General features: G+C 36.8%; 10 protein-coding genes and 1 long non-coding RNA gene across 32 annotated transcripts; 6 read left to right on the forward strand and 5 right to left on the reverse strand.

The window, feature by feature from the left end:
• The first annotated feature begins 59783 nt into the window (after nt 1–59783).
• LOC127871311 (sacsin-like) lies at nt 59784–88306 on the forward strand. The gene is made up of 9 exons (XM_052414091.1): nt 59784–59862; nt 64759–64813; nt 65196–65317; nt 65900–66016; nt 67868–68015; nt 68476–70011; nt 71322–82279; nt 82888–83004; nt 83345–88306. Exons 2-9 carry the CDS (start codon nt 64810–64812, stop codon nt 83516–83518), a joined length of 13176 nt encoding a protein of 4391 aa, XP_052270051.1. The 5' UTR covers nt 59784–59862; nt 64759–64809; the 3' UTR covers nt 83519–88306.
• A 27761-nt stretch (nt 88307–116067) lies between these two features.
• Nucleotides 116068–118105, forward strand: LOC127872568 (tigger transposable element-derived protein 6-like). Its single transcript, XM_052415893.1, has one exon. The coding sequence runs from the start codon at nt 116465–116467 to the stop codon at nt 118103–118105; it is 1641 nt and encodes a 546-aa protein (XP_052271853.1). The 5' UTR covers nt 116068–116464.
• A 50436-nt stretch (nt 118106–168541) lies between these two features.
• On the reverse strand, nt 168542–237999 carry LOC127871312 (bifunctional glutamate/proline--tRNA ligase-like). Its single transcript, XM_052414093.1, is given in 34 exon segments — nt 168542–169702; nt 172749–172892; nt 173962–174122; nt 175156–175329; nt 176554–176748; nt 188729–188781; nt 188784–188883; nt 190340–190441; nt 193079–193231; nt 197139–197400; nt 198701–198939; nt 199346–199603; nt 213468–213707; nt 215451–215669; nt 216300–216497; nt 217009–217188; nt 218754–218901; nt 219895–220007; nt 222315–222467; nt 223961–224012; nt 224464–224600; nt 225453–225563; nt 226553–226697; nt 227030–227138; nt 227712–227836; nt 230701–230872; nt 231910–232102; nt 233732–233793; nt 233943–234093; nt 234678–234841; nt 236039–236195; nt 236408–236507; nt 237163–237250; nt 237870–237999. Coding segments are annotated over 34 exon segments (5055 nt in total). The 5' UTR covers nt 237910–237999; the 3' UTR covers nt 168542–169545.
• LOC127871313 (general transcription and DNA repair factor IIH helicase subunit XPD-like) lies at nt 237922–299875 on the forward strand. The gene is made up of 24 exons (XM_052414094.1): nt 237922–238046; nt 240078–240177; nt 242657–242734; nt 243604–243666; nt 244112–244225; nt 246665–246781; nt 247842–247895; nt 261770–261832; nt 262274–262397; nt 270184–270280; nt 273763–273872; nt 276652–276675; nt 277060–277228; nt 281254–281372; nt 281951–282090; nt 283329–283430; nt 290747–290902; nt 291688–291717; nt 292162–292254; nt 294016–294088; nt 294286–294356; nt 295961–296104; nt 297658–297801; nt 298524–299875. The coding sequence occupies exons 1-24, from the start codon at nt 238042–238044 to the stop codon at nt 298614–298616; spliced, it is 2283 nt and encodes a 760-aa protein (XP_052270054.1). The 5' UTR covers nt 237922–238041; the 3' UTR covers nt 298617–299875.
• Nucleotides 249207–258772, reverse strand: LOC127871314 (uncharacterized). The gene is made up of 3 exons (XM_052414095.1): nt 258255–258772; nt 254535–255515; nt 249207–250152 (listed from the first exon to the last, which is right to left on the reverse strand). Exons 1-3 carry the CDS (start codon nt 258584–258586, stop codon nt 250035–250037), a joined length of 1431 nt encoding a protein of 476 aa, XP_052270055.1. The 5' UTR covers nt 258587–258772; the 3' UTR covers nt 249207–250034.
• Nucleotides 299876–301349: 1474 nt separating the features above from the next.
• Nucleotides 301350–404710, reverse strand: LOC127871315 (spectrin beta chain-like). 16 transcript variants are annotated; one of them, XM_052414103.1, is made up of 45 exons: nt 404461–404710; nt 393389–393541; nt 381829–381980; nt 371829–372002; nt 364545–364714; nt 353175–353290; nt 352380–352492; nt 351624–351811; nt 350002–350184; nt 349306–349563; nt 347960–348098; nt 347005–347170; nt 346436–346680; nt 346063–346263; nt 345552–345746; nt 344717–344881; nt 343499–343701; nt 342653–342749; nt 341697–341825; nt 340927–341043; nt 340167–340340; nt 338386–338577; nt 336925–337002; nt 335733–335759; nt 330128–330300; nt 329481–329571; nt 328910–329056; nt 327142–327405; nt 323812–323942; nt 322380–322566; nt 319608–319808; nt 317396–317604; nt 316841–317045; nt 315948–316211; nt 315410–315520; nt 313685–313929; nt 311307–311445; nt 310181–310462; nt 309620–309732; nt 308437–308549; nt 307282–307323; nt 304556–304646; nt 304224–304299; nt 303663–303809; nt 301350–302883 (listed from the first exon to the last, which is right to left on the reverse strand). In XM_052414103.1, exons 2-45 carry the CDS (start codon nt 393513–393515, stop codon nt 302740–302742), a joined length of 6984 nt encoding a protein of 2327 aa, XP_052270063.1. In that variant the 5' UTR covers nt 393516–393541; nt 404461–404710; the 3' UTR covers nt 301350–302739. The 16 variants fall into 16 exon arrangements, with proteins under 16 accessions (XP_052270063.1, XP_052270056.1, XP_052270060.1 ...); XM_052414096.1 differs by lacking the exon at nt 307282–307323 and adding an exon at nt 306234–306422 and having other exon boundaries at nt 404461–404708; XM_052414100.1 differs by lacking the exons at nt 307282–307323; nt 404461–404710 and adding exons at nt 306234–306422; nt 400772–400793.
• On the forward strand, nt 391198–427631 carry LOC127871317 (leucine-rich repeat protein 1-like). 4 transcript variants are annotated; one of them, XM_052414114.1, is made up of 7 exons: nt 391199–391593; nt 391809–392073; nt 420051–420222; nt 420555–420653; nt 421752–421952; nt 423774–424300; nt 425233–427631. In XM_052414114.1, exons 2-7 carry the CDS (start codon nt 392060–392062, stop codon nt 425483–425485), a joined length of 1266 nt encoding a protein of 421 aa, XP_052270074.1. In that variant the 5' UTR covers nt 391199–391593; nt 391809–392059; the 3' UTR covers nt 425486–427631. The 4 variants fall into 4 exon arrangements, with proteins under 4 accessions (XP_052270073.1, XP_052270074.1, XP_052270075.1 ...); XM_052414115.1 differs by having other exon boundaries at nt 391199–391430; nt 391867–392073; XM_052414113.1 differs by lacking the exon at nt 391809–392073 and having other exon boundaries at nt 391198–391430.
• Nucleotides 427632–429488: 1857 nt separating this feature from the next.
• LOC127871318 (uncharacterized) lies at nt 429489–447220 on the forward strand. 4 transcript variants are annotated; one of them, XM_052414118.1, is made up of 10 exons: nt 429499–429552; nt 435179–435368; nt 435817–435934; nt 436432–436532; nt 437286–437427; nt 438844–438938; nt 439755–439860; nt 440326–440450; nt 445167–445329; nt 446313–447220. In XM_052414118.1, exons 2-10 carry the CDS (start codon nt 435201–435203, stop codon nt 446474–446476), a joined length of 1182 nt encoding a protein of 393 aa, XP_052270078.1. In that variant the 5' UTR covers nt 429499–429552; nt 435179–435200; the 3' UTR covers nt 446477–447220. The 4 variants fall into 4 exon arrangements, with proteins under 4 accessions (XP_052270080.1, XP_052270079.1, XP_052270078.1 ...); XM_052414121.1 differs by lacking the exon at nt 445167–445329 and adding an exon at nt 440910–440998 and having other exon boundaries at nt 429531–429552; nt 440326–440612; nt 446394–447220; XM_052414120.1 differs by lacking the exons at nt 439755–439860; nt 440326–440450 and adding an exon at nt 444458–444563 and having other exon boundaries at nt 429489–429552; nt 445042–445329.
• Nucleotides 440315–454303, reverse strand: LOC127871319 (uncharacterized). The gene is made up of 3 exons (XR_008045285.1): nt 454058–454303; nt 445167–445362; nt 440315–440450 (listed from the first exon to the last, which is right to left on the reverse strand). It is a non-coding gene; the product is annotated as an uncharacterized LOC127871319 (long non-coding RNA).
• A 9350-nt stretch (nt 454304–463653) lies between these two features.
• Nucleotides 463654–466630, reverse strand: LOC127871320 (uncharacterized protein DDB_G0271670-like). The gene is made up of 3 exons (XM_052414122.1): nt 466466–466630; nt 465203–465478; nt 463654–464830 (listed from the first exon to the last, which is right to left on the reverse strand). Exons 1-3 carry the CDS (start codon nt 466524–466526, stop codon nt 463872–463874), a joined length of 1296 nt encoding a protein of 431 aa, XP_052270082.1. The 5' UTR covers nt 466527–466630; the 3' UTR covers nt 463654–463871.
• Nucleotides 466631–467425: 795 nt separating this feature from the next.
• LOC127871321 (uncharacterized) lies at nt 467426–469300 on the forward strand. Its single transcript, XM_052414123.1, has 2 exons — nt 467426–467587; nt 468212–469300. Exons 1-2 carry the CDS (start codon nt 467518–467520, stop codon nt 469183–469185), a joined length of 1044 nt encoding a protein of 347 aa, XP_052270083.1. The 5' UTR covers nt 467426–467517; the 3' UTR covers nt 469186–469300.
• Nucleotides 469301–480000: the final 10700 nt, after the last annotated feature.

Below are 480000 nucleotides of genomic sequence, written 5' to 3' on the forward strand. Positions count from 1 at the left end.
AATTTTTCACATTTGTATCATATATCCATATGCATATTCTATTTTCAATCTTAATTGTATTAAGCTTGTTATTTATTTGTATAATAAACGTAAGACTGTTATATTTTGGAATAGTTTTTTTTAAAGAAGTCCCGTCATTTTACATATGCCACAACCTATTAATTTATCTGAAACTCGTAAGTTAAATATTTGCTCATAGAAAATATTGGTATAACATAAACATTTGGTTATTGCCTCGACCGCTTTTTGTTACGTTATTGAATGTGCTATTACGTGTCAAATTTTAAAGAACGGATAAAGTTTTGTAATCATATCAATCGGTATGCCTATTTACAAATGTACAAGTGTTGTATCATTTCATATATTACAATACATATGATATATAATTTTTATCCTACAGCTAAGTGATTGTATAGAACAAATACGACTCATAAAGAAAAGATAAGGTTTTCTTTATCGCTATTTTTAGATCCGGTTTATAGCAGTTATTTTTAGAACATGTACATAGGGACTACTTTTTTGGCCTTTCACCCCTGATTGCGTCATTTAGGTCATTGGGTGCGCAGTCGTTTAACTTTACTCAAAGTTTCAAAGTTTATTGGCAATCCGGCATTCTGCCTTTGGCCAAGAACATATACAATAGAAATATGGCCAAGACAGGGAATCATGCAATAATTCAATTTAAACATGAGCAAATATGACAATCAAAAACATATATGTTTGACTATTAAATACAGTTATGTCTTTTAACATGCAATTATACATATATGTTTGACTATTAAATACAGTTATGTCTTTTAACATGCAATTATACAACAGCTAGATGATTTAAAGTATCACATCTAAGTTTGAACGCTTCAACTAAATATTTCGCAATGCTTTTTAACTTAAGAACATTTTTGGAAGACATCATTAATATGTATTTACTTATGGAAGGCCATGGTGTCCTGACATTATATTTTACACGCAAATCATTATATAATGGACAACATAATAAAAAGTGATATTCGGATTCACAAACATTTTGGTTACAGAGTTTACACTTGCGTTCTTCTCGGGACAGCCTACTATATCTGCCAACTTCTATTTCTAGATAATGGGAACTTAGACGAAATTGACTCATTTGGATTCTTCACTTTTCATTAGATATACAATCAAGGTATTTTTCATATTCGAAGCTTTTTTTAAATTTCAAGTACATTTCCATTTTGGACTGAGAAGCTAAAGTATCGCTCCATTCTTGAACAAATTGGTCTTTTAATCTTTGGTTTACCATGTGAGAAATGTCGCACGTGAAATAAGATAAATAAATCGTATAACCCAAACCAAGATTGTCTAAAGTTGACTTCAAAGCATGACACCATAGATTATTTTTCGTACAATTGAAATTGGTTAAAACATTCATTTGTTCCATAAAAACTTGGTACAATAATGAATTTTGGTTATTTGCGACTTTCATCCAATAACGTAATGCTCTAAGTTTGCATAAAACGGCTAGAGGGAATCTACCCAATTCACTAAGAACAGCATAGTTAGAAGTAGATTGTTTTACACAAAGAATATTTTTGCAAAATTTGTAATGTAATTTATCAATATCAGGGTTGTCATAAATGCCCCAGACTTCAGAACCATAAAGTATGATTGGTGTTACTAATGCATCGAATAGAGCTAGTTTGGTTTTGACATCTAATTTGACACGGCCAAAAATAGATACAAGATGATGATATGCTCTAAGTGCTTGTTCATTTAATATTTTTACAGTATTAGACATATTTCCTGTGTAAAGGAATTTTATACCCAGATATACAAAACTGTTGACAATTTCAAGGTTCTCGTTATTTATTGACCATGTGTAGTTGCACCTGCATTTTCGTTTTTCAAATATGCATATTTTCGTTTTATTTATATTAATTTTAAGACCCCATTTAGTAGAGTAAAGGTATAAATTGTTAAGTTGGTTCTGAAGGCTTACTGGGTTAGTAGTAAATAATACAATATCATCAGCAAATATCAACATAAAGACAGATAGCAGATGCAAATCTGCATTTGACAGATTTTGAACATTTATACAATCTTTAATATCATTTATAAACAATATAAAAAGTAGCGGCGACAGGGGTTCTCCTTGTTTAACACCAAGAGATACATCAAAGAAGTCGGAGTACGACATATCCTGTGTGTTTTTTATACATGACTTAACATTTGCATATATACTTTTTATCATTGTTATTATTTTGCAACTGAGACCTGATTCAATTAATTTAATCCATAATGCTTCGTGGATTACTGTATCGAAAGCCTTTTCATAATCAATAAAAGCACAATATAACTTATGTTTCTGCAAAAGAACATTTTGTATAATGCTATGTAAGATAAAAATACAATCGCTTGTACTACGTTTGTCTCTAAAACCGAATTGGGAAGGATTAAACATATTTTCTCCCTCACACCAGCAATTGATTCTGTTGCGTAGACATAATGAGAATATTTTAGAAATTATATTAACAAGTGTGATTCCTCGATAATTGGAAGGCTCTTTCTTGTCCCCTTTTTTAAAAATTGGTATGATAGCACCTTTACACCAAGAAACTGGATAAATACCACGATCGAAAATATAATTGAAAATTTTAGTAAGATATGGTGAGATAAAATCATTAGAATCAATAAAGAAATCGGCTACATTGCCTAACAAGTCACAGCTTTTATTACGCTTCATGTTAGATATCGTTGTTTTCACTTCTTCTACAGTAAATGCACAATCAAGCGTTTCAATAGATGGCAACAAATTCAAGTCATAGGTGTCATTAGGATTAAATGTACTGCTATGTGCAGTATTTGATGATTGTTTAAAATGGTTAAAAAATTGATCCATGTCGATCCCATTACTGTTTGAGACATTTTTCTTTTTATATTTGTTTATATATCGCCAAAAATGTTTTGGATTGTTTTTGCTTAGTTTAGCTAAAGTATGCTTTTCTTTATTAAAAAATGTACGTTTTGTCTCCCTTTTAACGCGGCAATATTTATTTCTGGAATCTAAAAATTTAATCTTGTTCGCGTCACAAGGATAACGTTTATAAATTCTTTTACAATCATAAAACTCGTTTTTGTTCAGTCTACAATCCTCGTTAAACCACAATGATTTTTTCACGCGGTTAATTTTACCCTGTTTACTGCCTGTGTGTACAGTTTTACCGTTAAGCTGAAAAGAGATATCAAAGATTATATTCGATAAAGCGTCTACACAGTTATCAATAGTGTCACGGTCCGATAGCAATTTATTTGTTATTTCGTCGAAAACTAATCTTTTATCCTCCAAAGTATGATTTAAGAAATCTACATTATTTTGTTTCCAATCAATTTTTATAAAGCTATGACCTTGGTTTGTTGATAAGCATTTATCACAAAGTAAAGTAAAATCAATCGGGCAATGATCAGAGAATTCGGTCAAATCAAGTACATTCATAGAGCTTATACGCGAGTACATATTGTAATTAACAATCACATAGTCAACCGTGCTTGCACCGACAGTGTTTCTACACAAATTATAACATGTATTAAGCCCTGGTTCTAAACGCCCATTTGCAATAAAAACACTATTTTCTTTACAAAGCGTAAGAAGTTTATGTCCGAACGAATTCGTCTGCATATCCGCCGATAATCGTTGCGGTAAAAGATCAGTAGGTAAATCAGGCTCAGGCATATCAACATAGCGGTCGAGATTTAAATTATCTACAAGATCTGATCTGTGACCTATTCGTGAATTAAAATCGCCCGTTAAAATAACATCGCCAAGTTGAGAATACATTTTTAAATCGTCTGATAACTGGTCAAAGAAATCAAAATCTTGTAGTATAGAATTTACATTACTGTACACAAGAGAATCAGCTGGTGGTATATAGCAACAACAAATATATACATCGTTATCAAAGCCAAAAAAATATTTAGATAATTTACACCAAATAATCCCTTTGTCATTTAAAGTTATAAGTTCAAAGTTACTAGTGTGTGTGTGTGTGTGTGTTTACGATGGATTACTATAATATTATGAATGTGAAAAACACAGTGTTTGGATATAAAACTGGAATGAAACTGGTGAGTCTGCATATTCGATTTAGTTAAAATGTCGAATGTACTCGAATAACGTGATGTTTTGTTGAACAATTGATGAATTTAATTTAAGAAAAGTGTCAGTGAATTGTTCTTTAATTTTTCGAAGGAAATCGATGTCGAATAAAAATGGTAATTTCTTTGATGGTTTAGTCGTTCCTTTGTCAGTCGATCAAAGAATGTTTATCCACAAAGAATTGCCTGCTTACATCCAGTGCTTTAAAATGGAAAAGATGGATGGCGATGAAGAAATTTGTCTAGAATTTTAACTCGTCATGGAAGCAAATTAAACATTACGAAATAAACATGGACGTGGTTATAATACAACTTTGGTGAGTAGAACAATAATTTTATGTAAGTAAGTATAAAGCGTGTAAAAAGAAGAGTTGTTTAAAGACTAAAATTAACAATATCGGCGGGAATAAATGCTGAATAAAGCTTCACGTAGCCACGGTATGTGTCTACACATTTTGTAAATTTCAAAATGGCGGGAGCCATGTTTGTTTTTTGTTTTTTTACAGTGGTGAAACAAGAATTGTAGTTTGAACACAACCGTCTGTGTTCTACTTGAGTGTGTTACATTTGGAACGCTGGTTAATTTTAAGTCGAGGCGTCTAGCGTTATTTTGTCTCGTTACTTTTTTTTGCGTGGAATTCTTAAGGACTATTTCGATTTCCGTAAACAGGAAAGATCACAATACATATTACTACTCAATGTGTAGATTCAGTTAATTTAATGTGTTTTTGCTTTTATTTTAAGAATAAATTAAATAAAACAGTATTGTAGGATAAATAGAATACTATGTACTCGGTAAGCCTCGCCATGTAAACCTTTCTTCACTCGTGGGATAAATTTAAGTACACAATCACACTAACATAGTATTCTCTATATTTTTGTTTGAATCGAATATATGCAACAAAAATGAATACTCAAATGTTTTGTTTTATTAAAACAATCAATAAGTTCTTTTTATCAACAGGACAGAACATGTGTTTTATTATGACTTGCACAATGTACATCGTCAGTATAACAAAACAAACGAAGCATGATAAAGAAGATTCATATCGAACCGTGCATATAATCGACCAGCATTGAGCTGTACAGTAAATACGCATTCATTACCGGGAAACTTAAAAACATTAACATAAGAATTATAATAAATAAGAGCGTGGCATAAAGACATACTCGTGCACTGCTAAATCTTTCTAAGAATGATATATTCCCAAAAAAGATAAAAGCATTGAAAATTTTATTTTAGTGTGACAGATAAATTGTTGATATTAAAGATCGTTACAATTAAACATTCACCAAAGGATTCCAATCATATAAAGATTAATACGTTTACGATCAATTGTATTAAGACGTTCTTTAAACTTGTATACATGTAATTGGTTTTTACTATAAACTGTCTTTATTATTCGTTTCATTAGAATTGAAACCATTTCAATAGTTCACTTCATAACTATTATAAATAACGTTACTGTTGTCATTTTAACATTCAACAAAGTAAGGATTGAAAACATGTTGAACAGTAATCTAGAATTTTACTCAGACATCAATAAAGTGAAAAGTAGCCAGGTGCCTGGGCTCTGTCTCATTATGCTATCCGGTAGTGTAATATATACATGTACGTCTTGATTTAAGTTTTAAAAAAGGGGGGAAATAACTTTGTTTTGTCGCATAAATGATTTCAATATAAAAACTTGTTGTTGCCATATTTCACACAAATAATATATTTATGGTATATAATGCAAAATAAAGTGTCCTTAATTGTGAGGTGTATACACATCCCTAAAAGAAGGTTTCATATGGGAAAACACCCCATAATTATTAATTTTACTATTTTTTTGTACTAAAAGCAGATAAAGGAATAATGATGACGTCGTTTGCTTCGAATTTGATCGTAATCATGGGAACACAGATAAAACATTGTTTAAACGTGTGTTGTTCCACAAAATAAATCACGTCATTACCAACAAGTGCCTTAAACGTAATATTCAAGCGCAAAAGATGCCATAACCATGTTGTTGTCCAAGTGCGTTTGAGTGTAAGAACTGCCGATAATTCTTTTCACGGCACGATTTGTGACAGGAAATTGATCTGTTCTCTTTACGTTTATTGCGTTTTATAGCTTTCGTTTCACTCGATTTTTCAGACAAATTCAATTTTCATATCAGAAATGTAACGCAGTGTAGCATTGGATAATTTGACAAACTATTTCTGAAATTCAATTTAGATTCCTTGTAATCTTATATAATTCGAAACAATTCGATACACGACAATGTTAATGGTACCTCTTTTAATACTGGTTATTCAAACATAAAGCCACCTACACGATAATTATCGAATCAAAAAGTAGATGAAGTTTGGAAAGAAACAAGGCCAAGTAAACATTTCAGGGTAATTAGACAACAAACTACGGAGAATGAAAATGCTTTACGGAATTTCACGACTGTTCAATTATGTTTACACTTCTTAACAAGTGGTATTTTTAGTGAAAAGAATGCAACAAGCAACTTTCAGTGTGTCACGGCAGTGACGAAAATTCTAATTGTACAGAACGTTATAATGGTTTTGTACTAAAAATAAACATTGAAAAAGGGTTCATAACCTCACATTTTTTGACGTAGCGTGGCACATGCGTAACGCACCACAAGGAACAATGCGTGCAAGTTTGAATGTTGCACGTTGAAAATGTTAGAGTACTCCGTCATACAAATTCGTGATTACGGATGAACAGACGGTTGGACGTCCATGATTCAGGTTGAACAACTCTACTCCGTTGTATTTTTGGTTAGCGCGTTTTCGTCAGACTTGGTTCATTGTCTTACACGCGTTTATTGTCTAACTTGTTTGTAATGCACAGTTGTTTTACCACAGTTAAACGTTTTTTTCTGACTTTCTCTAATGTCATTTGTTCATGTCCTGTTCGTTTCTGTTTTCAAACTAAATTACGTAATAAATCGTGGGCTGATGTTATCTACGTCTCTGATTTTTGTATGAGTCAATCCAGTTTCATAATCAAGCGTTTTTCTTTTGTCCATCTTGTCCTTTTATCAAGTATTGCCATTGTCAGTCCTGTTGTATTATCAAGCTGATATTTTAATTTCTATTTACCGTCTTTTCTATTATCTGCTTTATTTCTACTGTCCTTTTCTTTTGTATTTTCTAGCTTCTATTGTCCGTCTTGTTCTATTATCAAGATTATTAGTGTAGTGAGATATGGTCACTTTCAACAGTCGGAGTCCTGCTGTTGGGCCTGCTCTTGAGCGACCAGGGCTTCCCCTGGCCCAAAAATTTCTGTAGCCAACATTTTAGCCAACTGGATTTTTTTGTAGCCAAATTTTAGAAACTGTAGCCAAAGTATTAGCAAAGCATTCGGAACCGCCTGTTGTATAGGCTACAGTAGTGTTAAAGAAGAAACTAAACAAAGAAGCTTTAATATGTTTATTACTATAATCATCATGTGTGAATAACAAAAAAACACAGTTGTGCAGCAAAGTACACATTAGTCATAGCCGACACACAGTTGCTTCACTTTTGGATATTGCTGCAACCTGCGCATTTGTCATAGATGTTTTTTAGACTATAGACGCTTGTGAGGCCTCTTTGTGATCTGAAATAAACAAAATCAAATATGCTAAATTTCAAAACAAAAAGCTCATTTTGAAAAGTGTCAATATATATTTATTATGAACATAAATTATTATTGTTATTTTTTATATATTATTAATAATATAAACAATATTCATGTATATACATTTTAATATTAATGATTGTCATTCTTTTTTATTACCTTTTGATTTTTCGTGTTTTGAAATGTCTTTTTTCAACATACTACACCCAGGTGTGAATGAATTTGATTTTTGAAACTGTATGCATATTTTGCAAAACATCGTTTTTGATTTTGCGTTATAATCTAACCACATGAATTCCGAAAGCCAAATATCTTTGAACGATCTATTGTCAGATTTGATTTTTTTGAGACCGATTCAATACATTCGTCAGCGTCCAAAGGACGCTTATTGCCTAAGGTTGCCATAATGGAAAACGCAATTCTGACAATGTTTAGGCTTATATTCCCATAAACCTGTCGTCATTCACAATTGCAACACATTAAGACTATGATCTTTAACAAACATTGCAAACAATTAACAAACTACTCGAAATTAAAATCAATTATCAATTTCTTTACTGGCGTTCATTGTGTGACTTAGTTGATAATTCGCTAACTGCTATTACTCAAATTGATTAGAATCGGTAGCAGTCTTTTAATCAGTGTTTATTGTTTATCTTAGCCGATAAGATGTACGATAACACCTTTTGTTTTCACACCTGCAAGCGTTCTGTACATAGATGGTGACGTCACTGCCAGTACACAATGCACCAGCAAGTTTGCTTTGTTTCGATGACCGGTTCTGACCGGTGTTGCAGCAGACTGCGTATCAAATTTGCTGGTTGATAACACGATGATGTATTGACGCACAGTCGACGGTTAAAGAGTTTACTATCTGGGATGGTACTTGACAGGCGAAAAACGTTTCGCCGAGCATTTTCGCCAACCGAGAAGTTTATTCGCCGAATTTTAAAAACGTTTCGCCGAGCATTTTCGCCAACCGAGAATTTTATTCGCCGAATTTGCGAAACTTTCGCCGACGCAGTTAAACTGTTTCTGACTACCACTCTGGAGACTTGGGATCAATCCCCCGTTGGAGCTCAAGATTTTTCACTTAAATGGCGACGAGGCAAACATGAACTGTGAGAATAAAAATGGGTTTGAGCTGTTTAATGGTTTCTGGGAGGACCATTCGAATGCAAGACACGCTGTAGTGGGCGTGTATGGGCCTTAAACATTAAATGGGGGAAGAGTGTAGTGAAATAAGGTCACTTCCTACAGCCTTGCTGTAAGGCTAGCTCTTGAGCGACACTTTTAGTGTCTGACTACCACTCTGGAGACCTGGGTTCAATTTCCTGTTGAAATTCAAGATTTTCCACTTAATTGCCATTGTTCAACTTTTATATTATCCATCTTACAATAGCCCATCTCAATTTGTAATCAATGTAATTTCTATTGTCAAACATGTTTGATGACAAACATCTGTTTGCCATAAAGGCACGAGAATATTTCAAAACAAGCTAATTTGTTCAATTCATTTCCCCTGTCAAATGAAGTTTGTTTATGGATGGATGCAAATAAGCAGTAAGACCACTTAAGGCAGGTAACCTTCATTTTTACGTATGTTTTCTGCTACAATGAACAGAAATATTGTGCACTCATATAAGCAGTTCTTTGGAAAAACGGGGCTTAATGCATGTGTTTAAAGTGTCAATCCAGATTAGCTGGTAAAGTCTGCATAGACTAAACAGGGACGACCCTTTCTGCCGAAATAGGATTTTCTAAAAGAAGAGACTTCCTTTAAAAAAAATAAAATGACTTCACAGGCCTGGGACGAAACTTCATGCATATGAATTCGGCTCTGTATTCCCAAAGCAAGGTTCACATACCCTCATCAATTATATACACATGTATACTTGAGTATATGAATAAAATCGAAGTCTCCAAAAGATGTAAGAAGTCAAGTTTTATTTTAGCAAATAATGCTAATAATGCAATCAAATAAATAAAGCCATTTCATGGGAGAGCAATTAAGTAATTCCTATAAATCTACATGTGTACTTTTACCCCACCAAGATCTAATTTAAATTAATAAACAAGAACTAATAACACAGCAAGCTCTTACACATATGAGACGCGCTCTGTGAAAAGGGGGTTTAATGCATGTGCGTTAAGTGTCGTCCCAGATTAGGGTTTGCAGTCTGCACAGACTAATGACGAACGACACTTTCTGCCTTAACTGGATTTTTGCGATACAGAGACTTTTATTAAAAGATAAATATCATCAAGGCTGACAGTGTCGTCCCTGATTAGCCTGTGCGAAAATCTGGAACAACACTTTAAACACCTGCATTAAACCCCCTTTTCACAGAGCACGGCCCATATAATTTCTAACTGACAGTTGGAGAACAGTTTAACAACCACTAGAATGTTCTTGTTTGCTTTAAAACAAACCAACATGTATACAAATGAAAGCAAAACTGACATGAAAATAACAATAATTGAACATGAAATACAGATATACGCTGATAATTTTCGTTACAAATGGAGCAAAGTGACGAACACATTTTATACTGATTAACAGCTTTGCCGTAAACAAAAATGAAAACTGCAAGCAAAACACATGATCAATATCTGTCATAGTAACATTCCACAATTGTTATAAAACAACACAGTAGAAACATTCTTAAATTATGTATAATCACGGCAACAAAACTTCTTCCTTTCCTATGAGATAAAGATGTCTGCATCATTTGGGTGAAGTATTAAGTATCTGTATAGACAGTATAACTACATGGCTTTAACGAAAGTTTCACAACATTTGAGTGGCGCACCTAGTAGAATGTGCCAAATGTGTGTTGGGTATCTAGTAGCTGCGGCCAAACAGGGTGTAGTACTGCGCAGGCTTGCCACAGTCCGGGTGGATGCACTTGGTGCCCGGGGCCAGCTCCCTGGGCTGCTGGAAGGGGATACACAGCCCCTTGGCTCCCATGGCTGGGGCACCCTCTTCCACCACCACGTCCCTGTAACAGGAAATATTTGAGTCTCTCTCTGGTAAAACTGGGCTTAAAGCATGTGCGTTAAGTGTCATCCCAGATTATCTTGTGCAGTCCACACAGGCTAATCAGAGAGGACACTTTCCACCTATGTGGATTTTGTCTATGAAGAGACATTCTTTAAATAAAACAATATCATAAAAACAGAAAGTGTCATCCCAGATTAGCCTGTGCAGTTTGCAAAGGCTAATCTGGGATGACACTACGCACATGCATTAAACCCCTACTCATTTGTTGGACTGTGTGCTGTTTTCAACAGTCTTTCATTTGTATCACAGCAGTCAATACACCTTAACATAAACAACATACTAAGTGCACATAATTATGCAAATAACTGACATCTGCCCTACTTAAATAAGTGGAAGGGGGAATAATGGGTGTAGATATGACCTCATGACCATTGCCACACAACTCTGCCCATGCCCATAATGGAACCTGGCATACTATACCAGCTGAGCGAGCCAGCCCAGTAAGGGGAAATTTTACCAGGACCTGAAGAGTAACTTAGAGGGAAGGGAAATCAGGAGTTTCATTAAAACCCTAGTCCAATAAATCATCCTGATATTTTAATTAAAATATTTAAAACAACCTGTTTGAGTGAAAGTAAAAATACATTTCTCCTCCTACTATTGGAAGTCCTTCCGAGACTTAACAAGAGCTGTCTCCATAGGATGACATATGCCCCCGATAAACGCTTTGATAGAAATTATGAGCATTTTTCAAAACCTAAACGCATTTTTTCAAACCTAAACGCGGACCCTAAGTTCAAGGTCAAGGGGGTCAAAACGTGTGTGTGTAGGAAAAGGCTTTGTCCATATACACATGCATACCAAATATGAATGTTACATCGGAAGCGACATAGAAGTTATGAGCATTTTTCGAAACCTAAACGCAAAGTGTGACGGACAGACGGACGGACGGACAGTGCAATAACTATATGCCCTCCTTCGGGGGCATAAAAACATAAAATGCCTGGGGTACTGTCTTGGATAAGTCTTGGGAAGTTCCATGCAAAATGAGAACCATATCTGATTAAGGTACTCCCTTGATTGGGAACTATTGATACAATAATTATGGGCAAATTAAACGTAATTTTTATCTTTGATTATATAGGTAAATCAGTGTGTATTCTTTTATTTATATAGGGTGAAAGACTTGAGATACAGTCTAAGTGGTGCAGTGGATGTCCACCTAGCAATATTCAGGTTTATGGTTTGATCCTCAGTCTAGGAGTGTTCTTTAGTTTAGAATCTGCTCTGTAGACAAAGGACTGGTTCTACCCATTTAAGATCTCAAAAGTTCCAATAAGGCTTCACCTTTCAATGCAATTAAGCTAGAATTAATAGGTTTAAATAGGTTTAAATTTAAGAGACAAAATACCATCTAATGTAAAATCCTACAAAAGCACTTGATTGCACTACAAAATAGGCATGAGGCGTGCTCGGGAAAACACTGCTTAATACATGTGCGTAAAGTGTTGTCCTAGATGATACAGTGAAGTGTTGTCCTAGATGATACAGTAAAGTGTTGTCCTAGATGATACAGTGAAGTGTTGTCCTAGATGATACAGTAAAGTGTTGTCCTAGATGATACAGTGAAGTGTTGTCCTAGATGATACAGTGAAGTGTTGTCCTAAATGATACAGTGAAGTGTTGTCCTAGATAATACAATGAAGTGTTGTCCTAGATGATACAGTCAAGTGTTGTCCTAGATGATACAGTAAAGTGTTGTCCTAGATGATACATGGAAGTGTTGTCCTAGATGATACAGTGAAGTGTTGTCCTAGATGATACAGTGAAGTGTTGTTCTAGATGATACAGTAAAGTGTTGTCCTAGATGATACAGTGAAGTGTTGTCCTAGATGATACAGTGAAGTGTTGTCCTAGATGATACAGTGAAGTGTTGTCCTAGATGATACAGTAAAGTGTTGTCCTAGATGATACAGTAAAGTGTTGTCGTAGATGATACAGTGAAGTGTTGTCCTAGATGATACAGTGAAGTGTTGTCCTAGATGATACAGTGAAGACTTGTCCTAGATGATACAGTGAAGTGTTGTCCAAGATGATACAGTAAAGTGTTGTCCTAGATGATACAGTTAAGTGTTGTCCTGGATGATACAGTAAAGTGTTGTCCTAGATGATACAGTGATGTGTTGTCCTAGATGATACAGTGAAGTGTTGTCCTAGATGATACAGTAAAGTGTTGTCCTAGATGATACAGTGAAGTGTTGTCCTAGATGGTACAGTGAAGTGTTGTCCTAGATGATACAGTGAAGTGTTGTCCTAGATGATACAGTAAAGTGTTGTCCTAGATGATACAGTAAAGTGTTGTCCTAGATGATACAGTAAAGTGTTGTCCTAGATGATACAGTGAAGTGTTGTCCTAGATGATACGGTGAAGACTTCTCCTAGATGATACAGTGAAGTGTTGTCTTAGATGATACAGTAAAGTGTTGTCCTAGATGATACAGTAAAGTGTTGTCCTAGATGATACAGTAAAGTGTTGTCCTAGATGATACAGTGATGTGTTGTCCTAGATGATACAGTGAAGTGTTTTCCTAGATGATATAGTAAAGTGTTGTCCTAGATGATACAGTGCTTTTGAGATATTTTTCCTTTAAGGCAGTGGCTCCTTAACAAAACATCATGTCTAGGCAGAAAGTATTGTCTCTGATTAGCCTGTGAAGACTGCACATGCTAATCTGGATCAACACTCTATGCACATGTATTAAGCCCCTCGCATACCACATTGTGTACATCCCCACCCCTCACCTAGCGCTGTCCTTCTTGATGCGTTCCTCACAAGGGATGTCTCCACAGAATGGGGCTTGGATCAGCTTCTTCTCCTCCAGCCCACTGCACAACTCGTCCCAGCCATGGGACACTGTCATGTATCTGACCAGGTCAGCCTTCGCTCTGAAATATACACACAACTGATTTTACTAAACCACAATTTTGCAGGTCAGTTATATGGGCCTTGATCAGTGACTTTCATAATGATGCCAAAGACATGTTGTGAAGTTAAAAAGGAGCACACATTTTTTTAAAGCATGGCAAAGTTACAGGTCTTGGACAATTACTGTTTAAAAAGGACCTGAACACATATGTAAAGTTTTATTATAATGTCTGTTATGGAATTGTTGCATGCAAACATTAAATTGAACTTTAAACAAAAGGGGCATAATTCTGCAAAACTGTGGGTCAAAGTAAAGGCCTAGGTCTGTGACCTTTAAAGATGATCCCAAAGACATGTGTGAAGTTTCAATTGAATATATGTAGTGGTTACAAAGAGATGTTCTTGTTGCATGCAAACCTTTCTGAATTTTGTCTTGCACTTAAATCATAACCTGACCTTAACAACTACCAATAGGGGCATAGTTCTGCTTCAGAGCCTGGCAACAGCTGTAAGTCTTGGTTGGTGACTATTTATAAAGATTCTTACCACATATGTGTCTAGAAAATACAAATGAGCCCCGTTCTGTGAAAAGGGGGTTAAATGCATGTGCCTAAAGTGTTGTCACAGATAAGCCTGTTCAGTCCACATAGGCTAATCAGGGAGAACATTTTCCGCTTGTGTAGTATTTTTTGTTTCAAGAAAGTCTCTTCTTAGCAAAAATCCTATTTGGACGTAAGGTGTGGTCCCTGATTAGCCTGTGCAAACTGCACCGGCTAATCTGGGATAACACTCTATGCACCACCTTGACACAGAGTTCAGCCCAATAAATCTGCTCTTCACAAGTTATCCCACCCTTTGAACATTTCCGCCTGGACCTGGTCCAGTAGATCTTTAACTTGTTTCACGATGCCGTCGTTCTTGACAGTGAGTTTTTCGCCCGTGTCTCGTCGCACGATAACGACCTGGTTCTGCTTGATGTCCCTGGGCCCCAGCTCTACACGCATTAGAGGTTGATTTGACAATATATATATATCCCCAATTGTGCAACACTTAACAAAACCTCACTTACCTCTATGTACAAACAACGCTAACCCATTTAATGAACTGATGGTTGTAGCTTCATTCAAATTATATTGATTGATACGCCCCATGATTTTAAAAGGATTTTCTAAGGGTCAGCTTTGTTTGTGTGATAGGTAAGTTTTTTTCAACCATCTATTAAAAAAGGGTAATTTGATGTTAATCTGCTTATACCATTACAGTGAAAGATGTATATTGTTGACATGTATAGACCACGGTTGGTTTATAAAGCTTTTACCAAAATAAAATATGGTTTGCTTTTCTAAATTCGGATTTCCCACAATCGTAATCCTAAGAAAATATAATGAAATGAAACTACTGTGAAAAAGGGGGTGTAACCCTTTACCACTTAGATACATATTTTTATGCATTTTAAGTCCCTTAGAAAGTTAAATATAACTTAAGACCTTTCTTACTGTATTCAAGTTTTAAAGGCTTCATTTCCAACCCTAGGATACTGATGAGCAGCAAACAGCAAAAAACCTGAACAGGCTGCTAGTTACCCGCAGGCTGTTCTGGTTTTATGCTGTATGCACATAGTCATTTTCAATTTGCTTCAAGTGGGAAAGGGTTAATGCATGTGTATAAAGTGTCGTCCCAGATAAGCCTGTGCAGTGCAGGCTAATCAGGGACGACATTTTCCATGTAAACTTGATTTTTACTAAGAAGAGACTTTCTGTAAACGAAAAATACCATAAAATCGGAAAGTGTCGTCCCTGATTAGCCCATGCGGACTGCACAGGCTAATCTTGGAAGACTCTTTACGCACTTGAATTAAATCCCCTTTTTCACAGAGCACGGCCTGTTTGTATGATATGATAAAACAACCTTAAAGTAGAAAGTTAACATATGATGTGACTAGCAATAGTTAGTCATTGATTGAATAACAATTTATTGTTCAAATGTTCCTAGTCACAACATCCCATAAGGCATGATCTTAATTTGATGGAAGCGAGAAAAGCAAAACAGCAATTATTACAGACACAATTGTACCAAGTTATTTCAAAATCTCACTAACCTTGAGTTCCCAGTGGTTGAACTTCCAGCCTGGGGAGTAGTTGTCACGGAGATCTGCCTTCACTCTTACCCCGCCCTGTTCCAGTGTAGACTTATGTGCCTCGCAGGCTGACATCAGCTTGCTGGCATCCTCTTCTGACAGAGAGGCTGTGATACCACAGGGCACTATCACCACCTAGAGAGAGACCGGAGGGTCAGTAGGGGGAGATACTGACAGAGAGGCTGTGATACCACAGGGCACTATCACCACCTAGAGAGAGACAGGAGGGTCAGTAGGGGGAGATACTGACAGAAAGGCTGTGATACCACAGGGCACTATCACCACCTAGATAGATGCAGGACGGCCAGTAGGGGGAGATACTGACAGAGAGTCTGTGATACCACAGGGCACTATCACCACCTAGATAGAGACAGGAGGGCCAGTAGGGGGAGATACTGACAGAGAGGCTGTGATACCACAGGGCACTATCACCACCTAGAGAGAGACAGGAGGGTCAGTAGGGGGAGATACTGACAGAAAGGCTGTGATACCACAGGGCACTATCACCACCTAGACAGACAGACAGGAGGGTCAGTAGGGGGAGATACTGACAGAGAGGTTGTGATACCACAGGGCACTTTCACCACCTACAGAGAGACAGGAGGGTCAGTAGGGGGAGATACTGACAGAGAGGCTGTGATACCAAAGGGCACTATCACCACCTACAGAGAGACAGGAGGATCAGTAGGGGGAGATACTGACAGAGAGGCTGTGATACCACAGGGCACTATCACCACCAAGATAGAGACAGAAGGGTCAGTAGGGGGAGATACTGACAGAGAGGCTGTGATACCACAGGGCACTATCACCACATACAGAGAGACAGGAGGGTCCATAGGGGGAGATATTGACAGAGAGGCTGTGACACCACAGGGCACTATCACCACCTAGATAGAGACAGGAGGGTCAGTAGGGGGATATACTGACAGAGAGGCTGTGATACCACAGGGCACTATCACCACCTAGAGAGAGACAGGAGGGTCAGTAAGGGGAGATACTGACAGAGAGGCTGTGATACCACAGGGCACTATCACCACCTTGATAGAGACAGGAGGGTCAGTAGGGGGAGCTACTGACAGAGAGGCTGTGATACCACAGGGCACTATCACCACCAAGATAGAGACAAGAGGGTCAGTAGGGGGAGATACTGACAGAGAGGCTGTGATACCACAGGGCACTATCACCACCTAGATAGAGACAGGAGGGTCAGTAGGGGGAGATACTGACAGAGGGGCTGTGATACCACAGGGCACTATCACCACCTAGATAGAGACAGGAGGGCCACTAGGGGGAGATACTGACAGAGAGGCTGTGATACCACAGGGCACTATCACCACCTAGATAGAGACAGGAGGGCCAGTAGGGGGAGATACTGACAGAGAGGCTGTGAAACCACAGGGCACTATCACCACCTAGATAGAGACAGGAGGGCCAGTAGGGGGAGATACTGACAGAGAGGCTGTGATACCACAGGGCACTATCACCACCTAGATAGAGACAGGAGGGTCAGTAGGGGGAGCTACTGACAGAGAGGCTGTGATACCACAGGGCACTATCACCACCTACAGAGAGACAGAAGGGTCAGTTTGGGAATCTACATTTAAATCATATTAATTCCAGGGACATTGATTTTCATTTGATTTCGTTGGGTTTACTGATCAACAATTTTAAGATCCATATTAATAACTATGCCAATGCTAAATTTGTTTAGGACTGAATTTCTGTGCAATGAAAGTCATTAATATCCAAAATATTCCAAGCACACACCATTTTTTGCATAAATCAGGATACTACACAAAGGGGAGTACATTGGCTGAAACTTGACATTTCCTGTAAAACTCTCAAGCAGTAAAGCTGTTTCAATACCATTTATGTCATCCACAAAATGTTATGCTGACAAATTTAAAAGACTATAAATGATTTTACAGTGATTGTTATTAAGAGGGAAAAGGTGATACTGTCTTGCTCACCCTACCATTAGCAATGCCCATTGTAACATAATCTGAATCAAGGAATATGTTTCTATCTTATATTTCTAATGATAAAAACTAAAATAAAGGAATTGTTGGATGAAAAAAAGAAATTGTTAAATATCTCAAGGCACATCTTTTTTACACATCAACAAGTGGTTTCTGACAAGAAAACTTCACTATAGTCATAATTATTGATAATAAGAAGATGATCTCTACCTCAGAGCTGGCATGATTTCAGGCTGATTAAAAGATCCAAAGCATTCAAAATGAGCCTCATTCTGGGAAAAAGGGGCTTAATGCATGTGCATAAGGTGTGATCTCAGATTAGTCTGTGCTGTCCACACAGGCTTACTAGGGACAGCATTTACTGCTTTTAGCGTATTTTTCGTTTAAAGGAAGTCTGTTCTTAGCTAAAAATCTTATTTAGACAGAAATTTTCGTCCAAGATTATCCTCTGTTGACTACTTTTTACATCTATGCATTAAGTCCCATTTTCCCAGAGCAAGGCTCATATCTGATGTACAAGTCACCAAGCAACAAACAAAAAACACCTTGTACATTGTAAAAGTCCCTACCTGCTGACAGGCGACCCTAGGTGGCAACACAAGTCCCTGATTGTCCCCGTGCACCATACACATGACCCCCAGGGTGCGGGTGGTGAGGCCCCAGCTGTTCTGGTACACGTACTTCTTCTTGTGGGTGTCCGGGTCCTCAAACACGATCTCAAACATCTTGGAGTAGTTCTGGCCCAGGTGGTGGGACGTGGCTCCCTGAAAGTACAGCAGACAAGCAGTTATAAGCAACTGAGACACTCTCCAGGAAAACAGAGCTTAATGCATAAAAGCAGAAAGTGTTGTCCCTGATAAGCCTGTGCAGACTGCACAGGCTAATCTGGGACAACACTTTTAGCACATGCATTTATCCTAGATTTCTCAGAACAAGCCTTAATGTAACTTACTTAAACCCCCAGGTATAGCATACACACAGTAACAAGCATTTTAATGTACAATTTACCTTCCTTAAGAATCAGTACAATCACTGAGTGCTTCCTTGTTTTACAATGAACCAACAGTCAAACCATTGAAATAACCGAAGTTGAAGGCTGTTTGACTATGTTATCTCATCACCATGCCAATATTTGGACCTAACACCATACTGGACATTGGCATTGAAGCATTGGTGAATTATTGGTATACATAACACTCGTTCTTTGTCAGTATTCCAATTAACCATGTCATTATAAACTGTTTTATACACACCCAGACAAATCACATGGACAAAAACGGAATCTGACTTTTTGTACATCTCTACAACTCTTACATGTATCGCCCGTCCACTTGCTGATATGTACCTGTATAGCCTTGCCACTGGCTGATATGTACCTGTATAGCTCTGCCACTGGCTGATATGTACCTGTATAGCTCTGCCACTGGCTGATATGTACCTGTATAGCCCTGCCACTGGCTGATATGTACACCTTACCTGTATAGCCCTGCCACTGGCTGATATGTCCCTGTATAGCCCTGCCACTGGCTGATATGTACCTGTATAGCTCTGCCACTGGCTGATATGTACCTGTATATCCCTGCCACTGACTGATATGTACACCTTACCTGTATAGCCCTGCCACTGGCTGATATGTACCTGTATAGCCCTGCCACTGGCTGATATGTACCTGTATAGCTCTGCCACTGGCTGATATGTACCTGTATAGCTCTGCCACTGGCTGATATGTACACCTTACCTGTATAGCCCTGCCACTGGCTGATATGTACCTGTATAGCCCTGCCACTGGCTGATATGTACCTGTATAGCCCTGCCACTGGCTGATATGTACCTGTATAGCTCTGCCACTGGCTGATATGTACACCTTACCTGTATAGCCCTGCCACTGGCTGATATGTACCTGTATAGCTCTGCCACTGGCTGATATGTACCTGTATAGCTCTGTCACTGGCTGATATGTACCTGTATAGTCCTGTCACTGGCTGATATGTACACCTTACCTGTATAGCCCTGCCACTGGCTGATATGTACCTGTATAGCCCTGCCACTGGTTGATATGTACCTGTATAGCCCGTCCACTTGCTGATATGTACCTGTATAGCTCTGCCACTGGCTGATATGTACCTGTATAGCTCTGCCACTGACTGATATGTACCTGTATAGCTCTGTCACTGGCTGATATGTACCTGTATAGCCCTGCCACTGGCTGATATGTACCTGTATAGCCCGTCCACTTGTTGATATGTACCTGTATAGCCCTGCCACTGGTTGATATGTACCTGTATAGCCCTGCCACTGGTTGATATGTACCTGTATAGCCCGTCCACTTGCTGATATGTACCTGTATAGCTCTGCCACTGGCTGATATGTACCTGTATAGCTCTGTCACTGGCTGATATGTACCTGTATAGCCCTGCCACTGGCTGATATGTACCTGTATAGCTCTGTCACTGGCTGGTATGTACCTGTATAGCCCTGCCACTTGCTGATATGTACCTGTATAGCCCTGCCACTGGCTGATATGTACCTGTATAGCCCTGCCACTTGCTGATATGTACCTGTATAGCTCTGCCACTGGCTGATATGTACCTGTATAGCCCTGCCACTTGCTGATATGTACCTTTATAACTCTGTCACTGGCTGATATGTACCTGTATAGCTCTGTCACTGTCTGATATGTACCTGTATAGCCCTGCCACTGGTTGATATGTACCTGTATAGCCCTGCCACTGGCTGATATGTACCTGTATAGCTCTGCCACTGGCTGATATGTACACCTTATCTGTATAGCCCTGCCACTGGTTGATACGTACCTGTATAGCCCTGCCACTGGCTGATATGTACCTGTATAGCTCTGCCACTGGCTGATACGTACACCTTATCTGTATAGCCCTGCCACTGGCTGATATGTACCTGTATAGCCCTGCCACTGGCTGATATGAACCTGTATAGCCCTGCCACTGGCTGATATGAACCTGTATAGCCCTGTCACTGGCTGATATGTACCTGTATAGTCCTGTCACTGGCTGATATGTACCTGTATAGCTCTGTCACTGGCTGATATGTACCTGTATAGCTCTGCCACTGGCTGATATGTACCTATATAGCTCTGCCACTGGCTGATATGTACCTGTATAGCCCTGCCACTGGCTGATATGTACCTGTATAGCTCTGCCACTGGCTGATATGTACCTATATAGCTCTGCCACTGGCTGATATGTACCTGTATAGCTCTGCCACTGGCTGATATGTACCTGTATAGCCCTGCCACTGGCTGATATGTACCTGTATAGCTCTGCCAATGGCTGATATGTACCTGTATAGCCCTGCCACTGGTTGATATGTACCTGTGTAGCTCTGCCACTGGCTTATATGTACCTGTATAGCCCTGCCACTGGCTGATATGTACCTGTATAGCTCTGTCACTGGCTGATATGTACACCTTACCTGTATAGCCCTGTCACTGGCTGATATGTACACCTTACCTGTATAGCCCTGCCACTGGCTGATATGTACCTGTATAGCCCTGCCACTGGCTGATATGTACACCTTACCTGTATAGCCCTGCTACTGGGTGATATGTACCAGTAGAGCTCTGCCACTGGCTGATATGTACCTGTATAGCTCTGCCACTGGCTGATATGTACACCTTACCTGTATAGCCCTGTCACTGGCTGATATGTACACCTTACCTGTATAGCCCTGTCACTGGCTGATATGTACCTGTATAGCCCTGCCACTGGCTGATATGTACCTGTATAGCCCTGCCACTGGCTGATATGTACACCTTACCTGTATAGCCCTGCTACTGGGTGATATGTACCAGTAGAGCTCTGTCACTGGCTGATATGTACCTGTATAGCTCTGCCACTGGCTGATATGTACCTGTATAGCTCTGCCACTGACTGATATGTACCTGTATAGCCCTGTCACTGGCTGATATGTACCTGTATATCTCTGTCACTGGCTGATATGTACCTGTAAAGCCCTGCCACTTGCTGATATGTACCTGTATAGCTCTGCCACTGGCTGATATGTACCTGTATAGCTCTGCCACTGGCTGATATGTACCTGTATAGCTCTGCCACTGGCTGATATGTTCACCGTATAGCCCTGCCACTGGCTGATATGTACCTGTATAGCTCTGTCACTGGCTGATATGTACCTGTATAGCTCTGCCACTAGCTGATATGTACCTGAATAGCCCTGCCACTGGCTGATATGTACCTGTAAAGCTCTGTCACTGGCTGATATGTACCTGTATAGCCCTGCCACTGACTGATATGTAACTGTACAGCCCTGCCACTGGTTGATATGTACCTGTATAGCCCTTCCACTGGCTGATATGTACCTGTATAGCTCTGCCACCGGCTGATATGTTCACCGTATAGCTCTGCCACTGGCTGATATGTACCTGTATAGCCCTGCCACTGGCTGATATGTACCTGTATAGCCCTGCCACTGGCTGATATGTACCTGTATAGCTCTGCCACTAGCTGATATGTACCTGTATAGCCCTTCCACTGGCTGATATGTACCTGTATAGCTCTGTCACTGGCTGATATGTACCTGTATAGCCCTGCCACTGGCTGATATGTACCTGTATAGCCCTTCCACTGGCTGATATGTACCTGTATAGCCCTGCCACTGGCTGATATGTACCTGTATAGCCCTGCCACTGGCTGGTATGTACCTGTATAGTCCTGCCACTGGTTGATATGTACCTGTATAGCCCTGCCACTGGCTGGTATGTACCTGTATAGCTCTGTCACTGGCTGGTATGTACCTGTATAGCTCTGTCACTGGCTGATATGTACCTGTATAGCCCTGCCACTGGTTGATATGTACCTGTATAGCCCTTCCACTGGCTGATATGTACCTGTATAGCTCTGCCACTGGCTGATATGTACCTGAATAGCCCTGCCACTGACTGATATGTACCTGTATAGCCCTGCCACTGGCTGGTATGTACCTGTATAGCTCTGTCACTGGCTGATATGTACCTGTATAGCACTGTCACTGGCTGATATGTACCTGTATAGCCCTGCCACTGGTTGATATGTACCTGTATAGCCCTTCCACTGGCTGATATGTACCTGTATAGCTCTGCCACTGGCTGATATGTACCTGTATAGCCCTGCCACTGACTGATATGTACCTGTATAGCTCTGCCACTGGCTGATATGTACCTGTATAGCTCTGCCACTGGCTGATATGTACCTGTATAGCCCTGCCACTGGCTGATATGTACCTGTATAGCCCTGCCACTGGCTGATATGTACCTGTATAACCCTGCCACTGGCTGATATGTACACCTTATCTGTATAGCCCTGCCACTGGCTGATACGTACCTGTATAGCCCTGCCACTGGCTGATATGTACCTGTATAGCCCTGCCACTGGCTGATATGTACACCTTACCTGTATAGCCCTGCCACTGGCTGATATGTACCTGTATAGCTCTGCCACTGGCTGATATGTACCTGTATAGCCCTGCCACTGGCTGATATGTACCTGTATATCCCTGCCACTGGCTGATATGTACACCTTACCTGTATAGCTCTGCCACTGGCTGATATGTACCTGTATAGCTCTGCCACTGGCTGATATGTAACTATATAGCCCTGTCACTGACTGATATGTACCTGTATAGCCCTGCCACTGGCTGATATGCACCTGTATAGCTCTGCCACTGGCTGATATGTACCTGTATAGCCCTGCCACTGGCTGATATGTACACCTTATATGTATAGCTCTGCCACTGGCTGATATGTACCTGTATAGCCCTGCCACTGGCTGATATGTAGTGGCTGATATGTAGTGGCTGATATGTACCAGTATAGCTCTGCCACTGGCTGATATGTACCTGTATATCCCTGCCACTGACTGATATGTACACCTTACCTGTATAGCCCTGCCACTGTCTGATATGTACCTGTATAGCCCTGCCACTGGCTGATATGTACCTGTATAGCCCTGCCACTGGCTGATATGTACCTGTATAGCTCTGCCACTGGCTGATATGTACCTGTATAGCTCTGCCACTGGCTGATATGTACCTGTATAGCCCTGCCACTTGCTGATATGTAACTGTATAGCCCTGTCACTGGCTGATATGTACACCTTACCTGTATAGCTCTGCCACTGACTGATATGTACCTGTATAGCTCTGCCACTGGCTGACATGTAACTGTATAGCCCTGTAACTGACTGATATGTACCTGTATAGCCCTGCCACTGGCTGATATGCACCTGTATAGCTCTGCCACTGGCTGATATGTACCTGTATAGCTCTGCCACTGGCTGATATGTACACCTTACCTGTATAGCCCTGTCACTGGCTGATATGTACACCTTACCTGTATAGCCCTGCCACTGGCTGATATGTACCTTTATAGCTCTGCCACTGGCTGATATGTACCTGTATAGCTCTGCCATTGGCTGATATGTACCTGTATAGTCCTGCCACTGGCTGATACATACCTGTATAGCCCTGCCACTGGCTGATATGTACCTGTATAGCTCTGCCACTGGCTGATATTATAATGTTATTAATTAGTTGAATTCATATTGGCTTTTTTATTGAGCTAAAGACAGCCGTATTTGCCCGAGGCTGCAGGCCGAAGGACAATACTGCTGTCTGAAGCTCAATAACAAAGCCAATATGAATTCAACTAATTAATGACAATTTTATTAATTAACTTTATAACATTGTTCAGCAAGAAAAGCTTGAATTTCACATTCGAATTAAAGGTTTTTGCTATTTAATTAAGTATGAAGTTTTAAAAAATAGCAAAAGTTGTGTTCTATACAACTTTTTCCCTGTTTATATCTTATGCAAAATGCTTTGCAAATGTTATGTACACCAAAATACCTTTTGGGATGATTGAACTTTACTGGTACGTAAAAAAGAATTGAAAAGCGGGTTTCCAGTCAACTCGTACCTAAGTCAACTCGTACCCTAGTCAACTCGTACCCGATTTGGTCAACTCGTACTTTAGTCATTTTTCAGATTGGTCAACTCGTACCTTTTTAATTTTTGTTCTTTATGGAAACAAATTGCGATGAGTGTTTGCGTGCATTTGATGTTTTTTATGTTTATTGCAGGTACGAGTTGACCAAATAAAGTTATATTTTGGCATAGACTTACATAAATTGAATGGGTTTTTTTTACCAGGGTACGATATGACCAATTAAAGTATTTACCTAAGTATATATATATTATTCTTATTAATATGTCCAATACACAAAGATTATATTATCTAAGAAATATATAGAAATAATTTATCTTTCAAAATATATATTTATTAACAACTATCATTATCGATGTTAAAAGAAAAAATCTTACGGTATGAATCAGTAAAATATTTGTTAACTTCTTCCATTGCATGATTTTTATAAATATTACCAAATTGTAAAATAATTATCATCCATGTCGTTACACTTGTGTATTAGTTAATAAATTTTGTTGTTGTTGTTGTTGTTGATATATATGCCTCAAATTATGGTTCGTCTGAAAATTGAGTCCATGATTTAATCAATTAATCAACACCTAAAATACTTATTAACACCAACGTGACACGGGTCGTTAATATCGTAATTTACCTAATCCTCACCTTTGTTAAATATTGATTAACACATTACTTGACACGGGTCGTTAATATCTAAATCGATTTAATCTGCACCTTTGTAAAAATGAAGAACACCTTTGTATCCAAACTAACAACTAACCAATCAATTTAAAAAGATTAGGATTATTGTGTAAAACAAACGGATTCAATGAGTATTTAGATTTTTTAGCATTCTTCAATAAATTATTAGATTTCCATGTAAATTTGAAACAACGGTCATGATATTCGAATAATTTGAACATTAAAATAAAAAGAATGCAAGTTATTGTCTCATGTGTTTTTATTTTAACATTTATAAAACACTTAAATAACATATACATTTAACAATATATTTCACACAGGGTAACAAACAAACCATATTAAACAAATACTACATACATGTATTGAACACCAGAACTTTTATTTAAATTAATACAACTACCGACATAGATTATGTTCAGCAACAAAGTTTCACACTTAAAACAGAAACAGAACCACCACTTGTGTTCTGGGTTTTTCAACGTCTGTAGAGTTCACAACACGATTGGAGATAGCATTGACGATTTGAAGAGGTCCTTCCCCGCACCAACATTGGCCTGAAATAGAATAATAAAAAGTTGCAAACACAATATACCGACAATCGGAAATAAATATCAATATTCGCTTAAACTCATAACACACATTTCACTCGATGAATATGCGACCAATATGTCTTTATTTGATTAACATCCGAACTTCTTTCGACACATTCAAATTACACTTTTATAGCCTCGTCATGTGAAAATGGGTCTTAAAGCGTTTCTCTTACTCTTAGTAACTCTTACTCTAACGTACATTTAGTCGTGTTACTATGTCAATTGCGGAAGAGAAACCTATCACCGAAGACGTAATTTAACATATATATCGGTCATTTTGGTTTGCTTATACAATAAATGGTCTTTTTAATTGAAAAGGCAGACGAAATCGACTAAAGTTTTAATATAAATTGACGTTCTATCTCTCCATTTGGAGACCGTTTACATTATTTACGAAATTTGCCTTTAAGTTGCGCTGCTTACCATTTTAATATTTATATTATTAAATAATAATTATCTAATACCTTAATGTTTTTATTATAATTGAACATTTTCTTTGAGGCCAATTTCTACAAAAATTAAAATATACTGCTCTGTTTCTTTTACATAATTTATGTTTATTTACTTAATCATACGCTAATAATCATATTAAAAATCATATTAAAGATAATTTCTAAAAAAATTAATAATAACAGTTCTGTTTTATAAACATGATTTATGCATGCATCAATATTTAGTATACTCATTAGGATAATAGTTTCAATTTAATAATCATATTCTACATAACTAATTTCAATATGATTTAGTAATTGTTCTCAATGTTAACTATATTAGGTTAATACGACACTCAATCAATCAATTAACACAGACCGTTATCTCTTTAATCTCTTAATTAATCGACATTGATCAATAAAGGCCAATTGCTACAGTGTACTTCACACAGCGCAATACACGCGAGAATTATTGGAAGTTGATCAGTTTAGTAAATTGAATATTGATGATGTTTTTATTGAGATTCAATTATGTTTATATGAATTTTAAATTTATTTGCCTATGCATGGATCGACAAGATTACAATAAATTAGATAATCCGACAGACGGTGGTTATATATTGCTGAATGAAAGAACCATAAACAACGCAAGAAGTTACACTCAAAATCTCATAATCTTAATGATTATAATACACATATTAATGTACAAATAATATATAAATTTAATATATACAGCTTATATATAAAATAATAAATGATGCACTTTATATTGTGTACATTATAATTTAGACTTTACATACTCACCAGTTCCAAATAGTTTATTTTAAATGATTATAGCTAGTAATAATGATAAAATAATAAAAACTGAATAGTTATATTTTATTGAGATGTTTTTATTATATACAATTGACAAATTAAATTAAACTAACCAGTTCCACAAAGCCGATGCTGCCAACGTTCACAAACGTCGCGGACCCGATACCGTATATACGTATGTACTGACGCTATATATTATAAAGATGTAAATACCATCAGTTATAACAAAAAAAGGTTTGTATTCCTCAGTTTAAGCTTCTATAGAGGTCCGTTTCTCGAATGAAACTTATTAAAAAAATATAAAGGGATTACTTACCAGATTTACAGTGTCTGTGTTGCCATCTATCACATTCATCGCACATAATGGCCTTACACTCATCTGAAACAATATGTCCACAAACAACACAAACACAGTCCCTATCTCCCTCATCCACGATGAAGCAGATTAATTAAACAAAACACTTTTAAATTATAATCAGGGGTTCCACTGGCCCAAAAAAAGTTGTCGCCACTTTTTCGTGGCGCGAAACTGTCAGTTATTCCGACCTTATTAATTATGACAATCGTCTAAGAAACCTTACAACATCAATGTCATTGACTATATTATTACTTTTAAAAGTATGTAAAATTTAAAATACATAAATAATAATAAGTAACTTCTTAACTTCTTAAGTCTTAATAAGCTTTATTTATACATAAAAACATTGGTTTGCAAATGATAAATAATCACATATAACCAAACTTATCTAATCATGTTAACATCAATGGAACAGTATGCTGCATACATTTTTTATAAAAAATTATTTAACAAGGGCTGTTTGTAAAACATGCATGCCCCCCATATGGGCTGTCCGTTGTACTGGCAGCCATTGTGTGAATACGACTTTTATCACTGTGACCTTGACCTTTGACCTAGTGACCTGAAAATCAATAGGGGTCATCTGCAAGTCACTACCAATAGTTCACTGTCTGTCGAGCTGTGCAGCGGTATGCAGTTTAAGATTTTTTCTTGGGTCACTGTGACCTTGACCTTTGACCTAGTGACCTCAAAATCAATAGGGGTCATCTGCGAGTCATGATCAATCTACCCATGAAGTTTCATGATCCTAGGCGTATGCGTTCTTGAGTTATCATCCGGAAGCCATTTTACTATTTCGGGTCAACTTGACCTTTGACCTAGTGACCTCAAAATCAATAGGGGTCATCTGCAAGTCATGATCAATGTACCTATGAAGTTTCATGATCCTAGGCCCAAGCGTTCTTGAGTTATCGTCTGACAACCACCTGGTGGACGGACCGACCGACCGACCTACCGACATGAGCAAAGCAATACCCCCTCTTCTTCGAAGGGGGGCATAAACATACAATCACACAAATGTACATCATCTGGAGGGGAAAAAAATTCAAACATCAGTAAATAAAGCCTCTCAATTTAATTGTTAAACAGTTACATTTCAGAAAATAAAACATCTAAATTTAATTGTTTAACAGTTACATTAATTTTGGTCATTTGGCTAATATGATGCACATTAACTGAAAGAGAAAAAAATGATACACATCTGAACGACAAACATCTCAATTTAAATTAACACCGCCTTATATATCCTTATATCGCCATTGATCTTTGTGCCAGTTTGTCCTAAGTGTTACATAATAAAAGAACCGTTAATCCGATAATAACCCCAATAAAACTTGACAATAGCAGTAAAAACACCGACTGTAACACTTTCACGCTTCCGTGATTTCAGTGCACTCTACACTGTAGGTCGCTTACATCGTCGTAAATCAATATTTACAACTGACAAACGCTGGCCGCTTATGCTCGGTCGCGTACTTTTCGACTCGCAGTACATTTTCGGATAGGATTTTACCGATTTTTTTAAATTGGCCACTTTAAAAAAAATTGGAGCCACTTAAAAAAAATTAGCGCCATTTGGCGCCAATGGCGATCGACAGCGGAACCCCTGTATAATCCACGATAAACAATAAATGAAAATAAGTCCAAGACACGAAACACAGAGTCCGTTTTTAGTTTCAAGATATTAATGATAAATGATTAAAGCCAATCTGCGCGTGTCATTTTAGATGCACGACAAACAAATTGTTTAACAAATCGCCGACGGTCCTGTTGTCATAAAGGTGTTATTAGTCAACATTTTATCAAACAAAACGCCGACAAACACGTCCTTTATAATTATACACGTGTGAAAAAATAATGAACTTGTCTACCTTTGAAAAAAATACATTTTTTATAACCTTTATCTATATTCATATCAAAACAATATACAAAACATATTTCACGTCTTTGATATATATAAATAATTTTTTTGAGGGTATGTGTTGACCGATTCGGGTACGAGTTGACTAGTGGGGGTACGAGTTGACCAAAAATCGGGTACGAGTTGACCAAATCGGGTACGAGTTGACCGAAGGTACGAGTTGACTTAGGTACGAGTTGACTAACTCCCGAAAAGCGTATAATTTTATTGTTGCAGAGTGCTCAACACCTAACTCGACACCTTATAATCTTTTTTATCCCATATATTTTTTTAGTATCGGGGGCTACCGCCCCCAAACCCCCGCTTTGTCGATAGTGGTAAACAACTGCTTACTGGTAAAGTTCAATCTAGCCTACCTTTTATGTGATATCTTGTTAATTTAAAATGAAAGTTGAATATTGTTGCAAGAGTAAACAAGTGTTCCATGAATTTAATTTCAGAAGAAAAATTATTATTTCATTAATGTAGTAATATGAAGGCGATTTTACGGATAAAGCACAGACAAAATAGCATTTAAACTTAGTATATGACGAAAGATGCTTTCTAGACATTCTATGATGCAGGAACACAATTTGACAGGTCGCGAAATTATGCAAAATTTACCTGATTAACATTCCAGCCACACTTGATCCACTACCGTTGTTTTTAATACAACTCAGAAAGACAATAAGGATTGAAAACTTACTTATTGCCATTAGGAATTGCATTTGTAATGTATAAATCCTCCATGATTTGAATCAGTTTTGTTATCGGCCCTTTCAAGATTGTAGCGTTGTTATTTATGTACGCTCAAATATTGAACCTTACTGTTGTGGTTACACTGAACTATTCTTATTGTCGAAAAAAGGGGGCTGAAAATATAAGGGGCTGAGTACTTTAAGTATATTTTAAAGGTTTAAATTTATGCACCAAAACTAAGCATACAACTTCAAAATGGCGTCCACAATTGTCAAAATTTAAGATTCTCATATAAGGCAGAGTTTTTCCTGGTTTCTGATTTGCTGAATCTCGTATTGGCCGACCCTTTTCCGTAGTGGCCGTGTTTTTTCCATATTGGCAGCTTTTTCTTATGGCGCACCAAAGGGGTCGAAACTTTAACTTCTGCTCGAGCAGAAAAAAATGCTGCTTGAGCAGCATTTAAATGCTGCTCGAGCAGCATATTGCTGCTCGAGCAGCAATTTACTGGTCGAGCAGCATTTAAATGCTGCCCGAGCAGCAAAATTCCTGCTCGAGCAGCAATATATCGAGCAGCATTTATTTTTAGAATAAGCCATTGAACCCGTCAGCCAATCAAATTTGAGCTTACAAACGGACGACATTAGCTATCTCTACGGAAACGAAATAGACCGGTGTAGCGTCAATATTGTCTGATCGTGAGATCTGACGATGTTCACAGTACCCCCGTGATATTGCTCCGATCAGTCGCCGTGAAAAATGTCAGATTGATGAAATATAATATTTAACGCGTTGTTGTTTCAATTCAACTTAATTTCGCGTTTTAACAGCTTGCAGTTATTTTCGGACATCTTTTTTTCGGACGTTGAACCTAAACACATTGTTCACAACAAAGATATCAAAACAGTAGTTCTAACACCATGCAAACATTTGAATTTTAAAACGATTTTCGTTTTAAATGTTATATATATCGATGATGTACTTGCATTACGTTGTAAATAAATATGGTAATGCCTAATTTACAGTCATGAGTGTTTGTGAAGTTTTTAATACAAAGATATAAAATTGATTTAAGAAAATATTTTCAGATTATATATATATATATATATATTATTTCAGCTTAAAAAAATTAAAACTGATTATGAACCAAATTCAGGTCCGGAAATGCATAATCTCAATCGGTGTTTTATCATTATTTTAGCTAATTCACATGTACACTCAATTCAGGAAAACTATTGTATTATATTTCATACAATCATAGTTACCACTATCATCATTTATTTAATATGTCAATACGCTCGATTGGTAATTGTCGGTTCGGCTCGGGTAATGCTTTAAAGTACCCCGTGTACTCTTAAGTATACTTTAATGTACCCCGCCCGTGTACTTTAAGTATACTTTAATGTACCCCGGGTACGCTAAATATACTTAAACGTTCCGTTGGTCTGTCTGTCAGTGCAGTCACTCACAAATTTTTCAGTGCTTTATCTCAGAAACTCAATATAAGTTTTCAACATGAAACTTTATGGGTGTATAAATAAAGCTGAGGAGAGGTGCCATGCACAAGAACCATAACCCGTCGCTTTCTGAAATAAGAGTTATTGCGCTTTGTTGTTTTTGTATGATGTAACTAGGGCTATATCTCAGATACTATACAAAATTTTAACATGAAACTTCATGGGTGTATAATTATCAATGCACGAGAACCATAACCGTATACTTTCTTACAGTACGGTTATTGCCCTTTCTTGTTATTGTTATTTTATGATGTAACTTTTCAGGGCTATATCTCATTTATAGAACCATGCATAAGAACCACAACCCTTCATTTTCTTACATAATAGTTATTGCCCGTTGTTGTTTTTGTAAGATGTAACTTTTCAGGGCTTTATCTCAGAAACTATAAATACAAGATTTCAACATGAAATTTCATGGGTGTATAATTGTCAATGAGAATAAGTGCCATGCACAAGAAACATAACCCTAGTATATGGTACATGTCTGATGTTACTTTACAGGAATATTCTATATCACAGATACTATACACGATTTAAAGATTAAATTTAATGGATGTTAAGATATCAATGAGGAGAGGTGTCATGCACAAAATCTATTACCCTACACTTTCTTAAATAAGAATTATTGCCAATTGTTTTTTATGTTGTTAATTTTAAATAAGTGAGATAAGGGTACAACCCTTCAAATAAACTTTTCTGTTAGTTCTGCACCCATCAATAATCAAAATTTATTTGGCGGGGGATATCAATTTAACGAATTTGCTTATAATTAGTCTAAACGTTGAAATAGACTTTATATTTTAAGTAGCAATGAGAATATAAGACACAACAGACTCATCAGTCATCAGTATTATGTTAGCATATCTTTAATCGGTTACTGAACTAAGGCAAATAAAGTTGAAGTTAATCAGGTGGTCTAAAAGTCCTCGCCGCCTAACAGATAAGTCTACAAAGTATTTTAAAACCGGTTCATGAACATGAAATGATAAGTCATTTACCCAATCGGGATTATTTATTTTAAGTCAATATGTTTTTGGAATCTTAAGGCACTCATTGAAAAATACACCACTACATTAACAAGGGCTGTTCGTAAAACATGCATGCCCCCCATATGGACTGTCCGTTGTAGTGGCAGCCATTTTGTGAATATGTTTTTTGTCACTGTGACCTCACCTTTGACCTAGTGACCTGAAAATCAATAGGGGTCATCTGCGAGTCATGATCAATGTACCTATGAAGTGTCATGATCCTTGGCAAAAGCGTTCTTGAGTTATCATCCGGAAACAATTTTACTGTTTCGGGTCTCCGTGACCTTGACCTTTGACCTAGTGACCTAAAAATCAAAATGGGTTATCTGCGAGTCATGATCAATGTACCTATGAAGTTTTATGATCCTAGGTGTTAGCGTTCTTGAATTATCATCCGGAAACCATTTAACTATTTCGGGTCACCATGACCTTGACCTTTGACCTAGTGACCTCAAAATCAATAGGGGTCATCTGCGAGCCATGATCAATCTACCCATGAAGTTTCATGATCCTAGGCATATGTGTTCTTGAGGTATCAACCGGAAACCATTTTTATTTTTCGGGTCAACGTGACCTTTGACGTACAGACTCAAAATCAATAGGGGTCATCTGCGAGTCATGATCTATCTACCTATGAAGTTTCATGATCCTAGGCGTATGCGTTCTTGAGTTATCATCCGGAAACCATTTTACTATTTCGGGTCACCGTGACCTTTCCCTTTGATCTAGTGACTTGAAAATCAATAGGGGTCATCTGCAAGTCATGATCAATCTACCTATGAAGTTTCATGATCCTACGCCTTAGCGTTCTTGAGTTATCATCCGGAAACCATTTTACTATTACGGGTCACCGTGACCTTTGACCTAGTGACCTCATAATCAATAGGGGTCATCTGCGAGTCATGATCAATGTACCTATGAAGTTTCATGATTCTAGGCCCAAGCGTTCTTGAGTTATCATCCGGAAACCACCTGGTGGACGGACCGACCGACAGACCGACCAACATGTGCAAAGCAATATACCCACTCTTCTTCGAAGGGGGGCATAATAAATAGAGGTCACTCGTAAAACCATTAATAAGACAAGGGCTGTTTGTAAAACATGCATGCCCCCCTATATGGGCTAGAAGTTGTAGTAGCAGCCATTGTGTGAATACGTTTTTTGTCACTGTGAACGGTGGTGGTGGTAGTGGTGGTGGTGGTGGTGGGGTGGTGGTGGTGGTGGTGGTGGCGGTGTAGTAGTAGTAGTAGTAGTAGTAGTAGTAGAAGTAGTAGTAGTAGTAGTAGTAGTAGTAGTAGTAGTAGTAGTAGTAGTAGAAGAAGTAGTAGTAGTAGTAGTAGTAGTAGTAGTAGTAGTAGTAGCAGTAGCAGTAGCAGAAGCAGCAGCATTACAATACCAATACTAAAGAATGATCAAATGGGAAAAGGTAACCTAGCACTGGCAGTAAATATGGGGCTCATTTACAGGTCAGATTTGGAATCTCTGCTGTAAAATGAATTTTAAATTAATTAAAGGGAGGCAAATGCTGTAATAAAAAGAACATGCATAAACGGTAGTTGTTTTCCTTGTTTGAACCATGCTAAATCCTTAAAATGCCTATTTCCAGTAACTGTGACCTTCACCTGTGACCTTTGACCTAGTGACCTCAATATCAATAGGGGTCATCTGCGAGTCATGATCAATGTACCTATGAAGTTTCATGATCCTAGCCCCAAGCGTTCTTGAGTTATCATCCGGAAACCATGTAACATAACGCACACAAAACGCACATTTGGGGCATTGTTGGATTTATATAATGATCGAAATTTGTACCACATTTCATACAATCTTAAATAGGCAGCCATCTGGATCAACAAATCATTAGCCTCGGGTTATAATTACCGGACACGAATATTTGCTTACCGTATGTGTCAATCTTCGGTCATTTCCGTATGTATTCGTTAGGTGTCCGTTGCATACGTATATTTAGGTTGCAGACACGTGACTTAACAAACGGCCAATCAGAATTGTACATGTAGACACGTGACGTTACACAGCCAATCAGAATTGTACACATAACAATTATCAAAGCTTTCGTTGTTTATATCTATATTTATGGACAGTCTTACTTAAACGGCCGAACATACAAGTCGCATTATTGCTGGCTTTCGCGGGATGGGCCCATTGCGGGCTTCGCATGTATCTTGTATTTGACAAACATTTTGGAAACGTTGTGTTGTGTTAATAAGCAGAAATAAAACGCAAAGAAATCAGAAATGAACTTTGTTAGTTGTTACTGTGTGATATCAACGAACAATACGCAATTACGCTACACAGTACATTTTATGGAGCCGTGTACCATGGATACGACCGAAGTACGATCACAAGTGCGATCACGTGCCGAAAAAATGAAAACATCACAACCACAACGCGACAAGAATTCAGGTCAGTTGTTTAAAAAAATTATGGCAAACTTGGAGAGGGAATTTCAAAATTTATAATGTAGAAAATTAAAGTAAAAGGCGTCATGACAATGAAATTTTTAAGAATTGTTTTCAAGAATTTAATGTAGTTAGATGTTAAAAATAATAGTGTTGATAAAAAATTATGTACGAACAAATTTTACAAATATCAAAATCATGCCAATTTTGCATTTATCGGTACATTTTTATAAATAACGGTGAATTGAGAATAAAAAGAGATATTTGAGTTTTACATTATTTTTATGAGTTATAGATATAATGAAATTAGAGGCGAACAAATCATTGAGAATATTTAAAGAATTTTATATAAATTGTGTATGATTATAATAAAGATTGTATACGAACGTGCGTTTTTTGCGCACAAATCCATTTTAAATTGTTGGTATTTTTTGTAAAGTTCCATTTAATTAAAACGTACAAGGAAATAATAATATCTTATATAGTTTTGTTTATTATTTTAATAAAGAAACTTTGGCGGTGGTTTTATTTATTAATATAGTAGAACAAACTCGGAGATGATACAAATATTCAAAGAATTTACCTAGTATTTTACATTGGCAGAATTAAGAATTTAGGAATTTAGATTATTTAAGACAGTTTTGTTTATTATTTTAATAAAGAAAATAAGGCGGGTTTTGTTTATAAGAATGATAAAGAAAATTAAAGAGGACGAATAGATAAAATTATTGGAAAATTTAAAAATAGTTTTCCGAATTGTAAAAGAAAGAAAATAGGAAATAAGAAAAATAATGTTGATTGCGAATATGAATAGGGCAGACACACAAAAAAAATATTATGTAAATATGTATATACGTCATTGTGTTGATGCAAATATATGTAGAATATCGGTAATATTGAAGGTCTTGAGTAATTTTAAGTAAGAATTTAATGCGATCTGACGCGTATAGCGCAGTGAAAATATAACGATATGTACGCATTAAATTTCTAATATAATTGTTTAAGGATTACAATTATATTTTATGAGCAGCACGGCTGACTGATCAGCGTTCGGACATACCGAGCCCGAGGTTCTGATAACCTTAGCGTCCTCATGAGTTAGAGAATTTATCCCTGTGCCATCGAAGCAAATTACGCTATGGACAGAAGATGCGATGTCGCATAAGAATTATTTGAGTAGTTCGATTAGGAGCAAAGACCTGAATTTTGAAGTATACCGATACGTGTTCTTATATTATGAATGCATATATATAAAAGTCTGCCTTGTCATATTTGCGCATTTTTACAAGTGCACAGGTCAAACATGTCAATAAATCTATGCCCAACGGCAAAACTATAGTGATAAAGACGAGGTTTATGAAACCATGATATGAACAGGTACGTCTATCATTACCCATTACTCTAGGTCAATAAAGTGGCGCGCGCCTGTCAAAAATTTACCGGCTGCACGTGCGTAAAATGATTATGCCTAAGGCGGTACACAAGTCATATTAAGTAAATGGCTTGTCAGATGTCAAACTGTCATGTACTTATCCGAAGTATGTTTTGAGGAATTGACTAATATTTTTTCGTTGTAAAGAATTTATTTTTTTGAATAAGATATCACAGTAAGTTGTCATGACGATATTTAACAATAACTAAGGGGATATTTATAAATGTTTGCCATGATTTTGAACAACTGATACTTGTATCACCACGACGCAGATAAAAATATCGAGATTTGAAGACAACGCCAAAGAAGAGCGACTTCGCGAGACAACGCCTTCCACAACGAATAGAAGAAACAAACAACATAATTAGAATGGAACATCACGGCGTTTACTCTCAAAGTGAATACCTGGTTCTATCGCTAAAAGAAGACCAACGCCAGAAGATTTCGAAGGACAACAAGTGACGCAACACTGGACACAATACTTGTGACGTTAAACACTATAGAGTAGATGCAGCCGTTCAACTGTTTGACGTGCGTAGATAACGCATTCGGAATGATACTTCCGAGGCCTAAGACATCAAGGAGAACACTGCTATAGTTAATACCTCGTGAGCATTATGGCCAATAGAAGATCTTAATGTCCCGAGAGAAATGAAGACGCTGGGGCCATCATCAAAAGTACAAACGACAACGAAAACAACAACAACGATGAATACAACGGAAACGACAATCGACGACGCAAATTAAACATCGGAAAGCAGAGCTGAATCAACAAACGCATTCCAATTGCCACGGGCGAATCCACAATCGGCTTATCTTTATGACGGCGGCAATGACTTCAATGAAACATCGTATTCGCCGCGAGCTACAACTTCAAGACAACATAGACGACACCAGATGTACAGATGGCCAACGATCAACATATGATGTTCTACACAACATTTCGATTGACATTTAAATTGTATATCAATTACTAATGTTATTTATTTCAGCAGAGATGCTTGTCAAGGAAATCATATTGTTATCCGCATATTTTCCATCATTTGAGTGTGTTTATATGAATGTAGTTTTTTTTATTTAATTAGTAATTCAATAGTAAAATTTTAAAAGATTTTTTTAAATCATAAAATATAAAAAAATCAAATTAAGGGGGAAAGTTGTATAACATAACGCACACAAAACGCACATTTGGGGCATTGTTGGATTTATATAATGATCGAAATTTGTACCACATTTCATACAATCTTAAATAGGCAGCCATCTGGATCAACAAATCATTAGCCTCGGGTTATAATTACCGGACACGAATATTTGCTTACCGTATGTGTCAATCTTCGGTCATTTCCGTATGTATTCGTTAGGTGTCCGTTGCATACGTATATTTAGGTTGCAGACACGTGACTTAACAAACGGCCAATCAGAATTGTACATGTAGACACGTGACGTTACACAGCCAATCAGAATTGTACACATAACAAATATCAAAGCTTTCGTTGTTTATATCTATATTTATGGACAGTCTTACTTAAACGGCCGAACATACAAGTCGCATTATTGCTGGCTTTCGCGGGATGGGCCCATTGCGGGCTTCGCATGTATCTTGTATTTGACAAACATTTTGGAAACGTTGTGTTGTGTTAATAAGCAGAAATAAAACGCAAAGAAATCAGAAATGAACTTTGTTAGTTGTTACTGTGTGATATCAACGAACAATACGCAATTACGCTACAACCACCTGGTGGACGGACCGACCGACATGAGCAAAGCAATATACCCCCTCTTCTTCGAAGGGGGGCAAGTAGTAGTAGTAGTAGTAGTAGTAGTAGTAGTAGTACTAGTAGTAGTAGAAGTAGTAGTAGTAGTAGTAGTAGGTAGTAGTAGTAGTAGTAGTAGTAGTAGTAGTAGTAGTAGTAGTAGTAGTAGTAGATGTAGTAGTAGTAGTAGTAGAAGTAGTAGTAGTAGTAGTAGTAGTTGTAGTAGTAGTAGTAGTAGTAGTAGTAATAGTAGTAGTAGTAGTAGTAGAAGTAGCAGTAGCAGCAGCATTACAATACCAATACTTAAGAATGATCAAATGGGAAAAGGTAACCTAGAACTGGCAGTAAATATGGGGCTCATTTACAGGTCAGATTTGGAATCTCTGCTGTAAAATGAGATTTTAAATGAATTAAAGGGAGGCAAATGCTGTAATAAAAAGAACATGCATAAACGGTAGTTGTTTCCCTTGTTTCAACCATGCTAAATCCTTAAAATGCCTATTTCCAGTAACTGTGACCTTCACCTGTGACCTTTGACCTAGTGACCTCAAAATCAATAGGGGTCATCTGCGAGTCATGATTAATGTACCTATAAAGTTTCATGATCCTAGCCCCAAGCGTTCTTGAGTTATCATCCGGAAACCACCTGGTGGATGGACCGACCGACCGACTGACCGACCGACATGAGCAAAGCAATATACCCCCTCTTCTTCGAAGGGGGGGGGGCATAATAAATATCTACCGGGGTAGGTCAATTGTGATTCTGTCCAGCAATGATTATCATATCAATTATTATCTCCAGAGTTATTCTTTTTTTCTTGCACTTATCATAATCTAACCATCTGCATTATATTTGCCAAACAGGTGGTTTTGCAATCTGAGCACCACAATCATCAATATTTTTGTGTGGATATAAAGATGTTATAAAAATTTAGGATTATAAAACCTTAAGTTTTATTGTGCTGTACTTGTTTAGGAGATGTGTAATACCAACTGGCTACTTCTGTTTTCAGAACCTAAAGGCACAGAAGGATTTTATTAATATTTTGTTGAGTTCTCAGATTAATCGAGCCCAAAGCACTTCCTGCTACAAAAACATATTTTCGAGCAACAACACATATTGATAATATCCATTTTAATGCCGTGCGGGTCTTTACAGTGGAGTGATCGAGTCGCACAGATATGTTTGCCGCACTCCATGAATCAGAAGTCTGCGTCTCATGACTAGTCTCGATAAACTGAATCATGGGCCTGTCGCAACATTGTGGGATGCTTTTTCATGACCAAACATTTGGCAGTCTGGAAATAAAGTAAAAAGTCATTCATACTTAACTTAAAAAACAGCAACATTTGTTTGCAATATGAAAAGCATATATTCACTAGATTAAGTGTTCACAAAATATATTTTGTTAATGAAGCAAGTTATTGAGAAGAATTTTCACATTTAAGTTAATCACATGGAATCACTTCTGTAAGATAGAAAAAAAAACTCAAACATGCTTAATGGTAAGAAAATAAATGCATGTTTTATTTAGGCTTCATTATTTTTTAAATCACCCATAGGATATGATGCGGCATTTGTCTTTACGGAATATAAAAAAATCATTTTTACCCGGAAGTTGGCGCTGTAATATATGTGCTATTATGTGTGTTCTTTTACCAAGCTTGATTAGGAATTTTTGAAAACGCGCCATGGAGATTTTCTTTCACCATTAAAAATAATAGTTCGCGAATTCAAACCATATTTCCTGATTAATATGTTGCTACAGTGAATTCCTGTTCTTAGCATACCATGTCAGCAAAAATTATGCTAATAACAGGAATATGCTATTAACAGGAACACACATTTTAGCATAAATATAGCAACTGGGGGCATACAATAAGTCAAATCTGTTAATAATTGATCGTGAAATTTAAATTAAACATTGTATATGATTGATGTTTAAGATAACTATTTATCAAATGGAATTGTATTGTAAGGTATTTGCATTTGCATTGGAGCATATTTTTTGCAGATTTAAAGCATATTTTCTTGGCATTCTGGGAATGTTCTATGCTATAAAGACTTTAAGTGAATTCTGAATATTGGGGTTAAAAATTATGCTATTAATAAAAGAAAAATACATTAAAATTTAAGAATTAATCTGTGCTTTGACATTCTATATGCTAATAACAGAAATATGCTATTATCAGGTATGCTAATAAGTGGAATCCAGAAATTATCCTTCACTCTGACAGAATTTTGTAGCCTGTCAGACCAAACATCTGACAGATTATTTTACATTTTGCAGTGTCTGACTTGGCTTTTCTCTTTTGAGTCCATGATGCTAAATGTTTTGATTCAACACTAGTTTCCTCAACCTCACGACAACCTCCTGTGATGCAAATATACTTAAGTGGTATGAAGAAATATTTTTTTCCCTGCAACTTGCGTTTAGTTCCTCACTTCTGGTTAAAAACAAACCTGTTACCCTCCGATTGACTGTCAATTTAAACAGCAAACTCCAATACATATTCTTGTTTGTATTCTTGTATGAAAATGTCCACAACATATGGGCTTAGTTATATGGGGACTGAATATTCAAATACATGAAGGTTAAGAAGTACAGTAAATGACATGACAAAATGCTGTTAGGACATATCATCATCCTTAATTCTAAACCAGCTATACATGACATTATTCTTAAGAGGGGCATTTCAGAATAAAGATAAAAAGATACAAACGATTCGCAATGGAAAAATTATTTCCTGCAAATATTTTTTATCGAAATTATTTCCGCCAAGACATTGTGTAATACAATGCCTAAACTCTTTCTGCAACGTTTGGGAAGTCTGCTTTAGGGACATTTAATGGAAGGACAGATGAAAGGTAACTCATTATAGTGCCACCAATAAAATTATTATGCAATTTTTTCGCAGTTCAGAGCTGAAAATAACATCCCAGAACTTAATTATGCACTGCCAAGTTAATCAATAAATAGTAAATTGTAAACATTTCAATTATGAAAAATTAAACAACTTGTAATTCAGACACAACTCACATTTTACCTGTTGTTAGCTTTGAACAAGCTAATTGGCCTCGGTGAAAAATAATTTACATTGAAATTGAGAAAAGTCCTCGAGAACTCAGTGCCCCAGATAATTATTTGGAAAATAGGGTTTTCAACCATTGATTTTGAAAAATAGGGTGATTCCATTCTTCATATAGAGTGAAATGAGTAATAAAAATGCATACCTTAAAATAATTGCTGATTTACTTCCGTTGACGCTGCACACTTGTATTGATTCAATAGAACTGTAAACTATCATCATAAATTTTAATAAACTTATGTTTCGTAATATCTTTAATTCTTGAAACTGTCCATGATATAAACTTTAAAAAATGTCGACAATTTCTAACCAATGACATGCCTTTTTATACTTTTGACAGGTTTGTTAAGTCGCATACTTTCCATCATGTTTTTTGGATGTCAACTCAACTGCTGTATACACAGTTTCTAACAAAATCGATAACACGAATGATTCGGCACTTATTCGCTCTTGCTTTCTTGATTCAAAAAAGTTTGCGATCGGCTGATATTTTGGCACATCAATCTTGGACGTCTTTCGACCTCTTTTAGCTATTTTTATTTCGCATCGTAATAAAAACTGAAAGTACAGACGCTTTACAAATACATGCACAATGAGGGACGAGTTAGGTCAGATTGAAAACGCATAGCGTTTGAATAACTATGACCGTTTGCTGAGCTTGCTGAATGTAAGCGTCACCGCGTTACGATAATAATTCCAAAGAGAAAATACCTAAAATGAGCAAAGCATTTTTAATCGAAGTTTTGTATCGTTAATTTGACGAATTTGCGTAAAAGTCAAATTGGTTGCGTTTTCAATACTCATGATATTGAATTTCTTTGCATTTTTAAACATTTTAGTAGGGTGAAAGAAGCAGATACGCAGCTTATCTGGGGCAGTGAGAACTGGTTAACAGACATGATATTTTGGATATAAGTTAGGACAGCAAATATACATGTATGGGGATTACGAGAAACGTAAACAATTTTAACCAGAAAGGCAGAATCACAGGCAATCGGCACCTGTGTCGGAAGCAATTATTAAGAATCATTAAGAAAGTAAATCGATAGAAACAGAGAACCTACACTTGCGCACACATTGAGCCATTCTAAATCTTATCAGTCATCGTCGTGATTTTCGCAAAAGTTTTAACAGCCGTTAGACATTTATGATCGATTTTCTTATTAGGCGAATGGCAACAATTTTTTGATCGACTAGTTTGCAGCCATAATATAAAGCACTTACCGCGTGTCAATGTTAAACTTTAAACAGGTCGTCACATAAACTTGCAGTAGATGTGAAAAAGGCACCATCATGGCGGCAGCCATTTTTTCCAAACAAACCAGTTTCGCACCAGATGGGAAATATAACAAGAGTTCTGATTGGCTAATGCCATAATCTAAAAATAAATGCTGGTCGAGCAGGATTTTTCTGCTCGAGTAGAAAAAAATGCTGGTCGAGCAGTAAATTTGCTGCTCGAGCAGCATTTTGCTGGTCGAGCAGCATTTAAATGCTGCTCGAGCAGCATTTTTTTCTGCTCGAGCAGAAGTTAAAGTTTCGACCCCTTTGGTATCCCATTTATTTTTAGATTATGGCATTAGTGCATAAAAATTTCAACATATTAAACAAAAAACATAGCATATATGCTACATTAAATAAAATTACGTTAGAAAAGAAATAAAACGTGTCGCCAAAAGTATGCGATGTCGGTAGGATTCGAACCTGCGCGGGAAGATCCCAACAGATATGTAGACCATCGCCTTAACCACTAGGCCACAACAAATTGAGTGTGTGTATTTGAGATTTATTTACAGGTCGTCCAGCGTCTTCTCGACTACAGATGTATCGACCTGCAGGCCACAACAACTTCACATTTGTGCAAGCTTAAATTAGATATGCATAAGTAAACAGGTAAAAAGGCTCGCCAATCTTTGAAGAAATCGCGAAATCGTATTTTTTTCAGATGATATTTGGATCAAAGTCAATATTCATTGTGAAAATAATGTATTCTAAAGGAATTACGTAAACATATAACAAAATTCGAAGTTTGAAAAAAATAAAATGCATCTCTCGGGAATAACCGATCATTGAAGATCGGCAATGATCGTAAAATAAATCGCGGGAAACATTAGAGGTGCGCTACCTTAATCAATCATTTTATAAATATTTGAGCCTCGCTCTGGGAAAAGGGAGTTTAATGCATGTACTCAATGTTGTCCAAGATTAGGCTGTGCAGACTGCACAGGCTAATCAGGGGCAACACTTTCCGCCTTATCTGGATTTTCTCTAAGAGACTCCCTTTCAACAAAAAATACAATAAAGCAGAAATTGTCTGCCTGATTGGTATGATCAGCACAGGTTAATCTCGTACGACAATTTACGCACATGCACTAAGCCCCATTTTCCCAGGGCAAGGCTCACCTTTTTAGGTTTTAGCTGTCTATATGCTCTTTAACTTTTGAATCATGGTGCAGCTTCATATAATAATGTATAATGAGTCGTTTTTAATTGATGCATATTCTTTTGTTCAGTGTTTAACTCAACATGTATTATAATAAGTTGTTGACTTAACATTCTTGCAGTAATGTTTTGCTGTGTAATATAATAATAAATCAAAATTGAACAACTAGCTTCTTATTTCTTCATGTTATTTATTAATTCATTTTAAACCAGTGCAACAAAATCCATAACATAATGGACACAAAACATAATACTCTATATTCATGAAACAAAACTATGATTGATAACATTTTGAATAAATGTTTCCAACTTTCAACATTTTAACAGATCAAATTATTTCTGAATTGCACCAATTTTTTATCTATGGATAAACAGCACTTTATCATCTTTGTGGCAGTTTATGTAAGGCTATTACAATAAATCGTTGTTTATAGACTGATAAACAATGGAAAACAATACATAATCTATATATAGCATTGTGCTTTGATGTCATTGTTAATAGAATATAAACAAATGTGGTGTGCAGCTAGCACTCAACATTGACTATGGTAGCTTATACCTAAAAGAGTCAATAATTCCTGTTCATAGTCTTTACTTGTGACAAAAAATCAGGAAATTGCTGAGTCCATGGGTCTCCCATAAAAAAAACTTTACACAATTCATGATACATTACACCTATAAGAGTCAACAATTCCTGTTAATGGTCTTGACTTGTGACAAACAAATCTGGAACTTGGCCCAATGTTTATGTAGTTATTTGCCAGACAAGGTTTTTACTTATTCTTCTTTTTCAGAGTGATCTATGATTGAATACTTTGGATCCTATATTGTTATAACAAAACAATTAACAAAATTCACAATACCTTACACACTTAAAACTCAAATAAATATTCTAATGGCATTTCAGGGCACTTGTATGTTATGTTCATGAGTTTTTTAACAATGATATCTCAGCCATATGTTTATAAGCAGTTCACTTATTAAAATCACATTTTATCACCATGATGATGACAGGACAGTCGACCATAATGTCACACATTTGGTCACACCTTTATTTTACACAAATAAATTCAAGAATCATTTCAAATAATGAGGTTATCTACTGACTGAAAAAAACAGCCAGGGTTACACATGCACTTTCATACTCAATGGTATACATCCTATAAAACCATGCTGCCAAATTCACACAACATGTTCCTACCCATAGTCAGTTATCATTGATTTCAGCTTTGTCAATTTTTTAATTTATAATAATGGTATGTTGAAGTTAGTTAAAACAACATAGTTACATACACCATGTTCCAATTTGTATGAGTAAATCTTCATATTTTTTCCGGGTTGCTTGCCCTTAACCTATTGGATATTGCAGCTCCTCATTAGCCGCAGGTGGATACGGGGCAATTGTAGAGGCAATCCGCTTTGGATAAGCTGAATCAACAAGGAACTTTGATCGAAGGGTTTTTCCTTGATGATCTCTGTGTACTCAGTGCATATACTCTACATGCAAGCATGGCATGTACGTGTATCCCTTCTTTTCATTGATTGGCACCACTGTCCAATTGTTGGCTGCCTTCAATTTACTCTGAAATTACATATAAGCATATTTGTAATTTTAAAATGTACACTAAAACTTATCATAAAAACTATGTATGAAATTTGTTTGCTATTTTAAACATTATTTTATTCATATCATGCCAATCAGTTAACCTACCAATACTTTTCTGGGCAACTTGATTCACCAGTATTAACTTGTGAACCTACCAATACTTTTCTGGGCTACTTGATTCACCAGTATTAACTTATGAACCTACCAATACTTTTCTGGGCTACTTGATTCACCAATATTAACTTATGAACCTACCAATACTTTTCTGGGCCACTTGATTCACCAGTATGAGCTTATCATGAAGTTATCATACTTGAGTCACTAACTGACAATTACTGTACTACTAGAGATTTGATGAGAATGGCCTTTACATAATTTCATGACCAATTACCATGCAAGTTAACTGAACGGTTGTGAAAACAAACCAGCTATCGGATATCCTCTGGTTTTCATAACATAATAAGTTTCTGGTAAAAAATGATAAAGAATTTATATTACCAAGGAACTTTAGAAAGCACATAGAATCTTCTTTGATATAAATATATTATTTTATCAATTAACATATGCTTATACAGGGTTGTTTGCATACTCTAAGTAACATCTTATCTCTCCAATTCCTGACACATGACCAGGTGTGGTACTTCCTTGTGACACAAATGACAGGCCAGGACCTGGCGGGGGCTGATGACCGTGCATAGGTGAAGAGCTTGCTGTTCTAACATTATGCTGATCAGTCAAACTTGCAATAGTTTGGCCGGCACGTCTTTCTTAATACCTAAAAGAGAAGGTTTGTTTGAGAATATAAATCGATCACATATAAATTTAAAGAAACAACAAAATTGATGTTAAATCGAGGGAATAAACTGTATATTATATCATATCATGATAATTGATTACATAATATAACATATACATTTGCATACCAGTATATTTTATAATATAATATATACCTAATAAATTAATCATTCATAATTCATCATTTATCATTAATTTCATGCTTCATTTGACTCGTGTTGGAGTGTTCCTTATAAGTTATAACGAATTCATTAAATTGATACGAAAATCTAGGCCTAGGGGCATAAAGGCTTATTTTAAAACGCGCAATAAACAAATTATGTTATCTGTACGTATCTAGTTTCGTTGCAGAGTAAAATATCCATACGATAAAACTAAATACCTATCCAAACTTTTGCTAAAATTCCTTTGTAAACAGGCAACACTTGCCAACAACTACTACGTAGCTTCTAAAATATGACTTACAATTCGGGTTTACAGTCAACTCGTACCTAAGTCAACTCGCACGGTAGTCAACTCGTACGTTTTTTGGTCAACTCGCACGGAAGTCAACTCGTACCTAAGTCAACTCGCACGGTAGTCAAATTATTGATGTGTTAATGGGTCTAAATGAGTTATTTATGCATAAACACAAATGAGAAATACTTTCAGAGTTTAGATCAATACTTTTTATTGCAATATTTTCACAAAATAACATATAATTTTTTTTCACAAAATATTGTTTACACCATAGTTACGTTATCGGCACATTATAAGAGACAGTAAAAGTACTTAAAACATATGTTTTTAACTATTATTTTAATTTTTATTACAAAATTAACACACATTATCAAAAGCTTTATATATGTACACAAGTAGACATACATCTATATACTTTTATTTTAATATTTATTTCAATATATTTACACACAGTATCATAGCTTTACAACATGTACACAAGTAGACATACATCTACATACTTTTCTTTTAATGTTTATTTCAATATTTACACACATATTCAAAGCTTTACAATATGTACACAATGAGACACACATCTAAATACTTTTATTTTGATATTTATTTCATATTTACACGCAGTATCAAAGCTTTACAATATGTACACAAGGCGACATACATCTATATACTTTTATTTTAATATTTATTTCAATATTTACACATAGCTTAGTATCATATAAACCGCGCATATATGATTATCATACCTACATGTATTTAAACATGGTTGTACGAAACAATGATTAATTTTACAATAATACTCAATCATAATACAATTTTACAAGAATCAAATGTGTATTTATTTAATAGTTTAATAAAATTGCCAAACATTATTAAAATTTGTAAATGAGTTACGGTTCTACATTAATTGATTAAATATTAAATTGTATAGCATGAAAATATAAAATATTTATTTAAGTGTTCTATAATACAGCCTTATCTCTAAACAACCCCTATCAGTAATAGCCTTATCTACCCCTCGATTATCAGTACCCTCATCAGCTCTGAATGACTGACAGATTATCTGTTTATTGTAATTTTAGTGGTGAGAAATAGGGTATTGTTACTTTGTTGACTGATTAGGTGACAGCTGTTTTTATTATTACATTCCAATTTAATATTCAACATAGTAACGTATGAAAATTTCAATATCGTTCATAGCTCATTAATAGACCGTTCCATAATTTAGTAATTACCCAATTATCTCCCCTGAATACTCTCCGCGTCCGCCATTACACTACTGCCAAACAACCGGTAACATATATAAGAGAGCACCGATTATTCAACGGGTGAATTTCTTTCTTTTTGTAAAACTTTTTTGTTTGTCATGCAAATTGTATGAAATAAAGTTTTTCTGCTAGAGGAGATGTTAAGCTAGTGTTATAACAGAAAAATGTTTGAAAAACGTGCATTTTTTAGGTATTTGTCTAGGAAAATAAACACGTTGAAACATAAAAAAAAACCATTTAATTAAACTAAATGCAATATTTATCATTTGATTATATGCATCAATCTTAAAATCGCGTAATCCTTTGCATTCCAGTGTTGAATTGCCCGTTTGTTCTGCATAATCCGATTATCTCGTTTTGATCAGATATTATCCAGACTTAACTAACAACATGGCGTCATCCCGGGGTGTCATAAACCACACTGGGTGGCAGATGACAGTCTGGTCATTAAACACAGTTGATGATGCCACCATGTCTTCTATTTCTGGTAGTATTAAGCAGTCATTTGGTTTAATATTTTACCCCCGACATACTTAACAGTTGCGTTCATTAGATATGTTACATATTGTACAAATTAAAAGTTATGTCCAATATAGAATATCAGAAATTGTACACCGTACTAGCCCGTTTAATCCCTGGTTTAATTTATGAAAAAAAAGTATTTGATAATTATAAAATTTACATAAAAACATAACATTTAACGTATTTAGCGGGTATCGGTTAATTAAAAATACGTCATTTCGTATGAAGATTTAATGTTACGGCAATGCACGAACGACATCATAAAAACAAGAAATTACATTTGACACGAACGGAGGTAAATAATGTTTAAAAAAAATATTAATATAGATATATGTGTGTTAAAATGTTAGATATTTGCCACTCATACTCACTAGTAACGAGTTTTCAATATACATGAATACACAGTTCAAATTGCATCATGTTAAGTTGTGTTTTTCAGTTGTATGTTAATATTCCTCAATAGCGTCATTCTCTGTACAAACCCCATCAAATTAAAATTACATGTAAATACTGCCATGCACTTCGCTTTTAATAGGGCTTTGTAGTACGTTTATTTTCAATGAACCCCTTACACTTTCTATTACTCACGTGTTTATCACACTAACGTACTCATGCCATTCATAATTATATTTTTTTATAATTAGATGTATTACTATTGTAATTTATTGAAGCTTTTCTGCAAAAAATATTACGGCTTATGCATAGAGCTCTTTGTTGTGTCAAATTGTTGGCCTTTCAGTCTTCAGATAATCTTTAATTTGATGCTTATGCCGCGTTTTTAAAGTTGCAAATAAATGTATTAATAAATTCGTTTGGCGCTTAATAATATATTTTTGAAATATTATTTAGGTGTTTTTTTCGGAGTTTTTTTGTGTGGATTAATTGACTAAACATTTGGTGTCGTTATCCATATGTTTTGCGTTACTTCAAAGACCTATAAAATACATTTTTTAGTATTTTTTAGCTTTATAGCTGTTAAATGATTCACAGATGAAAATATAGATATATCACATAGACCACATTCTCTTCATCTTCCGAATAATCACATAAAAGGTCGTCAAGATCAATATCACTCTCTCATGATAAAAAGCTCGTTTTTGAACGTGACAAAATTTCATCTAAAAAAAATTAAATATAAATCCAAACCACAATTTTTTATCTTTGATATCAGTTAGAACAAGAAAAATAATGGAAGGCGTATCAAAAATATCATACCGTACTTAATATAATATGTTATGATTTTGGAATGTAGATTTTTACCAAATGAGACTAATTACAAACAATTAGCGGTAATTAATTACGCGAGAATCTTTAATACGTATTAATTAAAATATAAATTGCTTGATGTTGCGGCTATTAACATCAACACAACAATACATGCGTGAATTGTTTGTGAAACGTTAAAAGTAACAAGTCTAATCAAAGACATAGTATAAGCGACTGAACCGGCAAATTTTCGCCGATGATTACCACTTGATTACAGATATAAAAAAAAAACAAATACACGAAAGCATTTTAAAATTTTATTTGTAACAATCAATCTCAACTTCAAACAATCATTTAAACAACAAAAATGTGATAATCGCCTCACATTAATTCATTAAGTAATTTATTTATCCGACAACGGTAAAGCGGGTATTCTCTACGTCTTTGGCTTTTGGAATCGCAGACTCGCACCAGTTAGCAGCAGTGTAATGGCGGACAGTCACGTGACTGACAATATGGCGGCGGTCAATTTATCGATTATGGAACGGTCTATAGACAATCCCAGAATCGATAATATGGGCGCCGCCATATTGGCTATTACGTAACCCGCGATTGAAAACGGTACTGAAGAATTTGACAGATTACAACGATATCATAGTGTACACCTGCTTTATTCCAATAAACAGTACTTTATGACTTCGCACATTAGGATTGAAAACAAGTGAAACATGAAACCAAGTGTCGATATGTATCGCATCGTAAATCAATATAATTTAAATAAAAAATATACACGATAGATTCATAAAATATGTGTCTCTGCAACAATATTCAGTGACAACACGTAATGTTTAAGGCCGAGTTGGCATTTTTAAGCATACCTTTCAGCAATGCCTTTGTATAAAATTTAATTATTTCTTTATGAAATAAAATTATTCAAGCATAATTATAAAGGTATAGAAATATCTAAAGTGTAAAGTAAACGTTGTGATTTTAGCGTAAATAGTGCCGGAGATATTAACAAAGATCTATCAATATATAAAGATTGGAAACATCCATTCAGACCATATTTGTTGGATAGATCTTTGAATTTAATTAGATAGATTTAAGATCGATGTAGACAATTAAATTGATGTCTGACTTTGTTTAAGCCTATATTATTTCTTATTAAATGTCGTACTTTCTATACTTTCCGGAGATATTCATTAAGAAACGTTGTAAGATTACAGACTTAGGACGACTTCTTTAATTGAATAATACATCTCTTTGTTTGTCTAAACAGTTACCATTTCGCTATTACTATTTCCCTTGTGTCATTTTAAAGGTTATATACAAATCTATAGCCGAAATGAAGTTTGTGATTCTAATATTGTTGCATAAATCTTTGTTATCGAAACTCTGTAAGATTTTCAGGTAGAGATTTGTGATTTAAATGAACAAGTATCGGAGTTATTCGCTTGCAAAACTGTGTGAGATGTCAGGATATGTCATACTTTTTTATTGAAAAGGACATATCAGCTTTTGTCTACAACTTTCTTATATTATTATTTAAATAACGTTTTACATGTTGCCTGAAATATTATTAAATTTTCTTAATAACATCTTAATTCACGATTGAAATGTTCAACATAAAAAATAATAACCTTAAATAAACTTAAATAGTTCCAATTGTGTTCTCTAGATTTCCTAAACGTATGTCTTTATTAAATGTTCTTAAAACAGTCTAAATTTACGCTCAAAAAATAAAAACACGCACAAAATAAGTGATTTATTTTTCTTTAATTACGGATTATAAATGACAAATATCAGCGATAAAGGCGCGAACGAATTCGCTCAATGGGAGGCGATGTTCCAAGTGTGGATTAAAAGCGTTTATGGGTTTGCCCGTGCACCATATGCCTGCACACGTGTTGATACCGAAATTTAGATAAGATATCACGCGTCACCTTTAAATAACATGTTAAATGACAATCAAGACCTTATTCATGTCAGGGACCTACACAAATAGGTCCATGTCCATGCTGTGTGTTATTACTCTTAAACGAATGCAGATGAACCTTATTTCTACTAATTACGTAATTTATATTAATAAAAAAAACACGAACTATTGTGTGGTTGTCAGTTCGATAACAGAAACTCTTTAAATCCTCAAATATATTTGATAAACCCGTTTCGCTTCCTTGTTTTGCGTAGGGACCTATACACACATATATAGGTCCATGTTTATTTCTTCAGTACCGTTTTGGAGGCGCGCGAGAGTATTCAGGGGCGGGTAATCCGGGAAGGTATCGATTTCTGGGATTGTCTATAGTACAAAATATAAGCTTATATAAAATTTATAACAAATAAATAGAAATTAGAATACAAATAATTTAAAAACAAAAACATGAACGCGGAAATAGAGCTCTACATAGACTTTTCACTATTATGAATCAACACGCGAACAATTAAACGTATTAGACAAATCTTACAATTTAACAAATCTACAAATCGTAGCCGGCATTATAGCCGCTGTAAATAATTGCAAATTACATATATTCCGTTATTGGTTTATTAAATAAAGTGCCAAGTCAGAGGACAATAGTTAAAGTTTGACATAACAAAAGAGTAATATATAGTGAGTCTGCTTAATCTATTCAGATGTCTACCAATCCGTTTCAATACATTCAGCTGTCTAGAAGTTTTCTTACAAAAACTTGATACATGAGAACTGAAATTTAACATAAAATCTAGATTAACACCAAGTAATTTCACTTCATCTTCACATGTTTTTTCTATATTATTTAAAAAGTTAATTTTCTGAACAGAACAGAACAGAACAGAACTTTTATTTTCACTTACAGTCAACTTTCTATTATACTGGTGGTATAAGTCGGCTATTTAAAACAAAACACAAATTTGTAGATAGAAATGGTACAGAATTATAAAAATCACTAGCAAAAGGAAATTGTAATAAGTTATAAACTGGTTATTATTATTGCAATTTATTCTATAATTTTTTGGCCGGTTTTCCGAGGAAGTATTTGTTTAAGAAGCCATGATCATGAAAAGCAAATAAATATATGTACAGATTTTTAACATATCAAAATGATGCAAAAGTACACATAGTCATGATATATAACATTATTAGAAAAACACAACCAAATTAATATAATACAATCATCAATTAGCGAATGAAATTAAGAATATAGCAAATTTATGTACATTTCTCATACTGATACACATATTAAGTATTAACAAGTAATTAAATATAACTTATAAGCATAATGTTCCTCATGATATATAACATTATTAGAAAAACCCAACCGAATTAATATAATACAATCATCAACTAGCGAATGAAATTAAGAATATAGCAAATTTATGTACATTTCTCACACTGATACACATATTAAGTATTAACAAGTAATTAAATATAACTTATAAGCATAAATGTTCCTCATGCTTAACAATTAATGTTTATAATGGTAAAGCATACATGTACATAAGACTGAGAATGTGGCATGTAAATTGAATTTATTCAATTTCAAGTAGGTAACCACAGATTATACAGTAGTAAACGGATGTAAGAAAAAAGTAGACTCTTTGAAGAAGCAGTAATGTAGTTATTATCATTAAAGGGAGACTATTTAGACAATAATGTGCCCTAATTAATAATAAAAAGGATGGCTATACAGGTTTTGAAATGAAATTCATTTCCAAGTACATAATAACGCATTAGATCGAGACTTAACAAAAACTAACAATCAATTAGTGCACTGTAGTAGAACATATACTATAATTTGGTGGTCTGGTGGCATTTGTATTTATAAACAAATGTGTACTTGTATTGAATCTTTGTTAGCGTTTAAATTTACTGAATATAAAGCGTATAAATTTGCTTGTATTTTTAAGTAAAGGTAAGGATTCTGATGATAAGAATGAGCTAAGGGAAGCATTATGTGTGTCATTACCTAAGAATTGTTCTCTTTCAGTATTAAAGAAATCGCAGTTAAGGAGGTAGTGGTGTTCGGTGCCAACCTGACCCGAATTACATAGCCTGCAGACTCTATCTTCAAATGGGGTTCCGTCGTAACGGCCTGTCTCGACTGGAAACCAGTGGTTAGCAGTCCTGAATTGGAATAGGTAAATGTATTCTTTTTTGGTGAGTTTAATAAGGTAGTTTTCAAGGGATGGTGATTGTTTGAAGCTGGTATATATTTGTCCTTTGTGTGTTTGCTGTAATTGGTGGTGCCATTGGGTTTTGAACTGAGTTAGTAACTGTGATTTAACTAAGCGGTGGATATTAATTTGGTTTATTTGAAACTGATTATCCCATATGCTACTTTGGTTAACTGATGTGAGTATTTCTTTTATTTTGTTTGACCATTTAAAATTTGAGTTTGGGAGGTTCATCATGTACTTATAAATCTGATGTGATATTTTCTGTTCTTTGCCTTGAAGAGTTCTACACCAGAAGGAGATCATACGAGTTTTAATATTGATTGCAATTGGATGCCTGCCAAGTTCACCGTATAGAAAAGATAAAGGAGTAGATTTTCTGGCTTTAGTAATTTTTCTGAGGAAGTTGTTGTGTACTCTCTCCAGAATGTCTATGTTTTCAAAACCAAATATTTCTGAACCATATGTTAAAATTGGTAGCACTGTGTGGTCGAAAAGTTTAAGGATTAAGTCTATGGGAAGTTCTGCGTTGTTTGCTCTGATATATAATAGGTGCATTGCTTTTGTTGCTTGTTCAGCTAGGTGTTTTCTTGCGTTTAGGAAAGAGCCATTGCTGGAGAGTGTTATCCCTAGGTAGTGGTAACGGTCAGTTATGTCTATGGGATGGATGCCTAGTGTGAAATGAAAGTTTTGAAGTTGTCTAGCACCGAAGATTATAATTTTAGTTTTGCTGAGGTTTATTTTTAAATGCCAATTCTCGCAGTAATCATGGAAAATGTTTAAGCTATTTTGGAAGTCAGTTTTTGAGTCAGAAATGATAACAGTGTCATCAGCATCTGCTGGTGGGTTTTCTTCCCAAGAGCTATTGCCTGAAATTTCTCTGGGTTTGCCTGCATATGATTTTTGAGAACCAGTCTATAAGAGTTAAGCTATCTGTTTCTAATATACTAACTAAATCTGTAACACAGGAACTAGAGTAAGAAAGAGTATTGTCATCTGCATAGTTGTATAATTGGCTTTTGTTAATAAAATAAAATATGTCATTAATGAATATGTTGAAAAGAATAGGTCCAAGTATGGAACCTTGTGGAACACCTTTTTTGATACCTTGATAGTTACTACATATATTTCCTATCTTAACACATTGTTTCCTATTAGATAAATAACTTTCAATAAGATTCAATGACTGATCAGAAATATCATAGAATTTTATTTTTAAGAACAATAAATCATGAGGCAAACAGTCAAAGGCTTTTTCTTAATTTAGTCGATTTATATACATAACTAAGAAACTTTGATCTATTATGAAATTATTTTTTTTAATTTAACTTACACCTGATTATAAAAGTAAAACTTTTTAATTACAAGCTAAATTAACTTTAATTGAATCGTGCGCGGTATACAACACCCTTTACAGCATTATCCGTGTTTGTGACAAACATTAAATTATCACTGATTAATTATCATACCAATTTAGTTTAATTGATTAATGCTTTGCCATTTTAATAATTGTTAGTTGTATATAGACCTTTCACACCTATTACAAACATTCATATAACCCGTGAAAAACACCGACCACAAGTGTAAAAGAGCCCTTAAATGTGATAACTGTATATAAAGATTATTCAAAAAGGACATAATTTCTATTATTTTTACTTATAAACTACTTATAAACTACTGATCATATTACATCATTCATCTATTTCTATATATTTTTTGGAGGGTGCGAGTTGACTTCGAAAAGTGCGAGTTGACCAGAAATGCCGTGCGAGTTGACCAAGATTGATTAAAATCGAGCGATGTCGCTTGCTCCGGCTTTTGTTTCTCTTTTTTATATTTTCGATCACAGAAATGCAGATGCATTGTTTGTAAACCAAAAGCGAATAAGCGCAGCTCGCATGCGCATGCTGCATTCTGGTATACTAGCTGGGATCCCATTCACAATTTCTGACTAAAAATAACTCGTTTCGCATCTGAGACGCTTTATAATTTTCATGTTTTCAAATCGTCAAAAGTTGCATTTAATGGAAATTTTAGAGCATGGAAACAATTTCGTTTTTTATTGCAAATATCACAACTACAATGAAAATTTGCAAATCCGAAACATTTTTTTTTAAATTTTGTCAATTTATCAAAGTGTGAACAAGTCCCTTTAACAATGTATTCACGTACAAAATATGCATGGAAAGTTCAATGAGCTGCGTTTTCAAAAAACGATGTAGCTATATTTAGATTTTTGCAAAATGAATGTCAGGGTGATCACGCCATAGCGATATGTTCATTCTGCTGATACACATTGCATGGTTGCAGTCGATGTGTTGAAATGTGAGGGAACGTTGTATGAAAGGTACGTTTTTAGCTCATCTATTTTTTTTAAATTATGAGCTATTGTCATCACCTTGGCGTCGGCGTCTGCGTCGGCGTTGGCGTCGGCGTCCGTTTAAGTTTTGCGTTTAGGTCCACTTTTCTCAGAAAGTATCAATGCTATTGCATTCAAACTTGGTACACTTACTTACTATCATGAGGGGACTGGGCAGGCAAAGTAAGATAACTCTGGCGTGCATTTTGACAGAATTATGTGCCCTTTTTATACTTAAAAAATTGAAAATTTTGGTTAAGTTTTGTGTTTAGGTCCATTTTATTCCTTAAGTATCAAAGCAATTGCTTTCATACTTGCAACACTTACTAACTATCATAAGGGGACTGTGCAGGCAAAGTTATGTAACTCTGACTGGCATTTTGACAGAATTATGTGCCCTTATTATACTTAGAAAATTGAAAATTTGGTTAAGTTTTGTGTTTAGGTCCACTTTATTCCTACAGTATCAAAGCTATTGCTTTCATACTTGCAACACTTATTAACTATCATAAGGGGACTGTGCAGGCAAAGTTATGTAACTCTGACTGGCATTTGGACGGAATTATGGGCACTTTATACTTAGAAAATTGAAAATTTGGTTAAGTTTTGTGTTTTGGTCCACTTTACCCCTAAAGTATCATAGATATTGCTTTCATACTTGGAACACTCGCAAACTATCATAAGGGTACAGTAAAAGGACAAGTTGCATAACTCTGGTTGTCATTTTTACGGAATTATGGCCCTTTTTTGACTTAGTAACTTTGAATATATGGTTAAATTTTGTGTTTTGATCCACTTTACTTCTAAAGTATCAAGGCTATTGCTTTCAAACTTCAAATACTTTCATGCTATCATGAGTTTACTGTACCTGGCAAGTTAAATTTTACCTTGACCTTTGAATGACCTTGACTCTCAAGGTCAAATTAGTAAATTTTGCTATAATTGCCATTACTTCTTTATTTATGATTAGATTTGATTGATACTTTGACAAAACTACTCTTACCTGACATACCACAATAGACTCCACCCAAACCATCCCCCGTGCCCCCCCCCCCGAATTCCCCCCCTAATTTTTTTTTCAAGATCATCTCACAAATGACCACCACACCCTCGCACTATACCCCCCCCCCCCCAACCAACCCCCTTCCCCCGCCAATTTTTTTTTTGAAACAGTTAAAAAACAAATATTTATTTTTATTATTTTATTTTTGAAATACCGTCCAACCATCGCACCCAAGAATCCCCCCCCCCCACCCCCACCGATTTTTTTTTTTTGCATATCTTTTATCACATTTTTGGAATAAAATGTAATAAATGTCCACACCCCACACTATACACCCCTCTTCACTCCACTCCTCCCTCCTTTGTGATTGAAATTGAGAGTCCCTTCACCTTTTAAAAAGAAAATAGATGAGCGGTCTGCACCCGCAAGGCGGTGCTCTTGTTTTTTTAGATGTGTTAAGTTTGTTGTTGGCATTAAATCCATGCACATGTTTGTATATGCCGTAGTATTCCATTACCACGTCTACAATTTCGTTTGTACCAGTTTAATACATATCCATATTTTCGGTAAATAAAAACGTACACATTTACCGCCAGTCTTACCTATATCTCGGTAGCTAGTGATCTGTGAATGAGGGTAGAACTTTAATGTCTGCTTTTTTAATCTGATACAATAAACTCAATCACGGTCCTAGTTTTATATAATGGAATAGTTGACAACGCTGATAAAGCATTGATTGTCCGGTCCTGCGCAATATTCGTTTTTTGGTTTATATTCAGACATGAAAAACATTATATACTCCCCTGCTGTGACATTCTATAATGTGTTATCAATAGATTTAATTTAAATTTCTTATATGTCATGCAGTGTTTTAGGTATTTACAAAATTGGTTTGCAGTTGAAGGTCATCAAAACTTAATATTGGAAAATGTAATATACATTATTTAATTTAAAAGTTTTTGGTATTGCCCACGTTAGGTCATCTTTTCTCCAGTTTAATGAGAGGCAAGATTGTTGGGTATCAGTAGCAAATTCAAACATTCAAACAACGTTTTTTGCGACACATTAAGACCTGACCGATGATGGCCATATTTAATGGCACTTTCGAACACATCATCATACTATGATACATTCTATTATTGTAAGTCAGCTTACTAGTTTACTTGCAATTTGGTAATTATGGTAAACGCTCTTTATATACATAAGTATGCATGCTATACGGTGCAAAATATACAGCAGATAATGTTTATTAAGAAATAATATAATATTAATGGATATCTCACAAAGAAAATATTGTATTAATGTACAAATAAATATAATTCTGACAAATGATGTGACCATATGTTCTTCTTGTTTGAGTAATTGTTAACTTCTATTTTAAATAGTGTATGATTGATTTGTATTGAAAAGCATTACATGCGTACTTAAGTACATGATTCGTTCTCATTTTGTGTATTCTGATAAACAGATGGTCTGTCGGTCACGGTAAATGGGCACACCCATATATTGTTAGTGTACGACCCTGATCGCGTTAGAGTTATTCACCTATGTTCGGGCCGATACGGGCATGTCGGTAGACTATTGCAAGCTCGGGTTGAATTATTACATACAGCAGCCTTACACTTGTTCTGATATATGTTATGCTTAAAGCATGCATAGTATATAATAATCATAGAAACTAAGGATTAAAGTAGCTGTGCTAGATGTTCAATTCATACTTGTATCAAACCTCATATAAGTAATGGTTCTATTTACACCATATTCACGTTGTATAAAATTGCATAAATCATCACAATTTATAACGTGCGCTTGGTTTAAAGTGAAATTTGAAATCACATTTTATATAAAGTGTAAACTTTTCGTAAGATGAGAAACGCATGTACACTCCTTACATCTGCATGAAAAGTAATAATATTTCTCCTGACCACGCTCTAAATTAATTAAATAAAGTATTGAGCTCACGTTATTAAAACACAATATTGCAAAGTACTTGTTCCAAGCATTTTAAAGGTATTGTCATAAAGCTTTTAACTCATTACAGTTGTGCCACGTGCTTTTGTCTGTATAAATGGTGTTCCTTTGTCTGAAGGCGAATACTTGAACAGTTGTTGCTCAATAACGCACTTATTATATGTACTCATATATTTCGCATATATTTCTGTACACGGATGTTTTGTGTCTGTATTAAAAAATATACAATATGATGTTAACCCGTTTCTCCATAAACGAAAAATAACCAATGTTAAACCTATAGTTGCTATTGTCCCTTTAATAATTCATTGACGTTAAATACTTTGGTCCTATTGAATACAATTCAATTCAATTCAATTTTTATTTTAAGTCGGTGCATATATGTCAATATAAACATTAGCTATGTATAGATATTTACCGACATATACAACGCGCATGAGCATTGCAGTGAGCTGATTTTTCAAAAATCGTTGGCACGATATGTCGATTTTTGAAAAATAAAGGTCATTGTGATCACGCCGTAGCGATATGCTCATTCTGCTGAAACACATTGCTTGGTAGACAGTCGATGTTTTAAAATGTGAGGAAACGTTGGATCAAAGGTACTGTCTTTATGCATGTAGATGTGTTTAAGTTGTTTAGATTAAAACTATGGACATAGTTGTGTATGCCGTAGTATTCCATACATTATAGTTGATATTGTTTTATGACTTAGACACACATTATAGCGGGGCTATGTGTTTGGGAAATAAATTGTTTGTGAAAAGTGTATATAAGGTATATGCCTTCTTTTGAACTCGTTATTTATAGTTATAATTTATGTTAATTCACTTTTATATCGTTCTGAACAGTTTGCCATATTCACTCTTACACTAATCTCATTGCATTTTGTTTATTATGTAAATGCGGAAAATATACATTAATGTAATGCTGTTAAAAAAGTGTACGTCTGCAAATTATGTGAACTGTATGTTTATGTTAGCGTTTCCCAGTGTATCTGGTTATGTCTGTTAACTATATATAATTACGAGCTTAACTTATCGATCTGCATAATTGACTAAGCACATACTTTCAATGGTATATAAACTTCCATGTGTCATTACGGAAGTTAACGGCAACGAACATGAGCTTTGATACAAAAAGGCTGTGGTAAAGTAAAGCATATCCGTTAATGCATGCGGAAATTAATCTTCGATACTTGGTAACCGCGTGTATACACACATATTTAAAGGGGCATATTGGCGGCTTATACGGTTAGTATCAGAGCTCCAGATAAGGGTCGTATTTTCGTAATTACGAATTATTTTCAAGTCCGTTACGTATTTATTTTAAAATCTTGTCGTACCATTAAGAATTACAAAATCAAGTTACGAATATTATTTTTTCATCGGTTCGTATCGATTTTTATTGAGTTTTTTCGCGTATTAAAGATTTTTTGCGGTTTTTATATAGAATGGTTATCGGGTTTGTTTAACAAAGCGCATTTTTTCCAATAAAAGCGGCGTATACAGTCTATCTGTCAAAAAACAATGGCGGCGCCCAGAGAACGTCCTTAAAAAACTGCAAAGCGTCCAAAAACACGCTTTTAACATATTGTACGCAAAGTGAGCCGAAGTTAAATGTTAAGAAAGACATTATAGAAAAGATCTTTTACGATGTTGTATGTTCAGTTGCCGACACAGTCGGAAAAGCTAAACAAAAACGCGACACGACGGGTCCAACTTAAACACAAAAAAACAACATTGAACGAGTGGAAGGGACAAGTCCCGTGGCTAATCGTTGAAAAGATTGAAGGGGAGACCCGTTTTAATTGTGAAATATGTAAAAATTCATCTAAGGCATGCAATCTAACCACAGTTTGGGCATATGAAGGTATTTGAAAAATAAAATTGTATAATACTGAAAAGACACTGTTGAACTCGTATAAATAAAGTTGCTAGTATGTTTATTTTGTGTTTTTTTACATGAAAATGACCATTATTGTTTATTTTTAGGTCATTTAGAAAAAATAAGAATTATTTTCCAAAACTTAGTAGTAACGTTAAGAATAAAATTTCAGAGTTAAGAATTCTTTTTGAAAATCTGGTAGTAATTTAAGAATTTCACAAAACCTTATCTGGAGCTCTGTAGTATGTATACAAAAGGTTGGTTGATAAATATTTGTTCGCGGGCGGGCAATAGTAAAAGTAGTTAAACCGTTATGAATTAAATATACACGAAGGACTGCTGTAACTATAAAAGGCATGCGCACTATCGATTCCGGTACTAGTAGAATTGTAGTAAAATTCTCGTGTAAGCGCCCGATGTTCAAAATGTGAGTACAAATCAACTGGAGGCGTGTATCGAAAAAGTAAACGTTATATTTTTTATCTAAACGATTTTGCATATATATAACGACACTAATAGATACACATGTGAGTGAATAGATGAAATATGTATTGTTTTAATGCGTGTCTATATTTCCAGTAAATATTCATTTAAATGTTCATGTGAAATGCTGAAAATTTGCAATTTAAATAAATCGGAACTTTAGATACATATCAGGGGTCACACTGGCTACCAAAAAGTTATCGACATTCTTTGCGAGGTACCGTAAACAGCGGTTTATCCATCTTATTTTTTTAATAACATTCATTTAATAAACTTAACAAAAATGTACTTGAGACTTTTATGACTTGTATAAATTTCACATTTATATAAAGTACAAGAAGAAACTTCAAAGGTCATAATAAGCATCATTTATAAATGATATTTGCACATGACAAACAACACAAATAACTATAATCATCAAATATAATGCCAACATCATAGAAAATGAAATATCAAACATCTGAACATCAAAGATCTTAATTCAATTCAATCAAATTAACATTGTCATCTTAAAACAGTAATTTAAATGTACCTCGGGTACTCTTATGTATACTTAAATGTACCTCGGGTACGGAAAATATACTAAAACCTACACGGGAATTCTAACGCTAAATTGGTCGTTGTCGGCTTTTTTTTTCAAATTAATTATGTTCATATTTATGTCCGTATTTTATAAAATGGCCTCTATATTATCGAAATACATACTCCAAAAAGCATGTTGAGGTAGGTTTTGATAAAAAAGAATTTGGTTTCATATTCCGTAGCGCGTTTTACGACATCGGATTTTTGGCGGGAATAAAATTCGGGTATAGTCTAAATTTGCCGTGTACGTTTTAGTATATTTAGCGTACCCGGGGTACATTTAAGCATACTTAAGAGTACCCGGGGTACATGTAAGTAGTACCCGAGCCGACAATGACCAATCGAGCGTTAATTAATTGTTCAATGACATAGACGGTGATCGTTAATTCGATAATTACCTGCATAACACTTTGAAGTTCATTATATGATATAATGAAACATATTATAAGATAAAGATCGATCATACGAAAACAGCATTGGGCCGTTTTTATTTGTGAGCGAAGCTAACAAATAATGCAGACGCAATTTTGGAAATCAGTATGCCTTAGCTACGATAGGGCCCGTAACCCATGACTGCCTGTGTGGATAACTCCAGTCAAATTTAGCAGACGACAAATGCTTAAAGCGTTTCTGTTTATACTTAACTGGTACACAGCAGCAGACGACAGCCTGTAATTATGTAAACAATCGGTTTAATAGCTTGTGGGACATATTGGCCATTCTAGTGTTTAAATCAGCTTGTACGATGACATTGGTAAGTTTATCATTGAAATCTGTACATATTGGCTGCTTTCAAGGAAAACGGGGCTTAATGCTGCATAAAAAGTCTGTCATGTGCGCAAAACTGTTTCTCAATAATTTGAAGAAAATAGATTAAGTATTAGATACACATATCACAACATGTACATGATTAGATGCTTGTTATTCTTTAGCAAGGCAACCACAATTCTGAAGATGGTTGCCAGTGCAGCGACCAATTGTGAAAATAAAGACATTGTTGTTATTTTGTCTAAGTTATCTCTATGACATAAATATGAGGATAAACAGTCACTCACATTTCGACCTGTGCTTTAGGACACACTCTTTAAAATTTGAATGGGTAATGTTCATTTTAAACTTGCGATATAAAAAGCTATAACATAAGTTTGAAAACTGAGTTGCTTCTAAGATATTGCAATAGCGAACACATTCATTGCCTTCAGCGCTTTGATTTTAATTCGTTCTCACTTCTGTAAGTGTAATTATGCAAAAGTCGCTTGGTTCTGGTCAGTATTTATGGGCTAGGTGGATACATGGCTATAGACACTGTTTCCGAAGATCGCTATTTACTAAACCCAAGGTGGTCCAAAATTCAATATAAGCGATACATCATTTTAATAAATGTATATATTATAAATGAATTAATTCCACGTAATTGTCTATGCAATGCTTTGTAAATTATAATGTTCCTGTGCGAGCTAGCGATCGATGGTAGAAAGTAGAGCTGTGCTATGAAGGAATCGTAGGATATTATTATAAATAAATGATATTTAACAGCATGCAAAATGTGATCGATTGTTTTTCCAATAAATATATAAGATTACCCTCAATAGGTTGAATAGCAAAATCAACAACAAAGGACGGTCGATAATAATCCCCCAATCAAGTGTCCGCTATCCATTGTTGCGTCATTCGATAATGTTTAATCAAATGATTTGATTCAAGTGTTCCATTATGCAATGAAGTGTTTCAAAACGGAACACTTATTGATTATAAGTTTAAGGTTATCGAGGTTGTATCTTTGAAAAGGTAAAATATATTAGGTATCGAAATATTTGCTGATACTTTAAATTATACGTCTACGTCCTTGATGGAACATACAAATCAAGTAAAACACTTGGGAATGGTTTTTAGAGATACTAACATCCTTTTTTAAGAATATAGAATACAGACGAAAGCATGATCTCTGGCAGAACAAGCCTGATGTTGAATTTAACAGTTTTTCTTCTATTTTAATTAACCTTAGTTAGATCTGCTTGAAATTGTATGGAGTAACCTTAATTGGTGCGTACAAAACTCGAACTTATTTTATGTATAATGATGACTTGATGACCTGTCGGTCATGGAAAATGGTCATGAAACAAATATTGTTGCTGTGTTGTTTTGTATAAATCTAAGATCTAAACAATTGCGTTAGCATCTTTGTTGTTATCCCCAAATATGAAATTTCGCTGTCATCGCAATTTTAAAGCAGTCAAATATGCACCTACGCCAAATAGCATGTCATACAAAAATTATTGTCTTACGAAGAGTAAGATAGTCATGACACGAAATAATCAATTCTTTCTATACACTGAACATATATATTCTGCATCAGCATTCGTAAGAACATGGTCGGCGTTTTGCCGACTGATATCTAGTTTTAAGTATTAAATTGCTCAGCACAAACGAAAATGCACTGTTATTGTATTTGTTTAAACTAGTTTACACAAGCTTACCCATCACCAACTGGGTTTGCCGTGTGTCTTTGTCATGTTTTATGTAGCCATGTTGCTTTTATTTTCCAGAATGAACTTCGTGAGCTTATTACCATACCACAAACACTAGAATCGTAAACAATGGGTAGGTTTAATGTAGTAAATCTAGTATAAGTATATTAATGCAATTACCTATTGTTTCGTTATTAAATGAGTGTAAATACAACATAACATATTTTGAGGTTGTTATTATTCAGGGGCATCTAAACGATAGTCTGAAAACACGCATGTCTGTCGTAATTGCATATTTTCCCTTCAATTCTTAAAGTATTTTACTTATCAGCTTTTGTGTAATATTACAAATTATTCTTGGTTCTATTAAAATGGAACATTGTGTTTATAATACGTGTTGAAGGTGGTTTATTTAACGCTCAAATTCCAAATTATGCATTTGTATTAAAAAAATAGATGTGAAAAATCCGATGAATACCTTTGCCAAGCCTTTATATTATCTCATTATTTTAAAGCTTCTTCGAGCGGAGGGCCAAGAAAGCGAAGGCCAGACTTCTCATGTATGGAGCAGCCGCCCCTTATCAAACAGCTTAGAGGCATTCTCTCGGAATACCCAGACGGTGGACAGATTCTCAAAGTAAGGGCCCACACTAGCATTATATTTATTAATTCGTGTTTATATTGCACTATATTAAATACTATTCGTTATTTTCACGTTATTTGTGATTAACCTTAAAGTCAAACGATGAAATTGAAATGAGTTTGAAACACAGATTACATTTTTTTTTTAGAGTTTTAGCTCAGCGATTACAGATTGTTTTACCAAAACATCATCAGTCTTGATAAGCAGGGATTTATTCAAAACAGATTTATTGATTTGAAACAATAGAATGGAACATGATGTTTAGCGTCTTAACTAAATTCGGTGTTGAGGGCAACTTTATAAAGATGGTCAAAACATTATATAATGATATCTGTTCATCTGTAACGAATAACGGTAGGCACTTAATTGAATTGATTGGTTGTGGGGCTTTACTAATTTAGAGAAATTTATTCAAAATGTTGCTTTTCTGATTTATAAGAATTCATTCAAAATGTTGCTTTTCTGATTTTAAGGAATTGATTCTTAGTGTCGCTTTTCTGATTTTGAGGAATATTTAAAATTTCGCTTTTCTGGTTTTAAGGAATTGATTCAAAATGTCGCTTTTCTTATTTTTAGGAATTGATTCAAAATGCCGATGACGCGGGTGCGTCCGAGTTGAAGATTATGCTTGAATGCCGACGGATCAATAGAGATTTGACGGAACAATCTCCAGAGTTTACGAAATTTTTTCAGGTTTGGAACCATTTGATATGTACTGTTTCTTGTGTTTTATTAAGAATACACGGCCGATTAAAGAAAATATTCGTATTATCTGAACTTGTTGTAAATATCCTTTATAATCCACCGCACAGCAAAGTGGTAAGGCGTTTAGAGTACTTGGATAAGGTACATACTAGATTCGGACTGTCTGACCGTCCGGCGGTTAGATTTGTTTGTCCGGTGCATAACTCAAGGTTTCAACTTTAAACATTTTGGGAAGAGGCTGTCCGGTTACGCTTTTTATCTAGGCGACCCGGTGCATGTGGATGTCGGTGGTGGTGTACATACCGGACAGTTGGTGGTTCCTCTGGGTAGTTCGGCTTCTCTCCACAGTAAAAGACCACACTAAAATTTAAACTCTTTAAGTAAAAAATAAATGGCTGTAAAATTCAGCTGTAATTCAAAATTTGTCCCAGATTTCGTCCGCATAGTATGCAAATAGGTATTGGTGCTGTGATAGAGTCCGTGACTTCACATAATGCACGCACGGAAGAACCTCAGAAACTTCGAAATTCTCAAACTTCACGGGATGATAGACACCAAAAGGGGACACTGCATTGAATAATATACATACCTCTTCCTTATATAAGTTAAAGGTTATTGGCCTTTGTATATTCTTACATTTAAATTGTGTCTAGGGAATATCTGTATAAAAACTATTACATGTATCAATTTGAAATTTCATATGTAGATAAACCCGAAAGTTATTACTGTCGCTTTCATAGTTTCAAAATCAGTGCCGTTTTGTTAATTCTTGTCCTTCAAGTGCAACGAGCAATGCCCTCCGACAAAGCGTCATGCGGCGGTATTTCTTGCACGGCAGTGACATTCATAGTCTGTTCAGTTTCTTTAATTGAATGGCTTAACTGAAACATGACGCATATTATTTGCTTAAACAAGGGTGCAGGCTTGTTTTAGCTAGCATTTAATTTTGGAGAAAAAAAGAAAACAAAATATTAACACAAAAATTAAGCATATATATTGCTACGGCTTAAAAAGGCTCGAAGATATAGGCGGACAATCATGTAAGATAATTGTGTTGCTAATTTACATGCAAATAAATTGAATTTAGCCTCTCCGTTCAACGATCGTTAGTCAGTTGTAACCTTGATTTTTGTTACAATTCTACCATTTCTAATCATTTAGTCCAATATAAGATTGCGAAATCTTTGTATTTGTCAATCGCATGCCGTATTATTGAAAAAAAGTCGTCACATTAATAATGCATTACACTTTTGCTCAAGTCATTAAGGTACAATTACACGGCTTTTACTTATTTTTGATTCATTTGATCTGTAAAACTCTTCCGGGAAATTCTTATGTATCGCCGGACTTGCTCCATTTGCAGAGCGTTTGAATGACAATAATGTTCGTTACGTTTTCATTGCAGCCCGCTCACATAACTTGTGTTGGTACTAGTCATGCAATTATAGTGATCAATCTGAATTAAATTTACTAACATAATATGTGCACATGTGTATCGGTATTACGTTCATGTGGGACTGCTCTGGTCCTGGAAATGTGTGAGTGGAATAATTTTTAAAAGGGGCAAAAACAAAAACCGGAAAAAATCGTCCACGATAGGTAACCCTCGATACTTAACTGAATTCAGAAGTATTGGTATAAAATGATCATAGTTATCTTCTTTCCTATAGATATAAGAAATTGAATGATATAGAAACTTCACCGTATATACACATAATATATGTACGTCGGGGAACGATGTTTGTTTTAATGTAATGTGTGTCTGCCTACGTGTACTGCGTATAAGGCGTTTAATAAGGAATACATTATGTATCTGTTTATGCATTTTTGTCATTGCAGGCACCTGCCCTGTGTATTTACAATGACGCCGAGTTCACAGAAGAAGACTGGCGAGGAATTCGGATGATTTACAGCAGCGTCAAGGAGGAAGACAGTCTCAAAGTTGGACGATTTGGATTAGGATTCAAATCTGTTTTCCATATGACAGGTACGCTGGATACATGTTGCTAAAACTAGTGATCGGAATAGTTTTATTTAGTTTACATAAAACATTATAGTGCTGATTTATTTTAAAACGAGTAAATAATGTCAAATACCATTTAATTTTTTTTTTGAACTCGACTGTCTTTTAAATAAATAGTATTACTTATTGCAATGAAATCTGAATAACATGAATATAATATAAATCATATGACAGTACTGATGTGACACATAACATATATATGTATATGTTGAAGAATATTTAGTTTCATCGGCTTGGGGACTAGGGGACAGGTATACAACAATCACTGCATGAGAAAATGTCATCATTAAATCATGCAACAATCATCACCCATCTGCTTTTTTGAGCCTCTGTACATTCTCTAAACACACACATTGGGTTCTTTTATTTTTATATGTATACGTCTTTCTAACAAAGATGGTGTTATACTTAATTTACGTTACAGACTACCCGTGTGTTATAAGTGGCGACACAATGCTCCTTATCGATCCCCAACGACCTGCCCATAAGGTTAATGCAAAATTGAAAATTGATGAAATACATGAAATTGAAGGAATGGACCCAAGCGACGTTTTGCGTGCCGTTGGAGGAAAATACGGATTCGATAAATCCGTTGTAGAAAAGGGATACTTTCGCGGAACTATGTTTTGGTTTCCTCTGAGGGAAAAGGCTTCGCCAATCTCAGAGGATGTGTACAATGTCGCTAAAGTCGAAAAGTTGTTTGGTAGTCTTAGTTCTGAATCATCGAGCATTCTAATCTTCCTGAAATCACTCGTGCGTTTACACCTGTTAAAAATGTCACAGTCAGGCCACGAAGAACACGTTTTTCGAGTACAAATTCAAGATGAAAAAGAAATACAGGCAAGAAGACAGTCGTTTTTCTCTGGTATAAAGAGTGCATCTTCTCAGCTAGATGTGGCATGCGTTTTCAAAATGACGATTAAAGAAGAAACACCTCGTATGGCTACGCAGTTAACAGAGTGGCTTGTTGTCAACTATTATATAGTTCATAATGCGTCAAATGATTTCAGAAGGCTAATTCAGAGCCCGAAGCTAGGTTTAAGTCCCTGTGTAGGTGTCGCCCTGATGATAGAGCCATTATCTGCGGTTGAAGGACACATATTTTGCTTTTTACCTCTTCCAAAAGAAGGAACAAAACTTACGGGCTTACCCTTTCATGTTAATGGTTTCTTTGCACTGAGCCAGAACAGACACCATTTGAAATGGGCAACTGACGATCAGGATCACACATATGTGAGTGATGAGATTCTTTGGAATAAGAAACTTTTGACCGAGGCGCTGCCTTTAGCATTCGAGAAGGCCATCGATACATCTATAAGCATGGCGGTGACGAATGGAAACAAGTCGCCATTGGTCGATGGAGTGTATTTGTGGATTCCCAATTTGGAAACAGTTCTTGATAAATGGAAACTTTTCTTTATGAGCGCATTACAGTTGTGTGAGAACAAAAACATTGTGTTTTGTGAACAATTTAATTCTTGGAAACGTGTATCGGATGCGATTTTTACCACGTTTTCAAACCTTCCTCACAAATTACAGTTTGTCACGGCAGCGGTGCGAAAGGCAATATGTGCTTGCGGGCAGTGCCCAGTTATGGTACCAGAACACGTTTTTCTTACATTGAACTCGTTGTTTAGACACCAAATCAATGACATATCACCATCCAAATTGGCAATTATCTTGCGGAACAATCCGAAGTACATATACATGACAGATGAAGAGAAGAAAGCACTATTAACATATCTTACAAGTGATGGAACCATTACAGCATTGGAAGGTCTTGATCTTTTATTGTTGGCATCTGGAGAATGGGACACTTTCAATCATAACGGAAGTGCAAAATACATTTGCTCTGAGATTGAAGTAAACATGTTTCCTGGCAGTGAACGACAATTCATCGCACCATATGAAAAATTGGATCAATGTACAAAGGAAGTCGTACGCTTCATATGTGAAAAAAGTAAGTATTTCCTTTTTTACGTTTCTACGACGTTCATGATCTGTTGGTTCTTGCCACCAATTTACTGTAACTTATTATGTTAAGGCCTACAGGTGTTATCACAAAATGGCGAGTTTATCCTACCAATTAATGACCTTAATGAATGGATGATCGTAAAGAAAGGATTTTAAGCTGGGACGAATTATGTCAGAATGGTGGCACTTTGTCTGCATGTAACGTACTGAAGCTATTGTTTTTAACTCCTCTTTATCTACTGTGTGGATCTCGCTCACACTTTCACATCGGAATGACCTTAATGTGTAGGTATTTGTAAAGATTGTAAAGGCAGAATTATGACCCTTTGTCTGTTTCCACTATAGAATATTCAGTCCCAAACTTTTGTGTTGTCAACTTCTCTTTAACAACTGTGTGTATCTCAAGCAAACTTTCATATTTTAATGACCTTTATTTGTAAATGATCTTGAAAGGAATTCTAGCTACAAGTTGTGGCAGAATGAAGAATGGATCTTTGTCTGTTTTTCCAGTATAGAATATATAGTCCTAAAGTGTTTGTTTAACTCCTATTTAAGTACTTTGTGGATCTTGCTCAAAATGTGAACATGATCGTTAAAAAGGGAATTTGGGCTGCGACTTGTTAGCTGAATAATGGCTCTTTGTCTTTTGTCCACTGTATAATATATAGTGTAAATTGTATGCGTCCAAAATATGTGTTGTGGAGGCATGATAGTATGTGATACATGACTAGTGTCGGCAGTACGTTATCGTTTAGCATTCATGTTAAGGTTAAATTACACTTATTCCCAATGGATCTCATTATAAAAGTGGCAACTTTCAACGAAACATTCGTCCCTTTCCTATATATCAAATTGCTGCAAGCCTGGTATCATTTAAAGTTGAATATGTCACCTTCCAGTAATTCCAATAAAAAAGGAACACTATCGCAACTTCAATGATAGAAAATCTCCACTGAATGCAGACACTGCATACAACAGTGTTTCGGAAGCTTTATGATGACGAAAGCCCCCCTCCACGTCGAAAAATCATCGTTTAAGTTAGCCTCCAATCCAAGGCATCAAAGTACTTCAGACACATATAGTATATCAGAAATATCCACACACGACATGTCTAAGAGTCTCAAATATTGTAATGGCTTTTATTAAAGAAGAGAAAAGGAACTTTTTAGAAATAGGCACTACTCTTGATCACGAAAAGATACAAAATGGTAAAGTGTAATTTAACCTTGATGCATTCCTAGTCGTAACAAACCTGTCATGACAATGATTTTATTTATTGTATTTTTGTAACTTTAGAGCACTACCCCATTCGAGATTTAGATGACGCTTTGTTGAAAACATTTCTGTTCCAAACCCTCGAGTCACATTTAGGACCGTCATTGATTATGACTGAGAGGTCACATCTGACAATGGACTGGCTTTGGCTTGTTTGGAGTTCTATATCGAACCGTGGAATCCGTAAGTTTGTAGATGTGCCAATCTTTCCAATTATGGAATCCGGGACCTTTGAATCAAAACATCAATTAAAACTTGTCGCTTTGTACAAGTCGGATTTACTTCTGAAGCAATACAGAACTGGGAATAATATCTTATGCTTAGATGATGACGTTGAGCGAAGCCTACGCTTGCTTGGAATTACTGTCATAGCTCAGTTGCCAAGTTGGTTATCATGTAATTTGATCACAGAGTTTGTTGTGCGCCCAACGTTAGAAGACGTTAGACAGTTATTGCAAAGGAAAGCACGATCAATTGACCAGCAAAGGATAAATGCGTTTAACAAAGATGCCTCAGTGTCAAACAGATCTAAACTCCTTGACTTTTTTGCAATGTTTAGCTCAATCGACGGCGATTTGGTTTATTTATTACACAAACTACGGTTGTTTAGGTCTATCAATATATTAGGAACATGTGTTAACGTTGATTGCCACACACATTTTGTAAGAGAATCTGAACGAGACAAGTTTCCAAAAAGTATTAAATTTCCTGACAACTGCATTCTAGTTAGAGGAAATGAAGAGACCGTTGCGAAAAAGCTTGATTGCACGAAACTGACGTTAGATGAATTTATGAGAAAGAAATTGGCAGTTCCCGAATTTGACATGTCAACAAAAGAAAATAAAAATGTAATGATATTCTTTCTCAACAATATTGAAAGGTTAACTGCGCTGATAGACACCGTCTCCGAAATGCGATTCCTTAAAGACACTGCCGGACGACGAGTTAAGCCGTCACAAATATTTGATCCATTTGATGAATTTCTATGCCGTTTGTTTTATGGAGAACATGTTTTTCCGGCCGCTAAAGACGCATTGCTACCGCACAGAGCTGCATTCATCAAACTCGGAATGAAAGGAGTCGGCAATATACTGCCTAAAAATATCTACGCTGTTGCGAAAACCATTGACTCCGTGTCCCAAATCGACGATAGAATGTACGACAAAGCTAAAGCTCTTCAAGAATACATCGAAGACAACCCAAGTATACTCCGGCAAACACTAGGGGTAGGTAAAAATCTAGGAGACGGAATCAAAGACCTGTCATGCTTTGTATACTGCTCAGCAGTAGAATGTAAATGGCATAATCGTTTTCCGCAGCTTCTCAAGTGGTTTTCTACTAAAAGTCGTGTATGTTGTCCAGGAGATATGAAAGAAATACAATGTTGGCAACTTGTGTGTTCCTCAACGCCGCTGATTAAAACACGTTCTACCGAGTTGTCGTTGTTTTATGGTTGGAATATACTTCCTTCTGCTGACAAAATTCTTCTCCAATTGAAAATCATAAAGCAATGTTCAATATCAACAGACATGACGCTGGAATTGTTGACAATGATCAAAACAATCTATGAAGCCTTGTCTATACAATCAACCCCAGTCGTCAAAGAAGCCATTGTTTGTAATGCACTTGTTTGGACAGCTGACAATTTTCAAGATCCTGCTAAAGTTATTGTTATACAGAAGGAGGATGACATAGAATTAAAACCATACATGTATTTCCTCCCCCAAGAGCTTGGATCCTTGCAAACGTTTTTCACATGGTTAGGGTGTCACTCACATCAGGACGAAAACGTTCTTGTAAGCGTTTTGCAATTTCTAAAGACAAAATATTTGAGCAGAAAGTTCAGTCAAGCTGAAACTAAGAAAGATTTAAAATGTGCGCAGATGATTCTTGAACGATTAGCAGAAGCTGACATTGACTCTTCTTGGGCATCTGATAACATTTTAATGGTTGTTCACTCAAACTCTGACCAAACGATTAAATTTGCAAAATTGTCGGAATGTGTGTACGATGATGACCCGGCATGTTTTAACGATGTTGTCGATGGTAAAAGTATTTGCTATGTGCACGAACAAATACCGTTCGGTACAGTAGAAAAACTAGGCGTGAAATCTGTTACTAGTCATTCCCGGGCAGATGCACAGGACTTTGATCACTGGGGCCAGCGTGAAAGTTTTACTACACGTTTGCGATCTCTCCTTCGTGATGGATATACAGACGGTCTTTCTGTTCCAAAAGAACTGTTGCAAAATGCTGATGATGCAGGTGCTACAGAAATGTGTTTAGTGTATGATGAACGTAAACATTTGGAATTCCGGAAGAGGTTACTTAGTAAAAGTCTCGCCGATTTTCAGGGTTCTTCGCTGTGGTGTTACAACAACAAAGTGTTTTCCGAAAAGGATCTGCAGAATATCAAACGGTTTAATGATTCAGCAAAAGTCGATGACCTATCAACAATTGGAAAATTTGGGTTAGGATTCAATGCGGTTTATAATATAACGGACGTTCCAAGTTTCATTTCTGGATCTGATATGTTGATATTTGATCCACATGAAAAATATTTGGTTGACCCTCAAACAAAAACAACGACAAGAGGAAAAAGAATTCCTTTATCGAAACGAACTTTAGTAAAAAGACACACAGATCAGTTCAAACCTTTTCAAGATATGTTCGGATGCAATGTGTTAAATGATCCGTTTACTTGTTATCAAGGAACTTTGTTTCGATTTCCACTCCGAACTGCACAACAAGCAGACATGAGCGAAATTTGTCAAACAGTGTACTCACACGATGAAGTCCTATGTTTATTGAAGATGTTCATTCATTCAGCGGAACAACTTTTGTTATTTTGTCAAAACGTATCGTCAATCAAACTTTACCACATATCGGCTAACGCAGCATCAGCCAAAGACATGAATATGATTTATATTGTACAAAAGGAATCTATGAAACTAACTGATGACAAAGGCACACGTGTTGAAACTAGCATTCTTGCACGGGCGGTATCTGTACATAAACAACAACGCGGCAGATGCATTGAAGAGCATCATAGCATAACTATCAGGCAGACATTTTGTGACAATGCGACGTTGTTTCCCAAAGTAAATTGGCCCAAGTCTGATGTAAAATCGACTTGGCTTATCACATGGGCATTAAACGGTAGACCAAAACACTTAGAAGCAGTCGACACTATACCTCTAGTCGCTGTTGCAACACGGTGTAAAACTGAACAGGATTGGACTCCACAACCATTAGAGACAACAACCGAGGGAGACTGTGAATCAGGTTATATGTTTTGCTTCCTGCCGTTGCCAATAAGCACTGGTCTGCCTTTTCATATCAATGGTTGTTTCAGAGTGTCCGATGACCGGCAGAGACTAGTACTACTCAATGAAGACGACAAAAAGAGTGGATCTAAAAGTGCATCAGATGCTTGGAATACATTTCTCCTGCAAGAGCCATTAGTTAAAGCATTATTGAGTGCGATTCAGCAGACGCAACGTTTTTGTCACACGAAAGAAGATGCATATCGTTTATGGCCTGATAATTGCAAACCAGATGTAACGCCTTTTGTGAAAAGCTTCTATAGAGCTGTACTTGATCACAATGTTAATATATTTACAGACCGTGGAAATTGCCTTCCATTTGATCAGATCTTAATTCTAACGGGAGACCCGCGAACTGCTGTCTTTCAAGAAGTTTTGAAGTTTTTGGTGTACGTGCCTGTTGACAAAGGTAAGACCGTGGTGGAAGTTCCAAACAGTGTTTGTAAATGTCTTCAATTGTACAACAAGGACAGGATCTCCATTGTCCAAAGTGCATTCATTTCAATGATTGACGCTTTGGTTCACTTCCTTCATAATATCGGTCACAAGTATTGGGCCGATAAACTGACAATCCGCAATAACTTACTTGCGTATGCAATTACGGTGGCAGATAAGGAAATGAAAATATGTTTCAGAAAAAACCCGTGTATTCCAACAGCGCCAAACGGTAGATTACGAACTGTTCTTGATCTTATTCACCCGCATTCAAAAGTTTCGAAACTGTTTTCTGAGTCAGACGAAAGGTTTATCATTGAATGCGAAAGTTTGAGTGATCCAAAGATCCATGCTAAACTTGTGGAAATCGGAATGAATTCGTCAAGTTTACCTAGTGAGCTTGTTTTTGACAGGTGCACTAGTTTGGGGACTTTGTCAAGGAAATGTATAATCTGCACAAAAAATCGCTTGGGATTGCTTTTGACATATTTAGCGGAATCACAAATGTCCCAGGAAACAGTTGATCATCTCCAACATTTAAACATTCTACCCGTTCTACAAAGACCTAGTGAATGGACTTTTACTTGGAAAGCAGAAACTTTACACACTGAAATCGTTTGCAGTGGCGACATAAAGTGTTCAAAACACGCTGACGAAAAATGTACAGGTATTGTTCTTGGTCGGCCTGATAATTTATTTAGAATGAACTGCCGACATTGTGTTGGATCTGTACATAACATAGTAGATGAAACTGAATTGATTAGTCCTCATCTACTTAATAAACTTGGTGTAAAAACTATTGAAGACATTACCATTTTTATGTTGATGGAACAACTTACAACTGTTGGAATCGAATATGAATCTGGTAAAGGGATGTATACGGCAGAAACCCGTAATATAATCGACAAAGTGTACACAGAATTGGATAAGCTTACAGCAGATATGTCAAAAGACGAATTTAATAGCTTACTTGATTCTAATTTTGGTTCGGCAGTCGAAACACCCATTATTGAAGTTGGCGATGTCTTAGTTAGGGTGGACATAGTTGCACAGTTTTCTATTCGATCTTGTCCACCGCACCTATATGGTCTACCAAAAGTATCTGTTTCACGCTGGAGAATACTAGAGAAACTAGGAGTAAAGAAATATTTCAGTTTTACTGATGTCGTACGGGTTTTACAATTTATGACAGAAGAAAACAATCTGAACATAATACTTGATATTAAAGATGTAATTTACATTTTAGAGAACTTAGTTGAGTGCATGCATAGGGAGAATAAAACATATGCAGATATACAGGAGTTTAAAGAAAGCATAATTGCGCCAGACAGAGAGGGACGTTTCTTTCCAACATACCAACTTGCTCTTGAGGACCATCACATGACAACTAAAACTAATCTTCGATTATTGCATGAGGATATTACCCCAAATATTGGAAAGTTCATTGGCGTACAATCAAAACGACACCAACTGTTAAGGCAGTACACACATGCCATCCCTTTTGGGCAACGTGAAGAACTAACTACACGTTTAAATGGTTTACTTAAAGATTATCCTCCAGATGAAAGCATTATGAAGGAACTAATACAGAATGCTGATGATGCAGGTGCACGTGAAATTCATTTTATAAAATACTACGAAGAAAGAAAGGTGGAAAAGTCCTTGGAAAAAGGAGTAAAACTAAAACCAGCATTGTGCATCTATAACGATAGCTGTTTCACAGAACAAGATTTCATAGGCATTCAAAGTCTTGGCATCGGCAGTAAATCGGAAGACCCTTCTAAGACAGGTCAGTTTGGAGTAGGATTTAACGCCGTTTATCATATTACCGACAATCCATCATTTTTAACAAAGGGGCAAGATCTGGGAGAAAACGGCGACGTGTGTATTTTTGATCCACTTTTTACACAAATAGAAGATATATGGGGTGGAGAGCCGGGTTTGCGGTACCACGTTGATGATTTGAAGGACGATTTTCCAGACACAACACTTGGTTTTCCGGAAATTCCTGGTACGTGTGGCACAATGTTTCGCCTTCCTTTGCGTACTCAACCGTCAAAAATAAGCAAATCATGTTTAACTCCTAATAATGTCAATGATATGTTGAAAGCATTTAGGAGAATTATGCCAGATTGTTTGCATTTTTTAAAAAACATAAAGAGAATGAAAATCAGAGTTTATGAAGGTGGCAGATATGTCGACGAGTATATGGTTGATTCGGAGATCTCTAGTGATACATATGTGAAACGCCAGACCGAATTTTTCAAACAAGTAAACACAATAGTTGTTTCAAATGCAAACCGTAAAGAAGACAATATTTTGGTAAAACCTTTAAATGTGACGTTCACGATGCGTGTACATGACACAGATGGTGTCGATAAGAAATGGCTCATTTCACATCAGTTTGGAGCTAGTTGGTGTGACAGAACGCATGTAGAACACATTTATGATATCTTCAGAAATGAAGGATTGAAGCTTATTCCAACTGGGGGTGTTTCGTTGCAGTTGTGCTCAACAAATGTTAAAGCTCTTCTTCAAGGATTATTTGAACACAATGTACAGGAAAAAGACGCCAAAATGCGATCTAAAAAGTTCCAAGTGTCGTCTGTAACGGAAAACGCATACAGACCATGCGAGACATCCGACGGAAAGTTATATTGTTTTCTACCACTTACGCAGTCAACTGGTCTACCATTCCATGTCAATGGTCACTTTTCAATAGATCGTGGACGACGAGGACTTTGGGAAAAAGGATATCGAGAAGAATGGAATAATTTTCTCTTGTCTTCTGTCGTTACCGAAGCTCTTATCAACGCTCTTAAATATTTACAGAAGTACTGGCTTGATGATAATATGGATATTTTAACCAGCAAGACCTGTTTGAAGAGATGCTTGACAATATATTTTAGTTACTTTCCAAGACATGAAACGGCAAAGGATACTTACTGGAAGTATTTTGTTGCAGAGTTTTACCGTTTGGTAATTGAACGTGAAATCCCCATCTTCCCAGAAGTAATAGAGGAAATGCATTTAGTTGACACCCAACATTCAGTTCAAATGCGAGAGAAACAATTTATGATTGCATGGATACATTTGACAACAAATATTCAAACAATTAACGGAGGTGTTGTGGATACCCTCTATAAATTGTGGAAATATCATGGCAACGCGGACGATGAGCGACTTATAAAACATGTTTTAGGCAAATTATCCATACACATTTGCAGTATTTCTTCTGACGTCGTCAAAACAATGGAAACATCAGGACAAAAATCTATTATTAAGACTGAACCGTCAGTTGTCATGAATTTAGTCAAAGAAAGACTAACAGATGTCAACTGTAATATTCAAATGACAGTTATTGAAAATATAGAAATTGCCCAAAGTCTCTTGAAATATATGTTACGGTGGGACCATTTTGACGACAACATTGAAGGTTTGCCATTGTGCATAACAAACGATAACTATGTTAAGAAATTTGCGAAAGATAGTGGCGTGTTCTGTTCTACATTTTGTGACCTATTGCCGTGCTCTCGTGCTAAGTTTGTTCATATTGGACTGGTGCCTTTTCTGACTCGGGGACATCTTTTTGAATGCAAGGTATTGGAACGTTTCACATTTCAGAATTTCCTTAATCTATTACCTAATTCATACATGCCGGTGATATTTTGCAACGATGCTGGTATTCGTTGGCTGGACGGTGAGTCTAATCCCATCGATCCGTTTATCATATACCGCATGTTTGCCTTCATATATAACGAATCGAAACGTTTAGAAAAGCCGTCAGAGAGCACCGCAATACAAAGTGTTTTCAAAGAGAACGTTCATAAACTATCTACTTGGTCTTTTTTACCGTCGAAAAAGAAGATATCAGGAGGCTTTGTGCATATGTTGATTCCAATAAAACGAGCATATTCGCTGCTTTTAGAATCATTTGATGATGACATTGGGCCTGTTTTGAAACGAATTAACATCCCATCCTTAGATTTTGATGTTCTTACCAACTATGCAACGATTGACAAAACAGCAGTTTCTGGTGCAGTACGAAAATTAATATCGTCCCCTACCAAACCACATGAACTATTGAAATGTTTACATTATCACAAATTAAAGTTGATCAAATGCAAACTCACTGCCGATGAAGCTATGAAAATATTACGTATCTTCAGTCAAAGCATAACGCAAATTCATGCACAGCTTGGACATGAAACCATGCAACTTGTGAAACAGCTGCCATTGTTTGAAACAATGCAAAGTGGAACTTTCGTTAGTCTTGACCATGATTCAGATGTTTTAGTTGTAACAAATATCTTACCATCTCCAGGCATTCGTGAATGGGCAAGTAGACAAGGGAAGATCATAATACAAGAAAATAGCAATCTCCAAGATCTGTACCGTTACCTCAAGTTGCCTCGTCATGACAGATTGCATATGTACATTATACATATTTTGCCTAGCATTACGCATATGCCCAAAAGTTACTGGTTGAGCCATATTACATTTATCAAAGACGCACTCCTAACAAGCCATTTAGGACAAGGGTTGTCCAATGACCAAAAACAATTAATAAAACTTATTAAAAAAATCCCATTTATTGAAATAAACGGAATTGGCTATCGGGCAAATCAACTCTTTGCCCGTACCCATCCTGTGTTTGAATTGATGATTGAAGAAAGTCGATTTTTGCCCAGAGAATATGCAGATATATCTTGGATATACTTCTTGAAACTTATTGGATTAAACGTTCGACCTACCGGCGATATGATGATCAACTTTGCTCAAGTTGTAGCGCGTGATGGAGCAATGCGTACGTCTGACAGATTAATTCAGATGTCAAATGTCCTTGTGTTATGCTTTCTTGGAAAATACGGTGACAGTTTTGAAGACCATGTTTTTACGGATATTAAAACAATTCGTTTTGTAGTCCCTTATGTAGTCTCTAGATGCATGGAACAGATTTTTAGAGGACATTGTTCGACGAATTGTTTTATCAGCTTTTCCGGTTCTTGCAGTTCTCACTTTGCAAATGTGTGTTGGACCAGCCTTCCGCTGGTTCACTGTGAATTTGATGCAAAAGTCATGAAATTGCTAGGCATTTTTCAAGAGCCAAGCACGGATTCAGTAATAACGCATTGCCAAAACATTTTTCATGAATTCAAAAAGGACTTTGACATGGAAATTATGGAATTACACAATAAATATGAGTATGTAGAACACATTTACAGTTTCCTTTTCAGAAAACGAGATGAAATAAATACGACCCGTTTGCGTGACACACCATTTATCTTAATACCAGATGAAACGATAATCAAAGCTTCAAGTGTTTTCATTTTCGGTCCAGTTGGATCAGAATTGAGGCCATATCTTTATCAACTGCCTGAACAATTCCTGTGTTATGTAGAGTTGTTCAGAACGATTGGTACGACGCTTGGACCAACATGCTTACAATATGCAAATGTTTTGGCGATCATAAAAGATCAGTTTAGTGATCAGGAGTTACCTCATAACGTCTTGGAAGTAGTTTCGAAAGCAGTGACAAAATTCTTTGACACTCTTTGCATGGCAGGCGATAACGGACATAAGGACTTAGAGAAAATGAAACTTCTGTTCTTACCTAATACGAAAAGAATAATGACACAATCGAGTGAATTAGTTATAGCAAATGACAGTGTGTATAAGCAAGCTTTAGAGGGCAAATGCAATTTGAATATGTTCATAGGTTTTAAAGAGTTGAAAATACCATTGGAAAACGAAGCATTTAAGCATCTCCCTCTTCATCTTAAGCCTAGGTTTTTAACAGAAGATGTATCAGAAACTATATCAACAGATACTATGGAGGAACTAAATAATAGCAGTGTTGCATTGCGCTGTGAAAACTTCGTTCATTCATATGAATTTTACGAGGGTTTATGTAGACTGTTAAAACGAAAAGACGTCGAACTGTGTACAAATGAATGGAACACAGACGATGACGAAATTTTGCGCGATACACTCTACCACGTGCGAATTAAGGAAGTTAAAGGTTTGAAAAAAGTGTTATCTTACAAAGGTATCATCGTACAAGGTGCTAGCATAACAACTGGTTATCATGTACAAAAACTTCAAACACATTCACAAAAGGGAGCACCTGTTTATCATGTCTTTTTTCAGACCATGATATCCTATACTCCTAGAAGCTCTCTGTTTTGGTTACATACAGGATTGATGTCACTTATTCGAAAGTGCACAAAAAGACGACTTTCAGCGCATTCGTTTGTTGTTCTTCAACAAGTCTTATTTTTTGAGGAAAGTCCCGATGGAATTAAAGGTTTTCTTGATAACTATGGAATACCTGCTTTGGAAACTGCATCTGATTTTATTCTTTTCCCACCAGTTGGTACCTACGTTGAAGAAAAGTTTTATCCTTTTATGGTGCAGCAAATGACACCTTTTAGAGAGCATGAATACAGATACGTCGCATTAGAAATAGGAATCGGGGATGAAGAAGATTTAAGCGACGCACGTTACATATATGCACACATAATTGAACCAATAAATTCAGATACATCATCCCTCTTACGCTTGAAATACAAGGTAAATGTCGGCGTGCAACGAGGCGGGATAATCGATGTTCCGATATTTCGGCTTTATATGTTTGTTCCTCAAAATAATCCTAATACAAGTGACGAGGTTGCTCTATATGATACCGAACCTATCGGTTCAATTCCTTTCGATGAGAATTGTGAACGCATCATTGACATGCTTCAAGAGGCATTCCAGCTTTTTGAAATACAGGACAGGAAGCGGATAATACGCCGGCTGTTATTGAAATGGCATCCAGATAGAAATGCAGGCCATGAAGATTATGCCACACGAGTATTTAATTTCATTCAGCACTGTATTTTAAGGCTCGAAAGAAATGAAGCATTAAATATTCAGACATATGCTGGAGCACCGAACATGTCAGTATCGCGATATTGGAATACGTGTGTGAATGCGCAGAGTACTGGACATGTGTACACAACTGGTTTCCGTGACAACATTGAGGAATACAACAAATCAAACAGACAAGGTCGCTATTTCCATGGATCAACACAACGAGAGTCTGTCAATAGCCCTGGGGAATACAAACGTTGGATAAAACAGGCGAAACTCGACTATCAAACTGGCCTAACGCACCTCAATTTAAACGAAAGGCATTCGAAAACATACAACTGGATATGTTACAATTGTCATCAGGTAATTATTTATCTTTCGTCATTGATTTGCTATGGAGATGTAATATTTTTGCCAATGTTTAACAAACAAAACATTTAAATGTATTAAGTAGATTGTATTTTGGACTCGAATTCGTGTCAAATCGTGACGAAAACGTATATCACAATGTAAGCGTTCGATTATAGGATTTTTGCTAACATAAGGGTGTTTAAATATTTAAAAATGCCATTGCTAGAAGAGATGTAGTTTTACATGACAGGAATTTGTTTGAACTTGCAGCTCAGTTTTAATTTACAGGTTTCAAATGAGTGTTGTGTTTTCCTTAAATATTATCTAAACAAAACCCGAGAATTACATGTTTCAAAACCTTCTTATAACTACTACACAAAATATTATCTCTCAATGTTTAAATGTCTAAGCATTTTGTTTATGGTTTCATAAAAAAAAACATACAAATTTGCTTTTAATGCATGATAGTTGATGTATATTGTACCCACTCAACGTCCCAAGTCGACACTTAAGTCGTTGTGTCGGTAAGATTACTGTCAACTGCTTGACTTGGCTCAATTTTAACTCTTCATATGGAGAGGGTTATTTTGTTACAATGTTCTGCCCTTGCAATTTAACAGGCATGCGAGAAGGCCCTAAAAGCTGCATGGTTTATGAAAGATGCCAACAGGTGTCCCAGAAAAGAGCACAGATTGTCAGTCATTTCTAGCGGACTTGATAGCGTTATTGCGACAGAGGTAATCTAGTCAGTCTACAATACACTAGTCATTCTCAAAAAGTAAACATTCTCAAAATGTGTAAATATGTATTACTGAAACAGATTATGATTGTTTGTTTTTATCATGTAATATAATGTCTTTATCGAAACGTACACATTTTCATATATTATTAAATGTTTAACCGCGACACTTTTAATGTGTGTTTGTAACATACTTGTTACATAAACGCATACATTATAAAATAGTGTTGATTTGAGATCGCAGTTATAAGCATGTATAATGAATCGTATTGCCCAATTTTATTTTAAGTCGCGGGATATCCCCATTATAGTTTTGTATTGTTTTTACATTTTTTTAGGCACATTCACTTGAGGAACGACTAGATATTCATGGACAAGACTATTTTAAACTTCGTTATCCAGACTGTGTGGTAAGTGACGAGATTCCTTCCGAGGTCTTCAATAAGGAACAGGCGGAGTTCGCTGTTGCAACTGCAAAAAAAATCATAGGCATTGTTGAAAATTTAAGTTGATGAGTGAATCATATGTAATTAGTGTGTACATAGTAAAGACGATTGAGTTTACGTGTATGTTTGTTTTATGAAAATATAAAGTCTAAGTAATTATATAACGTTATATGATTTACCAGTTGAAACTGAATCATAAACAGAAGACACTATTTGGGACATTTGACTTTATTTTGTTTGTATATAAGATGTAAATACATGTATTTTTTTCGGGTGTTAAATAATACAGGATGTTGTAATAGTTTAACTACATTGGTTTCTTTTGATTAAGAGACACATATGTACGACATTTGTATAGATAATGTGATATCAACGTTTGTTGCAAATAGAAAGTTACTGATTATTCAATATAAAATCTCTTATCGAGTGGAATGGTGTACATACCATTGTGTTATTTATTGTTTGCTTGAGTATATTTTTCAGGTGAATACTTTTGTAAATATTTCCCTGCATATGTTGCATCTGCAAAATGTTATATCAGTTTTTTTAAATATATGTTTATTTTTATTTTTTGTCGTGGAACTGTAAAATGAAGTATTGTTTTCGTTTGTGTTTGCATGGGATTATCATTATGATTAATTCATTTTGTAAATATTATTTTGTTTATGCCCCCGAAGGTGGACATATAGTGATCGCACTGTCCGTCTGTCCATCCGTCTGTCTGTCCGTCTGAAATTCCGTCACACTTTGCGTTTAGGTTTACAAAAACGTGGAAAAATGGGCATATGTCATCCTATGGTGACAGCTCTTGGTCTTACATATATTACGGATGCAAAAGGTAATATAATTAATTGAATTTCCTAAATATAAGGTTTTTTCTACATGACAATCAGTGTTAGCGTATAACTGTATAATGAATGTTGTGGCTTTAGTAGTTCGTTTAAGTTAATACTTGTATTTGTCTTCCTAGTTTACAATTTGCAAGTGCAAATGGTAATTTAAATTAATGTCAGTAAATATATGTTGTTGTTTGTTTTTCTACGTGGTTAGCATTGTGTGCGTACAACTGTACAATGTAATGTTATTGGTTGCTTCAGTCTTTCTTAGATGTGGATAAGTTTTGTAAAAAGAGTATTTCGTCTTAATAACTCGCATTTTGTACAAATGTAAACTGTAGTTTAAATTGTTGTTTGTAACTATTGGTTTAACATACCCTGCATTGTGTGTATTATGTAAATTGTAATGTTGCAATTTACTTACTTGAGTCTATGATATATTTGGATGGGTATTGTCAAAAGTTGATAATTTTTATATTTCCGTAACGTACATTTTGAACGTGTAACGATGGAATATAATGTTATATGTGTTTGTTAGTCTACAAACTGATTCATTCAGTACGTATTGCTATTCACCACAATGAAGTGTCATTTGGTGCACATATGTGATATGAATTAATACATGCACATACAAGTAAAGTTCAGTCGATTTTAATTGAATCTTATATACCATTTTTCTCTCTTGTAAAAGGTATGATATAATTGAAACTTTTTTATATATGTATGTTTGTGTGGGTCAAATTATTTACTTTGTTTCTTCGTATTTTATAAACGATCTTCTCATTTTGATGAGTAATACCTTTAGATAATATGTGTCTTGTAGATTCCGCAACTGTACAATTTTAAAACATTTTCAAATTGTGTTACATCTATGTTGGCATTCGTTAAAAAAACATTGTGTGGTTTGCATATATTATGGTGACAGCCATGTATTTCTCAAGAACGCCTACGCCTAGGATCATGAAACTTCATAGGTACATTGATAATGACTGGCAAATGACCCCTAATGATTTTCAGGTCACTAGGTCAAAGGTCAAGGTCACAGTGACTCGAAACAGTAAAATGGTTTCCGGATGATAACTCAAGAAAGCTTACGTCTAGGATCATGAAATTTCATAGGTACATTGATCATGACTGGCAGATGACCCCTATTAATGTTCAGGTCACTAGGTCAAAGGTCAAGGTCACGGTTACTCGACACAGTAAAATGGTTTCCGGATGATAACTCAAGAAAGCTTACGCCTAGGATCATCAAACTTCATATGTACATTGATCATGACTGACAGGTGACTCCTATTAATTCTCAGGTCACTAGGTCAAAGGTCAAGGTCACAGTGACTCGAAACAGTAAAATGGTTTCCGGATGATAACTCAAGACAAATTAGGCCTAGGATCATGAAACGTCATAGGTACATTGATCATGACTCGCAGATGACCCCTATTGATTTTCAGGTCACTAGGTAAAAGGTCAAGGTCAAGGTGACTCAACACAGTAAAATGGTTTCCGGATGATAACTCAAGAAGGCTTACGCGTAGGATCATGAATCTTCATAGGTACATTAATTATGACTCGCTGATGACCCCTATTAGTTTTTCAGGTCAAAGGTCAAGGTCATGGTAACTCGAACCAGTTAAATGGTTTTCGGATGATAACTCAAGAACGCGTACGCCTAGGATCATGAAACTTAATTAGGTTCCGAATGATAACTCAATAAAGCTTACGTTTAGGATCATGAAACTGCATAGGTACATTGACCATGACGGGCAGATGACCCCTATTGATTTTCAAGTCACAAGGTCAAAGGTCAAGTTCACAGTGACAAAAAACGTATTCACACAATGGCTGCCACTACAACTGACAGCCCATATGGGGGGCATGCATGTTATACAAACAGTCCTTGTTTAACTAAATGTTCGGAAAAGTTTGGTTTTACTCCATCACACAAATGATTAGAAACTTTATGGAGATCCATATTTCTTTATATAGATTTGGTTATTACCAAAACTTGCACTAAAATGCAATAAAGGAAATACGTTGTAACTTTATAAAGCTAATCATAAAACATTCGTGTTTCTTGCATGATAGAGATCAGCGCGTTTCAGTTTATTATAATAATTCTGTGTTATGTTTTGTTTTTAAAGCCTCTATAACAAACACTGAGATGCGCATGGTATATGAGAAGTATAAGTATTGTATTTAGCTGTGTACATTTAAAGATTGATTAAATTTATAAATTGACCATTTGACACGGTTTAAATGATTATATTACTGATAACAAGTTTAATCATCAACAATACGGTGTAGAGAATGACGGAAGCATCGATATACTAAGACTGTTTAATAAAAATGAATATTAACGTTGTAATTTAATGTTTTCTAAACAAAAATCACATGCAAATTATAAGAAACAATATGTTTTAATGTATGGTATCTGTGTATGTTATTGCATTAAAAGAGTGTAATAATCGTGTAAGTTGACATTTACAAAATTACCAATTGTAACATGTACGAACTTTGGTCAATTTCTTTAGAGCCGTATTATTGCGTCACTTTTATATGATGCAGTGACCATATACGGTTTGTAAGTATCTTTATGTTTTATATGTTCATCTTTTGATAAGTTAAATTGTGTTGTGGTTAAGCGTAAATAGTTTTACTTAAAATGCAAAAGTATCTGCTATGTATCAAAATTAGAAATATTTTTAAACTAGCATTTTACGAACAATTTTTAGAATTCGAAACAAATTAAAAATAAACTTTTGCACATTTCTGTAAGCTGACTATCTTCGGATATGTGAAAAGGTTGTGGTTTTTTGACGATTTTTACAAAATGATTTTATTATAAAAGAACTGGTGTGCATTCCCTTTGTTGATGTATTATAATTTTATGGCAACATTTACTTGACACAAGTATGTTAACATGCATTGATGAACAAATCTTTTATATTGTCCAGTATATTCAAGTTAGTTTAGTTAACTAAAACAGTGTTCCTTTCTAAAGCAAAAACAAGACCAACAACAATAACATGTCAGTCAGTTGTATTGCTTCGGCCATTTCTTTAAGAGAATCGGCCACTTCAGGTCGTTGAAACGTCATTTTGTCAAGTTAATGTTTCAAATCAATGTTGCTGCCTATATATGCATTAATAATGTGTTCTACTTCTATTGTTATACGCACTCGTTATAATAGTGCTTTGTTCACAATTCTATGACTTTTGTTCCGTTAACGCTATTGTTGTATTCAGTACATCAGTTTGTGACCATATGGAAATTACAGAGCATTCCCATTAATACAACTGATGAAACTGTATTGATTGTAATATGACAGTATTTGCTTCCAAAGGGTATTTATACTTTTGTTCTGATATTTTCGACATATGGACTTATGGCCCCATTTAAGTAAAACAAACAACACAAAAACAACAACAAAACAACTACACTTTTTACTTGTGTTATTGCTAGAGGCTAAAACTTTACAACCATATAAACCAGCATGTGAACTTGCGCGCCTCCATAGATTAGTTTGTGTTTCCGACACAAACAAAGCAAAAGCAAACACAAATACATTTATTTACTAGTGCCGCCCGTAACTCAAAAAGTATTGCTGCTTCGGAGTTGAAACTTTACATGAACCAACATATTAAGTTTTTCTCCTCCATATTTTTGTAAGGATTTTTTTTTTCAGAAACAGAGATATGGCCAATGAATAGTAAACATAAAATATATATTTTTTAAACTTGTGTTACGCGTAAATCAAAAGTATGACTGGTATAAGTCTGAAACTATACAAGCATATTAACAACTACATATGTTAGTTCAGTTTTTTCCGACTTGATTAAGAGTTTTCAGTCAAAAGCGTAATGTCCCTAGTTGCGATGTTATTGTTCCAGACAATGCATGCAAGGATTCAAATATCCAAAGTTTGATAATTTAGTAAAATACAAAGATCGCTATTGAAACATTATGATTTTAATGTGTGCTTATAATTTTGCTAATAAATATTAATCATACTTGCTACTCGCTCGTTGTAATTATTTAAGACGCATCTACCCGCTGGCTTCTTTTTAGAAGTTGTAACTCGTATTAAGGACTTAAACAAATATATTGACCAATGCTTTATTGGTTGAATCAGTTGAGTATTGATAACCGAAACTAACATACATCTTCGATGTCGACGGGAATGCAAAAGCGACTTCGACATAAACTATCATCATGATAATATTCATTGGAAAACTTGCTAAACAAAATATTCATAAGACTCAGTCGGGAACATTCGAATTCATAGTTTATAATCCAGGAAACCGTAATTCCAGACGAAATTACAATTTACAGATTTGATAACGAAGAGGTTAGTGACAGAACCAATAGGTGGTGTCCATTTGTAATAACTTACCAAGCACAGGCATATGGGATACCAAAGGGGTCGAAACTGTAACTTCTGCTGCAGCAAAATAAAATACTCGAGCAGCATTTATTTTTAGATTAAGTCTTCCATATAATGGGATACCAAAGGGGTAGAAACTAATCTAAAAATAAATGCTGCGCGACGGGTCACTAAATGAATCATCAGACCGAACCTGACTGGTTTTCTGTTGTTGTTTTTTTTTTCAGTGGTAATAGAAGTTGATGAATCATCAAGATCTTTTCTTTTATTAATTTGCGGCTCACTTAATGATGCTGGATTCATTTCTGCTTAAGGATGTTGTTCATGTGTAACTTTTATACGGTCACCTAAAGCTGTACTATTTTCATTACTATCGGACGATCCACAACATGGATCAGTACGATTTGATGATGCATGATTTAATTGTGCATAATGATGTTCTATATAACATGAGAGTTTGTATCAGGCATTGAGTAAGAATGGTCATGAAAAGGATACGCCTCGGACCTGGTCGAGTGTGTAGAGGTTTGGGACACATTTTTTCAGTTTTACTGAAATTACTGTTATTTTTTGTCTTGTTTTAGTTTTCAGTGGATTGCGTTGAAACTTTTATACAGTCACCAAAAGCTGTATTATTTTCATTACTATTTCCGTTCCACTACATGGATCAGTACGATGTGATTATGCATGATTTAATTGTGCATAATGATGTTCTATATAACATGAGAGTTTGTATCAGGCATTGAGTAAGAATGGTCCTAAAAAGGAGACGCCTCGGACCTGGTCGAGTGTGTAGAATTTGGGAGACATTTTTTCAGTGTTACTCAAATTACTGTTATTTTTTGTCTTGTTTGAGTCGTCAGTGGATTGCGTTGAATTTTGATGATTTACGAGACGGTACAATACTTTGAAATTATTATTTTCTAGCAGCAAATAAGTTTCTTTTTTCCATTTGAATTTGTTGGATATGTAATCAATGTGTGTAGGTTTGTTGGCCGTTTTGATTTATGCCCTTTAAATATACCTTGATGTCAAACTTGAGGAAATAAGAGGTTGCCTCAACTTCAGACGCATGTGCCCACCAATTACCATCCAGCATAACAGTTTTATATACATCTAATGACATATCATGGCCATGATACATGTACATTTGTACCTTATTCTGCCAATAGTCCAAAGCATTGACCATTCTTTGGCAGATCAGATTTCGAAACATTTGAGAATTATCAACATTTCTTGCCACTGCATGACTAAGACAGTGAACGAAAAGTTTCCATCTGGTGGTACATCTTGAACCAAATAGAGAACATTGTCTATTCTCTCAAATTTAGTAAGTAACATTTTCTGTCAAATAAAATGTTGTCTTTTGTGTTTAGACAAAATATTTTAAAAAAATCGACAATCGGATTTGTTTATTGAATGAAACGCAGATTGTATTAGTTAAAAAAGACAGTTAAAGCTTTAACTGCAATGCAAAATTGTTGTTATCAAATAAAAGTGATCTAATTTATTTTACCTGTGTCCGCCTATCGACCGGGAAATGGCGGGTTCGATCCTCACTGTGGGAGCGTTCTTTGGATCTTCCCCAAAGACACCAAGTACTGGTTTATCGGCCCAGGAAACGGACTCGAAAGCGTTTTCAAAGGGTGTGCTTTTCGGTGATTGTATGAACCGCTTTGCAAAAAACTGAAGTTAACTTCATAAGCTGCAATGTATTGTAGATACACAGATGTGTGTTATGTAAGTAAGATCCAGTGAAAAATTATCTCAAGGAATGTTTTACATTATACCACGGATAAAATATTTTTTAATGTTTATAGTCTTAAAAACGCTAATTTTCCTCTAACATACCCTTGTATTATTAGAAAGAATACTTTCCTTGCCAGAGGACAGTGAAAGAAACAGTTGCAATCTGGTGTTACATCTTGTACCAAATAGAGAACATTGTCTATTCTCTCAAATTTAGTAAGTGACATTTTCTGTCAAATGAAATGTTGTCTTTTTGTGTACAGTCAAAATATAAAAAAATTCAACGATCGGATTTGTTTATTGAATGAAACGCAGATTGTATTAGTTTAAAAAGACAGTTAAAATTTCAATTACAATGCAAAATTGTTGTTATCAAATAATAATTTATTTTACCTGTGTCCGCCTATCGACGAGGAAATCGCGGGTTCGATCCCTACTGTGCGAGCGTTCTTTAGATCTTCCTCAAAGACACCAAGTACTGGTTTATCGGCCCAGGAAACAGGCTCGATAGCGTTTCAAAGGGTATGCTTTTCGGTGATTGTATGGACCGCGTTTTAAATAAGTAGTAAATTCTTTCTATGCGATCCGGCTTAAATAAATAGGTTTTAACTAAACTAAACCTGAAATAATTGAGAAAAATATTTAAAAAGCAAATAAAGCTTTCGTACTTGCAACACTTACTAACTTTCATAAGGGACAGTGCAGGCAAAGTTATGTAACTCTGACTGGCATTTTGACAGTTTTTGGACCCTTTTATACTTAGAAAATTGAAAATCCACTTTATTCCTAAAGTATCAAAAAATTGAAGTATTGAGATAGGCCCCTTCACCTTTAAAAAGAAAAATAGATGAGCAGTCTGTATCGGCTAGCCAGTGCTCTTGTTCACATTTGAACTCTTCAACATTGTACAAGGGTGACTGAATTTCTCATGTCTGATTTTGACACCTTTCTAATGATTATGCTACTGGTGAACAAATGCCTTTCTATTTATGGGAATGATGACAATACCTGCGTTATTCCGGAAAAAACTTGTACCTGTATTCATTTTTTGTTAACCGGTGTTATCCAGGTCTCCGCCACTTTGTAAAAATCTATTAACACCTTCGGCACAAATAAGGCTGACTAATTGAATCAATCGGTGATAGATTTGTAATCCAATTAAAATCACAATCTTATGAAATATTTGTAATATTTAATTTTTCATTTAACTTATTTAATAATTTTAATTAATCATAATTAATAAAGTTTTAATTAATTTCAATTAACAAAATTTTATAATTACTATTGAATATTGTTTAAAATAACTATTGCATATTGTTTAAAATAACTAGTGCATATTGTTTAAAATAACTATTGCATACTGTTTAGAATAACTATTATATATTGTTAGAAATACTTAAGGAATTAAGAAATTCATAACACGCATTAAGCCCAGTTTTTACAAAACCATATCGGTACACTTTTTGTGCCAGGTGAGCTACTATCATATTGAAAACTACCTTGATGTACTATAAGAAAACAGCTTAGTAAGCTAGAGAAAGAGTAGCACATTTCAATCTAAATTGTTTACCAAATCAAGAACGCAAACGTATGCAGTGGAAACTTCCAGAAAGTTCCATGACTAAGGGTTAACAGCTTTGACCAGAACAAATATAAAAAAGTAGGTGAATCAGCGTACCACGTGAGACCACGTAGGATCACGTGAGAAACGTATTTGGAAAAGTCTGATCAAATTTCAGAAAGCAGCCACCGAAAGAATATTTAAGAAAATGGTGTGTGGATTTGAGCACAGTATTTTCTGGATATTTTACAGGTGAGATGTTTCTACTTATTTAATTTCGAACCTAAGTTATTGTTTGCGGCAAATAAATGTGTTCATACTTAAATTCTTGTTTAGTACTTTAATCTGTTTCAGCTACATTCAATGTAGGGTATTTAGGAAAGTTGTTTGACTGCATAATATCCAAATAAATATATATTGTGTATTTATGATGATTGCTATTTTATAGGTATCATATTGGTGAAACAAACAGTACTGTTTTCTCATAAATAAATAATTTCTTTATTTTTGGATTTGATAAAACAATGTTAATGCCTGAAAACTGTAAGTGAAATTGAATAATATTCTGTGTGATTTATTAATATATAATAAGAATCAATATCGTTGCATATGTACGTGTATATCATTAATGATATTTATGCATGCGAATATTTATCTTGTTTTAATAAATTAACACAGTATTTTCTGGATATTTTACAGAGAATAAAATGGGCTGTTTATACAATCGACTTCTTTAATTATTTACATCTATTATGGATCAAAGAATATTAGCGCTTAACGCTAATTCGCATAGGTCGAAGAATGGTAGCATTTAATGCTAATAGAAAATGAAATGCGATAGAAACAACATTCACTAAGACCGCAATGGACAGAATAATTAATTATTAAGAACTAAATAAATTATCGTACGTAAATGAAGATCCCGTTACCACTTACATTAAATGGAAATAATGAAAACCTCAAGGAACATTAAAATATATAGTAAAAGTACGTACAATAGATTCATTAAAATACTAAGAATTTATATGGTAAGTGATTTTGAAAGTTTTATACCCACAGATAAGTAGGTTTTACAAAAATCTAGCCTTTATGCAGTAAGTCTGTACTTAAATAGCTCTAAGAGACTGTAAGTATTTTGTTTCGATTAAGATATAAGCACTTCCAATATTCGTCGTTTAGAATGGTGATTTTTCTCTGATTATCAATAACTGCATAGATTGAACATTTGAATTTGCTGTTTTGTCTCTTATACTACCTTTTGATGTTGTATTAATGTATTGCCCTTTTTAGATTTACGTTCACATATATTTATCCAGTAATTGTAGATCTTAAATATTCTGTGATACAAAAATGTAGGTTTGCTAACATCAAACAACCATACCCATAGTATAATAATGAATAAAGACTGATATAAGATATTATGGTATAAGATGGTTTTCTTTAAAGCAGTGCATGTAATGTAAACGTCTTGCAAGACATTGTTTAGTATACTGTAACCTTCATGATGAACGCTTGGAATGATCATGACATGAATGAGACGCTCTAATAAAAATAGTCCGTTCTGAGCCCATCACAGAGGTGAATGTAATGTAATCGTCGTGCAAGAGATTGCCACAGAGATATGGGGAATGAAAACATAACATGGAATAACTTCAAAAGCACACAAACCAAACGACGCTTGTCAAGTCGGTCTATGCACAATTTAAGTTCCGTTGATTTTTTGGTAAACAATGAAAATTAAACGAGTTAAACTCACTAGTGAAATAACGGTGTTACTCCTCAATAAAATTTACACGGAAAGCGAAAGTGGCAAAGTGGAAACAAACAGTGGAACATCCAAACCCATGTTTTAATTGTACCACTGTGATTTTTCTTCGCGAACAAGATGGGAACGGACAATAAAGACCAATTGTCTATACGGTTGGCCAAGGTGATGGAGGATATAGGCGTGACAGAAGAACTTGATAACTTAAGAAGGTATGTCAACTGTGTGCGTTAAGTCATCGATGATATACGATGGCGAAAATATGCTCTTAACAGACACTTCCATTTCGTTGGAAGCCAAAATGAGGGATCTACAACCCTTGGCATGAAATCGGATACCGATCTTCTTTTTTATCTCTACCCAATGTCAGTATATATTGATTTGTCTGAGTAAATCCTTGCAACATTTGTCATACCTTTTGATAAAGAATTCATTTTCGTTCCCGCAATGTGTTTGTCTACAGTCTGTTATTCAATATCAAGACAACGTAGGACTCCCCGCGTATAAACAGTGTAATGTAAATGATTTCAACAATACAAAACAGGGTTGGCCCAAAAAACTAATTGACGAAGAAGGTCGTGTAATGCTGTCAAACAAGTTTTTTTATAGCTTGTGTGCTGAATATAGTCCATACGGTGTATGGAAACATCATGGGCCTGCCATAAATGTTTTGGATGTTACAGACATAAGTTATTCCATACAATGCCGAACGCTACCTCTTGAATGCCAAGTGCTGTTTAAAAGACCAAAACCTGGTCATTTGCCAAAAGACGAAACAGCGTCCAAGGCAAGAAAATGTGGAATTTTCTTAATGTATCCGGGTAATATTGGACATGTATCTCATTATGATTCTATAAAACGCATGATTTATATGGATGTACGTAATGCAGAAATCTACTCATCTCGTCAATGGAGAATGTCTACAACTACTATAGAACGCTTACTGATGTTATACCTCGACATTGTACAGATGAAAACATACATACTTATGAAAATGCTACGGAAGCAGTGCCTTGACTCTCTAGTTGGCGACCGACTGAGCACATTTCACTTGAAAACAGCATTTCTTTTCACGATAGAAAACTATCCTAAAAAAATATGGAAAAACGAAAACCTTGTGAAGTGTGTAATTTATTGTTTGACGACTCTTCGAAGGTTTCTCAAACGTCGTTTCTGTCCTCATTACACGATCGCTTGTGTTAATCTGTTTGCTGAAAAACTGAAAATCGGGGATTTCCTATCATTAATAACTGAACTTACAAGAATAATTAACTCGGTCATGCTATGCGTATATGAGATAAATATAGACAATCTGGGCAAAAGACTAAAAATTGATGCAGCGGAAAACCATTCTGAACTTGAAACCAAAAGTTATTACCGTGTTAAGACTTTGACTCCTCTGATTTTTATTATACATGAAAGCTTTATGGAAGGAGTTTCGCTTAACTTCTCAAATGAAAAGGCTGTCGTGAAACAATTAGCAGAAATTTTAAGGGAAGCAGTTAAAGAGGGATGTGATTATAGTTTTGAAGTAAACTACATATATCAGTACTTGTCTGGTTCTATGGTCTCATTAGAAGCATCTGCGGAACTAGCGGAGAAGTGACCGATTTCAAGGGACATTTTAAAATTGTACAATATTTCTTTGAAGTCTGGTCAGGTCGCAAATTAATTAAGGTATGCATCGATGCTCGTTTGCACGCACCAATACAACGAAGCTTTGAAACTGCTTGAAACTGCTGAAAGAATGATTAAACCGCATATGGAAGAATTTTCCATGATTTACACTGTTCGTGAAACAACGCTTTTACCGATAGAAACAAATATGACACAATTATTTAGGAATTGGGTAGAAATTGTTGTTATGGATTTAGGATTTAAGATTTATTTCCAAATACATCGGGGCAGAAATGCCCATGAGTACACAAAAGTATACAAAAGATGTTCTACACATATCAAAGTCAAGGTCATAATAATACATGCATATTGTTACACAATGTTATGAAGTACAATATATTCTCTATAAAAATACAGAGACATCTGAACAAGTCAAAAGTTTTACAATCCGATAATATAGCATTTATTATATAATACGTAGTACAGAATAATAAATGTACTGAGGAAAATATAACATAATGTAGATGTTTATTCAGGAAAAGAGGCAATATGCCCATCATTCCGCATGTAACACATGACAAAGAAATATATAACCGGTTAATGGTGAGATATGTTGCATCATGTTAGATATCTGTTAGATATATGCTGATACATCAGCATGTAGTTTTGATTGTGAAAATACAATAAAAGATAAATAGATAAATAAACGTTTGGAAGCAATGGAAGGAAAAATAAATAAAAAATTAATATAACGTGTATTTGTCTTAGACAAGGGTTATTGGGTCATTTCGGAGAAAAAATGTAAGTTCTAGTCTAATGAAATGTTACCAGAGTTTATATATTAAAAAGTGTAAATTTAGATATGAACGGTATATTTAGTATATATTTGAAACACAAAGGTGAGTTAACACAAAATGGATATTAGATCTAGGTAGCCTTTTTTTTTTTGGGGGGGGGGGGGTTGAAATTGTATATTCCTTGTTAGAAAGCCAAAAATATAGAAAAACTCACGTAGGCATGCCATAGTGTTTGATTTCAGGTACATGTACATATCAGGTGCATTTATCAGTAAAAGTTATTTACATATATATTTACATACATGTTTAACAGTTTACAAAATAACATATGCTATATACACACACACGCATATATATGTGTATACAAATATTTGGTATCATATAACATTTTTACAACCTTGGTAATGTAATTGGTGCATGTGTATTTTGCGATTGATGTTGGTGTTGTGTAGCCTTTCATATTCAAGCTCATAACGATATTACTATCAGATATATTAACGCGTGCTTCCGTTACACAATCGATTTATAAGTGGAGCAATGTGTCTGGAAATAATCGGATTAACTACCGTCGTGGATACAGTTAAATGGATTTTATCATGGTAAGTTAACCTTTGGAAGTGTGGTACAGTTTTACAAGCTTGACAACCTGACCCGAAATCAAAACGTTAGGTTGAGGCGCATGTGTAAAGTTGACCAACTTTTGTTTAATAAGTGTGTAAGTCTGCTCATGACTCATGTTAGTCAAGTAATCTTATTCAAGGAATTAGGTTACTACACATGATAGAACTATATGTATATACTAATGATACAATTGAGTGGCTTGATATGTGATGGCCAATTCATCATGCTAACACTTTTTTAAGATTTAAAAGTTACACATTTAGACAATTAGAGCACACATTTATCGATTGTTATTTGTTATGTGGTAAACAAATGTATTGTATTTGCGTTCACAAATAAGTAAACCTTACAAATTATGCACATTGTGTAAGTTTTAGTAACAACATAGAATAAAATAGCATGGTATATGATGGACAACTGTTATAAACTTAGATACATACATGTACACGTACATAAAAATGAGCAATATACATATACTGGCTTACATGTTAATAAAATATGATGGTTACTTATGACGTTTATTTGATTCTTATATTTGCAATACACCTAATAAACATAATTGTGTGTTATGTTGTATCTATTCGTAATACCAGTGTATTTTTGTCTATTTCAGGTACCACTACTGTTTCTTTACACAAATTGTTTTTCTACTAATTCGGATAAAAAATAGTGGTGTGTGTTTTCATCGGTGTTGTAATAAGAGGCTGAGAAAACATAGAAAAGATGGATTGCCATTTTACATGTTGACAGGTTTGACAGGCTCGCATGGTTGTGAGTATGATTATATATAATTTTTTTTTTTTAGTTAGCATGATATTTGTTAGGTGAGCGTGAGAGAGGTATGTATTTTTAATACTGTTTAATTATTTATGATATGTATGGTATGTATTTCTCAATTCCAAAGCTTTTTTAACAAAAATTGCAAGGTTTCTATTTATTTTACTATTATTGCACTGAAGAAGTTCAATAAATTTCGATACGTTTGGTCTGACATAGTTATATTTGTTAATGTATGTTTTCTTAATTCTTAATGCCTGTACAATTATTCGGGCAAGAAATAAATTGCATTCCTAGTCACGTGGTGTATGAGTTTTACAGCCCAATTTCTGAAGAGGACAAATCTTAACTACAACACGTACATCGCACTGGACCTAACACGATTGATTGCCTTAGGGTTGATGCAAAACCATTTCTCTACTACCTCCAGTTCCTTTCTTACAAAGACAAGTCGATGCAGCCAATAGCTGCATTTGATAAGCTTTGTACCTGCTTCTATTCTACACTTGAAATTCGAGATCCAGAACCTACAGCTCTTATTAACATAGTGGGTCATATTTTTGAATGAAGAGAGCGTTTATCTTATACAAACCATCTGTAAATAGGTTCCCTGACGACAACGCTGCATACTGGCATATGTGTCGGCTTTTGTGGCAATATTTGAGCGCTGGGACGGTAAATCGATTTGCAGATTAAAAGTGCATCGAATGAGTAAATGCAAATCTAGAAGAAATAGGAAAATGGACTTTCTTTATCCCCGTTGTATACAATGCTAAATTAAAGAAATCGCATGCAATTTCATCAAGAACCAGTATTTGTCTTGAGTCATTCCTCTATTAATAAACTGGGTTAACTGAATGCGGTTTAATGCTTTATTATCGGTTTATTTTAAACTAATAGTGTTGCAGATTACAAATTATGTACGCACGTTTGTTTATAGTATTGTATGTTTGCATTGAGTCATGCAAGTGGATACTATATTGAATATTCTTGCAAACTCTAAAATGCTTTGTAAAACGTTTAAGAATCAAATATAAAAGTTATTGCGTTATGTACCTAATAAGATACTAGTAGTCTATATAGAAGATATTTGTAAGTTTCGAAAGAATATCGATTTAAATTAACGAGTAAAAATATGTATTTTTTTTATTTTCAAATAAAAATCGACTATATTCCGAAAATTGGATATTAATTTATACCATGTGTGTAGTTCATATATATATATATATATATATATATATATATATATATATATATATATATATATATATTAAAAGTTGAAATTGCGATTGATGCTTGAATCATATCGGAATGAAGTCAAAATAGGGCGTCATTTCAACGTAATTTTCACTGTTGTTTTGTGCTCGTGATTTATCGCTTTTAAAATTACTGATAATTTCCAATAAACCACAGGGAAGCATTAAATGAAAACAGTTATTTTACAATTTGAAACCTCAACCAATCAATGTTCCTTTGCTGAAGAATTTACATAATTGATTATTGTCGTTTGTATCAGGTTACCTGCTCACAACGTTAAAATGGTGAGCTTTTGGGATCAGAACTAGATCGAAACCGTTGCGAAAATAAATGAAAAAAACAAAACAACTACGAACGAAATATATAATACAATGTGAAAAGCATATATAAATGTTTGTAGCCTCATTCTATATATTATTGAATTAAGCAAATGAACAGGCTATTTGTTTCGAATTTTAAAGTAGCAAAAGTAGAAGCAGTAGCAGTAGCTGTAGTAGTAGAATTAGTAGTAGTAGAAGTAGTAGCAGTAGTGCCAGTAGTAGCAGCAGTAGTAGTAGTAGTAGTAGAAGTAGTAGTAGTAGTAGAAGTAGTAGTAGTAGTAGTAGTAGTAGTAGTAGTAGTAATAGTAGTAGAAGTAGTAGTAGCTGTATCAGTACTAGAAGTAGTAGTAGTAGTAGTAGTAGTAGTAGTAGTAGTAGTAGTAGTAGTAGTAGTAGTAGAAGTTGTTGTTGTTGTAGTAGTAGTAGTAGTAGTAGTAGTAGTAGTAGTAGTAGTAGTAGTAGTAGTAGTAGTAGTAGTAGAAGTAGAAGTATTAGTAGTAGAAGTAGTAGTATTAATAGTAGTAGAAGTAGTAGTAGTAGTAGAAGTAGTAGTAGTAGAAGTAGTAGTGTAGAAGTAGAAGAAGTAGTTGTAGCGGTGTATGTATTGGTATGGTGGCCGCGGCGGCGCCGGTTGCGTATTGTAAATCAAGAAGTAACCATATAAAAAAACAATAGTGTTATTTTTTACGTTATTGTTCGAATAACATAATAGCATTATGTTTAGTTTTAGCAATTTTAATTGTTATTGCTTTCGAGTACAGTATTAAAGGTTCATTAGATCTGTTACTGCAGTGGAATTTAAAGGCCATTGTGCTGTTCTACATAGCGGTTTTCAATTGCCATGTATCAAGTCCTTGAAATATTGGCACTATCCTGGCGATAAATTTAAACAAGATATTAAACAAGAAGTTGAATAACTGAAACCACTTTCACTTATCTGCGTTTTTAAAGTAATTGTTTTTCTCTCAAACTTATTTATTAAATAAAAACATGATGACATTTTTAAACTGTTATCTTACTTCAAACATGGAACATAACAATAAATAATATTTACTTTTTTACAAAAGGGCCATTCCGTTTAATTGTAAAAGGTAATTTTTCACATTTGTATTATAATCCATATACATATGCTGTTTTCAATCTCAATTTTATTAAGCTTGTTCTTTATTTGTATGAGAAACGTATGCCTGTTATATTTTGGAATTGTTTTTTTTAAAGAAGTCCCGTAATCATACATATGCATATCATACATATACATATAACCTTTTTATTTATCTGAAACTCGTAAGTTAAATATTTGTTCATAGAAAATATTGGTAAAAGATACACATTTAGTTTTTGCCTCTACCGCTTTCCCAAATTTGTTTCGTTATTGATTGTGCTATTACGTGTCAAATTCTAAAGAACGGATAAAGTACAAATGTACAAGTGTTATATCCTTTCATATATTACAATACATATGATATATAATTTCTTTTTGTTTGAATCGAATATATGCAACAAAAATGAATACCCAAATGTTTTATTTAATTGAAACAATCCATAAGTTCTTTTTATCAACAGAACAGAACAGAGCATGTGTTTTATTATGACTTGCACAATGTACATTGTCAGTATAACAAAACAAACACAGCATGATAAAGAAGATGCATATCAAGCAGTTCATATAATCGACTAGCATTCAGCTTTACAGTATATACGCATTCATTACCGGAAAACGTAAAATCATAAATATAAGAATTATAATAAATAAGAGCGTGTCATAAAGACATACTCATGTACTGCTAAATCTTTCTTAGAATGATATATCCAAAAAAAGATGAAAACATTGAAAATTTAATTTTAGTTTGACATATAACTTTTTTATATTAAGGATCTGTACATTTCAACATTCACCAAAGGATTCCGATCATATGATAATTAATATGTTTACGTTTAATTGTATTAAGACGTTCTTTAAACTTGTATACATGTTATTGCTTTTTTCTATACACTGTTTTTATTATTACTTTCATTAGAATTAAAACCACTTCAATAGTTCAATTCATCATTATTATAAATAACGTTACTGTTGTCATTCTAACATTCAACAAAGTTAGGATTGAAAACATGTTGAACAGCAATCTTGAATTTTACTCAGACATAAATTGAGTGAAAAGTAGCCAGGTGCCTGGGGCCTTTCTCATTATGCTATCGGGTAGTGTAATATCTACATGTACGTCTTGATTTAAGTTTTAAAAAAGGGGAAATAACTTAGTTTTGTCACATAAATGATTTCAATATAAAACATAGTTGTTGCCATATTTCACACCAATAATATATTTATGGTATATAATGCAAAGTTAATGTGTCCTTAATTCTGAGGTGTATACACAACCCACAATGTAAGAACATCCCTAAAAAAGGTTTCATATAGAAAAACACCCCATAATTATTAAATTGCCCTGTTTATTGACTTAAAGCAGATAATGGATAATAAGTGATGTCGTTTGCTTCAAATTTGATCGTGATCATGTGTGCACAGATAAAACAATGTTTAAATGTGTGTTGTTCCACAAAATAAATCTCGTAATTACCAACAAGTACCTTAAACGTGATATTCAAGTGCAAAAGATGCCACAACCATGTTGTTTTTCATGTGCGTTTGTGTGCAAGAACTGCCAATAATTCTTTTCACGGCACGATTTGTGACATGAAATTGCTCTGTTCTCTTCACGTTTAGTGCGTTTGATAGTTTTTAGTTTACGATCTTTCAGACAAATTCAATTTTCATATCAGAATTCTAAAAGCATTAAATAATTTGACATAAACTATTTCTGAATTTCAACGAAGTTTCCTTTTAATGTAATATAATACGAAACAGTTCGATACACGAATATTGTAATGGTACCTCGAGGAATACTTGTTTATTAAAAAATAACGCAACTTATCCGATGATTATCGAATTATAGAGCAGATAAAGATTTGAAAGAAACGAGGACAAATACACATTTCAGAGTAATAGGACAACATACCGGTACTGCGGAGAATGCAATGCTTTACGGAATTTAAAAGACTGTTCAATTATGTTTACACTTCTTAACAAGTGGTATTTTTAGTGGAAAGAATGAAGCAAGCAGACTTAATTTTAGGTAGTTTAAACATATTTATTTCTAATGGCATGTACAATATATACAGATATTACACAATATAAGCAGAAAAGGATTGAAACGAAAGAAGCAAGTTCTTATATAGTTTCTCTTTTAATTTTGTCAAGGCAGTGACGAATAGTTCCGAACCCACACCCTCCATCCCAGCATGTCGTAATGTGCGGAAAGTTATAATAATTATGTTGGGGTTGAAGGCAAACTAAGCGTGTTTAATAGTTAATCTAAAAGGATAATATTTTAAAAGGGCGGAGAAAAGAATGCGTTACATGAAAAAAAGTGACCATATAAGCATCATGTTATTACTTCGGGAGGTAACAAAATATTGTTGTATTTTTGGTAAGCGAGTTTTCTTCTGACTTCTTGTCCTACTCGCATTTATTGTCTTACTTGTTTCTACTGCAAAGTTTTATAACACAATTTTGCGTTGTTGTTTTTTTTTCCAACTTTCTCCAATGTCATTTGTTCATGTCCTGGTGTTTCTGTTTTTAAACTATATTACGTAATAAGTTGTGAGCTAACAAAAGCTTCCCAAAGCGGGAATTTTCGTGTTTATGTTTTTTTATGAATGTCAATCCCGATTTATTATCATGCGTTTTTTTGTCCATAGAGTCCTATTATCAAATTTATAACAATTGTCAATGCTGTTGTATTATCTTGCTGATTATTTATTGTCCGTCTTTTCTATTATCAAGGTTATTAGTAAAGTGAAATAAAGTCACTTCCAACAGCCTTGCTGTTGGGCTAGCTTTTGAGCGATGCGGTTAGTGTCTATTGCCACTCTGGAGACTTGGGTTTAATCCCCCGTTGGTAGCGTTTATTCGGTGTAGTTAATTGCGTACCAAGTCCGCATAGTATCGGACGTTTCGTTACATCCGTTTCCGGAGTCAAAATAATATTGTTTACATCTTAGTCATTGTCAATTGCGACTTTGAGAATATAATTATTCGTCGTGTGTGTGTCTTTAATAAATGTTCAGTTGAATTCGTTCTGGAAAGCAGCATACCACCGCAAGCGCAGTCTGGTAGTATCAGTCTGGTAATAGATAACTTCGACCCCCCCCCCCCTCCCCAACTCCTTACGGTCACTACAGGGGTGGGTCTGAAGCTGGCGCCCGCTATCGTTCAGCTGCGGCATAGTTCATGTAATCTTATTGCAGAAATCTTACCATTATAAGGCGTCAGATGAAGCAGGCGGAGCTGTGCCTTCGAGAGTTCTTTGCCAATATTAAACTTAGCGATGCGGTGCTTTGCAGCGATGTCATCATCGAGGATGAGAGCGCAGAGTTTATTCTGATATACTGTCAATGACGCAGCAGCATATAGGCTTAGCAAGTACACCTATTTATATGGGGACACCAGTAAGAGCCAATGTGACGAGCTGTTTACTGGTCTGTCTGAGAGCATGCAGTTCGACGGCTGCAGCAACTGGTTTGTCTTCCGGGCCAAGTTTTTGCGCTCTAACGCGAATTTGCGTAACTGGACCGACGAGAAATGTGTACACTGAATAAGTAAGGCGACCAATTTCTTTGCTGTCACCACTTCATACGTGAAACTTATGCAGTGTTTAAAAGACATATTTGCTGCAAAAGAGCTGATTTCCACTGCAATAGCCGTTTTCAAGTCGCCCACCAGGAGCCTGTAGAGACGATGTAGGGCTGGTCCGACCGAGTCCATGTATTGGCGACTAGATCCCATGAGCAACTCCCGGTATACGCCATCGTGCAGGCAATAGCAATATTATTCCAAAGTCTTTTCCCCGATCCTTGAATGGGTAGGCTGGCGTTCTACCAACGGCAAATCGTATTGATCGATTCTGTACATACCTATATGTAACTTATATAAATCCTTAATTCAATGTCAAAATGTTAAGTGGACTTGGTGGATTTTTTATTTGTACGGCATATAGAACATATATATTTCGTAATCGTAATTCTCAATTAATTTTAATTAACTTTAATGATTAAATTCAATGTAAATACGCCAACGCTTTATTGTTTCGGTCAATTCAAGGCTTAAGACTAACAAAGCGATAAAATACAAAAAGACAACTGTGAGCTCTTTACAATAGTTATTATCTTTCTTACGACTTCGTTTACGAATTAACATACAATTCAACGTTTACACTACAGCGACCACGCAGTCATACACATTAATCTAGACAAAACAAACAAAAAAGTGAACATATTTAAGGACGCATGTTGCAGTTTAATTTCATATTGCTTTTGTTAAGTCTTTTAGTATTTCTTTTAAGTAATTTTATTATATTTTGAATATTCGAACTAAATATTACCAAAGCCATACGATTGCATCATAAATAAGAAACCACCATAGGGCGTTGAATGCCTAGATATGCTTGTTCAACTTTTTTATTTATTCAAATTCCTTTTTAGTATTTAATGATGATATCTACGGCAGCTATTATACGAAATTGCATAAATAAAAAGGATTTTAGTTCTAGCTTTAAAAGTTGGATTGAGCATATGTATATTTCACATTTGAAAGTCCTATTTACGTCACTGTTCGTCATTTTAAATTAAACCTTCTTGTTCAAATAACATATCTGTTGTTTTTTTGTGCATTTCATCTGTTTAATTGAAATAGGACAAAAGACAGAGAACCCTTTTCCTTTTGATTTCGTGTGAAGCGATAATGTGGCAAACATTATTGTCAATTTGTTTTAATAACATAATTGAGTAAAAACAAATAATGTGTCTTGTACAATTATGTAGCTAACTCTTTACAGCCATAACTGAGACATTTTGTTAGACTGATTCGCTTGAATACATTTCGTTTTATTTAAATTTAAGGCCTTTATTTATTATGGGTTTATAATCCTTCGCGATCACGTGAAGTCTATGCCATTAACACAAACGATTATTCGCTACTATTCAAATACATTAAAGTACTTGTATTTAAATCAGTTCACACAGAAGTCGTGAAAAAGTAATAAATATAAACAAAGTATGGCGCTCTCGTTCGTTTAAATAAACACTTGCGCATAGATAATTTTCCAGAAAATCGAAAAACTGATCCGCGAGTTGTATAAATCAAGCAGACATTATTAGAGTCACCAAGTACCAATGTCTCGAAGGATACATTGATTATATGGGTACTCCTTAGTAATAAAAAATTATTGCAAAAATTATACTTACTTTAACAAGAACAACCGTAAAAACGTCGCATGCAATTGATATGTTATATAAAAATCATTATTATCAACCCATATAGCATTCGGTTGAATGATAAAACTTGCAAACATTTTATAATCTTCGTTACCATTAAACGTACGTTAAACTTATTGTATTCCTCACGGAATTAATACTCTCAAAAGACGGTTCGCATGTGACGGTTTGGTGCCGTCAACAGTCCAAAAATAAGTAGTCTGTAACACTGGCTTGATCTTCACGAATTTATTTTATTCTCATGATCACTTATAAGCATCAACATTTCGGTATATAAAGCAGATAAGTAAGTAAAATAAATAAATGTTACTAAACCTCTGAACATTTAGTAGAAAAGGGTTTTAACATCATAGTGTTATCGCATCATCAAATCGTAATTTTTGTATTAAATACAAAATATATTGTGGTCATGAACTTGACATAATAAAATGTAACATAATCATGATCGTACTAAACATATGAGTGTATTAGATCTAGCGTTTACTTGATATGTTGAAAATAACGCATTGCTCTCTTACATAAAATGTTTTCGTACACGCATTTTCCGATCAGGCGGAATAAATGCCAGTAAGCTGCATTGTTCTGTGGTACCACCTTTACGGATGCATAATAAAAAGAGAATGCCTGTTGTGCGGAGTTTTCACATTCGAAAATATGTCCAAACATGTTTAAAGTGGTATCGAAATATCCAGGATAGTTACTATCACGATGTTTTGACAGGTTTTCCATGTATTGAATGAATTTGACAATTGCCTCTTCCTTCCTCGAGTTGTTTGTTGACGACAGGTATTTGAGATAATAAAGGAATGGAACTGCATTAGCTTTGATACGGTTCGTCGAAATGTTGGAAGCAAAGATTTCAGAAGTGTCATCTCCCTTCATTGTCTTGAACATTTCATATACAAGATGTATCGGTACACAGTTCAGTTCGTGCCTTGTGAATTCTACACAGTTGATGATCTTTTTCACGTATTTATTAAAGATTAAGGCTGGATCCGTCATACCGTTAGATAATTCGTCTTTTAATGCCCAACTTGATAACCATTCGCACATGTCGGGTGTAATCATTTCCTCTATCTTTGTTAGTACATTTTCTGCGAGTTCAAGTTGTTGAGAACAAACTAACATTGATGCGTACTTTAAGTTGTTGGATACTTGACCGGATCTGAACGAGATAGAGTACTTATTGAGTATATCTTTCGTGATTGAGTTTCCACATGCAATGCGTTCGGATGCTTCAATTGACGCCAGAGTGTTGACAATGTTTTGATATAAATATTCAAGTTCTGGGCATTGTTTATTTTCATTTTGGATCCCGTATGCTATGTTTGACAGGCTAGTTTCCAGATCTGTTTTGACGCCTTGAGACTCACCTTTTATTACATGATGATGTACATTGCCTTGCAGGGTATCTCTCGCTTCTTGCAGAAAACACGTTATTAATGTCGAACGTGTTTCTGCTCTAGAGTTAATTACTCTGCCCACCGAACACCCTAATCCTGACAATCTCTCCCCTACGTTATCCATTTTAATTTTCTTGACACATATTAAATTGGATATAATCATGTCACTCAAATGGCGAATAAGAACTCTTATATCAATGATTAAAACTTTGTCATCAAACAAATTAACGTTAGCAATTGTGTAATGTGGGCAAAACCGTCGTTTCAGAAACCTCTTAAGAGTGTTAAGACAGTGTTTCACACACTGTACAATATTGTTCTTCCTCCAAATGTGTTCTGGAAAGTGTTCCACGGTGAACAGAAATGCAGTCTTTAAATGAAACGTACTCAATCTGTCGCCTACCATAGGTGATAGGAATTCCTTCCTCAACATTTTGCATAATACGTATGTCTTCATCTGTATTAAATCAAGATCAAACATGAGCAAACGTTCCATAATGTTGGTTGACAATCTCCACTGAACAGACACATAACCAGTTGCGTATTGTACATCCATGATAGCCAGTCGATTTCCAGCATCAAATTTAAATATGTGACCTATATTTCCGGGATACACACAAAACACTCCGCTCTCTTGAGCCATGACTAGTGTTTCTTTTTTTGGCCAGTGACCTGGCTTACGTCTTGTAAACAATATTTGACACTCCGTCGGCAGAGATGGACAGTTTATCGCCCAAACAAACTCAATCCTTTCGTGAGTACGAAGAGCTGGTCCGTGATATCCTAGAATATCGTCTTGCAAGATATTCATTAAGCGAAGTTCTCTGTATATTATGTTTTTACTTAGTATTCGGCCTTGGTCATCTATCACACATGTGTCGTTTAATGTTGGCTGTTGATTATCAGATAAATGCCAGTAATGCACCGGGATCGGCCTGTATTCGTCTGTTTTCTTTCTCATAACGCCCTGTAGACTGCAAAAATGTGGTGACGATGTTTCATTTCTGATGATAAGATAATTATAACTCGAATCAGAAATATCAATATAATGTAAACACGCATTCCTTACTCTTGTACAAACAATTGTGTCATAGTCTGACTTCATATCTAGCGTTGTAGAGCCCTCGATTTGACTACCAACTGAAACCTTGTCGTAGAAACCAACGTTTGAAGTAAATGAAGCCACTATCTCTGATATTAAACGACTATATCGCCTTAACTGTACTAGTTCTGTCGTTATACCAATGTCTTCCATAACGTCTGATATATTAAAGGATAAATCGTCTAAATTTTCCGCCATAGTAATCCTCACAAGCGTTTAATGTCCTTCGAATATATGTTTCCAATCCGCGATAACTTCCTTTTTTCTGTCCATTTTATTTTTACATTTAACAACGAATACATATTTGCACTAGTGCACGGCGTTAAGAACGTGACGATAAACAGTTTTCACACATTGTGGGTTGAAAGCTGAGGTATTTATCTTGAAGGGCATGTCTCGCAAATGGTGAATTTATCGAGAGCATTCAGTTGCTTGTGCGTAGAGTGTTTAGATAACCGTTACCTGAAATGGGAACGTGAAGTATACATGAATCGTTTAATATAGTGAGATAGAACCTCCATAAGATAACCACGATATAGAGAATACATGGTTGGTGCCGAGATGGGAAAGTTTATCCGGTGAAGCTTAGAAAAAGAAAATAAGGCGAGCTTTACACCATTTCAAACGAAAAGCGACCTTATAACGCGCATATTTCGTTCAAACCTAAGGACCACACACACAACATTTAAAGCGAAGCGGGAAATTTCAAAGGGACGTCGGTATGCTATCGAGCAAAGATATCATGTGTCGAGTGCGATCCTCTGTAAATGTTATGTTTGCCTCGACATATGACTAATGAGTTTTGACGAGATGTGAGTTTATGGGTACAAGCAAGTGTCCATGTTGACTATTTGAGTATTCTATTTGAATGTGCGTTTATTGCAGAAAGTTGATAAATCCACTTGTGAGTTGTGGTTTGTTGGTAAGGAGCTGGAAATAACACGTTCAAACGTCCAATGTTCCATGCAAGGATGATCAGACATACAATGTGTCGGTTCGAAAATTTACCGAATTATTATAAATTAGTACTTTATTTTCACTTACAATCTTGGTTATTAGTATATGTTTAAGCTATTAAGCCATCGTTATCATAATTTAAATTAGTATCCTTTGAAAATTAAAGCAATTGTGAAGTTTAAAAGGCCATGATAAACAAATACAATGCTTGCTTAGGAATGGTTATATTGAATGTACAAACTTGTATTGTAGTACTTTACTGTGCAAATTGGTATGTCTAGGTATATGTTTTTCACTATACAAAGCATTAATTGTGTGCGAATGTTTTGTTCTTCATTTAAAACACATTAAGTCATAATCTATGAAAGTGAATATATCAAATCAGGTTATACAATATAAAACAATTGTTTTATAAAGTTGAAGTGACAATAACAACGTTTTATATCTTTCAATGTAGATCTGCCATTCAATCAGTAACGCATGTTAGTGCTTGATGATTTTTTTATATTAATGTAACCAACTTGATGATTGTTATTACATGGAGCAAAAGTCAGCACAATTATTTGAAGAGCTCAACATGTTGAACAAAGTCTATCCATTTATATCGGCCCTGAATCCCAACAGTTGCTATTATGCCCTGAAAAAACATTCCACTAAACTATTTAAGGTAAGTATTATCAAGAAATTTCTTTAAAAAAGATATACGGCGTTGATTGTGGTTGGAGTTTGTGAAAGCTAAAGAGTTCAATGAATTAGATCAAGGATAGCGAATGTCTTTTTCTGTGCAGTTCTTAGCTGCATCACACGCAGTACGGGATGTTACGCGGAGTTTTCGCGGCTTATTTTACATTTTTACATATTGCTGGTCATAAACCTATAGATACAAAACAGAAAACCAAAAGGAGAATGGAAGTGAAATTAAAACATATGAGTCAACCGGCCACACGCGAAGTATCCGTACATATTTTAAATATTTATACGCGCGTTCTTCAAATAAACCTGTTTAAGTGGTTTGTCGGGCATTGCTATTTGATTCGATTATTAACAGTATCGAGAATCATCGAGCTCATGCTTAATACACTAGTCAATATGGTGGAATAATTCTTGTTAAATTAATCAAAAATAATATTTATCATGGTATTGTTGAAAACACATTAAGAATCTGTTATTGACATACCATAATTATATCGCTGAAAATCTTCATTTAACATATTTCTGATCTTAAGAAAAATCCATTTCACCTAGTTCACGTGATAGCTATAACAATTATTTTACTGGCCGAGAACTCAAGTCAGCACATAAGGTAGTCGTGAAGACGCAGCGATGACCTGTAAATAAACTCTGACACTCACACACACTGGCCGCGAACTGACCCTGTTACCTCGCGGGTTGAAATGCAATGCATTAAAGTGAGGCCACGCTTCCACTGCTCTTTATACTTTTACATGTTAACATGTTGACAGGAATATGGAAGTTAGTACTTAATATGAGAACATAGCCTTTAAGTGCAAACGCTCTTGCGCTGGCAATCCTCTGAAAATAAAAGGTGCACGCATTAACTGTATTGATGTCGAGAGTTGAGTGTAAAACTGTTCTATTAAGCTTTTTCATTAGAGATACAATTGTTTCATGCGGTTTAACAGTGTTACAAAGACGCGGACATGTTTCCAATGTTCTAGTGGTATACTTAAATCAGCCAATGGAAAAAATGAAGTGTATTCATTCATGTCTAGCTGCGGGAAATTGTATTTGAATTTTATTGGACACTAACACAGGTCAGGTAAGGTCAAAAGTAACGTTAAACAGCTATGCCGAAAAATAGAGTATACTCTTTTAACAAGTTGTGTGGAACCTTACCGCGTCAAACAGGTTCAGTATTAATTTTATCAATGTTATAAGAAAATATATTTCCAACACTTACAGATCTGAGGGATGATAGTTCCAAAAGGTAAAAAACGAAGACGGACCGTCGAAAAGTAAAAAAGATCGCCGAAGCGGGTGATACAGTGAAAAGTGTTTCAAATAACGGTAATTCTTTTTTATTCTATCATCTATTGAAAGCGCATTAGACGATATCCCTATATTTTTAATAACGTCCTATTTATATCAATCGATTCATATAAATTGTTCTATAGATTATGCATCAACTTTATGTATAAATATATGTTTTTATAAAATAATATCGATTTCGCATGGTTTACGAGTCAGCCCAATGATTGTGCTATTCATGGTCCTTACACACTGTTATCAACTTCTCAAATGATGTCCGTATACAGTTAGGAACAGATTTTGCATTTACTCATACGAAGCACCTTTATTCTACCGATTTAATAACAGTTTTAGCGCCTACGAATCGCCATATTTGCAGAAACACTTACCAGTAGGAAACCTTGCAAGGAAAAAGGGTTACAGATCGTCCCAGTTTTTAAATATGTGCGATAGTATGAACCAAAGTGATATGATCTACCTTGTTGGGATTAACTAATTTTGAGTCGCAGAAACGGAGCCGTGTATCAGTATGAGCGTTTTGAACATTCCACTAAGAAATAGGTAATGCCACCATTTAACAACGAACCCGCATTACTACGGAATACCGTTAGGGCCATCGTGGTTAAACATTAAAATCCAGAGGGCGACAATGCGATAGTACGATGGCGACAATGTCATAGTACCATGGCGACCATGCGATAGTACGATGGCATTGTCGTCATCTTACTATCGCACTGTCGCCATCGTATTGTCGCACTGTCGCATTGTCGTCATCGTTCTGCCGCATTGTCGACATAGTACTATCGCATGTCGCCATCGTATTGTCGCACTGTCGTCATCGTATTATCGCATTGTCAAAGTGTCGCCATCGTTCTATCGTATTGGCGTCTATCGCCTTCAGGTAAACAAAGTATTCTAATTGCAGAAACAAAATAGATGCATGTATAAAGATGTACTTTGAAAGCGGCTACAGTTATAATTAAATAAAAGTCTTATTAAGTTACCGAATGTGTATTGATGTAAGGTATGCCCAACTGTGAAGTGTTTTCAAAAGTGGCTCCATCTAGGAAAAAATACGATGTGCGCGTGTTTACCGGAAGGCTATAGACGACAATGCGTCAGAACCATGACGACAATACGACAGTGTGACAGTACTATGGCGACAGTGCAATATAACGATGGCGACAATGCGACAGTACGATAACGCGATAGTACGATGGCGACAATCGCCATCGTACTATCGCGTTGTCGTACTGTCGTCATCGTATTATCGCATTGTCGCCATCGTACTATCTTACTGTCGCCATCGTATTGTCGCACTTCCGTATTGTCGTCATGGTAATGTCGCATTGTCGCCATCGTACTATCGCATTGTTGCCATCGTACTATCGCACTATTGCATTGTCGCCCTCTGAATTTCAATGTGTAACCACGATGGCCCTAACGGTATTCCGTACATTACAGTTCGACAAGTATATTGTACACTCTACTTAATAACAGACGAAGTCGCGATTTTATAACGAGGCCATTGATCGGTTTATAAACTTCACAGTACATTCTACTTAGAATTACTTGATGTCACCCTTTTATGATGAAGTCACTTATCACCATGACATGTTTTTGCATATTCATGTTCTTGCGAAGTCAACAAAATATACCGATACTGCCAAAGCCAAATTTGTATTACCTTATACAATATAAGAGCTGACTTATAGCCCAAATGTTTATCTCAATTATTATGTAAATGCATCTATACAAGTTGAACAGAGCTTTAAAAAACACGACATCTGTGTGCAGACGCATAGAAATCCCATCTACTGCCCCGAATCTCACACATGACATGTTCAAAATCGCAATGGATATGTCCCAATCATCACAATCTACGTTCAGAGAAAATACAACATCCCTGTCATTATAAGATCGAAAATTCACTCTAATAAAAGTGCATTATAATGGTTAAACATGCTTTTGTTTATATCCTGCAGATCATGTTACACGGAAACGTTTCTTACCATAGGCATATGGCGGAATTCTCTGTACAACATGACTAAGGCAATGCAATTCCTCAACGATAGACATCAATTCTAGACACGTGGATGATTAAAGTTCTTCATCAGCACTCAACGTTTACCGTTTCGTTACTAGCGTTTACTTTGTACCTGACATAGCAAGTACCTGAAATACTGGAATCCTAATACATGTCATTCGAACAGTTGGCCGTTAAAACCAAATGTGAACAGTAAACCAATAATACACTCGTTTCAATTCATCATTACTGTTTTCTTACAGTAACAGCTCTACACAATACGTAATTGCGTGCAGTGAGAATAAATAAACTGAGATACCGTTCCATTTATTTCAAGTTATTTGAATGAAAACCAAAGAGCCAAACCAACATTAAGCAATCAAGATCATTTAAGATTCGTTGCCTTCCTCACAAATCATACGTGATCCGCTTTTATAAGCGCTGATTTGACATTTGTGTTATTAATATTAGGCGGGTTGGAGAATTGGTTGGAGATCCGAGATATGGGGGTAAATGGTATTTTAAATCCAGTAAATAAATCACAAGCGCATAGGCTACTATAAGTTGAAAAACTTATACCCTCCATCTTTATATTTTTAATAACATGTTAATATCCATAATAATCAGAAGTCAATATAGTGGAGTACTTACAGATACATGCTCGAACTTAGAGCAGACACAAATGGATGACCTTTCCTCCGGCAAAAATAACTGATCCGCTAATCTGTTTCCACCACCGGTAACGAACAGACGAGATTTTCTGTATACGAAAAATATCATAAAATATCAAAGTGTTGTCCCTGATAAGCCTGTGATGACTTCACGGGCTAATTTGGGACGACACTTTACGCACATGCATTAAACCCCCGTTTCACAGAGCATAGCCCATATATGTGTGAATCATAATAAAATAGTAGATCAGGATCGTTCTCAGTCTCCAGGGTACCCGCAATCGCTGTCTCCAGAAGTGCATCCGACTGTGCACGTTTTAGGAAAGATTTGAATGACAAGGCTTCTGGTCGCAATGAGGACGCGTTCGATGTAGTTTCTCGTGTAGGCTCATCACTGCTTCTGGCGAAGAAAATGCTCTTGTGGCGCTTCTGTTGACAACGACCAATGGACCAACAGTATGATACTTGGTGCTTTCTGAGACAATTAAAAGCACAACTGTTTTCTTTTCACGGCAAAACGTTGGTATATTCCTTGCAGTCTGCCAGTCAGTGCATCGTAAATGTCGCTTATGATATTCAGAATGCAGATGATTTCTTAAATGAGTTATTTTGGAATATATGATGTTCAGCTACATGAAGATAGCGATAGTGAAGATTTGTATCACCGCGATCCCGCGCTAAAACACGTATTAAGTTCGCTCACAACGTGTTAATAACATTAGGAACAAGAAGACCAACATACGTGTCTTGATGTTGATTGATCAATGGATTACACGTTCCTGATGTGTGCATCCGTTTTGTCCGCTCGTAAACTTTGAAGAATGTTGGAGGATGGGGTTAATGTTAATTGAGTGAATAATTGTTTCGCTGCTGTACAACGTTTTTTTTTTAAATATTTTGATGGCTCGTTCGTTATAAACGATGGTAAAAGCAAACCCTTTAATCGGTCTATTTGTGATTGGAGGTTGCTGAACTTTTGGATATGGGGCGCGTTTGCTTTAAAATGTCCAATTTTTCCAAAAATTTCCAAACTGTTAGCCGTTTCAAATTATCTCGATCGAATGTAAATATTACGAAATTGGGATTTTTAAGGTATTGAGTCGAATGTGAAATAAAGAAAATATAAATGTGTTTTTGGCTATTGTTATGTAAATTTTGCTGTGCGTCATTATTTTCACCGATGGAGTCTGATTGTGTGGGAACCGGAATACTCGTAGTTCAACATCTTAATGACGCTTCAAGACGTTTGGTACCTTACGCAGCGTAAAAAGTTAAAGGTCGTGGATCAAAGGTGGGCGTAAAGAGAATAGGGGAAGAAATGGTCCCAATCGGTGCGTATCTGTTGGACATCGACATTAACATTTATTTGCATACGTTTAGGCGGTTGCTTTGTTGATATTTAATTAAAGAGTGAGACCGGCGTTATATTTTCTTCTTCGTTTAGCATGATGTTTAATTAAGTGAGCGATAAAATTCGGCGTCTGTCAGAGCTCCAAATATCCCTGAATAACCCGTTTAGTGCCATATCGGAGCGTTTGCAATGTTTAAGATACATTTGTACAGTAATGTAAATGTTTTCTTATTGTATGAGAAAAGCGTATAGAAATTCAGATTCGAACTAATTGATCGATGGTAACAGTATGAAACACAATAAGAACAACAATAATAAAGATAACATATTATGGTAACCTAACAAGTCGCGGCGACGTCGCTCTAAACTAATGACATTCATGTCCCCACTAACACTTGTGAATTCGATTACCATTAACAACAAGCTGAACATCGTAAGACAGGAGTTGTTTTTATACTTTACCTTTAAAATGCAGTTTATATATATATAATTTCTAATATATATATATATATATATATATATATATATATATATATATAATTAGAAATTATATATATATATATATATATATATATATATATATATATATATATATATATATATATATATATATATAAACTGCATTATAAGGGTAAAGTATAAAAGTATATATATATATATATATATATATATATATATATATATATATATATATATATATATATATATTAGAAAATACATTTTGCAGATGATATATTGTTATAATGTCTTTGTAAAAATTGTCCGACAATCGTACAGCACACACTCGTTTACGTCATCATTTCATGCGCTACACTTCTCGTACAATAGGTTTACCACAGAGATACGGGGATACTGAATGTACAACATTACACTGGATAACTTTAAAAGCTCACACACCAAACGACGCTAGTCAAGTCGGTTTATACACAATTCAAGTACCGTTGATTTTTTGGTAAACAAGGAAAATTAAACGAGTAAAACTAACTTGTGAAATTACAACTTTACTCCTCAATGAAATTACAGTGAAAACCCTCTTTACGACCAACTCGGTATTCCGACCAACTCGCTAAGTCGACCACCATTTTTCAGTCCCGATTTTTTTCTTCTCTATTTCAATGGTCGTTACACTCACTAATCCGACCAACCCGCTAATCCGCTATTACGACCAATTTAATTAGTACCAATAATCGATATTGTTCTTAATTGACACCCGCCAAAGGACCAGTAATTTTCACACCTTACTTAATCTGGTGTTGTGGTACTTTCGGGCTTGTGTACGAAGCCATTGTGACCCAATTAACCTCAATTAACGACAACGGTTTTTGGCATCGATTTGCGACACAGGTGTTAGATTTTCGGCACTTGTAATTATTTTTAACCCTTGATTGACAATTAGCTATTATTATCGAGTCTTTGATGGGTAAATTGGTAGTTGTTTGGTACATACTTTAAAGATTAAATACGGCGAATAATTTAACAGTTAGGATATTTGAGTAACATGATTCTGTTCGTGATGGATATAAAAACCGACCTTTATACCATATCGTTATTCAAAATGGATAAGCGTAAACGGAAAGAGTTGTCTTTAAAAGAAAAAATTGATTTGATCAAAGCGAGTGATGGGAGATCTCAACGGCAGTTGGCCGATTTATTCGGCATTGGAAAGACTCAGGTTCAAACTATCCTAAAAAGAAAAGCTGAATTTTTAGACGGCTATGAACAGAACCAAGGCAACGAGAGAAAAAGGCTGTGTACCAGATCACCGGTTGATAACATAAACACTCTCATGTGGGAGTGGTTTAAGACAGCCAGGTCACAGGGTATTCCACTCTCCGGTCCCATGCTTCAAGAAAAAGCCTTGTTCTATGCGTCAGAACTGGGGGTAACAGACTTCAAGGCATCCAATGGGTGGCTTGGCCGTTTTCGCGAGAGACATAACATTAACTTCGCGGCAGTGTGTGGTGAAAGTAACAGTGTGAATCAGGTGACTGTGGATGACTGGGTGGAACGACTTCCAACCATACTTGCTGGTTACGATCTCTGTGATGTGTTCAACATGGACGAAACAGGGTTATTCTTTAGAGCCCTCCCAGACAAATCTCTCTCCATCAAAGGTGAAGATTGTAAAGGTGGAAAGCGTTCCAAAGAGAGACTTACAGTGGCTCTATGTTGTAACGCTGTTGGTGATTTTGAAAAGCCGCTTATGATTGGTAAGGCGGCAACCCCTAGGTGTTTCAGAAACACCGACGTATCACGACTTCCAGTGATGTGGCGTCACAACAAGAAGGCGTGGATGACAAGAGCCCTCTTTACAGAGTGGGTTCAGCTCTTCAACCAACGAATGCGCCGGGCCAGGAGAAATGTCCTTCTCCTCCTGGATAACGCGCCGTCACATCCTCCAGACCTACAACTTACCAACGTCAAAATTGTGTTCCTTCCAGCGAACACAACATCCAAGCTTCAACCTCTAGACCAGGGTATCATCCAAAACATGAAGCAGTTGTACCGAAAAAGACTTCTCCGTTCAGTGCTATCGAAGATTGACAAAGAAAGCATGAGTGCTGTGGAGTTGTCTAAGTGCGTGTCTGTGCTTGATGCTGTGCAATGGGTTCACTCATCAGTCAATGAAATCAAAAGAGAAACCGTCTCTGGTTGTTTCAAGAAGTCTGGTGTTCACTTTGACGACAGTGACAACCTTCCCCTCTCTGAGCTATCCGACAACATGTCTCTCTCAGAATTGAGGGACATGCTACGAACAGCCCAGACAGATTTGAAACTTGAAAACGCAATGTCCGCAGAGGAGTTTGAGGCCATTGACAGCAACATCCCTGTTCATTCAGACCTGAGTGAAAATTGGGAGAAAGAACTTATGGAAACTGTGTTGAAGCCTGTGAGTGTGACTGATCCCCAGATTGTTCAAGAAGAAAAAGAAGAACTACAGCCCGAGCAAACTGAACTGAAAATTAATTCCTATCATGATGCTCTGCATTGGTTAGCACAATTAAGACTTTTCTGTTACAGCAAAGATATGGCAACTGAAGCATTTGAATGTGGTAGACTGCAGGAAAGTCTAGAAAATCAGGCTGTGAAAGTAAAAAGCTCTGCTAAGCAGACGAGAATCGACTCATTCTTCAAATAAACATCAATGATCATGTGCATGTACATGTTTTTTCACTTCTTGTATGAAAAGCTTTGTACAATGTATAAATGTACAGTGATTTATGTTGTTGTAATTATATGTACAATGTATCAACTGATGACTGTTATATTTTATGCAAAAAGATTAAAGTTCATTGAATATTTATGTTGTTGTAATTATATGTCCATCAAATTCATGAAATCTCATAATTAAGACCACCTCGCTATTAAGACCACTTTTCAAAAGTCCCACAAGTGGTCTTAATAGCGAGGTTTCACTGTACTATGGAAAGTGAACGTGGCAAAGTCGAAACATAAAATTGAACATCAAAATCCATTGTACTTATGTGATTTTTCTTCTCGATATAGATAGGAACGGAAAACAATGAACAATTGTCTATACTGTTGTCCAAGGTGATGGAGGATATAGGCGTGACAGAAGAACTTGTTAACTTTAGAAGGTATGTCAACTGTGTGCGTGAGGTTGTCTCTAATATGAAAATGCGAAAACATGCTGTTAAAGCACACGTACATTTCGTTGGTAGCCAATGTGAGGGATCTACAACCCTTGGCATGAAATCGGACACCGATCTCCTTTTTTTTATGTTTGCCAAATGTCAGCATATCTTGATTTGTCTGAGTGTCAATCCTTGCAACCTTTGTCATCCCTTTTGATAAAGAATTCCCTTTCGTTTCCGCAATGTGTTTGCCTACAGGCTGTTAATCAATATCAAGACAACGTAGGACTTCCCGCTTATAATGCGTGTAGTGCAAAGGATTTCAACAATACAAGACATGGTTGGCCCGAAACACTTCTTGACGAAGAAGGTCGTGTATTGCTGTCAAACAAGTTTTTTTATAGATTATAGCTTTTCTGATGAACTTGGTCCATACGGTGTCTGGAAACAACATGGGCCTGCAGTAAATGTTTTGGATGTTACAGACATAAGTTATTCCATACAATGCCGAACGATGAAAGACCAACACCTGGTCATTGGCCAAAAGACAAAACAGCGTCCAAGGCAAGACAATGTGGAATTTTCTTAATGTATCCTGGTTATATTGGACATGTATCTCATGATTCAAGAAGACGAATGATTTATTTGGATGTACGTCATACAGAAATCTATGCATCTCGTCAATGGAGAATGTCTACAACTTCTATAGAACGTTTATTGATGTTAGACCTCGACATTGTACAGATGAAGACATACATACTTAGAAAATGCTACGGAAGCAGTTTTTTGAGCCTCTAGTTGGCGACCGACTGAGCATATTTCACATGAAAACAGCATTTCTTTTCACAATAGAAAACTATCCTCAAATTATGGAAAAACGAAAACCTAGTGATGTGTGTAATTTATTGTTTGACGACTCTTCGAAGGTTTCTCAAACGTCGTTTCTGTCCTCATTACACGATCGCTTTTGTTAATCTGTTTGCTGAGAAACTGAAATTCGGGGATTTCCGATCATTAATAACTGAACTAACAAAATTAATTAACTCGAACCTGCTATACGTTTATGAGATAAATATAGACAATCTGGGCAAAAGACTTTAAATTAAACGGAAACCCATTCTGAACTTGAAACAAGAAGTGTAAAGACTTTGATTCCTCTGATTTTTATTATAAATGATAGTTTTATGGAAGGAGTTACGCTTAACTTCTCAAATGAAAAGGCTTTCATGAAACAATTTACAGAGAATTTAAGGGAAGCAGTTGAAGAGGGATGTGAGTATAATTTTGAAGTAAACTACATATATCAGTACTTGTCTGGTGCTATGGCCTCATTAGAAGCATCTGCAAAGCGCTAGCGGAAAAGCGACCGATTTCAAGAGACATTTTAAAATTGTACAATATTTTTTTGAAGTCTGGACAGATCGCAAATTACTTAAGGTATGCATCGATGCTCGTTTGCACGCACCAATACAACGAAGCTTGAGAACTGCTTGAAACTGTTGAAAGAATGATTAAACCGCATATGGAAGAATTTTCCATGATTTACACTGTTCGTGAAACATCGCTTTTGCCTATAGAAACAAATATGACACAATTATTTAGGAATTGGGTTGAAAATGTTGTAATGCCTGTACAATTATTCTGGCAAGAAAGAAATTGCATTCCTAGTCACATGGTGTATGAGTTTTACAGCCCAGTTTCTGAAGAGGACAAATGTAAACTACAACACGTACATCGCACTGGACCTAACACGATTGATTGCCTTACGGTTGATGCAAAACCATTTCTCTACTACCTCCAGTTCCTTTCTTACAAAGACAAGTCGAGGCAGCAAATAGCTGCATTTAATAAGCTTTGTTACTGCTTCTATTCTACACTTGACATTCGAGACACAGAACTTACACAGGCCTTCTATTCAACACTTGACATTCGAGACACAGAACTTACACAGGCCTTTATTAACATAGTGGGTCATATTTTTGAATTAAGAAAAATGACCCGGAGAGCTTGGAACTTATACAAAATATCTGTATTTTTTTCCCTGACAACAACGCTGCATACTGGCATATGTGTTGGCTTTTGTGGCAATATTTGAGCGCTGGGACGGTAAATCGATTTGCTGATTTAAAGTGCATCGAATGAGTAAATGCAAATCTAGAAGGAATACGAAAACGGACTTTCTGCATCCCCTTTTTATATAATGCTGAATAAAAGAAATCACGTGCAATTTCATCAAGAACCAGTATTTTTCATAAGTCATTCCTTTATTAATATACTGTTTCAACTGAATGCGGTTACTTTAGTATCGGTTTATGTGAAAGTAATAGTGTTGCAGATTACAAATTATGTACGCATGTTTGTTTATAGTATTGTATGTTTGCATTGAGTCATGCAAGCAGATACTATATTGCATATTCTCGCAAACACTAAAATGTTTTGTAAAACGTTAAAGAATCAAATATAAAAGTTATTGCCTTATGTACCACATAAGCTACTAGTAGTTTATATAGAGGATATTTGTTAGTTTCGAATGAATGTCGATTTAAATTCACGAGTAAAATTAAGTATTGTTTATAATTTTCAAATAAAAATCTTCCGAAAATTGAGTTTTTATTTCTTCCATGTATGAAGTTTATATATATTTTTTTAAAGTTGAAATTGCGATTGATGCTTGAATCATATAAGAATGTCAAAATACGGCGTCATTTCAACGCAATTTTCACTGTTGTTTTGTGCACGTGATTTATCGGTTTAAAATCACTGATATTTTCATATAAACCACAGGAAAGCATTAAATAAAAACAGTTATTTAAGCATTTGAAACCTCATTCAATCAATGTTTTTCTTTGTTGAAGAATTTACCTAATTAAGTATTGTCTTTTGTATCACCTTACCTGCTCACAACGTTCAAATAATGAGCTATGTGATCAAAACTATATCGAAACCTATGCGAAATAATGAAAAAAAGAAAAAAACACATCACGAACGAAATATATAATACATAAAAGCATATATACATGATGGTAGTCTCATTCTATATATAATTGAATTAAGCAAATGAACACGCTTTTTGTTTTGAATTTCGAAGAAGAAAAAGTAGTGGCACAAGCAGTAGCAGTAGTAGTAGTAGTAGAAGTAGTAGTAGTAGTAATAGTAGAAGTAGTAGAAGTAGTAGAAGTAGTAGTAGTAGTAGTAGTAGTAGTAGTAGTAGTAGTAGTAGGAGGAGGAGTAGTAGTAGTAATAGTAGTAGTAGTAGTAGTAGTAGTAGTAGTAGTAGTAGTAGTAGTAGTAGTAGTAGTAGTAGTAGTAGTAGTAGTAGTAGTAGTAGTAGTAGCAGTAGAAGAAGAAGTAGTAGTAATAGTAGTAGTAGTAGTAGTAGTAGTAGTAGTAGTAGTAGTAGTAGTAGAAGTAGTAGTAGTAGTAGTAGTAGTAGTAGTAGTAGTAGTAGTAGTAGTAGTAGTAGTAGTAGTAGTAGAAGTAGCAGCAGTAGTAGTAGTAGTAGTAGTAGTAGTAGTAGTAATAGTAGTAGTAGTAGTAGTAGTAGTAGTAGTAGTAGTAGTAGTAGTAGTAGTAGTAGTAGTAGTAGAAATATTAGAAGCAGAAGTAGTAATAGTAGTAGTAGTAGTAGTAGTAGTAGTAGTAGTAGTAGTAGTAGTAGTAGTAGTAGTAGTAGTAGTAGTGACTTAATTTAAAAAAAGAGATTTTATAAGGACAAATATTCTTACCAAGTTTCATGAAGATTGGGCGATACATGTACCTCTTAAGTGTTCACATTTTTTCATTTATTTCTCTAGCGACATAGTTGTTTATCCTAATGTTCAGTCTCAAACTGGGACGAGCTTTGTGGAACATGTTCTGATCTAGTTTCATAAAGATTGGGCAATTAATGTGGCATCTGGAGTGTCCACATACTTTTTTTAATCTGACAAAGTAACCAAGTTTCATGACATTCAGGCAATGAAGGTTACTTCTAGAGTATTCACAAGCTTTTCCTTTTATTTGACATAGTATACTAGACCCAACGTAACCCATTTACAAACTCGGCCGTGAAGTCATTGGTTCAAACCGTATGTCCAGGTTTCATGAAGATATATGGAATATAAAGGGTTCATATGCTTTTTATTTAATTTGACCTGTTCACCTATTTTAATAAAAACATGTCCCTGTTTTTAACCGAGATACCGTTAGGGAAGATTTCCAAAACCAGTTTCCTGAAGATATGGAAATTCATAGAGTTCTCATGTCTTTTACTCAACCTAGTGACCTGCTTTTTGACTCCTGCGACTCAGTTTAAAAATCTAAATATATATAATTTGGTTGCATTTATATGGCCACTTTCGAGTATTAACAATCTTTTTTTTTATTTGACCAAGTGCCTTAGTTTTGAAAGAAAAATCGACCAAGTCTTGAACTCGGCTGGATTATCATGTAGGCAAATGTTCTGACGAAGTTTCATGAAGAAAAGGCTATAAATTTGGCTTCTATAGAGTTTCACAAGATTGTTTTTTACTTTGACCCAGTGACGTATTTTTGTATCCTACGTGACCCAGTTTAGATCTTTTTTATGTCCCCGGATCGAATGATCGGGGGTATATTGTTTTTTGGCCTGTCTGTCTGTAATTGTATATGTGTGTTTGTTTGTCCCAAAACTTTAACCTTGGTCATAACTTTTACAATATTGAAGATAGTAACTTGATATTTGGTATGCATGTGTATCTCATGGAGCTGCACATTTTGAGTGGTGAAAGATCAAGGTCATCCTTCAAGCTCAATGGTCATTTTTTTTCTAAAATAGCTGCCGAGCGGTTTCAAAGTGGCGCAGTAGGGGGCATTGTGTTTCAGCAACACAGCTCTTGTTTTTTTTATATATAAATTGGGCAACTGGTCTGGCCAAGTTTCATAAAAGTCAGGTAATTAATTTCTTGATAATTAACTTGCTTTATTCTTTTATTTGATGTTTTTTCTTGTATTTGACATAGTAACTTACCTTTTGATCCCATGTACCCAGTTCCAACAAAATTAAATAATAAATGTACTGACAGTTCTGGTGTGACGATGCTTTTTAAGAGGATTGATATAAAAGCATCTATTTAATTTTATCTACATCACCACAATTGTGTATGTGGGTACGAACATTTTGGGTAGGAAAAGAATGGGTACGAAAATTTTAGGTACAAATTACAATTATGCAAAAAAAAAATTGGGTTGGAAAAAGATTTGGTTACGTAAAAAAATTTGGGTAGGAACAAATTGGGTACGAAAAAAATTGAGTACGAGCAAAAATTTGGGTACGAAAAAAAATTGGGTACGAAAAATGTAGGGTACGAACAAAAATTGGGGGTACGGGGATGTCGTACCCGTGGGGAACTTGATCCATTCAACGAAACTTGGAGGCGGGTTACATTCTCGATCAAATATAACAAGAAATATCTTGAAAAAGATATTCGACGTGTATTTTCTGTACCACTTATCTTAAAAAAAAGTTCTGTTACAGTAAAACGTTTGTGGGTTATAACATTAGGTTTCAGCATATAAATTAAAAACTTGACATGCTCTTTAATTACACCATGTTTTTAATTTTACAAGTATATCATACCAAACTTTATATGTCGTTGTGTCCTTTCCTAAGTTTATGATGCTATGTGTACGGACGTGATTTCACATGCCCATGTGCATGAAAATATAATTTTTCTCTTTTGATTATTGTTTTTTCTCTAATTCAAAAAGCTTAGGAATGTTTGTTCGTTAAGTACGGCAATAATTTCATGATGATTCCCGAAAGTAGGTATGAGCACATAGTCGTAAGAGCACTTGAATACGTGTGTTCGCCCATGAACACATGGTAAGGTTAACTAAATCTGCGCGATATGACCTAATATGTGTTTAAAACAGCAAACAATATCCAACAAACGAATGAATTATCAAACATAGTATTTGCACTGATGTGGCACTTTAATTTCTGTTTGAAAAGTTTATAAAAAATGCAAAATGAGAAAGCACGCATAAGAGCGAGTTTCACAGATGTCATACGGCTATAATGCTGTTTATATACCATAGTCGCTACAACGTTTACAAATGGCAGGTTCGAAATAATTCGTTTTCTTTACACTCATGATCGCGTTGAAAGATAATTATACACGTTTTAATTCGCAATTTATTTACTGAATCACGACAAATACAATACAGAAAATGCATAGTTGTTTCGTTGATCTATAAACATATAAAGGATTGGATATAACTAGGGATGTCAACGAATATCCGAATATTCGGTCCCACACCGAATATTCGAATACTATTTTCCGAATCGAATATTCTGAAAAAAAAAATCAAATACTTTGTGTTCGTGAAATTTGCTTCAAACATTGTTAAAAAAGTTGTTATTCGTGTCATAGTGTGTATTCCGGTAGGCGCGATAATGCGTCGCTGTGGTGAATACAGTATACCTGTCATAAATCCCGCTAATTACCTACCTTTAGAAACTCTAATTGACCAAAGAAGTCATTTTGTGTCAAAATTATGATAGGTGCAAATCGCGTCGGCAATTAAAGGGGCCTTTTCACAGATTTTGGCATGTTTTGAAGTTTGTCATTAAATGCTTTATATTGATAAATGTAAACATTGGATCTAAAAAGCTCAAGTAAAAAATCAAGAATAAAATTTAAAAAAGGAAAAAAAGTAGCCGGCAGCAGGGCTCTAACCATTGACTCGCGGATTCCTGGAGTAAAAACCAATTAGACCGGTCGGCCATCCTGCCAAGTATGTTCAACAGACGTTTGTTATACCTTATATAAGCAATCTTCGTAGTTTTACAAAATTAAACGACAACAACAGAACTCTCCAAATTATTCAATCGTTTCGCGTTTCAACGCTTTATCATTTTCAGGTTTTTAAATCGTCAAAAGATGCATATAATGGCTTAATTAGACCATGGTAAATATTCAATATTACTGTTTCCTCACAAATATCATAACTTAAATGAAAATTTGCGAATCTGAAACAACTTTTTTCAATTTTGTCAATTTACCAAAACGTGAAAAGATCCCTTTAAAACGCCGACCCGCACTTGATCTAATGACTCGAATTACATTTAAAATGATCAAAGATTAAATGAATAAAGGAAAAGCCGACTTGGTTTAACAACACATAGAAACTTATGCAAAAGATTTTTTATTGAAAATGGAACCGAACGCTTAACCTCTTGACTGGTGATAACGTCACGAGAGCGAATTTCCGAAAGTCGCTCATGTTGCTAGGAGTGTTCTTTCTGTGCCTGCAACTTCTGTGCCATCTGATCGCTTATTCTCCACCACTGGATTGCTAATCAATAAACGTAGAAATAGACTCGCCAGTGATCTTGTAGACGCAATCGTGTTGTTGAATAAGAACACTGTTCATGTGCCCAGTGACGCCGATCCGAGTGACTTTCAAATGTGGCAACGGTGAAAGACTGACTGTAAAACAGGTTCAAAGTGTGTTGTGGCATCTTGTTTCAGTATCTATCGTTGGTGTTTTGCCCGTATATAATACATTTGTTTTTGTTTGAATGTTGTCGCTATGTAAATAATACGTTTAAGTTCAGCTTAAATTATTTCTAGATCTGATAGTTTTGTCATTGTCATGTAATTGTTTGGTCGTCATGAAAATATTATGTTTATCGTTCTATTGTTGATGTACCATATTTAAAGTTTATAAACAGTTTTTGTCTTTCAATTTTAACAATTACATCTAGCGACGGCAGCGCTGTGTCAATACTTAGTCACTTCCGGTAAAAACGAAAGTAGAATTCATGGAGTAATGGTACGGTAAACAAAGTTGATTTTGTTGTTTTTTCCGAAAGATGTTGGCCGAATATCCGAATATTTGTTCGGAAGGATGACAGAATATTCGATTACAAAAATCGGTATTCGTTGCCATCCCTAAATATAACTGATTTAAAATTAACGTTTTTAAACTATTATTAAATCTTTTTCCCAGAATATGCTGTCCTATTAAGAAAGGCATTTACAAATGCCGAATTAAATACACTTGTAGCACTTTATCAGAAAATACATCTCCTCACGTTCATTTAATGTGTATTTCAAGTCTTCTTTTAAATAAATATTTGCATATTTTTTCATGCAAAGTGGTACAAACAACATACTTGTATCGAACTTGTCGTTTAATGAACAATAAATACTGTTCCATTATAGTTGTATTTAAGGCAAATTTTGTCACACTTTTATCACACTCTGTAAAATGCTAGCTAAAATGCACGTTCTCAAGAGCACTGTCCGCGATCCATTTAAGAAATAATGTTTTTTTCTTTAAAGTTGTTGGAGTTCGGTGCGCAGGGACGAACCATGATTGCAATAGCATACTGTAGACATTATTTGTTTGTTAAGCGGGTTAGTCACATTTATATTTCTAACTGCGTATAGCAAGGGCATTATTCCAGTTTTCCGGTGATCAAGCCGTTGTAACATTAAATATATATATAATTTAAGACGGCACACACTTCAGCTGATATCAAGTTAACAATTTACAACAAGGCACATGTTTTATAAATGCAATGTCCTTATTAAATAGCATAAAGAGGCAATAAATCAATAGTTTAAGCAACCACTTATGTATTTGAAGCACTATGAGATCTCTCAACAAACCTTACTTAATGTTTACATAAGACGCTAGAAGAATAAATAAACCAGGCCTAACAGCCCATACGAGCCAAGAAAAAAATTGCAAGAACATATAAATTACGGAACAAATAAACAAAAAAGATTTTGCAATATTTACACAAACTAACTTAAAGAGGATTGTTCTAAATATTGTTCTGTTTTGTTGTTTATATCGTCAACTTCAATAATGTTCCCTTAAGTACCATTGTCCTATAAGAGATTATAAAACATACATTATTCAGTGCTTGAGAGATATTCTGACGTTTCCTATACTAAATAGTAAATGGCATTTTTTCTTAATCTATCGGTATGTATAGCTTAAATAAAGTGTTCATTTTGTTTTAATTTAACAGAGAATAAAATATGCTTATTATTTTCATAGAAGTGACCGACTTATCAAGCTTGTCCATAACTGTTTCATCAACGTGTGAAGTCCCACTTGTAGCGTACATGTTCATTTGTCCTCCCAAAAGTAATTTGTCTTGACCTAAAAATGCAACCTAACATGGTATGTAAGTTTCAAGTTTTTTTTTACAAAAATATACATAAGCACATAACGACCAAAAGAATTTCCCCTATTTTTGAAGTACACAAACTAGTAATGTAAATTAGTGACTTAGTAAACTATCAATGAACTCTATTATAGTAGTAGTAGTTATAAAGGTGGTGGTGATGGTGGTGGTGGTGATGGTGGTGGTGGTGGTGGTGATGGTGGTTATTTACAAGTTTTAACCGTAGAATTGTTGAAATCAACAAAAGTTGTAACAGCAAAATTTGAGAAGATCTAAGAAGCCGGTCCCCGCCAAATGGAATTGGAATCTTTGTTACAAATAGATATTTGATTTTTGTATAATGCAAAATTATTAACCTGGCACTCTAATCCGTATACAATCGATACTTATTTATAGATATTTGATACTTAATTATTGTTTTGTAACCTTTGTCATCGTGATAAATGTCTTTAACTGTTATAGATATCATAACAAAATGTTGAAACCTACTTTTTGTGTGTTGAAATCCCAGTCAAATAACCTTTTTCAACAATTATCTAAATGGCTGGAAAAGAAACAATTTGATTAACTTGAATAAATAAATAATCTTATAAAAAAAGAAAATACATTTTAGATGATAATTAACGGACTGTTATGTCAGCTTCCAAAAATGACTGAAATCAAAGGACACCCTTCGACTATTGCCGAAGACTAATGAGTCACTGGTTAATAACTTTGCATTATACCACGATTTATAACAAGAACACATTGTGCACAGCATTTTCGACAGACTGAGTTGTCTTTTTGTTATATCCCCGTTCAACCATTTTCGGATCCCCTCAAGGGTATTCCAGCAAAAAATATCAGCTATGCTCAAGTTATGATACATTTTTTTGTTGAATGACAAGAAAACAAATCATTGTTACAAAGCAATGAAGCTTACTTTTGTAGTTTACCAACACTTAATGGCATCTGCTCTGCTCCAAATATTTAACTTTCCACAATGTTTTAATTATGTCAAACTTGACACTAAGAATGTCCTATTCTTAAATTGTTGTTATAATGAATTTAAAACGTTATAACATATGATCAGACGGACGTTAACGTTTAATTTTCATTAACTGTGACGGATCTTGAGCATATAATGGGCAAATAATTACATCTTTTTTCTTCATCGTCCTGGTATACATTGTTATAAGGACTTTGAAACCATAGGGTCACTAGTTTGTGGTTATTGGGTCTTAATGAAGCCTAAAGTGTTATATGTTTCTGAAATTCGATTAGAAAAAGATAACTAATCTGTAAAAATAGTGTTTTTTAAAGTAACCAGTTATACAATTTTGATTTCGTTTTAGTATTGATACACATTAGAGAAGACCCAGTTTTGTTTATCAGTGTTTGTTGTACAATATCATGTTATATCATATTCATGTCGATCAGTCACTGAGTATGGTCAATGAAAGTGGAATTTCATATAAAAAATAATATATAACTTCAGTCTCTAAATACAGTTAAAAAGTGACCAGAATGCAGGAGTTTACGTTTCATTTTCAAAATTGTCTAGGGAGAGGACCTCCAAAGCCCCCGATTGCAGGAGGAACATCCCCTACCGCACATACCCCGTTTGCCACTTCGTTGCTCAATAACAATCGTCGAAGGCAAAATTTCGCACCCCCCTTTTCAAAACCCTGGCTACGGGCCTGGTCACGTTGTTGATTGTGCTATTTAGTGTCAAATTCTTAAAGAACATGTATATAGTTGTGTTATCATATATACCGGTGTGCACATTTACAAATTTTCAAGTGTTAATCCTATCATATAATACAATATATATGTTATAGAATTTTTTATCGAATACATGCAATAAAAAGAATACTCAAACATCGACGGTGGTTCATTTAATTGAAACAATGATATACCTCAATTTATCAACCTAGCATATAAACGACCAGCATTGAGCAGTACAGTTAATACATATTTATTACCGGGAACCTTAAAACATGAATATAAGAATTATAATAAATTAGAGTGTATCATAAAGGCATTTGATAGCGTTTGATAGCTTTCATTTCATACGATCTTTCAGACAAATTTAATTTTCATATCAGAATTCAAATAGCATTGATAATTTGACATAAACTATTTCTGAATTTCAATGAAGTTTCCGTTTAATCTTATATAATTCGAAATAATGCGATACACGAAGAGTAATGTAATGGTACCTCGAGGAATACTGATTTATTCAGAAATAACGCAACCTATCCGATGATTATCGAATCAAATAGCAGATAAAGATTTGAAAGAAACGAGGACAAAACATTTCAGTGTAATAGGACAACATACCGGTACGGCGGAGAATGCAAATGCTTTACGGAATTAAAAAGACGGTTCAATTATGTTTACACTTCTTAACAAGTGGTATTTTAGTGGAAGAATGCAGCAAGCAAACTTGATGTTGTCAAGGCATCGACGAATACCCACCATCCCAACATGTCGTAATGTGTGGAAAGTTATAATAATTATGTAGTAAAAAGTTAACGTCGGAGAGAGTTCGAAACTTAAGCAATTTTAAAAGAAGGATGACACATGCATATCGCATCACTAGAAACAATGCGTGCAAGATTGAAGATTGTACGTTGAACCGATTAGGTGTTCTCCGTCAGACAATCTCGTGATAACGGTTGGACGTGCATGATTATCACAGTTGAACAACTCTAGTCCGTCGTTGGGGTTGAAGGCATACTAAGCTTATGTAATAGTAAATCTGAAAGGATAATATTTTAAACGGGCGAAGAAAAAAATGCATTATATAAAAGAAGTGACCATATAATTCAAGTGTGTACACACAGTCTAATCAGGGACGATGCTTGATTTGTGCTAAGAAGAAACATTCTTTAATGAAAAAAATATAAAAGCATAAAGTGTCGTCCCTGATTCCTTGGAGTCTGCCTGTCGGTGTATCGTCAATGTCGCTTATGCTATTCAGAATGCAGATGTTTCCTTAAATGAGTTATTTTGGAATCTATGATGTTTAGCTACATGAAGATAGCGATAGTGAAGATTTGTATCACCGCGTTCCCGCGCTAAAACACGTATAAAGTCCGCTCACAACTTGTTAATAACATTGGGAACAAGGAGACCATCATACGTGTCTTGATGTTAAACAATTGATCCTGATGTGTGCATCAGTTTTGTCCGCTCGTAAACTATGAAGAATGTTGGAGGTGTGACGTAACGATTATTAATAGATCTTTTATTATTACTTATTTTCTTAATTTCTTATAAATATCAATATGATGAAAATTTCGGATAATTATTAAATGTTCTGTAAGATAATATAAAATATGTATTTTCTTAATTTCTTATTAAAGATAGGTTAATGTACATGAATATCGAACGATGGACAATTTTAATATCCATATTTCGTAGCCCGGAGATGAAATGTCAAATTTATGTACTCACCTTAAGATGACTTTGTGCATTTCCTTTTAATTTGACGACAGGTGTGCATATTACTTGGATGAGCAAGCAAACAGTCATTGAATATTTTAAACTGCATGCCTGTCAAATAATGCGAGTATTTAACATGAGTGAATCATGCACTTGGAGACACTTGCGACTAGGCTTTTAGAGAAGCCAGTTCACAATATACAAGCAAATTAAATATCAATGCAAACTTTGTCTATGTGTTAGCATCTTTGTTCAATTGAATAACGCTACACATCTTGGGATGAATGTTATCATAATTGAGTAAATAATTGTGAGCCGCTGTAGAACGTATGTTCAAATAATTTGATGGCTCGTCCGATATAAGCGATGGTAAAATACAGTAATCGGTCGATTGGTGATTTGAGGCTGCTGAACTTCTGAATGTCGGTCGGGTTTGCTTTAAAACGTACATTTTTCTCCAAAAATGTCCAAACTGTTATCCGTTTTAAAATAGCTCGATCGAATGTAAATATTACGAAATTTGGATTTTCATGGTATTGAGTCGAAGATGAAATATAGAAAGTATAAATGTGTTTGGCTGTTGTTCTGTAAGTTTTGCTGTGGGTCATTATTTTCACCAATGGAGTCTGATTGTGTGGGAACCGGAAGTTCGGAATTCAACATCTTCATGGCGCTTAAAGATTGGATACTACTTTGTCCCTCGTACGGTACCTTACGCAGTGTTAAAGGTTATATGCCGTGGATCAAAGGTGGGCGTAAAGTGAATAGGGGGAAAATAGTCCCAATCGGTGCTTACATGTTGGACATCGGCATTGACATTTAATTGCATACCTTAAGCCGGTGGCTTTGTTGATATTTAATCAGAGAGTGAGACCGGCGTTATTTTTTCTTTGTTCAGCACGATAATTAATTAAGTGAGCGATAAAAATCGACGTCTGTCAGAGACTCCAAATATCACTGAATAGCCCGTTTAGTTCCCATATCTGAGCGTTTGCAGTGTTTAAGATACATTTCTTCAGTAATAACCGACGTGTAAGAGATTGGTATACCACAGAGATACGGGGATAATTAATATACAACAGTTCACTGAATAAAAAGCTCACAAACCAAACGACGTTAGCCAAGTCGGTTTATACACAATTAAAGTACCGTTGATTTTTTGGTAAACAAGGAACATTAAACGAGTTTAACTCACTAGTGAATATACAACTTTACTCCTCAATGAAATTACAATGGAAAGCGAAAGTGGCAAAGTGGAAACATAAGATGGAACATCCAAATCCATGTTGTAAATGTACCAATGTGATTTTTCTTCTCGATCAAGATGGGCACGGACAACAAAGACCAATTGTCTATACTGTTGTCCAAGGTGATGGAGGATATAGGCGTGACAGACGAACTTGTTAACTTTAGAAGGTATGTCTACTGTGTGCGTGAGGTCGTTGCTGATATGTTTATGCGAAAATATACTGTTTACGGAAGCTCTTATATGCATTTCGTTGGCAGCCAAAGTGAGGGATCTACAACCCTTGGCATGAAATCGGACACCGATCTCCTTCTTCATCTCTGCTCAATTTCAGCATATATTGATTTGCCTGAGATTCAATCCTTGCAACCTTTGTCATACCTTTTGATAAAGAATTCATTTTCGTTTCCGCAATGTGTTTGTCTACAGTTTGTTGTTCAATATGAAGACAACGTAATACTTGCTGATTACAATGCTTGTAGCGCAAATGATTTCAGTACAAGACAGGGTTGGCCCGAAAAACTACTTGACGAAGAAGGTCGTGTATTGCTGTCAAACAAGTTTGTATTGGATTATAAATGTTCTGAGAAATTTTATCCATATGGTGTCTGGAAACAACATGGGCCTGCAATAAATTTTGGGGATATGATAGACATTAGTTATATCATACAATGCCGAACGCTCCATATTGACTGTAAAGTGTTGTTTGAAAGACCAAAACCTGGTCATTGGCCAAAAGAAGAAACAGCGTCCAATGCAAGAAAATGTGGAATTTTCTTAATGTTTCCAGGTAATATTGGACATGTATCTCATTATGATTCAAAAAGACGAATGATTTATTTGGATGTTCGCTATACAGAAATCTACGCATCTCGTCAGTGGAGAATGTCTACAACTACTATAGAACGTTTACTGATGTCAGACCTCGACATTGTACAGATGAAGACATACATACTTACGAAAATGCTACGGAAGCAGTTCCTTGAGCCTCTAGTTGGCGACCGTCTGAGCACATTTCACATTTTCACAATAGAAAAATATCCTAAAACAATATGGAAAAACGAAAACCTTGTGAAGTGTGTAATTTATTGTTTGACGACTCTTCGAAGGTTTCTCAAACGTCGTTTCTGTCCTCATTACACGATCTCTTTTGTAGATTTGTTTGCTGAGAAACTAAAAATCGGAGATTTTCTATCATTAATAACTGAACTAACAAGAATAATTAACTCGGCCCTGCTATGCATATATGAGATAAACATTGACAATCTGGGCAGAAGACTTAAAATGGATACAACAGAAAATCATTCTAAACTTGAAACAGTAAGTTCTTATCGTGTTAAGACTTTGAAACCTCTGATTTTTATTATAAATGAGATATTTTTGGAAGTAGTTTCGCTTACCTTCTCAAATGAAAAGGCTGACATGAAACAATTTACACAAAATTCAAAAGAAGCAGTTGAAGAGTGATGTGAGTATAGTTTTGAAGTTAGCTACATACACCAGTACATGTGTGGTTCTATGGCCTCATTACAAGCATCTGCAAAGCTTGCGGAAAAGCGACCGATTTCAAGGGACATTTTAGATTTGTACAAGATCTCTGTGAAGTCTGGACGGATCCCAAACTACTTAAGGTATGCATCGATGCTCGTGTGCCCGCACCAATACAACGAAGCTTTGGAACTGCTTGAAACTGTTGAAAGAATGATTAAACCGCATATGGAAGAATGTTCCATGATGTACACTGTTCCTGGAACATTGATTTTGCCAATAGAAACGAATATGACACAATTATTTAGGAATTGGGTAGAAAATGTTGTAATGCCTGTACAGTTATTCTGGCAAGAAATAAATTGCATTCCTATTCACATTATGTATGAGTTTTACAGCCCAATTTCTGAAGAGGACAATTCAAACCTACAGGTATATCGCACTGGACCTAACACGGTTGATTTCCTTGTGGTTGATTCAAAACCATTTCTCTACTACCTCCAGTACCTCTCTTACAAAGACAATTCGACCAAGCAATTAGCTGCATTTGATAAGCTTTATTACTGCTTCTTATCAAGTGTTTTCCTTAGCGATCCAGAACTTACAAAACCCTTTATTAACATAGTGGGTCATTGTTTGGAATTTAGAAAAATGACCCAAGAAGCGTGGAACTTATACAAACTATCTATTAATTGGTTCCCTGGCAGCAACGCTGCATTATGGCATACATGTATATGTCGGCTTTTGTGGCAATATTTGAGCGCTGGGACGGTAAATCGATTTGCATATTTAAAGTGCATCGAGTGAGTAACTGAAAACCAGGAGGAATACGCTAGCCGAAAATGGACATTCTCTATCCATAATTTTTACGATGCTGTATGACAGAAATCACATGCAATTTCATCAAGAACCAGTATTTTTCCCGAGTCATTCCTCTATTGATAAACTGTTTTAACTTGGGCGGTTACTTAATTATCGGTTTATTTTAAACTAATAGTGTTGCAGATTACAAATTTTGTACGCATGTTTGTTTTTAGTATTGTATGTTTGCATTGAGTCTTGCAAGTGGAAACTGAAATGAATATACCTGCAATACCCAAATGCTTGGTAAAGCATTTAAGTATCAAATATAACAGTTATTGCGCTAAGTACTAATTGGATACTAGCAGTTGATATAGAAGATATTTGTTTGTTTCGAAAGAATATCGATTAAAATTCACGTGTGGAAAAATTTATTATTTATATAAAAAAAAATTAAATCGACTATCACCGAACATTGTATATTTATTTCTACCATGTGTGTAGTTGAAATATATTTTTTTACAGTTGAACTAGCGATTGATGTTCGGATCATATCGGAATGAAGTCAAAATACTGCGTCATTTCAACGTTATTTTCACTGTAGTACTCCACAGGTGGTTAGCGTGTGGCTATGATATTAATTAGTGAAAGCATCATTTTGAGTGATAAATAATCATATTATAACGAAAAATTAACTTTTCTGAAAAAAGAAATCACTATCAAATATATATATATATATATATATATATATATATAGGTATCCAACTCGAAATCATCCGAAAACGGGGTGCATCGTTTTGAACAGCCATTACTTCATTCAATTTTTCGTTATAATATGATTATTTATCATTCAAAATGATGTTTTCACTAATTATTATCATAGCCACACGCTAACCAGCTGTGTAGTACTCGTGATTTATCGATTTTAAAATCACTCATATTTTCTAATAAACCACAGGAAAGCATTAAATGAAACAGTTATTTTAAATTTGAAACCTCAACCAATCAATGTTCTCCTTTGTTGAAGCATTTCACTAGTTATTGTCTTTTGTATCAGCTTACCTACAAACAACGTTCAAATGGTGAGCTTTTGGGATCGAAACCTTTGCAAAATAATAAATAAAGAAAAAAAACTACGAACAAAATATATAAAACAATGTGAAAAGCATATATACATGATTGTAGCTTAATTCTATATATTATTGAATAAACCGAATGAAACGATTTTTGAAGTTGCAAAAGTAGTAGCAGTAGCAGTAGTAGTAGTAGTAGGAAGAGGAGGAGGAGGCGGAGGAGGAGGAGAAGTACAAGTAGCAGAAGTAGTAGTAGTAGTAGTACTACTACTACTACTACTACTACTACTACTACTACTTCTACTACTACTACTAGTAGAAGTAGAAGTAGTAGTAGTAGTAGTAGTAGTAGTAGTAGTAGTAGTAGTAGTAGTAGTAGTAGTAGTAGTAGTAGAAGTAGTAGTAGTAGTAGTAGTTGTTGTAGTAGTAGTAGTAGAAGTAGTAGTAGTAGTAGTAGTAGTAGTAGTAGTAGTTGTAGTAGTAGTAGTAGTAGAAGTAGAAGTAGTAGTAGAAGTAGTAGAAGTAGTAGTAGTAGTAGTAGTAGTAGTAGTAGTAGTAGTAGTAGTAGTAGTAGTAGTAGTAGTAGTAGTAGCAGTAGTAGTAGTAGTAGTTATTGTAGTAGTAGTAGTAGTAGTAGTAGTAGTAGTAGTAGTAGTAGTAGTAGTAGTAGTAGTAGTAGTAGTAGCAGTAGTAGTAGTAGTAGTAGTAGTAGTAGTAATAGTAGTGGTGGTAGTGGTAGAGGTAGCGGCGGCGGCGACGGTGGTGGCGGTGGAGGTGGCGGTGGTAGTGGTGTCAAATTCTTAAAGAGCATATATTGTTGTGTTATCATATCTTCCGGTACTCACATTAGCAAATTTACAAGTTTTAATCCTATCATATAAAACAATACATATGTTTTAGACTTTTTATCGATTATATGCAATAAAAATAAATACTCAAATACCGACGGTGGTTTATTTCGTTGAAACAATGAAATACCTCATTTTATCAACCCTAGCATAAACACGACTAGCATTGAGCTGTACAGTTAATACATATTCATTACCGGGAACCTTAAAACATGAATATAAGAATTGAAATAAATTAGAGCGTATAATAAAGACATACTCATATACTGCTAAACCTTTCTAAACATGCTATATCCCAAAAAGATGAAAGCATTTAACATTTAATTTTAGTTTGACAAATAACGTTTTACAATAAGGATTGGTAAAATTAAACATTCACCAAAGGATTAAGATCATATTAAGATTAATATGTTTATGATTCATTGTATTAAGACGTTCATTAAACGTGTATACATGTAATTGCTTATTACTATCAACTGTCTTTATTATTAATTTCATTACAATTAAAACCACTTCAATAGTTCACTTAATAATAATTATAATAACGTTACTGTAGTCACATTAACCTTCAACAAAGTAAGGATTGAAAAAACGCTGAACAGCAATCTGGAATTTTACTCAGACATCGATAGAGCGAAAAGTAGTCAGGTGCCTAGGGTCTGCCTCACTATGCTATCCGGTAGTGAAATTATTTATATCTACATGCAAGCTTTAAAAATGGGGAAATAATTGTGTCTTGTCACATAAATGATTGAAACATAAAACCGAGTTGTTGCCATATTTAACACAAAGAATAAAGTCATGGTATTGAATGAAAAAAATGTTTACTTAATTGTGAGGTATTATACACGATACACATGGTTTAGACATCCTTTCATATGGGAAAACACCCCATAATTATTAAATTGCCTCGTTTCTTGATAAAAAGCAGATAATGGATGGTAAGTGATGTCGTTTGCTTCAAATCTGATGGTGATCATGTGTAAACACATAAAACAATATTGAAATCTGTGTGTTAGTCAAGAAAATAAATATCTTCATTACCAACAAGTACCTTTAAAACGTGGTATTAAAGTGCAAAAGATGCCACAACCATGTTGTTTTTCTTGTGCGTTTGTGTGTAAGGAATGCCGATAATTCTCTTCACGGCACGATTTGTGACAGGTAATTGCTCTGTTCTGTTCATGTTTATTGCGTTTGATAGCGTTCATTTCATACGATCTTTCAGACAAATTCGATTTTCATATCAGAATTCTAATAGCATTGAATAATTTTACATACACGTTTTCTGAATTTCAATGAAGTTTCCTTTTGATCTTAATTCGAAACAATGCTATGCACGAAGATTGTAATGGTACCTCGAGGAATACTGGTCTATTCAGAACTAACGCAACCTATCCGATGATTATCGAATCAAAGAGCAGATAAAGATTTGAAAGAAACGAGGACAAATAAACATTTCAGGGTAATAGGAAAACATACCGGTACTGCGGAGAATGCAAATGCTATACGGAATTTAAAAGACTGTTCAATGATGTTAACACTTCTGAACAAGTGGTATTTTAGTGGAAAGAATGCAGCAAGCACATTTGATTTTGTCAAGGCAGTGACGAATAGTCCCGGACCCACACCCTCCATCCCAACATGTCGTAATGTGTGGAAAGTTATAATAATTAATAAGTAAAAAGTAAACGTCGGAGAGGGTTCGAAACTTAAGCAATTTTAAAGGAAGGAGGACTCATACATATCGCATCACTAGGAAAAATGCGTGCAAGATTGAAGATTGTACGTTGAAAAGATAAGGAGTTTTTCGTCATACAATCTCGTGATTACGGATGGACGTCAATGATTATTACAGTTGAACAACTCTAGTCCTCTAGTCCGTCGTTGAGGGTTGAAGGCATTCTAAGCTTATGTAATAGTTAATCTGAAAAGATAATATTTTAAACGGACGGAGAAAAGAATGCGTGATGTATAAGAAGTGACCAAATAATGCCAGTGTGTAAAGTGTCGTCCCAGATTAGCCTGTGCAGTCCACACAGTCTTATCAGGGACGACGCAATTCGCCTATACTTGATTTTTGCTAAGAAGAAACATTCTTTAAATGAAAAAATATAAAATCAGAAAGTGTCTTCGCTGATTCATTGCAGTCTGCCAGTGGGTGTATCGTCAATATCGTTTATGCTATTAAGAATGCATATTTTTCTTTAAATTAGTTATTTTGGAATCTATGATGTTTAGCTACATGAAGATAGCGATAGTGAAGATTTGTAGCACCGCGTTCCCGCGCTAAAACACGTATTAAGTCCGCTCACAACTTGTTAATAACATTAGGAACAAGGAGACCAACATACGTGTCTTGATGTTGATCAATGGATTACAAGTTCCTGATGTGTGCATCCGTTTTGTCCGCTCGTAAACTTTAAAGAATGTTTGAGGGTGGGATTAATGTTATCATAATTGAGTGAATTTTTTTTCGCTGCTGTACAACGTATTTTCAAATCACTTGATGGCTCGTTCGTTATAAACGATGGTAAAAGCAAACCCATTAATCGGTCTATTTGTGATTGGAGGTTGTTGAACTTTTGAAGGTGGGACGCGTGTGCTTTAAAATGTACAATTTTCTCCAAAAATTTCCAAACTGTTAGCCGTTTTAAAATATCTCGATCGAATGTAAATATTACGAAATTGGGATTTTTATGGTATTGAGTCGAATGTGAAATAAAGAAAGTATAAATGTGTTTTTAGCTGTTGTTCTGTAAGTTTTGCTGTGAGTCATTATTTTCACCAATGGAGTCTGATTGTGTGGGAACCGGAAGCTCGGCATTCTACGTCTGACTCTGTACTACTTTGTCCCTCGTACGGTACCTTACACAGCGTAAAAAATTCAATGTCGTGGATCAAAGGTGGGCGTAAAGTGAAAAGGGGAAGAAATGGTCCCGATCGGTGCGTATTTGTTGGACATCAATATTAACATTTAATTGCATACGTTTAGGCGGTGGCTTTGTTGATATTTAATTAAAGACTTTGACCGGCGTTATTTTCTTTTTCGTTCAGCATGATGTTTAATTAAGTAAGCGATACAAATCGGCGTTTGTCAGAGCTCAAAATATCCCTGAATAACCCGTTTCGTGCCATATCGGAGCGTTTGCAGTGTTTCAGATTCATGTGTACAGTAATGTAAATTATATCTGTAAAGTATGTAAGACGCGTAGAGAAAATATATAGATAAAACATACATTTTACATATGACTTGTTATAATGTCTTTGTAAAAATTATCCGATAATTGTGCAACACACAATCGTTTACGTCCTCACTTCATGCGCTACAATACTCGTACAACCACGCAGGTCCTTGCTCTCACATACAACTCTGCGTAAGGCTCAGCATGCCATTTTGTCTAACAAATAGGTAAAACCGAACAAACGCATTCAATGTATATTTGAGTGGATATTTAAGATCGCATGCATTAAATTAAGAAATATGACTTTTAAATTTACGATAAATCCTGCAAAAACTTGTGATTTTAATGCAACTCTTTGGAACTATTTTATTGCCCATTTACACAGATGGAATCATTCCACGCACTTCACAAATGTAAACAATTGTACATATGTTTTATTGAGTGACGTTAGGCATTGCTTCGACGTATTTATGTATGTTGGTTTCTTCACATCAAAAAACATATCAATTTTATAATAATTAATTAAGACTGATATAAGATATCATGGTATGAGATGGTTTTCTTTTAAGCAGTGAATGCAATGTAACCGTCGTGCAAGTGATTGTTTAGTATACTGTAACCTCAATGATGAACGCTTGGAATGATCATGACATAAATGAGACGCTTTCATATCAGTAGTCCGTTCTGAGCCCAACACAGAGGTGAATGTAATGTAACCGTCGTGCAAGAGATTGCTCGTACAACATGTGGGTATCTAATCATTTCGGCACCTGGTTACTTCGGCACCGTACAGAAATGCCACTTCGGCACTCGGGTTTGACCAGTTCGGCATTCACAGTTAGTCACTTCGGCACTGGTATATTACAAGGTGCCTGAACCACGTGACTTTTTCGGCTATACGTGGGACAATCGGATGTAAACAAAACGTCGCTCCAGGTAACGTTTTTGATAATTTCTTCATTATTTCAAAACCATTTTCAAAAAAACAAGGACGAGTGCCCGGTCATTGTCAAAAGACACAACTTTGGTAAGTTTGCGCTAAATTAATTAAGTAATTTTTCCAAAAAGTGCAACCGCGTGCTTGAAAACACACGAAGTGAAATGCTATGTGTGGTATATTTTTTATTCGATCAACAAAAACGTTGATTACAAAGTTGTCGAGGGTTTAAAATATAGCGGACATTGTAATTCTTCATAGAGAAGCTACATACATTGTATGTTTGCGCAAATACATCTGATTCGGAGTGTGTGTATGAAAATGTAATGATGCTATGTGCGGGACACATTTTTTAAATGCTATGTGTGGTATACAAACTAAACTAGAGATTCGAAAGATTGACATTAACGTCAATAATATTTAAAGTCTGTCTGAATAACAAAAGTTGGTCAATAAACATTGTTGGTAGTGTTTTGCGCGCCTTAAATATGATAATCCTACGTTCATGTTAGTCAAAATTATCAGGATTGTCGATAACTTAAATTCATATTTTGTTTACTTTTAGAATGCCATTTGTTTGCGAACAGTGTGGCAGAGAGGTCAAAACACGGTCGGGGATCTCCTAACACAAAGCCACCCACGCACGGACAGGAAAATAGTTTCGTTGGGCAAACTTTTTCTTGTTTGTTTCTATAAAATTGATTGTTACAAAATGTTGAATTTTCAGTGAATTGTTACTGCCAACTAATGCGCTTGTTTAATACACAAAATCGTAAGGATTGTTTGTGCAAGATGTCATGTGAATATTATTACAACAAAACTACAAAAAGTGTTAGTTGTGTGTTTTTTAGCAGGAATGTGTAGGCATTTTTGACTGTCACGATAGTTATTAAATAAGCATTAAGAGATCATACAGCATTTTGAAACAAATAGACACTAGGATCAATAACATTTTTTTCTGGAAAGTCATATATTTGTATCTAAATCCTATTGAGCTATCTGATATATCACTCATGTTATTTTTTTTAAGTTTAACAGTTTATTTCATTTGTATTTTGTTCTTTTCGGGAAGATTAAAGTATTTTGGAAGCACCTTCAAGAGACGTACTGATATCTTGATCAATGAAGTTGTCATATACAAACATGTATAGTAAATGTTCCAAAGTTTAAATGACTGTTTTATTACCAGATGGTGCAAGTATTGCAGGGAAAGAAAACAATCGAAGTAAACATTACATAAAAATTTGACATTTCAACAAATTGAACAACATTATATGATTTAATGTTAATTACTTGGTGCAGTGGTAACAAGATCTTGCAGCGCCCTTTCATGACCGGGACGAATGAGGATTTTCATTTAACATCTCAAACTATTTTCAGTTATTCAGATTTCATTTGAATTTGAGTAAATGAAGTATTGATGCAATTCAACATGTTTGTTGGTATAATAACCCCCACAAGTCAAAACGTTTTGGCGATGATCATTTGTTATGATTTAATTGGAGCATTCATATGTTTGAATAGCAAGATTTTCAAATTCATAAATTGACTGATTACAATTTCTTTGTGAATACTAATGTACTTCTTTATGTATTTGGTGCTTTAATTTATATTGTTACATGTGCTTGCTAGTTATAAATTAATGTTATTAGTAATGACGTGTTTATTCTGATATACTGAAGATATTCATATGGAGATAATATTGGAATAGACCACAAACAAGCATTATTGGATTCGAAGATGTTCATATGGAGATGATATTGGAATAGACCACAAACAAGCATCATTGGATTTAAATTGTTATTTGTTATGAAACACCTGTTTTATTAACACACATAATCATATTTTATATTCAACTTATCAATTTTAGTAATTACATAGATATAAACCCATAAATATACACACATATCAATACACACACTTTGTTTTGCTTATGCAAAAATACATGTTAAATGGTATGTTTGCATAGTTAGTTGAAATAGCTTTCTATAAACATCACAGAATGAAGCGGGGTCTCTGTCACTGTGGTTTTGATAATTAACTTGCCACATATCACCTTTCGTGTGGTTTGATGGTGTTCATGTAGTTCTTACACAGCTTCAAACCTTAAAAGCGTTACAGATCTTTCGACTAATACTTTTCAAGTCTGAAAAACAATAGAAGTAAAACCCATTTTAAAGCACGTGCTCTTATTTTCTTTGTCATTCATTAAAAAACGGACCAAATTCAATAAGCAAGCAGAAATATCAATCATTATATTTATTTAAAGACAATAAGTAAAACAAAGAAATATTATATTTCAACATAACATGTATGCTTTTATAAGAATTATGTTCAGTTAAACATAAATTGTTTAATCATTACACGATTACTTCAGTATTCAATAATGTAACATTTGGTTAATTTGATATATTTTCAGGACAGACTAAAGTTTATGTTCTAGATTCTGATTCTTCAGATTAAATGCAGAACTGACGGGCAAATTCTTGTATACCACACATAGCATTTAAAAAATGTGTCCCACACATAGCAGTATAACATTTATATACACACACTCCGAATCAGATGTATTTGCGCAAACATACAATTTAAGTAGCTTATCTATGTAGAATAAAAATGTCCGCCCTATTTTTTAAACCCTCGACAATATTATAATCAATGTTTTTGTTGATTGAACAAAAAATATACCACACATGGCATTTCACTTCATGTGTTTTCAAACACGCGGTTGCACTTTTTGGAAAAAATACTTAATTAATTGTGCGCAAACTTAACAAAGTTGTGTCTTTTTACAATGACCGGGCACTCGTCTTTGTTTTTTGAAAATGGTTTTGAAATAATGAAGAAATTATCATAAACGTTACCTGAAGCGACGTTTTGTTTACATCCGATTGTCCCACACATAGCCGAAAAAGTCACGTGGTTCAGGCACCTTGTATTAGCACATATTTAATTAATGTTCAATCAGTTTGCAATGTATGTGCACAAAACGCGTTTGCCACTTAAAGTAGGAGTGATGTATTTTTACACAGTTGGTCAGATAAAATTTTAAGAGCAATTAATTAAAAGGCTAGCTAATGGATCCATAAAGACTTTGGTATAACTAGATATTAGCACTTTAATAAATTGACTATTAAAATGGTATGTCAGGCTAAAAAAGCATTTAATGAGCAACATTATATAATAGTTTAAATAACGTGTTCTACTATAACGATCGACGTTATATTGCCGACATATTTTGTATTTTTATTTTCAATACGATTTCACTTTATTGTGTTTCTGTTTTTACTTCAAAAATATATTGCCAAATTGTACTTATTTGAACGGATTCTTTCTTTCACAATCGTAATTGAAGCTTCTGCTAGATTTCCAATATTAAAAATCATATTCATCTATACGTAATTTGTGATATTTGTATGCATTGAAAATGCTTTATTGATTTAAAATCAAAATTTTGAAATGCATGTCGGTATGTTAAATCATTTAATTTGCATATCTTAAAATTTGCATTGAATTTAAAAAAACGTATGAATATTGCAAAACATCCTGTGTACAATGTAAAGTGTGTTTAGCTAAATTGTCTGGGGTTTTTTTAAATATATCTGTTGGTAAGAATATTTATTTGGCCCCTTTTGGGATTAGTGTGTGAACCATTGTTGTATAATCAACAGACTTCGTTATACCCCCGTCACACCGGACTGGCGTCCTAACAGCGTCCTTACGGCGACCCAAGGCGCAGTGAGGACGCCACCGACGCCGGAGGGACGCAGTAAGGACGCAAGAGGACGCAGTGAGGACGCTGAAAATTGCTAAGGACGCGAGCCCACGGCGACCACTTTGAACATGTTCAAAGTAGTCGCCGAAGTCCGGCGTTTTACGGCGTTCTGTTAAGGACGTCGTATGGACGCTGTAGAGACGCAGTAGTCGTAGTAGGGACGTGGTAGGGTCGCTGTAAGGTCGCCATGGACGTCGTGTGGTCGCCGCTCAAACCCATAGAAAATGATCATTGACTGCAAGGCGACCGTACGGCTACCTTTTTGCAACATTAGTACGTCATTTGTACGTCTATTGCGTCCTAAGAACGACTATGGTCGCAATAAGAACGCAGTAAGAACGCCAAGGACGCCGCTCAGACGCCGTATGGTCGGCTTGTGTCGCCGTAAGGACGCAGTACGAACGCGGTAAGGTCGCCAGGAACGTATTAAGGACGCCGTGAGGACGCGCAGAACGCCATTAACCAGGACGCTGGTGTGACGGGAAGGCGAAAAACAGCATTTTTACCGAAAAAGTCATTGGCGCCCTTACTACGATAATCAGAAATTTCCAGAAACACAGTCTTAGGTCGCCGTAAGGACGCCAGTCCAGTGTGACGGGGCTATTAATTACTGTACAATTGTCACTCTTTCAAATAACACTGCTCGCGGGATAATAATCTCGCTTACCAACAAATTAGATGTAGCGGGTAATTTTTATCTATTGAACCATCAGTTGATCCTATAATATAGCCTGTTTTCCTATCTATTCGGCCACTAAAGGATATCATGAGCTGTGGATTGATAAAAAACAATAAAATAAACAATTATAATGCGATATGTTAACAAAATATACATAACAAACAAGTTTTAACGCGAACTTCCATCGGAAACGGTTTGTTTACAAAAAATACCTCGTTTTCCATTTGACAGTTGCATGTCTGGATCGCTCTGACGCTTCTTCACTATTCGGCCACTCTGTTGGTCGATCATTGGCGCGTGCAATGACGTGTAGAATGAGGTTAGGTACGGGTATAACTTAATTTGCATACGGCTGTGTTGAGTAAGTCGTTTGGTTGTGTATATTATAACGAATGCAACGAAAATTCGTGCCAAAACAAATATGTTTTCACAAAAATTGAAAAATATTAAAGTGATAACATTTTTTATTTTATTTTGTCGAACAAATAATTTAAACATTTGAACAAATAAACAATTAAACAATTCAAGGCAACTTAATTTCAGCAACAATGACGGCAACATAACTCGTCACCGCGACGCAAAACTCTTTTCTTGTGGCAGAATGCCAAGTGCACCCAATGCCCACACAAGTCACATTGGCCCCAGATGGGGAGTTTAATGTTAGGGCGGTCATTAAAGGTTTATGGCTGGCGTTGCCGATAAACGCAGCAGACCTCGTCAGCGTCCTCATCATATTCTCTTTCACAATCGTCGAAGATGATGCCACTAGTTGACGGCAAAGTCGTTATTGGTAGATTCTTCTTCTGTGCTGGTTTCTTTCCTTTATTACGCGGCTTTGGCGACGAGTTTTCCTTTTCTAGCTCTTCGATTTCGGCCATAAATTAATCGTCTGTTATTTCACGTCCACTTGGGTTGGGTCTCGATCTTTTTCTGCTTTTTAGTTTGCACTGACAGCCCTCGAATGTCACAGACGTTTGGGCCACTTTGTTCTTGGGGTAGTCAAGTATAGCGTCTTCCCCCCCCCCCCCCCCATTGCATTGCATCCGCTTTCTGTAACAGTGTATCATCTCTAAATGGTTCACAAGGAAGAAGATTCTCTGATGCGATTGCGCTTCTGTTGAGCGGAAAAATCCCAGCCTTTTTAAATGCCAAAATGATGTTTAAGGGGCTGACAGCCTTCCAATAGGCCACAGAGATCAATCTCCACGCAGAGTTGTCGTTCCATGCTCTCACATACACCTCTGTGCGATGGGCTCAGCAGCCATCTTGACAAGAATCTTGTCAAAACCGAACAAACGCATTCGAGGTATATTTGATTCGATATTTAGGATCAAAGGCATTAAATAATGAAATAGGAATTTAAAATTTACGATACATCAGGCAAAAACCTAGTAATTTGTAAACATCTTTTAAGAGCTATTTTATTGCCAATTTACCCAAATAAAATTATTACGCTCATTTCGCTTATGTAAACAAAATGAACAAATTGATTGACGATAGGCATTGATTCGGCGGCAAACGTGTATTTACAGAGAGGAGACGGTCAATTCTGTTGTATTTATCGAACAAATAAGGGGACATTATTTTGCTAGTTGTAAACGGGAAAATAATCTTTTACCATTTTACATTTTTAAATTATGTTTAGAATGTGATCAAATATGATAGTAATTTTAGCATGCATACTGTTTTCCACCATTTAAACTTAAAGATGACATCCTTACACACCTGTTTTTTACCTCTGACAAAATAAATGTGAACCAATTTGACAAAAAGCAAAAAGTGCTCTCAGGCTAGTGATTTAAATATAAAACAGTGAAGACTGCCTGAGAAGAATGGCATATTTGAGATGATCAAATATCCTACTTATTACAATATGATCAGTCTCCGGTCGTTGTCGGTTCAGGTGCTACATGTACTTCACTTGAAAGTACCCCGGATACTTTGAAGTATACTAAAATTTACCCGGCTTAGGAAATACAGTTAAAAGCAACTAGCCATACTCGGTGGTCCTTTTTAGTATATTTTCCATACCCCGGGTACTTTGAAGTATACTTAAGAGTACTCGGGGTACTAAAATGTTGTACCTTAGCCGACAATTACCAAATGAGCTTAGTGGTTACTGTCCTTTCTCAACACTCCAGTTTCAGAAGAGCATTATTGAAATTACAAAGATAAGTTCAAACATTACCACCACCTGTGATTGTAGCAAACGGTCATTTATAGTCATCTAATCTACATGTAACAGGAAATTCCTCACTTCAATTATTTCATTATGTTCTACGTGTACTGAAAGGTTTGATACTAGCAAATGTATATTTTTAATCAGAACTGTTCGCAGACTGAGATCAAAAACTATTTATTTTTCTAATTAGATTCCTGTAATTATTATATAATTATATTGGTGTTTCAGTATTTTGCTATTTAAATTGTGGTAGTTAAACAAAATTGACATTATTAAAAAACAACAACATGAAAACAAGTCCCTTAAAATGGTGGTATATTTCTGGGATATTTACAGAGAAAAACAAAACTATACAATCTTGTTAGATTTTAATAACATTATTTAATACCTGTGTTTAAGAGATACCATTCAATAAGGATAAACACAATACTTAAAAATACATGAACAATGCAAAAAACGGAAGTTAACTTAATAAGCTGTAATGTATTGCAGATTCACAGATGTGTGTAATGTAAGTAAGATCTAGTGAAAAATGATCTTAAGGAAAGTTTTATATTATACCACAGATAAAATATTTCTAAGGTTTATAGTCTTCAAATGCTAATTTTCCTCTAACATGCCCTTGTTTTTCAAGAAAGAATACTTTCCTTGCCAGAGGAAAGAGGTCTGGGTTCAAATCCCAGCATGGCTTCAGATACAAATGATTGTATTTGCTTTTATTGTATTTGCTTTATTTTATCCTTCAAATCCACATGCAAATGTATTGAAAATAATCTTCGTTTTTACATAAATGAAAAGACATGAACCATATCAAACAAAGCATGATGCAAAAAAGGAGAGAACAAAATAAACTCAATAATTACATGTATAAAACACTTTCACAATTTATAAACAATTTAGATAACTTGATAATAACTGATAGTAATGTACAGGTATTTTAATACATCTTAGTTATACGGCCTGAAGGCCTGGGGCTAGAGTTAGTGTGCTTGGGAAGAAGTATTGTCCGAATTTCTCCCTTTGTCCTAATTTATACGGATTGACCCTAACGGTTGAGTGCAGAAGCTCAGAGACTGTTAGAACAGAAACTATTTGTGTAAATACTACAGTGTATATAGACGGTAGAGGACTACACGATGCTGGTGGTGGGAACGATAACCTTTTGTTCAAATCTACAGATCTGGTAGAGGTTCGTCTACATAGGCGGTGAAGATATACAACAACAACAACAACATGACCGCAAAAAACTGTTATTGTTGTCGTCAAATAAATCACTTTCAATAGCCTAAAAAAGCTTTTTATTACATAGTTAGGAAAGATCAGGAAAACACTCATACTTCCTTTGTAATGTGTATACAAAAGAAAATCCACTTACCCTGATCAAAAACTGTGTACAGATTGTGTACTTTGTCTCACGTAGAACTTTTCGCGCTCGATTTACGCGCTCGATCTGCGCAGTGAAATACCATATCCGGTTACTTCGTCTATTTCCGTGAATGATCGTGAATATTTGGGGGGTTTTTCATTTCTTTTTTTCTGGAATGTCTTGTTAACGCAAAATAAAATAACAATATTTTTAATATGTTTATTAATACCAAATATAAGGTCTTCAAAAATGTCTCAGAAAAAAATTATTCTTACTGTCTCCGTAAACACTCGTACATGTATCTTTTTGGCCCAGACCGTCAAGTGAGGAATTCATTCTCGCATGAATATGTAAACAATAAAAACTATACCGTAGCCAATGCTTAGCAATTTTGCTTCAATAATATTTTTTACATTTTTTATGACACTTTCATGTTATATAGTGATTTTCTGTATTTACAAGGCGGGTTATTGAGATCTGCGAAGATCTACTTTTAGTGCGCATGATTTCAGTGGTAAAACCGAGTTTGGGGAACTTGGTTTTTGGCAGCCAGCCAATTCGGATAGGCTCAGAAATATATATCATTACTATGGACAAAAACTAGACAAATGTCATTATATGACTCATACAACCATTTAACCATTGATGACATTGCCTAAAATTCCTTTTTGTCCATGACCATATTTTTGAATTTAAGGTTTGAAATTGTGGGTAAAGAATAAGAATTGTGTATGTGTGCACATGAACCGCCTAAAAAGAGGCAAAAACAATTAACTGGGTTTACAACTGACTTCTGGATATCTTCTCATTGAACTCATGTAGTATGTGGCTTGGAACAGGAATCCCATGTTGTTGAAAAGCCATTATGTTATGTCGTGGGTTTTAGAAAGCAGATCAGTGTAGGAATCCAGCTACTTGACTTTTTCTGTAGAATGCTTCTTCATTATCACTTATCCCCTTTTTAGCTTATCTATTTTTTTTAATATGAGCTATAATCATCACCTAAGCGTCGGCCTCCGGATAAGTTTTGTGTTAAGATAAGTTTTGTGTATAGGTCCAATTTTATCATCAAGTATCAAAGCTATTGCATTCAAACATGGCACACTTACTTACTATAATGAGGGGACTGGGAAGGCAAAGTAATATAACTCTGGCTGGCATTTTAACAGAATTTTGTGCCCTTTTTATACTTAGAAAATTGAACATTTGGTTAAGTTTTGTGTTTAGGTCATTTTTATTCCTAAAGTATCAAAGCTATTGCTTTCATACTTGCAATACTTATAACTATCATAAGGAGACTGTGCAGCCAAAGTAATGTAGCTCTGACTGGCATTTTGACAGAACAGATGCCTTCCTATTTATGGGACATGTTGTTTTTCATAAATATCCAGTGTATTTCCTGAAAACAGACATAATTTCATATTTATACAAGTTTTAAGCTATACATTAGTGATGGTGAAATTATGTGTTTCATTATTGATAATATTTTTCAAACAAAAATATAATACCAACCCTTGTCATTAGAGTTGCTAAATGGCAAATTGACAGTATATCACTTGACTATTGCCCCATTTTGAAACAAGGCCATACAATTTGATTCTATTTTTATCGTCTTAGGTGTGCCAAAACTTTTTTTTGATCAAGCGGAAAATTGTGATTAAAAGTGTATGAAAAATAACAACAGTGACCCATATGATGACGATACCTGCGTTATTCCAGAAAAACTTGTAATGGTATTCATGTTTGGTGAACAGAAGTTATCCAGGTCTCAGACACCTTCGGCACAAATAAGGCTTACTGATTGAATCAACCAGTGATAGATTCATTAAAATAATAAGAATTTATATGGTTAGTGATTTTGAAAGCTTTGTACCCACATTTAAGTAGGTTTTACAAAAATCAAGCCTTTATGGAGTAAGTCTGTATTTAAAGGGATCTTTTCAAGGTTTGGTAAATTGACAAAATTAAAAAAAGATGTTTTAGATTCGCAAGTTTTCGTTTTTGTTATGATATTTGTGAGGAAACAGTAATACTGAACATTTACCATGGTCTTATATAGCCATTATATGCATTTGTTGTCGATTTAAAAACCTGAAAATTATGAAGCGTTGCAACGCGAAACGATTGAATAATTTGGAGAGTTCTGTTGTTGTCGTTTAATTTTGTGAAACTACAAAGATTGCTTATATAAACTAAAAAATACGTCTCTCATACATACTTGGCAGGATGGCCGAGCGGTCTAAATGGTTTTTACTTTAGGACTCCGGGGGTCACTGGTTCGAGCCCTGCTGCGGGCTACTTTGTTTTCCTTTTTTTTATTCTTGATGTTTCACTGGAGCTTTTTAGTTCCAATGTTTACATTTATCAATATAAAGCATTTAATGACAAACTTCAAAACATGCCAAAATCTGTGAAAAGGCCCCTTTAAATATCTCTACGAGACTGCCAAACAAGTATTTTGTTTCGATTAAGATATAAGCACTTCCAATATTCATCGTTTACAATTGTGATTTTTCTCTGATTATCAATAACTGCATAGATTGAACATTGTAAATTTGCTGTTTTGTCTCCTATACTACCTTTTTATAATGTATTTATTGCCCTTTTAAGATTAACTTTCAAATATATACCCAGTAATTGTAGATCTTAAATATTCTGTGATACAAAAATGTAGGTTTGTTAACATCAAACAACCATATCCATATTATAATAATTAATTAAGACTGATATAAGATATCATGGTTTAAGATGGTTTTCTTTAAAGCAGTGAATGTAATGTAACCGTCGTGCAAGACATTGTTTAGTATACTGTAACCTTCATGATGAACGCTTGGAATGATCATGGCATGAATGAGACGCTCTCATAAAAATAGTCCGTTCTGAGCCCGTCACAGAGGTGAATGTAATGTAACCGTCGTGCAAGAGATTGCCACAGGGATATGGGGAATGTAAAACATTACAAGGAATAACTTCAAAAGCACACAAACCAAACGACGATTTTCATGTCGGTTTATGCACAATTTAAGTTCCGTTGATTTTTTGGTAAACAATGAAAATCAAACTGGCTAAACTCACTAGTGAAATTACAATATTACTCCTCAATGGAATTTATATGGAAAACGAAAGTGGCAAAGTGGAAACAAAACATGGAACATCCAAACCCGCGTTTTAATTGTACCACTGTGATTTTTCTTCGCGAACAAAATGGGAACGGACAGCAAAGACCAATTGTCTATACTGTTGTCCAAGCTGATGGAGGATATAGGCGTGACAGAAGAACTTGTTAACTTTAGAAGGTATGTCAGCTGTGTGCGTGAAGTTGTCAGTAAAACACTATTGCGAAAACCTGCTCTTAACTTTTATTGCGTTGGTAGCCAAAGTGAGGGATCTACAACACTTGGCATGAACTCGGACACCGATCTCCTTTTTTATATCCGCACAATTTCAGCATATATTGATTTGTCTGAGAGTCAATCCTTGCAACCTTATTCATACCTTTTAATAAAGAATTCCCTTTCGTTCCCGCAATGTGTTTGTCTACAGTGTGTTATTCAATATCAAGACAACGTAGGACTTCCAATGTATAATGCGTGTAGTGCAAATGCTTTCAACAATACAAGTCAGGATTGGCCCGAAAAACTAATTGACGAAGAAGGTCGTGTATTGCTGTCAAACAAGTTTTTCTTTAATTATAGCTTTAGGCCTGATGAATTTGGTCCATACGGTGTATGGAAACAACATGGACCTGCAATGAATGTTTCGGAAATAGATGTAAGTTATTCCATACAATGCCGAACGCTCCCTGTTGACTGCCAAGTGTTGTTTGAAAGATCAAAAAAACCTGGTCATTGGCCAAAAGACAAAACAGCGTCCAAGGCAAGAAAATGTGGAATTTTCTTAATGAATCCTGGTAATATTGGACATGTATGTCATTATGATTCAAGAAGACGAATGATTTATTTGGATGTACGTCATAATGAAATCTACGCATCTCGTCAATGGAGAATCTCTACAACTTTTATAGAACGTTTATTGATGTTAGACCTCGACATGGTACAGATGAAGACATACATACTTACGAAAATGCTACAGAAGCAATTTTTTGAGCCTCTAGTAGGCGACCGACTGAGCACATTTCACATGAAAACAGCATTTCTTTTCACAATAGAAAAATATCCTATAACAATATGGAAAAACGACAACCTTGTGAAGTGTGTAATTTATTGTTTGACGACTCTTCGAAGGTTTCTCAAACGTCGTTTCTGTCCTCATTACACGATCGCTTTTGTTAATCTGTTTGCTGAGAAACTGAAAATCGGGGATTTCCGATCATTAATAACTGAACTTACAAGAATAATTAACTCGGGCATGCTATGCGTTTATGAGATAAATATAGACAATCTGGGCAAAAGACTTAAAATGGACGCAACGGGAAACAATTCTGAACTTGGAACAAGAAGTTTTTATCGTGTTATTACTTTGACTCCTCTGATTATTATTATAAATAATAACTTTTTGGGAGGAGTTTCGCTTATGTTCTCAAGTGAAAAGGCTAACACGAGACAATGTATACAAAATTTAAGGGAAGCAGTTGAACAGGGATGTGAGTATAGTTTTGAAGTAAACTACATATATCAGTACTTGTCTGGTTTTATTGCCTCATTAGAAGCATCTGCAAAGCTAGCGAAAAAAGAACCGATTTCAAGGGACATTTTAAAATTGTACAATATTTCTTTGAAGTCTGGACAGATCGCAAATTACTTGAGGTATGCATCGATGCTCGTTTGCACGCACCAATACAACGAAGCTTTAGAACTTCTTGAAACTGCTGAAAAAATGATAACGCCGCATATGATAGAATTTTCAATGATTTATACTATTCGTGAAACTTCGTTTTTGCCTATAGAAAAAAATATGACACAATTATTTAGAAATTGGGTAGAAAATATTGTTATGCCTGTACAATTATACTGGAAAGAAAGAAATTGCATTCCTAGTCACATGGTGTATGAGTTTTACAGCCCAATTTTTGAAGACAAATCCAACCTACAACACGTACATCGCACTGGACCTAACACGATTGATTGCCTTGGGGTTAGTGCAAAACCATTTCTCTACTACCTCCAGTACCTTTCTTACAGAGACAATTCGAGAAGGCAAAAATCTGCATTTGAAAAGCTTCATGACTGCTTCACAGTAGCACTTGACGTTCACGATCCAGAACTTACAAAGGGGTTTATTAACATAATGGGTCATATTTTAGAATTAAGAAAAATGACCCAAGAAGCGTGGAACTTATACAAACTATCTGTAAATTGGTTCCCTGACAACAACGCTGGATACTGGCATATGTGTCGGCTTTTGTGGCAATATTTGAGCGCTGGGACGGTAAATCGGTTTGCAGATTTAAAGTGCATCGAATGGGAAAATGCAAACCCAGAAGGAATACGAAAATGGACTTCCTCTATCGCCGTTTTATACGATGATGTATGAAAGATATCACATGTAATTTCATCGAGAACCAGTATTTTGCTTGATTTATTCCTCTATTAATAAACTGTTTTAACTGAATGCGGTTACTTTATTATCGGTTGATTTGAAACTAATAGTGTTGCAGATTACAAATTATGTATGCATGTTTATTTATAGTGTTGTATGTTTGAATTGAGTCATGCAAGTGAATACTTTATTGAATATTTTTGCAAACAGCTTTGTGAAACACTTAAGAATCAAATATACAAGTTTTTTTGTTAAGTGCTAAATTGGACACTAGAAGCTTATAAAGAAGATATTTGTTTGTTTTGAAAGAATATTGATTTAAATGCACGAGTAAAAATATTAATTATTTACAATTTTAAATAAAAATCTTCCGAACATGTATATTTATTTCTACCATGTGTGTAGTTGAAATATATTTTTTTTACAGTTGAACTAGCGATTGATGTTCGGATCATATCGGAATGAAGTCAAAATACTGCGTCATTTCAACGTTATTTTCACTGTTGTTTTGTACTCGTGATTTATAGATTTTAAAATCACTGATAGTTTCCAATAAACCACAGGAAAGCATTAAATGAAACAGTTATTATAAATTTGAAACATCAACCAATCAATGTTCTCTTTTGTTGAAGCATTTAACTAATTATTTATTGTCTTTTGTATCAGCTTACCTGCGAACAACGTTCAAATGGTGAGCTTTTGGGATCGAAATCGTTGTGAAATAAAGAAAACAACAAACAAACTACGAACGAAATATTTAATGCAATGTGAAAAGCATATATACATGATTGTAGCTTATATCTATATATTATTGAATAAAACAAATAAACAGGCTATTTGTTTCGAATTTTGAAGTTGCAAAAGTAGTAGCAGTAGCAGTAATAGTAGTAGTAGTTGTAGTCGTAGTAGTAGTAGTAGTAGTTGTTGTTGTAGTAGTAATAGTATTTGTTGTTGTAGTAGTAGTAGTAGTAGTGGTGGTGTTAGTGGTAGAGGTAGCGGCGGCGACGACGGCGGTGATGGTGGTGTTAAATTCTTAAAGAACATATATAGTTGTGTTATCATATCTTCCGGTATTCACATTTACAAATTTACAAGTGTCATACTATCATATCATACATATAGGCTTTTTTTATCGAATATATGCAATAAAAATAAATACTCAAATACCGATGGTTTGGTTTATTTAATTGAAACAATGATATACCTCATTTTATCAATCCTAGCATATAATCGACCAGCATTGAGCTGTACAGTAAATACATATTCATTACCGGGAACCTTAAAACATGAATATAAGAATTATCATAAATTAGAGTGTATCATAAAGACATACTCATATACTGCTAAACCTTTCTAAAAATGCTATATCCCAAAAAGATGAAAGCAATGGAAATTGAATTTTAGTTTGACAAATAATATTTTGATAATAAGGATTGGTACAATTAAACATTCACCAAAGAATTATAATATAAAGATTAATATGTTTATGATTAATTGTATTAAGACGTTTTTACAAAAACACTTGTATTAATGTAATTGCTTTTTACATAAACTGTCTTTATTATTAATTTCATTACAATTAAAACCACTTCAATAGTTCACTTCATAATCATTATAAATAACGTTACTGTAGTCATGTTAACCTTCAACAAAGTAAGGATTGAAAACACACTGAACAGCAATCTAGAATTTTACTCAGACATCGATAGAGCGAAAAGTAGTCAGGTGCCTGGGGTCTGACTCATTATGCTATCCGGTAGTGTAATTATTAATATCTACATGCAAGCTTTAAAAAGGGGGGAAATAATTGTGTTTTGTCACATACATTATTGCAATATAAAACCTTGTTGTTGCCATATTTGGCACAACGAATATATTCATGGTATAGAATGAAAAAATAGGTTGCCTTATTTGTGAGGAGTTATATACGACACACAGTGTAAAGACATCCATTTCATATGGGAAAACACCCCATAATTATTAAATTGCCAAGTTTCTTTATTAAAAGCAGATAATGGATGGTAAGTGACTTCGTTTGCTTCAAATTTGATGGTGATCATGCGTTTGACGCTATTATTATAGCGATATTTGAACAGTACACATATCGTGCGTCGCCGCGACTGTCGCGCAAAATATCGAGTATCGCTTCGTGTGTCTAGTGTCGCCCTTTGAACGCGAGACACGACACACGAAGCGACGCACGATATTTTTCGCGACAGCCGCGACGACGCATGCTAGTTTGCGCGACAGTCGCGGCGATGCACGATATATTTAACACGATATATAGCCTTTTGGGCAACCTACACAAGGGCGATATAGTGTCGCCCTTGTTGAAAGAAGGGCGAGATTATAGATCCGGATTCTGTAGGAAATTGCTCTTTACTCTGTACGTTTATTGCATTGAAAAGACTTCAATTATGTTTACACTTCTTAACAATTGGTATTTTCAGTGAAAATAATGCAGCAACCAAACTTCAGTTTGGCACGGCAGTGACGAAAACTTTTATTTTACGCAACGCGATATTTATGTATGCACTAAAACGTTAATATTGAAAGATGGTGCATAACTTCAGCATGTTTGTGACTCATGATTAACGCATCACAAGGAACAATGTGTGCAAGATTGAATGTTTTACGTTGAACCGGTCCAACTAAATGGCAATGCTGCTACATACGATTTAAAGAAATACATATTTAACCGTCTATGTTACTAGACCACTACTTGAAAATCATTAAAACATATGTACAAAGCATTTCAACATTGTGAAATTATATCCATTACTGTACTTGCAATTTTATTCCATTTCAATTATGAAGCTATTTAATGAATATTTTGAGTGCAAAACATAATGAAAGCAATTCAACGGATTTCAATTTGAAACGCCGAACAAGAACATTTCACAATGAGATGTACAAGGTTGTTATTAAAAAAGTATTTTACGCGGATCACTTAGTTAGAATGGGTGTTACCTCATACCAACATTGTGAACTATCATATTGATTTGTTGACAACTCAATTGAGATAATTATCGTATATGAATATCAAAAGCACTTGGTTATTTGGTCGAGGCCAGTAGACAAACATAAATTTACTTAGAAACTAATAGACAGGCATTATCATTGTTGAGCTATTTACAGTTTGAGATGTATATAGATTTCAAATATTATAATACGACTATAGAATAATTGGAGGTTTGTTACATTTGCGAAAGAAAGTCAAATAATTGTATCACCGCAACTGATCAAAGCGGCTAAATCAATGTTGTGCAAAAAGTATACTACAGAAAAATATATTAATAGAGCTCTGAATGTGCTTTTCAAACTTGAATATTTATTTCAGTGACATGAATAACATTGTGAAAAACAACGTTCCAATGATCTATAGAAGGTGATTTACAAACGCAGGTGTGATGTGAATTAGTGCAAAGCTTGACTTTTGCCATCGCACTCGAGATGTGTATGGTTTATGTTGAATCACTAGTCGGGTTTTTTGTTGGCTCAAAAAGACAAAAGGAAGAAAATTTGCTTCGTTGAAACAACACAATAATTTCAATTTGATTGCGTCAAAGAGCAGTAAACTGCGTATTTTGAAATTCAGAAATTCATCATCATCGTCATTATCATCATCATCATCATCATCGTCATCGCCGTCGTCGCCATCAGCAGCAGCAGTAGCATCATCATCATCGTCATCGTGGTAATGTTTTTCATTTAAATATGATATAAAAGGCAGTGGCTAGTCGTAAGGCTCTGTACGTATAGCCTTTCCTACGGGGATTGTCGTACGGCTTAATAAAGTATAGACTTTTCATTCAGTGCTTTTAATCATTACTAAGTTTGTTTAAGCTCATAAAAGTACACAATTCTTCACCTGTTTTGGCTTCATTTCATGTAACACGATTTCTAATTTGATTCTTTAATTAGTCGACGTTCCTAAGTAAGGTGTAAACTGTTTTAATGAGTTGCGGCATCACCCCCTGTACGTCGATAATCTAAACTGAGTAGGATAATTCAAACTGAAAAAAAATGGCGAAAGAAATAAAGAACCCAGTCATTTATTTCTAAGAACACGTTTATTTCAGTTAAGATGTGACATAATAAACGTTTCTTTTTTTTTAATGTTATTTGCCGGATACAATGCGCTAATAAACCCATAACCATTAAAACAATTACGTCGAAATAAAATGAATATGCTTGAAAATCTGGAAAAAGTAAATAAAAATTTCGAAAGTTTTAGGTCAAAACCAATTATAATCGAATGTTTTTAATGTTTTAATGCTTGGACTAATGTTTTAACCTTTCATATATGTATGTAAAACATTTGATTGGCGTAAATGCTCGAAAACGCAATATATTCGTATTTGTTAAGGACAAAAATATATAAATTGGATAATGACCTAACTAGTGTATGGAAAATTCCAAACTAATATTAGGAAGTCGATGGATAATGACCAAACTGCCAGATGTCTTTATGTAAAGATCTATGTAAAATGAACACTCTTGTAAAATGTTTCGAGATTTATTTAATTGCTGGCAAAATTAACATTTTAACACATTGTCAAACAATCATCATAAAAATGATTTTGTTTTCTTTTCATGTAACACTTCTTTCTTTTTTTCTTCTTTTCTCCTTCTTCGTCTTGAAATGACAAATTCTTCGTCATGCCGATCGATCTTCATTTCCGCCAAAGGAGTGGTACTGAAAAATGTATATTTCATAAAACTGTAATCAAATATTGAAAATAAATAAGCATTTTCATACGAATGCCTCTATCAGTCTGGTGTTACCACGTAGCGAAATAAAGCAAATACTATGTGCCTAAGCCCCGGCTCTAAAACTATTTGCCAGTTTAAAGGAGCGAATCGACGGTATTTCCCTATATAATATATCACATATTCAAAATTACAAAAAGTCCAAATTTTATTAACATAACATCGGAAGGAATAATACGTAATTGATGAAATCGGAAAGAAAAATAGTCAAAAAATCCACAAATATTATTCGCACAAAGGTTTCAATAGGTCATTCCATATAGAACTCGCAAGCTTTCTATGCTACAATACCGTTAAAAGGTCATAATACACTAAATAGTTTTCCTATATAATTCAATGTAAAAGCGACAACTTTGAGCGAAAATAAATGCAACATTTTGCACATAGAGATCCCCATAACCATACCTTTTCTTAAAGGCCATTCTAAGCGGAATCGAGTTATGCAATAAAAAAGATATGTCATGTACAATGCAAGAAAGAACTTGACACAAATCAAAATCGACTGTGTTTGCAACTTTTTTTTCGGCCGTTTCTTAGTGGAATGTAACCTTTTCTAGTGCAATGGTTTACTATAGTCTTCAAGTGTATCATATTTCAGGGATTCAGTAGTCAACACCTATTCATGCCCTACCATTATCTCCGCAAGATAACACCCGAATAATGGTAAAACGTGTAAAACATGCCTTCCTGTCAACTATGATATTTTTTTTAGTGAGTACGGCCCTACATGAAGCGATCATTTAGTGTATTGTAACCTTAAAGTCGTTTATCGTCAGTGAGCATGCGCATAGCGGTGTGCTGTACAATTCACTCGTAAATATTTTACTACTACTTCAATTTTCCCGCGCGACGGCGAAAAGCGTCATAGGGAAAACATTTTATTATTATTAAAATGCATAATTCACAGAAGATCTTTTATATCTATGTCTGTGTATTCAGATATCAATTAATATGTTCTTTCAATATGTAAATATATTTCGAAAAGTAAAACGCTAAAGTAGCCGTCGATATGTGCCTTAAATATGTGTGTACCCTTCGATGCAATCTTACTGCTATACTGTAAAATGAATCAGATCAGTAATGTCTCCCATACTATTCGAAACCTCAGATATGGTGACAAATATATGAATCAGCGGGGCAAGTGCCACTTTAACCTTCAGATTTGACTCGAACCCCTTTAAATCAAGTGATTAAATAATAAGTATGTATATTTTTAAATTCCTTTGCTTTTCATTCTATCCAAAATGTCATGGAACACGTGTTACGGCAACTATGTGTACATGGAATGCAAATTTCGCATGCTTTTTTTGCTTCTAATCTCAATAGTATATATAATATGAAACAAGAGCCAACACCCACAGACTGATTGCATGTGATTACATCATGTATTTGAACATCAACCTAAACAGTTATTTTAATCCATGCGCGTGTTAATGAAGGGTTTGCCAACAAGTTATCGTAATATTTGAATAAGTGTTTGATATTGCGAACTCTTCTCATGCTGTTAACGTCATGAATATGTCATCCGATTGAAAATGACGCGACGTCAACAGCTTTGTTGCGTGACAGTATGCGTATATAATGTTGTCATAGCAACGCTAAATAGTGGCGTACACATGTAATTTATACATCATTGGATTCGTCGATTAACGTACAATATGAAACTGAAAAAACTAAAAATTGTTTTTTTTGTGTCATTAATGCAGGTTTTGTCGTGGAACGGCCCATATATATAAAAGTATTTTTTATATTCCATTATACACATCGTGTGAGTTTTGGGTTATAAATAGTTGTTTTCATGTTTTCAAAGAATAATATCCAACCTGTCTTTGGAAAACATGTTCAATACATCGCAGTTTGTGCATTATCCATTTTGAGTTTGGTTATTATCCACAGAAATTTTCATATCAGTTTGGATTTATCCATAAAATTTTATACCCGTCCTGCAAACACATGATTTTAATACAGAAACACACTACAGTACAGCTCACGCAAAACCAACAAATTCCGCGATCCGCGGAGTTTGACGACATCAATTGTTCGCGGAGTCGACTCGGCATCGACCATCTGGTCGCCGAGTCGCCGTGTCTGTTCGCCGAGACACGCCGCGGCACGCCTCGGCATGATGCCGAGGAAATTGTTGGTGATATGACGCTGAGTCACTCGGCGAAAATCTTATAAAGTATAATTTACCTGGGATAGAAACTGATTACAAGTTCCGAAATCATGTTTATTAAATGTAGATTAACTACGTTCGGACAATTCCTCTTAATAAAATATAATTTAAACACACTGTATCGTTACCGTTACGCTGTTTCAGTTCCTTCATTACTGAAACAATTAGTGTATTGTATACTGACTGCAGCTTCTTAGGAAAACAGGGCTTAATGCATATGCATAAATTGTCAACCCAGTACCAGAGACTGTCTTTAAACGAAAAACACCATAAAATCAGAAAGTTTCGTCCTTGATTAGCTTGTGCGAACTGCACTGGCTAATCAGTGTGCACAGGACACCACTTATTGGACATACATAAGGCCCCGTTTTCCCTGAACGCAGCCAATATGTACAGATTTCAATGACAAACTGGCCAATGTCGTCGCACAGGCTGTTAAACACTATTGATTACATACACACACTCACTGTCTGCAGTGTACCAGTAGTGAAGCATAAACAGGCTAATCAGTGTGCACATGCAGATGCAGTGGTCATCGTTCTTAGGGTAGTTAAGAGAAGACCGACTTGCAAAACTAGCTCTTAACCTTAATTGTTCGCAAGCGAACAACTAACAAGAGAGATGTTTGTCAGAAACACAATGCCCCCTTCTGCGCCGCTTTGAAGCCGTATTTTTGATCTTTGACCTTGAAGGATGACCTTGACCTTTGACCACACAAAATGTGCAGCTCCATGAGATACACATGCATGCCAAATATCAAGTTTCTATCTTCAATATTGCAAAAGTTATGACCAATGATAAAGTGTTCGGACGGACGGACGGACGGACAGACGGACGGACAGACGGACGGACGGACTGACGTACAGACAGACAGACAGACAGACAGACAGACGGACGGCTTGACGGACAGTTCAAAAACTACATGCCACTCTTCGGGGGCATAAAAAACACGTACGTATGCCAAATACTGCTGTTCACAGAACATTATTGTATTTCAGCTAATGGAACCACATATATCTCAGACACGTGAAGTATCATATGCAAATGATGATGATGATGATGATGATGATGATGATGATGATGATGATGATGATGATGATGATGATGATGATGATGATGATGATGATGAAAATGACGACGACGACCACGACGCCGCCGTCGCCCCGCCACCGCCGCCGATGCTGCTGCTGCTGATGATGATGATGATGCTGATTATGTTCAATATCACGACCGCATTTGAACATATATGTAGAAGTGGACCGCTAAACATTAGAACTGACGTGTATACATGTACATCGAACAAGCATAATAGGCTTCAATTTAACCCTTTACCACTTAGATACGTATTTTCACGCATTTGTAGTCCCTTGGAAAGTTATATTTAATTTAGGACCTTTCTTACTCGATTCAAGTTCTTAAGCCTTCATCTACAAACATTAGATACTGATGAGCAGCAAACAGCATTAAACCTGAACAGACTGCGAGTTACTCGCAGGCTGTTCTGGTTTTATGCTGTTTGCACTTAGCCGTTTCCACTTTGCTGATAGGGAAAGGGTTAAACGAGTGTTCTGATTAAAAATAAGTAGCTTTTCTTCACATGGACTGGGTATTAAAGTTAAAGACCGCAGGAGCACATTGACAATCGAAATAGCGCGAATTATGTACCCCGCAAATTCATGTGTTGAACATTACGTTAAGAAAATAAGAACGCTGTCATTACATTATTCTTACAAAATTCCTTGCGTGTCATGAATTACCAAAAGGTTGTAATCGTAACACCATTATACGTTTGACTTACATATACGTATCGAAGGCAATGATACGTGAAGTTTTCAGTGGTAAACCTTTATCATGATTTTTGGCAAAATACGCATTGACAATTTTGGCATTTATACTTGCTCTAACTGCCACACTTAAAATGATCGCATTACCAAAAAGCTTTAAAATTACGACGAAAATGATCACCTGAACACTATTTTAGACTTAAATAATCAATTTACATAATCGCGTCTGTAACTTAAGAAGCCTCTCCAAGCAAATATTCAGCAATCAATACAACCATGACCTACTTAAATACAATGGCTGTTTATACAAGTTAACATGTAATATAATGTGATTCACATAACTACTGAAAACCACACTATGGCGCATAGGCGTTTGCAAGTAACAGGATTAAAGATCTTAACTACAATGTAAAGCGTGTTGTTCATGATTGTTCCGTATTCTTGATCATACAAATAGTTGTCTGAAAAGGCTTGATGTATAATACAATGCATATTGCAAAACATTTACAATGGCAGGAAAATAATATGATCGGAAGAAACACGTATTAAATATTCTTGCATAATGACACATCAGACCACCATGGCATGCACCTGTTTGTTCTTAACACATGCAGCAGTATCATAAATTCCCCCCCCCCCCCCGGGTTCCTACCCCCCCCCCCCCCCACCCCCCCCCCACCCCCGAGCCTACCCCAGGGGTTCCAGATTGTTAAATGTACACCTATTGTGTATGGTTTGACTTTTCAACAACGAATATTGACAAAAATTCATAGTTTGAAAAAATAACCCTTGTATAGGTATTATATATACACACGGTTGCCTTGCTAAAGAATAACAAGCCTAGAATCATGTACATGTTGTGAAATGTGTATCTAATACTTCATTTATTTTCTTTAAATTATTGAGCAACAATTATGCCGACATGACAGACTTTTAATGCATCATGTCTTGTTGTGAGCCGGAATTGAATCATTTCCTATGCCTAATTGATCCACAGTCGCCAATTTGTATTCTATGTTTAATTGGATTAAGTTGTTTCAAGCTTTGAAAAAGCTAGTTGCCCTGCTGTTTAGCCTAACTGTAACCAACTTTTGAAATTGAATTTGATGGGCTGAAATCCACTGGCCCCAGGCTAAAAGGCAACCACAAAACATGTAAGTTATTCATGATATAATATCTGACAGTGTATTGAACGTATTCAATTTGCAAGTCTGAAGACATTAAAGGGACCTTTTCACATTTTGGTAAATTGACAAAATTAAAAGATTTAATAATTTGGAGAGTTCTGTTGCTGTCTTTATATTTTTTCATACTATGAGGATTGCTTCTATAGAGTATAAAATACATCTCTCATTGTATGAGCACGGATGGTCGAGTGGTCTGAACGATAGACTTTTATTCCAGGGGTCAGTGGTTCGAGACCACTTGAGGGTTACTTTTTTGGTTCTTTATTTTTGTTCTTGTTTTTTTTTTAATTGGAGCTTTTAAGATCCAATGTTTACATTTATCATTATTAAGCATTTAATGACAAACTGTAAAAAAGTCCCTTTAAGATGTTTACTAAAATGCCACAAGGTAAAAAAGTAGAACTCATTGGTTGTGTATTTGCTTTAAAAGTGATTTTGTTTATTTGCCTTGTTAGCGAGCCTCAGGTTACTTTGAAGTTATTATCACTTTTATCCTTTTTTTTCAAATCATTAATAATAAGAAAATTTAAGCTTCATTTTGAGAAAACAGGGCTTAATGCATATGCATTAATTGTCATCCCAGTACCAGAGACTGTCTTTTAACGAAAAACCCCACAAAATCAGAAAGTGTCGTCCATGATTATCTTGTGCGCTTTGCACAGGCTAATCAGTGTGCAAAGGACACCACTTATTTGACATGCATTAAGTCCCGTTTTCCCTGAAAGCAGCAAATATGTACAGATTTCAATGACAAACTGGCCAATGTCGTCGCACAAGCTGTTGAACACTTTCGATTACATACAAACACTAACTCTAACTGTCTGCAGTGTACAAGTGGTGAAGTATAAACTGGCTAATCAGTGTGCAAAGGCAGATGCGGTGGTCATCGTTCTTACCGTAGTTAAGAGCAGACCTACTCGCTCTTTTGTTAATTAACGTGTAAATAATTCAACAAATTGGTCGCATTTCATGAAAATTAGCATTTTCCGAAGACAAATTTATCGTTTGTTAGTAGAAAACTATTAAATCATTGCAAAACTTGAAATGCATTTGTGTGTGAGTCATTTATTATCACATGTGCAGAAAAATTACGTCCTTATAGTTACTTAATTAGCAGAAATGATAAAATAATCACCTACCTTTCAGTTTCAGTTTCGGTCGACATTTTTTTCTTCAATTTGAATTATCCAATTGAATTTGGATGATCGACGTACAGGGGGTGGGCATCGATATTATGAAATTCAATAACGACAGCCGTCAAAGGTAGTTCTTAGAATTGAGTTATACACAAATAATTTAATAATCCTTAAGACAATTGATAAATTGATGGTTTCATACAAGCAGCCTTGAAATTGTGTACAGTTTTATGAACGTAGTTCAACGAAAATTGAGGCTGCTAAAAGCAGATGCCGTAAGAAAACTTTCAATGAAAATCTTAAAGTGTCGGAAATTACATACAGTTGCCTTCATGGAGGGAAGAACTTCAAATCAGAAGGCAGAGACAATCGAAATCAGAGCTTAATAGGATAACGTTCGCATTCTTGATATTCCTTTATTCTGTTAACTTAAGCACATTATTTAGTGGCTGATAGAAATTATAAGCTGAGTCTGGTCGTCATAGTCATTGAACGCCGACCGCATTCTGAATTAAAATGTCGACATTAGTTATGCAGATTTCTTTAAGGAAAGTTGTTTCCCTTGAATAGTTGCCTGTTTGAAGTTTAAAAAGTATAAAATCAACATATTCTATCATTTTAATCAAACATGTTATTGAAGTGTTTAATTAATCTATTGATTTTTTTTCTCCTTAAGCTATTCAGCGTTTAGTGTTAAAATTGTAATTTTATAGAAACAGGTTTCACCGATGTCCGTATTCGACAGCGCACTTTAATCATAGCGCTGAAGGCACTGACTTTGTTCGCCGTTGTATTATCTTAGACCCAACTCAGTTTTCAAAAGTATGTTATAGCTTTTTATATCGCAAGTTTGAAATGACCACAACCAATTCAAATTTATAAAGAGTGTGTCTTAAAGCACATGTTGAGATGTGTGTTTTTCCCAAATCATTGATACAGCTAATCAGTGTGCACAGGCTAATCTTATTTGACATGCATTAAGCCCCGTTTTCCCTGAAAGCAGCCAATATGTACATATTTCAATGATAAACACTAGACTGGTCAACGTTGTCTTACAAGCTGTTAAATACTTTTGAATACATACAATGTATAACTATGGCAAGCGAAGTGCACATTATTGTTTAAGGAATTAATGTGCAACTATATAATAAACTGTTAAACCGTGGTTTAAGACATTAATGTGCACTTCGCTTGCCATAGTTAACCAGTGGGAACTATAAATAGGCAGATGCGGTGGTTAGAGGAGACGTCGTCTGCTTAATTTAACTGGAGTTATCCACACAGGCAGTCACGGAATACGGTTCCTGCCGTAGCTAAGCTCATACTGATTTGCAAAATTTCGTCTGCATTATTTGCGAGCTTTTTGCGAGGTATTTGTACTTGTGTGTGCTTAAAACTGATTTCTACAGCTGAAAAAAGACAATTATCATATGACAAATTATGAAATCTACTCTGGATTATTATTATTTATTTATTTCTACTCCAAAACGTAGATTGCAAGTACTCGTTAGACCCATCAAATAAAGAAATAAGCATAAAAACGAATATCCTCCTCAACCACTGTTTAAGGTGTTAAATACGCTTGAAGGGATCTTGTGTCAATTTACGTTTCCCATTCTCTTTTATCGTTTTCTCTTTTTCACGTTAAGAGTTCATACATACAGCTCAAAGTTCTTTGTTGTACTTGTAGATATCAATAAGGAGAAATGCCTTGTACAAGAGCCACAACCCTCCACTCTTTAAACAAGAGTTATTGCCCTTTGTTATTTTGTATGATGTAACTTTTCATGATTGATTTTTTAAACCACATTTATATAGCGCCCTATTCATACTTGAGATGTGCGTTCAAAGGCGCTTTACACTTTGTCCCTGATCACTTGGGCATAAGTCATCCGTTAACATCTTGGCGCAGTATGAAGCCACAGCACATTTGCTTATTTCCCTCACAGGTACCCATTTATACACCTGGGTGGAGAGGAGCAGATGAGGGATAAATTTCTTGCTCAAGGAAATTCCAGTGGTCAGGTCGGGATTCAAACCCGGGACCTCTTGGTCATTAAGCCAGCGTCCTACCATTAGACCACTGCTCCCACAAATACTATATATCAGATATGGTACAAGATTTTAACATGAAACTCTATGTGTGTGTAGATGTCAATAAGAAGTGATGTGCCTTGAACAAGAACCATATTAACCTTACACTTTCTCAAAAAAAGGATAAGATTTTAAACGGGCAGAAAACAAAATGCGTTATATGAAAGGGACCATACAATCATGTTAATACGTAGGGGTGACACAATTGTGTTGTACTTTTTGGTTAGCGTGTTTTCGTCGGACTTGATTCCTTGTCCTACTCACACGTATTGTCTTGATTGTACTGCAAAGTTTTTAATCACACTTCTTTTAAGTTGTCGTTTTTCCAACTTTCTCATATTTCATTTTTGCGTGTTTTGGTCGTTTCTGTTTTCAAACTATATTATGTTATAAATCGTGAGCTGACAAAAGCCAACCGAAGGGAAAGTTTTTGTGACTGTTTTTGCATGAAAGTCAATCCCTTTTTATTATCAGGCGTTTATCTTTTGTCCATCGATTCCTATTATCAAGTTTATAACCATTGTCAATGCTGTTGTATTATCTAGCTGATTTCTATTGTACGTTTGTGTGTGTGTGGGGGGGGGGGGGGGGGGGGGAGTTGCCCGGTTGTGTGCGGGAAAAAGGCAGCTTAATGCATGTGTTTAAAGTGTCAACCCAGATTCGCTGGGAAAGGTAGCATAGACTAACCAGGGACGACCCTTTCTGCCTAAAAAGGATTTTCTATAAGATGAAACTTAATTTAAAGGAAAACAAGAGCTGTGTTTGTGAAACACAATGTCCCCTACTGCACCGCTTTGAAGCCATATATTTGACCTTTGACCTTAGATGACCTTGACCTTTCACCACTCAAAATGTGAAGCTCCAAGAGATACACATGCATGCAAAATATCAAGTTGCTATCTTCAATATTGCAAAAGTGATGACCAAGGTTATGTTTTTGGACAGACACACGTAATGAAAGAAAGACAGGCCAAAAACAATATACCCCCGATCATTTGATCCAGGGGCATAAAAAAAGGACTCCACAGTCCTGGGACGACACTTTATGCATATGAATTAAGCTCCGTGTTCCCAAAGCGAGGTCCATATACCTTCACCAGTTATATACAAGCGAATACTTACGTATATGACTAAAATTGAAGACTCCAAAAGATGTAAGAAGTCAAGTTTTATTTTAGCAAATAATGCTAATAATGCAATCAAATAAATAAAGCCATTTGATGGGAGAGCAATCAAGTAATTCCTACAAATCTACATGTGTACTTTTACCCCACCAATATCTATTATAAAATAATAAAGAAGAATTAATAACACAGCAAGCCCCTAACAAATATTATTTCTAACATACATTTGGAGAACAGTTCAAACACATTATGATGGTCTTGTTTTCTTTTAAGTTATAATAAACATGACATACCGACAGAGATAATCAAATTATTACACAAAACAAACTCTTTGAGCAGATCTTTGCTTTTTTTTATGCAATTGGTATCAATCCTACATATCATTAGCAAAATGTTGAACAAGAAATTGTAAAAATAAATAAATTTGTAACCTTACCGAAAAAATCAACTGATTTAAGGTCAGAAGCACTTTAATTTCAAAATATCTACAAATCCCAAAATTTCACAAGATTCAACCATACACCTTGGCAAGATTGTTTAAAAATAAATCTGCATCATGATTAATCTATCCATTGCACTAAAAATAAAGTAAAAACTCTTTCACATTCAGTCTCAAACAAACATGTATACAAATGAAAACATAACAGACAAACATACAAAGAACAATGATTGAACATGAAATACTTATGTGGGCTGATAACTTTGGTTACATAATTATGGAACAGAGAAAAAACCACATTTTATTCTGATTAAGAGATATTGCCGTAAACAAAAATGAAAACTGCAAGCAAAACACATGATAAATATCTGTCATAGTAACATTCCACAATTGTTAAATAAAACCGCAGTAGAAAAAACTCTTTAATGATGTACAATCACCGGAACAAAACTTCTTCTTTTTCTATTAGAAAGTCAATATCATTTGGGTGAAATATTAAGTATCTATATAGACTGTAGAACTACATGGCTTTAATGAAAGTTTCACAACATTTGGATGGTGCACTTAGTAGATTGCGCCCTCTGTGTGTTGGGTATCTAGTAGCTGCGGCCAAACAGGGTGTAGTACTGCGCAGGCTTGCCACAGTCCGGGTGGATGCACTTGGTGCCCGGGGCCAGCTCCCTGGGCTGCTGGAAGGGGATACACAGCCCCTTGGCTCCCATGGCTGGGGCACCCTCTTCCACCACCACGTCCCTGTAACAGGAAATATTTGAGTCTCTCTCGGAAAACTGGGCTTAAAGCATGTGCGTTAAGTGTCATCCTAGATTATCTTGTGCAGTCCACACAGTTATGTGTCATCCCAAATTACCTTGTGCAGTCCACACAGTTATTTGTCATCCTAGATTATCTTGTGCAGTCCACACAGTTATTTGTCATCCCAGATTATCTTGTGCAGTCCACACAGTTATTTGTCATCCTAGATTATCTTGTGCAGTCCACACAGTTATTTGTCATCCTAGATTATCTTGTGCAGTCCACACAGTTAAGTGTCATCCTAGATTACCTTGGGCAGTCCACACAGTTTAGTGTCATCCTAGATTATCTTGTGCAGTCCACACAGTTAAGTGTCATCCTAGATTATCTTGTGCAGTCCACACAGTTAAGTGTCATCCTAGATTATATTGTGCAGTCCACACAGTTAAGTGTCATCCTAGATTATCTTGTGCAGTCCACACAGTTAAGTGTCATCCTAGATTATCTTGTGCAGTCCACACAGTTATTTGTCATCCTATAGTATCTTGTGCAGTCCACACAGTTATTTGTCATCCTAGATTATCTTGTGCAGTCCACACAGTTGAGTGTCATCCTAGATTATCTTGTGCAGTCCACACAGTTAAGTGTCATCCTAGATTATCTTGTGCAGTCCACACAGTTATTTGCCATCCTAGATTATCTTGTGCAGTCCACACAGTTATTTGTCATCCTAGATTATCTTAAGCAGTCCACACAGTTATTTGCCATCCTAGATTATCTTGTGCAGTCCACACAGTTAAGTGTCATCCTAGATTATCTTGTGCAGTCCACACAGTTATTTGTCATCCTAGATTATCTTGTGCAGTCCACACAGGCTAATCAGAGATGACACTTTCCACCTATGTGGATTTGGTCTATGAAGAGACATTCTTTAAATAAAACAATATCATAAAAACAGAAAGTGTCATCCCAGATTAGCCTGTGCGGTTTGCATAGGCTAATCTGGGATGACACTACGCACATGCATTCAACCCCCTACTCATTTGTTGGACTGTGTGCTGTTTTCAACAGTCTTTCATTCGTATCACAGCAGTCAAAACACCTTAACATAAACAACCTACTAACTGCACATAATTATGCAAATAACTGACATCTGCCCTACTTAAATAAGTGGAAGGGGGAATAATGGGTGTAGAAATGACCTCATGACCATTGCCACACAACTCTGCCCATGTCCATAATGGAACCTGGCATACTATACCAGCTGAGCGAGCCAGCCCAGTAAGGAGAAATTTTACCAGGACCTGAAGAGTAACTTAGAGGGAAGGGAAATCAGGAGTTTCATTAAAACCCGAGTCCAGTAAATCATCCTGATATTTTAATTAAAATATTTAACACAACCTGTTTGAGTGAAAGTAAAAGCACAATTCTCCTCCTACTATTGGAAGTCCTTCCGAGACTTACCAAGTGCTGTCTCCATAGGATGACATATGCCCCCGATAAACGCTTTGATAGAAATTATGAGCATTTTTCGAAACCTAAACGCATTTTTCAAAACCTAAACACGGACCCTTAGTTCAAGGTCAAGGTTAAAGGGGTCAAAACGTGTGTGCGTAGGGAAAGGCTTTGTCCATATACACATGCAAACCAAATATGAATGTTACATCTGAAGAGACATAGAAATTATGAGCATTTTTCGAAACCTAAACGCAAAGTGTGACGGACAGACGGACGGATGGACAGTGCAATAACTATATGCCCTCCTTCGGGGGCATAAAAACATAAAATGCCTGGGGTACTGTCTAGGATAAGTCTTGGGAAGCTCCATGCAAAATGAGAACCATATCTTATTAAGGTACTCGCTTGATTGGGAACTATTGATGCAATAATTATGGGCAAATTAAACATAATTTTTATCTTTGATTATATAGGTAAATCAGTGTGTATTCTTTTATTTATATTTGGTGAAAGACTTGAGATAGAGTCTAAGTGGTGCAGTGGATGTCCACCTAGCAATATTCAGGTTTATGGTTTTATCTTCAGTCTAGGAGTGTTCTTTAGTAGAATCTTCTCTATAGACAAAGGACTGGTTCTACCCATTTAAGATCTCAAAAGTTCCAATTCAGCTAGAATTAAAAGGTTTAAATAGGTTTAAATTTAAGAGACGAAGTACCATCTAATGTAAAATCCTACAAAAGCACTTGATTGCACTCCAAAATAGGCACGAGGCATGCTCTGGAAAAACACTGCTTAATACATGTGCGTAAAGTGTTGTCCTAGATGATACAGTGCGTAAAGTGTTGTCCTAGATGATTCAGTAAAGTGTTGTCCTAGATGATACAGTAAAGTGTTGTCCTAGATGATACAGTAAAGTGTTGTCCTAGATGATACAGTAAAGTGTTGTCCTAGATGATACAGTAAAGTGTTGTCCTAGATGAAACAGTAAAGTGTTGTCCTAGATGATACAGTAAAGTGTTGTCCTAGATGATACAGTGAAGTGTTGTCCTAGATGATACAGTGAAGTGTTTTCCTAGATGATACAGTAAAGTATTGTCCTAGATGATACAGTGAAGTGTTTTCCTAGATGATACAGTAAAGTGTTATCCTAGATTATACAGTAAAGTGTTGTCCTAGATGATACAGTAAAGTGTTGTCCTAGATGATACAGTGAAGTGTTGTCCTAGATGATACAGTGAAGTGTTGTCCTAGATGATACAGTAAAGTGATGTCCTAGATGATACAGTGAAGTGTTGTCCTAGATGATACAGTGAAGTGTTGTCCTAGATGATACAGTGAAGTGTTGTCCTAGATGATACAGTGAAGTGTTGTCCTAGATGATACAGTGAAGTGTTGTCCTAGATGATACAGTGCTTTTGCAATATTTTTCCTTTAAGGCAGTGGCTTCTTAACAAAACATCATGTCTAGGCAGAAAGTATTGTCTCTGATTAGCCTGTGAAGACTGCACATGCTAATCTGGATCAACACTCTATGCACATGTATTAAATCCCTCGCATCCCACATTGTGTACATCCCCATCCCCCTCACCTAGCACTGTCCTTCTTGATGCGTTCCTCACAAGGGATGTCTCCACAGAATGGGGCTTGGATCAGCTTCTTCTCCTCCAGCCCACTGCACAACTCGTCCCAGCCATGGGACACAGTCATGTATCTGTCCAGGTCAGCCTTCGCTCTGAAATATACACACAACTGATTTTACTAAACCACAAATTTGCAGGTCAGTTATATGGGCCTTGATCAGTGACTTTCATAATGATGCCAAAGACATGTTGTGAAGTTAAAAGGGAGCACACATTTTTTAAAGCTTGGCAAAGTTACAGGTCTTGGATAATTACTGTTTAAAAAGACCCTGAACACATATGAAAAGTTTTATTATAATGTCTGTTATGGAATTGTTGCATGCAAACATTAAATTGAACTTTTGACAAAAGGGGCATAATTCTGCAAAACTGTGGGTCAAAGTAAAGGCCTAGGTCCGTGACCTTTAAAGATGATCCCAAAGACATGTGTGAAGTTTCAATTGAATATATGTAGTGGTTACAAAGAGATATTCTTGTTGCATGCAAACCTTTCTGAATTTCGTCTTGCACTTAAATCATAACCTGACCTTAACCCTTTACCACTTAGATACTTATTTTTACAAATTTGTTATTCCTTAGAAAGTTAAGTTTAATTAAAGACCTTTCTTACTATATTCAATTTTTTAAGGCTGCATTTCAAACCCTTAGATGCTGATGAGCAGCAAACAGCATAAAACCTGGACAGACTGCAAAGTAATCCCAGACTGTTCTGGTTTCATGCTTTTTGCACATAGCCATGTTCACTTTGCTTCTGAGTGGGAAAGGGTTAACAACTACCAATAGGGGCATAGTTCTGCTAAAGAGCCGGGAAACAGGTGTAAGTCTTGGTTGGTGACTATTTATAAAGATTCTAACCACATTTGTGTCTCGCAAATACAAATGAGCCTCCCTCTGTGAAAAGGGGGTTAAATGCATGTGCCTAAAGTGTTGTCCCAGATAAGCCTGCGCAGTCCACATAGGCTAATCAGGGAGAACATTTTCCGTTTGTGTAGTATTTTTTGTTTCAAGAAAGTCTCTTCTTAGCAAAAATCCTATTTAGACGTAAGGTGTGGTCCCTGATTAGCCTGTGCGAACTGCACAGGCTTATCTGGGATAACACTCTATGCACCACCTTGACACAGAGTTAAGCCCAATAAATCTGATCTTCACAGGTAATCCCACCTTTTGAACATGTCCGCCTGGACCTGGTCCAGTAGATCTTTAACTTGTTTCACTATGCCGTCGTTCTTGATAGTGAGTTTTTCGCCTGTGTCTCGTCGCACGATAACGATCTGGTTCTGCTTGATGTCCCTGGGCCCCAGCTCTACACGCAGCGGAACTCCCTGTAGGGGCATACAAATGCATTAGAGGTTGATTTGATAATATATATATTTATATATATTCCCAATTGTGCAACACTTAACAAAACCTCACTTACCTCTATGTACAAACAACGCTTACCCATTTTATGAACTGATGGTTGTTGCTTCATTCAAATTATATTGATTGATACGCCCCATGATTTTAAAAGGATTTTCTAAGGGTCAGCTTTGTTTGTGTGATAGGCAAGTTTTTTTCAACCATCTATTAAAAAAGGGTAATTTGATGTTAATCTGCTTATACCATTACAGTGAAAGATGTATATTGTTGACATGTATAGACCACAGTTGGCTTATGAAGCTTTTACCAAAATAAAATATGGTTTGCTTTTCTAAATTCGGATTTCCCACAATCGTAATTCTGAGAAAATATAATGAAATGAAACTACTGTGAAAAAGGGGGTGTAACCCTTTACCACTTAGATACATATTTGTATGCATTTTAAGTCCCTTAGAAAGTTAAATATAACTGTTCTTACTGTATTCAAGTTTTAAAGGCTTCATTTCCAACCCTAGGATACTGATGAGCAGCAAACAGCAAAAAACCTGAACAGACTGCTAGTTACTGGCAGGCTGTTCTGGTTTTATGCTGTTTGCACATAGTCATTTTCACTGTGCAGTGCAGGCTAATCAGGGACGACATTTTCCGTGTAAACTTGATTTTTACTAAGAAGAGACTTTCTGTAAACGAAAAAATACCATAAAAGCAGAAACAGACTGCACAGGCTAATCTTGGAAGACACTTTACGCACTTGAATTAAATCCCCTTTTCCACAGAGCACGGCCTGTTTGTATGGTATGATAAAACAACCTTAAAGAAGAAAACTAACATGTGATGTGACTAGCAATAGTTAGTCATTGATTGAATAACAATTTATTGTTCAAATGTTCCTAGTCACAACATCCCATAAGGCACGATCTATGATGGAAGCGAGAAAAGCAGAACAGCGATTATTACAGACACAATTGTGCAAAGTTATTTCAAAATCTCACTAACCTTGAGTTCCCAGTGGTTGAACTTCCAGCCCGGGGAGTAGTTGTCACGGAGATCTGCCTTCACTCTAACCCCTCCCTGTTCCAGCGTAGACTTGAGTGCCTCGCAGGCTGACATCAGCTTGCTGGCATCCTCTTCTGACAGAGAGGCTGTGATACCACACGGCACTATCACCACCTAGAGAGAGACAGGAGGGTCAGTAGGGGGAGTTACTGACAGAGTGGCTGTGATACCACAGGTCACTATCACCACCTAGACAGACAGACAGGAGAGTCAGTAGGGGGAGATACTGACAGAGAGGCTGTGATACCACAGGGCACTATCACCACCTACAGAGAGACAGGAGGGTCAGTAGGGGGAGATACTGACAGAGAGGCTGTGATACCACAGGGCACTATCACCACTTACAGAGAGACAGAAGGGTCAGTTTGGGAATCTACAGTAAACTCATTTTAATTCCAAGGACATTGATTTTCATTTGATTTCGTTGGGTTTACTGATCAACCATTTTAAGATCCATATTAATAACTATGCCAATTGTTAAATTTGTTTAGGACTGAATTTCTGTGCAATGAAAGTCATTAATATCCAAAATATTCCTAGCAAACACCATATGTTTTTATGCATAAATCAGGATACTACACAAAGGGGAGTACATTGGCTGAAACTTGACATTTCCTGTAAAACTCTCATGCAGAAAAGCTGTTTCAATACCATTTATGTCATCCACAAAATGTTATGCTGACAAATTTAAATGACTATAAATGATTTTACAGTGACTGTTATTAAGAGGGAAAAGGTGATACTGCTTGCTCACCCTACCATTAGCAATGCCCATGTATTGTAACATAATCTGAATCAAGGAATATGTTCCTATCTTATATTTCTAATGATAAAAACTAAAATAAAGGAATTGTTGGATAAAAAAAAGAAATTGTTAAATATCTCAAGGCACATCTTTTTTACACATCAACAAGTGGTTTCTGACAAGAAAACTTCACTGTAGTCATAATTATTGATAATAATAAGATGATCTCTACCTCAGCGCTGGCATGCTTTTAGGCTGATTAAAAGATCCAAATCATTCAAAATGAGCCTCATTCTGGGAAAAAGGGGCTTAATGCATGTGCATAAGGTGTGGTCTCAGATAAGTCTGCGTTGTCCACACAGGCTTACTAGGGACAGCATTTACTGCTTTTAGTGTATTTTTCGTTTAAAGGAAGTCTGTTCTTAGCTAAAAAGTTAATTTAGACAGAAATTTTTTTTGTCCAAGATTATCCTCTGTTGACTTCTTTTTACATCTATGCATTAAGTCTCATTCTGCCGGAGCAAGGCTCATATCTGATGTACAAGTCACCAAGCAACAAACAAAAAACACCTTGTACATTGTAAAGTCCCTACCTGCTGACAGGCGACCCTAGGTGGCAGCACAAGCCCCTGATTGTCCCCGTGCACCATACACATGACCCCCAGGGTGCGGGTGGTGAGGCCCCAGCTGTTCTGGTACACGTACTTCTTCTCGTGGGTGTCCGGGTCCTCAAACACTATCTCAAACATCTTGGAGAAGTTCTGGCCCAGGTGGTGGGACGTGGCTCCCTGAAAGTACAGCAGACAAGCAGTTATAAGCAACTGAGACACTCTCCAGGAAAACAGAGCTTAATGCATAAAAGCAGAAAGTGTTGTCCCTCATCAGCCTGTGCAGACTGCACAGGCTAATCTGGGACAACACTTTAAGCACATGCATTTATCCTAGATTTCTCAGAACAACCCTTAATGTAACTTACTTAAACCCCCAGGTATAGCATACACATAGTAACAAGCATTTCAATGTACAATTTACCTTCCTTAAGAATCAGTACAATCACTGAGTGCTTCCTTGTTTTACAATGAACCAACAGTCAAACCATTGTAATAACTGAAGTTGAAGGCTGTTTGACTATGTTATCTCATCACCATGCCAATATTTGGACCTAACACCATACTGGACATTAGCATTGAAGCATTGGTGGTTCTTTGTCAGTATTCCAATTAACCATGTCATTATAAACTGTTTTATACACACCCAGACAAATCGCATGGACAAAAACGGAATCTGACTTTTGTACATCTCTACAACTCCTACATGTCTCGCCCGTCCACTTGCTGATATGTACCTGTATAGCCCTGCCACTGGCTGATATGTACCTTTATAGCCCTGCCACTTGCTGATATGTACCTTTATAGCTCTGTCACTGGCTGATATGTACCTTGTTAGCTCTGTCACTGGCTGATATGTACCTGTATAGCCCTGTCACTGGCTGATATGTACCTGTATAGCTCTGCCACTGGCTGATATGTACCTGTATAGCCCTGCCACTGGCTGATATGTACCTGTATAGCCCTGCCACTGGCTGATATGTACCTGTATAGCCCTGCCACTGGCTGATATGTACCTGTATAGCCCTGCCACTGGCTGATATGTACCTGTATAGCCCTGCCACTTGCTGATATGTACCTGTATAGCCCTGCCACTGGCTGATATGTACCTGTATAGCCCTGCCACTTGCTGGTATGTACCTGTATAGCCCTGCCACTGGCTGATATGTACCTGTATAGCTCTGCCACTGGCTGATATGTACCTGTATAGCCCTGCCACTGGCTGATATGTACCTGTATAGCCCTGCCACTGACTGATATGTACCTGTATAGCCCGTCCACTGGCTGATATGTACCTGTATAGCCCTGCCACTGGCTGATATGTACCTGTATAGCCCTGCCACTGGCTGATATGTACCTTTATAGCTCTGTCACTGGCTGATATGTACCTGTATAGCTCTGTCACTGGCTGATATGTACCTGTATAGCCCTGCCACTGGCTGATATGTACCTGTATAGCCCTGCCACTGACTGATATGTACCTGTATAGCCCTGCCACTGGCTGATATGTACCTGTATAGCCCTGTCACTGGCTGATATGTACCTGTATAGCCCTGCCACTGGCTGATATGTACATGTATAGCCCTGCCACTGGCTGATATGTACCTGTATAGCCCTGCCACTGGCTGATATGTACCTGTATAGCTCTGCCACTGGCTGATATGTACACCTTACCTGTATAGCTCTGCCACTGGCTGATATGTACCTGTATAGCCCTGCCACTGGCTGATATGTACCTTTATAGCTCTGTCACAGGCTAATCTGGGACAACACTTTAAGCACATGCATTTATCCTAGATTTCTCAGAACAACCCTTAATGTAACTTACTTAAACCCCCAGGTATAGCATACACATAGTAACAAGCATTTCAATGTACAATTTACCTTCCTTAAGAATCAGTACAATCACTGAGTGCTTCCTTGTTTTACAATAAACCAACAGTCAAACCATTGACAAAACCAAAGTTGAAGGCTGTTTGACTATGTTATCTCATCACCATGCCAATATTTGGACCTAACACCATACTGGACATTAGAATTGAAGCATTGGTGGTTCTTTGTCAGTATTCCAATTAACCATGTCATTATAAACTGTTTTATACACACCCAGACAAATCGCATGGACAAAAATGGAATCTGACTTTTGTACATCTCTACAACTCCTACATGTCTCGCCCGTCCACTTGCTGATATGTACCTGTATAGCCCTGCCACTGGCTGATATGTACCTTTATAGCCCTGCCACTTGCTGATATGTACCTTTATAGCTCTGTCACTGGCTGATATGTAACTTGTTAGCTCTGTCACTGGCTGATATGTACCTGTATAGCCCTGTCACTGGCTGATATGTACCTGTATAGCTCTGCCACTGGCTGATATGTACCTGTATAGCCCTGCCACTGGCTGATATGTACCTGTATAGCCCTGCCACTGGCTGATATGTACCTGTATAGCCCTGCCACTGGCTGATATGTACCTGTATAGCCCTGCCACTGGCTGATATGTACCTGTATAGCCCTGCCACTTGCTGATATGTACCTGTATAGCCCTGCCACTGGCTGATATGTACCTGTATAGCCCTGCCACTTGCTGGTATGTACCTGTATAGCCCTGCCACTGGCTGATATGTACCTGTATAGCTCTGCCACTGGCTGATATGTACCTGTATAGCCCTGCCACTGGCTGATATGTACCTGTATAGCCCTGCCACTGACTGATATGTACCTGTATAGCCCGTCCACTGGCTGATATGTACCTGTATAGCCCTGCCACTGGCTGATATGTACCTGTATAGCCCTGCCACTGGCTGATATGTACCTTTATAGCTCTGTCACTGGCTGATATGTACCTGTATAGCTCTGTCACTGGCTGATATGTACCTGTATAGCCCTGCCACTGGCTGATATGTACCTGTATAGCCCTGCCACTGGCTGATATGTACCTGTATAGCCCTGCCACTGGCTGATATGTACCTGTATAGCCCTGCCACTGACTGATATGTACCTGTATATCCCTGTCACTGGCTGATATGTACCTGTATAGCCCTGCCACTGGCTGATATGTACCTGTATAGCCCTGCCACTGGCTGATATGTACATGTAAAGCCCTGCCACTGGCTGATATGTACCTGTATAGCCCTGCCACTGGCTGATATGTACCTGTATAGCTCTGCCACTGGCTGATATGTACACCTTACCTGTATAGCTCTGCCACTGGCTGATATGTACCTGTATAGCCCTGCCACTGGCTGATATGTACCTTTATAGCTCTGTCACTGGCTGATATGTACCTGTATAGCTCTGTCACTGGCTGATATGTACCTGTATAGCCCTGCCACTGGCTGATATGTACCTGTATAGCCCTGCCACTGGCTGATATGTACCTGTATAGCCCTGCCACTGACTGATATGTACCTGTATAGCCCTGCCACTGGCTGATATGTACCTGTATAGCCCTGCCACTGGCTGATATGTACCTGTATAGCCCTGCCACTGGCTGATATGTACCTGTATAGCTCTGCCACTGGCTGATATGTACCTGTATAGCCCTGCCACTGACTGATATGTACCTGTATAGCCCTGCCACTTGCTGATATGTACCTGTATAGCCCTGCCACTGGCTGATATGTACCTGTATAGCTCTGTCACTGGCTGATATGTACCTGTATAGCTCTGTCACTGGCTGATATGTACCTGTATAGCCCTGCCACTGACTGATATGTACCTGTATAGCCCTGTCACTGGCTGATATGTACCTGTATAGCTCTGCCACTGGCTGATATGTACCTGTATAGCCCTGCCACTGACTGATATGTACCTGTATAGCCCTGCCACTGGCTGATATGTACCTGTATAGCCCTGCCACTGGCTGATATGAACCTGTATAGCTCTGCAACTGACTGATATGTACCTGTATAGCCCTGTCACTGGCTGATATGTACCTGTATAGCTCTGTCACTGGCTGATATGTACCTGTATAGCTCTGCCACTGGCTGATATGTACCTGTATAGCCCTGCCACTGGCTGATATGTACCTGTATACTCTGCCACTGGCTGATATGAACCTGTATAGCTCTGCCACTGGCTGATATGTACCTGTATAGCCCTGCCACTGGCTGATATGTACCTGTATACTCTGCCACTGGCTGATATGAACCTGTATAGCTCTGCCACTGGCTGATATGTACCTGTATACTCTGCCACTGGCTGATATGTACCTGTATACTCTGCCACTGGCTGATATGTACCTGTATAGCCCTTCCACTGGCTGATATGTACCTGTATAGCCCTGCCACTGGCTGATATGTACCTGTATAGCCCTGCCACTGGCTGATATGTACCTGTATAGCCCTGCCACTGGCTGATATGAACCTGTATAGCTCTGCCACTGGCTGATATGTACCTGTATAGATTTGCCACTGGCTGATATGTACCTGTATAGTTCTATCACTGGCTGATATGTACCTGTATAGCTATGCCACTGGCTGATATGTACCTGTATAGCTCTGTCACTGACTGATATGTACCTGTATAGCCCTGCCACTGGCTGATATGTACCTGTATAGCTCTGCCACTGGCTGATATGTACCTGTATAGCCCTGTCACTGGCTGATATGTACCTGTATAGCCTTGCCACTGGCTGATATGTACCTGTATAGCCCTGCCACTGGCTGATATGTACCTGTATAGCCCTGCCACTGGCTGATATGTACCTGTATAGCCCTGCCACTGGCTGATATGTACACCTTACCTGTATAGCCCTGTCACTGGCTGATATGTACCTGTACAGCCCTGCAACTGGCTGATATGTACCTGTATAGTCCTGCCACTGACTGATATGTACCTGTATAGCCCTGCCACTGACTGATATGTACCTGTATAGCCCTGCCACTGGCTGATATGTACCTGTATAGCCCTGCCACTGGCTGATATGTACCTGTATAGCCCTGTCACTGGCTGATATGTACCTGTATAGCTCTGCCACTGGCTGATATGTACCTGTATAGCCCTGCCACTGGCTGATATGTACCTGTATAGCCCTGTCACTGGCTGATATGTACCTGTATAGCTCTGCCACTGGCTGATATGTACCTGTATAGCCCTGCCACTGGCTGATATGTACCTGTATAGCTCTGCCACTGGCTGATATGTACCTTTATAGCTCTGCCACTGGCTGATATGTACCTGTATAGCCCTGCCACTGACTGATATGTACCTGTATAGCCCTGTCACTGGCTGATATGTACCTGTATAGCCCTGCCACTTGCTGATATGTACACCTTACCTGTATAGCCCTGTCACTGGCTGATATTACCTGCATAGCCCTGCCACTGGCTGATATGTACCTTTATAGCTCTGTCACTGGCTGATATGTACCTGTATAGCCCTGCCACTTGCTGATATGTACCTGTATAGCCCTGCCACTGGCTGATATGTACCTGTATAGCTCTGCCACTGGCTGATATGTACCTGTATAGCCCTGCCACTGGCTGATATGTACACCTTACCTGTATAGCCCTGTCACTGGCTGATATGTACCTGTATAGCCCTACCACTGGCTGATATGTACCTTTATAGCTCTGTCACTGGCTGATATGTACCTGTATAGCTCTGCCACTGGCTGATATGTACCTGTATAGCCCTGCCACTGGCTGATATGTACCTGTATAGCTCTACCACTGGCTGATATGTACCTGCATAGCCCTGCCACTGGCTGATATGTACCTGTATAGCCCTACCACTGGCTGATATGTACCTGTATAGCTCTGCCACTGGCTGATATGTACCTGTATAGCCCTGCCACTGGCTGATATGTACACCTTACCTGTATAGCTCTGCCACTGGCTGATATGTACCTGTATAGCCCTACCACTGGCTGATATGTACCTGTATAGCTCTGCCACTGGCTGATATGTACCTGTATAGCCCTGCCACTGGCTGATATGTACCTGTATAGCCCTGCCACTGGCTGATATGTACCTGTATAGCCCTGCCACTGGCTGATATGTACCTGTATAGCCCTGCCACTGGCTGATATGTACCTGCATAGCTCTGCCACTGGCTGATATGTACCTGTATAGCTCTGTCACTGGCTGATATGTACCTGTATAGCCCTACCACTGGCTGATATGTACCTGTATAGCTCTGCCACTGGCTGATATGTACCTGTATAGCTCTGCCACTGGCTGATATGTACCTGTATAGCCCTACCACTGGCTGATATGTACCTGCATAGCCCTGCCACTGGCTGATATGTACCTGTATAGCCCTACCACTGGCTGATATGTACCTGTATAGCTCTGCCACTGGCTGATATGTACCTGTATAGCCCTGCCACTGGCTGATATGTACCTGTATAGCCCTGCCACTGGCTGATATGTACCTGTATAGCCCTGCCACTGGCTGATATGTACATGTATAGCCCTGCCACTGGCTGATATTTACACCTTACCTGTATAGCCCTGTCACTGGCTGATATGTACACCTTACCTGTATAGCTCTGCCACTGGCTGATACATACCTGAATAGCCCTGCCACTGGCTGATATGCACCTGTATAGCTCTGCTTCTGGCTGATATTATAATGTTATTAATTAGTTGAATTCATATTGGCTTTGTTATTGAGCTGAAGACAGCCGTATTTGCCCGAGGCTGCAGGCCGAAGTACAATATGGCTGTCTGAAGCTCAATAACAAAGCCAATATGAATTCAACTAATTAATGACAATTTAATTAATTAACTTTATAATATTGTTCAGCAAGAAAAGCTTGAATTTCACATTCAAATTAAAGGTTTTAGCTATTAAATTAAGTATAAAGTTAAAAAAAATAGCAAAAGTTCTGTTCTATACAACTTTTTCCCTGTTTAGATCTTATGCAAAATGCTTTGCAAATGTTATGTACACCAATATATACCTTTTGGGACGATTTAACTTTATCGGTACGTAAATAAGAATTGAAAAGCTTATAATTTTATCGTTGCAGAGTGCACAACACCTAAAGCGACACCTTATAATCTTTTTTATCCCATATATTTTTTTAGTATCGGGGGTTACCGCCCCCAAACCCCCGCTTTGTCGATAGTGGTAAACAACTGCTTACTGGTAAAGTTCAATCAAGCCTACCTTTTATGAGATATCTTGTTAATTTAAAATGAAAGTTGAATATTGTTGCAAGAGGAAACAAGTGGTCCATGCATTAAATTTCAGAAGAAAAATTATTATTTCATTAATATTGTAATATGAAGGCGATTTTACTGATAAAGCACAGACAAAATAGCATTTAAACTTAGTATATGACGAAAGATGCTTTCTAGACATTACATGATGCAGGAACTCAATTTGACAGGTTGCGAAATCATGCAAAATTTACCTGAATAACATTCCAGCCACACTTGATCCACTACCGTTGTTTTAAATACAACTCAGAAAGACAATAAGGATTGAAAACTTACTTATTGCCATTAGGAATTGCATTTTTTATGTATAAATCCTCCATGATTCGAATCAGTTTTGTTTTCGGCGCTTTCAAGATTGTAGCGTTGTTATTCATGTCTGCTCAAATATTGAACCTTACTGTTGTGGTAACACTGCACTATTCTTATTGTCGAAAAAAGGGAGCTGAAAATAATAGGGGCTGAGTACTTTAAGTATATTTTAAAGGTTTAAATTTGTGCACCAAAACTAAGCATACAACTTCAAAATGGCGTCCACAATTGTCGAAATGTATGATTCTCATATAAGGCCGAGTTTTTCCTGGTTTCTGATTGGCTGAATCTCGTATTGGCCGACCTTTTTCCTTATTGGCCGTGTTTTTTTCCATATTGGCCGCCTTTTTCTCGTATAAGGCGAGTTAAGAGCTTTATTGGCGAGGCTTAACTTGTATTGGGCGAACAAATTGAACTTATTCTCATCTAATATTATAAAGTTAATTAATAAGTAACTGTATAGCCCTGTCACTGGCTGATATGTACCTGTATAGCCCTGCCACTGGCTGATATGTACCTTTATAGCTCTGCCACTGGCTGATATGTACCTGTATAGCCCTGCCACTTGCTGATATGTACCTGTATAGCCCTGCCACTGACTGATATGTACCTGTATAGCCCTGCCACTGGCTGATATGTACCTGTATAGCCCTGTCACTGGCTGATATGTACCTGTATAGCTCTGCCACTGGCTGATATGTACCTGTATAGCCCTGCCACTGGCTGATATGTACCTGTATAGCCCTGCCACTTGCTGATATGTACCTGTATAGCCCTGCCAATTGCTGATATGTACCTGTATAGCCCTGCCACTTGCTGATATGTACCTGTATAGCCCTGCCACTGGCTGATATGAACCTGTATAGCTCTGCAACTGACTGATATGTACCTGTATAGCTCTGCCACTGGCTGATATGTACCTGTATAGCCCTGCCACTGGCTGATATGTACCTGTATAGCCCTGTCACTGGCTGATATGTACCTGTATAGCTCTGTCACTGGCTGATATGTACCTGTATAGCCCTGCCACTGGCTGATATGTACCTGTATAGCCCTGCCACTGGCTGATATGTACCTGTATAGCTCTGTCACTGGCTGATATGTACCTGTATAGCCCTGCCACTGGCTGATATGTACCTGTATAGCCCTGCCACTGGCTGATATGTACCTGTATAGCCCTGCCACTGGCTGATATGTACCTGTATAGCCCTGCCACTGGCTGATATGTACCTGTATAGCCCTGTCACTGGCTGATATGTACCTGTATAGCCCTGCCACTGGCTGATATGTACCTGTATACCCCTGTCACTGACTGATATGTACCTGTACAGCCCTGCCACTGGCTGATATGTACCTGTATAGCCCGGTCCACTGGCTGATATGTACCTGTATAGCCCTGTCACTGGCTGATATGTACCTGTATAGCCCGTCCACTGGCTGATATGTACCTGTATAGCCCTGCCACTGGCTGATACATACCTGTATAGCCCTGCCACTTGCTGATATGTACCTGTATAGCCCTGCCACTGGCTGATATGTACCTGTATAGCCCTGCCACTGGCTGATATGTACCTGTATAGCCCTGCCACTGGCTGATATGTACCTGTATAGCCCTGTCACTGGCTGATATGTACCTGTATAGCCCTGCCACTTGCTGATATGTACCTGTATAGCTCTGCCACTGGCTGATATGTACCTGTATAGCTCTGCCACTGGCTGATATGTACCTGTATAGCCCTGCCACTTGCTGATATGTACCTGTATAGCCCTGCCACTGGCTGATATGTACCTGTATAGCCCTGCCACTTGCTGGTATGTACCTGTATAGCCCTACCACTGGCTGATATGTACCTGTATAGCTCTGCCACTGGCTGATATGTACCTGTATAGCCCTGCCACTTGCTGATATGTACCTGTATAGCCCTGCCACTTGCTGATATGTACCTGTATAGCCCTGCCACTGACTGATATGTACCTGTATAGCTCTGTCACTGGCTGATATGTACCTGTATAGCCCTGCCACTGGCTGATATGTACCTGTATAGCTCTGTCACTGGCTGATATGTACCTGTATAGCCCTGCCACTGGCTGATATGTACCTGTATAGCCCTGCCACTGGCTGATATGTACCTGTATAGCTCTGCCACTGGCTGATATGTACACCTTACCTGTATAGCCCTGCCACTGGCTGATATGTACCTGTATAGCCCTGCCACTGGCTGATATGTACCTGTATAGCTCTGTCACTGGCTGATATGTACCTGTATAGCTCTGCAACTGACTGATATGTACCTGTATAGCCCTGCCACTGGCTGATATGTACCTGTATAGCCCTGCCACTGGCTGATATGAACCTGTATAGCCCTGCCACTGGCTGATATGAACCTGTATAGCCCTGCCACTGGCTGATATGTACCTGTATAGCCCTACCACTGGCTGATATGTACCTGTATAGCCCTGCCACTGGCTGATATGTACCTGTATAGCCCTGTCACTGGCTGATATGTACACCTTACCTGTATAGCCCTGTCACTGGCTGATATGTACCTGTATAGCCCTACCACTGACTGATATGTACCTGTATAGCCCTGCCACTGGCTGATATGTACCTGTATAGCCCTGCCACTGGCTGATATGTACCTGTATAGCCCTGCCACTGGCTGATATGTACCTGTATAGCCCTGCCACTGGCTGATATGTACCTGTATAGCCCTGCCACTGGCTGATATGTACACCTTACCTGTATAGCCCTGTCACTGGCTGATATGTACCTGTATAGCCCTACCACTGACTGATATGTACCTGTATAGCCCTGTCACTGGCTGATATGTACACCTTACCTGTATAGCTCTGTCACTGGCTGATATGTACCTGTATAGCCCTGTCACTGGCTGATATGTACCTGTATAGCCCTACCACTGGCTGATATGTACCTGTATAGCCCTGTCACTGGCTGATATGTACCTGTATAGCTCTGCCACTGGCTGATGTGTACCTGTTAAGCCCTGCCACTGGCTGATATGTACCTGTATAGCCCTGCCACTGACTGATATGTACCTGTATAGCCCGTCCACTGGCTGATATGTACCTGTATAGCCCTGCCACTTGCTGATATGTACCTGTATAGCCCTGCCACTGGCTGATATGTACCTGTATAGCCCTGCCACTGACTGATATGTACCTGTATAGCCCGTCCACTGGCTGATATGTACCTGTATAGCCCTGTCACTGGCTGATATGTACCTGTATAGCCCTGCCACTGACTGATATGTACCTGTATAGCCCGTCCACTGGCTGATATGTACCTGTATAGCCCTGCCACTTGCTGATATGTACCTGTATAGCCCTGCCACTGGCTGATATGTACCTGTATAGCCCTGCCACTGGCTGATATGTACCTGTATAGCCCTGCCACTTGCTGATATGTACCTGTATAGCCCTGCCACTTGCTGATATGTACCTGTATAGCTCTGCCACTGGCTGATATGTACCTGTATAGCCCTGCCACTGGCTGATATGTACCTGTATAGCCCTGCCACTTGCTGATATGTACCTGTATAGCCCTGCCACTTGCTGATATGTACCTGTATAGCTCTGCCACTGGCTGATATGTACCTGTATAGCTCTGTCACTGGCTGATATGTACCTGTATAGCCCTGCCACTGGCTGATATGTACCTGTATAGCCCTGCCACTGGCTGATATGTACCTGTATAGCTCTGCCACTGGCTGATATGTACCTGTATAGCCCTGCCACTGGCTGATATGTACCTGTATAGCCCTGCCACTGGCTGATATGTACCTGTATAGCTCTGCCACTGGCTGATATGTACCTGTATAGCCCTGCCACTTGCTGATATGTACCTGTATAGCCCTGCCACTGACTGATATGTACCTGTATAGCCCTGCCACTGGCTGATATGTACACCTTACCTGTATAGCTCTGCCACTGGCTGATATGTACCTGTATAGCCCTGCCACTGGCTGATATGTACCTGTATAGCCCTGCCACTGGCTGATATGTACCTGTATAGCCCTGCCACTGGCTGATATGTACCTGTATAGCTCTGCCACTGGCTGATATGTACCTGTACAGCCCTGCCACTGGCTGATATGTACCTGTATAGCCCTGCCACTGGCTGATATGTACCTGTATAGCCCTGCCACTTGCTGATATGTACCTCTATAGCTCTGTCACTGGCTGATATGTACCTGTATAGCCCTGCCACTGGCTGATATGTACCTGTATAGCTCTGTCACTGGCTGATATGTACCTGTATAGCCCTGCCACTGGCTGATATGTACCTGTATAGCCCTGCCACTGGCTGATATGTACCTGTATAGCTCTGCCACTGGCTGATATGTACCTGTATAGCTCTGCCACTGGCTGATATGTACCTGTATAGCTCTGCCACTGGCTGATATGTACCTGTATAGCCCTTGCCACTGGCTGATATGTACCTGTATAGCTCTGCCACTGGCTGATATGTACCTGTATAGCCCTGCCACTGGCTGATATGTACCTGTATAGCTCTGCCACTGACTGATATGTACCTGTATAGCCCTGCCACTGGCTGATATGTACCTTTATAGCTCTGCCACTGGCTGATATGTACCTGTATAGCCCTGCCACTGGCTGATATGTACCTGTATAGCTCTGTCACTGGCTGATATGTACCTGTATAGCCCTGCCACTGGCTGATATGTACACCTCCACGGTGGTGGTGAAGTCTCCCCTGCAAACTTCTCCTTCTCAGTCTTGCGGCCTCTCACCACGGGGATGGCCAGCAGTTCCTCATACACACGGGCATAAAGCTCCAGTATTGCGTACACCTGGGGACACATAGAATGAGAAGAATTTACCAAAAATTAATGGATTCAAACCAGGCTCTCAGGAAACTTATCTGAATGCATGTACATAAAGTGTCATCCCAGATTAGCCTGTACAGTCCAAACAGGCTTATCAGGGACAACACTTTCTGCCTGAACTGAAAATTTGTTTAGAAGACATTTTGTGTTAAATGATAAATCCATAAAAATTGAAAGTGTTGCCCCCAGTTGGACTGTGCACAATGAACAGGTTTATCTTTGAGGACACTTTCACAGAACGCTGCTAATTTATAACCAAGGCGACAAAGAAAATAGTCTGTATTATTGGTAGTGCATGAAGGAAAGCAAAACACATGCACATCAAACAAATAAATCCCCTGTTTTCTGAATGACTGAACAAAAATGAAAATAATAATAAAGCTTCCCCCATATTTTAAGTCTTATTGTAATTCAAAAAGACAACAATTCTCTACAAGAAGATAAAATCTGAGGTAGCTTAGTTGCTGTCAAAATAGATGATTGTTGGAGTGTAACCTTGAGAGCAGATGTAAACAATAAGCGCAGGAATAAAATATGAAATAAACAGTGTTTTTTTTAGCGAAGTGTCAAGGATGTTGCATCCTGCATGTAAATTTTCCACCATTTGTCACTGGCACACAGTTAATAATACATTTTCGCAGTAACCACACATTTTTACACAGTTTGCAAAGATATTTCAATACATATGAGCCATGCTCTGTGAAAAGGGGGTTTAATGCATATGCATGAAGTATCGTTCCAGATGAACCGTTTCAGTCTGCACAGGCTAATCATGGAGGACACTTTCCGCCTAGACTAGATTTTTGCTAAGAAGAGACTTTCTATAAACAAAAAATATCATTAAAGTGGAAAGTGTCGTCCATGATAAACCTGTGGAGACTGAACAGGCTAATCAGGAAGGACATTTTACGCACATGCTTTAAAGGGGCCTTTTCACGCTTTGGTAAATTGAAAACATTGAAACAATTTGTTTCAGATTCGCAAAGTTTTCTTGAAGTTATGATATTTGTGAGGAAACAGTAATACTGAACATTTACCATGCTCTAAAATATCCATTATGTGCAATTGAATAATTTGGAGAATTCTGTTGTTGTCGTTGTATTTTTTGATACTACGAGGATTGTATATTTGAGGTGAAAAATACATTAGAAATGGTATAAGAGCAGATGGTCCAATGGAGGAGCGATAGACTTGCTCCATGGCTCCAGTGGTCAGTGGTTCGAGCCCCGTTGAGGGTTACTTTTTTTTAAATTATTTAATTGTATTCTTGTTTTTTTACTGGAGATTTTTAGACCCAATGTTTACATTAATCAATATAAAGCATTTAATGACAAACTTAAACTTCAAAACATGCCGAAATCTGTGAAAATGTCCCTTTAAACCCCCTTTTCACAGAGCACCACCCATATTTCAATCTTACCTCATCGCAGGCTTCCTTGTGGTCGGACCAGGCTGTGTGACCCTCCTGCCACAGGAACTCTCGGGTACGCAGGAACGGCTGAGGGTGCTTGAACTCCCAACGCTACAATCAGGTACCATTTGTCAGAGTGCACCTTAAGCCTTTACCACTTAAATACGTATTTTTACTCATCCAATTGAATACCTCTCTTACTAAATTCAGGTTTTAAGGGCTTCATTTTCAACAATTAGTTACTGTTGAGCAGCAAACAGCATGAAACCTGAACAAACTGCATGTTACTCTCAGTCTGTTCTGGTTTTATGCTGGTTGCAAAAGCCATTTTCACTTTGCTTCTTATGGGGAAAGGGTTAAGCTTTCATACGTCATTAACCAGTTTTTCAGAGCATTTCTGGACCCAGTTGCTCAAAACTTCAATGGTCAGTTAAGTTTACATTCTGTTAATTTCAGAATCCATATTTAAATGAACTCTCAAAACAATGGTATTAACAAACATATTCAAATTATTCAGGGAATCTTTGAACTGTTTAAATTTGTTTTCTCCTTTTCTCTGGCATTGCATGACAGATGTTGCAAAATAAACCAAATAACAGTAAACAAATAAGTCCTTATGAAAAATGAAAATAGCCATTGCAAAATTTGAGTACCAACAAGGCATTCAAGTAGCCCATGAGACACTTACACATCTGAGAATTGATCATAACCCATGAGACATTAAACCCTTTCCCTTATAAGAAGTAAAGTGAAAATGCCTTTTGCAAACAGCATATAACCAGAACAGCCTGAGAGTAACTCCCAGTCTGTTCAGGTTTTATGCTGTTTGCTGCTCAACAGTATCTAAGGGTTGTAAATGAAGCCTTTCAAACATGAATTTAGTAAGAGATTTAGGGTATTTTATTAAATTTAACTTTCTATGAGACTACAAATGTGTCAAAGTGGTAAAGGGTTAAGTAGTCACTGACTTTGTAAGGTTATTGGCGTCTTTAAATATTTCAGACTTCTTCTGGAAGAACTTGGCTTAATGCTTGTGCGTAGTGTTGACCAAGATTAGCCTGCACAGAACTTGGCTTAATGCCTGTGCATAGTGTTGACCAAGATTAGCCTGCACAGAACTTGGCTAATGCCTGTGCATAGTGTTGACCAAGATTAGCCTGCACAGACTTCAGATTAGCCTGCACAGAACTTGGCTTAATGCTTGTGCGTAATGTTGACCAAGATAAGCCTGCACAGAACTTGGCTTAATGCTTGTGCGTAGAGTTGACCAAGATTAGCCTGCACAGAAAGAACTTGGCTTAATGCTTGTGCGTAGAGTTGACCAAGATTAGCCTGCACAGAAAGAACTTGGCTTAATGCTTGTGCGTAGAGTTGACCAAGATTAGCCTTCACAGAACTTGGCTTAATGCTTGTGCGTAGAGTTGACCAAGATTAGCCTGCACAGAACTTGGCTTAATGCTTGTGCGTAGTGTTGACCAAGATTAGCCTTCACAGAACTTGGCTTAATGCTTGTGCGTAATGTTGACCAAGATAAGCCTGCACAGAACTTGGCTTAATGCTTGTGCGTAGAGTTGACCAAGATTAGCCTGCACAGAAAGAACTTGGCTTAATGCTTGTGCGTAGAGTTGACCAAGATTAGCCTGCACAGAAAGAACTTGGCTTAATGCTTGTGCGTAATGTTGACCAAGATTAGCCTGCACAGAACTTGGCTTAATGCTTGTGCGTAGTGTTGACCAAGATTAGCCTGCACAGAACTTGGCTTAATGCTTGTGCGTAGTGTTGACCAAGATAAGCCTGCACAGAACTTGGCTTAATGCTTGTGCGTAGTGTTGACCAAGATTAGCCTGCACAGAACTTGGCTTAATGCCTGTGCATAGTGTTGACCAAGATTAGCCTGCACAGAACTTGGCTTAATGCCTGTGCATAGTGTTGACCAAGATTAGCCTGCACAGAACTTGGCTTAATGCCTGTGCGTAGTGTTGACCAAGATTAGCCTGCACAGAACTTGGCTTAATGCCTGTGCGTAATGTTGACCAAGATTAGCCTGCAAAGGAAGAACTTGGCTTAATGCTTGTGCGTAGTGTTGACCAAGATTAGAACTTGGCTTAATGCTTGTGCGTAGTGTTGACCAAGATTAGCCTGCAAAGGAAGAACTTGGCTTAATGCTTGTGTGTAATGTTGACCAAGATAAGCCTGCACAGAACTTGGCTTAATGCTTGTGCGTAGTGTTGACCAAGATTAGCCTGCACAGAACTTGGCTTAATGCTTGTGTGTAGTGTTGACGAAGATTAGCCTGCACAGGAAGAACTTGGCTTAATGCTTGTGCGTAGTGTTGACCAAGATTAGCCTGCACAGAACTTGGCTTAATGCTTGTGTGTAATGTTGACCAAGATTAGCCTGCACAGGAAGAACTTGGCTTAATGCTTGTGTGTAATGTTGACCAAGATTAGCCTGCACAGAACTTGGCTTAATGCCTGTGCATAATGTTGACCAAGATTAGAACTTGGCTTAATGCTTGTGTGTAGTGTTGACCAAGATTAGCCTGCACAGGCTAACCAGTAAATACACATTCTCCTATAATGGAATTTTCAGTTAAAGGCAGTCTCTTTAAAAAAAATCTAATTAAGAAGAAGTGTAGGCCCTGATAACCTGTGCGGACTGCACATGCTAATCTCGAACGGCGCTTGACGCACATGCGTGAAGCCCCAGTTTTCCCGGATCATAGCTCATGTGTTAACAGCTACACACCACAACGTTGCACCACTGATTGAGTTTCAAGGGCAGATCTCTGTGAGACTTGATCCACTTGGCAAACGCCGGGTACATCACCGTCTCACTGGTGGGGCGGATCGCTATCGGCTCAGCCAGCTCAGACTTGCCAGATCTGGTTACCCAGGCAACCTGAGAAATAGTTCAGCTCATTTTTAGGAATTTTATTTCTCTAGAACACAAGAGTACTATTTTTATGTAATTGTTGACTTATTTCATGTTAAACGAGCAAATTCGTTGAATTGATATCCCCCGCCAATATGCTTCTGGACACAAAAGTGTTATATTTGACACTCAAAAAAGGATTTTTTCAAGATACAAAGGGCCATAACTCCATTATTAACAGACGGTGTATAATGCCATTTGGCGTGCATCACCCTCTTATCCATATATATACTCATACCAAGTTTCAATGAAATCCGCCAAAGCACTTCCAAGATATGGCTCCTGACACACAAAAAATGCATTTTTTCAAGATACAAAGGGCCATAACTCCGTTATTAACAGATGGTGTACAGTGCCATTTGGCGTGTAACATGCGTTTCATGTTAAACAATTCTTACATAAAGAGATGTTTCATTTTAGCAGATAATTGTGTTAAAGTCCAGTTATCTCAGTGCGGACTCTTCTGGGTGGCCGTGATAGCAATATCTGTAGTAACATATGAGCCTTGCTCTGTGAAAAGGGGGTTTAATGCATGTGCGTAAAGTGTCGTCCTAGATTAGCCTGTGCAGTCCGAACAGGCTAATCAGGGACGACACTTTCCACATAAACTGGATTTTTGCTAAGAAGAGACTTTCTATAAACGAAAAATATCATAAAGGTGGAAAGAGTTGTCACTGATTAGCATGTGCGGTCTGCACAGGCTAATCTAAGAAAACACTTTATGCACATGCATTAAACCCCTTTTTTACAGAACACAACTCATATGTAATACATAAATGCTCAGTATTTTATTTCAAGTTAGGACCTAGTATAATACTACAAACTTTCAAAGCAAAATTTAACTTAATTTCATTGCTTAGAAAAATGTCCACAAGAATCAAACAGAATGGCTACATTCAAACACTTATTTCTTCTACATATACACTGCAACTCCAATATATCGCGGTTGAAGGGGTCCAAATATCGTGACCGTGATATGTCCGGCGCGAATGATATGTCCGGTTATGAATGCATGTATATGTATGCATTAGCATTGTTATGCAATCTCAAAACACGCTATTTACCTACCTTATTCAATTATGTGTTATATCCATATGTTATTCATCGGTATAACACAAAACATTATTCCTTGTGAGTATTTTCAAATGCATATAATTAAATTTGTAATCCGAAAAACATTGCCGAGTTGTATTGTTCAAGAAAGCATGCAAAAATTAGACCCATGTACAAAATGAAGTCATTGATTCTCATGAAAAGCATGGAAAGCATGGGTTTTAATAGTAGTGCATTTTGACCAACTGAGGGATCTTTACCTCTAAATTAAAAGCAAGTAGTTTACACTGTATCTAACGCACACAGATTATTGAGATAGGTCAGTATTTACTTGTGACATTTACAGTTATAATTGTGTACACCTTCATGTGTGCACTGGTGCGTTTCGGCAGTTCAAAGCAAATTCAATACAGAATGTTAACAACTGAAAAGACCTGTGATGTTTGACAAGAGGGGCTATTGTTTATCGCAGTACAGTGTCCGACAAATTTCTTATTTTTCAGGTAGCCCACTGGGCTACCAATAAAAATATTTGGTAGCCCATAAATTTTTCATACAAAATGATAAGAGGCAGGTTTTCATTTTTATTTAATTTCTTCATTTAGATATACATAATATGTATACATACATATACATAATACAGCAAGTAGTCTGATGTGCACAGTCAATATCGTAAATTAATGTTACAGTACAGGCACCGTGTACTTAAATGTAAATGAACCAAAGAAAATAATATACTACATGTAGATATTACATGTATGTGTACTTAAATTCGGACAGCACGTTAAGTCGGTAACGTAAATAAAGCGTTTAGATGATCAATACGATTGACTCGTATGGTGTTAATCAATGCAATTGCCCTTTTTAACAACAAATACCGAGTTTTAAGAAATCAAGAGTATTAAATCATTTATTTACTTGTGTCCGACTTTAAGTACTGTTCGAATTTTCGTATTGCATTCGTATGTTACGACACTTGTGTGCAGTCAGTATACATTACAATAATTGTTTCAATAATGAAGGAACTGATACAGCGTAACGGTAACGATACAGTGTGTTTACATTATATTTTATTTAGAGGAAATGTCAATGCCAAATTATTCGCGAGATACCCCGGTATTTAAGTTGAAATTCACAACGAAACTTTTAATGGAAATTAAATGATCTCAATGTTGTACCCGCTACGAAATTTTTATTTACAAATAAATACACCCACGCCAATTTTCGCGCGCTTTTTTTTTCTGGACAAAGAACTTCATTTATTAAACGTAGAATTTGGTAACCTTAAATAGCTGTACACAACGCGTGCAAACCGTGGCAGGTTATTTACGCATGTTGCAATACAACAGTCCTGATTGGGAGCATATTTCATCATATCTTTTAATAGAACCATATGCCGAAATTCATGCGACACTTTAGAAAATTTCAAACGTTTGTGTTTATGACTCTTATCGTCTATATTACCCACCCATAATTTGGTTTTAAAAATATAAATCAGGCATATATGGGATTGTTGATTTACAGTCGATTAATCCAATTATTAATTGACTATGCAAACCAATAAGCAGGTGTTAACCGCGTTCACACCGTTGTTATTTATATTCATTTTCGGTTTCGTTACCGTTTTGAAGAATCCGCTATTGTTTTGATTTATTTAATGTTCGGCGTCCTTGGATATTTAACGACATCAAAAACATTGTCGCTATTACTCATTGTTGCGGTTAACAAAGAATTCCAAACTGCGAAATGATGTTGCATCATGTGCGCCAACTATCCAACCGGCTCTCATTATGTTATTAGCAGACGACAAATATTGATCCTGATTGGATGATTAAAATACACTGTTACTGTTTACGACTTTACCGCAAGTGATCGGTGACTGATTAGATAATTGATTGCACTTTGTTATCGGATTATAAGCAATACACAGTGTACAAACACATGGTCAGCATGTTTATTCTATGTATGTCTGTCAATAAACCGGGCTACCACTCTTATAGGTTTAAGGTAGCCCGGCGGGCGTCAGCCGGAAAATTTCAGTAGCCCGATGGAAAATTTCGGTAGCCCCCGGGCTCCGGGCAATGGATTTGTCGGACACTGCAGTACACAGATGTTAAAGTGATGTACAATGTAAGCAAACAATCTGGTCAAAACTGGATTATGAATGTTGGTGAAAAAAGGGAAAAATACTAGCTTGAAACGGATTTTAATTCATCAAATTCTCAGATTAAAACATTTTATTTGGGGATTATGCTCGTCAGATTTTTGGGAGCCATAGCGGATTCGCGTTATATTGGACAACGCGATATAACGCACCGTGATATATTGGAGTTGCAGTGTAAAATGAATAGACTAGAATCTTATTATTTAGAAATACAACTAAACAAGAGATGTGTTTGGCAGAAACACAAAATCCCCCCTACTGCGCTTTGAATCAATTTTTTTTTTAATTATGTCCCTTTAAAAAAATATTACTTCCATTGTGAAAATAATCTGTAACTGCCAAGTGATATAAAAATAGAAATTATCTCCCTTTAAAGCTTGTTACTTCCCTTGGATATTGTTTTTTGACCTTTGACATTGAAGGATGACCTTTACCTTTCACCACTCAAAATGTGCAGCGCCATGAGATACACATGCATGCAAAATAACAAGTTGCTATCTTCAATATTGCAAAAGTTATGGCCAATGTTAAAGTTTTTCGAACGGACGCACAGAGTGACAGACAGACGGACGGACGCACAGACAGACAGACGGACTGACAGTTCAACTGATATATTCCACCCTATCGGGAGCATAAAAACTCAAATTCAACACTAACCTCAGGCGCAAAATCTTCAATGTGTGTCTTCTCTTTCTCGAGAGCCGAGTGCGAGACAAACATCGGGAAGTACGAGTTCTCTACTCCGAGCTTCTTGATCTCTCCGTCAAAGAAGGTCTTGATCTCTTCCCAGATGCTGTAGGACCAGGGTCGCAGGATGTAGCAGCCGCTTACGTCGTAGTACTCAATCATCTCGGACTTGGTGATCACCTGGGAGTACCAGTCAGAGAGCTGCTCCTCCTTACGGGCCTCCAGGCACAATCTGCCCAAATAAACCAGTGTGTTTTTTTAAATACCTGGCCTGCCCATATAAACCAGTGAGTTAAGTACGCACCCAGCCTGCCCATTTGTTAACTCTTACCAACTTTTAAGCTTCTATGGTATTCTTTTGTTCAAAGGCAGTGTTGTCCATCGATTAAAGTGTCATCCCTGATTGCATGTGCAAACTGCACAGGTAAATCTGGGATGACACTTTGCATTAAGCGCTGTTTTTCAAGAGCAAGGAACAATTATAAAAACCTTTCTTAATAGATTAATTTGTTAAAGGCTTAATCTCCAACCATTAGAAACTGATGGGCAGCAAACAGCATAGAACCTGAACAGACTTTGTGGTACTTGTAGGCTGTTGTATTAGTATATATATTAATGAATCAAGAATGTATGACAAGTGTGGCTTCTAGAGTGGTAACAAGATGAAGTTTGACTAACCCTTTCCCCTAAAGATACGTATTTTTACACATTTATAGTGCCTTAGGAGGATAAATTTATTTAAAGATGTTTCTTACTAGATTCAAATTTTAAAGGCTTCAATTCCAACCCTGAGACACTGATGAGCCGCAAACAGCATAAAACCTGAACAGACTGCAAGTTACTCGCAGGCTGTTCAGGTGTTATCCTGTTTCCACAGAGCCATTTTCACTTTGCTTCTGTGTGGGAAAGGGCTATACATCATGCATGAAGACTGAAATAAGGTGATCACAATAGCTCTCCATAAGAACTTTTTTCTCATATTAGCTTGAAACAAGAGTGCCAAACTGTCACAAGATACGCCCGTTTGTAGGTTTTGGACAACTTGATAACTTTACCATTTGAGTTGCAAAATGATATATTTTTTTAAAATTAAGCAACACATAACTTTACCATTTGAGTGACACCTTGCTAAATCCTTGAAATGCACTAAGTGACCCTGTGACCTAGTTTTTGACCCAGCATGACCCATATGTGAATTTGACCTAGATATAATTTAGACATAACTTCTGACCAAATTTGGTGAAGATCGGATAAAAACTACTTCAATTAGAGAGCTGACATCATGCTAAATCCTTGAAATGCACTAAGTGACCCCATGACCTAGTTTTTTACCCTGCATGACCTATATTCTAACTTGACCTAGATATTGTCTAGATACAACTTCTGACCAAGTTTGGTGAAGATCGGATTAAAAGTATTTGAATAAGAGAGCGGACATTGCTGTGGTTGCCGCCCGCCAAGGGTGAAACTATAATACGTCCCGTTTTTTAACGGGCGCATAAAAAAATAAAGGAAATAAAATTAGCAAATACCTTGTCTGTTTCTTAACGCCCCCTTCCTCTGTTTCCTTGTTATCCACATCTCCTGCCTTCTCCTGCTTCTTTCCCTGTGGTTTATTTTCCTTTCCAGGTTTGTCTCCCTTTTCCTTGACAGGTTTGTCCCCCTTGGCCTTGTTGTCGCGCTTACCTCCTCCTGCCAGATCCTCTCCAGTCAGCTTCTTGTACTCCTCCTTCAGGGCCAGGAGAGTGGCCACCTCCTTGTCTACCTCATCCTGGGGGCACAGAACAAATGGGGAATATGAGCGGCAGCCTGCAAAAACTGGGCTTAATACATGTATGATCCCAAATTAGACTGTGCAGGTATGACACTTTCCACCTTAATGAGATTTTTTGCGACTTTTGAGACTTTGTTTCAACAAAACAATACCATTAAAGCAGAACGTGTCATCCCTGATTAGCCTGTCTCAACTACCCGGGCTTATGGGAAAACATTTAAAGCACATGCATTTTACCCAGTTTTCCCATAGCAATTCTCATATGCTTCGTGCCTGTCTGGAAAACAGCTTCCTTACTTTTTCAGAGAGTTGGTTTTGGAGAGAAGACACATAACCCACATGAATTTACCCCTGTTTCCCCAGAGCAAGGTTTATATGAATTATTATACAGATGTACACGCACCTTGGCAGCTTTGGCCGTCTTTAGATCCCGGACCTTGAGTCCCTGGGCGTCAATCTTCTCCTTCAAGGCCAGCGCTGCAGGGGTCGCCGCCATGCCTGGTCCCACCTCCGTAGACACTGGCCCTGCCTCCTGGGCTGATTTAGGCCCCGCCTTCTGTGGACTCGCTCCGCCCTGACCTGGTTTCCACTCCTGCCCTGTGGCTGCCTTGTACTGCGCTTTTAGGTCCAGAAGCTTCTTCACTTCAGCGTCAATCTCTGTCTGCAAGTACAACACAGGCTATTTGTCTTAAAATCACTATCTATTAACCCTTTACCACTTAGATAAGTATTTTGACGTATGTGTAGTCACTATGAAAGATACATTTAATTAAAGTATTAAAGGCTTCATTTCAAACCCTTAGATACTGATGGCCAACAAACAGCATAAAACCTGAACAGACTGCGAGTTACTTGCAGGCTGTTCTCGTTTTATGCTGTTTGCACATAGCAATTTTCATTTTGCTTCTCAGTGGGACAGGGTTAAAATCACTAAGGATTAACACAAAACAAGGCCTCATGGGGATGCTATTATATTGGATAACCTGATATACCAATAGAAGTTGAAACAACAATTTCTCATTTAAACCTCCTCAACATTTCTTTTAACACTATATCTTCTGTATATTATAGGGACACACACCCTCTTTTCCTCTTACAGCAGAAGATTAACACTTGGCAGTTGTAAGACACATAACTGTTGCCTATATTCATAAAAACGACTGATTTCGTGTACAAGTCTGCTGTCTTTATAAAGGATGGCATTATTTCCTACTGTGCCCAAAGATTTCATCAGAATACAGAATGCCTGCAGACTAGTGTATGCTATTGCATCAACAATACTGTCCTTATCATGAGGCAAGTATAATCAAACACTTAACCCTTTACCAATTAGATACATATTTTGATGCATTTGTATTCCCTTTGATTTTAAGTTTTACAGGTTTCATTTCCAAACTGTTGATAATGATGAGCAGCAAACAGCATAAAGCCTGAACAGACTGTGAGTTTCTCGCAGGCTGTTCTGGTTTTATGCTTTTTGCACATAGCTATTTTCAATTTGATTCTGAGTGGGAAAGGATAAATGACACCAGTTGAAGCAGCTCAATATCTAAGTCCTTGCATTTAAGTTACATTATAATCCAACTCCCAAATTACACTGGACTGTAGCCCTGTATAAGAGCATGTGGGTTTTGAAGGTTTCAGTAAACACCAAATATTTAATCCCTATCATCGTTATTTTAGTAAATGTATTGATAACTGAGCAAATCATCGATTAAAATCTCTGAGAGAAAAAGATTGCCTTTTTTAGAAGAAGATTGACCATGATTAAACTCAGACAAAACTTAAATAAAAAATTATAATAAAACATAATTAAACAAAAAAATACTTACATTAAATTATGATAACCCCAATTATTGAGAGTTATCTGCTTCATTTATGACAAGATCTCATTACTTAAAAACATTTTTTTTTAAATAAATACTTAAATGATGGATTACAATCAATTTTATTAAATAATTTCTAAACATGATCACAATTTGAGTAAATGACACAGCCAGTAAAAATTACAGCATTAACATGCCTGGAGTTTTAACTATGTGTCATATTATTGCATCATCACTCATAAATGTATGTGATTATTGTGTACACTGTTCATGTCAATCTGGTTTTGTTGTTCTAAACAATAACTTAGCATTGTATGAAATTCAAATAATAAAAATAACAATAATAAAACAAATATTATATTGACCAGATACTTTTTTACTTGTGCTTGGTACTGTATTGGTATTTATAAACAATAAAACAGTTAACACAACTAATTGATAAACAATTCTAAATGAATGCTTTAAATAAATATAGCAATAAAACATGCAATCATTAACTTTTTAAGATACCTCCAAATACACCTTATCCAATTAAGTTTATTTGCAGTATAAAATAACAGGCCTTCTCAATTAAACCAGTTTGAGATAAACACGTGGCATATCTTTCCTAAACACTGTTCATACATGTACCTCTTACTCAGTTACACAGTTGACCTACTTTCACTTTACAATTATGTTCTAAAAATAGACAGTAATCAATATGAGGATACACTACACTTTGCTAAGGCAGTTTTTGATGCAACAATGACAGAAATCACACTATTATTTTAACAAGAAACCGTGGAGACGGGTGATGCTCCCCAAAGGTTTTTTTGTCACAATAAAAATTAACAATACAAATTTTTAACCAGCAAATTAGGATTTATTACACATTTGTGAATGTTATCAAAACAATTTTTTCACAAAAGGCCTAGAATGATAGAGGTACACAATACACTTTTAATGTCAATAGAAAACATGGTTGTATTTTGTGGAGCTTCTTGTAATTGGAAAATATGTGAAGTATTTAATTGTTTCCAATTAAATTTGTTAGTAATTGCAAATAAATGATCAATGAACCCTTAAAATGAAATTAATAGCAAATTTATCAGAAAACATTTCAGTTTTCAAAAGTCCACAATTGAAGTAACAACAAAACAGTACAACACACTTCATTCAGCATTGTAAAAGGGCCTAAACAATATTTTGTGATACTTAGTCAGCTTTAATAAATAGACAGCTTAAACTTTGACAAACACTGTCTGGGCGCTGAATGGGGAATTTATTGCCCATATGTACTTCATTTCATTTGCCCATATAATGGAAGCATGCATTCCAGACTGTGAATATGAAAATGATATTTAAAAAATAATCAATTTACTCTTTTTAGAAACCAACAATACTGTCTTAATATACAAGCATTAATTGTAATATGATAACAAAAGTAAACAAGAGCTGTCAGAAGACAATTTGAGTGCTTGACAGTATAACGTAAGCCATGGGGAAATTGTTCATATTCACTAAGGTCAAGGTAATATAGTCATATTCTAACTGGAAGAGGACCACTATTGAAACATATTGATCGCTTATGTTTTAAAGAAGTTGTACTTTATAGACGATTCTAAGTTCAGGTATATTTTCCACAATCTATTGAACATTTGTAAAGACATAAAACAAAGTAATAAGATTTTATTTCAAGTTTGATAGCAATAGCTTGGGTGGGATGGTCCTTCAAAAATGAAAGAAAGAAATATTTGTGTTATTTTACCATGTTTAAAAAAAAATCTTTTTGGGTGGGGTGGGGGTGGGGGTGGAGAGGGGGGTATAATGTGGTCATTTATTAGATTATCTTTCAACAAGGGACAAAATTGTCACAAAACCAGGTTTTCATTGTGAAAAAAAATCTGATTAAGGGAGACAACTCAAACTGAACTTTTGAAATGAACAAACAAAATTAACCCCCTTTGTAAGTTTGTTTCAAAATAAATCTATTTTAAGTTGTGGTGACCTTGACATGGGAGATATTGATTCTTTCGTGCGACACACCGTCCCATGATGGTGAACAAATGTGCCAAATAATTGTAAAATCTCACAATGAATGACATAGTTATGGCCCAGACAAGCTCATTTATTGCCAATTTTGACCTTTGAACTCAAAGTGTGACCTTGACCTTGGAGATATCGACGTAATTATTTCGCGCGACACACGGTCCAATGATGGTGAACAAATGTGCCAAATGATTTTAAAATATGACAATGAACGACATTGTTATGGCCCGGACAAGCTTGTTCCGCCCGCCCCGCCAGCCCGCCAGCCAGCCCGCCCGCATTCGCCAATCTAATAACCAGTTTTTTCCTTCGGAAAACCTGGTTAAAAATAAGAAAAAACAAGAGCCGTCACCATAGGATGACATATATGCCCCCTATAAACGCTTCGATAGAAGTTATAGCATTTTTCGATACCTAAACAAAGATTTCGAAACCTAAACGCGGACCCTTAGTTCAAGGTTAAGGTCACAGGGGTCAAATTTGTGTGCGTATGGAAAGGCCTTGTCCATATAAACATGCATACCAAATTTGAAGGTTATATCTTAAGGGACATAGAAGTTATGAGCATTTTTCTAAACCTAAATGCAGATTTTGAAACCTAAACGCAGACCCTTAGTTCAAGGTCAAGGTCACAGGGGTCAAAATTTTTGTGCGTATAGAAAGGCCTTGTCCATATACACATGCATACCAAATATGAAGGCTTTATCTCAAGGGACATAAAAGTTATGAGCATTTTTCAAAACCTAAATGCAGTTTTTGAAACCTAAACGCCGACCCTAAGTTCAAGGTCAAGGTCACAGGGGTAAACAATTTTGTGCGTATGGAAAGGCCTTGTCCATAAACACATGCATAACAACTATGAAGGTTGTATCTCAAGGGACATAGAAGTTATGAGCATTTTTCGAAACCTAAACACAGATTTCGAAACCTAAACGCGGACCCTAAGTTCAAGGTCAAGGCGGTAAAAAACTTTATGCGTATGGAAAGGCCTTGTCCATATACACATGCATACCAAATATGAAAGTTATATCTCAAGGGACATAGAAGTTATGAGCATTTTTCGAAACCTAAACGCAGATTTTGAAACCTTAACACGGACCCTAAGTTCAAGGTCAAGGTCAAAGGGGTACAAAATTTTGTGCGTATGGAAAGGCCTTGTCCATATACACATGCATACCAAATATGAAGGTTATATCTAAAGGGACATAGAAGTTATGAGCATTTTTCGAAACCTAAACGCAAAGTGTGACGGAAAGACGGACGGACAGACAGACGGACAGTCCGATCACTATATGCCCCCTTTTCTTCGAAAGGGGGCATAAAAAAAGGATTTTTTTTTTGGTGGGGGGGGGGGGGTGGGGGATGGTTTGGGTAGAGTCCATTGTGGTATGTCAGGTAAGTGTTGTTTTGTCACAGTATGAATCAAATCTGATCATAAATAAAGAAGATATGGCAATTTAAGCAAAATTTATTTATTGACCTTGAGAGTCAAGGTCATTCAAAGGTCAAGGTCAAATTCAACTTGCCAGGTACAGTACCCTCATAATAATAAGAAAGTTTGAAAGCAATAGCTTTGATACTTTAAAAGTAAAGTGGATCTTAACACAAAATTTAACATATTCAAAGTGACAAAGTCAAAAAAAGGGCCATAATTCTGTTAAAATGCGTTATGCAACTTTTCCTGTACAGTCCCCTTATGATAGTTAGCGAGTGTTCCAAGTCTGAAAGCAATTATACCTATGATACTAGGAGTAAAATGGACCAACACACAAAACTTAACCAAATGTTCAATTATCTAAGTAAAAAAGGGGCCATTATTCTGTCAAAATGCCAGTCAGAGTAACATAACTTTGCCTGCAAAGTCCCCTTATTATAGTTAATAAGTGTTGCAAGTATGAAAGCAATAGCTTTGATACTTTAGGAATAAAGTGGACCTAAACACAAAACTAAACAAAATTTTCAATTTTTAAGTGAAAAAAGGGCCATAATCCTTATAAAATACTTGATACAATTGTCTGCTCTTGTTAATAGATTGGGGTCATGCTGGTTAAGAAGTATGCAAAATATGAAAGCAATATGTCAAGGGACATAAAAATTATTTGAGGTGGTAGGCAAACTTTAACATAGATTTATCGATAATATGCATTTTCTAAGTGAAAAAAGGGCCATAATTCTTACAAAATGCTTGATACAGTTGTCTGCTCTTGTTTATAGATTGGGGTCATGTTGGTAAAGAAGTATGCAAAATATAAAAGCAATATGTCAAGGGACATAGGAAATATTTGAGGTGGTACGCAAACTTTAACATTCCAACGCTAATGGTAACGCCGACGCCGGGGTGAGTAGGATAGCTCCACTATATACAGTCCAACCCCTACTTCCGATCACCCCTCATCGCCTGTCGCCCCGTGTAGGCGGCCGGTGTGTGCCGCGACCGTCGATAAACACTTTATAATGCACCCCTCTAAAGAGGTAACCCCGTTTCTCCGGCCACAGCCAGCTATTTTGCATCCCAAATGTTAAATTTCCTCTATATGAGTGGTCTCGCGCGAGTAAGTCAGTCATGTACATTGGCAAAATAACACCGACGCAACGGCGATAAAATCGATACTTTAAGTCTTAATTCCAGTCTGCGGTTTAGGCTCTGTAGTACTGAAGCGTGTTGTGTGATAAACATTTTGACAGCCAGTTTGCAAATTGCAATTAATAAGCGGCGGATTATAGGGTTATCGGGTTAAAAGCAAAATGCGACCATTTGATCTTTTTGTTTCCGCATGAGCGAACATCACCTATTATTACTGGAAAAGAGATTATTAATTTATAATTTATTATTTGTAGTTGTTGAATCATACTATTTCAAGCACACATTATGACAATTATCGGCCAATTAAAAGTTAAAAAGAACAACGAAACTTTTAGCCGAAATCAACTGATCTACATGTTCTCTGTGCCACAAAGTTTTTAGCAAAAAATCAATACAAGCACGCTTTTCACGTGACATTGTACATTGGTGCATTATTTTCGCGCGCTTTTGTCGGGACAAAGGAAATATATGAGGACTTTTTTGATGCTAGAATTTGTAAACGTCTCGTTAACATAAAACAATCGGGAGTGTGTTTCGGATTACAAATTATTACGGTATTCTGATTTGGGAATTAAACAAAGCATTAATATTTGTTTTTATATTTACAATTATTTCAAGATATTAATTTTGATAAAACCCTTTACGCGGCGAAAAAAATGTTTTTATAATTTATGCATGAAAATCACGATTGCCAGGAGGATTACACCCAGTTGCTATAATCAGGCTCTTTAGTAACTGGCCACAATTTTATCGTGGAGGAGATCACTGTCGGGACCAATTCGTGCGGTAGGTATTACAAAGCCATAAAACTGCAATAAACCAATTCAATTATCGATTGATAGTGACACGGGAGTTGTTCACGCATAACTGATTCACAACTGTTCCCATCTTAAGTGCATTGGGACCATACAACGCGCATTGTGTATACAATGAATAATGAGAATGATTCTTTTTCATTGTCTTAATTCTGATGATGATGATGATATTGATGATGATTAGAAAGATGAATTTTTTTTTTTGAATGAAAATTTTGTTTTATAGCTGATTTTAGAAAGGAAGAAATACAATTATTTTAAGTCTATACATTGTTAAGTATATGTACACATATTTTCCATTTTGTTTATACAAAAATTGAACAGTTGGCCATGCACTCATCAACTCCAGACTCCCTATGACCCAACCCCCTCTTAAGAGACCACCCCGCTTAAGCAGCCAATTTGGCCGTTTCCATTGACTGGCTGCTTAAGAGGGGTTGGACTGTATATATATATATAGAGAGATATACATATATATAATAATTTAAAATGTCAACACAAAACTACTATTCGGAAAATACTTACATCAAGTAGCAGATACCTGAACAATGTGATTTCTATTTAACAACAAAAGCAATAATATTGTATAAATGGCTTTAAAAATACATTTGCACAAAATAAATTAAAAATAATGTAATACGTGCTAAAATAAAATATTAAATAAGACATGCATACATAGCAATTGGAGGCCACCAGAGCTACAGATAAGGTGCGTATTTGCGTAAATACCCAATGTAAAATTGCTGATACGCATAGAAAAATATAACTCTGCGTACCGAAACCCAATTGAAATTGCTGATTACGCATATAGTAATTTTTCTCTGCGTAACGAGTAAATCTGTCCCGGAAATACCTGGGTCTGAAATATCCGGATTTTTTCCGCTTTGTCGAGCGCTTTCAGTATAACCTTCAGCACTATAATATGTACGGAAGAAAGTGTCGATGTAACTACGTGTTATTGTTGTGAAAATGTCGAAACCGCTAGGCCGTAAAAAGGGAAATATCGTATCCCAGGCACAAACAAAATCAATTTTAAGTTATTTAACCGCGAGAAACACAAAATCAGAAGCGGAAAATATAGTGAAACTAATTCTTGACGATATTGTGTCGGCAGCAAGCGCTGCCAGTGCTTACATTGTAAGAAAACTGGTGGAAAACATTTTCAAACTTTTATCAAGACTATAATGAATACATCTACATAATTACACAACATCTCTGAAACTAATCAATTTTAAGTGGAATTTCAAGACAATAAAAATACCAAATTTTTATACAAAAATACCTAATTGTCAATTAAAGTAGTGGGTACCGATTTGTTTGTACTCAATTGAAAACAAAAATACCCAATTGAACTCAAAAGTAGTGGATATTTACCCAATTACTCAGAAAAGTTATCTGGAGCTCTGGAGGCCACCATGTTCCACATTTGCCTTAAAACTGCACATGTGTTTAAAAAAACTGATAAAGGCCAAAGGTTACTTTTGGCCTCCAAGTGTGACTTTGGTCTTCGAGGGATTAAGACAGGTTATAAACGCAACATTTAACTTCTATTTTAAAGTTTATTATGAAATCAACAAGACTATTGCCAAGCAATATATGTCCCCTACCGGCTCCACCATTGTCAGATTATTTTTTTATTTGTTGCCATAGAAACCAGATTTTTTGACGTAGGAACACAATGAAATGACATGCATAATGTCCATATTGACATCTATCCGTGTTTCAAGTTTCATGAAAAATATGAAGTTATTACAAGATTCAGAAAAGTGTGACAAACAGACTGACAGACTGACAGACTCACAGAGCGCAAACCATAAGTCCCCACCGTCAAAAACCAGTAGGGGACAATAAATATATGGGAAACTTACGGTTTTGTAAGCCTAATTAATGATTGACCTCTAAATGTGACCTCCAGATCTATGTTCCACTTTTGCCTTAAAACTGCGCAATATTGCACTATATATTCAGATAACAGGAAACGTCTTGAGGGGCATAACTTTTGACAAAATAATACCATGGATGGTTTAGCAACTTAAAAATTTCAAAGGGTCATAACTCTCTAAATAAATCATCTAACCAGAACCCACTAATAACATGCGCATCTCCTCAAGGTAGTTAAGCTTCCCATAGAGCTTCATTGAAGTCCAGTCAGTAGTTGGGGAGAAATAGAAGGGCCCTAACTCTGTGAAAAATTATCCGACCATAATCCGCTGATAATATGCACATCTCCTGTTGGTAGTGAAGCTTCCCATAAAGTTTCATTGAATTCCCGTGATAAGTTGCTGAGAAATAGCTCGGACAAGAATTGCACTATATGTACAATGGAAAATTTCAAAGGGCCATAACTCAGTGAAAAATCTTCCGACCATAGCCGGCTGATAATATGCACATCTCCTGTTGGTAGTGAAGCTTCCCGTAAAGTTTCATTGAATTCCCGTAATAAGTTGCTGAGAAATAGCTTGGACAAGAGTTGCACTATATGTACAATTGAAAATTTCAAAGGGCCATAACTCTGTGAAAAATCATCCGACCAGAACCAGCTGATATAATGCACATCTCCTCTTGGTAGAGAAGCTTCCCATAAAGTTTCATTGAATTCCAGTCATTAGTTGCTGAGAAATAGCCCGGACAAGAATTGCACTATATGTACAGTTAATGGAAAATTTCAAAGGGCCATAACTCTGTGAAAAATCATCTGACCAGAACCTGCTGATAATATGCACATCTCCTCTTAGTAGTGAAGCTTCCCATAAAGTTTAATTGAATTCCGGTCATTAGTTGCTAAGAAATAACTTGGACAAAAATTGTGCACGGACGGACGGAAGGACAGACGGACGAAGCGGAGACTATATGCTCCCCCCCAATTTTTTGAGGGGGATCATAATAAATTATTATATGCCTTTATAAAATATTACTTTCCTTGTGAAAATGATCTGTACCTGCCAAATGATATAATATAGTAATTATCTCTCTTTAAAAGTTTGTTACTTCCCTTGGATTTTGTATTTTTACTTTTAACCTTTCACCACTCAAAATGTGCAGCTCCATGAGATACACATGCATGCCATATATCAAGTTGCTATCTTCAATATTGCAAAAGTTATCGCACAGCTTTAACCAAGGTTAAAGTTTTGGGACTGAATGACAGACAGACAGGCCAAAAACAATATACCCCCGATCATTCGATCCGGGGGCATAAACACTGTTTAAGGCCAAATGTTACTTTTGACTTCCAAATGTGACCTTGGTCGTATACGGATTTAGACAGGTGATAAATGCAACATTCAACTTGCTATTTTAAACTTAATTATAAAATCCATAAATACATGGAAAACTTACGGTTTTGTAAGCCTTTTTAATGATTGACCTCTAAATGTGACCTTCACCTTTGAGTTAAGGAGATGGGTATCACACGCTACACGTCTCTTTATGATGGTGGACATTTAAGCTAAGATACCGGTACTTCAAAATCCATGTGTATATGGAAAACTAATGGCTTAAAAAGTAAACTTTGCAAAGCTTGACAGTTGGGCAGAAAGACTGACCTACAGACAAACAGACGTCCCAATATTTGACTGATAGAAAAGCCTATCTTTGAAGAGGGCATCAAAAAAATGATACACTGTAACTCCAATATAGTGCGGTCCGTTATAACGCTGTGTCCAATATAACGCGGGGGGTGCTTGGATCCTGTTTTTTCTCCAACCTTCCATTTCTGATTCAAATCCATGTTATGCAACTACTTGTATTTTCAGAAAATTCAAAGAAGCCGGCGATCACAGCTCGATTGCTTTATCCGTTCGTTTAACTGAATTTAATCGATTAGAGGTTAAACGACACTCGACAGCTAATTTGTGTTAATGTGTTGTGTAATGTCAATAAAGGTGTGAAAACTCGCGAGTCCGTGTTTATTACATGTATTCCCTATCAGAGCGGTTCGGTGCGCTGATTTCAATAAGGTAAGTGCAAGCGTAATAATTATCAAATTAAAGTTATTTAAAACGATTACCTGTTTATGTTTTATATTTATCGTGTATTGTATTTCATTGTATAAACTATGACTGTGTAAGTGTGTTATCGTTTATTATATGCTATACAAGCCACACATAAAAAGATCTTTGTTTATGTTAAATGTTTCAGTACGTATACGAAAAGTAAATTAAAAAATCCTGACGATTTATTTACATGCTAACGCAGTGTAATTGTTAACAGAGATTCACTTAAATTTTTGCCTGTTATCAGAAAGTCCACGGAAAGCACGTTTTTTACATGCTGCGTATGACGCAATAAAACATTACTTTGTACATGTATCGTATTGCATTCAATCTAAATTTAAATTCGCTCGTCCAATGAAAGCTGTGTCCCATAATGCACTGTACTATTTTTCTGAAAAATGGCGTAGGCATATAAATTTGTTTACGAAATTCGTAAACATATTTCTTGTAATAAATGTTTAACATTATTTTTTCGTAAGTGATGTTGTACTTATATTGGATTATCGGACAAATGTGCACATTAGAAAAGCGGTATATATACTGTTTTCGTTCGATTCGATTTCTAGGCATGTATTTGCGGATGACAACACATCATGACAATATAAATAAATAAGCTCAAAACTTCTAACGCTGTCCGTTTATAACGCTGTTGCGTGGCTTGGACCCCGTCATCCGCGTTATATTGGAGTTACAGTGTACATTTAAAACACAAGCCTTGATCAAACTCATTGTTGGGTGCCCCTTTGGCTCTGTCCTTATATTAATAAAATGACCAATACAACATAATCCAAATAAGAGTGAATAAATATTTATGTTCTATTTTCTACAAATCAGGCTATGGTAAATGTAAATATCTGTGAATACTGAAAAACTGATTACATTTTCATATATTAAAGCAGTTTAATTGTACCATTGCTGACACTCACTTCTACAGCATGGTCACTTTTGAAGTATTGACATTGCTATTAATTTTGATGTTTTATATTGTATTTTGTCAGTATTAATAAAAGACAATTGTCAGAATAAGCAAGAGCATTATGAAACAAGCTAATTTCTTTTTAAAAAAGAACATGCAATATTACAAGAGTGCCAAGGGCTCTAAAGCGCTCACCTCAAACCCGGAGGAACTTAATTGTTAGGGGTAGGAAGTGTTCACAAGATTTCACAAACAACTTGTAAAGAAAACTGTCAGAACATGTGAGAGCCATGCTTTTGAATTAACCACAATATTTTCAAATTCATCTGAGGTATCATTAAAATACATTTGTTCTGTTCTTAGCAAATTTCAAGAGTGGTACAAACATATGAATGTCTTGTAGAGGGTTCCAAAAAGTTTTACTACAGCCAAATAAGTTTAACATTCCCAGCCTCATGGCACTATGTTAATCAATGGTCAGAAACTACAATTGTGACTTTTCCATTTGACCTATTGATTTAGTTTTTTATTCAAAATGAACCTTTTACAAACTTTGCAAAGACATTATAGGGACAAATATTTTGGACCTCTAAGAGTTTACAAGCTTTTTCTTTCATTTTAGAAATTGACAGTTTTCAACCCCACATGACCCAGTTTGGAACTTGGCCAAACTGTTTAACCCAGTTCTGATCAACATTGGGCAATAAATATTGCCTGCTGCATGTTAACAATCTCTTTCTTGAGTTTGACATAGTAACTAGCTTTTGACCCAACATGACCTATTTTTGACCTCAATTGAGATATCCTTGGGACATATATTCTGACCAACTTTAATAACGATTTGACAATAAATGTGGCCTCTAGTGTTCACAAGCCTTTTTTATTTGACCTACTGAATCACCCATGTTACAAAGTTTTTGAATTTATGGTTGTAATTTAACCAAGTTTTCGAATTATCTGACCCAATTTTGAACTTGGTTATTTAACCAAGTTTTGGAAATATCTGACCCTGTTTCAAACTTGCTAAAAATGTCATTGTAACAAATGTTCTTTAGAAACAAGTTTTATCAAATAATGCAGCTTTTAGAATGTTCACAAGGAAAAATATTGATATCACACAAAGCCAACGGACAAAAGGCAATCACAAAAGCCCACCATGAGCATGCTGTTCTTAGGTGAGCTAAACTGACAGCACATTTTGTTATGAAAACATTCATGATAAACTTAAATAAAGCTGACATTAATTGCTAATAAAACTTATATAGTTCAAGCATTTTACTTCAAAGTAATATGAGCCGGACCGTTCTGAAAACTTCAAAATAACTATGGTACAGAATAAAACATAAATGAGCAGTGCTCTGTGAAAAGGGGGTTTAATGCATGTGGGTTATCTGCACAGGCTTATCAGGGACGACACTTTTCGCTTTCATTATATTTTTCGTTTCAAGAAAGTCTCTTTTTAGCAATAATCCAGTTAAGGCGGAAAGTGTAGTCCCTGATTAACTTGTGTGGACTGCACAGGCTAATCTGGAATGACACTCTATGCACATGCATTAAACCCCTTTTTCACAGAGCGCGGCTCAAATGTAAAACAAAAATGACAAAACTATAAATAAAGGAGCAAAATACCACTTATGACATTTTGAATCATTTTGAAAATACATATTATTTTTTATCTTTTAAAATTGATAACACACGTACAACATTTATATCAAGTATAACATAACCTAAGTAACAATCTGGATTGAAAGTGGTTTAGGTATTTCCCTTTTGATCCAAAAGGCACTAGTCCTGGCCGTGCTAAGGAAAAACTTGTTTTTATCTTTCTTAAAGTCTAGACTATAACGAGTTTTGAACTCAGCTGAGATATCTTTGGGACATATATTCTGACCAAGTATAATGAACTGAGGGCAATAAATGCGGCCATCACAGTGTTCACGAGGTAAATGTTGATGATGCAGGCGGGAAGACAAAGGATGGACAAAATCCACAAGATGTCAATTAATGGAAATAAATGTACTCCATACAAATATGTTTACATGTGAAAACAAGTGCATCTTTTTTCTTTTCCTTTTTCAATTAAGTTTTTTTTCTTGTTATTAAATAACCAAATTACATTAACAATATAACCATTACAATATAGTAATTAGTTATAACACCAGTTACACTTGAGGGAAATACAAGTGTGAAGTCATTAACCCACCCCTCTTGAATCTACCAGCCTTGAGTGAGTTGTCCAACTCAGGACTGTCAGACTTGTGAACAGCAATTAACCTCTGCCATGTAAAAAAATAATACAAAAAACATCAATTAAGTACTGTAGAGAATAATTATTATTTAGTTGTTCTGTTTAAGGCTAACCTTGGGTGCTTTATTGCTCTTGAGGATCCTAACTTTTTCCCCCTGGGCGGTGATCTTGCTGTCAAGGTCACCAGCTGACCCTGCAGCGCTGGTTATGGTGGTTACAGAGCTGGTTGCCGTGGTAACAGAGATGGTTGCTATGGATACAGGTGCCTGACCTGGTTTCCAGTCCTGACCTGTAGCAGTCTTGTACTCAGCTTTCAATGAGAGCAGAAGCTTCACTGCAGCATCTATCTCTCCCTGCAAAACCAGGATCACTGGTATTCATACTTTTTAATAACAAAGATGCTATCTCTTTAATAACTAGCTTGATTCCTGTTGGCAACATGTCAAGCCCATTTTTAACTAGAGCTTTGTCACAGACATGACGAATACCCCCACATGCCGCATTGACACAGAATATTTTGCATGTTGTCTTCACAAAAAACAGCGGACACCATGCTCAATGTTTAAAACGCACTAAGTGACCCAGTGACCTAGTTTTTGACCCGGCATGGCCCATGTTCCAACTTGACCTACACATCATCTAGATACAACTTCTGACCAAGTGTGGTGAAGATCGGATGAAAACTACTTGAATTAGAGAGCAGACATCATGCTCAATGTTTAAAACGCACTAAGTGACCCCATGACCTAGTTTTTGACCCGGCATGACCCATATTCGAACTTGACCTAGACATCATCTAGATACAACATCTGACCAAGTTTGATGAAGATCTGATGAAAACAACTTGCATTAGAGAGCGGACACTTTATACGGACCGACAGACCGACCAACAGACCGACCGACAGACAAGCTCACTCCTATATACCCCCCTAAAGTTCATTTGTGGGGGAATAATAATGCAAATAATTATTTACCAAGCACAATGCATATGTTTGACCTTTGGCCTTTAAAGTGACCTTGACCTATGACAAATGTGCGAATCTCCTTTTCTAAATGGCTAAAACTATGGGAAAGTACTTTAAAACTGCATGATGAATGGGGAAATTACTAAAGCTGTTTTAAGGCATAATTTAATCTTTGGTCTCTATGTGTGACCTTGACATTTGAGGTAGGTAGGCGGTTGATACACATGTCTAAAAATGGTTAAAATTTCGGGATTTTAAGTTTAAAATCGCAACATGAATGTAAAAATAACAGTCAGAAGTGTGCCTATGAGTTTTGAGGTAGAAAGACGGGCTTTACACGAGACATGCAGTCTCCTCATGGACATCATTTGTGGAAAGTTTATTTGTAATTGATAACAAGAGCACCACATAACGAGTGCCACGCTCAGCTACAGGAGCAGTTTTGAATAAATGAAAACTTGTCAGATTATTTTTTAATTTTTTTTAAGGTCACAGTGACCTTGACCTTTGACCTAGTGACCCAAAAATGGGTGTGGCATGTAGAACTCATCAAGGTGCATCTACATATGAAGTTTCAAAGTTCTAGGTGGAAGCATTTTTGATTTTAGAGCCAATGTTCAAAATCTTAACAAAATGTTAAGGTTTTAGCACAACGCGGACGTCGGACGACATGACGAGCTGGCTACGACAATACCTAGGGTTTTCACCGAAAACGCCGAGCTAAAAAATAAACAAATTTGATCAAAGTGTGACCTTCACCTTTGAGGTTGGGAGATGTGTATTACAAGTGACACGCCTTCTCCTAATGGTGGTCATTCTAGGTAAGTTATTTTAGAATTGCATGATAAATGATAAATATACAGCCTCGACAAGCAGTTTGATGGCCAAAATCGTACTATGACAACTTAATGTGGCCTCTTGACCTTTTGAGTTATTACACATTGCACGCCTTTTCCTCTTCATGGTCATTTATAGTAAGATATTTAAGAATAACATGACCAATGATACAGTCCAGAGAAGAAAATATTTGGAGATGCCTTCTCTTGATGATGGGCATTATTGATAAGCTATTTAAATGGCAGTATAATCAGTATAAAAGTACCAGTGTATAATCAATCCCCACAGGCTCACCTTTGATGCCTTATTGGCCTTGAGCACCCTGACTGCCTCCCCCTGGGCAGTGACCTTGCTGTCAAGGTCACCAGCAGACCCTGCAGAGCTGGTTACCGTGGTTACAGAGTTGGTTGCTATGGATACAGGAACCTGACCTGGTTTCCAGTCCTGACCTGTAGCAGTCTTGTACTCAGCTTTCAATGATAGCAAAACCTTCACTGCAGCGTCTATCTCTGCCTGCAAAACCAGGAACACTGGTATTTATATTTTTTATAATAAAGATGCTATTGCTTTTATAACTTGTAGTTGCATGTTTGCAACATGTCGAGCCGATTGTTTGACTTTTAGCCTTTTGTGGGACTTTAACCTATGAAAATTTTGTGACACACCATTTCCAAGCGGTTCAAATTGTTGTAATTTACTTTACAATTGCTTGATGGATGATTAAATTACAAAGTGGACAAGCTGTTTTAAGGTTCAATTAAACCTTTGATCTTGTTGTGATTAGACCTTAGAGGTCAATCATTTTACAAATTGAAACATGAATGACCAACAAAATTCAGAATTGTGAATTTAAACATTGAGGTAGGGACAGAGGCTTTACAGGTGACCTGCCTTCTCATGGCGGTCATTAGTGGTAAGTAATTTAAACATACCATGATGGATGATAAAGTAACAGTCAGGACAAGCAGTTTTTGCAAAATGTTATCTTTAACAATTAATAGTGACCTTGACCTTTGAGGTAGGGAGACTGGTATTTCAATCAACATTCCTTCTCCTGATGGTGGTCATTTATGATAAGTTATTTTAAATGGCAGTATAATCAGTATAAAAGTACCAGTGTTTAATATATTTGTACAGTCTCACCTTTGATGCCTTATTTGCCTTGAGCACCCTGACTGCTTCCCCCTGGGCAGTGATCTTGCTGTCAAGGTCACCAGCAGACCCTGCAGAGCTGGTTGCTATGGATACAGGTGCCTGACCTGGTTTCCAGTCCTGACCTGTAGCAGTCTTGTACTCAGCTTTCAATGAGAGCAGAAGCTTCACTGCAGCATCTATCTCTGCCTGTTGAAGACATTGTAAGAAATACTATATTTTAATGAAATGTTCTTTAAAACCTTGACAAAAGTACCACCAATAACACTAGCAAATTGTTATAAATACACATCACTGACTAGCTACCAATATTCCGTATAAACACAAGATATTCACCCTCTGTGCCAGTTATTCTCTTTGAAATGAAAGCCATATGAGCACCACTTAGGAAAAACAGGGCTTAATGCATGTGTTTTAAGTGTCGTTCAGATAAGCTTGTGCAGTCTGCACGTGCTAATCATAGAGTTAACATTCCGCCTAAACTGGATTTTTGTTTAGAAGAGACATCCTTTAAACACAAAATTCCATCAAAATGGAAAGTGTTGTCCCTGATAAGCCTGTGATGACTGCACAGGTTAATCTGGGACAACACTGTACACACATGTTTTAAGCCCCATTTTCCCAGAATGAGGCTTTAATACAAGCAGAAAAACTATTGTTCCTCAAAACAATTCAGAGATTTCAAACTCAACCAACTTACCTTATCAGCCTTGGCAGCCTTTAGGTCCCTCACCCTGTCCCCCTGCTCTGTCACCTGACCGTACAGCTGGGAGGGGCTGGGGGTGGAAGAAGGGGGCTTGGCAGGGGGCGTGTCAAGAGGCCGGGCCACCTCATCCTGGGGAGACTTCTCTGCTGCCTTGCCCTTCTGACTCTGGGCTCTCTGAGGTATGGAACAGACACAGACACTCAGTTATAGGTTGAATGTGAGGCCTGTTGTGAGAAAACTGGGCTTAATGCATGTGTATCAAGGGTTGTTACAGATTAGACTGGGCAGTCTTCATAGACTAATCAGGGACAACACTTTCTGCTTATATGGAATTTTTGTTTAAAATAAATATTTTCCATAAAAAAATGTTAAGGCTGAAAGTCTTTTCCTTTTTTAGCCTGCGCATACTACACAGGCTAATTTGGGACGGCATTTGCATGAAGACCAGTTTTCCAAAAACTGAGTCATATGTTCAAAAGGAGTGACAGACAGGGCTGTTTTTTTTAGAATTATGGACAAATAACACCAATCCTATATTCCTCCGCCTATGACAAGGGATAATTAAGGGAAATTCAACTGTTATAAAGATGAGGAGCCTGTGTGATTAGCCCCCAGGCATGTGTTCAGACGATCTAACCTTCGCCAGCTAAACTGCACGCTTCACTGACTGTAAGTGATAAGCTGTGCTATTTGCTTGGCTGAAGGAGATACATTCAGCTATAGGTAAATGTTTACAAATGGCTCATTAATTGTTCGGTAAGTTTCTTTGATGAATTTAAATAGGTAAATGTTTACAAATGGCTGCCGCATGGGACTTGTGAAGAACAATATTTCAATTTGTAGCAATTAAAGAGTTTAGACGAATGCAATGGACAATTATCATTAAAGTTTCTTTGATAAATTTAATTGGTATAAGCTCTTGAAAGTGATAATCCTTTTGAGTAACAAGTTATTGCCAGTGAAATTCAACAGCACACTTAATGAATGACAATTTGTTGTTTTTTTCCACCCATCCAAGAGGGTGACTTAGTAGGATATCCAACAAGGTTAAATAGGAGGTCCACCAATCAAACACTGATAACAGTTTCTGGATAAAGATTATGTCTCCCACCACTTTAGTGGTTTGAGAGACATTTGATTTACCCCTGTGTGTATGTTTGTCTGTCACACTTGATGTCTGAACTAAAGTTCTTGTTTGTTTTACATGCACTTTTATCACGTAAGATGCTGATTAGATAGCAGAAAAATGCGTCATTTCAAGGTGCCATTAAAAAAAAAATCAACAACAGGAGGGGCCACCCCCTCCCGCACCCTCCCCTCTGCACATTTTCTGGATATGCCTCTGAGCCATATTCTGAGAGTTAATTGAATTTATTTGATAATTCCCATCATGTGCAAAAAATCAAACACACATCAAAAATACGCCTTTAAAAAGGCCATCTCAAATGTATTGATAGAAAGAAAATGCTTTCATTGTATGAATTGAATCCAAGCAAACCCATCACAAATTCAATTGATCGTGTCTAAAGATTAATTTTGTGCTTATTTTGCAAAATAAAAACGAGCCTCACTCTGAGAAAACAGTGTTTAATGCCTGTGTGTGATGTGTCGTCCCAGATTAGCCTGTGCGGACTACACAGGCTAATCTGGGACAACATTTAACACGCATGCATTATGCCCTGTTTTCCCAGAGCACAGCTCATATATAGCTATACATGTATTGATGGTACCCAGCTCACCTCCTTCTTGCTGGACTCTTCCTTCTGTGGTTCCCTGCTAACCTTGCTGGGCTCTTCTTTATGTTTGGATCCCGACGTTGGCATCTCCTTGGTGTGTCCGTCGGGCACCAGTATCAGCACGCACGGGCTGGCCTTCCCTGTGTACCGACTGGGGCGATATGTGCACACAAGCATTGTGTTAGGTTACAGCAGCACTTAACAGACACTGATTACACTCACAAACGAGACTCATTCTGGGAAAACGGAGCTTAATGCAAGTGCATGGAATCATCCCAAATAAGCCTGTGCTAACTGCACGGGATAAAACTTAACAAAGATGCATTAAGCCCCATTTTCCCACAGTAAGGCTCTAACTCTTACACACAAATTAGATAAAGACTTACAGATTGACCAGGAATAATGATACCTTGTACAAAATAGTCATTTTTCATTGGCTTGGTTTTGTCAAGAGTTGAATGTGTGTTTTTCATATTAGGTAGGTAGCTTATCATATTATGTTAGTAACGTTAAATGATATGCTAGACGTAAACATGATGTATAATCATATAATAGCAAAGTTTTCTCCTACAATAACATCGATGATAAAGAATGAAGACTGCTTGGTAATATAAACCTTTACAACTTAGATAGGTATTTTCACACATTTGTAGTCCCTTAGATAATTATATTTTATTAAAGACCTTCCTTACTAAATTCAAGTTTTAAAGGTTTCACTTCGCACTGATGAGCGATACTGATGAGGAGCAAACAGCCTAAAACCTGAACAGACTGCGAGCTAATTTGGTTGACAGCTTCTTACTGACCCTGCATGGTGTGATACAAGGTCAGTCAATTAATATTAAGGAATCTGATATGGGCCGTGCTCTGTGAAAAGGGGGTTTAATGCATGTGTATAGTGTTGTCCCAGATCAGCCTGTGCAGTGCGCACAGGCTAATCAGTGACAATACTTTTTGCTTTTATGTTATTTTTCATTATATAAAGTATTTTCTTAGCATAACTCCAGTTTAGGCAGAAAGTGTCGTCCCTGATTAGCCTGTGTGAACTGCACAGGCTGATCCGGGATGACGCTTTACACACATGCATTAACCCCCTTTTCACAAAGCAGGGCCCATATATACCCAATGCACACAGATTGCTCACCTGACAGGAAGGTATGGCTGATCGCAGATGTAGTAGCCACGTCTCTGTAGCTGGATTATGTCCCCTTGCTTCAGGGTAGCCAAATAGGGGTCTCCAAGCATCTCGTACTCAGCCTGTCAAAAAGACCATTCAATACTAGAAAAACAATGAGGCACAGTCAGAAAGAATGAGGCACAGTCAGAAAGGATGAGGCACAGTCAGAAACAATGAGGCACAGTCTGAAACAATGAGGCACAGTCAGAAACAATGAGGCACAATAAGAAACAATGAGGCAGATTCAGAAACAATCAGACACCGTCAGACACAATTACATAATTGAGTCTCCCTATAGCAAAACAGGGTTAAACACACAGGCTAAGCAGGTACAAACCTCTCTGGTTGTATGGTATTTTTGTTTAAAGGAAGTCTCTTCTTAGTTAAGGTCCAGTTAAGGGGGAAAGGGTTGTCCCTTTTAAGCCTGTGTGGACTACACAGGCTAATCTAGGACAACACTTTAAGCACATGCATAAAGCCCTGTTTTCTCAGAGCCGGGCTCAATTTAATTCAATTAAATCAGTGCTTGCTTACCTTTTTCTAAATAAACTATTTGCTTTAAATGTGACATTTACCTTAAGGAAACTCTACTTGGCAATTTTGCTACATTAAATTCCTTACATTATTCAGAATGAGAAGACTCCTGATCTAGCAAGCTAATGTGGCTATAGAAAACTATAGCTTTGTCACAGACGTGACTAATACCCCCACATTCCGCATTGCAGGGTTAACAGTTGGCAAAACTGAAAAACCTGAAATTTTTTGCTGGGGGCCCGGGTGCCAAATGCCCCCGGAAGCTCCTTAGACTTAGCAAAATAACAAATAAAAATAGCTTAGAAATTAACACAAATCTTAAAAATCTCACCTGTTTTGCAAGTTCATTTTATAAAGGAGAGTTAATATATTATAAAAAAACTTATAGTCAGAAACCAAAAATTTCAATCAACAATGGACATATACCAGGCAATACATTTAATGCTCATGATCATTAATTCACAAAAAGGACGATTTATTACTTAATGTCTTTCCGCATGGAACAGAAAAACATGCATTGGGATACCTGTTTTTTTTTCAGCCATTAGCCAAATTTCACTCCAGGTTCATAAACTTCAGCCAACCACTCCCATCGCCATTTATTCTTGACGTACGATTCTAGCACCTTTGTACTCGAATTCGGTTCAAGGAACTTCATTTTTTTGTATTAATTTTACCTCGAAAAGTAAATATTTTTTATTATGGCGCTCGTTTGACGTAAATGCAGCTCGTTCAACGAAACATGTTCCGCAATATCCTTTATAAATTGTCTATTTTTTATTTCCGTATTTTTGTTTGCTTGATAAATGTTTTGTGCTGCTTGGACAATGCGAGGGGGTCACCCCCTACCACCCCCCCCGCCCTAAATAATCTCATCGAATTTACATGAATTACGAAAACGACCTTTTGGTGCCCTGAAAAACCGGAATTACGTCACAAACCGGAAGACTTTTAACCCTGGCATTGACACAGAATATTTTGCATGTTGTCTTCACAAAAAACAGTGGACACGATGCTCAGTGTTTAAAACGCACAGTGACCCCATGACCTAGTTTTTGACCCGGCATGGTCCATGTTCGAACTTGACCTACACATCATCTAGATACAACTTCTGACCAAGTGTGGTGAAGATCCGATGAAAACTACTTGAAGTAGAGAGCGGACACCATGCTCAATGTTTAAAACGCACTAAGTGTCCCCGTTACCTTGAACTTGGCCTAGACATCATCTAGATACAACTTCTGACCAAGTTTGGTGAAGCTCGGATGAAAACTACTTGAATTAGAGAGCGGACACCGTGCTCAATGTTTAAAACGAATTAAAAGACCCTGTGAACTAGTTTTTGACCCGGCATGACCTATATTGGAACTTGACCTAGACATCATCTAGATACAATATCTGACCAAGTTTGGTGAAAACAACTTGAAATAGAGAGCGGACACTAAATACGGACCGACAGACCGACTGACAGACAAATTCACTCCTATATACCCCCCTAAACTTCGTTTGATTATTTGTGTAATTATAAAGTAAGTTTAAAGAAGCGTCTGAAAAAATAATCCTGACCCTTTACAGCTGAGAAGAAAAGTGAAAAGGGCTATATGCAACCATCATAAAATAAAAACAGCCTGCTAGTTACACACATTCTGTTAAGATTTGATGCTATTTGCTGCTCATCCATATCTTAGGGTTGCAAAATGAAAGCTTTACAATTGTAATTTAATAAGAAAGGTCTTAGATTTTAATTTATTTTGAAGACAACAAACGTGTCGACATGAGTTTTTGTGTGGTAGAGGGTGAACACTTACTCAAGTTTTCGGGGGCAGCGCCTCAAGGAAACTAAATCTACTAACCTTGGACTCCCTGTTGATGAACTCCTTAAAGTCTTCATCCTTGCCCACGATGGCCTTACTGATGATGTGCTCATAGTGGACACACACAGTGGGGGTAAACTCAGCGGCACTGGTGTCTGCCAACCATGTGATCTTCTGGGTCTTCTTGTAGTCCTGCGAAACCACATCAATAAGGATATCACATCAATAAGGATATAACATCAATTAGGATATCACATCAATAAGGATATCACATCAATTAGGATATCACATCAATAAGGATATCACATCAATAAGAAGATCTCATCAATAAGGATATCACATGAATTAGGATATCACATCAATTAGGATATCACATCAATAAGGATATCACATCAATAAGGATATCACATCAATTAGGAGATCTCATCAATAAGGATATCACATCAATTAGGAGATCACATCAATAAGGATATCACATCAATTAGGATATCTCATCAATAAGGATATCACATCAATTAGGAGATCACATCAATAAGGATATCACATCAATTAGGATATCACATCAATTAGGATATCTCTTAATAAGGATATCACATCAATTAGGAGATCACATCAATAAGGATATCACATCAATTAGGATATCACATCAATAAGGATATCACATCAATTAGGAGATCAGATCAGTAGGGATCAAGGTACATGACTGAGAGCTCTTGTTAATACATGTATTAAATTATATTTTATACCTTAAACACTTGGGCTTGTTCGTTGATATTTTGTAAGACTTTTAATGTTTAAACTTTTTGAATGTCATGAATGCAGTTATACCAATGGAACTTTGCTCTGGGAAAACCGGGCTTATAACTTTGGTGTAAAGTGTCGTCCCAGATTAGCCTGTGAAGTCCGCACAGGCTTATCTAGGATCACACTTTTGGCCTTCTTTTTGGGGCTTTAATTTTCCCTTAAAAGAGACTTCCTTTAAATGAAAAGTGCCATAAAAGCAGAAAAGTGTCCTCCTTGATTAGCCTGTGCAGTTGTAATCTGGGATGACAATATACGCACATGCATAAAGCCCTGTTTTCCGAGAGCAAGGCAAGGCTCATATATAGAGGGGTAAGTAAGTAAAGATCTACAGTTTAACAAGGTAGGCTGTGCTTTTAAAAGGCAACTGGACTTTTCGGTAGATGTTTAGTAAGACTAATCATTTGCAATAGGACAGTCATGGGGACAAATATACCAATTATAATTAGCACGTAAAACCATGTGTAATCGTTTTATTAGTGATTTAGTTTAAATTAAAAGGTTTAATTGTAAAACATATATTCAACATTTCTGGATTGAAATGCAGACATGCAACATGGAGCAGAGGCAATGGATAAGGTCAAAGTCCGATTGTTCCACATTATCTTGTCCAAGGCGATTAAGTAATGGTATCCTTTATAACAGTACAAGATGTCTGATGGATTTTAATGTTCAGTCATACAAGTTAAACTTTAGTTAATATAATATTAAACACACTTTTATTATCAATTTTGAAAACAACAACACTAATTTCCCAATTTTAGTCAAAATGACACACATTATCCCAATCCAAAGGGACCTGGTCCCATTCCCAAAATGGTGAAAGAAACACACTGGCTACTCATTAGTCATGTTTATCTCAGTATTGTTTGATCAAGTCTTACAGTGTTTTCCAGGTTCAGATCTGCATCCATGGAGGTAATGGTGTTACCAGATCTGAAAACAGAGTGCATTTATATGACATATTGAAGTTATTTCAATTCTAAGACAAAGTTAAATCAAGAAACTTTAGCTTTGTCAAAAACTTGATTAAAATCGCCACACACCGCGTTGAGAGCTCTTGTGCAAGTACTATACACAAATCATATGATATTAACTTAGAAGAGACTTTTTTTAAATAAAAAATACCATAAAAGCTGACAGTGTCAGCCCTGTACAGACTGTGCAGTCTAATCTAGGACGACACTTTCCACACATGCATTAAGCCCCATTTACCCAGAGTGAGGCTCTTTTGTATAATGGTATGCAGGAATCCCGCAAATGAGGAAACCACAATGAACCAGGAATCCCGCAATGAACTTTACTATCTATTGGCAAGAATTGTTCTTATGCTGCACAATAGGCACCTATGGTGTAATTCATGAATACTCATTTCTTGTGTACATACTTGTTGATCTTGGTAATCTTGAGGTTGCCCCAGTTGATGAACGTGACAATCTCCCCGACTGACAGCAAGCTGGCATCTGCACCGTCTATGTACAGGCGACCTGACAGGTAGACTTTCTTCATCCCCGCCGCTTCATTCTGAACCATACACAAAATGAGCCGCGTTCTGAGAAAACTGGGCTTAATGCATGTGCGTTAAGTGTTGTCCCAGATCAGCCTGTTGGACAACACTTTCCGCTTTTATAGTATTTTTATTTTCAATGAAGGCCCTATTTACCAAAATCAAGTTTAGGCGGAAATGGTTGTCCCTGATTAGCCTGTGCGGACTGCAAAGGCTAATCTGGGATGACACTTTACGCACATGCATTAAGCCCAGTTTTCTCAAAACACGACTCAAATATTTGTCTAATAGTCAATGTGGGGAAGAGATTTGTTCCTGAGATGATGAGCATGAGTTTGTATTCTTTATTTTTAAGCAATATTTTTTTATCATGAGAACACACACTAGATGTAATGAGGTTTAAAAAGTTAAAATTAAAACTAGAATGTTAAAAAGTAAAATATTGGATCAAATTTTAGCAACCAGCAAGAGCTCTGTGTTTGTGACACACAATGCCCTCTACTGCACTTTGCAGCAGCAGCTGAAGCACAGCAGCTATATCGCAGTGGAAAACATCATGACAGTTTTCAACACTAACCAATCGGAGTAAGGAGTCGTTTTTTTCCATAATTTCACACACAAAAATGGAATTTGAACTTGGTCTGTAAGTCATGCAGGTAGATTCATACACCAAAAATCAGGTAAATATCTGAAAGTATTGAAGGAAAAACAACGAAAAAGGAATGCCGGCCGGACGGACATTGTCAAAGCTATTGCCGCCCAACTGGGAGTATAAACACTTTTTTAAAATAAAAATCTTAGAAAGTTTATAAATCCTATTTCATAGACCGAAATTGTCCTATGATGAACGCCCAACTAATGGATCACACCTTTGGGTGTTTGGGGACCTCCTTGAAGCCGTCTGCTGCTCCCTTCACATTCACCAGCACGAGTTCACTCTTCAGTAGGGCTGTATAGCGGGGAACCACAGGGTCTATCACCTACAGGTGGAGAAAGCATGTTTGTTTATTATGTTTATTATGATGTTTATGATGGCACAAGTTAAAAAAATTGTTCCTGACTTATTAAGTGCTTATTAAGATTTTTGTCAATGTTTTACTTTACCCAAGGATGGCCCCTTTTGGTCTGAATAAATTTTTAATAAGACAAGGGACAAAATTGTCACAAAACCAGGTTTTCAATTTTTAAAAAAGTCTGATAGAGGGAGACAATTCAAAATGTGCATTGTTACCCCTTTGTTTCAAATTCAATCTACTTTTACTCGTGGCAACCTTGATTTCAATTTGAAAAAAAAAAGTCTGATAAAGGGAGACAACTCAAAATGTGCATTGTTACATGTTCATAGTTAACCCCCTTGTTTCAAAATCAATCCATTTTTAGTTGTGGCCACCTTGACCTTAGAGATATCGACGTAATTCTTTCGCACAACATACCGTCCAATGATGGTGAACAAATGTGCCAAATAATTTTAAAATCTCAATATGAACGACATAGTTATGGCCCGAACAAGCTCATTTACGGCTATTTTTCACCTTTGAACTCAAAGTTTAACCTTGACCTTGGAGATATCGACGTAATCCTTTCGCGCGACACACCGTCCAATGATGGTGAACAAATGTGCCAAATGATTTTAAAATCTCACAATGAACGACAATGTTATGGCCCAGACAAGCTTGTTCCGCCCACCCGACCGCCCGCCGACATTCGCCAATCTGATAACCAGTTTTGTCCTTCGAAAAAACCTGGTTAAAAATACTTAATTGAAACTGAAAAGATACAAACCATTGGACAGCCTATCCTACTCACACGCATGAAGCCTTGCAACACTCATCAGAAAATGAGCCTTGTTTTGGGAAAACTGGGCTTAATGCATGTGCGTAAAGGGCAGACTGCCCAGGCTACTAGACACTTATCACACATGCATGAGGCCCAGATTTTCCAGAGGGGCTCAAATTATTATATTGTTTACCTTTTTGTTTACGGCCCATATTTTGTCCCACTCCATCATGTTGACAGACTTGGAGGATCCCTGTGCCACAATGAACTGCTTCAGTCCCTCGACAGTCATGCCACGACGTAACACACCCCGTACTGTGGGGAACCGGGGGTCATCCCTGGTGACATGGTAAACATGGTAATACTGACTGTGCGTAAAGTGTCGTCCCAGATTAACCTTTGGCATACCTTGTTTTGATTGTTTTGGTTAATATTTCTAAATGAAACAAACACACATTTTATGGCTTCTTTACATAGGAACCTTAAAGACATTGAAGTCATAAATTTATATTTTCAGAATTTAAGAGGCAATGTTACACTACTGTGCTAGAAAAAATTGTGTCTTCCTAAGCCCAAATATTTGCCATTAAAACTAATGGAATATCAAGGAGACTACAATCAAAAGTAACAATAAACATGGATTGTGAAAGTGGAAAAAGAAGCGTCATACCATCCATCCACAAGGCCCTGGTCCACAAACCAGGTAAGTTTCCTCTTGGACAGCACGGTGTTCTGCAGATTGAGTCGACTGTACGAGTAGATGTACGGCTTACGCATGCCTGGTGAATACAAGTATGGTTGGTGAGATTATACAACAATGAATCATGGCTTATTTATAGGGGAGGCGGAAAACTACAACGGGCGAGGGATGGTCAGGGGTGATAACCCCAAAAAAGGGTTAGGGTAGGGGTTAGGGGTCGGGTTAGGGTTAGGGTTGGGTTTAGGCTAACCCAAACCCTAACCCGACCCCTAACACTAACCCTAACCCTCTAACCCCCCCCCCCCCTTGCGCAATACCATACCATGCCTCGCCTGTTGTCGTTTTCAACCTCCCTATAGAATTCTGGTTGGTGAAATTCTACAACATGGAATAATGCCTACAACAATGCATCATACCTAATAAATAGAATTTGTGTTAGTGACATTATACAGCAATGAATCATGCTTGATAAATACAATTGTGGTCAGTGAAATCAAACTTGAGTGAATCATGATTTAATGTATGGTAACAGCTGGAATATTATACAACCTCTACAACAGATGGGATGACAACCTCTGAGACAAATAAGATGACTTAAATTTTATACCATTCAATCTTTCTTGCCAAGAGCATCCAAGACAAGTAGTGTTACCTAGAGCATCAAGGAACCAGTAGTACTGGTCATTGCGGTCATTGTACTCTGTGGTCCTCAACGCGTGGGTTACTCCCTCTATGCTGTCCACTATCGGGCACGCAAAGTCATATGTAGGGTATGTCCTGCAAAAGACACATATCAGTGTTTACATATATGTGCTATTTGTCTTGGGATATCCAGACTAAATGTGAGGTTTGCCTTGAAATATCCAGTCTAAATGTGAGGTTTGTCTGGAGATATCCATGCTAAATGTGAGGTTTGTACTGAGATATCAAGAGTTAATAAGAGAGTTGTCTTGAGATTTGAAAGCCAAATGTGAGGTTTGTCATGGGATATCCAGGGTAAATGTGAGGATAGTCCTGAGACATGTGAGGTTTATCTGCAGATATCCAGGCTAAATGTTAGGTTTGTCTTGGGATATCAAGTATAAAGGTGAGGTTTGTCTGGAGATATCCAGGCTAAATGTGAGGTCTGACCTGAGATATCAAGGCTAAATGTAAGGTTGGTCCTGAGATATCAAGGTTAAATGTGAGGTGGATCCCGAGATATCAAGGCTGAATATGAGGTTTGTCTTGAGATATCCAGGCTAAATGTGAGGTTTGTCTTGGGATATCCAGGCTAAGTGTGAGGTTTGTGTTGAGCTATCAAGGCTAATTGTTAGGTGTGTCCTGAGGTATAAAGGCTAAATGTGAGTTTTGTCTGAAGATATCCAGGCTTAATGTGAGGTTTGTCTTGGGAAATCCAGGCTACCGTAATTGCTCTATGTTTTCGGACACTTAAAAATAATTATTTTTGTTCGTGTCCGAAAACTTAGATACGAAAAATATTCACAATATACAGGTGTCTGCGAAAACTTAGAGTCGAAAATTGAAGTGTCCGAAAATAGCGTCAATTGTATCAACGACTACCGGTAATAGCACGCGCTTATTTTAAATAATATAAAATGCTTAATTCATTTGACAGAAAGTTACTACATGGTTGTACTTTGAACAATGAGTTCAAAGATGAGCATTTGATGTACCGATCATTTCATTTCCGATAGCTGTTGTTTAACACCTTCCATTGTTCGTAAAACTTGCAATAGGGTGCATCACACTTTGAAGCGTTTAGTATTTGTTACAGTTATTTTATTGATAATAGGTAGTTCCATTGCGGTAGATAATTGAACTGTTAATTGGCACTACCCCTGATAATTGTCAAAACGCTTATGCTAGTCAAAACGCTTATGCTATCAGGTGAAACCATTGTTCAATACCGGTTTACAAGGTTATTTACCCAATAACGCAAATGTAATGGTGCGTTGCCCTCAGGCATGCACCTGCCATGTTTTATGATGTAAATCTTGTTGTAAAAACCCTATGATCGAAGTGTCATTAGATATAAAAAACAGGACCGAAATTTTGTAAAATAGCGCTGTAAAATATACTGTCTGAAAACTTAGAGACATTAATTATGGACGAAACTCGTGTGTCCGAAAATTAAGAGTCACGAAAAATAATTATTTTTGCCAAAAAAGGGGGTGTCCGAAAACTTAGTGTCCGAAAACATAGAGTAATTACGGTAAATGTTATGTCTGTCTAGAGATTTCCAAGCTGAATGTGAGGATAGTATTGAGATATCCAGGCTAAATGTGAGGTTTGCCTTGATCTAGCTGCATCAGTAATCAGCAGAGGCTAAACTGTGAAGAGACATGTCAGAAGCTAAACATTGGAGAGACATGTCAGAGGCTAAACTTTGGAGAGACATGTCAGAGGCTAAACTTTGGAGAGACATGTCAGAGGCTTAACTGTGAAGAGACATGTCAGAGGCTAAACTGTGAAGAGACATGTCAGATGCTAAACTTTGGAGAGACATGTCAGAGGCTTAACTATGAAGAGACATGTCAGAGGCCTAACTGTGAAGAGACATGTCAGAGGCTAAACTTTGGAGAGACATGTCAGAGGCCTAACTGTGAAGAGACATGTCAGAGGCTTAACTGTGAAGAGACATGTCAGAGGCTAAACTGTGAAGAGACATGTCAGAGGCTAAACTTTGGAGAGACATGTCAGAGGCCTAACTGTGAAGAGACATGTCAGAGGCCTAACTGTGAAGAGACATGTCAGAGGCTAAACTGTGAAGAGACATGCTAGAGGCTAAACTGTGAAGAGACATGCCAGAGGCTAAACTTTGGAGAGACATGTCAGAGGCCTAACTGTGAAGAGACATGTCAGAGGCCTAACTGTGAAGAGACATGTCAGAGGCTAAACTGTGAAGAGACATGTCAGAGGCTAAACTGTGAAGAGACATGTCAGAGGCCTAACTGTGAAGAGACATGCTAGAGGCTAAACTGTGAAGAGACATGTCAGAGGCTAAACTTTGGAGAGACATGTCAGAGGCCTAACTGTGAAGAGACATGTCAGAGGCCTAACTGTGAAGAGACATGTCAGAGGCTAAACTGTGAAGAGACATGTCAGAGGCTAAACTGTGAAGAGACATGCCAGAGGCTAGACTGTGAAGAGACATGCCAGAGGCTAAACTGTGAAGAGACATTCCAAAGGAAAGATCATTTGTGACAAGACATGCAATTTGTATAAATATTTTCTGTTTCAAATAAGCTTTGGTTCACGTAAATCAAATGAATTCATCCAGGATTATCTTTAACAGTTCGCAAATAGCACTTGGTAAAACACTTTTGTATCAGGCTGCATAAATTTAAAGCTTACAACCAATGTGATGAAAAGGATTTTAAAAGCCCAATTTTTTTTAAATAAGGCTATAAGTCTTGCTCTGTGAAAACCTGGCTTAATGCATGTGTGTATAATCTCGTCCCAAGATCAACACTTTCTGCCTTAACTTCACTTTTACTAGGAGCCTTCTCTAATTGGCCTTACTGCACAGGCTTATCTGCGATGACATTTTATTCACATGAATTAAGCGATATTTTCCCAAAGCGCACTCATATCTTTATGCTGCACAGTCAGTATGTCCGTTAGAGGCGTCCACCTACTTGTACTTGTTGCCTGTGTGCAGATGGGTCTCCACCTTACACCGGTACATAGTTGGGTCCCGCATGCAGCCATTGTCCAGCGCCATGCTGATCTTGGCCCGCACGCAGCACCTCTGTCCAGCGGCCGACCCAGCCTTCATCTCCGACCACAGGGCAAGGTTCTTGTCTACACCTGAACACACAGGGGAGAACAGAGAGGTCATTTCATGCTTTTACTTCAACTCACAGCTGACAAATAATTTACTTTTTTATATAAATGAAATTACAGCCTCTTACATGCTGTTTCCCAATTACAAAAAGTAAAAACAGCTGTTAACTATTAACAAAAAAAAATCCCAACAAATCTGACCAAAATTTCCTAAAAATATGCCAAACCTTCCAATAATCTCAATAATTGGTTTATTGAGTTTATTTCACAATATTAAAATCCCTAGTACTTTTTAATACAATATTAAATTATAGAAAGCAGTTAAACATGCACTTATGAAGAGTTGGTATACTGTTATTTATGATCATATTAATTATGTTTAATTTTTCCCAATTTCATGGTCTATTGCGCTTTTTTTTTCCAAAATATAAAAGGAACAGGCTGTAAAATATAAAGCAAAAAAAATCACTGTATGTGATTCACCAAACCTGCAAGTCAGATGCACGATATCTGCATAGGAAAACCCAAGAGTAATGATAAAGAGGCAACAATGCAATAATCAACATAAATATGAGCCCCACTCTGTGAAAAGGGGGCTTAATGCATGTGCATTAAGTGTCATCCGACATTTGCCTGTGCAGTTCACACAGGCTTATCAAGGATGACACTTTCCGCTTTTATAAAAAAAATTGTTTAAAGAAAGTCTCTTCTTAGCAAATATCCAGTTCAAGCCGCAAGTGTCGTCCCTGATTAGCCTGTGCATATTGCACAGGCCATTCTGGGAGGAAACTTTATGCACATGCATTTAACCCCCTTTTTGCAGATATTGGCCAATATCTAAGATGACTAAACAGCTTCAACTTCAAAAGCAGATCTTGAGTGTACGTAAAAAAAAATTATCAAATTTTGCTTAGAGGACATAAACAAATACAGACAAGTTTTGGATGCAAATTATCCATAAATTACTTCAGAGAAACTAAAGACCCACAACTGTCACCTTTACTTCTCTTATCATTGTTTGCAAAGTTAAAACATAATGGAAGAACTCCTAAATGACTCACTATTATCCCTATTCTTGGAGTTGACCCGTTCCTCCCTCTGTTTCTTCATGAGTTCAGGCTCAGTGTCGTCCACGTATGCCTTGCCCTCCCTGATCATGCGCTCACACAGGTCTATGAGGCGGTCAAAGTGGTCGGACGTGTGCGTGAACCGGTCGTACTTTATACCCAACATCTCAACGTCCTTCAAAATCACCTGCACATGGGAATGAGAAAATGGGGCTTAATGCATGTGCTTAAAGTGTCGTCCCAGATAAGCATGTGCAGTACCCAAATGTTAATCAAGGGCGACTTTTTCTGCTTGTATAGAATTAAACGTTTAAAGGAACAAAGAAACAAAAATCCAGAATAGACAGAAAGTGTCATCCATGATTAGCCTGTGCTGACTGTACAGGTTAATCAAGAAAGACACTTTGGACACATGCATTAAGCCCCATTTTCCCAAAGTGAGGCAACATCTACCACTGCAGCGTTCTAGATAAGCTGGGTATCAGCGTAATATACGCATTTGAACAATCAAGATACGCTCAATTTATCATTTCCGCGCATACATTTAAGCATGCCAATCTAAATTACGCAAATGATGTAAATTAACTGCGTACAACTTTAACAAAAAAACAAAACAGCTAATAGTCTACTGGTTGTAGTAAAAATTAGAGATAATTTGTGTGCTGGATTGCAGAAATAGTTAGCTAGTCGGTATGTATACTCTGTATCATCTAGAGGCATGAAGAGGTCAGCATGGCTTCTACGAAGCCAAAAAAAATTACTTCTCAAAGCAAAATTTATTATTTTTATACGGCAAAAGTTGTATCGAGTAAAAACATTGTACTGCCAATACTGATTTAATTTCCTCTGTTTTCAAATAAAATAGGCAACACTTAAACACTAATAAACCAACTGTTGAAAGTTGGCAAAAAAAAATTCCGTGGCTCATGGTGGTGGAAGCCTATTAACCAAGCACATTTAAAAAAAACAAAAAACACTTTAAGAAACCTGCTTCTATGAAGTAATACACATAGTTAATGGTTAATTGTGTTTAACATGATTAAAATAGTGTGTCTGTACACCAGCTATATTTTTGTTTTACATTTAGCAAATTACCCTTCAAGAAAGGCAAAATTTGACAATTTACCCCCATGCTTTGAAAAGTGGGGGTATTTTCCCCCATGGGTCAAAAATTATCTATAACGCTGCCACTGGAAAAGCATCCTTCATGTGCATCCTTCATTTGGCAGGCAAACAATTTAACAAAACTCTTTTTTCAATATTCATGTTGGACTAGTATTACCCAAGCTATTTTTGTCTCCAAACCAAGGTTAATAGGTTTTTATATGCATGTTCAAAAAGTGTCGTCCCAGTTTAGCCTGTGCAGTCTGCACAGGCTAATCAGGGAAAACACTTTCTGCATAAACTAGATTTTTGCTAAGAAGATTCTTTAAACAGAAAATATTAAAAAAGCGGAAAGTGTCGTCCCTGATTAGCCTGTGCAGGCTGCACAGGCTAATGTGGGACGACACTTTATGCACATGCATTAAAAAACCCTTTTCACAGCGCACGGCTTATATGGGCATCATTATACTACAGAGCAACTTACAACAAACTAAGGAGTACTTGTAATATCTGGCCTTACATGTACCTACCCAGATCTGTTCTTCTGTTGTTGTCATACTTGGTACATCTAAATGATCAGGATGGCGCAGTATTTACTGTTTCGTAAGAAAAAAACTTGACTAAAAGAGTTACTACTATGATTAGAGACCCCTTGTTTAAACCTGTTTCATACAATGTCAGACATCCATTTTCATATTAACATAGTGTCTACCTTCTCAAACTCTTCGTTCTCCTTGGCGGGGTTGGTATCATCAAACCTCATAATCAGTTCACCTGAAATCACAGCAATAGTACCTATCAACAGTATACCAAAGGTATGTAGCTACAGTGGAGTTGAACAAATCATGGGGCATAAAAATGAACTGTTTTTTTTTAAAGGATGTAATTGATGGAATAATGGTAACTTATGACGACCGTGGTACCTTTGAATGCCTCCTGGTAGTACTGATTGAGTAGGGCAGCCTTGGCGTGGCCGATGTGCAGGAACCCGCTGGCCTCAGGCGGGAATCTCACCACGACCTTGCCCATCTCTGCCCCTGGCAGCTCCACAAACTTGCCCACATCCTTCTTCACCTGGAAGAGATGGCGAGGGGGTTAGTAGGCATTGTTTGGATGTTTGAGCCTCTTTCTGGGATACTGGGGATTAATGCATGTGCGTTAAGTGTCGTCTCAGATGAGCTCCTCCAGTCTGCACAGTCTAATCAGGGACAACACTTTCTGCCTCGACTGGATTTTTGTTTAAAAGAAACCACCTCTAAACAAATAGTATGTAAAAGCCAAAACTGACATCACTGATCAGCTTGTGCGAATGTTATATTAAGCTCATAAGCATTCTTACATAAAGGTAACAATCAGGTCAAAGTTATCATATACTCTTTTTCAAACTGACTGAAAATTAAGCCTAATTCAGAGGAAACTGGGGTTAATGCATGTGCAAAAGTGTCATCCAAGATAAGTCTGTGCAGGCTAATCAGGGATAACAGTTTTCCGCCTAAATTGAATTTTTGTTTAGAAGAAACTTCCTTCAAACAAAACATTCCATAAAAGCAGAACATGTCATCCATGAATAGCCGGTGCAGACTGCACAGGTAAACCTAGGACGACACTTAACGCACATGCATTAAGTCCTGTTTTCCCAGAACGAGGCTGAATCCTACCCCAGAGTCAGCTTGTTTCCTCTCTGGTGTGGCCCGGGGCTGGGCACAGGGAAACATGTCCACGGTCTCCTGAAACTCTGGCTGGGCGAGCAGGAACTTGTAGTAACGGTGCACGTTCACGGGGGCCTGGCCCTTCTCCAGTAGGGTCTGCCAGGTACTGCTCACTGCAGATAAACAACATAATACTAATATAGAGCCTTTGTAAACAGGTACTTGTAGTAGCAGCTCATGTTCAACCACAGGGCTTTTTTTCCCTACCTTCCAAGGGCCTTCCCTTAAGAGATTTTTTTAATGATGCAGTATTTCCCAAATTTCACACTTACTTTGGGAAATTTCTTCCCCTTATTCAGTTTTGTAAAAAAAAAAAAAGTGGAAGGCCAGGCCCTTTCCCAAATCAGGAAAAAAAGCCCTGACCAACATCATGTGATATCGTACAGGCAATGGTCACTGTAGGAAACCATCAATATAGATGCATCCACAAATTTTAATCATATTTAAATTAAAGTACAGTTTGATTAAATCATCTACTTTGTATTTTAAAGGGTCAGTGGTTCAACCTATTTATACTTAAGAGCATGTTTTGTGATATAAACATAAAATGTAAGTTTGTGATATTGAAAGAAGAGCAATACATTATTTGAATAGCTGGATAGGAGTTTAAACATTGAAAACTGGGCTTGATGCATGTGTGTGTGTTGTCCCAGATTAGCTATGGTCCACAGAAAATCAGGGATGACATTTTGCACCAGATGGGATTTTTGTCTAAGAGACTACCTTAAACAAAACAAAAATCAATTGAATCAGAAAGTTTCATACCTGATAAAGCTGTGCAGACCGAATCTGGGACCATACTTTACAGACCTTAAGCCAACTTTTTAACTTCTTAATAACTTTAGAAATATACTCCAATATAAACCTCTGTTAAAGTGTTTGAAGGGGGCCGGAGAGGTAAAAAAAGGCTCCTTGTTACAGATGGAAATGCGACAGTGTTTTTTTGGGGTTCAAGTTCAAATGACAGTATTCGGCCCAATTCTTTATCGATTTTTCGATGTTTCCCAATTGGAACTAAAACTTCCGATTTTTTTTTTCCAGCTCAATAAGTTGAACCTTAGTATATATTATTATTGACAACACTTACATTCTCAATTTTAAAACATTTGTTAGCAAAACAACCACAACACTAATTTCCCAATAATAGTCAAAATGACGTGATTTTTCCACTCCAAAGGGACCTGGCCCCATTCCCAAAATGGTCAAAAGAACTCGGTGGGAAAACTGGTCTTAATTGCAAAGTGTGTAAAGTTTTGAGCCAGATAAGCCTGTGCATTCCAAGTGCAAGGCTCAGACTGTGTACTACTCACAGTAGAGGTTCTCCCACACTGCCAGGTCAGCGGCGGACAGTCGGCCCCCAACCAGGTAGGTGACAGGTTCAAGCACCGAGTCAAGGTACTTCACAGCTGCTTGAAAGTCTGTACTGCAAGCCAGGCGGCCCCAGGCAAAACACAGCCAGTGATCAACCTTAAACAACAACACATAAAAAAAACATACTTTTTAATGTACTGAATGAAGCTGTTTTCTCTCATTTCTTGAAAACTTATTGTGTGTTCCATAATATTTTATGTCATTTAAAAATACTACAATATCCAGACTGATTCTAAACAGTTTCCATGTTACATTTATTTGATGAAGATATTTAATGTAAAACTTCAAGAACAGAATATTAGTTAAACCTCAGTTTTCTCTAAAACTGTCTCTCCAAGAAGACAAGCTTCAGGAAAAGCCCGACCCAGATAGCGAAGTATCGAGGCTGTGCTGTTGAAAGTACTTGCCCTACAATACAAAATTGATATATGTAGTGTTTTAAATCCAATTATCAGTCTGACATATATTTGAGAACAGGACACCTGATGCTCTTATTTATAAATGTTGTGAACAAAGTATAACTAAGTTTGGTATACAGTAGGGTTAATAGTAAATACACATAGCAAAAGTCCTCACTCTTTTGTGATATATTTCAACTCGATTGGCTATTCCAAATTTGTTTACATAACCCTTTACCACTTAGATACATATTTTCTCGCATTTGTAGTCCCTTAACAAATTATATTTAATTTAAGACCTTTCTTACTAGATTCAAGTTTTAAAGCCTTCAATTCTAACCCATATTGATGAGCAGCAAACAGCATAAAACCTGAACAAACTGCCAGTTACTCGAAGACTGTTCTGGTTTTATGCTGTTTGTACATAATCATTTTCACTTTGCTTCAGAGAAGGAAAAGGTTAATGCACATGTGTAAAGTGTCTTCCCTGTGTGGTACCATTTTTTTGTTTAAGGAAGTCTCTTCTAAACGGAAATCCAGTCAAGGCGGAAAGTATTGGCCAGGATAAGCCTCTGCGGACTTCACAGGACAATCTGGGACGACACTTTATGAATTTAGGCCTGTTTTCCCAGAGTGTGGATAAATCTGTTTTCTATATGACATACCCCTCCAAGGAAAGGTCATTCATCTTTCCGAGCTGCCATGGTACGTTCTTGCCCAGGGCCTTCAACTTCAGAGCGCACAACACAGCGGCTGAAAACAATATCCTCGTTAACAAATTACGGTTCTAAAAATGCATTCTGTTACTTTCATGTAAAGCACTTGCTGACAATTGGGGCCATGCTTGTGGTCTGGTTGTGTAAGGTACAATCCTTACACTGGAAGAACTAAAGTCATTCATGAGCTCTTGACTGGTTTGTTATATTGGTATAATTATACACGTTTTCAAGGGCATGATCGTCTGCGGGTGCTCGAAAAATCCGTTCCTGCCAGAGTGCGGGACACGTTCTTTGTTTCCGGGACAATCCGGGACGTATGGCGTGTACATGTATGGTAGAGTATTTTTCTGCAAGTTCCATGTGATTGAAGTAGACTAGTTACATATTACCGATGGTAAGGGGCAGACAGATGAGAATATGGGATATTATATTTACATCTTTTTGCATTAACCAAAAAATATTTGAGATGTTCGTATGAACTTATAAATGCTCAAAGCATTGAAGAAGAACAAACGATAAAACAAGTGAATTTGCAAATCCGAAGACATTTCATATCCGACCACTGTTCTCGGAATCGATGTAGAAGTAAACGCTGTTCCTCCAAGTAAACAGAAGCGTTAAACTAAATATGTATATATAAACTTTAGACTTACCAATAGCCGGCTTTTCTTTGCTTATTGTCAGAGATGCCATCGAAAAAACTCGACGAATTGCGAGAATATTTCGTCACCCGGCGAGGTGGATAGCAGTTTTCACGATCAATAAATTTTTGAAAGCGCTGAATATTCAGAAAATAACGCTGCTTTGGGAATAAAATAGAGGAAAATGAAGTATGATTGAGTCTGTTATTGTGTACTCTGTTGTAAAAAGCATTATAATTACTTTATATTTAGAAACATTAGTTGACACTATTTCATTGTAGGCAAACTGTGTTAACTTGACAAATGGTATGCATTTTCGGATTACTTGTTTCGGATATTTGTATTTAGAAAGTGTTGTGGTCAAAGACAAGAAATTGTTTCTTATAATACGATACGTTCGCAATTGATTTTAATTTATAAAAATATTTGTAAGCTGCGGCATTCTGCCATTTTTCATGTAAATAACATCATGTTACAGTGTAATTTTGTTAAATCAATGGCGATTAGTTGCAATAATCCAACTCCCAGCTATTGACCCTCCTGGTTGCTGGGAGTTGAAACTGGTAACAGGATATTTCATGGCAAAATGCCGCCCCGAATCCAGGCGGCACTTTAATCAGTAAAATAGCAACATAAACTATTTTCTGGCATAAATAAACACAAACAGATCATATACAGTCAATTTACCATTACCGGATCATTACCCTTAGCGGATCACTTTGATGTTCAAGACTCCGTATAGTGATAAATAGTTGATTTTTTACATGATTTTTTGCACACACCATCTTCAAGGCCTGTTCTTTAAAACGCATTGATTGAGTCATAATCAGAGCTACTCTTTGTCAAACATTTAGGTATGTTTTGCTGACATGTATATACAACTTTGTTGACTTTCGTCTCGTTTCCAAATCGAGGCTGAACATTATTTGCGGCCACATGCTATAACTCTGTTGGAAAGAAAGAAGTTTACACATTAATTTAAAGGCCAGTAATATTTCTTCCTGCAAAAGTCCATTTCAGTTTTGATTCGTGTTTAAAATTTTGCAACACCTTAAATGAAATGAAGAATTAGGGCAATAACAGATCAAGCATGATAATATGGGTATTGATAAAATATTATATTAAAATATTCGCAACGCTTGTTGATTCTTTCAATAAATGAGCTCAATTTTAATGTTTTATTTATGTACAATGTTCAATCTTTTTGATCTATTTAGGATTTTCAACAGATAATTCACACAAGAACTTCATGGGTAAAGTGTAGATACAAGATAACATACAGAAAACAATTAATAACAAAAAAAATGAATATAATTTATAACTGGCAATATTACTTGGTCATTGTAAAAAACACAGTTCATGTTTCAACAGTTCATATAGCGTGTTAGATGCCCTCCTGAATGGTTTCGATCGCGTGATCCGTTGTGGCTACAACTGATCCGTTTATGCATGAATTCTGAGGGGGAAAAAAGGTATGACAAATACATTTTGCCTGCGCTTAAAAATAAGACTATGCGCTAAACAGTAAGCAAAGGTAATATTTAATCAAACTGGTGTAAAAGAAGTCTCAAAACATTTTTTGCTTTTCACCAGAACAACTTCATTACGCTACTGATCTGATAATGGTAACTTGACTGTATATATCACTAATGCGCAAATTAAAACAACTTACGTCATATGGTGTGCTGGCATAAAAATTATATTAATCCAAAGTTTCAAACACATCAACAATTCTTGATTATGTGTTGTGTAAGTTTTTGCAATGAAAAAAGCCGAGTATACCGAATTCGCAAATACTCTATCGATTATCTCCGGAATCCTCTGTGAGATAGATCTTGTGTCTAATCAACCAATCATTATACACTTTCTCCGGAATCTCTGTAAGATAAATTGAATCGTCAATTCAAAACTTCAGTTTTGGTTTGATAACGATTTTGTGTTAAGTTTTTGTTTTGAGTATTTCTCCACAAATGACTGTCCAATTTATGTCCATAATAACAGTTATTGTGTTTTTATGATGGATTAGTTTTATTGAACTTGATTATATAGACATACATAAAACTTATTTTTTTACAGTAAAAATTCGGTTAACAGGAAGAATTCTGAGCTGTACGCATGTACTCATAAATGCTCTTAGCATTTTAGTCTTGGTTCTTTTTTGAGCGGTGCAAAAAAAGTTTAGACATTGTCATAATTGTTTTGCTGATAACCTCACTTCAGGATCAACGTGGATGGGTTGCTGGTGTATTTCCCGTATGAATACATCTACCCAGAACAGTACATGTACATGCTGGAACTGAAAAAGACACTTGATGCAAAGGTCAGTAAGTGGTCCACAGCATAAAACTTGTAATAGCATCATTCTGGAAAACATTGGGTTAATGCATGAGTGTGAAGAGTTGTCCCAAAGTAGCAATTGCAGTCATGAGTGTGAAGAGTTGTCCCAAGGTAGCAATTGCAGTCATGAGTGTGAAGAGTTGTCCCAAAGTAGCAATTGCAGTCATGAGTGTGAAGAGTTGTCCCAAGGTAGCAATTGCAGTCATTAGTGTGAAGAGTTGTCCCAAAGTAGCAATTGCAGTCATGAGTGTGAAGAGTTGTCCCAAAGTAGCAATTGCAGTCATGAGTGTGAAGAGTTGTCCCAAGGTAGCAATTGTAGTCATGAATGTGAAGAGTTGTCCCAAGGTAGCAATTGCAGTCATGAGTGTGAAGAGTTGTCCCAAGGTAGCAATTGCAGTCATGAGTGTGAAGAGTTGTCCCAAGGTAGCAATTGCAGTCATGAGTGTGAAGAGTTGTCCCAAAGTAGCAATTGTAGTCATGAGTTTGAAGAGTTGTCCCAAGGTAGCAATTGCAGTCATGAGTGTGAAGAGTTGTCCCAAGGTAGCAATTGCAGTCATTAGTGTGAAGAGTTGTCCCAAAGTAGCAATTGCAGTCATGAGTGTGAAGAGTTGTCCCAAGGTAGCAATTGCAGTCATGAGTGTGAAGAGTTGTCCCAAAGTAGCAATTGCAGTCATGAGTGTGAAGAGTTGTCCCAAGGTAGCAATTGCAGTCATGAGTGTGAAGAGTTGTCCCAAAGTAGCAATTGCAGTCATGAGTGTGAAGAGTTGTCCCAAAGTAGCAATTGCAGTCATGAGTGTGAAGAGTTGTCCCAAGGTAGCAATTGTAGTCTAGAATGTGAAGAGTTGTCCCAAGGTAGCAATTGCAGTCATGAGTGTGAAGAGTTGTCCCAAGGTAGCAATTGCAGTCATGAGTGTGAAGAGTTGTCCCAAGGTAGCAATTGCAGTCATGAGTGTGAAGAGTTGTCCCAAAGTAGCAATTGTAGTCATGAGTTTGAAGAGTTGTCCCAAGGTAGCAATTGCAGTCATGAGTGTGAAGAGTTGTCCCAAGGTAGCAATTGCAGTCATTAGTGTGAAGAGTTGTCCCAAAGTAGCAATTGCAGTCATGAGTGTGAAGAGTTGTCCCAAGGTAGCAATTGCAGTCATGAGTGTGAAGAGTTGTCCCAAAGTAGCAATTGCAGTCATGAGTGTGAAGAGTTGTCCCAAGGTAGCAATTGCAGTCATGAGTGTGAAGAGTTGTCCCAAAGTAGCAATTGCAGTCATGAGTGTGAAGAGTTGTCCCAAAGTAGCAATTGCAGTCTGCAAAGGCTTATCAGTGCAACACTCTTTGCTTTAATGATATTTTTTGTATTCAGCGTAGGCGGAAAGTGTCGTCCCTGATTAGCTTGCACTGTATGACAGCATTAAGCCCAGTCTCTGAGAACGTGGCTCTACTAAAAGCAAAAAATAAAAACCTGATAAACAGTCTCTGGCAATAGGCCTGCAAGACATGCTTTGATTGACTTTTTTGCTAGACTTTCACAAAGTGGTTGACTGCACAGGCTAATCTTTAATGGCACTTTACGCACATGCATTAAGCCCCGATTTCCCAGATCAGAGCTCATTTACTTTATCTAGATCTTAAAATCTAGCTACCTGCGATTTTTTTCTTACTTTATTACGTACCCATAAAAGGTACTTTCCTGATTGAGGAAAAACTACACATTCTCAATGGTCGTCTGAAAAATTCCCAAAAGGAAGGAAAATTTTGTCAATCTTGTTCCAAACGTGCAAGATTACAAATAAAATTAGCACATTAACTTAACACTTCAAGCCAAACTGCATTTAAATGAATATTTGAATTGATTTGTGCAATTTATACCAAGCAATTACAAAAAAAACATAATTCCCAAATCTGAAGATTTCACAGCGCAAATTTTTCAAATTTCAGGGGTTTTCATGCTAATTTTTCAAAAGTTGTACAGTACCTGTTCTTTTGCCAATTGGGCAAAATAAAAATCAATGGCTACACAGCTCTTGCAGTGTTTATTATGCCCCCCTTCAAAGAACAGGGGGTATTTTGTTTTGCTGGATGTCTCAGGCGGTCCGTCTGTCAGTAGACCACATTGTTTCTGATCAATGACTCGTCAACGAATTGACCGATAGACTTGATACTTCACATGTGCATTGGCCTTTGACAGTAGATGACCCCTATTGAAATTGGTGTCACTAGGTCAAAGGTCAAGGTCACTGTGACATTAAGTGTTAAATTTGTTTCTGTTGATATGTCATCATAGGATTGAGAGAGGAGTGGCAAGGCCCTGTTTGTAGGGTATCTGTCTCCGACCATGGATCTCTTGTTGAGATTGACCCCTCACTGCCCAGATTGCTTGGTAATGATTGTAACATACAAAATTCCAGAGATTTGTGTAATTTTATCCAGAGAATGGTGATTTGTGTTTATCAGGCATCTGACTATTTCCTTAGGGTCACTGCGTTTTGGAGATGCCATCAGGTACGGGGAAGACAGTGTCACTACTCTCACTTGTTGTGGCCTATATAAAGGTATGCTTTTCTGGTAGTCAAACTCTTAGAGTATCTCAGACAGGTTTGGTCTCTCATTTCTTCTAATTATAGGTCTAAAATTGTGTGTTGTAAACCTTTTACTGCTTATATATGCATTTTGGCGCATTTGTAGTCCCTTAGAAATCAAATTAAGTTAAAGATCTGCCGTACAAGATTTAAGTTTTAAAGGCTTCATTTCAAACTGTAAGATATTGATGAGAAGCAATCAGCACAAAACCTGAACAGACTGTGAGTTACTGCCAAGCTGTCCTACAAGTTACTCCCATTCTGTCCTACGAGTTACTCCCATTCTGTCCTGCGAGTTACTCCCAGGCTGTCCTGCGAGTTACTCCCATTCTGTCCTACGAGTTACTCCCATTCTGTCCTACGAGTTACTCCCAAGCTGTCCTACGAGTTACTCCCATTCTGTCCTACGAGTTACTCCCATTCTTTCCTGCGAGTTACTCCCATTCTGTCCTGCGAGTTACTCCCAAGCTGTCCTAGGAGTTACTCCCATTCTGTCCTACGAGTTACTCCCATTCTGTCCTGCGAGTTACTCCCAGGCTGTCCTGGGAGTTACTCCCAGGCTGTCATACAAGTTAATCCCAGGCTGTCCTTGTTTTATGCTGGTTGCATATATAGCCATTTTCACTACACTTTTTTTGTGGGAAATGGTTAAACAGCATATTTAACTTTAAAAAATGTCTTATGTTAAGTAAGCACATTAATACACATTTATAACATTTACTCTTGATCATGTTGTGAATATAATTTGAATACTTAATAGAATGAATATATTTTGTTGTGACCTGTTCTTAAATATAAGTATAAACATTGATCTGCCTTATGGGAACTACTTTCATCCACAGAACAATCCCAATGATGTCAACAAAATGATATACTGCTCCAGAACCATCCCAGAGTTGGAAAAGGCATGTTTTTATTGTTTTATACTGCTAATGTAAACACATGTATATATGATGCTTGTATTAAATAGTTCATAGATATTGTTATCTGTCAGCTATATGTCTAGCTTTCTATTATTGATAATAGACATTTTGGAATCGCTCTATATCTATTTAATTGAGGAGCAATTGTTGAACTTATTTGTAAATAATTACATATTTGTTGCGAAAAAATGAGTTTTGTATTAAAAACAATGTATTGTGTACATTATTTCAAGGAACATATTTTTTTATCTTACTATCAAAATATTTATGTTTAAGTATTAGTTAACAATGGTTAAAACAGTTGATTTAAATAACATTTATTGCAAATAAAGTTAAATATTTGCAGAGGTCAAACTGATATAAGAATTGTATAACTGTACACAAATGTAATGTGTAACAGACATTAATTTTAACTTTTTCTTGCCAGGTTGTAGAAGAATTGAAGACTTTGATGGAATATTATGAACAAGAAACTGGGGAAAAACAGAATATTGTTGGTCTTGCTTTATCATCGAGGAAAAACCTATGTATCCATCCAAAGGTATGTGAGCTGCGTTCTGGGAAATTAGGGCTAAATGCATCTGCATAAAGCATTGTCTCAGTCAAGCCTGTGCCGTCGGCACAGATTTCCACATACACTGGATTTTGTTAAGAAGGAAGCTCCTTTAAACGAAAAATTCCATAAAAGCGGAAAGTGTTGTACTTTATTAGCCTGATTGGACTGCACAGGCTAATCTGGGATGACACTATGCACGTGCATTAAGCCCAGTTTTCTCAAACAAGTCTCTAATGTACCTTCATTATTGTGTATTTTGGGGGACTATTCATTGATTTGCAAATATAATACTATTTGCCATAAGGTCGAAAAAAGGATATTAAACCATACATAAAAGAAGTAAAAGAACAATTCAGAAACAAATATAGTTATTGTTTTTTTAACTAACAAACATAGACAGAGCGGGTAATCATGTGATTATCAAGATGGCGATGGCCATGCCGAGGCAGGTATTTTTGCCGTTTTATACCCTTTATTCATTGTATTAAGTTTTTAAATTCCGCTCACTTTCCAGCCATATTAGCAAGAAAGTTACTGGCGTTTATTTCATGATTATATTCGCTCTATATCTAGACTTTACTCGGTGCGAAATTTCTTAGCGGGATGACCTAATTAGGGCTCCACTATGAAAATTTGCGGGATGTAAAGTGGAGATATAAAGCGAATTTAAAGATGAAATAAACGCAAATCACCTTTTTACTAAAATGGCTGGAAAGTGAGCGTCATTTAAAAAAATAAACACAAGCAATAAAGAGTATAAAACAGCGAAAAATATCTGTCTCGGCATGGACGTCGCCATCTTGACTATCATGTGACTACCCTCTCTTTAGATTCAAATGGGGTAAATTTTAATTAAAGCATTTGCAATTCCTTTTCTTGATATTTAAAAAAGGTGCACAATTTAGACTGTGTTATTTAATTAGTATGTCAGATTTTCTTGAACAAGTGATACTGAATTTAAGGACAAAAATGAAGTTGAACACATCAATAGTGACCACATGTGTCTTGTTCTGTGAAAATTGGGCAACATGAATGTGCTTAAAGTGTCATCCAGACTGCACAGGCTAATCAGGGACGACACTTTTCGCTTTTATGGTATTTTTAGTTTCAAGGAAGTCCCTCTTTACCGAAAATCAAGTTTAAGCGGAAAGTGTCGTCCCTGATTAGCCTGTGTGGACTGCACAGGCTAATCTGGGATGACACTTTATTCACATGCATTAAGCCCAGTTTTCTCAGAACACGACACACATAATCTGCAAACAATTTGGGATAAAGTTCAAAGATAGATTACACTTCTTCTTATTGACAATGGTAATGCATATTTACCAATTAAAATGGTTATTATGTATAAGCTCTGGGTTTTTATGAAGTTTGACATCAAGATATTGTGTTGTATGGCCAGCAGTAACTTCATGTTAATACTGGTTAAAATATACCTTACTAAAAATAGTAGTAAATTAATGGTTACAGTTAATAGATATGAGTTTTAATTAGTATGACATACTTATTTGGTGTGCCAAATACAGTTTGTTACTACTTCTTGTTGTCCAAAACAAGGGTATTTAGCGTTCAACTGATTTATTGTGAGCAATTGTTATTGGAGACTACTGATTATAAAAAGAAAATGGCAGTTTGAAGCCCTGAGACAAATACTTCCAAAAGTGTGCTGATAATTAAACATTTAACCCTTTACCACTTAGATATGTATTTTGACGCATTTGTTATCCTTTAGAAAGTTTTATTTAATTAAATACCTTTCTTACTAAATTTAAGATTTAAAGGCTTTATTTCCAACCCTTAGTAACTAAGGGGCAGCAAACAGCATAAAACTTGAACAGACTCGCAGTCTGTTCTGGTTAAATGCTGGTTGCAAAATCATTTTCACTTTGCTTCTTATGGGGGAAAGGGTTAAGATGTGCTGACAGTGACTTTTGTTTGCCAAAAATTACAGCCTCTTACAGGCTGCTTCCCAATGGTAAAAAGTAAAAAATCTGACCAAAATTTCCCCCAAAAGTTGCAGAACTTTTCCAAGTTTATTATACAGGGATATAATTCTGTTACACTGTATAATATTGATTTTAAAATGAAATTAAACTTTCACATATAAACAATCGGGATACTGTTATTTATAATAATATTAATAATTTTTTATTTGTCCCAAAGGCATGTTTTTTCCCGCTATTTTTTCCAATCCTAAAGGCACAGGCTGTAAAATATAAATCTAACAAAAATCACTGACTGATAGGTCCACTGCACACCATACCTGTGTATAAAGGTCCACTGCACACCATACCTGTGTATAAAGGTCCACTGCACACCATACCTGTGTATAAAGGTCCACTGCACACCATACCTGTGTATAAAGGTCCACTGCACACCATACCTGTGCATAAACCTATAATTATCATATTTGTGTCCACCCAGGCATCGGCTGCCAAGGAAGGTACATCAGTGGACGCCGAGTGCCAGAAGATGACTGTGTCATACATGAGAAAGAAACACACTCAGGATGACTCTGTGCAGGCCTGCGATTTCTTTGAGGTCTTGTTAAGCAATTTTCTGTGTATGTTTTGATTGTCATGAAGTAGGTTTTGATAGTCTTAGCTAGAACAGGCATCATATGATTAAAAAAAACTATTTTGAAATGGGATTGAAAATAGTATGTATGTTTAAAAGTTGTGCTTGCTGTATATAAAATGTTAACATATTACCAATTAGAAACACATTTTGACTGGTTTGTAGTCTTTCAGAAATACAAAGTTTGATTAAAGACCTTTTTCACTAGATTAAAGTGTTAAAGCTTTCATTTCCAACCCTAAGATACTGATGAGAAGCAAGCTACTATCACCCTTTTCCTCTCAGAGGCAAAGTGAAAGTGGCTATGTGCAAACAGCATAGAACCAGAACAGCCTACGAGTAACTCACAGTCTGTTCAGGTTTTATGCTGTTTGCTGCTCATCAGTATATAAGGGTTGGAGATGAAGCCTTTAGAACTTGAATCTTGTAAAAAAGGTCTTTAATTATATTAAACTTTTTAAGGGACTACAAATGTGTCAAAATACGTATCTAAGGGGTAAATGGTTAAACTGCAGTCTGTTCGGGTTGTCTTGCTTGTTGAATGAAGCCATTTTCAATTTGCTTCTGAGAGGTAAATGTTCACTGGTATGAGGGTAGAACAAAATGATTGTGTAATTAAATACAATTGAGCCTAACTCTGTGTAAAGGGGGGTCTAATGCCTGAGCGTAAAGTGTTGTCCCAGATTAGCCTGTGCACTCCATACAGTCTTATCAGGGCCGACACTTTTGGCCTAAACTGGATTTTTGCTTAGAGGATACTTTCTTTGAACTAAAAATATTATAAAAGTGGAAAATGTCCCTGATTAGTCTGTGCAGACTTCATAGGCTAATCAGAGACGACACTTTACGCCCATGCATGGAACCCTGTTGTCACAGAGAGAGGCTCAATTGTGAAAATATTTCCATGAGGAAGGTATTAAAATAAGAGCTTAACTGAACACTTTCCTTTAATAATACTATGTTATGATTTTTTTACATTCATATTAAGCTTCTTAAATTTAATTAAGTTTGTGTGTATTTTCAGCGTTATGAGAAAGATGGTAAAGGAACAATGTTACCCCCTGGTATATATGGACTTGTAAGTGGTGTTTAGAATTTCGATTTTGTTTTTTAATTTCTGTTATTCAACCCATATCTGTACTTGTTATAAGTCTTAGGGCTAAGCTGCTTATTGCACTATGTATTATAAATAAAGAAAAACATAAATCACCATAAAATAAAACAAGATATGTGTCCATAGGGCACAGATGCCCCCTCATTCCACTTTTATCTCAAAACTCCACATAAGCAATACAAAAACTCAGATCAAAACTTGATCTGAAAGTAATGCAGATAGACTCACATACCAGTTCAGGTTAATATCTGAGAGCGTATCTAAAAAAAATATGGAAAAGTGTAATTTTAGCGAAAATTGATTATTCCATTCCCATAACTTAGTAAAAATAGATGGACTGGAACAAACTTGATCTGTAGGTCATATAGCTCACACACCAAAAATAAGATCAGTTTCTAAAATCGTTTCAGAAAAAACTCTGAAAAGTATTATGTTCAGTAATATTTTATAAGTCCAAGGCTGTAACTTAGTAAAAAATCAATGGACCGGAACAAAACTCACACTTGATCTGCTCCAAGGCTGTAACTTAGTAAAAAATCAATGGACCGGAACAAAACTCACACTTGATCAACTCCAAGGCTGTAACTTAGTAAAAAATCAATGGACCGGAACAAAACTCACACTTAATCTGCTCCAAGGCTGTAACTTAGTAAAAAATCAATGGACCGGAACAAAACTCACACTTGATCTGCTCCAAGGCTGTAACTTAGTAAAAAATCAATGGACCGGAACAAAACTCACACTTGATCTGCTCCAAGGCTGTAACTTAGTAAAAAATCAATGGACCGGAACAAAACTCACACTTGATCTGCTCCAAGGCTGTAACTTAGTCAAAAATCAATGGACCGGAACAAAACTCACACTTGCTCTGCTCCAAGGCTGTAACTTAGTCAAAAATCAATGGACCGGAACAAAACTCACACTTGATCTGCTCCAAGGCTGTAACTTAGTCAAAAATCAATGGACCGGAACAAAACTCACACTTGCTCTGCTCCAAGGCTGTAACTTAGTCAAAAATCAATGGACCGGAACAAAACTCACACTTGCTCTGCTCCAAGGCTGTAACTTGACTCACACTTGATCTGCAAGTTATGTAGATAGACTCACATACTAAAAAATCAGGTTAATATCTGCAGGCGTTTAGCAAAACAGTCCAGAAAACTGATATTGTAACGACCAATCAAATCAAGCACATGCTAATTAGCTGCTTGTGTAAAGGTTCTCACACACAACATGTGTGAAATTAACTGGTGAATAATAACTAAATCCAGTATGGTCCAGATTTGTGGGTCTTCATTGCATATCATATTCAAGCTTGCATTGTGTAGAGAGACAAACAATAACCTGATTTGTCCAACATCAAACATTTGCAGTTTAACGTCGTTGTGCTTGCAACTCTTAATAGTTTACTCTCTTAGCATCCAATTCTTTTAAATAAGATTCATACCTCATGGAATATATGCTGGACAGATGCTTAAAAATAAGTACTTCTGTGGAAACAGCACAATATATAAAGTTTACATAACTACAAAATTGCTTGAAAGATGATGCACTTCCCATTTATGACCCCCTGCCGTTTATTTAGTCTGGCTATATCCCAGCATAAATGACACTAATATTCAACACTTACAACATCTGTTTCCTGACAAACAACAAATTAAATAAGGCCAGACTAAAAAACTAATAAGCATCAACATTATGCATATGTAGATAGTTGTCATGCATGCTTTTTTCAAATGGTTCATTCTTAAGATCATTAGAACAACACATTTAAATTAAAAAAAAAAGAATTATTTTACAAAAAATAAACTATATAAATAAACTTTTTCTCTCAACCTATATAAAAACTTCTATGTCTAATGGAAGACCTATCGCAATTCCATCAAAATGATTTTATTGTTATTAAGTTGTCCTACAACAATCTGGTGAATGTTGGTGTTGTAGCAGACAGACACTGGTTTGCGTACTCCATCTTTCTGGGACACCAGAGTTGCCAGTTTCTTTTTCCCCTCATGATCCACCTGTATGACAGTATTGGAGCTGCATCCACAGACTAGCACTTGTCCTGATGGTGTTACATGGACAGCCCATGGGTTTCGAAGTTCAAGGTCCGTGAAGGTGGATATCAGGGTGCCATCTGTAGCCAATGTGATGAGCTTGTTCATGGTGCAGTTGGTGACATAGATCCTGTCCCCAGCAGGACTCACTGCACATCTTGAAACTGCCAAACATGGAACATGTCATAAAATTAGGATCTGGCACGAGTTGTCATATCATACCATACTTTATTAAACGAGTTCAGAAATTTTGTTAGTAAGCAAGCCTTTGGCGAGCTTACTAACGAATTTCCTGGAAATATGGTATGAAATTACGAGTGTCAGATCTTTTTTAACCAGGTTTTCCGAAGGAAAAAACTGGTTATTGTCCCCTACCGGTTTCACCGGAGGGGACTTATGGTTTGCGCTCTGTCTGTCTGTCAGTTTCGCTTTTCTGGATCCTGCAATAACTTTAAAAGTTCTTAATATTTTTTCATGAAACTTGAAACATGGATAGATGGCAATATGGACATTATGCACGTCATTTCATTTTGTTCCTACGTCAAAAATTCTGGTTGCTATGGCAACAAATAGACTAGAAATACTGCTGAAAATGGTGGTTTTCTGGATCCTGCGATAACTTTAAAAGTTCTTAATATTTTTTCATGAAACTTGAAACATGGATAGATGGCAATATGGATATTATGCACGTCATTTTATTTTGTTCCTACTTCAAAAATTCTGGTTGCTATGGCAACAAAAAACAAAAAAACTGACAATGGTGAAATTTCTGACAATGGTGGAGCCGGTAGGGGACTATATTGCTTGGCAATAGTCTTGTTAGATTGGCGAATGTCGGCGGGCGGGCGGAACAAGCTTGTCCGGGCCATAACTATGTCGTTCATTGTGAGATTTTTAAATCATTTGGCACATTTGTTCAACATCATTAGACGGTGTGTCGCGCAAAAGAATTACGTCGATATCTCCAAGGTCAATGTCACACGTTGAGTTCAAAGGTCAACAATGGCCATAAATGAGCTTGTCCGGGCCATAACTATGTCATTCATTGTGAGATTTTTAAATCATTTGGCACATTTGTTCACCATCATTGGACGGTGTGTCGCACAAAAGAATTACGTCAATATCTCCATGGTCAAGGTCGCCACAACTAAAAATAGATTTATTTTGAAACAAGGGAGGTAACTATGAACAATCAGTTCAGTTTGAGTTGTCTCCCTTTATCAGACTTTTTTTTCAAATTGAAAACCTGGTTTTGTGACAATTTTGTCCCTTGTTATCACATGCTTTTAAATGAGTAAATAAAATAAATATTTACGCAAACATAATGATAAAGCCCGAATGTAGTTTACATTTCTTAGCGTCATTTGATGTTGAAACGTCATTTCAGCAAAATAACAAAATGTGATTGGTCAATCGAATGAAAATAAGCCAATGAAAATGCTTAAAAAGTATATTACACATGATACAACATGATAAAACATATCTAAATACATGATAAAATAGTAAAACAATAAACATGTATGAGAAATGAAACCATGCCAATAACATTATACCAAGGATTACACAAAAAAGAGAACTTAATCTCTTATTTCCATTGTGGTCCTTGGATATTGATGGTAGTGACATAGAGAGAGGCATGAGATGAATATCAGACATTTGAGTTAAAAAAGACAATTATTTGCATAAAAAAGGTAGATATATTAAAATGTGGATCAATTAAAAACTAACTATATAGATCTAAAAGAATGATTACATATTAAGAAGATGAGTTTTAACTGACAACTTAAAATTAGCTATACTTGTAATATTCCTTAAGGAGGAAGGTAGTTTGTTCCACAGAACACAAGCATTATATGCAACAGATTTAGCACCAAAACCTTTGACTTTGGGTAAATATATAGCACCCACTTTCACTTGGCCTAGTCTTGTATGAATGAAGAGTGTCAAAGGGAACAAAGTTTTCACTCATATATTCAGGAGCTAAACAATTTTTGATTTTGAAAACATGACAAAGTGTAGCTTGCTCCACTCTCTTTTAAACAGGTAACCAGTTCAAAATCTTAAAATGTTCATTACCTATATGTGACATATGACCTAGATTGAGGACAAACCTTATTAATTTATTTTGTGTGACCTGAAGTTTATCTTTCCAAAATTTGGTAATACCATGATACCAAAAACAAAATGCGTAATAGAAATGACATTGGATTAGAGCCATGACAATGTGCTCATGGTGAGCTTTTGTGATCACCCTTTGTCCATCGTGCGTCGTGCGGGGTCAACATTTGCCTTGTTAACACTCTAGAGGCCACATTTATTGTCCAATTTTCATGAAATATGGTCAGAAGATTGGTCTCAATAATATCTTGGATGAGTTCGAAAATGGTTACGTTTGCTTGAAAAACATGGCTGCTAAGGGGCCGGGCATTTTTCCTTATATGTCTATATATTGCTATACAGTAGATTTTGCTTAATTGAATAGCCCACTTGTCACGTCTGAATATTCAATTATCCGGAGTATTCAATTATACGGAATCAGTTATATTTCTAATGTTATCACTAACCGGGTGTAATCCTCCTGGAAATTGTGCTTTTCATGCATAATCAAAACATTGTTTCGACACGTAAAGCGTTTAAAAAAAGTTAATATTGGAATTAAATATTGAATCCATTATAAATATAATATAAATGTTTTGTTGAATTCCCAAATGAGAATACAAATTTTGTAATCCAAAACACACTTTCTAGATTTAAATAAAATGTCCACATGTATTTCCTTTGCCCCAAACAAAAAGTTAGCGAAAACCATGCAGCAATGTATAATACGGTGCGTGTAATGATTTTTCCCATTTTCATTTTATTGCTTACCCAACGCTTACGCTAGCAACATTTATTGCTCATGTATTGTTTTGGTAAAAAGAGCGCGAAAATTAGCGTGGGTGTGTATACACTGTCGAAGGAAAACTTTGTAGCGAGGAGAGTGCTGTATCTTTGACGTTACGCTCTTTCAGGTAGTTTAGTATTGAAATAGATAATGTACTGTGTACTGATTTACCGGAAAATCTGGTCAATACTGGATTTTATTTTGGTTATTGTGAAAACATGACCAGCAGTGTTAAGACTGCAATGTTTTGACAAATGTGCGCGTTTTCGATTGTTCAACATCATGTTTAGATATGATTTACCGTGACGCAGTTGTGTAGGTTTATATACACGAACTGTGAATATAGTGTCAAATTCCATCACCTATTGCAAACTGTCGAGCTAGACACTTCAACAGTTTGTTTCTAATCAGCAACACTTTAATTGTTTCTAAGCGACAACAAACTGTTTAAGTGTGTTACTCGACAGTTTGCATTCGAGGCACCTGACTGCACACCGGAGACTCTAGTGTTTGCATTGTACTTGCTCGCATACTACACCTGTTAATCAGGTGACGCTTGACAGACGCTGCATACATGCATGGTGTGAAATGAAAACAAAGGCAGTCAATTGAGCGTGTCTGTCAAAATCGTCGATACGATGCGTATCCTTGGAGATTTATGACATTCTTTGCTGGATTATAGTGTGGATTATAGTGTGCAATAGAAAATTGGCTATTCAATTAACCGAAATACGCCATATTTCCTATCAGAATATGTGGAGATTTTACAACGGGAAGAGATGCAAATGGTTTGGTGTTTTCAATTTCTATTCAATCAACCGAATTATTTGATTATCCGATATTCAATTAAGTGGAATCTACTGTAGTAAAATCTTGTTAACACTATAGGGGCCACATTTATTGTCCGATCCTCATGAAACTTGGTCAGAAGATTCATCCCAACAATATCTTGGACGAGTTCAAAAATAATGCCGGTTGGTTGAAAAACATGGCCGCCAGGGGGGCGGGGCATTTTCCTTATATGGCTATAGTAAAACCTTGTTAACACTCTAGAGGCCACATTTATTTTCCGATCATCATGAAACATTGTCAGAAGATTTGTCCCAATCATATATTGGACAAGTTTTAAAATGGTTTGGTTGCTTTAAAAACATGGCCACCAGGGGGCGGGGCATTTTTCCTTATATGGCTATAGTAAAACCTTGTTAACACTCTAGAGGCCACATTTATTTTCCGATCATCATGAAACATTGTCAGAAGATTTGTCCCAATGATATCTTGGACAAGTTCGAAAATGGTTCCAGTTGCTTGAAAAATATTGCCAACAGGGGGCTGGGCATTTTTCCATATATGGCTTCATGAATCTTCATGAAACTTTGTCAGAATATTTGTTTCAATGATATCTTGGATTTGTTTGAAAATGGTTTTGGTCTGTAGAAAAACGGGGCTGCCAGGGTGTTCACTAGTCATGAAAGTTGGTAAGAACATTTTGTTCTTATGACATCTTGGGCTGCACAGAACAGGTCAGTTCCTTTGAATCTCAGGTGAGCGACTTTGGGCCTTTCAGGCCCTCTTGTTTAATTTTTCTTTTCAAACGTGTTAATTAGTGTTAAACAACAGAGATAATCCTTTATTTGTATTATAAAAAACACAAACATGTACCTGTATTTGAGCCACCTGTATCCTCGTATAGTTTTTTTCACAAGTGATCCATTCACAGTGTAGTGGTACAGGGCAGTGCCAGAGGTGACATACAATGCTCCCTGATGGAAGGCAATACCAAAAGCTGCATGCAGTAACTGAAACTTTGTCCCATTCACCAGTTGCCCATTGATCACAGAGATAAACAGCAGATCTCTATAAACAGTTACAGCCACCTCACTGGATGTGATTTGGCAAATGTTCCGTGGAGAATTAGACACATCACAGTGACTGGACACATTGTAATGCTGGTCCAACAGCTTCACTCTTTTGTTATTTTGATCTGCTACAATGATCTGGCCACTGGGCAGGCTGCAAATGCCACTGATTAAGCAAGTATCATTTGTGTCACTTGGTATTCTCATAATAAACTCAGATGTGCTCTTCACAGTCAAGATCTGGTCTAGATTTATCTTTACAATCCTCCCTAGACTAGCCTGTTGAGACAGGAACTTCTCAAGGTCAGTGTTTGCCTTGAATATCATTGAACTCTGCAACTTCATATGGTTCTCTTTCAGATATGACTCAGACTCGTTTATTTTGTCCAGACATTTTCTGCTAGCTATGAATTCAATATCTTTCTTACTCTTATCACAAAGGACATTTACAGATTCACTGAGTTGTTTCAGTTCATCCTTCAGTCTGCTGCATTTGTCAACATCTTTCTTGAGAGCAGTTTGCAATGTGGTCCTAATTGAATCCAGTTCTTTCAATGTTGTATTTTCTAGTTCATCCAAAGCAGTATTTAATTTCTTTCGAAGCTCTCTAATTTCTTGCAGTTTTTCACTCCATGATATCTCCACAGCCTGAATGCTAGCTTCTTGTGTATTTTTTGACATATTAATGTCATCAAGAATAGTTTGAAGATTGTTTGACAACTGTTGCATATCCACTGAAATGTTTTTGACTGAATCAGAAATCAGAGCCACATTGATGCACTGTCTGAAAAAGCAACATAAATCATAATTACCACAAGAATAATTTAATTATTAAAAGGTATAAAATTTATAATTTTCAAAATAGGCCTCCTCTTGACAAACATTTTTGTTTAAATTAAAAATGTGTTCTAAAATGAAATTGAAAAATAAGGTATACTACAGAGCAATATGGTTTTATAAACAAGATTTCAACAGTAACCAAGTGACCAATAACGTCTGCTATCAATAAAAAAACTGATTGATTAATGATTGTGCTTGACAAACAATTCATGCCTGATGGTGTAATCTAGACATCTATAAATAACGTTTTTGAACATTACAATGATCACTGATTTTTCAGAATAACTGTTAAAATGCATAAAACAACTGTGAAGTGAAGCCGCTAAAATCAACACACAGATATTTAATTGATTCCAGGGAGTGTAGCCAACTTGTAACATATTATGCTGGAAATACTGAATTATGCAAAAATGGCCAAACAAGAGTGACCCATTTATGCAGCAATCATAGATACATGCAAATTATAGCTTGTGATATGGTTGCTGTACAATTGATCAAATTCGTCATCCTTTGACAAGAAAACAGGTCATATCTCGTAACTAGAAATCAATATCCATTGATAATTTACAAAATGACTGACAGTTTGAATGATATTATTCATGAGACGTCCGATGTCAACAATCTTGTTTTAAAATTCACAAACACTATGTCAGATATTGTCCAAAAGCACGCTCCTCTAAAAGAATGAACCATAGTCTGCAGACCAACAGTTCAGTGGTACTCTTGCTATCTGAAGCAGTTGAAAATGCACCGGCAATCAATAGAGAACATACTTGTATATTTTCAAAACATATCTGAATTAACAAAAAAAGTCTATAACCATGTACGAAACATTTATATTGCTGAAGTCTCAAGGGAGAAGAATGGTTATTACCAGAATAGAATAGGTGATGCAGCTGGAAACATCAAGAAGTTATATGCTGTAACATCTGATTTACTGGGGAGGTCAAAAGTCAATCCACTCCAGTGTCTCATCAGTGCAATCTCGCTTGCAAATGATTTCTTGCGTTACTTTGCAGACAAGATAATGAAGTTAAGGGATGATCTGGATGCAATATCTATTGACCCATCATCTGCCAATCTATCTATAGGTACTTTCCAGGATTCTGGTATGAACATGTTTACTGAATTCAAGCCTCTTTCAGAAAATGACATTGCAAAACTGGTTTATTCATCAAAACCTACAACATGTGAATTAGATGTCTTTTCAACAAATAAACTCAAAAATTCTTGAGAAGGCTGCAATACATCAGATAAACAACCACATTGAGTCAAATACCCTCCTGGCAACATATCAAAGTGCCTATCGAGAACATCATGGAGTAGAGACAGCCATGGTAAAAATGTACAATGTCCTTTTAGAAACCATAGACAAAAACCATTGTCATAATGATAGACCTAAGTGCTGCGTTTGACACTATTGATATTCCTATTCTTATTCAAATTCTCCAAAATGAGTTTGGAATTCAAGGTACCCCATTAAATGAATCGAGTCATACCTGACTTACAGAACAATGAAAGTTTTGATTGAACAATCTTCATCTGACACTGAGCCTTTGAGATTCGGCGTCCCCCAAGGCTCCTGTGCTGGACCAGTGATTTTCACTCTGTATATATTGGCCCTCAACAAGGTGGTTCAGAAGTGTCCAGCTGATATGTATGGCTACGCAGACGACCACAAGATTGCCTTTAAGATTCTGGCAGTAAATCATGAAAATGAGGCATACGTTCTACAATAACTTGATAAGTGTCTCAATGAAATTATAAACTGGATGACAACTTTCAAGCTGAAAATGAACCAATCAAAAACAGAAATTATTTTATACGGAACAAGGCAACAATTATCTAAATGTCCATGTCAAGTGTGAGTGTTGGAGGATGGAAGGTTAAGTTAGTAGACCATGTGAGAGATCTTGGTGTTACAATGACCAACACTCTTAACCTTGACCTTCACATCACGAAGAAGTGCCAAATTGCCCAAATGCAATTACGTAATTTTAAAGTCATACGCAGGCATTTGACACAGAAGTCAGCAAAGGTATTAGTGCATGATCTTGTACACTCCCATGGTTTATTCACCGATCTTCCAGCTTATCAAATTCAAAAGCTTCAGCGGACTCAAAATCATGCCGCAAGAGTGGTCCTGAATGCGTCATTTGATCAATCAAGTACTGAACTCTTGAAACAACTCCACTGGCTACCAGTAAAAGCTAGAATCATGTACAAAGTCCTGGTTATGGTCTTTCCCATTGTCCATGGTTATGCTCCTGGTTACTTGCAAGAAATGTTTGTCCCAGCAAGTAGTCTGTATAGACTTTGATCACAAAGTGACTGTACATAATCTTGTTATTCTCAGGAGGCGAACTAAGATGGCGGATAGATCTTTAGCTGTTGTTGGCCCGAAGTGGTGGAACAATCAACCAAGCCACTTAAAAATCATTGACAATGAGGGCTGTTTTAGATCAAGACTTAAAACTCATTTGTTAAATCTTTTTCTTGGATAACCAATGTGCAGTGTTTGTGAAATGCAATAGAATATTTGTATAATAATTTTTGCGCTATATAAGTGACATGTATTTGTATTTATTTGTATTTGATTGTGAAAGGATTTGAATGGGTAATCTGTGTTTGTACTGTTTGCGATTGGTTTTCCCCATTCATTGCATGACTGTGTGAAACTTACCTGTGATTCAGAAAAGCACAATCAGTGCAACACAGCTGACTGTGGTCCTGGCAAAACATTTTCAGTTTCTTGTCCTTGTGGACATCACATTTCAGTAAAAAATCCTCCATTGTCTTTGTAAGAGGCCATTTATTTGTTTCTTCTCTTCCGTATTTGGAATGATTTACATATAACTGATCATGATGATAAATGCATTTTTCACAGAAAAACTTCATACATGTTGCACAAAAATAATCAGCAATTTCTTCAAAAGATTTACTTTTGCAGGCTCCACAAATGTAGTCCTTCACTAAATCTGAACTGTTATGAACTGAACCTATATAAGTTGCCATTTTGAAGTAGAAGATGTTAAATGTTATTTTATTTACAAGCTATGTATTTGCTATTATTATGATCCCTTCCCTGCAAATTAAATGGATACTTATGAACAAACACACAGTTGTCAGTAACTATATTAAACCCTCTACTAAACGTAGCACTTGCAATGAATTATTTATACAAATTGTTTACACCCACAACCTTATTCGAATGAACACTGAAGTAAAAAGTCCAAAGACAAGTTAAACAAAGACCATGCATGTAACAGCTGGCTTAAGGTTTTGTTGATAACACAGGGACAAAGCATTGTCTGAAAATAGGGTGAAACATGATATTCAGGTAGCAAGCAGTTGTTGATTTATGATATACCTTACCGTTTATTGATAAGTCACAGTTGTTACAGGCCTCACTTACTGTTTTACAAACTGTTCTGTTCAGAATTGTTAATAAACTTGGAAACATTAGAACCTTAAATTGGATTTAATTTAAGGTAAAAATGTCCACTCCAGAGTTCAACCTGTCAACTCACACCATGAAGTTTTATCTTTGCTTTTTTAAATCAAATTGTATATATTCTTTATTTCCTCCGATATCCAGAGCTCGCAAATTTAAAGACATTGTTCATAAAGACCAGCATAAACCCTCTACAAACATTGAGTGATGTGATTGTTGGTCTGGGTGATGCTATTGCACCATAAAAATTATATGCAACATCTGCGCACAACAATGAACAAAACTCTTCGGATGTGGGAACCATAGCCTAGCCTGATGGTTCAACCATCCCCCTATGTCAATGACTATGGGGGATCTTTGAAGCTTGTGAAGCAACATTAACATGGTTGTTGGATGCAGAGCCATCATGACCAATTTTACATACAAAATTAAAAGCTGTCAAGGACTACATGGCAGTCTACCACCCCAAAATCAACCGCTGTCCAACATGTACACAATTATAATCCAATTGTGGGTCTGTCTCACGCTGAGCCTCTAGATGAATACAAAGCAATGTCAACTGATGACATATAGTGGTTGAAGAAAAATGTTGTTAGCAAGAAAAACTATAGCACTTCACAAAAAAGACATTTCCTGTCAATTTCTACATTGGCAAGTGACACATTCTATGTTCTGCACACCTGTAAAAGTTTTCAATAATAAGACCTTTAAAACACCCAATTGGCAATAAAAAACACCCTTTTCTATTTCGCCATAGGTAATTTGATAACGTTTTTAATGTTTCATTCATTACATTTTTTGTCCCCTACCGGTTTCACCGGCGGGGACTTATGGTTTGCGCTCTGTCTGTCTGTCTGTCTGTCTGTCTGTCTGTCTGTCTGTCTGTCTGTCTGTCTGTCTGTCTGTCTGTCTGTCTGTCTGTCTGTCTGTCTGTCAGTCTGTCTGTCTGTCAGTCCGTGACACTTTTCTGGATCCTGCAATAACTTTTAAAGTTCTTAATATTTTTGCATGAAACTTGCAATATGGATAGATGGCAATATGGACATTATGCACGTCATTTCATTTTGTTCCTTCGTCAAAAATTGTGGTTGCTATGGCAACCAAAAAATAAATAAAATTCTGAAAATGGTGGAATTTCTGACAATGGTGGAGCCGGTAGGGGACCATATTGCTTGACAATAGCCTTGTTTAAAATATTTGTTTCTGTAAACAAGAATTAATGAAACCCAATTTCTGATCAGTCAGTGCTTGAAGTGACTTCATAAAACATTGGTTCATAAGACTTGAAAACAGGCGTTACACTTTTGTTTTCACAATTTTCAATACTTGTTTGAAGCTAGAAAATTTTTTTTTTCATTGAAAGTTAAATATTTTAATAATTTTTGACAAGTTATTTTTTTCCTTTTAAATGTTTTTTTCAATTTATTTAAAAATGACTAATGACAAGAGGTCTTATTTAGTTGTGGATTGATAACTATACTTGTTTTTGTTGTTTAGCTCATCTATTTTTTGAAAACAAATTATGATTATTGTCATCACTAGAGCGTCGGCGTCTGCGTCCGGTTAAGTTTTGTGTTTAAGCCCACTTTATTCCTTAAGTATCAGAGCTATTGCTTTCATACTTGCAACACTTACTAACTATCATAAGGGGACTGTGCAGGCAAAGTTATGTAACTCTTACTGGCATTTTGAAAAAAAATATGGCGCCTTTATACTTAGAAATGTGAAAAATTGGTTAAGTTTTGTGTTTTGGTCCACTTTACTCCTAAAGTATCATAGCTATTGCTTTCAGACTTGGAGCACTCGCTAACTATTGTAAGCGGAATGTACAGGACAAGTTGCATAACTCTGGTTGGCATTTTGACAGAATTATGGCCCTTTTTTACTTAGTAACTTTGAATATTTGGTAAAATTTTGTGTTTAGATCCACTTTACTTCTAAAGTATCAAGGCTATTGCTTCTAAACTTCAAATACTTTCATACTATAATGAGGGTACTGTGCCTGGCAAGTTGAATTAGACCTTGACCTTTTTATAACCGAGACTCTCAAGGTCAAATTATTCAATTTTGCTAAAATTGCCATTACTTCTTTATTTATGATCAGAATTGATTCATACTTTGACAAAACGACACTTACCTGACATACCACAATAGACTCCACCCAAACCATCCCCCACACCCCACCCCAGAATCCCCCCCCCACATTTTTTTCCCCATTTTTTCTTATTTTTGAAAGATCATCTAATAAATGACCACACCCTCACACTATGCCCCCCTCTCAAATCCCCCCACCCCCCCAAAAAAATATTTATATTTGTTTATGCCCCCGAAGGAGGGCATATAGTGATCGGACTGTCCGTCCGTCCATCTGTCCGTCAAACTTTGCGTTTAGGTTTCGAAAAATGCTCATAACTTCTATGTCGTTTCAGATTTATGATGACATATGCCCCCGAAAAACGCTTTTTCGAAATCTAAATGCAGAATTCGAAACCTAAACGCTGACCCTAAGTTCAAGGTCAAAGGGGTCAAAATTTGTGTGGAAAGGGCTTGTCCATATACACATGCATAGCAAATATGAAGGTTACATCATCTGCAGCGACATAGAAGTTATAAGCATTTTTCGAAACCTAAACGCAAAGTGTGATGGACAGACAGACGGACAGACAGACGGACGGACATGCCATCACTATATTCCCACCTTAGGGGGCATAAAAACGTAAAGGAAATTCTGTGATTTGTTTCAGGATGAGTTAAAGGAATATGGGGCCAAAAAGGGCTGGTGTCCCTACTTCCTGGCTCGCAATGCGGTAAACTGTTTTTAGTAGCAATCACAGTAGTTTTAGTTCAAGATATTCAGATGAAAAATGATAAATAATATGTAGCTATCTGTATCTCTCTTGCTGCCATATGTCTGTTGTCTAATATTGACAAGGTTGATTTTATTTAGAAAGGCAACTCTATTTACATGGAGGCATTCTATTGTCTGTACCAAAGCCTACACACAAGCTAATTTCTCATGTTTACAGCACTTTGCTTAAGAAAATTATCAGCATGGAAGAATTTTATGTGCTATAAAAAAGGCTATGCAAAAACAGTTAATGGTGATTTTTAAAAGCAAACAATTAAGTTTAACAAAATTTAGCAAAATAAATGTGATTCTAGAACTAATTTAATGCTAAATCTCTATAAAATCCACAACATTTTACGCATAATAATCCCACTCTCTCTTTTCTCTGTGGTTTTCGTAGATCATGCAGGCAGATGTGGTCGTGTACAGCTACTACTACCTCCTCGACCCAAAGATTGCAGACATTGTGTCCAAGGAGCTCTCTAAGAAGTCTGTGGTCATCTTTGATGAGGCCCACAACATTGGTGAGGATTCTTCTATACTAATTGTGTAGTTTCCTCTATTCATTCTTGTACCCTGAATGTTTAGATTCTTCTCTCCATTCTTGTATCCTAAATGTGTGCTTTTCACTCTCCGTTATTGTATCCTAAATGTGCAGTTTCCACTCTCTATTCTTGTATCTTAAATGTGTGGTTTCCACTCTCCATTCTTGTATACTAAATGTGCAGTTTCCACTGTCCATTCTTCTATCTTAAATGTGTGGTTTCGACTCTCCATTCTTGTATCCTTTATGTGTGGTTTGCACTCTCCAATATTGTATCCTAAATGTTTATTTTCCACTCTCCATACTTGTATCTTAAATGTGTGGTTTCTACTCTCCATTCTTGTATCCTAAATGTGCAGTTTCCACTCTACATTCTTGTATCTTAAATGTGTGGTTTCCACTCTCCATTCTTGTATTCTTTATGTGGGGTTTCCACTCTCCATTCTTGTATCCTAAATGTGTGGTTTCCCCTCTCCATTCTTTAAACCTAAACATGTATTTTTCACTCTCCATTCTTGTATCCTAAATGTGCAGTTTCCAATCTCCATTCTTGTATCTTTAATGTGTGGTTTCTTCTTTCCATTCTTGTTTCCTAAATGTGCAGTTTCCACTCTCCATTCTTGTACAGTAGACTCTGCTAATACCGGACTCTCTGAATACCGGAACTCTCCTGATTCCTAACGGTCGGGCCAGTCCCATATAATCTCCTTCTATTTCTTTGTTAAAAAATGTTGAATAAACCGAACTCTCTGTAAACCGGAAACCGAACGGATATCTCCGTGAATTTGGCCATTTTCAACATAAAATACATCGAGTACACCGGACGGTCCAAATTTCAAGATGCCTGAGGCGTGAAAATTACAATACCTAGTCAGCACAGCGCGTGTGGTGTCACACATTTTGCTCGCGCAATAATTGATAATCGAATTAAACATACCATAAAGGTGTCAAGTCGTTACCGCGCTAAAGAAGTCTGATTAAATAATGTAAAACAAACTGTGAATGTCTATAATAGACGTGCGGTAACACCAAAAAGTGATTGACTTGATCGTTTTATTAAGCTTATATTATACAATTTAATTACAAACTTAATGCATGCCGTTGCGAGGATCACTTTCTTGTGATCTTCTCGGGTAATTAAAAAAAAAGATCTTATAGCCATGTTTTTAACGCTTAAATGTTTGTTTGTTTGTTTGTCAGATAAAACTGTGAGAAATATGACTGTTAAATATCTATCCATCTGTCTGCAAATTCAATCATTGCCTTTTCTTAATTTCAAACGCATCTTCAGCATTAATAGTCTCAAATCTATAAGTCTTCTTGTATCGTTATTCGTTAAAATTGTCTTTGAGGTTTAATTCATTCAGAGCTATTTTTAGCAAACTCGAACACGATTCACTCGCCTATATGACAAATGTCACGTATGTACATGTATAAAGCCCAACACTCACTTTGGGATTAATCAAAACAAGTCAGTATGGAATGTTATTTTGCTATTAATCCAATAAAAACACATTTTTGGAAGAATGCTTTAAACATAAACCTTACATAAGTACAGTTATCAAATGGATCATGTAAATGTATATGGTTTGTTTTATTCTTATATGATTTTGTACACAATGCATACAATGTATATTTCGGCAATATGCATACTCTTGGTTAACCTGAACTCTCTGAAAACCGGACGATCAGGCCGGTCCCCAGACCTTCTGGTTTACAGAGAGTCTACTGTATCTTTAATGTGTGGTTTCTATTCCTCATTCTTGTATCCTAAATGTGCAGTTTCCAATCTCCATTCTTGTATCTTTAATTTGTGGTTTATTTCTCTCCATTCTTGTTTACTAAATGTGCAGTTTCCAATCTCCATTCTTGAATCTTTAATGTGTGGTTTCTTCTCTCCATTCTTGTATCCTAAATGTGCAGTTTCCACTCTCCATTCTTGTATCTTTAATGTGTTGTTTCTACTCTCCATTCTTGTATCCTAAATGTGCAGTTTCCAATCTCCATTCTTGTACCTTAAATGTGTGGTTTCTACTCTCCATTCTTGTATCCTAAATGTGCAGTTTCCACTCTCCATTATTGTATCTTTAATGTGTGGTTTCCCCTCTCCATTCTTGTATCCTAAATGTGCAGTTTCCACTCTCCATTCTTGTATCTTTAATGTGTGGTTTCTTCTCTCCTTTCTTGTATGTTTAATGTTTGGTTTCTTCTCTCCTTTCTTGTATCCTAAATGTGTACTTTCCTTAAGCCATTCTTGTATCCTAAACATGTATTTTCCACTCCCTATGCATGTATCCTAAATGTGTGGTTTCTCCTCTCCATTCTTTTAACCTAAACATGTATTTTTCACTGTCTATTCTTGTTTACTAAATGTGTGGTTTCCAATCTTCATTATTGTATCTTTAATGTGTGGTTTCTTCTCTCCATTCTTGTATACTAAATGTGTAGTTTCATCAATCTATTCTTGTATCCTAAATGTTTAGTTTCTTCTCTCCATTTTTGTATCATAAACATGTAGTTTCCACTCTCTATTCTTGTATTCTAAATGTGTGTTTTCCACTCTCCATTCTTGTATCCTAAATGTGCAGTTTCCATGCTCAACTCTTGTATCCTAAATGTGTGGTTTTCACTCTCCATTCTTGTATCGTAAATGTGTAGTTCACACTCTCCTTTCTTGTATCCTAAATGTGAAATTTCCTCTCTTAATTCTTGTGTCGTTTGTCTTATGTTTATACCATTTACTGAGTTTGCCTATTGATGCTTCAACAGATGTAAGTTGTACATGAATTAATCTTCAACATGATCTGTTCATAGCTCTTTTATATCACATTTTTACTGTTTTCGACACAAGAGCAATTGGATTTAGTTAGTTGTTTGCAAAAGACTACATATGATTACATTTGTGGTGCCTTAAAATAAATATTTTAACAATACCTGGGTAACCATTAAACTCGTGAAGTCCGTAGTAGATTATAATGACAAGTTATGCATGATAACTAAAATATTATATTCCACATATTTAGGTGCATACAACTTAACCAGCAAACAATGGAGCATATTATTTTACCTTTTTAGCTCGACTATTATATATGAAATATATATAGTGGAGCTATCCTACTCACCCCAGCGTCTGCGTTAGCGTCTGTGTGCAAATGTTAAAGTTTTCGTACCACCCCAAAAATATTTTCTTTTTCCCTTCACATATTGCTTTCATATTTTGCATACTTGTTTACCAACATGACCCCATCCTATAAACAAGAGCAGACAACTCTATCAAGCATTTTGTCATAATTATGGCCCCTTTTTCACTTAGAATATGCAGTAAATGTTAAAGTTTTCGTACTACCCCATTTATTTTCATTGTCCCTTGACATATTGCTTTTATATTTTGCATACTTGTTTACCAACATCACCCCAACCTATTAACAAGGGCAGACAATCAAGCATTTTGTCATAATTATTGCCCCTTTTATACTTAGAATATGCATATTATTGATAAATCTATGTTAAAGTTTGCGTACTACCCAAAATATTTCCTATATCCTTTGACATATTGCTTTTATATGTTGCATACTTGTTTACCAACATGATCCCAACCTATAAACAAGAGCAGACCACTGTATCAAGCATTTTGACATAATTATGGCCCCTTTTACACATAGATAATTGAACCTTTTGCTTAAATTGCCATAATTTCTTTATTTATGATCACATTTTATTATTACATTGACAAAACAACACTTACCTGAATACCACAATGGATTCCACCCAAACAATACCCCACGCCCCTACCAGAATCCCCCCCCCCAACCTCAACCCTCCCCACATTTTTTTTTTTAAACATCGTCTAATAAATTACCCCACCCCACATTATACCCCCCTCTCATCCCAACCCCCCTGCCCCCCACCCCCCCTAATTTTTTTTTTTAAACATCGTCTTATAAATTACACACCCCACATTATACCCCCTGTCTTGTGATCGTATAAAAAGAAGAAAACGTTGTGTCTAGTTCTGAATCTATTTCTAATCTCAATGTATATAAACAACGAACTCACAGTTATGACGTTAACATAACGTGACGTTCCGCGCAATGGCGCAAAAGCATCGTAACATTTACAAATTCCCAACATACTCCGGGCCGCAAAATGTGAATAAACATATAGAAATACGTGAATATGCACTTAAAATATCGAAGCATGAAACAAATAATTATATAAATTCAACATAAATGTTATATCTGGAACGAAAATACATTTTAAAACAAAATGTTCTTAGCACGATTATTGTATTTTGCTACAACATTTATCAGTCAATTTATGACACTGTTTTGTCTCCGACCTCCAATGGAAATAGTTTGGTAATTGGGCGATTCGCAATTCCCCCGTCAGTCCGAATGTTTGCGGCTCGTACTCGTCCATCGTTGCCTTGGATGAGCGCCTCGACCCTTGCCAATTTCCATCATGACCATGGACCTTCATCATGTACCATGACCATGTAGCCGACTTTAATCGTCTGTTCATTACGCCCGGAAATCCGCTGGTTTTCGCGTAAAGCTGTGAGGTATTCTCTTCTCAATCTGCAGCGGAAATCGTCGATGAGTTTTTGCTGCATTCGCGCTCGTTTGGAAATATTCTCTCTGGTGACGATCCAAATCCACGTCACGGCTGTAGGGTAGCACTGTGATTCGGCGACCGGGAACAAGATGAGAAGGAGACAGCGGCTGCAAGTCACTCTGCGCGGTACTGATGTAGGTGAGAGGTCGATCATTTATAACAGCTTCAATTTCCGTGATCACAGTCGATAACGTATGGTAGTCAACGGCTTCTATAAATCCACGTTCTCGCTGTTCATTTATAATATCGTCGTATTTCTGGAACATGTACAGGTCTGTTCGTAGACGTTTTATCATGTACTGCGTACGACTGACGGCTTCATCGTAATTCGTTGGTAATAGTGGGTGGTCTTTTTTCAATGGCAGTTTAACACTGTATTGGTTATCCTTGTAATATATGCAGGTATCCATATATGTCTGAAGTTCTTTCGGACCGGAAGTCACCTCCACTTTCGGCGTGTTGCCTATGGACTCTAATTTCTGAAATCGCTCGATGCCAACGGTGATCAAAGGTGACGTCATAACGTTCAGCATATGGTGTATTGTCCCTGCGCTTGCATTTGGCAGTGGGCCAGAAAGAAGATACCCAAGTTTCGACTGTACTGCCGTAGGTCCGTTGCCTCTAACAACGTGATTCTGAACTATCTTCCAGTTAGCATCTGCACCAATCAGCATTGCAATATCAAACGTCTCATGGCCAGTAACTGGGTGTGCTAATTTTAAACCTTGAAGGTACGATAGGGACATGATGTTTTTCTGCAGGTTCTGAAGCGGGACGGCTATGGTGGACGTAATTAGGACGTCAATCGGGATCTGTTCCTTCCAGTCAGTGATAACGTGCACTGTGGCGGTTTTCATTATCTGTACATTTTGAGATGAATGACCAAATGCTGCCAAGTAGATTGTCTCTGTACCAGTCTCTTTAACATTTAATTCATTCGCAAGTTTCTCTGTGATAAAAGATCTCTGAGCACCTTCATCGAACAAGATATTTGCTTCAATCATACAGTTGTCGGAACTTGCTTTGCCAACGACGGTCTTCAGGAGAACATTAGATCTTGCCTGTGTGGAAGAATGAAGAATTGTATGTGCCGTAGCGCTGCCTTGGAATGTAGAGGCATCAGGATTCAGGGAAGAGTGCGTATTCCTCTGCTCACAGATGGCGGTATGATGTTTTCGCTGACAGTTGCGACATCTGTTGTGGGATTTACACAATGCCACTTGGTGTGAGTTTGACAGACAGTTGAAACACAATTTCTTCTGTTTATCAATTTGAACCCTGTCGTTGGTTGTCTTGTTACAATTTGTTGCAAAATGTTCTCCATCGCAGAAATGACAGGTCACCTTCCGATGTTTAATGTCTTCGTTTGATCTTGACGGCATGAGTTTTTTCCTCGGACATCTACTTCCGGTATGGAATGACGCAGTCGGCATATGTGCGCCGTAAACCGGAAGTTCCTGTCGCCTTCTCGCATGATGGCAATCTCTTTCTCGATGGCACATCTTAGGTCGGGAAGCTTCCAGCAATTGGTCCCATGATCACGTGCCATACTTTGACGTACTGCGGTCGGTAACTTGTCTCTTATGATAGGCACCAACAGATTCCCATATGTCTCTTGGCACTCTTCTAGTGATTCTAATCCTCTTATGCTGGTCTCTAGTCTATCAAAAAATGCTTGAAGACTATCAGGAGTGTTCTTTGGTGGATCTAATTGGATCAGCGATTGCATCAGCGCCTCTACTATCTTTTCTGGCTGTCCAAATCGTTGTTTTAGTAGCTCGATAGCTTTCATATAGTTCACGTTTGTTAACTGGAATCCCGCTATACATGAACTCGCTGCGCCATGAACTAATGCACGAAGATATGCAAATTTCTGCACGTCTGATAGTGCCTGGTTTTGGTGTACAGAATATTCGAAACTGTTCCAGAACGTCTGCCACTCTTCTATATCCCCGTAGAACAACGGCAGAGATAGTTTTGGCAACTTTTGAAATGAAACACTCTGGTTGGTCATCTTCTTTGTGGTAGATACCTCAAGTGTGTGCCGATTCAATTCTGAAAGACCTGGCTGTATTTCTTCCAATGCGCAAACAATTTCTCTATCGAGTTCCGGTTGCCCACTGTTGTTTTCGTCTTGTGAAACGTCCGATGTAATTTCTTCTTTGTTTCCGATACGTTTATTCAGATTATCTCTAAGTCTTTGTATCTTTAACTCTAGGTCGAATGAATATGATTTTCCCTCGACAAGTTCCGACGATAAATCTTCGATATCGTTATGGTTGACGATCTTATCGTTGAGGGTTCTCACTTCTTCTGCCTCCTCCATAATCAAGTGAAGTAATCTCTCGTACTCTGATGTCGTTAACTCGGTTGAGTCGAATCTCTCTAATTCTCTGGATATAAGGCGACGATGACCGTCGCGCATCGCAATGAGCTTGTTCAGCTGCATATTTCGACTATTTACTAGTTTGTCACGGCACCAAAAATGTCTTGTGATCGTATAAAAGGACGAAAACGTTGTGTCTAGTTCTGAATCTATTTCAAATCTCAATGTATATAAACAACGAACTCACAGTTATGACGTTAACGTAACGTGACGTTCCGGGCAATGGCGCGAAAGCGTCGTAACATGTACAAATTCCCAACACCCCCCTCTCACCCCCCATCCCCCCCACCCCCCCAATTTTTTTTTTTGAACATCATCTTATAAATTACCACACCCCACATTATACCCCCCCTCTCACCTCCCCCCCACCGCCCCCCCCCCCAATTTTTATTTTTTTAAACATCATCTAATAAATTACCACCCCCCCCCCTACCCCCCCCCCCTCTCACCCCCCCCTATGCCCCCCCAATTTTTTTTTTTTTTTCCTTTTTTTATTTTTGACAGATCGTCTAATAAATTATTGAATATGAACAATTTCCCCATGATGGCTTACGTTATACTGTCAAACACTCAAATAGTCGAGCGCGCTGTCCTCTGACAGCTCTTGTTCTGATTCTTATTCTTTTTACACAGATATATTATCAACAAATGTACTAAAATGTTATATTTACAATTATTTTCATGATGGTGGTAAATGCTTGTACTGTTATTTGATCTGAAATACAAAGAGCTATATTTTGATGCTGCTTGTTGATTGTTGTTTCAGACAATGTCTGCATAGAATCCATGAGTGTGCAGATTACCAAGAGAACATTGGAAAAGTGCCAACAGAACATAGACACCCTCTCACAGCAAATTAACAGGTGTGTTCTCTCTTTCCTGGTCCAATCAACAGAACATAGACACTCTCTCACAAAAAATTAACAGGTGTGTTTTCTCTTTCCTGGTCCAATCAACAGAACATAGACACTCTCTCACAGCAAATTAATAGGTGTGTTCTCTCTTTCTTGGTCCAATCAACAAAACATAGACACTCTCTCAAAGCAAATGAACAGGTATGTTCTCTCTTTCCTGGGCCGACTAACAGAACATAGACACTCTCACAGAAAATTAACAGGTGTGCTCTCTCTTTCCTGGTCCAATCAACAGAACATAGACACTCTCTCACAGCAAATTAACATGTATGTTCTCTCTTTCCTGGTCCAATCAACAGAACATAGACACTATCACAGCAAATTAACAGGTATGTTCTCACTGTCCTGGTCAAATTAACAGAACATAGACACTGTCTCTCAGCAAATTTACAGGTATGTTCTCTCTGTCCTGGTCCAATTAACTGAACATAAGACACCCTCTCACAGCAAATAAACAGGTATGTTCTCTCAGTCCTGGTCTAATTAACAGAACAAAGACACCCTCTCAAAGCAAATTAACAGGTATGTTCTCTCTGTCCTGGTCCAATCAACATAACATAAACACTCTCTCCCGGCAAATTAACAGTATGTTCTCTCTGTCCTGGTCCAATCTACAGAACATAGACACTCTCACGGCAAATTAAGAGGAGTGCTCTCTCTTTCCTGGTCCAATCAACAAAACATAGACACTCTCTCACGGCAAATTAACAGTATGTACTCTCTGTCCTGGTCCAATTAACAGAACATAGACACTCTCTCACAGCAAATTAACAGGTATGTTCTCTCTGTCCTGGTCCAATTAACAGAACATAGACACTCTCTCACAGCAAATTAACAGGTACATTTCAACACCGTTATTTCGAAGTCGTCGGGACCGTTAAAAAAACTTTGGATTAACGATAATTTGAAATAAACATTTGACAGAAGACTTCTTTGGTTCTTTAAGTATAAAATGTTGTGGAATCGGCATGGTTCGATTACACGCTTCTATTAATAATTGTTTTACTTAAAAATGTAAACTAGTCAGATAGCAATATATTTCTACTTGTAACAAACGGAGGAATAAAACAATTCTTTTTCTTCCTTTTATTAACTAAAGAATGCAAAACTACATAAATATGGGCTTTTGACGACATTATAAAATTAACATGCTACGGGCAGACGACAAATGTGTCATTATCGGCTTTTGAAGCGCCACGCGCAGACGACAAAGGTGTGAAATAACGCTCAGTGTTTTGCAGTTTTTACTTCGGATTAAACATTGATAATTAGGTGGGAATTATAGTGTTGGGACCGACAGAATCACTTGAAATTAACGATTTGCTAGTATTTGGTTTAACGAAGTTCGGATTAACAATGAAATTTTACATTAAATAAAGAAGAACCAAAATTGGGACCCGAAAAATACTTAGAAAAAACGGTGACTTCGGATTATCGGTGTTCGAAATACAGTGTTTAAGTGTATGTTCTCTTTCTTGGTCCAACTAACAGAACATAGACACCCTCTAACAGCAAATTAACAGGTATGTTCTCTCTGTCCTGGTCAAATTAACAGAACATAGACACTCTCTCACAGCAAATTAACAGGTATGTTCTCTCTTTCCTGGTCCAACTAACAGAATATAGACACCCTCTCACAGCAAATTAACAGGTATGTTCTCTCTGTCCTGGTCCAATCAACAGAGCATAGACACTCTCTCACAGCAAATTAACAGGTGTGTTCTCACTTTCCTTGTCCTATCAACAGAACATAGACGCCCTCAGCAAATAAACAGGTATGTTCTCTCTGTCCTGGTCAAATCAACAAAATATAGACACCCTCTCACAGCAAATAAACAGGTATGCTCTTACTTTCTTAGCCCAATCAACAGAACATAGACACTCTCTCACAGCAAAATAACAGGTATGTTCTCTCTTTCCTGGTCCAATCTATAGAACATAGACACTCTCTCACAGCAAAATAACAGATGTGTTCTCTCTTTCCTGGTCCAATCAACAGAATATAGACACCCTCTCACAGCAAATTAACAAGTATGTTCTCTCTGTCCTGGTCCAATCAACAGAACATAGACACTCTCTCACAGCAAATTAACAGGTGTGTTCTCACTTTCCTTGTCCAATCAACAGAACATAGACACCCTCTCACAGAAAATTAACAGGTGTGTTCTCTCTGTCCTGGTCCAATTAACAGAACATAGACACTCTCACAGCAAATTACCAGGTGTGTTCTCTCTTTCCTGGTCCAATCAACAGAACAAAGACACCCTCAGCAAATAAACAGATATGTTCTCTCTGTCCTGGTCAAATCAACAAAATATAGACACCCTCTCACAGCAAATAAACAGGTATGCTCTTACTTTCTTAGCCCAATCAACAAAACATAGACACTCTCTCACAGCAAAATAACAGATGTGTTCTCTCTTTCCTGGTCGAATTAACAGAACATAGACACTCTCTCACGGCAAATTAACAGGTATGTTCTCTCTGTCCTGGTCCAATCAACAGAACATAGAAACTCTCACAGCAAATTACCAGGTGTGTTCTCACTTTCCTTGTCCAACTAACAGAACATAGACACTCTCACAGCAAATAAACAGGTATGTTCTCTCTGTCCTTGTCCAATCAACATAACATGGACTCTCCCTCACAACAAATAAACAGGTATGCTCTTACTTTCTTAGCCCAATCAACAGAACGTAGACACTCTCTCACAGCAAAATAACAGGTATGTTCTCTCTTTCCTGGTCCAATCAACAGGACATAGACACCCTCTCACAGCAAATTAACAGGTATGTTCTCTCTTTCCTGGTTCAATCAACAAAACATAGACACTCTTTCACAGCAAATTAACAGGTATGTTCTCTCTTTCCTGGTCCAATCAACAAAACATAGACACCCTCTCACAGCAAATTAACAGGTATGTTCTCTCTTTCCTTGTCCAATCAACAGAACATAGACACCCTCTCACAGAAGATTAACAGGTGTGTTCTCTCTTTCGTGGTCCAATCAACAGAACATAGACACCCTCTCACAGAAGATTAACAGGTGTGTTCTCTCTTTCCTGGTCCAATCAACAGAACATAGACACCCTCTCACAGCAAATTAACAGGTGTGTTCTCTCTTTCGTGGTCCAATCAACAAAACATAGACACCCTCTCACAGCAGATTAACAGGTGTGTTCTCTCTTTCCTGGTCCAATCAACAGAACATAGACACCCTCTCACAGCAAATAAACAGGTATGTTCTCTCTTTCTTGGTCCAATCAACGAACATAAAAATTAACATAGCATTTCAACATGTTATATTTTATGGTTTGTTAGACAAATTGTCTTCTGAACAAGAAGTTTTAAGAGAATAAGGGAGGGCAACCATGGACAAGATGGGTAGTTTCTAACCCTGTAACTATATCAGCTCCTGTACTTTGGTTTCAGACTGAAGGAGACAGATGCAGAACGACTGAAGAATGAGTATGTTCGTCTTGTGGAAGGTTTGAAGGAGACCAGTTTGAACAGAGAGACTGACCTTGTGCTATCTAACCCAGGTACATTATCTTATATCATTCTAACTAGTGCTCTCTAACCCAGGTACATTATCTTATATTATTCTTACTAGAACTCTCTTACTCAAGTACATTATCATTCTTAGTAGAACTCTCTAACTCAGGTACATTGTCTTATATTATTCTTACTAGTGCTCCTTAACTCAGGTACATTATCTTATATCATTCTTACTAGTACTCTCTAACTCAGGTACATTATCTTATATCATTCATACTAGTACTCTCTTACTCAGGTACATTATCTTATATCATTCTTAGTAGTACTCTCTAACTCAGGTACATTGTCTTATATTATTCTTACTAGTGCTCCTTAACTCAGGACATTATCTTATATCATTCTTAGTAGTACTCTTTAACTCAGGTACATTATCTTATATCATTCTTAGTAGTACTCTCTAACTCAGGTACATTGTCTTATATTATTCTTACTAGTACTCTCTAACTCAGGTTCATTATCTTATATCATTCTAAGTAGTACTCTCTAACTCAGGTACATTGTCTTATATTATTCTTACTCGTACTCTCTAACTCAGGTACATTATCTTATATCATTCTTACTAGTACTCTCTAACTCAGGTACATTATCTTATATCATTCTTACTAGTACTCTCTAACTCGGGTACATTATCTTATATCATTCTTAGTAGTACTCTCTAACTCAGGTACATTATCTTATATCATTCTTAGTAGTACTCTCTAACTCAGGTACATTGTCTTATATTATTCTTACTAGTACTCTCTAACTCAGGTTCATTATCTTATATCATTCTTAGTAGTACTCTCTAACTCAGGTACATTGTCTTATATTATTCTTACTCGTACTCTCTAACTCAGGTACATTATCTTATATCATTCTTACTAGTACTCTCTAACTCAGGTACATTATCTTATATCATTCTTACTAGTACTCTCTAACTCAGGTACATTATCTTATATCATTCTTACTTGTACTCTCTTACTCAGGTACATTATCTTATATTATTCATACTAGTATACTGGTCATCCGTATTCTGGCGGTACTTAACGTTCAAATAAAAATTAAAGTTGAAATAAATACTTAATTTATAAATTATGGACTTCTTTGCGAAGATAAACTACTTTTCCGCTGATATCCATCTAATTTTTATTCATATAAATAATGTTTTATTACGTGCCAAGCAGTTAATACACCATACTGGTCACTGATGCGTACGAGACTCCATATTCATATTCTCGCGGTAAGTATGTCAACAGGCTTTACGTCACTAAATCACAGTTAAAACATGATATCTGCACCGAAGCTTAACTTTGTAATAGTAACATTAATTATTAAAGATTAAATTTGATTTAAAATGAACATATAAAGTTTAACAATCGTTTGAACTGCACAACAGTCATAATGCTACTCCTCTGGACAATGCATGCACCTAAAGGGACTTCCTCTTCTGAGCATTTTAACATGTGTACACTGTGTCAGATGCAACCAATGTTTATAAATATCACATTGTCCCAATAAGATCAACATCTCATCAGGAAAGTCTGTTAGTTGTGGTGGAAAACTTTGTCTACATGCATAAATCATCATAGATAATTGATCGTTGCACCTTTAAGACCCAACCCTCATGATCATTCAGGTTCATCCTACCGTATAAAATTAAGTGGTTTAAGGCCTAATCTTTAAAATGTGTTGTGTAACCTTAGTCATGTGGGCGGAGCTTGTAAAAATTGCATATTAATGAGATCGGGAAAATGCGTGCAGACGATGTGCAACAAGTTGTAAAAAGCTGAAATACTGAAAAATTGAATGTGAATATTGTTTAATTTGGTGGAAAAAACGTATTTCTCACGGATTACAATTACAACTTACCAAAATATTGCTCATTATGACTGAAAATACTGTTTTCTGACGACAAAAGAAATTGGGTCACCAAATCTAACAGGTTAACAACACTTAGGGGGCGCAATCGAAATACCGCGGAAATAGGGATACCGCGAGAATACGGATGTTGACTATACTCTTTAACCCAGGTATATTATCTTATATCATTTCTACCAGTACTCTCTAACTCAGGTACATTATCTTATATCGTTGGTACTAGTACTCTCTTTCCCAGGTACATTATCTTATATCATTCTTAATAGTAATCTCTTACACATGTACATTATCTTATATCATTCTTACTAGTACTCTCTAACTCAGGTACATTATCTTATATCATTCTAACTAGTGCTCCTTAACTCAGGTACATTATCTTATATCATTCTAACTAGTGCTCCTTAACTCAGGTACATTATCTTATAACATTCTAACTAGTGCTCTCTAACCCAAGTACGTTATCTTATATCATTCTTACTAGTGCTCTCTAACCCAGGTACAGTATTATATAGTTCTAACTAATACGCCCCAAAACAGGTATGGTATCTTATATCATTCTTAAAAGTACTATTTAAATCAATGCTGATAATATGTGTAATTCTTAGAAATACTCTTTAACTCAGTTGTTGTTTCATTTATCATACTTTCTGTAGTGTGGTATTTCTTATCTTTTACAAGAGTTATAATGTACAATTCTTGTAACTGATCCTTAAAAATAAATAGAACATGTAAAACAATGTAGAAACATTCAAATATTTGAATGCTTTTTTAATTAAGTATATGTTCTGCCACAATTAGCTTCTAGGAATAAAATATTGATTTCATTGCAAGGACACATTTTTCTGATGAATCAAAGAAAATGATGTCTATTGCATTTCATCATAATATTTTGTGATTTCTTTTTAGTGATACCAGACGAGATATTGCAAGGTACGTAGAACTTTATGAGTTGCAACCAAATAAAAAAAAAATTGGCTTAGTGAAAATTTACTTTGTTATCCAGTTATAAAGAATACACTGTGGGATTTAAACACAAGCTTTAAAGATCATAATTGAGTAGTTAACTAATTGGCTTAGTGAAAATTTACTTTGTTATCCAGTTATAAAGAATGCACGGTTGGATTTAAACACAGGCTTTAAAGCCCATAATTGAGTAGTTAACATGTGTTTTTGCAAGATATCTCCATTAAAAAAGTGCAAGTAGAATAAATGACTGCCATAATAAGACTAAGATACTGTTAAAATTTTAAAGATCAAAAGAAACACAAGTTTTGTATGACCCTCATGCACATTTCCGGCCCTGGTTCTCTACAGAGGCTGTTCCTGGGAACATCCGAAGTGCAGAACACTTTGTGTCATTCATGCGTCGGTTCTGTGAGTATCTGAAGACTCGGATGAGGGTCCAGCACGTTGTGTCTGAGACCCCACCCTCCTTCCTCAAAGACTGCGCCCAGAAAGTCTGCATTGAGAGGAAGCCACTCAGGTATTCCTTTCCTTTTTAGCTCATCTTTTTTTTGAAAAAAAAATATGAGCTATTGTCATCACCTTGGCGTCGGCGTTGGCGTCGGCGTCCGGTTAAGTTTTGCGTTTAGGTCCACTTTTCTCAGAAAGTATCAATGCTATTGCATTCAAACTTGGTACACTTACTTACTATCATGAGGGGACTGGGCAGGCAAAGTTAGATAACTCTGGCGTGCATTTTGACAGAATTATGTGCCCTTTTTATACTTAGAAAATTGAAAATTTTGGTTAAGTTTTGCGTTTAGGTCCACTTTTCTCAGAAAGTATCAATGCTATTGCATTCAAACATGTTACACTTACTTACTATCATGAGGGGACTGGGCAGGCAAAGTTAGATAACTCTGGCATGCATTTTTACAGAATTATGTGCCCTTTTTATACTTAGAAAATTGAAAATTTTGGTTAAGTTTTGTGTTTAGGTCCATTTTATTCCTTAAGTATCAAAGCTATTGCTTTCATACTTGCAACACTTACTAACTATCATAAGGGGACTGTGCAGGCAAAGTAATGTAACTCTGACTGGCATTTTGACAGAATTATGTGCCCTTTTTACACTTAGAAATTGAAAATTTGGTTAAGTTTTGTGTTTAGATCCACTTTATTCCTACAGTATCAAAGCTATTGCTTTCATACTTGCAACACTTATTAACTATCATAAGGGGACTGTGCAGGCAAAGTTATGTAACTCTGACTGGCATTTGGACGGAATTATGGGCCCTTTATACTTAGAAAATTGAAAATTTGGTTAAGTTTTGTGTTTTGGTCCACTTTACCCCTAAAGTATCATAGATATTGCTTTCATACTTGGAACACTCGCAAACTATCATAAGGGTACAGTAAACGGACAAGTTGCATAACTCTGGTTGTCATTTTTACGGAATTATGGCCCTTTTTTTACTTAGTAACTTTGAATATATGGTTAAATTTTGTGTTTCGATCCACTTTACTTCTTAAGTATCAAGGCTATTGCTTTCAAACTTCAAATACTTTCATGCTATCATGAGGTTACTGTACCTGGCAAGTTGAATTTTACCTTGACCTTTGAATGACCTTGACTCTCATGGTCAAATTATTAAATTTTGCTAAAATTGCCATAACTTCTTTATTTATGATTAGATTTGATTGATACTTTGACAAAACTACTCTTACCTGACATACCACAATAGACTCCACCCAAACCATCCCCCGTGCCCTCTCCCTATTTTTTTTTTTTTTAAGATCATCTCACAAATTACCACCACACCCTCACACTATACCCCCCCCCCCCCACCCCACCCCCCCAATTTTTATTTTTTTTGAAACGGTTAAAAAACACAAAAATTTATTTTTATTATTTAATGTTTGAAATAACGTCCAACCTTCGCACCCAAGAATCATCCCCCCCCCCCCCCCCGATTTTTTTTTTTTCTGTGATTGAAAATGAGAGTCCTTTCACCTTTAAAAAGAAAATAGATGAGCGGTCTGCACCTGCAAGGCGGTGCTCTTGTCTTTCCTCTTTTTTCACCGCTCAGTTAGGGGACATCATCACTTGGCTAGGGTGCATTTTAAATGACAAGGTTTTCATTTGACTTAAAACAAAGTCATCAAATAAGTTAAGTTAAACTAAACTAGTTTAATTTGCATAATTTGTAAGTTACCATAAAATCTTGACTGGTATATATTTTTTTCTACATCTGTGTTGTAGGAGTGAATGCTATTTATCCTTATTTTTCATATATTATTTTAAAGATGTGATATTTTGGATGCTATTGTTTTAACATTGATTTAATTTGCTAGCTTGTATGTAACATACATACTACCAGTGTATTCCTCGTTGTCTCTCTGCTGTCCCAGGTTTTGTGTAATTAGTCATTGTATCTCCCCTCCCCCAGGTAACTGACCGTCAGCATTATACCAGTATATATTATAGTTTTTAGCCGGATTTTTTTCGAAAAAATCTCGGCTTATAGATTGATGTTGTCGGGCGGGCGGGGGGGGCGGGCGGGCGGGCGGGGTGGCGGCGTGCTCGAAAATGTTAAAGTTCTTATTTCATGGTATAACTTTGGTATGCTTGGACCTAGAGTCTTCAAACTTGACATGAAGGTTGGCCAGGATTAACAGATGACCACTGGTCATTTCAAGGTCATTCATTTGAAGGTCAAGGTCACTGTGACCTTCAATATAAAAAATGTTAAAGTTGTTATAACTTTGGTATGCTTGGACCTAGAGTCTTGAAACTTGACATGAAGGTTGGCCATAACTAGTTAGTAACCACTGGTCATTTCAAGGTCATTCATTTGAAGGTCAAGGTCACTGTGACCTTGAATGTAAAAATGTTAAAGTTCTTATTTCATGGTATAACTTTGGTATGCTTGGACCTAGAGTCTTCAAACTTGACATGAAGGTTGGCCAGGATTAACAGATGACCACTGGTCATTTCAAGGTCATTCATTTGAAGGTGAAGGTCACTGTGACCTTCAATATAAAAATGTTAAAGTTGTTATAACTTTGGTATGCTTGGACCTAGAGTCTTGAAACTTGACATGAAGGTTGGCCAGAACTAGTAAGTAACCACTGGACATTTCAAGGTCATTCATTTGAAGGTCAAGGTCACTGTGACCTTGAATGTAAAAATGTTAAAGTTGTTATAACTTTGGTATGCTTGGACCTAGAGTCTTGAAACTTGACATGAAGGTTGGCCAGAACTAGTAAGTAACCACTGGACATTTCAAGGTCATTCATTTGAAGGTCAAGGTCACTGTGACCTTGAATGTAAAAATGTTAAAGTTCTTATTTCATGTTATAACTTTGGTATGCTTGTACCTAGAGTCTTCAAACTTGAAATAAAGATTGGCCAGTACTAGAAGATGACCACTGGTCATTTCAATGTCATTCATTTGAAGGTCAAGGTCACTGTGACCTTAAATGTTAAAATGTTAAAATTGTTATAACTTTGGTATGCTTGGACATAGAGTCTTCAAACTTGACATGAAGGTTTGCAAGCACACTTAGATGACCACTGGTCATTTCAAGGTCATTCATTCTAAGGTCAAGGTCACTGTGACCTTGAATGTAAAAATGTTAAAGTTCTTATAACTTTGGTAGGTAAAAATGTTTAAGTTCTTATTCCATGTTATAACTTTGGTATGCTTGTACCTAGAGTCTTCAAACTTGACATAAAGGTTGGCCAGTACTAGAAGATCACCACTGCTCATTTCAATGTCATTCATTTGAAGGTCAAGGTCACTGTGACCTTCAATGTTAAAATGTTAAAATTGTTATAACTTTGGTATGCTTGGACCTAGAATCTCAAACTTGACGTAAAGGTTTGCAAGCACACTTAGATGACCACTGGTCATTTCAAGGTCATTCATTTCAATGTCATTCATTTGAAGGTCAAGGTCACTGTGAACTTAAATGTTAAAATGTTAAAATTGTTGTAACTTTGGTATGCTTGGACCTAGAATCTCAAACTTGACGTTAAGGTTTGCAAGCACACTTAGATGACCACTGGTCATTTCAAGGTCATTCATTTGAAGGTCGAGGTCACTGTGACCTTGGATGTAAATATGTTAAAGTTGTTAATACTTTGGTATGCTTAGACCTAGAGTCTTCAAACTTGATATGAAGGTTGGCCAGAACTAGTAGATGACCACTGGTCATTTTAAGGTCAAGGTCACCGTGACCTTGAATGTAAAAATGTTAAAATTCTTATTTCATGGTATAACTTTCTTATGCTTGGACTTACAGTCTTCAAACTGGACATGAAGGTTGGCCAGCACTAGTAGATGACAATTGGTCATTTTAAGGTCATTGAAGGTCAAGGTCACTGTGAAAAGTACTTACATTTCATTTTGACCTTTGAACAATATTTCAGTAATTTAAGTATTGCATTGACAAAAACACGAAAGGTACTTTCCTGTCATTTAAATCAAAAATCCGGCTTCAATGCGGTCATCTCCGACCGCGGAACTCTTGTTATTCCTCCTTGTATCTCTGCTGTCCCAGGTTCTGCTCTGAGCGCCTGGCCTCTCTGCTGCGCACGCTGGAGCTGGCAGACATGTCTGACTTCAGGGCTCTCACTCTCATCTCGAACTTTGCAACTCTCATCAGCACATATGTCAAAGGTAAATACGCCTCTCGGTAAAATTAGTCAAAGGTAAATATGCTACCCTGTACAATCAGTAAAAGGTAAATATGCTTCTCTGTACAATCAGTCAAAGGTTAATATGCTGATCCATGCAATTAGTCAAAGGTAAATATGCTTCTCAGTACAGTCAAAGATAAATATGCTTCTCTGTACAATAAGTCAAAAGTAAATATGTTTTTCTGTACAATCAGTCAAAGGTAAATATGCTTCTCTGTACAATCAGTCAAAAGTAAATATGCTTCTCTGTACAATCAGTCTAAGGTTAATGAAATGTGTCATACAAACATTGGGTTTCTCTGTATTCAGCCAGCGTCGCTCCTGACCAGCCTGTGTAATTAAACAGTCTGACTAGGAGCTATGCTGTTTGCTATAAAGTGTTGCAAGGTTTGGTTGTGACACAAGCAGGCAGGGTAGCTCCTGACCAGACTGCGCTGATGCGCAGGTTGGGCTAATTTCTTCCCTGGCCAATATACGTGCTGAATACTGTATATTGCAACCATTTATAATTCACAACTCTATCCATATCTAGCAATCAATAAGAGCCATCTGTTGCAGGGTTTGTGTTGATCATTGAGCCGTTTGATGACCGCACGCCGACCATCCCCAACCCGGTCCTCAACTTCAGCTGCCTGGACGCCTCCATTGCTGTGAAGCCCATCTTTGATAGGTTCCAGTCTGTAGTCATCACATCTGGGGTATGTAGCTGGTATCTTCACTGTTATGTCTTGCGACTTTGATACATGGTTTCAGCCTTGCTTTGTAACAACTGGGCTTGGATTATGACTGCCTAGCTGATTTACTCATTCAATCAGCACCGCCAGCCTATGTGAGCTTTGCTCTTTGAAGACTAGGCTTCATGCATGTGTGTTAAGTTTCGTCTAAGATTAGCCTGTGCATCCCTCACATCGTTTTTTCCACCAAATTAAACAATATTCACTGGATTTTTGTCTAGAAGAGACCTCCTTTGAACAAATCATTCATTCCTTAAAATCAGAAAGTGTTGTCCCAGATTTACATATGCAGACTGCACAGGCTAATCTGTGATGACACTTTACACACATGCATTAAGCACTGATTTTCCATGCAGACTGCACAGGCTAATATGTGATGAAACTTTACGCACATTTATTTAGCCCTGATTTTTCAAACAGACTGTACAGGCTAATCTGTGATGACACTTTACGTACATGCATTAAGCACTGATTTTCCAGAGGAAGGCTTATACAAGCTGGCGGTGCTTATATAATGAGAGAATTTGATTTCATTTAATAATCCAAAATTTGCAAAAATTATCATAAATAGACTGCAGTAAAAGCTGAGTTCATTATAATTGAAACCAGATTTTAATGTTTTTTATGCCCCCGAAGGAGGGCATAAAGTGATCGGACTGTCCGTTCGTCCGTCCGTCCGTCTGTCCGTCACACTTTGCGTTTAGGTTTAGAAAAATGCTCATAACTTCTATGCCGCTTCAGATACCAATTTCATATTTGGCATGCATGTGTATATGGACAAGGCCTTTCCATATGCACACAAATTTTGACCCCTGTGACCTTGACCTTGAACTTAGGGTCCGTGTTTAGGTTTCGAAAATTGCGTTTAGGTTTCGAAAAAACCTCATAACTTCCATCAAGCATTTATAGGGGGCATAAGTCATCCTATGGTGACAGCTCTTGTAAGTCTTCACATTCAGTGAAGTTAATATGGCTGACTTGACTCAGAACACTTTTCATTTTCTTCTTTTCTGTAGTAGAACAGAATAATTGTCTAAGATAGAAAACATTGTTTTATTAACTTTTATGCATGTACTTTATTGGATAAAAAATATTTAAATTATCGGCACTTGAAATGGTTTTAGCATTACTTCCATAATGTAAGTAGCCAAGGCCAGGACATCAGTGTACTCCTATCTAACTCTTGTTGACCCTGTCTGCAGACGCTGTCTCCATTGGACATGTACCCCAAGATTCTGGACTTCAGGCCGGTCAACATGGCAATGTTCACCATGACACTGTCCCGGATCTCTATATGTCCCATGGTGTGTAAACATCCAGCATTCACATGCAGCAAACCAGTAGGAAAAGAAGTTGGAAAATCATTTTTGAGTGTCTTTAATAACGTCCATAAGTTGAAGTCCTGATGTTTTCACTTTTTGATTCTCTGCTAAACTTGTCTGGATTACAAACCAATATAATTTCAAGCCATGAAGCTTTCTACATTTAACCTGTAAGATAGACCATGTTTTTTCCCACTGGTTCTCCTTTAAATCTTGGAATATTTCCATATAACCAGCCTATTGTTTTACTAAACAAATGTATTTTACCATTAATGATGGGCTCTAGTAAAATTATGTTCATGTGTACAATGTCTATTGGTACATTTTTTTAATGTCATAAATACTGACCTGTTATCGTATGCTTATACTTTCCAAGGGGAAATAACTCATCCGGAATTTTAACTGGGAATCCGCCACCTCAATACCGTAATACAGGCCAGGTTAAACATAGTGCAATGCAACCTAGCCAAAAATCGGTAACCAACCCTCAATATTCTTTCCGGATCAACCAGGTGTATACGTGTCTTTTACGGCTCTGAATTAAAATATTGTTTTTCACTTGGTTGATTGGGGTTTTGAATAGATAAATTGTGTTATTTATCTTTTTATTTCTCATTCGGATTAATTTGTGTGGATTTAATGGATTTTGTTTCATTTGTAAAAGGTAAGCCATGCTTGTTTTTATCGAACAATGGTTTATTTCTACCATGCTGGGTGTTTTCATGCGCGAACGACCACGTGCAAAACGTGCTCTTCTAATACATTGCTAGAACGTGCAAAGCATGTTCTTCTAATGTGTTACGAGATCGTGCAAAGCGTGTTCTTCTATTGACAGATTGTTTATCATTTGCCATTGTGTGCAATAATGATTTTAACATTCCGTATGACAATCTAATTGATCGTCATTTTATTTTTCATCTGTTTTGAATTAAACTTTTGTTTAATTTATGATCTACGGCAGTATTATTATAATTTTCATTATGGTCAAATAATGATTTTATGTGCCGTAGGATAATCTGGTCTGTGACCAGTTTATGGTTGAATATGCTTTGCTCTTGTTTTTCATATATTCGACTACATGATGGTCGCAGAAACAAGAGTGGATAAATACCCGGTGACTTCGCAGATCATGGATGATAGTTGCAGTATCAGTCACCGGGTATCGGGCACGATCGCGACCGTACTATGCTAAGTCTCTTAGACAGTCGGTCAACATCAGACCATATGGCGACACCCGTCAGCCGGTCTTTGCCCGATGGCATTGGTCAAGGACATCGACCAATGCCGGACCATTTGGCATCCGCCATACGGTCATTATCCGGTGACAACACTGGTCATGATATGACCGGTACGTCACCGGGGACGTTGATCACGGACCATTGATCGACATCTGACCGGCCGGTCCGGTCACCAGTCATGTCACCGGTCCGGTCCGGTCATTGATCACCGGTCCGGTCACCGGTCATGTCACCGGTCCGGTCCGGTCACCGGTCATGTCACTGGTCCGGTCATTGATCACCGGTCATGTCACCGGTCCGGTCATTGATCACCGGTCCGGTCTGGTCACCGGTCATGTTACTGGTCCGGTCACCGGTCATGTCACCAGTCCGGTCACCGGTCATGTCACCGGTCACCGGTCCGGTCCGGTCACCAGTCCGGTCATTGATCACCGGTCCGGTCACCGGTCATGTCACCGGTCATGTCACCGGTCCGGTCCGGTCACCGGTCATGTCACCGGTCTGGTCATGTCACCGGTCCGGTCATGTCAACGGTCCGGTCACCGGTCCGGTCATTGATCACCGCTCCGGTCAACAGTCATCAGTTAGGCCTGCCACCGATAACACCAGTCACCGGTCAAGAAGAAGAACTCGGTCTTCTTCATTGAATTATTCTCCTATTCTTCGTTGAATACATCGTCTTCATCAAGGATTAGACATCGGACACGCTCTTCTTCGTCGAGCAGTTCTCATCGTCGCGGCTCTCGTAAGCGATCACGTTGTCACTCACGGAGACGTTATTCTAGAAGATCTCGGTCTCATCGCAGCCGATCCACATCTCGGCCGATCCAGATCTCGACATCGCAGGAAACGAGGACGTCGTCAACCTTCAAGTAGACATCAGCGGACTGCATTGAGCACCACTGGATAGTTATCGAACATACCTCTCCTTCATTGAGCAGTTCTCGGCGTTGATACGCTCGTAAGCGATCATGTCAATGCTCACGGAGACAATATTGTAGAAGACAATATTTCCAGCGTAGCCGAACAATATTTCGGCATCGAAGTTATATGGATGTCGCCACTTCTCACGTAGGCGTTAATGAACCTACTGGTCATATCGACGTTCTCCATTTTATTCCTTTAGGAATATCATGTCTCCATTCCACGTGTGATGGTTCTTCTTATGGCATCCACACATGTTGCAGTCACCGAGCCGTAGTTGTATACGAACACTAGTTCGTTTAACATTCAGGCTTCGGGATAAGCTGTTCTTTTCTCCACTACGACTACAAGGACACTTATGCCTATTAATACTGATAATCTACCGTTGTTTTTCCGATTAACATTATCAGATGACTTCTTGGATGGTCATTCTTCTGCACCAGATATTTCCATTCTGACACAGTTATATTATACTGGTCCCGATCACCGGACATCGGTCACCATTCATCGGTCATATCACCGATCACTGATCACCGGTCAGAATAAGTGATGTCTCATCGCCATCGGATTGGATTTTTTGGCATGATCTTCTTTTCCGAGCAGTGCTTGACATTGATAACAGACCATATGGATTCCACCATTTTTCGGTCTTTAACTGGTAACGTCACCGGTCATATTATGACTGGTCCGTTCACCGGGCTACAGTTACCGGTCATTGACCGGTCCGGTTCGCTCACCACTTACCAATTACCGGTATTCCACTGTGTTTTCATCGGTCAATTTTTAGTATCACGGGTATCGTCTACATTACATAGTTGTATACCCCTGGCTATGATTGTATTGAATACTATATTTTATGGATTCAACAATCTACATGACTTTTTGTGTTTTTCAATACTGATATCTGTTATTTGTACTTCTATCTCAACCGGCTACATGCAGACTACTGGTCTTGCAGATAGATCGGCTGAAGTGGGCTCGGAGACTAGCATTGAGGTCGAACATTACTATTTGACCTCTATTAATTTATGTTCGAGACCCGAAGGATGAATTGTTTTAACCGCCTTTACCTGTCGGCTACAGACTTTGCAGTCAGTGTCACGGAACAGTTGGGACACATTAATGACGCTAGCAGGATTAGCAAGACGACATTTGTATCGACTTCTGCTTTTCTATTGCTCCTACGGCAGTGCATATTTTCAAGCTACTGGAATCAACAAGAGTTCTGATACATAGGATTGCCTATCAGATTGACCGCATAGCGGCTACAGTCTTGTAGATGGCTTAGGACCTATTGAACTCAGATCTTAGATCCTAGGATCTGGAGGGACCTCATCTTAAAGTTATTCTTCTATTACACTTCTGGCCATAACAGGCCGTCTTCCTATAACTGGTCATATTCCTTTCGGAATTCGTCCCGGTTAGAAGTCTTGAAGTAAATGGATTAATCAAGTCAGAATTTAAGACTTCCATGCATTCTACCGGCAAGCGTGGACCCGCTTAAGGTTACCCCTAGGGTTTTCACCTTTTTCTGCCATCACACCTCCGATTCCGGAGGTACCACTATCAATCATATTTCCGTACTTCGCAAAGCGATGACTTCGCGACCTGTATTATCCAGGATTTTAAAGGCGCCTGTTATTGGTTCAAGAAGAGGCTATATTCTGTAGATAGGTCATAAACTTATAAGTGTTAAACACTGTCCTATTCTACCAATTTTCAAGTGTGTTTGGAGTGGGAAAGTTCGGCTTGCCGTGGTTTCTTTGCCCACCCATCCTTGACAAATGGTTCCGGTCACCGGTCGGTATTTACCGGTCCGGTCACCGGTCCTTCTGCTGAGACGTCTTTTCTTATGTCCGTTTCAGCTTTATTTTTAAGATAATTGTATTAATCTCGAGATTATTTAATGACACAGATTTCCATCTTTTTGTCATTATTTACCACTATTCAGTGGTGTCTAGACTAGAAGATTATCTTGGCAAGAATATAGTTTATTCTACCACAACCTTCCTTACATCTTATACAGATGTGAGCAGATAAGGTTATGGACGATCACATAGAACAACGTATCTTGATTTTCTCAATTATGTGGTATCCTAACGAATATCACCTGCACATCTACATCTTGAAAAGCGAAAATTCTTTTTAGCTGTTTTTCATTTACAACACATTTTCACGATTCCTTTGTGATGGTTTCAACTATCACACATCGGTCGTGGTTTTCTTACAGACACGGAGGTGATCATATTATCACTCCTTGTAACTGGAAATCAGGAACTTATTCGTTCTTTGCAAGAACAACAAATTTTCTCTATCGTCTTTCTCATACCACTTCGTCTCAACGCCCTGTTGGCCGTTTTGTCCTGCAGTTCTTTCTTTCGAATTATTTTTCAGTTGGGTTCAATAATGTAATTGCGCATGCGCGGCAGTGAAGATGCAGACGAGTTGCATGGTGTACATAGTATATCCAAGAATGTTGTTTATCATCAAACGCTAGTTATTAGCGTTATGCGATCGTATATCGCAGTGTATACCGGTATGCTGAACAACGTCAACAATGCAGTTCACAGAAATCGATCCAGCAGGGTGTGCGATTGTTATACATTCGTTCATTGACATAAACTAGAATATCTTGCCTTCTTGGTGAGTTTTTGCAATAACTGAGTTTTTGCCATAATTTCATGAAATATACTTAATGAACCATGGGATTATGGTTCTACGACCTTTTAAGTCTCCTGTACAATTATTTTCAGGAAACTTCTTCACAGGTCAAATATCATATCTCACTGAGACATATTTTTACTGATCCAAACATGTGCCACTTCATGTCTGGCCATTAATAACTTTTAGTTATCTCTACAGAAGAACGTTTTTCTGTTAGAGTTTCAATCCTTGTTACTTGTGCAAGGATAATTCCATCAGAACTGTATAAAGGTTCTATGGAAATTCATTTTTTACTGGGTAATTGAGAGCATAGTTATTACCTTAATCACTCTGCTAGATACATAGAGGTTTTTCTCATCTTTTTCTTGATGATAAGAAATTTGTTCTTTTCTTCATCAAAGGATAGAGATTATGCTTTCGTATACCTTGTTTTGTGTAAGTCATCGCAACTCTGTGCTGTCTTACCTATTTTGGAACTGATCCAAACTATGGAACGTCAACACTATGTTTTTCGTTCCTTTACCTTCTTAAGCGGTTTTGACTTGTGTAACATGTTGGGATGCTTAATGAGCTCCCTATGAACCTTTTTCATCAGGCTTATTAACAGTTCCAATATAATTTTAAGACGGTTTTCCTTCTTATTATGGCTTTTACCATACGGAGAATTGAAATTCATGCTTTTTCTGTTGAATACGACCAATTCCAGTTGGATCTATTGTCGTTTTCACTTTGTTGTGTCAGCCAGGATTCCTTGCTTAATATCAAGTCCTCTATATGGCTTCTACCTTCAAGTTTCCAAGTTTTCTTAAACTGGTAGTCATGAAGATGAGGATAAACTTCTTTGGGCAATCAGGGCTTTGAAGTTCTATCTCAGCAGTGTTAGTCAGAAGTCCATTCGAGGTTCTCAAAGACACTCTTCATTTCCCCAAAAAAGGGGGGGGAGATGTGTCTGCGGCTTCTATTTCTCGGGGTTAGACCTCGACTAAGGAAAGTTAATCTTATCCTATCTAAGGATTCATTCCTTTTTAGGATCTGACCGCATGAATTAAGAGCTCTGTCTGTTTTGTGGGCATATATTAATCACACCCCACTTTTTGACGTGCTCTAAGCTGTTTACTGGAGGAATCCGACCACCTTGTCATCTTTTTATCTTCGTTTTCTGAAGTGCCAACAATACAATTTGTATACGTTTGGGCTTGTTGTGGTTTCACTAACGGTAGTGTCTTCTTTACGACATAGACATATTACTCTGTCCGAGAAGTCATAATTGATACCGTTTTAACGAAGATTACTTGATATCATTACCTGATAACCCTGTTTGTGGGTTCTACTGTGTTGGGAAAATATATACGAACCTTCCCACCGCAGATGCAAAATCAGCATACAATAACAGGTCAGTATTTATGACATTAAAACAATTTTTTTAAATAAAATTCATTTTAATTATTAAATACTTACCTGTTATCTGTAAGTCCCACCTCCCACCCCGTTATTCGATTAATATTTTTGTATATATATTGAAAGAATATTGAGGGTTGGTTACCGATTTTTGGCTAGGTTGCATCGCACTATGTTTAACTTGGCCTGTATTACGGTATTGAGGTGGCGGATTCCCAGTTAAAATTCCGGATGAGTTATTTCCCCTTGGAAAGTATAAGCATACGATAACAGGTAAGTATTTAATAATTAAAATGAATTTTATTTAAAAAATTTGTATTTATATCAAAGTATTTTGCCAATGGTTCATAGAAACTTTCAAACTATTGTGCAAGAACATGTATTCATCAATTTATCAATTAACCTCCGATTCATGGACAAACAACATCGGACAAGCACAATGGCAGAATGATCTTGTTCCTTTCACTGGTTAAGATGTGTTTCGCCTGTTGTTTGTCCAAGAATCGGAGGTTAATAGATAAATTTATGCATATTTTGTTCTTGTGCAATTGATAAATTGATGCATACATTTTCTAATTTCCCACTGAAATGAGCCGCGCTTCGGTCAAATGGGGCTTAATAAATGTGTATAAAGTTTAGCCTCTTATGAGGAACGGCACTATCCGCTTTAACCCTTTCAGTGCGGGAACCGAATTTTGAAGGCCTTTGCAAACAGTTTGGATCCAGATGAGACGCCACACAATGTGGCGTCTCATCAGGATCCAAACTGTTTGCTATTCTGATAATATTCTTTGAAAAAAAATGAAGAAAATGCTAATTTTAGAAATTCAGCAGACGACGTTTACGCAGACGACAAATTTCCCAGCATGCAAAGGGTTAATGGAATTTTTCATTTGAATCAATTCTTTCCTAAACAAAAATCCCGTTTAGGCCGAAAGGTGTCCCAGATAAGTCTGTTTAGATGCACATGCATTAAGACCTTTTTTCCTATAGGTGGCTCAGATAATATTGCATGATTGGTCAACTCAATTCGTGATTGATCAGTACTTCATGGCTAGTGCCCGTGTGTTCCAGATAGTAGCCAAGGGTAACGACCAGGTGGCGATGAGTTCCAAGTTTGAGTCCCGTGAGGACCCGGCGGTGATCCGTAACTATGGCAACCTGCTGGTGGAGATGTGCAGCGTTGTGCCAGATGGGGTCGTCTGCTTTTTCACCAGCTACATCTACATGGTGGGTGTAGAAGGGAGATAACATGTGGGGATTTGTGGGTGGGGAGAGAGTGGGTCGGGTTGCCAGGGTGGGGGGGGGGGCATGTTGGAGTGGAGAGAGGGGGGTAGCTGTGCAGCATTGTGTCCCGTAAGGCGATATTATCCTTAAAACACAATTGTGTCTTTGTGTTTTATGAATGAATCTACACTCAAACTAAATTTAGGCACATTGTATATGCATGACCAGTTGTCAAACGAAAGTACGGTTGATATTCAAATGCATTATTTTTCTCTTTCCAGGATATTATTTTAGTATGTTGATGCAGCATTAACAAATATAAGTGTATATGAAGTGAAAACACCAAAAATAAACAACTGTTGAGATAGACACCTATAAACTGTGAGATGCCCATAATATCACTTTAATAAATGCAAACTTTTATGCATAATGTTATTTATTTGCTTGAAGAATCTTTATGGATACTCCATAATATGCATTTTATCCCATTTATTTTATTAATAATTACCTGTGTGAATCAGTTTATTGTATTATAGATAAATAGACAGTCCATTGTTTGTTTATGTCCACGGTAGCCATTGAAATGTATTAAAATCCTCACATGCTAAACACTCAGGCTGTTACCTTTTTGTCCAAGAGCAAAAAAAAAACATGACCCTTTTCATTAGCAATTAGTATGGAACAACATTTGTTTATCAGATTTGGAACGGTGTTGTGTTGGTGAGAAGGGTTTTAATCTTGCAGGAAAACATAAGAAATCAATTTCTGAATATCATTGTGTTTTACAGGAATCTACAGTTGCATCGTGGTATGAGCAGGTAAGTGTATTCAAATGATTTTTATATGAAATTAATCAATAGAAATTCTGCTCTAATTTCTAGGAATGTTGAATGGCCTTATATACATGATGTACCACCTTCTCTCTATTAATCATATGATTATCCCGTCTGTGACTGACAAAGCAAGCTGTATGAGGCCTTGCTTACATTTGGCTTCAACAATGTCCATCTTAGTTTGAGCAGATGATAACATAACGTGGACTCAGATGAAACTTTTTATGTGTACATAGGCATTATAAGGGTTAATTTTCCAAGAATTATAGTACATAGGCTAAGTTGTCCCTGTCATGTGACACATCCGTTTCAAGTTTTGGAGTTCTAGTTTAAACTTTTAGGGGTTAATTTCATATCGGGGGCTGGTTGAGTATTTTCCAAAATCAAACCACTGACTGTTTAGGTGGTCTATTTTTCCCTGTGTTGTAGGGCATCATAGACCAGATCCAGAAAAACAAGCTGCTGTTCATTGAGACCGTGGATGCTGCAGAGACAACATTGGCTCTTCTTAACTACCAGAAGGTCTCGTAGTGGTCTTGATCACATGTAATCAATTTATGTCTGGCACTGGAAAAACTGCGTTTAATGCATGTGTGTAAAGTGTCTTCGCAGATAAGCCTGTGCAGTCCACACATTTGTATCAAGGACTACTGCGTTTTTGGTATTTTTATCTAAAAGAAAACCCAGATTTGACGGAAAGTGTTGTCCTTGATTAGCTCCTATAATCCTCCTTAGCCCCATTAAAATGTATTTTTCAAAACGCTTCCTTATTATGCCCCCCTTCGAAGAAGAGGGGGTATATTGTTTTGCTCATGTCAGTCGGTCCGTCCGTCCACCAGATGGTTTCTGGATAATAACTCAAGAACGCTTAGGCCTAGGATCATGAAATTTCATAGGTACATTGATCATGACTGGCAGATGACCCCTATTGACTTTCAGGTCACTTGGTCAAAGGTCAAGGTCACAGTGACTCAAAATAGTAAAATGGTGTCCGGATGATAACTCAAGAATACTTAGGCCTAGGATCATGAAACTTCATAGGTAGATTGATCATGACTGGCAAATGACCCCTATTGATTTTCAGGTCACTAGGTCAAAGGTCAAGGTCACAGTGACTCAAAATAGTTAAATGGTTTCCGGATGATTACTCAAGAATGCTTACGCCTAGGATCATGAAACTACATAGGTACATTGATTATGACTGGCAGATGACCCCTATACATTTTCAGGTCACTAGGTCAAAGGTCAAGGTCACAGTGACATTGAAACAGTAAAATGGTTTCCGGATGATAACTCAAGAATGCTTACGCCTAGGATCATGAAACTTCATAGGTACATTGATCATGACTGGCAGATGACCCCTATTGATTTTCAGGTCACTAGGTCAAAGGTCAAGGTCACAGTGACTCGAAATAGTAAAATGGTTTCCTGATGATAACTCAAGAATAATTAGGCCTGGGATCATGAAACTTCATAGGTACATTGATCATGACTCGCAGATAACCCCTATTGATTTTCAGGTCACTAGGTCAAAGGTCAAGGTCATTGACTCAAAACAGTAAAATGGTTTCCTGATGATAACTCAAGAATAATTAGGCCTGGGATCATGAAACTTCATAGGTACATTGATCATCACTGGCAGATGACCCCTATTGATTTTCAGGTCACTAGGTCAAAGGTCAAGGTCACAGTGACAAAAATCTTATTCACACAATGGCTGCCACTACAACTGACAGCCTTACGGGGGGGGGGGGGGACATGCATGTTTTACAAACAGCCCTTGTTTTAATAGAATATGAAGCTTTCCAATGATGCGAACCATTGATTGGCAATAGTGAAATGGCAACTATTTTCTGTTTGATTTGCTAATTTTTTTTCCTTGAAGTCTTATGTTCTCCATTTTAGCGTTAAAAAAACTATAATAAAAAAACTAATATGTGGTTGCGCCTTATATATGTTAAGTATACCCAATAACCCTTTTCAACTTTTTTCTTTTAAATACTTAATTAACAACATGAGGTATTGGTAGGTACTTATGCAGCGTTCTCCAGAAATGTTTTAGAAGCCAGTTATATTTTCAAAGTAGCCAGCGACTTAGCAATAAAACGGATGTATTTGCACTGTTTCAATTGATATTTTGGGAAAAAGTAGCTGGCATCTAGATTAAATGTAACCGGTGAAATTGCCGGCTGTCTTTGCTTCCTGAGAACACAGTCTGCTGCTACTGTGACAAGCTGTAGTTTGCCCTACAATAAGTGACTCTTTGATTCTTGTCTATATCAGGCCTGTGAGAATGGTCGGGGAGCTGTCCTTCTGTCCGTAGCTCGAGGCAAGGTGTCCGAGGGAATCGACTTTGGTGAGTGGGATCAGTTGTAAACCATGTCATTTAATACTGAAGTTTAAGAAATTTAAACTGGTAAATGGTTCCATTTGAATATGCTCATGTGCTTTAATTAATTTTGCTTAAATTGATAATGGAACATTGAATGCCAGATGCTTGTAATGGCATATGTCTGGTTCCAATATGCTTGATTTGTACCCACTGGTTTTCAGACCATCACTTGGGTAGGGCTGTGATCATGTTTGGAGTGCCATATGTCTACACACAGAGCAGGATACTCAAGGTATGAAATACACAGAGCAAGATACTCAAGGTATAAAATACACAGAGCAAGATACTCAATGTAAATAATACATAGAGCAAGATACTCAATGTAAGTAATACACAGGATACTCAAGGTATGAAATACACAGGGCCGCATATTCGCTTTCAGTAATACACAGAGCAAGATAATCAAGGTATTAAATACACATACTGAGCAAGATACTCCATGTAGGAAATACATAGGGAAAAATTCTCAATATTGGTAATACACAGGATACTCACGGTATGAAATACATCAAGCAAGATACTGGCTTTTAGTAATACACAGAGCAGGATACTCAAGGTACAATGTATGAAATACACAGAGCATGATACTCAAGGTAAGAAATGCACAGAGCATGATATCCAAAGGTACAAAATACAAAGAGAAGGATACTCAAGGTATGAAATACACAGAGCAGAATACTCAAGGTATGAAATACATTGAGCACGATTCTCAATGTATCAAATACACAGAGCAGGATACTCAAGGTATGAAATACACAGAGCAGGATACTCAAGGTATGAACTACACAGAGCACAATACTCAAGGAACGAAATACACAGAGCAAGATAAGCAAGGCATGACATACACAGAGCATGCTTTTCACTGTATGAAATGCACGGAGCCAATACTCAAGTATGAAATACACAGAGCACAATACTCAATCTATAAAATACACAGAACAAGATACTCAAGGTATGAAATACAGAGATCATGATATTCACATTAAGGAAAACATCAAGCTTGATATTCAAGGTATGAAATACACAGAGCAAAATAGTCAAGGTATGAAATACACAGATCAGGATATTTACAGTAAGAAATACACAGCCGAATACTCAAGATACCCTTGATTAAAACAATGTATGCACTGCATACATGTATTCTTGTACAAACCTGTCACTCATTATTGGAGACATCTTTATGAAATCATTGACACACACATTATTATAACCTTTGTTATTTACCAGAATATTTTCTTTTTGAAATGTTATGAAGCATAATTATGTAGAGAAGTCCAGTTTAGTTTTTAATACAGATTAGTTTATTTAGCGGGCTTAAAATAGTTTAACGGCAGGTTTTGACTAGTAGATCAGGTTTATGTGAGTAACTAAAAACTTATTTATATTCAACACTTACCCGATACCAGTTATGCTATCATAATTAATTTTATGTTTCTTTGTCTTTGCTTTGAAATTGATAAAAAAATCTATTCAAAGCATTAAAGACATAAAATCACATCATGAACATAAAACACTAAGAATTCACTATTCTGCGCATGTTTTCTATTTTCAACAAAGTAAAAATGCTTCTTTTTGTACACAATGGAATGTTATTGCAGAAAATAATCGGATAGAATTGTTGATATTGTGGTGGTGTAATGTATATTCTGTGTACCAAGCAACAGGGAGGTCACTGATTTGATCCCCACAGTATTCTTTAGATCTCCCCACATAGATATCAAGTACTGGATCCATCCAGGAAACTGACTGGAGAGCGTTTAGAAAAGCCTTAGGCTTTGGATGCAATAAAGCTAAAATAAATTGGTTTAAAGTAAAGCTACTGTTTTCCCTCTTCAGGCCCGTCTGGAGTATCTGCGAGAACACTTCCAGATCCGTGAGAACGACTTTCTCACGTTTGACGCCATGCGACACGCTGCCCAGTGTGTGGGTCGGGCGCTCAGAGGCAAGACTGACTATGGCATCATGCTGTTTGCTGACAAGGTAAGACAAGGTTGAGCCTCGTTCAGGGAAAATGGGTCTTAATGCATGTTTGTCAAGTGTTGTCCCAGTATATGCTTTTATGGTAATTTTTGTGTAAAAGAAGTCTCTTCTTAGCGAGAATCAAGTTTAGGTGGCAAATGTTGTCCCTTATAAGCCTGTGCAAACTGCACTGGCTAATCTGGGATGACACTTAACACAATTGCAATAAGCCCTGTTTTCTGAGAATAGGGCTCATTTTCTTTGACAGACCTGCTTGATAGGTGTTATACATGGAAATTCGTTACTCTTAGTTTGCTTGTTCTGCATAATTATACCCTCTCCCTATGAAGTAGGGGAAGGAGGGCACTGGAATCACCATCGCTCTTACTGTCTCTACCTAGACATAAACTTGTACAACATAGTAATTATACACTTTTCCATATACAACATTAAAAATTGCACTCATTTTTAGCTCAATTGTTTTCGGAGAAAACCCGAGGTATTGTCATAGCCAGCTTGTTGTCCGCCGTCCCCTGGCATCGTGCTAAAACCTTCACATTTTGCTCTAAAATCAAAGTGCTTCCACCTACAACTTTGAAACTTCATATGTAGATGCACCTTGATGAGTTATATACGCCACACCCATTTTGGGTCACTGGGTCAAAGGTCAAGGTCAATGTGACCTCTAAAAAAATATATTCTGTCAAGCTTTTATTTATTAAAAAATGCACCAGCAGCCGAGCGTTGGCACCCGTTATGCGTTGCTCTTGTTCCTTATGATATGAAATTGTGCATTTGCAATTCTTACTTTTCAATCTTAAAAGTTGCTAAAGTCATGCCCCTTATTAAACTTATAGGGCAACTGGATTTCTTCTGTATAGCATTGTCATATGTATTTAGTAATGTGTTAACATTTCTTTTAAGTTAACTGTTTGTGTTGGCTTCTACCATGGAACAATGGTTGTTAAGCTCTATATATGAGCTGCATTATGCAAAAATGGGTCTTATTCCTTATGTTGCAACCCTTGCTCAAGACCAGCCTGAGCATTCGCGGTCTAGTCAGGAGCTACACTGGATGAGCCATATGAATGTTTAGGCTTGTCTGGAGCAACACTGGCCATTTAGTGTAAGACCCATTTTTGCATGATGTGGCTTATATAACATGTCCTTGGAACCCTAATCATATACCAAAATATTATTACAATAATCTTTATCCGAAGACAATGCTACAAATAGAAACTCAAATTTATCTCACAGTAATCTTATGACCTTAAAAACAAATGAGTTTACAAAATAGAGGCTACTTTTGAAATATGTTATTCTTATGAGTGTTCATGGATTAACACCTTTTTTTTCAATGTTTAACAATTTTACTTTGAACAACATATACATAGTTTTGTCTTTATCTTTTACCTAACCTTCAAAATTGACTTAATAATTTACAAAACTTCCCTTTTTAAATACCAGGTAAATTTAAACTCCATTCTAACCGGTTTCTTTCTCCATTCCAGCCAGTGTTTTGCACGGGATGACAAGGTTTAGTTGCCCCTAACAAGTTTTTATCTCCATTCCAGCGTTTTGCGCGGGCTGACAAGAAGGGTAAGCTGCCCCGGTGGATCCAGGAGCACCTGAAGGACAGCCTGTGCAACCTGTCCACGGATGAGGCTGTGCAGGTCAGCAAGAGGTTCCTCAGGCAGATGGCTCAGCCCTTCAAGAGGGTATGTAAGAGTTGTCTCCCTTACCAAGACAAATGGTTTGGTTCATGACTGAGTCAAGGGGGTACATAGTTGGAAGTTGTCATGTAAGAGTTGACTCCCTTATCTAGTCACATGTTCTGGTAGTGGGGAGTTTTAGATTAAGTTTATTTTGCTTCTAAATACTACAAAATTGAGAATTACACACTCTTGTCACTTTGTTTTCCTGATCTTCATGAAACTGCTCAAAACATTTGTTCCAATGATTTCTTGGTTGAGTTTGATGAAAATGATTTCTGTCAGTTACAAAACAGGGCCACCAGACCTTTTTGCCCTTGAAATTCATCTAATGTTGGACAAGACTTATTCATGTGGGCCAATGAATAGTGACACAACTTCCAGCGGGGCATCTGTATCAATTAAACACAGCATTTTGTTGATGTTTTTTGTTTATTTTAAAAAAACAGCTGTTTAAATTGTTGTTGTTTTTAAAATAAAGAAGCCGAGCTCTGTGAAAAGGGGGTTTTATGCAGGTTCGTAAAGTGTTTAACCAGATTAGCCTGTATAGTGTTCACAGGCTTATCAGAGACGTCATTTTCAGCCTTTATGATATTTTTTGTTTAAAGAAACTTTCAGGACGTTAGGTGTTGTCCTTGATGGTCTGCACCGGCTAATCTGGAACAACACTTTATGCACATGCATTAAACCCCCTTTTCACAGATCACGCCTCATGTTATACATTTCAGGAGGACCAACTGGGTCTGTCCCTGCTGACCCTGGAGCAGCTTCAGTCAGAGGAGATGCAGAAGAAACTGGAGTCCAAGATGCAGTACGTGTGAACCACAGCCAGCCTGAATCACTTCACGTCTGAATTGACATAGGCCACTTGGCCAGGTGGTTTAGGAATAAGTATTGCCGTGGAGGCATAGAGGGGCTGATGTGTGCTGTCATCTTGCAGAGAAACTTGAACTTAATTGGCAGCAACAGACACTCAGCAGTGTGATTCAGCTTATCATGGAGGTCTTTATGTTGATTGGTCATCTTAGATGTCTGTTGTGTGAACTTTTATGGAAGACGCAGCAGTTTACAAATATATAGAGGATATTTGTTGGATCCGGTGGATTATCAATTTTAATTCACGAGTGATCATAGAAAATAATATTTTCACGAGTGGCACAGCCACGAGTGAAAATATATATTTTCTATGATCACGAGTGAATTAAAATCGATAATCCACCGAATCCAACAAATTTTCTTTTTATTTAATGCATTTTTCACAGTTTATATACATTGTTTAAGAGTTTAACTAAAGAATTTTGCTGGGATAATGACGTCATTTCGTCAAAAAATGACGTCATTTCACAGTAAAAAATGAAAATTATCGATAATTCTCACTGATAATTTTCACTGTTTAAAACAGTGAAATAATCAGTTTTAACTCACTGATATTTCTCTATTAACCACCGGAAAGCATTAAATAAAAGGTAATGACAGACATCCAAAAAGCAGGGATTTACATCACAGCCACTAGGCAAAAGTTATCAACTAATTAATGACACAAATGTTCTGTATATGCAATGCTGTACTGTATATGTGCATGACATTATCTAGACAGTCCACTTTAACCCTTTCCCTCTCAGAAGCCAAGTGAAATGGCTATGTGCAAACAGCATAAAACCAGAACAGCCTGCGAGTAACTCGCAGTCTGTTCAGGTTTTATGCTGTTTGCTGCTCATCATTATCTAAAGGTTTGAAATGCAGCCTGTAAAACTTCAACCTAGTAACCAAGGTCTTAAAATAAATTTAACTTTTTAAGTGACTACAAATTCTTCAAGGTACATATCTAAGTGGTAAAGGGTTAAAAAGTCTTAATTTGCACATCAATCTAAGTCACTGATGTTGTGATTTTTACCTCTGGACAAAGATTTGGTGCTATTGATTTTCATATCTAAAGCCATTGTACAATAAACATTTTTCATGTGGATTCATCTTCATCTTTTACAAAATCATGTGACAATTGTATGATTGTTTTGTAACATTATTGCTGTTATACAAGATAGGGATTTGTTACTTTTTGTAATAAAATTGATGTATTAAGTGTTTGACTGTATTACTAATAAAACCCAATGATTGCCCTTCAACCTAAAAATTACCTGACATACATACGTGGTATAATAATGAACTGAAGCCAAGGAATATGGATTTTTTATAATTCAAGAGAGCAATATAAATGACCTCTTGTTAAAGAAAGTTAAAACAAGAGGTCATAATCAGCACATCTGAGACTCAAGAACTTTTCTGAGTAGGTAATTTTTCCCAATAAAACCACCCCAACATCTGGCAGTCTAGTCTTGAAATGGTCTTACTACAGCCAGATGAGGAAAACTGCCCCGCCCCTGATTGACCGGTTTTTCAATGGACCAGAATCTTCTAATGCGGGGGAGAAATCATTAGAACTAATGTTAAGACCAAGTTAGATCAACATTAGGCAATTAAAATGGCCGCAAGAGTGTTCAGAAGCTTTTTCTTTAATTAACCATTATTACCTTGTTTCTGACACCACATTACCCAGTTATGAACACTCAATAGTATTGAAACACATTTTCTATACAAGTTAAGTGAGGACTTTGCAATGAATGTGGCTTTTAGTCTTCAAAAGCTTTTTTCATAAGTTCGACCTAGTAACCTAGGTTTTGATCCCTCGTGACCCAGTTTTTAACTTGAGATTTATTGGGAAAAAATGTTCTGAGCATGTTTAATAAAAATTGGGCAATAAATGTGACTAAAAGAGTTTTCAAAAAGAAAATGTTGAAGATGACCATAAACCATGGAGAATATTGATCCCCAAAGCGCAACATGAACATGTCATGCACAAGTCAGATGTACACATTCAGTGTCAGCTTGAAATTGTTTTCAACCTATGATTTTTTTTCCGACTGATCTGATTTCAATAATGTGTACGTCCACAAGTTCAAAAACAATATTTAACTAGAGCTTTGTTACAGACGTGACGTATACTACCACATGCTGCATTGACACAGAATATTTTGCATGCTGTCTTCACAAAGAGAAGCTAACTTATGGCGATTTTTAAGAATTATTATGCCATTATCATTTACGGCATGGTATTGGCCCGGACAAGCTCATGTATGGGCAACTCCAAGTGTGGCCTTGACCTTGGAGATAACGCCGTACTTCTATCGCACGACACACTGCCCCATGATGGTGAAAAAATGAACCAAGTCATTTTAAAATCTAACGATAAATGACATAGTTATGGTCCGGACAAACTTTCGGTTTAAAAAGCACTAAGTGACCCTATAACCTAGTTTTTGACCCTGTATGACCCATATTCAAACTTGACCTAGACATCATCTAGATACAACTTCTGACCAAGTTTGGTGAAGATCAGATGAAATTTTCGTGACAGACAGACCGACCGACAAAGTGACTCCTATATAGCACCCATTACCAATGGTAAATGGGGTTAAAAAAACTGCAACAGCTGCAAACGTTTCAGCTAAAAATAGTGTTTCAGTTTCTGTAGCTAAAGAACAACACAACACTTTCCCTAATGATGATTCATTTTATTGTCATAGAGCCTGTATAAGTATACGTGTCTAGGAAAGGTTTACCAATCAAGCCAACTAAGGGTGAGATGAAAATTGCACAGCCAGTAATAAAAACATACGTCTACAATTTGTACAAAGTGTTCATACAACAGGTGTACAGGTACTGATTCTGAAATGGTTGTTTTACATTCATATAACCATCAATATTATCAAATTGTATCAACAAGATTTTTCCAGAAAAGGACAGGGAATCTTTTAAGCTGGAATATTTACTTATAGTAAAACTGTCTATAGCAAATATGTGCGTGATAAACACAGTACAAAATATAGCGATAGCAAGCTAGTAATGTGGTAATGTAAGGCAGTATTCACTTATTCTGCTGTATAAATAAACGATAGTATTACAATAATACTTCTTATTATTAGCATAATTAAGTATCTTATACTTCTCTACTGTATGAACGTATGGTGCCTACTACAAGACATCTATTCTATGCGATATTATCACGAGATGAGATACAATGATTACACATATCAACAAAGATATAAAACCGATTTACAATATGGACATGTTCACCATGCAACCGTCACACTAACAGACAAAAAGCCCTTAAACATTACCGATATCTGCATATTAAAAATTTGGTTTACACGTGTGCCAGATAAAAACATTTAAAGTATTTTAGAAAGTTGAACAAAAATTGTGTATAACATTAAAAAGACAACAATTAACACAACTCCGTGTCACTTAACAATAAAACATAAATAACGAGAAAATATTTATGAATAGCATGGTCATAAAATCTGGACAATATGGTTTAAAAGACGAAAAAAACAACACATCCAGCTAAAGTTTCGACTAGTTAGATCCTATGTACAAAGCTTTTAAGCAAACAAATAAAAAAAAACTAGTTTCTTTACAACAAGTTCTAAACCCATATCCAAACAGAAAGCTGCCTGTGTATTTTTAAGCATCACACATGCCATAGCAGATCAATAGTTCCATCGAATGTGCATTGGTTACAGATACCGAATACAAAAAAACGGACAAAAATATGATACATGCTTCGCATATATACTTGTTCACAAATGGTACAGTTTGTACATTTATCGAAAAAAATAACGAAATGCTGGAAGCAATATATCTATTGGTAAGAACTCTTCAACTAAAACACCTCTTATGCCCTTGAATCGTGCTCGGATATATATTTATAAACACGTGTGCTGTATAAATACACAATAATACATAGATGAAGGTTAAATGTGGGACCCAAACTATGGCTCCGGTAAACGAATCTGAATTCTGTGTATAGTTCGTTTTCAATGAGAGATGGAAAATTTATTATGACACTTTAATATATAAAAAAGTTCCTATCTATTTGTTTGAGTCTCATTTCTTCTTAAAAGTTAAGAATCCCTTCTTCTTCGGGTCCTTGTGTTCCTCCGTGCGGGCAGGCAGGGTCTGGGAGCGGGAAGGGGAGGGCCCGGACCGGGATGTGTTGTTGATCGTGTTGATCCATTTTTCCATCTCACCCTGTAGCACAGACATATACCAGAATGTTAGAGCATAGCACAGAAACATGGAACAAAGCATTAGAACATGGCACAGAAAATCAGAAGGTTTCAAAAAATAAATGTTGAATCTTAAAAAGAATTTGATTGTTGGTTTTAGTATGAATCATAAAATTGCAATGGCAAATTCTTGTGGTATTATCAATTGAGTTTGCAGAAAAATAATGCCCATACTTACTGGGTCTTTTTTTGTTGGCACTAAATACTAAATGAGCCTCATTCTGGCAAAACTGGGCTTAATGCATGTGCGTAAAGTGTCGTCCCAGATCAGCCTGTGCAGTCCGCACAGGCTATTCATGGATGACACTTTCCTTCAAACAAAAAACGAGTTAAAAGTGGAAAGTGTACCTGAATAGCCAGTGCAGAGTGCACAGGCTAATCAAGACAACACTTTAAGCAGATGCATTAAGCCCAGTTTTCCGAGAACACAGCTAAAATTTCTAATGCTCCCAACTAACAATCATAGCTGAGTCTCGCTCTGTGAAAATAGGGTCTAAAGCATGTGCGTAAAGTGTCGTCCCAGATTAGTCTGTGAAGTCCACACAGGCTTATCAGGGACGACACTTTCCACTTTTATGATACTTTCTGTTTAAAGAAAGTCTCTTCTCAGCACAAATCCAATTTAGGCGGAAAGTGTCGTTCCTGATTAGCCTGTGTGGACTGCACAGGCTAATCTGGGACGACACTTTACACACATGAATTATGCCCATTTTTCTCAGAACGCGACTCAACTGTACTCACGTTATCCTTGGCCATGAAGAGGAACTCTGCTCCCGTCGGCAGCCTCAGTCTGAACACATGTGGTCGTTTGATGTAGTCAGTGGCCTGCTCAACCTCTGCCCCGGCCAGCTCCATGGGGGACTCGTGGTGGATCAGCGTGCTTGGATCCTGCAAGGGGGAGGTAACTAGTGGGAATGGGTAAATCATTTTACATAAGCAAGTTTTCACCAAAATTACCTAATTCTTTAACCCTAAAAATACAATTACTTTTTGTGTTCTGAACCCTTTTTCACTAAGATATGTATTTTGACATGTTTGAAGTCTCTTAGAAAGTTATATTTCGATGACTTTTATTACTAAATGCAAGTTTTTAAGGCTTCATTTCCAACCTTTAGGTACTGATGAGCAGCAAACAGCATACAGTATTTTTTTTAATTTTATATACAGTATTCCTTGTCCCTGGAAAAAAACAACTTGTAACATGTATGTTTATTCTGCCACAGACTGCACTTTTACACACTTTGTTAATTAAATCACACGCTTTCAATGAATGTCACAACACGACAAGCAAAGTGCTTCTACCTGTTTTGCATGTTTTTGGTCCTTGTAGCAGGAGAGAGAGGGCCCATGTACAACAACATACACCTTGTCCCATGACCTGCAAATACACACAATATGGTCACCATGCATTCCTGTAGTACTTGATCAGCCTGTCCAACACATGCCCCTGCATGTATGCATAAAATTTCTACATTTTGGCAACAATAAACACAAACATGCATAATTTGTCTACATTATAGCAACAATGAATGTGATCATTAGAAATGTAAATATATCTCAATGGTACATATGCATCTTTTCCTAAAATCCAGCTATCTAGGCACCAAATTAAAAACACAGTATATGTCAGTTACCTGTTGGTAGCCCGCTTGGTGACCGAGTCCATCTCATGTTTACGGCTCAGGTTGCCCTCCTCGTGGACTGTGGCGGCCGCGCTGGCAGACTCTACAAGCAGCCAGATGCAGGGTTTAAGTATGAAACATGAACTAATGAACCTTGTTCTAAGAAAACTGGGCTTAATGCAAGTGCGTAATGTGTCGTCCCAGATTATCCTGTGAAGTCCACACAGGCATTTCAGGGACAACACTGCCTACACTGAAATTTCACTTCAAGAAGACTTCCTTTCAACCTGAAATTCTATAAAAACGGAAAGTGTTGACACTTAACGCAAATGCAAACAGCCAAGTTTTCCCAGAACAATGGCTCAGTGATTGAAAGAAGATAGATGACTCATGTGTGGTTAAAAAAATATGTTATGTTTTTATTAAGATGGATATTTCATGTCCTAAAGAAAAGAAAGAAGATATAAATATTGAGTTATATTTGTTTTTAACACAAAAATAACCTTGTTTTACATGCAAAAAACATAGTTACAAACTGTCATGATTGTTCAATGTTCATAATTGTTCAATTTTTTATTATCACCAGGAATGAGAAACTGAAATATTTAACACATAATAATATTGACTGTTAAGCTTTTGAAATTATTTTGTTCAATCTCTAATTTTTATAAAGCTAAAAATAAAAATGCTTATTCTTTTTTTTAAACTTAAAAGAATTTCCTAGCATCCAGTCATGAAACTGAATTTCTTCAAACAGTTTTTCCCAAATATAAATTGATTTAAATATGAAAGACAGGGTTTCACAGAAAATTACACGATGATCATTTATTAAAACAGTAATTTCTAGTAATAAACAACAACAACATCAACATGCTAAGATCAGTTAACACGATGCACAAAATGCCAAAAGAAGGAAAGTACAAAATACTCAAATCATAAGAAAACTGTTTGTTTTCATACATGCTAGGTGATCTTTCTGACAGGAATAAAAAAATTCCATGTAATATTCAACTTTAGGCAGTTAAAATTCTTTAAGCACACATTTTTTTTGCCACAAGGATCTTAGCAAAACTTTAATAACATGTGTAATTGTTCAATTAACCAATCAAAACCCCATTAAAATGCACACAAAATTCAGGGTTTATTTTAATGAAGCACAGTTCCATCATGAAATATTTCCATTAATCTTTTTTAAATCATCATGTGAAAATTAATCTCTTTACCTTTGTAATGAACTCTAATCTATAACTTTATTAATGAACTCTAATCTGAACCCTTGAATAATGTGCTCTAAGCTGAAAACTTGAATAATGTGCTCTAATATGAACACTTGAATAATGAGCTCTTATATGATAACTTGAATAATGAGCTCTAAACTGAACACTTGGTTAATGAGCTCTAAACTGAACACTTGATTTATGAGCTCTAAACTGAACACTTGATTTATGAGCTCTAAACTGAACACTTGATTTATGAGCTCTAAACTGAACACTTGATTTATGAGCTCTAAACTGAACACTTGATTTATGAGCTCTAAACTGAACACTTGATTTATGAGCTCTAAACTGAACACTTGATTTATGAGCTCTAAACTGAACACTTGAGCTCTAATCTGACAACTTGATTAATGAACTCTAATATGAAAACTTGAGTTATGAACTCTAGACTAAGCACTTGTGTCATCACATACTACGAGGTGTTGACGCATCACCCCCTGCCATCTGATGTGGCTCCTCTTTTGCTCTTGGCGTCGACTTACGACCCCCTGATCTCGGGGATTTCCTGTCGTCTGACCCGGACTGTGGAGTTTTAGGGGTCACCGCCTCAGGCTCTACATGTTTAGTTTGTTCTTGAGGTTTAACTATGTTAGCTGTAGGACCTGTCCCAAATAGAAAGGTTTTACTCATGCAACAACAGTTAGCTGACAACAGACAGGCGACAACAGTGGGCAAGTGCAGGAGGCAGATGAATGGCCATCACCACATGCTTGTGAAACAACATGAAGTACCGCAACCAAAAATAATTTGAGCCTTGTTCTGGGATAATTTGGCTACACGCATGTGCATAAAGTGTTGTCCCAGATTAGCTATCCAGAAAGCACAGGCCAATCTGGGGCAACACTTAACGCCTTTACTGGATTTTCCTTAAGAAGAGACATCCTTTCAACGATAAATACCATTAAGCGGAAAGTCTTGTCCCTGATTATCCTTAGCGGACTGCACCTGCTAATCTGGGATGACACTTTACGCACATGCATTAAGCTCTATTTGCCAGAGCAAGGCTCAGTTTAAAGGATGACAAGTTAAGCAGAAAAATGATGACTCAAGCAAATTGCATTACATGCATGAAATCTTCACACCATCTACTTATTTTATATTATTTACAATAGTGATGATGCTGAAGATGACATTGATAATTATATTGATGACAATGGTGTAGAAGCTGATTATCCTGAAGATAATGATGATGATGTTAATTACATTGATGACAATCGTGTAGAAACTGATGCTGATTATGATAATTATGATGAGATTGATAATAATATTGATGACTATGGCATGGAAGCTGATAATCATGATAACCACAATGATGACCATGTTGATGAAAAAAGTTTGAACATAAATGTTGAGGGTATAATATCCCCTGGAAAAGAGAAATATAACCATGCGTTGCGAATCCCTGCAAATTCCAAATCTTACAAAGCATGCCAAAAGTAAACAAAACAAAGCCATGATTACCTAGTTTTCGCAGAAATAATGTAGCGGCTGGAGAGATAGCGGCTGCAGGTATACAGAAAGCTTTGGTGAGCATGTATTAACACTAATGTATATACAAGACAACAGTAGGCATGGAGGAGCATATAGTGATACAAGTGAATAGATACAATGACTACATCGTGCATTGAAACATGGCCTCTAGGTGTGTGAAACTCTACAATCTGCTGGAGGACAGCAGTGAAACATGTATGATATTGACTCATTAAGAATACTTAAGAATACCATTAATAAACAGATGAGCCGCTCTCTGCAAAAATGGGATTTAATGCATGTGTGTAAGTTGTTGTCCTATATTAGCCGGTGCAGGGTGCACAGGCTCATCTAGGATGACCCTGGACGCACATGTTTTAAGCCCCGTCTTCTCAGAGCAAGACTCAGACGTTTTAGTTTAATATTGATCACATTTCTATGGGATGTTTATTGACAATACAGTGTTAAAAAGATGTTATTGTTTATAAACTATCGATTTAATCAAAAATATTTTAACTGTCAATACATGTACATTATGAAATGTTTCACTGTTGCTCAAGTAACAAATATATTGGGCTGGTGTTATTTTCAACACATTTCTGTATTGAATCTGTAACACCAGTCCAGTCTATGTCTATGCTCAATGAAAAGCTAGCAATGTCAATGTTCTCTATGATGACATGATGCCAATGATGATGAGTGACATTATAGCTTCAATACATACACTCGATTTATTAGACTACATATATGATTATATATTGAATATTTCAATATTAATCAGCAAAATGTTAGCTCAATGAACTATATTTCTATATATATATTAAAACATTAACAAAGTATCAAATAATATGTAACTGTTTGAACCACTAAAATCGTAAAAAACTTCAATTTAATATTAAATAAAATGTGTATTGATTTGCAAACAGCATCTAACTATAATTCTCTGTCCAACAAAACTATATCCTCACTTCCACTTTACTCATAAAGAGTAACATTGACATCAAAACATTCTAATTTCTCTACTGAGCAGTAACTAATCACAAAACAACACAGAGACAAGACTACACAATTGGAGAATTGACATCCCCCCCACCCCACGAAGACCCCGTGGGAGATCCACTGTAGGCCACCAAGGGTGGTACATACCAGCATGTACGGGCGACTCCAGCTCCCGCTGTGCTGCCTCTGCCACAGTGGCCTCCTCCTGTACTGCGGGCTTCTCCTCTATTATGGGCTCGGGCTCAGGCTCTGGGGTCGGGCTGAGGAAGTAAAAGGGTCACAATGAGTGTCATAGTAGGAGTATACTGAATAGACATATATACCAAGAAATCTGTTTCAAATCTGGTTCTGGTAAAACTGGTCTTAAATTAAAAATACCATAAAACCGAAAAGTGTCGTAAATGATTTGGCTGTTCCAACTGCACAGGCTTATCTGGGTCAACATTTAACGCCATGCATAAAGCCCCTTTTTCCAAGAGAGCAAGATACAATCCAAAGCTGTAATACATCATCCATTGTTTCCTTCATCTACCCTTCAACATTAATCAATATATATCAAGAAATCACAATAATGGTAAACTAAAAGTAACAAATATCTGAATAAGAGATTCATTCTGGGAAAACTGGGCTAAATGCATGAGCGTTAAGTGTCTTTGAGCGTTAAGTGTCTTTGAGCGTTAAGTGTCTTTGAGCGTTAAGTGTCTTTGAGCGTTAAGTGTCTTTGAGCGTTAAGTGTCTTTACTGATTAGTCTACAAAGCCCAATCTGGGATGAAACTACACACACATGCAGTAAGAACAGATTATCCAGTACACCGCTCAAATAGAAACGTATTTTGACACATTTGTAGTCCCTTAGAAAGTTAAATTTAATTGAAGATCTGTCTTTCTAAATTCAAGTTTCAAAGGTTTCATTTCCAACCCTTAGATACTGATGAGCAACAAACAGAATAAAACCTGAACAGACTGCGAGTTACTTGCAGGCTGTTCTGGTTTTATCTGTTCACACATAGCCATTTTCACTTTACCTCTGTGTGGGAAAGGGTTAACAAATGAGCCAAGTTCTGAGAAAACTGGGCTTAATGCATGTGCGTAAAGTGTCATCCTAGATTAACCTGTCAGTCCAGACAGGCTAATCAGAGTGACACTTTCCACTTTTAAGGTATTTTTTAGTTTCAAGGAAGTCCTTCCTTACTGAAAATCAAGTTTAGGCGGAAAGTGTCGTCCCTGAAAAGCCTGTGCGGACTGCACAGGCTAATCTCGGATGACACTTTACGCACATGCATTAAGCCCAGTTTTCTCAGAACAAGACTCAGAAGAATCATCACGTACGGTTTCTCTGGTGGCAAGAACTCAGCGATCAGTCTCCTCAGTTTCTCCTCCTTGGCCCTCAGCATGTCTTCCTTTGTCTCATGTTCAGCCTTCCGTCTCTCCTTTATCTCAAACTGGAATCAACAGGCAAACACATGTATGTCAATCTTGATAAACCAACAAGATGCAAAAATGGGTCTTATACCATATTCCAGCCAGTGTAGCTCAAGGCCAGCCAACACATTCCTGCAGTCTGGTAAAGAACTACCCTGTCTGCAATAGTCACCCAAGCTTTCATGGTCTCACTCACATACCATGACGTTCCAACCAGACTGCTGGCATGCGCAGGCTGGTTTCGAACTATACTGACCAGATATGGCTTTAGACCCATTTTCGCTAAACTGTGCTTGAGGGTCAACACACATGAGAATGCAAAATCTGAAAAAAAAGCTACCATAACCCTTCCCGTTAAATCTTTCATTTGTACACAGAACCCACCAAGTTCAACAAAATATTCATTTTCAGTGAAAAACAAGGAAATCAGCTTAAAAGATGAGGATTCTAACGCCTGTAGGTACTCACAGTTGTCAGTTTCTCGAGGGCTGCAAACCTCTCCTCCTGGGTGGCGGCAGACTTCTCAAAAGCCTCGTGTTTCTTGAGGAGGTTCTCCACCGCGTCGAGTGTGTCTCCCAGCTCGGTGTTCATCAGGTACGGCTCCTGGGCCATCAGCCAGGCCTCCGCCACCGCAGCGTCGCGCGCAAACTGGTACACCTCGAGTATGAGCTGCAGGTACTCCCAGCGAGACTCCCACTGGTCAACCATGCCCTGCCGCTTCTTGGTCAGCTCTATCAACCTCTCTCTCACCTACAAGAACATGAACGCTTTAATGGTTTAGCGGAAGTGGAAGCTTTAATGGTTTATTGGACGTACATGGATATTGTCAGCTCTTTTATCCTCTCCCACCAACAGGGGATCATTGGTATACCCATCCTAATACCAAATATCAAAATGGTATCATGGCCTTGTTGTTGTTCTATTCAATCTAATTCGTGTTTGAAGACCATTACATCAAAGCAAATAACTGTTTTGCTTAGTATGCTCCATTCAGCATGAGTGTTTCATCCTTTGTCAACACTTATTCTTGATTATTAAAGCTTTTATTGAATTGCTCAAACTACAGGGCCATGTTGCTCAAACATATATGGCCAATTCACAGCCTGTTTACTTATGACAAAAAATACACTAAATATTTCAATATCTTGTTTAATCAAATATTTAAAGATTATCTTAGCACAGCTTTTTATAAAGAGCCCAATCTATACCAAAATAACTGAACATTTTATTTAAAATACTCATAGAATAAGAACAGCTGTCAATAAAACTGTAAAATCATCATTATTTGTGGATTTTAACTTTTGTTGATTTCATGGGATGACTGATGCACGTATTTGAAAAAAAAAACTTACAAAAATTCCTTGTTCTTTTCAAAAATCAGAAAATCATGAATGTACATGAATGTACATGTCCACAAAAAGTGTTATTGTTGTTCGTTTTTTTGTGTTTTGTTTTTAAATCACAAAAATTTCATTCCAACAAATATACACAATTTTACAGTAATTTAAAATTAAGGCAATTTTTTAGCAATGAGGCAAATGTGTTTGTATGAGCCAGTGTTTGGATGCGCGCAAGTGTAAGCATGTTCACGTACCTCGTCAGATCGGTAGTGTTTTCTGTCGAGCAGGTCCTTGCCCAGGTTGACACAGATGGTGAAGTTCTCCTCCCTGGCATCCACCTCGGCCTTCACACTCTGGTGGTTGTTCATCAGCAGCTCCACTCCAGACACATCCCTGACAGACAGGGAAAAAAGTGCTGTCACATTTTTTTGCCAGGGTAAATAAGTGCTGTTACATTTTTTGCTAAGGGAAATAAGTGCTGTTCCATTTTTTGTCAGGGGAAATAAGTGCTGTTACATTTTTTGCCAGGGGAAATAAGTGCTGTTACATTTTTTGCCAGGGAAAATAAGTGCTGTTACATTTTTTGCCAGGGGAAATAAGTGCTGTTACATTTTTTGGCTAACAAATACATTAAAATTAAGAATAGAAATGTATTGAATATTATAATATTTTTTATTTTACTTACAGATCCAGGTAAGGAAATTAATTTATTGTTGCTGTTTTTTAAGCATTTAATAAGTAATTTTAAGCAGTAATTTTAGAAAAATAAATTCTTTTTGAGATTGAGAATTTTACTAATAAATTGACTTTGCAAGTTATGAGCTTAAAAATCCTGAATGTAAAGATGAGAAGCATGGAACAATTTAACCTTGATAAGGAAAAACTGTGTACAGCTTTGGCAAAACTTTTGGTCCAAGAAAAGCTTAGGAGGACTGCACAGGCTTATCCAGGACGACACTTTATTACCATGAATTAAGCCCAGTGTCCACAGAGCGAGGCTCACTTTTACCACTTCCCAATGTCCCAGCTCATGACCCCTACCTTGGTTTCTCCCAATGTCCCAGCTCATGACCCCTACCTTGGTTTCTCCCCATGTCCCAGCTCATGACCCCTACCTTGGTTTCTCCCTATGTCCCAGCTCATGACCCCTACCTTGGTTTCTCCCAATGTCCCAGCTCATGACCCCTACCTTGGTTTCTCCCAATGTCCCAGCTCATGACCCCTACCTTGGTTTCTCCCAATGTCCCAGCTCATGACCCCTACCTTGGTTTCTCCCAATGTCCCAGCTCATGACCGCTACCTTGGTTTCTCCCAATGTCCCAGCTCATGACCCCTACCATGGTTTCTCCAAATGTCCCAGCTCATGACCCCTACCTTGGTTTCTTCCAATGTTCCAGCTCATGACCCCTACCTTGGTTTCTCCCAATGTCCCAGCTCATGACCGCTACCTTGGTTTCTCCCAATGTCCCAGCTCATGACCCCTACCTTGGTTTCTCCCAATGTCCCAGCTCATGACCCCTACCTTGGTTTCTCCCAATGTCCCAGCTCATGACCCCTACCTTGGTTTCTCCCAATGTCCCAGCTCATGACCGCTACCTTGGTTTCTCCCAATGTCCAATCTCTTGACCCCTACCTTGGTTTCTCCCCATGTCCCAGCTCATGACAGCTACCTTGGTTTCTCCCCATGTCCAAGCTCATGACCCCTACCTTGGTTTCTCCCAATGTCCCAGCTCATGACCCCTACCTTGGTTTCTCCCAATGTCCCAGCTCATGACCCCTACCTTAGTTTCTCCCAATGTCCCAGCTCATGACCACTACCTTGGTTTCTCCCCATGTCCCAGCTCATGACCCCTACCTTGGTTTCTCCCAATGTCCAAGCTCATGACCCCTACCTTGGTTTCTCCCAATGTCCCAGCTCATGACCCCTACCTTGGTTTCTCCCAATGTCCCAGCTCATGACCCCTACCTTGGTTTCTCCCAATGTCACAGCTCATGACCCCTACCTTGGTTTCTCCCAATGTCCCAGCTCATGACTGCTACCTTGGTTTCTCCCCATGTCCCAGCTCATGACCCCTACCTTGGTTTCTCCCAATGTCCCAGCTCATGATCCCTACCTTGGTTTCTCTCAATGTCCCAGCTCATGACCGCTACCTTGGTTTCTCCCAATGTCCCAGCTCATGACCCCTACCTTGGTTTCTCCCAATGTCCCAGCTCATGACCCCTACCTTGGTTTCTCCCAATGTCGCAGCTCATGACCCCTACCTTGGTTTCTCCCAATGTCCCAGCTCATGACCCCTACCTTGGTTTCTCCCAATGTCCCAGCTGTCGTGCCCTACCTTGGTTTCTCCCAATGTCCCAGCTGTCTTGCCCTACCTTGGTTTCTCCCAATGTCCCAGCTGTCTTGCCCTACCTTGGTTTCTCCCAATGTCCCAGCTGTCGTGCCCTACCTTGGTTTCTCCCAATGTCCCAGCTCTCTTGCCCTACCTTGGTTTCTCCCAATGTCCCAGCTCTCGTGCCCTACCTTGATTTCTCCCAATGTCCCAGCTCTCGTGCCCTACCTTGGTTTCTCCCAATGTCCCAGCTCTCGTGCCCTACCTTGGTTTCTCCCAATTTCCCAGCTCTCGTGCCCTACCTTGGTTTCTCCTGGGTGTTCATCTGCCTCACAATGTCATCCATCCACAGCAACAAGTCTCGCACCATGTTGAAGAAGCGGTACAGGTCGCTGGCATTGGCTAACTTCAGCCTGCGTGACTCCACCATGGAGAGAAGCCTGCGCCATGCATCAAGCACTTCCTGTTCCTGGCGGCGAAGCTCCTCCTGCTTGTGGCCTGCGTACCCAACCTGCAGCCGACTCGACTCTTCCTGGATGGCTCGAACCTGCATCACAACAACATTGTTACATGAACATTGTAGCAATCGTTCAAGTTATCACATGATAGGACTTATTTAAGAACAATAAGATGTTATGACAGAATAAAACTTGTCTATTCAGTAAAATGTTTATAAGCAGTGCCTTATAATGATTTGACTTTTAGGTGTGTCTGATCACAAATATTTAGTAAGGTCATAATGAAAAAAATAAAGTCTTTTTTCATTCTAAAATGTTATTTATCTGCATTTATATTTTCAATCAAGGTTTGGACCGTTAAAACCTTACATTCATCATTCTTCTGAAGAACAAGAGATGTGTTCGTCAGAAACACAATGCCCCCTATTGCGCCCTATTTTATTTATTTTTTGACCTTTGACCTTGAAGGATGACCTTGTCCTTGAACTTCCACGACTCAAAATGTGCAGCTTCATGAGAACACCGCTTTGAAATTTTTATAAATTTTTTTACCTTTGACCTTGAAGGATGACCTTGACCTTGAACTTCCACCACTCAAAATGTGCAGCTTCATGAGATACACATGCGTGCCAATTATCAAGTTGCTATCGTCAATATTGAAAAAGTTATGACCAATGTTAAAGTTTTCGGACAGACAGGCGCCATATATTTGACATTTGACCTTGAAGGATGACCTTGACCTTTCACCACTCAAAATGTTCAGCTCCATGAGATACACATGCATGCCAAATATCAAGTTGCTATCTTCAATAGTGAAAAAGTAATGGCCAATGTTAAAGTTTTTCGACAGACGGACAGACACCATATATTAGACATTTGACCTTGAAGGATGACCTTCACCTTCACCTTTCACCACTCAAAATGTGCAGCTCCGTGAGATGCACAAGCATGCCAAATATCCAGTTGCTATCTTCAATATTGAAAAAGTTATGGCCAATGTAAGTTTTTGGACGGACAGATGCCATATATTTGACATTTGACCTTAAAGGATGACCTTCACCTTGACCTTTCACCACTCAAAATGTTCAGCTCCATGAGATACACATGCGTGCCAAATATCAAGTTGCTATCTTCAAAAGTGAAAAGGTTTTGGCCAATGTTAAAGTTTTGGGATGGACGGACAGACGCCATATATTAGACATTTGACCTTGAAAGATGACCTTCACCTTCACCTTTCACCACTCAAAATGTGCAGCTCTGTGAGATGCACATGCATGCCAAATATCAAGTTTCTATCTTCAATAATGCAAAAGTTATGGCCACCGTTAAAGTTTTTTTTTCGGATGGACGGACAGACAGACTGACATACACACATACTGACTGACGGACAGTTCAATTGCTATACGCCACCCTACCGGAGGCATAAAAATATGTTAATGATATAAGCAATATATTGAGCCAGTATATCTGCAAAATCTTGGGTATTTTTATTGAGTCTAAGACAATTTTTTAGTCTTATGTCTAAGATTGGCTCGGTGAATATGGGCCCTTTGAAGTAAAATTGTGTACCTGTGCCTCCAAAGTGACGAGGTCCGACTCAAAGTTGTTGTGTTTCCTCTGCATGGCTGCCGTACTCTGTGCGTCCCGGCCCAGCTCATCTGGAATCGAGTTCTGCTTCTCCTGAAATAGGCCGCACAGCAATGCTGTCAGAACTCACTCAATCCATGAATAATTGAGCCTCATTACGAGAAAACGTGAAGTTTTTTAATGAAAGCTGTTTTTTTTGTCTCCTCTTTAGTGTAAAGGAGAGCACAAGTAAGTACGAGTCTGGATCTCTCAAGCAGAGTTTAACCCTTTATCAATAAGAAACGTATTTTTACACATGGAGTCCTTTAAAAAATTTAATTTAATTAAAGACCTTCTTACTAGATTCAAATTATTAACGCTTCATTTCCAACCCTTAGATACTGATGAGCAGCAAACAGCATAAAACCTGAACAGACTGTGAGTAACTTATTCATGAAATATTATCTCCCTTTTTTTCATCTATATTTTTGACGGGAGAGCACAATTACAGTATGATTGCTTTCTCAGCGCTGCCACTTACAACAATGATCTCGAGAGTCTCCTTGCAGTCACTGAAGAACTTGTGTCTCTCCCAGGAGGCCTGCAGCTCCTGGTGCCTCGTGTCTATCAGCTCCAGCAGGTCCTCCCAGCGCTCGTTCAACAGGTCCTTCCACTCCGCGATGGTCGCAGAGTCCGAGTGGTGCAGGGCGATCAGGTTGTCACAAGTGTGGTTGGCAGCCGCCACACGCTCGGTGCCGATGGATTCAGTCTCGAGTGCAAACTCCTGGAACCTTTCCTTCAGTAACTGCAACAACAAGAGAATCGGGGTTAAATCTACACAAATCAGATTCCCATTTTGACGTGTTTGTAGTTAGAAACTCTAATTTAATTACAGATCTTTTTTACTAGATTCGTTTTAAAGGCTTCATTTCAAACCTTTGGATACGGGTCAGCAGCAAAAAGCATAAAACCTGAACAGACTGCAAGCTACTCACAGGCTGTTCTCCTTTTATGCTGTTTGCATAAAGCCATTTTCACTTTCATTCAGAGCAAAAATGGGGGTGAAGTCGATTAGGCACACACATAATATTGCAAACATTTTGGAAGTTGAATTCAATAAGTTCTGGACAATGAAAAAGGATCTTATTTTCATATTTGGTGCCCTCACAAATCTTTTATTGCCTTTGTCACTTTGTTGCATATACATTATTCTGAAACAATTGCCAATATAAAGTACGACCAAAACAAGTAGTATTCTTGCAACATCATCTTATATATCAGAAGTTGAAAAAAGTTACATTGATCCAGAACAACCAATAAACACTTAACATTAAAGAAATTACTTAAGGATAATTCTCACCAAGAAACGATAAAGAGAATTTGTTAGTTTTCCATGCTTCAAGGTGAACAATCAATCATTCTCAAACAACTTACAGTGACATGTTCGAAATCCTGTCCCAGTTCATGGCTGCAGGCGACCACCTCTCTCTCGGCTATCCACTGCATGAGGTCCTCTATCTCGTGGGACAGCATGTACAGTTTGAGCACCTCCTCCAGCTTGCTGCGCCGCTCCTGCGCCAGGTCCTTGAGGCCTGCATACAGCTTGTCTACCTGCGACTGGCGCACTGCTATCTGGTCACTACAATACACAATGTGCACAAATATGGAAAAAGTCATTTAAATTATTTAATTACAGTGAGTTTTAACCCTTTACTGCTTAGATACGTATTTAGAGGCATTTGTAGTCCCTTTGAAAGATACATTTAAATAAAGACTTTTTTTACTATATTCAAGTTTAATGGGCTCTATTTCCAACCCTAAGATACTGATGAGCAGCAAACAGCATAAAACCTGAACAGACTGCGAGTTTCTCTCCGAGTCGGAAAGGGAATAACAGTGAGGTTTAGGTATGAAAAATCAAAGTTTCACAATAAACACCAACAAAAAACCCTGTAACACCAACAACAAGCACAATTATACCACACGCACCTCTCCGGGTGTTCCTGGTTGATGAGGGCCCTACTGCGCTCTCCCAGCTGCCTTACGACCCCGGCGTAGTCCTCTACGACGTTCTCCAGGGCCGTGTGTTTCTTCATCATGTTCTGGGCCCCTATCTCATCCTTGGCTCGCTCCTCTCCCATCATATACAGCTCCTGCTCACTCATCCAGGCCTCCGCCTCACTGGCGTCGTAGTAGTACTGGGGGGGAGACAAGTTTGCACTAACAGAATCATGCATTGCAGTTTTCCCAAAACAACACTCTTTTTATAGAGACATTGCATTTTTGGGTTATGTTTAAAGATTGTCAATTTGGTACTTTTTAACAAATGAAGTATATTTAATTAACAGCTACATAATGATCAACTGTTGCCAGTGACTGAGTACATATAAAGTATTGTGTAGCAGCATTACTGGTTTTAAGCAACTGTGTCTTACGAATGTAAATCAAAATAATGCAATCTACAAAAACAATTCCTGAAAAAGGATTCTAGAATGAACATGGCTTACTCTTCCATTTGCCAAATTAGCCACTGGCTACACATTGACACATTTGGCCTTCAGAAATTTCTATGTGACCAGAACTTTTTCTTCATAAAAATAAATAAAAGTCAAAATGACACAATTTTTGCCTTAGAGAGACACATTTTGATACATAAACAAGAGGGCAATGATGGCCCTGAATCGCTCACCTGACTAACCAAATACAATCCCAACCCAGTTTTCATCAAGGTAAACATTCTGACCAAATTTCATAAAGATTGGATGAAAACTGTGACCTCTATTGTCTACACAAGGTTTTTCTAATATTTGACCTATTGACCCTAGTTTTTGACCCGAGCTGATCAAAATACAATCCCAACACAGATTTCATCAAGACAAACATTCTGACCAAATTTCATGAAGATTGGATAAAAACTGTGACTTCTATTGTCTACACAAGGTTTTTCTATTATTTGACCTAGTTACCTAGTTTTTGACCCAAGATGACCCAAATACAATCCCAAACCAGATTTCATCAAGATAAACATTCTGACCATATTTCATAAAGATTGGATGAAAACTGCGACCTCTATTGTCTATACAAGGTTTTTCTATTATATCAACTAGCGACCAAGTTTTTGACCTAGTGACCTAGTTTTTTACCCCTGATGACCCAAATACAATCCCAACCCAGATTATATCAAGATAAACATTCTAGCCAAATTTCATAAAGATTGGATGAAAACTGTGACCTCTAATGTCTACACAAACAAATTGTTGACTGTTATTCTATTATTTGACCTAGTGACCTAGTTTTTGACCTCAGATGACTCAAATACAATCCCAACCCAGATTTCATCAAGAGCAACATTCTGACTAAATTTCATAAAGATTGGATGAAAACTGTGACCTCTATTGTCTACACAAGGTTTTTCTATTATTTGACCTAGTTTTTGACCTAGTGACCTAGTTTTTGACCCCAGATGACCCAAATACATTCCCAAGCCAGATTTTATCAAGATAAACATTCTAACCAAATTTCATAAAGATTGGATGAAAACTGCGACCTCTATTGTCTACACAAGGTTGTTCTATTATTTGACCTAGTTTTTGACCTAATGACCTTGTTTTTGACCCCAGATGACCCAAATACAATCCCAACCCAGATTTCATCAAGATAAACATTCTGACCAAATTTCATAAACATTGGATGAAATCTGTGACCTCTACTGTCTACCAAACAAATTGTTGATTTTCTAATTATTTGACTTAGTGACCTTGTTTTTGACCCCAGATGACCCAAATACAATCCCAACCCAGATTTCATCAGAATAAACATTCTGACCAAATTTCATAAAGATTGGATGAAAACTGCGACCTCTATTGTCTACACAAGGTTTTTCTATTATTTGACCTATTATGTGACCTAGTTTTTGACCTAGTGACCTAGTTTTTTACCCCAGATGACCCAAATACTATCCCAACCTAGATTTCATCATGATAAACATTCTGACCAACTTTCATAGAGATTGGGTGAAAACTGTGACCTCTACTGTCTACACAAGCAAATTGTTGACGGACACACGCACGCACATACGGACGCCGGACATCACATGGTCACATAAGCTCACCATGTCACTTTGTGACAGGTGAGCTAAAAAAGGTGAACCAGAGGAAACCCTGAGGAATCATACAAAGTAGACACAAATGAAAGCCCCTACCTGCTGCGCGGTGTCAGACAGCTGCAGCCTCTCCTTCCTGTCCTCGAGGGCCTGTTTGAGGTCGTGCCAGCGCCGGTCAAGGTCATCCATGAGGGCAATGAACTCCTCTGACTGGGGGTGGCCCTCGCTGACCAGCCCCTGGCCGGTCTCCAGCAGGCTGTGGATGCGGGGCTCGTGGTTGTCTATCTCCGTTTGCAGGGACTGGGAACCAGACATGGGCAATGAGACAGTGGTGTTAACGGAGGCAGTAATGAGACCTATTCTGGGAAAGTGGGGCTTAATGCATGTGCAAGTGCCATCCCTTATTAGCTTGCAGTCTCTAGGGCTAATCATGTAGGACATTTTCAGCTTTAATGGAATTTGTTGTTTTAAGGAAGTATCTTCTAAAGAAATCCAGTCTTAGCGGAAAATTTCATGCCTGATTAGACTGCGCATAGTTCCCAGGCTAATATGGGACAACACTTTGAGCACATGCATTAAGCCAAATTGCTAAAATAGGGATTCAATAATTATACAAGGGACAAAATTGTCAAAAAACCAGGTTTTCATTGTGAAAAAAAAATCTGATAAAGGGAGAAAACTCAAACTGAACTTTTGAAATGAACAAAAAAAATTAACCCCCTTTGTAATTTTTTTTTTTTTTTTAATCTATTTTTAGTCGTGGCGACCTTGACATTGGAGATATTGACGTGATTCTTTCGTGCGACACACCGTCCCATGATGGTGAACAAATGTGCCAAATGATTTTAAAATCTCACAATGAATGACATAGTTATGGCCAGGACAAGCTAATTTATGGCAATTTTTGACCTTTGAACTCAAAGTGTGACCTTGACCTTGGAGATATCGACGTAATTATTTCGCGCGACACACCGTCCAATGATGGTGAACAAATGTGCCAAATGATTTTAAAATCTGACAATGAACGACATAGTTATGGCCCGGACAAGCTTGTTCCGCCAGCCCGCCAGCCAGCCAGCCAGCCAGCCAGCCCGCCCGCATTCACCAATCTAATAACCAGTTTTTTCCTTCGGAAAACCTGGTTAAAAATCATACCACTCATTAAAGTTCAAAAATAGAAAATAAGTTAACAATAATAAAGGAAGTCGTGCACAAAATAATTTAACAAATTGAACTAATAACAGAACTAATAACAGAAAACTGTTGAATAGGATATTCATACTGAAAGCGTGAATATGTTAATCCTGCATTGCATGTTAGATTATGAGGAATAAATGTGCTATTTCATACAGCCCATTAAATGTACATGTGAACTTATTGTGTTGAAGCGTATACCAAAATACAGGATGGTAGATATGAATATATTGCCAATTTATCTCTTTTCAGTTGCCATGTAGAACGATCAAGAACCATGATAACTTAACTATCAGAAGCTGTTATTCATGATATTAAGAAGTGTGAAATTATATTATAAACTAATCTAAATTACAATGAGATTTCTAGTCCATATCTAACTATGGAGCATGATGTAACATTAGTGGAATAGTTTGAGGCAATAAGAAAAGTATGAGTGATTTTCAGTTTTGATAATTATTTGATTTTATTAGGTGTTCAAAACAGCAAATATCTGTATCTGCAATTTGGCATTCTTATTAACTGAAAATATGACGAGTTTCTAGATAAATACTGACACACATCTTGTGCATTACTGGACTGTAAAGCTGATCATATGAAAGCATGCTTGCGTGTCAGATATACTGCTAGTATATACAATAATGGATAGAGTCTTGTTTCATCAACACAAAACCATAACTGACTTTCAATGACGCCGCCCCCCCCCCCCCCCCAACTACACACCCATTATCAACAACACCATTGTGTAAATATACATGTCACAGACAGTACATGTTAGCCGATAGAACAGCATTATGCAGCAGCAGTATCTACCTATGTCAGTGGTAGACACAGATGATGTTAATGGATTAAAATCGACCCTGCTCTATCAAAAAAGTGATTTAATGCATGCGCCTAAAGTGTCGTCCCTGATTAGCCTGTGCAGTCCGCACAGGTTAATCAGGGATGACTATTTCCTCTTAAACTTGATTTTTGCTAAGAAGAGACTTTCTGTAAACAAAAATACCACAAAAGCCGAAAGTGTCGTCCCTGATTAGCCTGTGCATACTGCACAGGCTTATCTGGGATGACACTTTACTCACATTCATTAAACCCCTTTTTCACAGAGCACGGCCCAAATATAAGTATACATGGTTTGTATGGGATACTATACCTGGAAATCTTTCTGTGAAAAATAAATGGCATGCACAGTCATGGGGAAGTTTACAATAGAACAGACGCAAATGAACTCTAGCTGAACATTATGTAACCTGAATCTTGGTCAATGTTTCAGTACATAACTGAGTCGCTTCCTTGATAAACGTGGCTTAATGCATGTGCAGTCCACATAGGCTTATCAGGGACAACACTTTCCACTTTATGAAATTTTTCTTTTAAAACGAAGTCTCTTCTAAAAGAAAAACCAGTCCAGGCTGCAGACAGTGTCGTCCCTGAAAAGCATGTGAGGACTAAACATGCTTATTTTGGACAACACTTTAGGAATGCACATTAAGCCCCATTTTCCCAAAGCAAGGCTCAAGTTTATTCATTTACTCCAAATCACTCATTGTTCTTTTAGTTTTGAAACAAAATGTCATAGATGTTGTAATCTTGCTGTAAGCTCTAAAGTCAGATCATATCAATTTTGTCCTAAAAACTCTTACGTAACAAAAATTAAGTAAACTAAGTTCCTCCCACCTGGTTCTTCTTCTCCAGTAGCTGCACAGAGAGGAGTGAGTTGCCGAAGTTTTCCGACGTGGCCTGGGGCATCTTCTCCTCGATCCACAGTTTCTCGTCCTCCACATCTCTCACAAACTGGTGGATGAACTTGACCTTCTCCAGCTGCTCACGGCGCTTTGTCAGTGGCTCCTGGATCTTGGCAAACCTGTAGAAATAAATTAACAGTGATATGGGTTAACAGCAGATAGTGTCGTCCATGATTCGCCTGTGCGGACTACACAGGTTAATCTGAGACAACACTTCACAAAAATGCATAAGTTACCAATTAACTTGAAATCTGCAAAATACTTGAGTCCCTTGACGTGGAATAAGTTGAGGTAAAAAAAGAGCAATTACAATTAAAACTGATATTTACAAACACTTTCCTTAAGATTCCTTTGGATTCCACAACAAGATGTGTTTGTGAAACACTATGTCCCCGTATATGATGTTTGACCTTGGAGGATGACCTTCACCTTGACCCTTCACCACTCAAAATGTGCAGCTCCATGAGATACACATGCATGTCAAATATAAAATTGCTAGCTTCAATATTGCAGAAGTGACATTACATGAGCAATTTTGACCCATATATTTGACCTAGAAGGATGACCTTGACCTTGACCTTTCACCACTCAAAATGTGCAGCTCCATGAGATACACATGCATGCCAAATATCAAGTTGCTATCTTCAATATTGCAAAAGTACTCATCAAATGAGCGATTTTGGCCACATATATTTGACCTCTGACCTTGAAGGATGACCTTGACCTTTCACCACTCAAAATGTTCAGCTCCATGAGATACACATGCATACCAAATATCAAGTTGCTATCTTGAATATTGAAATATTGCAAAAGTGTACATTAAATGAGCGATTTTGACCCATATATTTGACCTTTGACCTTGAAGGATGACCTTGACCTTGACCTTTCACCACTCAAAATGTGCAGCTCCATGAGCATGCCAAATATCAAGTTGCTATCTTGAATATTGAAATATTGCAAAAGTGTACATAAAATAAGCGATTTTGACCCATATATTTGACCTTTGACCTTGAAGGATGACCTTGACCTTTCACCACTCAAAATGTGCAGCTCCATAAGATACATATGCATGCCAAATATCAAGTTGCTATCTTCAATATTGCAAAAGTTATTGCAAATGTTAAAGTTGGCGCAAACCAACCAACAGACCAACCAACAGACCAACCAACAGACCAACAGACAGGGCAAAAACAATATGTCCCCACTACTATAGTGGGGGACATAAAAACTTTCAGTGATTATCCCACAAACATTTTCCTTAAGATTTATTAGGATTCCACAAAAACTTCAAGTAATTAACCTACAAACACTTTCCTTAAGATTCACTCGGATTCCACAAAAATTATAGCACAAACGCAGTGTACCTCTCAGCAACTGCAGCTTTTCTCGCCTCGATGATGTTCTCTTTCTCTGGCTCGATCTTCTTCACGTGGATGATCTGATCGTCCAGCTCCTTCACCTGCTGCTCCTTGATCTTCATCTGGTTCTCCAGCAGCTGTAACACACAGAGTCGCGTTCTGAGAAAACTGGGCTTAATGCGTGTGTGTAAAGAGTCGTCCCAGATTAGCCTGTGCAGTCTGCACAGGCTAATCAGGGACGACACTTTCCGCCTCATCTGGATTTTCGTGTAGAAGAGACTTCCTTTAAACGTATAAAATACATAAAAGTGGAGAGTGTCGTCCCTGATTAGCCTGTGCGAACTGCACAGGCTAATCTGGGACAATACTTTACGCACATACATTATGCCCAGTTTTCCCAGAACACGAATCAAACAGTCCATCAGTAGGCAATGTGACACATGTACAGCGTCATGGAAATACGGGGCTTAAAGCTTATGGCATAAAACTCATATTAGCGCCAAACGGCTTATATGTAGAGCCTTGGTCTGAAAACTGGGCTAAAAGCTTGAGCATAAAGTGTTGTCCCAGACAAGCCTGCGCAGTCCGCGCAGGCAAATCAGGGAAGACACTTTCCCCTTGTATGATAGTTTTTGTTTACAGTAGGTCTCTCCTTGGTGTAAATCCAGTTTATGTGGACAGTGTCATCCCATATTAGCCTGTGCACACTGGATGGGCTAAACATGGACATCACTTAAGGCACATTCATTAAGCCCAGTTTTTGCAGAGCGAGGCTACAAAATCAGCCGTGTTGTTACAATGTTGCATTTTTGTTTCAGTCTTCATATATCTTTATATTTTAAACTGAATAAATCTGTTCACATGAAAGTGGCCATACACTCTCACACACAAACAGTAGGTGCGAGTTGAAAAGGAGCCAAAAGTCTGTTCACTGTTGAATCTTATATAAGGAAATCAATCAGGGGCACACCAAAATAGTGCTATGTTTATCTTTTGTTATCAAATCTTGATTTATATCAATCAAAAATAGATAAATCAAAATACCTTTCCAGTTAAAAAATGAAGCACTGCAATAAACTGTTATAAGAATTTCACTGCACACAAAAAAATCATGTATCCAGTTCAAATTGTTATCGGCACCACCAAACAAATAAGCAGTATATTTACACCATGTCACCTAGGCAGAAACATATTTTTGCAAAAAACATTTAGGCAGTGCTCTGTGAAAAGAGGATTAAATGCATGTGCATAGTGTCGTCACACATTAGCCTGTGTTAGCCTGTGCAGTCTGCTTAGGCTAATCAGGGACAACACTTTCCACTTTTATGATTTTTTTTGTCTAAAGAAAGTCTCTTCTTTTCACAAATGCAGTTTAGGCGGAAAGTGTCTTTGCTTTTTTGCCTGTGCGCAACACACAGGCTAATCTTGGAAGACACTTTTAGCACATGCATTAAACATCCTTTTCACAGAGCACCGCCCATTTGAAACAGACAGTCCTTAGTGAAATACGACAGAATTCTATATATCTATAAAAAAATGTTGAAAAAGATTCTCTTAAAACAACGAAAAAACTGCCCAAACAACATACGTCCTGTATTATATCGTATACCCACTGAAATAGAAGTTGTTAAATAGATAATTGAGAAAAAGTATGACATAGCTGAACTTAAGGCAAATATTATTTCGATTTTATCATGATTATAACTGCCTTAGTCTTCATTCTAATGTTCATCTCTTACATGAATATGTCATAAGAAACAAGAGATGCATTTGTAAGAAACACAATGCCCCCTATTGCGCCGCTTTGAAGCCATATATTTGACCTTTGACCTTAAAGGATGACCTTGACCTTGACCTTTCACCACTCAAAATGTGCAGCTCCATGAGATACACATGCATGCCATATATCAAGTTGCTATCTTCAATATTTCAAAAGTTATCGCAAAACTTTAACCAAGGTAAAAGTTTTGAGGTTAAAGTTTTGGGACAGAATGATAGACAGACAGAATGACAGACAGACAGGCCAAAAACAATATATCCCCGATCATTCGATCCGGGGGCATAAAAAGATGTAAGTCAATGTAAGCAAACCAAATAAAACAAGGGCTGTTTGTAAAACATGCATGCCCCCCATATGGGCTGTCAGTTGTAGTGGCAGCCATTGTGTGAATATGTTTTTTGTCACTGTGACCTTGACCTTTGACCTAGTGACCTGAAAATCAATTGGGGTCATCTGCCAGTCATGATCAATGTACCTATGAAGTTTCATGATCCTAGGCCTAACTATTATTGAGTTATTATCAGGAAACCATTTTACTGTTTCGAGTCACTGTGACCTTGACCTTTGACCTAGTGACCTGAAAATTAATAGGGGTCATCTGCCAGACATGATCAATGACCCTACGAAGTTTCATGATCCATGGTGTAAGCATTCTTGAGTTATCATCTGGAAACCATTTTACTATTTTAAGTCACTGTTACCTTAACCTTTGACCTTGTGACCTGAAAATCAATAGGGGTCATCTGCCAGTCATGATCAATATTCCTATGAAGTTTCATCATCCTAGGCGTAAGCATTTTTGAGTTATCATCCGGAAACCATTTTACTGTTTCGAGTCACTGTGACCTTGACCATTGACCTATTGACCTGAAATCTGCCAGTCATGATCAATGTACCTATGAAGTTTCATGATCCTAGGCCTAAGCATTCTTGAGTTATCATCCGGAAACCATTTTACTATTTCGAGTCACTGTGACCTTGACCTTTGACCTATTGACCTGAAAATCAATAGGGGTCATCTGCCAGTCATGATCAATGTACCAATGAAGTTTCATGATCCTAGGCCTAAGCATTCTTGAGTCATCATCCGGAAACCATTTTACTATTTTGAGTCACTGTGACCTTGACCTTTGACCTAGTGACCTGAAAATCTGTAGGGGTCATCTGAAAGTCATGATCAATGTACCTATGAAATTTCATGATCCTAGGCCTAAGCGTTCTTGAGTTATCATCCTGAAACCATCTGGTGGACGAACCGACCGACCCACGGACCGACATGTGTAAAACAATATACCCCCTCTTCTTCAAAGGGGGGCATAAATCGAACCTCCATGAAAATGTCTATAGGCGATCAGAAACAAAAAAGGCATACCAAAAGGGTAAAGTAATTTGATACGATTGGTGTACATTTATTTAGCTGAAGACCAATTTTGCAAATTACTAAAGCTAAAGACCAATGTGGCTAATCACCTGTTTAGTATAACGTTATGAACCACATATATAACTCGTGTCTTATTGACACATTTATGGAATTTTTCATTAAAAGCTCGACGTACGTTCTGATTCTGCATGAGCAGGTTGACAGTGGTCAGGTCCTTGGCCGACTCTGCCTGTATGATCTGGGACTCCAGCTGGGTGACCCAGCCATCAATATCGTCACAGCTCTGTTCATACAGCACGGCCCGCTTGTTCTCAAACAGTTTGTCTGCCTTCTCTGTGGTGGTGGTCTCGAGCTGGTCCCACTGGGTGGACAGGTTGGCCAGGATGGGCTCCAGCTGCTCTCGAGTCTCTGGCTTCTCCGCCATCAACTCTTCACCAGCCTGTTGTGGTAATCAGCATATGAGTTGTGTTCTTAGAAAACTGGGCATAATGCATGTGCGTAAAGTGTCGTCCCAGATTAGCCTGTGCAGTCCACACAGGCTAATCAGGGAAAACACTTTCCGCTTTAACTGGATTTTTGAGTAGAAGAGACTTCATTTAAACGAAAAATGTCATAAAAGCGGAAAGTGTCATCCCTGATTAGCCAGTGCAAATTACACAGGCTAATCTTGGACGACACTTTACGCACAAGCCCAGTTTTCTCAGAATGTGGCTCATATAATCATCACATAAGACTTATTCTTGGAAAACTGGGCTCACTGCATGTGCGTGATAAGAGTGTCCTCCCAGATTAGCCTGTGCAGTTCTAAGAGTGTCGTCCCAGATTAGCCTGTGGAGTTCTCACAAGCTCGTCTGGGACAAAACTTTTGGCTTCTATTGAAATTTTCTTTTAATGTTAGTCTCTTTGAAAGTTAAATCCAGTTTAGGCAGAAAGTGTTGTCCCTTATAAGGTTTTGTGGACTACACGCTTATCTTGGCTGACATGTTAAGCACATTAATTAACTCCAGTTTCCCCATGTTAAGCACATTAATTAACTCCAGTTTCCCCATGTTAAGCACATTAATTAACTCCAGTTTCCCCATGTTAAGCACATTAATTAACTCCAGTTTCCCCATATTAATCACATTAATTAACTCCAGTTTCCCCATGTTAATCACATTAATTAACTCCAGTTTCCCCATATTAATCACATTAATTAACTCCAGTTTCCCCATATTAATCACATTAACTCCAGTTTCCCCATATTAAACACATTAATTAACTCCAGTTTCCCCATATTAAACACATTAATTAACTCCAGTTTCCCCATATTAAACACATTAATTAACTCCAGTTTCCCCATATTAAACACATTAATTAAATCCAGTTTCCCCATATTAAACACATTAATTAACTCCAGTTTCCCCATGTTAAGCACATTAATTAAAACCAGTTTCCCCATGTTAAACACATTAATTAACTCCAGTTTCCCCATATTAATCACATTAATTAACTCCAGTTTCCCCATATTAATCACATTAACTCCAGTTTCCCCATATTAAACACATTAATTAACTCCAGTTTCCCCATATTAATCACATTAATTAACTCCAGTTTCCCCATATTAAACACATTAATTAACTCCAGTTTCCCATATTAAACACATTAATTAAATCCAGTTTCCCCATATTAAACACATTAATTAACTCCAGTTTTCCCATGTTAAGCACATTAATTAACTCCAGTTTCCCCATGTTAAACACATTAATTAACTCCAGTTTCCCCAGAACCAGGCTTATATGCTCATGATAATTTCTGGGTAACAAGATTTTTGCGTCTTAAACTAAAGAATATTTTTAATTAAATATAGACAATTTTTACTTTTTACATTCTTTAAAAACAATGAACTTTAAAGCTGTTTTACAAGCCCACTTCTGATTTCCATTAATACAGGGGACACACACCTTCTGTAGCCTCATCAGCCTGTCCTTGTTGGCTGCAATCTCACGCTCAAAGGCCTGATGACGCAGGTACTTGCTGTGCAGATTCTTAGCATCTCGGTACGTCTCATCCTCTGCGTCCGCCATCTTGTCATGCAGCCAGTCTCGCAACTATCAACAGAAAATGTAACAAATATTTTAAATATTCGCACAATTTTATTGCAAGGATCACAACTCTTCACATGATCTTTTTTCTTTTAAAATCTAATTTTTGCAGAGAGTGGTTACACAAAGAGTGGCAAAGGCAATCCAAATTCAAGGTTGTCTCAAAAGTAATTCCTTTTACTCTCCAAATTAATGGTTATTAAAAGAAGGTACCACTTCTGTGCCTCAAAGTCAAGGTTGTCTCAATTTGGTCCGTCTTAGAATCCCTAAATTCAAAATTTGTCTATAAATGGTTTCCCCTAATACCCCAAAATTTAAGGTTTGTCTCAGGAGTACTTTCCTCAACGACTCATCAATTCAACATTTATCTCTGGAGTGGTCCTATTTGACCCCCAAGTTCAGGGTTTTCCTCAAGAGTGTTCTCCCCTACCTCATCACACTCCTGTAGGAACTGCTGCAGTAACAGTTGGTCCCTCAGTCGATCCAGCTGCTCGTCTGCACGCTGACGGTTCGTGTTGCGTCTGAAATTCAGATGACACACAGATATCACCTGCAGACTTGGATGTGTTGGACAGCAGCTCCAAACAACATGACTTCAAATACCAACTTTAACTTGATATTTAACCTTTTAACATGAGATTTGAGCACACGAACAAACAGAAGTTGACAATCAAAATTTTGGAATAGACCCCAATTATGAAGAATTTAAATTATTAAATAGTATGTATATAATAACCAGGTTGACTGGTAAGAAAACTTAAAACATTAAAAGTTGCCATTCACTTGTTCACATAAAAGGGTACATGCTTCAAGTTTCTTTAAAGTTAAAACACAACCATAAAATAACAGACTCAATCTAGTTTGTATAACAGAAGCAGAAAGCTTTTTGTAAAAGTAAGGTTGAGCAAAAACATACCTTGTTGCAATTCAAACTTGTCACAAAACATTTCATAAAACTGGCCCTATTGCAAAGCATTTATTCTTTTGCCAAACTTGCAGATTTAATAAATAAGTTTGCGTTGCTTGGCCAAAGAAATAATTAAAAACTTAAAATATGACAGTTACTATCATGGGTACCTCTCATTGATGTTTTCAGCCTTCTTGTGTATCTTGTCTGCAGCGTAGTGTCCGTCCTCCATGAGTCTGTTGGCGAAGGTGAGCACCGCGTTGATCTTCTCATCGTTGGCGTCCATGGTCGTGATGAACGCCTCGTGTCGCTTGATCAGGTCTTCTGCGGCCTCCAGTGTGTTCTGTGGAGAAACAGGGCGAAGGAAATGAGGCAGGTGTGAAAGTATAGACCTATTTTCGCATAAAATAATTTGATACTTGACATTTATTTTCATATATTTGTACACATAAATTGCCAGCGTGTTCTATGAAGAAAATGATACATATGTGACAATGAGCCTCCTGTTCTGGGAAAACTGGGCTAAATGCATGTGCGTAGAGCGTTGTCCCAGATTAGCCTGTGCAGACTGAACAGGCTAATCAGGGACGACACTTTCCATCTTAACTTGACTTTTGCTATGAAGATACTTCCTTAAAGGAAAAGTACCATAAAAGTGGAAAGTGTCGTCCCTGATTACTCTGCGTGAAGTGCACAGACTTATCTGTGACAACACTTAAAGTCTCTACAACGCTCAAAATCAACGAAAATTTAGTTAAGTATTTCGTAAAATAAAGTTAACACCTAAACAATCAGTGTTCCTTGTAGCAATAGCCAAAATTTCAACGCTAGATGTGGTATGATTACATAGATTTGTGTAGATACAAAATGCCCGTTTTTATTTATTTGTGGCCACAATTAATTCCCGCGAATATATCTTTTCATACGACACACGAACACAATGTTAGTGTGCATGTGTCGTATGAATAGATCTGCAAAACAATAATAAAAACTAGCATTTTGTATCTACAAACATCAATTTTACCAGACCACATCTGGCGTTGAGATTTCGGCAATTGCCAATTTGCCATAAGGAAAACTGATTTTTAATTGGTTAAGTTTATTTTTTTAACAATTGTACGAAATGTTCGTGGATTTTGAGTAGTTATGTTACTTTAATGCACATGCATAAAGCCCAGTTGTCTCAAAATGAGGCTCAAATATGGAACTGTATCCTCCTAACATAAAAAAAAATCATTTGACCATTGACATTTACTTGGATTTCGATAGTCTCGTTTGTATATATAAATTGCCAGCATGTTCTGCTGATGTACAGTGGAAAACAAAGGTGAGCTAGAGAATAACAAGATTATATCAGAACATGTTATATAAGAAATACACCAGCTGGTTACTTTCATTTGTATAAATGCAATTATTTTACTTAGTAATAAGCATAAGACACGCCTCACTGAGAGGAATCAGTACTTGAAGTCTTCAAAATACTGTTGAGTACAAGGATCTGAGTATCAAAGCATGGACCTTCTGATTACAAGATGGCCATCATACTTAATACATCACTATGGCAATCAGCCTATTTTCTGATATTTTAGCTGGTCTCATGGAAACTTGGCTTAATGCATACGCACATGTTCATTGAGTATTGAGCATGATAAGCCTGAGCAGTCTTGATTGTTGTTAAGAAGAGGTTTCCATTACAATGAACATTTCCATAAAAGCAGAGTGCGGCCAAGCCTGCATGGACTGCGCAGGCTTATCTGGGACAATACTTCAGCACGTGCATTAAGCCTGGTTTTCCTTCAGTGCCACTCAATTCTATTTGGAACGAAACACTCTGCCAGTACTACTGGCTGAACTGAACTGAAGAATGTTGAAATCAAAATACAGGTACAAAAATAATCAACAAAACTGCTAGTTTTGATGCACAAAACAGCTAAGTTCAGTTCATTAACTTTGAAAATTAGGGAAAATAGTAAGCATACTATGCTATATATTATCCCCAGACCAAACAAGATAAAATAATAAAGCTTAATAATGAATGAAAATAACTTATTGCAAGTAACTATTTTAGTAGGTCATATTTATTTCAATATTGAGTTTCAATATTTAGACCAAGTATAAAGAACAACTTGGTATTTTGTTGAATTAATCAACAACCTGATAATGAAATGCAGATAAACTAAAAATGCTCCCCCCTCCTCGATGTATGATTGGACAAAAACACAAATATTTTCTACAATACATAACATTTTGAACAGAATATAGGCACGCAGCCAAAACTGGTCACAGTCCAAGTGCCTTTTTCATTGATCATCTACACATTAAGGCCATTACGCAGGTAAGTTTCCAGTAAATTCATCCAACCAGTCAGAGTTTAAAATGCATTTTTAAACCATATATTCCACAGTTAAAAAACAGACAAAGTCCATAATTCTGACAAAACTTCTTGCAGTATATTTTAGTCTTTATGATCCTCTACACATGGATATTCAACTTTGAAAATTCAAGCGAGATCCCCCCTTCATAAAAGATAAGTTAACAAGAAATGTTTGTCAGAAACACAATGCCCCCTATTGCGCCACTTTGAAGCCATATATTTGACCTTTGAACTTGAAGGATGACCTTGACCTTTCACCACTCAAAATGTGCAGCTGCATGAGATACACATAAATGCCAAATATCAAGTTGCTATCTTCAATAATGCAAAAGTTATTGCAAAACTTTAACCAAGGTTAAAGTTTTGGGACACACAATGAATGAATGAATGACAGACAGACAAGCCAAAAACAATATGCCCCCAATCTTTCGATCCGGGGGCATAAAAACTCAAGGTTGGGAACGTACCAAATGACAAGTGCAATGCTTAATGCCAACTAATCAGTAAAGGAATAATGACTACATTATATTATAAAAATATAAATTACCAACATCAAAAACACTCAGTAGAAAATAAAATAATTTAGTCTAAAAAAAAAAGGATTTTTGTCTAAATAAACACATTTTTAGTATTTTTGTAAAATCAAAATACTTAAACAGTGTCATAAGCAATTGGCCATTATTTACCTAAACATGTGCCTAAAAATATGTCTGGGATATCTTTCTGTTAAATTAAATATTTAACAAGATGTGTTTGTGAAACACAATGTCCTCCTATATGATGTTTGACCTTGTAGGATGACCTTGACCTTGACCCTTCACCACTCAAAATGTGCAGCTCCATGAGATACACATGCATTTCAAATATAAAATTGCTAGCTTCAATATTGCAGAAGTGACATTACATGAGCAATTTTGACCCATATATTTGACCTTGAAGGATGACCTTGACCTTTCACCACTAAAAATGTGCAGCTCCATGAGATACACATGCATGCAAAATATCAAGTTGCTATCTTCAATATTGCAAAAGTATTCATAAAATTAGCTATTTGGGCCACATATATTTGACCTCTGACCTTGAAGGATGACCTTGACCTTGACCTTTCACCACTCAAAATGTGCAGCTCCGTGAGATACACATGCATGCCAAATATCAAGTTGCTATCTACAATATTGCAAAAGTACTCATAAAATGAGCGATTTTGGCCACATATATTTGACATCTGACCTTAAAGGATGACCTTGACCTTGACCTTTCACCACTCAAATTGTGTAGACACATGAGATACACATGCATCCCAAATATCAAGTTGCTATCTTGAATATTGAAATACTGCAAAAGTGTACATTAAATGAGCGATTTTGACCCATATATTTGACCTTTGACCTTGAAGGATGACCTTGACCTTGCCCTTTCACCACTCAAAATGTGCAGCTCCATGAGATACATATGCATGCCAAATATAAAGTTTCTATCTTCAATATTGCAAAAGTTATTGCAAATGTTAAAGTTGGCGCAAACCAACCAACCAACAGACCAACCAACAGACCAACCAACAGACCTACAGACAGGGCGAAAACAATATGTCCCCCACTACTATAGTGGGGGACATAAAAATCAAGACAAACAAGAGGGCCAAGATGGCCCTAGTTCGCTCACCTGAGAGGAGTCGGTTCATTCAATCTTTACTAAACGTCAAACTTGACCTAGATATTGTCCAGACAAACATCCTGGTCAAGTTTCATCATTATTGAACCAAAACTCTGGCATATGGAGTGTTTTTGTTTTTGTAAGATTTGACCTGGTGACCTATATTTTGAGTTGACCCCCCTTACCAAACATCAAAAATAAATATTATGACCAAGATTCATAAAATCTGAAACAAAATTGTGACCTCTAGAGTGTTAAAAGGATTATGTATAATATAATGAAAATTTGGACAATCTAAGAGCAATAATTATGGCATTAATTATGTGATATATATAAAACCAATCTTACCAAGTTTCATGATGATTGAGCAAAAAATGTGACTTCTAGAGTGTTCACAAGCTTTTTTTACTATATAAATATAAGAAAACTGCCCCCCCCCCTTGCAGACAGCCATGTTATTTACAAGGCTTGTTTACAAGGTTTCTCTATAGCCAAATAAGGAAAACTGCCCCCCCCCCTGGCAGCCATGTTTTTCAAATGACCGGAACCATTTTTGAACTGGCGGCCATGTTTTTTTCACCGATCTGGACCATTTTCGAACTCGTCCGAGATATCAATAAAACCAATGTTTTGACCAACTTTCATGATGATTGGGCAAAAATTGTGACTTTTAGAGTGTTAACAAGGTTTCTCTATAGCCAAATAAGGAAAACTGCCCCCCCCCCCCCCTGGCAGCCATGTTTTTTAACTGACCAGAACCATTTTCGAACTCAACTCTCATATCAAGGAAACAAATGTTCTGACCCAATTTCATGAAAATTGGGCCAAAAATGTGACTTCTAGAGTGTTCACATGCTTTCACTATATAGATATAGACAAAAATGCCCCGCCCACTGGCGGCCATGTTTTTTCACCGATCTGGACCATTTTCGAACTCGTCCGAGATATCAATAAAACCAATGTTTTGACCAACTTTCATGATGATTGGGCAAAAATTGTGGCTTCTAGAGTGTTTAAAAGGTTTCTCTATAGCGAAATAAGGAAAACTGCCCCGCCCACTGGCGGCCATGTTTTTCAACAGACCGGAACCACTTTTGAACTCAACCAACATATTAAGGCAAACATTTTGACACAGTTACATGAAGATTGGGCATAAAATGTGACTTCTACAGTGTTCACAAGGTTGTTTTTTTTTGACCTAGTGAATGACCCAGCATGACCCAGTTTCGAACTCGGCCGAGATATCAGTAGGAAAAATTTTCTGACCAAGTTTCATGAAGATAGGACAATAAATGTGGCCTCTAGAGTGTTTACGAACAAATGTGGACGGACGGACAACAGATGGACGACGGACAAAGACCGGTCACAAAAGCTCACCTGAGCAATCAGGTGAGCTGAAAAGGACAAAGTGGCTTAAAACATATACCACAAGTTTGGCTTACAAAGCAACACAAGAGAACCATAAGATGTCACAGACAATCACATGAGCCTTGTTATGGAACAACTTTGCTTATTAATGCCTGTGCATACCAGATTAGCCTGTGCAGTCTGTACAGGCTAATCAGGGACAACACTTTCCGCAGAAACTGGATTTTTGTTTTGAAGAGACTTCCTTTAAACAAAAATTTCAATAAAAGCGGAAAGTGTTGTCCCTAATCTGGGACGACACTACGCACAAGCATAAAGCCCAGTTTTCCTAGAAAAAGGCTCAAACATGCAACACTGGGGTGGAAAAACAACTGGGTTACCTTGGTATCTATCAATCCAAGTGAAGTCTAAATAAAGCAGAAGAAAACACACACCTATCACCACTGGACAATATTACACAGTGGAGAAACATGACATAGACACAAGTATACGTAAAATACAGACATTTCACAAACATTTTACGATTTGTTTTCTAAAGTATGTGAAAGAAATGTGCAGTTTCTACTTTATAAATGTTATAAAGAAAATGATGGCTGGCAAAGACAGTTTATGCTAGTGTTTCTCAAATAAGAAAGATTTTTACAGCTTTTTAAACAATATATAAATGTTTTCCATGAAATACAAAACACGGACACTCAACCATCTTTGGTGGCCTATTCCAATATCATTAAATTTTGTGAACAGTAATGACATTGTCCTGCTGAGTTAGAAATAGGCAGACAAAAACTACTTCAAAGGTATAGAAATTGGTGGATTGTAAATTGAAAATATATAAGAAGTAAAAGAATGTTCACAAGTATCTAGATATATCTACTAAGAAAAAATGTATGACCACAATGTCGCAAAACATGTACATATAATGTAAAACGCTACAGTGTGGGAAGTCATGATGAAAGATACATGTAATACATGGCAGAACTTAAAGTAACAATGGACTTGACAGAGAAACATTGAAAACATGACATCGCCCTAACAACATTTTGCGCATCAAGTTTTCTTAGAATCAGTCACAACTTTAGCGAAAAAGGGACAGTTACCAACATGTGACCAAAAGGGGAGTTGACACGACACAGTGCAAAATGGGGTCTCAACCAGGAATAACCACAGAGGTCAAGCCTACGTGGATACAGACAGTGGAGTCTTGTTCTGTGAAAACTGGGATTAATGCATGTGCGTAAAGTGTCATCCCAGATTAGCATGTGCAGTCCACACAGGCTAATCAGGGATGACACTTTCTGCCCAAACTTGATTTTCAGTAAGGAGGGACTTCCTTGAAATTAAATATACCATAAAAGCGGAAAGTGTTGTCACTGATTAGCCTGTGCAGACTGCACAGGCTAATCTGGGATGACACTTTACGCACATGCATTTTTCCCAATAATCACAGAACAAGACACAACTACATTGCAAAATGGGTTCTCAACCAGGCATGAACACAGAGGAAAAGCCTATGTGGCTACAGACACTGTTTCATAGGCTGGAGACCTCACACAGGCATGGGTGATTACTCACCGGTACGTCTTCCTTGGACAAGAAGTTCTCCTGTTGGTTCAACAGCACCTCGGCCTGCTTGGCATCTCGCAGGAACATCTGGGAGATAAGTGTAAACCATGTCACAGTGTCTTGTGAACGTTACTCTTAAAATCAACATTTATTAACCCTTTCCCACTTACGTATTTTCATGCATTTGTAGTCCCTTAGAAAGTAACATTTAATTTAAGAACTTTCTTACTAGATTCAAATTTGTAAGGCTTCATCTCCAAATCTTAGATGCTGATAAGCAGCAAACAGCATAAAACCTAAACAGACAGCAAGTTACTCGCAGGCTGTTCTGGTTAAATGCTGTTTGCACATGGCCATTTTCACTTTGCTCCAGAGTGGGAAAGTGTTAACTTGAGGAAATTTGGACAAATGTTTCCATAATTATTTACAAACATTTCTGTACATGAACTTTGTATTAAATCTATAGGACATAATTGAAATGAATGTATGTTGCTTCTATTAATAAACTATTAATCAAACCGTTAAACTATCCCTCTAAAAGAGACCTCACTTAATGATTACTTTTCAAACAATCCAAGGAGTCTTTGAATTCATTTGCTAATCTTGCAATGTTTACATCGTCTCATGACACACCTCCTAATACCTGACCTATACCCTTTACCACTTAGATAGGTATTTTGACACATTTGTAGTCCCTTAGAAAGTTACAATTAATTAAAGACCTTTCTTGCTACATTCAAGTTTGATAGGGTTTAATTCCAACCCTTAGCAACTGATGAGCAGCAAACAGCATAAAACCTGAACAGACTGCGAGTTGCGATGTCGGGTCCGAACTTAGCAACAAAGTCTTTGATGTAATGCAATTATTATTCTTAAAGGGCTTTAGTTTTTAATGGTGAGTGTCAGTCTAACTTGAAATTTAACTCGTCCAATCCAATTGTAACCTGTTTTTGAGGGCAACCATATGCAATAGTATATTTTAAGCACATGATAATAATTGAATGACATTAAGTATTGCAGGAAGTTGGTGATGTAACGTATAAAAAAAAATCCATTTTTCTTCATTACGTACAATAATTATGTTACGGCCATCAGTAGGGTGTATATATGAAATGCCTGAAGTATCTTTTGTAGGCTCTACTTTAGATCTCTTCTTACTCTTAGTTATGTCTAAGTTTGAAGAGGTTATGAATACAGCCACAGCTATAAAACCATCTGACCAAGTAAAGTCTTTCTTTTTTTCACCATTTTGAAAATGGGAAAAAAAGCACATTGATTTGAATTATATTGGGAAATTTGTGAATTGTTGCTTTTTTTGCAAACAGATACGTTTTAATTGGGAATAAAATCTTTTTAATATTATAAAAACTATGGTTCAACTTATAGAGATGGATAGGGAAAAGAACTAAATTTGGAAGTAAGTAAATAAAATATCCATATATACTTTTTGAGATTGGGACTGGGGCTTACCTGCAGGTTGAGATCCTGTGACAGCCCCTGCTGCCTGCTGTCCCACATCTGGAGCAGCTCCTTCCATCCATCATCCAGGGCACTTAACCGCTGGGCCAGGAACATGTACTGGGGGTCGGTCTGACCCTCAGTCACATGGTCTCCAAACTCCTTCATCTTGGCGTATTCCGGCGCGTACGCGTCAATCTCATCCTGGAGTAAGGAGGACAGACAATTTGTAAAATTTCAATCACTTATTGATTGGTTTATATCATTAGAAAGGTCTTTTGAAAATAAATAATGGGGTTTATTTCATTTTGATAGCATGTGGCTTCAAAGAGTTATAGCTCTTTGAAATAGTTTTTTTTGTAATTATTCTGGTTAACAGTGCTTTACATGTTTACTCATAACTTATAAACTTAAATTGCTTAAATTTGCAAAACTCTTTGGAAAACCATTGAACATTCATTAAAATTGATATGAATATATCAATATATTGCATATATTTTTTATATCAATATATTGCATATATTTTAATCATCCATTAAAATTGATATATATAATACAATACATTCCATATGTTAAAAATATGGGCTGTCGGTTGTAGTGGCAGCCATTGTGTGAATACGTTTTTTGTCACTGTGACCTTGACCTTTGACCTAGTTACCTGAAAATCAATAGGGGTCATCTGCGAGTCATGATCAATGTACCTATGAAGTTTAATGATCCTAGGCGTAAGCGTTTTTGAGTTATAATCCTGAAACCATTTTACTGGTTCGAGTCACCATGACCTTGACCTTTGAACTAGTGACCTAAAAATCAATCGGGGTCATCTGGGAGTCATGATCAATGAACATATGAAGTTTCATGATCCTATGCGTAAGCCTTCTTGAGTTATCATCCGGAAACCATTTTTCTGTGTCGAGTCACCGTGACCTTGACCTTTGACCTAGTAACCTGAAAATCAATCGGGGTCATCTGCAGGTCATGATCAATGTACATATGAAGTTTCATGATCCTAGGCGTAAGCGTTCTGGAGTTATAATCCGGAAACCATTTTTCTGTGTCGAGTCACCGTGACCTTGACCTTTGACCTAGTGACCTGAAAATCAATAGGGGTCATCTGCAAGTCATGATCAATGTACCTATGAAGTTTCATGATCCTAGGCGTAAGCATTCTTGAGTTATCATCCGGAAACCATTTTACTATTTCGAGTCACTGTGACCTTGACCTTTGACCTAGTGACCTGAAAATCATTAGAGGTCATCTGCCAGTCATGATCAATGTACCTATGAAGTTTAATGATCCTAGGCCTAAGCATTATTGAGTTATTATCAGGAAACCATTTTACTATTTCAAGTCACTGTGACCTTGACCTTTGACCTAGTGACCTGAAAATCATTAGAGGTCATCTGCCAGTCATGATCAATGTACCTATGAAGTTTCATGATCCTAGGCCTAAGCATTCTTGAGTTATCATCCGGAAACCATCTGGTGGACGGACGGACCGACCGACGGACCGACCGACAGACATGTGCAAAACAATATACGCCCTCTTCTTCGAAGGGGGGAATAATAAGACAATAAAACCATTATCGAAATCAATATTTATTTGCATAACTAAGGGCTAAAATAACCAAAAATAGCCTGCCAATTACTTAATCATAAAATCACCTAAATACAGTTAAGTTTATTAATAAATCTTTTTACAATAATCCTGTTATGAAACAAGTTTCAACCACATGTTTGCATTAGGTCAGAAGGGGAAATCCAAGATGGCGGCCATCGATGACCTAACTACCTTGAGCTGCTGATGCTGGTTTAGTAGCTTCTCTGCGTCCGCGAGACTGTTGGGCGAGTCTTCGGAGGCCACAGTGGTCTGCGTCCGCGACAGCCACTGCTGGAAGTGGTCAAGGTTGCCCAGGAAACGCTGAGTCTCTCCGGCCTCCCCTAGCTTCTCGTCGCGTTCCTTCAGCTGCAAGTGGTAAAGGGAGAGCTAGTATATGGTATAGTGAGGCTATATTGGCTATTGTCAGCTCAGGTTTTACTTCAACAAAGTACCCGAGGTAAAATATAGTTAAAAGTACCTGAGAGTAGGGTCGGGTGGCTTTAAGCATTTTTTCCATATCCAAGATACATTTAGTAAACTTTAAGTGTACCCAGGGTACTTTAAAGTGGTACCTGAGCCGACCAGTTGAGCTATTGTGAAAGATACCGCACTAAATTAGTTACCCACGTTAAGATTAGTCTTATCAACATGTCAAACAGAGACAGACTGGCAAGACAAGAACTAACTGATGAGATATGTTTGATTTTTTATCATAATATAATTGCAAACGTTACATAAATGCTGTACAAAAAAGCATAAAATACTTCAGCAAACTGGTACAAGTTGTTTTTTTATGACAAAGCTACTACTCAGATTCTCAAGACACTTTTAAATAACTAATAGAACACTAACAAGCATAATGATTTTTAACTAAAAATATTTTATGAAGTTCATTATATAATGAAAACTGTCTCGAAGATCAAAGACCCCAAGAGCTGTCTGCATGACGTACCATGTCTTTGAGGTTCACCCAGACATTGTTGATCTCTGCTATCTTGTCTCGTATGGCCTCCGCCTCATCTGGTTTCTCCTCCTCCAAACGTTCAGCCTCGGCCTGCAGAGACTCTAGCTGAAAACAGGACAAACATAACGCTGTATGAGAATTGTAAACACTGATGGACAGCAGCTTAAAGATCATTCATTGTATAAAACTCAACAGGAATAGAAACTTACTTTTTACATCATGTCGCCCAGATGGGCAATTATCTCTAGTACTATGAAAGCCCAAAGAGTAAGAAGCCCAGAGCCAAGTACACACATTTTTAACACAGAAAAATAAAACAATCTTATCAAATTGCTGTCATGGCTCATTCGGCCCGGAAAACCAGGCCTAATACATGTGCATAAAGAAAGCGTTCCAGATCAGGGACTACACTTTCTGCTTAAACTGGATTTTCATTTAAATGGGACTTCCTCTAAACATATTTCATAAAAGCTGAGTGTTGTACCTGATAGCCTGTGCAGACTGCTGACTGCACAGGCTAATCTGCAACAACACTTTACGCACATGCATTTTCCCAGAGTGCTCATTACTCTAAAGAAACTAAACTTGATTTTTGTTAAGAAGAGATTCTTCTAAACAAAAAATCCATAGAAACTGAAAGTGTTGTCTCTGATAAGCATGTGTGAACTACAAAGGCTAATCTGGGACGACACTTTAGGCACATGATGCATTAAGCCATATTTTCCCATCACAAGGCTAAGAGGGTCCCCAGTACCAACCTTGGCCTGTATGGCAGCCAGATCCCTCTCCATGCCACTGAGCCTGCGCTGCAGGGTCATCACTCCAGTGAGGTCATTACCCAGCTCCTCTGTGGACTCAATGATCTTGGCCTTCTCATGAATCCAGCTCTGAAGTACAATAAGAATAGCAAGGATGGAAATATATCAAGGGTGGTGGAAAATCTATCAAGGGTTGGAAGGACAAAATATCAGGGGTGGACAATATATCAAGGGTTGGAAGGACAATATATCAGGGGTGGACAATATATCAAGGATGCATGGCATGGATGGACAATATATCAAGGGTGGACAATATATCACGGGTGATGGAAAATCTAGCAAGAGTTGAAAGGACAATCTATCAAGGGTAATGGACAATCTATCAAGGATTGGAAGGACAATATATCAAGGGTGGACAATATATCAAGAATAGTGAACAATCTATCAAGGGTTGGAAGGACAATATAATTATCAAGGATGGACAATATATCAAGGGAGATGGACATTATATCACGGGTGATGGAAAATCTAACAAGGGTTGGAAGGACAATATATCAAGGGTGGACAATATATCAAGGGAGATTGACAATCTATCAAGGGTTGGAATGACAATCTATCAAGGATGGACAATATATCAAGGGTGCATGACATGCATGGACAGTATATCAAGGATGCATTTGTCAAAATCTCCAATTTAAAAGCTTGTGTTTCTTTAGGACCTGCAAGTAACTGAATCTACCTCCCAGTTTGAGCACAATAATGAACAACAATCCAGCTACTATTTCATTTTTTTGGTAAAAATATTACTTCAATAAAACTTAATCAAACCCCTTTGAAAGTATTCAATCCTCAATCAATGAACACACCATTTAGTAGATTTAACCCTGTACAATTTCAACTCACGATGGTTTCATTAGCCCTGAATAAGTATAAACACAGTAAACAGTTTAACTCACAATGGTTTCATTGCACTCAATGTGGAAGTTCTGAAGACCGTGTGCCCCTTCTATCTCATCTCTCTTTGCCTCCACCAGTTCTCGCAGGTTGTTCCAGCTGTAAACAACACAAACATGGATGCCAGTTATCAGAACAACACAACCATGGATGTCAGTTATGACAACAACACAAACATAGCCTTCAGTTATCACAACAGAACCCTTTACTTCTCCGATATGCACTTTAATGCATGTGTAGTCCATTGGAAAGTTAAATTATATCTGAGACCTTTCTTACTAGATTCAAGTTGTACATGCTTTATTTCCAACCCTATGGTACTGCTTAGCAGCAAACAGCATAAAACCTGAACAGACTACGAGTTACTCGCAGGCTGTGCTGGTTTTAAGCTGGTTGCTTACAGCCATTGTCACTTTGCTTCTGAGTGGTCAGTTATTACAACAGTACTGTACATTATGATATTATCAAGAGAAACACACGATTCGTATCTGAAACATTTCAGATGGTCTCTGGAAAAAAACGGGCTTAATGCATACGCAAAAAGTATGCAATCCGCCCAATCAGACCTATGGCCTTAAGTCCTCTAAGACATTAACTATAAATGAGCCTCATTCTGGCAAAACGGGGCTTAATGCATACGCACTAAATGCCATCAAAATTAGCCTTAGTAGTCTGCACAGGATTATCAGGGAAGACACTTTCCGCACTTTCATTTGAACGAAAAATTCCATAAAAGCTGAAAGTTTCATCCCCAATTAACTGGTGCATTGCGCAATCTGGGACCACATTTTACGCACATGCATTAAGCTGTGTGTTCCTGTAGGGAGGCTCATACAAATACTGCATACCTAGTATTGAGGTCGTTCTGTCTCTGTACGACATCAGTAGCATTGGGGTGCTCCACCTGCAACAGTTGCCGTGCCAACTGATTGACCACGCCCACCTTGGATGCGTTAGCATTCATCTCATGCTCGAAACCCTCGAAACGGTGGCGCATGATTGCCAGCTCTTCAATGTCGTCCGTGATGGTCATAGTGGTGAGAAGCTTCTCCTATCAGGGCAGATATGGGGCAGTTTCATATGCAGGTACACAATTGTAATTTTTAAGCTCCATCAATATAAATATCTTACGTTTTTTTATCCTTTTTGACCAAACAGCAAACAAACAAACTTTCAACTTGTCAAGTGTCAGAGAGAGAGATTTCTTATGATACCTGGTGAATCAAATGCAAAAATGAGGACATCTGTTATTTCAATTTCATTATGTTCCTAAAATTAATTATAACTTTGAATTTATCAAATGAACTGTAATTCGACAAAATAATTCTTGGTCTTTATTTATTGTATTTTTCGCTACTTTTTAAAAGGTATTTTAGTCATATCACAGCAGTCTGATTACCAACTCACATTTTCTCAGGTCCTAACAATGCATACAGATAAGCTTAATTTAACCCTTTGCATGCTGGGAAATTTGTCGTCTGCTAAAATGTCGTCTGCTGAATTTCTAAAATTAGCATTTTCTTCGATTTTTTTCAAAGAATACTATCAGAATAGCAAACAGTTTGGATCCTGATGAGACGCCACATTCTCCAAACTGTTTGCAAAGGCTTTCAAAATTCGGTTCCAGCACTTAAAGGGTTAAACCAGCATGTTTACAACATGGAAACCAGCTGAATGAAATGTGATCACATTTAAAGTCCCTTTAACATTATTTGCAATCCACAAGTGTACAGCTAAACAGGTGTTGTACCACTACTATTGAATACAATTTATAATTTTTAATGTCCAGCACCTTTCTACACAGTCTCAACCACCACACTCAATATACTTGTTCTGGGAAAACTGGGCTTAATTCATGTAGCAAAGTGTTGTCCCAGATTAGCTTGTGCCTTCTGCCTTAACTAAAACTATATTTTTCATTAGAAGACTTCCTATCAAAGAAAAATTTCATATAAGTTAAAAGTGTCATCCCTGATAAGCCAATGCATACAACACAGGCTAACCTGGGACAACACTGTGCGCACACCCATTAAGCCCATTTTCCTAGAACCCAGGTGATAACAAACCTTCTCATCAATCCACGTGACGACACTGTCAGCCTCGTTGAAGAGCTTGTAGAGTGACAGAGCGTCGAGGAGCCGCTGCTTGCGCAGTTTGGCGAGCTCCAGGAGCTCCTGGTAGCGACGGTCGATGCTTCCCAGCGTCGTCTGAACAGACTCAGACTCGCGGTCCTGAATAGTAGAAATAGTCGATTTAAGAAGAACAAAATTGTTAGCATGTGCTTTTTTTTACGACCTGTATTTCTTTTTGCAGGTAGATTAATGATTCAGAATGGGTGGGAAGGTTTTATACTTCTAAATTGCATGTTCCGAGCAGGAATATAGCAAAATAATACAATAATGGTCAAAGACAAAAAAGGGCTAGCTTTTAGATTTATATTTCAATTTGAAACACATCTTTCTTTCTTTTTTAAATAATCAATTTGATTTGCCATTTCATATCCTTGAAAATCTTTAAAGTCTTATTTTTTAATTTCAGTTGATTATTTTTACTGTATATACCATTTGTATCGGTTTTCAATCCAGGGCTTCAAATAAACATAGGATCAGACTGCAAATAGCTGAATGAGAAACATTTGAGCCTTGTTTAAGGAAAACTGTGCTTATTGCAATGGTGTTAAGTGTCGTCCCAGATTAGCCTGTGCAGTCCTCACTGGCTAATCCGGGAAAACACTTTACCCTAAACAGGAATTTTGTTTAGAAGTGACTTCCTATAAACAGAAAATTCCACAAAGGTGGAAAGTGCTGTCCCTGATTAGCCTGTGCAGACTACACAGGCTTATCTGGGACGACACTTGAAGTACATGCATTAAGCCCAGTTTCATTGTCCTTCCCTACCTACCTGTTCCCCAAGGTTTGCAGCCTGTTCATGGAGCGCCTCTATCACACTCTGATAGTTCTTCAGGTCATCAGTTACGTCCTTGTGTTTCTTGAGTAGTGACTGGACGCTGGCCTCGTCACGGCCAACGTCGTCACTCGACACAAGGCGTAACGTGTCGTGCATCCATTGGTCAATGTCGTCCGCGTCGGCAAAGAACTGAATGTATACATAGCAAATATATTCAAAAACTACTTGGTAGTTACATAAGAATTTTTTTTTTAAAGTAATTTACAGATTGGAAATATCTTCCAATTCTATGTTATAGTTTCACCTTATTTTGAAAGAGAAGAAATGTGCTGATTAAAAGTATTTCATTTTGCAGATTAAAGTTCACTAAATAAAATAAAAATGTCTGAAATTTAAACAAAATAAATAAATATTTATTTATCTTTATATTTTCCATAATCTGAACAAATAACCAAATTTCCTATAAAAAACACCACTGTAAACAGACACAATGCTCCCACAATACCTGATAGAAGTCCACAGCTTCATTGAGGCGTTTCTTTCTGAAGGCCGCCAGGTCAATGAGGCTTTCCCACTGCTCGTTGATCTCGTCAATGCGCTCTTGGATTTTCTCCGCGCCGAAATTGCCTGCCGAAATGAGATCGTTGCCGACTTGAAGCACGGACTGCAGGTGGGTGTGTCTGGCTGTCATCTCATCTTCCATATTCTGTGCAAATAGATAAAGTCGGTTAGTAAGCAAGTATACAAAAGTGTGATTTTGGAAAGGCTCCCAAGCGAAACAGATACACTTAACCAGGACCAGCAAGCAATTAATAAAGAAATAAATTCAAATTATACACTACACTTAAGTTTATTCAATTAGTTATTAAACCCCTTGCCTTTTGTTTGTTGAGGAGGAGATGTACGCTGGTGAGGTCATGGCCAAGGTCAGGGGTCGACATGAGCTGCTCCTTCTCTCTGATCCAGCCTTCCTCGTCGGCCATGTCCCAGTAGAACTGCCACAGTTTGCGAGACTCCAGCAGCCGAGACTTGCGCTCTTCTGCCAGTTGACGTAACTCCTCGTAGGCATTCTCGAGAACATTGATACGGTCCTTGATGATCTCTGGGTCACTCGGTCTGTAGCCTGCAATATTGAGTGCATGATGTGGATAGTAGGAGGTCCTTTGAGACCACAAATACCATCGATATTAATTAACAGAAAATATTAAAAAATTTATTCTTAAGGATTTTCTTCTCTTTACAATCTAGTTATATTTCAATTTTTTCATCAAACTTATAATGATGAAATACGTACAATACTTTAAATAATTTTCTAATAATAACTTACTTTAAAAACAATACAAACATACTATTTCAGTAAAATTGTTAACATAAAACTCTTATTTATAGGACTAAGTTACAATTTATTGACAATGCGTGCGAGCACGCATCCAACACAAGACCGTACCTCCAACCTCTGAGAAGTCTCCCTCCACAAACTTGTTGGCCTGAATGTTGACGGTCTTGACCCGCTCGCCCAGCACGTGGATGTCAGACTCCAGGAGGCCGTGCTTCTGTAGCAGGTCATCCACGCCCATCAGGTGCTTGCCGTAGTCCTCCGACATCAGCCGAGACTGAATCATACAGTAGCAAAGCAGTGATATCGTATGTGTTAGTTTGAATTACAGGGAAAAATGATTGTCGGAATAGTTAAACCTTTCCCACTTAGATACGTTTTTTTACCCATATGTAGTCCCTTAGAAAGTTAAATTTAATTATAGACCTTTCTTCTAGATTTAAGTTTTAAATCCTTCATTTCCAACCTAAAGATACTGATGAGCAGCAAACACCACAAAACACCTGAACAGACTGCGAGTTACAGGAAGGCTGTTCAGGTTTTAAGCTGTATTCACATAGCCAGTTTCACTTTGCTTCTAAGAGGGAAAGAGTTAACCACTAATATATATATTATAAATGTTGGTCTGGCGATATTTTTCACTTTGTCATATTCCCTTCTTAAACATGTAAAAGAGTTTCATTACAAACATCATCTGTATACCAGTTCAACTGACAAATAGGGGACATGCCAAATTAAAGCCCAGTAAATCCTTACTTACGAATAAATGTGACCGGGATCAGATTTCTGACTTAATGTTTCAATTTACTTGACAATTGAGATTTACCGACGGCATGTTGTTGTTTTTTAACCCATTTATGCCTTGCGTCTAGAAAAAAAGCCTTGGCGTAGACCCAGATGAGACGCCGCATGATGTTTGCTTAAAGAAATTTCTTTAAGAAATATTCTAAATAATATAGAAATAAATATACTAGACATACCTAATTATGGAAATAAATTGATCCAATTTAGAAGGATGGGAGAGTCCACGAGGCATAAATGGGTAATTAATTATGCTTTCTCCTACCTTGATTTCCTCCATCCAGTCCAGGATGTACTCCATCTCCTTGAACACCTTCTGTAGCTGCAGGGACAGCTCCAGTCTCATCCTGCGGGCCCTCAGCAGCTCCAGCAGGTAGTTCCACAGGCGGATCACGTTGTCCTTCCTGAACAAACCACAATAACCCTTTACCACTCACATACGTATTTTGGCGCATTTGTAGTCCCTTAGAGAGTTATATTTAATTTAGACTTTTCTTACTAGATTCAAGTTTATAAGGCTTCATTTCCAACCCTTAGGTACTGATGAGTAGCAAACAGCATAAACCTAAACAGACTGCGAGTTACTCGCAGGCTGTTCTGGTTTTATGCTGTTTGCACATAGCCGTTTTTACTGACCTACTGAGTGGGAAAGGGATAACCTGATCTCCAACCCTTCAATATTGACGAGCAGCAAACAGCATGAGTCCTTAACAAACTGCGAGTAACTCGCCGGCTATTCTGGTTTTATGCTGGTTGCATTGAGCTATTTGCACTTTAAGTTTCTGTGATTTTTGTTTCAAGGAAGTCTTGTTTTGATGAAAATATACTGTAGGTCGAAAGTGTCGTTCCTGATTAGCCTGTGGGGACTGCACAGGCTAATCTGGGATGACACTTTACGCACATATATTAATCGCAAAACATACACACATACACCAGTAATACCATGTCCTGGGTTTACAATTTACAGTTTATTTTATACAGTTTAAAATTTTCTCAAACAGTTTTTTACGGCATTCATGAGATCAATATTCAAGTGTTGCCTCAGTCCTATATCAACACGGATAACATCTTAGACACACAAAATGAGACAGGCTTTCTGCTTAACAACCATTCTACAGTTCTCACAAAGTGAGGTAAGAAAAGTGAGGCTCAATTTTGCCGAACATCAGCCTTACAAAAACCACAGAAAATTTGGAAACCATGGAAGTGTTCTTAGACCTTGGAAAAGTGGTCACAGTAATACTTCAGCCAAACAGGCATAACTTCAAATTTGTGTCCCATAAAGTAAATTCAGAGCCCCTAAAGATCCTTATTATTTGATTGACACCACCAAGAGAAAGCACGTAATTCCAAGACAGCTCCCTACCTAGCATTGATCCTGTCTATGTGACAGCTCCCTACCTAGCATTGATCCTGTCTATGTGACAGCTCCCTACCTAGCATTGATCCTGTCTATGTGACAGCTCCCTACCTAGCATTGATCCTGTCTATGTGACAGCTCCCTACCTAGCATTGATCCTGTCTATGTGACAGCTCCCTACCTAGCATTGATCCTGTCTATGTGACAGCTCCCTACCTAGCATTGATCCTGTCTATGTGACAGCTCCCTACCTAGCATTGATCCTGTCTATGTCGTGGTACTGTTCAGTCTCAAGCTCCTCTGCCACTGCCACGACGGCCTGTACACGTTCTTCGTACGCGTTGATATCTGTCTCAATGGCCTCGTGTTTCTTGGTTGCGGCCTCGACGGCCGCCAGCTCATGACCAAAGTTGTCCTGGGATACGAGCCTCTGGTTCTCACTCAACCAGGTCTCACGCATGCCGGCCTTCCGATCAAACCTTGCTGCTAGCTGCTCCAGCTTCTCTTGTCTGCAGTGTGAAAACTGTTGAGCATGTATACGAACCGAGGAGTTTTCATGCTATTTAGAAAAGGCCGTAAAACAGACCCAAACCCAAAACAAATGGACCAGATCACAAACCGAAATTTAAAAAAATCCCAATGCCCACCACATTTTTTTTTTAAAGCAAGAAGTGTCGTGTGATTATTATATCTCAATTTATTCCATAAACATCTAACAAAGTATACTACTATAATTTATAAGATTGTGTTCTCCTAATCTAAATTATTATAAAGAGTTATATTAAATTAGTTTTCCCAAAATCAGTGGACTTTTAGTGCAAATTGCATTTTGTCCAAAAATGGCCACGAAATGGCCTGAATTGTCAATATCTGATTAATAAAAAATCCCCCTTTTTCCATTTTGTCGATAAAAAATTCCCCTGTGAGCCCGCATTGTTACCACGGACCTGATCAGCTCCTCTCTGAGAGCCAGCTCCCGTTCGTGTTCAGCCTTCTCCAGCTTGTCCCAAGCCTTGTTGATGTCGGATATCAGCTTGCCCTCCACGGGCAGGTAGGGCCGCTGGTTGTTGGCTCGCATCTTGCTCTGCAGCGTGAACAGCATGATCTCCAGGTTGCCCTTCTCTACAAACCTGCGCAAGCAACAATCAGAGGTAACATGTAAGAACAACCACAGGGGAAAAAATGCCTGATGCTTTTACCGGGTTCAATAGCACTCGCTGTTTGTCTATAGACCCATTAAAAATTAATTACTATTTGTATAATAGATTTGACATTAAATGGGAGAAATTTAGCTGAAAGGATAACTGATAATGGAAAATATCATGTGAATAAGCCAGTTTTCAAGATCCAATTCTGATTTTATTCTTGCAAGATACTTGACATTCTCAACCAACCCATCAGTATATTTGTGATTTTGCTGCACAGAGAACGTTCACACTTTGATCTTTCAGTTTCTATAGCATAGCAAGCACGCTGAGTACATGGGCCATCAGTGTGGTATGTAAAATGCTAGACTGACATTTCATAGCTGCTCAAACATAAAAACCCAAGTGTGTTATATGATAAAACAGGACAATTAACTGCAATTATCTCACTGAAATGATGAAGGGACAAACATTTCACCCTAACACATCTAAAACATTTACGGACAAATACGAAGCATTATTCATCACTAGTTAAAGGTCAACACTGGTGTCGCGTTCAAAGAAAACTGGGCGTTATGCATGTGCGTAAAGTGTTGTCCCAGATTATCCTGTGCAATCCGCACAGGCTAATCAGGGACGACACTTTCCACTTTTATGAAATTTTTCACTTAAACAAAGTCTCTTCTTAGCAAAAATCCCATTTGGGCGGAAAGTGTCGTCCCTGATTAGCCTGTGCGGATTGAACAGGCAAATCTGGGACAACACTTTACGCACATGCATTATGCCCAGTTTTCTCAGAACGCGACTCACTGGTTGACAATAAACATAAGAAAGACAGTCACATGTTTTTGAAACTTTATGCAACATTAAGTTTTCTTTTGTATTAACATGAACAGTTCCTGTACTAATTATTAGTGTACACATTTGTGATGCTGCACATAAACTTTTCAAAACAAACAGTTCCAATTTATTTATCAGGATGGTCTTATACTAAAATTTATGTCCCCCGATTACTTCATCCTTAGTAAAATTCTGTCAATTTCAATTGTTGGCTTTTCCAATATCTAAAACAATTAAAAACAATAATAACTTAAAGATATGTTTTCCCTTTCTGACGAAAAAAACAATAACATTACAATGAAAATATATTATGTTAATAATTCTTATCATTACCAAGACCCTACACAAAACTGACCTTTTACCTTGAAGGATGACCTTGACCTTTCACCACTCAAAATGTGCAGCTCCATGAGATACACATGCATGCCAAATATGAAGTTGCTATGTTCAATATTTCAAAAGTTATTGCAAAACTTTAATGTAAGGTTAAAGTTTTGGTGACAGAATGACGTAATGACAGACAGGCCAAAAAATATATACCCCCGATCATTCGATCCGTGGGCATAAAAACAGTGCATACATACTTTGGAGGTTTCTCAGAGGTTCTGTACAGGTTGAAGGCGGTCAGCTGTGACTGGACGCCGGGCAGGGAGTTGGCAAACTGGCGGTCATTGAGGATCATGATGGTGTGCTCGATCCACTCCAGTAGGTCAGAGGTCATGGTCTCATAGTCATCAATGTTCCTCTCTGTGTCAAGGGCATTGTCAATGACCTATATGAAGGTACAGCAAGGGTTTTGTCAATGACCTACATGTGGTACAGCAAGGGCAAAGTCAATGACCTTCATTGGGGTACAGAAATGGCATTGTCAATGACCTACATGGGGATACAGCGAGAGAATCAGTGTACAAGGCTTAGGGCTTTTGGTAGAGCATTCATATAAAAACATGCTGCCATAGTTTGTTTTTTAAAATACTCAATTTAAACAGAATAGCAATGTAAATAATTATCCAGATCAATAAAAAGAAAAAGAAATGGTGTAATAACATAAAACATGATGATCCAATTTTAACTTTCATTGAATATTGAGCAAACATCTTTCCATTTCATGAATGTGGCCTTTTCCTGCAAGCCTCATGTGTTACAATACTATGCAACATTTTTAAACAGGCATATATAAATTAATTATTTTCATTGATTTTAATTAAAATGCTGATTTTGAACTTCACAACACATGCTATATCAATCTTATGCATTGCATCTCTATACTGCTCACAGTGTCACCAGGTAACAACCAGTTTGGAAACCATTACCCTTCAAGTTTACAAGTGTTTGTTCACCTTTCCTATCCTCTTGCCCTGTACAGTTTCCGCCTTCATCTTGGAGAAGTAATGGTAGAATGTAACCACGTATGTGATGATAGATTTCTCATCAGGGAACTCGACATTGACATCTGCAATACACAGGTTAGAAATATTGACACTGGAGGCATAAATTACCAAAAGGGTCTATACATTTAACCCTTTGCATGCTGGGAAATTTGTCGTCTGCTAAAATGTCGTCTGCTGAATTTCTTAAATCAGCATTTTCTTCGATTTTTTTTCAAAAAATACTATCAGAATAGCAAACAGTTTGGATCCTGATGAGACACCACGTTCTGTGGCGTCTCATCTGGATCCAAACTGTTTGCAAAGGCCTTCAAAATTCGGATCCAGCACTTTAAGAGTTAACTTGATAAACACATTGCTGGTAGAGGCACACTCAAGTCAGTTTTCTGGGTAGAACCAGTGGCAGATTTTAAGAACCCTCCAGAGCAGGGATTAAACCCATGACCTCCTGATAAATAATGTATAGTATGTTAGACTATTGTACCTCAAAGGATTTAATGCATGAGCGTAAAGTGTTAACCCAAATAAGCCTGTGCAGTCCACACAGGATAATCAGGGACGACACATTTTGCATTAACTAAAATCTTCACTTAGAAGAGACTTCCTTTAAACAAAATTCAATCAAAGCTGAAAGTTTCATCCCAGTGCAGACCAAACAGGCTAACCTGAGACAACTCTTTATGTATATGCATTAAACCCCATTTTACCAGATCTAGGCCAAATTAAAGAAGGGGGGGGGTATGGTACCTTCAGGGTCCAGGAGTGGTGTGATGCCCAGTTTCTCCTCTGCCACGTGGAAGGCATTCTGCAGGTTGTACATGGGGTTTGACTTCTGTAGCTTGTCATATTGAATCAGATCAGGCCTGAAATCACACAACACGGAATGGGTCAAATACTAAGATAAGTGGGTTGTAATGATGATTTGTTGTTGGCTTAGCTATTTAACCTATCTTAACAGTATTTTAGTCATTTTTCTTAAATAGTAATATTAGATTAATAAAAAATCTAATTGGCACTTGGAAGAATGTCTGTATATTCATTTGATGTGAAGAATTAAGTGCACATACTCCTGCAGCAACTGCCTACTGCCTAACTTGACTCAAGAGGTATAGGGGACAATGGCTGTGGCTATCATGCAGTAACTGCCTACTGCCTAACTTGACTCAAGAGGTATAGAGGACAATGGCTGTGGCTATCATGCAGCAATTGCCTACTGCCTAACTTGACTCAAGAGGTATAGGGGACAATGGCTGTGGCTATCATGCAGTAACTGCCTACTGCCTAACTTGACTCAAGGGGTATAGGGGACAATGGCTGTGGCTATCATGCAGCAATTGCCTACTGCCTAACTTGACTCAAGAGGTATAGGGGACAATGGCTGTGGCTATCATGCAGCAACTGCCTACTGCCTAACTTGACTCAAGAGGTATAGAGGACAATGGCTGTGGCTATCATGCAGCAATTGCCTACTGCCTAACTTGACTCAAGAGGTATAGGGGACAATGGCTGTGGCTATCATGCAGCAAGTGCCTACTGCCTTACTTGACTCAAGAGGTATAGGGGACAATGGCTGTGGCTATCATTTCATGACCAATCAGCCTGCAAATTATGTGGATAGTCCAGGGAAATTTTAATACCAAATCTGTGTGTAAAGAATGAAAATGGATGGTTTAAATAATTATGAATTAGCAAAACAATCTTAAACAGAAAAAAAGAAATTATCAAATATGTTCTGATCATGATAAAATCGCCAAATACTTGTTTTCAAAACCATACTTATAAATTATGTGTGCCACTTTTGTTTTATTCTCCATGCAATAAAGCACGAAATATTGTTATCAATGCATTTTTTATCTTTCACTATTTTTCAACCCACCCTTGATTTGTGTCCCATTTAACTATATGAGCAGCTGAAGGTAAATTCTTACAATACTCTTATCAGAGGGATAAAACACAGGACTTTAATGAATCAACATGTCACAATGCAGACAATCACATAATGATAAATCACTTACAATAGTGAGCAATGCAACATGCACAGAAAGGTCAAGTGTTATCGTTTTAACATGTTATCTCTCATTGCACTAAATAAGCGTGTTCTTTAAAGGCAAACTTAAACAGATATGACTCCAGTCGTGAAACATATGGTTGTATGAAATGTTAATGCCATAATTCCTTGCATTCAGTACAAAAATCAAATGCTATGACATTCAAAACAAATTAAGTTTTTATTTTAAGATACTGTACTGAAAATGTATCAACTGCTAAATATGCATGTAAATGTATACCAGATATACATAGATATAAGGGGAAATGAAAGCTAGAATGTTGTAGACTCTAATGATTTCTACATCAGGTACAATAGTTTATCATGCAACCTTTGAAATCTTGATTCCCAATTATTGCATTTCTTCATTTCCATTGATGTCCTTTTTGCACCAATGCTAGACAGCCCTGTTTTTTATTTGTCTTCATACATATGGGCCTTGCTCTGTGAACACTTTCCAACTTAACTTGTTTTTTGCTAAGAAGAGACTTTCTTGAAACAAAAATATCTTAAAGGTGAAAAGTGTCGTCCCTGATTAGCCTGTGCGAACTGCACAGGCTAATATGGGATGACACTTTAGGCACATGCTTTAAACCCCCTTTTCACAGAGCGCAGCTAATATATAGACTGGTCTGACCTGACAACCAAACAATCCCCAAATATTGGCCAGACATGACAATATCTTGCACTGCTGGCCACTATCAGTATTGGCTGCAAAGTTCTGATAGCCTGTGTGCTAATTACCCCAACACTGATAGGCCCAGCCAGATAACATGAAGATTAAACACATGTTCACACTTTGATGGCAGCTACATGAATACATGAGCCTTATTTATGAAATAACCAGCTGAATGCCAGGAATGAGCGAGCACAGATGGTCAGAAGCAACTTCTTATTTATAATCTAATCTATGATTTCCTTGTATACAATACCCAGATCAATGGCAGGCTGTGTACATTATGAAGGATGCTATGTTCAGATGGGCTCACCTTGCATGCTGAGAACTCAGTATATTTATACTGATGATAACATATTATTCACAGAAAAATTATTTTCTACATGACAAATAAGAAATTACATCAGGTATCTTTTGCTTCCTTTTTGCCACAAATGGTGTTCAGCAATTAAATGACCTTAGCAAAAGTATAGAACAACATTTTTGAATTAAATGGCTTTTTATAATGCCCACATAAACCAAAGCATGTTGTTCACATCAGATTCCCAAAGTAACATAGTTGTAAGCAAGTTAAAGCTACAACAAACAGTGAGGCCGAGGAATCCCAATCTAATTGACAAAACCCAGCATAGTACATAGACATGATTATCAGTGTAGGTCCTGTTTCAGATTAAGCTGAAAACAATATGCCACTTGTGTTTAGTGGCAGGAGGAATTTTGAACAAGAGGGCCATGGGCTCTAAGGCGCTCACATAAGACTAAAAGGAACTAGGAGCCGATTCATAAGGATTTGACCAATAAAGTGACTTCAAGAGTATTAGCATGTTTGTTTTTTTTAATTTGATATAGTGATCTAGTTTTTGAGCTCACATTACCCAGTTTCAAGCCATATTATATGGAAAACTTCCAATCGATCCATTTTAGAACTCATCCATGATATCATTGGGACATATGTTAATTCCAAATTTCATGGCAACTGGACAATAAATGTGGCCTCAAGAGCACATTGTGCTCAGGTGAGCTTAAAGTCACTATCACGCTCACCAATACATACGGCTACTGTATTATGCTATATAAAAACATTCGACAACAAGTAGTACCATACGATGGTTAATTACAATAGGAAGACCCTAAAAACAAGTAACATTGATGTAAAAACGTTATATTACAAGCATTCGGCAAGTTTTAAGCATCTAAATATCAAAATATCATTCCACGATGTAATATACTTTCGCTTTCGAGTCAGGATCGGATTCATTCGGGTTGCGTTCATTTGCATAATTTATACAAGCCATTTTCGCATTCGCTAAGTTCCAGTTACCCAGAATTCATTTTGATTTTACAGAATGATTATTCATGAGAGCTACGTCATGCTTCCTACGCTTACCGTATCCAATCTCGTGTTCGCCCGTAAATGTTCGGATATTTCACGGGAGATATAAATGGAATTATTTGTGGCCACAAAAAAATAAAAACGTGCATTTTGTATCTCGTTAAATCAATTCTACCAGACAACATCTAACGTTGAAATTTTGCATTTTGCTAAAAGGAACATTGATTTTTTTATGGGTTAGCTTTATTTAACGAAATATTCGATATCTTTGAGCGTGATTGTTACTTTAAAATAAACACAGACATGTACTCATAACCAAAAACTGAAACAGCTTAGGTCAACATATCTCAACTAGCTTTCTATGCATTATAAAGTGAGGCCTGATATTGAGGGATATTTTATGGGTTGATGTAATTTGCTGAAAGCCTCAGAATATTGACCAGTCCATTGGCTGCATCCAAAGCAGAATTATCTGGTGAAGACATAACAATCATTAGCCATTTGATTCAGTCTGGATAATTCATTGAAGCTGCATTTATTTCCTACTTTAGACAGGTACTTTACATAATCACAAATTGGACTTGTTTGCTGGCCAATAAATTATTTACAGGAATTTGAGTCAGATATCTGAAGAGTTTGCTGACATGGCAAATGTACCAATCTCAGACGACATGGCAAATGTACATGTACCAAATTGAGACATATTTAACAAACAGAATAAATCAGTTTGACCACAAATGAGTGTTTGATTTTGATACAAATATCAAATCCTTTGCCTTAAGCTCGCAAAGAAAACCAACATGAAACTCATAATATCCATAGATAGAAATCCAATTTATTCTGTCAGGAAATAAATCTTGCAAAAATGGCAGACAAATTGATGTCGCAGACTAAGGTTCTTATACTTTATTAGAACATGATACTGGATAATACTGGTTAAAAACCTTTACAGTGAAAAGCCATTTTGTTTGATTGAGAAGTTGGGTTCAGGGGTCTGGTAATCAAGAGGCTGAGTAAGGACAAAATTTATGGGACATTTTTTGTAACATATTAGACTTGAAAGTCCACAGACTACAAATGTATCAATATTAGCGACAGCAGCAATGCTGTTGTAGGTTCTACACACAGGTATACAAATGACTGTTGGCCAATAAAGTTCATGCTGAAGAAAACAAAAAATAATTAATGAAAATTAATCCAATGTTCAAAGACAAAAGTACTCCAAATGGGCTTCAAATAAACCTTTCATAACTTAACCAAGCAAATGAATAGGATTCTCGTTCTGGACTTAATGCATGAGAGATGTAAGATTAGCTTTTACAGTCTGCACAGGGTAATCTGTGATGACACTTTTGGCCTAAACTTGATTTTTGTTAGGAAAATATTTCCTTTAAGCAAACAATTCAATGAAAGCCACAAGTTTGTCCCTGGGACAGCACCTTAGGCACATGCATTAAGACCTGTTTTCTTGCAGCAAGGCTCATATGAGTTGTGTTCTGAGAAAACTGGACATAACGCATGTGCTTAAAGAGTCGTCCCAGATTAGCCTTGCAGTCCACACAGGCTAATCAGGGACGACACTTCCCGCTTTTATGACATTTTTCCTTTAAATGAAGTCTCTTCTTAGCAAAAATCCAATTTAGGCAGAAAGCACATGCATTATGCCCAGTTTTCTTAGAACGCGACTCATATATATCCGTGTTTACAAGTTCATCTTTCTACTTTTCCTTGCATTACTAAGTAAATCAAAACACTAAAAAGAGATTTGGTGATTTGCTTTGATCATAATATATTATTAAAACATTCTCAAACATTCTATGTTTCTCAGATTACACCTTTGGCATTAAAACAGAATGATCTAATAGTGGTATCAGTTGAACTGTCCAATAAAGAGAACAACACCTTAATACAATATTATGTCATATGTGAGAAAGCCAGCCAGGATAGTAATCAATACAACATCCTAGCACTGCCATGCATGGAAACTGATAGCTCAACAACTGATTGCTCCATAGCTCTACTAGCTGTACAGTCACAACTGTCTAAACACCCCCTCCCTCCTCCCATCCTGCCCAGATCAATGACTGGGCCAGCAATAATGGGAATATTTGTCAATACATATGCTGTAAGCAGTTCTACCATTGTAGTTGATACACTCCTTGAAGGCTGACACTGAGACAGTTCTTATTGATAATAACCTCTCCCTAATTGCAAATTAATATCTTGTTTTAAAATAGCTATGGAGTATAATCACTGCCAACATTTTAGTTCACATTCACCAGCACTTCCTTTAGTGGACGTCTGGGCGTAAATTACACCCGAAAACGGCAGTCGTACGTCCATTATGCAAATGGTGGAAGGCCCTTGGACGTCCGATAATCCGCATGTAGGCTATTTTCTAATACACAACACTTACAAATGTCAACAGTAAATCGGGTTATTCAGACCGTTAATTCCACCTAAAAGCTACTGTTTTCAATGAATTTCTCAGCGAGTGGCCAATATTGATTTTTCCAGCTGTCAATCACAGTCTTCTTGGTTAGCGCATCAGCCAATCAGCGCTAAGGCAGCTGAATACACGCCGCCCGACGTGAAGCTGTATACAATAATATTAGCAACCTCTGCGTTAAGAAGTTTTTATTCAGCAATCAAATATTTGAGTCCACGCTTTCCCCGAGGAAGAATGACGTGATGTTGTACATGAAGTCTAATTTTCGCATGATTTTCATCGGTACACGAAATACACGCGAAATGTTTATTTGTTGCTAGAATTTTTTAACTTTCTGTAAATAATAAAATCTGGAAATGATTTTGGATAACACGTTTGATTATGCCCATTTGAAAATAAGCAGTCTGCAAAATTAGCCTATTGCCTGATTGCTAATAGGACGAAATCTCGGCTCTGGCGATAGAAAAATTGTCTATTGATCGCCTGATTTGCGATGAAAAAATCTGAAAAGGAAGTTTGGAAATAAACCGACAAATAACGAAAATTCGTTCACGTGCGCAATCATTTGAGAACGACTTTAATAGTTGGCATTTCGGAAATTTTTCGCTCGGTACCGATTTTCCCCGGTATTTTATTTATTTATTTTCGATTTGTTAGCAGATGGTACGGACATGAATGCAACTGACGAAATATCTTCGCTAGTTTCCAAAAGTCTTAAAATTCAAATGCCATCTTGAAATATTTTAAGTGTCGATTAGCATATTAAAGTAGTGCAATTATATATTGTAAAGCAATATGTAAACCAAATTATATATTGATTACGTATTTGATGAGTAATTGGTTTTCATTTTCTGCAGTCAAACGATATGCACATATTATTTCAAAACACGCAAATTTTTTGGACAGTCGTTTTCAGATACAGTATTTGCCGTCGATCATAATTTACATGTAACATTTTAAATTCAGTCGTTGATTTGTCATAATTACTAAATATGAACAGTGCCCTATGCTCTTAAATCGCGTCACGTGATTAATGCATGTTCAATGGGAATTCCCCCATCCCACTATTCAACTTGCGTAAAATGGCGGACGTTTGCGGACGTCAATATTGGCCGTATTTTGGTTTTGAAAATAGAAATCGTAATAATACTGGATTATCGGGTAATGGATAGAGTTGGAACATGTACGTATATTAAAATTTTGAAATAAAAGTAGGACGGGACGTCCACACTTTTAGGCTTGGAAGTCAGGACTTCCAACTTTTAAAAGCTAACAGAAGCGCTTCATTCACAGAGCACCTTTGTGCAGCAACTATTGTGGCCATGATTCACAATTCTTCTGACGCATACAAACAGGCCAAATCAACCAATAGTCTTCGGCTTTGAAGTAAGTTTCTATATTGCACTTTTAATGAAAAAAAAAAGGCACATGGTACCTTTTTGCACCAATTTGACAATATTTGCATTCAAACTGAGATGTCTGCATATTGACCCGCAACAATTTCACAGACACTAACTCCAGGAAAGCCTATTCAGCAGAATAATCTAACAGGGATAGAATTTGATTTCAAATGTTCCTACTTACTCATGGGCAAATAGCTTGTTAGTAAAGCTTGAAACATTTTTCAGACATGTATTTGGTTCTGGGTTTCTTATTCTTCTTTGCCACCACAACCAATGTACTAAATAGTTGCCCATCTGGGAAACATACCCCCAAAAATTGGTTTTATCCCTCTGCATATGATTCAACTTTCATTTATATATGTATATATACCTGAGGCTTGGTTTGTGCTTACAATCAGGTTTGTTAAATTTGTCCTGGCATAACATCTAACCACTTATCATGTGGAGGAATGTTGGGGAAAGGATGAATCCAAAATACATTTAACAAGCATTTCTTTGCCACTTCCTAGTTATGAATACAAGTCAGAACATTTAATCGTGGAAAATAGTCGGTAATATATTCTTTACTACAAACAAAATATCATACCATGTTAATCCTGGTCTTCCAAAAACTTCAGTGTTCAAAATATTTATTTTTTAAATCGAAATACAAAGACAAAATTCTCACATGTCAGAACTGACACATCAACATATTATCTGAATATTATTTGTTATAATTATTTGGGCTGCACAGGCTAATCTGGGACAACACTTACACACATGCATTAAACTCCCTTTTCACAGAGCAAGGCTTAACAAGGGCAGTTTGTAAAACATGCATGCCCCCCATATGGGCTGTCAGTTGTAGTGGCAGCCATTGTGTGAATATTTTTTTGTCACTGTGATCTTGACCTTCGACCTAGTGACCAGAAAATCAATAGGGGTCATCTGCCAGTCATGATCAATGTACCTATGAAGTTTCATGATCCTAGGCCTAATTATTCTTGAGTTATCATCAGGAAACTATTTTAATGTTTCGAGTCACTGTGACCTTGACCTTTGAACTAGTGACCTGAAAATCAATAGGGGTCATCTGCCAGTCATGATCAATGAACCTATGAAGTTTCATGATCCTAGGTGTAAGCATTCTTGAGTTATCATCCGGAAACCATTTTACCATTTCGAGTCACTGTGACCTTGACCTTTGACCTAGTGACCTGAAAATCTATAGAGGTCATCTGCCAGTCATGATCAATGTTCCTATGAAGTTTCATGATCCTAGGCATAAGCGTTCTTGAGTTATCATCCGGAAACCATTTTATAACTTCGAGTCACTGTGACCTTGACCTTTGACCTAGTGACCTCAAAATCAATAGGGGTCATGTGCGAGTCATGATCAATGTACCTATGAAGTTTCATGATCCTAGGCCTAAGCATTCTTGAGTTATCATCCGGAAACCATCTGGTGGAAGGACATACGGACGGACATACGGACCGACATGTGCAAAACAATATACCCCCTCTTCTTCGAAGGGGGGCATAAATATGAAATCTAGTGAAGGATATTATCTGAAGGGTCTCCCCAGGCTTATCAACACGGCTTCACTGCCTCCACCTGTCTTTCTCCTTCAGAACATCACAGAACATCATCACAGTAATCTAGATGGAACAGCTGGATGAATTGTAGACCCAGGAAACCAGTCATTGCAAAAGTAACATATCAGTCACTGATTGAAAGAGACAATTAATACAGTCTTGACAATCCTCAGAAAATCTTCAGAAACATAAACAAAGATATCATGAGAAACAATGGTATATGATTAAGAAATATTAAGCACATACCATATGTTTGCATCTAACCCTGCCTGATATATATGTTAAAGAAATCTGGGGCAAGCAAAATGCTTTAGTAGAAATGAAGCAACATTCCAAGGTAATGACTGATCCACCTCTTGTGCAGTATACAGTACCTTAGAAATAATTAGCTCAGGTATGTGTGTTTTCAATAAACATAGTGATGTTCTGGTGAAAAGATTTGTTTAAACATGTCAATTACCACAATTATGTGGTAACATATACATCTATCGTGTAATTGCCTATTACACAATGAGGCATTCTGTTGCAAAGCTCAGTACTGGTAATCATGTGATAGTCAAAGTGGCGATGTCCATGCCTGGACTGGTATTTTACGCCGTTTTTTACCCTTTATAACTTTACTTTATTTTTTTAAACTTTCCATCCATATCATATTTCGCTTCATTTCTTGACTGTTCTCTCTTCAATTTTTCTTTGTGGAGCTGTAATTAGGACATCCCGCTAAGAATTTTGTAGCAAGTTAAATCAAGATATAGAGCAAATATTTATACAAAATAAACACTAGTAACTTTCTTGCTGAAATGGCTGGAAAGTGAGTGGCATTTGAAAAAATTTATACAAGTAATAAAGGGTATAAAAAATACCTGTCTTGCATGGACATCGTCATCTATCATGCAATTACCCACTTTAAAAACTGCACATAATTAGAAGTGTATGGTCATTCCCAGAATATGGCAATAGATCTTGAGTATTGATAGAGAATACTAAGCCAGTTAACACCAGTGTTCCAACAACTTATATGCGTTTGGGGTCACTAAAGACACTTAAAGTTCAAATCCCCCACACTCACTCCAGTGATGGAATTATAAATAGAGCCTTGCTCTGGGAAAACAGGGCATAATGCATGCACTTAAAGTGTCCTCCCAGATTAGCCTGTGCATTCCGTTCAGGCTAATAAGGGACAGCACTTTCCACTTTTCTGGTATGATTTGTTTCAAGGGAGTATCATCTTAGAGAAAATCCAGTCTAGGCGGGAAGTCTCGTCCCTATTCAGCCTGTGCAGACTGCACAGGCTCATCTGGTACGACACAATGTGCACTTGAATGCAACCCAATTTTCCCAAAGTGAGACAATTGGCTCCTCTGCTGATATTGGTATGCATTTTGCAAGAAGAAGCTATTATCCAATTAATGGGGCAACTCTCCAGGTTATCTGCATAATTAAGTAATCCCCAGAAGTCATCAATTTGGACCTGTAATCAATCATATCATTGGTTGAGCAGAATCAGCTACAATCTGACCTGCAGGGACTATTTGGTTTCCTTCCATCCTTCTTGACACTTTTGTTTATGACTCATCGGTCCCTTATAAATTGAGAATCTGCATGTGACAACATCCCAAAAATCTTCACTGCTAGATCTAATGCATTAGAACATAATTTTTTTTAGTCAAGTTCAAAGAAGAAACTGCAATAATTACTTGCCACAATGTCAACACAAACTTCACACAAGCTCATCTACAGGACAATACTTCATTATTTTTCAATCCATTACAAGCAACGTACTTTGTGTTACATCAATTACAGAGATGGAAATTAGCAGGCGCCCACTTGATAGCACCTCTACAATATGTGGTGAGACGCTGGATTTTCTAACAAAACTTATTAACCCTGTTAAAACAGCATTGAAAGAACAACAGCAGACAACTAAGGACAAAATGTTTGTTTCTGGCTATGCAATTATGTGAAACGGCTGTTTTCTATGTGACAGTAAGCTAATAAGCATAATATTCCTTTCTTAACTCATTACAACTTAGATACCTATTTTCAGGCATGTGTAATCCTTTAGAGAGTAACATTTAATTAAATACCTTTATTTCTTCTATTCAAGTTATAAAGGCTTCATTTCCAACCCTTAGTTACTGATCAGCAGCAAACAGCATAAAACCTGAACAGACTGCGAATTACTCGCAGGCTGTTCTGGTTTTATGCTGTTTGCATAAAGCCATTTTCACTTTGCTTCTGAGTGGGAAAGGGTTAAATAACTTGAATTTCAACACAGTTGAACACTGGTTGCTAGACCCGATCTACTAATCGACCCTCACTCTGGGAAAACCAGGCTTAATGCATTCTGTAAAGCGGGATCCAGATTAGCCTGTGCGTTCCACACAGGCTAATTAGGGACAACACTTTCTGCATAAACCAGATTTTTGTTAAGAAGAGACTTTCTTTTCACTTAACATTTCATAAAAATGGAAAGTGTCCACCCTGATAAGTTTGTGCCGACTGCACAGGCTAACCTATGAACAACTCTTTTGGCACATGCATTTTCCTGAAAGCAGCGCAATTATAATCACTGCAGCAACCTCTATACATCAGTATGTTCTACTTTACAATACACCGTACTCAATCCGTTACCTGTGTTTGTGTATGAGGGCATTGAAGGCGAGCCCATCCCGCCAGCTCGTAGTGAAGTTGCGCACGTTCACATTGGGGTACCCTGCGGTCTTCATCTGACACCATAGTAACAGCGCGTCCTTAGCAGACTTGGTCTCACTGTTGTCGGCTTGCTCGATAATGTCTTGGATCTGAAAGCATCAACATGGTGAATAATATGCCAAAACCAGTTAAAACGAGGCTAACGTTTTGAAGCACAAATTGCCATCTAGATTCAGGGTCTACCCTTAAATTGCTAATTGAGATTATCAGCTTCTGATACATTAAATAAATGCACAGTCACATACTGAAATTTTTTTTAAATTTAGTTTCTGCTAATGAAAATGGCTGAAATGCAGCATCTATGATAACAATTATGTGTGTTTTGGTCAAATCCAATCCAAAAAAAAAGTGTTTTTTTTTTCAAAATAAACTGCAACATAAAGTTCATTTCCATATCAGCTCTATAAGTTGTGCCTTATAGTATTATTTATTGTATGCTTTCCGGTGGTTTATAAAGAAATATCAGTGAAATAAAACTGTTATTTACTGTTTTTAACAGTGAAAAATAACAATGAAAAATATCGATATTTTTCACTGTTTTACTGAGAAATGACGTCATTTTTTCGACGAAATGACGTCATAAATCCAGCAAAATCATCCAGTTAAAATCGTTTACAATGTAAATAAGCGGTTAAAAAAGCATAAAATAAAAAGAAAATTTGTTGAAATTGATGGAATATTGATTTTAATTCACTTGTGATCATAAAAAATACATATTTTATATGATCACTCGTGAAATAAAATCGATATTCCATCGAATCCAACAAATATCCTCTATATATTATATAATATTGAAAACTCTTTTATCCTTATTTTTTAAGTAATTGTTAGCATACAAAAAAGTACCTATTTTCCAATTTGAGTCAAAATGTCACGCCTTTTCCCAATCCAAAGGTCCAAAACCCCACTCCCAAAATGGTGAAAAAAACACAGAACTACAATACGGACACATGACACAAAATGTTTCAACCACCAGTTGAAATGAAAAAGTTACAATGTCACAATGACAAAATTAAAAGGGAGACGCATGTGTCAACAATTAAGAGTTCTTATGTTAGGTCACTGATATTAAGAACATTTGACTTCTACACCAAGTACAGAATACTAATCAAATCCAGCAACCCAGGGGGAAAGCTGACTATGGATATATTAATGTTAACCAAAATAGGCGGCCAGTATGTGCATACATAAGCTTACTTGAGAAAACTGATTTAAAGTATATGTAATTAAGTGAACAAACCAAAATAAACAAGGGCTGTTTGTAAAACATGCATGCCCCCCATATGGGCTCTGAGTTGTAGTGACAGCCATTTTGTAAATATGTTTTTTGTCACTGTGACCTTGACCTTTACCTAGTGACCTGAAAATCAATAGGGGTCATCTGCGAGTCATGATCAATGTACCTATGAAGTTTCATGATCCTAGCCATAAGCTTTCCTGAGTTATCATCAGGAAACCATTTTACTATTTCGAGTCACCGTGACCTTGACCTTTGACCTAGTGACCTGAAAATCAATAGGGGTCATCTGCTAGTCATGATCAATGTACCTATTAAGTTTCATGATCCTAGGCATAAGGGTTCTTGAATTATCATCCGGAAACCATTTTACTATTTCGGGTCACAGTGACCTTGACCTTTGACCTAGTGACCTCAAAATCAATAGGGGTCAACTGTGAGTCATGATCAATGTACCTATGAAGTTTCATGATCCTAGGCCTAAGCGTTCTTGAGTTATCGTCTGACAACCACCTGGTGGACGGACCGACTGACAGACCGACATGAGCAAAGCAATATACCCCCTCTTCTTCGAAGGGGGGCATAATGAAAAGCTCAGGAAATCCTTATAACTGTGTGCTGACATGTGAATAGAATAAATGAGGCTTGCTCTGGGAAAATGGGGCTTAATCAGGGTTCTCAATAACAGCCGGCCGCCGGCCAAATCGGCCAGGGTTCACAATAAAAGCCGGCTGCCGGCCAAATCGGCCGTTTGAAATCAGATTTGGGCCGGATGAAAATCGATCAGATTCGGAAAATCGGCAATTGACTTTTCGAAATTGGCGTGTTTTTTCTGTAATTTTGCTCCTTTTTTTGCTATTAAGTAATAACAACAACAATTAAAAGGCTTCAAAAAGCAGTCAAATATTTGGACGTTATTAAATTTATTTTTATCACATGTTGAGTTTTTGTTCCTGATTGCTTGCGTTTTTTGTGTTAATGCAAAGTTTTTGTTGTTGTGAAAGTTTGTTTTAATTCAGTTACATTTCAAGCTAGAATTGTCAAGCAAAATGTGCATGGTAGACGGACGATCAGGCCTTTTCCGCCCATTCCCAATCTAAGAGCTTTTTTCATTTATCTTGTTAGTTAAAAAAGCTAAAATGCACAAAAAAATGCTTAAATTTAAGTGCCTGGTTGACCATTAAAATAGCCATAAAATGGCCAAAAATGCAGGCCCCTGGACCCCCCTAGAAGGCCTGTTGGTATCACATTTTTGCCTGATGGCTCAAAAGTTATTGAGAACCCTGCTTAATGTGCATGCATAAAGTGTTGTCCTAGGTAACCCTGTGCAGTCCGCAAAGGTTAATCAGAGACAACATTTACCGCTTTGTATATTTTTTGATTAAAGGAAGTCTCTTCTTAATGAAATTCCTGTCTAGACTGAAAGTGTAGCCCCAGATTAGCCTGTGTTTACTGCAAAGGCTAATCTGGGAATGTACTTTACAAACATACATTAAGACCCATTTTTCCAGAGCAGGGCTAAAATATCTCTGAAACCAGAGCTCCAGATAACTTTTCTGAGTAATTGGGTAAATACCCACTACTTTCGAGTTCAATTGGGTATTTACATTTTCAATTGGGTACAAAAAAAAGTCGGTACCCACTACTTTAATAAACAATTGGGTATTTTTGTATTTAAACTGGGTATTTTCATTGTCTTAACTTCTCAAATGCTTACCTGAATAAGCTGGTTGAAGTTCCACTCTTAATTGATTAGTTTCAGAGATGTTGTGTAATTTTGTAGATGTATCCATAATATACAGTCATGATTTTTTTTTTTAATTCGACCATTTTTTCCACCAGTTTTCTTACAATGTAAGCACCGTTAAAAATTAGTTTCACTATATTTTCCGCTTCTGATTTTGTGTTGCTCGCGGTTATATAACTTAAAATTGATTTTGTTTGTGCCTGGGATACGATATTTCCCTTTTTACAGCCTCGCGGTTTTGACATGTTCACAACAATAACACGTAGTTACATCGACACTTTCTTCCGTACATATTATTGTGCTGAAGGTTATACTGAAAGTGCTTCAACGAAGCGGAAAGAATCTGGGTATTTCGGACCCGGATATTTCCGGGACAGATTAACTCGTTACGCAGAGGAAAAATACGATACGCGTAATCAGAAATTTCAATTGGGTTTCAGTATGCAGAGTTTTATTTTTCTATGCGTAATCGGCAATTTTACATTGGGTATTTACGCAAATACGCACCTTATCTGTAGCTCTGTGAAACATTTATGTATCAATACGAGTTTGTATGAACTGCACAAAGTCAGGATCAACATGTCAATCAATCTTTTTGTTGCATATAAACCATTCCTACATCTCACATTAATGTTCTGAGAAAGTAACAGTACTGGTAAGTAAATGTTTGCATCAACATGAATCACACAAAAAATGTGTATATGTGAATATATTAACATCTGCTGTTACAGCCATACACATAATAATTACCCTTTACCACTCAGATTTTTAAGTATATCACGCATTTGTTGTCCCTTAATAAATTTAATTGAAGACCTTTTTTACTAGATTCAAATTTTTAAGGCTTCATTTCCCATCCTTAGTAACTGATGAACAGCAAACAGCATAAAACCTGAACTGACTGTGAGCTACTTGCTTGTTTGAACATATCAATTTTCACTTAGCTTCTTATGGGGGAAAGGGTTAAGTCATGAAGATATTTTACTACTCACAAATTCTAGTATGAAAACAGTTATCTGTGGGTATCTAGAAGAATGTAATGAAAATGGCCTCATGCAGTGAAGCTGATGAAACTTGTCACATCAACCAGAGATGACCCAACAGAAGTATGGTAAAATATTCAAGACCTCAGTGGGGCATAGTGACGGGACTACCAGTCCATAATAGTAAGATACCAGCGAGACTACTGTAATGTGATATTGAAACATTAAGCTAATGTATCAATTGTGTACCAACCTTTTTATTTAATAGCTAACAATTTCAAATGGTGTGTACATGTCATGTACCTGAATAAGTTCTTTAGTTAAATTGAACAATACAATTTCTGAATGTTAAACTTGTAATATGTACAAAGGCATGCTTTTTAAATTGCTGTGCTGACATACAGTACACTCCACGCGTTTTCCCCAAAAAACGCGCTCCCTCCCCTGGGTTTTTTCTGCTAGCGAGTGTTCACGCGGCGTTGGAAGAGCGAGGTGAACTCGATAAAACGCTCTGCGTTACGCCGCGTTCGCTAATTCCCGCGGCGTGTATTACTTTAGGCTAGTTGGTAAATGCAGACACTTTCCGTTCTTATCAGTGATCGCAGCGCAACGCCGCGTTAGCAGTGTGCTACTGGGCATGCCAAAAAATAAAAACATTGTTATAATAAATTGTTTAAATACTGTAGTACGTGTATAAAAAAAGATAATTGTATAGAAAATTAATACGTATAAAAATTATGTTTTTTAATTCACAGGTACGTCTACAAAATGAATTAGTCTAATATAATACATTTGACAAATTAATATCTAAATCATAACACATATGACACAAAAATAAATGTTCCGTAAAATTTCCAAATGAGAATAATAATTCGTAATCCGAAACACACTACGATTTTTAATTGTTAACACGACGTTTACAAATGCTTCCAATATACAGTCATGTATATTTCCCGACAAAAGCGCGCGAAAATTATGCTGCAATGTACAAGGTCAAGGTACAATTTATACTCCTGCAAAGCGTGCGTGTATCGATTTTTTTTATACAAACTTTGTAGCGCAGAGAACATTGAATTTTGTTGATTTCGGTTAAAAGTTTCTTTGGTATTTATTAACGAAATTATATCGCGAATAAGTTGATATTTCCTCTAAAATAATTTCAAATCGAACACGCCAAATCTTTATCGTTACGGTATTTTAGTAGAGTAATTATTTTAACACTAATTGTATAGTAAACTGATTAAAGAAGACATCTGGGCGGAAGTGGATTTTAAGTGTTTGACGTTATGAAAACACGCAAAGCTTGTCTACTGACCTATTGTGTAGACTGCTGTCTGCGGTGTTTTGACAAAAGGGATTAACATGTGTGAATGTCACTCTGCCGATTTGGTCCATAATTACTGGTAAACATTGTTTAGAATGTCGACGCAACAAGAATACAACTGTGAATATTAAATGCAATTATCAACTCAATAGTTACCACCTTTTAGCAATCAATGGAATAACCTACAAACAAAGAGAAAATCAATGCATTAGCGAGCAGAGAATTGACTTTGTTCCGACAATTAAAACCATTCCTTATGCATTCTTTGAACGTGTTTACTTGAGTAAGTTATGCCTGTAGACAGGAAGCGGCTTTCTTTGATTACGTCAAACTGTCAATTCACACAGATTTGCGAGATTTTTAGGGTCCTTGGTCATTTGTATACATGTTCAGTAAAGAAAATCACCTGCTAACATGAAAACTTTGGATTAAATTATCAAAATAAAAACAATGTTGCAAACTGTGTTTATATTAATTGGTAAGTATTAGTTAAAAGACGACGTTTTGTGTGTCGTAAATCAACGAGTTTTCTATACAACAACAACTACTTCTACAACCACGTCGGGATCGATCTATCTTGGTTGTTTTTTTTAATTGTAAATATTATACTACATGTACATGTATGTACTTGTAATAAATGTAATTTTATTTGAAAATCAGGAAGTCAAACAAAATTAAATTGATCGTTATCTCGTAAAACGCGGAGTTTCCCCCGCGTTGCCAACGCTGAGGGCCGCCGCGTCGGCTTATCAGTTTTGCCGATCGTTAACCGCCGCGTCCAAAATCATGCAAACGCCGCGTATAGCGGGATTTTCTTAATCTCCCTCCAGGTCGAAACCCGCGGAGTATGGAGGGAAATTGGGGAAAACGCGTGGAGTGTACTGTAAACAAAAACATCATGCAGATTTTAAAGCATTAAAAATACAAAGCAGTCGCTTGAAACCATAATTAATACAAGACCAAGGTCAATACTGAAAGCTATGGTAATAGAAGGCATCAGAATGTAATTATTAACTCATTTTCACAACTTCACAGCTGGCACAATGTGACCTCACTTTTCTGAAACTGCACATTGATCTCTTTTTAACTGTAGGACATAAGTATTACCAAGAAAGAATAGTGAGAGAAAAAAGGATTTAGTTGGGTAATTACAGTGACAGAATTCATTTACTTGGAAAAAATCTTCCTCTTTCAACTAGTTCAAACAAGAAGCATTGGATTTGCAACATTTAAGCTCTATCAAAGAATTGTTTTTAGAAAATCTATGGCACACCACATATTTCAGGGGCAATGAGCTTGAGGGCTGCTTGATCAGGACAATTGTTACCAGTCAGTGTGTGGGTTTCTTTTCACCATTTTTGGGAGTAGGGCATGGGCCGATTGAGTTGGGGAATATCATGGTGTTTCTACAAAAATTGGGAAATTGGTGTTTGTAAAGAAATACTTTAAAATTGAAAATAAAAATGCTTGAAGTATTATACATTTACTTAAGCCTAACTTATAGAGTTGGATATAGAACTGGGGGCAATTGCACTCTTCCGGTACATACGTAGGCACAACACGTAGCACCTAACGCTACACCTAATAATCCTTTTTATCCTATATATTTCCTTAATTTCGGGGGCTACCGCCCCCAAACCCCGCTTTGTCGATAGTGGTAAACAACTGCGTACCGGTAAAGTGCAATTTAGCCTAGGACTGAACTAAATGTTGAAATTTATTATTATTTATTTATGTTTTGGAAACCTTCAGTTGGCAATTTTAAACAATCATTTGGGAAAAATAATACTTTGTTATATTGGGAATAGGGCCAAATTTTGGCCCAAAATTTGACCCCCAAATAAACACAGCCAGTATAAGAAAATCTGTTTTGGTCATTTTGTTTATCTTTTCCTTGACAAAGCCTTCGTACCTGAAATCTCAAGATGATGGTCCAGATGAGACCAAGTGTGAGCCTGTTGCTGCCGTCGACGATGTCGTGAGCGCCCATGTTCTCCAGGTGTACGCGCTGCTCGTGCAGGAAGGTGAGGGCCTTGTCTACGTTCTCCAGGCAGTGAATGCGCATCTTGCCTTTAGTGGGACGTGGCTGAAAGTATTGAATATAGCATCGAATATAGGACTGACTTGGATACGCATCTGTCCTTTATTGGGACGTGGCTGAAAGTGTTGAATAAAGCATCGAATATAGGACCGACTTGGATACGCATCTTGCCTTTAGTGGGACGTGGCTGAAAGTATTGAATAAAGCATCAAGTATAGGACTGACTTGGATAGGCATCTTGCCTTTAGTGGGACGTGGCTGAAAGTATTGAACAGGGCTTGAACTAAGCGGCGTACGGCCGTATATTACGCCCGATAATTGTTTCCTTACGCCGATAACAAAACCCCATGGCGTCCACTGTACTTCCTTAAAATTGGTTATACGCCGAAAATAGCAACCCGTGACGTAAGCTGTTGATTAAAATAACACTTCAATCAACACTGCTTTCTGCCGACTCAATGTGTTTTGCACATGTCTCGATCAGTCTAAACTCTGCCTCCTTATATTTGCTACCGCCCGCAGGTGATTAGCAAGTTTATTGTGTGCTGTTTATCTAACGGTTACACAATTTACCCCCTCCCCCCCCCCCCCTGCGCGGATCGCATATTGACCGTTACAAAGCAGTCGCTTAATATTTGTTGCTTCAACAACACACTCGTGCCTCTTTGCGCGTGCCGTATGTTGTCTAATGATTAGGAGATAACTGCTGGTGTTTTGGTATGAAAGTGGGTTAACTTTTTGCAAGGGTAGGAGGTAACTGCTGGTTTTGGGCAGACGGCACGGTAAAAGAAAGACGGCAAAAATAATTAAAGAAAAAAAAATGATCAAAGTTTAATATATATTAGATTCACTACCGTATTAGGTCCCACGAGTTTTCTCAGTTTGTTAATCCACCGATAATTACAAGTAATAACCATCTTTTATAAACTGGAATCACATTTCATTTTCTATACTAACAAGTCATTTTACTAGTCAGAAACATTCAGAAAACACATTTCCTGGATTAGATAAAAATTATCGGAGTAGAATTAAATTGCAACGTCATGACCTTTGACATTGCAAATGGCTGACCTATTGTAACATTCAACCCGCATTCAGTTTAAAGCTGGCGATTCAAATTACAAGTAATGTTGGTTCAATAATGGAGAAAACATTAAATGGATTTAACAAACATTTGATAAGGTTTGTTAAACCAGATAACAACATGGAAAGTTTGGATTATTAAAGTTAAACTGGTAAGGCATTTATTAAGTGTACATATTTCGGACTTGTATAGTATTCGGATAAACAGTAATTGATATACTTGATGCTCCATCATGACCATTCATTAAGATTAAGTTTTGTTGCAAATGCAGTCATAGGGATGAGGATAATAAAATGACAATAAATATGTGATGAAAAGGTGCAACCGCACATATCTCAAATTACTTAAATGTGTTGAATGACTTAAATGTGTTATGATTAAGTAGATTTTAATGAGAATTTATTGTTATTAGAATGAACATAGTAAAATGACTGATTTTCCAAACTTCTCTGTATTTTTAAAGCCTTGGGTAGTCTCCGCCTTGTTGTATGATATATCTAGTTACTTTCACAGAATTAAAGTGACCCAAAATGGATGTGAAGAGTTTGTGATCATTTACGCAGTTGGCATTCCGTTAACATCAACATTAAAGATGTTTGGACTTCCAACATTTTTGAGTGGGACTTCCATAAGTAAAGGGCATGAAGTCAGGACTTCCAAAATTTATTTCTTAGTGCAAGCCCTGGTATTGAATATAGCATTGAATATAGGACTGACTTGAATAATCATCTTGCCTTTAGTGGGACGTGGCTGAAATGTATGACATGGTATTGGGTATAGAGCTGGGAGTATGACATTGAATATATAGCATCAAGCTTTTAGTACGACAGGGCTGAAAGCATTGCATTGAAAAGGAGCTGAAACCATTGCAGGAATATCTGAAAGAGTAGATTATATTGGCCTTGTTCTGGGAACACTGGGCTTAACTCTTTCAGTGCTGAAACCGAATTTTGAAGGCCTTTGCCAACAGTTTGGATCCAGATGAGACGCCACAGAACGTGGCGTCTCATCAGGATCCAAACTGTTTGCTATTCTGAAAGTATTCTTTGAAAAAAATCGTAGAAAATGCTAATTTTAGAAATTCAGCAGACGACATTTTAGCAGATGACAAATTTCCCAGCATGCAAAGGGTTAATGCATGTGCATTAAGTGTCATCCCTGATAAGCATGTGCACTCCCCACAGGCCAATCAGGACCAACACTTTCTGCCTAGACTGGATTTTGCTTTGAAGACACTTCCTTTAAATGAAATATTCCATAACAGCAGAAAGTTTCATCTTATATTAGTCTGTGCACACTTTTATAAACATGCAATTAGCAGTTTTTCCAGAATTTGGCTCACATAAAATAGTCAGATAAAACTGTCAGCAAGGTCTGGCCTTTAATGGATGGGAGCTATTACATGGTAAACAGCAGAATTCAGTCACTATCCCCTGCATGGGAAATCCAATAATCCAGCATGGCTTTAAGTCCCATTGGACGTAAGGCTATTGAATTTCACAGAATCAAATGTCAGGCCTCTGTATATTTATAGATGTAGCCAATGTGTTGTTCTGATATCAATACATGAAATGTTACCAATCTCTGTATGATCATTACAAAAAAGAGCCTTGTAAGTAAAGGGTTCTCAACACTGGATAAGGAACAATATGAGTCGTGTTCTGAGAAAACTGCGCATAATGCATGTGCGTAGTGTTGTCCCAGATTAGCCTGTGCAGTCCGCAACACTTTCCGCCTAAACTTGATTTTCTGTAAAGAGGGACTTACTTGAAACTAAAAATACCATAAAAGCGGAAAGTGTCGTCCCTGATTAGTATGTTTGGACTGCACAGGCTAATCTGGGACAACACTTTACGCACATGCATTAAGCCCAGTTTTCTCAGAACGCGACTCATATAAATTAATGAATATACAAGTAAGCATATAAAGTTGAAAACATACAATATGAGTTTGTTCCCTGTAAATATACATCACAAACTGGTTTATCTGTGACACACTATGCACATGCATTTAGCCCCATTTTCCCAGAGTGTGACTCATATGAATGATGATTTCAAAGCAAAAGAATCTATGAATGTGCCAAAACAACTTCTTTTTTGGAAAACGCCCAAGTTTTGTTTTCTACAACTTACTGATTTTATCAAACCTTCATGCATGGCTTAGATTTATTAGTCTAAAAATAACTCCACTTCACAATCTGGAGTGTCAGTGCGGTTTCTTTTTATGGCTTAAACAATACTGCAAAAGATTGCAAACAATGTTGCAATTATATTTTTTTAAATGCAGTACTATAATGGTACCACCGGATATGGACAGCTGCTTAAACTTAAGTGGGACAATGGCCTTCATGGCCATAATTAATATTAAAGGGGCATATTAACACGATTTCCCACTAATTGAATCTTTAATTCCCACTTTTACTGTAAATACTTATCTAGTCACAATGTTATGTAGATAAACTATTTAAGGCTCCAAGTCCAATACTTCAATGACTTTGTATAAGGTAATTCTGATTTGTATACATGGGCTATTAAGTTAATACATTGCAAGTTAATTACCTTATGATGGGCCAATGCATGCATGCTAAGAAGTCAAGTTTAACTGACAGTGTGTTAATGCACATTCTGCTATTTCCAAGCATGTAGTGTAAAATGTTACATGGAGTTCTATTAGGTTAGGTTGACTTATAAACAAAACTAGAGCTTTGTCACAGACGTGACGAATACCCCCACATGCCGCATTGACACAGAATATTTTGCATGTTGTCTTCACAAAAAACAGCGGACACCATGCTCAATGTTTAAACCCTGTGACCCTGTGACCTTGTTTTTGACCAGGAATGACCCATATTCAAACTGGACCTTAACATAATCTAGATACAACTTTTGACCAAGTTTGGTGAAGATCGGATGAAAATTACTTGAATTAGAGAGCGGACACCATGCTCAATGTTTAAGATGCACTCAGTGACCCTGTGACCTAGTTTTTGACCTGCCATGATCCATGTTCAAACTTGGCCTAGACATCATCTAGATACAACTTCTGACCAAGTTTGGTGAAGCTCAGATGAAAACTACTTGAATTAGAGAGCGCACACCATGCTCAATCTTTAAAACGCACTAAGTGACCCAGTGACCTAGTTTTTTACCTGCCATGACCCATATTCGAACTTGACTTAGACATAATCTAGATACAACATCAGACCAAGTTTGGTGAAGATCGGATGAAAACTACTTAAATTAGAGAGCAGACACCATGCTCAATATTTAAAACGCACTGAGTGACCCTGTGACCTAGTTTTTGACCCGGCATGACCCATATTCGACCTTGACCTAGACATCATCTAGATACAACATCTGACCAAGTTTTGTGAAGATCGGATAAAAAAACAACTTGAATTAGAGAGCGGACACTTATTACGGACCGACAGACCGTCCGACCAACCGTCCCACAGACAAGCTCACTCCTACCCCTAAACTTCGTTTGTGGGGGTATAATTATATTTGATTTGTGAATGCATAATGTCCTTTAAAGCCCACCCTAGCAAACACTTATGAATATGAGCGTCTTTGTGCAAAGAATGGTTCTTATAGCACATCCTGCTAGCTTAGCTCTAGACCAGCCAGGGGGGAGGGGTCCATGCCCAGTCTAGCCTGTAGCTACCCTCTATGCTATAAAGGCATGCAAGGACTCGTGGTGTCAGGGTAGCTCCAGAACAGACTGCAAGGATCTTTGGCATAAGATCCTATTTTTCATATGCTGCTCATATTAAATAAAAACACAGAAAGAGAGTACGAATTTTTTGTTGCAACATACTATGTTATGGCATGTTTATGTTACAAATACATGTGTTGTGTCAAATATCATAGTTAATGTCACATTCCTTGAGTGTGAAACCTTGCTGGTGAACACCTAAATGCCAGTGTGCCTTGTTGACAAACTAAACCTTAAAAGTTATTGCCCAGTTTCCATTTCAGTTTCACAATTTCAAAAACACATGAGCTATTAAGGTCACCAAATCTTCTTTATTATATTGGCTTGATGTTTAATTGATTTGTTTTAACAAACTCTTTTATCTTATTTTCTTTAACCCTTTCAGCGCTTGAACCGGATTTTGAAGGCCTTTGCAAACAGTTTGGATCCAGATGAGACGCCACAGAACGTGACGTCTCATCAGGATCCAAACTGTTTGCTATTCTGATAGTATTCTTTGAAAAAAATCGAAGAAAATGCTAATTTTAGAAATTCAGCAGACAACATTTTAGCAAACGACAAATTTCCCAGCATGCAAAGGGTTAAACAAGAGCACCGCCTTGCGGGTGCAGACCGCTCATCTATTTTCTTTTTAAAGGTGAAGGGACTCTCATTTTCAATCACAAAGGAGGGAGGGGTGGAGTGAAGAGCGGTGCATTGCGTGGGGGTGTGGACATTTATTACATTTTCTTCCAAAAATGCGAAAAAAAGGAAAAAAAAAATCGGGGGTGGGGGGGGGTGGGGGGGGTGGGGGGGGGTGGGGGGGGGATTCTTGGGTGCGATGGTTGGACGGTATTTCAAACATAAAATAATAAAAATAAATATTTGTGTTTTTTAACCGTTTCATAAAAAAAAATTGGGGGGGGGTGAGGTGGGGGGGGGGGTATAGTGTGAGGGTGTGGTGGTCATTTGTGAGATGATCTTAAAAAAAAAAAAAAAAAAAAAAAAAAAAATAGGGGGGGGGTTGGGGGGGGGGGGGGCACGGGCGATGGTTTGGGTGGAGTCTATTGTGGTATGTCAGGTAAGAGTAGTTTTGTCAAAGTATCAATCAAATCTAATCATAAATAAAGAAGTTATGGCAATTTTAGAGAAATTTAATAATTTGACCTTGAGAGTCAAGGTCATTCAAAGGTCAAGGTAAAATTCAACTTGCCAGGTACAGTAACCTCATGATAGCATGAAAGTATTTGAAGTTTGAAAGCAATAGCCTTGATACTTAAGAATCAAAGTGGATCGAAACACAAAATTTAACCATATATTCAAAGTTACTAAGTCAAAAAAGGGCCATAATTCCGTAAAAATGACATCCAGAGTTATGCAACTTTTCCTTTTACTGTACCCTTATGATAGTTTGCGAGTGTTCCAAGTATGAAAGCAATATCTATGATACTTTAGGGATAAAGTGGACCAAAACACAAAACTTAACCAAACTTTCAATTTTTCTAAGTATAAAGGGCCCATAATTCCGTCCAAATGCCAGTCAGAGTTACATAACTTTGCCTGCACAGTCCCCTTACGGTAGTTAGTAAGTGTTGCAAGTATGAAAGCAATAGCTTTGATACTTAAGGAATAAAATGGACCTTAACACAAAACTTAACCAACATTTTCAATTTTCTAAGTATAAAAAGGGCACATAATTCTGTCAAAATGCACGCCAGAGTTATCTAACTTTGCCTGCACAGTCCCCTCATGATAGTAAGTAAGTGTACCAAGTTTGAATGCAATAGCATTGATACTTTCTGAAAAAAGTGGACCTAAACGCAAAACTTAACCAAAATTTTCAATTTTCTAAGTATAAAAAGGGCACATAATTCAGTCAAAATGCACGCCAGAGTTATCTAACTTTGCCTGCCCAGTCCCCTCATGATAGTAAGTAAGTGTACCAAGTTTGAATGCAATAGCATTGATACTTTCTGAGAAAAGTGGACCTAAACGCAAAACTTAACCGGACGCCGACGCAGACGCCGACGCCGACGCCAAGGTGATGACAATAGCTCATAATTTTTTTTCAGAAAATAGATGAGCTAAAAACACACAATTATAAGCTTAATATTATCTGACTTGTCTTAAATTACTTTTTCAAAAATAACTTGCAGTTTCTTAGCTTAGACCTGAATGCAAAACAGACAGTCTTGGCTTTATCAAGAGGTTCCACTCTAATTTTATTAATAAATGATAAGAAAACTAGAAATGTTGATTAAATAACTCACACAAACCAAACAGTGATTCAGTTCTAATGTTTACTTTGCTATTGAAAACACTGACTTTGGTCATAAAATGTCAACATAATCATAATTAGAAGATGATTGCTCAAATGGGTCCCACCAATAAAGATGGGAAGGATTAGTTACTTAACTAGGTCTGCTATTACATGTATAATGTGTATCTCTATTGTAAAACGGGGCCTACGACATTAAGCCCTGTTTTCCCAGAGTACAGCATGTATTGTTTATTTTACCACTAGTTGGCTACATTTAGGAAACCTAGCTCAGTACATGCACAAGATATGTTGTTACAACAAAAGGGTTAAGGGAGCTTCTATAAGGGCTCTGGGGGAAGTCAAACCAATTTTTAGAATCCCATTTGCATTTATCTTGGTATTGTTCTATATGTTATCCTTTGAGAATTTCTAAACATTGTTCTGAAAATATAAATCAACATATCCACACTCTGATTCATTTTTATTTGTGAGCGTTAGCTCACAAATAATGTAGAGGAAATTTTGCAAATCAGTATGGGCTTAACTACGCTAGGAACTGTAACTCGTGACTGCCTGTGTGGATAACTGCAGTTAAATTAGCAGACCATGCTCTAACCACCGCATCTGCCTGTTTATAGTTTCCACTGGTACACTACATAGTGTTGATGTATTCAAAAATATTTAACAGCTTGTAAGACAACATTGGCCAATCTAGTGTTTATCATTGAAATCTGTACATATTGGCTGCTTTCAGGGAAAACATGCTTAATGCATGTCAAACAAGAGCACCACATAACAGGTGCCACGCTCGGCTGCGAAAGCTTGTCAGAATTTTTATTTTTTTCTTGTTTTTTTTAGAGGTCACAGTGACCTTGACCTTTGACCTAGTGACCCATCATGGGTGTGGCATGTAGAACTCATCAAGGTGCATCTACATATGAAGTTTCAAAGTTGTAGGTGGAAGCACTTTGATTTTAGAGGCAATGTTAAGGTTTTTGTTAAAGTTTTATATTAGAGGTCACAGGGACCTTGACCTTTGACCTTGTGACCCAAAAATGGGTGCTGCATGTAGAACTCATCAAGGTGCAACTAAATATGAAGTTTCAAATTTGTAGGTGGAAGCACTTTGATTTTAGAGCCTATGTTAAAGTTTAATATTAGAGGTCACAGTGACCTTGACCTTTGACCTAGTGACCCAAAAACGGGTGTGGCATGTAGAACTCATCAAGGTGCATCTACATATGAAGATGACAATAGCTCGAGTTTTCTCCGAAAACAGCCTCGCTAATAAAACTAGCCTGTGCTCACTGATAAGCTGTATCAATGATTTGAAAAAAAACACATCTCGACCTGTCTATAAATTTGAAATGGCTGAAGTCATTTCAAGCTTGCAATATAAAAAGCTATATCATAATTTTGAAAACTGAGTTGCGCTAAGATTATACAGCAGAGAACAAATTCAGTGCCTTCAGCGCTTTGATTAAAAAAGCAATAGAGACAGCCTTGCGATATCTACATAAAGAAAAACAAGCAACAATCTGTTCTCTTTAAACAGCCCAAAATATGTGGGCAGTGCTCTGTGACAAAGGGGTTAATGCATGTGCGTAAAGTGTCATCCCAGATTAGCCTGTGCAATCCGCACAGGCTAATCAGTGACGACACTTTCCGCCCAAACTGGATTTTTGTCATGAACAGTCTATCTAGAAAAGAAAATTTGAATAAAAGCGGAAAATTTTATCCCTAATTAGCCTGTGCAGACTGCAAAGGCTAATCGAGACAACACTTGAGGCACATACACTGAACCCTGTTTTCACAGACGGAGGCTCATTTGTACCAGTACATACAGCCCTATCTGTGTTTTATTTTGCATTATCTTTCGACAAAGCTGCAAAGATGCATGCTCTAACATAATTGTGCATGAAATATGATAACCAGTTTGTTCTGGAAGTTTTCATATCATTTGCTGAACATCAATATGTTATACATGCTTATGTGATGTCATGAATAGAGCGATTCAACTGCACTCTGTAGCCAGACCAAACTCCATGATGCAAAACTAAGATGGTGGGTGTATATACAATGTAGCCATGTATGCTGGATTGACAGATCTCCCCACATCAGACATTATTTACCATTCAACGTGAGCAAACAGCCAGCCTATCTGTATTTGCATTTTATTATCAGCTATCTAACATTCAGACTGCCTCACTTTTCAACACAACTTTCGATCAGTTATGAATGACCTTGTAATTAGGCGCTTTAAAACATACATTACCCAATGACTCACTCAACTGAACGTTTATTTCAAAAGTAAACAAGGCTTTAAGAACAGCTTAAGACTGGAAATGGCCGCAATATTTTTAAAGCGTGTTGATATTAAACTGTAACTGTGCAATTGAAATGCAACCCAATGTGTTTAGGAAAAATTGTTGTTGTTTTGCTTTAAATTGGGAAATGATTTTAGTTTTTTGTTACAAATAATTAACAATTGAGAATAAAAATGTTCTCAATATAATATTTACTAAGATTCAACTGAAAGATGAACTACATGTCGAGATTTATTTCAAAAGAACAATTGGGGGTGGGGGGTGGGGGTGGAGGGTAACCTTAAATTGCGAATTTAAAGCTCAATTTTGGGAAAAATAAACATTTTTTTGAGATGGCGGATAGAGCCAAATTTGACCCCAAAAAGCACCTTATACTTAGTACTAAACTAGCCATTGCCACTTTCAACACAGATATAATTATAATCCCCAACGATTGATATCAACAAGCCAAGTTGTTACCAGCTTTACGTTTACTTATTTACAATCATTATTTTGTTGTTTTCTTACCAGTCTTTCCCCGGAGAGTATTTCCAGCAGTTTCATCAACATCTTGCCATCCCGAAGGTCAATGTAAAGGTCGTTTATACGGCAACCAATACGTGCAAGGTGAGAGTTCACCCATTTCTGGAAGGTCTTCTTTTGTACAGATTCTCTTTCATCTAAAAACGTACAAACATATATGTCATTAAGGTTGAAATATTGTTTAACCCATTTATGCCTAGCGTCCTGAAAAAAGGACATTGCAAACAGCGAAGACCCAGATGAGACGCCGCTAAAAGGATTTTCAGTAATAAATATTCTAAACATAGAAATAAGTATACTAGACATCCCTAATTTTCGAAATAAATTGATCCACTAGGCATAATTGGGTTAAATTAAGCTGAAATGTTTTCCAAGAACGAGGCTCAAAACAAGTTTGGGCAATAAGTGGACATGCCAAAATGTTTAACTGAACATGACAACAGCTACACCCAATGCAGTGACAACTTAACTCTTTGCATGCTGGGAAATTTGTCGTCTGCTAAAATGTCGTCTGCTGAATTTCTAAAATTAGCATTTTCTTTGATTTTTTTCAAAGAATACTACCAGAATAGCAAACAGTTTGGATCCTGATGAGACGCCACGTTTTGTGGCGTCTCATCTGGATCCAAACTGTTTGCAAAGGCCTTTAAAATCCGGTTCCAGCACTTAAAGGGTTAACAACAGAGCTTGGTCGGATTTGTTAACAACCTAAAGTGAAATCTCACATATATTCCTGTCCACCAGGAACAGAGGGAAACAGGCACTGAATCAATGATTGTGGTATTAAATCCAATGCACAAAACCCTGTGGAATATAATCATAAGCATTTTCTGTCACTCCAAAATCTGACAAATAAAGCTTTGGTTATTGTGCTGGTCCTATCCATATTATCTTTGAGCAGCTGACTAATTTCGCATCAAATCTCAGAGAATAGAATGGCTATAACCTAAGCAGCATGTGATACAATTTATGACAGACAAGCATGAAATCCTGGCATAGCACATTGTTAACCGAGAATAATGTTGTTGAAAGCAATGGTAGTTCTATAGAAGAATTCACAGGATGTATATGTTAGCCTTTCTCTGTCCCTGCTTGGAATTCTATGACAGAAGTAAAATCAATGAAGATATTGGGGTTTTATTAGGAGCATGTGGATTCATTGTTTGCGGTCAGCCTGTAGATAATTATTATGTATAAACATGCCCATGTTGTGTATATCCCTTTCCCACTCAGGAGCAAAGTGAAAATAGCAATGTGCAAACAGCATAAAACCTGAACAGCCTGTGAGTAACTTGCAGTCTGTTCAGGTTTTATGCTGCTTGCTGCACATCAGTATCTATGGGTCGTAAATAAAGCCTTTAAGACTTGAATCTTGTAAGAAAGGTCTTTAATTTAATTTAACTTTCAAACTGAAAGGGACTACATGTGCAGGGATTTCAATAGATTTTAAAAACCAGGAGTCAATGACCCCTGGACTGAAATTTTGAGGAGTCAAATTGAAAAATGGTGGGGTCAATTTTGAAGCGCGTTAATTGTGTTTTTATCTGTATTATTCCTTTTTTTTGGTACATTAAATATACTTCCTTATAGTTATAACACATTTAAGTCTTTTAACACATTTAAATAATTTAAGATATGTACGGGTAGCACCTTTTCATTACATATTTATCGTCATTATATTATCATCATCCCTATGATAGCTTTTCTAACAAAACACAATCTAAATGCATGGAACATCTAGTATATCTATTACTGTTTATCCGAATACTATACATGTCCGAAATATGTACACTTTGGAATGCCTTACCTGTAGTAGTTTTACTTTAATGATCCAAATTTTTCTTGTTGTTATCGGGTTTAACAAACCTTATCAAATGTTTGTTAAATTCAGTTAATGCTTTCTCCATTATTGAATCGCCATTACTTGCAATTTGAATCGCCAACTTTGAATTGAACGCGGGTTGAATGTTAAGTCGGCCATTAACAATGTCGAAGGTCATGACGCAGCAATTTAATTCTACTCGGACAATTTATATCTTATCGAGCAAATGTGTTTTCTCAATGGTTATGTGTAGTATTATTACTTGTTAGTATAAAAAATGAACTGTGATTCCAGTTTATATAAGACGGGTGTTACTCGTAATTATCGGTGGATTAACAACTAACAAAACTCGCTGGACTTCGATCTACTATTGGATCTACGTATTTAATAGACCTTTGATCAATATGGTTTTTACTTTAATTAATTTTGCCGACTTTCTTTAACCGTGCCGTCTGAAAAGTCTGCAAAAAACCTGCAATTATAGGATGGTCAATCAATTATCATGTAATCACTGCTGCTAATTACCCAGTTATTGGGCACGCACTATTTAAACGGTGACATGTGTATTGGAAGAGATGAGATAAGATAAACAACGCCTGGGGTATTCCCTCGATTATAGACTGAGTTTCAAATACTGGAACATTAATTTCAATTAGGAGCACAGCGGTATTTATTACCATGGAATTCAGAGATGTTAACTGACTGACGCACGGGTCAAATTTTCGACGCGTCAAAATGACGCACAGCAGAAAAAAGGGTTGCGTAAAAAATGAGTCATTTTTAATTTGCTCGCGTCAAAACGCAGGATTCTGCGTCTATTGAAATCCCTGACATATGCATCAAAATGCGTCTCGGAGTGGTAAAAGGATATAGGACTTATCAAAGGAAAGTTTGGGAATGTGCACTATGGGGGTGGGGCGGGGGTGGGGTGAGGAGGGCTTTATAGCACTATGGGGGTGGGGTGGGGGTGGGGTGAGGAGGGCTTTATAGCACTATGGGGGTGGGTCGGGGGTGGGGTGAGGAGGGCTTTATAGCACTATGGGGGTGGGGCGGGGGTGGGGTGAGGAGGGCTTTATACCACTATGGGGGTGGGGCGGGGTGGGGTGAGGAGGGCTTTATAGCACTATGGGGGTGGGGCGGGGACGGGGTGAGGAGGGCTTTATAGCACTATGGGGGTGGGGCGGGGGTGGGGTGAGGAGGGCTTTATAGCACTATGGGGGTGGGGCGGGGGTGGGGTGAGGAGGGCTTTATAGCACTATGGGGGTGGGGCGGGGGGTGGGGTGAGGAGGGCTTTATAGCACTATGGGGGTGGGGCGGGGGTGGGGTGAGGAGGGCTTTATAGCACAGAAGTCTTGAATCATGGTGGCATAGTTATACACCCTGATTTGCACACAGATAAATATTCATAACAGATATGTACAATGTACATGGAGAACAGCGCAGGTACAAGAATAAAATTTACAAAAACAATAATTATTTGAAATCATAGTTTACCTTCTATTTAAGTAACTTTAGTTATTTAAATGGAAATAATTAATATAAAGTTACATGTACTTATAACATATTCTACTTGCCAAAAGTTTTAAATGTTATTTGAAAGCATGTATGACGTGCAGCAAAAGTTAAGTTTCACATTGATCGATCTTATTTCTTTAGGAATTATAACAGCGGAACAATATTTTCCTGTACAATTATAATTTGGTTCTGAGATTTGGGAAGTAACTTCTTGTGATGATGACTTGCTTTAAGAAACATTGTGTTTGGAATAACGCCAGATGAATAAGCCCTCTAACAAGCAGGAAAAACCATTGAGAAATATGATTATTTTTTTAGAAGAACATGAGAAACCACACCCCTTGGGGGAAACTGGCCTGCATTCAATAAATGCATGTGCACGCGGTGCATGTCGTGAAAAAAATCGCACCGCGGTACGGCGTTGCCGCACCGGTTTTTTTAATATTATTATATAGCACAGATATAAATACATTACATAATTATTTTGATATAGATATCGTTTTGAAATGTAGAAGCGATTCAAAAGGGCTAAATAAATAATCCGTTAATATCCAGGTCAAGCAAGCGCTTCCACTTGTAGATGTTTAACTTTCACGTTTAAAATACGGCGATGTATGGGTCCGTACCTTTTTTGGAATTAGGGAAAGATTTCATTTGCAAATAAGTTCATAATTATCAAAAAGATGTTTTTTTCTATTCTCTATTTTCTTCTTTAGTATACGATCGTTCAAAGCATGGCACTTCCGAATCATGTTATCTTAAGATTCTGAATAAGTCGAGGAAGAGTCAGAACGCTACGGATTTTCAATACTGGGCCCGCTGACTCCGCATTTTGAACATGCCCTTGAAGCGTTCGATTTACACAGATCGTAGTCACAGCTATTGTTAACAACATGGCGGACATTTTAGAAAAAGACGCGAACAATAACAATGACTACTTCTATCAAGTTTATTACAGTTTCTTTTACAGTTTCTAGTCATACTATGATACCAGTGTTTTCTGATTATTGAGTTTAATAAAGTTTGTAAAACTTGTTATTCTGCTGTTTTCTTCACAGATACATATTCTGTAAAATATCGCGGTACGTACCGCGATACAGTGTTGACGTACCACGATATACCGCGGTACGCTCACGGCGTATCGTGACAGCCCTAATGTTAAGGCAAAAATTGGGTATGTTGTTCATGTTCATAGGTAATATCCATGCAAGTATCTAAGTGTGTATTGATATTTGACAAAAAGCGTCATTAGTTTTAACCAAATATTTGGACCTCCTGAATTAGTCTGGTCCAAAAGTGGACGTCCTGAATATGTGTTAGTCTAAAACAAGTTCAATGTCAACGTCAAAATTAGGCCAGGTGATGTAGGTGTGTTGACAGAGTTCACAGATCACATCCATGCAAGTATCAAGCTTTGTAGCTAGCATTATTGATATTTAGACTAAAGCCAGCATTTGGAATAACCAAGCATTTGGACCTTCCCCAATTAGTCAAAAGGCAGATAAATGTTCAAGGTCAAATTGAGGTCCGGTGTTAGGTGTGTTGAAAGCATTCTTAAAGGCATTCTCCGTGCAATTTAGAAAATTTATACAAAGAATTATTCATGTTAGAGGAAACATGTCATTTTGGATTAACAAAGAATTTGAAGAAGGTCAATATGAGGTCAGAAGATGTGGTTGTGTTGAGAGTGTTAAATGGCATCATCAAATCAAGTATCAAAGCTTTGTTAAAAGAATTTGTGATGTTACATCTAGATGAAACCTGTCATTTTGGATTAACATGTCCTGATATAAAATGACCAAACCGACATGCCATTTACCTCCTTGCATCCAAAGATGCTGGGAGCATAAATTGGAAACATGTAAGGCTAAATGCTTTTCCTTGTTGTTTGGTGAATAATGTTAACACTGTTATGACTAATTCCCATCTGTCATCCAGTGAATACATTATTCATCTATCTGACAGGTTGCTGCATTCAGCCACACAGAGCTATTATTAAACATCTTGCTCATTCCTGGAACCAAAACCATACAGTACTTGATGCCATTCGTGCTTAAGAGGAGACATTGCCAAGTTTAGGGAACAAGGATATTAAAAGAAATCAGTTTCCATATTTATCTTAAATCCTTTTCATTTATACAGAACTTTATGCCGAGTTTTGTGGGGGTTCTGCTTGAAAACTAAAATAAGAAGCGCCCAACCACTTGAAAGGAACTAATTTTAAATTAAATTTAATTATTTTGAAAAAGAAAATACAAAGACTTTTAAAATCTAACAATTTTATAGCAATGATTGTACCCAATTGATGTTAAAAGGTACCATTTGTCATTTAAACTCAATGGCACATGGTACCTTTTTGCACCCATGGGGCAATTTGAGTCAGGTACAATCAATCACTATACCTCAAGGTACAGAACAGACCTCATTGACCATAACATACAGGTAGCATTTAGATCCATTGATAGTCAGGTCATAGAGGACTTTGTCAAGTGTTTGTCCAGCCTTAAAAGACTTGTATCATTTATACAGAGCCCATCTGCAAAGACAAATTTGAGACATTGGTATGCTAACTTGTATATGTATATAAAAGCTTACCCACACTCTAGAACAGATCAGCTATGCTCATGATCATAATCCATTCAACCTAGTCTCAAGGTTAACAAAGCCAATTTTAAGTGCCTGGTCAATTGATATGCTTCCCAATGGGTACTTCAGCTAGTTATTGTTAAATGGATACTGTTCAGGTTTCCTATGCTAATAGTAAACATTGCTAAGTCTTTTTCTTATTTTAACATGTTTAACCTTTTACCATTAAGATGTTATCTGACGCATTTGTAGTCCCTCAGAAAGTTAAATTAAATCAAACCTTCCTTATTAGATTCAAATTTTAAAGGTTTTATTTCAAACCCTTAGATACTGATGAGCAACAAACAGCATAAAACCAGAACAGACTTCGAGTACTTGTAGGCTGTTCTGGTTTTATCCTGTATGCACATAGCCTGAGTGGGAAAGGGTTCAGGGGTGTCAATTGTCCCCAATTTGAAATCCGGAAAATTAAGCCGTAGGAAAAAGGGAAGAGAGGGCCCAACCCCCAGAGCCCTAGCTTATTGTTCTTTTTTTTAATTGTCTTTCTAGGTGCAATTTCTGGTGAGTACAATGCGAAATATTATAAACCAAACCATCTGTAACACCGCGGGTGTATTTGTGATTCTAAACAAATGATATCAAGAACTTCGAAATTAAATTAAAATCGACAAACCAGCGTATCCGAAAACGACTGTCCGAAAACATGTCGCGATACATCATTCGCAAATGAAATAAAATATGCATATCGTTTGACTGCAGAAAATGAAAACCAGTAACCTAGCAAATACGCAGTCAATATATAATTTGATTAACATATTGTTTTAAAATATGATATTGCAGTGCTTTACTTAGCCAGTGACTGCTCATGTCAGTGCCAGCCGCTTACCAATCAGAAATCAATAAATAAAATCGGTACCAAGCGCAAATGTCCGGAATGCCGACGATGCCATAACAATATTCGTTCTGAAATGATCCCGCACTAAAAGAATTTTGTCCCTACCCCCACCCGCCTTAAACAAACTCATCGGATTTACATTCACCTCAAAATTAACCCTGGACGGCTCCAATCCGGATTTCCGGAATAATCCGGAAAATTGACACCCCTGAGGGTTAAAGGGGCCTTTTCACAGATTTTGGCATGTTTTGAAGTTTGTCAATAAATGCTTTATATTGATAAATGTTAACATTGGATCTAAAAAGCTTCAGTAAAAAATCAAGAATAAAATTAAAAAAAGAAAAAAAGTATCCCGCAGCGGGGCTCGAACCAGTGACCCCCGGAGTCCTGGAGTAAAAACTAGTAAAAACCAATTAGTCCGCTCGGCCATTCTGACAAGAATGCATTCCTGAGTTACAGTACAGCCAAAGCGGAACAAACGTATTTCGCGATCCGCGGAGGCAAGGCGAAACGAGTCGATGCCGCGTCAGTCGTTGAAGCCGCGTCAGTATGCGGCGGCAAGTCGCATTTCGCCGCGAAACTTCGCATCTGTCCGCCGAGGCATGCTGCTATCCGCGACATGATGCCAAGTCGATGCGCATCATGAAATAAAAAAATCTTTTTTAAATTATTAGTTACATGTAGTTAACAAATTTTGAAAGAACAATTATAATAATAATTAAAATCATAATAAATTTATTGTGCGCGGATTGTATAAGCATATACATGTAAGCATAGTTTATGTGTCTGGCCACTTAATTTTGTTTCCCGCCCGTAGTGTATGTATTTCACACATAGACAAGGTCACGTAATTATGTTTCCGCACATACAAGTGGTCAAGGCTCCAGCATATGGTGGATTTATAAATTAATTGCATGTTGATTTTGCCATTAAATTTAAGCTGAGAAAATTAGCAGTTTGAAGCCACATCAATAATCAAGACGGTACGACGTATTTGTTGTTTTGTTAATTATCAGCTTATTATAACTATTGTTTGAATATGCGTATATAAACACGTTTTATTTTGTTCATATTATACAGTTAATATCGCTACTAATTACCCGATAATCCCGTATATTCCAGTTTTAAAGCAAATGCTGGTAAATATTTACGATACACAAACATTCTCGATATTTCCTTAAGTATCAAATACATTTTGGCATTTGTTACTATTTATAGAGATGATGAAATAACGTCTAATCGGGGCGTTTTTTTTTCACTGAACACGCGATTTACGCCTGACGTGATGTTCATGTATTTATACACAACAAAATACACCCAAACTTTCCAAACGACGTTCTACAAGTCTGCATAATTTTCTCGCGCTTTTTATGAAACAAAGGATATTTTAGCACTGTTTATTTGACGCTAGAATTTGTCAAAGGTCGCGTTAGCATTAAAATTCGGAAGTGTGTTTCGGATTACAAATTTAATAATGATAATCGAACGAAACATTAACAGTTGCGCGTAATTAATTCTACGCTACACATACATGTATGTACATGTAGGTGATTATCTTTTCACTCGATTTACTCCGCGAAAGTACGCGAGGTTAACACAGACTCGGCGTCGTTACGCGGATCGATGCCGAGTGCCACGGCGATACGCCGCGTGAACACACGATTCGGCCGCCGCGTACTAATAATCTGGCCGTGGCGTAGCCGCGGATTATGTTTGTGCCGCGTTAGCTGTACTGTATGTTAAACTTTATATAAGGAATCTATGTAGTTTCACAAAATTAAACGACAACCACAGAACTATCCAAATTATTCAAACCTTTGGCGTTGCAACGCTTTATAATTTTCAGGTTTTTAAATCCTCAAAAGATGCATATAATGGCTATATTAGACCATCGTACCTGTTCAGTATTACTGTTTCCTCACAAGTATCATAACTAAAACGAAAATTTGCGAATCTGAAACAACTTTTTTCAATTTTGTCAATTTACTAAAACGTGAAAAGATCTTTTTAAAAAAGAAACAGTGATATCAATCTTAAGCAAACAAATTGATCAATCACTTAAAATGTACCAAATGAGTACATACTACATTCTTGCATAATTAATGTCAAATTAATGTCAAATGGTTACCATTTTGAACAAGGTGTTCTAAGTTCAATGGCTACATACAACCATTGCAACAATATGTCATATTTTATATACATCAAAATGAAGTACCTGCTAACTGCTTTATTTTTCCATGAATAAATCTTTCCTGATTATTTGCATGTGAAAATGAACGAATATCAGAATGTGCCACACCCCCATTTTGTGTCATTTTCTTTGTAATTCCATCAAAACTCAACACAAAACTGTCGTACACTTATGCAAGAGAACATGCCAACACGCCTGTCACAGCCAACATGTACTTTTTAACAGTTTCCGTCACACTTTAATTTCGTATTTCCTTTCCTCTTAACTCGGGACAAATTGACACTTCACATCACATATGCTCTGAAAGATTTCTGTCCCACAGATTGCAATTTGACTGTTATCTCCCTCCAATCAAACCAAATAAGTCATAACTATAGTTTCATATGATTCTCAAGTTTCAAGACATTAAGGCTAGTTATGCTACATTTCTTTTTATACATTTCATTGTAATAAAATGATATGACATCTGAGGAATAACATTGTGTGTCATAAGGAATAAGGACAATTAATGACTGTAAATAGAGAACAGTGATGGGCTTGATAGAACAAAGCAGGATTTTATTTTCAGTCAAACACAGGTATGTCGTTCATGTGGACTATTAGCAACAGTAGGTGTTAATCTAATAGCATCGAGTGACAATTTTATTTGCATTTTTTTCTGGCTGCAAAGAACAGGCTGAATTATCATAAGCTTTACATGCGGAATAGACTCCTGGATACTCATGTGGACTATTAGCAACAGTAGGTGTTAATCTAATAGCATCGAGTGACAATTTTATTTGCATTTTTTTCTGGCTGCAAAGAACAGGCTGAATGATCATAAGCTTTACATGCGGAATAGACTCCTGGATACATACATGATTTCAAATTAATGGAAAAAGAAATACTTCTTTACACTAAGAAGTATTTCTTATTCCATTAATTTGAAATCATGTATGTATGTTCTTGGTGTAAAGAAGGATGGCAATAGATGTTCTAAATATATTCATGTTGACTTTTATATCCAATTATAAGGAATACCGTACCAAAAAAATTAGTTGGCGATGAAGGTCTGTGTCTCTGTGATGTATAGATGTGATTTTGTGCCACATTGTGTCGCTTTCACCACACAGTTATTGGTGTGCTTATGGATAAGTTAAAGTCCAAAAGAGACAGAGAGGTAACCAGTCTATGAAGCTGGGCACAGGAATGGAATAAAGAGTTGCCAATGACAATATTTGAGTAAGTGATTAACATGCTTCTTTACATTTATCCACGTAAAACTGACTAATCTTATATATATTTAAATGCCTGAACAATTTTTCAAACAACTGAATCAGTAAAAAATAACAACGGGAGAAATTCATTTCTATATCTAAAGCATTTTCTATCAATTTGTTGTCAAACAATCTATGATAACTCCAATTGAAATAGCAAATTACTGCTGCCATTCAAAACATTAAGACTTAAAGTTTCCTTTCTTTCTTCTATTTCTTGTTTCATTAACCTTTTTAACAGACTTTAAAAAACAAACATTTGAAACAGCCTTCCGACACTCTGTGGTTTTAGGTCAGAATCTTGTAAGACATTAGAATACACATGCTTCAACTTTTCATTTCTTGTCAGTTAATGCGAAAGACAGCAGCTAAATTCTTGTCAGACATTGTCGTTTTTACCAGATCGGTCAGATTTCAGACTGTGACAAATCCAAACAATATGCAACAACTGCACTGCATATAACCAATTGAGCTGTGTTCTGTGATAACTAGGCTTACCGCATGTGTGTAAAGTGTTGTCCCATATTAGCCTATGAAGTCCGCACAGGCTAATCAGACTTAGTTTTCCCAAAACGTCCCTCATTCGGTTATATATATTTTAAGAAAGTCCATTCTTAGCAACAAGAGATGTGTTTGTCAGAAACACAATGCCCCCTATTGCGCCGCTTTGAAGCCATATATTTGACCTTTGACCTTGAAGGATGATCTTGACCTTGACCTTTCACCACTCAAAATGTGCAGCTCCATGAGATACACATGCATGCCAAAATCCAAATATCAAGTTGCTATCTTCAATATTGCAAAAGTTATTGTAAAACTTTAACCAAGGTTAAAGTTTTGGGACAGAATGACAGAGTGACAGAATGACAGACAGACAGTCCAAAAACAATATCATTCGAACCGGGGGCATAAAAATCAAGTTTAAGAAGAAAGTGATAAGATAAGACTATGTGGAATGCACAAAAACAAATTGGGGATGACACTTGGTGCGCATGAATTGACCCTTTACCACTTAGATACGTATTTTCATGCATTTGTTGTCCCTTAGAAAGTCAATATTAATTAAAAACAATTTTTACTAGTTTCAAGTTTTAAAGGCTTCACTTCCAACCCTTAGATACTGATGAGCAGCAAACAGCATAAAAGCTGAACAGACTGCGAGTTACTCGCAGGCTGTTCTGGTTTTATGCTGTTTGCACAAAGCCATTATATTTTTGCTTCTTAGGGGGAAAAAGTTAAGCCCAGTTGCCCCATAAAGTCTCCAATAACCGAATGCTTACCAGCAAGAGCCTTGATTCTTGATCGTTCAAAGAGTTTTGCGGAGTTGTTTCCCCCTTCAAAGTCGTCCTCTATCTGGCCGGACTCCCATCTGACCCCGGTCTGGGGCATATGGTCCACCTCAGTCATCGTGGCTCCCTCACGCCACTAGGTCACTGTAACACACACAGCAGGTCAACATTGAGAATGACATGAAATGGCCACTAGGTCACTGTAACACACACAGCAGGTCAACATTGAGAATGACATAAAATGGCCACCAGGTCACTGTAGCACACACAAAAGGTCAACATTGAGAATGACATGAAATGGCCACTAGGTCACTTAACACACAGCAGGTCAACATTGAGAATGACATGAAATGGCTACAAGGTCACTGTAACACACAGCAGGTCAACATTGAGAATGACATGAAATGGCTACTAGGTCACTGTAAGTTGTAACACACAGCAGGTCAAGATTGAGAATAACATGAAATGGCCACTAGGTGACTGTAACACACACAGCATGTCAAGATTGAGAATAACATGAAATGGCCACAAGGTGACTGTAGCACACAGCAGGTCAAGATTGAGAATGACATAAAATGGCCACTAGGTCATTGTAACACACACAGCATGTCAAGATTGAGAATAACATGAAATGGCCACTAGGTGACTGTAACACACACAGCATGTCAAGATTGAGAATGACATGGAATGGCCACTAGGTGACTGTTACACACACAGCAGGTCAAGATTGAGAATAACATGAAATGGCCACAAGGTGACTGTAACACACACAGCAGGTCAAGATTGAGAATAACATGAAATGGCCACAAGGTGACTGTTACACACACAGCAGGTCAACATTGAGAATAACATGAAATGGCCACAAGGTGACTGTAACACACACAGCAGGTCAAGATTGAGAATGACATGAAACAGCTGTTGACAAAACAGATCATGAAACCTCAAAAGGACATTATGAGAGACACTAGGGCTTACTCACCCATTTGCCCAAATTAGCATTAAATTTTACCTTCAACTTGCTGTTTATAAAACCCATTTAAGCGGTTTGTACCCCTCACATATGCATTTTGACCTTGTGGTATGTTAGAAAATTAAATTAAAGACAAATAAAATAAAATTGAATTAAAGACCTTTTTTACTAGATTAAAGTTTAAAAGGTTTCATTTCCAACCCTTCAGATACTGATGAGCAGCAAACAGCATAAAACCTGATCACAGTCTGCCAGTTACTTGCAGTCTGTTCTGGTTTTCTGTTGGTTTCATACAGCAATAATTTCACTTTGCTTCTGAAGCAACAATGGTTTAAGAGGCTAAATGAGAATTTCTATGCTCAAATGTTACAAAAAAATTGTTAGACAGGGTGAGCCTCTGACATTGTCTAATTTGGTTGACATTAAGTCACTTCATCAGATAAGTATGCTCAATTATGTATTTGCATTTATTTTCATCAGATATTGTGTCGCACAGTGACCAACTAAACATGAATAAACATGATGAATAAAGCAACAACAAATTTACAAATTATCTGTAAATTATCAATTCTTGATACAATGCAACAAATGGCTCCTACATGTACATGCATTGTGTGACATGATGTTACTTATTGTAATTCCACCTTTGCATTATGCAATCCAATAATGGTCATGTTTGTTGCGTTTATTATCAAACAAATTAATATGCATCTTCCACTCCAACAGATTTCACTCAGATATTTATGATACCAATTATCTCAGTTTCAAAATCTCCTATAATAGCATACATATAGCATTTTTATACAAAATGAATGCAGTTTCACATTTCCAACTCCGTTCTTTTCTCTGCACATACTTTACCCAAACTGTTCTGGAAAATAGAGTTCAATTTACTGAGGGAGCCTAAGTAACAATTACTAGCCTAACTCTTAAAATGACATTTCTGATTATGCTGTGTGCACTGTGCAGGCTTTTCTGAGACGACACTTAACCCTTTGCATGCTGGGAAATGTGTCGTCTGCTCAAATGTCCTCTGCTGAATTTCTAAAATAAGCATTGTCTTTGTTTTTTTTCCAAAGAATACTATAAGAATAGCAAACAGTTTGGATCCTGATGAGACGCCACGTTCTGTGGCGTCTCATCTGGATCCAAACTGTTTGCAAAGGCCTTCACAATTCAGTTCCAGCGCTATAAGGGTAAACATGCATGAATTATGCCCTTTTTTTACCATAACCAGGCTTATATGTAGCAAGGATACAACTTCACCCCCTTTTATTTTTATTTTGAATACAAAATTGGCTTATTTATGGGGTTGTATAATTTCTTAATTTGTAATGTTTGGAAAGTCATTACCTTCACAGAAATGTGACTTCTATACAGAATCCCACCTTGAAATGTAATCCATCAACCAAGAAGAGTAATCCAAAATATTAAAAACTAACAAAATTTCTACATAACTATTTGCATATAATTTAATACAAGCAAACTTAAATTTTACAAGCACACAGGCACATTAAACACAGCTCACAACCCTATTAAAACACAAGTGAAGTAAACACCGACAAGCCACTCTCCAATGAATCATCAATATTCAGGTAAAACTCTACCTTTTTGAAGTGTAGGTTAATACAAGCACATTCACATCAGAAAAATGTCTACAAATACATCTGCTTTATCCAGACAGCTTCATGTAACTAAGATATCCATGCATGATCTTACATTCCAGGACACATAAGTAAAAGGAAAACAAAAAGATAACACAAGCCTTCAATTCTATTGTCCCATACTGAGTTAATTACTATGTTCAGATAGGGATCTATCCTTTATAACTTCCATCTGCTGTCCTACACTGGCTCTAATCTTACCCAGGCAGCTTGTACAGTCTACGGTCCCTCTGACTCACTGTTCAATAGACAGAATCAATATGCCTGCCTTCACATTGGTCTGTTACATGTGGATGAGAGAAGATTGCATTCTTAATGATTTGCATGTAAACAACAAACTGTAGGGACTGTGCTACAAATGTACATATCCATGAACTGTAAAATGGTTAACAATAATCATAATGTAGTGCTCCCGCTAGCCCTTAACAGAAAGACTCAGCACCCTGTTGCCCAAATGTCCCACCCTGCCCCATCAAAATACTGCCATGCTCTTTATTTTAATTCTGATTATAATATTATATGGACATATTTAATTTGAAGACTCCATAAATTGATAGAATGTTCACAATGAAAATACAATAATAGTTTCTTTTAGTTTTAGTAACTATATTTTTGATGAAAATTCATATATTATGACAATTTTTAGTGACACATTCTTTATTGGAAACTACACAAATGTATGCCATAGGGATTTAAGACTGCCATTTTCAAATCCTAGTTGGAGAAAAATTACTTCACCATTTTGTACCATGCATGACTAGACAATCTAATAAATAGAAAATGCAATAATTTGACATGTAATTATAGCCATAGCCTTAGGCTACAAAATATTTGTACTAACAGTTGTTGGCAGCTATTGATTGTATGACCTTCAAAATACTGTGTACATTTTTCATTTGGTGTTTCAAGTAGTTGTTAAGAGTTAAATGTTGAAGAAAATAAATGGGTCGTGCTCTAGGAAAAGGGGGTTTAATGCTTGTGCATAGTGTCATCCCAGGTTAGCCTGTGCAGTCCGCACAGGCTAACCTGGGATGACACATTCCGCTTTTATATATTTCTTTTAAAAAGTCTCTTCTTAGCAAAAATACAATTTAGGCGGAAAAGTTCATCCCTGATTAGCCAGCACAGGCTAATGTGGGACGACACTTTATGCACATGCATTAAACCCACCTTTTCACAGAGCAGGACCCATATTGGTTTATATAAGATATGCATGCCCTTGAAGAATTATCTTCTTTATCAGTTTGGTCAACACACATCAACAAATACTTTGATATGTTCTAACTCAGCATGGCAAAGAAATAGGGTAAAAGGAATGTTCTCGTCTTGAACATTCGATGAAATGTTTTGGATCTGGACATAAGCCCCCCCCCCAATAAAAATGAACCCCCCTCCCCCCCGTGCTTATATCATATGTAATCAATTAGCTCAAACACTTCAGTCATGGTCACCAATTACCAAGGGGGGGGGGGGGAATGTCCTCTTCCAAAATAAGCACTGGGGGACAAATGTCCAGATGCAAAATAAGCACGGGGGGCTTATGTCCTACCTGTCACTTCTACTGGGGGCAAATGTTCATTGTTTCAATTGGGGACGCATGTCCTGGGGGGCTTATGTCCTAAAATCGACATGTTCATGTAAACATAACTGTTTGGCATATTTCAACTTCATTTAAAATACACATACTAAAGAACCAATGTCACAATTATTATATATGGAAACCCATTACTTACTTAATGCATTGTATGGTATTTACTTGATGTATTGTGTTCAAACCAAATGTTATTCACAATAAGTATTCTCAATCACAAAATAATGGGAAAAGAAGGAGACCGGGGCCCGTATTCACCAACCCATTCTTAGACTTAAGAATAAAGAATAGACTAAGAACCAAGAAAAATGCGTTCAGTGTTTGCATACATACAAGCTACCACTGGTGATTATGTAATTCACAAAATGTTCTTTAAGAATAATGATGTAGATAGAGGTGGTTAATACCATGTTTGACTCAAAATTAAAGAAATTATTGAATATTTTAATTTAAAGAATTTTCTTTATTCTTAGACTTAAGTCTAAGAATTGTTTGGCGAATACGGGCCCATGTGAAGTTTAATACTTTGCATTTAAAAGTTTGCACTGCCTCTAAAACTAAAAGGAGATTTGGATCACCATTTTAACTAATCCAATTGTCTTCAACCAAATGTATGGCTGTTATTCGGTACACACATGTAATGAATGCACCTTACTGTAATTGACAAGTTCATGTATGTCACTCAGACATTGATTATTACCCTGTAATGTGAGATTAAATGTAACTGACCCCAATACAGTTTCTCTATTGTAGACAGCTTACTGTTAGAAAATGGCTTGCATTTTTTTGCATTCATGAAACAGAATTGACATCAGGGTTTAATGCATATGCAAAAAGTGTCATTCAAGATCAGCCTGTCCATGCAGGCTAATCAGGGACAAAACTTTTGACTTTTAGAGTATTTTTTGTTTCCATGAAATCTCTTCTTATCCAAAACAAATCCAGTTTCAATGTAAAGTGTCGTCCCTGATAAGCCAGTGCAAATTACACCGGCTTAATTATCTGGGATGACATTTTAAAAAGATGCATTAAACCCATTTTTGCAGAGCATAAATTGATTAAATTCATGTGACTTCCGATTGTGTTTTTTGAGTTGTTTTTTACAGACTCTAATTATTAACAAATGATGTACAGCTGTTACTACAATTATGAAACAGGCTTAAACACAGACATTTTTGTAAATTTTTGAGTAACAATCAAAATGACAAAATTAGTTGCATTTGTTACAGAAAATGAATTATTAAGAATATTTGTTGTTTTCGTAAATATTGCTGACAAGTGACAGCACATTGATCTTGTACATAAAACTTGTATTCTTGTAGTCAGACATAAAAATAACAGCTACACATATCACAATGGCTGAATGGTTCTAGTGTCTTTAGATCCTTGGGAACCTTTCCTTTTTTGGGTTGAAAAACTGTATACTTTGTTTGTAAGCTCAAAGATGTCAAGTTAAAATACTGAGTGGTAAACTTTTAAATAAACAAGACTATTGTCAAGCAATATAAGTCCCCTACCAGCTTCACCATTGTCAGAAGTTCCAGATTTTATATATATATATATATATATTTGTTGCCATAGCAACCAAAATTTTTTATTTAGGAACTCAATGGAATGACGTGCATTATGTCCATATTGACATCTATCCATGTTTCAAGTTTCATGAAAACATATTAAGAACTTTAAAAGTTATCGCAGGATCCAGAAGAACACCATTTTCAGCAGTATGTCTAGACTATTTGTTGCCATAGCAACCAAAATTTTTTACGTCAGAACGAAATGAAATGATGTGCATAATGTCCATATTGCCATCTATCCATTTTTCAAGTTTTATGAAAAAATATCAAGAACTTTAAAAGTTATCGCAGGATCCAGAACAGGGTTTTTTCCACTTTTTGGGAACAAAGCCCATGGCTTTGGAATTGGGAATTTTATCGGCATTTTAATGAAATTGGGAAAATTAATTAATTAGCCTTTTATTCCACATGAAAAGTCCACTGATTAGGGAAATACTAAATATGATATAACTCTTTATAATCATTCAAATTAAAATAACAAAATCATATAATACTTTGTTAGATGTAATTGAATTGAAATTGAGATAAAATACGCATTAGACTTCTTTCAAAAAAAAAGAAAAAAAAATAATTTTTTTTTTTTTTTTGGAAATTGGGATTTTTTTGCCACATTTTGGGAAAAAAGTATACTTTTTGGGATTGGGAACATAGCCGAATTTCGGCTATAAAATCGGGCCAAAAAAAACCCTGCAGAAAAAACACCATTTTCAGCAGTATTTCTAGTCTATTTGTTGCCATAGCAACCAGAATTTTTGACATAGGAACAAAATGAAATGAAGTGCATAATGTCCATATTGCCATCTATCCATGTTCCAAGTTTCATGAAAAAATATTAAGAACTTATAGTTATCGCAGGATCCAGAAAAGTGTGACGGAGACAAAACCATACGTCCCCTCCGGTGAAACCGGTAGGGGACTAATAAAGCAAAACTTTAGACCAGTCACTTTAATACTGAAATTTATCATAATTATATATTGGCCAAATTGAGAATGTGTGTGTCCCTGACCATACTTAATTTGTGTGTGTACCAGCAATGCCAGTCCTTGAACTAATGAAAACAAAGTACTGAACGGCTACAGATTGGCAAAAACTAGAACAAAATTGTAGGCACATAATAGTCAAATTTGTCATATCGGTACTTTACTCATAAAGCAAATATTCCATTAAATATATATCCCATAAAGGCATACTCTAGAATAACCAGATGGTATACATGTACATGTAAACATACTTATTACCTTTCCTAATAAAGTTACAAATAAGTTATTCCAGACCGAGCTATCCTCCAATACTCCAGGCCATCACACATGACTTCACATACACAATATAATATTTGTACTTTAAAATATTCCTTAAAGATAAACTCAAATACCACACATTTGATGACTCATCATAAATTGTAAATTATCACAAAATGATATTACTTGCACAGCACAACATTCAAAAAGTTCTTTGATTATCAAAATAAGATTCCAAAATTATACAAAGTAAAACCCTAACTCAAAATTCACATCAAAAGAATGCTAATATAAACAGCTGAACTATTACTGAAGCTGGACGAAAAGGTTCACCTGGAGAAAAATAGAAGCCACCACCCTCTTCTTTTCTATGCTACAGGAGCTCTACTACATCACCAATATCTAAATTATGAGGTATTTGCTGCATTCCTTGCTTGGTTTCTATGGCAACAGTGATGGGCATTCACAGAGGTACACTATGCCTGGTGGCATGTGTTTTGCTGAGAACTTTTCTCCTCCACAGCGATTATATTCATCAACAACATTTTGGGAAAACAGGGCTTAAATTTAAGAGTTAGGAAAGTGTGCTCTCAGATAAGCCTTGCATTCCACACAGGCTAATGAGGGACGATCCACCAGGTGGCACCTACATGGATTTTTGATGAGAAGACACTTAAATGAAATGGAAAATTCCATAAATTTTAAGCCAGAGTAGTTACATGTAATTGGCCTCAGTATGAATATGGTGGATAGAGCGTTTGAAAGAATAACAAATTAAATGAAAAGCAATTATTTCTTGCTTTAATGGTACCATTTGCATCATTTTGTGCTTTAAACAGGTTAACATTGATAAGTTTTTACACTATCAGTGTTTCTAAGCTTTTGCGCCTTTGCACCTTTGCAGTGGTGATGAAATTTTGCACCTTTGGACAAAAGTTGGTGTATTGCAACTCTCAGCAACCCTTTGGGTTAAAAAGCTGAGAGTTGAATAATTGAAGAGTATTCAATTTGCTTTCTACGATGGCGTTGTCTTCTTAGTTCTACACAGAAAAAAATTATTGTGAATTAACCGCAATCAAGAACACACGTATCTCCTAACAAAAGAACACAACTTATTAACGCCCATTAAGTAATGATAAAAATTAGTTGGTGGCATGATGTCTGACTCTGAAGCCATTTAATGGCATTGGCCAGGAATTTAGTAATTTTAAGCCAGAGTAGTTAATTTGCCTCAGTATGAATATGGTGGATAGACAGGCTTTTTCCGCCCTATGCCACAGGTCCGAAATTCAGCCCCACTCCCAATACAAATCTGTTTTTTTTTTGTAGAAAATAGAAAGTGTTGCATAATTAAATTATCTGTTGCCTTGAATTTGTTTTAAAAACTGTAAAATATGTTAATGATTATTTAAGACTTTCCTTATTTTCCTCAAAATCCGGCGCTTCGCACTATTTTTTTCACCTCAAAAAAGGCCAGGCCTTTTCCCCAAATTCAGATTAAAAAACCTGCACTTACTAGTATCTCACATGTTCATAATACTTTGTAAAATGTTAATAATAAGTTATCAAAATAGTCGTTATTTACCAGTTAACGGCTTCTTTGAAATATAAGAAACACTATTAACATGCGATAATTTTTCCCATTTGAGCCAATTTTGCGAATAATTTTTTCCCCAAAATAGGGGTCTTCACGACGCGAAATTCCCAAAATTCCAGTGTGGCGTATTCCTAAAATGGAGCGTAAAAAGCCTGATAGAGCATACGAAAGCGTTGTGTCAATGTATTACGCGCACTGAATTTTTATTTTAAAATTTGAAGGTAAAAAACTGCGCGCTATGCATGGTAAAATACGGTAGCGAATATTATTGGGAACCTTTAGACCTTACATCGTTTTTTACAAATGTCGGGACAAATCGTCTCATATCGGGACGCCGGGACAAAGGACCCAAAAGAGGGACTGTCCCACCGAGTAGACGTCTGGCATGTATGCTGTTCTGACAATGCATTTGTGCACTTACAAACTGGAGTGAATAAGGATATAGGAGGTTTTTGTGTGACGTCACAAGAGGGGTTTTCCGTTACTAAAAATAGATTGGCCGTCAACTTCTCGATCGCGGCCAATTAAATTGTATCAGAGTAAAGGTCGTCGGAAGACTTAATACTTACAATTTCACAAAACAAAACTATAAATACCCGTATTATTTTAAGTAAGACATTAATAAATGATATTTCAAAAATTATAAAACATGCAATAATTTGAATATTATTATAAGTGGTGTGGATGCGATAGTTTTATTTTTCATCAGAGATTGAAATTTAATGTAATGGGTGTATTGAATCAGTTATAAAACAAAGCCCTTAAATAGCTCAGTACATTTCAATCTTGAAATGTAGTTTTAATTTTCTTTTACATTGAATGAATTTTCGTTTGCGTTAACATTGAATGAAAATATTAATAAATTTAAGCATTCCAATAGAAAAAACACCTGCATATTTTGCAAATTGAACTGTCTTTGCATGTACACGTATATTGAAAACTCTTCTCTAGTGATAATGAGCGATACAAATCTAGCATTGTATGATACCATAAATCTACACATTTAATTTATTTTACGCAAGTATTTTATATCCGTATAATGACCAAACGCGATTGCTTGTTTTCATGATGATGTTTCGAACACCGCAGTAACGCACGATCTTTACACATTATAGCAGAGTTTACATTTGCAGGTACCCGTTAAATACGTTAATTGTGTAGCAGTAAATTTGTAAAATATTTTAAATGTATAGTTATTAAACACTTTATTGTTATGTTTAAACTGGCTAATATATATACTAAATAGTTCCTAGCTGTTAATCCATTTCGGACAAATGTCTAATTTTTTTTAAATATGTTCAAATATTTTATTAAAGCAACTGTCAAGTTTTTGACTTAATATGCCAAGAGATGACATGGAGGAATCATAAATTGTGTTTAATGACCAGACACATGTGGTTTATGCAGAGACCCCATACAGAGTCATACAAGTATAGGTCCCTGGTTTTATTACACACTGTTTTCTGAGTAATTGTCTGGACAGTATCCGATCATATCGAGATAATCGGTTTGTGATAAACAAAGGGGCAATTAAACACTGGGTTAAAAATGCTGAAACAAGGCGTGTCAAAACTGGTGTGAACAAGTAAATAAAAGCATTTACATTGAACAAGAGGCTTTAGTTAATCTGTAATAAGGTAAGTTTTTACATACAAATAGGTTCAAATCAGTTTCTATACTGTATGTTGGTAACATAAATTCAATCAATTTGTTGTTTGTTTTCGTACTTATTTGTGTTCGTTCATTGGATTCAATTTAATCTGAAAGAATTTCAAGTTATGAGTATTTTTTGTTCTTCAAAAGGGTCGCGAATATGATTGTAACCTTATCACGATGCGGTTCATCACATGCAAACAATAGCAGAATGGCCGCAGTTTTGACGGCCAAAATTTGAGCATGCGCAAACGTGACGTCATTATCGGAATCCCCAAAACCTCCTAATATAATTTAATTTAATAAAATAAATTGTCAAATTAACTTAAATCATTATATAAAATATTTGAAACATATGCTTTGAGACTTGAAGTTGAGTGTAACAGACAGAGTCCTTACGATTATATATGTACTAGTCCCAACTTTAAAGATGCCCAAATCATGCCATTTCCAAGCTGAAAATCTGTGAGCGAGTCCCTTTAATATGTGGTTATTGGGTTTTCATCATAATTAAAGTATATGCATAGTTCTTCGAAACACTTATCATTGATGCAAAGACCTTTTAGCTGAGCCAGACTGCAACATCTTATACATCTTATGAATATGGACTTATTACTCGCTGTGAGTATTGCTGACAATCGATAACAATTCAATTGAATGGATCATTTCCGCCATCTTGAAGTGAATTCGGATGTGCACAAACTACACCAAAATTTAATGTATGTATATTGTTGAAAATAGTGTTTAACTTTTAAAATACAAATATTCATACCTAGCACTAGAATACACCGGGAATCTTTAACTAAATCCAAATCAAGCCCACAAAATATTAATCCGGCGATTGTACCTCTTCACATGAGATGAGAACCGACGCTATCCGATAATGTTTACATGTCGGTATTATGCTGTGTGATATTTTGGGGTAATAATCTATGCATAATTTAAATATTTAAATGGAAAAACATTGCTATAAATTTTATTGCAGTTTTGAAAGATTTTCGTTAGTATACAGTTATGAATTTATAGCACTATTTAGTTCACCTTGACAGGTGCGCATTTACACAAAAATAGTACGCGACGTAAACCCCACCTTACTTAGGGACTGTTGTCGAAATAGGGCAGGTATAAAACCCGGAACTATCCGGAAATCTTTATGGTAAAACCCGGAACCGATATAAATGGTTATAACTTCATTATTATTCGTCCGATATTAATTATAATGGTACCGTTGTAAAGAAGATCCTCTACAGATTCTAACCATATCAAAATATTTTATGGCAGGGTCGTAGTCGGCCTGTAAATCGCGGACAAAGTCGGCCTGTTTTAACGTTTTTTTTTACACACGCAAATGCCGAAAAGAAAACCCGGAACCGATATAAATGGTTATAACTTCATTATTATTCGTCCGATATTAATTATAATGGTACCGTTGTAAAGAAGATCCTCTACAGATTCTAACCATATCAAAATATTTTATGGCAGGGTCGTAGTCGGCCTGTAAATCGCGGACAAAGTCGGCCTGTTTTAACGGTTTTTTTTACACACGCAAATGCCGAGAAGAAAACCCGGAACCGATATAAATGGTTATAACTTCATTATTATTCGTCCGATATTAATTATAATGGTACCGTTGTAAAGAAGATCCTCTACAGATTCTTACCATATCAAAATATTTTATGGCAGGGTCGTAGTCGGCCTGTAAATCGCGGACAAAGTCGGCCTGTTTTAACGGTTTTTTTTACACACGCAAATGCCGTAAAGAAAACCCGGAACCGATATAAATGGTTATAACTTCATTATTATCCGTCCGATATTAATTATAATGGTACCGTTGTAAAGAAGATCCTCTACAGATTCTAACCATATCAAAATATTTTATGGCAGGGTCGTAGTCTGCCTGTAAATCGCGGACAAAGTCGGCCTGTTTTAACGGGTTTTTTTACACACGCAAATGCCGTAAAGAAAACCCGGAACCGATATAAATGGTTATAAATGCATTATTATTCGTCCGATATTATAATGGTACCGTTGTAAAGAAGATCCTCTACATTTTCTAACCATATGAAAATATTTTATGGCAGGATCGTAGTCGGCCTGTAAATCGCGGACAAAGTCGGCCTGTTTTAACGGTTTTTTTACACACGCAAATGCCGTAAAGAAAACCAGGAACCGATATAAATGGTTATAAATGCATTATTATTCGTCCGATATTAATTGTAATGGTACCGTTGTAAAGAAGTTCCTCTACAGTTTCTAATAATATATAAAATAGTTTATGGCAGGGTCAGAGTCGGCCTGTAAATCGCGGACAAAGTCGGCCTGTTTTAACGGGGGTTTTTTACACACGCAAATGCCGTAAAGAAAACCATGAAAAGGAAAAAGGGAATTATAAAAACATTATTATTAATTCGATATTAATTATAATGGTATCGTTGCAAAGAAGAACCTCCACAGTTTCTAACCATGTTAAAATATTTTATGGCAGGGTCAGTGCCAACCTGTAAATCGCGGTCAAAATTGACCGAAAAATACCGTTTTGTTTTTGTTCACAAAACAATGTCTTGAGGAAAACACGTAAAAGCTAAAAGGGGCTATAAAAGCATCCTTTTTCTAACCGACCATACATTTTTGGTACCGTTGTTATGGTTTTCTTCCACTGTTTCTAAATATGTAAAAAAAATTGTGAGAAAGCATAATATGAAATAAGGCGATGCATCAAAGCGAGCTCAATTAATCTGTAATAGAAGAAACCACGGACTCTAGATGACAATATACAATATACGCACCGTGAAGAAACTAACTCACAACTTATATACAGAAAATATTTGAATTAAATCATTAAAGGCACTTCTAGCAGAAGAACCTGGAGTTCGTAAAGACTTTTATTAAAAAGTAAGGAAATGAACTTTCAATTATTACTTTAATCAGCAATTCAACAACAAACGGGCCATATTAAAGGGTTTCATGTGACCTAATGAACTGAACTGTTAGCCCAAAAACCCCGCCCAAAACAGATTGTCATCCTATTCGTTGCCATCCTTGCAACCACAATTTACCTACGAAGGTCAGATCGGGATTCGAACCCGAAACCACCCATTAGCCATCTAAATAAGATATGATTCCGGCCTGGGTTGCTCTACCAATTAAGCTATTCTGACCTTTTGAAAAATATATGGGTAAACTGCAATTCTGTTGAATAGCATGATTAACTTGCTTAGAAAAACAACTTAATAGAACAACTTTTTGCTACTTTACACGGCATTTTTGGCATTTTTTCTATTTTTGGAAATGTTGTAAACTGTTGTTTAGTAATACATTCTAATAAATGTGCTCTCATTCTTGGTAAATCATATCTGATAATTGAAAAATCTACATCATAATTGTTGTGTAACACCTCAGTAAGATTTGCAATAGCAAAAACACCACAATCTGTGTAATTAGGTTGACGTTGTACGTCGGGTATTTGTACTTGTACACTGCGCTCTCCATTTTCATAGATTTGAGCGATTTGAATTGAAATACTACTGTTTAGAGTTCTTGGAGATTTTAAACTGTCCACCACAATAACATGTCGATCTTTCTGTGATTGGTATGGTAATACCCAGTGATTACTGGCGTTGTAATGTATTTGGGCGGACGGGGGATTTTGTTTCGTTAAACGTTTATTTATATCCCAGGTACCTAAATCATGATTAAAGTACGGAGCAAGAAGTGTGTTCTGCATCCCACTGTCAAGCGCGAATTGTTCTTTTAGCATTTGCTGACATTTGTTTATTATTGGGTCGTTCAGCCACCCAGATGGATTTTTAACTAGCTCTAAATCTATTGTAGATATATTTGCAATTTCTACATTATCGTCTTCCGCGTCATCAATGGTCATTTGATTAAAACACGTCTGTCCACTGGTAAATGAATCATCGCTGCTTATATTTAAATGGTTTTCTTCTTCGAGAACGTCTTCTGCAATTGAACTTAAATTGTTGTCAAACTTTATTTGTTTACAAGAAGTGAATGAATTGTTGGTGTTCCGGCTTCTTTTTTTAGACGTTGGTGTTTTGGGGGTTGATGCTATTAAATTGGCGAGCTTTTGTTTCAGCGATGTGTCGCAAGATTTTTCAGTTGGTGTCATGAGTATTGAATCGGGTGCTGGGTTAATTTCGAAGTCGGCTTTTTTCGGTTTCTTTTGTCCCGTTTTTTTTGGCAACACGCGGTTTGCTATTTTTTCGGAGAAGCGTGAGATTTTTAAGCGTGCGTTTATCACAGATTCCATCAATACCAAAATATGAATCATTTTCTGCACACGTGAAATGCAAATTATTTCATTGCGAATGAGATGCTACTAGATTGATGTAATGACAGCGATGAATTGAAAGAATCTGTTTGTCTTACATGTACACTATACATGAAAGGAAGGTATCATTAATCTCGTTTATTTTATATATATTATTATGAAAAATTATTCCGTAAAAGGCATAGTCAAACGGAAAAACTTTTCATGGTTATTATAATATATCATTCCTTCACTAAAATGAATGATATCTCTTTGGATAGTTGTCAATTTTGTGGTTCAAAATTGAAATGTCATAATATGTAACGTCTCTTACAGAGTATATTATATATACGATTTTGTAGTGACTGTCATGTTTTATACATAGCACACACAATGCACCCATATCCGATTTTTCGTCATTTAAAGTCAAAAGTTTCAATTGGTTGCATCAAAATATCACTCACTACAAGTTGGTTTTTAACTACTTCAAAAAATGAAAATGTCCCTTTAATTGACTATAGAGGATTTGACACCATTTTGTTAATGCTGTTAGTACAGATGACATAATAGTTTCAGATTTTAATTCGCACCTTTCGCTTAACTCAACGTTCAATGGCACGCGCACTTATTATTGTAACTAATGCAAGATAAAATTAATATGTGAATACTTTCTAAAAAACCACTATCCTGCGAAAATGGATCTTATTTGATTGTGGTTCCCTCTTAAGTTGTCCGTCGACTTTAAGAATAATGTGTCAGTAATAAAAGTATTGTACATATTCACATGCTTTGTAATAAATGAAAGATGCAAATGTGTCCAATTCATCTTTTTCAGTGCGCTTAATGTAGCTTTTTTACCTGTGACTACGTGCTTATTTTTTCGAATAAATGAAAGATTCAAATGTGTCTTATTGATATAATACTACATGCTATACTGCCAGAGTCATGCGAAAATGGATCTTATTTCTTAATATCCAACTTAATTAGCGCCGTCTTTATAAAGGCTATGTCTATTTAAAGAACAGATTACGGGGCGCCTAAATTACAGTGACGTTTATACTAATGTGCAACAATGATGTGGGTCCACTCTCGTTGTTTATTTTAAATGTACATAACAATTTGGCAATAAATGACATCAGTTATTTTCAGTAAATCCAATTTGTTCATAACAGTAGCCAGGTGCCTGAGATAGAGCTGATAAATAGGGATAACCACAGCGGGTGGCTAATACACAGTGTAGACTTCCCCTGTTTTATTATTGGAATTGTTTTTTATCTGATTGGCATTTATGAAGTGTATTAATTCGGGTCTGTTGGCGATCATTTTATGTGCAAAACTGTGTTTCTTACATACTTTCAATCGTTATGCTTTTGAACACAATTTCATGAAACCATTTAATTAAATACATTGGCGCGTTGGAACATGAATTATAAATCAAGCTGAGTGGTATCAGTTTTTAAATCGCATAACTCGCTTAAATCAACGTTCAATGTCACGCACGCTTAACAAAATTATAAAAACATCACGTGATTCATTATATTTGTTTAAAAAAGTATGTACACATATTATATGTATTGGTATATTTTGTTTTTGTTTTTAATCAACAAGAAAAAATAAAACATTGTCATATATATAGCGCTTTACCTTTGCAAAATTCTACATTACATAAAGAAGTATCGTATTTGTTAAAGTGAACATGCTTGACATATTTATAATGCATTATTACAAGTATTATAGTGCAAACGGAATTTGACCTTTAACTTTATGCAATCCACATTTTTAAGCGTCGTATTGTAACAGTAGCAGACAACAGGCATCAGGTTAATAAGAATAACTGATGTATGTATTGAACGTGAATAACATCACCAAGTAACATGTTTTGAAATTACAAATAATAGTATAACATTATTCATCTATCAATGGTCATTAAAAGCTATGTTTAAAAGCAAATAATATCACAATGTTTGCCGAAATAAACAATTATTCTGTGTTTGTGTCACGCTCTATTGGTATTTAAGTCGGTCCATACAATCACCGAAAAGCACCGAAAAACACTCAATTTCTCTCTCTATATATGCAATATATCGTTTCTAGCGTGTGTTAACGGGTTTAATTAGTTATTAATGGTTATATGAATGTATTTTGCCCAAAATTGGATGAATATCGGCAATATACCGACCGAATAGCAATTCATGTGAAGACCGAAAAGCAATCAATTTCTCGCTATATAAATGAAAAATTGCGTTTCTATTGTGTGTAACGGATTAAATGAGTTATAAATGGTTATATTTTATGCATACTTATACTACCTTTTGTTTATTATGATGTATTAATGCCCAAAATTGGATAAATATCGGCAATATACCGCCCGAAAAGCACTTCATGTGACGACCGAAAAGCACTCAATTTCTCGCTATATATATATGAAAACTGGCGTTTCTATTGTGTGTAAACGGACTAAATTAGTTATAAATGGTTATATTTCATGCATATTTATACTACCTTGTGTTTATTATGATGTATTAATGCCCCAAATTGGATAAATATCGGCAATATACCGACCGAAAAGCACGTCATGTGAAGACCGAAAAGCACTCGATTTCTCGCAATATATATTAAAAATTGCGTTTCTGTTGTGTGTAAATGGACTAAATTAGATAAAAATGGTTATATTTCATGCATATTTATACTACCTTGTGTTTATTATGATGTATTAATGCCCAAAATTGGATAAATATCGGCAATATACCGACCGAAAAGCACTTCATGTGAAGACCGAAAAGCACTCCCGCGACAGCACAGAATCACAGAAAAGCACTCAATTTCTTCATATTTACATGAAAGTAAGCCATAAGTGCCGTTTATAATGGATTGAAAACATGTACGTATTAATTAAGTCATTAATGACTTCGTTAAATATTGATTTAAGTTTAAAGATTACGCACAATAGTATTTTTATTTGCAACCGAAAAGCACTATCGCGCCAGCATAGAATCACCGAAAAGCACTCAATTATTCTATATATACATGAAAGTAAACTATAAGGGCCGATTTTAATGGAGTGAAAAAATGTACATATTTATTTAGTCAATAATGACTTCGTAAAATATTGATTTAAGTTTAAACATAAAAAAGGCAGTTCTTCTTTTCATTGCATCAAATTAAAGGTTAAAGACCGATTGTTTAAAAAAACTGCTATTTTATGAATATATATCAAGCACGTACACTTAACAAAAAAATACGATATTTCTTTATTTAATGTAGAATTTTGAAATAGTAAAGCGCTTTATACATAACAATGCTTCTTTCTGGTACTTCTTGAGTAAATAAACAACAATGTATAGCATATTATATTTGTACATAATTTATAAAAAGAACTATGCGCGTCCCATTGAACGTTGAGTTAAGCGAGAGTTGAGAATTAAATTACACATTCATTGTTTTATTTTTATTTTTAATTTAAATGATTGAAAAGTTATGTCAGAAAACCAGCTTTTCTGCATTAAATGACCTTTAACAAAACGCCATCAGACCCGAATGAATACACGTCATTTATTCCAAGCAGGTAAATAACAAATACTATAATAAAACAGGGGAAGTCTACACTGTGTATTAGCAACCTGCTGTGGTTATCGTATCAGCTCAATACACAGGAACATGGCCATAATGGCTACTGTACTGGAAAAATTGGATTTACAGTCAAAATAACCAATTTCGTTTAAGTCTACACTGTGTATTAGCAACTTGCTGTGGTGATCTTATCAGCTCAATACACAGGAACATGGCTACTGTACGGAAAAAAATGGATTTACAGCCAAAATAACTGATTTCATTTATTGCTGAAGTGGTGTGTAATTTAAATTAACAACGAGCATTGATCCACCTCACCGTTGCACATTATATTAAATTAATTAATTTAATGAACTAATTAAAGACGGCGCTAATAAAGTGTGAAGGTGGAAATTAAGAAATAAGATATATTTTCGCATGACACTGAATACACACGATACATGGATAAAATATAAATAAGACAAATTTGAATCTTTCATTTCTCCAACAAAATAGCACGTAGTCACATATATAAGATAGCTTAAAGACCAGAAAACAATATAAGTTAGACACATTTGCATCTTTCATATCTTAAAAAAACAAACATGTGAATCTAAAGCAAAAAAAACCCCGTTAAAACAGGCTGACTTTGACCGGGATATACAGGCGGACTCTGACCCTGCCATAAATTATTTTGACATGGTTAATAACTGTGGAGTATCTTCTTTACAACGGTACCACTATAATTAATATCGAACGAATAATAATGCATTTATAACCATTTTCGCTTTGATGCTTCGCCTTATTTCATATTATGCTTTCTCACAATATTTTTTTACATATTTAGAAACAGTGGAAGAATACCGTAACAACGGTACCAAAAATGTATGGTCGGTTGGGAAAAGGATGCTTTTATAACCCCTTTTAGCTTTTCCGTGTTTTCATCAAGACATTGTTCTGTGTAAAAAAACACGGTATTTTTCGGTCAACTTTTACCGCACAGCGATTTACAGGTTGACACTGTCCCTGCCATAAAATATTTTAACATCATTAGAAACTGTGGAGGTCCTTCTTTGCAACGGTACCATTATAATTAATATCGGACGAATAATAATGCATTTATAACCATTTATATTGGTTCCGGGTTTTCTTTACGGCATTTGCGTGTGTAAAAAAACCCCGTTAAAACAGGCCGACTTTGTCCGCGATTTACAGGCCGACTCTGACCCTGCCATAAACTATTTTATATAATATTAGAAACTGTAGAGGATCTTCTTTACAACGGTACCATTATAATTAATATCGGACGAATAATAATGAAGTTATAACCATTTATATCGGTTCCGGGTTTTCTTTACGGCATTTGCGTGTGTAAAAAAAAACCGTTAAAACAGGCCGACTTTGTCCGCAATTTACAGGCCGACTACGACCCTGCCATAAAATATTTTGATATGGTTAGAATCTGTAGAGGATCTTCTTTACAACGGTACCATTATAATTAATATCGGACGAATAATAATGAAGTTATAACCATTTATATCGGTTCCGGGTTTTCTTTACGGCATTTGCGTGTGTAAAAAAACCGTTAAAACAGGCCGACTTTGTCCGCGATTTACAGGCCGACTACGACCCTGCCATAAAATATTTTGATATGGTTAGAATCTGTAGAGGATCTTCTTTACAACGGTACCATTATAATTAATATCGGACGAATAATAATGAAGTTATAACCATTTATATCGGTTCCGGGTTTTCTTTACGGCATTTGCGTGTGTAAAAAAAAATCGTTAAAACAGTCCGACTTTGTCCGCGATTTACAGGCCGACTACGACCCTGCCATAAAATATTTTGATATGGTTAGAATCTGTAGAGGATCTTCTTTACAACGGTACCATTATAATTAATATCGGACGAATAATAATGAAGTTATAACCATTTATATCGGTTCCGGGTTTTCTTTTCGGCATTTGCGTGTGTAAAAAAAAACGTTAAAACAGGCCGACTTTGTCCGCGATTTACTGGCCGACTACGACCCTGCCATAAAATATTTTGATATGGTTAGAATCTGTAGAGGATCTTCTTTACAACGGTACCATTATAATTAATATCGGACGAATAATAATGAAGTTATAACCATTTATATCGGTTCCGGGTTTTCTTCTCGGCATTTGCGTGTGTAAAAAAAAACGTTAAAACAGGCCGACTTTGTCCGCGATTTACAGGCCGACTACGACCCTGCCATAAAATATTTTGATATGGTTAGAATCTGTAGAGGATCTTCTTTACAACGGTACCATTATAATTAATATCGGACGAATAATAATGAAGTTATAACCATTTATATCGGTTCCGGGTTTTCTTTTCGGCATTTGCGTGTGTAAAAAAAAACGTTAAAACAGGCCGACTTTGTCCGCGATTTACAGGCCGACTACGACCCTGCCATAAAATATTTTGATATGGTTAGAATCTGTAGAGGATCTTCTTTACAACGGTACCATTATAATTAATATCGGACGAATAATAATGAAGTTATAACCATTTATATCGGTTCCGGGTTTTCTTTTCGGCATTTGCGTGTGTAAAAAAAAAACGTTAAAACAGGCCAACTTTGTCCGCAATTTACAGGCCGACTACGACCCTGCCATAAAATATTTTGATATGGTTAGAATCTGTAGAGGATCTTCTTTACAACGGTACCATTATAATTAATATCGGACGAATAATAATGAAGTTATAACCATTTATATCGGTTCCGGGTTTTCTTCTCGGCATTTGCGTGTGTAAAAAAAAACGTTAAAACAGGCCGACTTTGTCCGCGATTTACAGGCCGACTACGACCCTGCCATAAAATATTTTGATATGGTTAGAATCTGTAGAGGATCTTCTTTACAACGGTACCATTATAATTAATATCGGACGAATAATAATGAAGTTATAACCATTTATATCGGTTCCGGTTTTTCTTTTCGGCATTTGCGTGTGTAAAAAAAAACGTTAAAACAGGCCGACTTTGTCCGCGATTTACAGGCCGACTACGACCCTGCCATAAAATATTTTGATATGGTTAGAATCTGTAGAGGATCTTCTTTACAACGGTACCATTATAATTAATATCGGACGAATAATAATGAAGTTATAACCATTTATATCGGTTCCGGGTTTTCTTTTCGGCATTTGCGTGTGTAAAAAAAAACGTTAAAACAGGCCAACTTTGTCCGCGATTTACAGGCCGACTACGACCCTGCCATAAAATATTTTGATATGGTTAGAATCTGTAGAGGATCTTCTTTACAACGGTACCATTATAATTAATATCGGACGAATAATAATGAAGTTATAACCATTTATATCGGTTCCGGGTTTTACCATAAAGATTTCCGGATAGTTCCGGGTTTTATACCTCGCCGTCGAAATATACCCTACTTGAGTCGAACCGGTTACCTAATTGAGTGTCAAAACCCAACCATTGCACTCATTGCGTGTTGTTAAGGTCGTTAGCTGCTCCCCGCTAGTCGTCGATTGAACATTGGAAATCGTCAAATTTGATTATATTTAATGTTTGGAGGATATATTGGCATTCAACTTGTTCACATGACGACAGATGCTGTAACAATTTATTCACAAACTCAAATATAAAAATCACTTAAAAACAAATATCCAGATTATTGTATATTTTTTGGTATTTCAATTCCAACAGTTTTAAGCAAATATTAAAATATAATAATTGCTAGCATCAAGTAATATGTAAACACTTATTTATTAAATGTAAGTATGTTCTATTTTAAAAAAATACGGATAATGAAACAATGTAATCAATATTTTACGTAAAACATGCATCTGTTCCAATTGCTCAGTTATTCAGTATCATTATTGAAATAGTATTGATATCAATTAAAAATATAGATAAATATTATATTCTATAATCATGTTATCACGTAAACATTAGATTTTGTTTTGAAATATTAAATTTAAAAAAAATGAATAGCATTCATGCGTGGTAAGAAAATCACGTCCTAGCATACTTAATTGCCATAGCTAAACAGTGAATATCTAATTAACGTTAATGCTACTTATGTCATGTGAAGAAAGATAAACATTATTTTATGTATGACCTTTCGGATATATGTATGTTTCGGATATTTCTTTCTTTATTTACGTTATATTGTGTAAATACACGTACTTAGATGGTCTTCTTATCTAAGCAAATACCAGACAGAAAAAGTACATGCTGGAATTTGCAGATTATAAAAAAAGAGGTATACATTAATAAGTAGATTTTTATTCATTTGAGTCAACTGGCGTGAATTTTTCCTACATTTTATTGGCTGTTTATAAAGGTCAATAAAGGTAAAATTGGTAAAACCTGGGTTAGACAGTCATATCGAAAAAATACACATTTGTGCGTTTGGGTTCAACCAGATTATGTTGAAATGTCCATTTTAAATATTTTCGTTCATATTCATAATTGTTTATCCTTAGCTGCTTAAAAAAAATCACAAGTTATTTGTTCATGTTTACGCAGTGACATTCACTATGATGACGAAAATCATGGTGACATTCGCAGTGAAAGAAGCTCATCTTTCTGTTTGCTTTTGATAGAGATTTATAACAAATACTATGATTCAACCGGCCGCAACAAAGAACCCGTATTTTGATGGTAAATTATGAATGGAAGCAGTTTCAGTACCTCTGTGGAATATAAAATGTTGTTATGTTGAGAAGAAAAACCAAATTTGGTTCAAAAAGATAAATCTATAGATATACATGCATGAAAAGATAACATTTACTTCAAGTAAAGGATTTCATGAGAAAGAATTCATCATGCTATATTCCTTGGGCTGAAGAAGGTCTCAAATTTTATGTTGAATTGACCATTTCTGGTTCTGGTTATATATTCTAATGATATTAATGTTGCTAATAAAAGTAAGATAACTATGTATTACCTTGCTTCACCATATCGCTACCAGTATATAGTATTTCCGTGCTGAGCCTGCTCGAGACAGAAACTGAACACGTTGTTTTGGAAATGTAACTAGGTCCAGTGACCTTTCTATCTCATGTAAGATTATAGCCGATTTTGGGGGACGAAGAGTATTCTAACTATGACAGTATTGCACCCGCTAAAACTTTCAATACGATATATAATAGTTTCACTTTCAACACTACATTTAAATTATCCCCAACCGTCACGAGGAATCCTTATAATTTTCAAATTAGCCGAAGCTGAATTAAAATTTATTCATGCGGGCTTACTGGGGGGGGGGAATAGTTCTATTGGATTGGATTAGAAATATAGGTCAGAACATGTGGTATACAGTTTCGCCGAAAAATTGTTATGCCAGATTCGTTGCAACCAAATAATGAACAGAACTTGGCTTATAAATAATCCGTTTTAATTCAATAATATGTAATACAGATTTTTAAGCAACAAACATTTACATATAAAAGATGTTTATGGAAAAGGTGCAATTAAAATTAATTCTTAATTTTAAGAATGACAAGTTCGATTCAGATATAAACAAAAATGAAATTATTGACCATAAATTTACAATTCATTAAAATATCGGATTTGTGATTCTATGTACGATTCGTTGATTTTTCTGCAAATTTGTGCGCTAAACTTTACCGCGAAATATTTTTTGAAATGACTAACTAATTCAAGATGCTACGTCACAGATGATAAGTTCAATATATATGCGGCACATAAACTTGTTTTCAATATCAGTGGCTGTACGGCTACCGCAGTGGTTGGTGCGCGCGCTTCTCACAAAAGCGACGCGGGAACAATCCCCGTTTTAGGCGCACGTGAGTTTGGTGTGTGGTCACCATACCGGACAGGTGCAGTTTCATCAGGGTACTCCGGCCCTTCCCTCCACAACACACGATCACATAAAAATGAAAATCTTTCAGTAACACTTAATATTTAGATATTGGTCTGTTAAGCAAATTTCCTAACTTTAGCGAGTCTAGTAATCAAATAAGGCAGGAGTGATGCCGACACTCCGGGTCCTCACATAATGCAGCCTCATGCGCGGAAGGACCTCATTAACTTTAAAATACACATACACATGTTTCGAAACAAAAAACAGAGTACGATACTTATAAAATGCAGCAAATAAACAATCGTTTAATTGTATAATATTAATACAAAATTATATCGGATTAGCAGACTAAAAGCCTTTCATAAAATAGACAATGACTTTTCGCTATGTGTAAATAATAATGATTTAAGATTTTTTATGCCAAACTTGACTAATGTTTGTTCAACTGTATACTGAAAAATATGTTGAAATGGTTGAATATCATGGAACAAGTTATTGGCCTGTATAAGGTCTGCATTCAAATTCTCTTCTTAAGAGGCGGTTGTACTAACCATGCCAATAAAATCTATGCTCTTTGAAACATAGTTAGTGAAATTGATGTTTTAGTTATGTCGACGTGGTAATATTTAAGTGTTTAAAAGGTTTTTAATTAACTGAAAACGAACGCTTAGAATGACTAATGATTTGCTACACAAAAGAACTAAAAGGCACCTTCAAATACCACTTTCGTACTATAGTGTGCGACTGTATCTGGTGCACGCTCGGGCGTTGTGGCCGAATTATTTCCACGCCGCTCTGACTTAAGAAAGACGAATGTTGAGTAAGTGAGACGGGCTTTACCCAGAACCGCGTTATTTAATTTCCCGCAAAAAGTGACAGGTATGTAAATATTCATGTATAGGAAAAGTGTAAGTTGTTTTAAGACACAACAAACATATTCTTGAATCGTAAACGTATTCCATAAATTGTACCTTATATTAATTTATCTAGTTAAATAAACTAAACACCGTGAGAGTGACTCAGTGAGTCACACTTCGTGTAGTCCATATTTATAAACGGACTCCCAGAGCCTTTGATGATTTTTGCTTTGACGACTCTGGGCAGGACCAGAACACCACCTTTGGGGAAGGGGCAACAGCCATTTTTTTCGGAGGAAAAAAGACACAATTTTCTGGCTTTGGAGAATGAAAAATACTGAGATAGATTGGAAATTTAGAGAAAAATGCATGATTTTAAAGAAATTTCTGTAGGGGAAAGGGCTTTTTTGGTTAAGGGGAAGAAAAAGACGCCCCTTACGAAGTTTTTTTTTGGCCCTGCTGGGAGACCATGTGCTCCCCTTCATAAAAACACTGCAGTTCTTCACTGTGATTAAGTGTGCACCACTAATCAGGCGTCGTTGTTATCAATGAAGGTAGCGATTAATAAACTTAAAAAACACATTAAATTTACCTGAATGGCAGTCTACGGACGTTATCCTTTGCATGACACCTAAAAAACACGACGATGTTTCTTCACACTTTTCTTGCTGACTTGTTTATGTTAAAATTTGGAATACTGTAAATATTCGACATCTGTTCGAAAACTTTACCGACATAGGCTACATCAAACAACACTATGCGCAGAAGATTGGTGTACTGCTACCAAACTGATAGCGACATTTTAAGTCTGCAACACAGTGCTCCAGCTAGGCCTAAATCGAAGGGCGCCGCGCCTTGCCCTCCCAAACCTCCGTCCTGCTGCCCCGAACCTCCGCCTTGCCCCCCCCCCCCCCCCCCCCCTCAAAAAAAAAAAATTTTTTTTTTTTTTTTTTTTACATATGATAAGTCATAAATCTCTTATTACATTGTAATTAATTTAATCCTCATTGTAGACATTATATTTTAATGGTTTAATAATATTGGGAATAATACAATTCTTTATAACATGTAAATTAACATGCAATAGAAAGCATTCCAGAAAACACCCGCGCGCTCGAACGTGCCCTTTTTACAAAATACTGCGCGTCGAAAGTGCCCTTTTCACAAAATACTGCGCTTCAAAAGTGCTTTTTTGACAAAAAAGCCCCCCCTGCCCTTTTCAAATCCTAGCTGGAGCACTGCATCATTACAATTCACCACAGTTTTCCAATATGGTGGAAAGAGCCTACGAAAGAGTGAATGTTTTTCTTTTTTTTATAAAGTACCGGAAAAAGTCACTTTCCCAATGAGGAAAAAACTAAACATTTCTCAAGTGCTGTTAAAAAAATTCCCAATGGAATGTATCAACAACAAAAAAATTATGTTTTTTTAGTAAATCAAACATTTAAATTATTTCCCTATGCAGAAAATATAATATAATACAATATTGACAACCTGAAAACACTTCGTTATCAATTTTAAAGTATTTGTAAAAAAACAAATAAAATACACCAATTTCCCAATCTAAACACTTCAAGATGTGAATTTCCCCATTTTCAGCTTTTTTCGCGCTAATATTTCCGTATCGCGCTGGTGGTGGTACTTTTACTAATCCGGCATAAAAAGTCACTGCAAAGAATAACTAAGTAAACTAAAAGCAGTTATTTCTTGCTTAAATGGTACCATTTGCATGACTTTGTGCTTTAGACAGGTGAATGTTGATAAGTTTTGTCAATATCAGTCTTCCTTAGCCCGTTTTCGTCTTCCAATACAGCACGAGACAGATTTAGTGCAGCTTCTTAGAGCAAGGTTCATATGTTTACAGTAGAATGCGGCTATGCTGTGATATTGAAGTAGTAGAGAGAGCTACAGGTTCTCTGAGCTTAAAGAAGGGAAAACCGATCCGTGCCCAACTAGCGGTGGGGAAGAGCCCGCCTTCAGACAGCGTCTACATGATGGTCTGTACCACTAAAAATAAGAATGGAACAAAATATCAGGTTTGATGTTTTCCGTGCTCATAGTATTTTGTATTTTGAGTTATTTTTTTTGGTAAAATTATTGACTACTTAAGCTTTTGATTCAAAGAGATCCTTTATTTAATGGAAAAAAAAAAAAGTAAAAAAATTGAATAAATAAATAAGGTTTATATTTAAAACATTTTTGTGCGATTAAAAATGAGTGTTTCAGAGGGAAAGATTTGTTACCTTTTAATTTCAAAAGGGAACAAATTAAACAGGTTATGCTTCAAGTAACTTCCCTGGAGTTTGTGTAATTACTACTATTTTATATACAAAAGAGTAATACATTTTGCATTTTTTTGTACCTGCAGATCAAGGGAAACATCGAGAAGGTGTTCACCAAATGTGTATCTGAAGGCAAGGCTACAATACGATTGATAAGTCCTGAGAGGGACATCTGTATTAGTAAGGTACGTCAGAGAAAGGCCAGGCACATCTGCATTTGTAAGGTACGTCAGAGAAAGGCCAGGCACATCTGCATTTGTAAGGTACATCAGAAAAAGGCCAGGCACATCTGCATTAGTAAGGTACGTCAGAAAAAGGCCAGGCACATCTGCATTAGTAAGGTATGTCAAAAAAAGGCCAGGCACGTCTGCATTTGTAAGGTACGTCAGAAAAAGGCCATGCACATCTGCATTAGTAAGGTACGTCAGAGAAAGGCCAGGCTGGTATCAGATTGGAGGAATCCATTGTGTGCGGATTTTTTAATATTTGAAATGCATGCTTTTTCCGCCCTATGCCACGGGTCCGAAATTCAGCCCCATTCCCAATGCAAATCTGCTTGTTTTTTTCCCAATTGAAAAAAAAATTCCCAATTCAAAAAAAAAAAATATTTTTTATTTTTTTATTTTTTTTTATTCTCCTTAAAATATATAAGTTGACCTGATCCAGTGAAGAAAATAGAAAGTATTGCATAATTTAATTAATTGTTGCCTTGAATTTGTTTTTAAAACTGTAAAATATGTAAATGATTATTTAAGACTTTCCTTATTTTCCTCAAAATACGGCGCTTCGCGCGATTTTTTTCACCTCAAAAAATGCCAAGCCTTTTCCCCAAATTCAGATTAAAAAACCTGCACTTATCACACATGTTCATAATATTTTGTAAAACTTTAATAATAAGTTATCCAAATAGTCGTTATTTACCAGTTAACGGCTTCTTTGAAATATAAGAAACACTATTTACATGCGATAATTTTTCTTAATTGAGCCAATGGAGCGGAAAAAGCCTGAAATGCGTTTTAGGTGAAAAAATCTATGTTAATAAATGTAAATCTAAAATTAATTTTATAATAACTAAAAAATGAAATTTAAATATAAACTTTTATCTTTGAAATCCAACACGTTTTGTTGAGAAAATGCCACTATTAAACTTAAAAATAAAGCAGGCAAACATTAATTGTTTGAAAGACTCTTTGTAAGTTGCATATTGAATACACACCAAAGACGGAGTTAAAAATAAAAACAGAAATAAAAAGAATCAAGTCTCATTCTCTGCCCAATTGCAGGCTGATGTTATTCAGCTGAAGAGCTACCTCAACATTTTGAAGCAGGTTGTTCAGGGTCAGATGCCAGACAAATCAGTGTTCTCCAGCCTCGCCCCAGTCAGCGCGAAGAAAATTGAAAGGCCGAAAACGGTCCTGGTGATCACTTGTAAAAAGGACTACCCTCTCACCACAAACTTTCCATCCTCTCTTGAAACTCTACAGGTAACATTTATGGGTATTATGATATATGAATCTTGGTTACAAAATACAGCAGCAGATAGAATTGTGCAAAGCTTAGTCTCTTTGGATTTTGTAGAAATGCCCTTTGTTTCCCTATTTCTGAGTGTCAGTCTATAAGATGTTGTGTTTGCTCCATATCTCCAATGCTCTTTTAATGATTTTCATGAAACTATCCTCAAAACATGTGATGTAGGTGATGAAGACCTTGTGTAGGGGGCATTACCCAGCAATAAGCCAAGGCAAGGCCAATGTCAGACTTGAAAGCTCAATGTTTTAGTCTATGAAGTATGTTTGTTTTGTACCTCCTGTTTTTTTTTTTTACCATTTACCCCTTATAAACACACTTTGACGCGTTTGTAGTCCCTTTGAAAATCTAATAAACTTTAAAACCTTCTTTACTAGAATCAAGTTTGTAAGGCTTCATTTCCAACCTAAAGATACTGATGAGAGGCAAACAGCATAAACCTGAACAGACTGCGAGTTTTCACTTTGCTTCTGAGAGGGAAATGGTTAAAGGATTTTAATGAATCTTGTCTCGGATGTTTATCAAACTGAGACAATGTTCAGAGGGCTTGATGAATTCATGCCCCATCTTGGCCTAACGTGAATATCGAATGGATCACAGTTGCGCTATTAGCTTTTTCAAAGTGTTCTGCCAAAAGATGAGTAAGTAACCTGTTTGCTTATGCCCAACAACTACCACAGATCAGGGCCCGTATTCACCAACACATTCTTAGGCTTTAGAATACAGAATAGACTTAAAATCAACAACAATATGTTCGGCGTTTGAATATTAAGAAGCTACCTCTGGTGATTGTATCATTAACATAATGTTGTACATGAACATTGATGTGAACAAAGGTTATTAGTGCCATGTTTGAAGCAAAATTTAAGCCATTCTTTAATATTCCTGTTTAAAGAATATTCTTTAATATTTGGCTCAAGTCAGAGAATTGTTTGGTGCATAAAGGTCCAGATTCTTAAACTTACCGACCAATAAAAACTGCTGTTATGTATATCAGCCAAGCAAAAGGGGGGCTTAATGCTTGTGCATATTGTTTTGTCAAAAACGGGCTAATAAGGGACAACTGTTACACTTTCAACTGTAATGGATTTTTTTGGTTTAAATAAAATCTCTTCTAAACAAAAATCAGTTAAGGCTTATGTTCTGGTGTTGGTTAAATCTTAATTTGAGATGAAGGTATTTTGCAGTCAATGTGATGATTTCAATTAAAGGGCAATATTGTTGTATGACCATATTGTTTCAACTTAGAACATCTTATTAAAATTTAACAAAAATTAGCCTGATTATCCAATTTAGCATCGCTTTGGAATAACAGGGCCTAATTCATGTGCGCAAAAATTTTCGTCCCATATAAGCCTTACAGGCTAATCAGGGAAGATCTCGGCAGGAATTTTTCGGTTTAGGAAAGTCTCTTCTAAAGGGCAATCCAGTCTAGGGGTAAAGTGTTTTCCATGATTAGCCTATGCTAACTGCACAGGCTAAAATGGAACAACACCTTATGTCAAGGCATTAACCCTTTCAGTGCTGGAACCTAATTTTGAAGGCCTTTGCAAACAGTTTGGATCCAGATGAGACGCCACAGACGTCGCGTCTCATCAGGATTCAAACTGTTTGCTATTTTGATAGTATTATTGGAAAAAAAAAATCAAAGAAAATGCTAATTTTAGAAATTCAGAAGACAACATTTTAGCAGACGACAAATTTCCCAGCATGCAAAGGGTTAAGTTATGTTTCCACAGAGCGTGGCTGAATTAGTAATTTCACTTTGCTTGTTGCAGGTCCATGACTGCAGCATGAAGAAAATGGACTCCAGGATCTTTCAGCTGCGCAACCTAGTCTGTCTTGACCTCAGTGACAACAGTTTGACGGAGGTTCCAGACGGTATCGAAAAACTTCAAAACTTGTCTGACCTCCGACTTAAGTGCAATAAGTTTGAAAAATTCCCAATGAACATCTGTAGACTGAAAAATATCCAGAATAATTTAGCTGTGTTGGACCTGAGTAACAATCAGATGAAAGAATTACCTGTACAGATCTGTGAACTAGCGAACCTTGCGATGTTGAAAATGGATAACAATCTTTTGGAAGCCGTTCCTCCGACCATAGGACGGTTGGCTAATCTGAAGGCAGTGTCGATGTCGAACAATAAGCTGACGGTGCTTCCTGCAGGGTTTATGCGTCTCAGACTGGACTCTGTGGACCTGTTTGGGAACAACTTTGTAAGAACTGAAAATGTGACCTCCAGGGACCATGTTGATGTGCCGTCATTGGTGGAGTGTGCCGCAAGACATATCAGGAAACAGAGGTACATGTGTTCCTGAACTAAAGCTTTTATGAATTATATAATTACTAATAGGCTGGTGTATCAACCCTGTCCTATCATTGTATAGTGTAATAATATGTGTTTTATATTATGTGTTATATATATAAACAACGAAACGCTACTGTATAACGTTGACGTCACTTCCTATGTTTTTTGTTCACATTGATAATACTACTGATGAAGGCTATGGCTGAAACATGTTTAGTATCATTTAAAAAAAAAATTAATTAACAAAACTGAGGTTTTGTATGGATTATTTAATTTTATTGAACTAAAGTATTAAAATTTGTAAAAGTAGCTGTTAGATTATACATGTATTGCAGTTATATGTTATCAGCATGTACAAACACGTTTTTTATTTATTTTAACGACATCATGAAATTTGATGTTTTTTATTCAATATTTTTCATGTATTTCCTTCTTTTTCCAGGCAAATTAGAGATAGAAAAATTGGAAAATGAAATGATAAATACAGTTCCAGGTGAGGGTAGAATACAGATAATTTTATTTGCACATGATCAAATCTGAAGCAAGACAAGACTGTTGATTTAGATATTCTAAACCTCTCAAAGTAAAATTGTCTGTATTCAATTCTAACCCGGCACTTTTTGTATCCTGCACCAGCTGTCTTCACTTACCATTCAGGATTTGAGGGACGTCAGATTGAGACCAGTTTTCCTAAGATATGACGGCAATCACGTCTGAGGAAAACTGGTCTTAATGCGTATGCATACTTAACGCTTTTATGGATTTTTACGTTTAAAGAAAGTCTATTCTAAACGAAAATCCTGTTAAAGTGGAAGTGTGTCCCTGATTAGCCTGTGCAGACTGCACATGCTCATGTGGTACGATACATTACGCACATGAATTAAGCCCAGTTTTCCCAAAATGCAGCTCTTTCATGCCTGTTCCAGAATCCCGTACACAGAAGACGACCTCCACACTCACCTGTGCCGCTACCTCGACTCCGCTCGGGTCTGCTGGTGCGGCAACTTCTGCTTCCAGTGCAGTGTGGCGTACTCCCACATGGTGAACCTTCGCACAGTCACCAGCGCAATCACGGCGGTCGACCTCACCGGCAGCACCTTTGTGCCCGTCCAGGGATTCCTGTGCTCTCCACAGTGTCTCAACAAGTTCAAGACAGATCCAAACGCGTACTGGAGATAAATGTTTGGATGACTTTTGTTTTGTGATGGTCACTTTAAACTATAGTTAAAGTTATGTGAGGATATCATTGGTAGTTAAACTTTGTTTAAAGCTTGTCGGACTATTTAGTTGTTCTCTTTAATACGATTTACTTGGAGATGAACACATGTTAAACAAATTCAACAAGTATCCAAATGCTAACTTACTTTGAACATAAGGTTATTCATTTGTTGGAACATTTATACAGTGAACATTCAGTATTTTTTCTCAGCTTTGAATTTTTTAAGCTTGGATGTTGTTGACGATGTATTCCAATATTGGTTAATATAATTTGCTTTACGTTTTCTGAAGATGCACATTTGGATCTTGCTCTGGGACAAGGGGCTCAATGCACATGCTTAAAGTGTCTTAAGTCACCAGAGTCTAATTAGGGATGAGACAAGGGGCTCAATGCACATGCTTTAAGTGTCTTAAGTCACCATAGTCTAATTAGGGATGAGACAAGGGGCTCAATGCACATGCTTTAAGTGTCTTAAGTCACCAGAGTCTAATTAGGGATGAGACAAGGGGCTCAATGCACATGCTTTAAGTGTCTTAAGTCACCATAGTCTAATTAGGACGAGACAAGGGGCTCAATGCACATGCTTTAAGTGTCTTAAGTCACCAGAGTCTAATTAGGGATGAGACAAGGGGCTCAATGTACATGCTTTAAGTGTCTTAAGTCACCATAGTCTAATTAGGGATGAGACAAGGGGCTCAATGCACATGCTTTAAGTGTCTTAAGTCACCATAGTCTAATTAGGGATGAGACAAGGGGCTCAATGCACATGCTTTAAGTGTCTTAAGTCACCATAGTCTAATTAGGGATGAGACAAGGGGCTCAATGCACATGCTTTAAGTGTCTTAAGTCACCATAGTCTAATTAGGGATGAGACAAGGGGCTCAATGCACATGCTTTAAGTGTCTTAAGTCACCAGAGTCTAATTAGGGATGAGACAAGGGGCTCAATGCACATGCTTTAAGTGTCTTAAGTCACCAGAGTCTAATTAGGGATGAGACAAGGGGCTCAATGCACATGCTTTAAGTGTCTTAAGTCACCATAGTCTAATTAGGGATGAGACAAGGGGCTCAATGCACATGCTTTAAGTGTCTTAAGTCACCATAGTCTAATTAGGGATGAGACAAGGGGCTCAATGCACATGCTTTAAGTGTCTTAAGTCACCATAGTCTAATTAGGGATGAGACATTCCACCTTAACTGCATATCCGGTAAGAAAAGACTTCCTTTAAATGACAAATGTCATAAAAGCACAAAGTATTATTCTTGGTAAGCCTGTGCAGACTGCACCGGCTGATGTTGGACAGCACTATACGTACATGCATTACACCCCCTTTTCACAGAGCACGTCCCATATGATTTAATAAGGTTCAGTTTCGATGTCATGGCTCAGGACTGTTCAAGAATCATATCAGACTGTGTAAATACAATGTTCATACGAGCAATGAACATCTTTCAAAATGTGTTTTGTTCCCTAAAAAGTTGCAGTTATATTATGTCATTTTTTTACAAGGCAGTATCTGTTTGTATGTTTGTTACATGATACATGTCAATTGACAGATGAAGATAAATACTATCTCGTGTTTTGTACCACTACCCAGTTATATTTTCAAATATACAGATATTGAAATGAAAAAAAATGAAAAAAAGGTCTTTGCCGAAATTGAATTTTTGCCCAAATATTGGAGCGGAGGCCGCCACCCCTGCCGCCCCAGCTCCGACGCCTCTGTTAAGTGTTGCATGACCAATTCTTGTTAGAAAATGAGCCTTGTTCTGGGACAACTGGGCTTAATGCGTAGTGTCACAACAGATTAGCCTGTGCAGTCTGCACAAAGCACATGATTATTAGATACAAAACTTTTGTCTCATATGGAAATTTTAGTTTAAGAAAATCTTTTCTAAACAAAATCCAGTCTTGAAGTAACATGATTCTTAACGCACATGTGTTTAGCCCAATTTTCCCAGAACAAGGTTCAAATAATGTTAAAATAATGTTGTGTTGCGTGAATATGATGTATTTAAAGTGCTATTCAATGACCATTTTCATAAAATATTTATGAACATTTCTTAAAAGATGGTTTACATTATATTAAAATAGTTTAAACTGTTATCCGTGTTCCTGGTCATTTCTCCTTTGTTTCAGATAAATTGTTTTAATCAAAATTAAGTGGCAATCAAATAACAGATGCAGTTATATATGCTAGTCACCATTGTGACACATTCTAAACATACTTTATAATAGGACTCGCATTGAAGCACAAACAGCAATCAATAAATAACCCATTTTACTATTTATTATTCCTTAAAGTAATGATTATTGGCAGTAACAACTGAAATTTTTATTTATATGCTGTTTTTAGCTCGACTATTATATATGAAATACATATAGTAGAGCTATCCTACTCAACCCGGACTGGCGTTCCCGTAAGCGTTGCAATGTTAAAGTTTGCGTACCACCTCAAAAATTTCCTATTTCCTATGTCCTTTCACATATTGCTTTTATATTTTGCATACTTCTTTATCAACATGACCCCAATCTATAAACAAGAGCATACAACTGTATCAAGCATTTTGTAAGAATTATGGCCCTTTTTTCACTTAGAATATGCATATTATTGATAAATCTATGTTAAAGTTTGCGTACCACCCATAATATTTCCTATGTCCTTTGACATATTGCTTTCATATTTCGCATGCTTCTTTACCAACATGATCCCAATCTATAAATAAGAGCAGACAACTGTATCAAGCATTTTGACAGAATTATGGCCCCTTTTATACTTAGATAATTTAACATTTGGTTAAGTTTTGTGTTTTGGTCCATTTTTACTCCTAAAGTATCATAGCTATTTGCTTTTTATACTTGGAAAACTTGCTAACTATTGTAAGGGGACTGTACAGGGCAAGTTGCATAACTCTGGTTGGCTTTTAAACGGAATTATGGCCCTTTTTTGTCTTAGTAACTTTGAATATTTTGTTAAATTTTGTGTTCGATCCACTTTACTTCTAAAGTTTCAAGGCTACTGCTTTCAAACTTCAAATACTTTCTTACTATCATGATGTTACTGTACCTAGCAAAGTGAATTTGACCTTGACCTTTGAATGACCTTGACTGTCAAGGTCAAATTAATAAATTTTGCTTAAATTTCCGTAACTTCTTTATTTATGATAACATTTGATTCATACTTTGACAAAACAACTCTTACCTGACAAACCACAATGGACTCCACCCAAACCACCCCCACGCCCCACCCCAGAATCCATCCCCCCTCCCCAATTTTTTTTTTTTTTTCTTATTTTTGAAAGATCATCTATTAAATTACCACACATCCACATTATACCCCCCTCTCCATGATGGCTTACGTTATACTGTCAAGCACTCAAATAGTCGAGCGCGCTGTCCTCTGACAGCTCTTGTTTAGCTCACCTGTACATTACATGCTATACTAGACTTTATCTAATATTAAAAATATTATTATTAAAATTTATCAAACTAGCTACCGCCCAGGGGTCACAATATTTATATAGAGTTAAAAAGTAAATGACTTAAAAATCTCTGAACATTGCCAGGGTTATTGGTTTAATATTTGGTGTGTAATATTGATTACGAGTTCTTTACCAAATTTTTTCAAATCATGCCCTTGGAATGAAGTTGGCACCGCGTAAGGGGTCATATGATTTATATATATATATAAACTAAATAACTTAAAACAGGGCTACCATGAAGGCCTGTAAGCGCTCACGTGTGTTCATAGGCGTTAAGTTAAAGGTCATAAATATGGCCTTTTAATAGAGTGGTATAATGTTTTTTTCCCATTTGACATCGTGACATTAATTTTGGACGCATGTGACTCAGAATCGAACTATGTCTACATTAGGTCAAGATAAGCATTCTTATCAAGATTGAGGTATAAATAGAGTGAGAAAACTCTGTTTATCTGTTATTTGACTTGGTGGTCTCTATATTGTCTTAATGTGGAAGCCGCACAATGGCCAACGCATGACGCCGGATATAGCATGATCATCTTAAGGTGAGCTTAACATGTATGCTCTGAAACCGGATCGGTCATGGGTGTCATATTTAGTGTGTTAAATCTTTAAGCGGTCCTGCCTCTGGGGTCACAACTAGACTGACACCTAGGGGTTTCATTTTTGTCCCCTACCGGTTTCACCGGAGGGGACTTATGGTTTTCGCTCTGTTAGTCTGTCTGTCACACTTTTCTGGATCCTGCGATAACTTAAAAAGTTCATAATATTTTTTCATGAAACTTGAAACATGGATGGATGGCAATATGCACGTCATTTCATTTTGTTCCTACGTCAAAAATTCTGGTTGCTATGGCAACAAATAAAATTTTCTTATATTTTCTTAACACTCATTATTATATTTTTGATTAATTATTATTTTCACTATTTGTATTACTATTTTTGGTAACAACTGTTATTATTAGTAGTACTGATGTCATCATTTAATAAATATAATTATTGAGATTTATGTTCCCAAGTGTATATACTGTGTAAATGACATGATTAATATTTTATGTAAATCTGTCACCATTTCAACATGTTAAAACTATCGCAAGGGAAGGACCCCCGATAATGTTGAAGAACTTCAGGTCTAACCCTTTTTCCATTTTGTATGTATGGACCAATGTATATATTTGTATAATGTCATTATCTGGAAATAAAATATGTTTAAAGTAAAGTAAAGTAAAGTAACAAATAAAAACAATTCTGACAATGGTGGAGCCGGTAGGGGACATTATATTGCTTGGCAATAGTCCTGTTATATATAGATCTTATACATGTATGAAGCGCGTTATTGTCAGAGGAAGGCTTGGCCTATGTGAACAGTCAGAACAAAAGATTAAGTGCTTAGAACTAAAGGCATGGATTTAAACGGAGGGGAAATTTTGAAGTTTGTTATTAGGCGGTCAGAATTGAGCTTCATAAAAGTATGCTATTAGACTTAACTGTGTTTTTAGCTCACCTGAGCACAACGTGCTCATGGTGAACATTTGTCATCGCCTTTTGTCCGTCGTGCGTTGTGCGCCGTCAACATTTGCCTTGTGAACACTCTTGAGGCCACATTTATTGTCCAATCTTCATGAAATGTGGTCAGAAGATTGGTCTTAATGATATCTTGGATGAGTTCAAAAATGGTTACGTTTGCTTGAAAAACATGGCTGCCAAGGAGCAGGGCATTTTTCCTTATATGGCTATATATGGCTATAGTCAAATCTTGTTAACACTCTAGAGGCCACATTTATTGTCCGATCTTCATGAAACTTGGTCAGAAGATTCATCCCAATAATGTCTTGGACGAGTTCAAAAATGATGCCGGTTGGTTGGAAAACATGGCCGCTAGGGGGCGGGGCATTTTTCCTTATATGGCTATAGTAAAACCTTGTTAACATTCTAGAAGCCAGATTTATTTTCCGATCTTCATGAAACTTGGTCAGAAGATTTGTCCCAATGATATTTTGTATAAGTTCGCAAATGGTGTCGGTTGCTTTAAAAACATAGCCACCAGGGGGCGGGGCATTTTTCCTTATATGGCTATATATGGCTATAGTAAAATCTTAAAAACACTCTAGAGGCGAGAACTTTGGTCATAAGATTGGTCTTAATGATATCTTGGATGAGTTCGAAAATGGTTACGTTTGCTTGAAAAACATGGCTGCCAAGGGGTGGGGCATTTTTCCTTATCAACATGTATGGCTATATATTTTGCTAAAGTAAAATATTTTTAACACTCTAGAGGCCACATTTTTTGTCCGATCTTCATGAAACTTGATCAGAAGATTCATCCCAATAATATCTTGAACGAGATCAAAAATGATGCCGGTTGGTTGGAAAACATGGCCGCCAGGGGGCGGGGCATTTTTCCTTATATGGCTAGAGTAAAACCTTGTTAACATTCTAGAGGCCACATTTATTTTCCGATCTTCATGAAACTTGGTCAGAAGATTTGTCCCAATGATATCTTGGATGAGTTCGAAAATGATTCCGGTTGGTTGTAAAACATGGCCACCAAGGGGGCGTGGCATTTTTCCTTATGTAGCTATTGTAAAACCTTCTTAACATTCTAGAGGCCACACTTATTTTCCGATCGTCATGAAACTTGGTCAGAAGATTTGTCCCAATGATATCTTGGACAAAGTATAAAATGGTTCCAGTTGCTTGAAAAACATGGCCACCATGGGGCGGGGCATTTTTCCTTATATGGAGTTATGAATCTTCATGAAACTTTGTCAGAATATTTGTCTAAATGATATCTTGAATGTGTACGAAAATGGTTCTGGTCTGTAGAAAAACGTGGCTGCCATGGTGTTCACTAGTCATGAAAGTTGGTAAGAACATTTTGTTCTAATGACATCTTGGGCTGCACAGAACAGGTCAGTTCCTTTGAATCTCAGGTAAGCGACTTTGGGACTTTCATGCCTCTTGTTTACATGTATAAATGCCTGCACGAAAAAGCAACGTGGAGCTGAAAATTATCTTTCATTTTTCTTATAAAAAAACACAAACCCCGACAGATATGTAGTTGTTTGTTACTTGCATCTTTAAAAAATAGGGTAGGTAGAACAGTCAAACATTTATTTGTGAAAAGTTGATTGTTATACTGTATACATGTACATGGTATTTTCTATTCTAATGAGGATTGTCAATAACAGAAATATTAAAAATCTCTATTCATCATGTCTTTCTTTATACTAATTCGTTATTTTTGCGGACATGATCGAATGTGGCAAACACGATCGAAAGCTCAACATGAAATACAAAAAAAGAGTTAAGAGTCGGCACCGAAAATTAGGGTCTGACGGGTAAGTCGGAACAAAAAACCTTGTTTTGAAGTAATAGCAAATATAGCGAATGTTTAGTTTTCGTAACAGGTCTGTACGATCATATGGTTTTTATTTGCCAAACTTGACTGTTTATGTTAAATAACAAGAATAATTATTCTAATTAAAAAAAATGTTTGATACCTTAATTTTTATATTGCAACAATGCCACTGTTATATATAAAGAATTCATAATTTCATAAGTTACACTAATGTTGTGATCTTTAAAAAAACATTTTAGATAGTATTTTTAGCTCTGACAAAAGGTAAGTGTATGTATGTATGGACAAAAATTACTTCATTTAAAGTTTTTAAAACATGAATAAAAATAGGAAACACGTTTAATATCCTGTAAGGGAGCTATTTCTGACGGAGTCAAAATATTAACAAGAAATATCATTTAAAATATATACGGCTTTAATTGTTGTTGGTGTTGATGAACAATATCTACTTATAGAGATACCAGTTATATGGCATTATTGATCAATGAATTGCGAAATTCAAATGCTTTTTTTTATTTAGACAACTTGACAAATTCATTTTTTCGGATGAAGTCAGTAATTGGTGATACTTAAACACAGATGGCATAACATATACATACCTTTTAAGGTATTTTTGTCGTAAAACACTATAACATGGACAAATACAAATGAAGTTAAACTCATCTTCACTATCTCTACTGCAACATACACAGTATCTTTCGTTGCGAGGAATATTATTGCGGGCATACCTCCCAGTTTGAATTCTCAATGGGTGTACAGAAATTCTTAACTTAACAAAGTGAATACGTAAATTCCTTTATAACAAATCCAAATAAGATTCTTATACTTTTGTAGGTTTAATAACTCTATACATGTCTAATACAGGACTGTTACTTTAAGTACCATACCGTTCTTGTTTAAATGTATCTATAAAGGCCCAGCCTCACTATGATGCCGGTGGAGCCCAGGTGCGTGATCCGGGATCTACCGGGGCTCTACCGTAATGAACCGGGACTCCACCGGGGACGACCGGGATGAACCGGGGACAACCGGGGCTCCACCGGGAAAGTATTAAAATGTTTAATATCTCCGGGATGAACCGGGAAGGACCGGCAACGACCGGAGGTACCGGGAACAACTGGGATGGCACCGGGAACAACCGTGACGGAACCGTAGCTCCACCGGGGCCCATACAGACCCGGCAGAGCTACGGCAACGCCCCTGTTGTCGCCGGTGGTGCCTAGGTGGAGCCCCAATGAATGCCGGCAGAGTCCCTATATATATACGGTACATCGGTAAATCGGCGCTCTGCCGGGACGCCATCGGCATTCATCGGGGCTCCGCCGGGGCATTACCGGCGACGACCGGGGTTAAACCGTGGCGTTGCCGTAGCTCTGCCGGCGTCTGATGCCGGTATAGCCCCGGTGAGTGCCGGCGGAGTTACGGTTTACCGGTGCTCTGCCGGGACGCTGCCGGCTTTTGCCGGCGCTCCATTGGGACTTTACCGGCGACAACCGGGGCTCTGCCGGGGCTTCACCGGGATAAAGCGTAGCTAATCCGGAGTTGGCCGGGACTCTGCCGGGTTGTTGACCGGCTTCATCCGGGGTGGCACCGGGAAATAGTGTGACCGCGTTAAAAAATGTCTACGAATCTTCCCGTTTTCTCCCGGCGTTAGCAAACCGGGATGGACCGGGGCTCTACCGGCAATAGTGAGACTTGGGCTTAAGTCTATTTCTAAACTGGCATATAAAAGAAGTAACGCACACAGAGCTATGATTATTAAAAAAATATCCATAGCCATAATCGTTAACAATTGTTTAATTTGTGAGACCCAATTGATGTGTCCTTTATGACACTCTTCAACAATTTCATTTGACACACAGTATGGAGAATAATAGTTTTACTTAAACTTATTTTAAACCAATATTTTAACATTCTTATAAAACGATTAATGTAAAGTGGGTATCTTCATAAACACAAGCGTTACAACTGTTGAGTCTTACTTGTAGCGTTCGTTTACAGAACTTTAAATGAATACTTTCTATTTCTTTACACTTTGTAAAACCCAATATTTCGGAGGTAAAGTTAAGACTCAAACCAAACAAATGCTTTAAATAGATGACAAAGTATTTTGGGTTTTAGATCATAAATTTTACACTTGTATAGCAAAGTATTCATGGCATTAAGGGCTTTATGTACTAAATGTTCTTGGTTTAATGTGAAAATACCTGTATAATTTATGACAGTATACTTAAGTAACTAAAGTTATTAACTGTTTCGATGTTAGGGCTATCGTAGGCCCTTTGCTCATGCCTCATTTAGGCGTAAACGGCCCCTCTTACGGAAAACCATAATTTTAGTTTTTGAAGTGATTACTTTAAGGCCCCAAGTATTACAATACAAAAGCAGATTATCCAAATGGGCGAGGACTAAGTCAGGATTTTTATCCAATATAGCAAATAGTTAAACCAGACTCTATATTATTTTGTAAAAACATAGATTGGTCCTCTACAAACAGAGAAAAGAACAAAGGGGAAAAGACCTACCTTAAATGTATAATACAGCAAGTCAACCACATCGTAAATTATAATGAAATAACGGTGTCTTGTCTTTTGTCTTGTATCTTTTCAATTGACCTCCTGGAATGCATAACAGTGTATGAGTTAAATATGAGACAAGTTTGTGCTTATAAAAACACCGAGTTGTAAATTATTAATACAGTTAACCACATCGTTTAATGGCCATTTTATATGATATATTTGGACTTCCATACATTTAATCAATATCGGTCAAATGTTGGATATGTATTGCGGAGCCTGCCTGTAATACAGAACACAACAGCTGACGTGAAAAATGGCGACGCAGACGACAAACGAAGAAATCGCTCCGGATCACAAATATCCTGGGTACACGGAGGAAGCACACCCGGAGCTGTTTGACCGCCGGGCCATGCTGCCGCAACCGTCGGAACTGAAACCAGGCCAGCTGCCGGCGTCCCAGATCAAAGAATACTTCGAAAATGTGAGTATCGGAGGTTGTTTGTAAACAAGCGAATACGCCTATTTCATTCGTTTATAGACACGTTCATAACTTCTGTTCTACTATGCTGTTAGAACGAACACGAACAAATGCAATGGCAATGCATGTACGTTTTCATGCAGTTGCAAGTATATAGCTTCCAACTCGTTTAGTGTAATTAAACGCTTAGTATAAATAAATGTTAATCGACAATGATTCAATAAACAGGCGCGTAGGGAGCTCTGGAACATTTTGGCCGAGAGTGGGGTGGTAGCGAGGGTTACGCATTCCCGATTTTAGCACGACTTTTAAGCCTTTTCTACTTAAAACCTGTGAAACTGGTAAGGTACAAACAAATCCGTGTAATTGGTACGAATTGTAATTAATGGTGATTCGTTGAGACAGTCTAATGACCGAGCGACAGTTTCTCGACCGATGATTTATTTTCTAGGGTTACACGGTGGTGGAGAAGTTTTTCACGGAGGCCGAGCTGGAGCCGGTACGTGCCTGCGTCAACGGGGTCGTGGATGATCTCGCACAAAAACTCTACAAGGCGGGAAAAATACCAGGTGCGACTGTTATCTTGGTGACTAGGGTGGTTGCTTTACTAATCACTAATCAGCGTTTCTTTGCCAGTTATAATTTGGAGAATATCGAGCTCATGAAAGTATGCGTATCACGAGTTTCTAAAGTCAACATTTCGTCTGAATAAATAATTAGATCTTTTAAAAAGACATAACTTTATTCTTAAGTAAAATTAATTGTTCCTTATTGAGAATAACATGTTATTTTAACCTCGCTATGGGAAAACCGGACATGATGTTTGTGAGTAAAGTGTCGCCCCAGATACGCCTATGCACTTCCCACAGGCTAAGCAACGACCACATTTTTCGCTCTTATGTTTTTTATCGTTTAAAGGAAGTTGCTTATTAGCGAAAATTTAGTTCAGGCGCAAAATGCCGTCCCTGATTAGCCTTTGCAGACTGCTTACGCTAATGTGGGACGACATTGTACGCACATGCATTAAGCACAGTTTTCCCAGAACGCATGTCTGTGCCTGCTTCAGAGCTGTATGCGGAGTACGGGTTTCTGGAGAGGTTGACCAAAGTCGAGGCGGCCTTCCCAGGCGCATGCATCATTTGCTCAAAACTAGGCGCCGTTCCACAGGTAAAGCGTTGAGACATTTAATACATTTTGTCGTTCTTTCTTCACAGATTCAAATGCAATATAAAGAAAAATGTTGAAAACCTTCGATAGACGTGCTTAATGAACAATATATGAGCCGCGTTCTGAGAAAATGGGGCTAATGCATGTGCGTTAAGTGTCGTCCCAGATTATACTGTGCAGTCCGCACAGGCTAATCAGGGACGACAATTTCCGCTTTTATGGTATTTTTCGTTTAAAGGAAGTCTCTCCTACACGAAAATCCAGTTACGGCGGAAAGTGTCGTCCCTGATTAGCCTGTGCGGACTGCACAGGCTAATCTGGGACGACACTTTACGCACATGAATTATGCCCAGTTTTCTCAGAACGCGACACATATATTCAGAATTGGTCTATGACAATGAAATTAAGACAGATAAGGATGTGTACCGATGATATGCGATCACCTACTATTATTCTGAGCTTATGTTGGACGTCACTCTTCTAAACACTATTTGACAAACAACACAAACAACAATGTCAATATAATACTATGCTGAACATAAGGGTTGTATGTAAAAACCTACAGCTTCCGATAAAAGTTCGCAAGGAAAAGAACAATTAAAAAATATTCATATTAATGTTACATATTTTTCTGCATGTAGTTCTTTGCCCCGCATAAAGACCAGCGGATGGTAACAAGAACGTCGCTTCTGATGATATTTCCGGAATGTCATTATTTCTATATTGTAAAAATAATACACGCTTCACCGCAAGGCGTTGAAAGACCTCTGGGCGAACGAGCGTCTCCTGAACGTGATTGAGCAGCTCATTGGGCCGGATATAGCCGGCAATCCCGCCTGGAATCTGCGTACCAAGGTGCCAAACAACAGCGTCACCACCGTCCCATGGCACCAAGGTAGCGTTTTTGTGCGTTTATTTGTGAGCCTCGTTCTGGAAATACTAAGCCAAATTAATGTTTAAGTGTCGTCCCATATTAGCATGTACAGTCCGCACATGGTTATCAGTGACTAAACCTTCCGCCTAGAGTGGGTTGTCTGTACAAGAGACTTCCGCCTAGACTGGATTGTCTGTACAAGAGACTTCCGCCTAGACTGGATTGTCTGTACAAGAGACTTCCGCCTAGACTGGATTGTCTGTACAAGAGACTTCCGCCTAGACTGGATTGTCTGTACAAGAGACTTCCGTCTAGACTGCATTGTCTGTACAAGAGACCTCCGCCTAGACTGGATTGTCTGTACAAGAGACTTCCGCCTAGACTGGATTGTCTGTACAAGAGACCTCCGCCTAGACTGGATTGTCTGTACAAGAGACCTCCGCCTAGACTGGATTGTCTGTACAAGAGACCTCCGCCTAGACTGGATTTTCTGTACAAGAGACCTCCGCCTAGACTGGATTGTCTGTACAAGAGACCTCCGCCTAGACTGGATTGTCTGTACAAGAGACTTCCGCCTAGACTGGATTGTCTGTACAAGAGACCTCCGCCTAGACTGGATTGTCTGTACAAGAGACCTCCGCCTAGACTGGATTGTCTGTACAAGAGACCTCCGCCTAGACTGGATTGTCTGTACAAGAGACTTCCGCCTAGAGAGACTTCCGCCTAGACTGGATTGTCTGTACAAGAGACTTCCGCCTAGACTGGATTGTCTGTACAAGAGACTTCCGCCTAGACTGGATTGTTTGTACAAGAGACTTCCGCCTAGACTGGATTGTCTGTACAAGAGACTTCCGCCTAGACTGGATTGTCTGTACAAGAGACTTCCGCCTAGACTGGATTGTCTGTACAAGAGACTTCCTTTTAACGAAATATGTCATAAAAGCGGAAAGTGTCATGCCTGATTAGCCTGTGCGGATTGCGCAGGCTCAACTGAGATGACACTTAACGCACATGCATTAAGCCGTGTTTTCCCAGAACGCGGCTCACAGTATTTCTATCATACAACAACGATCAGGGAATCACCAACTATTAACACTTTCTCTGAACAAGCTCAGTCGATATAAGCGCAGGGAGCCGTCAACCGGTGCAATTTTAAACAATGTTCATGTTTTTCACACTGCAATCGTTCGTAGACAACTAAACAATGTTCATGTTTTTCACACTGCAATCGTTCGTAGACAACCGTATCATAATAGTTGTATATTATTTTATGAAACATACTGATAATGTGGTATATTTGTTAAACAGTAGAAAAATTCATTTAGTAGACTGCGGTTGTCATTTCTCAAGTAGTTGTCTGTTTTCGTTTTGGAGATTTTACATATTGGTAGCAACCATCACATGCTACGTTAACGTCTGATGCCACGCTTGTTACAGACGTCTCCTACCTTGACAACGACACGTACCGGATGTTGATACCGACCGTTTGGATTCCTTTTGTGGACTCCACAGCTGAGAACGGCTGTCTCGAGGTAACCAACTTGAAACGTCTACATATGGATCGTGTTCTGAGAAAACTGGGCATAATGCGTGTGCGTAAAGTGTCGTCCCAGATTTCCGCCTAAATTGGACTTTTTCTAAGACTTTATATAAACGAAAAATGTCATACAAGCGGAAAATGTCGTCCCATATTAGCCTGTGCGGACTGCACAGGCTAGTCTGGGACGACATTTTACGCACATGCAGTATGCCCAGTATTCTCAGAACACGACTCATATGGACTCCGTTATGGAAAAACCGGCATTTAAACATGTGCTCTAAGTGTCATCCCAGAATAGTCTGTACAGTTTGTACAGGTGTACAAGGGACTTCACATTTTTAATGGGATTTTTTGTTGAAAGGGAGTCTCTTCTAAAAGAAAATCCAGTCTAGTTGGAAAATATCGTCTCAGATTATGCGAGGACGCTTTACTCGCATGTATTAAGCGTAGTGTTTTCAGAACGAGGCGCATATCTTAGAAAACAGCTCCATTTAAGAAAAATCTTATATTTATTAGGTGATTTTAATCCGACCAATTTAAACTTGAGCCTCATTTGGCTGATTACAGGAGGAGTTATGGGACGTTGAAAACTTTACGTCTACGGATGTGTTTAGCTCACCTAAGCACGCTGTGTCTGGTTAGTTTTTCCATATGTGACGCCGCCGACGTCAGTCATCAATAAAGCCAAACATAAGTGACACGAATTTTCATACAACTACGATATGTTGACCTTTATGTTGTATTCAAGGTAGCGGAAATGTAGCGGACAAGGTATTAGGTGATGCTGATCTCTATGTTTCTATTCAAGGTTATGGACAAGGGCCACCGGACGGGTAAGGTCGCCACCCACCAGTGTTGCTATGGGGACACGTTTTACACCATCCTGGAGGAGGCGGAGATGGAGCGGACGCTGGGTGCGAGTCACATTGACACCTTTTTTTCAGCCTTTGTGGCAAAATAATGTGCGCAAAGTGTCGTCCCAGATTAGCCAATGCAGTCCGCACAGGTTGATCAGGGACGAGACTTACCGCTTTTATGGTATTTTTTGTTAAAAGGATGCATCTTCTTAGTGAAAGTTTAGGCGTAAAGTGTCGTCCTGATTAGCCTGCGTGGACTGCACAGGCTAATATGTGCCAACACTCTACGCACATCCATCCATTAAGCCCAGTTTTTCAAGAGCGCGGCTCAAATTATTTATTCTGTCATTCTATCCCTTAATCTAATTCAAGAAAGAAATGTGTAAGTTACTGACTTAAACTTTGTCATAAAAAAGCGCATATTTAGGAAATGAGTAAGTATATTATGTGCGTGTCGTGATATGCCTGAAATACTGTGAAAAACGACAAAAAATCCGAAATAAAAAAAAAACGTCATTGTAGGCGTGAATATGGATCGCGACCGGCGTACACTTCCGGTGAAGAGCGGCGGCTTTATCCTCTTCAATAACGTCATTCCTCACCGGAGCCTGCCGAACATGTCCAAGGACATCCGATGGAGCCTCGACCTCCGTTGGCAGCGGGCGTCCGACCCCGCGGGTCTCTGGGGGCTCAAAAACGGCGTCGTGATGCGCAAGGGATCGGACCCGCACTTCAAGGTAGACTGGACGGAGTTCGACTCGGTGAATAGGCACATTGTTCAGACGGAGTATGTGAAGGGCGACAAGATGGTGAGTGACTGTGTTATGGCGTGTTATTTGTACTTTTAAAGAAAACACATTCTTCTTAAGATCAGAATGATTTCAGAAGGCCCAATATAAATGCGATGTTCATAATCGTAATGTTTGAACTTCATATTTGTGTCTGCAACATATTGTTAATATGTTTTTCGAGAAAAAGTGCGAACAGTTTAACTACACGTGGTGGTAATGTTTTTCGCTTCAAATATTGTTGATATTTTTGCGGACGATGGTGTTCCTATTTTCGCGCCAAATTGTGTTAATATATTTACGGCACGTGTTTTTCAGGACCTGACGGAAGAAGAATTCGACACGACTATCCAGGGACCGTGGATGAAAAAATGGGCCATCGTACATATGAACAGACACGTGGACCGCTTCCTTAAACAGGAGCAGGACAAGATGGCCGCCGAGCAGAGCAACACCGCGTGACCGCCACGTGACAGCGAACAGCGCGTGACACATGTAGCTTGCACTATAATGATACCGAAGCAAAGTAATATGCTTTAAATGATTATTATAGCGAGTCTAGTCTGACTTTGTTAGTGTCGGTATTCATTCTTCTCTTTAAAGAAGCTTGTACATCACAATAATAATTTGTGAAATCGAAAACACGTATTTCAATTTCAACAGGATAAAAATAATTTGTCAACGAATTATTAACTATTATTTTTGCTTTTGAAACACTCTTAATTTCATTTGTCCACATTGAAGTGCCGAAGTCTTCATATTGTTTGCAAAATGAAGGATTTTTTCTGATATAATTTCAATTCAGACGTGATATTTCTGCTTTATGAACAGGGTTGCAACCTCTGTACATACCGGATTGAATAAACGTCTGATTGGATGTGTGTTAAAATACAATTATATACCATGTTTCGAAGGGCCAATTGTTCAAAATACACCGTGTTTTATCAGTATGTATGCTCTTTATGTTTTTACAACTTGTACAAAATAAAGAAATACTCGGTACTAGAACTCCATATGAAAAAAAGTTCAGGTATACGTTTTCATTATCACGTTAATTGTTGTTGTTTTGTTATATGTATTCTGATTAAAGGGTTTATGCATTAAAAACTACAACTATGTTTCTATGTCTATGTATACGGATTAACTTATCATGTTTATGTCCATGTCAATGTAATCGAATTAACTTATCATGTTTAATAAATTTTTTGCTCTTCCCATACTGACAAATTTGTGTGGAAATGTGCAATACATACGTTGTTTTGATTTTTTTTGTACTTGAAATACTGATTGGTTGCATATGATGTTTAATTCGACATACCTCGCAGTATTCGTTCACGTTTTGAAATACAAATATTGCAGTGAAATTGGTGCGTATTGTAAAGCAGTGTTCATTTGTATTTTCGTCATGCGGTATCTTAGTTTTTAATATTAAATACACAAAAAACGAGTGCGTTTTGTACATTTAATGTTAATAACGGTCAAAACGCACAATTATTTGTACTATGTCCAAAAGACTTTGTTATTATCTGTTGGACCTCAATACTATCGGCGTAATGTGCAAGAAAATTTCTCTTAGGACAAGAATTAAATTTATCAACTTATATACTTATCAATCTACGATAATTGAAAGGTTTGTTTTGTTTTATATATATGATTGTAATAATTATCATCAACTTGACTGTTGATGCTTCATACATTTTACCGTTTGAACGGATTTCTTTTTATGTGATGCGTCATGTCACCTTATGATCGCTTCTGTCGTTACGTGTTTTATATCCGTAATATAAAATGTGTATAGTTTGTCAACCAGTTCCGTATAATCAGCAGATCCAATTAATTTGTATTTAATTTTCCATAATGCCCTAATAAAAACAAAATGATAAGTGTCTAAGGTATACATAAGGTAAAGGAATAAATGAACAAAGTTTTAGCAAGAAAGCTTTTGAATTATGCTTTCAGGGGGGATAAATGCGGCAAAAAGTTTACCGGAACTGATTGAATGAGTTATGCTTTGAAATGTGCATATGGGTATAGAAGGCTTTATTATTTTCAAATAAACTTTTTTTCTGATTAAAAACAAATGCCATGACAATCTTTTGAAATACTAATTCTGTAAGTTGAATTATTTTTCATAATTTTCCGAAGGGTGAACTTTAATTGGCTATTTTTGACATACTGCAATCGAAGTTTCTTAGACAACGACGTATCATAATAGTAGATATTATTCATGAAACCAACTGATAATAATGTATATTTGTAAAAACAAATTATTAAGAAGAATGAAGTTGTCATTTTCCAAGTAGTTGTCTGTTTTCGTTTTAAATTTTTGAGATTTTATATATACTGGTAGTAACTATCATATGCTACGTTAACGTCTGATGCCACGCTTGTTACAGACGTCTACTACCTTGACAACGACACGTACCGACCGTCTGGATTCCGTGTGTGGACTCCAAAGCTGAGAACGGCTGTCTCGAGGTAACCAACTTGAAACGTCTACATATGGACCGCGTTCTGAGAAAACTGGGCATAATGCGTGTGCGTAAAGTGTCGTCCCAGATTAGCCTGTGTAGTCCCCACAGACTAATCAGGGACGACACTTTCCGCTTTTATGACATTTTTCGTTTGAATGAAATCTCTTCTCAGCAAAATCAAAAAAATTAGGCGGAAAGTGTCGTCCCTGATTAGCCTGTGTAGACTGCACATGCTAATCTGGGACGACACTTTACGCACATGCATTATGCCCCGTTTTCTCAGAACACGACTCATATGGACCGCGTTTTGGGAAAACCGGGCTTTAAACATGCGCTCTAAGTGTCATCCCAAATAGTCTTTATCCCACTTTTACAGCGAATTCGGTTGATTAAAGCCCAGTTGATTAAATATCTGGTATAATCAAAAGCACGTGCTACATTGTAAACAAATGTAGTTCCTTGCATATAACAACGAAATGTTATATTGATGTTATACAACTTTTAGATTTGCAATTCAAAATGAATAAAATTGTAAATAATTAAGCACGACTCTTTGTCACAGAACGATATTCTGATTAAAAAAAAGGTTATTTTTGGAAAGCGGACCAATACACTGACCTTGGTTACACTACAGTCATTATCAAAGTACAATACACACTCATGAAAACGCGACATTATCCGGTTAAACGAATTTTGTTAAAATAAAAAGGTTTACTGAATAAAAAGTGGGATAAATAGAATAATAGATAAATATTGATTATATACCAGGTTTATCATACTCGGCACGAAAACGAAAAGCACTCGCCAAGGCTCGTGCTTTGTTTTCTAAGCCGAGCATGATAAACCTGATCTATAATCAACACTAACCTATTGTTCTATATGTACAGTTTTCACAGGTGTGTCAGGGACTTAACATTTTGTTTTGATGGGATTTTTCGTTTAAAGGAAGTCTCTCCTAAAAGAAAATCTAGTCTAGGTGGAGAATGTTGTCTCAGAGTATGCGATGACACTTTACTCGCATGCATTAAGCCCAGTTTTCCCAGAACGAGGCGCGCATCGTAGGAAACAGCTGCATGTTAGACACTTATGGTATTTATTGGAGAATTTTAATCCGACCAATGTAAACTTGGGCTTCATTTGGCTGATTACAGGAGGAGTTACAGGGCGTTGAAAACTTTACGTCTACGGATGTGTTTAGCTCACCTTAGCACGCTGTGTCTGGTTATTTTTGACGTATTTGACGCCGCCGACGTCAGTCATCAATAAAGCCAAACATTAGTGACACTTATTTTCATACAAATGAGACATGTTGACCTCTATTTTGTATTCAAGGGAGCGGAAAGGTAGCGGTAAAGGGCTTTGGCCAAGCTGACCTTTATGTTTCAATTTAAGGTTATGGACAAGGGCCACCGGACGGTTAAGGTCGCCACCCACCAGTGTTGCTATGGAGACACGTTTTACACCATCCTGAAGGAGGCGGAGATGGAGAGGACGCTGGGTGCGGATCACATTGACATACGTTTTTTTCAGCCTTTGTGGTAAAATAATGTGCGCAAAGTGTCGTCCCAGATTAGCCAATGCAGTCCGCACAAGCAAATCAGGTACGAGACTTACCGCTTTTATGGAATTTTTGGTTAAAAGTATGCATCTTCTTAGCGGAAATCAAGTTAAGGCGTAAAGTGTCGTCCTGATTAGCCTGCGTGGACTGTACAGGCTAATCTGGGACAACACTCTACGCACATCCATCCATTAAGCCCAGTTTTCCAAGAGCGCGGCTCAAATTATTTATTCTGTCATTCTATCCCTTACTCTGATTCAAGAAAGAAATTCGTAAGTTACTGACTTTAACTTTGTCATGGAAAACAAAGCGCATATTTAGGAAAAGCGTAAGTTTATTATGTGCGTGTCGTGATATGACTGATATACTGTGGAAAACGACGAAAAATCCAAAATAAAAAACACACACGTCATTGTAGGCGTGAATATGGAGCGCGACCGCCGCACACTTCCGGTTAAGAGCGGCGGCTTTATCCTCTTCAATAACGTCATCCTCACCGGAGCCTGCCGAACATGTCCAAGGCACATCCGATGGAGCCTCGACCTCCGGTGGCAGCGGGCGTCCGATCCGGCGGGTCTCTGGGAGCTCAAAAACGGCGTCGTGATGCGCAAGGGATCGGACCCGCACTTCAAGGTGGACTGGACGGAGTTCGACTCGGTGAATAGGCCCCTTTATGCAGACGGAGTATGTGAAGGGCGACAAGGCGGTGAGTGGCTGTGTTGTGACGTGTTATTTGTGCCTTTAAGAAAATAAATACTTCTTAAAGGGACTGTCAACCACGAATGACGAAAAAAGAAAAGTTCTAAAATACCGTATTTTTTTACAATTGTTAGTTTATATTGATTAAAATATCACGACTGGTATATAACTTTACTAGAAAAAGTTATATTTTCAGTATATTCTTTAATAAAATTTCGCAATGTGAAATCGAAAGTACATCGCGAAAATATGTGACATAACGATATACACACTATAAATAACGCAAGTAGATTGATCATTTTATATTTAAAATATATATAATTCACTACGCGTGTACAATTTGCATTCCTGGGGTTACCACGTGTCGATGATGATCAATCTACTGGCGTTATTTATAGTTAACTGGTAGTTACCTGGTAGACATACCCAGTAAAATTTATTACCAACTATACTGAAAATATGAAAACTTAACAACTTTTTTCAAGTAATGTAATATATATCCAGTCGTGATATTTTAATCAATATAAACTAATAATTGTAAAAAAAATACGGTATTTTACAACTTTTCTTTTCTTCGTCGTCGTGGTTGACAGTCCCTTTAAGATCAGAATGATTTTAGAAGGCCCAATATAAATGCGATGTTCATAATCGTAATGTTTGAACTTCATATTTGTTTATGCAACATATTGTTAATATGTTTTTCGACAAAAGGTGCGAACAGTTTAACTACACGTGGTGTTAACCCATTAATGCCTAATGGACTCTCCCATCCTTCTAAATTGGATCAATTTATTTCCCAAAATTAGGGATGTCTAGTATATTTATTTCTATATTTAGAATATTTCTTACAGAAATTCCTTTAAGCAAACAGCGCAGACCCTGATGAGACGCCGCATCATGCTTAAAATATTGTTGATATTTTTGCGGAAGATGGTGTTCCTATTTTCGCGCCAAATTGTGTTAATATTTTTTGCTGCACGTGTTTTTCAGGACCTGACGGAAGAGGAATTCGACACGACGATCCAAGGACCGTGGATGAAAAAATGGGCCATCGTACACATGAACAGACACGTTCCATAAACAGGAGCAGGAGAAGATGGTCGCCGAGCAGAGCAACACCGCGTGACCGCCACGTGGCAGCGCATAGCGCGTGAAACATGTAGCGTTCAATATAATGATACCGAAGCAACGCAATACGAATTAAATGATTATAGCGAGTCTAGCCTGACTTTCATAGTGTCGGTATTCATATTGCTCTTGAAAGAAAAATTAATCCAGCGTGTACATCAAACAAATAATTTGATTTGTTAAATCTCACACGTGTTCAGTTTTAAAAGGATAACAATGAATTGTCTACGAAATATTTACTGCGTACGCTGTGTGTTAAAATACATATATACATTGTTTCGAGGGGCCAAATATTCAATACACCGTGTGTTATCAGTATTTATACACTTTATGTTTTTACACATTATACACAAAAAGAAATACTCGGTTGTCGAACTTGATATGAAAAATGTTGGGGATGCGTTTTCATTATCACGTTAATTTTTTGTGTTTTGTTATATGTATTCGGATTTAAGGGTTTATGCAATAAAAAACTACTAACTATATTTCTATGTCTATGTAATCGGATAAACTTCTCATGTTTTATAAATGTGCTCTACCTATACTGTCAACTTGTGTGGAAATGTGCAATACATACGTTGTTTGGAATGATTTTTGTTACTTTAAATACTGTTTGGTTGTATGGGCATGTTTAATTCGACATACCTCACAGTATTCGTTCACTGTTTTGAGAAATATTGCATTGTGATTGATGCATATTATAAAGTATTGTTCATTTGTATTGTCGTCATGCGGTATTTATGTTATTATTATTAAAGACACTCAGAACGCGTGTGTTTTATACATTTTATGTTGACAACGGTCAAATCGCACCATGATTTCAACTATCTCCAAAAGACTTTGTTATTATCATTTGGACCTCAATACTATCTGCGTAATGTGCTGGAAAATTTCTCCCAGGACAGGAATTAAATTTATCAACTTATATACTTATCAATCTACGATAATCAAAAGGTTTGTTCTATGTTATAAATATGATTGTAGTTATGATAATCAACATGATTGCTCGATACTTTATACATTTTACAGTTTTAATGGATTTCCTTTTATGTTATGTGTCATGCCAACCAATGATGGCTTCTGCCGTTACGTGTTTTATATCTATAATATAAAACGTGTATACATTTTTTAGATATACCCCAAAGAAAGCCAACCCTCTAATTATGACAGTCTGTAAACCCATGGATTTGTCCAGAGGATATATCTTGTTTTGCCAACAATGCATGGGTTAGGAGTAATATATATTGTATAAAGTTTATGAAATTAGCATTATGTGAAAAAGGACTCACCATTGCATACTCACTAGAGTTAAACTCTTTTTCGCATTGTATCAATTCTGTAGATGCCGAAACGTTACATAAATACTAGTTATGAGAACTAATACTAAAATGATATTCCACTATTCGTTCTAAAAAATCGAATTCATTCGAACATTCGATTTTGTAACCTTTGATGCATATGTCTGAACTTACGAACGTCATGAACAAGGTTCTGTTCCTGATTGCCACAACTATCAATATAACTCGTATCTTATTCGCTTTTTTGAAGACCGGTGATAATGTAATCATTTTTGAAAACGATAATTGATGATTGTGTTCGCCATTTGTCATTTAATACATGCTATTTTCATACGGTGTAAGATATTTCCTGTAAGCATGTAACCGTAATCGTCATTCATTTCAATACTAAACTAAATTGCATGTTGCCTTCGTCTTATCACATTAGCTTGTCAAAGCACATGGTGGCATGATAAATTGCTTTAACTGAATAGTTGTTAGAATGTTAGAATCTTTATTAAAGATGTCATAACAGCTTACAAATCAATAGACGCCATTGTCAAAAATAGCGAATGATACTATATCCAAAAGGAATCTATACCCGTACTCTATTTTGAATGCATTTATAGCAGAACCCCGTGGTCAAGTGTAGCAGACTTGGTTCACAGCGCAGGGGTCGCACGTTCAGTTCCCGCCGCTATCTAGCATACAAATCTGTCGCCTGCGACACACAATCTCCATCACCAATCTAGCAAATATAAATGGGGCGATTGCAATATGAGAGAGAATCCAGCTGCATTCAATAAAAATTCGCGCAATTTATTGCAGTACTATTTGTACATACTGAAAATAGAAAGCGCATATGTGACACATTGCAAGCAAACGGATTTATAATTACATAAATATACCAGAATGATATTACAAACATTTATCTTCTGTTTAGCTTGATTCCTGTTATTTTGCTGACATATATTTTAGCTAAATGAGTCGGGTTCTGTGGAAAGGGGGTTAAATGCATGTGCGTAAAGTGTTGTCCCAGATTAGCCTGTTCAGTCCGCACAGGCTAATCAGGGGCGACACGTTCCGCTTGTATGAGATTTTCTATTTAAAAAAAGTATCTTAGCAAAAATTCAGTTTAGGCGGAAAGTGTCGTCTCTGATTAGCCTGCGCAGACTACAGAGGCTAATCTGGGACGATATTGTACGCTCATGCATTAAACCCCCTTTTCACAGAGAACGGCTTATATGTGTTTGTAATTATATGCCGTCTTCATACTACTTAATGTGACATGTATTAAAAACGTTGGCACGATAAGCAAATAACTTAATTGAAATTATTGTTATCTTTTAATTGAAAGCCGTTTGATTTGAAAGTGTGGTCGCGTTTTACAGATTATGACCAAATGACTCCCATATAAACACACGTAGTAATTAAACGGTTAATTTGACCCTAGAGAGCATCAAACGTCAGGCCATAATTATTAACAAAGCTATCGCTTCGATGAATTTAAGATTACTCTTACCCTAGTGAACACCAAAAGCTTCTCCATAATTATTAAAAAGCTCTTACGTTTGATCACAAACAGAGCTGATTGCAAATGAATTAGGTATATTCACGTTTGATGTCTTTGATTCATTTATTTTTTCCGCTATCTCAGCGATAGAATATCCCTTTTATTGTCATACGTCTAATAATTGCTGATGTCCTTAGTGATAATCGGAAGCACATGTAAAGCGCCTTTGAACGCACATCTCGAGTATGAAAAGGGCGCTATATCAATGTGGTATAAAAAATAATTATTAGACCTGCTAAACTTATATTGTTCGATTGTGTTTACATGTATACTTAACTGTTTGCAACAAATCTTTTACTCAAACCGGTATACAGCCTGCTCGTCATCCATTCAAGACCGGTGCATAATTAACATGTCGTCTCAAATTTCTTGCATGTTAGACTGGTCCAAACAATATGTTTATCCATATTTCGTTATAATCTAATTTATCTTATATTTTACATGGGGCCGTTTGGTTTTAAAATTTACATGAAAAACAAAAGCACGCCAAAACCAATTATTACATTGTAAGTGCACTTTATACAATATACACATTACATGTTTTGATAACGATGTTTGCCATTATTCTAAATTGAAAGCGATTACATACTGATTTAAATGCTGCATGACATGTTATTTCACATACAATATGGGGAATTGTAAATCGAAGCGTAACGGACAAGAATGACTGTGTTTAATATCTGACAAATTATCGATACATGTCTTGATGTTTCTAGCAAGTTCTAACTCCCTTCTTTGGCTTCTGTGCAAATATGTGTTATTTTATTTCATATTGTTTCACACAGAAACACATGTAAACAGCGTTTCGACCTTTTCATTATATATTACAATATTTCATGTCCTGTAATGTTTCGCCATTCCGACATGGTTACACGTGGGTTAGTTTAACTCAGTGTATGCAAATATGCACATGTCATGTCGTGTTTTTGTACCAAAGCTTTAGCGATAGCTTTATTTTTGCTGGTATTTCAGACATGACTCGGGGGCTCTCCCGTTCCGGAACTGCATTCCCTTCCCCCTCCCTTCCCCCCGCCGAATTCTACTCTGGGGAGACGGGCTGCGACATGAGCGGCTTCTATCCGCCCTGAAGACACTCCCGGAAGGCGGACATGTCCATCTACTGTACAACGGAAACATGGTTGAAATCAAAATCAGGCCCGTTTGACGACAAAAAGAGCAGAGCTAGATAGCAGTTTTTTGTCGAGACTGCACGTTGATTATATTAACTTTAGTGTATTTATTGTTGCATTGTTGTAAATGAGAGCTGTGTTTTGTATACTGACAACAATTGGCAAAACCCGTTAAATTATCGAATTAAAATTTACCACATAACGTTCCATGGATTCTCACTTTGGCATAATCGTTAGGTGGATTAATGAACATAAGTACTGTAATAGCTCTAAAAAAAATAATATTATTATGATATTTGTTGTTTTCACAAATTTACATAACAAAATAATCGACTCACAATTTGTCTGAAAATTTAGAGACACTATAGCACTATACATATTTCAGTCTTTGCTCAGATCCTGTGTATGATGTCACCTACCTCAATGTATTGATCAATCATAAGTAGCGCTGGTAAAAATGTAAAAACCAGACCGTTTTTATTTTGAAAGATATGAATGCAATTAATTTGAAAACAATTCTCAGTCTTTTCACTGGTAGGCTAATTTAAACGAGTAAAATCGACTGGTCACTAGCGCACTAACAGTCACTTATGGTTTATGGTGTACTTAATAAACTACAAGTATGGTTTATAAGTTTATTATACATCCATAATAAATATATAATCAGGCAACTTGGTAGTGCGCGTGCATGTGATGAGCGCTAGCAATATACTGAGTAGACTGAGGCATGTGTGAATATACTAACAGAGTGGCACTTGGTATGACTCATGTATTCAATTAAATTCTGTTACAGCCGACTAGGGGCCTGGGGCGTGAGCCCCAAAAGTTTCACTGCCTATGGGCCTCCACGGTGCTAATACGGCACTGAGAAGAGGACATGTATTTTCACTCAATGAGCTTCTTTATATGTACTTTTCAATTTACATCAATACGCCTATTAGGTATTCCTGCTTCCCGCGATATTTGGTTTCAAGATACGTGGGAATAAATAAGTTATTGAAGGAAACCCTTTTAGAAATCGGTCGTTTCTTGTATGACCTTCGCGATATCATATGTTCAAGTAGCATAGTTCCTTATTATATACAGTATTTGTTTATGCGTACAGTAAAATATGATAAAATAATGCAAATCAGTATCCTTTTATGCTGATGCTGTTTTATTTAGATTTAATAAAAATTTTGCCCCAAAGTATTGGTTCAATCTAGCTTTTTCTAACTGACTTTTTAAGCACAGTTAAAAGGCTTTACACATACATGTAATTACTTTTTTATAAAGTCTAATATGAATCAAAATGTGATAACATTTTGTACTATTTAAGTTATTGAAATATTGTTTTTGAGATAGTATGTATGTCTATTCATACCCTTTTTTTCGTCCAGGTCTGATCCTGTAATTTAAGAAAGTAGTATTTCTTTATATCAACAGATTAATCACATTCTCAATATCTCATAAAGCAAACAAGATAAGTATTGATGCAAAGTATCAAAGGACGTTGGGAATTTCAGTGTAAAAGGCACTCAATGAAGTTACATGGAACGATTTTTTTTCTACTGTAAACATTAATATATTGGCCGATTATTTTAAACAAAATAGAAAAAGATACTGGTATAACCATTATCTATGATTTTGTGTTATAACCCCCAAATAACCATTATCTATGATTTTGTGTTATAACTCCAAAATAACCATCATCTATGATTTTGTGTTGTAACCCCCAAATATTTCATAGTTCATTTTATTTACATTGGTTTCCTTTTTTTACTGGCATCCGTGTGCAGTTTTCATTAATGGAACAGAACTGTGTAGGTTTTAAAAAATCTGCTTCATCTTGTAAGCGTAATTTCATATTTTTCTCAACTTCAAAGGGAGATGATTCTGAACGTATTCTTACGTTGCTCATTTACGATAGGGGTTGAGTACTCATTGATATGAAAACACTGTACAAGTTTTAATGTGTTAACGAATCCACCACCCTCTCACACATGTATATCATGGGCATAATAAAAACAAAAAATTGTTACAATAAAACAGCATATTTATTTAAACTAAAATGTCTATATCAAAACAAAAAGTTAACATAGAACACAAATAAAATAATTTGATTCTACTGGGGCTCGAACCTTGGGCCTCTCACATGTGAAGCGAGCGTGTAACCACTACACTACGGAACCGCTTGAAAAATTACTTTCTAACTAAGATAAGATCTTCTAACTAAGATATTATTAAGCTATTAATAGTCGGTTTAACTGTTGACCCGGAAGTTTAAACGCTGGATAGTGAGCGGGGTTAAAGATCCATACCAAAGGGTCCATACCACTGGCAAGATACGGATCAGGCCTGCGGCCTTCTATATGTGGTTCTTAAAAAAACAACCTAGGAGCACTTGATAGTAATGAGACTGGGGTGCTGTGATGGTGCTCCTCATTGATAAGCGGCTGCTTCCTTTATCAAGACTCATTATTACAATTAATAATACGTGTCGCGCTCTCTAGCGCCTTTATTAGTAACTAGGTGGTTGCTAGGATAGAACAAAGAAGTTTTGTTTTTATACAAAACCAGAAAGTTTCACCGGTTCCCGTATTTGCCCAGTCCCTGTGATCTTTTTTTATTGCCCAGTCCCTGTGATCAGTTATTCATTAAACGAATTAGCTTTGCATTATTGGCAATAAATGTTGTAGTAAATGTAATAGGCACAAATGCAGTTCTTATTTACACTAATTTACACAAAAAATCACCACTATGCAAGATATTCTGACAACAAAAATATATACATAAGCGAAAAAAAAACGTATTACATACTAGTCGCCGCACTTTAGTGCGACGCCAATGATAGGTAACACATTATAGTAGTTTTTTTTACAAAGATTTCCAAAAATGCCTCTGCGATAAAAATCTGGTCACGCCCTGCGAGTCTTAAATAATATAACCTTTCACAGTACAAAAACTGAAAGAATCTTTTAATTGAAAAAGAAACAAGGTCCAAAAATGTAATATTGTGTGTGCTATAGTGTATTGTTGTCATTTAAAACATTTGTTTAAATCCTTACCCTAGGGTAAAAACTGGCTATGCCAGATTCCGGAGCATTAATAGCATACACGGGAGAAGTTTGTTGTAACAAAATGTTTCCTGCTATATATGGTGAGGATCATCTGTTTTATATTTTGGGTTAAAACCAGTATCATCAAAGCAACATTTACCATAAATCAATTCACTGAATTATATAGGAATGTATAATTTTGATAGCGAATCAACGATAACGAATGCCGTTTATGCTTGCTACATATCTTTTTAAATGGTTTCATGTCCGCGTTATTACGGAGGTAAGATATGGCGACACTTTCATGAGAGGTTATCAATCGTTAAGATTTAAGACTTTAAGATTTCCCTAATGGTTTACAGCGTACGTAGTCCTTTCATATTTTAAAAATCACCAATTCATTATTATAATTTAATCATTGCTCAGTTAGCTATAAATATGTTGACATATCAAAACTGATTTAGTTTGTTCGGGTGAAGGTTTATTCATTAGGTTCAAACATTTTGATGAAATGAATACCTCAGGCAACGCCACGGAAGATATCAGCTTCGCAACCCAGATGCAAACAATGAGAAAAGTGTTTATTTACCTCGCAATGCCGATGGTAGCTTCGTCGATTTTCGGCAATGTGCTTATAATACTAGTGGTTGCGAGGGACAAAGTAACTACAACTAGTATTCTGTTCGGAATACTTGCTGGAGAAGATTTGCTGGCGACATGTGTGACTCCGCTGATGAATATTCTTTCTTTCTTTAGTTCCACGGTGACAAATTATATAGAATCAGTGGTTATCCTCCAATATAATAGTTTCGTATATGATACGGCTAAGGCAATGTCGACGTGGACGCTGGTTGTCATAACTACAGAGAGATTTTTGAGTATAACGATGCCGTTTAACGTCAAACAGATGATGACGGTAAAACGGGTTATACTTGCGGAATTTGCGACATCTTTCGCTGTTGTGGTAGTAAATTACCTTCGAAATTTCATCGCAAATACACTCGAAACAATTCAAAATAGGGTGTACAGAGTGTCAACAAGTCATACATGGTTTTTATTTGATTATATTTCTGACTGGGTATGTTTTACAGGTATTCCTTTTCTGGTAATTATTACAGCGAGTTTAGTCATATGGATTAAGCTTCGCACATCGGTTGGACAGAGCCAGGCAAAATCCACCAGGTTCCGTTCAGTAACGACAAATCTTTTAATGGCTAATGTTGTATTTCTTTTAACAAATACTCCGCATAGATTAGTCAATTTGTCATTATTATATTTTTCTACAGAAGATTACGTTAAATATTTTGCGACAAACGTCCAATGGTGGGCCATCGTATACGCAGCCATGTACTTTTTGTATCTTAGTCACGCTGTTAACTTTTACGTGTATATTTTGAGCGGTCAGAAATTCCGAGAGGAGGTAAAAAAGTTATTCTCGAGCTTGAAAATGAGTAAAATAAAAACTAATTTTAATTGCTGATGTTGTATTCGTTTCCTGTTTTGTAAAAGACGTAACAATATGAGCATTGTACTGAAAAAACTGGGCTGAAAGCATGTGCGTAAAGTGTCATACCAGATTAGCCTAAGCAGTCCGCACAGGCATATCAGGGACGACACTTTCCGCTTAAACATGATTTTCGGCAAGGAGGGACTTCCTTTAAACTTAAAATACCATAAAAGCGGAAAGTGTCGTCCCTGATAAGCCTGTGCGGACTGCACAGGCTAATCAGGGACGACACTTTACGCACATGCATTTTGCCCAATTTTCACAGAACAAGACACACATGTTTGTTGCAGGTTGAGTTGCTAACAGTAGGTTGGATAGATTAACCCATTTATGCTTAGTGGACTCTTTCATCCTTCTAAATTGGATCAATTTATTTCCAAAATTAGGGATGTCTAGTATATTTATTTCTATATTTAGAATATTTCTTACAGAAATTCCTTTAAGCAAACAGCGCAGACCCTGATGAGACGCCGCACCATGCGGCGTCTCATCTGGGTCTAGGCTGTTTGCCAAGGCCTTTTTTTCTAGACGCTAGGCATTAATGGGTTAAGTAGAATACAATGCCTGGTCAAAATAGCGATTCTAAAACGGGGCAAATATTTTTAACTTCGGAAATAATCTGCAAACCTTTTATTATTATTATTTCATTATTTAACGAATAAAACACATGTACATCTTAATGATAAAAAATCTTTACAGTCCTCAAATATATATTACTATTCATATCCAAAATAACAGTTTAGAGGTTCGGGTAATTTTTTTAGAGTTGGTCTGGTTGTCTGACATAAATATTTGGTTTACGACCTATGTGTTGTTTCCGTACAAAATGTATATCTTTTGTTATGGAGTAGTTTTACCACACTTGCATATGCATGCTTTTGAAATAAACTGCAATTTTATATATTTGAACTGAAAAATATTAATATCATAAATTTAGATTACCGTTAATTATTTAGTGTTTTTGTTTTCGAAATCATTGTAAATATGCTTAAGTAAAGAAGTGTTAAACTAACAAACGCCATAGATACAAAGCAGAGTTATGGCGCTGTAGATTTTCCTCTCAAATGACACGGGTTCGGATCATGGCGATGGTAATGTTTAGGTTTGAACCTTTTACTTGATTTTATAATTATATAAGATTGTTCCACAAATTGTAGTGTTTTGTAGTAAACACATTTGATCATTAACACACGAACACACGCACGCAAGCATGCACACATACACACGCGTGAATATAAAAGTTTGTGTAGCATTTTAAGAAAATTCGTTAACTGTATTGTTGTTGTTTTTGTTTGGTCAATTTTCATTACTTTATTAATTTTTATTAATTCATTTAAAAGACGTGATATGTTCGGAGTTAAAAAAAATCAAATACCAAGTGTTAGCCTGCTTTATAGGCATTGTGTAACTGTGTTTGTCAATTTGTACATTTATTATTTGCTCTGTCTATTTTTAAAGTTAAGAATGACTTACTACAAATGTATAGAGAGTTAAACACATGTATTGTTTTTCTTCAAAATATTCTTTATTGAAAGAATAAGGTGATTTAAGGAAGAATTTAGAATTTCATGAGAGTACCTAACTGTGTTGTCTTAAGTAGTTTTTTCATCACTTACTGATATCATCATTACCAGCTTTTGAAATGAATACCTTCCAACATATTTAAAAATTATTAATTTAAATTTTTTAACCATGTAGAGGATTCTCTTTACTAATGACCACTCGAAATAAAAAGTTCATAGTAGTATCCCGTGTAAACATTAAATGTATGAACGTCATGTAGAAACTTGTTTAATGTATGGTTATTCATGTATTATTTAGATGCACATTGTTATCAAAAAAGTAAAATAAAATGTAGAAAACATGTTTAGTATAAAAATATTTACTTGTAAACAACACAAATTATTCTTACTCTAACTTTTCACACGTGTTTTGTATTTGCCTCTCCTATGTTAATAATTTTGAATGTTGGCGTACGGTTTTGAAGTGCATGCATCTATAGGGTACCCGTTGTCTTTAACCCTTTATAATCGTAATTTATTTTCACATGTTTTGTTTTATAGTTGCACTGCTTGTATGTTTGGTTTTTGGAATAAGTTAAAATGAAGTGCGTATTGACTGCGGTTAATAATATTTTTTTTGTTGTCTATGGTATGGACAATTTAAAGATTGTATCATACAACTGACGTGGACTGAATAATGTTTTAAAAAGAACTGATGTTTTCAAATACTTAAAAAGTCCAAATGCCCATATAATTATAGTGTATTCAAGATAGTCATTTATTTCCTTAACATTAAGCAGATTTTCCCAAATAAGGATTGCGAATGCTATTTTAGTTTTGAAACTGCTAATTCAAGAGGATAATTTAATTTAATAATGTTTGACAATCATGTCTGTTAAAGCACTCAATCTAGATAAAAGATACAGACGGACATGTACTAATTGTATACTTAACAAGATAGATAACTATATATTCACGCTGTGTACTTTTTATTGACCAGACAATTATGAACGTTTGTTTTTATAGTAGTTGCCATTGGAAATGAGTCCTAAACATAACGTGGAGTTCTTAATTTTGTGCTTGATGTGAATATTGATAATGGCAACTATAAAACATTCAATTATATTATGAAGTCGATGAAATTGTTATCTACTGTATTCAATGATAGAATTCCTAACTAATTAACTGGGCTAGTTGTAAAATTATTGTAAATTTTGTTGTTTGCTTAAAATAGTTAATACCATTGTTATTTTGTATGTGTATAATTGTTTCAAAGTTGATATTCCTCGAAAGTCAAAATTTTCGTTCTATTTAACAAGCTATTTATGTATGTGTCTGTGCGGGTGAAATGTGTGTTTGTGACTGTATAATCATATGCATGGAATTTATCTTTTTCAATTATAACACATATATGTTTATCTACATTTATGATATCAATATATGTAATGAATCAAGCACATCTGAACAATTTAATCAAGGAACGCTATTTATAAGCTTATAAATCAACATATTTATATGTAAACTACGAATCTAACGTGTAATGTATGGAGGTATATAAAAGCTAAATAACGAAAAACACTATTCGATATTAGCTATGTACCATGTAGTAAAATTTGATCTTGTATTAAATATATTGCTTGTGTGTTGTTCATGAGTGAACAGATTTGAATTAAAACATAACCTTTTTGTAATTGTTGTACTGCTAGTGTATTTTTGTTCCTTACGAATAAACTAGAATTATAAGTTGTAACCTGTTATTTTTTTTACCAGACACCCGAGCCCTCAGTAAGAAGATATCTTTATACAGTTACATAGAAGCTTTTATCAGGAAGATCAGAAAATCTGTATCGGATAAATGTGCATAAAAGGCTACAAAATAAATGTATCAATTATGTACACGATCCAGATTTTAACAGGTCGAATTCTTGTGAACGGTCAAAGGAGAAGTGTGATAGTTTTGCTTAGAACGTTTTTGATGAGATTTATACATTATTGGTAAAGTTTAACTATATCAGCTTTAATATGAAAGCGTATTGATTTAAGCCTTCAAATTTTCCTTGGTACTTGATGATACAAATACATATTTGTCGCGTTCTGAGAAAACTGGGCATAATGCTTGTGCGAAAATTGTTATCCCAGATTAACTTGTGCTGTCCCCACAGGATTATCAGGGACGACAATTTACGCTTTTATGAAATTTGTTCGTTTAAATTAAGTCTCTTCTTAGCAAATCCAATTTAGGCGGAAAATGTCGTTCCTGATTAGCCTGTGCGGACTGCACAGGCTAATCTGGGACGACACTTTACGCACATGCATTAAGCCCAGTTTTCTCAGAACACGACTCATATAATTATGTTTTCCATTTCATGTTCTGAAACTGTATTGATAGCATGTGCGTCATGAGTTGTTCATAGTGGCATTCAAAAGTTGTTTCATTTTGATGATCATTGCCCGTTTTGTATTTAACCCATTTATGCCCAGTGGACTCTCCCATCCTTCAAAATTGGATCAATTTATTTCCAAAATTAAGGATTTCTAGTTTACTTATTTCTATATTTAGAATATTTCTCACAGAAATTCCTTTAAGCAAACAGCGCAGACCCTGATGAGACGCCGCATGATGCGGCGTCTCATCTGGGTCTACGCTGTTTGCCCAGGCCTTTTTTCTAGACGCTAGGCATAAATGGGTTAAACTTTACAATTATTAAATACTACAACTTGAACAGAGCTATTTTAAAGAAATAAAATACGGTTAATATATCATCATGATAACATGAACGCTTTACAAATAAATAGTACAATCCTTGTTTGCACTAGCTGTTACGCACTATACAAGTCAATGCAATATTTAGATATTATACGTATCTATGAACGAACACACATTATTGACTTGGGAAAAAGAATTTGAGCAGGAAACGTTGGTAAATAGAATTTTTAGTTGTTAGTTGTTACATAGGCACGCAATTGCAATTTGCCATTGACTTAAAAAACATTGACTTATGATAAGCACACTTATTCCATTAAAGCTAAAATAAGAAAATAATGCTTTGATACATACATATTCTGACGTGTTCTTTGGTTTTCTTTTATGAAGTTAATCATATAATCAGACATAAAACGTTGGATTGATATACGATGTTACTGAACCTATTGCTTTTTTTTTGCGTTAGAACGTAAAATGCACGTTTAACACACGGAATAATAATAATAATAAATAATAATAATAATAAATAATAATAATAAATTCAGAGAAATACATCAGAGTGAAAAAAATGTTTACATCCGTCTGATACAGGGTTTATTAATTTGAAAACTAGAATACAAGTTCACAGGAAGTTGAACCAAAACATACATGGAGGAAGATTATATAACTACAAAGGAAAACCTTATTCATCTACAAAGACATGAACACGTTAGGGAAATCCCTACCATCATGTGCAAAAATATTAAAACGACACAGAAACAATTTATGGTTCTGGAACTAATACTTGTAAACATGTCGCTGTCGGCTTTAACTTAGTTTTCATGAATGCATTAAGTAAGGGTAGCATTGTTAGAGTTAATTTATATTTTTTTACAAATATCTTTCAAATTCATATATTGGTTTTAGATTAAGAGCATACACATTTTGTAATTTTAATCGTATATGATCGATTTTAAAATGCCTTGAAATAATGATATTGGGAAATATTTTCGAAACTATTAATTTATTAAAGGGACTGTCAACCAGATTGACGAAACACAGAAAAGTTCTAAAATACCGTATTTTTTACAATTATTAGTTGATATTGATTAAGTTATATTACATTACTTGACAAAAGTTGTTAAGTTTTCATATTTTCAGTATATTCGGTAATCAAATTTTGCAAGGTATGTCTACCAGGTTACTGCCAGTTAACTAAATATAAAGCAAGTAGATTTATCTTCATCGTCAAGTGGTAAACCCAGGAATGCAAAGTGTGCATGCGTAGTGAATTGTTGGCGTCGCACTGATGTGCGGCGAATGGTATGTAATACGTTTTTTTCGCTTATGGGAGGAGAAGTTATTTTACGGATCAATGTATATATTTTTGTTGTCAGAATATCTTGCATAGTGGTGATTTTTTTGTGTATATTAGTGTAAATAAGTACTGCATTTGTGCCTATTACATTAACTACAACATTTATTGCCAATAATTCAAAGCTAATTCTTTTAATAAATAACTGATCACAGGGACTGGGCAATACTAAAAGATCACAGGGAACTACGAGAACCGGTGAAACTTTCTGGTTTTGTATAAAAACAAAACTTCTTTGTTCCACTATCCTAGCAACCACCTAGTTACTCGCTATAGAGCGCGAAGCGCGACACGTATTATTAATTGTAATAATGAGTCTTGATAAAGGAAGCAGCCGCTTACCAATGAGGAGCACCATCACAGCACCCCAGTCTTATTACTATCAAGTCCTCCTACAGGGTGTTTTTTTAGAACCAAATATAGAAAGCCGCAGGCCTGACCCGTATCTTGCCAGTGGTATGGACCCTTTGGTATGGAACTTTAACCCCGCTCACTTTCCAGCGTTTAAACTTCCGGGTTTACATTTAAACCGACTTTTAATAGCTTATTAATATCTTAGTTAGAAGGTGATTTTTCAAGCGGCTCCGTAGTGTAGTGGTTACACGCTCGCTTCACATGTGAGAGGCCCAAGGTTCGAGCCCAAGTAGAATCATATTATTTTATTTGTGTTCTATGTTAACTTTTTGTTTTGATGTAGACATTTTAGTTTAAATAAATATGCTGTTTTATTGTAACCATTTTTTGCTTTTATTATGCCCATGAAATATATGTGTGAGAGGGTGGGGGGTTCGTAAACACATTCAAACTTTTACAGTGTTTTCATATCAATGAGTACTCAACCCCCATCGTAAATGAGCAACGTAAGAATAAGTTCAGAATCATCTCCCCTTGAAGTTGAGAAAAATATGAAATTACGCTTACAAGATGAAGCAGATTTTTTAAAACCTACACTGTTCTGTTCCATTAATGAAAACTGCACACGGATGCCAGTAAAAAAAGGAAACCAATGTAAATAAAATGAACTTTGAAATATTTGGGGGTTACAACACAAAATCATAGATAATGGTTATTTGGGGGTTATAACACAACATCATAGATAATGGTTATTTGGGGGTTATAACACAAAATCATAGATAATGGTTATATCAGTATCTTTTTATATTTTGTTTAAAATAGTCGGCCAATATATAAATATTTACAGTAGAAAAAAAAATTCGTTCCATGTAACTTCATTGAGTGCCTTTTACACTGAAATTCCCGACGCCCTTTGATGCTTGCATCAATACTTATCTTGTATATATGTTATATATAAAATATATAAATGATCAATCTACTTGCGTTATTTAAAGTGTGAATATCGTTATGTCACGTATTTTCGCGATGTACTTTCGATTTCACATCGCGAAATTTTATTACCGAATATACTGAGAATATGAAAATTTCTCAAGTAATGTAAAAAATATACCAGTCGTGATATTTTAATCAATATAAACTAATAATTGTAAACAATACGGTATTTTAGACCTTTTTTTCTACAATCTTTATGACGGTCCTTTAAAGGTTTTCAAATGTAAAATCGCATCACATTATTTAACCTAGTCGTCCATGTATATAAAAAGCGATAACTACGACATACCATTCCTAAATACTTATTTATATTGACCAATTTTCATGGAAGTTTACGCTCTAGAAGTCACGTGTATAGTACATGTACAATCTTCATGAAATTTGGTTATTTGTGTTGTTATGATACCTCACACGAGTTGAAAATGGTAACAGTTCGCTGAATTATATTGTCGCAAGTGAGCTGGGCATAATATGGCTATAGTGAAGTCCTTGTCAAAGCTCTAGAAGTCACACTTTTTGGTCCAATATTCATAAAACTTGTAGAGAACATTTTTAAAATAATATTTCGGCTGATTTCGAAAATCTTAACGCTCCGTCAAAAACATGGCCACCAGGGGGCGGAGCAATTTTCCTTCTATTGCTATAATGTGACCTTTTGAACACTCATGGAGACACATTTGTTATCACATCTTTAAAAAAAATTGTCAGAGAATTTGTTCTAATGACATCTCAGCTGAGTATGAAAATGGTAACGGTTGAAAAAAACATGGCCCAAGGGCTGCGCAGTTTTCCTTATATGGCAATTACCTTGTTTACTCTCTAGAAGTCACACTTATAGTTCAATCATCATGAAACATGGTCAAAACATTTAATGTAATGAAATCTCGGCTTAGTTAAAAAATGGTTCCTGTAAGAAAAAAAAGAAACTCATTTTACTAACAACATGCGACGCACATGATAATAACTTTTGACCCTGGGGTCAAATCAAAATTCCAAATAGTTTATCGTCGCACATATGCTCATAGCTACCATGTGTGTAAGTTTCAAGGTTCTATTGCTAATAGTGTAGAAGGAGATAGTGGAGAACCACGCCCACCCAAAACTTTAAAATGGGTAAAAAAACTCATGAAACTAACAACATGCGACGCACATGATAATAACTTTTGACCCAGGGGTCAGATCAAAATTCCAAATAGTGCACCGTCGCACATATGCTCATAGCTTCCATGTGTGTAAGTTTCAAGGTTCTAGTGCTAATAGTGTAGGAGGAGATACTGGAGAACCACGCCCACGCAAAACTTTAAAATGGGTAAAAAACCTCATTTTACTAACAACGTGCGACGCACATGATAATAACTTTTGACCAAGGGGTCAATTCAAAATTCCAAATAGTGCACTGTCGCACATATGCTCATAGCTACCATGTGCGTAAGTTTCAAGGTTCTAGTGCTAATAGTGTAGGAGGAGAAAGTGGAGAACCATAACCCACCCGCAATTTTGTTTTAACATTACTTCTTCAGTTATTCACCAATTGACTTCAAATTAATACTGAATATCTCTTATGACAACACGGTCTCGACCATCCATGTCCACATTACCCACCCCGGGGCCCCACCAACATAGGTCTTGCCCACCCAAAATTGCCTTTTAATTTAACATCTATGCGGCGGGGAGATACGCGTCGGCCTCTTCCGCGCCACTTCTAGTTGTTATTGAATCAGTATGTTTTACACATTTTCTTTTCTTTTTGAAAAAAAAACAAAAACAAAAATACAGCCACGATCATATCATTCGGCCAGGGCCTATATCGTGCCAAAGACCTCGTCCTCCCTCCGACAATGTATTGGTATTGGCATAGAAAATAAAGAAGTCAGGTTGTCATCACGTCATATCATAAATAGGAGTGGACGAAATGCATACTTATTAAGCCAAAGTATATTTTTCATGTTCTATTACTTCTGTAGATACCCTATATTACAGAACCGAGTATTACAAATGATGATTGTAAAGGAAGTCTCGCCTCTTGCGCCCCATGAAGTTTGCGGGATTGAAGAAGTTGGTGCTGATAAGCTGCTTGTTAATGGCATTGGGATCGAAGCTTCCCATGTTGCCGCCGCCACCGCTGCTGCTACTTCCACCGCCACCTCCACCCATCATGGCTGCGGGGTTGGTCATCTGTGCGGGAGGCTGGCTACCACTGCCGCCGCTAGAGCTGCTGGATGATGAACTGCTGGAGCTTCCCCCGCTGCTGGAAGGGGACATGCTCTGACCAGAACCTGAAGATGATCCGGAAGATGATCCTGACGATGAACTTCCTCCGCCACTTCCGGATGTCATGCCCTGTTGAGAAGCACTGGCGCTCGAGCCAGCACCACTTAAAAATTTACTTGGGTCTCCTTTGTTTTGATCTATGGAGTTGACAGCATTTGGATCGAAACTTCCTCCACTTCCACCTCCACCAGAGCTCGATCCACTTCCGCTGCCGCTACTGCTACTTCCGCCACCTCCGGAACTAGATGGGGACATACTCTGACTGGAACCAGAAGATGATCCGGACGATGAACCTCCACCGCCACTTCCGGATGTCATTCCCGTCTGAGATGCACTGGCGCTAGACCCTGCCCCGCTTAGAAACTGACTTGGGTCACCTTTGTTTTGACTTGGTGAATTGATTGCATTCGGATCAAAACTGCCACCGCCACTGCCGGCGTTGAACTGCATGGAACCGCCAGTGGAACCTGACGACGATGAAGCACTCGAACCGGATGACGTCCCGCTCGAACTAGACGAGGAGCTTCCGCTCCCGGAACTCATGGAAGAAGGCATGGAGCCACCGGAAGAGCTGCCTCCGCTACTGCTGGATCCCGACTGACTACTAGCGCTTGGCGGCGGACTCTGTGTTATTTGAGGATTTGCGGCGTTTGGGTCGAACGATCCGGAACTTGAACCTGCAGCGTTAGTAAACATGGGGAATACTCTTCAGATATTAAAATAATAAATAAAACTATTTTTCCCTAATGTTTTGTGTGATTGTATATCGCAAAAAAAGGAGATCAAAATCACATAAGTATGACGTACTAGTCGATGCAGTTTGTTTTTATTGAAACTTATTTATTTTAGCTCGATTGTATTAAAATTCCTTACTACTTGTTTGAAACACTCTTTAGTCCGTTTCCTGGGCCTAGAACCAGTACTTGGTATCTTTGAGGGAGATCTTAAGAACGCTCCCACAGTGGAGATCGAACCCATGACCTCCCGGTCGTTAGGCGGTCCCGGTCAATGCAGTTAATGTATTATATAAATTTTATCAACAGTAATACCTGAACTCGACTGGGACGCGCTGTTAACGGCGCTAGGGTTGAAACTCGGTACACTGGAACCAGAACTAGAGCTGGTCCCGGGCGGCGAGCCTCCGGTGCCGCCAGACTGGGAGGCTGCGCTGTTCGCCGCATTGGGGTCGAACGAGGAGCTTGAAGAGGAGCCGCTCCCTGGAGGCGCCGCACCGCCGCCACCACTGGCCATATACTGCTGAGCCGCCTGTGATTGCTGCGAATAGAGGGCGTTCGGGTCGAACGTCTGCCGACGGATCCGGAAGCCTGAGGGCAGATTACGGCAAATTACACGGGCTTACTAAGTCACGGACAAGTGATCAGGGATATTAATAACCAATCCAGCAACTTATTGTTAGACTCGTGTTCATTTTTGCAATCCGTCTTATTCAACGGTTTTGGACATATTAACATTAAGTTAAAATGTTAGACGAAGAAAACAAGTTTATCACTTAACGTCTGTATTGGCAGCTTTCTAGGTACTGGGTAAATAGAAGTGCGTAAAGTGTCGCCCCAGATTAGCTTGTGCAGAAATTATCTTGGTAGCGAAAATCCCGCTTAGCCGGAAAGTATCGACCCTAAATAGCACAGGCTAATATGGGAAGACTTTTTACGCATGCGCATTAAGCCAACTATTCCCAGAACGTGGCACGAAGTACATGCACTATTTTTGCTACAATTGAACTATGTGGATTGAATGTCGCATTCAAGTATCAGAGAAACGTACTGATCATGAACGTTTATAAAAAACACAACAATTCAGTCGCAACTTAAACGTGTCGTAACATCTATTATAAGACAGGAACCTGGTGCATAGGAACCACGTTTAAGAACCATAAGAGATTTTTTATTTGCAATTGTACGGGTGACCAAGTTCTTCAAAACAAAAGTGTGCTTGTCATTTGAATTCCGCTGAGCAATAAAACAACAACAACCCATGCTGGCTTCTTTCACAGAATAGAAGAGATTTATGAAACTTCTTTTGTTATTATCTCTCAAATCAAATAATGATGTCGGAAAAACGAACATGTGTACATGTATATTGATGTCAATATAATTATGTAACGCGCAACCGAAACATCATTTACTTAATGCAATGTTATATTAATTTTGAATTAGCACATGTGTCATAGCACGCTGTTTGTTAAACACATCGTCTAATACGAATGTATGCATTGTTGATTTGGTTATTGTGATTCTAAATTTCAATAATACAAGTTTTCAACAAATCGATAATGATTAAAATGTACTTACCATCACTTAATGTCGCCGCTACAAAAGGAACGAGAATTAACACAAGGTTTGAAAGCGCCATATTGTATGAAACTAGAGGATTTTTTTTGCGACGACCCGATGTCGTCTAGATATAGAGGCTATCTGCGAACAAGATAAGCGCTGACCTCGCACACGTGGGCGAGAAAAGTGCCCTCGCATCACCTGTCGGCGTGACAAGGTGCACTGGTACGATAAACCGTTATTTAAGACTAGTTTGTTATTATGTGTAAATGCTGGTAAAATTATTCTGTTAGGAATGTTAATGTTCTTTCATAACATGCATTGCGACTGACTTATAAAATGGCAAGTTCCATATAATTATAGATACAGCTGTTATAATATTAAATGTGTTGTATGTATACTAATTAAGCAATTTCTGAGAGACTTTACTAGTTTATATGGATAAAGGGGCATATAGACGGTATTTCCCTTATACAGTTTTAGGTATTTTGAAAAAAAAAACTGAATCAAACGTTGACTCTTTTAATACACAGTTCCATTAGAATAAACTCTCACACAATGCAATAGGTAATGGTTAACTATGAAAATAGATTGAATATAATCAATAAATGTGGTCACTTCTTTTCATGAGAATAAATTTTACGATAAAACATATATTCGAAACTCGTTCCCGAACAAATAAATAACCCTATTTATCTTTGGTTTTATTCATTTTAGAAAGATGGTGAATACAAAATTGAAATACGAACACTTTTATTTAAATACAAGACCCGACCGACCAAAAAGGAAATGAACCGATACTGCGGGTAAGTTTCGGTACCAGTTGCATACAATATAAAGAACTTTTATGAGCCTCGTCTTGCGAAAAACACAACTCATATTCATTATTTTATAACTCGTATTATCAAACGCTCGTGACGACTAATGTCCTCTATCAAACCGTTAGAATTTAAACGCGATATGCCTTCCTGCACCTGCTTGTCCGGATTGCCCACGGGCCGATATCTGCGTCGGAGATACTCAGTTACATTAACATCGTTGGAAATCGTTATTATTATGGTAAATGTACTATGTTGAATGGTGTACCTACTAAAATGTATATGTTTCTTATGGTGTCTGTTGTCTTGGTTTTGGATGCAGGTGAGAACATGTGTTTTCTCTTGTCAATATTTGTGTCGCGTTCTGAGAAAATTGGTCATAATGCCTGTACGTAAAGTGTCGTCCCAGATTAGCATGTGCATTCCGCACAGGCTAATCAGGGACGGCGCTTTCCGTCTTAACAAGATTTTCGGTAAGAAGGGGCATCCTTTAAACCAAAAATACCATAAAGCGGGAAATGTCGTCCCTGATTAGCCTTTGCGGACTGCACATGCTAATCTGGGGCGACACTTTACGCACATGCATTAAGCCCAGTTTGCTCAGAACGCGGCTCATTTGATGACGTCTGAATTTGACGTTATTCAATTACTACGTGTTTACGTTTGATATTTCAGTTACTAGTCAATAACCATTTACAATAATGAATTTAGTATTATGCGATGTTATGCATTTCGCTCTCCATAACTTAGTAACATATTTAACAAATAACAGTTTTCAAAGTGTTAGAGCACGTACAAATGACAATTTTAATCATCTATTGCAGTAAGCATTTAAACATCATACAATTATACCAATACAATACATGATTATTTAATGATGTTAAATTACACATCATTTTTTACCAAGGTGTAACAAACATCAATCAAACGATTCTATTTATTCCAGTAAAAGCGTCATATGATTCCGGACGAGGTTTTAATCCGTTAGTTCGACCATTTTCGAACAATGTCGGTGACCACGGGTACGAGATGCACCGTGTTCCCGGTAATCCCCAACCGATAAACGCCAATTTTCCGGATTTTCAAGGAATGGAGCAACACGAGCTTCCGCGCCCCTTGCCGCTTGACGGCGAGCCTCTACCGGAAGGCGCCCATTCCTTTCCACCGGTGGAAGAGGAACACCATTTCCTGACCAGACCCGTGAACGTTATGGTTACTAACCAAGGACCACACTATCTTCCTCGTCCAGTGTCCATCCAACCCTCTCCGTTCCACCATCCTGGAACACTCAACTCACCATTTTCCCCTCGCCCTTCGCCACCGAATATTAATTTCCAGAGCTCTTCCGGTTCGAATATCTTCGCCCAGAACGTCATCATCAATACGCGCGTCTTCCAGGTGCCACAGGAAATGAGGCACCTATCTTTGGGATTGATGGGGCCACCATCGCCTTACCAATTCACGGAGTCAGGACAACCGTTTATCAACCAAGATAACGAGTTTAGTCAACCATCGCCGTTTAACAAACCCATGGAGTTGAAACCACCAATGACGACGTATTATAATGTTGACATACCAATCCCGTTTTACAACGATGAGCAGAAATTAACGCCGTTCGTCAACGTTGCTCAAGAGGTAAGTCAACCGCCCACTTATAATAAGGTAGATCACGAACTTCACCCGATGTTCTACCAACTGTTCACTTCCGTCGCAAACATGAAAGAATCCGTCGATCGCCACTACGCGCAGAAAATGATACCGAATCCTTACGGGACGGTTTCTAAGAATCTACCGCCACTCACGAAGGAGACCGAAACGTTGGCGGTAACGAATGAAGGAGTCTTGCAGGGTGTGGGTGACAATTGGGCATCTGCTTCCGTTGAGAGTGATCGGGAGCCTTTCCACCCCTTGTTGGCATAGCAAGGAGATCGATCTGGTATACACAAATAAACTCACTTTACTTCTCAGACGATAACACGAATATTTGTTTCAGTTTAGATCTGTATGATTAAAATACGATGGATGGGAAGGCAGACTTGATTTGTTGTTATTTCATTTGAAACGGTTTTACAAAAATTCTAAATGGGCATCGCTCTGGGAAAAGCGGGCTAAATGCATCTTTGTAGTGTCGTCCCAGATTAGCGGGCTAAATGCATCTTTGTAGTGTCGTCCCAGATTAGCGTGTGCAGTCCGCCCGGGTAAACAGGATGTCATTTTCCGCTTATATGTTTTGTTTTGTTTAAATGAAGTCTATTTTTTTATCGAAAATGCAAAAAACGGATACAAATCGTCGTCCCTGATTAGTTTGTGTGGACTGAACAGACTATTCTGGGACGATACTTTACGCACATGCATTAAGCCCCGTTTTCCAAGACCGCTACTCAAATGTAAAGATTAAAATTATAAACGGGTTCAAACACCATTTTTGTTATATTAAATCTATGAAAAGTTGAAAACAGTTCATAAAACGAACGCACAATGTGCATTTATTGCAATTATAACTTGATGCTGTGGTTATAATTTTACCGATAAGTATTTTTTGCTTAGAAACACCGGTAGTCATGTAGAAAATAATCACTTTTTGATTTCATAATGGAACAATTCGTTATGTTTGATGGATAATTTGAAAATCTGGCACAGCATTTTTAGTGACGAATATAATGGGAGGCAACTGCTTATGCAAAAGTTAAAGTGGATTTGTTTCCTTTTAACAGAATTGTTTTAAATTTTGTTTTAGAGATAGAAGTTAAACTGTGTTTGTTATCTTAGACAAACATACAACATGTATTCAATCATTGGAACATTCACCACATGAACGAAGGCTTTGATATATTATGAAATACAAACATTTAATGACGGTTATGATCAAGTTTGATTCAATTGACGTCTTTGGCGTTATATTCCATGCCTTAGACAACACATGGTCTTGCAAGCTGCTGTCACTTTGTAATACGGGAACAATGAGAAAAATTGTCTTGCCATCCGCTAGGTTTTTATTTAAGGTTAGTGATCAATTACCTGTTCAATACAGGGCAAAAAGACAAGACAAGATTAAACATAACAATGGTGAAACATGGGATAACCACGTTGGAAATTTCGATGCACATAATTATGGGGGTTAAACCGGCTGATATGAATGCTGAACCTTAGCAACGCATTAACCTCAAAATACACACACGTATAAACACATAGTGCAATTTAAAGTAAACCAATAAAATATAAAATTATATACCATTTAATAACAAAAAATGTTGAATAGGTAAATATTTGCCTGAGCAACACAACTTTTTGAGGCACTATGTAAGAAGTCAATACGGTTTATATTAAGCCTTTCTTGTACACACCGTTTATGAACCTACCACAGCGAGATACGAACACTGGTCATCTTAAAGGGGCCGTCCAACAGATTTTGGCATGTATTAAAGCATGTCATTTTATGCTTTATATTGATAAAGTTAAACATTTCAACAGGGCTCGAACCACTGACCCCTGGAGTCCTGCAGTACAAAGTCTCCCGCCTAGACCACTCGACCATCCATGCTCATGCTTAGAACGGATGTTTTTTTTACCTATAAAAGCAATCCTCGTAGTTTCCCCAAAATATAACTAATACAACCGAATTTTTTAAATTATTCAATCGTTTCGCGTCGCACGATGCTTATAATTTTCAGGTTTTCAAATCGTCAAAAGATGCATATAATGGGTACTTAAGAGCATGGTTAATGGTCAGTATTACTATTTCCTCTAAAATATCATAACCAAAACGAAAATGTGCGAATCTGAATCAACTTTTTTTTTAATTTTGTCAATTTACCAATTTATCTGTTGGACGGCCCCTGTAACGCATTTCAGTACGAAGCCGTCTAGCGACATGTGAATTGCCCGACTACATAGCTTGCAGAAGATCAAAATATCGAAATCCGACGTATATTGTTATTTACGTTAGACAGGAATAAAGAGTATACTTAAGAAAAAATATTGAACAGTTTCTCATTGATGTTTTGAAAATGTTGAACACTGTTTATAACATATTGATTCCGCTTGTGTTTTAGGTTTTATTGATTTTTTTAATGCAATAAACCACACTAATTGGATAGGTCGGCTGAAGGGTTAGGCATATACGTTATCGAAGCAGACTATTAACCTTTAACATGTTTGTTATTTCGCTCTCTGGTACCAGTTCAGTGTACTTTTTATATTTTGAATATGTCATAAAAAGTTGATTTTTTTCATTTCGACAATCGACAATCTGTGAACAAATGCCTTTAATATTCAAATTTATATTCGCCTCATCTTTTTTTGCGATCGACTCTGTTTTATGAGGTCTATTTAAAAGAAACATTGTGCAGTGTAACATTATGTAACTACGACGTTCTGGAAAAACCTGGCTTAATGACCGTGCGTGAAGTGTCATCCCAGATTAGCCTTTGTAGTACTATTAAGGGACGACACTTTCCGCTTAAACTGGATTTTGTTTAGAAAAGTCTTCCTCAAAAAAACGAAATGTTCCATGAAAACGTTATGTTTGGGGACTTCACAGGGTAATCTGGGACAGACTTTACGAACACACATAAAGCCCAGTTTTCTCAGAACAAGGCTCTAATGAAAGCAATAGGATTGTCTTCAGATAATGAAGTGTCACAATTTTACACGTTCTGTCCTCGGGCTGGTAATTTATACGTTGGCTTGATTTTCCCCAGAAATCAATGAAGACTAACGTCGTCTGCTTGTCAATTACTCCAGTCGGAATACGGTTTCATGTGAACACTCAAACGGAATTATAGCGAGATTCGCGATATTGGAAAATGAAACACGTGCTATTTTGTTCATTTTTGAATATTATTTGAACAAAGCATTGTTACATTAACGTGCATATTATTTACGTGGATTTTACCTTATTTGCAATACAGACCAACCTTCATACACATGCCGCGTGTGAATTACATAATGCACATTGCGCACTTGCACTAAGACCGTGTTTCCTAGAGCGAGGCTTATTTCAAACATTTCAAGCGTAACCGCAAAGTACGACGTTCTGGTGATCAACAATTCGTTTCCTAAAAATCCCGGTCGCTAAGTAGTTTAATAAAACTCGAACGATATCGAGTTTAAAATAACAGGTTCCTGAACACGCGATGGCTCGAGTTGTCTCAGGATGAACGTGTCGGTTACATTCGCACCACACTTAAGTAAACTGTATATTCCATTTGTACAAAACGCGATCGTAGTATCTGTAAATCTTTGCACCGAAATAGGTTTACGTAAAATAAATAATATAAGAACGAACACCATTTGAATGTGCATCGAATTGAGCCTCGCTCTGGGAAAACGGGGCTTAATGTATTGCGCAAAGTTTCGTACCAGATTAGCCCATGCTGTCTACGCAGGCTTATCAGGGACGACTTCTTCCGCCTTCGTGCATTTTTTGTTGTTGTAAGTTATCCATGCTGAAAGTGTCGTTCCCTGGTAAGCCTGTGCGGACTGCTTAGGCTAATACATGACGATTATTTATGCACATGCATTAAGTCCAGTTTTCCCAAAGACTGAATTATCATCGATCGCCAGGTTCGTACTGTAAACATGTTACTGTTTTAAGTTCGATTATGTATACGATTAATTGTCTAGGTATATACTATTATAAAATACACGTGTCGTTAATCGATACCTAATGTTTAAGCATCTTTCACGGAACTTCTCTGCGATGAAAACAGTAAGACACTTGCGTCTATTTCTGTCTGCGTTCTGAAGGATGCCGGTAATATATCTTCTGGCTGCAGCATGTGGATTTATACGTGTGCCGAGTGAAGGGTGAGAAAGCAATGTAGAGATTTACTGCGATGCTATTTCAAAGTGGACTGGAATTTTACATATCTTTAGTGTGTTACTATCGTTATAAATCAGAATGTGTTAATCACGTATACTTACATTGATCTAAGAACCTTTTGCCACAGTGCTTGGGGATTTAGAAGATCTTAAGTGTTGGTGAGTAAACAACTGACTTAGTGTTATTCAATGTCAACGAGTTAAATAGCAAAAGCAAATAAAACTACATTATTTTAGTAATCTGTAATATTTATGTATTGTTATTAAATGTCTCGATGTATTTGTTTAAATGGATCTTTTCACGGATTGGTAAATTGACAAAATTGAAAAAAGTTGTTTCAGATTTGCAAATTTTTGGTTTAGTTATGATATTTGTGAGGAAACAGTATTACTGAACATTTACCATAGTCCAATATAGCCATTTTATGCATCTGTTGGCGATTTAAAAACCTAAAAATTATAAAGCGTTGCAACGCGAAACGATTGAATAATTTGGAGAGTTCTGTTGTTGTCGTTTAAATTTGTTAAACTACGCAGATTGCTTATATAACGTATAAAATACGCATCTATGTATGCTTGGCAGGATAGCTCAGTTGGCTAATGCGTTTTTACTTCAGGATTCCGGGGGTCACTGGTTCGAGCTCTGTTGCGGGATACTTTTTTTCCTTTTTTAAATTTTATTTTGATTTTTTACTGGAGCTTTTAAAATTTAATGTTTACATTTATCAATATAAAGCATTTAATGACAAACTGCAAAACATGCCAAAATCTGTGAAAAGGCCCCTTTAAATGGTTGTGGGATTTAATGTTTGCAAACATGAATGTAATTAAATTATGCTTATATGTATTCTCAAAACTATCCTATTTATCATTAAAACATTACCAATAAATGTATTTAATAATACCAATAATTGCTGTAAATACAAACAATTTCAATATTATTGTACATTCATATTACGTAGTTCTGATGGTTTTTGAATAACACCAACAATGGTTGCATGTGTACATCAAGATTGGTCACATGCCCTTATATTCTCCATGCATTTACTATTTCGAGGAAAACTATCAGCACGTTGATAATTTTTTATAAATCCTTACAAACTCCAAAAATAAAGGTGTAATTCGTTCTATATTGTATATTATCACAATAAATACAAAACTGGTGTTATCCTCAGTCATTAATCACGAACTTTATGTAGTATATCATGATACATTTACGTATGCTATTCACACTCGTATTGTATAGTATGATTGAGATTACATTAGTAAATCAATATGTAATACATTATTTTCATTTAATTTAAGATGCAACCAAAGGACTGTTTCTTTATATAGACATTTGACAACCAATACAATTGTAAATGCCTGTGCACTGCAACGCGTTCCAATACATTAATAGCACTCATCCTTTCTATCGATATAGCAAGTTTAAAAAAATTCAATCTGATTTGTTTTAACAATGATTTCCTTGTTGCTTTATCAAAACATACCTGCTTATTCTTTGTTCACTTACACACGAACAGGGTTTATCAACGATCGGTAATCGCCCACCTGTACAATCGATTAGAAAGATGCTCGTGCTTACGCATTACACTACCGGAAATCGAATTGACTATAGAAATAAAGATTGGATTAGCAGAGTCCCGAATAAACTCAGAATCTTAAGTGATTATGAGCCTCGCTTTGAGAAAACGCTTTCTTCTCATATATCAGGTCATAATATTCTAAATATTTTTCCAATATAATTCAATGTAAAAACGACAACATTAAGCGAAAATAATGCAAAATTTTGCACATAGACCCCCACAACCATTCCTTTTTTTAAAGGCCATTCTAGGCGGAATCGATTTATGCAATAAAACATACCATGTACAAACCAAGAAAGAACTTGAAATAAATCAAAAACGACTGTTTTTTAAACTTTTTCCCGGCCGTTTTCTAGTGGAATGTAACATTTTTCAGTGCAGTCCGCACACGCTAATCAGGGACGACACTTCTGCTTTAATTGTATTTTGATTTAAAGGAATTATATTCTTAGCGAAAATACAGTTTATGCAGAAAGTCTCATCCATGATAAGCCTGTGCGGACTTTAACCAACGGTCGATGCAAAGCATGCGGGATTTAAACCTAAACAGCGGTCTTGTGATGATCAAGTAACCGAATTTCAAATATTATCGAATATGTTATAGTGCATTTAGAGAATACTATGTAAGTGTCATTGTTTACTTGAATTTATCGACGAATTGAAGAAAGGCGAGGCTCAAAAGAAAGATGGCGGCCATTTTCAACTTACAGAATGTGTGCTCATACGTCAAGCATGATGCAGCATTTATCCCCGCCTTTATTGTTAATTTTAGTCTACAAATAACTCTTCTTTTGATTTACTTTTTACTTACTGTCATAACTGTCATACAAAAGCCAAACCTCGTTCGACCAATGATCTTTTCACTAAAGTTTTTGTTATGATTAAAACAACCACATTAACTTTAGTCAAGTTTTGTATGCTTCCACGATGAGCTGAAAATCTGCATAAGGCATACACGATTCATGTGTTCATCGCTATCTTCCTTTTCAATTTAAAAATAGTTGATGAAAACAACGACCGAAAAAGAAAGTATCCTTTAAATTCTTTGTGAATTCCAGTAAAAAAAATTAAACAATAACAATAATTCACCGCAATTATAAGATTTTAACACTCTTTTAAGTCACTATTCTCAATCCGTCAATTATCAAACAACAAGTCTATTTAAAACACGCGTTTTTCAAGAAAATTCGACATAAAGAAATTTAAAATGCAATCCCTATGGTTTCATTTGAGCAATATATTCCAACACTTTTACTCACATTTTATCATAATGAGCCTTACTTTTCCCACAATTACGTCATATATTAATGCAACAGCGTCTCAAAATGCAAAGACACTGAGTGAATGATGCAAGCCAGTGACTTAATGTCAGATGGAAAACGCATGCAGTTTGGCGATGCGTTTTGCATTCACTTAGAAAATCAATAGAAACACTGCGTTGTGTTATTAACTTACGGCTTTTATTCTTAAACTGTACATTTATCTGAAATGTTTTAATGAAATGCATGTATATATTGAAATTTAATGACAAATAAATAAGGACGTTGATACAGTTTAACGAGTAATATCGTGTACAATTGTTAACTGCATTTGACCTTTAACCGAAATGCCACAAAAGTAGTCCGTTATGTACATGAAGAAGCCGTGTAAAGGCTTGTAGGTATGTAAAGCAAAAGTTTACATGACACCTAAAGTTTCGTTCTATAATATCATTTAGTTGTGGAATATATATGCCTTTCATATCGTTTTAGTGAGAATGAGCTCCTCGGATGAAGGAGGCCATCTGGAGGTCTTAAGTTGTGAAGCTGACGAAGAAGACAACGAGGAAGGCCCTTTGTCAACCAACAACAGAAAAATATCATTCCCAGTGGATTCCATCTTTAACGCCATTATACAGGACGGCGACGTTGCGGAGTTGCATCATATCCTCTCTCGCCGTCTGTCGGAAATCAACATAAATCAGAAAAACCATAGTGGTCTTACTGCACTTCACTATGCCGTTCTCACCAATAACTTAGATACAGTCAAAATGTTGATAGCTTTTGGTGCTGACGTCAACGCTCAGGACGTATACGGGTTTAGCGCGTTACACACGGCAGCGGCGCTGGGAAATATTGACGTAACGTCCTTGTTGATTGTGTTCGGGGCAAACGTATTCTCGCTGACAAAACAATCCGAGTTACCGATTGATTTAGCAAAGGATATACATGTGATAAGAATCCTGATGACAGAGATGTGTCAAAGAGTGCACGTGGATTATTTGTGGAGATCCTTAGCTGTGTATTATTTAAAGCATGCAATGTGCTTTTTCACTTGGTTTATAATCAGTATATACCGCGTTATTTTCATCTCATTACGATTCGTTTGGCAATACGTTTGTAAGTTCATTCAAGGAAATTTATTTTCTGCTTTTAAACGTCCTCGACATAAACACATTGATTTGACCAGCGGAACTGAAGGTGTTCTCAGCGAAACTGAACATGATCTCGATCCGTTGTTTAACTTGTACCATTCGAAATCGGAGTAAATAAATTTCCATTGAACTCTTCCTCATACATTGGTCTCTATCGGTCTTATAACCGGGTTCTAGATGCAAACATTTGATATTGCATATAGTTATAGAGTTATATTTGTAAAGTTGATAAATAAGCTGATCCACAAATTCAGTCTGTAAATTAATTTTCTATATTTATTGACTATTCTTACAGGAATATGCATTTAATGAGTGTGGCGTTTAATATTTTACATTTAGCGATGGAAAACAGGTTTAAATAAAAAAATCCATGCAACAGGCACATGATGTGTGTTTTTAAGTAGATTGTCTCACAACATGTCACAAGATTGACTCATAAGTTGCTACTGACTTTCATTTAGTCACAGTAATACAAATATCTCAGATGAAAAAAATCAAAACTATCAATGGGCTTTTTAAAGCTTACACACATAAGCATGTTTCGGTATATATCAATAAGTTCTATTATGTCAAATAAAGTACATGTGATACACTGAGGAACATTCGTTCCAGTGTCGGATTGTTTAGATAAAATGGCATGACACAACACGCATTCGGTGTATGAATCGGAATGACTTAAGGGGCCTTTTCACAGATTTTGGTATATTTTGAAGTTTGTTATTAAATGTTTTATATTGATAAATGTCAACATTTGATTAAAAAAGCTCCAGTAAAAAAATCAAGAATAACATTAAAAAAAAATAAAAAGTCATCCTGAACAGGGCTTGAACCACTGACCCGTGGAGTCCTGGAGTAAAAGTCTACCACGTATATCACTAAGCCATCGGTGCTAATACAATGTCTGATGTATTTTATACTTTATATAAGCAATCCTCGTAGTTTTACAAAATATAACGACAACAACAGAACTCTCCAAATTATTCAATCGTTTCGCGTTGCAACGCTAAATAATTTTCAGTTATTTAAATAGTAAAAGATGCTTATAATGGATATTTTAGAGCACGGTAAATGTTCAGTATTACTGTTTCCTCATAAATATCACGAAATATCATAAAAAGAAAATGTGCGAATCTGAAACAACTTTTTTTTATTTTGTCAATTTACCAAAACGTGAAAAGGATCCTTTAGATTCGCGTCGACTTCCTTCTTACATATATTTTTGTTGAAGTCAATAAGACTTGCAATGCTCTGAAAAATATGGTTTTGAGCGTCATTGATGTTGTGTTTATTTTGCGTTGAAGTTAAATTTAATGGGGGTGGGGGTTGGGGTGGGGGGATAGGATCTTTTAGTAAATTGCGACCTTAAATCAATTTCTGGAACATACGGCGACATTTCGGACTACTTCAAATATGGCCGCTCCCAAAGGCATTGATATTCAAGTTGTCAAATGCCAGAGAAAAGGTTTACATTAGGAAGCTCGAAGAATATATTGATGTAAGATATTAATTGCGCAAAGCATAGAACGTTGAGTAATATGTGGTACCGTTTAAAGTAACATTACTACTCAAAATCAACGAAAATGTCGTACAATTGTTCGTAAAATAAACTTAACCAGTTAAAAATCAGTGTTCCTTATTGCAATTGCCGAAATTTCAACGCCAGATGTGGTCTGGTAAAAAAGATGATTGTAGATACAAAATGCTCGTTTTTATTATTGTTTTGCATATCTATTCATACGACACATGAACACTAAAATGGTGTTCGTGTGTCGTATGAATAGATATATTCGCGGGAATTAATTGTGGCCACAAATAAATAAAAACGAGCATTTTGTTTCTACAAAAATCTATGTAATCATACCACATATAGCGTTGAAAATTTGGCTTTTGCTATAAGGAACACTGATTGTTAAAGTGTTAACTTTATTTTACGAAATACTTAACGAAATTTTCGTTGGTTTTGAGCGTTATAGAGACTTTAACAGTGGAATAATTTCAGTTTTATCATTGAAAATTATTAGGAAACGTGAGAGGAAATGGAATTCGGAAATAAATATTTTTTCATCAGGACGCTGAGTAATCATCAGCATCATTGCTGTTGAAATATGCAATATGCATACACGTGTTTCATAGTCATGGTGCTTTTGAAATAAATCACTTATATAAGATAAGAATGGTACTTGTACACAAGTAAAATAAATAGTTGCACATTATTTGTATTTTAATGACATATTGATCATAAAATATCAAATATGATTACAAATAAAAAAAATATAATCAATAAACATAATATTTTGTTATATCAATGTCGAAATTTATTTACTTCTACAGTATGCATAACTCATTTTTTTGCAACTATCTCATTTAGATGGACCTTTTTCAGGGGGACTATTTGCAATAAAAAATACATACTGTATTCATGAATAAATAACGAAACAGATGTAACATGTTAGATCCCGGTAAGATCCCCACACTGCCAGTTAATTAACTAATTACCTTATTCAGTTACTGTTATTTAATGAACTTAACAGTAAAAGTGTTGCATTTTTACTCCCATACACAACAAGGTCTTGAAAAACAAGACATCGAATTGGCATTGTTGTGGTTACTTCTAGGCTTTCAGTTGTTATAAGAAGCCACTCATGCATTTGAGTAGTTTTAGTTACACCGTAGTAACTGATGGTGTATGGGATATACACCCTCAGTAATTTCATACCATAAGAGAGCGAAGCTCAATATGGTATGAAAGTACTGAGGGTGTATATCGCAAATACAATCCGTAACTAACTGTGTAACGATTATATCTTAAACGACTACTCGATTACTCGGGGTGTATGGAAATAACTCGGGGTGTATGGAAAATACTCCATGGGCACGTGACCGCTCTGAGCCAATCGGATCAGGTCATTTTTG

The sequence above is a fragment of the Dreissena polymorpha genome, chromosome 3, assembly GCF_020536995.1.
Source record: "Dreissena polymorpha isolate Duluth1 chromosome 3, UMN_Dpol_1.0, whole genome shotgun sequence".
Taxonomy (NCBI): domain Eukaryota; kingdom Metazoa; phylum Mollusca; class Bivalvia; order Myida; family Dreissenidae; genus Dreissena; species Dreissena polymorpha.

What these genes read in the sequence shown, in the direction of transcription:
- LOC127871311 (XM_052414091.1), top strand. An exon ending in ACGGTGGACAGATTCTCAAA is followed by an intron (nt 65,318 to 65,899) that starts GTAAGGGCCCAC and finishes TCTTATTTTTAG; the next exon opens with GAATTGATTCAAAATGCCGA. An exon ending in ACGCTTCATATGTGAAAAAA is followed by an intron (nt 70,012 to 71,321) that starts GTAAGTATTTCC and finishes TTGTAACTTTAG; the next exon opens with AGCACTACCCCATTCGAGAT.
- LOC127872568 (XM_052415893.1), top strand. Translation starts at nt 116,465, where the DNA reads ATGATTCTGTTCGTGATGGATATAAAAACCGACCTTTATACCATATCG.
- LOC127871313 (XM_052414094.1), top strand. An exon ending in ACCTATGTATCCATCCAAAG is followed by an intron (nt 244,226 to 246,664) that starts GTATGTGAGCTG and finishes GTGTCCACCCAG; the next exon opens with GCATCGGCTGCCAAGGAAGG. An exon ending in CTCTCACAGCAAATTAACAG is followed by an intron (nt 270,281 to 273,762) that starts GTGTGTTCTCTC and finishes CTTTGGTTTCAG; the next exon opens with ACTGAAGGAGACAGATGCAG.
- LOC127871314 (XM_052414095.1), bottom strand. Translation starts at nt 258,586, where the DNA reads ATGGCAACTTATATAGGTTCAGTTCATAACAGTTCAGATTTAGTGAAG. An exon ending in TGTGCTTTTCTGAATCACAG is followed by an intron (nt 255,516 to 258,254) that starts GTAAGTTTCACA and finishes TTGCTTTTTCAG; the next exon opens with ACAGTGCATCAATGTGGCTC. An exon ending in TACAGGTGGCTCAAATACAG is followed by an intron (nt 250,153 to 254,534) that starts GTACATGTTTGT and finishes CATGTTTGGCAG; the next exon opens with TTTCAAGATGTGCAGTGAGT.
- LOC127871317 (XM_052414113.1), top strand. Translation starts at nt 391,384, where the DNA reads ATGGGCTTGATAGAACAAAGCAGGATTTTATTTTCAGTCAAACACAG. An exon ending in GGGACATCTGTATTAGTAAG is followed by an intron (nt 420,654 to 421,751) that starts GTACGTCAGAGA and finishes GCCCAATTGCAG; the next exon opens with GCTGATGTTATTCAGCTGAA. An exon ending in AGACATATCAGGAAACAGAG is followed by an intron (nt 424,301 to 425,232) that starts GTACATGTGTTC and finishes TGCCTGTTCCAG; the next exon opens with AATCCCGTACACAGAAGACG.
- LOC127871315 (XM_052414096.1), bottom strand. Translation starts at nt 393,515, where the DNA reads ATGACTGAGGTGGACCATATGCCCCAGACCGGGGTCAGATGGGAGTCC. An exon ending in AAGAATCAAGGCTCTTGCTG is followed by an intron (nt 381,981 to 393,388) that starts GTAAGCATTCGG and finishes GTACGTTTTTAG; the next exon opens with ATGAAAGAGAATCTGTACAA. An exon ending in ATAGACAGGATCAATGCTAG is followed by an intron (nt 348,099 to 349,305) that starts GTAGGGAGCTGT and finishes TGGTTTGTTCAG; the next exon opens with GAAGGACAACGTGATCCGCC.
- LOC127871318 (XM_052414120.1), top strand. Translation starts at nt 435,201, where the DNA reads ATGGCGACGCAGACGACAAACGAAGAAATCGCTCCGGATCACAAATAT. An exon ending in TCAAAGAATACTTCGAAAAT is followed by an intron (nt 435,369 to 435,816) that starts GTGAGTATCGGA and finishes TTTATTTTCTAG; the next exon opens with GGTTACACGGTGGTGGAGAA. An exon ending in AACTAGGCGCCGTTCCACAG is followed by an intron (nt 436,533 to 437,285) that starts GTAAAGCGTTGA and finishes CTTCACCGCAAG; the next exon opens with GCGTTGAAAGACCTCTGGGC.
- LOC127871320 (XM_052414122.1), bottom strand. Translation starts at nt 466,526, where the DNA reads ATGGCGCTTTCAAACCTTGTGTTAATTCTCGTTCCTTTTGTAGCGGCG. An exon ending in AGCGGCGACATTAAGTGATG is followed by an intron (nt 465,479 to 466,465) that starts GTAAGTACATTT and finishes ATCTGCCCTCAG; the next exon opens with GCTTCCGGATCCGTCGGCAG. An exon ending in CGCGTCCCAGTCGAGTTCAG is followed by an intron (nt 464,831 to 465,202) that starts GTATTACTGTTG and finishes CTAACGCTGCAG; the next exon opens with GTTCAAGTTCCGGATCGTTC.
- LOC127871321 (XM_052414123.1), top strand. Translation starts at nt 467,518, where the DNA reads ATGTTGAATGGTGTACCTACTAAAATGTATATGTTTCTTATGGTGTCT. An exon ending in TGTCTTGGTTTTGGATGCAG is followed by an intron (nt 467,588 to 468,211) that starts GTGAGAACATGT and finishes TATTTATTCCAG; the next exon opens with TAAAAGCGTCATATGATTCC.